At 33.6% G+C, this 576,716-nt stretch overlaps 1 protein-coding gene and 1 pseudogene across 1 annotated transcript; one reads left to right on the plus strand and one right to left on the minus strand.

Moving 5' to 3' along the window:
• The first annotated feature begins 56,735 nt into the window (after window positions 1–56,735).
• On the plus strand, window positions 56,736–369,971 carry LOC139864226 (sec14 cytosolic factor-like; annotated as a pseudogene).
• A 493-nt stretch (window positions 369,972–370,464) lies between these two features.
• Window positions 370,465–372,338, minus strand: LOC139864227 (uncharacterized mitochondrial protein AtMg00810-like). The gene is made up of 3 exons (XM_071852808.1): window positions 371,728–372,338; window positions 371,311–371,686; window positions 370,465–370,491 (listed from the first exon to the last, which is right to left on the minus strand). The coding sequence occupies exons 1-3, from the start codon at window positions 372,336–372,338 to the stop codon at window positions 370,465–370,467; spliced, it is 1,014 nt and encodes a 337-aa protein (XP_071708909.1).
• Between the last annotated feature and the right edge of the window lie 204,378 nt (window positions 372,339–576,716).

Below are 576,716 nucleotides of genomic sequence, written 5' to 3' on the forward strand. Positions count from 1 at the left end.
TGATGTTTTAAGTTTATTAAGTCAGCTGTCCTCGTTAGTAACCTACAACTAGTTGTCCACAGTTAAATGTACAGAAATAAATCGATAAATATTATCTTGAATCAATCCACGACCCAGTGTATACGTATCTCAGTATTGATCACAACTCAAACTATATATATTTTGGAATCAACCTCAACCCTGTATAGCTAACTCCAACATTCACATATAGAGTGTCTATGGTTGTTCCGAAATATATATAGATGTGTCGACATGATAGGTCAAAACATTGTATACGTGTCTATGGTATCTCAAGATTACATAATATACAATACAAGTTGATTAAGTTATGGTTGGAATAGATTTGTTACCAATTTTCACGTAGCTAAAATGAGAAAAATTATCCAATCTTGTTTTACCTATAACTTCTTCATTTTAAATCCGTTTTGAGTGAATCAAGTTGCTATGGTTTCATATTGAACTCTATTTTATGAATATAAACAGAAAAAGTATAGGTTTATAGTCGGAAAAATAAGTTACAAGTCATTTTTGTAAAGGTAGTCATTTCAGTCGAAAGAACGACGTCTAGATGACCATTTTAGAAAACATACTTCCACTTTGAGTTTAACCATAATTTTTGGATATAGTTTCATGTTCATAATAAAAATCATTTTCTCAGAATAACAACTTTTAAATCAAAGTTTATCATATTTTTTAATTAACTAACCCAAAACAGCCCGCGGTGTTACTACGACGGCGTAAATCCGGTTTTACGGTGTTTTTCGTGTTTCCAGGTTTTAAATCATTAAGTTAGCATATCATATAGATATAGAACATGTGTTTAGTTGATTTTAAAAGTCAAGTTAGAAGGATTAACTTTTGTTTGCGAACAAGTTTAGAATTAACTAAACTATGTTCTAGTGATTACAAGTTTAAACCTTCGAATAAGATAGCTTTATATGTATGAATTGAATGATGTTATGAACATCATTACTACCTTAAGTTCCTTGGATAAACCTACTGGAAAATAGAAAAAATGGATCTAGCTTCAACGGATCCTTGGATGGCTCGAAGTTCTTGAAGCAGAATCATGACACGAGAACAAGTTCAAGTAAGATCATCACTTGAAATAAGATTGTTATAGTTATAGAAATTGAACCAAAGTTTGAATATGATTATTACCTTGTATTAGAATGATAAACTACTGTAAGAAACAAAGATTTCTTGAGGTTGGATGATCACCTTACAAGATTGGAAGTGAGCTAGTAAACTTGAAAGTATTCTTGATTTTATGTAACTAGAACTTGTAGAATTTATGAAGAACACTTAGAACTTGAAGATAGAACTTGAGAGAGATCAATTAGATGAAGAAAATTGAAGAATTAAAGTGTTTGTAGGTGTTTTTGGTCGTTGGTGTATGGATTAGATATAAAGGATATGTAATTTTGTTTTCATATAAATAAGTCATGAATGATTACTCATATTTTTGTAATTTTATGAGATATTTCATGCTAGTTGCCAAATGATGGTTCCCACATGTGTTAGGTGACTCACATGGGCTTCTAAGAGCTGATCATTGGAGTGTATATACTAATAGTACATACATCTAAAAGCTGTGTATTGTACGAGTATGAATACGGGTGCATACGAGTAGAATTGTTGATGAAACTGAACGAGGATGTAATTGTAAGCATTTTTGTTAAGTAGAAGTATTTTGATAAGTGTATTTAAGTCTTTCAAAAGTGTATAAATACATATTAAAACACTACATGTATATACATTTTAACTGAGTCGTTAAGTCATCGTTAGTCATTACATGTAAGTGTTGTTTTGAAACCTTTAGGTTAACGATCTTGTTAAATGTTGTTAACCCAATGTTTATAATATCAAATGAGATTTTAAATTATTATATTATCATGATATTATCATGTATGAATATCTCTTAATATGATATATATACATTAAATGTCTTTACAACGATAATCGTTACATATATGTCTCGTTTAAAAATCATTAAGTTAGTAGTCTTGTTTTTATATATGTAGTTCATTGTTAATATACTTAATGATATGTTTACTTATCATAGTATCATGTTAACTATATATATCTATATATATGTCATCATATAGTTTTTACAAGTTTTAACGTTCGTGAATCACCGGTCAACTTGGGTGGTCAATTGTCTATATGAAACATATTTCAATTAATCAAGTCTTAACAAGTTTGATTGCTTAACATGTTGGAAACATTTAATCATGTAAATATCAATCTCAATTAATATATATAAACATGGAAAAGTTCGGGTCACTACACCAAGTGGTCAGACTTATCCTAACCATGAGAGGATCTGTCTTGTAAAATGGGGAGGACGCCGTGCAAATTAGCTTGATAAGACTAATGAATCAGATCCCCAGAAAGGATAATCTCCTTAAAGATCAAAAATCAGCTTTTAAGACTTATATTACTAAATCCTTGAGATTGACCTTAAAGATTGAGAATTACAAACTCATGGAATTCAATGATATCTAAACTCGAGCTTGAACGAGAAAATATTTTGATCAAAATTTCAAACCGATTTGTTTTCTGAAAACCCATTTTCAGTGCGTTCATTACCATTGAACGTAAAATCCTAGGAATTCACCTGGAATTCATTAGGTCACCTGAATCAAATCGGGTGTCAACCGTAAGAACGGTGGTTGCATAGCATGGTCAAAAACAGGACCTTTTGCCAGACCGAAAAATTTTAGGGTGATCTTTACTATTGCTCCTACAAAGGATAGTGATTGCATCCAACACGATATAGACTATAATCAAAAGCATGTCACGGGACATTGCCTTAACAGTTGCTTGTTCAACGCTTTCCTTTACAACCGGACGGTAGTTTACCGAAAGGTAATATACGGAGAAAGTTTACTGGACGTGTTGCTTTCCCAATACAAGGTTAGCAAGTGGGTGACACAAAACCATAAGTTTTGCGCTAAAATTTTCAAATCTGAAACCCACCAAACCCACAAAAACAATTTGCAAACACCGGTGAAGGGTTATTCCGGAAAACTTATCTAGGGTAAAAGCTAGATTTAATTTTCAAAAGATCAAATGTTTTCATAAAGATCCAATTTCCCTAATGGATCTAAATTTTATAGTCATGTGGGACTGTAAACCACATCATTACTACCATTGTTTATACCGCCGTATAGAAATCACTGATGTACAAAGTGTGAAAAATAAAGAAGTGATTCTAGTATATTTCAAGACTATATTGCTTGAGGACAAGCAACGCTCAAGTGTGGGAATATTTGATAATGCTAAAAACGAACATATATTTCATAGCATTATCCCTCAAGAAAGACAAGCTTTTAGTTGCAATTGTTCTATTTACAAGTGATATTCGTTTAAATAATAAAGGGTGAAGACAAAAGACAGATTCGATGAATTGAAGACGCAAATGACCAAAAAGCTCAAAAGTAAAAAGTACAATCAAAAAGGTTCCAATTATTGATAAGAAACGTCTCAAAATTACAAGAGTACAAGACACGAAACGCAAAGTACAAGATATTAAATTGTACGCAAGGACGTTCGAAAATCCGGAACCGGGACCAGAGTCAACTCTCAACGCTCGACGCAACGGACTAAAAATTACAAGTCAACTATGCACATGAATATAATATAATATATAATTAATTCTTAAAATTAATATATATATTATATTATATTATAAAACCGTCGGCAGAAGAAAACAACCACATGTGAGCCTCCCCAGCTGGCCATGTGATCACATGGCCTTGAAGGGCAAATCTCATGCGATCGCATGAGCCCCTTTTTCAGCTCACAGGCCTATAAATTCGCATTTTTGGTTCAGTGTAAAATATATACATATTTTTCCTTCTTCATTCATCAACGTATTATATATATATATATATTATAATTTTAATTTTAATTTTAATTTTAATTTTAATTTCCAATAATAAGGGTATGTTAGCGAATATTGTAAGGGTGTAAGTCAAAATTCTGTCCGTGTAACGCTACGCTATTTTTAATCATTGTAAGTTATGTTCAACCTTTTTAATTTAATATCTCGTAGCTAAGTTATTATTATGCTTATTTAAAACGAAGTAATCATGATGTTGGGCTAAAATACTAAAATTGGGTAATTGGGCTTTGTACCATAATTGGGGTTTGGACAAAAGAACGACACTTGTGGAAATTAGACTATGGGCTATTAATGGGCTTTATATTTGTTTAACTAAATGATTGTTTGTTAATTTTAATATAAAGATTTACAATTGGATGTACCTATAAATAACCACATACACTCGATCGGACACGATGGGCGGGATATTTATATGTACGAATAATCGTTCATTTAATCGGACACGGGAATGGATTAATAGTCACTAGAATTATTAAAACAGGGGTGAAATTATGTACAAGGACACTTGGCATAATTGATAACAAAGTATTAAAACCTTGGGTTACACGCAGTCGATATCCTGGTGTAATTATTACACAAAGTATTAAGACCTTGTTACAGTTTAAGTCCCCAATTAGTTGGAATATTTGACTTCGGGTATAAGGATAATTTGACGAGGATACTCACACTTTATATTTATGACTGATGGACTGTTATGGATAAAAACCAGACGGACATATTAAATAATCCAGGACAAAGGACAATTAACCCATGGGCATAAAACTAAAATCAACACGTCAAACATCATGATTATGGAAGTTTAAATAAGCATAATTTCTTTATTTTCATATTTAATTGCACTTCTAATTATTGCACTTTTATTTATTGTTATTGTATTTAATTGCACTTTTATTTATTGTCATTGTATTTAATTGCACTTTTAATTATCGTACTTTTTAATTATCGCAATTTTATTTTATCACACTTTTATTTATCGCAATTTCATTATCGTTATTTACTTTACCCTTTAATTAAGTCTTTTATTTATTTAATATTTTACATTAAGTTTTAAATGCGTCTAAAGTTTTAAAAATCGACAAATCGGTCATTAAATGGTAAAAACCCCCTTTTATAATAATAATATTACTTATATATATTTGTATTTTTATAAATTAAAACTAATATAGCGTTAAGCTTTGTTTAAAAGATTTTCCTGTGGAACGAACCGGACTTACTAAAAACTACACTACTGTACGATTAGGTACACTGCCTATAAGTGTTGTAGCAAGGTTTAGGTATATCTATTCTATAAATAAATAAATATCTTGTGTAAAATTGTATCGTATTTAATAGTATTTCCTAGTAAAAATAAAGCTATTTCATATACACCTCGCATAACATCACCATCCAAGGATCCTTTGAAGCTAGATCTATTTTTCTCATTTCTAGTAGCTTTATCCAGAAAACTTGAGGTAGTAATGATGTTCATAACATCATTCGATTCATACATATAAAGCTATCTTATTCGAAGGTTTAAACTTGTAATCACTAGAACATAGTTTAGTTAATTCTAAACTTGTTCGCAAATAAAAATTAATCCTTCTAACTTGACTTTTAAAATCAACTAAACACATGTTCTATATCAATATGATATGCTAACTTAATGATTTAAAACCTGGAAACACGAAGAACACTGTAAAACCGGACATACACCGTCGTAGTAACACCGCGGGCTGTTTTGGGTTAGTTAATTAAAAACTATGATAAACTTTTATTTAAAAGTTTTTCTTCTCGGAAAATGATTTTTCTTATGAACATGAAACTATATCCAAAAATCATGGTTAAACTCAAAGTGGAAGTATGTTTTCTAAAATGGTCATCTAGACGTCCTTCTTTCGACTGAAATGACTACCTTTACAAAAACGACTTGTAACTTATATTTCCGACTATAAACCTATACTTTTTCTGTTTAGATTCATAAATTAGAGTTCAATATGAAACCATAGCAATTTGATTCACTCAAAACGGATTTAAAATGAAGAAGTTATGGGTAAAACAAGATTGGATAATTTTTCTTGTTGTAGCAACGTGAAAATTGGTAACAAATCTATATTAATCATATCCTAGCTAACTTATATTGTATTATACATGTATTATAATATATTATGTAATCTTGGAACAATCATAGACACTCTATATGCAGTAATGAGTGAGTTAGCTATACAGGGTTGAGGTTGAATCCAAAAATATATATACTTTGAGTTGTGATCTAGCCTGAGACGTGTATACACTGGGTCGTGGATTGATTCAAGATAATATATATCAATTTTTTTCTGTACATCTAACGTTAGACAACTAGTTGTAGGTTACTAATGAGGACAGCTGACTTAATAAACTTAAAACATCAAAATGTATTAAAAGTGTTGTAAATATATTTTCAATATACTTTGATATATATGTACTTATTTGTTATAGGTTCGTGAATCGACCAGTGGCCAAGTCTTACTTCCCGACGAAGTACAAATCTGTGAAAGTGAGTTATAGTCCCACTTTTAAAATCTAATATTTTTGGGATGAGAATATATGCAGGTTTTATAAATGATTTACAAAATAGACACAAGTACGTGAAACTACATTCTATGGTTGAATTATCGAAATCGAATATGCCCCTTTTTATTAAGTCTGGTAATCTAAGAATTAGGTAACAGACACCCTAATTGACGCGAATCCTAAAGATAGATCTATTGTGCCTAACAAACCTCATCTAAAGTACCGGATGCTTTAGTACTTTGAAATTTATATCATATCCGAAGGGCGTCCCGGAATGATGGGGATATTCTTATATATGCATCTTGTTAATGTCGGTTACCAGGTGTTCACCATATGAATGAATTTTATCTCTATGTATGGGATGTATATTGAAATATGAAATCTTGTGGTCTATTATTATGATTTGATAATATATAGGTTAAACCTATAACTCACCAACATTTTTGTTGACATTTTAAGCATGTTTATTCTCAGGTGATTATTAAGAGCTTCCGCTGTCGCATACTTAAATAAGGACGAGATTTTGAGTCCATGCTTGTATGATATTGTGTAAAAACTGCATTCAAGAAACTTATTTCGTTGTAATATATATGTATTGTAAACCATTATGTAATGGTCGTATGTAAACAGGATATTTTAGATTATCATTATTTGATAATCTACGTAAAGCTTTTTAAACCTTTATTGATGAAATAAAAGTTATGGTTTGTTTTAAAATGAATGCAGTCTTTGAAAAACGTCTCATATAGAGGTCAAAACCTCGCAACGAAATCAATTAATATGGAACATTTTTAATCAATAAGAACGGGACATTTCATACACAAATACCTCATACACGCTAGCATTTTAAATTCGCATACCATCTCAAAGTACAATGCTAAATCCACGATATCACGAGCTAGCACAAACAAGAGCATATAACACGAATGATATAATATGCTATACTACAACACATAATCATGGTTAACCAATCGTACAAGGAATGGTACTCGAATTTCTCATCCGTGTTCATAACAACCATTAGAGTACTTAACACGTCGTACACTAACCCCACGGGTGGCATCTTAACACGTCGATGCTTCACCCCGGGTGGCGTCTTAACACGTCGACACTTCACCCGTCTTAGTTCTTGGAGTGGCATCTTAACACATCGATGCTTCACCCCGAGTGGTGTCTTAACACGTCGACACTTCACTCTTCATATTACTTGGGGTGGTATCTTAACACATCGATACTTCACCCTGAGTGGTGTCTTAATACATCGACACTTTACTCACTACGTGAACGTTGTGTCTTAGCACATCGACACTTCACATTTCACGCTACACAAATAAATACATTATATACCTACGCATATAATTATTCCACTCACCTTAATGATTCGGTGATGGTTTTATACTTCCGCAAGCTTCAAATCAAAGTACCTAATACAATAAGTACTCAATCAACACACAAACTAGTTGGACCAACCACCAACAATTCACTCATGCTCATTTAATGGTGTAACATCCCGCCTTTTTCATTTAAATTTATTTTAACACCGTCTTTTTTTTTTTAAATAATATCTTCGTTATCTAAATTCGCACCTTTTTTTAACTAACGTTCTTAGTATTTTCGTTATTTAATTATAACTTTTCCGTTTACTCTAGCGTTTTAAAAATATTCGTTCGGTAAATCCTCGCACCCGCTTTTAAACTCGAGGGACTAAACTTGCCAAGAGATCAAACTAGTTGACTAGGTCAACTAGTCAATCCCACCACCACCACTCATTCAATCACTCTTCTCTTTCTCTCTTTCTTTTCTTCCAATTTTGCTCTCAACTTCCAAATTCATTAAATCATCATCCAAATTCGATCTAGGGAGCTTACAACAAAACAAAATACATATTTGGAATCCTCTCTTCATCCTCTACAATTTGATACCTATTTCATCTCGTTTGGGTAACATTTCTAAAACTTTAGATTTCATGTTCTTAGTGTTTTTGACTTGAAATGGTGTTAATTAGTGTCTATGGCTCAAGTCTAACATGAATATGTGTTTGGTTTGCTCGATTTGTTGTTTTGAGTAACTAGCTTGAATATGAAAAATGGGTGTGTTTAATCTTTGGTTTTGGGTGATTAAATGTTGTTTAAATGTTAAAGTTCATGTATTAAATGTGTTACTAGCATCATTAGCTTCGTTTTGGTATGTTGGATTACATGAAAACCTTACATTAACATGATTAGTGATTTTATGATTTTTGGTTAGGGTTTGGTAGCCTTGAATGTGAATTTTGATTCATTAAATGCTTTGCAATGTTGTTTGTAAGTGTTTAGTAGTATTGTATGCGTAATTACATACGAAACGGTGTATTATATGTATATATTAAGTTCCCGATTCATCTTATGCGTTTTATGAACTTGAAACTTTGATAACAAGCTTTAAATGATCATTCGACGGGAATTCAGTTATTGAAAATGATGTTTTTGTTTGATGAAATGTGTTTAGTTGTATTCCTCATTAAATTACCTTTCCAACGACACTTATAAAATTCAGCATTTTAGCACCTGGAGGACCAAACTTACGGCCGTAACACAGGTCATTGCGGCCGTAACCCATGCCATTGCGGCCGTAACCCAGGACATTACGGGCGTAACTTTATGGGATGTCCAAAATTTTCATTTTTTGTTTAATTCTAACTATGCTACGCAACTCCGATTGACATGAAACTTGTTCTAACATGCTCATATATGATTATGAAACTTAGAAAAATTGTCCGAGACCCGACCCGAACACGTTGACTTTTTCGTTGACTTTGACCAAGTCAAACTTAAGCAAACACTTATGCAATCATTCTAACGTGCTTTTATACTTATATCTTGCATGAAACTTGACAACGTGATTCACATGCTATATATTCGAGTCGTAACGAGCCATAGGACTAATTGAACACATTTCGCCCGACCCTGTGTCGTAACCGGTTAATTGATATAACTTACTTGTTTAGGTCAAAGCTAAACAACTTTCATGCACACGTTTACTTTGTGAAGTACCTTTATACTCGAGCACCCGTGGTGAGATCATAGTCCCACCTTTTCAACAACTTTTATACTTTTAAATTGTGGGTTGAGAAACATATACTTTGTTACATCTTGTACTACTTACTTTTATGCTTTGAACACAAGTACGAAGAAACAAACATTCCACAGCGAGTTTGAACAAAAATCCTCAATTCGATTATCATTAGTTACACTTGCAGGGTGTAAGCGAGAACTTATGTTGTATGGCCATATGGGTTTGACAAACCCTCATTCGGACAGTTCGCTACCGTTGTTAGATGAAATATATTTTTGAGAAATAGTGTATGTTCTAACACTATTGTTAACACTATTGTGATGGGGTTCTATGGAAGGAAAGTTAAGTTTTGATATTTGGGTGCTCGCGAACTTACTTTTTGAAAGGACCCGTTCATATACATTATAAACGATTCACAATAGTTGATTACATCGCGAGGTATTTGACCTATATATGATACATTTTATAAACATTGCATTCGTTTTTAAAAGACAAACTTTCTTTACAATGAAAGTTGACGGCATGCACACCATTTCATAATACATCCAACTATAATTGACATAATAATAATCTTGATGAACTCAATAACTCGAATGCAACGTCTTTCAAAATATGCCATGAATGACTCCAAGTAATATCCTTAAAATGAGCTAATGCACAGCGGAAGATTTCTTTAATACCTGAGAATAAACATGCTTTAAAGTGTCAACTAAAAGGTTGGTGAGTTCATAGGTTTATCATAACAATCATTTCAATATATTAATAGACCACAAGATTTCCGTTTATAAATATATGTACACTCACAAGTGTATAAAAGTATTCTATAAGTTGTAGGCACCCGGTAACAAGCCTTAACGTTCATGTTTTACCCTCTGAAGTACACCAGATCAGGTGTGTTTAAAATAACCTCGAAGTACTAAAGCATCCCATAGTCAGGATGGGGTTTGTCAGGCCCAATAGATCTATCTTTAGGATTCGCGCCTACCGTACATAGACAAGTAGTTTAATGTTACCAAGCTAAGGGTATATTTCTGGTTTAAACCCACGTAGAATTAGTTTTAGTACTTGTGCCTATTTCGTAAAATATTTATAAAAACAGCGCATGTATTCTCAGTCCCAAAAATATATATAAAAGGGAGCAAATGAAACTCACCATACTGTATTTCGTAGTAAAAATACATATAACGTCATTTAACAAGTGCAAGGTTGGCCTCGGATTCACGAACCTATATTAATTATATATATTTATATGTTGGTCAATATTTGTCTAACAATTTTTGATCAAGTCATAGTGTACCACAATCCTAATGCTCGAGACTAATATGCAAAAGTCAACAAAAGTCAACTTGACCCAAAATGACTTCTAAAATTTATACGTGTTTATTATATAACTTAACTATAGTTGTTTTATATATTTAAATATATTTATTAGATTTTATAATAATAAAAGTCATTTATTAATAAAAATTTATATTAACGTTTATATATGATAAAATATACTTTTATATATCTTAAGTAGTAAAATTTATAAAGTTCACTTAATATCTTAAAACTATAGTGGTAAGTATTATTAATGTAATTATATTACGCGTGGTGAAAAATATCTTTGTATCCTCTATTTATTTGATAAAATAATATTGATCATAATAATAATAAGTAAAAGTTGTATTATTTTGTAATAATAATTATTATTATTCTATAAAAAAATAACAATATTTATAATTACTAAAAATGTTATTATGATAAAATGATAATACTAACATAATAGTAATAATGATATTTTATAATAACAATGATATTTCTATTAAAATAATAACGACGATAGTAATAATAATCATTTTAACAATAATACTAAAATTCAGTTGACTATAACTTCAAATCCGTTCATCGAAACCATTCGATATCTAAATGAAAAGTTCTTGATTTTTCGCTAGCTTTCCAATGACATGCATATCATATACCCTATCTCAGTAGCATATGTATCTAATTCAGGATTCAACAAACCTATCTAAGGACAATATCGAATGTACAAGCATGCATAATCCTATATACTCGAGCACTAGTCAGGGATACACTATTGATATATAAAAGTTAAGTTATGAGTGCTCACGTATCAATATTGAGATTCAATATTGCAGGAAAGTACGTAGACGCAACGGAGATGATAAACACTAGATTGACCTCACGAGCATACCCATGAACCATACCCATCACTTCCATAGCTATAACCCATAATTTCCTTAGCTTTGACTCATTCAAAAAACTATTTTGAAATCACTCGGACATCACTCCGTCGTAATATTTTATGTATACTAATAATATCTTGAAATAATACAGAGCAAATATATATATATATATATATATATATATATATATATATATATATATATATATATATATATATATATATATATATATATATATATATATATATATATATATATATGTAAATCGATTGAGAGAGTTTAGAGAAATATATTTTCAAGTTTCTATGAAATAATGAAACCTATTGAATTCTATTTATAATAGATTTTTGAATTATTAAAGTGAATTATTAAAGTATGAATTATTAAAGTGAATTATTAAAGTATGAATTATTAAAGTATGAATTATTAAAGTGAATTATTAAAGTTAAAGTAAAGTAAAAGTAAAGTAAAGGTAAAGTTAAAGTATAGTAAAAGTATAAAAACTATGTATGTATAATACGCGTATAAATATATATAATATTAATTTAAATCGTTATATATATTTAATGAAATAAATTATAAATATCGTTATATTTATTATACTGGTTAAGTAATGAGTTGTCAAAAGTGATTCTAGATATTTATAAAAGTTTAATAATAAAGTTTTTTTTTTAAAACTGAAAACGTTTTTGTACGTTTGAAAATAGATTAATAGAATATTATGGAAACCAATTCTCCACTAGCTTTTGTCTAACTTTCGTAAATGACACTTTTTATTTTTATTTACAAATAGCTTTACAAATTATTCCGAATATCGTTAAGAGGAATAGATTTCTCAAATCATAGTGGACCTCTCAACAGAGACTTGTAATCATAATTCAATGTTTCTGATAATTTAATCATTTAATATATTTTTTTTAATTTCGTCGATAATCATATTGAAACAAATACGTTCATATAAAGCATTATACTTTTAAATACTTTGTTGACATTTTCAATTTATAACATATACACATATACATACATATTCATATATGTTCATTTAATGGTTCGTGAATCATTGGAATTTGGTCGAGGTTTAAATGAATGTATAAACATAATTTAAAATCCTTGAGATTTAACTTAACAAACATTGCTTATCGTGTCAGAATAATATAAAGATAAACTTTAAATTTAGTCGGAAATTTCCGGGTCGTCACAGTACCTACCCGTTAAAGAAATTTCGTCCCCAAAATTTGATAGAGGTCGTTATGGCTAACAATGAAAATGTTATTATGACGATTATGAAGTTTTATCATGTCTAAGAAGTATGGATAAAATAATTCGATTACTCAAAGCGTATGAAGGAAGTTATCGTAAATGAAGGAAATAAGATTATAGTGATTCTTCATATCTTTTGACGTCATCACAATTGATCTCCGAATTTAAAGAAAATCTTTGTAATCTATGTTGGATTTGATGCTTCAGTGATTATGGAGATTATGATTCTCTTCGAATTAATACGATAATCCATCTTGATTTCTCTGTCGGGTATTTCACTATAAATCCACATCCTTCGTTTCCTTACAACTCACACCTTCTATTCTTTCTCCCTCAACTCATATTTTAAAGTATTTGTCAATATGCTTCATCCAGTACTGATTCTCGATATACTCCTCACTTTCATATCTGTCGTTCTTCTTTTTCATCTGCCTCTGGAAGAATCTATTTACTTCTACTATACTCTCGGTTTTATAGTGTTTTTAGTTCTTCCGTGTCTTTATATTGCTATATGCATCGATATATACGGTTTATAATTTTTGGGTGGTTGTTGGGTTTTATATCTTCCCTTATATTTCAAAGCCCCTGCTTTTGTCTTCTATAATCATTGACATCCACAGTTAATGCTCCCTTCTATTTGCTGCGATTTATACTCCAATTTCTATTTTGGAGTTTTGTCCTTTTGTTTCTTCTTCTTGCGATTAAGCAACGTTTGTAATGGTCCAGTATTCGCAGATATGAATTTCAGAATGAACATAGTAAATGTTCTAAGAAGGAAATGGTAATGGCACGATCTTGATTTGTTAATTTACCAGAATACCCTGAAAAGACCGAATCATCAAGAAAATATATTCTTGATATTTTTAGAGATTAAATAGAATACAAGAGTCGTGTAACATGGAACATGATGACGGCATGGTCTGTGAATTGTCATGTCCCATTAGAAACTCAGCATGACTTACTGTAATATAATCACGTTGATCAAGTGTCATTATATTATACTAACTCATGCTTCAGTTCCCAACACTACTTCAAAACATTCATAATTTAAACTCGAAAGTTTATAGAATATAGAAACTAATAGTTTCTTATATGATGTAACACTGATAGCGCAAAGAGATAAATGACTTCAGATAAGATTAGTTGTGAAAATATCTTCAGAAATATCGCGGATATTTATAATGAAAGATATGATAATATCTTAGAATTTCTAATATTGATGGATGATGATGAAGATTTGTCTGTAAAGGTTTAGAATAAAGAGTAAGGTATTCGTTAATGACTTTAGCAGGCACTGAATCATTTGGATTCTTTGAAGGCAGATTTAGTCTTTGTGATTTGTCCACAGCCTCCTTCATAGTCTGTTCAATCCGTTTTCCGGTTCCAAACCTTCTCTTTTTCTCAGCTTTTCCACCTTACCATTCTTTGTCATCAAACTTTTTACTGTTAAGATCGTTTATAGTTTTTGATGCTTCATCAGTATTTCGAGAACTAGTTCGCAGTTTAAGGTGTTTTTCAGAAACTTCACATTCAAAGTATATAAGTCCAGAAGATAGACACATATAATTGTTGGCGTAGACATGCTGCGAGATTTCAAAATACTGATTGCTAATTTCTGATGATTCATATGGAAATTCTCGTTACAAGATGCAGATGAGTAAATGATGGGATTTTGATAAATATAAATATTTTTCGGAAAGTCAAAGATCATTGAAGTTGTTAATAAGTTTACTGCTAATGTGGCGAGATATGAAAGGTTCCCCGGTAATAATGATGAAGGGGTAATCATTATAATAAGGCTTATTCGAATGAACAATTGAAGTTGGTTTGCTGGAGCTGTGACAAAATCGTCTATTTTTAGAAGGGATTGAAAAGTTATTTTAGCTAGTAAATGCCAAAAGGTCTGACATGGATACATGTTAAATTATGACTTTGGTTTCAAGAGTTTTTCAGGTACGTAACTGTGGATAACATGTGGTTGGATCATCATCTCGATTGTTCATTATTTGAAGTGTCTTCAGGTATTTCGAAGGGCTTGAACACAGATTATAATCGTTAATATACATACGATGTTCTAACATAGTTTTGAAGTTAAAGTATAGCTTTGAAAGATGTAAGAATCTAAGAGTGATGATATCGTTTATAACTTGAATTGAATTCGGCGATTTCAAAATCAGAATATGTAATTAGATTTTTGAATGAGTATGGTTGTTTTGATTTCTATAAAAGAATGTATATTGTTGTGAAAGTAGGGAGTATAATGGATGATTTGCTGAATCAGATTCGAAGAATGTAACATATTAATTGTGAATTTATATATCTCTCGGGTATTAACTACCCGTTAAAAAAAATGTCACAATTAATATTTTGTACAAAAGAATTTTATTACAGTCTTTATGGAAATATATGTGTATATTTCTTCAGATGTAATATAGATTTAATGAGTTAATATTAAATTAAACTCACTTGATTTATGGTTAAGGCTAGGATAGATAATTTCTAAACTTTAGAAATTACATAATCGTCGTAGAATGTTTTCCCAATGAAGTTATGAATCAATACTTCATCGTAGTGGTATTCCTTAGTATCTACAGGGCGTATGACGTCGATGCTCATGGGACAGATTGTGAAGTTGAGGTTTGCGATGCGGTTGTTGTTGGTGGTGGTAATGGTACTGTTGGTGTTGCTGATGGTGGTACTGTTTATGCTGCTGGTGCTACTGCTGGTGTTTGTAACCTTTGCACCATATTCTCCAAAGCCACTACCCGAGCGCGAAGCTCGTTGACTTCTTCTATTACACCGGGGTGATTGTCGGTTCGGACGAGCGGATAAATAAAATCTAGAATTTGGTGTAGTATGTAATCGTGACGAGATACTCTAGAAATAAGAGAGAAAATGGTGTTCCGGATAGGTTCGCCGGTAAGTGCTTCAGGTTCTTCGCCAAGAGGGCAATGTGGTGGATGGAAGGGATCACCTTCTTCTTGTCTCCAATGATTAAGGAGGCTACGAACCCATCCCCAATTAATCCAGAATAGATGATGACTAATTGGTTGATCCATTCCGGTCACACTGCTTTCGGAACTTGAGTGGGATTCCATTTCAGAATCTGAGGGACTTGAACTAATGACGAATTCCATTTCGTACGATTGAATAAAGAATTTTTGGATATGAAATGATTTTCCGGCTATCGGGAGGTATTCTAATTATATAGAGCAAAAGGTTTCGTAGATTACGGAGGAATTTACGGAATATGTCAGGCAAAGTTTACAGTAACAGATACGCTAAGATATGAATTAGCAGATACGCTAAGATATGAATTTTGTCTATACACTATTCATGCAATCAATGCAATAAGATGTGTCTAGACTAAGAATGATAAGCAGGTAATTTCCGACAAGAATGATGAGCAAAACTTTTGAAATGCAGACACGGTCGAAGTCCAGACTCACTAATGCATCCTAACGACTATCAGTTAGACACACTAATGCAGAACTGGTTCGCTAAGACCACCGCTCTGATACCAACTGAAAGGACCCGTTCATATACATTATAAACGATTCACAATAGTTGATTACATCGCGAGGTATTTGACCTATATATGATACATTTTATAAACATTGCATTTGTTTTTAAAAGACAAACTTTCTTTACAATGAAAGTTGACGGCATGCACACCATTTCATAATACATCCAACTATAATTGACATAATAATAATCTTGATGAACTCAATGACTCGAATGCAACGTCTTTCAAAATATGCCATGAATGACTCCAAGTAATATCCTTAAAATGAGCTAATGCACAGCGGAAGATTTCTTTAATACCTGAGAATAAACATGCTTTAAAGTGTCAACTAAAAGGTTGGTGAGTTCATAGGTTTATCATAACAATCATTTCAATATATTAATAGACCACAAGATTTCCGTTTATAAATATATGTACACTCGCAAGTGTATAAAAGTATTCTATAAGTTGTAGGCACCCGGTAACAAGCCTTAACGTTCATGTTTTACCCTCTGAAGTACACCAGATCAGGTGTGTTTAAAATAACCTCGAAGTACTAAAGTATCCCATAGTCAGGATGGGGTTTGTCAGGCCCAATAGATCTATCTTTAGGATTCGCGCCTACCGTACATAGACAAGTAGTTTAATGTTACCAAGCTAAGGGTATATTTCTGGTTTAAACCCACGTAGAATTAGTTTTAGTACTTGTGCCTATTTCGTAAAACATTTATAAAAACAGCGCATGTATTCTCAGTCCCAAAAATATATATAAAAGGGAGCAAATGAAACTCACCATACTGTATTTCGTAGTAAAAATACATATAACGTCATTTAACAAGTGCAAGGTTGGCCTCGGATTCACGAACCTATATTAATTATATATATTTATATGTTGGTCAATATTTGTCTAACAATTTTTGGTCAAGTCATAGTGTACCACAATCCTAATGCTCGAGACTAATATGCAAAAGTCAACAAAAGTCAACTTGACCCAAAATGACTTCTAAAATTTATACGTGTTTATTATATAACTTAACTATAGTCGTTTTATATATTTAAATATATTTATTAGATTTTATAATAATAAAAGTTATTTATTAATAAAAATTTATATTAACGTTTATATATGATAAAATATACTTTTATATATCTTAAGTAGTAAAATTTATAAAATTCACTTAATATCTTAAAACTATAGTGGTAAGTATTATTAATATAATTATATTACGCGTGGTGAAAAATATCTTTGTATCCCCTATTTATTTGATAAAATAATATTGATCATAATAATAATAAGTAAAAGTTGTATTATTTTGTAATAATAATTATTATTATTCTATAAAAAAATAACAATATTTATAATTACTAAAAATGTTATTATGATAAAATGATAATACTAACATAATAGTAATAATGATATTTTATAATAACAATGATATTTCTATTAAAATAATAACAACGATAGTAATAATAATCATTTTAACAATAATACTAAAATTCAGTTGACTATAACTTCAAATCCGTTCATCGAAACCATTCGATATCTAAATGAAAAGTTCTTAATTTTTCGCTAGCTTTCCAATGACATGCATATCATATACCCTATCTCAGTAGCATATGTATCTAATTCAGGATTCAACAAACCTATCTAAGGACAATATCGAATGTACAAGCATGCATAATCCTATATACTCGAGCACTAGTCAGGGATACACTATTGATATATAAAAGTTAAGTTATGAGTGCTCACGTATCAATATTGAGATTCAATATTGCAGGAAATTACGTAGACGCAACGGAGATGATAAACACTAGATTGACCTCACGAGCATACCCATGAACCATACCCATCACTTCTATAGTTATAACCCATAATTTCCTTAGGTTCGACTCATTCAAAAAACTATTTTGAAATCACTCGGACATCACTCCGTCGTAATATTTTATGTATACTAATAATATCTTGAAATAATACAGAGCAAATATATATATATATATATATATATATATATATATATATATATATATATATATATATATATATATATATATATATATATATATATATATATATATATATATATATATATATATATGTAAATCGATTGAGATAGTTTAGAGAAATATATTTTCAAGTTTCTATGAAATAATGAAACCTATTGAATTCTATTTATAATAGATTTTTGAATTATTAAAGTGAATTATTAAAGTATGAATTATTAAAGTGAATTATTAAAGTATGAATTATTAAAGTGAATTATTAAAGTATGAATTATTAAAGTGAATTATTAAAGTATGAATTATTAAAGTGAAAGTAAAGTAAAAGTAAAGTAAAGGTAAAGTTAAAGTATAGTAAAAGTATAAAAACTATGTATGTATAATACGCGTATAAATATATATAATATTAATTTAAATCGTTATATATATTTAATGAAATAAATTATAAATATCGTTATATTTATTATACTGGTTAAGTAATGAGTTGTCAAAAGTGATTCTAGATATTTATAAAAGTTTAATAATAAAGTTTTTTTTTTTAAAACTGAAAACGTTTTTGTACGTTTGAAAATAGATTAATAGAATATTATGGAAACCAATTCTCCACTAGCTTTTGTCTAACTTTTGTAAATGACACTTTTTATTTTTATTTATAAATAGCTTTACAAATTATTCCGAATATCGTTAAGAGGAATAGATTTCTCAAATCATAGTGGACCTCTCAACAGAGACTTGTAATCATAATTCAATGTTTCTGATAATTTAATCATTTAATATATTTTTTTTTAATTTCGTTGATAATCATATTGAAACAAATACGTTCATATAAAGCATTATACTTTTAAATACTTTGTTGACATTTTCAATTTATAACATATACACATATACATACATATTCATATATGTTCATTTAATGGTTCGTGAATCATTGGAATTTGGCCGAGGTTTAAATGAATGTATAAACATAATTTAAAATCCTTGAGATTTAACTTAACAAACATTGTTTATCGTGTCAGAATAATATAAAGATAAAGTTTAAATTTAGTCGGAAATTTCCGGGTCGTCACACTTTTGGAATGTAAACAATTTGGATAATCAATGTTATGGAAATACAAAATCTTGTGGTTCAAACACAACGTTTATTACAACACCTATGATTTCACCAATGTTTTTCGTTGACAGTTTTCTATATGTTTCTCAGGTCCATACATGGCTACTAGATACATGCTTCCGCACACTTTGATTACTTTCTTGGAGTCAAGAATACATGCATACGCTAGCGATAACACTTTTGGATTCAAACTTAGAGCATACATACTTACGCTATTTATAGCAACCGTGATTTTCAACTTATATTATGTCGCAAGTTTATTTCATTTATACTTTACATCTTTTGTAAACTAAAACTTTTTGTCGAACCATTTGGTAAACTAAACTTTGTAAATCTTGTACGTTTCAAACGAATGCGACATAATTTTGGTCAAACACTTCTCATATAGGGACTATGACCACGTAACGGGACCTAAGTTAATGACGCCGTCAATGATGATTTTGTCGGGTCGCTACAGATGGTATCAGAGCGTTGGTTGTACGGAACTAGGATATGCATTAGTGTTTCCGACAGAGTCGTTAAGACGCATTAGTAAATCTAGACTACAACCGGATAGTTAACCATTGCATTCTGACTTGCATTTGCTATAGATGGCACTTATTTGACTACTTGTGCATTATACTTGAATCTTTCTTAGGTGAATCCCTTAATGGTACCAAATTTTCATCATATGATCCTGTACTCTACCACTTTCTGGTAACACGCGTAATTTTAAGATTCATACACATATGGATAACGACGACTTCATTAGTCACTCTAGTTCGGGAATTTTGACTCCTTGGTTGTTATTCACCCCGTCTCAGCTTACTATCCACAAGTGTTGTAAAGTTACCACCACTACTTTAGATGAGTATCGTCATCACTATTTATCACTATGGTTACGTACTACTCGTTATCATAATTCGTTACTCTTTTCGTGCCTAAAGACATTATTGTTTGACTTGAACTGCATTGACGTGAACAATCATTTATACACTTCCCTCGGGAAACGCTTCTTCAGAGTTGCACAAATTCTTTCGATTCAATACGAGTCACGTTAGAGATGTCATTACACTTTGTTCATTTTTAATCTTCACGATTACACGAACTTGAATCTATGGAGTGATGTAGGAATGGAGATATGAGTTAGCGTAATATAACGACACTCGATCAATGTGGTTATATTATGGTAAGTCATACCAAAGTTCTAATGACACGTGATGGTGATTGGACTCGATCAACCTAATAACCACCATGTGTCATGTACATGACTTCATTTTTATTGTTGGATATCCGAAAACTCCGAGAGTATTGATAACAAATACCGGGGACACATCTTTGATTATTGCCGAATCATACTTACGCTTCCGAATGAACGAACAATTCTTTCAACTTCAAACATATGTTACACGTGTATACTATCTCGTTTTCTTACAGTTTTATCGACGAGCTACAAATATGCTTGATATTCTCACATCGAGGCGGAAAATTCTCTCGCATTAAACTCGTACTTTCGTATAAAGAAACCTTTTATCTAAATTCTCAATGGATGGATAGACTCTTCACGTTATACTAGTATTCACCACGAGGGTGAGTAGTCCTAACGAACGTTTTCAGAACCCGATAAGAAACTTGCTCTAACAAACATTTTTGAAACCAATAAATCTTTCGCGGCGCGAATTTCTTGAGAAACGAAAACTTGTTCAAATATATCTTGAAGGAATGTACCTTGTTTCGGATCGAGATGCTCGTTTCACTTCTAGACTTACAAAAAGCCTCGGGACCACGTTTAGACATGAGTAGGGCATATCAACCACAAACCAACGGACCAAGTAAATGTACGATTCAAACCTCGGAAACCATAATACGAATTCATGTTATCGACTTCAAATTTACTTGAGAAAAGTATTTGCCTTTAGCCGAATTCTCTTACTACAATAATCTTCGTTCGAGTATTAATGCCACACCTTTCGAAAACTCATATAGCCGCAATTGTCGTTTTCTTAATTGTTGAACTGAAGTAGGTAACAAGCAAACCATCGGACCCGAACTCATTCATGAAACAACCGAAAAATTTCTTTTAACCCGAGAAAGGCTCAAGACGGCCGTAGTCGCCAAAAGAGCTATGCCGATGTTAGACGTAAACCTCTCGAATTCCACCTGGGTGACCGCGAAATGTTAAAAGTCGCACCTTGAAAAGGTGTAATCCGTTTCGGGAAACGTAGAAAGCTAAATCCGCGATATTTTTAACCCTTTTGAAATCATGGGGCGTTTTGTACCCATTGCTTGCCGTTTAGATTTTCTGACTCATTTGAGCTCCGTTCATCCTACTTTCCATGTGTCGAACTTGAAAAAGTGTCTTGCCGAGCAAGAACTTGTTATTCCTTTCGATGAGCTTACTACCGATGACAAACTTCCCTTCCTAGGAGAACCGGTTGAAGTATTGAATCATGAAATCAAACTTTAAAATAACGTGAAATCCTGACTGTCAAAGTTCGTTGAAATGCCCAAGGAAGTACTTCCACTTATTCGTAGAATTGACAACACAAGATCTCGAGGAAGAAACAACGACTACTACTTCCAACTAAATTTCGGGACGAAATTTCTTTTAAGGTGTAGGTAATGTAACATCCCGCCTTTTTCTGTTAAATTTATTTTAACACCGTCTTTTTTTTTTAAATAATATCTTCGTTATCTAAATTCTCACCTTTTGTTAACTAACGTTCTTAGTATTTCTGTTATTTAATTATAACTTTTCCGTTTACTCTAGCATTTTAAAAATATTCGTTCGGTAAATTCCCGCACCCGCTTTTAAACTCGAGGGACTAAACTTGCCAAGAGATCAAACTAGTTGACTATGTCAACTAATCAATCCCACCACCACCACTCATTCAATCACTCTTCTCTTTCTCTCTTTCTTTTCTTCCATTTTTGCTTTCAACTTCCAAATTCATTAAATCATCATCCAAATTTGATCTAGAGAGCTTACAACAAAACAAATTACATATTTGGAATCCTCTCTTCATCCTCTACAATTTGATACCAATTTCATCTCGTTTGGGTAACATTTCTAAAACTCTAGATTTCATGTTCTTAGTGTTTTTGACTTGAAATGGTGTTAATTAATGCCTATGGCTCAAGTCTAATATGAATATGTGGTTGGTTTGCTCGATTTGTTGTTTTGAATAACTAGCTTGAATATGAAAAATGGGTGTGTTTAATCTTTGGTTTTGGGTGATTAAATGTTGTTTAAATGTTAAATTTCATGCATTAAATGTGTTACTAGCATCATTAGCTTCGTTTTGGTATGTTGGATGACATGAAAACCTTACATTAACATGATTAGTGATTTTATGATTTTTGGTTAGGGTTTGGTAGCCTTGAATGTGAATTTTGATGCATTAAATGCTTTGCAATGTTGTTTGTAAGTGTTTAGTAGTATTGTATGCGTAATTACCTACAAAACGGCGTATTATATGTGTGTATTAAGTTCCCGAATCATCTTATACGTTTTATGAACTTGAAACTTTGATAACAAGCTTTAAATGATCATTCGACGGGATTTAAAATGATGTTTTGGTTTGATGAAATGTGTTTAGTTGTATTCCTCATTAAATTACCTTTGCAACGATATAAGATACTTGTTTTGGATGTTTACGGTTTATAAATTATGTTGGTTTGAAGTTTGGCTCGACACTTAGAAAATTCAGCATTTCAGCACCTGGAGGACCAAAGTTACGGCCGTAACCCAGGTCATTGCAGCCGTAACTCATGCCATTACGGCCGTAACCCAGGACATTGCGAGCTTAACATTATGGGCTGTCCAAAATTTTCATTTTTCGTTTAATTCTATCTATGCTACGCAACTCCGATTGACATGAAACTTGTTCTAACATACTCATATATGATTATGAAACTTAGAAAAATTGTCCGAGACCCGACCCGAACACGTTGAATTTTTCATTGACTTTGACCAAAGTTTGACTTTTAGTCAAACTTAACCGAACACTTATGCAATCGTTCTAACCTGCTTTTATACTTATATCTTGCATGAAACTTGACAACGTGATTCACATGCTATATATTCGAGTCGTAACTAGCCATAGGGCTAATTGAACACATTTAGCCCGACCTTGTGTCGTAACTGGTTAATTGATATAACTTACTTGTTTAGGTAAAGGCTAAACAACTTCCATGCACACGTTTACTTGGTGAGTACCTTTATACTCGTGCACCCGATGTGAGATCATAGTCCCACTTTTCAACAACTTTTATACTTTTAAATCGTGGGCTGAGAAACATATACTTTGTTACATCTTGTACTACTTACTTTTATTCTTTGAACATAAGTACGAAGAAACAAACATTCCACAGCGAGTTTGAACAAAAATCCTCAATTCGATTATCATTAGTTACACTTACAGGGTGTAAGTGAGAACTTATGATGTATGGCCATACGGGTTTGACAAACCCTCATTCGGACGGTTCGCTATCGTTGTTGGATGAAATATATTTTCGAGAAACAGTGTATGTTCTAACACTATTGTGATGGGGTTCTATGGAAGGAAAGTTAAGTCTTGATATTTGGGTGCTCGCGAACTTACTTTTGGAATGCAAACGATTTGGATAATCAATGTTATGGAAATACAAAATCTTGTGGTTCAAAAACAACGTTTATTACAACACCTATTATTTCACCAACGTTTTTCGTTGACAGTTTTCTATATGTTTCTCAGGTCCATACTTGGCTACTTGATACATGCTTCCGCACTTTTTGATTACTTGCTTGGAGTCAAGCATACATGCATACGCTAGCGATAGCACTTTTGGATTCAAACTTAGAGCATACATACTTACGCTATTTATAACAACCGTGATTTTCAAATTATATTATGTCGCAAGTTTATTTCATTTATAGTTTACATATTTTGTAAACTTAAACTTGTTATCGAACCATTTGGTAAACTAAACTTTGTAAATCTTGTACGTTTCAAATGAATGCGACATAATTTTGGTCAAATGCGTCTCATATAGGGACTATGACCACGTAACGGAACCTAAGTTAATGACGCCGTCAATGATGATTTTTTCGGGTCGCTACAAATGGCCTACATGCATTAAATAACTCATTTATATCAAAATCGACCATTTAAGGTCAAGACCATCATAAATCACTAAAAGCTAGTGATTAAGGCCCAATAACCCCGACTAATACACAATTAGGGTATTTCATACTCGTCTTTCCCAACTAGGTCAATTATTACCCATTCGACCATTTTAAGGTCAACACACCCATTTCGGGTCATCCACTAACCTAATAAATATCCATTTGTTTAATAACTAGGTGTGCTAGTAATTAACTAACCTTTTAAGACTCGTAACACCAATTTACACTTTAAAACCCTAGGTTAGTTACTATTGAGTCCTCATGACTCAATCTTACCCAAGAACACCCAAAATCACCAAATATGGGTTTTATGTTCATCACTAACCCAAACCCTAACCCTTAAACAAATTAAAATAAGGAAATCAAGATTAGAGCATACCACCACAATCACAACGTACCTAATGATTAGATGAACAACTTTAATACACGCGCTTTGGCCCGAAATCAACTTCTTCCTCCTTGATTTGAGCTTTCTCTCTCTCAAAGTATTTCTCACTCTAGAACTTTAATTTGGGAGAGATGATGTGGTTGGTGATAATGTTGAATGTGTTTCAACCACCAAACAACTGGCCATTACAGCCCCAAACTCGTTCTCATGTGAAAAGACAACAATGCCCTTCATTTAACTTTAATTTAAAAGATGGAATATGTGCACAGGGCTAGTGCGCGGCGCGCACACTTAACCCTACGCGGCGCGCACCAGGTTCTGGGCAGGTTCTGGCTTCTGTTTAACTACACAATGAAACCCACACTCTATGTACCATATTCACACTGTTGTACAATGATAATTTGGGTCTTACCACTCTCCCCCAATTGAATTGGAGCGCGTCCTCGCGATACAAGCCGCATGACAATAAGGAAGATACACCAACATAAACTCTTCGGGATCTCACGTAAACTCGGATCCTTTACTACGACGCCATTGAACTTTATAAGTCCTCACCTCTTTATTCCTCAACCTTTTCACCTTTTCATCGAGTATAGCAATCGGCTCCTCAACATACTCTAACTTGTTGTTTAGCTCAATTTCGTCTAATGGCATCCATGAAGAATCATCCGCAAGACACTTACGAAGATGGGAAATATGAAATGTATTATGGATCCCCACAAGCTCTTTGGGTAATTCCAAATGATACGCAACTTCACCAACTCGAGCTAAAATCATAAATGGCCCAATAAACCGAGGAGCTAACTTTCCCCGTTTTCGAAACCGAATAATACCCTTCCATGGCGAAACCTTAAGCATCACCATGTCACCTTCTTGGAACTCAATCAATCACCTACGTTTGTCGGCATACGACTTTTGTATATCTTGAGCCGCTTTCAAATGAGTCCGAATTATCTCAATCTTGCTATTCGTCTCTAAAACCAAATCGGTACTCCCGATTTCTCATTGACCCATAAAGCATCTCATAAGGTGGCATCCCGATACTAGTATGATAACTATTATTGTACGAGAACTCCACCAATGGTAAGTGCTCATCCCAACTACCCCCGAAATCAATAATACACGCCCGTAACATATCATCCAATGTTTGATTCGTACGTTCGGTTTGACCGTCCGTGTGAGGATGGTACACCGTGCTCATTCTCAATTGTGTACCCATATCTTCATGAAACTTATTCCAAAACCGAGATGTGAAACGAGTATCCCAATCCGAAATAATAGATATAGGAACCCCATGTCTCGATATCACCTCCTTGATAAAAAACTTCGACAAAGCCTCCAACGATATCGTTTCCCGAATGGGAAGAAACAAAGCACTTTTCGTCAACCGATCAACTATCACCCAAATCGTATCAAATTAGGTTCTCGCCGTCTTTGGTAACTTTGTAATGAAATCCATGGTAATGTGCTCCCATTTCCATTTCGGGACTTCCAATGGTTGTAACTTACCATACGGCTTTTGGTGCTCGACCTTAACTTGCAAACACGTGACACATTGTTAAACATACTTTACAACATCACGTTTCATGCCCGGCCACCAATACTCTTTCTTCAAATCGAGATACATCTTCGTTGCGCCCGGATGAATGGAATACTTTGAGTTATGTGCTTCATCAAGTAGCACTCGTCGATAATCTCCCATTCTAGGCACCCACACTCTTCCTTGAAAAGACAACAAACCATGCGAACCTAAAGTAATAGACTCCGTTTGTCCCATGATTCATTCCTCATGCTTATTGTTAACAAAAGCTTCAGTTTGAATCTCACCGAGCTTTACAAGAAAATTGTTAGTAATAATCATGCGTAACGATCCTACTCGTATCGCCGGATGTTGACTCTTCCGAATTAACGCATCCGCGACCAGATTCGCCTTACCCGGATGATAAAGTATTTCACAATCATAATCTTTTACCACATCCATCCACCTACGTTGATGATAATTCAAGTCTCATTGATCAAAAAGATGTTTCAAACTCTTATGATCCTAATAAATCGTACACTTGACACCGTACAAGTAGTGGCGCCAAATTTTCAACGCTTGCACCACCGCCGCCAATTCAAGATCATGAGTCGGATATCTCTTTTCGTGTTCCTTTAATTGTCGAGAGGCATAAGCGATGACCTTACCTCGTTGCATTAGAACACACCCGATCCCATTTAAAGAAGCATCACAATAAACCGTCATGTCTTCTACACCTTCCGGCAACACTAAAATCGGAGCTTGACATAACTTCTCTTTCAACAATTGGAAACCAATTTCTTGCTCGTTTTCCCAATTAAATCTCGCGTTCTTCCTTATCAACTTCGTCAATGGAGAAACGATCTTAGAAAAGTCTTGGATAAATCGACAATAATAACCGGCCAACCCGAGAAAACTTCAGATTTTCGTAGGCGTAGTCGGTCGTCCCCAACTTTCTACCGTCTCAATCTTCCCCGGATCTACTTGAATACCATCTTTGTTCACAATATGGCCAAGGAATTGAATTTCCCTTAGCTACAATTCACATTTAGAGAATTTTGCATACAACTTCTCCTTCCGCAACGTCTTCAACACACCACGCAAATGATGTTCATGTTCCTTCATACTCTTCGAATAGACAAGTATGTCGTCAACGAACACAATTACCGATTTGTCCAACATAGGTTGGCACACTTGGTTCATAAGATCCATGAATTCCGCCGGTGCATTCGTAAGACCAAAAGGCATAACTACAAACTCAAAATGCCCATAGCGCGTTCGAAAGGCCGTTTTGTCAATATCTTCCTCACGAACCCGCATTTGGTGATAGCCGGACCGTAAGTCAATTTTAGAAAAATAAGTCGCGCCTTGGAGTTGATCAAACAAATCGTCAATCCGAGGCAATGGATAACGATTCTTGATCGTCACTTTATTCAACTCTCGATAATCGATGCACATTCGCATACTACCATCTTTCTTCTTCACAAATAAAACCGTAGCGCCCCATGGCGAAGCACTCGGTCGGATGAAACCCTTTTCAAGCAACTCTTGGGTTAGATTTAACAACTCTTGCATCTCCATTGGTGCTAAACGATAAGGAGTTTTAGCAATGGGAGTAGCACCCGGAACCAACTCGATGCCAAATTCAACTTGTCTTTCCACCAGAACACCCGGTAATTCATCCGAAAAAACGTCTTCGAATTCATAACCACCGGAATTTCATGAATGGATGGTGGCTCTTCACAAGTATCAACTACATGAGCAAGAAAAGCCATGCCACCACTAACAAGAAAATGACGTGCCCGTACATATGTGCATAATGGCACAAGTCTTCTCCGTCTCTCGCCATAAATAATTAACTCTCCCCCGCTTGGGGTCTTCACACGAATAGATTTTTCATGGCATGCAATATCGGCCCTATAACGATCGAGCCAATCCATACCAAAGACAATATCGAATTCACCCAAGGTCGTCGGGATAAGATCAATTTTAAACGTTTCGGTACCAAACACAATATCACAATAATTACAAACATCAACCCCTAGCACCGTCTTACCATCCGCTATTTCAACTTCTACCAGATGACTTAACTTAGCTAGCGGTTTATCAAGCTTAGACACAAATTTTGGAGAAACAAACGATAAATTAGCACCGCTATCAAATAGGATCCTTGTCGGATTAGAGTTAACCATGAAAGTACCTGAGACAACTTTGTTGGATTGCTTGGCCTCATCATTAGTCATTAAATAATTTCGCCCCCGAGCCGTACCCGCCGCCTTCTCCAACTTCTTAACATGATCACCCCGCAACTCGGGACATTCCGTCCTTCGGTGCCCTTCTTTGTTACAATTAAAACAAGTGAGTCTGTTTGGAGCGGATTGGTTCGGTCAATCACGAGCCATATGCCCCTTTGTCCACAATTGTAGCACGAATAAGAAAAACCCCCGGAAGCACTCTTCTTCACACTACCAACACTTTCGGAACCCTTCTTGTTCTTCTTGCTTGAAAAGTTCGATTGACTCGAACCCTCAAATTTTCTTTTGCAAAAAGTAAAACCACTCTTTCTCAAGACGAGCGCCTCAAAACCTTTGGCCATATCAAACAACTCATCAAAAGTCTTCACCATGGTTACAATAATCTTTTCTTGATAGTTGTCCTTTAAAGTTCGATAGAAGTCTTTCTTCAACATTTTATCATTCCCGATATACTCCGGGCAAAATTGGGTTTTTGACAAGAAAACGGATTTGAGAGTGTTCAAATCCATCGACCCTTGCCTCAAGGCACGCAACTCGTCCTTAAGTCTAGTAAGATCGGCCGAAGTTCGGTACTCTTAGAAAAATTCCGCCTTGAATTCATCCCAAGTGAATTCCATGCATTGCTCTTCACCATAAAGTTAGATTTTCGCGTCCCACCACAACTTGGCATCGCCCCTTAACATACTACACCCGTTATACAACTGAACACGCGAATTTTTTTTTTTAGTCAGTAGAGTGCGCGGCGCGCAGTCCCTTATGTGCGTGGGGCGCACAAGGCCTAGCATGCCGCTATCCAAAATATCCAATTTTCATTTAAAGATCTCCCACATCCCGACACTTTTAGATGAAACGCTTTTCACAACACAACAATATAATTAAAACTAACAAGTTTCAATAATAAAACTAATTTTACGACACCGGGCCCACATATGGCCGTATTACGAGTTTCGTACAAAACATAAGTTTCAACCAAATTAGTTTAAATTCCAAACGACACTAGAGCATAATGTTTGGGGGTTAAACTACCCAAATCTTGGTCAAACTTCAAAAAGCTATACGTCCAAAAGCTTCTCCAAACATAACGAAGTGGGATCACTAATCCAAACGAACGCCCTTACCCTTGTCCACGCCGGAGCCTATAAAAAGGTAAACAACGAGAGGGTAAGCAAAATTCTTAGTGAATGCAATAATTATACACATACATATATAATACACCTACTTGCAAACACTTACACAAATACCTCATACACGCTAGCATTTTAAATTAGCATACCATCTCAAAGTACAATGCTAAATCCATGATATCATGAGCTAGCACAAACAATAGCATATAACACGAACAATATAATATGCTATACTACAACACATAACCATGGTTAACCAATCGTACAAGGAATGGTACTCGAATTTCCCGTCGGTGTTCATAACAACCATTAGAGTACTTAACAAGTCGTACACTAATCCCACGGGTGGCATCTTAACACGTCGATGCTTCACCCCGGGTGGCGTCTTAACACGTCGACACTTCACCCGTCTTAGTTCTTGGAGTGGCATCTTAACACGTCGATGCTTCACCCCGAGTGGTGTCTTAACACGTCGACACTTCACTCTTCATATTACTTGGGGTGGTATCTTAACACGTCGATACTTCACCCTGAGTGGTGTCATAACACATCGACACTTCACTCACTACGTGAACGTGGTGTCTTAGCACATCGATACTTCACATCTCATGCTACACACATAAATACATTATATACCTAAGCATATAATTATTCCACTCACCTTAATGATTCGGTGACGGTTTTATATTTCCACAAGCTTTAAAGCAAAGTACCTAATACAATAAGTACTCAATCAACACACAAACTAGTTGGACCAACCACCAATAATTCACTCATGCGCATTTAATGGCCTACATGCATTAAATGACTCATTTATATCAAAATCGCCCATTTAAGGTCAAGACCATCATAAATCACTAAAAGCTAGTGATTAAGGCCCAACAACCCTGACTAATGCACAATTAGGGTATTTCATACTCGTCTTTCCCAACTAGGTCAATTATTACCCATTCGACCATTTTAAAGTCAACACACCCATTTCGGGTCATACACTAACCTAATTAACACCCATTTGCTTAATAACTAGGTGTGCTCATAATTAACTAACCTTTTAAGACTCGTAACACCAATTTATACTTTGAAACCCTAGGTTAGTTACTATTGAGTCCTCATGACTCAATCTTACCCAAGAACACCCAAAATCACCAAATATGGGTTTTATGTTCATCACTAACCCAAACCCTAACCCTTAAACAAATCAAAATTAGGAAATCAAGATTAGAGCATACCACCACAATCACAACATAGCTAATGATTATATGAACAACTTTAATACACGCGCTTTGGCCCGAAATCAACTTCTTCCTCCTTGATTTGAGCTTTCTCTCTCTCAAAGTGTTTCTCACTCTAGAACTTTAATTTGGGAGAGATGATGTGGTTGGTGATAATGTTGAATGTGTTTCAACCACCAAACAACTGGCCATTACAGCCCCAAACTCGTTCTCATGTGAAAAGACAACAATGCCCTTCAATTAACTTTAATTGAAAAGCTGGAATATGTGCACAGGGCTAGTGCGCGGCACACACACTTAACCCTGCGCAGCGCGCACAAGGTTCTGGGTATGTTCTGGCTTCTGTTTAACTGCACAATGAAACCCACACTCTATGTACCATATTCACACTGCTGTACAATGATAATTTAGGTCTTACAAATTTAGACTCTAAATCGAGATTCAAGAGATTAGGGTTTCAAGGGTGAAAGTTAGGTACGGAGTATTATTTCTAATTTGCGGAAAAAATGATGGAATAATCAACATTCAAGCTATTTACATTGGGTTATAAACCCATACCCCATAACACACGGGTATTTACTGAAAGGAACCGTTCATATACATTATAAACGATTCTCCATAGTTGATTACATCACAAGGTATTTGACCTCTATATGATACATTTTTCAGACATTCCATTCGTTTTTAAAAGATAAACTCTCTTTACATCAAAAATTAACAGGCATGCATACCATTTCATAATGTCCAATTATAAATGACCTAATCTGTCATTTACTTAATAATAATCTCTACTGAACTCAATGACTTGAATGCAACGTCTTTTGAAATATGCTATGAATGACTCCAAGTAATATCTTTAAAATGAGCAAATGCACAGCGGAAGATTTCTTTAACACCTGAGAATAAACATGCTTTAAAGTGTCAACCAAAAGGTTGGTGAGTTCATTAGTTTATCATAATCATTCATTTTCATCATTTTAATAGACCACAAGATTTTCATTTTCAGTTCTCATAAATATACGTCCCATGCATAGAGACAAAAATATCATTCATATGGATTGAACACCTGGTAACCGACATTAACAAGATGCATATAAGAATATCCCCTATCATTCCGGGAAATCCATCGGACATGATAAAAATGAATTCGAAGTACTAAAGCATCCGGTACTTTGGATGGGGTTTGTTAGGCCCAATAGATCTATCTTTAGGATTCGCGTCAATTAGGCGTGCACTAATTCTCAAAATTAGTGATGTTCCCTAATTCTTAGGCTACCAAACAAAAAGGGGCATATTCGGCTTCGATCATTCAACCATATAATGTAGTTTCGATTACTTGTGTCTATTTCGTAAAACATTTATAAAAATTTTGCATATATTCTCAGCCCAAAAATATAATGGGTAAAAAGGCAAATGAAACTCACCTATTGCATTTCGTAGTAAAAATACATATAACGTCGTTGAACAAGTGCAAGGTTGGCCTCAGATTCACGAACCTAAATTAATTATATATATATATATACATAAATACATATAACGTCATTGAACAAGTGCAAGGTTGGCCTCAGATTCACGAACCTAAATTAATTATATATATATATATATATATATATATATATATATATATATATATATATATATATATATATATATATATATATATATATATATATATATATGTGTGTGTGTGTGTATGTGTGTGTGTGTGTGTGTGTGTGTATGTGTGTGTGTGTGTGTGTGCGTGTGTGTGTGTGTGTGTGTGTGTTGGTCAATATTTGTCTAACAAATTAGGTCAAGTCATAATGTACCACAATCCTAATGCTCGAGACTAATGTGCAAAAGTCAACAAAAATCATTTTGACTCAAAAAGGATTTCCAAAATTTATACATGATTATTATATCGTCGTTTTATATTTTTAAATAGTTTTAAAAGATCTAATAAAGTAAATAATATAATTCATTTATTAATAAATAAAACTTTATATAAAAAATATACTTTTATATATTTTAAGTAATAAAATTTATAAAGTTCATAAAAATATTATGATAAATCTTATTAAGGTAATTATATTATTTGTATTACATATTTATTTGATAAAATAATATCTATAATAATAGTAAGTAAAAGTTTTATTATTTTTTAATAATAATTATTATCATAAAATATCAATATTTATAATTACTAAGATGACATTATGGTAAAACGATAATTCTAATTATGATAACTTTAATATTTACAATACTTTTTAATATTATTTTTAAAATAATAATTCTATTTAAAATGATAATAATAATGATATTTTATAGTAACAATGACATTTCTATTAAAATGATAATTTTTGTTAAAATGATAGTTTTAATACTAACGATACTTTTAATAATAATAGTAATAACAAAAATAATAAAAACGATAATTTTATCTAAATCAATATTTTCTAATATTCTAATTTCATCATGATACTCATACTCATTATTTCCTAATCAATTTGTAAAATATCTTTTAGTTGTCTTTATATCGCATTGATAAAAATGATGATAATATTAGTCATAATAGTTAGATGATACTAATATCAATTTTTAATGATAATCATACTAATAATAAAAATTATTATAATAACATTAATGATAATACTAATAACTATTTTAATGATAATAATAATAAAAATATTAATCATGATGATATTATTAATAATGATAATAATAATAATAATAATAATAATAATAATAATAATAATAATAATAATAATAATAATAATAATAATAATAATAATAATAATAATAATAATAATAATAATAATAACAATAACAATTCTTTTAATAATTATACTTATGTTAAAAATGATAATGTTATAATAATAATAATTAATAGATAAAAAAATGACGACGATAATAACGACGATACTAATAATAATCATTTTAACAATAATAATAAAATTCAATTGACTATAATTTCTAACCGGTTCATCGAAATCATTCGAGTTCTAAAGGAAAAGTTCTTAATTTTTCGCTAGCTTTCCAACGACATGCATATCTTATACCTTATCTCAACCGCATATATAACTAATTCAGGATTCAATATAACCTAACTAAAGGCAATATCAAAGGTACAAAAATGCATAATTCTATATACTCAAGCACTAGTCATGGATACACTATTAATATGTAAAAGTTAAATTATGAGTACTCACGTATCAATATTGAGATTCAACATTGCAGGAAAGGTACGTAGACGCAATGGAGATGATAAACACTAAATTGACCTCACGAGCATACACATGAACCATACCCATCACCTCCATAGCTATAACCTATAATTTCCTTAGCCCTATCCCGCTCATAAAAACTCATTTTTTGGAATCACGCGAGCAGGACCTCGTCATAGTATTTTATGTATATTACTAATAATATCACTCCTAATACTAATACTAATACTAATAATAATACTACTAATACTACTAATATTAATATCATAATAATCTTTACTAATAAAATTAAAAAATAAAATAAATAAATAAATGATACGAAGTAATATAAAAGAAAGAGAGATTTTAGAGAGGTGAACAAAGGAACCAGATCGTGCGAGCTTTATGTACCTCATTTCACCAAACCCCCCATGCGATCGCATGGGGGCTCTTTGATTATGTCATGCGACTGCATGACCAATTATGCAAGCTGGTATCCATTTGTAACACTGCCGACACCTTTTTTCCTTACATTTCAAATGATACGTAAAATTTATATATTATTTAATATTTATTATATTTAATCTTTAGAATTAATTAAATATTATATTATATTTACGCTCATGGTAAAAGTATAATTTTTACTAAAATGACACGGACGTGGTCTCACGACCCATGTACCACTTTCGGTTTTTCGTACGTTTAGAAAACTAGCCTTTTACATTATGCGATGTGTACCTTTAATAATAGTTTGATTTATTCAACAATAAATTACCTTGTAAAAAATGTATCTTATAAAATTTGAGTGTTATAGTCATTTGCTTCTATAAATTAGTGACTCGATGTTTTCCAAGCTATATTATTCTAAATTGGGACGTTTTTATGACTAAGTTATATATATATATATATATATATATATATATATATATATATATATATATATATATATATATATATATATATATATATATATATATATATATATATATATATATGTATATATATATATATATATATATATATATATATATTTAAAATTGTAAATTTATACCTAATAAATATATTTGAAATATTTTAACTAATGATATAATATTTAGCCTTTCAAAACCAAATAGATTTCAAAGTTCGTTTTAACTCATTTTTAAATAATAGTAGTTATTTCACCAAATAATGTTTTTAATGTGAAAACTAAAGGGTTGCTTTATCTGGGACACGAGTTAATCAAGGAAAGTATATTTTTGAAATTTAAACGGAAATGATTACTAACTTTTGACTAACTCACGTTAATGACACTTTTGTAAATCACTTTTATCAAATATTCCGGATATCGTTAAAAAGGAAAGGTTTTCTAAATCAAAGTGGACCTCTTAACAGAGACTCGTAATCCTAATTCAATGTATCTGTTATGTCAATCATTTGATAACATCTTCTAATCCCATCGATAACTATTTGAATATATATATTTCGAAACAAATACGTTTATGTAAAGTATTATACGTCTAATACTTTGTTAATGTTTTCAAGTTATAATATATACATATATACATATATAATCATATACGTTCCTATAATGGTTCGTGAATCTTTGGAATTTGGTCGAGGTTAAATGAATGTATGAACACAGTTTAAAATTCTTGAGATTCAACTTACAAACTTTGCTTATCGTGTCGGGAATATATAAAGATTTAAAGTTTAAATTTGGTTGGAAATTTCCGGGTTATCACAGTACCTACCCGTTAAAGAAATTTCGTCCCGAAATTTGAGTGGAAAGGTTGTGAATGATAATAAGTATGTTTTCATGATGCATACGGGCTGAAAATTAGAGTTTTATCATCAGCAAATAATTTGGATAAACAATCCTTTTATATGAATAGTACGAATGAAGCTAACATATAAGAGTGAAATGAGTAAGTGTAGATTCATCTTATCATTTGACGTAGATATGATTGATTCCTAGATTTCAAGGGATTTGAAGAAAATCTTCGTAATATGATTTGATTCTCCGGTAACCAAGGGAATTAGGATCCGCTTTAAATGCGATCATCCATTTTAATTGTTCTGTCAGAGATTTTCTTATAAATTCACCTCCTTCGTTTCCTTACAACTCACACCTTCTGTTGATGCATTTTATGCAAGTACCTAGACATCTACCCACATCCATTGCAGGTACAACAGTTTACAGGCCACCATGATCGCTCGTTATTATCCTATCCGTGTTTGTATGTGGTTACAGGAACTGCAAGAACGAGATTTGGATGTTTGACTATGTTAGACTAGGCCAGACGTACGAGTGAAGCCTCACTCGTACGGCTGACAGGCTCATACGCACGGTTTATGCTGAGCTAAGTCACAATTACAACCTAAATGAGAAGACACGAGTGAGTGATCACCCGTACGGCTGATGAAGCCAACTCGTACGTGTGATGGATGAATCGTATGGGTGAGTCAACAGCAGAGGTATATAAAGTCTTATCTTCTTCATTTTAGGTTAAGCCTCTCATTTGTTATACACACTCAGATCTGGTGAGCTCCTCCGATTCTTTCTCAACCCAAATCACCCAGGTGGTGAATAATAGCTCTAGGTGTTGATCTAATCATACTTGATTTAGTTGTGGTTTGACTAAATTAATCCCAAAAAGTTTAACCTATTCACTAGAGGGTTTGATTCACTTATTCCGTTATTGTGTGAGTTAAATTTGTTGATTTCTAAGTTCCTAGTCATGTTTCATCACCTTCTATTCTTTCTCCCTCAACTCATATTTTAAAGTATTCATCAATATGCTCCATCCAGTTCTGATTCTCGATATACTTCTAACTTTTATATCGGTCATTCTTCTTTTTCATCTACCGCCGGAAGAATCTATTTACTTCTACTATACTCTTGGGTTTATAGTGTTTCTAGTTCTCCCGTGTCTTTATATTGCTATATGTATCGATATATATGGTTTATAATTTCTGGTTTGTCGTTGGGCTTTATATCTTCCCTTATATTTCAAAGTCTCTGCTTCTGTCTTCTATAATCATTGTTATCCACAGTTAATGCTCTCTTTTATTTGCTGCAATTTATACCCCAATTTCTATTTCAGAGTTTTGTCCTTTCGTTTCTTCTTCTTGCGATAAAGCACCACTTGTAATGGTCCAGAATTCGCATATATGAATTTCGGAATGAACATTGTTAATGTTCTAGGAAGGAAATTGTGATGGCACGATCTTGACTTGTCAAATTACCAGAATACCTTGGAAAAGGCCGAATCATCAAGAAATATTTTCTTGATATTTTAGAGGTTAAATAGAATACAAGAGTCGTATAACATGGCACATGATGATGTTATGATCTGTGAATCATCACGTTTCATTTAGAAACTCAGCATGACTTACTGTAATATAATCACGTTGATCAAGTGTCATTATATTATATTAACTCATGCTTCAGCTCCCAACATTACTTCAAAAATATTCCTATTTTAAAATTGAATGTTTCAGAATTTAGAAACTAAAATAGTTTCTTTTATGATGTGATACAGATAGCGCGAAGAGATAAATGATTTCAGATAAGAATAATTATGAAAATATCTTCAGAAATATGGAAGATATTTATAATGAAAGATACGATGATATTTTAGAATTTCTAATATCAGAGGATGATGAAGAATATTGTCCGCAGGGGTTTAGAGTCAGGAGCAAGGTATTCGTTATTGACTTCAGTAGGTGCTGAATCATTTGGATTCTTTGAAGTCAGGTTCCGTCTTTGTGATTTGTCCACAGTCTCCTTCATACTTTGCTCAATCCGTTTTCCAGTTTCAAAACTTCTCTTTTTCTGAGCTTTGCCAGCACACTTCTTCATTATCATCCAGCTTTTACCGTTTAAAGTCGTTTATAGTTTTTACTGCTTCATCAGCATTTTTCCATTTTCGGAGAACCAATTCGTAGTTTGGAATGTTTTTCAGAAACTTCACATTCAAATTAAGTCCAGAAAATAGATGTTATATATACACATATAACTGTTGGCGTAGACATGCTGCGAGATTTCAAAATACTGATTGCTAATTCCCAATGATTCGTATGGCAATTCTCGTTACAAGATGCGAACGAGCAAATGATGGGGTTTCAATGAATAATTATAATGACTTTTTGGAGAGGCTAAAGTCAAAGGGTAATGAAGTTGTTGGTACATCTGCTAATAATGTGGTGGAATGTAAAAGGTTTTCCGGTAACGATGGTGTATATCTCAAGGTTATAATAAGGTTAGTCTGACTGAAAAGTCGAAGTTGACTTGCTGGAGTTGTGACAAAACTGGCTACTTTGAAAAGGAGTTGCAAAGTTATTTTTTTTTTGCTAATAAATGCCAAAGAATCTAACGCGGATACGTTGTTTAAACTTTTACTTTGGTTTCAAGAGTTTTTCGGGTACATAACTGTGGGTAACATGTGGTTGGATCATCATCTCAATTGCTCATCATTCGAAGTGTCTTCAGAAATTTTCGAAGGGTTTGAACACAGATTGTAATCGTTAACATACATTTGATGTTCTAACACAGTTTTGAAGTCAAAATATAGCATTGAAAGATGTAGGAATCTAAAAGTGATGGTACCAGTTATATCTCGAATTTAATTCTGAGGTTTCAAAATCAGAATATGTAATTGAGTTTGAATGAGTATGGTTGTTTTGATTTATATGAAAGAATGTATATTATTGTGAAAGTAGGAAGTATAGTTGATAATTTGCTTAATCTGATTCGAAGAATGTAACATATTAATTGTGAATATATATATATATATATATATATATATATATATATATATATATATATATATATATATATATATATATATATATATATATATATCGGGTATTACCTACCCGTTAAAAAAAAAATTCACAATTAATATTTTGTACATAAGAATTTTTATTACAGTCTTTATGAAAATATATATGTATATATTCTCCTCAGATGTAACATAGATTTTAATGAGTTAATACTAAATTAAACTCATTCGATTTACGGTTGGAACTAGAATTGAATAATCCCTTGAAGGCTTTAGAGATTACATAAGTATTTCTTCAATAATATTGAAATTATGAATCAATACTTCATTATTTGTTGAGATGTGATGTTGGTTTTCGTAAAATTCTTGTGAACTTCGCAAAGTACGAATGATGCTATTTGAAAAGTCTCGGTTACATCAATGATGGAGTGTAAAATCAAATATATACTTGATTTATTAGGAATTGGAATTTGTTGAATTGAGACGGAGATTGTAGTTAACGCTAGTTAAGTTGCTGCCGAAGGACGTTCATTATTGCATATTTGTAATATGAATTAACCGATTAGTTAAGATTCATACACAATAGCTTAGCACGGAAAGATTTATTTTTATTTAAAATATATATATATATATATATATATATATATATATATATATATATATATATATATATATATATATATATATATATATAATATACATATAATTTCTTCAGAAGGAATGAGTTAATTCTTCATAACTCGTTGATACAATATACGCGTTATTGATTCGTAATGATGTCCACAGTGATTCTTGAACTGACGGAGTTTGTGATGTTATAGGTGTTGTTGATTCTGATGTTGACTGTACTGACGATGCTGGTGACGTTGACGGTACTGTTGATGCTGTTGGCAAAATAAGTTTAACTTGTTAATCACACACCATTTTTATCAGGGTTTCTACTATTCCTTCTATCATTTTGATTCGCTTAACTGATTTATAGTTAGGGCTAGATTAGATAATCTCTAAGACTTTAGAGATTATATAATCGCCGCGGAATGTTTCTCCAATGAAGTTATGAATTAATATTTCGTCAGTTATTGTTGTTGGGACTCCTTGGTATCTATGGTGCGTATGACGTTGATGCTCGTGGGATAGATTGTGAAGTTGAGGTTTACGACGCGGTTGTGATTGGAGGTGGTAATGGTACTGTTGGCGTTGATGATAGTAGTACTGGTTATGCTGCTGGTGCTGCTGCTGGTGTTTGTAATCTCTGCACCACATTCTCCAAAGCTACTTCCCGATGAAGCTCGTTGACTTCTTCTATTACACCGGGGTGATTGTCGGTTCGGACGAGCGGATAAATAAAATCTAAAATTTGATGTAATATATAATCGTGACGAGATACTCTGGAAATGAGAGAGAAAATCGTGTTTCGGACAGGTTCGCCGGTAAGTGCTTCAGGTTCTTCGTCAAGAGGGCAATGTGGTGGATGAAAAGGATCGCCTTCTTCTTGTCTCCAATGATTGAGGAGGCTACGAACCCATCCTCAATTCATCCAGAATAGGTGATGACTGATTAGTTGATCCATTCCAGTCACACTGCTTTCGGAGCTTGAATGGGATTCCATTTCAGAATCCGAGTGACTTGAACTGATGACAAATTCCATTTCGTACGACTGGATAAAGAATTTTTTGATATAAAATGATTTTCTGGCTATCGGGTGGTATTCTACTTACATAGGATATATAGATAGATCAAAAGATTTCGCAGATTACGGAGGAATTTGCGGGATATGTCAGGAAAAGTTTAAAGTAATAGATACGATAAGATATGATTTAGCAGATACGCTAAGATATGAATTTTTGTCTATACACTACTCATGCAATTAATATAGCAAGACGTGTCTAGACTAATAATGATAAGCAGGTAATTTTCTAAGGATGATAAGCAGATGATTTCTGACAAGAAATGATAAGCAAAACTTTTGACATGCAGACACGGTCGAAGTCCAGACTCACTAATGCATCCTAACAACTTATCAGTTAGACACACTAATGCAGACCTGGTTCGCTAAGACCACCGCTCTGATACCAACTGAAAGGACCCGTTCATATACATTATAAACAATTCTCAATAATTGATTACATCGCGAGGTATTTGACCTCTATATGATACATTTTTCAGACATTGCATTCGTTTTTAAAAGATAAACTCTCTTTACATCGAAAATTAACAGGCATGCATACCATTTCATAATGTCCAACTATAAATGACCTAATCTGTCATTTACTTAATAATAATCTCTACTGAACTCAATGACTTGAATGCAACGTCTTTTGAAATATGCCATGAATGACTCCAAGTAATATCTTTAAAATGAGCAAATGCACAGCGGAAGATTTCTTTAACACTTGAGAATAAACATGCTTTAAAGTGTCAACCAAAAGGTTGGTGAGTTCATTAGTTTATCATAATCATTCATTTTCATCATTTTAATAGACCACAAGATTTTCATTTTCAGTTCTCATAAATATACGTCCCATGCATAGAGACAAAAATATCATTCATATGGATTGAACACCTGGTAACCGACATTAACAAGATGCATATAAGAATATCCCCTATCATTCCGGGAAATCCATCGGACATGATAAAAACGAATTCGAAGTATTAAAGCATCCGGTACTTTGGATGGGGTTTGTTAGGCCCAATAGATCTATCTTTAGGATTCGCGTCAATTAGGCGTGCACTAATTCTCAAAATTAGTGATGTTCCCTAATTCTTAGGCTACCAAGCAAAAAGGGGCATATTCGGCTTCGATCATTCAACCATATAATGTAGTTTCGATTACTTGTGTCTATTTCGTAAAACATTTATAAAAATTTCGCATGTATTCTCAGCCCAAAAATATAAAGGGTAAAAAGGCAAATGAAACTCACCTATTGTATTTCGTAGTAAAAATACATATAACGTCATTGAACAAGTACAAGGTTGGCCTCGGATTCACGAAACTAAATTAATTTTATATATATATATATATATATATATATATATATATATATATATATATATATATATATATATATATATATATATATATATATATATATGTGTGTGTGTGTGTGTGTGTGTGTGTGTGTGTGTGTATGTGTGTGTGTGTGTGTTGGTTAATATTTATCTAACAAATTAGGTCAAGTCATAGTGTACCACAATCCTAATGCTCGAGACTAATGTGCGAAAGTCAACAAAAATCAATTTGACTCAAAAATGATTTCCAAAATTTATACATGATTATTATATCGTCGTTTTATATTTTTAAATAGTTTTGAAAGATCTAATAAAGTAAATAATATAATTCATTTATTAATAAATAAAACTTTATATAAAAAAATATACTTTTATATATCTTAAGTAATAAAATTTATAAAGTTCATAAAAATATTATGATAAATCTTATTAAGGTAATTATATTATTTGTATTACATATTTATTTGATAAAATAATATCTATAATAATAGTAAGTAAAAGTTGTATTATTTTGTAATAATAATTATTATCATAAAATATCAATATTTATAATTACTAAGATGACATTATGGTAAAACGATAATTCTAATTATGATAACTTTAATATTTACAATACTTTTTAATATTATTTTTAAAATAATAATTCTATTTAAAATGATAATAATAATGATATTGTATAGTAACAATGACATTTCTATTAAAATAATATTTTTTGTTAAAGTGATAGTTTTAATACTAACGATACTTTTAATAATAATAGTAATAATAAAAATAATAAGAACGATAATTTTATCTAAATAAATATTTTATAATATTTTAATTTCATCATGATACTCATACTCATTATTTCCTAATCAATTTGTAAAATATCTTTTAGTCATCTTTATATCGCATTCATAAAAATGATGATAATATTAGTCATAATAGTTAGATGATACTAATATCAATTTTTAATGATAATCATACTAATAATAATAATTATTATAATAACATTAATGATAATACTAATAACTATTTTAATGATAATAATAATAAAAATATTAATCATGATGATATTATTAATACTGATAATAATAATACTAATAATAATAATAATAATAATAATAATAATAATAATAATAATAATAATAATAATAATAATAATAATAATAATAATAATAATAATAATAATAACAATAACAATTCTTTTAATAATTATGCTTATGTTAAAAATGATAATGTTATAATAATAATAATTAATAGATAAAAAAATGACGACGATAATAACGACGATAGTAATAATAATCATTTTAACAATAATAATAAAATTCAATTGTCTATAATTTCTAATCTGTTCATCGAAATCATTCGAGTTGTAAAGGAAAAGTTCTTAATTTTTCGCTAGCTTTCTAACGACATGCATATCTTATACCTTATCTCAACCGCATATATAACTAATTCAGGATTCAACATAACCTAACTAAAGGCAATATCAAAGGTACAAACATGCATAATTCTATACTCGAGCACTAGTCAGGGATACACTATTAATATGTAAAAGTTAAATTATGAGTACTCACGTATCAATATTGAGATTCAATATTGCAGGAAAGGTACGTAGATGCAACGAAGATGATAAACACTAAATTGACCTCACGAGCATACCCATGAACCATACTCATCACCTCCATAGTTATAATCCATAATTTCCTTAGCCCTATCCTACTCATAAAAACTCATTTTTTGGAATCACGCGAGCAGGACCTCGTCATAGTATTTTATGTATATTACTAATAATATCACTCCTAATACTAATACTAATAATAATACTACTAATATTAATATCATAATAATCTTTACTAATAAAATTAATAAATAAAATAAATAAATAAATGATACGAAGTAATATAAAAGAAAGAGAGATTTGAGAGAGGTGAACAAAGGAACCAGATCGTGCGAGCTTTATGTACCTCATTTCACCAAACCCCCCATGTGATCGTATGGGGGCTCTTTGATTATGTCATGCGACTGCATGACCAATTATGCAAGCTGGTATCCATTTGTAACACTGCCGACACCTTTTTTCCTTACATTTCAAATGATACGTAAAATTTTTATATTATTTAATATATATTATATTTAATCTTTAGAATTAATTAAATATTATATTATATTTACGCTCATGGTAAAAATATAATTTTTACTAAAATGACACGGACGTGGTCTCACGACCCATGTACCACTTTCGATTTTTCGGGCGCACTTTCGTACGTTTAGAAAACTAGCCTTTTACGTTATGCGACGTGTACCTTTAATAATAGTTTGATTTATTCAACAATAAATTACCTTGTAAAAAATGTATCTTATAAAATTTGAGTGTTGTTGTCATTTGCTTCTATAAATTAGTGACTCGTTGTTTTCCAAGCTATATTATTCTAAATTGGGACGTTTTTATGACTAAGTTATATATATATATATATATATATATATATATATATATATATATATATATATATATATATATATATATATATATATATATATATATATATATATATATATATATATATATATATATATATTTAAAATTGTAAATTTGTACCTAATAAATATATTTGAAATATTTTAACTAATGATATAATATTTAGCCTTTCAAAACCAAATAGATTTCAAAGTTCGTTTTAACTCGTTTTTAAATAATAATAGTTATTTCACCAAATAATGTTTTTAATGTGAAAACTAAAGGGTTGCTTTATCTAGGGACATGAGTTAATCAAGTAAAGTATATTTTTGAAATTTAAACGGAAATGATTACTAACTTTTGACTAACTCACGTTAATGACACTTTTGTAAATCACTTTTATCAAATATTCCGGATATCGTTAAAAAGAAAATGTTTTCTAAATCAAAGTGGACCTCTTAACAGAGACTCATAATCCTAATTCAATGTATCTGTTAAGTCAATCATTTGATAACATCTTCTAATCCCATCGATAACTATTTGAATATATATATTTCGAAACAAATACGTTTATGTAAAGTATTATACGTCTAATAGTTTGTTAATGTTTTCAAGTTATAATATATACATATATAATCATATCCGTTCCTATAATGGTTCGTGAATCTTTGAAATTTGGTCGAGGTTAAATGAATGTATGAACACAGTTTAAAATTCTTGAGATTCAACTTACAAACTTTGCTTATCGTGTCGGGAATATATAAAGATTTAAAGTTTAAATTTGGTTGGAAATTTCCGGGTTGTCACATTTACCAGTTATCTGATAACTTTCGTACATACTTTGACAACCATAACGGAGTCCAAATTAAATAAAAGAACCTGTTCTATGACCCTTGTCACAAACTTGTCTCAACTAAACAACCAAATAATTATAGATATATAATTATTATAATAACAGACAAACACACCCAAGGTCAAAAGGGTCTTTTCAGCTAGGCCCGATACATGATGTTACAAATCTACCCCCTTAAAGAGATTTTCTTCCTCGGAATCGGGTCAACTATGGTCACCAAAACCGTAAACTCAACTAAATCTTTCACAATAATCGATCCAAACTAGCAAACCGTCCTTCCAATACCAATCATCTTCCTTCGAACAAGTGCACGTATATGGAATTTCTAACACTTACTCACGTCTGATACAATACAAATTACTACAACGTCCGCTGGTCAACAACTTGAATCTACAAATCTCCACTGTCAATCCAATGATCCAAGTCAAATTTAACGTTTCTAAGTCATTCTGTATCCAAAATTTCACAATCTGTCATCAAATTCAACTCACAACACAGTCAACATTTCACAATTATTCCAAGATCTGGCTATAGAATTAGTCATCATTCTAAGTTATGTGCCTATGTCCAAAAAATTGTCCTTAAGTCAAGCTAATATCCCAGGTTACTCGTCTTATTTCCAATTATATCACAGTCCTAATGTTCAACTCATAGTCCATGTATAGCACATGTCACCTAATTTTTTTCCTTCTGCTTCCCAGAAACTCTGTATGACTCACCATAATACACTTCTGTTGGCCAGACACAAGTATATTATCTTGAATCACACCTTCATTCTGAGTCGCTCGTAACGGAAAAATACTACTTGTCTCATCCACTAATTTAAGTCCATTCAGTCTTCTTAATAAGCATCAATAAGAATGTAACTACTTTACAACTAGTCAAACTGTCTGTTCAATCATTATTACCCAAACACTGTCCATCAATTGTCCAAACATAATCTACCAATAATGTATGTTCATCAATGTCAAGATACGCTCAACTAGCACTATCATACATCTGGTTAAGCAAAGGAATTATCCAATCAGCACAGTTCTCTTTCTATCATATCAGTCACAACAATGTTACTATCAAATAGTCTCATGTCGCCCAAATGTTCACTACACAAGGGTACTCAACATATCACAAATTACGGTTCTAAACCTAAAAGTCAACCTAAAGGCCACCCTTAACCCACAAAGCATACAAAGGTTACAACTAACACATAAGCAACATAATGCAACAAAACACAACTAACACTACAGTCGAAGTCCACTATATATATATATATATATATATATATATATATATATATATATATATATTCAACTAAATAGTATAAGGATTCTCTAACATACCGGTCTTTACGTCGTAAGCAGTATCAGTATCAGCAATCATCTGATAAGCCCTTGCTTCAGCCGTAGGTGGATTCTTTCATTTCTGCCCTATCAGAGAACCAGAAGATCCACCTATCTATCCCGACTGCGCTCCTGGCCCTGCCCTAGAACCTGATCCTCTTACATACGGACACTGAGCTGACCTATGCCCCACTTGATGACATTTTCAACATATATCCTCTTGGAACGAACACATCCGAATCTCGTGCCCCACAATTCCACCGGAGTATAAAGTAACCACACCACCGGAGTGAAGCATTTCACTAGCAGGTATAAGGAGGCACCTGACGCAGTGTTATGCAACTCCCACCACTACCACCTAGTCTCAGCACTCGACCCTTACGGGGTCTACTCTCGGTGTCACACGTCATCTGACTACTCGAAGTCACACAAATACAACGAACCTTACGGCTCAACGCCCACAACTTTCTAGCCACACCCGCTAGTCACAATCCACCTAGGACGCACAGCTAGCCTATTTACTCTTCAACTCACACTATGGAGATGCTTGGGAACGCCAAGACTCACACCCTTCCAACTTCATCATAACAATTAACACGGTTTTTTTCCACCTCCTAATCTTGTCAACAACCATGACCCTACTCGCACACGCACGTGGTTGAAAAAAGCGCCTACAAAACGGCACTACCACGCATACACACGGAAAAAGTAATCGACAAAGAGTGTACAACACTCACCACATAACTTCACACGCAAAAGTGGCCGGCGAAGAGTGAACAACACTCGCCACATAACTCACAACGAGCATCAAAACACAACAATCTAGATAAGACGATCACACTCATGTACCCTCACTTGGTGATATAACATCCGGTATACGCTAACCCAAATAACACGCACACACAAGGGAACAGTACTCGTACAATGACCGCTGGTACTCGCACAATGACTGAAAGTGTACATACACCTTGTAACACTAACCCCTAGGTGGTATCGAACTCGTGAACTTAAACCTACCTAACACGCCCTCGCAAACATGATGTTATGGTATCGAACGCCCGAACTTTAAACCCATATCACATGCCAACACGATGTGGTATCGTCAACATCAAACTTAAAACCCACATTGCATCCACGCTCTTTCGGCCTCGATTACTCAACGAGTAGTGCAACATTGCGCACAACTACACTATAGTGAATCTTGACGGATATCACTAACCTACACACACTCTTTTGGCCTCGGTCACAACGAGTAGTGTAACATCGCGCCCTGCTACACCATAGTGAATCCTAACGGATAACACTAACCATCAACACACGCTCTTTTGGCCTCGATCAATACGAGTAGTGTAACACCGCGCCCTGCTACACTACAGTGAATCCTGACGGATAACACTAACCATCAACACACGCTCTTTTGGCCTTGATCACAACGAATAGTGTAACATCGCGCCCTGCTACACTATAGTGAATCCTGACGGATATCACTAACCATACCACTGCGAACAATTAAATCTTACACATAAAGGCAAAATCGTTCCACTCACTAGGACACTATCGCCTCCAATGTCCTACGGGTCTCACTCAAGCGAGCTCGGGACACTCCACTTTGCGATGTCCTTCTTCCCGGCACAAATTATCTCCAACGGAGAATAAAGTTCAGCGAAGGCTTACACGCGCACCGCATGCTATAACAAACGCATAACATACAAATACCACACTAAAAGTACCTGAACGTCTTCTCGCGACGCCCGCCACCGCTAGCTCGGGACACTCCGCTTTGCGATGTCCTTCTTCCCGTCAGTTGAAACACACAACACCACTGCTCTTCGATATCGGGCACTCCCAAAACTTGTGCCCCCTTTCACCACAATTGAAACACCTAAACGCATTAGCGCCCGACACTCCTTTCCCCACACTACCCGTGCTCACAAAAGAACTTTTGGCTCTCTTGATCGGAGCGCTAAACGAGTTAACCCTTCTCTCACCTGAAGTATCACCAACCTTCATAAGAGCATATGACTCAAAACCTTTAGCCACAGAAAATAGCTTAGCAAAAGAGTCCACCTGCCCAATGCTAATTTTCCCACGCGAATCATCATTCAAAGTATTAAGAAAATCCTCCTTCAACAACCTATCATTGTTATTATCTCGGGGCAAAATCGAGCCTTAGATAAAAAGGTAGCCCTAAGAGTATTTAGGTCCATAGACCCTTCTCGCAAACTTCGCAATTCATCACGCATCTGAGACAAATCGGCTTGTATTCGGAACTCCTCAAAGAATTCCTTCTTAAAATCATCCCACGATAACCTCATGAATGGTTCTTCACCAAGATATCAATCTTACCATCCAACCAATTTTTCGCATTACCCTGCAACAAACTAGTAGCGAGTCTCGTTTTCTTGTCCGGAGGACATTCACTTGTACGAAAACACCCTTCGACATCTGAGAACCAACCGGTACTCACTAACGGATCGGGATATCCGTAGTACATATGAGGTTTAGTCACTCTAAAGTTCTTGTAACTAAACTCATTTTCACCATCACCTCGAGGTTTGAGAAACCCCCTTTCGAACTTTTCTCGGAGCGCACTCATCTGCTCCTTAACCGCGGCTTCAATCCTAGCCGTCATCTCATCATCGTCATTTCGTTCTCCATTCGAAGCCCCGCTTCTCGTCGTTATTCTAAAGAATATAAATCGATCAAATAACGAAACGTAAATAAACCACACGCAACACCGCCCCATCTTGCTTAACATACGTCGTACATCACTTGTTAGACACGGTTTGCACTCGTAACAATGGTAGCTAGTCATTATTACGTGTATACGTCATCTCAACTCATTAGTACAATGACTATCTTGCTCGATGATATACACAACACAAACAAAACTCTACGGTATATAAACACACATAAGAATTATATCACAACACAATCACAATCCTAGTTAGTTTACCTACACACTAAGGCACTAACCAAATTCCCATCCGAACCGTCCTCCTACAAGTCCCGCAACAATTAAGCACACACAAAAGTCTATGTCACGACCCTACTTTTTCTGTTATCTTTTACCGTTAATTATTTAACGACCGTTAACTGTTAATTGTGCTACGTCATTTCTATGACCTATATTATTATATTAATAATAATATATTAATTATTAAATGTTATGTGAATAATTGTATTCATATTTTAATTTATACGTTTCTACGTGGCGCGGATTTCTATCCTGCGAATCTTTGCGATTTTTAAACCAACAGTCGCGTTTTTGGGATATTTAAATCTTAATTATTTTAAATATGATATTTTAAGATCATATAATTATATATAGTATTTATATTTATTTTTCGTCACGCGTTTGTTATCTCTCTTAATTTTTAATCGCGTAAGCGTGTTTTCGCGTTTCGGGTTTCGTTCGGGCTTTCGGGCCACAAGGAAGTTAACATTTGTCAAGATTGGACCCATGTGGCCCACCCCCTTGCCTTGTTCGGCCGACCCATCAAGGGAGGGAGTATACTCCCTTGATTTTTCTTTTTCCATTTTATTTTTACAATTCACAAAATTATCAAAACCTAATTCTCTAATTTTTGCTCTCCTCTCCCTCCTCCCTCTTTTGGCCGTCGCACACCACCTCCCCAACATCATTATCTTCATCAATTTTTGTTACTTGGATCAAGGATTAATTTACACCAACGCGTTCCTCGTTCCGTTCTCTACGTGATTATACTTCTCGTTTCTCGATTAGGGTATAAACCCTAACCCTAGAACTTTTAATTTTTCTTTATTTTTCTGTATTTGATGTCTATTTTAATAGTATGATGATTAATTGTTATTGTAATGGTCTTTGTATGCATAGAATTACTCGTAAACATATGTTTTCGGTTTGATATAATTGGGACAGCAGCTTTTTCGTGTGTTTCTGACTTGGTGACTGTTATAAAAGTTAAAATAAAGTATCTAGATGAGTTCCTATCATCAAGACATTAATTTTAGACTCCAGATTCATGTCGTTTCGATTCCCGGAACCCTAATTATGATCAAAATGGTATTTTGTTAAGATTGAAATGTGATTTTGGTATGAACCAGGTTTGGTCCGACTTTGTGACCATATTTGGTGAATTTAGGGTGTGTTGGTGTGTTAGGACTGATGGTGGGGCGAACTTTCATGTTCGGGTCATCTCAATCCGAGCCACGAATCACCCGTTACGTCTAAAACACATTTTTGATTGAATTGAAGTTCCAAGTAGTGTATTGGCTGTATATCATGACTTTTGGGCTGTTCATGGTGTGTTCTTGAGTGTACCAAAGTGTCGAGTGGTTTGCTTAGGCGGAGATATATGTAAGGCTCGCTGAAAATCGACACCCGGGACTCAGGATACGACCCGATGAACTTTTGATTTAAAACTTGTGAATAATTATTAAACTTATGTTATAAATAATGGATTTCATTATCATTTAATTACTTATGATAAAAAAGTAATTATTATCCTAACTTATAAACTTTCCTAAAATAGAAACTTTCCTAAAATAGAAACTTTCCAAAAATGGAAACCTGCTAAAAATAGAAACTTTCTAAAAATAGAAAGTGTGTGTCCGTAAGCTGTTCCGATCAAACCGATGCATATTGAGTAATGTTCTATGACTACTTGCAACATGTACAATAGCTATCATACTAAGACTTGACCTAAGTTAGTTATTTATATCGACCTGCTTTATTTATAGGTCGGCGTTGTGATCATTCCTGATCACTGTACTCATTTGCTGTTCGCTAAATTGTGTTGGTTACTTCGTTACTATTAAGGTGAGTTATAGTCCCGTTTTTACATACTTTTCAAAGTATATTTTTGGGATGTGATTACATGCATTTTATTTCACGTTTAGACACAAGTGACAATTAAATTTAAATTATTCATTGTGAGTTGGACAAAAATATTCCCTAGTCTGGTAACTGTAATCATTGGTTTCTACCGGTGAACGCGAATCCTACGGATAGATCTATCGGGTTTGACAACCCCATTTCGAGCTAGTCGTGCTAGCAATTTATAATTGGAATGTTTAGTACTTCGTATTTTGTTGTAGATACACTGTCCATGTATATTATTGTTGTGTTTGGCAAGGGTAAATAAAGGGTTAAGTGGTTACCAGGTGGCTCATTGATAATGGAATAATGTTTAATGTTTTCTAACATTTTTAAATCTTGTGGTCTAAAGTTTATTCAATTATTTAAACCTATAATTCACTCAACCTTTGTGTTGACAGTTTACTCGCATGTTTTCACAGGTACTTGAGTTTATGTGATGCTTCCGCTGTGTTTAGAAGAGTCTGCATGCATTTGGGCAGATTTTTATGAAACAATTTACGAAACTTTGGCTTGCATTCGGTTTTTGAATAATTAATACTTGTGGGTTGTTGATAATGTTTTGTGTCAACTTTGGATTATTAATATGTTGGGTTACTTTTAAACTACATATTTTGGTATGCTTTCCTTTTTGGGAAACTTTTGAAATAAAAGAATGCAATGTCGTTTGTTAAATTCATTTAAGTTCGATCAAGCTGTGGGACCAAGTGACGGAGCCGTTAAGTGTTTTGACAGGGCCATCACAGTCTAAGTCTAGGCACCTATCTCAAGTCGCCTAAATCCCTTAGACCATGCTCTGATACCACTTGAAACGACCCAACCCGTCGTATTCCGGCCGACCAAATTTTTCCTTTTTAGTACATTAATATTATTAACATTAAGGTCCCAATTATGTTTCCAAAACACTTCCATTACAATGTTAAGTTTACACAACTTTTAAACGTTTAATACATAAGTTTAAATATCCAAACGGCCATTCACATAACCCGTTTACTTCATCAAAAGATAGTTTCGACCCGACTAGTTTAATCTCAAACAACACCGAGCATGGTGATTGGGAAAACACTACCCAATCCTAAATGGATCCAAAAGCACGTCTTCTAAAGCAACCTACATAAGCCCACTAGATCCCATGTTTACCCGAGCCGCCACCTTACGAACCTATAAAAATAATATCAACTAGAGGGTAAGCTATAAAGCTTAGTGAGGATAAACATACTATATACATACATATGCATAAAATGAATACGTAACACCAAAACAATTAGTAAACACATACCGCAATCCAAGTTTAACTAAGCAAAGCTATACATAACGTACCACCAAACCAAATCCGCAAGATTAGCTACAACATACAAAATGTATATATACGCATATACAATATATATAACCGATACAACAAGGTTAACCCCTTAACCCTAAACACATGAAGGTTGGTCGAACTACACGTGCCTAAGTGAATCCGAAACTACACGCGATTCACTACCTTCACCTCAACGACAATAGGAATGTCCGAACTACACGCGACATTGTGAATCCAAACTACACGAGATTCACTAGTAAAGTCGAACTACACAAGAATCACTACCCTAGGCCGTAACACAACAACAATGGGAACGCCCGAACTACACGCGACATCGTGAATCCAAACTACACGAGATTCACTAGTGAAGCCGAACTACACGCGAATCACTTCCCACATCACCTCAACGACATCACGGGATTGACCTACTTGTCAACGTGAATTCGTATCGCCCGAAATTCACTACCCCAAGGGTGGTAACCCAAAACGTACAAATGTACCTCAAGGACCCAAAACTCATAGAGTCCATCATCTCATACACATGTAAAGTGAACCCGAACGCCCAAGGATCACGCTACCCCACCTGCACCCATCCTATGCATACATACACATATAATATATTTACACTCACCTTAACGCCTTGATGATTGCAACCAAAATAATCCGCCACACATCAATGGAAAGTACCTATTCCATTATCACATAATAAACAACACAATTAGGGTGGATTTACAAACCAACCCAAATTGACACTTAGCGCAATTTCGACCCAAATGCACTTCCAAGCACAAACCGCGCCCAAACTAACCAATAATCACTAACACAAGTGAGAATGGTCCTAATACACCAATTAAACCAAAACATAAGTGTTAAACACTTATCTTACCCAAATGGACACCTAACCCTAATTTTGACCCATTTCAAAATTAGTCAACCAAATATACCCAAAAGGGTTCCAACACTTCCATAATCACTAACACTAGTGGTTATACTCAATTTACAAGCCCTAAACATGGCCAATTCGTTCACCAACCCAAAACCCACCAACAATAATTTTAAACCCGATTACTTGCATCAATAAACTCACTTCATGAGTTTAAATGGGTTTCTCAACAAATCAAGTTCAAACCCTAACTTTGAATATCAAATCAAACAATGAAATTCGGAGTTAGAACTTACCAACACTACCACAACGTAGCCGTGAATGAGGTGAACAACTTTAACTCTTGAGACTTGATTTGATTCACTCTTCTTCTTCCCCAAATCCCCAATTCTCTCTAGAACCTCTCTCTCTCTCTCTCTCTCTCTCTCTCTCTCGGGTTTGATGGAAGTAGATGAGAAGAAAATGGGAGAAAATGAGTTTGGGATAAGGTTGGGATCAGATTTGAGGCCAAAATCCCGTCCATATGCGAAATACCATTTTTGCCCCGCATTTAACCCTTTTAAAATGCTGAAAAACGCACATGTTACAGTTCATGGCCGCGGCACGGCTAGAAAGCCCGCAGCGTGGCTTAAAGCTAAAAAGCAAGGTCGAGCCTTTTAAAAAGATTCAGCTTCAGCTCCTTTATTAGCCCGCGGCGCGGCTCGATGCTGGAACTGAAATTTTGGGATGTTACAGTTGGTTTGCGACTTGCGGGGCATTCTGGAAAATGAATAATTGAGGACGAATCCTTATAGTTCTTTGAGAGAATGAGCATTTTGATCAATTGCCCTTAAAAGTTGTTGATGTAATTTGTTAATATCTTATAGTGTCCTGTAATCTTGAATAATGAAGGTAGTCATATTTATTTCATACTCTTAATACACCCATTCTTCATCTTCAAAATCAAATCAAAATGAAACACGATTAATTGTCGATAGTTGCTTTTTTCTACTACTAGATGATGTTTTGTTAGTTGCTTTTTGCTACTATTAGATGGTGTTTTTATACTTCAATTATGCTATTTTACTGCAATTTAATTATGGCAAGTATGTTTTTCTTTCTCGGGTGATTATATGATATTTAGCTACTGTTTCTAGTTAGTTTTAGTTACTTTCTTTTATCTAAAACGACGATAATATCGAATGTTCTCATTTGTCACTCACACACGCGTTAGGAGGAAACCCAATTCGCGACGATGTTGGCAGTACCATAGGAAGTTGGGAAAACCCCAAGAGACCTTTCCAAATCGCATTGGTGTTGGTAGTACCATCAAAGGTTGGAAACTCCCTGCTTGAAATGAGAATCGAACCTGAGTTGACAGTATCTCAAGTTGAATCTCATCTCATACCAAGTCACGCTTTAGGTTGGTTAGTTTTAGACTACGGTTATTAAAATGAAAGAATTCAGTAGATACAAACGCTAGACGTAATGCAAACCGAACAAAAAATCAAATCTTAAACTAGGAACAGCACAAAACCTCAACCAAATCTAACAAACCAAAAATAAACTTCAAGTGGGTTAAGCTACAAAACATTTATGATGGAGAGATGTCTTAGTTTTACTCATTTGTCTCTTTTGGCATGCTTACATAACATATTACTTCATACTACTTGACATTGTAAGCCAATATATTTAGCCCGAGTCCAATATGTATTATGGGCTTGGAACAATCTAGAATAACCCTTATATAATTGGGCTTTACAAAATATATCGGCTAACAGACCCCCGCAATTGTAGCGGGAGTAGGACGCACGCTCAAACTGGATCTAAATTCATCAAACAATATAGCGGGAAGACCTTTTGTGAAAATGTCTGCATATTGGTAGCGAGAAGGAACATGGAGGACACGTACATGACCCTTCGTCACAAGATCGCGCACAAAATGGATGTCAATCTCGATGTGTTTCGTGCGCTGGTGTTAAACCGGGTTCCCTGACATGTAGACGGCACTGACGTTATCACAATACACTATAGTGGCTGAAAATAATGGGCAATGAAGCTCGCGGAGGAGGTTGCGGAGCCAACATGTCTCTGCGACGGCATTAGCAACTCCGCGATACTCTGCCTCCGCACTGGACCGCGAGGGTGTCAGCTGCCGCTTAGAAGACCATGAGAGAAGATTATTACCCATGAAAACACAATACCCAGACGTGGATCGACGGGTGTTGGGACAGCCAGCCCAATCAGCATCCGAGTAAGCAGTCAGTGCTGTAGTAGAAGAAGCATAAAGCTGAAGACCGTGGTCCAATGTACCCTGTATACAAGGTTGTAAAAGACGCGAGTCGGGGACGCATCGGCCATGCCTAAAAAATGACGCGTCGGACGCAACGGTGACGCAACGGCGACGCAACGGACGTTGACTAACGTTGACTTTTTAAAATAATTTTATTAAATATATATTTATATATAATATTATATGGATCAAATCTTTAAATATAAACTATATTTACAATAAACATGAACAATTAACAATTATTAACAATATATAAAAAAAAGATAAAACATTTGACCGACTCTGACCGACTTTGACCGACTTTTTCCGAATTAAACCGACTTTTTCCGACTTTGACCGACTTTTTAGCAACGACGCGTCGGTCATGCCTAAAAAACGACGCGTCGGCCGTCGCATCGGCCGACTTGGCCGACTTTTACAACACTGCCTGTATATATCGTATAATCCGCTTTAGGGCGGACCAATGCTGCTCACGGGGGTCATGCATAAATAGACATATCTGCTCACGGGGGTCATGCATAAATATATTGGCTAACAGACATATGCCTTGGGATATAGTCTTCTTTCTGCTAATTCATCTCCCAATTATTCATTTGTCCAAAAACCTAATTAAATATGGACCAAAATCAAGAACTCAAACTCACCCGATGAGGAAATTTGTTCAAAAACATGGGTCTTCCACAGAGGTAAGAAACCAATCTTTAAATCTTCAAAATCAGGATCATAATTATCGGTAATTATGCTGAAGTTTTAAACTTAATAGAATATGCTACTCAATATTTGTAAATATAAATGGTTTTTTGTTTTCTACAGAAATTTGGTGACCCAACACTTGAAAGGTTCTTAATTGCAAGATCAATGGATCCAAATAAAGCAGCAAAAATGTTTGTTTCTTGGCAAAAATGGAGGGATTCTTTTGTTCCATTAGGGTTTAATCCTGATTCACAAGTAATTGATCAATTGGAAGCTAAAAAAATATATTTACAAGGTGTATCTAAGAATGGGTACCCTTTTTTAATTGCTAAAGCTAGCAAGCATTATCATACTAAAGATCAGTCACAATTCAAGAGTAAAATCTTAACCTTTTTTTTCTTCTGATTTCACCTAATAAGTTTTCAGCATTTTCTTTGAACTTTATTATTAGATTTGGGGGTGTTTAAATTTAAATAATTAGAACAAGATTCAATTCAATAGTAATTACAATTACAAAATACGATTGAAAATTCGACCTCTTGTGTTCTGGAATTGGAAGTTAATGCCTTATGATTAGTAGGAAATTAAGTGTTTAAGTTAGAAGTCTATATACGGTAAAACCTCTATAATTTAATACTCGATAAATTAATAACCTCGATAAAATTAATAATTTGTCCGGTCCCAACTTGGGACCAGTACAAATTTGGACCTCAATCGATAAAATAATAAGATAATAATTTTTTTGAAATCCCAATGTAAATATATTGGTCCCAGTGAAACTATAAATTAATAATCACTAAATTTTTTTTTGAAATCCCAATATACATTGAACATGACAAGTTCATTAATGTGTAAATGTACATACATGAAAATTTCAAAGGTCATTATTTATGTTTTATTCAAATAGGTAAAGTGAACGGATTTAATAAATTCGAATGCCGATGCATTAATTTGAGACTTGCTCACAAATGTAAGACTATTTTTTAAATTGATAATTTATTAATTTATCGATATAATAATATCTCGCTAAATTAATAAAATATTCTGGTCCCAACATTATTAATTTATAGAGGTTTCACTGTAGTGTGAATTAAGGTAATAAATTATCTTTCCTTTTTAATCGTCTTTTGAGAAGGGGGTTGTGTTATCAAAACTTTGCTTTGTTAATTCAAATTCTTGTCTTCTTCTTTTACTAATGATTTCTTATTAGCCTTTACGGAGGATTTTTATGCCGGAGATAATTTGGTAATCGGGTGTGTTACCTCGAATATAAGAAAAAGCATACGTAGATATATAAGTTTAGAGAACCTCCTTCTATTACCAATTGATTTTAAAGTAATAAAGATTCATGAGCTTATATACATGACATGTTGATGGGTTAAGGCGATCTAACAAGGTATCATAGTTACGGTTGTAGCACAGATGTGTGGAGGGTGGAGGTTCGAACCGAGATGACTGTGAACGTCACCGTGGAAGAGGTCGAGATGATGTGAACGCGTCCACCGATTAAGGGGATGATCGTTGGAGATGATTGGGTAATCGGTGTCCCACATCGGATATGAGAAGAAACATAGGTAACTATATAAGTTTAGGGACCTCCCTTTATCATTAATTAATTTTAGAGTAGTAAGGGACTCATGCATTTATATGTTTATTTTTCTTTATTTACTCTATTAATCGAGTCAACAGCAAGCGCCGATTTATTGGCGACTTCACTGTCGCTTAGAGCCTAAATTGAATTTCAAAGATTTAAAACCCATGAAAAATTGATTCTGCCATTTTTATGACGTCTCATTTTTTATTTTTTTTATTTTATTTTTATTTTTTTAAAATTTTTCCTACTTATAGGTCGAAGATCCTTTTGGAAGCAATTTCTTTATCCATAGAACATTGAGAGAGATGACTTTCTCTACTTTTGGGAGTGTTTCACTTCGGGTGGAGAAATGACTTAACTTTATTCTGAAGCGACCCGTCCTAATCCATCTGGACGAAGTCTTCAACATTTGGTCCCATTGCGAGGTTCTGACCTCTATATGCCATGAACGACTCCATGTAATATCTTTAAAATTAACAAATGCACAGCGAAAGATTTCTTTCAGACCTGAGAATAAACATGTTTTAAAAGTGTCAACCAAAAGGTTGGTGGGTTCATAGGTTTATCATAAACAATAAAATTCATAATTTTGATAGACCACAAGATTTAAATACAGTACACCTATCTCGTGTACGAAACCATTTTTCATAATGCTTGGCAGAGTAGGTTCGTATCCTTTTCTCCCCCGTAGGTTGCCTCACGATTTTTAATAACCGTACACATATCTCGTACACAAAAATAACATACACATAAACTGTGCATAAAATCATTCTCTCGATACATAACATTCATTTTGCTTTTATTGCTTGACTTGCTAACCGACCTTAACATATAATGTGCATCAATAATATCCCCAAAACAGAACATCTCGTCTATATAATATATAAACTTCGAAGTACTAAACACCACGCCCACTAGCTCTTCCGTCTAGTGAACATTCTGGGTTGGGGTGTTAAACCCGGTAGCTACCTTTAGGATTCGCGTGAATTAGGGTCATACCCGTTTTCTAATTCTTAGGTTACCAAGCAATAATAATCAAGGGGAAATATTCACAACAATTAGTGGCAATTATCACGTCCAACTAATTCAATAATAATCCACAGAACTTCTGTCTGCATAATAATTCATTCGAGGAATGTTTTGCTTGTATCTATCTCGTCAAACATTTATAAAAGCATATCATGTATTCCAAAAATATAGATTTTAAAAGCATTGAATAAAATAGTTGTAAATCAGTTATAAAGCAACGCATGTATTATCAGTCCCAAAAATGTAAAGAGTAAAATAGAATCAAATGAACTCACAATACGATATTTTGTAGTAAAAATATGCATACGACGGAACTGAACAATGCAGGGTTGGCCTCGGATTCATGAACCTATATCAATTGTATATCTATTAAAACATATAATGGAAATCACATAATTTCATTTATTAATATATATTATTTATATATTTATATTTATGGTTATATAGAATTTATACTAAATTCTATTTAAAAATGTATACTTATATTACATCTTAAATTACATGTTATATATAGTTATTCGTGAAAATGATAGTTTTAATAATAATAATAATTTACTAATAATAATAATAACTTTATTAATAATGATAATACTAAATATAAAAATGATAATGATAATCTTTAATAATAATAATAATAATAAGTTATTTTATTTTTATAATGAAAACAATAATATTGATAATAATACCTAATACTAATAATGAGTAATAATAATACTAATTATGATAATAATGATAAAAATAATAATTTTACTAATAATGTTAATCTTAATAACATGATAATTTTAGTTAATAATAATGATAATAATAATAATAATAATAATAATAATAATGATAATAATAATAATAATAATAATAATAATAATAATAATAATAATAATAATAATAATAATAATAATAATAATAATAATAATAATAATAATAACAACAACAATAATAATGATAATGATAATAATGATAATAATGATAATAATAATAAAAATAATGATAACAACAAATGATAATAATAATAATAATGACAACAACACCAACAACAACAACAACAATAACAACAACAACAACAACAACAACAACAGCAGCAGCAGCAGCAGCAGCAACAGCAGCAGCAACAGCAACAGCAACTGCAACAGCAACAACTTTCAAATGGTTGAATGAGCTTTCTAAAAAAAATTACCCTAGCCCGAGCTCGAACCCAAGACTTCTCAGTTACACATAAACACCCCTAACCATTCCTCTATTCGTGCATTTCTGATTTATACCCCGGATTAAATTTATTTATCCTATATATATGTTACCTTTTTCATCATCATACTCATTATCGCGATTATCATCTAATCACCACTTAATATCTATCGTAGCAGCAGCCCAGCAGAAACTTGGATCACGGCCCAACAAAAATTCGGCCCAACTGCCTCACAAGCCCAAGTTTTCACAGCATCTTAAAAAAAATAATTGTATCAGCCTAGTTTCGAACCCAAGACCTCCCGGTTAAATCGATACTCGCTTAACCATTTGAGCTAGTTTGCTTTTCTGATTTAATTTAGGAACTAAAAGTATATAACCATCATCATCGAACTATATCATTTACCAAATCATCATCGTGATCCTTTCATGATCATCTTCATCTCATTACCGAAAGGATCATCTAATTATCATCATTTTAACGTTTCTATTATTATTTCATTTATCAACCGTCATCATGTATTCCTAATATCACATATCATCATCATCTTCATTTTATTTTGAGTTTTATTATCACCAACATTTATTAACTTATCATTCTCTGCCCACGACTTATTTTGGCCCAACAGGCCCAATTAGTATAGTCCACTCCTTTAAACAAAACAAGCCCACATATATAAAAAAAAACTCGGTCTAGTAACTATTTTTAAGAAAGGAAATCAACGAGAGGTTAGTAGAGGTGGGGTTCTGTAAACGCATCATCTTTTTTTTTATCGCTATCATACACTTTTATATGAAACATCATTATCATACTTTAATCACAAATATCTCAGAATCATCATTGATTTAATTGCTGTTCATCATCTTTACATAAAGAAGGGTCTCGGTTTATTAGAATAAACGAACGGAGATGCAGGCTTGTAAGTGGGTTTGTGTTTGGCAAAGGAAATTCTTGAACAACAGTAGGAGTAAAACGTCAATGCGTTCATACAGGCTTATCATCATCATAAATCTCGTTGGGTTTGGATTGTAAAGAGGTGATGGCCTATTTTTAGGTCTCGTTCTAAATGTAAACAGGAAACAAATCTTATACCCGGTAGTGGTTAAGGTGGTGATTCAATGATTGAGGGTGGTGGTTAAATCGTGGGTTTCACTTACATGTAGTGTATGTATATGTAAATACCTATATGAAAGGATCCGTTCATATACATTATAAACGATTCACAATAGTTGATTACATCGCGAGGTATTTGACCTCTATATGATACGTTTTACAAATATTGCATTCGTTTTTAAAAGACAAACTTTCTTTACATCAAAAATTGACGGCATGCATACCATTTCATATTACATCCAACTATAATTGACTTAATATTAATCTTGATGAACTCAACGACTCGAATGCAACATCTTTCAAAGTATGTCATGAATGACTCCAAGTAATATCCTTAAAATGAGCTAATGCATACCGGAAGATTTCTTTAATACCTGAGAATAAACATGCTTTAAAGTGTCAACCAAAAGGTTGGTGAGTTCATTAGTTTATCATAATCAATCATTTCCGTAATAATAATAGACCACGAGATTTTAGTTTCTATAAATATCCGTACACTCGCAAGTGTATAAAAGTATTCTATAAGTTATTGAGCGCTTCGGTAACCATACTTAACAATTAATGTGGCATATTCCCTTTATTATGAAATATCCCTACACTGTACCAAGTGTAGTAAAAATGAAGTACTATGCAACCGTTTACGATACTAGAGCGACTATCCCGGTTAGGGTTGTCAAACCCGATAGATCTATCAATAGGATTCGCGCTTGCATGCTCTTACAACATGTAAATATTAATTACCAAGCTATTAGGGAAAAATATGCAAAGTGGTACAACTCAACGTAGAATATGTTTTTAGTACTTGTGTCCATTTCGTAAAACAGTTATAAAACAGTGCATGTATTCTCAGCCCAAAAATATATATAAAAAGGGAGTAATGAAACTCACAATACTGTATTTCGTAGCAATTATGTATATGACGGCACTGAACAAGTGCAGGGTTTGTCTCGGATTCACGAACGTATCAATATTGTGATTCAATATTGCAGGAAAGTACGTAGACGCAACGAAAATGATAAACGTTAGGTTGACCTCACGAGCAATACCCTCAATCAATACCCATAACCTCCATAGCTATAACCCATAATTTCCTTAGCTCTATCCCATTTGAAAACTTATTTTGAAATCGTCTGAATATAACTCCGTCGTAGTATTTTATGTATACTAATAATATCTTGAAATAATACTAAGTATATATATATATATATATATATATATATATATATATATATATATATATATATATATATATATATATATATAATTCAATTGAGAGAGTTTAGAGAAATATATTTTCAAGTTTCTATGAAATAATGTAACCTATTGAATTCTATTTATAATAGATTTTTGAATTATTAAATTATGAATTATTAAAGTAAATTATTAAAGTATGAATTATTAAAGTGAATTATTAAAGTATGAATTATTAAAGTGAATTATTAAAGTATGAATTATTAAAGTTAAAGTAAAGTAAAAGTAAAGTAAAGGTAAAGTTAAAGTATAGTAAAAGTATAAAACTATGTACGTATAATACGCGTATAAATATATATAATATTAATTTAAATCGTTATATATATTTGATAAAATAAAATATAAATATCGTTATTTTTATCATACTGGTTAAGTAATGAGTGGTCAAAAAAAATAGATTTCTTAAATCACAGTGGACCTCATAACATAGGCCCGTAATCATATCATAATGTATCTGATAATTCAATCATTTGATATTATCTCTTAATTCTGTCAATAAATATATCGAAACAAATACGTTCATGTAAAGTATCATATATCTAATACTTTGTTAATGTTTTCAGTTAATATTACATATTATATATACATATCTATATACACATAATTGTTCGTGAATCGTCGAACACGGTCAAAGGGTAATTGATTACATGAATGTAGTTCCAAACTTTTTGAGATTCAATATTACAAATTCTGCTTATCGTGTCAGAAACATATAAATGTTAAGTTTAAATTTGGTCGGAAATTTCCGAGTCGTCACACTATATGTGAGGTGGGAATTGAGAATCATGCTCGATAAGAAAGAAAGGAAATAGAGAGATAATTTCAAGTGGTTTGGGATGGTGATTCTGGTGGAGGTTGATGGTGGTTGTTCAAAGGTTGAGAATAGAGTTTGAAGTTGATTAATCATGATTGAAATAGAAGTATAACAGGGGTATGAAACAAAAGTAAAAAAAATATAGGTTTGAACTGGGTGGAAGGTGGTGGCTCGTTGGTGGGTTGTTTTGATGATTGTTTACACCGGAATAGCAACAGAAATATACACATATAACCGCAACAATATATGATCGTATGTAGTGGTGGTGATGGAAGAATAGTAGTAGTATACCTGCAATAGTGGCGGCTGTAACAGCAGGAGTTGTAGTAATTATGCACGATGTTAATGGTGGTGATTGGTGACGATTCATGGTGGTTGTATGGAGGTGGAATGGGTTTTTTTTGATAAGTAATATTATATCAAAGAGTGATGGTGGTTACCTTGTTCATCGACTAGAAACAGGAAGTAGCAAGATCACGATGGAATTTGGGTATGTGAACAGTGTATAGAAACAAAGTGGGTTTGTAATCAAAGTGGAGTGGAGATGATTAAGGTGGTGGTGAAGTTTGGTTCTTGGGAATGTCGAACAGATAATGAAGAGTAAGAGAGCAGTTATATGATGGTGGTTTGGTTCCAGTGTTCTTGAAGAAGGAGAAGGAAGAAGAAACATAATTAGGTGATGGTTGAGTATATCTATCTATTATGTATATGTATATATAAATATATAAGGATAGATAGATGAGATAGTGGACAGTGAATGAATCCAAAATAATATCAATCAAATTATCAATCATCAAAGGTAATTTGTAGCGCAGTGAATTAATTGAAACTTTAAAAACAGTAAATTTCAATCAATTAGCGAATCCAATGAATTGTGAATGTAAATATATAATATAATAATATTTGAAAATTAAAACGTGCAATTAGTTAGCCGTCGCCTATTACGGACTAAATTTCGTAACCCGTCGTTAATCAGTGATGAATAAGAATACTCCGAAAAATCCCAAATTTTTTTATATTAATTAACTTTATTTATTTTAGTCGTTATAAAACGGTCATTAATTTATTAAATAAAAATTACATCAACTGTCCGCGCTCGATCCTGGATAAAATATAAAAAGTGTTAAAATTTAATAACTAGATCCTAAATACATTTCGGGCAAATGGCCAGAAAAGGTAACCTATTTTGCCAAATTTTCCAATAAAGGTAATATGACTTTTCCAGATGCCCGAAAAGAATGTTTGTTTTAATTTGGAAGTCGAAAAGGATTATAATTTGAAAAAGTGTTAATTTGAGGTAATTTTTGCTGATGTGGCATTTTTTTTTATTTTCCTTTGCAAATCGTTGATACACTTTTTCAGCAAAAATTACCTCAATTTAGCACTTTTTCAAATTATAATCCTTTTCGACTTCCAAATTAAAACAAACATTCTTTTCGGGCATCTGAAAAAGTCATATTACAGCAAAAATTACCTCAATTTAACACTTTTTCAAATTATAATCCTTTTTGACTTCCAAATTAAAACAAACATTCTTTTCGGGCATCTGGAAAAGTCATATTACCTTTATTGGCAAAATTGTCAAAATAGGTTACCTTTTCGGGCCATTTGCCCATACATTTCTAATAAATTTATAATTTATAAGAATCATTTTCGGATCACCGTTTATTTTAAAAGCATATAAGTTCGATTTAAACTTCTCTAAATAATCAAAACGTCCAACGAGTATTTACAATTAATTAATAAATATATTCAATAAACTTTGATATCTATATATAGATTTATTTTAAATAATAAATTTTATTATATCTTATATTATTTTATTTTACAAAATTAATTCTAATAACTAAATAATATGATATTTCAAATTATATTTCGAATTAATATATATATTTATATTTTTAAATATATATGTATCTATTTACAAATAGTTGTTCGTGAATCGTCGGGAATGGTCGAAGGTCAATTGAATATATGAAACAGTTCAAAATTTTTGAGACTCAACATAACAGACTTTTCTTATCGCGTCAAAAATATTACATCGTATCGAGAGTTTGGTTTAAAATAAGTCAAAATTTTCCGGGTCGTGATAGTACCTACCCGTTAAAGAAATTTCGTACAGAAATTTGATCGAGGTCGTCATGGCTAACAATAAGAATGTTTTTCATGACGAATATGAGTTGTGAAATAGAGTTTTATCACTATTGAGTAATTGGGATAAAATAATTCGATTACTCGAATAATATGAATGAAGCTATCGCAAAAGAGTGAAATGAGGTAAAAATATTCGTCTCGACTTTTGACGTAGTCACGGTTGATTTCTGGAATTCAAAGAATTTATGGAAATCTTCTAATCAGAAAGAAAATGTAATAGTACGATTTATTAGCAACTGTTGGAATTGCGGAAGAACAGAAATATCAAGGAAATATTTCTGTGATATATTTAGAGATTAAGTAGAATGAAAGAGTCGTGTAATATGGCACATGATGAGGGTAATGTGTAGTGACCCGAACTTTTCCATGTTTATATATATTAATTGAGATTGATATTTACATGATTAAATGTTTCCAACATGTTAAGCAATCAAACTTGTTAAGACTTGATTAATTGAAATATGTTTCATATAGACAATTGACCACCCAAGTTGACCGGTGATTCACGAAAGTTAAAACTTGTAAAAACTATATGATGACATATATATGGATATATATATAGTTAACATGATACTATGATAAGTAAACATATCATTAAGTATATTAACAATGAACTACATATGTAAAAATAAGACTACTAATTTAATGATTTCGAAACGAGACATATATGTAACGATTATCGTTGTAACGACATTTAACTGTATATACATCATACTGAGATATATTATATATCATAATATCATGATAATATAACAATTTAACATCTCATTTGTTATAATAAACAATGGGTTAACAACATTCAACAAGATCATTAACCTAAAGGTTTCAAAACAACATTTACATGTAACGACTAACGATGACTTAACGACTCAGTTAAAATGTATATACATGTAGTGTTTTAATATGTATTCATACACTTTTGAAAGACTTCAAGACACTTATCAAAATACTTCTACTTAACAAAAATGCTTACAATTACATCCTCGTTCAATTTCATCAACAATTCTACTCGTATGCACCCGTATTCGTACTCGTACAATGCACAGCTTTTAGATGTATGTACTATTGGTATATACACTCCAATGATCAGCTCTTAGCAGCCCATGTGAGTCACCTAACACATGTGGGAACCATCATTTGGCAACTAGCATGAAATATCTCATAAAATTACAAAAATATGAGTAATCATTCATGACTTATTTACATGAAAACAAAATTACATATCCTTTATATCTAATCCATACACCAACGACCAAAAACACCTACAAACACTTTCATTCTTCAATTTTCTTCATCTAATTGATCTCTCTCAAGTTCTATCTTCAAGTTCTAAGTGTTCTTCATATATTTTACAAGTTCTAGTTACATAAAATCAAGAATACTTTCAAGTTTGCTAGCTCACTTCCAATCTTGTAAGGTGATCATCCAACCTCAAGAAATCTTTGTTTCTTACTGTAGGTTATCATTCTAATACAAGGTAATAATCATATTCAAACTTTGGTTCAATTTCTATAACTATAACAATCTTATTTCAAGTGATGATCTTACTTGAACTTGTTTTCGTGTCATGATTCTGCTTCAAGAACTTCGAGCCATCCAAGGATCCGTTGAAGCTAGATCCATTTTTCTCTTTTCCAGTAGGTTTATCCAAGGAACTTAAGGTAGTAATGATGTTCATAACATCATTCGATTCATACATATAAAGCTATCTTATTCGAAGGTTTAAACTCGTAATAACTAGAACATAGTTTAGTTAATTCTAAACTTGTTCGCAAACAAAAGTTAATCCTTCTAACTTGACTTTTAAAATTAACTACACACATGTTCTATATCTATATGATATGCTAACTTAATGATTTAAAACCTGGAAACACGAAAAACACCGTAAAACGGGATTTACGCCGTCGTAGTAACACCGCGGGCTGTTTTGGGTTAGTTAATTAAAAACTATGATAAACTTTGATTTTAAAGTTGTTATTCTGAGAAAATGATTTTTATTATGAACATGAAACTATATCCAAAAATTATGATTAAACTCAAAGTGGAAGTATGTTTTCTAAAATGGTCATCTAGACGTCGTTCTTTCGACTGAAATGACTACCTTTACAAAAATGACTTGTAACTTATTTTTCCGACTATAAACCTATACTTTTCTGTTTAGATTCATAAAATAGAGTTCAATATGAAACCATAGCAATTTGATTCACTCAAAACGGATTTAAAATGAAGAAGTTATGGGTAAAACAAGATTGGATAATTTTTCTCATTTTAGCTACGTGAAAATTGGTAACAAATCTATTCCAACCATAACTTAATCAACTTGTATTGTATATTATGTAATCTTGAGATACCATAGACACGTATACAATGTTTCGACCTATCATGTCGACTCATCTATATATATTTCGGAACAACCATAGACACTCTATATGTGAATGTTGGAGTTAGCTATACAGGGTTGAGGTTGATTCCAAAATATATATAGTTTGAGTTGTGATCAATACTGAGATACGTATACACTGGGTCGTGGATTGATTCAAGATAATATTTATCGATTTATTTCTGTACATCTAACTGTGGACAACTAGTTGTAGGTTACTAACGAGGACAGCTGACTTAATAAACTTAAAACATCAAAATATATTAAAAGTGTTGTAAATATATTTTGAACATACTTTGATATATATGTATATATTGTTATAGGTTCGTGAATCAACCAGTGGCCAAGTCTTACTTCCCGACGAAGTAAAAATCTGTGAAAGTGAGTTATAGTCCCACTTTTAAAATCTAATATTTTTGGGATGAGAATACATGCAGGTTTTATAAATGATTTACAAAATAGACACAAGTACGTGAAACTACATTCTATGGTTGAATTATCGAAATCGAATATGCCCCTTTTTATTAAGTCTGGTAATCTAAGAATTAGGGAACAGACACCCTAATTGACGCGAATCCTAAAGATAGATCTATTGGGCCTAACAAACCCCATCCAAAGTACCGGATGCTTTAGTACTCTCAAAATTTATATCATATCCGAAGGGTGTCCCGGAATGATGGGGATATTCTTATATATGCATCTTGTTAATGTCGGTTACCAGGTGTTCACCATATGAATGATTTTTATCTCTATGTATGGGATGTGTATTGAAATATGAAATCTTGTGGTCTATTATTATGATTTGATATATATAGGTTAAACCTATAACTCACCAACATTTTTGTTGACGTTTTAAGCATGTTTATTCTCAGGTGATTATTAAGAGCTTCCGCTGTCGCATACTTAAATAAGGACGAGATTTGGAGTCCATGCTTGTATGATATTTTGTAAAAACTGCATTCAAGAAACTTAATTTGTTGTAACATATTTGTATTGTAAACCATTATGTAATGGTCGTGTGTAAACGGGATATTTTAGATTATCATTATTTGATAATCTACGTAAAGCTTTTTAAACCTTTATTGATGAAATAAAGGTTCTGGTTTGTTTTAAAATGAATGCAGTCTTTGAAAAACGTCTCATATAGAGGTCAAAACCTCGCAACGAAATCAATTAATATGGAACGTTTTTAATCAATAAGAACGGGACATTTCAGTTGGTATCCGAGCGTTGGTCTTAGAGAACCAGAATTTTGCATTAGTGTGTCTTATCGAGTTTGTTAGGATGCATTAGTGAGTCTGGACTTCGACCGTGTTTACTTGAAAAATGATTGCTTAACAAATTTCGTTGGAAACTATATATTTTTAACATGTGAATATTATGTGATATATTAATCTCTTAACGCGTTTGATATTATGTGATAGATGTCTACCTCTAGAACAAGTCCCATTGACTCACCTATTAATAATGAAGAGTCAAATGTAAATTGGAATGATTCGTGGACTGATTCACAAGTTCCCGAAGAGGAACCGGAAGAAGAGTCGGAACCGGAAGAAGAATCGGAACCGGATGAAGAAATAGAACCGGTGGGGGAAATAATAAAACGGTTAAGTAAAAGAAAATCCTCAACCAACCGACCAAGGTTAATTATGGTCAATGGTGTTTCTGCCAAGGAAGCAAAATATTGGGAGGATTACCAATTCTCCGATGAATCGGATTCCGACGAGAATTCCGATGATGTTATAGAAATTACCCCAACTGAATTTAAAAAGGCAAAAGAAAATAATAAGGGAAAGGGCATAAAAATAGAGAAATCTAATTCCAACCCCGATGAACTTTATATGTATCGTCAACGCCCGAAGTCCTTAAGTTGTAACAATGACCCGGGAACCTCTAAACCACCAGGTTTTTCTAAACCAATGTGGACAACGACGGCTCGTATTAGGGGAACATCATATATCCCTAGAAACTTGGCAAAACGAACCAAAACCGAAGAAGAAGAAACGAGTGAGTCGGAATAAGATAGTTGTATTCGTGTGGTGTAATATATGTAATATAGTGTTCTTATGCTTTATGATATATGTAAAAATTGCTTGTATTAATAAGTATTTTTTTTATGAATCTAACTCTTGTCTATTTTACAGTTTAAAAACACAAAATGGATAGACAACCCAATATTTTAAGAGACCTACCCGGAGACATGATTGATGAAATCTTGTCTAGAGTCGGCCAGAATTCCTCGGCACAACTATTTAAGGCGAGATCAGTTTGTAAGACATTCGAAGAACGTTCCAAGAATGTCTTGGTTTATAAGAGACTTTCGTTTGAAAGATGGGGGATATCACATTGGGAAACCCATAAGTTACGATGTGTTTACTTTGACGCATATATTGCGGGGAACCCAAATGCTATTTTACGCAACGGGTTAAGAAATTATTTTGACTCAATATATCCGAATATTGGACTTCATGATTTAGAAAAAGCGGCTAACATGCAACATAAAGAAGCATGTTATGCTTACGGATTAGTAATGTTCGCTTCTCACCAAAGTGAGAACAAGAACATCGGGCTACAACTATTAAACAAAACGTTTCCACAAGTGACAGAGTCGGTAATTGGGGTAAGAAATGAGGTTTTTAGATTATTACGGGACTGTTGGACATTATGTAACCCTCGTCCCTTTGACGACGTTACAACACGCTGTCTTATCAACGGCCATAACGGTTATGTTGCACAAGGCCAAGGATGGGAAGTAGTCCTAGTAAAACCAGAATGCATGACTTGTTTCTGGACGTATGAATTACGTGTCTTTATTGCCTTTGCTGAACGACTTGTGTACTAGCTAGAATTATCTTCACAACTATCTTGTATCAAAGTTATTGCGTGCTATATTTCATGCTTTATGTAAAATAAGCGGTATTGTAAGTTTGTAAAATATTGTATAAAAGTTTGAACGCGAAATATTATTATAATCAGTTTTTCATATAGAATTGTAGTAGTTGAATTGTATATTAGCTACTAAGTATGAACTTAACGGGTAGGTACTACCCGAATTTAAACTTATAAAACGCTAATATGAAGAAAAAGCTTTTATAAATGAGTTCATATTATGCTACGAAATACTATTAACTACTCTTAATATTCTGTATGATTAACTTGTTCCATTTGACTATTTTGAAGGAAATGGCACCGACTACTCGACACACAGTGAATATGAATGAAGAGGAATTCCGTACTTTTCTAGCTTCAAACATAGCCGCAGTACAGGCTGCGCTACATACCAACAATAACCTTGGATCTAGCAGTACAGGAAATCGTGTAGGATGCACCTACAAAGAATTCACTGCCTGCAAACCTTTGGAATTTGATGGAACCGAAGGACCGATCGGATTGAAACGGTGGACCGAGAAGGTCGAATCGGTGTTTGCCATAAGTAAGTGTACTGAAGAGGACAAAGTGAAGTACGCTACGCATACCTTCACAGGTTCTGCGTTAACATGGTGGAATACCTATCTAGAGCAAGTGGGACAAGACGATGCGTACGCACTACCGTGGTCAGCATTCAAGCACTTGATGAACGAGAAGTACCGTCCCAGAACCGAGGTCAATAAGCTCAAGACATAACTTAGAGGGTTACGAACCCAAGGATTTGATATTACCACGTATGAAAGACGATTCACAGAATTGTGCCTATTGTGTCCGGGAGCATTCGAAGATGAGGAAGAGAAGATAGACGCGTTTGTGAAAGGATTACCGGAAAGAATCCAAGAAGATATAAGTTCACACGAGCCCGCCTCCATACAACAGGCATGTAGAATGGCTCACAAACTCGTGAACCAAATTGAAGAAAGAATTAAAGAACAGACTGCTGAAGAGGCCAATGTGAAGCAAGTCAAAAGAAAGTGGGAGGAAAACGGTGATAAGAATCACCAATACAACAACAACAGCAATTACAACAATAATCGCAACAATTATCCTAACAATCGCAACATCAATTGCAACTACAACAAACGGCCCAACAACAACAACAACAGCAACTACAACAATCATCCCAACAACAATAATAACTGCAACAACAACAACAATCAGAAGCAGCTATGCCAAAGGTGTGAAAAGAATCACTCGGGGTTCTGCACTAAATTTTGCAACAAGTGTAAAAGAAATGGTCATAGCGCGGTGAAGTGTGAGGTCTACGGACCAGGGGTTAATAGAACGAAAGGAACAAATGGTGTCGGAACGAGTAATGGCGGAGCAAGTAGTGTCGGAGCAAGTTATGCCAATGTAGTTTGTTATAAATGTGGAAAACCGGGCCACATTATTAGAAATTGCCCGAACCAGGAGAACACGAATGGACAAGGCCGTGGAAGAGTTTTCAATATTAATGCGGCAGAGGCACAGGAAGACCCGGAGCTTGTTACGGGTACGTTTCTTATTGACAATAAATCTGCTTACGTTTTATTTGATTCGGGTGCGGATAGAAGCTATATGAGTAGAGATTTTTGTGCTAAATTAAGTTGTCCATTGACGCCTTTGGATAGTAAATTTTTACTCGAATTAGCAAATGGTAAATTAATTTCAGCAGATAATATATGTCGGAATCGAGAAATTAAACTGGTTAGCGAAACATTTAAGATTGATTTAATACCAGTAGAGTTAGGGAGTTTTGATGTGATAATCGGTATGGACTGGTTGAAAGAAGTGAAGGCAGAGATCGTTTGTTACAAAAATGCAATTCGCATTATACGAGAAAAAGGAAAACCCTTAATGGTGTACAGAGAAAAGGGCAACACGAAGCTACATCTTATTAGTAATTTGAAGGCACAAAAACTAATAAGAAAAGGTTGCTATGCTGTTCTAGCACACGTCGAGAAAGTACAAACTGAAGAAAAGAGCATCAATGATGTTCCCATCGTAAAAGAATTTCCTGATGTATTTCCGAAAGAATTACCGGGATTACCCCCACATCGATCCGTTGAATTTCAAAAAGATCTTGTACCAGGAGCTGCACCAATAGCTCGTGCTCCTTACAGACTCGCACCCAGCGAGATGAAAGAACTACAAAGCCAATTACAAGAACTTTTAGAGCGTGGTTTCATTCGACCAAGCACATCACCGTGGGGAGCTCCTGTTTTGTTTGTCAAGAAGAAAGATGGTACATTCAGGTTGTGTATCGACTACCGAGAGTTGAACAAACTTACCATCAAGAACCGCTACCCACTACCGAGAATCGATGACTTATTTGATCAACTACAAGGCTCGTCTGTTTATTCAAAGATTGACTTACGTTCCGGGTATCATCAAATGCGGGTGAAAGAAGATGATATTCCAAAGACTGCTTTCAGAACACGTTACGGTCATTACGAGTTTATGGTCATGCCGTTTGGTTTAACTAATGCACCAGCTGTGTTCATGGACCTTATGAACCGAGTGTGTGGACCATACCTTGACAAGTTTGTCATTGTTTTCATTGATGACATACTTATTTACTCAAAGAATGACCAAGAACACGGTGAACATTTGAGAAAGGTGTTAGAAGTATTGAGGAAGGAAGAATTGTACGCTAAGTTTTCAAAGTGTGCATTTTGGTTGGAAGAAGTTCAATTCCTCGGTCACATAGTGAACAAAGAAGGTATTAAGGTGGATCCGGCAAAGATAGAAACTGTTGAAAAGTGGGAAACCCCGAAAACTCCGAAACACATACGCCAGTTTTTAGGACTAGCTGGTTACTACAGAAGGTTCATCCAAGACTTTTCCAGAATAGCAAAACCCTTGACTGCATTAACGCATAAAGGGAAGAAATTTGAATGGAATGATGAACAAGAGAAAGCGTTTCAGTTATTGAAGAAAAAGCTAACTACGGCACCTATATTGTCATTGCCTGAAGGGAATGATGATTTTGTGATTTATTGTGATGCATCAAAGCAAGGTCTCGGTTGTGTATTAATACAACGAACGAAGGTGATTGCTTATGCGTCTAGACAATTGAAGATTCACGAACAAAATTATACGACGCATGATTTGGAATTAGGCGCGGTTGTTTTTGCATTAAAGACTTGGAGGCACTACTTATATGGGGTCAAAAGTATTATATATACCGACCACAAAAGTCTTCAACACATATTTAATCAGAAACAACTGAATATGAGGCAGCGTAGGTGGATTGAATTATTGAATGATTACGACTTTGAGATTCGTTACCACCCGGGGAAGGCAAATGTGGTAGCCGATGCCTTGAGCAGGAAGGACAGAGAACCCATTCGAGTAAAATCTATGAATATAATGATTCATAATAACATTACTACTAAAATAAAGGAGGCGCAACAAGGAGTTTTAAAAGAGGGAAATTTAAAGGATGAAATACCCAAAGGATCGGAGAAGCATCTTAATATTCGGGAAGACGGAACCCGGTATAGGGCTGAAAGGATTTGGGTACCAAAATTTGGAGATATGAGAGAAATGGTACTTAGAGAAGCTCATAAAACCAGATACTCAATACATCCTGGAACGGGGAAGATGTACAAGGATCTCAAGAAACATTTTTGGTGGCCGGGTATGAAAGCCGATGTTGCTAAATACGTAGGAGAATGTTTGACGTGTTCTAAGGTCAAAGCTGAGCATCAGAAACCATCAGGTCTACTTCAACAACCCGAAATCCCGGAATGGAAATGGGAAAACATTACCATGGATTTCATCACTAAATTGCCAAGGACTGCAAGTGGTTTTGATACTATTTGGGTAATAGTTGACCGTCTCACCAAATCAGCACACTTCTTGCCAATAAGAGAAGATGACAAGATGGAGAAGTTAGCACGAATGTATTTGAAGGAAGTCATCTCCAGACATGGAATACCAATCTCTATTATCTCTGATAGGGATGGCAGATTTATTTCAAGATTCTGGCAGACATTACAGCAAGCATTAGGAACTCGTCTAGACATGAGTACTGCCTATCATCCACAAACTGATGGGCAGAGCGAAAGGACGATACAAACGCTTGAAGACATGCTACGAGCATGTGTTATTGATTTCGGAAACAGTTGGGATCGACATCTACCGTTAGCAGAATTTTCCTACAACAACAGCTACCATTCAAGCATTGAGATGGCGCCGTTTGAAGCACTTTATGGTAGAAAGTGCAGGTCTCCAATTTGTTGGAGTGAAGTGGGGGATAGACAGATTACGGGTCCGGAGATTATACAAGAAACTACCGAGAAGATCATCCAAATTCAACAACGGTTGAAAACCGCCCAAAGTCGACAAAAGAGCTACGCTGACATTAAAAGAAAAGATATAGAATTTGAAATTGGAGAGATGGTCATGCTTAAAGTTGCACCTTGGAAAGGCGTTGTTCGATTTGGTAAACGAGGGAAATTAAATCCAAGGTATATTGGACCATTCAAGATTATTGATCGTATCGGACCAGTAGCTTACCGACTAGAGTTACCTCAACAACTCGCGGCTGTACATAACACTTTCCACGTCTCGAATTTAAAGAAATGTTTTGCTAAAGAAGATCTCACTATTCCGTTAGATGAAATCCAAATCAACGAAAAACTTCAATTCATCGAAGAACCCGTCGAAATAATGGATCGTGAGGTTAAAAGACTTAAGCAAAACAAGATACCAATTGTTAAGGTTCGATGGAATGCTCGTAGAGGACCCGAGTTCACCTGGGAGCGTAAAGATCAGATGAAGAAGAAATACCCGCATCTATTTCCAGAAGATTCGTCAACACCTTCAACAGCTTAAAATTTCGGGACGAAATTTATTTAACGGGTAGGTACTGTAGTGACCCGAACTTTTCCATGTTTATATATATTAATTGAGATTGATATTTACATGATTAAATGTTTCCAACATGTTAAGCAATCAAACTTGTTAAGACTTGATTAATTGAAATATGTTTCATATAGACAATTGACCACCCAAGTTGACCGGTGATTCACGAACGTTAAAACTTGTAAAAACTATATGATGACATATATATGGATATATATATAGTTAACATGATACTATGATAAGTAAACATATCATTAAGTATATTAACAATGAACTACATATGTAAAAATAAGACTACTAATTTAATGATTTCGAAACGAGACATATATGTAACGATTATCGTTGTAACGACATTTAACTGTATATACATCATACTGAGATATATTATATATCATAATATCATGATAATATAACAATTTAACATCTCATTTGTTATAATAAACAATGGGTTAACAACATTCAACAAGATCATTAACCTAAAGGTTTCAAAACAACATTTACATGTAACGACTAACGATGACTTAACGACTCAGTTAAAATGTATATACATGTAGTGTTTTAATATGTATTCATACACTTTTGAAAGACTTCAAGACACTTATCAAAATACTTCTACTTAACAAAAATGCTTACAATTACATCCTCGTTCAGTTTCATCAACAATTCTACTCGTATGCACCCGTATTCGTACTCGTACAATACACAGCTTTTAGATGTATGTACTATTGGTATATACACTACAATGATCAGCTCTTAGCAGCCCATGTGAGTCACCTAACACATGTGGGAACCATCATTTGGCAACTAGCATGAAATATCTCATAAAATTACAAAAATATGAGTAATCATTCATGACTTATTTACATGAAAACAAAATTACATATCCTTTATATCTAATCCATACACCAACGACCAAAAACACCTACAAACACTTTCATTCTTCAATTTTCTTCATCTAATTGATCTCTCTCAAATTCTATCTTCAAGTTCTAAGTGTTCTTCATATATTTTACAAGTTCTAGTTACATAAAATCAAGAATACTTTCAAGTTTGCTAGCTCACTTCCAATCTTGTAAGGTGATCATCCAACCTCAAGAAATCTTTGTTTCTTACTGTAGGTTATCATTCTAATACAAGGTAATAATCATATTCAAACTTTGGTTCAATTTCTATAACTATAACAATCTTATTTCAAGTGATGATCTTACTTGAACTTGTTTTCGTGTCATGATTCTGCTTCAAGAACTTCGAGCCATCCAAGGATCCGTTGAAGCTAGATCCATTTTTCTCTTTTCCAGTAGGTTTATCCAAGGAACTTAAGGTAGTAATGATGTTCATAACATCATTCGATTCATACATATAAAGCTATCTTATTCGAAGGTTTAAACTCGTAATCACTAGAACATAGTTTAGTTAATTCTAAACTTGTTCGCAAACAAAAGTTAATCCTTCTAACTTGACTTTTAAAATTAACTACACACATGTTCTATATCTATATGATATGCTAACTTAATGATTTAAAACCTGGAAACACGAAAAACACCGTAAAACCGGATTTACGCCGTCGTAGTAACACCGCGGGCTGTTTTGGGTTAGTTAATTAAAAACTATGATAAACTTTGATTTTAAAGTTGTTATTCTGAGAAAATGATTTTTATTATGAACATGAAACTATATCCAAAAATTATGATTAAACTCAAAGTGGAAGTATGTTTTCTAAAATGGTCATCTAGACGTCGTTCTTTCGACTGAAATGACTACCTTTACAAAAACGACTTGTAACTTATTTTTCCGACTAAAAACCTATACTTTTCTGTTTAGATTCATAAAATATAGTTCAATATGAAACCATAGCAATTTGATTCACTCAAAACGGATTTAAAATGAAGAAGTTATGGGTAAAACAAGATTGGATAATTTTTCTCATTTTAGCTACGTGAAAATTGGTAACAAATCTATTCCAACCATAACTTAATCAACTTGTATTGTATATTATGTAATCTTGAGATACCATAGACACGTATACAATGTTTCGACCTATCATGTCAACACATCTATATATATTTCGGAACAACCATAGACACTCTATATGTGAATGTTGGAGTTTGCTATACAGGGTTGAGGTTGATTCCAAAATATATATAGTTTGAGTTGTGATCAATATTGAGATACGTATACACTGGGTCGTGGATTGATTCAAGATAATATTTATCGATTTATTTCTGTACATCTAACTGTGGACAACTAGTTGTAGGTTACTAACGAGGACAGCTGACTTAATAAACTTAAAACATCAAAATATATTAAAAGTGTTGTAAATATATTTTGAACATACTTTGATATATATGTATATATTGTTATAGGTTCGTGAATCAACCAGTGGCCAAGTCTTACTTCCCGACGAAGTAAAAATCTGTGAAAGTGAGTTATAGTCCCACTTTTAAAATCTAATATTTTTGGGATGAGAATACATGCAGGTTTTATAAATGATTTACAAAATAGACACAAGTACGTGAAACTACATTCTATGGTTGAATTATCGAAATCGAATATGCCCCTTTTTATTAAGTCTGGTAATCTAAGAATTAGGGAACAGACACCCTAATTGACGCGAATCCTAAAGATAGATCTATTGGGCCTAATAAACCCCATCCAAAGTACCGGATGCTTTAGTACTTCGAAATTTATATCATATCCGAAGGGTGTCCCGGAATGATGGGGATATTCTTATATATGCATCTTGTTAATGTCGGTTACCAGGTGTTCACCATATGAATGATTTTTATCTCTATGTATGGGATGTGTATTGAAATATGAAATCTTGTGGTCTATTATTATGATTTGATATATATAGGTTAAACCTATAACTCACCAACATTTTTGTTGACGTTTTAAGCATGTTTATTCTCAGGTGATTATTAAGAGCTTCCGCTGTCGCATACTTAAATAAGGACGAGATTTGGAGTCCATGCTTGTATGATATTTTGTAAAAACTGCATTCAAGAAACTTAATTTGTTGTAACATATTTGTATTGTAAACCATTATGTAATGGTCGTGTGTAAACAGGATATTTTAGATTATCATTATTTGATAATCTACGTAAAGCTTTTTAAACCTTTATTGATGAAATAAAGGTTCTGGTTTGTTTTAAAATGAATGCAGTCTTTGAAAAACGTCTCATATAGAGGTCAAAACCTCGCAACGAAATCAATTAATATGGAACGTTTTTAATCAATAAGAACGGGACATTTCATAATGTCTGTGAACCATCTTCACGTTGTAACGACCCGACTTTTTCGACTTGCTTTTGTGCTTTGTGCTTTTCACGAAACTGCGTATTTGTGCGTACTGAACTATATTATGCTCTGGGAACTTTCTACATGTGGATTACTTTTGTTTATATATTAAAATATTCCTTTAAGTACGTAGGTTACTTAACTTGAACCCCGGAAGCCTTTATGACCGTTAGTGTCACTTGACGTTTAGAACGAACTGTGTACTGTGTACACGTTTAACTTTTGTCGTAACCGGAATATTACGACCACGAAATACTAATTGTTATTTTATAATAACAATTACTTGATTTTTGGATGCTTAATTACGCTTAGTAATTTACTAGAGCACACTAGTTAGTCTTGTTGGACTTTCTACCTTGTTGGACTTTAGCCCACCCTACACTAGCTAGTGGACTATTTAATTAGCCCAATTTAAAAATTTAGTGACCCATATTAATGAAAGATAAATGCTCATTTATTAGAGGGAACATACTAGCATTTTTGTTAAGCATTATCCTTAATGTTGTATGGGATCCTAACATAAGCACATACTTTAGACAACCATTAACCAAAAAACAAAAAGGTGTCCCCCTTGTCCCCCCACTAACCCACGGCCTAAACCGTCCCACCCTCACCTCACCACCTATAAATACAAGCCTTATTTCACTCATTTCACACTTGATCACATTTGCAATTTACACACACTTACTCTCTAATTCTCTCTCTAGTCTTTCTCACTCTAAAAGTGTAATTTTTTGATTTATTTCTTCTTCTTCTCCCTTCATCACCCATGACATCATCATCATCAAAGGGATCAAAATTTTTATCTTTTGATCTTGATTACATCTTGTAGATTCAAACTTGGGTTTGAATCCTTCAAGAACATGGAAGATTCAAGCTTTCTAGCTTTAAATCTTCACTTATTTTGTAGATCTAAATCTTTTTAGCTTTAATCTTGTTATTTTGTTATAAAGATTCAAACTTGTGTTTGTAATCTTCATGTATCTTAAAGATCCAAGCTTTATGCTTCAAGATCTTCAAGAACACTAAAGATCCAAGCTTTTTAGCTTAGGGTTTCATTACTATGTTAAAGGTCTTAGCTTTTTAGCTTATGGTTTCATTACTTTCATTATTTTGTTAAAGATCTTAGCTTTCTAGCTTATGGTCTCATTAATCTTGTAAAGATCCAAGCTTTCTAGCTTAGGGTTTTCTTAATACTTGAGATCTAAGTTATTATTGTAGATCTCACTTACTTGGAACCTTTATATATATTAATTGAGATTGATATTTACATGACTAAATGTTTCCAACGTGTTAAGCAATCAAACTTGTTAAGACTTGATTAAATGAAATAAGTTTCATATAGATAATTGATCACCCAAGTTGACCGGCGATTCATGAACGTTACAAAATTGTGAAAACTAAATGTTGTGGTATACATAGACATATATATATATGGTTGACATGAGATTATGATGAGTAGGTATCTCACTAAGTATATTAACAATGTGTGATATACATAAGAAATGAGATTACTAAGTTAAGAAACTCGAAATGATATATATAACGATTATCGTTATGATAACGTCTACTAAATACATATGTATCCTATTAAGATATTGATACACTATATTTAACATGATAAAATGATATTTAAATATATCATTAAGTGTGTTAACAATGAACTACATATGTAAAAACAAGACTACTAACTCAAGAATTACGAAACGAGACTTATATGTAACGATTATCGTTGTAACGATATTTTAATGTATATATCATATTAAGAGATTCATACATCATAATATCATGATAACATAATAATTTAACATCTCATTTGATATAATAAACATTGGGTTAACAACATTAATTGAGATCGTTAACTTAAAGGTTTCAAAACAACACTTACATGTAACGACTAACGAAGACTTAACGACTCCATTAGAATGTATATACATGTTGTGTTTTGATATGTATTCTTACACTTTTGAAAGACTTCAAGACACATATCAAAGTACTTCTACTTAACAAAAATGCTTACAATTACATCCTCGTTCAGTTTCATCAACAATTCTACTCGTATGCACCCGTATTCGTACTCGTACAATACACAGCTTTTAGATGTATGTACTATTGGTATATACACTCCAATGATCAGCTCTTAGCAGCCCATGTGAGTCATCTAACACATGTGGGAACCATCATTTGGCAACTAGCATGAAATATCTCATAAAATTACAAAAATATTAGTAATCATTCATGACTTATTTACATGAAAACAAAATTACATATCCTTTATATCTAATCCATATACCAACGACCAAAAACACCTATAAACACTTTCATTCTTCAATTTTCTTCATCTAATTGATCTCTCTCAAGTTCCATCTTCAAGTTCTAAGTGTTCTTCATAAATTCCATAAGTATAGTTTCATAAAAATCAAGAATACTTCAAAGTTTGCAAGTCTACTTCCAAGCTTTCTAATCCATTCCAAGTAATCATATAAGATCAAGGAACCTTTGTTATTTACAGTAGGTTATCTTTCTAATTCAAGGTAATATTCATATTCAAACTTTGATTCAATTTCTACAACTATGACAATCTTATTTCGAGTGAAAATCTTACTTGAACTGTTTTCGTGTCATGATTCTGCTTCAAGAACTTTCAAGCCATCCAAGGATCCTTTGAAGCTAGATCCATTTTTCTCATTTCCAGTAGTTTTATCCAGAAAACTTGAGGTAGTAATGATGTGTAACGACCCGCATTTTTTCGATCATACTATACTTATAAGATTAATATTTACATAAATTAAACCTTGCCAACATGATAAGCAATCCAAATTGTCGAGATTTATATTTCCGAAAAGAGTTTTACGCAACGTTTGACCGTCTAGTTTGACCAATGATATCACGAACTATACAATATATAATAATTATACGTTTGTGTATATATATGTATATATACATATTTAACATGATTAATAAATGTTTTAATATCTCATTTTGTATTAATAACAACAAGTTATAAGTATATTTTGAAACTACTAACTTAAGTTTTCAAAATGATAACAATACGTAACGTTAATTGACATAAATACTTAAGACTTATAATGTTTATACATATATTGTATAAGTAATGTATTTAATCACTTTTAAAGACTTAAATACATAAAATCATATAAGTGTATTCACAAAAGATAGCTATATTTGAATCCTCATTCCATTTTTCACAAAATTTCTATACGTATACCTAGAGTATTTGTACTCGTATCATACCAAGCTTCTATACGTATTTACTAATAGTAAATACACATCAAATCACCACCTAACCCACCCTTGTTACTGCCCTTAGAGCAAGGTAATTGGATTTTGGATGCATGCATGAATTATTACACAAAAATACAACATGTGAACTTGTCCATCATCATCATCATTCACGTTTTTATGGTGTATATATACATGATCATTTTGCTTCATTTACTACTTCAATTTCCTAGCTAAAACACACACTCTTTCTTACTCTCTAAACTCCATAACAACCCAGCAAAATTCCATAAAGATCTAGCTTCAAAAACCATACTAAAACACCATAAGAAAACCATACAAAAACACTTCAAGAAAACCCTCCAAGAACACCAACTTACTTCCAATCTTTCATCCACTTCTATCACCCTTTTGATTCTAGCTTCTTACTTCTCTTTTACAGCAACTTCATCCAAGGAACTTGAGGTAGAATATATGTTCATAACCTTATTCGATTCATATATATATAGCTATCATATTTTGTGGTATACAAGTTTAACAACAAGAACATAGTTTGAATGTTTTCAAACTTGTTTGCAAACTAAATAGATCCTTCTAACTTAACTTTTAAAATACTTCAAGACCTGTAATATAACTTATGTATATGCTAATTTAACAAGGTAAAACTTGGTTTTTCAAAGTATAAGTATTTTTAGAAAAATGGTCATTAAATGATTTTGTTGTAACGAAAATGATTAACTTCATAAGTTTCACTAAAGTTTGACCTTTGCCGTGTGATTTTGAATACAAACTAAGGTATTTACAGTTCATAGTCTTAAAGAGGGACTCGATCCAAGGAGATGGCAAGTTGAATCAACGAAAACGGACTTGTAACGAAGAAACTATGACCGAAACAAAATTGGTTATCCAAGGCTTAAATGACTTCGGGATTCATTGGAAAAATTTACATAAAATCACATACTTCTAAGATAACATGATATTTTATATATATGTACTTATAATTCAATTTTATATGGTTCAGGATCACCCGTAAACAACACGAGAAGATTAATCATAAGATCCCATGATTGTACGCAACACGTCATTTGACAACACCGGTACCATGGGTCAAGATTAATCTCGACCAATACATATATGTTGGGGTTTTATTTATTTCGTTGGGGGTTTTATTTATTGCGGGTATATTAAACATCTAAAAATGAACCATTAAAAATTGAATTACTAACATCGGAATGCTAACTTCGGACTAAGGAAATATTCAAAGTATTAAAAGTATAACAAGTATATATATATATGTAACGTTTGTTTAAAATGAAAACATATTGATATATTATATATGGATAGGTCCGTGATATCAACCGGAAGACCGAGTCAAATTATATATATCATCAAGACAAGTGTGAGTATATAGTCCCACTTTTAAACTCTAAATATTTCGGGATGAGAATACATGTATTTTATGTTTTACGATATGGACACAAGTAACTGAAAAATATATTCTACGTTGAGTTGTACCACTGGCATACTTCCCTGTAGCTTGGTAACTAATATTTACAGCGGTATTGTAAACGCGAATCCTGTTGATAGATCTATCGGGCCTGACAACCCCAACCGGACTGGACGACCAGTATTCAACGGTTGCACAGTACTTCGTTTTTGTGACTACACTTGGTACGGTGTAGTAAGATTTCATATTAAAGGGAATATGCGACGTGAAAATGTTAAGTATGGTTACCGAGTGCTCAACCACTTAGAATACTTTTATTAAACTGATTATATACGAAATCTTGTGGTCTATATATATATTGCAGCCGGCATTAAACCTATATCTCACCAACTTTATGTTGACTTTTTTTAAACATGTCTATTCTCAGGTGATTTCTAAAGCTTCCGCTGCATCATGTTGGATCTAACCAGGATCTTGCGTACGCATGTTTGTGTCAAAAATAAAACTGCATATCCAAGATGTTGTACTGTAAAATATGCTAGAAACCGTGTTGTTGTCATCATTTGTAAAGTTTGTAAGTCGAAGATTATCGCTAAACGTTAATCTTCTTTTTATTGTCTTAAGTTTGTAACAAAAATAATGGTTATGGTTTGTAATGTATAATATATGCAGTTTTCTTTCAAAAATGTCTCATATAGAGGTCAATACCTCGCAATGAAATCATACGTTATCTAACGCGTTCTTATGGTTAAGGACGGGTTATGACATGTGGTATCAGAGCGGTGGTCTTAGCGAACCAGGTTTGCATTAGTGTGTCTAAACCGATAAGTCGTTAGGATACATTAGTAAGTCTGGACTTTGACCGGGTTTGATTTTAAAAAAAAAAAAAAAACCATTGCTTATCACTGTTGGTTAAAAATTCATATGTAAATATTATGTAAGTACTAATGGGTTAGTTGTTGTGTGATAGATGTCGGGCTCGAAACTTATTATCACATTCAGCGACTCCGAATCAGAATCTTCAGATTGTGTTTCAGTCATTAACATATCCGATGACGAAAATGGTATTTTTGGGGAAGACTCACAATTTCCAGATGAACCAACTATAGAAATATCGGAAAGTGAACCCGAGGAGGAAAGTGAACCCGAAGAGGAAAGTGAACCCGAAGAAGAAAGTGAACCCGAGGAAGAAATACTAGAAATTACGAAAGAAAAATTCGATCAAGGAAAGAAACGAAAAGCGAATGAATTAGAAAATTCAAATCCCGAACTTAGTGAGAATGACGTAGCACCAATTCCACTCAACACTACCACCCCTATTCCCGCTATTCCTATTAGTGCTATCCCCGCATCTAGTTCTTCGGCTCCTCAGCCAAAACGTAGGCAGACAGCTAGGATAAGCGTTAGGCCATTCATTGGAACTAAACGCCCTAGAAAATAGACCGAACGATGCACTGCCGTATTAAGCCATGGAATCATATAATGTTTTGTATAATATTATTAGTGTGGTTTGCTTAAAGTTTGATGTAAGATAAGCATATGTAAAATAGCGAAGTATGAAATGCAATAATTTTCCATGGTTAAGTATTATTTAGATTGTAGTAATTGATTCTGTACTAAGCTATTAAGTATGAACATTAACGGGTAGGTACTACCCAAGATATAATTATAAAACGCTAATAAGAAGAAAAGGCTTTTATAATAATACCTGGTTCATATTATTAACAAGCTATAAATGTACTATAAATACATACTACATCTATAATAATCCATGTGAATAATTATTTTCTTTCATTAGGAAATGGCGCGATTGAACCGAATGACGGAACAAGAAGTCGAGAACTTCATCAACCAGCGAGTCAACGATAGAATGCTATGGGTCGAAGCTGCAAGAGCTACTGCAGTTAATCCAAATCCTCGTGTAGGATGCTCCTACAAGACGTTTCAAGCTTGCAAACCTTCATCATTCAGTGGAACGGAAGGACCTATCGGTTTAACCCGATGGATAGAAAAGATGGAGACGGTGTTCAAAATCAGCGGTTGTGATGAAAAAGACATGACCAAGTATGCATCGTGCACTTTACAAGATAGTGCACTCACATGGTGGAAGAATTATGTGAAGGCGGTAGGAGGAGATGTAGCTTATGATACTCCATGGGAAGAATTCAAAGCAATGATAATCACCGAGTATTGTCCAAGGAATGAGGTTATTAAGTTAGAAGATGAGTTACGAAGTTTGAAGGTGGTTGGTACTGAAATCACCAACTACAACCAGCGATTCATGGAATTAGTTTTACTATGTCCTGAATTGGTCCCAACCGAAGCACGGAAGATTGAAATGTACAAAGGTGGTTTGCCCAAAAAGGTCAAGGCAAACGTTACGGCGTCGAAACCTAAGACAATTCATGAAGCTATAACCATGGCGAACGAGCTAATGGATCAGGTCATTTTGGACAAGAAAGCATTCAATACTGAGGTGAAGGTATTGGGGAACAAGAAAAAGTGGAATGGAGGTTATGATCGAGGTAACCAACAACAACCTTATAAGAAACAAGAAACCACGAAAGGTGCGGGTAGCGGTTCAGGCTTTGGTTACAAAGGACAAAGTCCTTTATGCAACCGTTGTCACAAACATCATTTTGGTTACTGCAGTGTGTTGTGCACCAAATGCAATAGACAGGGACATCTTGCTGAAGATTGTAAGGCTCTCGTTACAAATGCAAATGGTAACAAGACTCCTGCCACCAACGCAAATAGAACTGCTTTGGCTAACATTACTTGTTTTGGGTGTGGAAAACAAGGTCACTATAAGAGTCAGTGCCCGAATCCAGAAAAGAATGGCGGACCTGCACGTGGAAGAGCGTTTGTTATTAATGCTAGAGAGGCACGAGAAGACCCGGAACTTGTTACGGGTACGTTTACCATTAATAACTTATCAGCATCTATTTTATTTGATACTGGCGCCGATAGAAGTTACGTGTGTATAAATTTTTACACTAAATTGAATTGTTCATCATTACCTCTAGATGCTAAGTACTTGATTGAGTTAGCTAATGGTAAGCTAATTAAAGCCGATAAAATTTGTCGTGATTGTGAAATAAATCTAGCCGGAGAAACGTTTAAAATCGACTTAATACCCGTAGAATTAGGAGGTTTTGATGTAATAGTCGGCATGGACTGGATGTCCAAAATAGGAGCGGAAGTTGTTTGTGCCAAGAAGGCAATTCGTATTCCTGGTAAGGATAAAATACCGGTGATGATTTATGGAGAGAAGGGTAATTCAAAGCTAAAACTCATTAGCTGTTTGAAAGCCAAGAAGTGTTTAGAAAAGGGATGTTACGCTATTTTAGCACATGTTAATAAAGTCGAAAAGAAAGAAAAGTGCATCAACGACGTGCCTGTGGCAAGAGATTTTCCTGAAGTTTTTCCGGAAGAATTGCCGGGATTACCTCCATTTAGATCGGTAGAATTTCAAATAGATTTAGTACCAGGAGCTGCACCAGTGGCTCGTGCGCCATATAGACTTGCACCGTCCGAATTAAAAGAACTTCAAAGTCAGTTAAAAGAATTATTGGACCGTGGATTCATACGACCAAGTACATCACCGTGGGGAGCTCCAATTTTGTTTGTTAAGAAGAAAGATGGATCTTTTAGGATGTGCATAGATTATCGTGAATTAAATAAGTTAACTATCAAAAATCGGTATCCACTACCGAGAATTGACGACTTATTTGATCAACTCCAGGGATCATGTGTTTATTCGAAAATCGATCTAAGATCGGGCTATCATCAACTACGTGTCAAAGAAGAGGACATTCCGAAAACTGCTTTTCGAACACGTTATGGTCATTACGAATTTTTGGTCATGCCGTTTGGGTTGACAAATGCGCCAGCTGTATTCATGGACCTCATGAATCGAGTTTGTAGTCCGTATTTAGATAAGTTTGTTATCGTTTTCATTGATGATATTCTTATCTATTCCAAGAGTGAGCAAGAGCATGAGCAGCATTTAAGGTTGATATTAGAGTTGTTGAGAAAAGAACAGCTATACGCTAAATTTTCTAAGTGTGCTTTCTGGTTGAAAGAAGTGCAATTTCTTGGTCACGTTGTTAATAGCAAAGGAATTCAGGTCGATCCAGCAAAAACTGAAGCTATTGAAAAATGGGAGACTCCTAAGACACCAACACAGATACGCCAATTTTTGGGCTTAGCCGGTTATTATAGAAGGTTTATTCAAGATTTTTCCCGAATAGCTAAGCCGTTGACCGCATTAACACAAAAAGGGAAGAAATACGAATGGACCTCGGAGCAGGAGAACGCATTTCAATTACTGAAGAAGAAGTTAACTACGGCGCCTATTTTATCGTTACCAGAAGGGAACAATGATTTTGAAATATATTGTGACGCTTCGCGACAAGGTTTTGGTTGTGTTCTTATGCAACGGAAGAAAGTTATTGCATTTGCATCCCGACAATTGAAGATTCACGAGCGAAATTATACGACGCATGATCTAGAATTGGGAGCAGTCGTGTTTGCATTGAAGATGTGGAGACACTACTTGTATGGGGTTAAATTCACTGTGTTTACTGATCATAAAAGCCTTCAACATATTTTTGATCAGAAACAATTGAACATGAGGCAACGTAGGTGGGTCGAGTTAATAAACGACTATGATTGTGAAATTCGTTATCATCCCGGGAAGGCAAACGTGGTGGCTGATGCTTTAAGCAGAAAAGAACGAGAACCAATTCGAGTTCGAGCAATGAACATAAAAATTCGTATGAATCTCAACTCACAAATCAAAGAAGTTCAACGAGAAGCACTTACTAAAGAAAATGTAGGAAATGAAATAATGAAGAAGTATGAGAAGCAACTCATTATGCGGGAAGATGGAATTCGATATTTTGCAAATCGTATTTGGGTACCGAAGTTGGGTGGATTAAGGAAGTTGATATTGAACGAGGCACATAAGACAAGATACTCGATACATCCTGGAGTTGGAAAAATGTATCAAGATCTTAAGACACGTTATTGGTGGCCTAATTTAAAAACAGACGTTGCAACATATGTTGGGGAGTGTTTAACTTGTTCCAAGGTTAAAGCAGAACACCAAAAGCCATCAGGGTTACTTCAACAACCAGAAATCCCAGAATGGAAATGGGATGGTATTACCATGGATTTCATCACGAAGTTACCAAAGACTGCCTGGGGATACGACACCATTTGGGTGATTGTTGATCGTCTCACCAAGTCTGCACATTTCTTGCCTATAAAGGAAACGGATAGAATGGAGAAACTATTACGATTGTATATAAAGGAAGTTGTTTCAAGGCATGGAATACCTATTTCCATTATATCCGATCGTGATAGTAGATTTACCTCAAAGTTTTGGCAATCACTACAGGAGGCACTAGGAACTCGTTTGGATATGAGTACCGCATATCATCCGCAGACCGACGGGCAGAGTGAAAGAACAATTCAGACTCTTGAAGATATGCTCAGGGCATGTGTGATCGATTTTGGAAACGGATGGGATAAGTATCTACCGTTAGCAGAATTCTCGTATAATAATAGTTATCATGCGAGCATTGGAGCTGCACCATTCGAAGCATTGTATGGAAGGAAGTGTAGATCTCCTATCTGTTGGACTGAAGTAGGAGATCGGCATTTAACTGGTCCCGAGATCATACACGAAACGACCGAGAAGATAGTACAAATCAAGGAGAGATTGAAAACAGCCCGTAGTCGCCAAAAGAGCTACGCCGATGTCCGAAGGAAACCATTAGAGTTTCAGGTCGGGGACATGGTTATGCTAAAGGTGTCACCTTGGAAAGGTGTAATACGTTTCGGCAAAAGGGGTAAACTGAACCCAAGGTACGTAGGCCCGTTTAAGATCATCGAACGCATTGGACCGGTAGCTTATCGACTCGAGTTACCGCAACAACTCGCTGGAGTACATAATACCTTTCACGTCTCAAACCTTAAGAAGTGTCTTGCAAAGGAAGACCTTACCATTCCTCTCGAAGAAATCCATGTCGACGAGAAACTACAATTCGTCGAAGAACCAATCGAAATCATGGACCGTGAAGTTAAACAGCTCAAACAGAGCAATATACCGATTGTTAAGGTTCGTTGGAATGCTAGAAGAGGTCCCGAGTTTACTTGGGAACGAGAGGATCAGATGAAGCAAAAGTATCCACACTTGTTTCTTGATGACGCAAAATAGGTACAATTTTAAAATTTCGGGACGAAATTTATTTAACGGGGAGGTAATGTAACGACCCGCATTTTTTCGATCATACTATACTTATAAGATTAATATTTACATAAATTAAACCTTGCCAACATGATAAGCAATCCAAATTGTCGAGATTTATATTTCCGAAAAGAGTTTTACGCAACGTTTGACCGTCTAGTTTGACCAATGATATCACGAACTATACAATATATAATAATTATACGTTTGTGTATATATATGTATATATACATATTTAACATGATTAATAAATGTTTTAATATCTCATTTTGTATTAATAACAACAAGTTATAAGTATATTTTGAAACTACTAACTTAAGTTTTCAAAATGATAACAATACGTAACGTTAATTGACATAAATACTTAAGACTTATAATGTTTATACATATATTGTATAAGTAATGTATTTAATCACTTTTAAAGACTTAAATACATAAAATCATATAAGTGTATTCACAAAAGATAGCTATATTTGAATCCTCATTCCATTTTTCACAAAATTTCTATACGTATACCTAGAGTATTTGTACTCGTATCATACCAAGCTTCTATACGTATTTACTAATAGTAAATACACATCAAATCACCACCTAACCCACCCTTGTTACTGCCCTTAGAGCAAGGTAATTGGATTTTGGATGCATGCATGAATTATTACACAAAAATACAACATGTGAACTTGTCCATCATCATCATCATTCACGTTTTTATGGTGTATATATACATGATCATTTTGCTTCATTTACTACTTCAATTTCCTAGCTAAAACACACACTCTTTCTTACTCTCTAAACTCCATAACAACCCAGCAAAATTCCATAAAGATCTAGCTTCAAAAACCATACTAAAACACCATAAGAAAACCATACAAAAACACTTCAAGAAAACCCTCCAAGAACACCAACTTACTTCCAATCTTTCATCCACTTCTATCACCCTTTTGATTCTAGCTTCTTACTTCTCTTTTACAGCAACTTCATCCAAGGAACTTGAGGTAGAATATATGTTCATAACCTTATTCGATTCATATATATATAGCTATCATATTTTGTGGTATACAAGTTTAACAACAAGAACATAGTTTGAATGTTTTCAAACTTGTTTGCAAACTAAATAGATCCTTCTAACTTAACTTTTAAAATACTTCAAGACCTGTAATATAACTTATGTATATGCTAATTTAACAAGGTAAAACTTGGTTTTTCAAAGTATAAGTATTTTTAGAAAAATGGTCATTAAATGATTTTGTTGTAACGAAAATGATTAACTTCATAAGTTTCACTAAAGTTTGACCTTTGCCGTGTGATTTTGAATACAAACTAAGGTATTTACAGTTCATAGTCTTAAAGAGGGACTCGATCCAAGGAGATGGCAAGTTGAATCAACGAAAACGGACTTGTAACGAAGAAACTATGACCGAAACAAAATTGGTTATCCAAGGCTTAAATGACTTCGGGATTCATTGGAAAAATTTACATAAAATCACATACTTCTAAGATAACATGATATTTTATATATATGTACTTATAATTCAATTTTATATGGTTCAGGATCACCCGTAAACAACACGAGAAGATTAATCATAAGATCCCATGATTGTACGCAACACGTCATTTGACAACACCGGTACCATGGGTCAAGATTAATCTCGACCAATACATATACGTTGGGGTTTTATTTATTTCGTTGGGGGTTTTATTTATTGCGGGTATATTAAACATCTAAAAATGAACCATTAAAAATTGAATTACTAACATCGGAATGCTAACTTCGGACTAAGGAAATATTCAAAGTATTAAAAGTATAACAAGTATATATATATATGTAACGTTTGTTTAAAATGAAAACATATTGATATATTATATATGGATAGGTCCGTGATATCAACCGGAAGACCGAGTCAAATTATATATATCATCAAGACAAGTGTGAGTATATAGTCCCACTTTTAAACTCTAAATATTTCGGGATGAGAATACATGTATTTTATGTTTTACGATATGGACACAAGTAACTGAAAAATATATTCTACGTTGAGTTGTACCACTGGCATACTTCCCTGTAGCTTGGTAACTAATATTTACAGCGGTATTGTAAACGCGAATCCTGTTGATAGATCTATCGGGCCTGACAACCCCAACCGGACTGGACGACCAGTATTCAACGGTTGCACAGTACTTCGTTTTTGTGACTACACTTGGTACGGTGTAGTAAGATTTCATATTAAAGGGAATATGCGACGTGAAAATGTTAAGTATGGTTACCGAGTGCTCAACCACTTAGAATACTTTTATTAAACTGATTATATACGAAATCTTGTGGTCTATATATATATTGCAGCCGGCATTAAACCTATATCTCACCAACTTTATGTTGACTTTTTTTAAACATGTCTATTCTCAGGTGATTTCTAAAGCTTCCGCTGCATCATGTTGGATCTAACCAGGATCTTGCGTACGCATGTTTGTGTCAAAAATAAAACTGCATATCCAAGATGTTGTACTGTAAAATATGCTAGAAACCGTGTTGTTGTCATCATTTGTAAAGTTTGTAAGTCGAAGATTATCGCTAAACGTTAATCTTCTTTTTATTGTCTTAAGTTTGTAACAAAAATAATGGTTATGGTTTGTAATGTATAATATATGCAGTTTTCTTTCAAAAATGTCTCATATAGAGGTCAATACCTCGCAATGAAATCATACGTTATCTAACGCGTTCTTATGGTTAAGGACGGGTTATGACATGATGTTCATAACATCATTCGATTCATACATATAAAGCTATCTTATTCGAAGGTTTAAACTTGTAATCACTAGAACATAGTTTAGTTAATTCTAAACTTGTTCGCAAATAAAAGTTAATCCTTCTAACTTGACTTTTAAAATCAACTAAACACATGTTCTATATATATATATATATTATATGCTAACTTAATGATTTAAAACCTGGAAACACGATGAACACCATAAAATCGGATATACGCCGTCGTAGTGAAACCGGGGGCTGTTTTGGTTTGGATAATTAAAAACTATGATAAACTTTGATTTAAAAGTTGTTCTTCTGGAAAAATGATTTTTCATATGAACATGAAACTATATCCAAAAATCTTGGTTAAACTCAAAGTGAAAGTATGTTTTTCAAAATGGTCATCAAGATGTCGTTCTTTCGACGGAAATGACTACCTCTTTAGTAATTGACATGTAACTTAAATTTCCAACTATAAACCTATACTTTTTCTGTTTGCATTCTTAAATTAGAGTTCAATATGAAACCATATCAATTTGATTCACTCAAAACGGATTTAAAATGAAGAAGTTATGGGTAAAACAAGATTGAATATTTTTGATCTTTTTAGCTACGGGAAATGTTTAACAAATCTATACAAATCATATCCTAGCTAACTTATATTGTATTATACATGTATTCTAATATATTATGTAATCTTGGGATACCATAGACACGTTTGCAAATGTTTTGACATATCATATCGACCCATGTATATATATTATTTGGAACAACCATAGACACTCTATATGCAGTAATGTTGGAGTTAGCTATACAGGGTTGAGGTTGATTCCAAAAATATATATACTTTGAGTTGTGATCTAGCCTGAGATGTGTATACACTGGGTCGTTGATTGATTCAAGATAATATATATATCAATTTATTTCTGTACATCTAACTGTGGACAACTAGTTGTAGGTTACTAACGAGGACAGCTGACTTAATACACTCAAATCTTTAAAACATAATAAAAATGGTTGTAATTATATTTTGATCATACTTTGATATATATGTACATATTTGTATAGGTTCATGAATCGATCCTTGGCCAAGTCTTACTTCCGAGGAAGAAATATCTGTGAAAGTGAGTTATAGTCCCACTTTTAAAATCTAATATTTTTGGGATGAGAATACATGCAGGTTTTATAAATTATTTACAAAATAGATACAAGTACGTGAAACTACATTCTATGGTTGAATTATCGAAATCGAATATGCCCCTTTTTATTAAGTCTGGTAATCTAAGAATTAGGGAACAGACACCCTAATTGACGCGAATCCTAAAGATAGATCTATTGGGCCTAACAAACCCCATCCAAAGTACCGGATGCTTTAGCACTTCGAAATTTATAACATATCCGAAGGGTGTCCCGGAATGATGGGGATATTCTTATATATGCATCTTGTTAATGTCGGTTACCAGGTGTTCACCATATGAATGATTTTTATCTCTATGTATGGGATGTGTATTGAAATATGAAATCTTGTGGTCTATTGTTACGATTTGATATATATAGGTTAAACTTATAACTCACCAACATTTTTGTTGACGTTTAAAGCATGTTTATTCTCAGGTGAATACTAAGAGCTTCCGTTGTTGCATACTAAAATAAGGACAAGATTTGGAGTCCATGTTTGTATGATATTGTGTAAAAACTGCATTCAAGAAACATATGTCGATGTAATATATTTCTATTGTAAACCATTATGTAATGGTCATGTATAAACAATATATTTTAGATTATCATTATTTGATAATCTACGTAATGCTTTTAAAACCTTTATTGATAAAATAAAGGTTATGGTTGTTTTAAAAATGAATGCAGTCTTTGAAAAACGTCTCATATAGAGGTCAAAACCTCGCAACGAAATCAATTAATATGGAACATTTATAATCAATATGAACGGGACATTTCATTTGTGTTTGTTGTGATGATAAAGATCAAGTCTTCATCATCACATATGATATAGATGCATGAACTTGTGCAAAATGGACAAAGGTTGAAGCTTTATTGGATTCATGCAATAAAGAGGCAATCTTGATGTTCAAAACTTGTAGAATGATAGATTTTACTCTTAGTTGTGTGTTTATGGTTGAACCTTGGTCAAAGTGATGCTAAAACATCAAAGAGTTGTACACTTGAAGCTTACAAGCATCAAGGATGAGAACCGTGATGAGCATCAAGCACCAAGAACTTCACCGGAGCACTTGTTTGCTGTTTTTCGGGGTCTGATCAAACTCCTGGGCTTCTGGAAAATGAATTTTCAGAAAGTTGTTTTGAGTAGATGACTTTTCGTTTAAGCCTCGACTTAATTCGATATACGGTTTAGGATTTATAGCCTTCCGAAAGTCACTACGCCCTTGTAACGTTGTGCTGAAATTTCTGACCTACTCGCACTTAAACCGTCACCACGGTCAAACAAAGACGAGTTAGGTTCTGAAAATTGGTCATCTGTTAGAGGACTCACATACGGAGCCATAGCCACTGACTACGCGTCTTTTCGATTTGTAGAGAGGTCGAACATCTGTCCAAAATCAGCCTTTTGTTTCGATCTCTATTCTTGTTAAACTTAGGCCATCACCTGTATGAATCGGAATGGATCAACCAATTAGGCCATCGCCTGTATGAACGCATTGATGTTTTACTCCTACTGTTATTCAAGAATTTCCTTTGCCAAACACAAACCCACTTACAAGCCTGCATCTCCGTTCGTTTATTCTAATAAACCGAGACCCTTCTTTATGTAAAGATGATGAACAACAATTAAATCAATGATGATTCTGAGATATTGGTGATTAAAGTATGATAATGATGTTTCATATAAAAGTGATATGATAGCGACAAAAAAAAAAGATGTTGCGTTTACAAAACCCCACCTTCACTAACCTCTCGTCGATTTCCTTTCTTAAAAACAGTTACTAGACCGAGTTTTTTTTATATATATATTTGGGCTTGTTTTGTTTAAAGGAATGGACTATACTAATTGGGCCTGTTGGGCCAAAATAAGTCGTGGGCTGAGAATGATAAGTTAATAAACATTGGTGATAATAAAATGCAAAATAAAATGAAGATGATGATATGTGATATTAGGAATACATGATGACGGTTGATAAATGAAATAATAATACAAACGTTAAAATGATGATAATTAGATGATCCTTTCGGTAATGAGATGAAGATGATCATGAAAGGATCACGGTGATGATTTGGTAAATGATATAGTTCAATGATGATGGTTATATACTTTTAGTTCCTAAATTAAATCAGAAAAGGAAACTAGCTCAGATGGTTAAGTGAGTATCGATTAACCAGGAGGTCTTGGGTTCGAAACTAGGCTGATACAATTATTTTTTTAAGATGCTGTGAAAACTTGGGCTTGTGAGGCAGTTGGGCCGAATATTTGTTGAACCGTGATCCAAGTTTCCGCTGGGCTGCTGCTACGATAGATATTAAGTGGTGATTAGATGATAATCGCGATAATGAGTATGATGATGAAAAAGGTAACAGATATATAGGATAAATAAATTTAATCCGGGGTATAAATCGGAAATGCACGAATAGAGGAATGGTTAGGGGTGTTTATGTGTAACTGAGAAGTCTTGGGTTCGAGCTCGGGCTAGGGTAATTTTTTTTAAAAAGCTCATTCAACCAATTGAAAGGTAGTCTTATTTATTATTATTATTATTATTATTATTATTATTATTATTATTATTATTATTATTATTATTATTATTATTATTATTATTATTATTATTATTATTATTATTATTATTATTATTATTAGGAATATAAGTATTATTATTATCATTATTATTAACTAAAATTATCATGTTATTAAGATTAACATTATTAGTAAAATTATTATTTTATTCATTATTATCATAATTAGTATTATTATTACTCATTATTAGTATTAGGTATTATTATCAATATTATTGTTTTCATTATAAAAATGAAATAACTTATTATTATTATTATTATTATTATTATTCATTCGAGGAATATTTTGCTTGTGTCTATCTCGTCAAACATTTATAAAAGCAACCCATGTATTCCAAAAATATAGATTGCAAAAGCATTGAATAAAATAGTTGTAAATCAGTTATAAAGCAGTGCATGTATTCTCAGTCCCAAAAATATAAAGAGTAAAAGGGAATTAAATGAACTCACAATACGATATTTTGTAGTAAAAATATGCATACGACGGAACTGAACAATGCAGGTTTGGCCTCGGATTCACGAACCTATATCAATTGTATATCTATTAAAACATATAATGGAAATCACATAATTTCATTTATTAATATATATTATTTATATATTTGTAGTTATATAGAATTTATACTAAATTCCATTTAAAAATGTATACTTATATTATATCTTAAATTACATGTTATATATAGTTATTCGTTAAAATGATAGTTTTGATAATAATGATTTACTAATAATAATATTAACTTTATTAATAATGATAATACTAAATATAAAAATGATAATGATAATCTTTAATAATAATAATAATAATAATAATAATAATAATAATAATAATAATAATAATAATAATAATAATAATAAGTTATTTCATTTTTATAATGAAAACAATAATATTGATAATAATACCTAATACTAATAATGAGTAATAATAATACTAATTATGATAATAATGAATAAAATAATAATTTTACTAATAATGTTAATTTTAATAACATGATAATTTTAGTTAATAATAATGATAATAATAATACTTATATTCCTAATAATAATAATAATAATAATAATAATAATAATAATAATAATAATAATAATAATAATAATAATAATAATAATAATAATAATAATAATAATAATAATAATAATAAATAAGACTACCTTTCAATTGGTTGAATGAGCTTTCTAAAAAAAATTACCCTAGCCCGAGCTCGAACCCAAGACTTCTCAGTTACACATAAACACCCCTAACCATTCCTCTATTCGTGCATTTCCGATTTATACCCCGGATTAAATTTATTTATCCTATATATCTGTTACCTTTTTCATCATCATACTCATTATCGCGATTATCATCTAATCACCACTTAATATCTATCGTAGCAGCAGCCCAGCGGAAACTTGGATCACGGTTCAACAAATATTCGGCTCAACTGCCTCACAAGCCCAAGTTTTCACAGCATCTTAAAAAAAAATTGTATCAGCCTAGTTTCGAACCCAAGACCTCCCAGTTAATCGATACTCGCTTAACCATCTGAGCTAGTTTGCTTTTCTGATTTAATTTAGGAACTAAAAGTATATAACCATCATCATTGAACTATATCATTTACCAAATCATCACCGTGATCCTTTCATGATCATCTTCATCTCATTACCGAAAGGATCATTTAATTATCATCATTTTAACATTTCTATTATTATTTCATTTATCAACCGTCATCATGTATTCCTAATATCACATATCATCATCTTCATTTTATTTTGCATTTTATTATCACCAACGTTTATTAACTTATCATTCTCAGCCCACGACTTATTTTGGCCCAACAGGCCCAATTAGTATAGTCCATTCCTTTAAACAAAACAAGCCCAAATATATATATAAAAAAAACTCGGTCTAGTAACTGTTTTTAAGAAAGGAAATCGACGAGAGGTTAGTGGAGGTGGGGTTTTGTAAACGCAACATCTTTTTTTTGTCGCTATCATATCACTTTTATATGAAACATCATTATCATACTTTAATCACCAATATCTCAGAATCATCATTGATTTAATTATTGTTCATCATCTTTACATAAAGAAGGGTCTCGGTTTATTAGAATAAACGAACGGAGATGCAGGCTTGTAAGTGGGTTTGTGTTTGGCAAAGGAAATTCTTGAATAACAGTAGGAGTAAAACATCAATGCGTTCATACAGGTGATGGCCTAATTGGTTGATCCATTCCGGAATGGATCAACCAATTAGCCATCATTTAGATCTCACTTACTTGGAACCTTTTTTTGTTTGTTGTGATGATAAAGATAAAGACTTCATCATCACATATGATATAGATGCATGAACTTGTGCAAAATGGACAAAGGTTGAAGCTTTATTGGATTCATGCAACAAAGAGGCAATCTTGATGTTCAAAACTTGTAGAATGATAGATTTTAATCTTAGTTGTGTGTTGATGGTTGAACCTTGGTCAAAGTGATGCTAAAACATCAAAGAGTTGTACACTTGAAGCTTACAAGCATCAAGGATGAGAACCGTGATGAGCATCAAGCACCAAGAACTTCACCGGAGCACTTGTTTGCTATTTTTCGGGGTCTGATCAGACTCCTAGGCTTCTGGAAAATGAATTTTCAGATATTTTGTTTTGAGTATATGACTTTTCATTTAGGCCTCGACTTAATCCGATATACGGTTTAGGATTTATAGCCTTCCGAAAGTCACTACGCCCTTGTAACGTTGTGCTGAAATTTCTGACCTACTCGCACTTAAACCGTCGCCACAATCAAACAAAGACGAGTTAGGTTCTGAAAATTGGTCATCTGTTAGAGGACTCACATACGGAGCCATAGCCACTGACTACGCATCTTTTTGATTTGTAGAGAGGTCGTAACAGCTGTCCAAAGTCAGCCTTTTGTTTCGATCTCTATTCTTGTTAAACTTACCTTAGTGTTGATGAACGATGATGATAATGATGATGTCGATAATGAAACTTAAACTTAATTTATTCACTTTTAACCTTTTGGGACAACATACTGACCTAATGACCTTTGACTTAGGTTTACGACCTTTCGGACCGACTTACTACCGGCATACGTTTCGTATCGACTTTTACTGCTTATTCACTGTGAGTTATAGCTTCCCTTTTTACTTATACTATTTTTGGGACTGAGAATATATGCGATTTTTATGTTTTACCTACTTGACACGAGTACTTAAAATTTACATATGTGTAGGTTATATAACGGCATAAAGATTTCCCTTAGTACGGTAACGTTTAATCATTGGTTTTGAACTGGTGAACGAGAATATTAGATATGGATCCATAGGGTTTGACATCCCCACTCGGGCTAGTCGCGCTAGCATTTAACGGGTGTTTGATACTTCGAGGACACACGCACTCGCCAAGTGTACTTTTAGGGGGTATTACTATTACGTTAAGTTAGTTAGCGGGTGGCCACAGATAAGCATATTCTTTTCATACTATTATGAATACGATAACTCGTGGTCTACATTACTTTACTGATTACAAACTATAGCTCACCAACATTCGTGTTGACTTTTAAGCGTGTATTTCTCAGGTGCTTAGACGATGTTGCTTCCGCTGTTAGACTTGCTGTCTTGGTGTTATAGACTTGCTATTATGGACCTGCTGTGTTAGATATCCGCTGCATTACTTAGAGATGTCTCAATCATGAAACTTTTATCTTGCATTCGTAACTTATGTTATTTTCAAATAATGACTTTGTAACGACCTTTGTGTCACGTTATCTTTTGTAAACGCTATCTTTTTATGAATGCAAAACTGGTTTTCAAACAGCATGTACTATTTGACCGTGTAAAGATCCTGTTGTTGACGAATCGTACACGATGGTTTTGTACGGGGCATCACACACGTTCCATTAGAAATTCAGCATGACTTACTGTAATATAACGACGTTGGCCTGGCGTCATTATATTATACTAACTCATGCTTCGACTCCCAACACTTCTCCAGAAATCATTCATAATTTAAACTCGAATTTTAGAGAAAGATAGAAACTAAAACAGTTTCTTTTATGATGTAACATAGATAGCACGAGGAGATAGATAATTTCGAACAAAGATATTTATGAAGGTATTTTGAGAAATATTAAGGATATTTATAACGAAAGATACGATGATATCTTAGAATTTAAAATATCTACAATCAAAGGATGTTGCGGAACTTTTCCGCAAGGACTTAGAATAAGTAAGGAGCAAAGTATTCAGTAAAGATTTCAGTAGATACTGAATCATAGGGATTCTGTAAGTACATGTTTTGTGATTTATCCACAGCCTCCTTCATAGTCTGCTCAATCCGTTTTTCAGTTCCAAAACTGAGCCTTTTCAACACACCATTCTTTATTTTTAAACTTCGGGTCATTAAGACCATCTATAGCTTTTGCTGCTTCATCAGCACTCTCATATCTGAATCATTGGTTATCAATCCGAGGTGTTTCCAAGAATTTCGAAGAGTTTGATCACAGGTTGTAATCGTCAAGATATATATGAGGTTTAGGATGAAATCAAGTGGCAAACTTGAATAAATGTTTAGTTTCATATGTTATAATCAATATTTTAATTCATTTTAATTGTCCAATGTTAGTAGTCCAGAGTTAATAGTCCACAGTTAGTAGTTCAATAATTGATATATAGTTTAATATACAATATTCGAATTAATTAATACGTATCGTGACCCATTGTATACATGTCTCAGACTCGATCACAACTCAAAGTATATATATTATTATAGAATCAACCTTGACCCTTTATATGCTAACTCGAACATTACCACGATATAGAGTGACTTACGGTTATTCAAAATAATATATATATATATATATATATATGACGTCAATATGATATGTCAAAACATTGTATACTTGTCCCGATATTTAAAGTGTGTAAAATAAATAACAGAAATGAAATGACGATAAATAAAATTGCGAAAATTAAAATTGCGATAAATAAATGTAATAAGGAATTAACAGTTAGCTAGGAACAGTTAGCTAGAATTCTGTTAGCGTGGATTCTTAACAACATTTCTCATAGTTAATTTGTTTGTTTCTAACAAATTTTATTTTGTCAAATGTTTTCTTCATTATGCCACTTGTTGGATTCTGATAGATCAAAATCCAAATATGAAATTGAATGAAAATGGTTATTCTGTGGTGAACGGATACGTATATATGTGGATGTAAGTAGGATAGTAAATGACTATTGAATCAGATTCGAAGAATGTACAGTGTATCTTATTAATGTAAAATCTAAATATTCCTCGGGTATTACCTACCCGTTAAAATATTTTCACCATTAACAGATTGTACAAAAGAATTTTTAATTACAATCTTTATGAAAACATATATACATATATATTTTCTTCAGATGTAACACAGATTAAATGAGTTAGTATTAAATTAAACTCATTTGATTTACTGTTAGAACAAGAGTATATAATCTCTAAAACATTAGAGATTACATAATCGCCATGTCGTACGAAGATAAATTATGTAGAACGTCATGTAGAACGATGATTATGCTTGAGGTACAGATTGTGAGGTTGAGGCGTGTGTAGTTGTGGTTTGTGTTGTTGATTGTGGTACTGTTGTGCATCGTACTCTCCAAAGCTACGTCTCGAGCACGAATTTCGTTAACTTCTTCTATTACTCCGGGATGATTGGCAGTTGGAACAAGCGGAAGAATAAGGTTTAGAATTATGGATAGAATATAATCGTGACGAGCTACCCTGAAAATGAGGCTGAAAATGGTGTTTCGGAAAGGTTCGCCGGTAAGTGCTTCAGGTTCATCGCCAAGAGGGCAATATGGTGGATGGAAGGGATCACCTTCTTCTTGTCTCTAATAATTAAGTAGGCTACGAACCCATCCCCAATTCATCCAGAATAAATGATGGCTAATTGGTTGATCCATTCCGATCACACTGCCTTCGGAGCTCAAGTGGAAATCCATATCGGAATAGCTGTCGGAATCTGAGGAATTTGAACTACTTGTGAGTTCCATCTTGTACTATCGAGGAAATGAATTTCGATATGAAATAGATTATAGGACCTAGATTGGTATCCTTCAATACATAATTTACATATGTATATAATACCAAAATTCCATAGATTACGGAGAAATCTTCGGAAGCTGTCAAGCAAGGTTTGCAGTAACAGATACGCTAAGATATAAATTTATCTATATGCTATCTATGCAATAAGTGCAGGAAGATGTGTCTAGACTTAGGAATGATAAGAAGGTAATTTTTCACTAGGAATGATAAACAAAACTTATAATATGCAACTAAGGTCGAAGTCCAGACTTTTTAATGCATTCTAACGACTATCAATCAGACTCACTAATGCAAGACCAGGTTCGCTAAGACCACCGCTCAGATACCACATGAAGCGACCCGTCCTAATCCATCTGGACGAAGTCTTCAACATTTGGTCCCATTGCGACTCCATGTAATATCTTTAAAATGAGCAAATGCACAACGGAAGATTACTTTCAGACATGAGAATAAACATGTTTTAAAAGTGTCAACCAAAAGGTTGGTGAGTTCATAGGTTTATCATAAACAATAAAATTCATAATTTTGATAGACCACAAGATTTAAATACAGTACACCTATCTCGTGTACGAAACCATTTTTCATAATGCTTGGCAAAGTAGGTTCATATCCTTTTCTCCCCTGTAGGTTGCCTCGCGATTTTTAATAACCGTACACATATCTCGTGCAGAAAAATAACATACACATAACATGTGTATAAAATCATTCTCTCGATATATAACATTCACTTTGCTTTCATTGCTTGGCTTGGTAACCGACCTTAACATATAATGCGCATCAATAATATCCCCAAAACAGAACATCTCCGTCTAGTGAACATTCTGGATAGGGGTGTTAAACCCGGTAGCTACCTTTAGGATTCGCATGAATTAGGGTCATACCCGTTTTCTAATTCTTAGGTTACCAAGTAATAATAATCAAGGAAAAATATTTACAACAATTACTGGTAATTATCACGTCCAACTAATTCAATAATAATCCACAGAACTTCTGTCTGCATAATAATTCATTCGAGGAATGTTTTGCTTGTGTCTATCTTGTCAAACATTTATAAAAGCATCCCATGTATTCCAAAAATATAGATTGTAAAAGCTTTGAATAAAATAGTTGTAAATCAGTTATAAAGCAGCGCATGTATTCTCAGTCCCAAAAATGTAAAGAGTAAAAGAGAATCAAATGAACTCACAATACGATATTTTGTAGTAAAAATATGCATACGACGGAACTGAACAATGCAGGTTTGGCCTCGGATTCACGAACCTATATCAATTGTATATCTATTAAAACATATAATGGAAATCACATAATTTCATTTATTAATATATATTATTTATATATTTGTAGTTATATAGAATTTATACTAAATTCCATTTAAAAATGTATACTTATATTATATCTTAAATTACATGTTATATATAGTTATTCGTTAAAATGATAGTTTTGATAATAATGATTTACTAATAATAATAATAACTTTATTAATAATGATAATACTAAATATAAAAATGATAATGATAATCTTTAATAATAATAATAATAATAATAATAATAATAATAATAATAATAATAATAATAATAATAATAAGTTATTTCATTTTTATAATGAAAACAATAATATTGATAATAATACCTAATACTAATAATGAGTAATAATAATACTAATTATGATAATAATGATAAAAATAATAATTTTACTAATAATGTTAATCTTAATAACATGATAATTTTATTTAATAATAATGATAATAATAATACTTATATTCCTAATAATAATAATAATAATAATAATAATAATAATAATAATAATAATAATAATAATAATAATAATAATAATAATAATAATAATAATAATAATAATAAATAAGACTACATTTCAAATGGTTGAATGAGCTTTCTAAAAAAAATTACCCTAGCCCGAGCTCGAACCCAAGACTTCTCAGTTACACATAAACACCCCTAACCATTCCTCTATTCATGCATTTCTGATTTATACCCCGGATTAAATTTATTTATCCTATATATAGGTTACCTTTTTCATCATCATACACAATATCGCTATTATCATCTAATAACCACTTAATATCTATCGTAACAGCAGCCCAGCAGAAACTTGGATCACGGTTCAACAAATATTCGGCCCAACTGCCTCACAAGCCCAAGTTTTCACATCATCTTAAAAAATAATTGTATCAGCCTAGTTTCGAACCCAAGACCTCCCGGTTAATCGATACTCGCTTAACCATCTGAGCTAGTTTGCTTTTCTGATTAAATTTAGGAACTAAAAGTATATAACCATCATCATTGAACTATATCATTTACCAAATCATCATCGTGATCCTTTCATGATCATCTTCATCTCATTACCGAAAGGATCATCTAATTATCATCATTTTAGCGTTTCTATTATTATTTCATTTATCAACCGTCATCATGTATTCCTAATATCACATATCATCATCTTCATTTTACTTTGCGTTTTATTATCACCAACGTTTATTAACTTATCATTCTCAGCCCATGACTTATTTTGGCCCAACAGGCCCAATTAGTATAGTCCATTTATTTAAACAAAACAAGCCCAAATATATATATAAAAAAAACTCGGTCTAGTAACTGTTTTTAAGAAAGGAAATCGACGAGAGGTTAGTGGAGGTGGGGTTCTGTCAACGCAACGTCTTTTTTTTTTTTGTCGCTATCATATCACTTTTATATGAAACATCATTATCATACTTTAATCACCAATATCTCAGAATCATCATTGATTTAATTGTTGTTCATCATCTTTACATAAAGAAGGGTTTCGGTTTATTAGAATAAATTAACGGAGATGTAGGCTTGTAAGTGGGTTTGTGTTTGGCAAAGGAAATTCTTGAAAAACATTAGGAGTAAAATGCCAATGCGTTCATACAGGTTTATCATCTTCATAAATCTCGTTGGGTTTGGATTGTAAAGAGGTGATGGCCTATTTTTAGGTCTCGTTCTAAATGTAAACAGGAAACAAATCTTATACCCGGTAGTGGTTAAGGTGGTGATTCAATGATTGAGGGTGGTGGTTAAATCGTAGGTTTCACTTACATGTAGTGTATGTATATGTAAATACCTATATGTAAGGTGGGAATGGAGAATCATGCTCAATAAGAAAGAAAGGAAATAGAGAGATAATTTCAAGTGGTTTGGGATGGTGATTCTGGTGGAGGTTGATGGTGGTTGTTCAAAGGTTGAGAATAGAGTTTGAAGTTGATTAATCATGATCGAAACAGAAGTATAACAGGGGTATGAAACAACAGTAAAAAAAATATATAGGGTTGAACTGGGTGGAAGGTGGTGGCTCGTTGGTGGGTTGTTTTGATGATTGTTTACACCAGAATAGTAACAGAAATATACACATATAACCGCAGCAATTTATGATCGTATGTGGTGGTGGTGTGTAGTGACCCGAACTTTTCCATGTTAATATATATTAAATAAAATTGTTATTTACATGATTAAGTGTTTCCAACATGTTAAGCAATCAAACTTGTTAAGACTTGATTAATTGAAATAGGTTTCATATGTCAAATGACCACCCAAGTTGACCGGTGATTCACGAACGTTAAAACTTGTAAAAACTATATAATGACATATATATGATTATATATATACTTAACATGATATTATGATAATTAAGTATCTCATTAGGTATTTTAACAATGAGTTATATACATAAAATTGAGTTTATTGAATTAAGAAACTCGAAACGATATATATAACGATTATCGTTATAACAATGTCTTACTAAATACATATGAATCATATTAAGATATTGATACACTATGTTTAATCATGATAAATGATAAGTAAACATGTCATTAAGTGTATTAACAATGAACTACATATGTAAAAACAAGACTACTAACTTAATGATTTCGAAACGAGACATATATGTAACGATGATCGTTGTAACAACATTTAACTGTATATATATCATACTAAGATTTATTAATATATCATAATATCATGATAATGTAATAATTTAACATCTCTTTAGATATAATAAACAATGGGTTAACAACATTTAACAAGATCGTTAACCTAAAGGTTTCAAAACAACATTTACATGTAACGACTAACGATGACTTAACGACTCAGTTAAAATGTATATACATGTAGTGTTTTAATATGTATTCATACACTTTTGAAAGACTTCAATACACTTATCAAAATACTTCTACTTAACAAAAATTCTTACAATTACATCCTCGTTCAGTTTCATCAACAATTCTACTCGTATGCACCCGTATTCGTACTCGTACAATACACAGCTTTTAGATGTATGTACTATTGGTATATACACTCCAATGATCAGCTCTTAGCAGCCCATGTGAGTCACCTAACACATGTGGGAACCATCATTTGGCAACTAGCAGGAAATATCTCATAAAATTACAAAAATATTAGTAATCATTCATGACTTATTTACATGTAAACAAAATTACACATCCTTTATATCTAATCCATATACCAACGACCAAAAACACCTACAAACACTTTCATTATTCATCTTTCTTCATCTAATTGATCTCTCTCAAGTTCTATCTTCAAGTTCTAAGTGTTCTTCATAAATTCTATAAGTTCTAGTTTCATAAAATCAAGAATACTTCCAAGTTTGCTAGCTTACTTCCAATCTTGTAAAGTGATCATCCAACCTCAAGAAATCTTTCTTATTTATAGTAAGATATCTTTCTAATACAAGGTAATACTCATATTTAAATTTTGATTCAATTTCTATAACTATAACAATCTTATTTCGAGTGGAAATCTTACTTGAACTTGTTTTCGTGTCATGATTCTGCTTCAAGAACTTTCAAGCCATCCAAGGATCCTTTGAAGCTAGATCTATTTTTCTCATTTCCAGTAGGTTTACCTACTGATAGTGCTCCAAATGAACATATATTTAGTAGCAATATCCTCCCAATATGTAAATTATTTAGTTGTAATTTTCCTATTGTAAGTTGTAATCGTTTATATTAAATAAGTGCGAAGACAAAAGGCGAAAACGAAGATTTGAAGACACAAACGTCCAAAAAGCTCAAATGTACAAGATACAATTCAAAAGGTTCAATTTAAATGTCTAAAAATGACAAGAGTACAAGTTACAAAGTACGCAAGGACGTTCGAAAATCCGGAATCGGGACATGAGTCAACTATCAACGCCCGACGCAACGGACTAAAAATTACAAGTCTACTATGCACAAGAATATAATATAATATATAAATAATTATATTAATTATTTATATTTTATATTTATATATAAATTATGTCGACAAGCAAGGTTCCAAAATTATGTGAGCTGGATTTTCAAACTCCATGACTCGCGGAGTTTGCAGGCTTAAAACTCCACGACTCGCGGAGCTGTCAGAAATAAAAACGCCTATAAAAGGCCATGCATTCTGCCGAGTAAAAATATAAAAAAATAATAATAATAATACTCTGTAATAGATAATAAATAAATATATAATATATATATATATATATATATATATATATATATATATATATATATATATATATATATATATATATATAGGGTAGTTTTATATTAGGTTAGTTCGGGTTATGTAAAGGTTATTTTACGGGTTTTTGAAGTCGAAATTCTGTCCGTGTAACACTACGCGATAAATACTCAATGTAAGTTATGTTCTCCTTTTTAAATTAATGTCTTGTACTTAAGTTATTATTATGCTTATTTAATACCGAAGTAATCATGATGTTGGGCTAAAAATATTAAAATTGGGTAATTGGGCTTTGTACCATAATTGGGGTTTGGATAAAAGAACGACACTTGTGAAAATTAGACTATGGGCTATTAATGGGTTTTATATTAACTAAACAATACCTTGTTAATTTAATATACAAACTTATAATTTGACGTATTTATATATAACCACATACGCTTGACGGGGTACGGTGGGCGGGATATCTATAAATACCAATAATTATTCATTTTACCGGACACGGAACTGGATTAATAGTTAATAGACTTGTTGAAACAAGGGTGAATTACATTCAAGGGTAATTGGTGTAATTGTTAACAAAGTAGTAAAACCTTGGTTTACACGCAGTCGATAACCTGGTGTATTCATTAAACAAAGTATTAAAACCTTGTTACAATTCGAATCCCCAATTAGTTGGAATATTTGACTTCGGGAATAAGAATAATTTGACGAAGGCTTTCGCTCTTTATATTTAGGACTGATGGACTATTATGGACAAATCCGTATGGACATATTAAATAATCCAGGACAAAGAACAATTAACCCATGGGAATAAACTAAAATCAACACGTCAAACATCATGATTACGGAAGTTTAAATAAGCATAATTCCTTTATTTTCATATTTAATTGCACTTCTAATTATTGCACTTTTATTTATTGTTATTGTATTTAATTGCACTTTTAATTATCGTACTTTTTAATTATCTCACTTTTATTTATCGAAATTTCATTATCGTTATTTATTTTACGTTTTAAATTAAGTTATATTTATTTTACATTCGATTTTAACTGCGACTAAAGTTTTAAAATCGACAAACCGGTCATTAAACGGTAAAAACCCCCTTTTATATATTATTAATATAATATATTTTGTACAAATATAATTGTTTAAAAATATAGTGTGCAATAAGCCCGCTCCCTGTGGAACGAACCGGACTTACTAAAAACTACACTACTGTACGATTAGGTACACTGCCTATAGTGTTGTAGCAAGGTTTAGGTATATCCCATTTGTAAATAAATAATTAAAACTTGTGTAATTTGTAACGTATTTCGTAGTAAAATATAGTACTATCACGTACCCCCACCCTACCACATCAAGTTTTTGGCGCCGCTGTCGGGGACTCGGCGAAACGCTATATTTTTAATTTATTTTTGTATAAATATATTTATATATATTTTTTGAAAAACAATATAAAATTAAAAAAAAACACGTTTTTCAAACTCCACGACTCGCGGAGTTTGCAGGCTTAAAACTCCACGACTCGCGGAGCCACCCTGACGCGCCTGTAGAAACCCTAAAATTGCATTTATTACGGAGTTTTAATTATTATTATTAATTATTTAGTATTTAGGGTTAATTAATTTATTATTTAGTTTAAGTTTTAATTAAATTTGTAATAATTACTTTTAATTAGTTTTATTATATATAAAAATTAATACTTTTATAAAATAAAAATATAAAAATAATATTTTTATAAAAATTGTACTTTTTACAACTTTAAGTTTATTTTTATATTTTGTATTTTTTTAGTGTAATATTTGTATTTTTATTTGTTCGTAGCTAGTTGAAAGTTCTAGTATTTTGCCGTAGCTTATTTTTATTTCTAGATTTTTAGGCTTTGTCGTAAAATCCCTTAAGTGTTTTTTCTTTAGATTAAGATTTAGGCGCTTTAGAATTTTAAGACGCCGTTTTTCGCTTTAGATTTTAAATAGATTTTAGTGCCTTTTAAGTAATTGCCGTTTTTCGAATAAAATTGCATTTACCTTTAGACCTTTAGGCTTAACTTTTTAGATTTAATTTTTAGACTTTTAAGTTTCGACGTTTTTCTTTCTTATTTTTATGTTTTTTTGACGCGCACTCTTTTTCTTTCTTATTTCTCGACACGCTAGTTTTTAGGACTTAGAAATTTTCTCTACTTCTTCTCTAATAATTCCAAACGAAAAATTATTTTAAGCGGTTAAATTGATAGACATCCAAATTTTCTGCTTCGTAGTAATAGTTGGACTTGTTAGTGGCTGAGTTGTGAGCTTCCGATTTAAAGGGTTCTGGCTCCCTGCTGCATCTATTGGCTATTCGAAACGTGGGCAAAAGCAGAAAAGTCTATTAATTTGATAACTTATATAATTTTTATATTTATAACTAATAGGATAATTAAAATTTGGTAATAAGTGCATTATGAAAAGTCTCGAAGATATTTTGGAAACTCTTTACGACATACGAAATCAATACTCTCAACCGAGTGTTGATGACAATTCGTTCGGTCAATCTTGGATCACGAATGACGAAACAATAACTGGTTGTGAAATCTGTGGAGATTATCACTCAACATGGGAATGTTATTATTACGTTCCTATGGAAAATTACGCACCCACGGAACCTGAATGGAATGATTATGAAGAATACAATTCAAATTGGGATTATTCCCAAGAATATTTCCAAACTCAACAACCAGTAGACGAGGAAAATTATGTGTCTGAAAATTTATTAGACAATATGAAAATCAAACTCGAAGAACTCAATGCTCAAAATGAACAAATGAGAGAGTTTGTAAACCGGCAAGCTGAAACTCTATCAGACTACACACCTGTTGATCTGAGGAGTATTGTACAAGAAAATCTCATATCATCGAATTTTGATGAATTCGAGAGCTCCGAAATCACCAACTATCCCGATGATACTTTTTATTTAGTCTTACCAATTTCACAACATAATGACACATTAGCCTCTACTGACGAAATCATCAATCCATCAATGGATGATGAAGAAGAAGTAAGGATGACAAATTGGTACTCTTGGGAAAACGATAACGTTGAAAATTTTACCCCCGAGGCCAAACCGAACTTCACCATTACACAACCTTCCAACCCAATATTCTCAATAGACGAGTCATCTACCGAAAATGAACTACGAGCTGTAATAGATAATGACACCTTGGATTTCACCCAATTGGGTAATAGAGGTGAAAACTTTGATCCCGAGAATAAACGGAAGGAAATGTTAGGAATTGTCCACCCTATAGAAATATGTATGTCGGTGTATATCGATCCATTTGACCAAGAACCAGAAAAGAGACATATCCATTTACTAAAAGCTACACTTAAAAAAGAATTAAGTAGTGACGATCGGGTGGGTCTAAACTTTAAACCCATTGATATAATATATACCACCCGATATGTAAATAACTGGCTCACTATTTTAATTCTTGGAACTTATTCTACCGACTTCACATGTCGTCAGCTATGTGTGGGGAAGTTTAACCCCACTTAACGTTAAATTAGGGGTTCGGGTTAGTGCATAACTCGTTAAATAAACATGCATAATAAGTAAGGGTAAAAGACGCATTTTCAAATATTAGCAAACAGTTCAGAAAAGCAACCGTTTTTGAAGAAAAACATGTGTGATAAAACAAGAAGGAATGAACGATGAGGCGCCCCATCTATCATTCGACGAGCTTTGTAATTACAAACTGGGTATTTTCAATCACTTTTCTACACTAATCACCCTCATGAATTTATAATTAGAGTCTGATTTCATGCAAATGAGGGCATTGCATGATCTCAAGTGTGGGGAAGGGTTATAAATTCTCTCGGGTTTATACTTGGTTTATTTGCCAAATTTTAGGAAAATTTAAAAAATTTTCAACTAAATGAATTTAAAATCATGTTTATATATATTTATGAACGGTGAAAACTAGGTGTTAATACCGAAATTATCGTTACCTCAGAAAGGACATAAATTGAGAAACACCCTAAAACGCTTGAATTCATTTAAAATGGAATCAAGGAGAATAAAAAGGCAAAGAAAGAAACTAAGTGTGGGGAGAATGTACCTAGTTATTCAATTAAAAACTATCTAGCACATGTTTCTGTAAAGTTATTGAAGGTACTTTTTGTTTTGGACAATTTTAATCAGTTTTACCCGATTTACTGTAATATATTTGAAAGAAAAGATGGATCTACACGATGAATCAATTCCATCATTAAAAGGAAGTAAAGTCTTCCGAAAAAGACACGCGCTTCTTGATTTAGGTCAGGAAGTTGTCGTCCAGACCAGCTGTAGGTTGACGAAAAATATAGAAAAGTCATCACTAAAATCAGCAGGAAATCCACGGACCTCAGCATCAAACAGGGTCGCCAAGTGGTCAGACTTATCCTAACCATGAGAGGATCTGTCTCGTAAAATGGGGAGGGCGCCGTGCAAATTAGCTTGATAAGACTAATGAATCAGACCCCCAGAAAGGATAATCTCCTTAAAGATTAAAAATTAGCTTTTAAGCCTGATATTACTCAATCCTTGAGATTGACCTTAAAGATTGAGAATTACAAACTCATGGAATTCAATGATATCTAAACTCGAGCTTGAACGAGAAAATATTTTGATCAAAATTACAAACCGATTTGTTTTCTGAAAACCTATTTTCAATGCGTTCATTACCATTGAACGTAAAATCCTAGGAATTCACCTGGAATTCATTAGGTCACCTGAATCAAATCGGGTGTCAACCGTAAGAACGGTGGTTGCATAGCATGGTCGAAGACAGGACCTTGTGCCAGACCGAAAAATTATAAGGGTGAGCTTTACTATTGCTCCTACAAAGGATAGTAATTGCGTCCGACACGTTATAGACCATAATCAAAAGCAAGTCACGGGACATTGCCTTAACAGTTGCTTGTTCATCGCTTTCCTTTACAACCGGACGGTAGTTTACCGAAAGGTAATATACGGGACAAGTAAACTGGAAGTGTTGCTTTCCTAATACAAGGTTAGCAAGTGGGTGACACAAAACCATAAGTTTTGAGCTAAAATTTTCAAATCTGAAACCCACAAAACTCACAAAAATATTTTGCAACACCGGTGAAGGGTTATTCTGGAAAACTTATCTAGGGTAAAAGCTAGATTAAATTTTCAAAAAGATCAAATGTTTCCTTAAGGATCTACATTTTCATAGTCATGTGGGACTGTAAACCACATCGTTATTATCATTGTTTATACCGCCGTATCAAAATCACTGATGTATAAAGTGTGAAGAATAAAGAAGTGATTCGTGTGATTTAATTTCAAGTTCTATATTGCTTGAGGACAAGCAACATTCAAGTGTGGGGATATTTGATAGTGCTCCAAATGAACATATATTTAGTAGCAATATCCTCCCAATATGTAAATTATTTAGTTGTAATTTTCCTATTGTAAGTTGTAATCGTTTATATTAAATAAGTGCGAAGACAAAAGGCGAAAACGAAGATTTGAAGACACAAACGTCCAAAAAGCTCAAATGTACAAGATACAATTCAAAAGGTTCAATTTATTGATGAGAAACGTCTAAAAATGACAAGAGTACAAGTTACAAAATGCAAAGTACACGATATAAAATAGTACGCAAGGACGTTCGAAAATTCGGAATCGGGACATGAGTCAACTATCAACGCCCGACGCAACGGACTAAAAATTACAAGTCTACTATGCACAAGAATATAATATAATATATAAATAATTATATTAATTATTTATATTTTATATTTATATAAAAATTATGTCGACAAGCAAGGTTCCAAAATTATGTGAGCTGGATTTTCAAACTCCACGACTCGCGGAGTTTGCAGGCTTAAAACTCCACGACTCGCGGAGCTATCAGAAATAAAAACGCCTATAAAAGGCCATGCATTCTGCCGAGTAAAAATATAAAAAAATAATAATAATAATACTCTGTAATAAATAATAAATAAATATATATATATATATATATATATATATATATATATATATATATATATATATATATATATATATATAGTATAGGGTAGTTTTATATTAGATTAGTTCGGGTTATGTAAAGGTTATTTTACGGGGTTTTGAAGTCGAAATTTTGTCCGTGTAACACTACGCGATAAATACTCAATGTAAGTTATGTTCTCCTTTTTAAATTAATGTCTCGTACTTAAGTTATTATTATGCTTATTTAATACCGAAGTAATCATGATGTTGGACTAAAAATATTAAAATTGGGTAATTGGGCTTTGTACCATAATTGGGGTTTGGATAAAAGAACGACACTTGTGGAAATTAGACTATGGGCTATTAATGGGTTTTATATTAACTAAACAATACCTTGTTAATTTAATATACAAACTTATAATTTGACGTATTTATATATAACCACATACGCTTGACTGGGTACGGTGGGCGGGATATCTATAAATACCAATAATTATTCATTTTACCAGACACGGAACTGGATTAATAGTTAATAGACTTGTTGAAACAAGAGTGAATTACATTCAAGGGTAATTGGTGTAATTGTTAACAAAGTAGTAAAACCTTGGTTTACACGCAGTCGATAACCTGGTGTATTCATTAAACAAAGTATTAAAACCTTGTTACAATTCGAATCCCCAATTAGTTGGAATATTTGACTTCGGGAATAAGAATAATTTGACGAAGGCTTTCGCTCTTTATATTTATGACTGATGATTATGGACAAATCTGTATGGACATATTAAATAATTCAGGACAAAGAACAATTAACCCATGGGAATAAACTAAAATCAACACGTTAAACATCATGATTACGGAAGTTTAAATAAGCATAATTCCTTTATTTTCATATTTAATTGCACTTCTAATTATTGCACTTTTATTTATTGTTATTGTATTTAATTGCACTTTTAATTATCGTACTTTTTAATTATCGCACTTTTATTTATCGAAATTTCATTATCGTTATTTATTTTACGTTTTAAATTAAGTTATATTTATTTTACATTCGGTTTTAACTGCGACTAAAGTTTTAAAATCGACAAACCGGTCATTAAACGGTAAAAACCCCCTTTTATATATTATTAATATAATATATTTTGTACAAATATAATTGTTTAAAAATATAGTGTGCAATAAGCCCGCTCCCTGTGGAACGAACCAGACTTACTAAAAACTACACTACTGTACGATTAGGTACACTGCCTATAGTGTTGTAGCAAGGTTTAGGTATATCCCATTTGTAAATAAATAATTAAAACTTGTGTAATTTGTAACGTATTTCGTAGTAAAATATAGTACTATAAACCTATACTTTTTCTATTTAGATTCATAAAATAGAGTTCAATAAGAAACCATAGCAATTTGATTCACTCAAAACGGATTTAAAACGAAGAAGTTATGGGTAAAACAAGATTGGATATTTTTTGATTGTTGTAGCTACGGGAAATATTGCTACAATTCTATACAAACCATATCCTAGCTAACTTATATTGTATTATACATGTATTCTAATATATTATGTAATCTTAGGATACCATAGACATGAATACAATGTTTTAACATATCATATCGACCCATCTATATATATATTTCGGAACAACCATAGACACTCTATATGCAGTAATGTTGGAGTTAGCTATACAGGGTTGAGCTTGATTCCAAAATATTATATACTTTGAATTGTGATCTAGCCTGAGGCTTGTATACACGAGGTCGTGGATTGATTCGAGATATTATACATTGCTTTATTTCTGTACATCTAACTGTGGACAACTAGTTGTAGGTTACTAACGAGGACAGCTGACTTAATAAGCTTAAAACAATAAAACATATTAAAAATGTTGTAAATATATTTTGAACATACTTTGATATATATGTACATATTTGTTATAGGTTCGTGAATTGACCAGTAGCCAAGTCTTACTTCCCGACGAAGTAAATTTGTGAAAGTGAGTTATAGTCCCACTTTTAAAATCTAATATTTTTGGGATGAGAATACATGCAGCTTTTTAAATGTTTTACAAAATAGACACAAGTACATGAAACTACTTTCTATGGTTGAACGATCGAAGCCGAATATGCCCCTTTTTACTTGGTAACCTAAGAATTAGTAAACCAGTCTACTAATTGATGCGAATCCTAAAGATAGATCTATTGGGCTCAACAAACCCCATCTGTTGTAGCGGATGCTTTAGTACTTCGAGTTTTTATATCATGTCCGATGGATGTCCCGGAATGATGGGGATATTCTTATATGCATCTTGTTAATGTCTGTTACCAGGTGTTCACCATATGAATGATTTTTATCTCTATGTATGGGATGTATATTAAAATATGAAATCTTGTGGTCTATTATTATGATTTGATAATATATAGATTAAACCTATAACTCACCAACATTTTTGTTGACGTTTTAAGCATGTTTATTCTCAGGTGATTATTAAGAGCTTCCGCTGTTGCATACTAAAATAAGGACAAGATTTAGAGTCCATGCTTGTATGATATTATGTAAAAACTGCATTCAAGAAACTTATTTTTGATGTAATATATTCTTATTATAAACCATTATATAATGGTCGTGTGTAAACAGTATATTTTAAATTATCATTATTTGATAATCTACGTAATGCTTTTTAAACCTTTATCGATAAAATAAAGGTTATGGTTGTTTTAAAAACGAATGTAGTCTTTGAAAAACGTCTCATATAGAGGTCAAAACCTCGCGACGAAATCAATTAATATGGAACGTTTATAATCAATATGAACGGGACATTTCAGTTAGTATCCGAGCGTTGGTCTTAGAGAACCAAAAATTTGCATTAGTGTGTCTTATCGAGTTTGTTAGGATACATTAGTGAGTCTGGACTACGACCGTGTTTTCTTTAAAAACGATTGCTTAACACTTTTGTTGGAAACTATATATTATTAACATGTAAATATTATGTGATATATTAACCTCTTAATGTGTTTGATATTGTGTGATAGATGTCTACCACTAGTACAAATCTCATCGACTCACCTAATAATAATGAAGAGTCGAATATATTTTGGGAAGATTCACAAATTCCCGAAGAGGAACCGGAAGAAGAGGAACCGGAAGAGGAGGAACCGGAAGAAGAGGAACCGGAAGAGGAGGAACCGAAAGAGGAGGAACCGGAAGAAGAGGAGGAACCGGAGGAAGAAATATTGATACCTATAGTAAATCGATTAAATAAAAGAAAATCCTCAACCAACGGACCAAAGTTAATAATGGTCAATGGTGTTTCCGCCGAGGAAGCAAAATATTGGGAAGATTATCAATTTTTTGATGAATCGGATCCCGATGAGGATTCTGATGATGTTATAGAAATTACCTCGACCCAATTTAATAAAGCGAAAGAAAATAATAAGGGAAAAGGTATAAAAATAGAGAAACCCGATTCCAACCCCGATGAACTTAATATGTATCGGCAACATCCGTATTTCCTAAAATGTAACAATAACCCGGGAACCTCTAAAGAACCAGGTTTTTCTAAACCATTGTGGAAAACAACGGCTCGTATTAGAGGAACACCATATATCCCTAGAAAATTAGGAAAACGAACCAAGTCCGAAGAAGAAGAAACCAGTGATTCAGATTAGAGGGTTGTAATCATGTTGTGTATTATATGTATTGTAGTGTGCTTGTACTTTTATGTTCTATGTAAAAATTGCTTGTATTGTTTGTTAATTATCTTTTACGAATCTAATCCTTGTCTATTTTACAGTATAAAAACAAAATGGACGTTAAGGGTAGACAACCGAATATTTTAGAAGACTTACCAGAGGATATGATTGAGGAAATCTTGTCTAGAGTCGGTCAGAATTCATCAGCACATTTAGTTATGACGAAATTAACTTGTCAAATATTTGAAAGACTTTCCAGAAATGCCTTAGTTTATAAAAGGCTTTCCTTTGATAGGTGGGGTATATCACATTGGGGAGACCGTAAGTTACGCCGTGTTTTCTTTGAAGCGTTAAATGCGGGGAACCCAAATACAATTTTACGCTACGAGTTAAGAACCTATTTTGACTCAACATATCCCAACATAGGATTTCGTGAGTTAGAAAGAGCTTCTAACATGCAACATAAAGAAGCATGTTATACTTACGGGTTAGTGATGTTCGCTTCTTACCAAAGTGAGAAAAGAAACATCGGATTACAACTTTTAAATAAAACCTTCCCACAAGTGACGGGTTCAGTAATTGGGGTGAGAAACAAGGTTTTTAGATTATTACAGGGCTGTTGGACATTACGAAACCCTCATCCATTTGACGACATTACAACATGCTGCCTAGCCAATGGTCATAATGGTTACTTTCTACAAGATCAAGGATGGGAAGTCGTCTTAATAAAACCTGAATGCATGACTTGTTTCTGGACTTTTGAATTACGTGTTTTTATTTCTTTTGCTGAACAACTTGTGTATTAACTAGAATTGCCTTCATAGTTGCCGAGTAGCAAAGTTATTATGTGCTATATTTCATCCTATATGTATTATAGCAGTATTGTAAGTTTGTAAAATATTGTATAAAGTTTGAACGCGAAATATTATTGTAATAAGTTTTTCATATAGAATCGTAGTAGTTGAATTATATAATAGCTGCTAAGTATGAACTTAACGGGTAGGTACTACCCGAATTAAAACTATAAAATGCTAATATGAAGAAAAAGCTTTTATAAATAAGTTCATATTATGCTATGAAATACTATTGACTACTCTAAAATTCTATATGATTAACTCAATTCTTTTGGCTATTTTGAAGGAAATGGCACCGGCGACTCGTCATAACTTGAACATGAGTAAGGAAGACTTCCGTATTTTTCTTGCAGCAAATATAGCCGCAGTACAGGCTGCAATGCAAAATAACAATAACTCTGGATCTAGCAGTGGAACTAATTTCACAAGAAATCGTGTAGGATGCTCCTACAAAGAATTCACTGCCTTCAAACCTTCGGAATTTGATGGAACCAAAGGACCAATTGGATTGAAACGGTGGACCGAGAAGGTCGAATTGGTGTTTTCCATAAGTAAGTGTACTGAAGAGGACAAAGTTAAGTACGCTACGCATACCTTCACAGGTACGGCGTTAACGTGGTGGAATACATATCTCGAGCAGGTAGGACAAGATGCTGCTTACGCACTACCATGGTCAGCATTCAAGCAATTAATGAACGAGCAGTATCGTCCCAGGAACAAGGTCAATAAGCTCAAGGTAGAGCTTAGAGGATTACGAACGCAAGGTTTCGATATCACCACGTACGAACGACGATTCACTGAATTGTGTCTATTGTGTCCCAGAACGTTTGAAGACGAAGAAGAGAATATTGAAGCATTTGTAAAAGGGTTACCGGAAAGAATTCAAGAAGATGTGAGTTCACACGAGCCCGCCTCCATACAAAAGGCAAGTCAAATGGCTCACAAATTAGTGAACCAGATCGAAGGAAGGATTAAAGAGCAGGCGACTGAAGAGGCTAACATGAAACAAGTCAAGAGAAAGTGGGAAGAAACCGATGACAAGAGTCACCAATACAACAACAACAACAATCACAACCATAATCGCAATAACTATCCCAATAACCGCAACATCAATCGCAACAACAATTTCAATAAACGTCCCAACAATAACTACAATAACCGTCCCAACAACAATAACAACAGCAACAACAACAACAGCAACAATAACAATCCCAACAACAATCTCAATAACAACAATGGCAATAAAAATCAAAAACAGCCATGCCAAAGATGTGAAGAGCATCACCTGGGGTTTTGCACAACATTTTACAACAGGTGTAAAAGAAATGGTCATAGCACGAAGAAGTTCGAAATCTACGGACCAATGCATAACAGAACTAAAGGAACAAATAATGTCGGAACCAATAATACCGCCATAGTTTGTTTTGGATGTGGAAAACCGGGCCACTTTAGTAGAAATTGCCCAAATTAGGGAAATACTAATGGGCAGGGTCGCGGAAGAGTTTTCAATATTATTACGGCAGAAGCACAGGAAGACCCGGAGCTTGTTACGGGTACGTTTCTCATTGACAATAAATCTGCTTATGTTTTATTTGATTCGGGTGCGGATAGAAGCTATATGAGTAGAGATTTTTGTGCTAAACTAAGTTGTTCACCGACGCCCTTGGATAATAATTTTTTACTCGAATTAGCAAACGGTAAATTAATTACAGCAGATAATATATGTCGGAATTGAGAAATTAAACTGGTTAGCGAAACATTTAAGATTGACTTGATACCAGTAGAGTTAGGGAGTTTTGATGTGATAATCGGTATGGACTGGTTGAAAGAAGTGAAAGCAGAGATCGTTTGTTACAAAAATGCAATTCGCATTATACGAGAAAAAGGAAAACCCTTAATGGTGTACGGAGAAAAGAGCAACACGAAGTTAAATCTTATTAGTAACCTGAAGGCACAAAAACTAATAAGAAAAGGTTGCTATGCTGTGCTAGCACACGTCGAGTAAGTCAATTCCGAAGAAAAGAACATCAATGATGTTCCCGTCGCAAAAGAATTTTCCAATGTATTTCCGAAAAAATTACCGGGACTACCTCCACACCGATCCGTTGAATTTCAAATAGACCTTGTACCGGGAGCTGCACCAATAACTCGTGCTTCATACAGACTCGCACCCAACGAAATGAAGGAACTTCAGAGCCAATTACAAGAACTTTTAGAGCGTGGTTTCATTTGACCAAGCACATCACCATGGGGAGCTCCTATTTTATTTGTCAAGAAGAAGGATGGTACATTTAGGATATGTAACGACTACCGAGAGATGAACAAACTTACCATCAAGAACCGCTACCCACTACTGAGAATCGACGACTTATTTGATCAACTACAAGGCTCATCAGTTTATTCTAAGATTGATTTACGTTCTGGGTATCATCAAATGCGGGTGAAGGAGGATGATATTCCAAAGACTGTTTTAGAACGCGTTACGGTCATTACGAGTTTATGGTTATGCCTTTTGGGTTGACTAACACACTAGCTGTGTTCATGGACCTCATGAACCGAGTGTGTGGACCATACCTTAACAAGTTTGTCATTGTTTTCATCGATGACATACTTATTTACTCAAAGAATGACCAAGAGCACGAAGAACATTTGAGAAAAGTGCTAGAGTTGTTAAGAAAAGAAAAACTGTACGCTAAGTTTTCAAAGTGTGCATTTTGGTTGGAAGAAGTTCAATTCCTCGGTCACATAGTGAACAAAGAAGGTATTCCGGTGGATCACGCAAAGATTGAAACCGTTGAAAAATGGGAAACCCCGAAAACTCCGAAGCATATATGCCAATTTTTAGGACTAGCTGGGTACTACAGAAGATTCATCCAAGATTTTTCCAGAATAGCAAAACCCTTGACTGCATTAACGCGTAAAGGGAGGAAATTTGAATGGAAGGATGAACAACAGAAAGTGTTTCAATTGTTAAAGAAGAAGTTAACTACGACACCCCTATATTATCATTACCTGAAGGGAATGATAATTTTGTGATATATTGTGACGCTTCAAAGCAAGGTCTCGGTTGTGTATTAATTCAACGAACGAAGGTAATTACTTATGCGTCTAGACAATTGAAGATTCACGAGCAGAATTATACGACGCATGATTTGAAATTAGGCGCGGTTGTTTTTGCATTAAAGACTTGGAGGCACTACTTATATGGGGTCAAAATTATTATATATACCGACCACAAAAGTCTTCAACACATATTTAATCAGAAACAACTGAACATGAGGCAGCACAGGTGGATTAAATTGTTGAATAATTACGACTTTGAGATTCGTTACCACCCGGGAAAGGCGAATGTGGTAGCCGATGCTTTGATCAGAAAGGACAGAGAACCCATTCGAGTAAAAGCTACGAATATAATGATTCACAATAACCTTACTACTCAAATAAAGGAGGCGCAACAAGGAGTTTTAAAAGAGATAAATTTGAAGGATGAAATACCCAAAGGATCGGAGAAGCATCTTAATATTTGGGAAGACGGAACCCGGTATAGGGCTGAAAGAATTTGGGTACCAAAATTTGGAGATATGAGAGAAATGGTACATAGAGAAGCTCATAAAACCAGATACTCAATACACCCTGGAACGGGGAAGATGTACAAGGATCTCAAGAAATATTTTTAGTGGCCGGGTATGAAAGCCGATGTTACTAAATACGCAGGAGAATGTTTTACGTGTTATAAGGTCAAAGCTGAGCATCAGAAACCATCAGGTCTACTTCAACAACCCGAAATCCCGGAATGGAAATGGAAAAATATTACCATGGATTTCTTCACTAAATTGCCAAGGACTACAAGTGGTTTTGATACTATTTAGGTAATAGTTGATCGTCTCACCAAATCAGCACATTTCCTGCCAATAAGAGAAGATGACAAGATGGAGAAGTTAGCACGACTGTACTTGAAGGAAGTCGTCTCCAGACATGGAATACCAATCTCTATTATCTCTGATAGGGATGGCAGATTTATTTTAAGATTCTGGCAGACATTACAGCAAGCATTATGAACTCGTCTAGTGTATTGACCCGGAAATTTTCGACCAAATTTAAACCTTAATCTTTATATGTTTCCGACACGATAAGCAAAATCTGTAATATTGAGTCTAGAAAGTTTGAAATCTCTATTTGGATAACTATTTACCCTTTGACCAAGCCTGACGATGCACGAACATTTATGTGCATATACGATATATATTTGTTAATTGATAACATTAACAGGGTATTAGATATGTAATAATAGGATTTGATATAAGATTACTATATTTATCAGCTAGAGTAAAAGATAATATAATTTTATGAATATCTGAACTGTCTTTGTCAAATTATTAACAAGTCATTTTGATAAGAACAAAGGTTTTAACGTTATCTTAAAAGTTGGAGTCTTTCTAGAAACCTTTTGACAAATCGTAAACGTTAACGGTCCGTGATTTTAATAAAAATCAATATTTAAATAAAACGTGTTCATTAAATATATATTTTACGAAATGACTAAATATATATTTATGTATTTTACAAAAATGATTAAATATAATATTTAACTAAATATAAAACGTTTTGAATTTAAATTTATTTAGTTAACAATGAGACTTTGATTTATAAAAGTAAATGATCACAACGCTCAAAAGATTAAGTTACATTTTGAGTGGGTTAGTTTTCCATAAATTTAAATCTAATTTTTGATAAAGGTACGAGTCACAAAACGTAAAGTGTTAGTTTTCTTAGCGTACGAAACTTCGTTTGAAAAACCGGGACCGGGACATTAGTCGAGTGACAACGTAAAAGTAATTTTTGTAAAAATTATATTTTTACCATTAACGTAAATATAATATAATATTAAATTAATTATAAAAATTAAATATATTAAAATATAAATATATATAAACATCGGATTCTTTGGAAGTGTGGGACAGCTGGACAGCATGCTCCACGAGTCGCGGAGACTCAAGGGCAATCTGGACCGCAAGTCACGGAGGCAACCTTTTCAAAAACGGGTCTTTATAAACTCGAGTTCTTCTGCGAATTTTTGCAACAAAAACAATATTACTCCTTAAACATTATTACTCCGCAGGAACTAATACTTCGTATTTATTTATATTATTATTAAAAATTAATATTATTATTATTATTATTATTATTATTATTATTATTATTATTATTATTATAAAGATTAAGATTAATATTATTATTAATCTTAGGATTAGAAGTGTTATTAGTATTAAAAATATACAAAATACTATGACGGGGTTCTGCCCAAGTGTTCCAAAACTGGTTTCATGAGTGGGATAGAGTTAAGAAGATTATGGTTATAGCTATGGAGGTTATGGGTAACGTTTGGGGGTTTTGCTCGTGAGTCAAACTAGTGTTTATCATCTTCGTGGCGTGTATATACCTTTCCTACAATATTGAATCTCAATATTGATATGTGAGCACTCAAAACTTGACTTTTATTTATTATTAGTGTGTCCCTGACTAGTGCTCGAGAAATTAGGATCATGCATGCTTTTATACTTATTTTGTCAAGATATATTTTAGGATAGAATCTGAAATAGTTACTTTTGCGGTTAAGATAAGGTATATGATATATATGTTTTTGGAAAGGTGGCGAAAAACTGTAAACTTTTCATTTAGAAGTCAAATGGATTTGATGAACGGGTTAGAAATTATAGTCACTTGAATTTTTGTATCAATTAGTAAAAATGATTATTTTTAATATTACGTCGTCGTTAAAATTATCATTGTGATTACTATTATTATTATTATTATTATTATTATTATTATTATTATTATTATTATTATTATTATTATTATTATTATGATTTCTATTATTAAAGATAATTAATATTTTTATCAAAAATTACCAAATTATTATTTTGATCGTTATTGTTATTAAAATTATTAATTTATTATCATTAACACTAAAATTATTATTTTTATTAAAAGTATTATTTTTAATGAAATTATTATTATTATTATTATGATTATTATGATTATTATTATTGTAATTAATAATTAAAACAAATAATATTTTATCAAAAATTATCAAATTATTATTTTGATAATAAAACTATTAATTTATTATCATTATTAATATTAAAATTAATATATTTATTAAAAGTGTTATTTTAAATAAAAATTTACTGTTATTATAAAGAAATATCATTTTTATTATCATTTAGTATATTTATATATATAAAGTTTTATTTGTTAATAAATGAATTATAATATCATTTACTATACTTAAATTTTGTAAAAATATTTAAAATATAAAATTTGATATATTTAAATATATATAAACGACTATAATTATGTAAAGATCTTTGGAAAGTTATTTTGGTCAAATTAATTTTCGTTAAGGTATGTATGATTATCTCGAGAAATAAGATTGTGGTACACTATAAATTAACTTTAATTGTTAGACAGATATTAATCAATATATAAATATATATAATTAATTAGGTTCGTGAATCCGAGGCCAACCTTATACGTGTTCAATGGTGTTATATGTATTTTTACTACAAAATACAGTATGGTGAGTATATAGTCCCTTTTAAACTCTAAATATTTTGGGCTGAGAATACATGCGCTGTTTTTATAAATGATTTACGTTATGGACACAAGTGATCAAAAATAAATTCTACGTTGAGTTGTACCATGGCATATTTCTTTATACTTGGTAGCTAATATTTACGTGAGGAGCGTAAACGCGAATCCTGTTGATAGATCTATCGGGCCTGACAACCCCAACCGGGCTGGACGACCAGTTTTAAACGGTTGTATAGTACTTCGTTTCTGTATGCTACACTTGGTACGGTGTAGTGGTTATTTAAGAATATGCTGCTGTGATTTAAATGTTAAGTATGGTTACCAAGTGCTCAACGACTTTTCCATACACTTGCGAGTGTATTATGTATGTATATGAAATCTTGTGGTCCATAGTTATAACGCTGCTAGCATCAAACCTATATATCTCACCAACTTTATGTTGACGTTTTAAAACATGTTATTCTCAGGTACGAATTAAGTCTTCCGCTGTGCATTAGCTCATATTAAGGATACTACTTGGGACCCTTTAAGCTATGATTCAAAGACGTTGCATTCGAGTCATTGAAGATCATTAGAGATTATTATTAAGTAAATGGCAGATTAGGTCATTTGGATATTATGAAATGATAGACGTATATGTCAACTCTTGATGTAAAGAAAGATTGTCTTTAGAGAATAAATGCAACGTTTGTAAAACGCATCATATAGAGGTCAAGTACCTCGTGATGTTATCAACTATTGTAATTCGTTGGTAATCGATATGGACTTCATCCGGATGGATTAGTTCGGGTTATTAGATCTAGACAAGAGTACTGCTTATCATCCATAAACTGATGGGTAGAGCGAAAGGACATTATAAACGCCTGAAGACATGCTACAAGCATGTGTTATTGATTTCGAAAACAGTTGGGATCGACACCTTCCGTTAGCAGAATTTTCCTACAACAATAGCTACTATTCAAGCATTGAGATGGCGCCGTTTGAAGCACTCTATGGTAGAAAGTGCAGGTCTCCGATATGTTAGAGTGAAGTGGGGGATAGAAATATTACGGGTCCGGAGATAATACAAGAAACTACCGAGAAGATCATCCAAATTCAACAACGGTTGAAAACCGCCCAAAGTCGACAAAAGAGCTACGCTGACATTAAAAGAAAAGATATAGAATTCGAAATTGGAGAGATGGTCATGCTTAAAGTTGCACCTTGGAAAGGTGTTGTTCGATTTGGTAAACGAGGGAAATTAAATCCAAGGTATATTGGACCATTCAAGATTATTGATCGTGTCGGACCAGTAGCTTACCGACTTGAGTTACCTCAACAACTCGTGGCTGTACATAACACTTTCCACATCTCGAATTTGAAGAAATGTTTTGCTAAAGAAGAACTCACTATTCCATTAGACGAAATCCAAATCAACGAAAAACTTCAATTCATCGAAGAACCCGTCGAAATAATGGATCGTGAGGTTAAAAGACTTAAGAAAAACAAGATACCAATTGTTAAGGTTCGATGGAATGCTCGTAGAGGACCTGAGTTCACTTGGAAACAAGAAGATCAGATGAAAAAGAAATACCCGCACCTATTTCCAGAAGATACATCAACACCTCCAACTGCTTAACATTTCGGGACGAAATTTATTTAACGGGTAGGTACTGTAGTGACCAGAACTTTTTCATGTTAATATATATTAAATGAAATTGTTATTTACATGATTAAGTATTTCCAACATGTTAAGCAATCAAACTTGTTAAGACTTGATTAATTAAAATAGATTTCATATAGTCAATTGACCACCCAAGTTGACGGTGATTCACGAACGTTAAAACTTGTAAAAACTATATGATGACATATATATGATTATATATATACTTAACATGATATTATGATAATTAAGTATCTCATTAGGTATTTTAACAATGAGTTATATACATAAAATTGAGTTTAGTGAATTAAGAAACTCGAAACGATATATATAACGATTATCGTTATAACAACGTCTTACTAAATACATATGAATCATATTAAGATATTGATACACTATGTTTAATCATGATAAATGATAAGTAAACATGTCATTAATTGTATTAACAATGAACTACATATGTAAAAACAAGACTACTAACTTAATGATTTCGAAACGAGACATATATGTAACGATTATCGTTGTAACAACATTTAACTGTATATATATCATACTAAGATTTATTAATATAACATAATATCATGATAATGTAATAATTTAACATCTCTTTAGATATAATAAACAATGGGTTAACAATATTTAATAAGATCGTTAACCTAAAGGTTTCAAAACAACATTTACATGTAACGACTAACGATGACTTAACGACTCAGTTAAAATGTATATACATGTAGTGTTTTAATATGTATTCATACACTTTTGAAAGACTTCAATAAACTTATCAAAATACTTCTACTTAACAAAAATGCTTACAATTACATCCTCGTTCAGTTTCATCAACAATTCTACTCGTATGCACACGTATTCGTACTCGTACAATACACAGCTTTTAGATGTATGTACTATTGGTATATACATTTCAATGATCAGCTCTTAGCAGCCCATGTGAGTCACCTAACACATGTGGGAACCATCATTTGGCAACTAGTATGAAATATCTCATAAAATTACAAAAATATTAGTAATCATTCATGACTTATTTACATGTAAACAAAATTACACATCCTTTATATCTAATCCATATACCAACGACCAAAAACACCTACAAACACTTTCATTCTTCAATTTTATTCATCTAATTGATCTCTCTCAAGTTCTATCTTCAAGTTCTAAGTGTTCTTCATAAATTCTATAAGTTCTAGTTTCATAAAATCAAGAATACTTCCAAGTTTGCTAGCTTACTTCCAATCTTGTAAAGTGATCATCCAACCTCAAGAAATCTTTCTTATTTACAGTAAGATATCTTTCTAATACAATTTAATACTCATATTCAAACTTTGATTCAATTTCTATAACTATAACAATCTTATTTCGAGTGGAAATCTTACTTGAACTTGTTTTCGTGTCATGATTCTGCTTCAAGAACTTTCAAGCCATCCAAGGATCCTTTGAAGCTAGATCTATTTTTTTAATTTCCAGTAGGTTTACCTACTAAAATTAAGGTAGTAATGATGTTCATAACATCATTCGATTCATACATATAAAACTATCTTATTCGAAGATTTAAACTTGTAATCACTAGAACATAGTTTAGTTAATTCTAAACTTGTTCGCAAATAAAGTTAATCCTTCTAACTTGACTTTTAAAATCAACTAAACACATGTTATATATCTATATGATATGCTAACTTAATGATTTAAAACCTGGAAACACGAAAAACACCGTAAAATCGGACATACGCCGTCGTAGTAACACCGCGGGCTGTTTTGGGTTTGATAATTTAAAACTATGATAAACTTTGATTTAAAAGTTGTTCTTCTGGGAAAATTATTTTTCTTATGAACATGAAACTATATCCAAAAATCATGGTTAAACTCAAAGTGGAAGTATGTTTTTCAAAATGGTCATCAAGACGTCGTTCTTTCGACTGAAATGACTACCTCTTACAAAAATGACTTGTAACTTATATTTCTAACTATAAACCTATACTTTTTCTATTTAGATTCATAAAATATAGATCAATAGGAAACCATATCAATCTGATTCACCCAAAACGGATTTAAAACGAAGAAGTTATGGGTAAAACAAGATTGGATATTTTTTTATTGTTGTAGCTACGGGAAATATTGTAACAATTCTATAGAAATCATATCCTAGCTAACTTATATTGTATTATACATGTATTCTAATATATTATGTAATCTTGGGATACCATAGACACGAATACAATGTTTTGACATATCATATCGACCCATCTATATATATATTTCAGAACAACCATAGACACTCTATATGCAGTAATGTTGGAGTTAGCTATACAGGGTTGATGTTGATTCCAAAATATTATATACTTTGAGTTGTGATCTAGCCTGAGGCTTGTATACACGAGGTCGTGGATTGATTCGAGATATTATATATTGCTTTATTTCTGTACATCTAACTGTGGACAACTAGTTGTAGGTTATTAACGAGGACAGCTGACTTAATAAACTTAAAACAGTAAAACGTATTAAAAATGTTGTGAATATATTTTGAACATACTTTGATATATATGTACATATTTGTTATAGGTTCGTGAATCGACCAGTGGCCAAGTCTTACTTCCCGACGAAGTAAATCTGTGAAAGTGAGTTATAGTCCCACTTTTAAAATCTAATATTTTTGGGATGAGAATACATGCAGCTTTTTAAATGTTTTACAAAATAGACACAAGTACATGAAACTACTTTCTATGGTTGAACGATTGAAGATGAATATGCCCCTTTTTACTTGGTAACCTAAGAATTAGTAAACCAGTCTACTAATTGACACGAATCCTAAAGATAGATCTATTGGGCTCAACAAACCCCATCCGTTGTAGCGAATGATTTAGTACTTCGAGTTTTTATATCATGTCCGATGGATGTCCCGGAATGATGGGGATATTCTTATATGCATCTTGTTAATGTCGGTTACCAGGTGTTCACCATATGAATGATTTTTATCTCTATGTATGGGATGTATATTGAAATATGAAATCTTGTGGTCTATTATTATGATTTGATAATATATAGGTTAAACCTATAACTCACCAACATTTTTGTTGACGTTTTAAGCATGTTTATTCTCAGGTGATTATTAAGAGCTTCCGCTATTGCATACTAAAATAAGGACAAGATTTGGAGTCCATGCTTGTATGATATTATGTAAAAACTGCATTCAAGAAACTTATTTTTGATGTAATATATTCTTATTGTAAACCATTATATAATGGTCGTGTGTAAACGGTATATTTTAGATTATCATTATTTGATAATCTACGTAATGCTTTTTAAACCTTTATCGATAAAATAAAGGTTATGGTTGTTTTAAAAATGAATGCAGTCTTTGAAAAACGTCTCATATAGAGGTCAAAACCTCGCGACGAAATTAATTAATATGGAATGTTTATAATCAATATGAACGGGACATTTCATGGTGATGGAAGAATAGTAGTAGTATACCTGCAATAGTGGCGGCTGTAACAGCAGGAGTTGTAGTAATTATGCACGATGTTAATGGTGGTGATTGGTGATGATTCATGGTGGTTGTATGGAGGTGGAATGGGTTTTGTTTGATAAGTAATATTATATCAAAGAGTGATGGTGGTTACCTTGTTCATCGACTAGAAACAGGAAGTAGCAAGATCACGATGGAATTTGGGTATGTGAACAGTGTATAGAAACAAAGTGGGTTTGTAATCAAAGTGGAGTGGAGATGATTAAGGTGGTGGTGAAGTTTGGTTCTTGGGAATGTCGAACAGATAATGAAGAGTAAGAGAGCAGTTATATGATGGTGGTTTGGTTCCGGTGTTCTTGAAGAAGGAGAAGGAAGAAGAAACATAATTAGGTGATGGTTGAGTATATCTATCTGTTATGTATATGTATATATAAATATATAAGGATAGATAGATGAGATAGTGGACAGTGAATGAATCCAAAATAATATCAATCAAATTATCAATCATCAAAAGTAATTTGTAGCGTAGTGAATGAATTGAAACTTTAAAAACAGTAAATTTCAATCAATTAGCGAATCCAATGAATTGTGAATGTAAATATATAATATAGTAATATTTGAAAATTAAAACGTGCAATTAGTTAGCCGTCGCCTATTACAGACTAAATTTCGTACCCCGTCGTTAACCAGTGATGAATAAGAATACTTCGAAAAATCCCAAATTTTTTATATTAATTAACTTTATTTATTTTAGTCGTTATAAAACGGTCATTAATTTATTAAATAAAAATTACATCAACTGTCCGCGCTTGATCCTGGGTAAAATATAAAAATTGTTAAAATTTAATAACTAGATCTTAAATACATTTCTAATAAATTTATAATTTATAACAATCATTTTCGGATCACCATTTATTTTAAAATCATATAATTTCGATTTAAACTTCTCTAAATAATCAAAACGTCCAACGAGTATTTACAATTAATTAATAAATATATTCAATAAACTTTTATATCTACATATAGATTTATTTTAAATAATAAATTTTATTATATCTTATATTATTTTATCTTACAAAATTAATTCTAATAACTAAATAATATGATATTTCAAATTATATTTCGAATTAATATATATATTTATATTTTTAAATATATATGTATCTATTTACAAATAGTTGTTCATGAATCGTCGGGAATGGTCGAAGGTCAATTGAATGTATGAAACAGTTCAAAATTTTTGAGACTCAACCTAACAGACTTTTCTTATCGCGTCAAAAATATTACATCGTATCGAGAGTTTGGTTTAAAATTAGTCGAAATTTTCCGGGTCGTGGCATATTCTAGGATATGGGATGGATTTATCTACATCTCACCTCCTCATACCTCGCATATGCGAGATTAAATTTTGTTGTTTTTTCTTTCTTTCTCTAGTTGGCTTTAATTAGTTCATATGTTGCAATTAGGTTGGTCTTAATGGTGTGTCCCTTCTAACATAATGAATTTAGGCACAAGAACCTCCAAGTTGACTTTCTCTAATTCACTTTTGGAAGTCAAATAAGAAACACTTTTGACTTTGGAGCTTCAAAATCAACATGAAAGTTTGTAGTTTAAGAAGAAACATTAACACGTGGATTGAGCCATATAATGATACTTGTAATCACTGTTGTAAAAAACCTGATTACTCGTCGATTAATTCTCGATTAATCAGTTTTAAGAGCAATCTGTTCCGATTTTCTAAACTCCGTTTAATTAATCGATCAACGTCAATTGACGGGTCAAAATCGAATTTTGTAATCGAGGTCGGTTAAAATTAAATTTGGTCAACATTTTAACATGAATTTAAATTAAAACTTTATAATTTTTAAACAAAATAGACAATTTAAACAATAATATTAAAGTTTATGTTTATATTTATGGTTTTCTTCTATATTTACACATGTAATTTTTAAAATCTAATATTTAAATGTATAAAGTACAATCCGATTAATCCACAATTAATCTCCGAATTGCTGATTACTTTTTCCAAAGTCCTGACCGATTAATCCCCGAATAGTGAATTTTGCAACCTTAATTGTAATGCTACTAGTATGAATCTTTTTTGGTGTAAATTCATAATGTTATCATAACATTTTAATTGGATATATGATATTTTTTCATATATAAACAGCGCATAGAGATGTGGACAGATTCCCAAAATATTTCTTGGTTTAATTGCTTAAGTTTTAGAAAATATCCTATATATACTTATACTTTCAATTTTATTCGAATGTAGTTTAAAACTCAATTAAATATCGGTGTAAGTAACATACTTTCAAGAAGTATTCTAATGTATGATATTTGTGACCAATTACCTATTAAACCAGTAAAATCAATTTTTTTAGCATTTTTTTAAGAGTTAATTGTACTATTGGTTCTTGTGTTTTAACCAAAATCTTACGGGTGGTCCCTATCTTTCAAAAGTTATACGTTGGTCTAATTTCTAACTCTTGTTAACTTAGTTCGTTAAATGATAGCAAGTGCAGGTCACATGATGGGTAAAAATGTAATTTCGTCTATAGTATACATCCACTCATTTATCAACCTACATCACTAACATCATCTGCATATCGATGTTGTTCGTCTCGTGTGTTTTAATTTTGGGGAAGAGATAATAACACACAATACATATATACATATTACATCTCTATATATCTATATCTATTATCTATATATTACAAGGAGAGACGCTTTTTCACTTACATCTCTATATATCTATATCTTATAAAGAATTACATATATCTTTCTTTCTTTCTATCTTATAAAGAAAGAAGCTTTTTACTGTAGCAAGGTGTTTGATCGACACATGTGAATAAATGATTGGTTGAATGATATACTTTGACACCTCCTGATTTGTAAATGCAAGTGCTTTTCCAAAGGGTTAAAGCAAAAAATAGGCTACAAACTTACACAAATGTATCGATGTCACCCACAAACTTATTTCCGTCCTACTGTCGCCTACAAACTTATAAAAAATGTGCTGATGTTAACATTTCATTACCGGTTACCTGCTGAACCGGTAAAGTTAATTATTTAACTTTTTTATTCATTTTATATGTCCCGATGTCGCCCATATACTTTCAGTTGTGTCCCGATATCGCCCATATACTTTCAGTGTCCTGATATCGCCCATATACTTTCAGTTCTATTTCGATGTATCACTGACGTATCATGATTACTTAGAAGCCACGTAATCAACCATTTTGGTTGACGGTTAAAAAAAGTATTTTGTTTATATTAGCACATTTTTTATAAGTTTGTAGGCGACAGTAGGACGGAAATAAATTTGTGGACGACATCGGTACATTTGTGTAAGTTTGTAGCCTATTTTTGGTTTTAACCCTTTTCAAATTGACAGCTCCAGCTCTGTAAATACATTAGCAATTGACACCTCATTGGCCTTTTATTCGATCAAACTAATACATTTTTTTCCCTAATAGTTTTCAGTTTTTGTTGGCTCACACAAATCAAAGTGCTCGTAAATCCACCGGTGGAAAACCTCCCCGTAACCAACTTCCTACTAATGATGCTTGGAAATCTGCATCGATAACCAACGTAATGAAGAAACCCACCGTTACTATGTTGGAACCGTCGCTCTCGTAGATAATTATACTCTATGTTGAATTCATTGATTGCTTCTGCGAAACCCTTCTTTGTTGACTAACGACATCTTTTATTAACCCTAAATTGGGGCTGTAGCGATTAAAAAAAAAAAAAAACAGGAGTCAGGAATATGACTAGTGATGAGCATTTTTAAAACCACGGGAACCACTGGTATAACTTTTAAAAGATGGGGATAACCAGTGAAATTTTTGGTAAACTACAGGGATCAACGGTATAATTAACTCTTTTTTTTAATTTTATATCGCTTTTGTAGTTATATACTTTCATTTGTATTCCGATGCAGATTATATACAATAATGATTTGGTCCAATATATCACTAACTACATTCTCCACAAAGATGTCACGTCAGCTCGTTTTTCTTTTATCCGGTTAATAAGTTCAGTACATTCATATTAGCACACTTTTTTAAGTATATAGCCTACACTTGTATTTTATTGAGTATATAACCTACATTAAAATAAAAGTGAAAGTATATAGTGTATTTATAGCTTTAACCCTAAGTAAATGAAACACTCACAGTCGTTGATTTTGCGTGCTTACTAATGCATCGAATACAATCAAACTTGTGTAAATCTAATGTTCTTTTTTTCTTCCTGAATACACAGAATTTGTGGTTCATGTGCTTGACAAAGTAATTGCAAGGTACATTTTATATTTTCTTGAAATGATTTTTGTATGTGGGATTTTATTGAGTAGTTACTGAAGTAATATCAGCTTTTCGTATACGCTTTTATGTAAACTTCGATTTTTTTTTTTTTTTTTTTTTTTTTTGACAAAAATATATGTATATATATAAATAGATCAAAACGATTTTACAGTTTACATAATATGACCAATAGTCAATTGAGATCTGATGATCTCTACCAAAAACTACAAACATTAATTGTTACATGTGAGCATCAATTGAGATATAATAACACCATTACAAATTGAAAACGAGCGGCTAAAAACAACCAAGCCGCAACCCTGCCACGATCCAGACCTATCGATATATAACCCCCAAGCCCGGCCAAGCTCGGAAAGACCCCCGATCCACCACCACACCAACCCGTCACAAAGAGCAGTGCCTGATCATCCGCGAACCACCAAGCCCCGTTCACCTGAAAACCCAAGAACACCTTCCATGAGACCAGCAAACAGAAGAAATTCCCCAAATAACAGACAAACCCACCAAACGGGCGGTAGAAAAGCCCTCGAGAGACCACAACCGTAAACCTCATTTTTTCGAAAGCAACATATGGATAACGGAGGCAACAACGTCGTTCCTTCCCGAACCAGAGACGACGACACAGAAGATGGAATGAAACAGAACTAAACAGCCGGCAAACAACCAAAACCACCCTAAACAACCGAAAACTGCAGCAATCGAAATTCCAACAAGAAGTCCGGCCACCACAGCCAGGCCGGCGACTGACAGATTAAAGCAGTAACCCAGAGCAATATAATCGCCATTTTCTAATGAAAATCCTACCAGAAAAAAACAAAAGAAAAAAGTCGGTATTAAATCCGGCAAAAACCCGCCGGAGTAAAAAAAAAACCCAACGCTCACACACCTACCAGCCGACAGGGTGCAAGAAGGCCACATCTAACAAAAAAGGCCCCACTCACCTCGACATTCACAGATCTCACAAGGAGATCGCCGCCTGAGAAGCCGGAGATGTGAAAAACCAGGGATGTCGCCGGAAACCATAAGAATACAAACCAACCCTAAGTCAGCACCTCACACCAAAGAGCAACAAGGAAACTAACCCTAGAAGACCCAGCAACACAGAGTGTACGTGGAGAATGACACTCGCCGCCTGCGCTGCCGGAAAAACGAAGGAAAGCGGCCGACACCTCGAAGCACCGGAGAAGGAGTAAAACGGCAGATCTATGAGAAAAAGAGGAAAATAAAGGGAAAAAGAAAGGTCATCGGACCTCCGGCGAGATGTCGGAGGCCGGAATCACAACGGTTGACTAAGGTTAACGATGAAAGTAGGAGATGGAAGAGGAAAATTAAAAGAAAGGCGGAAAGTTAGCCGGAACAGCGCCGTAAAAAAAAGATTCTGGTGGTACTGGTGTGGTTGTAGAAAGAAGGCAGAGAAAAAACTAGTGAGAGAAAAGTGAATGTTTTTTTAATCAACCTTGTCATCATGTGATCATGTCGCCAATGTTGGAAAAATGGCCTCACTAGTCACTACAACACTCAGCCCAATGAAAATATATGAGAAATTATCAACATAAAAAACTAACGTAAAAACTTCAAAACTGGAAGGAAAAAATCATAGACCTCCTAAAATAGAAATTCACCCTATGATATATTGTTATAATCAAATAGACCTAATAGACCACTATCAAATACTAGATAGACCACTATATGTTTTAATCTCTTAAAATGACTACACACTTACAAAGTTTGAAATACCTAAAGTGTATTGTTATTTTAAAGCAAGTTGAAATAAAGGCTTAGCTCTCATTTATATAGCCAACTTCAACTTGGACATCAAGATCAACTTGACTATCAAACTCAACTTGGCTACCAAGCATAACTTGGTCGTCAAGCACAACTTGGTCTCCAAGTTTTCAATTTAGAGAATGTAAACTAATTACTAACAAATCCTCCTTTAATTCAAATTTTCTAAATCTCATAATCACCGACGTAGACGCTTCCTCGACAACTTCAAGATCCTCATCTTCATGCCACCGACATTATATCTAAATCAATACAAGAGATAATAATGCAGCCATATCGAAGATTGTCTAAACTAATAATCGTTGTCAAAACAAACAATCATAATTCTAAACGATACCATTATAATTTTAAATGAATTATCATACTCCATTATAAGAGTATTACCAGTTGGAATAAGTCATTCTAAGAATCTTACATCGGCACATGTTGAACAACCAGCTGAAACTTTATTGTACAACTTCCGTTTGGCTTTTCCAGAAGTTCATCGGCCATCAACATTAGTTTCCACTGCACAACTTGTGTTAAAGCCAAACTAATGTCCTTGTGTAACTTATGGAACCTCTAACCAAGGTTGAAATGGCACGAGAACGGGTCTAGACAGTCAGGATCTTAGAGCGTCGCAACGGTCAAGACAGGGTCGAGAAGGATGTTGAACAACATTGACATATATATTTCAAACATAAACATTTCAAACTAAAGGCAAACATTGCACATAATATGTCAAACATAAAAGTTTATAACAACAATATTTCAAATATGTTCTATACGTTAAACATAGTTATTGCCTTTAATTTGAAATATGTTAGAAATGTTCTTGTTTGAAATATATATAAAAAGTCAACATTGGTCAACATCCGTCTCGACCCCTTCTCGACCGTTTTTTAGTTTTTTAAATGTTTTATACCATTGTTGAGAATTTTTTACTGTTGTTGACCGTTGGTTTATCGTTGTCCATTTTTACACGTTTTAGATCTGGTGCAACGGTACACTAGTAAATCTGTAATGACATTTGTTGCGACGTCCGCGGTAACAGACATGTAACGACCCTAGAATTTCTAACATTTATTTATTAATAATTACTATTATTAATACGTATGATTAAACGAATGTATGTTATTACATTTACATGTTGCCTTGATTGCCCGTACTTGACTTTTAAGAGCCCGAAACGTCTTTGTGACACCCGGAACTTTCACGAATAATATTTTTAGATATTATTTACATTCATGATTAAATTTATTAATCATTTTAATTAACTAAGGCTATTAGTTAGTTACTTGGGCTTTAATTGGTTTAACTTGTGATTTATTTGAACTTGGGCTTTGTTAGTGTAATGGACTCATGTTAGTGGACTACCAAGCCCACCCTACATTTATTAATGAACCTTTAGCCCACTCTTGCAACTTGTAAATACCATTTAACATGCAACTAGTTAGTTTAGGAAGACTTGGAATCTAGTTGACACATAATCCCCATGAAATCAACTCTTATATCCACCTTTATGAACTTTACATGCTAATAACCATTAAACTTAACCTCTCCCCCTCCCTTTTCTGCTGAATGCCGAATCCATGAAGACCATTTAGTGGTGTTTTGATTTCATTTTTCGTTCATTACTCTCACTTGTATGCTCTCTCAAAACACACACTTTACTTGCAAATTCCCTCAAACTTTCTTCTCTTTTTCTCTCATACTTGTAAGTGTTTGAAACAACTTCTTTTCTTCTTTTCTTTGTTGGTAAAAACTGATTTCTACATGAACATAATCATCATCATCATTTGTTGTTCTTTGTTATTAATGTTACTTGTCTTGTTAATTGTTGTTATTTACTTACATGTTTCAAGAATCTAACTTTCTAGTTTGATTCATCTTTTATCTTGTTTTAACAAGAACAATCAAGAACTAAACTCTCTAGTTTAAGTTCTACATATAATGTTTCAAAGATTATAAAGTTCTTGTTGTTGAAATCATGCTTGTAAGTCATGGAAGTAAACTTTAAGTTTACTTTACTTAAAGATCAACTTTGGTTGAATCTTTAAAGTATGAGCAACCCTTGAACTAATTACTTGTTTAGTTAACTTGTTTCTTTATTTTATACACTTTAATTTCATGTAGTTAGTTTATATGGTCAAGTACTACAAGTTAGTCTTGATCTCATATCTCTTGAACAAATTAAGTTAACTTTGAAAGTTCAAGAACACACAAACTAGTTTTCTTTAAATATAACTTTGGATCTAGACTTTTGAGTCTTGGATCTTCAAGATCAAACTAAGAACTATGTTCTACTACTTATGATCTTGATTAGTTAGTTTACTTTCAAGTTTGTAACTTGTTATTAGCTTTAAAGTCCATGTATGTGTTAGATCTAAGACTTTGATGCAACTTTGGTTCATCAAACTTCATACAACTCTTAAGTGAGTTGTGCTTCATGTCTTAGACTTGCACATGGGTTATGATGGTCAAGACTTGGTTAAGATGATGTAGATACATCAATGAGTTGTACACTTGAAGCTATATGCATCAAGGATGAGAGCCATGATGAACATCAAGCACCAAGACCACCGGAACCCTTAAAAACTCACTGTTCTGTCCAAAACCTACTGACCTGATGCTTCTGGAACAGACCAGTAGACCTGGGCTGTTCTAACCTTTATTTTTAGATAGAACTTTTCGAGTAGATAACTTTTCATATAAGACTCGTCTTAATCCGAGTTACGGTTTAGAGTCTACGGCCCTCCGAGCGTCACTATGTCCATTTACTTTTCTGTTTTCTGTGTACAGTTTCTGTTTTTCTGGTTTCTGTAACAGACCAGTACACCTGGGCTACTGTAACCTTGATTTTCAGATATCTCAGTTCGTGTAGATAACTTTTCATATAGGACTCGTCTTAATCCGAGTTACGGTTTAGGATTTATGGCCCTCCGATCGTCACTATGTCCTTTAACGTTGTGCAGAAATTTCTGACCTACTCGCACTTAGACCGTCGCCACGGTCAAACCAAGACGAGTTTGCTTCTGTAAATTTTACTACACTTAAGGGACTCATAGACGGAGCCATGGCCACTGGTCTCACCTTAATTCAGTAAGGGTAGAGGCCGTGGTGACTGACTGAATTCAGACTTTGTTTTACATTACTTTCATATACGAAACCTACCTTACGCCTTTTGTTTGATGATGAATGATGATGACCCTTAAGACCTTAATTACATACTTTTAAACCTATTAAGACGATTTACTGACTTAGTACTATTTGACTTAGGTTGAGGACTTCGGACCATTTACTTGCACACCTTTCCCAACTACTACTTTACCGCTACATATCATTGTGAGTTATAGCATTCCCTTTTTACTTTAAACTTATTTTGGGAACTGAGAATACATGCGGATTTTATGTTTTACATACTAGGCACGAGTACTTAAACTTTATATATGTGTGGGTTATATAACGGCAGAAACATTCCCTTTAGCTCGGTAACGTTTAATCATTGGTTTATGAACCGGTGAACGCGAATCTTAGATATGGATCCATAGGGTTTGACATCCCCACTCGGGCTAGTCGCGCTAGCAGTCAACGAGTGTTTAATACTTCGTAAACATACGCACTCGCCAAGTGTACTTTCAGGGGGTATTTTAAACGTTAAGTTAGTTACCAAGTGCCCACGGTTAACATATACTTTATCATACTGTTTTGAAACGCTCTTTGTAGCACTGAAATCTCGTGGCCTACCTTACATACTATTATACTTAAACTATAGCTCACCAACCGTTGTGTTGACGTTTTTAAGCATGTGTTTCTCAGGTGCTTGAGGTTGCTTCCGCTGTGTACTAGTCGTGCTGTAGAACCCGCTGCTTAGAGTTGTCCACGCATGAACTACTTTACTTTGCATTCAAACATTCGTACTTTTGAACTATGATTTGTAACGACCATTGTGATCACATACACTTATTATTTGCTTCTACTTAGTGAAGCATGCTTTTGAAATGTAAAACATTTGATGTCGGTTATAACATCACCTTTTTATCATGAATGCAACTTCTTTAATTACAGCATATAGTACTTAACCTTGTAATGATCCTGTTGTTGATGATTCGTACACGATGGTTTTGTACGGGACATCACAAGACATCTCGATCGTTTTTTCAAACATTGCCGCTAACAAACATCTCTTTCCATTGTGGTGCAAATACATCGTGAGGATTACATGACTATAGATGAATTCGCCATTCCTCGTAACAAAGGAGACATCGTTAACGCCTTTGGAGCAATTTTCCGAATTAGCTCTACCTAGACAAATAACCCTTACATGCCCAGATTTCTCGCACCTCCAATGTACCTGATTCTTCCTATAGTATTTCTTCCTTCTATCAGTACACACTAGTATCGTACCTTCTGATGAAGAGATGTCGTTACCTTCTAGCCCTTTTCTCCTCAGATCTGGAGCTTGCTAGTAACAAGTTCAAACTTCAAAGTTTCCTTCTCATACATCATAACAGGTTTCATGTCTTCATAGGACAATGAAAAAGATAATATCATCCTCAAAACATTATCTTCATCATCCACTTCAACTCCAATAACCTCCAATTTCGAACAGATACCATTTAGAATACACATATGAACTAAAATTTTTGTACCTCTGCGCAAAGTATGAAATTGTTCCTTGAGATATAACCGGTTTGAGATGCTTTTGCCCTAGTACAACTGCTTCAGCTTATCTCAAAGCTTCTTAGCCGTTGATAACTCATGCACATTTACAAACACGTTCTTTGCAAGATGTAAACGAATAACACTTGCCGCCCTCTAGTTCTTAAATAATACCATTTAGAATCTCATTCTTCATCATCGAACTTACTAGTTTCGCTAGAATCACTTTCAGAATTAAGGGTGAGTTTACACTTCAAAGCCCCGTGTAACCCGGACTTAATCAACGCATTCTTGACTTTTACTTTGCACAAATTAAAATTAATCCTTCTATCAAATTTCTCTTCATCAAACCTCATTGGACTGAATATTTACATCGTATTAAAATAATATTGTATACTAGAAATCATGTTACCCTATACGATCAATAGAATTCGTTTCTAGTGTGGAAGCTTAGACAAACCTTCAATCATAGAGCATGTTCCAAACTTCTTTAATCAGGACCTCCGTCAAACCTGACGCTCTGATATTATTTGTTGGGAAACAACCTCTTTATTTCCTAACACTCGGCCAAATGAAAACATAAGATAAATTAGCAATACAAGAATTAACGTGAAAAATCCAGAAATGGCAGGGTCTCTAAAGAGAGAAATTCACTATATGACATATTATTACAATCACATAGACCCGAAGGTAAACACTATCTATTTTTCTCTCTTAAAATTAGTACACTCTTACAAAGTTTGAAATACTTAAAGTGAATTGTTTTTTTTTGTTGCAAGTTGGAGTAATGGTTTAGCTCTCATTTATATAGCCAACTTAAACTTGAAGTTTAATTTGGCCACCAAGCAGAACTTGATTCCCAAGTTTTCAGTTTAGAGAATAAGAAAAATCAACACTACTTAATAATAGTGTCAACAAGTGCGGGAGATAGCCTGTACATTGCCGCGGAAAATGGTTTCACTTTATAAATTTATAATTACAATTCGCACATCGATGATTGATATCAATATTTTATTAAGTAAAATGTAAAAAAAAAAAAAAAAGACTCCACTAAAGTTTAACAAAAAGGTTAAACAAATTGTATATAAAAAAATGAAAACATTTTTAAAGAGGCTACCGTAATGATTCTGCTCTATATTAGCCCGACGATTGGTATAAATAATAATAATAATAATAATAATGATAATAATAATAATGATAATAATAATAATAATAATAATAATAATAATAATAATAATAATAATATAGTTACTAATAAATAATAATAATAATAAAATTAAGTGGTTGATAGCGGCTTACATAGCAATGTGGTTTGTTTAACTCAAAAGATCAAATTACGAGCGAGTAATAGTATATACATATAATCTTTGTTTGCTTATGTTAGTGGCTTCAAGGGAAAAGAAATAGGAAATGAGAAGCTGATTGCTGCTATTGATTTAGATCAAGTTGGTTACAAAAACGTTGATGCACGTGCATTAATCACCGCATTTCAGTTTTCACAGGTACATTTATGTCGTCATTTTCCTATGTTGTCATATATTAAGGATTTCCTTCATTCCTTGCATTTGTCATAAATAAGAAATCATGTGTACATGTGACACTCGTCCCACACATAACGTTCTATGTAAATAACCTTTTTATAGCAAGTAAAATAATGACATGGCCAACGTCATGTCATCAAAAACTGGTGCAACGAGATCATTTTTGTTGAAATAAAAAAAGGTGACACATAAAGTTCTGATGGAGTAGATGAATTGTGGAGTTGATAAACTAAATCAACACAATTGATGCCAAAATATTGTGAAGACTTATGGTTCACTAACTACACATAATCTCATTCTCTTCTAGTATAAATAGAGAGCAATGGAAGCACATTCAAATCATCTCAACACATTTTTCCTTCTTGCGTTCTAGTAGTCTAATAGAGAATTAGTAAGTGATAAACCTCCTAATTACAAGAGATATATAACTTGGTACTTATCCTTGTAATTAGAGAGAAGTGTAATTCTTATCACTACTACAAAAAATAAGCAAAGAAACCTCTTTTTTAGGCTTTTGGAACCGGTTTTACAAGAGGTTCCTTTAGGTGGGGGTTCCAAAAGTATGAAACCGGTTTAAAAAGAGGTTCCTTTGATATAGTAAAGAAACCGATTTTTATTAAAAAAGAGGTTTCTATTCCCTTCTAAAGAAACCTCTTTTCAGTGGTAACCGGTTTCTTTTTTTAACAATGAAACCTCTTTTTTGACTAAAACAGGTTTCAAAACCTACTAAATGGAATCTTTTTTAAATAAAAAACCGGTTTCTAAAGCAGTTTTTTTTATTTATATGCAATTGCAATATTCTGCATTTCATATTTTTGACAACCTGCTATTCTACTGTATATTTTAAAAAGATGCTTTAGCAAAGCAGTATTCCGGCTTTTACTTCATAAACATACAAAATTCTCCAAACATAGTACCTATTTCTATATTCATCATCAAAATCACAATAACTTGCACGCAATATTACCAAAGCAAAACGTACACAATCCTATAGCATCAAAATGTATAAAGTCGCACAATTTCTTAACATCAAGCATACAAAATCCTATAACATCAAAATGTAGTATAACATGCATTTTGTCTAGCTATTTCGAGCAAAATCAACCCATATATTTTCTTTTGTACTTTATAACCGGCACCTATCTTTTTGCCATGTAATTTTTGTGATCCTTTAAATATCTTCCAAAATGTATTGCATATCTTGTTGACTTCTTTTTTATTGGTTCCACTTTAAGCCTCCCAAACAACTGTTGTTTTTAAATGAATGATATTGAATGTTAGTAAATACAAAGACTAAAGTAAACAATATATGTAACAATTTAAAATAATATACGTAACAGTTTAATACACCATTATACCTTGATCAAAATCCAAAGTTGATCTTTGTCTCCTTCATTTAGTCCAAGATCCACATCATCAAATTCATTGTAATCTTCATATTCAGAGTAGAGTCAATATTGTTGTTTAAATCATGAAACATATATACAGACAGATTATATCATCAAAAAAGATTGATCAAAATGTTACAAAAAGTATGAATGCTTGTTTTGGTGGCCTAATGGTACAAGGTTGACTGATTTGGAAGATGTTAAGGGTCTGATCTATCAGATTTTCACAAGAATACTTTGCAACACACTTGGCAATTTCCCATTTTTCACATCCATTCCTTGCAACCCACTTGATGATTATAATGTTGACTATTACAACACATATGGAAATTCCAACTGTAAAACAAACCTTCTGTGATTATATATAAAACAAGTTATGACCAAGTTCCCATGGTTTCTGTTGTAGCAAACGAGCAACTAGTTGGCAGCTAAGTTTAAATCCACAAAATATGTACCAGACACATATTTTTGTTGTTAAGATTTAAAATTTGCTATTAAATAATGAATGTGATAGTTATAATTACATTAACAACACTGTCACTGACTCACTGATTTAATTATAAATCTTTACCTAAATGATGCTGATAAAGTATTGAACTCTATAGGCTTCATGTAACTAACCCATTCGATCCAATAAGCCACACATATATGACCTGAAAAACATCTGTGGAAGATAATATAGTTACACAAATGCTTTCAATAAAAAAAAAGAACAAGGAGATGATAATAGCAGTAACATATCTCAATTACCTGAACTCATTACTCAGATGCTTTTGAATTTCGTTAATCTTCGGAAGGTACATCATCTATACATATACTTCATACGTATACATATGGAGATTGATATGTATATCTATTAGCCCTAATTTTAACAAAATAAGCTACTGGTCCTAAACCCTAGCATTAATTTTAACAGAAAAAAAAGAAATTACCATAATATTAGGAGAGCTTTTGGCCGGATTATGAAATAACCAGAAGTTTACCAGATCTACACATGCAGCTACGAATTTTTGCGTTTGCAATTGTAGCTACTACAAAAAGTGCGGCTTTAATTAAAATACGGATGTGTATATAGAGTTTTAGGCTTTCTAGAGGATGAAGTGATGAAAGTAGGTGAAGTATGGTTCAACGGTGATAGCCCTGGTGAACGATTGTGAGTTCGAAGGTGGAGAGGTAGAGAGGATGGAGATGGAGAGGAAAGAGTTTTGGCGTCTATTGTAGAGGGATACAGAATTTTTCTTTTGGTTCCGCTAAAAAACTGAATTTTCGTTTTCAGTAGAACCGGTTTCTAAATAAAAAAAGGTTCTAATAGTTTGAAACCGGTTCTTTAAATAAAAGAGGTTTCTAAAGTAAAAGTAAAGGAACCGGTTTTTTTAAAAAAGAGGTTTCAAAGTATGAGAGCGGTTTTTTGGGAAAAAGAGGTTTCTAAAGTGAACCAAAGGAACCTCTTTTTAAGTAATATCAAAAAACCGGTTTCTTATGGTTTTTGAAACCTGTTTTTTTACACTTTTCTAAAAAGAGGTTCCTATTGGGGGTTTCTTTGCTCAATTTTGTAGTAGTGTATTATTCATATTAGTGAAACGTTTCTTTCCTTGCCCGTAGTTTTTACCCTATTGAGGTTTTTCACGTTAAATCTTGGTGTTCCTTTATTGTCATTATTTCAAGTATTACTAGCGGTTTGCTATAATTCGTTGTCACTTTTCTCTACAAGGGGTATCAGAGCTAAGGTCTAATATCTAGTGTGTATTAATCTACTTATCGTATGCTCTGTGGTTGCCACGGGAGTGGATCGTCCACATCAGAAAATAAGTAAGATTATTTTCACTCGGTAAAATTCCTTGGGTGTTATTTCAAGAAAAATAGTATTGTCGAAAAGAAGATTATAATTATAGCAATGTCTACGAAATTTGAAATTGAAAAGTTCAACGGGAGTAACTTCTCGTTATGAAAACTAAAGATGAAAGCTATCCTAAGAAAGTATAAGTGTTTGGCGGCCATCAGTGGACGTTCCGCCGAAGTCACTGATAAAAAATGGGAAGAGATGGATGGCCAGGCTATTGTAAATCTTCATCTGGCACTAGCAGATGGCGTTTTGTCTAGCATTGAAGAAAAGAAGACAGCGAAAGAGATTTGGGATCACCTCGTAAAATTGTACGAGACCAAATCACTCCACAACAAGATATTCCTTAAAAGGAAACTTTATGCGCTACGCATGAATGAATCTACTTCAGTTAATGAGCACATTAATTCTTTGAATACTCTATTTTCTCAACTCGCTTCATTATGTTGCAATATAGAGCCAAAATAACGTGATGAACTTTTACTTCAGAGTCTACCTGACTCGTATGATCAACTCATTATTAACGTAACCAATAATGTTCTCTCGGAGTATCTAGTCTATGATGAAGTTGCGGCTGCTATTCTAGAAGAAGAAAATCGGCGCAATAACAAGGAGGACAAACAGGCCGGTTCACGACAAATGGAGGCCTTGGTGGTGTCAGGAGGGAGATCAACGGAACGTGGCCCAAGTGGGAGTCACAATCATGGTAAACCGAAGTCTAAAAAGAAGAAGACCTATACATGCTACAACTGTGGCAAGAAAGGTCACCTGAAGAAGGATTGTTGGAGTTTAAATAACTCAAATCCTCAAGGAAATATTGCAAGCACTTCAGATGATGGGACTGCTTTGGTTAGTGAGGCAGTGGTAGCAAATGAAGGCAGAAAGACATTTGCTGATGTCGGGTTATTTGACTCGGGAGCTACTTTTCACATGACCCCTAGGAGAGAATAGTTCAAACAATATGAACGTATCTCAGGAGGATCTGTATACAGTTGCAATGATCATGAACTAAAGATCATTGGTGTAGTGACCCGAACTTTTCCATGTTTATATATATATTAAATGAAATTGTTATTTACATGATTAAGTGTTTCCAACATGTTAAGCAATCAAACTTGTTAAGTCTTGATTAATTGAAATAGGTTTCATATAGACAATTGATCACCCAAGTTGACCGGTGATTCACGAACGTTAAAACTTGTAAAAACTATACGATGACATATATATGGTTATATATATAGTTAACATGATTTTATTATAAGTATGTATCTCATTAGGTATTTTAACAATGAGTTATATACATAAAAATGAGACTATTAATTTAAGAAACTCGAAAACGATATATATAACGATTATCGTTATAACAACGTCTTACTAGGTACATATTGTAATGACCCGCACTTTTTCGATCATTCTATACTTATAAGATTAATATTTACCTAAATTAAACCTTACCAACATGATAAGCAATCCAAATTGTTGAGATTTATGTTTTTGAAATGAGTTTTACACAACGTTTGACCGTCTAGTTTGACCGATGATATCACGAACTATATAATATATGATAATTATACGTTTGTGTATATATATGTATATATACATATTTAACATGATCTAAGGATGTTTTAATATCTTATTTTGTATTAATAACAATAAGTTATAAGTATATTTTGAAACTACTAACTTAAGTTTTCAAAACGATAACCATACGTAACGTTATTTGACATAAATACTTATAACCTATAATGTTTATACATATATCGTATATGTAATGTATTTAATCACTTTTTAAGGACTTAAATACATAAAACAATATAAGTATATTCACAAAAGATAGCTATATTTGAATTCTCATTCCATTTTGCACAAAATTTCTATACGTATATCTAGAGTACATGTACTCGTATCATACCTAGCTTCTATACGTATTTACTATTGGTATATACACATCAAATCACCACCAACCAGCCCTTGTTCAATGCCTTATGTATAAGGTAACTACTTTTGTTATCTAGTATGACAATTTCACATGATTAAAAGATTTTTTTCACAAAATTACAAACTTATACACCTTTTACACCACCATTTATACTCCATTCCATTTTCATTTTACTACACATTTCCTTTAACAAAAACACACTCTTAAGAAACTCCATAACCATTCAGCTAGTATCCATGAAGATCTAGCCATAAAAACATCACTTAAACACCATAAGAAAAACCTTACAAAAACACTTCAAGAATCCTTTCAAGAACACAAGTTTACTTCCAATCTTTCATCCAATTCCATCACTCTTTTGGTTCTAGGTCTTTACTCCTCTTTTACAGCAATCTTGTCCAAGTAACTTGAGGTAGTAACTTTGTTCATAACCTTATTCGATTCATATATATATATAGCTATCTTATTTTATGGTATAAAATTTTAACAACAAGAACATAGTTTGAATGTTTTCAAACTTGTTTGCAAACTAAATAGATCCTTCTAACTTAACTGTTAAAATACTTCAAGACCTGTAATATATCATAAATATATTCTAATTTAACAAGGTATAACTTGATTTTTCAAAGAACACCTTAAAAACTGTTTTTACGACGTCGGAGTGCAACCGGGGGCTGTTTTGGGTTGGATAATTAAAAACTATCTTGAATCTTGAATTGGAGGTTTATTTTCTGGAAAAATGATATTTGCTATGAATATGATAACACATAAAAATTTCATGATTTAACTCAAAGTATAAGTATTTTTAGAAAAATAATCATTTAAGGTTGTTTACATGATGGAAAATGATTAACTTCATAAGTTTCACCAAAGTTTGACCTATGACCTGTGATTTCGAATACAAACTAAGGTATTTACAGTTCATAGTCTTAAAGAGGGACTCGATCCAAGGAAGTGGCAAGTTGAACCAACGAAAACGGAGTTGTAACGAAGAAACTATGATCAAAACGAGATCGGATATCTAAGACTAGTTTAGCCACGAAAATAATTGGAGAAAATTAAAAAAATCACATCTTTCTAAAATAACATGATATTTTATATATATGTACTCATAATTTAATTTTATATGGTTCAGGATCACCCGTAAACAATACGAGAAGAGTAATCATAAGATCCCATGATTGTACGCAACACGTCATTTGACAACACCGGTACTTTATGTACGCAACACGTCATTTGACAACACCGGTACCATGGGTCAAGATTAATCTCGACCAATACATATACGATGGGGGTTTTTATTTATTTCATTGGGGGTTTATTAAACACCTAAATATGAACCATTAAAATTGAATTACTAACATCGGACTGCTAACTACGGACTAAGAAATTATTAAAACTATTAAAAGTATAATAAGTATATATATGTGACGATTGTTTAAAATGGAAATATATTAAAAAACTATATATGGATAGGTTCGTGATATCAATCGGAGACCAAGTCGAAATTACATATCTTCAAGACAAAAGTGAGTATATAGTCCCACTTTTAAACTCTAAGTATTTCGGGATGAGAATACATGTATTTTATGTTTTACGTTATGGACACAAGTAACCGAAAAATATATTCTACGTTGAGTTGTACCACTGGCATACTTCCCTGTAGCTTGGTAACTATTATTTACAGCGGTATTGTAAACGCGAATCCTGTTGATAGATCTATCGGGCCTGACAACCCCAACCGGACTGGACGACCAGTATTCAACGGTTGCACAGTACTTCGTTTCGTGACTACACTTGGTACGGTGTAGTAAGATTTCATAATAAAGAGAATATGCGACGTGATTAAATGTTAAGTATGGTTATCAAGTGCTCAACCACTTAGAATATTTTTATTAAAATGTTTATATGTGAAATCTTGTGGTCTATATATATATATTGCTGCCGGCATTAAACCTATATCTCACCAACTTTATGTTGACGTTTTAAACATGTCTATTCTCAGGTGATAATTAGAAGCTTCCGCTGCAACATGTTGAATTTAAGCAAGATCTTGAGTATGCATATTTGTGTCAAAAATAAAACTGCATATCCGAGGAATTGTAATGTAAAATATGCTAGAAATCGTATTGTTATCATCACATGTAAAGTTTGTAAGTCTAAGATTATCACTAAACGATAATCATCTTTTTATTGTCTAAAGCTTGTATCAAAAATAAGAATTATGGTTTGTAATGTAAAATATATGCAGTTGTTCTTTTAAAAATGTCGCATATAGAGGTCAATACCTCGCTATGAAATCATACGTTATCTAACACGTTCTTATGGTTAAGGACGGGTTATGACATGTGGTATCAGAGCGGTGGTCTTAGCGAACCAGGTTTGCATTAGTGTGTCTAACCGAGAAGTCGTTAGGATATATTAGTAAGTCTGGACTTTGACCGGGTCTGATTTTTAAAAACCATTGCTTATCATTGTTGGTTAAAATTTATATGTAAATATTATGTAGTACTAATGGGTTAGTTGTTGTGTGATAGATGTCGGGCTCAAAACTTGTTATCACATTTAGCGACTCCGAATCAGAATCTTCAGATGGTGTTTCAGTCATTAACCTATCCGATGACGAAAATAATATCTTTGGGGAAGACTCACAAATTCTGGATGAACCGACTATAGAGAACCCGGAAAGTGAACCCGAGGAGGAAAGTGAACCCGAGGAGGAAAGTGAACCCGAGGAAGAAATACAGGAAATTACAAAAGACAAGTTCGAACTAGGAAAGAAACGAAAGGCTAATGAATTAGAAAATTCAAATCCCGAGTTTAGTAAGGATGATGTGGCACCAACTCCACTTGACACTACCACCCCTATTCCCGCTATTCCTATTCGTTCTATCCCGGCATCCAGTTCTTCAGCCCCACCGCCAAAATATAGGCAGATAGCTAGGATAAGCGTTAGGCCATTCCTTGAACCTAAACGTCCTAGAAAATAGACCAAACGATGCGCTGCCGTATTAAACCATGGGATCATATAATGTTTTATATAATATTATTAGTGTGGTTTGCTTAATGTTCGATGTAAGATAAGCATATGTAAAATAGCGAAGTGTGAAATGCAATAATTTTCCATGGTTAAGTATTATTTAGATTGTAGTAATTGGTTCTGTACTAAGCTATTAAGTATGAACATTAACGGGTAGGTACTACCCTAGATATAATTATAAAATGCTAATAAGAAGAAAAGGCTTTTATAATAATACCTGGTTCATATTATTAATAAGCTATAATGTACTGTAAATATACACTACATCTATAATATTCCATGTGAATAATTATTTTCTTTTCATTCTTATAGAAGAATATGGCGCGATTGAACCGAATGACGGAACAAGAAATCCAGGAACTCATCAATCAGCGAGTGAATGACAGAATGTTATGGGTCGAGGCTGCAAGAGGTGCTGCAGTTAACCCAAATCCTCGTGTAGGATGCACCTACAAAATTTTTCAAGCTTGCAAGCCTTCATCATTCAGTGGAACAGAAGGACCGATCGATTTAACCCGGTGGATAGAAAAGATGGAGACTGTGTTTAAAATCAGTGGTTGTGTTGAAAAGGACATGACCAAGTATGCATCGTGCACTTTACAAGATAGTGCACTCACGTGGTGGAAAAATTATGTGAAGGCTGTAGGAGGAGATGTAGCTTATGATACTCCGTGGGAAGAATTCAAAACAATGTTAATCAACGAGTATTGTCCAAGGAACGAGGTTAGGAAATTGGAAGATGAATTACGAAGTCTGAAGGTTGTTGGTACTGAAATCACCAACTACAATCAGCGATTCATGGAATTAGTTTTGCTATAATTGGTTCCAACCGAAGAACGGAAGATTGAAATGTACAAAGATGGTTTGCCCAAAAAGGTCAAGGCAAACGTTACAGCATCGAGACCTAAGACAATTCATGAAGCTATAACCATGACAAACGAGCTAATGGATTAGGTCATCTTGGATAAGAAATCATCCAATACTGATGTGAAGGTATTGGGTAACAAAAGAAAGTGGAATGGAAATTATGATCGAGGTAACCAACAACAATCTTTTAAGAAACAAGAAATCACGCAAGGTGCGGGTAGTGGTTTAAGCTTTGGTTACAAAGGACAAAATCCTTTATGCAACCGATGCCACAAACATCATTTTGGTTACTGTAGTGTGGTATGCAACAAGTGTAATCGACAGGGTCATCTTGCTGAAGATTGTAGGGCTCTCGTTACAAATACAAATGGTACCAAGACTCCTGCCACCAATGCAAATAGAACTGCTTTGGCTACCGTTACTTGTTTTGGGTGTGGAAAATAAGGTCACTATAAGAGCCAGTGCCCGAATCCAGAGAAGAATGTCGCACCTGCACGTGGGAGAGCATTTGTTATTAATGCTAGAGAGGCACGTGAAGACCCGGAGCTTGTTACGGGTACGTTTACCATTAATAACTTATCAGCGTCTATTATATTTGATACTGGTGCCGATAGAAGTTACGTGTGTAGAAATTTTTACACTAAATTGAATTGTTCATCATTACCTCTAGATGCTAAGTACATGATTGAGTTAGCTAATGGTAAACTAATTAAAGCCGATAAAATTTGTCGTGATTGTGAAATAAATTTAGCCGGAGAAACGTTTAAAATTGACTTGATACCCGTAGAATTAGGAAGTTTTGATGTAATAGTCGGCATGAACTGGATGTCCAAAGTTGGAGCTGAAGTTGTGTGTGCCAAGAAGGCAATTCGCATTCCTTGTAAGGATAAAATGCCGGTGATGATTTATGGAGAGAAGGGTAACTCAAAGTTAAAACTCATTAGCTGTTTGAAAGCCAAGAATTGTTTAGAAAAGGGATGTTATGCTATTCTAGCACATGTTAATAAAGTCGAAAAGAAAGAAAAAGAGAAGTGCATCAACGACGTGCCTGTGGCAAGAGATTATCCTGAAGTTTTTCCGGAAGAGTTGCCAGGATTACCTCCATTTAGATCTGTAGAATTTCAAATAGATTTAGTACCAGGAGCTGCACCAGTGGCTCGTGCGCCATATAGACTTGCACCGTCCGAATTAAAAGAACTTCAAAGTCAGTTAAAAGAATTACTAGACCGTGGATTCATACGACCAAGCACTTCACCGTGGGGAGCTCCAATTTTATTTGTTAAGAAGAAAGATGGATCTTTTAGGATGTGTATAGATTATCGTGAATTAAATAAGTTAACTATCAAGAATCGGTATCCACTACCGAGAATTGACGACTTATTTGATCAACTGCAAGGATCATGTGTGTACTCAAAAATTGACCTAAGGTCGGGCTATCATCAATTACGTGTCAAAGAAGAGGACATTCCGAAAACTGCTTTTCGGACACGTTATGGTCATTACGAATTTTTGGTCATGCCGTTTGGATTGACGAATGCGCCAGCTGTATTCATGGACCTCATGAATCGAGTTTGTAGTCCATATTTAGATAAGTTTGTTATCGTTTTCATTGATGATATTCTTATCTATTCCAAGAGTGAGCAAGAGCATGAGCAGCATTTAAGGTTGATATTAGAGTTGTTGAGAAAAGAACAGCTATACGCTAAATTTTCTAAGTGTGCTTTCTGGTTGGAAGAAGTGCAATTTCTTGGCCACGTTGTTAGTAGCAAAGGAATTCAGGTTGATCCAGCAAAAATTGAAGCCATTGAAAAATGGGAGATTCCTAAGACACCAACGCAGATACTGAAAGGACCCGTTCATATACATTATAAACGATTCACAATAGTTGATTACATTGCGAGGTATTTGACCTCTATATGATACATTTTACAAACATTGCATTCGTTTTTAAAAGACAATCTTTCTTTACATCGAAAATTGACAGGCATGCATACCATTTCATAATATCCACTATCCAACTATAAATTGATTTAATAATAATCTTTGATGAACTCAATGACTCGAATGCAACGTTCTTCGAAATATGCTATGAAAGACTCCAAGTAATATCTTTAAAATGAGCAAATGCACAGCGGAAGATTTCTTTAACACCTGAGAATAAACATGCTTTAAAGTGTCAACCAAAAGGTTGGTGAGTTCATTAGTTTATCATAATCATTTATTTCCATCATTTTAATAGACCACAAGAATTTCATTTCCAGTTCTCATAAATATACGTCCCATGCATAGAGACAAAAATAATCATTCATATGGTGAACACCTGATAACCGACATTAACAATATGCATATAAGAATATCCCCTATCATTCCGGGATCCTCCTTCGGACATGATATAAATTTCGAAGTACTAAAGCATCCGGTACTTTGGATGGGGTTTGTTAGGCCCAATAGATCTATCTTTAGGATTCGCGTCAATTAGGGTGTCTGTTCCCTAATTCTTAGATTACCAGACTTAATAAAAAGGGGCATATTCGATTTCGATAATTCAACCATATAATGTAGTTTCAATTACTTGTGTCTATTTCGTAAAACATTTATAAAAATTGCGCATGTATTCTCAGTCCCAAAAATATATATTGCAAAAGCATTTAAAAAGGGAATAATGAAACTCACGCATGTAAATATGGTAAAACAGTTAATAAAGCATTTGCATGTATTCTCAGCCCAAAAATGTAAAGAGAGAAAAAGGGCAAATGAAACTCACCATACTGTATTTTGTAGTAAAAATACATATAACATCATTGAACAAGTGTAGGGTTGGCCTCGGATTCACGAACCTATATTAATTATATATATTTATATGTCGGTCAAAATTTGTCTAACAATTTTGGCCAAGTCATAGTGTACCACAATCCTAATGCTCGAGTCTGACTCAACAGTATAGTAACATGTTATATTACCCATGCTCAGTTAAAATTCTAGTAAAAGGTGACGTGTGAAACAACGTAACACAAATGGTTTCATAATCATAAAATAGTATTTTAGTATTTAGAGAAAGTCAACACGAAAAAATTAACTGAGAAGTTAACGGGAAAAGTCAAAGTTCAAGGTCAAAAGTCAAAGGTTAAAGTAAAAAGTCAAAGGTTAAAGTAAAAAGTCAAAGGTTAAAGTAAAAACGAGGTCGCATGCAAAAATACAACAAAAATGATTTTTCGGTCAAACATGACTAAACGACCACTTCATCGATTTTTAGAAAAATTATCGGAACTCCGATTGATAAACGGCCAAAGATAAAAGTTACACATTACCAAAAAGATTAAACATAAATTTTACAGAAGTAAACTAAACCTAGGCAACTCGTAGTTGCCAACACGGTTTCGGCGTTTCAAAGTTAATTTTTCAGCTTTAATAAATTTACAAAAATGACCGAGTAGCCTACTTTGGAGATTTTTAGAAAATTCCTCGAAACTCGGATTGACAAACGGCCAGAGTCGTTTGTTAGACCTTACAGCAAAGAATTTAGTGGTATTTTTGTTTTAATCTGAAACAATGCAGATCAGCGAGAATTTCAGTTTCCGTGTCGACGTTTTATCAAAATTTACAAAACTTCTTTTATCCATAACTTGACAACCGTTCAACGAAACGAGACGTGCTTTATATGAAAATTCATCTACTCGACGAGTAGAATCCAAATAACCACTTTTTATTACCCAGAAAATTAGTTCACTAATTATCATTAGCAATCTTAATTACGAAATTAATTGTTTAATTCATAACTTTCTAACCGTTCATCGAATCCATTCGATATCTAAATGAAAAGTTCTTAATTTTTCGCTAGCTTTCCAATGACATGCATATCTTATACCTTATTTCATACCTAGTATAACAACCTTTAAGATTTAACATAACCTATCTAAGGGCAATATCAAATGTACAAGCATGCATAATCCTATTTTCTCGAGCACTAGTCAGGGATACACTATTAGTATGTAAAAATTAAATTATGAGTACTCACGTATCAATATTGAGATTCAATATTGCAGGAAAGGTACGTAGACGCAACGAAGATGACAAACACTAAATTGACCTCACGGGCATACCCATGAACCATACCCATCACCTCCATAGCCATAACTCATAATTTCCTTAGCCCTTTCCTACTCATAAAACTTGTCTTGAAATGACCCGCTCATGACCTCGTCGTAATATTTTATGTATAATACTAATAATAATTACTTCTGATATTATTAATAATAATATTAAGATTAATATTAATAATAATAATAATAATAATAATAATAATAATAATAATAATAATATAATATATTTGTGTGTAGGTAACGAGAGATAGATAGATATATATGAAATGAATCTGGAAGCATTTTGCATCGAATTTAAAGAAGTTTGATGACCCCATGTTCCATGCGTTCACATGGAGTGAATGCATAAGGATGATTTGTATCATGTTGCCTAATTTTCTTTTATATATATAATATCCTTATACTAGTAATATAAATAGATAGTTGGACATGTGATAGTTGAATAATATCAACTTGTTGATTGGATTAAAATTTGACAGCAACCAACCTTGAATATGGCAGACAAGGAAAAGAATTATGATAATGAAGTTGATTAAAAAAAATATCTTCATTCACATACATCTAAAAAAAAACGTGATAATTAGAATAAGTTAGCAGCCATTGGTTTGCTTCTTTATACCAACAGTTTGTATCGGATATTATTTCGTGGTTCGTTGCTAATCAGTGGCGGATAAAAGTTCTTCGAAAAATTCCCAAATTTTTAAATTAACATCCTTCATTTTATTTTTATTTTTTTCAGTCATTATGGTATAAAATTCAGTCATTAACTATTAGATAAAAATTACATTAATTATTCACTCCCAACCCCAAGTAAAATATGAAAAATTTAAATTTCAACAAATAGTTTCTAAATATATTTTAAAGCCTATCTCATTTTCGGATCACCGTTTATTTTCGTTTGACTATTAATTTATCAAGAGATACGAGACAATCATTGTAAATCATGCATTGAAAGTCAAGCAGGAAACTCCACTAACATTTGTCTGGTTCTCGTTAATTGGCACTTTCGTTCTTTCATGTAAATCACTTTACCATTTTCCGAATATTGTTAAAAAGAACAGATTTCTTAAATCATAGTGGACCTCATAACAGAGACTCGAAATCATAATTCAATGTATCTGATAATTCAATCATTTGATATTATCTTTTAATCTTCGTCGATAAACTTACATCGGACAATTACGTTCATGTAAAGTATTATTCATTCAACACCTTGATAGTAGTTCCAAGTTCATAAAATAGATCTCATAGCTTATATTCATATCAACTAATCCGTTCAATGTCTTATTAATATATCTCAATTTAAAAATCACACATATGTATATGTATATATATTTATTTACACATAATAGTTCGTGAATCGTTAGGCATGGTCTCAAAAGGTATTTGATTACATGAATATAGTTTTAAAGCTTTCAAGACTCAACATTACAGATTTTTGCTTATCGTGTCGGATACATATAAAGATTAAAGTTTAAATTTGATCGGAAATTTCCGGGTCATCACAGTACCTACCCGTTAAAAGAAATTTCGTCCCGAAATTTGATAGAGGTCGTCATAGCTAACAGTAAGAATGTTATTATGACGAATGTAAACTGATACATAGAGTTTTATCATCATCGAGTAATATAAATAACCCAATTTGATTATGCGAAGAGTATAAGTGAAGCTATCGCAAAGGAGTGAAAATGAATAAATGCAGATTTGACTTAACCCGGTGGCGTAGTCAAGATTGATTTTCGAAATTTAAGGAATTTAGAAGAAAATTTCCATAACAAGATTTGATTCATCGGTAATTAAGGAGATTAGGATCCTCTTTGGTTATACACGATAATCTGCTTCGATTGCTCTGTCTATAAATCCACCCCCTTCATTTCCTTACAACTCACACCTTCCATTCTTTCTTCCTCAATTCATACTTTAAAGTATTCATCAATATGCTCCATCCCATTCTGATCCTTTATATACTCTTAACTTTCATATCTGTCATTCTTCTTTTTAATCTGCCACCGGAAGAATCTATTTACTTTTACTATACACTTGGGTTTATAGTGTTTCTAGTTCTTCCGTGTCTTTATATTGCTATTTGCATTGACATCTATGGTTTATGATTTACGGGTGGTTGTTGGGTTTTGTACCTTCCCTTGTAACTCGATGTTCCTGCTTCTGTCTTCTATAATCATTGTCATCCACAGTTAACGTTCTCTCCTGTTTGCTGTGGTTTATACCCCAATTTCTGATTCGGAGCTTTGTCCCTTCGTTTCTTCTTCTTGCGATTAAATAGCTCTTGTAATGGTCCAGAATTCGTATCCATGGATTTCGGAATGAATATAGCAATTGTTCTAAGAAGGAAAGGGTAATGGTAAATCCTGATTTGTTAAATTACCAGAATACCCTGGAAAAGATCGAATCATCAAGAAACATTTTCTTGATATATATAGAGATTAGGTAGAATGTAAGAGTCGTGTAAATGGCACATGATGACGGTATGTTCTGTGAATCATCACATCCCATTAGAAACTCAGCATGAATTACTGTAATATAATGACATTGATCAAGTGTCATTATATTATACTAACCCATGCATCAGTTCCCAACACTACTTCAAAACATTCATATTTGAATTTTTCAGAATTTAGAAACTAACACAGTTTCTTTTATGTTGCAGATGTTACGGAGAGATAAATGATCTCAGATAAGAATAGTTGTGATAATATCTCCAGAAATATGAAGAATATGTATAATGGGAGATACGAAGATACCTTATAACATTTAAGGTAAGATGTTGATGAAGAATGTCTGCCTGTGAAGGTTTGGAATAAGAAGTAAGGTGTTTGCTAACGAGTTCAGCAGGCACTGAATCATTTGGATTCTTTGAAGGCAGATTCAGTCTCTGTGATTTGTCCACGGCTTCCTTCATACTTTGCTCAATCCATTTTTCAGTACCAAATCCTTTTTTTCTTTTTTTCTTTTTTTCTTTTTTTTTTTTTTTTTTGAGCTTTTCCAACTCACTATCTTTTATCATCAAACTCTTGGCCATTTAGACCATCTACCATTTTTATGTTTCCTCTGCATTTGATGCTATAATATCTGAATCACTGGTTATCAATCCAAGGTTGGTTCAGAAGAATCGTATTTTTAGATGATTAAACGCTGGTGGTAATATGGTGGGATATGAAAAGTTTCCTAATAATAATGGCGAACGGGCAACTTATCTATCGATGTTATAATAAAACTAGTCTGGCTGTACAGTCGAAGCTGTCCTGCTGAAGCTGTGACAAAACTGGCTACTTGAAATGGAATTGTAAGGTTGTTTTTGCTAATAAATGATAAAGAATTGGATGCGGGTACGTGTCAAACTACGACCTTGGTTTCGAGAGCTTTTCAGGTAATGTGTGGTTGGATCATCATCTCGATTGTTCAATGTTTGAAGTGTCTTTCGGAATTTCGAAGGGTTTTAAATGCAGATTGTCATAGTCAATATCCAAATGATGGAATTTTCCTGACTCCCAAATGATTTTCATATTCATCTGAGTGTTACGATTAAAAGTGATGTTCTATCACAGTTTTGAATTCAAAGTATAGCTTTGAAAAATGTAAGGATCTAAGAATAATGATTTCGGTTGCATCTCGAGTTAAATTCTGAAATTCCCAAAATCAGAGCATGTAATTAGATTCGAATGAGTATGGTTGTTTTGATTTCTATAGAAGAATGCATATTGGTATAGTTGATGATTGCTGGATCCGAATTGAAGAACGTAACATATTAATTGTAATTTAATATATTTCTCGGGTATTACCTACCCGTTAAAAAATTTCACAATTAATATTTTGAACAAGAATTTTCATTTCAGCCTTTATGAAAATATATGTGAGTATATTTTCTTCAGATGTAATACAGATTTAATGAGTTTAAAATCATATTAAATTCATTTGATTTTCGGCTTGAATTAGAAATGAGTAATCTCTAAAACATTAGAAATTACACAATTTTGCGGAGTATCTCACTAATGTAATCAATACTTCAATATTTATTCTTATTGATATTTCCTTAGTGAAGAATGTTGATGCTTGTGGAATTCTTGCGAACTTCGCAAGGTACGATTGATGTGATATAGAAAGTTTTCAGCGCATCAAAGATTAAAGTGTAAAATCAAACATGTTATTGAATAATACACTTGATTTATTATGAAATAAAATTCATTGAGTTGAAACACAGATTGTGGTTAACAATGATTAAATTGTTAACGAAGAATGTACATCATAGCATATTAGTAATATGAATTAACCGGATAGTTAAGTTCCATACATAATAGCTTAGTACGAAAAGATTTCTTATGGTTAAAATTTTTTTATAAATGTATATATAGGATATACATATAAATTCTTCGGAGGAACTGAGGTAATACTTCATGACTCGTTGATACAATATCCTCGTTATTAATTCGTAATGGTTTCCACAGTGATTCTTGAACTGACGGAATATGTGATGTCATAAGTGTTGTTGATTCTGACGATGCTGACGTTACTGACTATACTGGTGATGCTAACGGTGCTGTTGCTGCTGATGATACTTCCGGTAACTGCTAGCGATGCTTGTATAACAAGTCTAATCGCGCACCATTCTTGTTAGGGTTTTGATTCTTCCTTGAATCATTTTGGTTCACTCATCTGATTTAGGGTTAGGGTGGAAATAGATAATCTCTAAGACTTTAGAGATTACATAATCGCCGTAGAATGTTCTTCCGATGAAGTTATGAATCAATACTTCATCGTTTGTTGTTGTTAGTACTCCTTGGTATCTATGGTGCGTGTGATGTTGATATCCGAGATACAGATTATGATGTTGAGGCGTGTGATGCTGCTGATGTTTAGGGTATCGAGGTTTGCTATGTTGATGCTACTGGTGGTACTGATTATGCTGCTGGTGCTGCTGATGGTGTTTGTAATCCTTGCACCATAAGCTCTAAAGCTGTCACGCGAGCACGAAGTTCGTTAACTTCGGCTAGTATACCGGGATGATTGTCGGTTGGGACAAGCGGGTAAATAAAATTTAGAATTTGATATAATATATAATCGTGACGAGATACTCTGGAAATGAGAGAGAAAATAGTTTCTCGAACAGGTTCGCCGGTAAGTGCTTCAGGTTCATCGCCAATAGGGCAATTTGGTGGATGGAAAGGATCACCTTCTTCTTGTCTCCAATAATTGAGGAGGCTACGAACCCATCCCCATTTCATCCAGAATAGATGATGACTGATTGGTTGATCCATTCCGGTCACACTATTTTCGGAGCTCGAATGGAAATCCATATTGACATAGCTGTCGAAATCTGAGGAGTTCGAACTAGATGCGGAATCCATCTCGTATGATCAGAGAAAGAATTTTGGTATAAAATAGATTGTAGAATTTAGATTTGGTATTCTTCAATACATAATTTACATATGTATATATAATACCAAAATCCCATAGATTTCGGAGAATCTTTGAAAGATGTTAGTCGAAGTTCACAGTAATAAATACGCTAAGATATTAATTAGCAGATATGCTAAGATGTGAATTTCGTCTATACGCTGTTATGCAATAAATGCAGGAAAACGCGTCTAGACTTAAGATGATAAGCAGATAATTTCCTAAGGATGATAAGTAGATGATTTCCGACACAAAATGATAAGCAAAACTTTTGACATGCAGACACGGTCGAAGTCCAGACTCACTAATGTATCTTAACAACTAACAGTAAGACACACTAATGCAAGACCTGGTTCGCTAAGACCACCGCTCTGATACCAACTGAAAGGACCCGTTCATATACATTATAAACGATTCACAATAGTTGATTACATTGCGAGGTATTTGACCTCTATATGATACATTTTACAAACATTGCATTCGTTTTTAAAAGACAATCTTTCTTTACATCGAAAATTGACAGGCATGCATACCATTTCATAATATCCACTATCCAACTATAAATTGATTTAATAATAATCTTTGATGAACTCAATGACTCGAATGCAACGTTCTTCGAAATATGCTATGAAAGACTCCAAGTAATATCTTTAAAATGAGCAAATGCACAGCGGAAGATTTCTTTAACACCTGAGAATAAACATGCTTTAAAGTGTCAACCAAAAGGTTGGTGAGTTCATTAGTTTATCATAATCATTTATTTCCATCATTTTAATAGACCACAAGAATTTCATTTCCAGTTCTCATAAATATACGTCCCATGCATAGAGACAAAAATAATCATTCATATGGTGAACACCTGATAACCGACATTAACAATATGCATATAAGAATATCCCCTATCATTCCGGGATCCTCCTTCGGACATGATATAAATTTCGAAGTACTAAAGCATCCGGTACTTTGGATGGGGTTTGTTAGGCCCAATAGATCTATCTTTAGGATTCGCGTCAATTAGGGTGTCTGTTCCCTAATTCTTAGATTACCAGACTTAATAAAAAGGGGCATATTCGATTTCGATAATTCAACCATATAATGTAGTTTCAATTACTTGTGTCTATTTCGTAAAACATTTATAAAAATTGCGCATGTATTCTCAGTCCCAAAAATATATATTGCAAAAGCATTTAAAAAGGGAATAATGAAACTCACGCATGTAAATATGGTAAAACAGTTAATAAAGCATTTGCATGTATTCTCAGCCCAAAAATGTAAAGAGAGAAAAAGGGCAAATGAAACTCACCATACTGTATTTTGTAGTAAAAATACATATAACATCATTGAACAAGTGTAGGGTTGGCCTCGGATTCACGAACCTATATTAATTATATATATTTATATGTCGGTCAAAATTTGTCTAACAATTTTGGCCAAGTCATAGTGTACCACAATCCTAATGCTCGAGTCTGACTCAACAGTATAGTAACATGTTATATTACCCATGCTCAGTTAAAATTCTAGTAAAAGGTGACGTGTGAAACAACGTAACACAAATGGTTTCATAATCATAAAATAGTATTTTAGTATTTAGAGAAAGTCAACACGAAAAAATTAACTGAGAAGTTAACGGGAAAAGTCAAAGTTCAAGGTCAAAAGTCAAAGGTTAAAGTAAAAAGTCAAAGGTTAAAGTAAAAAGTCAAAGGTTAAAGTAAAAACGAGGTCGCATGCAAAAATACAACAAAAATGATTTTTCGGTCAAACATGACTAAACGACCACTTCATCGATTTTTAGAAAAATTATCGGAACTCCGATTGATAAACGGCCAAAGATAAAAGTTACACATTACCAAAAAGATTAAACATAAATTTTACAGAAGTAAACTAAACCTAGGCAACTCGTAGTTGCCAACACGGTTTCGGCGTTTCAAAGTTAATTTTTCAGCTTTAATAAATTTACAAAAATGACCGAGTAGCCTACTTTGGAGATTTTTAGAAAATTCCTCGAAACTCGGATTGACAAACGGCCAGAGTCGTTTGTTAGACCTTACAGCAAAGAATTTAGTGGTATTTTTGTTTTAATCTGAAACAATGCAGATCAGCGAGAATTTCAGTTTCCGTGTCGACGTTTTATCAAAATTTACAAAACTTCTTTTATCCATAACTTGACAACCGTTCAACGAAACGAGACGTGCTTTATATGAAAATTCATCTACTCGACGAGTAGAATCCAAATAACCACTTTTTATTACCCAGAAAATTAGTTCACTAATTATCATTAGCAATCTTAATTACGAAATTAATTGTTTAATTCATAACTTTCTAACCGTTCATCGAATCCATTCGATATCTAAATGAAAAGTTCTTAATTTTTCGCTAGCTTTCCAATGACATGCATATCTTATACCTTATTTCATACCTAGTATAACAACCTTTAAGATTTAACATAACCTATCTAAGGGCAATATCAAATGTACAAGCATGCATAATCCTATTTTCTCGAGCACTAGTCAGGGATACACTATTAGTATGTAAAAATTAAATTATGAGTACTCACGTATCAATATTGAGATTCAATATTGCAGGAAAGGTACGTAGACGCAACGAAGATGACAAACACTAAATTGACCTCACGGGCATACCCATGAACCATACCCATCACCTCCATAGCCATAACTCATAATTTCCTTAGCCCTTTCCTACTCATAAAACTTGTCTTGAAATGACCCGCTCATGACCTCGTCGTAATATTTTATGTATAATACTAATAATAATTACTTCTGATATTATTAATAATAATATTAAGATTAATATTAATAATAATAATAATAATAATAATAATAATAATAATAATAATAATATAATATATTTGTGTGTAGGTAACGAGAGATAGATAGATATATATGAAATGAATCTGGAAGCATTTTGCATCGAATTTAAAGAAGTTTGATGACCCCATGTTCCATGCGTTCACATGGAGTGAATGCATAAGGATGATTTGTATCATGTTGCCTAATTTTCTTTTATATATATAATATCCTTATACTAGTAATATAAATAGATAGTTGGACATGTGATAGTTGAATAATATCAACTTGTTGATTGGATTAAAATTTGACAGCAACCAACCTTGAATATGGCAGACAAGGAAAAGAATTATGATAATGAAGTTGATTAAAAAAAATATCTTCATTCACATACATCTAAAAAAAAACGTGATAATTAGAATAAGTTAGCAGCCATTGGTTTGCTTCTTTATACCAACAGTTTGTATCGGATATTATTTCGTGGTTCGTTGCTAATCAGTGGCGGATAAAAGTTCTTCGAAAAATTCCCAAATTTTTAAATTAACATCCTTCATTTTATTTTTATTTTTTTCAGTCATTATGGTATAAAATTCAGTCATTAACTATTAGATAAAAATTACATTAATTATTCACTCCCAACCCCAAGTAAAATATGAAAAATTTAAATTTCAACAAATAGTTTCTAAATATATTTTAAAGCCTATCTCATTTTCGGATCACCGTTTATTTTCGTTTGACTATTAATTTATCAAGAGATACGAGACAATCATTGTAAATCATGCATTGAAAGTCAAGCAGGAAACTCCACTAACATTTGTCTGGTTCTCGTTAATTGGCACTTTCGTTCTTTCATGTAAATCACTTTACCATTTTCCGAATATTGTTAAAAAGAACAGATTTCTTAAATCATAGTGGACCTCATAACAGAGACTCGAAATCATAATTCAATGTATCTGATAATTCAATCATTTGATATTATCTTTTAATCTTCGTCGATAAACTTACATCGGACAATTACGTTCATGTAAAGTATTATTCATTCAACACCTTGATAGTAGTTCCAAGTTCATAAAATAGATCTCATAGCTTATATTCATATCAACTAATCCGTTCAATGTCTTATTAATATATCTCAATTTAAAAATCACACATATGTATATGTATATATATTTATTTACACATAATAGTTCGTGAATCGTTAGGCATGGTCTCAAAAGGTATTTGATTACATGAATATAGTTTTAAAGCTTTCAAGACTCAACATTACAGATTTTTGCTTATCGTGTCGGATACATATAAAGATTAAAGTTTAAATTTGATCGGAAATTTCCGGGTCATCACAGATACGCCAATTTTTGGGTTTAGCCGGTTATTATAGAAGGTTTATTCAAGATTTTTCCCGAATAGCTAAGCCGTTGACAGCGTTAACGCAAAAAGGGAAGAAATATGAATGGACCTCTGAGCAGGAGAGTGCATTTCAATTACTGAAAAAGAAGTTGACTACGGCGCCTATTTTATCATTACCAGAAGGGAACGATGATTTTGAAATATATTGTGACGCTTCGCGACAAGGTTTTGGTTGCGTTCTTATGCAACGGAAGAAAGTTATTGCATACGCATCCCGACAATTGAAGATTCACGAGCGGAATTATACGACGCATGATTTAGAACTGGGAGCAGTCGTGTTTGCATTGAAGATATGGAGACACTACTTGTATGGGGTTAAATGCACTGTGTTCACTAATCATAAAAGTCTTCAACATATTTTTGATCAGAAACAGCTGAACATGAGGCAACGTAGGTGGGTCGAGTTAATAAATGACTATGATTGTGAAATTTGTTATCATCCCGGAAAAGCGAATGTGGTGGCTGACGCACTAAGCAGAAAGGAACGAGAACCAATTCGAGTACGAGCGATGAACATAAAAATTCGCATGAATCTCAACTCACAAATCAAAGAAGTTCAACGAGAAGCACTTACTAAAGAAAATATAGGAAATGAAATAATGAAGAAGTATGAGAAGCAACTCGTTATACGGGAAGATGGAATTCGATATTTTGCAAACCGTATTTGGGTACCGAAGTTGGGTGGATTAAGGAAGTTGATATTGAATGAGGCACATAAGACAAGATACTCGATACATCCTGGAGTTGGAAAGATGTACCAAGATCTTAAGACACATTATTAGTGGCCTAATTTAAAGACAGACGTTGCAACATATGTTGGGGAGTGTTTAACTTGTTCCAAGGTCAAAGCAGAACACCAAAAGCCGTCAGGGTTACTTCAACAACCAGAAATCCCAGAATGGAAATGGGATGGTATTACCATGGATTTCATCACGAAGTTACCAAAGACTGCCTGGGGATACGACACCATTTGGGTGATTGTTGATCGTCTCACAAAGTCTGCACATTTCTTGCCTATAAAGGAAACGGATAGAATGGAGAAACTATTACGATTGTATATAAAGGAAATTGTTTCAAGGCATGGAATACCTATTTCCATTATATCTGATCGTGATAGTAGATTTACCTCAAAGTTTTGGCAATCACTACAGGAGGCACTAGGAACTCGTCTGGATATGAGCACCGCATATCATCCGCAAACCGACGGGCAGAGTGAAAGAACAATTCAGACTCTTGAAGACATGCTCAGGGCATGTGTGATCGATTTTGGAAACGGATGGGATAAGTATTTACCGTTAGCAGAATTCTCGTATAATAATAGTTATCATGCGAGCATTAAAGCTGCGCCATTTGAAGCACTGTATGGGAGGAAGTGTAGATCTCCTATCTGTTGGAATGAAGTAGGAGATCGACAATTAACTGGTCCCGAGATCATACACGAAACGACTGAGAAGATAGTACAAATCAAGGAGAGATTGAAAACAGCCCGTAGTCGCCAAAAGAGCTACGCCGATGTCCGAAGGAAACCATTAGAGTTTCAGATCGGTGACATGGTTATGTTAAAGGTGTCACCTTGGAAAGGTGTAATACGTTTTGGAAAAAGGGGTAAACTAAACCCAAGGTATGTAGGCCCGTTCAAGATCATCGAACGCATTGGACCGGTAGCTTATCGACTCGAGTTACCGCAACAACTCGCCGGAGTACATAATACATTTCACGTCTCGAACCTTAAGAAGTGTCTTGCAAAGGAAGATCTCACCATTCCTCTTGAAGAAATCCATGTCGATGAGAAACTACAATTCATCGAAGAACCAATCGAAATCATGGACCGTGAAGTTAAACAGCTCAAGCAGAGCAACATACCGATCGTTAAGGTTCGTTGGAATGCTCGAAGAGGTCCTGAGTTTACTTGGGAACGAGAGGATCAGATGAAACAAAAGTATCCACACTTGTTTCTCGATGACGCAAAATAGGTACAATTTTAAAATTTCGGGACGAAATTTATTTAACGGGTAGGTACTGTAATGACCCGCACTTTTTCGATCATTCTATACTTATAAGATTAATATTTACCTAAATTAAACCTTACCAACATGATAAGCAATCCAAATTGTTGAGATTTATGTTTTTGAAATGAGTTTTACACAACGTTTGACCGTCTAGTTTGACCGATGATATCACGAACTATATAATATATGATAATTATACGTTTGTGTATATATATGTATATATACATATTTAACATGATCTAAGGATGTTTTAATATCTTATTTTGTATTAATAACAATAAGTTATAAGTATATTTTGAAACTACTAACTTAAGTTTTCAAAACGATAACCATACGTAACGTTATTTGACATAAATACTTATAACCTATAATGTTTATACATATATCGTATATGTAATGTATTTAATCACTTTTTAAGGACTTAAATACATAAAACAATATAAGTATATTCACAAAAGATAGCTATATTTGAATTCTCATTCCATTTTTCACAAAATTTCTATACGTATATCTAGAGTACATGTACTCGTATCATACCTAGCTTCTATACGTATTTACTATTGGTATATACACATCAAATCACCACCAACCAGCCCTTGTTCAATGCCTTATGTATAAGGTAACTACTTTTGTTATCTAGTATGACAATTTCACATGATTAAAAGATTTTTTTCACAAAATTACAAACTTATACACCTTTTACACCACCATTTATACTCCATTCCATTTTCATTTTACTACACATTTCCTTTAACAAAAACACACTCTTAAGAAACTCCATAACCATTCAGCTAGTATCCATGAAGATCTAGCCATAAAAACATCACTTAAACACCATAAGAAAAACCTTACAAAAACACTTCAAGAATCCTTTCAAGAACACAAGTTTACTTCCAATCTTTCATCCAATTCCATCACTCTTTTGGTTCTAGGTCTTTACTCCTCTTTTACAGCAATCTTGTCCAAGTAACTTGAGGTAGTAACTTTGTTCATAACCTTATTCGATTCATATATATATAGCTATCTTATTTTATGGTATAAAATTTTAACAACAAGAACATAGTTTGAATGTTTTCAAACTTGTTTGCAAACTAAATAGATCCTTCTAACTTAACTGTTAAAATACTTCAAGACCTGTAATATATCATAAATATATTCTAATTTAACAAGGTATAACTTGATTTTTCAAAGAACACCTTAAAAACTGTTTTTACGACGTCGGAGTGCAACCGGGGGCTGTTTTGGGTTGGATAATTAAAAACTATCTTGAATCTTGAATTGGAGGTTTATTTTCTGGAAAAATGATATTTGCTATGAATATGATAACACATAAAAATTTCATGATTTAACTCAAAGTATAAGTATTTTTAGAAAAATAATCATTTAAGGTTGTTTACATGATGGAAAATGATTAACTTCATAAGTTTCAACAAAGTTTGACCTATGACCTGTGATTTCGAATACAAACTAAGGTATTTACAGTTCATAGTCTTAAAGAGGGACTCGATCCAAGGAAGTGGCAAGTTGAACCAACGAAAACGGAGTTGTAACGAAGAAACTATGATCAAAACGAGATCGGATATCTAAGACTAGTTTAGCCACGAAAATAATTGGAGAAAATTAAAAAAATCACATCTTTCTAAAATAACATGATATTTTATATATATGTACTCATAATTTAATTTTATATGGTTCAGGATCACCCGTAAACAATACGAGAAGAGTAATCATAAGATCCCATGATTGTACGCAACACGTCATTTGACAACACCGGTACTTTATGTACGCAACACGTCATTTGACAACACCGGTACCATGGGTCAAGATTAATCTCGACCAATACATATACGATGGGGGTTTTTATTTATTTCATTGGGGGTTTATTAAACACCTAAATATGAACCATTAAAATTGAATTACTAACATCGGACTGCTAACTACGGACTAAGAAATTATTAAAACTATTAAAAGTATAATAAGTATATATATGTGACGATTGTTTAAAATGGAAATATATTAAAAAACTATATATGGATAGGTTCGTGATATCAATCGGAGACCAAGTCGAAATTACATATCTTCAAGACAAAAGTGAGTATATAGTCCCACTTTTAAACTCTAAGTATTTCGGGATGAGAATACATGTATTTTATGTTTTACGTTATGGACACAAGTAACTGAAAAATATATTCTACGTTGAGTTGTACCACTGGCATACTTCCCTGTAGCTTGGTAACTATTATTTACAGCGGTATTGTAAACGCGAATCCTGTTGATAGATCTATCGGGCCTGACAACCCCAACCGGACTGGACGACCAGTATTCAACGGTTGCACAGTACTTCGTTTCGTGACTACACTTGGTACAGTGTAGTAAGATTTCATAATAAAGAGAATATGCGACGTGATTAAATGTTAAGTATGGTTATCAAGTGCTCAACCACTTAGAATATTTTTATTAAAATGTTTATATGTGAAATCTTGTGGTCTATATATATATTGCTGCCGGCATTAAACCTATATCTCACCAACTTTATGTTGACGTTTTAAACATGTCTATTCTCAGGTGATAATTAGAAGCTTCCGCTGCAACATGTTGAATTTAAGCAAGATCTTGAGTATGCATATTTGTGTCAAAAATAAAACTGCATATCCGAGGAATTGTAATGTAAAATATGCTAGAAATCGTATTGTTATCATCACATGTAAAGTTTGTAAGTCTAAGATTATCACTAAACGATAATCATCTTTTTATTGTCTAAAGCTTGTATCAAAAATAAGAATTATGGTTTGTAATGTAAAATATATGCAGTTGTTCTTTTAAAAATGTCGCATATAGAGGTCAATACCTCGCTATGAAATCATACGTTATCTAACACGTTCTTATGGTTAAGGACGGGTTATGACATGTGGTATCAGAGCGGTGGTCTTAGCGAACCAGGTTTGCATTAGTGTGTCTAACCGAGAAGTCGTTAGGATACATTAGTAAGTCTGGACTTTGACCGGGTCTGATTTTTAAAAACCATTGCTTATCATTGTTGGTTAAAATTTATATGTAAATATTATGTAGTACTAATGGGTTAGTTGTTGTGTGATAGATGTCGGGCTCAAAACTTGTTATCACATTTAGCGACTCCGAATCAGAATCTTCAGATGGTGTTTCAGTCATTAACCTATCCGATGACGAAAATAATATCTTTGGGGAAGACTCACAAATTCTGGATGAACCGACTATAGAGAACCCGGAAAGTGAACCCGAGGAGGAAAGTGAACCCGAGGAGGAAAGTGAACCCGAGGAAGAAATACAGGAAATTACAAAAGACAAGTTCGAACTAGGAAAGAAACGAAAGGCTAATGAATTAGAAAATTCAAATCCCGAGTTTAGTAAGGATGATGTGGCACCAACTCCACTTGACACTACCACCCCTATTCCCGCTATTCCTATTCGTTCTATCCCGGCATCCAGTTCTTCAGCCCCACCGCCAAAATATAGGCAGATAGCTAGGATAAGCGTTAGGCCATTCCTTGAACCTAAACGTCCTAGAAAATAGACCAAACGATGCGCTGCCGTATTAAACCATGGGATCATATAATGTTTTGTATAATATTATTAGTGTGGTTTGCTTAATGTTCGATGTAAGATAAGCATATGTAAAATAGCGAAGTGTGAAATGCAATAATTTTCCATGGTTAAGTATTATTTAGATTGTAGTAATTGGTTCTGTACTAAGCTATTAAGTATGAACATTAACGGGTAGGTACTACCCTAGATATAATTATAAAATGCTAATAAGAAGAAAAGGCTTTTATAATAATACCTGGTTCATATTATTAATAAGCTATAATGTACTGTAAATATACACTACATCTATAATATTCCATGTGAATAATTATTTTCTTTTCATTCTTATAGAAGAATATGGCGCGATTGAACCGAATGACGGAACAAGAAATCCAGGAACTCATCAATCAGCGAGTGAATGACAGAATGTTATGGGTCGAGGCTGCAAGAGGTGCTGCAGTTAACCCAAATCCTCGTGTAGGATGCACCTACAAAATTTTTCAAGCTTGCAAGCCTTCATCATTCAGTGGAACAGAAGGACCGATCGGTTTAACCCGGTGGATAGAAAAGATGGAGACTGTGTTTAAAATCAGTGGTTGTGTTGAAAAGGACATGACCAAGTATGCATCGTGCACTTTACAAGATAGTGCACTCACGTGGTGGAAAAATTATGTGAAGGCTGTAGGAGGAGATGTAGCTTATGATACTCCGTGGGAAGAATTCAAAACAATGTTAATCAACGAGTATTGTCCAAGGAACGAGGTTAGGAAATTGGAAGATGAATTACGAAGTCTGAAGGTTGTTGGTACTGAAATCACCAACTACAATCAGCGATTCATGGAATTAGTTTTGCTATAATTGGTTCCAACCGAAGAACGGAAGATTGAAATGTACAAAGATGGTTTGCCCAAAAAGGTCAAGGCAAACGTTACAGCATCGAGACCTAAGACAATTCATGAAGCTATAACCATGACAAACGAGCTAATGGATTAGGTCATCTTGGATAAGAAATCATCCAATACTGATGTGAAGGTATTGGGTAATAAAAGAAAGTGGAATGGAAATTATGATCGAGGTAACCAACAACAATCTTTTAAGAAACAAGAAATCACGCAAGGTGCGGGTAGTGGTTTAAGCTTTGGTTACAAAGGACAAAATCCTTTATGCAACCGATGCCACAAACATCATTTTGGTTACTGTAGTGTGGTATGCAACAAGTGTAATCGACAGGGTCATCTTGCTGAAGATTGTAGGGCTCTCGTTACAAATACAAATGGTACCAAGACTCCTGCCACCAATGCAAATAGAACTGCTTTGGCTACCGTTACTTGTTTTGGGTGTGGAAAACAAGGTCACTATAAGAGCCAGTGCCCGAATCCAGAGAAGAATGTCGCACCTGCACGTGGGAGAGCATTTGTTATTAATGCTAGAGAGGCACGTGAAGACCCGGAGCTTGTTACGGGTACGTTTACCATTAATAACTTATCAGCGTCTATTATATTTGATACTGGTGCCGATAGAAGTTACGTGTGTAGAAATTTTTACACTAAATTGAATTGTTCATCATTACCTCTAGATGCTAAGTACATGATTGAGTTAGCTAATGGTAAACTAATTAAAGCCGATAAAATTTGTCGTGATTGTGAAATAAATTTAGCCGGAGAAACGTTTAAAATTGACTTGATACCCGTAGAATTAGGAAGTTTTGATGTAATAGTCGGCATGAACTGGATGTCCAAAGTTGGAGCTGAAGTTGTGTGTGCCAAGAAGGCAATTCGCATTCCTTGTAAGGATAAAATGCCGGTGATGATTTATGGAGAGAAGGGTAACTCAAAGTTAAAACTCATTAGCTGTTTGAAAGCCAAGAATTGTTTAGAAAAGGGATGTTATGCTATTCTAGCACATGTTAATAAAGTCGAAAAGAAAGAAAAAGAGAAGTGCATCAACGACGTGCCTGTGGCAAGAGATTATCCTGAAGTTTTTCCGGAAGAGTTGCCAGGATTACCTCCATTTAGATCTGTAGAATTTCAAATAGATTTAGTACCAGGAGCTGCACCAGTGGCTCGTGCGCCATATAGACTTGCACCGTCCGAATTAAAAGAACTTCAAAGTCAGTTAAAAGAATTACTAGACCGTGGATTCATACGACCAAGCACTTCACCGTGGGGAGCTCCAATTTTATTTGTTAAGAAGAAAGATGGATCTTTTAGGATGTGTATAGATTATCGTGAATTAAATAAGTTAACTATCAAGAATCGGTATCCACTACCGAGAATTGACGACTTATTTGATCAACTGCAAGGATCATGTGTGTACTCAAAAATTGACCTAAGGTCGGGCTATCATCAATTACGTGTCAAAGAAGAGGACATTCCGAAAACTGCTTTTCGGACACGTTATGGTCATTACGAATTTTTGGTCATGCCGTTTGGATTGACGAATGCGCCAGCTGTATTCATGGACCTCATGAATCGAGTTTGTAGTCCATATTTAGATAAGTTTGTTATCGTTTTCATTGATGATATTCTTATCTATTCCAAGAGTGAGCAAGAGCATGAGCAGCATTTAAGGTTGATATTAGAGTTGTTGAGAAAAGAACAGCTATACGCTAAATTTTCTAAGTGTGCTTTCTGGTTGGAAGAAGTGCAATTTCTTGGCCACGTTGTTAGTAGCAAAGGAATTCAGGTTGATCCAGCAAAAATTGAAGCCATTGAAAAATGGGAGATTCCTAAGACACCAACGCAGATACGCCAATTTTTGGGTTTAGCCGGTTATTATAGAAGGTTTATTCAAGATTTTTCCCGAATAGCTAAGCCGTTGACAGCGTTAACGCAAAAAGGGAAGAAATATGAATGGACCTCTGAGCAGGAGAGTGCATTTCAATTACTGAAAAAGAAGTTGACTACGGCGCCTATTTTATCATTACCAGAAGGGAACGATGATTTTGAAATATATTGTGACGCTTCGCGACAAGGTTTTGGTTGCGTTCTTATGCAACGGAAGAAAGTTATTGCATACGCATCCCGACAATTGAAGATTCACGAGCGGAATTATACGACGCATGATTTAGAACTGGGAGCAGTCGTGTTTGCATTGAAGATATGGAGACACTACTTGTATGGGGTTAAATGCACTGTGTTCACTAATCATAAAAGTCTTCAACATATTTTTGATCAGAAACAGCTGAACATGAGGCAACGTAGGTGGGTCGAGTTAATAAATGACTATGATTGTGAAATTTGTTATCATCCCGGAAAAGCGAATGTGGTGGCTGACGCACTAAGCAGAAAGGAACGAGAACCAATTCGAGTACGAGCGATGAACATAAAAATTCGCATGAATCTCAACTCACAAATCAAAGAAGTTCAACGAGAAGCACTTACTAAAGAAAATATAGGAAATGAAATAATGAAGAAGTATGAGAAGCAACTCGTTATACGGGAAGATGGAATTCGATATTTTGCAAACCGTATTTGGGTACCGAAGTTGGGTGGATTAAGGAAGTTGATATTGAATGAGGCACATAAGACAAGATACTCGATACATCCTGGAGTTGGAAAGATGTACCAAGATCTTAAGACACATTATTAGTGGCCTAATTTAAAGACAGACGTTGCAACATATGTTGGGGAGTGTTTAACTTGTTCCAAGGTCAAAGCAGAACACCAAAAGCCGTCAGGGTTACTTCAACAACCAGAAATCCCAGAATGGAAATGGGATGGTATTACCATGGATTTCATCACGAAGTTACCAAAGACTGCCTGGGGATACGACACCATTTGGGTGATTGTTGATCGTCTCACAAAGTCTGCACATTTCTTGCCTATAAAGGAAACGGATAGAATGGAGAAACTATTACGATTGTATATAAAGGAAATTGTTTCAAGGCATGGAATACCTATTTCCATTATATCTGATCGTGATAGTAGATTTACCTCAAAGTTTTGGCAATCACTACAGGAGGCACTAGGAACTCGTCTGGATATGAGCACCGCATATCATCCGCAAACCGACAGGCAGAGTGAAAGAACAATTCAGACTCTTGAAGACATGCTCAGGGCATGTGTGATCGATTTTGGAAACGGATGGGATAAGTATTTACCGTTAGCAGAATTCTCGTATAATAATAGTTATCATGCGAGCATTAAAGCTGCGCCATTTGAAGCACTGTATGGGAGGAAGTGTAGATCTCCTATCTGTTGGAATGAAGTAGGAGATCGACAATTAACTGGTCCCGAGATCATACACGAAACGACTGAGAAGATAGTACAAATCAAGGAGAGATTGAAAACAGCCCGTAGTCGCCAAAAGAGCTACGCCGATGTCCGAAGGAAACCATTAGAGTTTCAGATCGGTGACATGGTTATGTTAAAGGTGTCACCTTGGAAAGGTGTAATACGTTTTGGAAAAAGGGGTAAACTAAACCCAAGGTATGTAGGCCCGTTCAAGATCATCGAACGCATTGGACCGGTAGCTTATCGACTCGAGTTACCGCAACAACTCGCCGGAGTACATAATACATTTCACGTCTCGAACCTTAAGAAGTGTCTTGCAAAGGAAGATCTCACCATTCCTCTTGAAGAAATCCATGTCGATGAGAAACTACAATTCATCGAAGAACCAATCGAAATCATGGACCGTGAAGTTAAACAGCTCAAGCAGAGCAACATACCGATCGTTAAGGTTCGTTGGAATGCTCGAAGAGGTCCTGAGTTTACTTGGGAACGAGAGGATCAGATGAAACAAAAGTATCCACACTTGTTTCTCGATGACGCAAAATAGGTACAATTTTAAAATTTCGGGACGAAATTTATTTAACGGGTAGGTACTGTAATGACCCGCACTTTTTCGATCATTCTATACTTATAAGATTAATATTTACCTAAATTAAACCTTACCAACATGATAAGCAATCCAAATTGTTGAGATTTATGTTTTTGAAATGAGTTTTACACAACGTTTGACCGTCTAGTTTGACCGATGATATCACGAACTATATAATATATGATAATTATACGTTTGTGTATATATATGTATATATACATATTTAACATGATCTAAGGATGTTTTAATATCTTATTTTGTATTAATAACAATAAGTTATAAGTATATTTTGAAACTACTAACTTAAGTTTTCAAAACGATAACCATACGTAACGTTATTTGACATAAATACTTATAACCTATAATGTTTATACATATATCGTATATGTAATGTATTTAATCACTTTTTAAGGACTTAAATACATAAAACAATATAAGTATATTCACAAAAGATAGCTATATTTGAATTCTCATTCCATTTTTCACAAAATTTCTATACGTATATCTAGAGTACATGTACTCGTATCATACCTAGCTTCTATACGTATTTACTATTGGTATATACACATCAAATCACCACCAACCAGCCCTTGTTCAATGCCTTATGTATAAGGTAACTACTTTTGTTATCTAGTATGACAATTTCACATGATTAAAAGATTTTTTTCACAAAATTACAAACTTATACACCTTTTACACCACCATTTATACTCCATTCCATTTTCATTTTACTACACGTTTCCTTTAACAAAAACACACTCTTAAGAAACTCCATAACCATTCAGCTAGTATCCATGAAGATCTAGCCATAAAAACATCACTTAAACACCATAAGAAAAACCTTACAAAAACACTTCAAGAATCCTTTCAAGAACACAAGTTTACTTCCAATCTTTCATCCAATTCCATCACTCTTTTGGTTCTAGGTCTTTACTCCTCTTTTACAGCAATCTTGTCCAAGTAACTTGAGGTAGTAACTTTGTTCATAACCTTATTCGATTCATATATATATAGCTATCTTATTTTATGGTATAAAATTTTAACAACAAGAACATAGTTTGAATGTTTTCAAACTTGTTTGCAAACTAAATAGATCCTTCTAACTTAACTGTTAAAATACTTCAAGACCTGTAATATATCATAAATATATTCTAATTTAACAAGGTATAACTTGATTTTTCAAAGAACACCTTAAAAACTGTTTTTACGACGTCGGAGTGCAACCGGGGGCTGTTTTGGGTTGGATAATTAAAAACTATCTTGAATCTTGAATTGGAGGTTTATTTTCTGGAAAAATGATATTTGCTATGAATATGATAACACATAAAAATTTCATGATTTAACTCAAAGTATAAGTATTTTTAGAAAAATAATCATTTAAGGTTGTTTACATGATGGAAAATGATTAACTTCATAAGTTTCACCAAAGTTTGACCTATGACCTGTGATTTCGAATACAAACTAAGGTATTTACAGTTCATAGTCTTAAAGAGGGACTCGATCCAAGGAAGTGGCAAGTTGAACCAACGAAAACGGAGTTGTAACGAAGAAATTATGACCAAAACGAGATCGGATATCTAAGACTAGTTTAGCCACGAAAATAATTGGAGAAAATTAAAAAAATCACATCTTTCTAAAATAACATGATATTTTATATATATGTACTCATAATTTAATTTTATATGGTTCAGGATCACCCGTAAACAATACGAGAAGAGTAATCATAAGATCCCATGATTGTACGCAACACGTCATTTGACAACACCGGTACTTTATGTACGCAACACGTCATTTGACAACACCGGTACCATGGGTCAAGATTAATCTCGACCAATACATATACGATGGGGGTTTTTATTTATTTCATTGGGGGTTTATTAAACACCTAAATATGAACCATTAAAATTGAATTACTAACATCGGACTGCTAACTACGGACTAAGAAATTATTAAAACTATTAAAAGTATAATAAGTATATATATGTGACGATTGTTTAAAATGGAAATATATTAAAAAACTATATATGGATAGGTTCGTGATATCAATCGGAGACCAAGTCGAAATTACATATCTTCAAGACAAAAGTGAGTATATAGTCCCACTTTTAAACTCTAAGTATTTCGGGATGAGAATACATGTATTTTATGTTTTACGTTATGGACACAAGTAACTGAAAAATATATTCTACGTTGAGTTGTACCACTGGCATACTTCCCTGTAGCTTGGTAACTATTATTTACAGCGGTATTGTAAACGCGAATCCTGTTGATAGATCTATCGGGCCTGACAACCCCAACCGGACTGGACGACCAGTATTCAATGGTTGCACAGTACTTCGTTTCGTGACTACACTTGGTACGGTGTAGTAAGATTTCATAATAAAGAGAATATGCGACATGATTAAATGTTAAGTATGGTTATCAAGTGCTCAACCACTTAGAATATTTTTATTAAAATGTTTATATGTGAAATCTTGTGGTCTATATATATATATTGCTGCCGGCATTAAACCTATATCTCACCAACTTTATGTTGACGTTTTAAACATGTCTATTCTCAGGTGATAATTAGAAGCTTCCGCTGCAACATGTTGAATTTAAGCAAGATCTTGAGTATGCATATTTGTGTCAAAAATAAAACTGCATATCCGAGGAATTGTAATGTAAAATATGCTAGAAATCGTATTGTTATCATCACATGTAAAGTTTGTAAGTCTAAGATTATCGCTAAACGATAATCATCTTTTTATTGTCTAAAGCTTGTATCAAAAATAAGAATTATGGTTTGTAATGTAAAATATATGCAGTTGTTCTTTTAAAAATGTCGCATATAGAGGTCAATACCTCGCTATGAAATCATACGTTATCTAACACGTTCTTATGGTTAAGGACGGGTTATGACACATATGAATCATATTAAGATATTGATACACTTGGTTAATTATATTAAATGATAAGTAAATATATTATTAAGTGTATTAACAATGAAATACATATGTAAAAATAAGACTACTAACTTAATGATTTCGAAACGAGACATATATGTAACGATTATCGTTGTAACGACATTTAACTGTATATATATCATACTAAGATATATTATATATCATAATATCATGATAATATAACAATTTAACATCTCATTTGTTATAATAAAAAATGGGTTAACAACATTCAACAAGATCGTTAACCTAAAGGTTTCAAAACAACATTTACATGTAACGACTAACGATGACTTAACGACTCAGTTAAAATGTATATACATGTAGTGTTTTAATATGTATTCATACACTTTTGAAAGACTTCAAGACACTTATCAAAATACTTCTACTTAACAAAAATGCTTACAATTACATCCTCGTTCAGTTTCATCAACAATTCTACTCGTATGCACCCGTATTCGAACTCGTACAATACACAGCTTTTAGATGTATGTACTATTGGTATATACACTCCAATGATCAGCTCTTAGCAGCCCATGTGAGTCACCTAACACATGTGGGAACCATCATTTGGCAACTAGCATGAAATATCTCATAAAATTACAAAAATATGAGTAATCATTCATGACTTATTTACATGAAAACAAAATTACATATCCTTTATATCTAATCCATACACCAACGACCAAAAACACCTACAAACACTTTCATTCTTCAATTTTCTTCATCTAATTGATCTCTCTCAAGTTCTATCTTCAAGTTCTAAGTGTTCTTCATAAATTCCAAAAGTTCTAGTTTCATAAAATCAAGAATACTTCCAAGATTGCAAGTTTACTTCCAAGTTTTCTAAATCCATTCCAAGTAATCATCCAAGATCAAAAAACCTTTGTTAATTACAGTAGGTTATCTTTCTAATACAAGGTAATAATCATATTCAAACTTTAATTCAATTTCTATAACTATAACAATCTTATTTCGAGTGGAAATCTTACTTGAAATTGTTTTCGTGTCATGATTCTGCTTCAAGAACTTTCAAGCCATCCAAGGATCCTTTGAAGCTAGATCTATTTTTCTCATTTCCAGTAGGTTTATCTAAGGAACTTGAGGTAGTAATAATGTTCATAACATCATTCGATTCATACATATAAAGCTATCTTATTCGAAGGTTTAAACTTGTAATCACTAGAACATAGTTTAGTTAATTCTAAACTTGTTCGCAAATAAAAGTTAATCCTTCTAATTTGACTTTTAAAATCAACTAAACACATGTTCTATATCTATATGATATGCTAACTTAATGATTTAAAACCTGGAAACACGAAAAACACGGTAAAACCGGATTTACGCCGTCGTAGTAACACCGCGGGCTGTTTTGGGTTAGTTAATTAAAAACTATGATAAACTTTGATTCAAAAGTTATTATTCTAGGAAAATGATTTTTATTATGAACATGAAACTATATCCAAAAGTTATGGTTAAACTCAAAGTGGAAGTATGTTTTCTAAAATGGTCATCTAGACGTCGTTCTTTCGACTGAAATGACTACCTTTAAAAAAATGACTTGTAACTTATTTTTTTGACTATAAACCTATACTTTTTCTGTTTGATTCATAAAATAGAGTTCAATATGAAACCATAGCAATTTGGTTCACTCAAAACGGATTTAAAATGAAGAAGTTATGGGTAAAACAAGATTGGATAATTTTTCTCATTTTAGCTACGTGAAAATTGGTAACAAATCTATTCCAACCATAACTTAATCAACTTGTATTGTATATTATGTAATCTTGAGATACCATAGACACGTATACAATGTTTCGACCTATCATGTCGACACATCTATATATATTTCGGAACAACCATAGACACTCTATATGTGAATGTTGGAGTTAGCTATACAGGGTTGAGGTTGATTCCAAAATATATATAGTTTGAGTTGTGATCAATACTGAGATATGTATACACTGGGTCGTGGATTGATTCAAGATAATATTTATCGATTTATTTCTGTACATCTAACTGTGGACAACTAGTTGTTGGTTACTAACGAGGACAGCTGACTTAATAAACTTAAAACATCAAAATATATTAAAAGTGTTGTAAATATATTTTGAACATACTTTGATATATATATGTATATATTGTTATAGGTTCGTGAATCAACCAGTGGCCAAGTCTTACTTTCCGACGAAGTAAAAATCTGTGAAAGTGAGTTATAGTCCCACTTTTAAAATCTAATATTTTTGGAATGAGAATACATGCAGGTTTTATAAATGATTTACAAAATAGACACAAGTACGTGAAACTACATTCTATGGTTGAATTATCGAAATCGAATATGCCCCTTTTTATTATGTCTGGTAATCTAAGAATTAGGGAACAGACACCCTAATTGACGCGAATCCTAAAGATAGATCTATTGGGCCTAACAAACCCCATCCAAAGTACCAGATGCTTTAGTACTTCGAAATTTATATCATATCCGAAGGGTGTCCCGGAATGATGGGGATATTCTTATATATACATCTTGTTAATGTCGGTTACCAGGTGTTCACCATATGAATGATTTTTATCTCTATGTATGGGATGTGTATTGAAGTATGAAATCTTGTGGTCTATTGTTACGATTTGATATATATAGGTTAAACCTAAAACTCGCCAACATTTTTGTTGACGTTTAAAGCATGTTTATTCTCAGGTGAATACTAAGAGCTTCCGCTGTTGCATAATAAAATAAGGACAAGATTTGGTGTGATGCCCCGTACAAAACCATCGTGTACGAATCATCAACAACAGGATCATTACAAGGTTAAGTACTATATGCTGTAATTAAAGAAGTTGCATTCATGATAAAAAGGTGATGTCATAACCGACATCAAATGGTTTACATCTCAAAAGCATGCTTCACTAAGTAGAAGCAAATAAATAAGTGTACGTGACCCCAAAGGTCGTTACATAACATAGTTTCAAAAGTAAATAAGTTTGAATGCAAAGCAAAGTAGTTCATGCGTGGACAACTCTAAGCAGCGGGTTCTACAGCACGACTAGTACACAGCGAAAGCAACCTCAAGCACCTGAGAAATACATGCTTAAAAACGTCAACACAAAGGTTGGTGAGCTATAGTTTAAGTATAACAGTATGTAAGGTAGGCCACGAGATTTCAGTGCTACAAAGAGCGTTTCAAAACAGTATGATAAAGTATATGTTAACCGTGGGCACTTGGTAACTAACTTAACATTTATACCCCCTGAAAGTACACTTGGCAAGTGCGTATGTCTACGAAGTATTAAACACTCGTTAAATGCTAGCGCTACTAGCCCGAGTGGGGATGTCAAACCCTATGGATCCATATCTAAGATTCGCGTTCATGGTTCAAAAACCAATGATTAAACGTTACCGAGCTAAAGGGAATGTTTATGCCGTTGTATAACCCACACATATATAAGTTTAAGTACTCGTGCCTAGTATGTAAAACATAAAATCCGCATGTATTCTCAGTTCCCAAAATAAGTTAAAGTAAAAAGGGAATGCTATAACTCACAATGATAATGTAGTCGTAAAGTCAGTCCGGTAAAGGTGTGCAAGTAAACGGTCCGAAAGTCCTCAACCTAAGTCAAATAGTACTAAGTCAGTAAATTGTCTTAATAGGTTTAAAAGTATGTAATTAAGGTCTTAAGGGTCATCATCATTCATCATTAAACAAAAGGCGTAAGGTAGGTTTCGTTTACGAAAGTAGTTTAAAACAAAGTCTGACTTCAGTCAGTCACCACGGCCTATACCCTTACTGAATTAAGGTGAGACCAGTGGCCATGGCTCTGTCTATGAGTCCCTTAAGTGTGATAAAATTTACAGAAGCAAACTCGTCTTGGTTTGACCGTGGCGATGGTCTAAGTGCGAGTAGGTCAGAAATTTCTGCACAACGTTAAAGGACATAGTAACGATCGGAGGGCCATAAATCCTAAACCGTAACTCGGATTAAGACGAGTCCTATATGAAAAGTTATCTACTCAAAAATATATATCTAAAAATCAAGGTTAGAATAGCCCAGGTCTACTGGTCTGTTCCAGAAGCATCAGGTCAGAAAGTTTTGGACAGAAACAGTAAGTTTAAAAGGGTTCCGGTGGTCTTGGTGTTTGATGTTCATCATGGTTCTCATCCTTGATGCATATTGAAATGTCCCGTTCTTATTAATTAAAAACGTTCCATATTAATTGATTTCGTTGCGAGGTTTTGACCTCTATATGAGACGTTTTTCAAAGACTGCATTCATTTTTAAAACAAACCATAACCTTTATTTCATAAATAAAGGTTTAAAAAACTTTACGTAGATTATCAAATAATGATAATCTAAAATATCCTGTTTACACACGACCATTACATAATGGTTTACAATACAAATATGTTACATCGAAATCAGTTTCTTGAATGCAGTTTTTACACAGTATCATACAAACATGGACTCCAAATCTTGTCCTTATTTTAGTATGCAACAGCGGAAGCTCTTAGTATTCACCTGAGAATAAACATGCTTTAAACGTCAACAAAAATGTTGGTGAGTTATAGGTTTAACCTATATATATCAAATTGTAACAATAGACCACAAGATTTCATATTTCAATATACATCCCATACATAGAGATAAAAATCATTCATATGGTGAACACCTGGTAACCGACATTAACAAGATGCATATATAAGAATATCCCCATCATTCCGGGACACCCTTCGGATATGATATAAATTTCGAAGTACTAAAGCATCCGGTACTTTGGATGGGGTTTGTTAGGCCCAATAGATCTATCTTTAGGATTCGCGTCAATTAGGGTGTCTGTTCCCTAATTCTTAGATTACCAGACTTAATAAAAAGGGGCATATTCGATTTCGATAATTCAACCATAGAATGTAGTTTCACGTACTTGTGTCTATTTTGTAAATCATTTATAAAACCTGCATGTATTCTCATCCCAAAAATATTAGATTTTAAAAGTGGGACTATAACTCACTTTCACAGATTTTTACTTCGTCGAGAAGTAAGACTTGGGCACTGTTGATTCACGAACCTATAACAATATATACATGTATATTAAAGTATGTTCAAAATATATTTACAACACTTTTAATATATTTTGATGTTTTAAGTTTATTAAGTCAGCTGTCCTCGTTAGTAACCTACAACTAGTTGTCCACAGTTAGATGTACAGAAATAAATCGATAAATATTATCTTGAATCAATCCACGACCCAGTGTATACGTATCTCAGTATTGATCACAACTCAAACTATATATATTTTGGAATCAAGCTTAACCCTGTATAGCTAACTCCAACATTCACATATAGAGTGTCTATGGTTGTTTCGAAATATATATAGATGTGTCGACATGATAGTTCGAAATATTGTATACGTGTCTATGGTATCTCAAGATTACATAATATACAATACAAGTTGATTAAGTTATGGTTGGAATAGATTTGTTACCAATTTTCACGTAGCTAAAATGAGAAAAATTATCCAATCTTGTTTTACCCATAACTTCTTCATTTTAAATCCGTTTTGAGTGAATCAAATTGCTATGGTTTCATATTGAACTCTATTTTATGAATCTAAACAGAAAAAGTATAGGTTTATAGTCGGAAAAATAAGTTACAAGTCATTTTTGTAAAGGTAGTCATTTCAGTCGAAAGAACGACGTCTAGATGACCATTTTAGAAAACATACTTCCACTTTGAGTTTAACCTTAATTTTTGGATATAGTTTCATGTTCATAATAAAAATCATTTTCTCAGAATAACAACTTTTAAATCAAAGTTTATCATAGTTTTTAATTAACTAACCCAAAACAGCCCGCGGTGTTACTACGACGGCGTAAATCCGGTTTTACGGTGTTTTTCGTGTTTCCAGGTTTTAAATCATTAAGTTAGCATATCATATAGATATAGAACATGTGTGTAGTTAATTTTAAAAGTCCAGTTAGAAGGATTAACTTTTGTTTGCGAACAAGTTTAGAATTAACTAAACTATGTTCTAGTGATTACGAGTTTAAACCTTCGAATAAGATAGTTTTATATATATGAATCGAATAATGTTATGAACATCATTACTACCTCAAGTTTAGTAGGTAAACCTAATGGAAGTGACAAGAAATGATCTAGCTTCAAAGGATCTTGGATGGCTTGAAAGTTCTTGAAGTAGGATCATGACACAAAAACAAGTTCAAGTAAGATTTTTACTCGAATTAAGATAGTTTATAGTTATAGAAATTGAATCAAAGTTTGAATATGAATATTTCCTTGAATAAGAAAGATAACCTACTATATATAACAAAGGTTTCTTGATCTTAGATGATTACTTGGAATGGATTAGAAAGCTTGGAAGTAAATTAGTAAACTTGAAGGGGTTTTTGAAGTGTTCTTGAAGTGTTCTTCCTATGATGATTATAGCTTGATTCTTGAAGTGATTTTTGATGAAGATGATGATTAACTACTGGAAAAATACGTTCATAATAGTGTGTGTGTGTGTTGAGAGAGAATTAGAAAGAGAATTGGAAGTGAAATGGAGTGAATGATGAGTGGTAATTGGTGAGTGGTGAGTGGGGTTAAAAGGAGTTCTAGTTAGTTGACTAGCTCATGGTAGAAGTTAAAATTGATTAGTCATACATGACATAATCAAGAGTGGAATCCCATGCTAGTTCCTATTGGTATATACCCATAGTAAGTACGTTTTGAAGCTGTGTATAATACGGGTAAGAATACGACTAGAATTCTTGATGAAAGAAAAGAATGGGAAAGTAACTGTAACCATTTTAATTAAGTATGAGTGTTTTGATATATGTCTTGAAGTCTTCCAAAAGTATTTTAATACATCTAAATACACTACATGTATATACATTTTAACTGAGTCGTTAAGTCATCGTTAGTCGTTACATGTAAGTGTTGTTTTGAAACATTTAAGTTAACGATCTCAATTAATGTTGTTAACCCATTATTTATTATATCTAATGAGATGTTAAATTATTATATTATCATGATATTATGATATATTAATATATCTTAATATGATATATATACATTTAAATGTCGTTACAACGATAATCGTTACATATATGTCTCGTTTCGAAATCCTTAAGTTAGTAGTCTTGTTTATATGTATATAAATCATTGTTAATATACTTATGGAGATACTTACTTATCATAATCTCATGTTAACCATATGTATATCCATATATATATCGTCATGTCGTTTTTACAAGTTTTAACGTTCGTGAATCGCCGGTCAACTTGGGTGGTCAATTGTCTATATGAAACATATTTCAATTAATCAAGTCTTAACAAGTTTGATTGCTTAACATGTTGGAAACATTTAATCATGTAAATATCAATCTCAATTAATATATATAAACATGGAAAAGTTCGGGTCACTACAGTACCTACCCGTTAAATAAATTTCGTCCCGAAATTTTAAGATGTTGAAGGTGTTGACGAATCTTCTGGAAATAGATGCGGGTATTTGTTCTTCATCTGATCTTCACGCTCCCAGGTGAACTCGGGTCCTCTACGAGCATTCCATCGAACCTTAACAATTGGTATCTTGTTTTGCTTAAGTCTTTTAACCTCACGATCCATTATTTCGACGGGTTCTTCGATGAATTGGAGTTTTTCGTTGATTTGGATTTCATCTAACGGAATAGTGAGATCTTCTTTAGCAAAACATTTCTTCAAATTCGAGACGTGGAAAGTGTTATGTACAGCCGCGAGTTGTTGAGGTAACTCAAGTCGGTAAGCTACTGGTCCGACACGATCAATAATCTTGAATGGTCCAATATACCTTGGATTTAATTTCCCTCGTTTACCAAATCGAACAACGCCTTTCCAAGGTGCAACTTTAAGCATGACCATCTCTCCAATTTCAAATTCTATATCTTTTCTTTTAATGTCAGCGTAGCTCTTTTGTCGACTTTGGGCGGTTTTCAACCGTTGTTGAATTTGGATGATCTTCTCGGTAGTTTCTTGTATAATCTTCGGACCCGTAATCTGTCTATCCCCCACTTCACTCAACAAATCGGAGACCTGCACTTTCTACCATAAAGTGCTTCAAACGGCGCCATCTCAATGCTTGAATGGTAGCTGTTGTTCTAGGAAAATTCTGCTAACGGTAGATGTCGATCCCAACTGTTTCCGAAATCAATAAAACATGCTCGTATCATGTCTTCAAGCGTTTGTATCGTCCTTTCGCTCTGCCCATCAGTTTGTGGATGATAGGCAGTACTCATGTCTAGACGAGTTCCTAATGCTTGCTGTAATGTCTGCCAGAATCTTGAAATAAATCTGCCATCCCTATCAGAGATAATAGAGATTGGTATTCCATGTCTGGAGACGACTTCCTTCAAATACAGTCGTGCTAACTTCTCCATCTTGTCATCTTCTCTTATTGGCAGGAAGTGTGCTGATTTGGTGAGACGATCAACTATTACCCAAATAGTATCAAAACCACTTGCAGTCCTTGGTAATTTAGTGATGAAATCCATGGTAATGTTTTCCCATTTCCATTCTGGGATTTCAGGTTGTTGAAGTAGACCTGAAGGTTTCTGATGCTCAGCTTTGACCTTAGAACACGTCAAACATTCTCCTACGTATTTAGCAACATCAGCTTTCATACCCGGCCACCAAAAATATTTCTTGAGATCCTTGTACATCTTCCCCGTTCCAGGATGTATTGAGTATCTGGTTTTATGAGCTTCTCTAAGTACCATTTCTCTCATATCTCCAAATTTTGGTACCCAAATCCTTTCAGCCCTATACTGGGTTCCGTCTTCCCGAATATTAAGATGCTTCTCCGATCCCTTGGGTATTTCATCCTTCAAATTTCCCTCTTTTAAAACTCCTTGTTGCGCCTCCTTTATTTGAGTAGTAAGGTTATTATGTATCATTATATTCATAGATTTTACTCGAATGGGTTCTCCGTCCTTCCTGCTCAAGGCATCGGCTACCACATTTGCCTTTCCCGGGTGATAACGAATCTCAAAGTCGTAATCATTCAACAATTCAATCCACCTACGCTGCCTCATATTCAGTTGTTTCTGATTAAATATGTGTTGAAGACTTTTGTGGTCGGTATATATAATACTTTTGACCCCATATAAGTAGTGCCTCCAAGTCTTTAATGCAAAAACAACCGCGCCTAATTCCAAATCATGCGTCGTATAATTTTGTTCGTGAATCTTCAATTGTCTAGATGCATAAGCAATCACCTTCGTTCGTTGCATTAATACACAACCGAGACCTTGCTTTGATGCGTCACAATAAATCACAAAATCATCATTCCCTTCAGGCAATGACAATATAGGTGTCGTAGTTAGCTTTTTCTTCAATAACTAAAACGCTTTCTCTTGTTCATCATTCCATTCAAATTTCTTCCCTTTATGCGTTAATGCAGTCAAGGGTTTTGCTATTCTGGAAAAGTCTTGGATGAACCTTCTGTAGTAACCAGCTAGTCCTAAAAACTGGCGTATGTGTTTCGGAGTTTTCGGGGTTTCCCACTTTTCAACAGTTTCTATCTTTACCGGATCCACCTTAATACCTTCTTTGTTCACTATGTGACCGAGGAATTGAACTTCTTCCAACCAAAATGCACACTTTGAAAACTTAGCGTACAATTCTTCCTTCCTCAATACTTCTAACACCTTTCTCAAATGTTTACCGTGTTCTTTGTCATTCTTTGAGTAAATAAGTATGTCATCAATGAAAATAATGACAAACTTGTCAAGGTATGGTCCACACACTCGGTTCATAAGGTCCATGAACACAGCTGGTGCATTAGTTAAACCAAATGGCATGACCATAAACTCGTAATGACCGTAACGTGTTCTGAAAGCAGTCTTTGGAATAACATCTTCTTTCACCCGCATTTGATGATACCCGGAACGTAAGTCAATCTTTGAATAAACAGACGAGCCTTCTAGTTGATCAAATAAGTCATCGATTCTCGGTAGTGGGTAGCGGTTCTTGATGGTAAGTTTGTTCAACTCTCGGTAGTCGATACACAACCTGAATGTACCATCTTTCTTCTTGACAAACAAAACAGGAGCTCCCCACGGTGATGTGCTTGGTCGAATGAAACCACGCTCTAAAAGTTCTTGTAATTGGCTTTGCAGTTCTTTCATCTCGCTGGGTGCGAGTCTGTAAGGAGCACGAGCTATTGGTGCAGCTCCTGGTACAAGATCTATTTGAAATTCAACGGATCGATGTGGGGGTAATCCCGGTAATTCTTTCGGAAATACATCGGGAAATTCTTTTGCAATGGGAACATCATTGATGCTCTTTTCTTCAGTTTGTACTTTCTCAACGTGTGCTAGAACAGCATAGCAACCTTTTCTTATTAGTTTTTGTGCCTTCAAATTACTAACAAGATGTAGCTTCGTGTTGCCCTTTTCTCCGTACACCATTAAGGGTTTTCCTTTTTCTCGTATAATGTGAATTGCATTTTTGTAACAAACGATCTCTGCTTTCACTTCTTTCAACCAGTCCATACCGATTATCACATCAAAACTCCCTAACTCTACTGGTATCAAGTCAATCTTAAATGTTTCGCTAACCAGTTTAATTTCTCGATTCCGACATATATTATCTGCTGAAATTAATTTACCATTTGCTAATTCGAGTAAAAATTTACTATCCAAAGGCGTCAATGGACAACTTAATTTAGCACAAAAATCTCTACTCATATAGCTTCTATCCGCACCCGAATCAAATAAAACGTAAGTAGATTTATTGTCAATAAGAAACGTACCCGTAACAAGCTCCGGGTCTTCTTGTGCCTCTGCCGCATTAATATTGAAAACTCTTCCGCGGCCTTGTCCATTCGTGTTCTCCTGGTTCGGGCAATTTCTAATAATGTGGTCCGGTTTTCCACATTTATAACAAACTACATTGGCATAACTTGCTCCGACACTACTTGCTCTGCCATTACTCGTTCCGACACCATTTGTTCCTTTCGTTCTATTAACCCCTGGTCCGTAGACCTCACACTTCGCCGCGCTATGACCATTTCTTTTACACTTGTTGCAAAATTTGGTGCAGAACCCCGAGTGATACTTTTCACACCTTTGGCATAGCTGCTTCTGATTATTGTTGTTGTTGCGGTTATTATTGTTGTTGGGATGATTGTTGTAGTTGTTGTTGTTGTTGTTGTTGTTGTTGTTGTTGTTGTTGTTGGGCCGTTTGTTGTAGTTGCGATTGATGTTGCGATTGTTGGGATAATTGTTGCGATTATTGTTGTAATTGCTGTTGTTGTTGTATTGGTGATTCTTATCACCGTTTTCCTCCCACTTTCTTTTGACTTGCTTCACATTGGCCTCTTCAGCAGTCTGTTCTTTCATTCTTTCTTCAATTTGGTTCACTAGTTTGTGAGCCATTCTACAAGCCTGTTGTATGGAGGCGGGCTCGTGTGAACTTATATCTTCTTGGATTCTTTCCGGTAATCCTTTCACAAACGCGTCGATCTTCTCTTCCTCATCTTCGAATGCTCCCGGACACAATAGGCACAATTCTGTGAATCGTCTTTTGTACGTGGTAATATCAAATCCTTGGGTTCGTAACCCTCTAAGTTCTGTCTTGAGCTTATTGACCTCGGTTCTGGGACGGTACTTCTCGTTCATCAAGTGCTTGAATGCTGACCACGGTAGTGCGTACGCATCGTCTTATCCCACTTGCTCTAGATAGGTATTCCACCATGTTAACGCAGAACCTGTGAAGGTATGCGTAGCGTACTTTACTTTGTCCTCTTCAGTACACTTACTTATGGCAAACACCGATTCGACCTTCTCGGTCCACCGTTTCAATCCGATCGGTCCTTCGGTTCCATCAAATTCCAAAGGTTTGCAGGTAGTGAATTCTTTGTAGGTGCATCCTACACGATTTCTTGTACTGCTAGATCCAAGGTTATTGTTGGTATGTAGCGCAGCCTGTACTGCGGCTATGTTTGAAGCTAGAAAAGTACGGAATTCCTCTTCATTCATATTCACGGTGTGTCGAGTAGTCGGTGCCATTTCCTTCAAAATAGTCAAATGGAACAAGTTAATCATACAGAATATTAAGAGTAGTTAATAGTATTTCGTAGCATAATATGAACTCATTTATAAAAGGTTTTTCTTCATATTAGCGTTTTATAAGTTTAAATTCGGGTAGTACCTAACCGTTAAGTTCATACTTAGTAGCTAATATACAATTCAACTACTACAATTCTATATGAAAAACTGATTATAATAATATTTCGCGTTCAAACTTTTATACAATATTTTACAAACTTACAATACCGCTTATTTTACATAAAGCATGAAATATAGCACACAATAACTTTGATACAAGATAGTTGTGAAGATAATTCTAGCTAGTACACAAGTCGTTCAGCAAAGTCAATAAAGACACGTAATTCATACGTCCAGAAACAAGTCATGCATTCTGGTTTTACTAGGACTACTTCCCATCCTTGGTCTTGTGGAACATAACCGTTATGGCCGTTGATAAGAAAGCATGTTGTAACGTCGTCAAAGGGACGAGGGTTACGTAATGTCCAATAGTCCCGTAACAATCTAAAAACCTCATTTCTTACCCCAATTACCGACTCCGTCACTTGTGGGAACGTTTTGTTTAATAGTTGTAGCCCGATGTTCTTGTTCTCACTTTGGTGAGAAGCGAACATTACTAATCCGTAAGCATAACATGCTTCTTTATGTTGCATGTTAGCCGCTTTTTCTAAATCACGAAGTCCAATATTCGGATATATTGAGTCAAAATAATTTCTTAACCCATTGCGTAAAATAGCATTTGGGTTCCCCGCAATATATGCGTCAAAGTAAACACATCGTAACTTATGGATTTCCCAATGTGATATCCCCCATCTTTCGAACGAAAGCCTTTTATAAACCAAGGCATTCTTGGAACGTTCTTCGAATGTCTTACAAACTGATCTCGCCTTAAATAGTTGTGCCGAAGAATTCTGACCGACTCTAGACAAGATTTCCTCAATCATGTCTCCGGGTAGGTCTCTTAAAATATTGGGTTGTCTATCCATTTTGTGTTTTTATACTCTAAAATAGACAAGAGTTAGATTCATAAAAAAAATACTTATTAATACAAGCAATTTTTACATATATCATAAAGCATAAGCACACTATATTACATATATTACACCACACGAATACAACTATCTTATTCCGACTCGCTTGTTTCTTCTTCTTCGGTTTTGGTTCGTTTTGCCAAGTTTCTAGGGATATATGATGTTCCCCTAATACGAGCCGTAATTTTCCACATTGATTTAGAAAAACCTGGTGGTTTAGAGGTTCCCGGGTCATTGTTACAACTTAAGGACTTCGGGGGTTGACGATACATATAAAGTTCATCGGGGTTGGAATTAGATTTCTCTATTTTTATCCCCTTTCCCTTATTATTTTCTTTTGCCTTTTTAAATTCAGTTGGGGTAATTTCTATAACATCATCGGAATTCTCGTCAGAATCCGATTCATCGGAGAATTGGTAATCCTCCCAATATTTTGCTTCCTTAGCGGAAACGCCATTGACCATAATTAACCTTGGTCGGTTGGTTGAGGATTTTCTTTTACTTAACCGTTTTATTATTTCCCCCACCGGTTCTATTTCTTCATCCGGTTCCGATTCTTCTTCCAGTTCCGATTCTTCTTCTGGTTCCGACTCTTCTTCCGGTTCCTCTTCGGGAACTTGTGAATCAGTCCACGAATCATTCCAATTTACATTTGACTCTTCATTATTATTAGGTAAGTCAATGGGACTTGTTCTTGAGGTAGACATCTATCACATAATATCAAACGCGTTAAGAGATTAATATATCACATAATATTCACATGTTAAAAATATATAGTTTCCAACAAAATTTATTAAGCAATCATTTTTCAAGTAAACACGGTCGAAGTCCAGACTCACTAATGCATCCTAACAAACTCGATAAGACACACTAATGCAAAATTCTGGTTCTCTAAGACCAACGCTCTGATACCAACTGAAATGTCCCGTTCTTATTGATTAAAAACGTTCCATATTAATTAATTTCGTTGCGAGGTTTTGACCTCTATATGAGACGTTTTTCAAAGACTGCATTCATTTTTAAAACAAACCATAACCTTTATTTCATAAATAAAGGTTTAAAAAACTTTACGTAGATTATCAAATAATGATAATCTAAAATATCCTGTTTACACACGACCATTACATAATGGTTTACAATACAAATATGTTACATCGAAATCAGTTTCTTGAATGCAGTTTTTACACAGTATCATACAAACATGGACTCCAAATCTTGTCCTAATTTTAGTATGCAACAGCGGAAGCTCTTAGTATTCACCTGAGAATAAACATGCTTTAAACGTCAACAAAAATGTTGGTGAGTTATAGGTTTAACCTATATATATCAAATTGTAACAATAGACCACAAGATTTCATATTTCAATATACATCCCATACATAGAGATAAAAATCATTCATATGGTGAACACCTGGTAACCGACATTAACAAGATGCATTGATGTTGTAGCGTGAGGGTACGAAATAGTATTATTTTTAATACAAAATACTACAAAATATGACACAAGTTTTATTAATTTACGGATGGGATATACCTAAACCTTGCTACAACACTATAGGCAGTGTACCTAATCGTAGAGTAGTGTAGTTTTTAGTAAGTCCGGTTCGTTCCACAGGGAGCTGGTGATACTTACTATATTTTTAACAACTATATTTATACAAAATATATATAATTATATAAGTAGTAATATATTATAAAAGGGGAGTTTTACCGTTTAATGACCGGTTTGTCGATTCTATATTTTAAGTGCAAAGATAAATGACGATAATTAAAGTGCGTAAAATAATGACAATAAATAAAATGACAGTAAATAAAATTGCGAGTAATAAAATGACAGTAAATAAAGATACGATGAGAAATACAATAAAAGAATTATGCTTATTTACACTTCCGTAATCATGATGTTTAACGTTTTGATTTTAATTAATTGTTACTCGGGTTAATTGTCCTTTGTCATGGTTTATTTGATACCTATCTGGTTTTTGTCCATAATAGTCCATCGGTCATAAATATAAAGTGCGAGTGTCCTCGTCAAATTACCCTTATACCCGAAGTCAAATATTCCAACTAATTAAGGATTTAAACTGTGACGCAGTTATCACTTCTGTCAACAATTACACCAGTTATCACTGTATGTAATCCACCCATGTTTTAATTAGTTTATGAATATTAATTCATCCACTTGATCAGAATGAATAATCAATTACCCAACCCAATTGATTAATTAAATGATTATAACAGATTCCATATGAACATCACTAAATAGGACAACCATAATCATTATTAATTATTAGGTTAATTAATTTGAAGATAGGTTCGACAGACTCCAATGAGTTGTCACTCAATTAGATAATACCCCCCATCTATTAATAGTCAATAGTTCAATTTCCACAAGTGTCGGTCTTTTGCCCAAACCTTAATTATGGTCCAAAGTTCAATAACCCCTTCTTAATATTTTAGCCCAACATTACGATTACTTCGGCTCAAATAAGCATAATAATAACTTAGTTACGATACATTAATTTAAAAAGGAAGAACATAGCTTACAGTGGTGATTAATCGCGTAGCGTTACACGGGCAGAGTTTCGACTTTAAAACCCGTAAAATATTTCTTACAATAACCCAATTATTATTAAACTTAAATTAAACTTAATATTATAAATATAAATATATATATTCTTAGAGAGGGAAAGAAAGAAAAATGAAGTGAAGGTGTCCTTTTTCATTACTACGTGAATTCCATTTTATAGGCAAATGTTGATTTGAAATTTTCACTTATGACCCCTTAACTATGCTCAATTAACAACTTTTTATTATTTATTATTATTCTTATTATGAATTATTTAAATATTATATTATATTCTTGTGCATAGTTGACTTGTACTTTCAGCTCCGTTGCGTCGAGCGTTGATAGTTGGCTCAGGTACCGGTTTCGGATTTTCGAACGTCCTTTCGTATAATTTAATATCTTGTACTTTGCGTTTTGTAACTTGTACTCTTGTCATTTTTAGACGTTTCTCATCAATAAATTGAACCTTTTGAATTGTATCTTGTACATTTAAGCTTTTTGGACGTTTTGGTCTTTCAAATCTTCGTTTTTGTCTTTAAATCTTCATTTTCGAGCGATTTGCGTCTTTCGTCTTCGCACTTATTTATTTAACTATTACAACTAAAAATAAGGAAATTACATTTAAAAATTTTACATATTGGAACGATATTGCTACTAAATATATGTTCATTTGGAGCACTATCAAATATCCCCACACTTGAGCGTTGCTTGTCCTCAAGCAATACAGAACTTGAAATAAAAACATACATGAATCACTTTTTTATTCATCACATTTTGTACATCAGTGATTTTGATATAGCGGTATAAACAATGACAGTAATGATGGTTAAAGGTGGGTGTGTCATCCACAGTTGCCTCGGGTTTAGGTCAACGACACTTGCAATCAAATAGCCGATTTACTTTCGGTTTCCAAAGCAAAGTGCACATTTGAAAGGTGGTTTACAGTCCCACATGACTATGAAAATGTAGATCCTTAAGGAAATTGGATCTTTATGAAAACATTTGATCTTTTTGAAAATTTAATCTAGCTTTTACCCTAGATAAGTTTTCCGGAATAACCCTTCACCGGTGTTTGCAAAATATTTTTGTGGGTTGTGTGGGTTTCAGATTTGAAAATTTTAGCTCAATACTTGTGGTTTTGTGTTACCCACTTGCTAACCTTGTATTAGGAAAGAAACACGTCCAGTTTACTTGTCCCGTATATTACCTTTCGGCAAACTACCGTCCGGTTGTAAAGGAAAGCGATGAACAAGAAACTGTTAAGGCAATGTCCCGTGACATGCTTTTAATTGTGGTCCAAAAACATGTCGGATGCTTTTACTATCCTTTGTAGGAGCAATAGTAAAGCTCACCCTTATAATTTGTCGGTTTGACACAAGGTCCTGTCTCCGACCATGCTATGCAACCACCGTTCTTACGGTTGACACCCGATTTGGTTCAGGTGACCTAATGAATTCCAATGAATTCTCAGGATTTTACGTTCAATGGTAATGAACGCATTGAAAATAGGTTTTCAGAAAACAAATCGGTTTTATTTTTGATCAAAATATTTTCTCGTTCAAGCTCGAGTTTAGATATCATTGAATTCCATGAGTTTGTAATTCTCAATCTTTAAGGTCAATCTCTAGGATTGAGTAATATCAGTCTTAAAAGCTGATTTTTGATCTTTAAGGAGATTATCCTTTCTGGGGATTTGATTCATTAGTCTTATCAAGCTAATTTGCACGGTGCCCCCCCATTATGCGAGATAAATCCTTCTCATGGTTAGGATAAATCTGACCACATAGCGACCCTATTTGATGCTGAGGTCCGTGGATTTCCTGCTGATTTTAGAGATGACTTTTCTAGATTTTTCGTCAACCTACAGCTGGTCTGGACGACAACTTCATGACCTAAATCAAGAAGCGCGTGTCTTTTTCGGAAGACTTTACTTCCTTTTAATGATGGAATTGATTCATCATGTAGATCCATCTTTCTTTAAAATATATTACAGTAAACCGGGTAAAACTGATTAGTATCGTCCAAAGCAAAAGTACCTGCAATAATTCTTATACAAAAATGTGATAGATAGTTTTTAATTGAATAACTTGGTACATTCTCCCCACACTTAGCTTTTATTTATTCTTTTCTTTGCCTTTTTATTCTCTTCTATCCCATTTTAAATGAATTCAAGCGTTTTGGGTTGTTTCTCAATTTATGTCCTCGAGGTAACAATAATTTCGGCATTAACACCTAGTTTTATCGTTCATAAATATGTATAAACATGATTTTGAATTCATTTAGTTGAAATTTTTTTCAAATTTTCACAAAATTTGGCAATTAAAACAAGTGTAAACCCGAAAGAATTTATAACCCTTCCCCACACTTGAGATCTTGCAATGCCCTCATTTGCAAGAAATCAGTAAAAATTTAAATTCATGAGGGTGATTAGTGTAGAAAAATGATTAAAAATACCGAGTTTGCAAACATATTGTTGTTATTTCACATTTGATATTTTGTTTCTTGTCGTCAAAATTAGTACCTTTTTCTGAACTTAATGACAGTCTTTGAAAGTGCGTTATTTTACCCTGTTTTGTATATAACATAAAATACAAACATACATAATTTTTAAAGTTGGGTATATTACCCCACGTTCAAAAATTTATAAAATCTAATATTTTTTTTCCGGCATACTTTAAATCAATTAAATTAAAAATAATGATAACAAAATTTCTCGTCCCGCCCTCGGTTAAAGTAATTTCGGTTCAACTACGTAATCTTCAACTCACGACGAATTTTAGAAATCATTTTTTTTACTTAATGAAATAAAGTAAATTTTGTTTTTAAATTCACATAAAACTTAAATTTAAAAAGCATATTAATTTCATATAAAATCTACAAAATAAAAAAAAATCAGAATGGGGGGAGAAAACTAGTTCTTTAGTGTCTGCTAGCGGAAAAGACCAATCGAATTCCATTCTCGGAACTACACGAGAACAGAACAACTAACTCCAAACAGCATTTTCTTTTTAGAATATTTGAATCTCCTCACACTTAGGTAGATGTGGTGTCGAAATTGTGATTAACTTCATCGTCAATTTCTCTTGGACCATAATCAACTTGCATATCTGTGACTTTTGCTTTAAGCCAGTGACCAGCTTTTTCCGTAATATCCACAAATTCAACTAGCTTCGCCTTTTCTTTAGGCGACAGATTGGATACTAACCGGTTATATAACTTAAAGTTTCCCTTACTTTTAGCATCAATAACCCGTTTAAAAAGTTTCTTCATTGAACTGTTAATAACGGGGTTATTTAATTTCGTATCAACTATGGGGTTCTTTATTATCAAGTCATCATTAGGTGTTACTTCATTTTCCCCACACTTAGGCGTTCTATTATTGTTAAGCATTACCGTTGGAGTTGGTAAAACAACATGGTTCTTACCAATCGTTTTTGTCGTTTCAACGGTTTTGGTTTGTGGATATTTAGACTGTCGAATCATAAAGGTGATCGATTTCTCATCATTACTAAGTGTCATTCTACCCTTTCTTACATCAAATAACGCCCCGGTGGACGCTAAGAATGGTCGACCTAAAATTAGAGGAACGTTTGAGTCCTCTTCTATGTCAATGACAATGAATTCGACTAGAAAGGTTAAATTACCTACTTGAACGGGTAGGTTGTCAGCAATTCCAACTGGGTGCTTAATGGTTTGATCAAGGAGTCGAACACTCATATCCGTTGGAGTTAACTCACCTACACCTAATCTCTTATATAATGAAAGAGGCATAACACTCACACTTGAACCTAAATCTGCTAGTGCATCATACATGACACAGTCACTAAGTAGACAAGGAACAATAAATTCACCCGGATCACCTACCCTAGGTGGAGGATTTGGTGGAACTGTCTTCACCGGGTTTACTTCTACTGTTTTTGTTTCTTGCACTTTTTTATTCTTCTTTTTCTTCTTTCCAGAGGTATCACAAACTTTATTACCTATTACTTGCTCATACTCAACTCCTTTTCTTGGAAACGGGATGGGTGGTCTGTATGGTGCCACCACTGGCTTTACATACTCGGGTGGTGGTGGTGGTGTAACTTCTTCATTGTTACTTACATCTAAAACTTTCCCATCTTCTGGTATTGGTTTTTCAGAATTTGTTGATATCATGTTAACATTTTCATTCCGAGGATTTACTTCATTATTACTCTGTAGCTTTCCTTGTTCCCTTTCACTCATCAATCTAACAAGAGTACCTACTTGTTTTTCTAGGTTCAAAATGGAAGCTTGTTGAGTTCTAAATGACTGATCAAACCTCTCATTCGTTTGGGTTTGAGTTTCAATAAATTGTGTTTGAGATTCAACTAGCTTAAATACCACTTCTTCCAGATTTGACTTCTTCTCGTCGGTTTGTTGTGGTGGTTTATACAAGCCAGGTCTTTGTTGATTGAAAGTGTTGTTTTGAGTTGGTTGGTTATTCGGACCTTGTTGGTTATACGAGTTATTGTCGGGTCCTTTTGGATTGTAAAGAATGTTTTGATTTCGATTGAAGTTTGGCCTTGGTGGTTGATAATTATTCTGATAACTATTTTCCAGCCTTTGGTTCATGTAGACAACATTCTCACGTTGTTCCATCGTTTGTTCAATGTGACAGTCTTTCATTAAGTGTGGTCCACCGCATTGCTCACAACTAATTCGTATTGCGTGAATATCTTTATTCATCTTTTCCATTCGTCTCTCGAAAGCATCTATTTTTGCGGAAACGGAATCAAAGTTATGGCTAGAATCGGCTCTAGCCGCTTTAGATGAACGATATATATCTTTCTCTTGGTGCCACTCATGAGAGTGGGAGGCTGTGTTATCAATAATTTTGTAAGCTTCAGTTGCGGTTTTCTTCATAATGGAACCACCAGCTGTTATGTCGATGTCTTTTCGTGTAGCAACGTTGACACCTTGGTAGAATATTTGTACTATTTGATAAGTGTCTAAACCGTGTTGAGGACATCCTCTCAACAACTTTCCAAATCTTGTCCACGCCTCATATAGAGTTTCATTTGACTTTTGTGTGAACGTAACAATTTCTCCTTGAAGTCTCACGGCTTTAGATGCCGGAAAGAATCTTTTAAGAAATTTCTCAACTAAAACATCCCATGTGTCAATCGCCCCTTCAGGTAACGATTCTAACCAATCTTTGGCTTCTCCCTTTAAAGTCCAGGGAAACAACATGAGATAGATCTGTTCATCCTCAACTTCTCGGATTTTGAATAGTGTACAGATCCTATTAAACGTACGAAGATGTTCGTTTGGATCTTCCTTCGGCGCACCACTATATTGGCACTGATTAGTTACCATGTGTAGGATTTGTCCTTTGATTTCATAATCTGGCGCATTAATGTCTGGCTTAATAATGGCGTGACCTTGGCCCGTGCGTGTGGCTCTCATTCGGTCTTCCATACTTAGAGGTTCCAGATTTTCCATAATTGAATTTGTTGAATACGAATCACTAGAAGATTCTGATTTAATGGTTTGTGGTTCAGGAGGAATGATTAGTGGTTCTGGATCTTGGAATTGTCCCTGAATATTATCCGGATTCTCAATTGTGAGGTCGGGTTCAAAAGATGGATTATCGGAAATTTGAGTTGGAGTTCTTGGTCGACTAGATGATGATTCTATAGAAAAATCAACGGCGACAATATTGGCTAGATGTCTTGATCGAGTTATAGGTGGTGAACGTATGAAAGGTGGTGAACGTTTTACTCGGTGCATTCACTGAATATCCTATTAGTTTTTAAAAGGAAAGAAAAATTATATAAGTTATCCAATTAATAGACTTTTCTGATTTTGCCCACGTTTTGAATAGCCAAAAGATGCAGCAGAGGGGCAGGATTCGTTTGGTCTCAATATAATTGAGTACTGTTTGGCTCCAATAACCCGGTCCACGTACAAATCCAACTATTACTACGAACCAGAAAATTTTGATGTATATCAATTTAACCACTTAAAATAAATTTTCGTAATTTTAAGAAATTTAGATAAGAAGTAGAATAAAAATCTTATCCTAAAACTAGAATAGCGAGAAATAAGAAAGAAAAAGATTGCGCGTCGAAAAAGGTCGAAAAATAGGCGTCGAAAAATAAAAATAAGAAAGTAGCGCGAAAAACGGCGTCGCAAAATTCTAAAGCACATAAATCTTAGTCTAAGGAATAAGCACTTAAGGGATTTTACGGCAAACCTAAAAATTCTAGAAATAAAAATAACTATGGCAAAACTAAACTTAATACTAAAAATTGTAACTAGAGTCTAAAAATCTAAAGGTAATAAAAAAAAAAAAATTTTTTTTTTAATTTTTTTTGATTTCGTTTTTTAAGGATTTTAAATTTTTTTTTTTTAATTTTTTTTTATATAATTTTTTTTTTAAAACTTCTTTTTTTTAAATTTTTTTTTTTAAAAAAAACGATTTTTTTTACAATTTTTTTTTAAAACGAATTTTTTTTCATAAAAAAAACGATTTTTTTTACACAAATTTTTTTTTTTTTAAAAAACGAAATTTTTTTTTCTTAAAAAAAACGATTTTTTTTACCCAATTTTTTTTTAAAGGAATTAATAATTTTTTTATTATTATTATTATTTTTTCAAAACTTTTTTTTAACTCATTTACTATTCATGAATAGTAAATGAAAAGAAATTAATTAATTTACTATTCACATGAAAGCGACATGTTAGAAATTATTAATTGCAAGTTACATAATATACCCCTGAAATATTTAATAAATACGACTTTTTAAAACTTTTACGATTTAAAATAGTAAAGGAAAGAAATTAATTAATTTACTATTCACATGAAAGCGACATTTTAGAAATTATTAATTATAAGTTACATAATATACCCCTGTAATATTTAATAAATACGACTTTTTAAAACTTTTAAAACTTTTACGTATCAAATTTGATTCTAAAATATTATTATATTATTATATTTTATTTCAATATTATTATATTATTATATTTATTAAATTATTATATTTAAATTAATATATCTTTAATCAATCAAAAACTAAAAAAAAACTTTAATACCCCGTGAAAACACAAAAAGTGTCCCCGAAATTACTTTTTTATAACTATATTTTTACAGATATAAATTAAAAATATAGCGTTTTAGCGCTCCCCGGCAGCGGCGCCAAAAACTTGATGATGTAGCGTGAGGGTACGAAATAGTATTATTTTTAATACAAAATACTACAAAATATGACACAAGTTTTATTAATTTACGGATGGGATATACCTAAACTGTAACGACCCGCACTTTTTCGATCATACTATACTTATAAGATTAATATTTACATAAATTAAACCTTACCAACATGATAAGCAATCCAAATTGTCGAGACTTATATTTCCGAAAAGAGTTTTACACAACGTTTGACCGTCTAGTTTGACCGATGATATCACGAACTATACAATATATGATAATTATACGTTTGTGTATATATATGTATATATACATATTTAACATGATTAAAGAATGTTTTAATACCTCATTTTATATTAATAACAACAAGTTATATGTGTATTTTGAAACTACTAACTTAAGTTTTCAAAACGATAACTATACGTAACGTTATTTGACATAAATACTTAAGACATATAATGTTATACATGTATCGTATAAGTAATGTATTTAATCACTTTTAAAGACTTAAATACATAAAACCATATAAGTGTATTCACAAAAGATAGCTATATTTGAATCCTCAATCCATTTTTCACAAAATTTCTATACGTATAACTAGAGTATTTGTACTCGTATCATACCTAGCTTCTAGATGTATTTACTATTGGTATATACCAATAGGAAATACCAATGATCAGCCATGAATGATTAAGGGACATGATAACAACTTGTGGGAACCATCTTTAGTCATTTATCAAGACTTATTTGTAACAAAACAAAGTTATACATATCATATATCTATATATCACGTTTTTGATATGTGTATATATATACATGCTCATTTCCATTTTCTTACTAGATCACTAACTCTAAAACACACACACTTATGAGCCTTAAACCCCTTAATCATCTCAGCTCACATCTACAAAAATCTAGCTTCAAAAACCATACTAAAACACCATAAGAAAACCATACAAAAACACTTCAAGAAAACCCTCCAAGAACACCAACTTACTTCCAATCTTTCATCCACCTCTAGTACCCTTTTGATTCTAGCTTCTTACTTCTCTTTTACAGCAACTTCATCCAAGGAACTTGAGGTAGAATCTATGTTCATAACCTTATTCGATTCATATATATATAGCTATCATATTTTGTGGTATACAAGTTTAACAACAAGAACATAGTTTGAATGTTTTCAAACTTGTTTGCAAACTAAATAGATCCTTCTAACTTAACTTTTAAAATACTTCAAGACATGTAACATAACTTATTTATATGTTAATTTAACAAGGTAAAACTTGGTTTTTCAAAGTATAAGTATTTTTGGAAAAATGGTCATTAAATGATTTTGTTGTAACAAAAATGTTTAACTTCATATGTTTCACTAATGTTTCACTTATGCCGTATGATTTTGAATACAAACCAAGGTATTTACAGTTCATAGTCTTAAAGAAGAACTCGATCCAAGAAGATGGCAATTTGAATCAACGAAAACGGATTTGTAACGAAGAAACTATGACCGAAACAAAATTGGTTATCCTAGATCATTTCAACTACGGGATCAATTGGAAAAAAATGATATAAATCACATATTTCTAAGATAACATGATATTTTATATATATGTACTTATAATTCAATTTTATATGGTTCAGGATCACCCGTAAACAACACGAGAAGATTAATCATAAGATCCCATGATTGTACGCAACACGTCATTTGACAACACCGGTACTTTATGTACGCAACACGTCATTTGACAACACCGGTACCATGGGTCAAGATTAATCTCGACCAACACATATACGATGGGGTTTTATTGATTTCGTTGGGGGTTTTATTTATTTCATTGCGGGTATATTAAACATCTAAAAATGAACCATTAAAATTGAATTACTAACATCGGACTGCTAACTACGGACTAAGGAATTATTCAAAGTATTAAAAGTATAACAAGTATATATTTATAACGTTTGTTTAAAAATGAAAACATATTGATATATTATATATGGATAGGTTCGTGATATCAACCGGAAGACCGAGTCAAATTATTTATATCATCAAGACAAGAGTGAGTATATAGTCCCACTTTTAAACTCTAAATATTTCGGGATGAGAATACATGTATTTTATGTTTTACGATATGGACACAAGTAACTGAAAAATATGTTCTACGTTGAGTTGTACCACTGGCATACTTCCCTGTAGCTTGGTAACTAATATTTACAGCGGTATTGTAAACGCGAATCCTGTTGATAGATCTATCGGGCCTGACAACCCCAACCGGACTGGACGACCAGTATTCAACGGTTGCACAGTACTTCGTTTTGTAACTACACTTGGTACGGTGTAGTAAGATTTCATATTAAAGGGAATATGCGACGTGAAAATGTTAAGTATGGTTATCAAGTGCTCAACCACTTAGAATACTTTTATTAAACTGTTTATATACGAAATCTTGTGGTCTATATATATATTGCTGCCGGCACTAAACCTATATCTCACCAACTTTATGTTGACCTTTTTAAAACATGTCTATTCTCAGGTGATTTCTAAAGCTTCCGCTGTATCATGTTGGATCTAACCAGGATCTTGCGTACGCATGTTTGTGTCAAAAATAAAACTGCATATCCGAGATGTTGTATTGTGAAATATGCTAGAAACCGTGTTGTTGTCATCATTTGTAAAGTTTGTAAGTCGAAGATTATCGCTAAACGTTAATCTTCTTTTTATTGTCTTAAGCTTGTAACAAAAATAATGGTTATGGTTTGTAATGTATAATATATGCAGTTTTCTTTCAAAAATGTCTCATATAGAGGTCAATACCTCGCAATGAAATCATACGTTATCTAACGCGTTCTTATGGTTAAGGACGGGTTATGACATGTGGTATCAGAGCGTTGGTCTTAGCGAACCAGGTTTGCATTAGTGTGTCTAACCAAGAAGTCGTTAGGATACATTAGTAAAGTCTGGACTTTGACCGGGTCTGATTTTAAAAACCATTGCTTATCACTGTTGGTTAAAAATTTATATGTAAATATTATGTAAGTACTAATGGGTTAGTTGTTATGTGATAGATGTCGGGCTCGAAACTTATTATCACATTCAGCGACTCCGAATCAGAACCTTCAGATTGTGTTTCAGTCATTAACATATCCGATGACGAAAGTGGTATTTTTGGGGAAGACTCACAATTTCCGGATGAACCAACTATTGAAATATCGGAAAGTGAACCCGAGGAAGAAATACTAGAAATTACGAAAGAAAAATTCGATCAAGGAAAGAAACGAAAAGCGAATGAATTAGAAAATTCAAATCCCGAACTTAGTGAGAATGACGTGGCACCAATTCCACTCAACACTACCACCCCTATTCCCGCTATTCCTATTAGTGCTATCCCGGCGTCTAGTTCTTCGGCTCCTCAGCCAAAACGTAGGCAGACAGCTAGGATAAGCGTTAGGCCATTCATTGGAACTAAACGCCCTAGAAAATAGACCGAACGATGCACTGCCGTATTAAACCATGGAATCAAATAATGTTTTGTATAATATTATTAGTGTGGTTTGCTTAAAGTTTGATGTAAGATAAGCATATGTAAAATAGCGAAGTATGAAATGCAATAATTTTCCATGGTTAAGTATTATTTAGATTGTAGTAATTGGTTCTGTACTAAGCTATTAAGTATGAACATTAACGGGTAGGTACTACCCAAGATATAATTATAAAACGCTAATAAGAAGAAAAGGCTTTTATAATAATACCTGGTTCATATTATTAACAAGCTATAATGTACTATAAATACACACTACATCTATAATAATCCATGTGAATAATTATTTTTTTTCATTAGGAAATGGCGCGATTGAATCGAATGACGGAACAAGAACTCGAGGAACTCATCAATCAACGAGTGAACGATAGAATGTTATGGGTCGAAGCTGCAAGAGCTGCTGCAGTTAATCCAAATCCTCGTGTAGGATGCTCCTACAAGACGTTTCAAGCTTGCAAGCCATCATCATTCAGTGGAACGGAAGGACCGATCGGTTTAACCCGATGGATAGAAAAGATGGAGACGGTGTTTAAAATCAGTGGTTGTGATGAAAAAGACATGACCAAGTTTGCATCGTGCACTTTACAAGATAGTGCACTCACATGGTGGAAGAATTATGTGAAGGCGGTAGGAGGAGATGTAGCTTATGATACTCCATGGGAAGAATTCAAAACAATGATAATCACCGAGTATTGTCCAAGGAATGAGGTTATTAAGTTAGAAGATGAGTTACGAAGTTTGAAGGTGGTTGGTACTGAAATCACCAACTACAATCAGCGATTCATGGAATTGGTTTTACTATGTCCTGAATTGGTTCCAACCGAAGCACGGAAGATTGAAATGTACAAAGGTGGTTTGCCCAAAAAGGTCAAGGCAAACGTTACAGCATCGAAACCTAAGACAATTCATGAAGCTATAACCATGGCAAACGAGCTAATGGATCAGGTCATTTTGGACAAGAAAGCATTCAATACTGAGGTGAAGGTATTGGGGAACAAGAAAAAGTGGAATGGAGGTTATGATCGAGGTAACCAACAACAACCTTATAAGAAACAAGAAACCACGAAAGGTGCGGGTAGCGGTTCAGGCTTTGGTTACAAAGGACAAAGTCCTTTATGCAACCGTTGTCACAAACATCATTTTGGTTACTGTAGTGTGTTGTGCACTAAATGCAATAGACAGGGACATCTTGCTGAAGATTGTAAGGCTCTCGTTACAAATGCAAATGGTAACAAGACTCCTGCCACCAACGCAAATAGAACTGCTTTGGCTAACATTACTTGTTTTGGGTGTGGAAAACAAGGTCATTATAAGAGCCAGTGCCCGAATCAGAATGGCGGACCTGCACGTGGAAGAGCGTTTGTTATTAATGCTAGAGAGGCACGAGAAGACCCGGAACTTGTTACGGGTACGTTTACCATTAATAACTTATCAGCATCTATTTTATTTGATACTGGCGCCGATAGAAGTTACGTGTGTATAAATTTTTACACTAAATTGAATTGTTCATCATTACCTCTAGATGCTAAGTACTTGATTGAGTTAGCTAATGGTAAGCTAATTAAAGCCGATAAAATTTGTCGTGATTGTGAAATAAATCTAGCCGGAGAAACGTTTAAAATTGACTTGATACCCGTAGAATTAGGAGGTTTTGATGTAATAGTCGGCATGGACTGGATGTCCAAAATAGGAGCGGAAGTTGTTTGTGCTAAGAAGGCAATTCGTATTCCTGGTAAGGATAAAATACCGGTGATGATTTATGGAGAGAAGGGTAATTCAAAGCTAAAACTCATTAGCTGTTTGAAAGCCAAGAAGTGTTTAGAAAAGGGATGTTACGCTATTTTAGCACATGTTAATAAAGTCGAAAAGAAAGAAAAGTGCATCAACGACGTGCCTGTGGCAAGAGATTTTTCTGAAGTTTTTCCGGAAGAATTGCCGGGATTACCTCCATTTAGATCGGTAGAATTTCAAATAGATTTAGTACCAGGAGCTGCACCAGTGGCTCGTGCTCCATATAGACTTGCACCGTCCGAGTTAAAAGAACTTCAAAGTCAGTTAAAAGAATTACTGGACCGTGGATTCATACGACCGAGTACTTCACCGTGGGGAGCTCCAATTTTGTTTGTTAAGAAGAAAGATGGATCTTTTAGGATGTGTATAGATTATCGTGAATTAAATAAGTTAACTATCAAGAATCGGTATCCACTACCGAGAATTGATGACTTATTTGATCAATTGCAAGGATCATGTGTGTATTCAAAAATCGACCTAAGATCAGGTTATCATCAACTACGCGTCAAAGAAGAAGATATTCCGAAAACTGCTTTTCGGACACGTTATGATCATTACGAATTTTTGGTTATGCCGTTTGGATTGACGAATGCGCCAGCTGTATTCATGGACCTCATGAATCGAGTTTGTAGTCCGTATTTAGATAAGTTTGTTATCGTTTTCATTGATGATATTCTTATCTATTCCAAGAGTGAGCAAGAGCATGAAGAGCATTTAAGGTTGATACTGGAGTTGTTGAGAAAAGAACAACTTTATGCTAAATTTTCTAAGTGTGCTTTCTGGTTGAAAGAAGTGCAATTTCTTGGTCACGTTGTTAATAGCGAAGGAATTCAGGTTGATCCAGCAAAAACTGAAGCTATTGAAAAATGGGAGACTCCTAAGACACCAACGCAGATACGCCAATTTTTGGGTTTAGCCGGTTATTATAGAAGGTTTATTCAAGATTTTTCCCGAATAGCTAAGCCGTTGACAGCGTTAACACAAAAAGGGAAGAAATATGAATGGACCTCGGAGCAGGAGAACGCATTTCAATTACTGAAGAAGAAGTTAACTACGGCGCCTATATTATCGTTACCAGAAGGGAACGATGATTTTGAAATATATTGTGACGCTTCGCGACAAGGTTTTGGTTGTGTTCTTATGCAACGGAAGAAAGTTATTGCATTTGCATCCCGACAATTGAAGATTCACGAGCGGAATTATACGACGCATGATCTAGAACTGGGAGCAGTCGTGTTTGCATTGAAGATGTGGAGACATTACTTGTATGGGGTTAAATTCACTGTATTTACTGATCATAAAAGCCTTCAACATATTTTTGATCAGAAACAATTGAACATGAGGCAACGTAGGTGGGTCGAGTTAATAAACGACTATGATTGTGAAATTCGTTATCATCCCGGGAAGGCGAACGTGGTGGCCGATGCTTTAAGTAGAAAGGAACGAGAACCAATTCGAGTACGAGCGATGAACATAAAAATTCGCATGAATCTCAACTCACAAATCAAAGAAGTTCAACGAGAAGCACTTACTAAAGAAAATATAGGAAATGAAATAATGAAGAAGTATGAGAAGCAACTCGTTATGCGGGAAGATGGAATTCGATATTTTGCAAATCGTATTTGGGTACCGAAGTTGGGTGGATTAAGGAAGTTGATATTGAACGAGGCACATAAGACAAGATACTCGATACATCCTGGAGTTGGAAAGATGTATCAAGATCTTAAGACACGTTATTGGTGGCCTAATTTAAAGACCGACGTTGCAACATATGTTGGGGAGTGTTTAACTTGTTCTAAGGTCAAAGCAGAACACCAGAAGCCGTCAGGGTTACTTCAACAACCAGAAATCCCAGAATGGAAATGGGATGGTATTACCATGGATTTCATCACAAAGTTACCAAAGACTGCCTGGGGATACGACACCATTTGGGTGATTGTTGATCGTCTCACCAAGTCTGCACATTTCTTACCTATAAAGGAAACGGATAGAATGGAGAAACTATTACGATTGTATATAAAGGAAGTTGTTTCAAGGCATGGGATACCTATTTCCATTATATCCGATCGTGATAGTAGATTTACCTCAAAGTTTTGGCAATCACTACAGGAGGCACTAGGAACTCGTTTGGATATGAGTACCGCATATCATCCGCAAACCGACGGGCAGAGTGAAAGAACAATTCAGACTCTCGAAGACATGCTCAGGGCATGTGTGATCGATTTTGGAAACGGATGGGATAAATATCTACCGTTAGCAGAATTCTCGTATAATAATAGTTATCATGCGAGCATTGGAGCTGCGCCATTCGAAGCATTGTACGGAAGGAAGTGTAGATCTCCTATCTGTTGGAATGAAGTAGGAGATCGACAATTAACTGGTCCCGAGATCATACACGAAACGACTGAGAAGATAGTACAAATCAAGGAGAGATTGAAAACAGCCCGTAGTCGCCAAAAGAGCTACGCCGATGTCCGAAGGAAACCATTAGAGTTTCAGGTCGGGGACATGGTTATGCTAAAGGTGTCACCTTGGAAAGGTGTGATACGTTTTGGAAAAAGGGGTAAACTGAACCCAAGATATGTAGGCCCGTTCAAGATCATCGAACGCATTGGACCGGTAGCTTATCGACTCGAGTTACCGCAACAACTCGCCGGAGTACATAATACCTTTCACATCTCGAACCTTAAGAAGTGTCTTGCAAAGGAAGACCTCACCATTCCTCTTGAAGAAATCCATGTCGACGAGAAACTACAATTCGTCGAAGAACCAATCGAAATCATGGACCGTGAAGTTAAACAGCTCAAACAGAGTAATATACCGATTGTTAAGGTTCGTTGGAATGCTAGAAGAGGTCCCGAGTTTACTTGGGAACGCGAGGATCAGATGAAAAGAAAGTATCCGCACTTGTTTCTCGATGACGCAAAATAGGTACAATTTTAAAATTTCGGGACGAAATTTATTTAACGGGGAGGTAATGTAACGACCCGCACTTTTTCGATCATACTATACTTATAAGATTAATATTTACATAAATTAAACCTTACCAACATGATAAGCAATCCAAATTGTCGAGACTTATATTTCCGAAAAGAGTTTTACACAACGTTTGACCGTCTAGTTTGACCGATGATATCACGAACTATACAATATATGATAATTATACGTTTGTGTATATATATGTATATATACATATTTAACATGATTAAAGAATGTTTTAATACCTCATTTTATATTAATAACAACAAGTTATATGTGTATTTTGAAACTACTAACTTAAGTTTTCAAAACGATAACTATACGTAACGTTATTTGACATAAATACTTAAGACATATAATGTTATACATGTATCGTATAAGTAATGTATTTAATCACTTTTAAAGACTTAAATACATAAAACCATATAAGTGTATTCACAAAAGATAGCTATATTTGAATCCTCAATCCATTTTTCACAAAATTTCTATACGTATAACTAGAGTATTTGTACTCGTATCATACCTAGCTTCTAGATGTATTTACTATTGGTATATACCAATAGGAAATACCAATGATCAGCCATGAATGATTAAGGGACATGATAACAACTTGTGGGAACCAACTTTAGTCATTTATCAAGACTTATTTGTAACAAAACAAAGTTATACATATCATATATCTATATATCACGTTTTTGATATGTGTATATATATACATGCTCATTTCCATTTTCTTACTAGATCACTAACTCTAAAACACACACACTTATGAGCCTTAAACCCCTTAATCATCTCAGCTCACATCTACAAAAATCTAGCTTCAAAAACCATACTAAAACACCATAAGAAAACCATACAAAAACACTTCAAGAAAACCCTCCAAGAACACCAACTTACTTCCAATCTTTCATCCACCTCTAGTACCCTTTTGATTCTAGCTTCTTACTTCTCTTTTACAGCAACTTCATCCAAGGAACTTGAGGTAGAATCTATGTTCATAACCTTATTCGATTCATATATATATAGCTATCATATTTTGTGGTATACAAGTTTAACAACAAGAACATAGTTTGAATGTTTTCAAACTTGTTTGCAAACTAAATAGATCCTTCTAACTTAACTTTTAAAATACTTCAAGACATGTAACATAACTTATTTATATGTTAATTTAACAAGGTAAAACTTGGTTTTTCAAAGTATAAGTATTTTTGGAAAAATGGTCATTAAATGATTTTGTTGTAACAAAAATGTTTAACTTCATATGTTTCACTAATGTTTCACTTATGCCGTATGATTTTGAATACAAACCAAGGTATTTACAGTTCATAGTCTTAAAGAAGAACTCGATCCAAGAAGATGGCAATTTGAATCAACGAAAACGGATTTGTAACGAAGAAACTATGACCGAAACAAAATTGGTTATCCTAGATCATTTCAACTACGGGATCAATTGGAAAAAAATGATATAAATCACATATTTCTAAGATAACATGATATTTTATATATATGTACTTATAATTCAATTTTATATGGTTCAGGATCACCCGTAAACAACACGAGAAGATTAATCATAAGATCCCATGATTGTACGCAACACGTCATTTGACAACACCGGTACTTTATGTACGCAACACGTCATTTGACAACACCGGTACCATGGGTCAAGATTAATCTCGACCAACACATATACGATGGGGTTTTATTGATTTCGTTGGGGGTTTTATTTATTTCATTGCGGGTATATTAAACATCTAAAAATGAACCATTAAAATTGAATTACTAACATCGGACTGCTAACTACGGACTAAGGAATTATTCAAAGTATTAAAAGTATAACAAGTATATATTTATAACGTTTGTTTAAAAATGAAAACATATTGATATATTATATATGGATAGGTTCGTGATATCAACCGGAAGACCGAGTCAAATTATTTATATCATCAAGACAAGAGTGAGTATATAGTCCCACTTTTAAACTCTAAATATTTCGGGATGAGAATACATGTATTTTATGTTTTACGATATGGACACAAGTAACTGAAAAATATGTTCTACGTTGAGTTGTACCACTGGCATACTTCCCTGTAGCTTGGTAACTAATATTTACAGCGGTATTGTAAACGCGAATCCTGTTGATAGATCTATCGGGCCTGACAACCCCAACCGGACTGGACGACCAGTATTCAACGGTTGCACAGTACTTCGTTTTGTAACTACACTTGGTACGGTGTAGTAAGATTTCATATTAAAGGGAATATGCGACGTGAAAATGTTAAGTATGGTTATCAAGTGCTCAACCACTTAGAATACTTTTATTAAACTGTTTATATACGAAATCTTGTGGTCTATATATATATTGCTGCCGGCACTAAACCTATATCTCACCAACTTTATGTTGACCTTTTTAAAACATGTCTATTCTCAGGTGATTTCTAAAGCTTCCGCTGTATCATGTTGGATCTAACCAGGATCTTGCGTACGCATGTTTGTGTCAAAAATAAAACTGCATATCCGAGATGTTGTATTGTGAAATATGCTAGAAACCGTGTTGTTGTCATCATTTGTAAAGTTTGTAAGTCGAAGATTATCGCTAAACGTTAATCTTCTTTTTATTGTCTTAAGCTTGTAACAAAAATAATGGTTATGGTTTGTAATGTATAATATATGCAGTTTTCTTTCAAAAATGTCTCATATAGAGGTCAATACCTCGCAATGAAATCATACGTTATCTAACGCGTTCTTATGGTTAAGGACGGGTTATGACATAAACCTTGCTACAACACTATAGGCAGTGTACCTAATTGTAGAGTAGTGTAGTTTTTAGTAAGTCCGGTTCGTTCCACAGGGAGCTGGTGATACTTACTATATTTTTAACAACTTTATTTATACAAAATATATATAATTATATAAGTAGTAATATATTATAAAAGGGGAGTTTTACCGTTTAATGACCGGTTTGTCGATTCTATATTTTAAGCGCAAAGATAAATGACGATAATTAAAGTGCGTAAAATAATGACAATAAATAAAATGACAGTAAATAAAGATACGATGAGAAATACAATAAAAGAATTATGCTTATTTAAACTTCCGTAATTATGATGTTTAACGTTTTGATTTTAATTAATTGTTACTCGGGTTAATTGTCCTTTGTCATGGTTTATTTGATACCTATCTGGTTTTTGTCCATAATAGTCCATCGGTCATAAATATAAAGTGCGAGTGTCCTCGTCAAATTACCCTTATACCCGAAGTCAAATATTCCAACTAATTAAGGATTTAAACTGTGACACAGTTATCACTTCTGTCAACAATTACACCAGTTATCACTGTATGTAATCCACCCCTGTTTTAATTAGTTTATGAATATTAATTCATCCACTTGATCAGAATGAATAATCAATTACCCAACCCAATTGATTAATTAAATGATTATAACAGATTCCATATGAACATCACTAAATAGGACAACCATAATCATTATTAATTATTAGGTTAATTAATTTGAAGATAGGTTCGACAGACTCCAATGAGTTGTCACTCAATTAGACAATACCCCCCATCTATTAATAGTCAATAGTTCAATTTCCACAAGTGTCGGTCTTTTGCCCAAACCTTAATTATGGTCCAAAGTTCAATAACCCCTTCTTAATATTTTAGCCCAACATCACGATTACTTCGGCTCAAATAAGCATAATAATAACTTAGTTACGATACATTAATTTAAAAAGGAAGAACATAGCTTACAGTGGTGATTAATCGCGTAGCGTTACACGGGCAGAGTTTCGACTTTAAAACCCGTAAAATATTTCTTACAATAACCCAATTATTATTAAACTTAAATTAAACTTAATATTATAAGTATAAATATATATATTCTTACAGAGGGAAAGAAAGAAAAATGAAGTGAAGGTGTCCTTTTTCATTACTACGTGAATTCCATTTTATAGGCAAATGATGATTTAAAATTTTCACTTATGACCCCTTAACTATGCTCAATTAACAACTTTTTATTATTTATTATTATTCTTATTATGAATTATTTAAATATTATATTATATTCTTGTGCATAGTTGACTTGTACTTTCAGCTCCGTTGCGTCGAGCGTTGATAGTTGGCTCGGGTACCGGTTTCGGATTTTTGAACGTCCTTTCGTATAATTTAATATCTTGTACTTTGCGTTTTGTAACTTGTACTCTTGTCATTTTTAGACGTTTCTCATCAATAAATTGAACCTTTTGAATTGTATCTTGTACATTTGAGCTTTTTGGACGTTTTGGTCTTTCAAATCTTCGTTTTTGTCTTTAAATCTTCATTTTCGAGCGATTTGCGTCTTTCGTCTTCGCACTTATTTATTTAACTATTACAACTAAAAATAAGGAAATTACATTTAAAAACTTTACATATTGGAACGATATTGCTACTAAATATATGTTCATTTGGAGCACTATCATGCATATATAAGAATATCCCCATCATTCCGGGACACCCTTCGGATATGATATAAATTTCAAAGTACTAAAGCATCCGGTACTTTGGATGGGGTTTGTTAGGCCCAATAGATCTATCTTTAGGATTCGCGTCAATTAGGGTGTCTGTTCCCTAATTCTTAGATTACCAGACTTAATAAAAAGGGGCATATTCGATTTCGATAATTCAACCATAGAATGTAGTTTCACGTACTTGTGTCTATTTTGTAAATCATTTATAAAACCTGCATGTATTCTCATCCCAAAAATATTAGATTTTAAAAGTGGGACTATAACTCACTTTTACAGATTTTTACTTCGTCGAGAAGTAAGACTTGGCCACTGTTGATTCACGAACCTATAACAATATATACATGTATATTAAAGTATGTTCAAAATATATTTACAACACTTTTAATATATTTTGATGTTTTAAGTTTATTAAGTCAGCTGTCCTCGTTAGTAACCTACAACTAGTTGTCCACAGTTAGATGTACAAAAATAAATCGATAAATATTATCTTGAATCAATCCACGACCCAGTGTATACGTATCTCAGTATTGATCACAACTCAAACTATATATATTTTGGAATCAAGCTCAACCCTGTATAGCTAACTCCAACATTCACATATAGAGTGTCTATGGTTGTTTCGAAATATATATAGATGTGTCGACATGATAGGTCGAAACATTGTATACGTGTCTATGGTATCTCAAGATTACATAATATACAATACAAGTTGATTAAGTTATGGTTGGAATAGATTTGTTACCAATTTTCACGTAGCTAAAATGAGAAAAATTATCTAATCTTGTTTTACCCATAACTTCTTCATTTTAAATCCGTTTTGAGTGAATCAAATTGCTATGGTTTCATATTGAACTCTATTTTATGAATCTAAACAGAAAAAGTATAGGTTTATAGTCAGAAAAATAAGTTACAAGTCATTTTTGTAAAGGTAGTCATTTCAGTCGAAAGAACGACCTCTAGATGACCATTTTAGAAAACATACTTCCACTTTGAGATTAACCATAATTTTTGGATATAGTTTCATGTTCATAATAAAAATCATTTTCTCAGAATAACAACTTTTAAATCAAAGTTTATCATAGTTTTTAATTAACTAACCCAAAACAGCCCGCGGTGTTACTACGACGGCGTAAATCCGGTTTTACGGTGTTTTTCGTGTTTCCGGGTTTTAAATCATTAAGTTAGCATATCATATAGATATAGAACATGTGTTTAGTTAACTTTAAAAGTCAAGTTAGAAGGATTAACTTTTGTTTGCGAACAAGTTTAGAATTAACTAAACTATGTTCTAGTGATTACGAGTTTAAACCTTCGAATAAGATAGTTTTATATATATGAATCAAATGATGTTATGAACATCATTACTACCTCAAGTTTAGTAGGTAAACCTACTGGAAGTGACAAGAAATGATCTAGCTTCAAAGGATCCTGGATGGCTTGAAAGTTCTTGAAGTAGGATCATGACACAAAAACAAGTTCAAGTAAGATTTTTACTCGAATTAAGATAGTTTATAGTTATAGAAATTGAATCAAAGTTTGAATATGAATATTACCTTGAATAAGAAAGATAACCTACTGTATATAACAAAGGTTTCTTGATCTTAGATGATTACTTGGAATGGATTAGAAAGCTTGGAAGTAAATTAGTAAACTTGAAGGGGTTTTTGAAGTGTTCTTGAAGTGTTCTTCCTATGATGATTATAGCTTGATTCTTGAAGTGATTTTTGATGAAGATGATGATTAACTACTGGAAATATACGTTCATAATAGTGTGTGTGTGTTGAGAGAGAATTAGAAAGAGAATTGGAAGTGAAATGGAGTGAATGATGAGTGGTAATTGGTGAGTGGTGGGTGGGGTTAAAAGGAGTTCTAGTTAGTTGACTAGCTCATGGTAGAAGTTAAAATTGATTAGTCATACATGACATAATCAAGAGTGGAATCCCATGCTAGTTCCTATTGGTATATACCCATAGTAAGTACGTTTTGAAGATGTGTATAATACGGGTAAGAATACGACTAGAATTCTTGATGAAAGAAAAGAATGGGAAAGTAACTGTAACCATTTTCGTTAAGTATGAGTGTTTTGATATATGTCTTGAAGTCTTCCAAAAGTATTTTAATACATCTAAATACACTACATGTATATACATTTTAACTGAGTCATTAAGTCATCGTTAGTCGTTACATGTAAGTGTTGTTTTGAAACCTTTAAGTTAACGATCTCAATTAATGTTGTTAACCCATTGTTTATTATATCTAATGAGATGTTAAATTATTATATTATCATGATATTATGATATATTAATATATCTTAATATGATATATATACATTTAAATGTCATTACAACGATAATCGTTACATATATGTCTCGTTTCGAAATCCTTAAGGTAGTAGTCTTGTTTATATGTATATAACTCATTGTTAATATACTTATGGAGATACTTACTTATCATAATCTCATGTTAACCATATGTATATCCATATATATATCGTCATGTCGTTTTTACAAGTTTTAACGTTCGTGAATCGCCGGTCAACTTGGGTGGTCAATTGTCTATATGAAACATATTTCAATTAATCAAGTCTTAACAAGTTTGATTGCTTAACATGTTGGAAACATTTAATCATGTAAATATCAATCTCAATTAATATATATAAACATGGAAAAGTTCGGGTCACTACACATATAGCTTCAAGTGTACAACTCATGGGTGTGTTTACGTCATCTTAACCAAGTCTTAACCATCATAAGACTAGTGCAAGTCTAAGACATGAAGCACAACTCACTTAAGAGTTGCATGTAGTTTGATGAACCAAAGTTACATCAAAGTCTTAGGTTTGACACTTACATGAACTTTAAAGCTAATAACAAGTTACAAACTTGAAAGTAAACTAACTAATCAAGATCATAAGTAGTTGAACATAGTTCTTAGTTTGATCTTGAAGATCCAAGACTCAAAAGTCTAGATCCAAAGTTATATTTAAAGAAAACTTATTTGTGTGTTCTTGAACTTTCAAGGTTAACTTAATTTGTTCAAGAGATATGAGATCAAGACTAACTTGTAGTACTTGACCATATAAACTAACTACATGAAATTAAAGTGCATAAAATGAAGAAGTAACTAAGTAAACATGTAATTTGTTCATGGTTGTTCATACTTTAAAGATTCAAACCAAAGTTTGATCTTTAGAAAGTAAACTTTAAAGTTTACTTCATGAACTTCAAGTATGAGTTTAATCAACACATGAACTTGCAATCTTTTAAGAAAGTATATGTAGAACCATAACTAGTAAGTTATGTTCTTGAGTGTTCTTGATAAATACAAGATAAATGAAGAAGGAAACTAGGTAGTTTGATTCTTGTAACTTGTAAGTAATAATCTATAACAACATGTAAGTAAACAACCAAACAATTAATGATGATATAAAGGGTGTTTGGTCACGGTTTTGAAGGAAAGAAAGGAAGAGAAAAAGCTTCAAGTTACTTACAATATAGAGAGTAAAATGAGAGAAAAATTGAGAGAATTTGGAAGAAAGTAGTGTGTGTTTGAAATGTGAAGTGAGCTAGTGAAAGAAATAACAAGTAAAAATGAAAATAACCCTCCCATATACCACACCAAGTTGACGGTTTGCAAGGAGGAAAGGGGAAGGCAAATATCCACTACTTCAATTCATGTAAAGTCTTACAAAGTTGGATACTAGGGGTGCTTACATGGGGAAGGTGTGCAAGTAATATGTAACAAGATTCCAATTACCTTAAACTAACTAGTTACACTCTAAAGTAATACTTACATGTAGTGTTGGGCTAATAAGTCCACAAAAGAAGTAGGGTGGGCTTCTTAAGTCCACTAATACTAATAAAGGCCCAAGTTTAAGTAATTAACAAGTTAAGTCCAACAAAAGCCCAAGTAATTAACCAATAAACTTAGTTAATTAAAATGATTAATAAACTTAATCATGGATGTAAATAATATTCTAAAAATATTATTCGTGAAAGTTTCGGGTGTCACAAAGACGTTTCGGGCCATTAAAGTCAAGTTCGGGCAATCATGGCAACATGTAAATGTAATAACGTACATTCGTTTAATCACACGTATTAATAATAATAATTATTAATAAATAAATGTTGTAAATTCCAGGGTCGTTACTTTACCCACCTGTTAAAGAAAATTTCCTCCCGAAATTTAAGCTGAGGTAGATGGAGGAGTCGGGAAAAGGTGAGGATACTTTCACATCATTTGATCCTCTCGTTCCCAAGTAAACTCAGGTCCTCGTTTGGCATTCCATCATACCCGTACAATCGGAATCTTGTTGCGTTTCAAAGTTTTGATCTCACGATCCATAATTTCAACAGGTTCCTCCACAAAGTGGAGTTTGTCGTCAATAGTAAGTTCTTCCAATGGTATGATAAGTTCGGGTGCAGCAAGACACTTCTTCAAGTTCGATACATGGAAGGTAGGATGAACTGAGCTCAATTGTGCTGGTAGATCCAAACGGTATGCAACTGGTCCAACACGTTCCAAGATCTCGAAAGGACCAATGTATCGTGGGTTCAACTTTCCACGTTTTCCAAAACGGATCACACCTTTCCAAGGTGCAACCTTCAACATTACACCATCACCAACATTAAATTCAAAGTCCTTACGTTTAAGATCGGCATAACTCTTTTGGCGGTCACGGGCAGTCTTAAGTCTAGCTTGAATCTGAGCAATCTTCTCCGTTGTTTCGTGGACTACCTCGGGTCCGGTGATTTGCTTTTCGCCTACTTCAGCCCAACAAATAGGAGATCGGCACTTACGGCCATACAATGCTTCAAAAGGTGCAGCATTAATGCTAGAGTGATAACTGTTGTTGTACGAGAATTCGGCGAGTGGCAAATGTCTTTCCCAGGCCTTTCCAAAATCAATGACACATGCACGCAACATGTCCTCCAATGTCTGGATTGTTCGTTCACTTTGCCCGTCAGTCTGGGGATGATAAGCAGTGCTCATTTCGAGACGAGTTCCCATGGCTTCTTGCAAAGAACGCCAAAATATAGAAGCAAAACGGGGATTGCGATCTGAGATGATCGATAAAGGTAGACCATGATGAGATACAACCTCTTTGATGTATAACTGAGCAAGTCTCTCCATTGTATCAGTTTTCTTCATCGCTAGAAAGTGTGCAGATTTGGTAAGGCGGTCAACAATAACCCAAATAGTATCGTATCCGCCCACCGTCTTTGGTAGCTTGGTGATGAAATCCATTGTGATCCTTTCCCACTTCCATTGTGGGATCTCCGGTTGCTGAAGTAATCCAGAAGGTCTCTGATGTTCGGCCTTAACTTTCGAACAAGTCAAACACTTCCCAACATAAGTTGCAACGTCCTTCTTGAGATTCGGCCACCAATACTGTTCTTTAAGGTCGTGGTACATCTTGCCCGCACCGGGGTGAATCGAATATCTCGATTTGTGTGCTTCATCAAGTATCAGGTTTCGTAGATCTCCATAATAAGGTACCCAAATTCTTCCGGCATAACATCGGAGTCCAGACTCCCTAACCTCGAATCGAGAGACAAGTATGTTCAAATGTTCATGAGATATATTCTCCTCCTTGAGAGCCTCAACTTGGGCTACTCTGATCTGGTTGTTGAGGTTCGAATGAATGGTGATGTTCAGAGCCCTAACACGAAGAGGTGCCGTCCTCTCCTTTCGGCTTAAAGCGTCAGATACAACATTGGCCTTGCCAGGGTGATAACGGGGTTCACAATCGTAGTCATTGAGCGTCTCGATCCATCGACGTTGTCTCATATTTAGTTGCTTCTGATCAAAGATGTGCTGGAGACTCTTGTGATCGGTGAAGATAGTGCTCTTAGTTCCATACAAATAGTGTCTCCACAATTTGAGCGCAAAGACAACGGCTCCAAGTTCAAGATCGTGTGTAGTGTAGTTCCGCTCGTGAATCTTCAATTGGCGGGAGGCATAGGCAATAACTTTTAATCATTGCATCATTACACAGCCAAAACCACTCTTCGATGCATCACAATAAACAACAAAGTCGTTACTGCCCTCAGGAAGTGATAGGATAGGTGCGGTGGTCAACTTCTTCTTCAAGGTTTGGAATGCTGATTCGTGTACGGGTTCCCAAGTGAACTTCTTGCCCTTGTGAGTCAGCGCGGTCAAAGGACGCGCAATCAGAGAAAATCCTTCGATGAATCTTCGGTAATAACCGGCGAGACCTAGGAATTGGCGAATATGCGTCGGAGTAGTGGGGGTCTCCCACTTGCTGATGGCTTCAATCTTGGCGGGATCAACTTTGATACCCTGGTCGCTTACAACATGACCCAAAAATTGTACTTCCTTCAACCAAAATTCACACTTGGAGAATTTGGCGTAAAGTTGCTCTTGTCTTAAGAGTTCAAGCACTAATCGGAGGTGTTGCTCATGTTCTTCTTCGCTCTTAGAGTAGATGAGGATATCATCTATGAAGACGATAACAAACTTGTCCAAGTAAGGCTTGCAGACACGATTCATGAGGTCCATGAACACGGCAGGTGCATTTGTCAAACTGAATGGCATCACGAGAAACTCATAATGACCATAACGGGTCCTGAATGCAGTTTTCATCACGTCACTTTCCTTCACCCTCAACTGGTGATAGCCGGATCGCAAATCGATCTTTGAGTAGACACTCGATCCTTGTAGTTGATCAAAAAGATCGTCAATTATGGGAAGAGGATACCAATTCTTGATAGTCAATTTGCTGAGTTCACGGTAGTCGATACACATACGAAAGGATCCATCCTTCTTCTTCACAAACAGAACAGGTGCGCCCCAAGGCGAGAAGCTTGGTTGAATAAATCCTCGGTCTAACAGCTCTTGTAGTTGACTCTGTAATTCTTGCATCTCGGAAGGTGCGAGTCTATAAGGTGCGCGAGCTACAGGTGCAGCTCCTGGCACTAAATCAATCTGAAACTCTACGACTCTCTGCGGCAGCAATCCAGGCAATTCCTCTGGGAAGACATCGGAAAATTCGTTCACAATTCGAACGTCGTTCACGCTCTTCACCTCAGTTTCTACCGCTTTCACATCTGCTAGGACAGCAAAGCGTCCCTTCTTCATAATCTTTTGCGCTTTCACGTAACTAATGAGGTTCAACTTCGAGGTACATCTCTCTCCATAGATAACCAGTGGTTCACCATCTCCTTGTGGTATGTGAAGTGCTTTATCTCCACAGATAATATTGGCCTTTATCTTGCTCAACCAATCCATACCGACGATCACGTCAAAACTTCCCAGTTTGATAGGTATCAAATCAATTTCGAAATCTGCACCAGCTATGTTGATAATAGCTCCACGACTAATATGGTCAACCTTTTCAAGTTTTCCATTTGCGACCTCGACAAGCATACTTTCTTTTAACGGGACTAATGATCAATTAATCTTATCGCAAAAATGTCTACATACATAACTTCTATCCGCACCAGTATCAAACAAGACAGAAGCTAAAAGATTGTTGATTGTGAATATACCTGTCACCAAGTCGGGGTTATCGTGTGCATCCCTTGCATTAACATTAAAAGCTCTACCACGGGGTGGTCCGCCATCTTTTTGCTTGTTGGGGCATGCGTTTCTGAAATGGCCCGTCTGCCCGCATTCATAACACTTCTTCGGCCCTGTGGGGTTCGGCTTCCCATTCAAAGTGGTGACCTTGCAGTCTTTTCCGATATGCCCAGCCCGTTGGCATTTCTCACAAACAACATTGCAATACCCAGTGTGATGTTTGTAACACCTCTTGCATTGTGGTAAGGTTCCTTTGTAGTTCGGGTTGGTGTTGGTGTTGTTGTTGGGATTAGGGTTTCCACCGTTGTTGTGCCTCTTGGCGGGGGTCTGATCGTAGTTTCTCCCCCTGTTATTGTTGTTGTTGTGGTTGTTGTGGTTGTTATGGTTGTTGTCCCATTTCCTCTTTTCACTACTACCGGCTTCAAACTTAGCCTTCTCCGGCTCGTCAAGGATGATTTGATTCAGGAGAGTATGCGCCATGCGCATTGCTTCGGGGACATTCGGTGGCTTGGATGAGGTGATATTACCCTTGATGGACTTAGGAAGTCCCGAGAAGTATTTCTCCATGCGCTTGAATTCGGGGGTGACCATGGTCGGACACATTAATGCTAACTCCAAAAACCTACGATTGTAACTGTTAAGATCGTTTCCCACGGCTTTCAACTGCATAAATTTGATCTCCATCTTTTGTATTTCGGTCCTTGGACAGTATTCCTCAATCATAGCACACTTAAACTCTTCCCAAGGCGTAGCATACACCTCATCAATCCCTTTTGCTTGAGCTAACGTGTTCCACCACGTTAGCGCGCCGTCAGATAGCGTGCAAGATGCAAACTTGGTTTTATTGTCCTCCGAATAGTTGCTAACTCAGAATACTGATTCAAGTTTCTCGAACCATCTGGTGAGACCAACTGGTCCCTTGGTGCCGCTGAAGTTATGCGGTTTGCAGCTCTGGAATTCCTTGTATGTACACCCATTTCGAACGGGTGGAATAACCGGTGGTGGTGGCGGTGGAGCTTTGAGATTTCTTTCTGCTAGGGCTGCAGCGACCCGTTCGTTGATCATGTCCTCAATCTGGGCGGCGGTAGGTGTGGATCTTCCGTTAGCCATGGTATTCTAAACAAAAATTTTGACTCAAGTCAAAATCCAGTATGAAAGTAGTAATAATACAGTATATAGTGACCAACATGGAATCAAAACATCACATGTTATTAAATAATGCATCTAGGTACAAATACCACAGAATCATCATACAGCAATGTAAATAGAACATCGTGCAAGAATTAAATAATGCAAAGTTCCATTCATTAATAATAATAAGTTTCATACATCTGAATAAGTTCGTACAATACATATGAAATACATGAAACTATATCTAGATTACATCATGAAATCTAAATACAAGGTCCTACGGTGAAGGCGGGTGAACTGCGCCTCGAGCCAACTGCTCCTCGAGCTCAGTGACTCGAGCTCGGAGAGTCTTAATCTCCCTCATCAGTTCCTCGTTAGAGGGAGCTGGTGGGGCAGGCGGTGCAGGTGGGGTGGGTGGTGCGGGTGGTGCCGGTGGTGCTGATGTAGATGGTCCGGCTCCGGATGTAGACGGTACGTCCCTAGATGTAAGTGATCCCTATCTAAATCTAGGTGGTACGGTTCCAGGAATAGTCAATACGTAACGGGGAACCTTACGTATCTGTGGGTCGGCAGGGTATGGCACAACTCGTTTACGAGTAGTAATCCTACGACGATGGCCAAAAGCATCAGTAAAAGCACGACCTCCATTCACCCCTGGAATGACGGTGCCGTCGAAATGGTACCGCTTCTTCGGCGGGGTGGAGGGTGCCTGAATAGGTCTATCAGCAGGATCCTCATCATCGCTGGAGTCGTCTGATGATGAAGAATCGGCGGATGATGAGTCATCCGAATCGTGTGGTGGTGACACTGATGGCTGAGCTGGTAATCCGAAGCGTCCGAAGGCGGCCAACATCTGTCTATGTCTGCCTGGTGGAATCACGACTAAACGTCCGTCGGGAGTGCGTCCGCAAGGTGTGCGCATGTGGTTACGAAACGGCCCTTCCCCGAACTCCGCGGGGATCTCAATACCACCAATGCGGGGCTGTGACCTCGAGGGTCCGGGAGCAGACACTGAGGCAGGTGCACTAGTACCAGCTCCAAAAGTAGAAGCGCCGGGATCACTAGTGGGTGTCGGGGCCGGTGTATCAGCAGTAGCAGCAGCAGGTGTAGCAGTAGGTAGGGCGACGGGGTCTGAGTCTGTACTGCCCGAAATGCCAGTAGGTGGAACATCCGACATCTGAACAAGGAAAAATAAATTTTCCATGTCAGTATGTCATAAAGCAAGCAAATAATAGGCCAACAGTTTAAATCATGTATAACGGTAACTAGCATGACAATAACAGTAATTCGTATGAAAGTAGCATGCAATCAAAAGCAAGTAGCATCATGCAGTAGTGATATCATGTAGTAGCATACGGAATATTGCAGAAAAAGTAAGCAGTAGCATGCAGTAAATTCAGCGGAAACAAGTAAACTAGCAAGTTGTAGATTAGTCCTATTAGTGAATCCTACTCGGGTCGGTCTTAGACTCACTAATGCAACCTAATTCCCTACAACCTGGCTCTGATACCAAATGTGATGCCCCGTACAAAACCATCGTGTACGAATCATCAACAACAGGATCATTACAAGGTTAAGTACTATATGCTGTAATTAAAGAAGTTGCATTCATGATAAAAAGGTGATGTCATAACCGACATCAAATGTTTTACATCTCAAAAGCATGCTTCACTAAGTAGAAGCAAATAAATAAGTGTACATGACCCCAAAGGTCGTTACATAACATAGTTTCAAAAGTAAATAAGTTTGAATGCAAAGCAAAGTAGTTCATGCGTGGACAACTCTAAGCAGCGGGTTCTACAGCACGACTAGTACACAGCGGAAGCAACCTCAAGCACCTGAGAAATACATGCTTAAAAACGTCAACACAAAGGTTGGTGAGCTATAGTTTAAGTATAACAGTATGCAAGGTATGCCACGAGATTTCAGTGCTACAAAGAGCGTTTCAAAACAGTATGATAAAGTATATGTTAACCGTGGGCACTTGGTAACTAACTTAACGTTTATACCCCCTGAAAGTACACTTGGCAAGTGCGTATGTCTACGAAGTATTAAACACTCGTTAAATGCTAGCGCTACTAGCCCGAGTGGGGATGTCAAACCCTATGGATCCATATCTAAGATTCGCGTTCATGGTTCAAAAACCAATGATTAAACGTTACCGAGCTAAAGGGAATGTTTATGCCGTTGTATAACCCACACATATATAAGTTTAAGTACTCGTGCCTAGTATGTAAAACATAAAATCTGCATGTATTCTCAGTTCCCAATATAAGTTAAAGTAAAAAGGGAATGCTATAACTCACAATGATAATGTAGTCGTAAAGTCGGTCCGGTAAAGGTGTGCAAGTAAACGGTCCGAAAGTCCTCAACCTAAGTCAAATAGTACTAAGTCAGTAAATCGTCTTAATAGGTTTAAAAGTACGTAATTAAGATCTTAAGGGTCATCATCATTCATCATTAAACAAAAGGCGTAAGGTAGGTTTCGTTTATGAAAGTAGTTTAAAACAAAGTCTGACTTCAGTCAGTCACCATGGCCTTTACCCTTACTGAATTAAGGTGAGACCAGTGGCCATGGCTCTGTATATGAGTCCCTTAAGTGTGGTAAAATTTACAGAAGCAAACTCGTCTTGGTTTGACCGTGGCGACGGTCTAAGTGCGAGTAGGTCAGAAATTTCTGCACAACGTTAAAGGACATAGTAACGATCGGAGGGCCATAAATCCTAAACCGTAACTCGGATTAAGACGAGTCCTATATGAAAAGTTATCTAATCGAAAAGATATATCTAAAAATGAAGGTTAGAACAGCCCAGGTCTACTGGTATATTCCAGAAGCATCAGGTCAGAAAGTTTTGGACAGAAACAGTAAGTTTAAAAGGGTTCCGGTGGTCTTGGTGTTTGATGTTCATCATGGTTCTCATCCTTGATGCATATAGCTTCAAGTGTACAACTCATGGGTGTGTTTACGTCATCTTAACCAAGTCTTGACCATCATAACACTAGTGCAAGTCTAAGACATGAAGCACAACTCACTTAAGAGTTGCATGTAGTTTGATGAACCAAAGTTACATCAAAGTCTTAGGTTTGACACTTACATGAACTTTAAAGCTAATAACAAGTTACAAACTTAAAAGTAAACTAACTAATCAAGATCATAAGTAGTAGAACATAGTTCTTAGTTTGATCTTGAAGATCCAAGACTCAAAAGTCTAGATCCAAAGTTATATTTAAAGAAACTTATTTGTGTGTTCTTGAACTTTCAAGGTTAACTTAATTTGTTCAAGAGATATGAGATCAAGACTAACTTGTAGTACTTGACCATATAAACTAACTACATGAAATTAAAGTGCATAAAATGAAGAAGTAACTAAGTAAACATGTAATTTGTTCATGGTTGTTCATACTTTAAAGATTCAAACCAAAGTTTGATCTTTAGAAAGTAAACTTTAAAGTTTACTTCATGAACTTCAAGTATGAGTTTAATCAACACATGAACTTGCAATCTTTTAAGAAAGTATATGTAGAACCATAACTAGTAAGTTATGTTCTTGAGTGTTCTTGATAAATACAAGATAAATGAAGAAGGAAACTAGGTAGTTTGATTCTTGTAACTTGTAAGTAATAATCTACAACAACATGTAAGTAAACAACCAAACAATTAATGATGATATAAAGGGTGTTTGGTCACGGTTTTGAAGGAAAGAAAGGAAGAGAAAAAGCTTCAAGTTACTTACAATATAGAGAGTAAAATGAGAGAAAAGTTGAGAGAATTTGGAAGAAAGTAGTGTGTGTTTGAAATGTGAAGTGAGCTAGTGAAAGAAATAACGAGTAAAAATGAAAAGAACCCTCCCATATACCACACCAAGTTGACGGTTTGCAAGGAGGAAAGGGGAAGGCAAATATCCACTAGTTCAATTCATTTAAAGTCTTACAAAGTTGGATACTAGGGGTGCTTACATGGGGAAGGTGTGCAAGTAATATGTAACAAGATTCCAATTACCTTAAACTAACTAGTTACACTCTAAAGTAATACTTACATGTAGTGTTGGGCTAATAAGTCCACAAAAGAAGTAGGGTGGGCTTCTTAAGTCCACTAATACTAATAAAGGCCCAAGTTTAAGTAATTAACAAGTTAAGTCCAACAAAAGCCCAAGTAATTAACCAATAACCTTAGTTAATTAAAATGATTAATAAACTTAATCATGGATGTAAATAATATTCTAAAAATATTATTCGTGAAAGTTTCGGGTGTCACAAAGACGTTTCGGGCCATTAAAGTCAAGTTCGGGCAATCATAGCAACATGTAAATGTAATAACGTATATTCGTTTAATCACACGTATTAATAATAATAATAATTATTAATAAATAAATGTTGGAAATTCCAGGGTCGTTACATTTGAAGTCCATGTTTGTATGATATTGTGTAAAAACTGCATTCAAGAAACTGATTTCGATGTAACATATTTGTATTGTAAACCATTATGTAATGGTCGTGTGTAAACAGGATATTTTAGATTATCATTATTTGATAATCTACGTAAAGCTTTTTAAACCTTTATTTATGAAATAATGGTTATGGTTTGTTTTAAAAATGAATGCAGTCTTTGAAAAACGTCTCATATAGAGGTCAAAACCTCGCAACGAAATCAATTAATATGGAACATTTTTAATCAATAAGAACGGGACATTTCAGTTGGTATCCGAGCGTTGGTCTTAGAGAACCAGAAAATTTGCATTAGTGTGTCTTATCGAGTTTGTTAGGATGCATTAGTGAGTCTGGACTTCGACCGTGTTTTCTTTAAAAATGATTGCTTAACATTTTTGTTGGAAACTATATATTATTAACATGTATATATTATGTGATATATTAATCTCTTAACATGTTTGATATTGTGTGATAGATGTCTACCTCTAGCACAAATCCCATTGACTCACCTAATAATAACGAAGAGTCGAATATATATTGGACTGATTCACAAGTTCCCGAAGAGGAACCGGAAGAAGAATCAGAACCGGAAGAAGAATCAGAACCGGAAGAGGAGGAACCGGAGGAGGAAATAGAATCGGTGGGGGAAATAATAAAACGGTTAAGTAAAAGAAAATCCTCAACCAACCGACCAAGGTTAATTATGGTCAATGGTGTTTTCGCCAAGGAAGCAAAATATTGGGAGGATTACCAATTCTCCGATGAATCGGATTCCGACGAGAATTCCGATGATGTTATAGAAATTACCCCAACTGAATTTAAGAAGGCAAAAGAAAATAATAAGGGAAAGGGCATAAAAATAGAGAAATCTAATTCCAACCCCGATGAACTTTATATGTATCGTCAACCCCCGAAGTCCTTAAGTTGTAACAATGACCCGGGAACCTCTAAACCACCAGGTTTTTCTAAACCGTGGTGGAAAACGACAGCTAGTATTAGGGGAACATCATATATCCCTAGAAACTTGGCAAAACGAACCAAAACCGAAGAAGAAGAAACGAGAGAGTCGGAATAAGATAGTTGTATTCGTGTGGTGTAATATATGTAATATAGTGTGCTTATGCTTTATGATATATGTAAAAATTGCTTGTATTAATAAGTATTTTTTTATGAATCTAACTCTTGTCTATTTTACAGTTTAAAAACACAAAATGGATAGACAACCCAATATTTTAAGAGACCTACCCGGAGACATGATTGATGAAATCTTGTCTAGAGTCGGTCAGAATTCCTCGGCACAACTATTTAAGGCGAGATCAGTTTGTAAGACATTCAAAGAACGTTCCAAGAATGTCTTGGTTTATAAGAGACTTTTGTTTGAAAGATGGGGGATATCACATTGGGAAACCCATAAGTTACGATGTGTTTACTTTGACGCATATATTGCGGGGAACCCAAATGCTATTTTATGCAACGGGTTAAGAAATTATTTTGACTCAATATATCCGAATATAGGACTTCATGATTTAGAAAAAGCGGCTAACATGCAACATAAAGAAGCATGCTATGCTTACGGGTTAGTAATGTTCGCTTCTCACTAAAGTGAGAAAAAGAACATCGGGCTACAGCTATTAAACAAAATGTTCCCACAAGTGACGGAGTCGGTAATTGGGGTAAGAAATGAGGTTTTTAGGTTATTACGAGACTGTTGGTCATTACGTAACCCTCGTCCCTTTGACGACGTTACAACACGATGTCTTATCAATGGCCATAACGGTTATGTTCCACAAGACCAAGGATGGGAAGTAGTCCTAGTAAAACCAGAATGCATGACTTGTTTCTGGACGTATGAATTACGTGTCTTTATTGCCTTTGCTGAACGACTTTTGTACTAGCTAGAATTATCTTCACAACTATCTTGTATCAAAGTTATTATGTGCTATATTTCATGCTTTATGTAAAATAAGCGGTGTTGTAAGTTTGTAACATATTGTATAAAAATTTGAACGCGAAATATTATTATAATCAGTTTTTCATATAGAATTGTAGTAGTTGAATTGTATATTAGCTACTAAGTATGAACTCAACGGGTAGGTACTACCCGAATTTAAACTTATAAAACGCTAATATGAAGAAAAAGCTTTTATAAATGAGTTCATATTATGCTACGAAATACTATTAACTACTCTTAATATTCTGTATGATTAACTTGTTCCATTTGACTATTTTGAAGGAAATGGCACCGACTACTCGACACACCGTGAATATGAATAAAGAGGAATTCCGTACTTTTCTAGCTTCAAACATAGCCGCAGTACAGGATGCGCTACATGCCAACAATAACCTTGGATCTAGCAGTACAGGAAATCATGTAGGATGCACCTACAAAGAATTCACTGCCTGCAAACCTTTGGAATTTGATGGAACCGAAGGACCGATCGGATTGAAACGGTGGACCGAGAAGGTCGAATCGGTGTTTGCCATAAGTAAGTGTACTGAAGAGGACAAAGTGAAGTACGCTACGCATACCTTCACAGGTTCTGCGTTAACATGGTGGAATACCTATCTAGAGCAAGTGGGACAAGACGATGCGTACGCACTACCGTGGTCAGCATTCAAGCACTTGATGAACGAGAAGTACCGTCCCAGAACCGAGGTCAATAAGCTCAAGACAGAACTTAGAGGGTTACGAACCCAAGGATTTGATATTACCACGTACGAAAGATGATTCACATAATTGTGCCTATTGTGTCCGGGAGCGTTCGAAGATGAGGAAGAGAAGATCGACGCGTTTGTGAAAGGATTACCGGAAAGAATCCAAGAAGATATAAGTTCACACGAGCCCGCCTCCATACAACAGGCATGTAGAATGGCTCACAAACTAGTGAACTAGATTGAGGAAAGAATTAAAGAACAGACGGCTGAAGAGGTCAATGTGAAGCAAGTCAAAAGAAAGTGGGAGGAAAACGGTGATAAGAATCACCAATACAACAACAACAGCAATTACAATAATAATCGCAACAATTATCCCAACAATCGCAACATCAATCGCAACTACAACAAACGGCCCAACACAACAACAACAACAACAACAACAACAACAACAGCAACTACAACAATCATCCCAACAACAATAACAACTGCAACAACAATAACAATCAGAAGCAGCTATGCCAAAGGTGTGAAAAGTATCACTCGGGGTTCTGCACCAAATTTTGCAACAAGTGTAAAAGAAATGGTCATAGCGCAGTGAAGTGTGAGGTCTACGGACCAGGGGTTAACAGAACGAAAGGAACAAATGGTGTCAAAACGAGTAATGGCGGAGCAAGTAGTGTCGGAGCAAGTTATGCCAATGTAGTTTGTTATAAATGTGGAAAACTGGGCCACATTATTAGAAATTGCCCGAACCAGGAGAACACGAATGGACAAGGCCGCGGAAGAGTTTTCAATATTAATGCGGCAGAGGCACAGGAAAACCCGGAGCTTGTTACGGGTACGTTTCTTATTGACAATAAATCTGCTTACGTTTTATTTGATTCGGGTGCGGATAGAAGCTATATGAGTAGAGATTTTTGTGCTAAATTAAGTTGCCCATTGATGCCTTTGGATAGTAAATTTTTACTCGAATTAGCAAATGGTAAATTAATTTTAGCAGATAATATATGTCAGAATCGAGAAATTAAACTGGTTAGCGAAACATTTAAGATTGACTTGATACCAGTAGAGTTAGGGAGTTTTGATGTGATAATTGGTATGGACTGGTTGAGAGAAGTGAAAGCAGAGATCGTTTGTTACAAAAATGCAATTCGCATTATACGAGAAAAAAGAAAACCCTTAATGGTGTACGGAGAAAAGAGCAACGCAAAGTTAAATCTTATTAGTAACCTGAAGGCACAAAAACTAATAAGAAAAGGTTACTATGCTGTTCTAGCACACGTCGAGAAAGTACAAACTGAAGAAAAGAGCATCAATGATGTTCCCGTCGCAAAAGAATTTCCCGATGTATTTCCGAAAGAATTACCGGGATTACCCCCACATCGATCCGTTGAATTTCAAATAGATCTTGTACCAGGAGCTGCATCAATAGCTCGTGCACCTTACAGACTCGCACCCAGCGAGATGAAAGAACTGTAAAGCCAATTACAAGAACTTTTAGAGCGTGGTTTCATTCGACCAAGCACATCACCTTGGGGAGCTCCTGTTTTGTTTGTCAAGAAGAAAGATGGTACATTCAGGTTGTGTATCGACTACCGAGAGTTGAACAAACTTACCATTAAGAACCGCTACCCACTACCGAGAATCGATGACTTATTTGATCAACTACAAGGCTCGTCTGTTTATTCAAAGATTGACTTACATTCCGGGTATCATCAAATGCGGGTGAAAGAAGATGATATTCCAAAGACTGCTTTCAGAACACGTTACGGTCATTACGAGTTTATGGTCATGCCGTTTGGTTTAACTAATGCACCAGCTATGTTCATGGACCTTATGAACCGAGTGTGTGGACCATAACTTGACAAGTTTTTCATTGTTTTCATTGATGACATACTTATTTACTCAAAGAATGACCAAGAACACGGTGAACATTTGAGAAAGGTGTTAGAAGTATTGAGGAAGAAATAATTGTACGCTAAGTTTTCAAAGTGTGCATTTTAGTTGGAAGAAGTTCAATTCCTCGGTCACATAGTGAACAAAGAAGGTATTAAGGTGGATCCGGCAAAGATAGAAACTGTTGAAAAGTGGGAAATCCCGAAAACTCCGAAACACATACGCCAGTTTTTAGGACTAGCTGGTTACTACAGAAGGTTCATCCAAGACTTTTCCAGAATAGCAAAACCCTTGACTGCATTAACGCATAAAGGGAAGAAATTTGAATGGAAGGATGAACAAGAGAAAGCGTTCCAGTTATTGAAGAAAAAGCTAACTACGGCACCTATATTGTCATTGCCTGAAGGGAATGATGATTTTGTGATTTATTGTGATGCATCAAAGCAAGGTCTCGGTTGTGTATTAATGCAACGAACGAAGGTGATTGCTTATGCGTCTAGACAATTGAAGATTCATGAACAAAATTATACGACGCATGATTTGGAATTAGGCGCGGTTGTTTTTGCATTAAAGACTTGGAGGCCCTACTTATATGGGGTCAAAAGTATTATATATACCGACCACAAAAGTCTTCAACACATATTTAATCAGAAACACCTGAATATGAGGCAGCGTAGGTGGATTGAATTGTTAAATGATTACGAATTTGAGATTCGTTACCACCCGGGGAAGGCGAATGTGGTAGCCGACGCCTTGAGCAGAAAGGACAGAGAACCCATTCGAGTAAAAGCTATGAATATAATGATTCACAATAACCTTACTACTCAAATAAAGGAGGCGCAACAAGGAGTTTTAAAAGAGGGAAATTGAAAGGATGAAATACCCAAAGGATCGGAGAAACATCTTAATATTAGGGAAGACGGAACCCGGTATAGGGCTGAAAGAATTTGGGTACCAAAATTTAGAGATATGAGAGAAATGGTACTTAGAGAAGCTCATAAAACCAGATACTCAATACACCCTGGAACAGGGAAGATGTACAAGGATCTCAAGAAACATTTTTGGTGGCCGGGTATGAAAGCCGATGTTGCTAAATACGTAGGAGAATGTTTGATGTGTTCTAAGGTCAAAGCGGAGCATCAGAAACCATCAGGTCTACTTCATCAACCCGAAATTCCAGAATGGAAATGGGAAAAATATTACCATGGATTTCATCACTAAATTGCTAAGGACTTCAAGTGATTTTGATACTATTTGGGTAATAGTTGATCGTCTCACCAAATCAGCACACTTCCTGCCAATAAGAGAAGATGACAAGATGGAGAAGTTAGCACGACTGTATTTGAAGAAAGTCGTTTCCAGACATGGAATACCAATCTCTATTATCTCTGATAGGGATGGCAGATTTATTTCAAGATTCTGGCAGACATTACAGCAAGCATTAGGAACTCATCTAGACATGAGTACTGCCTATCATCTACAAACTGATGGGTAGAGCGAAAGGACAATACAAATGCTTAAAGACATGCTACGAGCATGTGTTATTGATTTCGGAAATAGTTGGGATCGACATCTACCGTTAGCAGAATTTTCCTACAACAACAGCTACCATTCAAGCATTGAGATGGCGCCGTTTGAAGCACTTTATGGTAGAAAGTGCAGATCTCCAATTTGTTGGAGTGAAGTGGGGGATAGACAGATTACGGGTCCGGAGATAATACAAGAAACTACCGAGAAAATCATCCAAATTCAACAAAGATTGAAAACCGCCCAGAGTCGACAAAAGAACTACGCGGATAGTAAAAGAAAAGATATAGAGTTTGAAATTGGAGAAATGGTCATGCTTAAGGTTTCACCTTGGAAAGGCGTTGTTCGATTTGGTAAACGGAGGAAACTAAATCCAAGGTACATTGGACCATTCAAGATTATAGATGGTGTCGGACCAGTAGCTTACCAACTGGAGCTACCTCAACAACTCGCAGCTGTACATAACACTTTCCACGTCTCAAATTTGAAGAAATGTTTTGATAAAGAAGATCTCACTATTCCGTTGGATGAAATCCAAATCAATGAAAAACTTCAATTCATTGAAGAACCCGTCGAAATAATGGATCGTGAGGTTAAGAGACTTAAACAAAACAAGATACCGATTGTTAAGGTTCGATGGAATGCTCGTAGAGGACCCGAGTTCACCTGGGAGCGTGAAGATAAGATGAAGAAGAAATACCCGCATTTATTTCCAGAAGATACGTCAACACCTCCAACTGCTTAAAATTTCGGGACGAAATTTATTTAACGGGTAGGTACTGTAGTGACCCGAACTTTTCCATGTTTATATATATATTAAATGAAATTGTTATTTACATGATTAAGTGTTTCCAACATGTTAAGTAATCAAACTTGTTAAGACTTGATTAATTGAAATAGGTTTCATATAGGCAATTGACCACCCAAGTTGACCGGTGATTCACGAACGTTAAAACTTGTAAAAACTATATGATGACATATATGGTTATATATATAGTTAACATGATTTTATTATAAGTATGTATCTCATTAGGTATTTTAACAATGAGTTATATACATAAAAATGAGACTATTAATTTAAGAAACTCGAAAACGATATATATAATGATTATCGTTATAACAACGTCTTACTAGGTACATATGAATCATATTAAGATATTGATACACTTTGTTAATTATATTAAATGATAAGTAAATATATTATTAAGTGTATTAACAATGAAATACATATGTGAAAATAAGACTACTAACTTAATGATTTCGAAACGAGACATATATGTAACGATTATTGTTGTAACGACATTTAACAAGATCGTTAACCTAAAGGTTTCAAAACAACATTTACATGTAACGACTAACGATGACTTAACGACTCAGTTAAAATGTATATACATGTAGTGTTTTAATATGTATTCATACATTTTTGAAAGACTTCAAGACACTTATCAAAATACTTCTACTTAACAAAAATGCTTACAATTACATCCTCGTTCAGTTTCATCAACAATTCTACTCGTATGCACCCGTATTCGTACTCGTACAATACACAGCTTTTAGATGTATGTACTATTGGTATATACACTCCAATGATTAGCTCTTAGCAGCCCATGTGAGTCACCTAACACATGTGGGAACCATCATTTGGCAACTAGCATGAAATATCTCATAAAATTACAAAAATATGAGTAATCATTCATGACTTATTTACATGAAAACAAAATTACATATCCTTTATATCTAATCCATACACCAACGACCAAAAACACCTACAAACCCTTTCATTCTTCAATTTTCTTCATCTAATTGATCTCTCTCAAGTTCTATCTTCAAGTTCTAAGTGTTCTTCATAAATTCCAAAAGTTCTAGTTTCATAAAATCAAGAATACTTCCAAGATTGCAAGTATACTTCCAAGTTTTCTAAATCCATTCCAAGTAATCATCCAAGATCAAGAAACCTTTGTTAATTACAGTAGGTTATATTTCTAATACAAGGTAATAATCATATTCAAACTTTAATTCAATTTCTATAACTATAACAATCTTATTTCGAGTGGAAATCTTACTTGAAATTGTTTTCGTGTCATGATTCTGCTTCAAGAACTTTCAAGCCATCCAAGGATCCTTTGAAGCTAGATCTATTTTTCTCATTTCCAGTAGGTTTATCTAAGGAACTTGAGGTAGTAATGATGTTCATAACATCATTCGATTCATACATATAAAGCTATCTTATTCGAAGGTTTAAACTTGTAATCACTAGAACATAGTTTAGTTAATTCTAAACTTGTTCGCAAATAAAAGTTAATCCTTCTAACTTGACTTTTAAAATCAACTAAACACATGTTCTATATCTATATGATATGCTAACTTAATGATTTAAAACCTGGAAACACGAAAAACACCGTAAAACCGGATTTACGCCGTCGTAGTAACACCGCGGGCTGTTTTGGGTTAGTTAATTAAAAACTATGATAAACTTGGATTCAAAAGTTGTTATTCTGGGAAAATGATTTTTATTATGAACATGAAACTATATCCAAAAGTTATGGTTAAACTCAAAGTGGAAGTATGTTTTCTAAAATGGTCATCTAGACGTCGTTCTTTCGACTGAAATGACTACCTTTACAAAAATGACTTGTAACTTATTTTTCTGACTATAAACCTATACTTTTTCTGTTTAGATTCATAAAATAGAGTTCAATATGAAACCATAGCAATTTGGTTCACTCAAAACGGATTTAAAATGAAGAAGTTATGGGTAAAACAAGATTGGATAATTTTTCTCATTTTAGCTACGTGAAAATTGGTAACAAATCTATTCCAACCATAACTTAATCAACTTGTATTGTATATTATGTAATCTTGAGATACCATAGACACGTATACAATGTTTCGACCTATCATGTCGACACATCTATATATATTTCGGAACAACTATAGACACTCTATATGTGAATGTTGGAGTTAGCTATACAGGGTTGAGGTGGATTCCAAAATATATATAGTTTGAGTTGTGATCAATACTGAGATACGTATACACTGGGTTGTGGATTGATTCAAGATAATATTTATCGATTTATTTCTGTACATCTAACTGTGGACAACTAGTTGTAGGTTACTAACGAGGACAGCTGACTTAATAAACTTAAAACATCAAAATATATTAAAAGTGTTGTAAATATATTTTGAACATACTTTGATATATATATGTATATATTGTTATAGGTTCGTGAATCAACCAGTGGCCAAGTCTTACTTTCCGACGAAGTAAAAATCTGTGAAAGTGAGTTATAGTCCCACTTTTAAAATCTAATATTTTTGGGATGAGAATACATGCAGGTTTTATAAATGATTTACAAAATAGACACAAGTACGTGAAACTACATTCTATGGTTGAATTATCGAAATCGAATATGCCCCTTTTTATTAAGTCTGGTAATCTAAGAATTAGGGAACAGACACCCTAATTGACGCGAATCCTAAAGATAGATCTATTGGGCCTAACAAACCCCATCCAAAGTACCGGATGCTTTAGTACTTCGAAATTTATATCATATCCGAAGGGTGTCCCGGAATGATGGGGATATTCTTATATATGCATCTTGTTAATGTCGGTTACCAGGTGTTCACCATATGAATGATTTTTATCTCTATGTATGGGATGTGTATTGAAATATAAAATCTTGTGGTCTATTATTATGATTTGATATCTATAGGTTAAACCTATAACTCACCAACATTTTGTTGACGTTTTAAGCATGTTTATTCTCAGGTGATTATTAAGAGCTTCCGCTGTCGCATACTTAAATAAGGACGAGATTTGGAGTCCATGCTTGTATGATATTGTATAAAAACTCCATTCAAGAAACTTATTTTGTTGTAACATATTTGTATTGTAAACCATTATGTAATGGTCGTGGGTAAACAGAATATTTTAGATTATCATTATTTGATAATCTACGTAAAGCTTTTTAAACCTTTATTTATGAAATAAAGGTTATGGTTTGTTTTAAAAATGAATGCAGTCTTTGAAAAACGTCTCATATAGAGGTCAAAACCTCGCAACAAAATCAATTAATATGGAACGTTTTTAATCAATAAGAACGGGACATTTCAATTGGAATCGGAGATATCATTCTGAAGATGCACGATGGTACAGTTCATACTATTTAAGGTGTACGACACGTGGAGGGTTTGAAGAAGAACTTATTGTCTTTAGGACAATTGGATGATCTTGGTTGTAAGATGGAGATACAAGATAAGATCATGAAAATCATGAAAGGCGCAGTTGTACTTATGAAAGGAGAAAAGGTGGGTGCTAATCTATACATTCTGAAAGGCAAGACGGTACGGGAAGTGGAAGCATCTGTTGCTTCGAATAGTTCAAGTGATAAAACTGCTATAACATGGCATCAAAAGCTTGGACACATGTCTGAACAAGGTATGAAGATTCTTGTTGAAATAAATCTTATTCCTGGTCTTGCAAAGGTATCGCTACCTTTCTGTGAGCATTGTGTAATCAGCAAGCAGCATCGCCTGAAGTTTAACACATCAAATTTTAGAAGTAAATTGGTTCTAGAATTGGTTCACTCTGATGTGTGGCAAGCACCAGTTCAATCCCTAGGAGAAGCAAAGTATTTTGTATCATTTATTGATGATTACACTAGGAGATGTTAGGTGTACCCAATCAAGAGGAAGGCGGATGTGTTTGAAGTTTTCAAAGTTTACAAAGCGCGGGTTGAACTTGATTCTGGTAAAAAGATCAAGTGTTTAAGGACGGATAATGGAGGAGAATACATTGGTGATGAATTTGATAAGTTCTGCAAACAAGAAGGTATCAAAAGACAGTTCACGACGGCATAATGATGTTATGCGAGGTGTATACGAAATAATTATATTTTTATTGTGAAATACTATTAAATACGATACAATTTTACACAAGTTATTTATTTATTTATAGAATGGATATACCTAAACCTTGCTACAACACTATAGGCAGTGTACCTAATCGTAAAGTAGTGTAGTTTTTAGTAAGTCTGGTTCGTTCCACAGGGATACAACTAAATTTAACGCTATATTATATTTTAAACTATATTTGTAAATATATATATATATATATATATATATATAAGTAGTATTATTATTATAAAAAGGGGGTTTTACCGTATAATGACCGGTTTGTCGATTTTATGTCTTAAGTCGCAATTAAAACCTAATGTAAAATATTAAATATACAAATGACTTAATTTAAAGCGTAAAGTAAATGACGATAATAAAATTGCGATAATTAAAAGTGCGATAAATAAAATGACGATAAATAAAATTGCGATAATTAAAAATACGATGAGATATAAAATAAAGGAATTATGCTTATTTAAACTTCCGTAATCATGATATTTGACGTGTTGATTTTAATTTATTACCATGGGTTAATTATCCTTTGTCCTGGATTATTCGATATCCATCTGGTTTTTGTCCATAACAGTCCATCAGTCATAAATATAAAGTGCGAGTGTCCTCGTCAAATTATCCTTATACCCGAAGTCAAATATTCCAACTAATTGGGGACTTAAACTATAATAAGGTTTTAATACATTGTTAATGATTACACCAGGTGTCCTTGTATGTAATCCACCCCTGTTTTAATGAGTCCATTGACTATTAATCCATCCCCGTGTCCGGTTAAATGAACGATTATTAGTATTTATAAATATCCCGCCCATCGTATCCGATCGAGTGTATGTGGTTATTTATAATTACGTCAAATTGTAAATCTCTATATTGAATTAACGAACTATCATTCAGTTATACAAATATAAAGCCCATTAATAGCCCATAGTCCAATTTCCACAAGTGTCGGTCTTTTGTCCAAACCCCAATTATGGTACAAAGCCCAATTACCCCGTCTTAATATTTAATCCAACATCACGATTACTTCGGCTTAAATAAGCATAATAATAATTTAGCTACGAGACATTAATTTAAAAAGGTTGAACATAACTTACAATGAGTATTAATAGCGTAGCGTTACACGGACAGAATTTCGACTTACAAACTTAAAACATTCGCCAACATAACCTTATTATTATTAAACTTAAATTAAAATTAAAATATAATTATATATATATTTTTTACGTATATCGGCCTTTTATAGGCCCACTTTGAACTGTTGTGCTCCGCGAGTGCGGAGTTTTTGTGCTTCACAGCTCCGCGAGTGCGGAGCTTTGGGAATCCAGCTCACCATAGTGAATTAAACGTGGGCTGCTTATAATTATAATATATAATAATATATATAATTAATTATATATTATATTATATTCTTGTGCTGAAAGTTGGTTCATGTCTCGGTTCCGGATTTTCGAACGCCTTTTCGTATAATTTAATATCTTGTACTTTTCTTTTTGCGGCTTGTACTCTTGTAAGTTTTAGGCGTTTCTCATCAATAATTTGAACCACTTGGATTGTACTTTGTACTTTTTAGATTTTTGGTCATTTGCGTCTTCAATTCGTTGCATCTGTCTTTTGTCTTCACCTTTTATTATTTAAACGAATATCACTTGTAAATTGAACAATTGCAACTAAACGCTTGTCTTTCTTGAGGGATAATGCTATGAAATATATGTTCGTTTTTAGCATTATAAAATATTCACACACTTAGCATTTCTTGTCCTCAAGCAATATAGAACTTGAATAAAAACATACTTGAATCACTTCTTTATTCTTCACACTTTGTACATCAGTGATTTCTATACGACGGTATGAACAATGATAGTAACGTTGTGGTTTACAGTCCCACATGACTATGAAAATTTAGATCCTTTAAGAAATTGGATCTTTATGAAAACATTTGATCTTTTGAAAATTCAATCTAGCTTTTACCCTAGATAAGTTTTCCGGAATAACCCTTCACCGGTGTTTGCAAAATGTTTTTGTGAGTTTTGTGGGTTTCAGATTTGAAAATTTTAGCTTAAAACTTGCGGTTTTGTGTCACCCACTTGCTAACCTTGTATTAGGAAAGCAACACGTCCAGTATACTTGCTCCGTATATTATCTTTCGGTAAACTAACGTCCAGTTGTAAAGGAAAGCGTTGAACAAGCAACTGTTAAGGCAATGTCCCATGACATGCTTTTGATTATGGTCTATATCGTGTCGGATGCAATTACTATCCTTTGTAGGAGCAATAGTAAAGATCACCCTATAGTTTTTCGGTCTGGCACAAGGTCCTGTCTTCGACCATGCTATGCAACCACCGTTCTTACGGTTGACACCAGATTTGGTTCAGGTGACCTAATAAATTCCGGTGAATTCTTAGGATTTTACGTTCAATGGTAATGAACGCATTAAAAATAGGTTTTCAGAAAACAAATCGGTTTGTAATTTTGATCAAAATATTTTCTCTTTCAAGCTCGAGTTTAGATATCATCGAATTCCATGAGTTTGAATTCTCAATCTTTAAGGTCAATCTTAAGGATTGAGTAATATCAGGCTTAAATGCTGATTTTTTGATCTTTAAGGAGATTATCCTTTCAGGGGATCTGATTCATTAGTCTTATAAGCTAATTTTCACGGTGCCCCCATTGTACGAGACAGATCCTCTCATGGTTACGATAAGTCTGACCACTTGGCGACCCTGTTTGATGCTGAGGTCCGTGGATTTCCAGCTGATTTTCGAGAAAACTTTTCAAGGTTTTTCGTAAACTCTACAACTGGTCTGGACGACAACTTCCTGACCTAAATCAAGAAGCGCGTGTCTTTTTCTCAGAAGACTTTATGAAATATCCCGTTCATATTGATTATAAACGTTCCATATTAATTGATTTCGTTGCGAGGTTTTGACCTCTATATGAGACGTTTTTCAAAGACTGCATTCGTTTTTAAAACAAACCATAACCTTTATTTTATCAACAAGGTTAAAAGGACACCACCTAGATTATCAGAAATGATAATCTAAAAATATCACACTACCAATACATATTGGTTTACAATATTAATATGTTACAACAAAGTAAATTTCGAATGCAGTTTTTAACAATATTATACAAGCATGCTGACTCCAAATCTTGTCCATATATTAGCATGCAACAGCGGAAGCTCTTAATAATCACCTGAGAATAAACATGCTTTAAACGTCAACAAAAATATTGGTGAGTTATAGGTTTAACCTATATATTTATCAAATCGTAATAATAGACCACAAGATTTCATATTTCAATATACATCCCATACATAGAGATAAAAATCATTCATATGGTGAACACCTGGTAACCGACATTAACAAGATGTATATAAGAATATCTCCATCATTTCGGGACATCCATTGGACATGATATAACAGCTCGAAGTACTAAAGCATCCGCTACAACGGATGGGGTTTGTTGGGCCCAATAGATCTATCTTTAGGATTCGCGTCAATTAGTAGACTGGTTTACTAATTCTTAGGTTACCAAGTAAAAGGGGCATATTCGGCTTCGATCGTTCAACCATAGAAAGTAGTTTCATGTACTTGTGTCTATTTTGTAAAACATTTATAAAGCTGCATGTATTCTCATCCCAAAAATATTAGATTTTAAAAGTGGGACTATAACTCACTTTCACGTATTTTTACTTCGCCGGGAAGTAAGACTTGGCCACTGGTCGATTCACGAACTTATAACAAATATGTACATATATATCAAAGTATGTTCAAAATATATTTACAACATTTTTAATACATTTTAATGTTTTAAGTTTATTAAGTCAGCTGTCCTCGTTAGTAACCTACAACTAGTTGTCCATAGTTAGATGTACAGAAATAAAGCAATATATATTATCTCGAATTAATCCACGACCTCGTGTATACAAGCCTCAGGCTAGATCACAACTCAAAGTTACTGCATATAGAGTGTCTATGGTTGTTCCGAAATATATATATAGATGGGTCAATATGATATGTCAAAACATTGTATTCGTGTCTATGGTATCCCAAGATTACATAATATATTAGAATACATGTATAATACAATATGAGTTAGCTAGGATATGATTAATATAGATTTGTTACCAATTTTCACGTAGCTACAACAAGAAAAATTATCCAATCTTGTTTTACCCATAACTTCTTCGTTTTAAATACGTTTTGAGTGATTCAAGTTGCTATGGTTTCATATTGAACTTAAGTTTATGAATCTAAACAGAAAAAGTATAATTTTATAGTCGGAAATACAAGTTACAAGTCATTTTTGTAAAGGTAGTCATTTCAGTCGAAAGAACGACGTCTAGATGACCATTTTGGAAAACATACTTCCACTTTGAGTTTAACCATGATTTTTGGATATAGCTTCATGTTCATAATAAATATCATTTTCTCAGAAGAACAACTTTTAAATCAAAGTTTATCATAGTTTTTAATTAACTAACCCAAAACAGCCCGCGGTGTTACTACGACGGCGTATATCCGGTTTTACGGTGTTTTTCGTGTTTTCAGGTTTTAAATCATTAAGTTAGCATATAATATAGATATAGAACATGTGTTTAGTTGATTTTAAAAGTCAAGTTAGAAGGATTAACTTTTGTTTGCGAACAAGTTTAGAATTAACTAAACTATGTTCTAGTGATTACAAGTTTAAACCTTCGAATAAGGTAGTTTTATATATATGAATCGAATGATGTTATGAACATCATTACTACCTCAGGTTTTGTGGATAAACCTACTGGAAATGAGAAAAATAGATCTAGTTTCAAAGGATCCTTGGATGGCTTGAAAGTTCTTGAAGCAAAATCATGGCATGAAAACAAGTTCAAGTAAGATTTCCACTCGAAATAAGATTGTTAAAGTTATAGAAATTGAATCAAAGTTTGAATATGAGTATTACCTTATATTAGAAAGATATCTTATTATAAATAAGAAAGATTTCTTGAGGTTGGATGATCACTCAAAGTGGATTTGCAAGATTGAAAGTAAGCTAGCAAACTTGGAAGTGTTGTTGGTGCGTTCTTGAGTAGTTGTTTTATAACTTGGTTGATGTATGGATTTATGAACTAGATTGAGCTAGATTTTGATAAAGATGATGAAGAACACTTAGAACAATGGAATAACACTTGAGAGAGAGTAGTTTGATGCATGTTAGTTGAAAAATGAAAGTGGTTGTGGACTTCCTCATTCACGTGAATATGGATGTATCATATAGGCTCCATTAGTTTGTTATTTTGTGAGATATTTCATACTAGATGTTAAATGATGGTTCCCACATGGTTAGGTGACTCACATGGGCTGCTAAGAGCTGATCATTGGATTGTATATACCAATAGTAAATACATATAGAAGCTGTGTATTGTACTAGTACAAATACGAGTGCATACGAGTAGAATTGTTGATGAAAATGGATGAGGATGTAATTGTAAGCATTTTTGTTACGTAGAAGTACTTTGATAAGTGTCTTGAAGTCTTTCAAAAGTGTATGAATACATATTAAAACACTACATGTATATACATTTTAACTGAGTCGTTAAGTCATCGTTAGTCGTTACATGTAAGTGTTGTTTTGAAACCTTTAGGTTAACGATCTTGTTAAATGTTGTTAACCCATTGTTTATTATATAAAATGTGATGTTAAGTTATTATATTATCATGATAATATGATGTATTAATATATCTTAATATGATATATATATACAGTTAAATATTGTTACAACGATAATCGTTACATATATGTCTCGTTTCGAAATCATTAAGTTAGTAGTCTTGTTTTTACATATGTAGTTCATTGTTAATACACTTAATTACATGTTTACTTATCATTTATCATGATTAAACATAGTGTATCAATATCTTATTATGATTCATATGTATTTAGTAAGACGTTGTTATAACTATAATCGTTATATATATCGTTTTCGAGTTTCTTAATTCAATAGTCTCATTTTTATGTATATAACTCATTGTTAAAATACCTAATGAGATACTTACTTATAATAATATCATGTTAACTATATATAACCATATATATGTCATCATATAGTTTTTACAAGTTTTAACGTTCGTGAATCACCGGTCAACTTGGGTGGTCAATTGTCTATATGAAACCTATTTCAATTAATCACGTCTTAACAAGTTTGATTGCTTAACATGTTGGAAACAATTAATCATGTAATTATCAAATTCAATTAATATATATAAACATTGAAAAGTTCGGGTCACTACAGTACCTACCAGTTAAATAAATTTCGTCCCGAAATTTTAAGCAGTTAGAGGTGTTGACGTATCTTCTAAAAATAAGTGCGGGTATTTCTTCTTCATCTGATCTTCTCATTCCCAAGTGAACTCAGGTCCTCTACGAGCATTCCATCGAACCTTAACAATTGGTATCTTATTTTGCTTAAGTCTTTTAACCTCACGATCCATTATTTCGACGGGTTCTTCGATGAATTGAAGTTTTTCGTTGATTTGGATTTCGTCTAATGGAATAGTGAGATCTTCTTTAGCAAAATATTTCTTCAAAGTTGAGACGTGGAAAGTGTTGTGTACAGCTGCGAGTTGTTGAGGTAACTCAAGTCGGTAAGCTACTGGTCCGACGCGATCAATAACCTTGAATGGTCCAATATACCTTGGGTTTAATTTCCCTCGTTTACCAAATTGAACAACGCCTTTTCAAGGTGCAACTTTAAGCATGACCATCTCTCCAATTTCAAATTCTATATCTTTTCTTTTAATGTCAGCGTAGCTCTTTTGTCTACTTTGGGCGATTTTCAACCGTTGTTGAATTTGGATGATCTTCTCGGTAGTTTCGTGTATTATCTCTGGACCCGTAATCTGTCTATCCCCCACTTCACTTCAAAAAATCGGAGACCTGCACTTTCTACCATAGAGTGCTTCAAACGGTGCATCTCAATGCTTGAATGGTAGCTATTGTTGTAGGAAAATTCCGATAACGGAAGGTGTCGATCCCAACTATTTCCGAAATCAATAACACATCCTCGTAGCATGTCTTCAAGCGTTTGTATCGTCCTTTCGCTCTGCCCATCAGTTTGTAGATGATAAGCAGTACTCATGTCTAGACGAGTTCCTAATGCTTGCTGTAATGTCTGCCAGAATCTTGAAATAAATCTGCCATCCCTATCAGAGATAATAGAGATTGGTATTCCATGTCTGGAGATGACTTCCTTCAAATACAATCGTGTTAACTTCTCCATCTTGTCATCTTCTCTTATTGGCAGGAAGTGTGCTGATTTAGTGAGACGATAAACTATTACCCAAATAGTATCAAAACCACTTGCAGTCCTTAGCAATTTAGTGATGAAATCCATGGTAATATTTTTCCCATTTCCATTCTGGAATTTCGGGTTGATGAAGTAGACCTGATGGTTTCTGATGCTCCGCTTTGACCTTAGAACACGTCAAACATTCTCCTACGTATTTAGCAACATCGGCTTTCATACCCGGCCACCAAAAAAGTTTCTTGAGATCCTTGTACATCTTCCCCGTTCCAGGGTGTATTGAGTATCTAGTTTTATGAGCTTCTCTAAGTACCATTTCTCTCATATCTCTAAATTTTGGTACCCAAATTCTTTCAGCCCTATACCGGGTTCCGTCTTCCCTAATATTAAGATGTTTCTCCGATCCTTTGGGTATTTCATCCTTTCAATTTCCCTCTTTTAAAACTCCTTGTTGCGCCTCCTTTATTTGAGTAGTAAGGTTATTGTGAATCATTATATTCATAGCTTTTACTCGAATGGGTTCTCTGTCCTTTCTGCTCAAAGCGTCAGCTACCACATTCGCCTTCCCCGGGTGGTAACGAATCTCAAATTCGTAATCATTTAACAATTCAATCCCCCTGCACTGCCTCATGTTTAGTTGTTTCTGATTAAATATGTGTTGAAGACTTTTGTGGTCGGTATATATAATATTTTTGAGACCATATAAGTAGTGCCTCCAAGTATTTAATGCAAAAACAACCGTGCCTAATTCCAAATCATGCGTCGTATAATTCTGCTCGTGAATCTTCAATTGTCTAGATGAATAAGCAATTACCTTCGTTCGTTGCATTAATACGCAACCGAGACCTTGCTTTGAAGCGTCACAATATATCACAAAATCATCATTCCCTTCAGGTAATGACAATATAGGTGTCGTAGTTAACTTTTTCTTTAACAATTGAAACGCTTTCTCTTGTTCATCCTTCCATTCAAATTTCCTTCCTTTATACGTTAATGCAGTCAAGGGTTTTGCTATTCTGGAAAAATCTTGGATGAACCTTCTATAGTAACCAGCTAGTCCTAAAAATTGGCGTATATGCTTCGGAGTTTTCGGGGTTTCCCATTTTTCAACGGTTTTAATCTTTACTGGATCCACCTGAATACCTTCTTTGTTCAATATGTGACCGAGGAATTGAACTTCTTCCAACCAAAATGCACACTTTGAAAACTTAGCGTACAGTTTTTCTTTCCTTAACAACTCTAGCACTTTTCTCAAATGTTCTTCGTGCTCTTGGTCATTCTTTGAGTAAAAAATATGTCATCGATGAAAACAATGACAAACTTGTCAAGGTATGGTCCACACACTCGGTTCATGAGGTCCATGAACACAGCTAGTGCATTAGTTAACCCAAACGGCATAACCATAAACTCGTAATGACCGTAACGCGTCCTAAAAGCAGTCTTTGGAATATCATCCTCCTTCACCTGCATTTGATGATACCCAGAATGTAAATCAATCTTTGAATAAACCGACGAGCCTTGTAGTTGATCAAATAAGTCGTCGATTCTCTGTAGTGGGTAGAGGTTCTTGATGGTAAGTTTGTTCAACTCTCGGTAGTCGATGCACAACCTAAATGTACCATCCTTCTTCTTGACAAACAAAATAGGAGCTCCCCACGGTGATGTGCTTGGTCGAATGAAACCACGCTCTAAAAGTTCTTGTAATTGGTTCTGAAGTTCCTTCATTTTGCTGGGTGCGAGTCTGTATGGAGCACGAGCTATTGGTGTAGCTCCCGGTACAAGGTCTATTTGAAATTCAATGGATCGGTGTGGAGGTAGTCCCGGTAATTCTTTCGGAAATACATCGGGAAATTCTTTTACGACGGGAACATCATTGATGTTCTTTTCTTCGGAATTGACTTTCTCGACGTGTGCTAGCACAGCATAGCAACCTTTTCTTATTAGTTTTTGTGACTTCAGGTTACTAATAAGATTTAACTTCGCGTTGCTCTTTTCTCCGTACACCATTAAGGGTTTTCCTTTTTCTCGTATAATGCGAATTGCATTTTTGTAACAAACGATCTCTGCTTTCACTTCTTTCAACCACTCCATACCGATTATCACATCAAAACTCCCTAACTCTACTGGTATCAAGTCAATCTTAAATGTTTCACAAACCAGTTTAATTTCTCGATTCCGACATATATTATCTACTGTAATTAATTTACCGTTTGCTAATTCAAGTAAAAATTTATTATCCAAGGGCGTCGGTGAGCAACTTAGTTTAGCACAAAAATTTCTACTCATATAGCTTCTATCCGCACCCGAATCAAATAAAACATAAGAAGATTTATTGTCAATGAGAAACGTACCCGTAACAAGCTCCGGGTCTTCCTGTGCTTCTGCCGTATTAATATTGAAAACTCTTCTGCGGCCCTGCCCATTAGTATTCAGCTGATTCGGGCAATTTCTACTAAAGTGGCCCGGTTTTCCACATCCAAAACAAACTATGGCGGTGTTATTTGTTCCGACATTGTTTGTTCTTTTAGTTCTATTATGCATTGGTCCGTCGATTTCACACTTCTTCGCGCTATGACCATTTCTCTTACACTTGTTGCAAAATGTCGTGCAGAACCCCAGGTGATGCTCTTCACATCTTTGGCATGGCTGTTTTTGATTTTTGTTGCCATTGTTGTTATTGAGATTGTTGTTGGGATTGTTATTGTTGTTGTTGTTGTTGTTGTTGTTGTTATTGTTGTTGTTGTTGGAACGGTTATTGTAGTTGTTGTTGGGACGTTTGTTGAAGTTGTTGTTGCGATTGATGTTGCGGTTATTGGGATAGTTATTGCGATTGTGGTTGTGATTGTTGTTGTTGTATTGGTGACTCTTGTCATTGATTTCTTCCCACTTTCTCTTGACTTGTTTCATGTTAGCCTCCTCGGTCTCCTGCTCTTTAATCCTTCCTTCGATCTGGTTCACTAATTTGTGAGCCATTCGACTTGCCTTTTGTATGGAGGCGGGCTCGTGTGAACTCACATCTTCTTGAATTCTTTCCGGTAACCCTTTTACAAATGCATCGATCTTCTCTTCTTCGTCTTCGAACGTTCTGGGACACAATAGGCACAATTCTGTGAATCATCGTTCGTACGTGGTGATATCAAAACCTTGCGTTCGTAATCCTCTAAGCTCTACCTTGAGCTTATTGACCTCGTTTCTGGGACGATACTGCTCGTTCATCAATTGCTTGAATGCTGACAATGGTATTGCGTAAGCATCATCTTGTCCTACCTGCTCGAGATAGGTATTCCACCATGTTAACGTCGTACCTGTGAAGGTATGCGTAGCGTGCTTAACTTTGTCCTCTTCAATACACTTACTTATGGCAAACACCGATTCAACCTTCTTGGTCCACCGTTTCAATCCAATTGGTCCTTCAGTTCCATCAAATTCCAAAGGTTTGCAGGCAGTGAATTCTTTGTAGGAGCATCCTACACGATTTCTTGCGGAATTAGTTCCACTGCTAGATCCAGAGTTATTGTTATTTTGCATCGCAGCCTGCACTGCGGCTATGTTCGCAGTAAGGAAAACACGGAAGTCTTCCTCATTCATGTTCAAGTTCTGATGAGTCGCCGGTGCCATTTCCTTCAAAAATAGCCAAAAGAATTGAGTTAATCATATAGAATTTAAGAGTAGTCAATAGTATTTCGTAGCATTATATGAACTTATTTATAAAAGCTTTTTCTTCATATTAGCATTTTATAGTTTTAATTCAGGTAGTACCTACCCGTTAAGTTCATACTTACTAGCTACTATACAACTCAACTACTACGCTTCTATATGAAAAACTTATTACAATAATATTTCGCGTTCAAACTTTATACAAAATATTACAAACTTACAATACCGCTATTATACATATAGGATGAAATATAGCACATAATAACATTGCTACTCGGCAGCTATAAATGCATTTCTAGTTAATACGCAAGTTGTTCAGCAAAAGAAATAAAGACACGTAATTCATAAGTCCAGAAACAAGTCATGCATTCAAGTTTTACTAAGACGACTTCCCATCCTTGATCTGGTGGAAAGTAACCGTTATAACCATTGGCTAGGCAGCATGTTGTAATGTCGTCAAAAGGACGAGGGTTTCGTAATGTCCAACAGCCTCGTAATAATCTAAAAACCTTGTTTCTCACCCCAACTACTGAATCCGTCACTTGTGGGAAGGTTTTATTTAAAAGTTGTAATCCAATGTTCTTTTTCTCACTTTGGTAAGAAGCGAACATCACTAACCCGTAAGTATAACATGCTTCTTTATGTTGCATGTTAGAAGCTCTTTCTAACTCACGAAATCCTATTTTGGGATATGTTGAGTCAAAATAGGTTCTTAACCCGTAGCATAAAATTGCATTTGGGTTCCCCGCATTTAATGCTTTAAAGAAAACACGGCGTAACTTACGGTCTCCCCAATGTGATATACCCCACCTATCAAAGGAAAGCCTTTTATAAACTAAGGCATTTCTGGAAAGTCTTTCAAATGTTTGACAAGTTAATTTTGCCATAACTAAATGTGCTGATGAATTCTGACCGACTCTAGACAAGATTTCCTCAATCATATCCTCTTGCAGGATTTCTAAAATATTCGGTTGTCTACCCTTAACGTCCATTTTGTTTTTATACTGTAAAAATGATAAGGGTTAGATTCGTAAAAGATAATTAACAAACAATACAAGCAATTTTTACATAGAACATAAAAGGACAAGCACACTATAATACATATAATACACAACATGATTACAACCCTCTAATCTGAATCACTGGTTTCTTCTTCTTCGGACTTGGTTCGTTTTCCTAATTTTCTAGGGATATATGGTGTTCCTCTAATACGAGCCGTCGTTTTCCACAATGGTTTAGAAAAACCTGGTGGTTTAGAGGTTCCCGGGTTATTGTTACAATTTCGGAAATACGGACGTTGCCGATACATATAAAGTTCATCGGGGTTGGAATCAGGTTTCTCTATTTTTATACCTTTTCCCTTATTATTTTCTTTTGCTTTATTAAATTGGGTCGAGGTAATTTCTATAACATCATCGGAATCCTCATCGGGATCCGATTCATCGAAAAATTGGTAATCTTCCCAATATTTTGCTTCCTCGGCGGAAACACCATTGACCATTATTAACTTTGGTCCGTTGGTTGAGGATTTTCTTTTATTTAACCGATTTACTGTAGGTATCACTATTTCTTCCTCCGAAACCTCTTCTTCTTCAGGTTCTTCCTCTTCCGGTTCCTCCTCTTCCGGTTCCTCTTCTTCCGGTTCCTCCTCTTCCGGTTCCTCCTCTTCCGGAATTTGTGAATCTTCCCAAAGTATATTCGACTCTTCATTATTATTAGGTGAGTCGATGAAATTTGTACTAGTGGTAGACATCTATCATGAAATGTCCCGTTCTTATTGATTAAAAACGTTCCATATTAATTGATTTCGTTGCGAGGTTTTGACCTCTATATGAGACGTTTTTCAAAGACTGCATTCATTTTAAAACAAACCATAACCTTTATTTCATCAATAAAGGTTTAAAAAGCTTTACGTAGGTTATCAAATAATGATAATCTAAAATATCATGTTTACACACGACCATTACATAATGGTTTACAATACAAATATGTTACAACAAAATAAGTTTCTTGAATGCAGTTTTTATACAATATCATACAAGCATGGACTCCAAATCTCGTCCTTATTTAAGTATGCGACAGCGGAAGCTCTTAATAATCACCTGAGAATAAACATGCTTAAAACGTCAACAAAATGTTGGTGAGTTATAGGTTTAACCTATAGATATCAAATCATAATAATAGACCACAAGATTTTATATTTCAATACACATCCCATACATAGAGATAAAAATCATTCATATGGTGAACACCTGGTAACCGACATTAACAAGATGCATATATAAGAATATCCCCATCATTCCGGGACACCCTTCGGATATGATATAAATTTCGAAGTACTAAAGCATCCGGTACTTTGGATGGGGTTTGTTAGGCCCAATAGATCTATCTTTAGGATTCGCGTCAATTAGGGTGTCTGTTCCCTAATTCTTAGATTACCAGACTTAATAAAAAGGGGCATATTCGATTTCGATAATTCAACCATAGAATGTAGTTTCACGTACTTGTGTCTATTTTGTAAATCATTTATAAAACCTGCATGTATTCTCATCCCAAAAATATTAGATTTTAAAAGTGGGACTATAACTCACTTTCACAGATTTTTACTTCGTCGGGAAGTAAGACTTGGCCGCTGGTTGCTGGTTGATTCACGAACCTATAACAATATATACATATATATCAAAGTATGTTCAAAATATATTTACAACACTTTTAATATATTTTGATGTTTTAAGTTTATTAAGTCAGCTGTCCTCGTTAGTAACCTACAACTAGTTGTCCACAGTTAGATGTACAGAAATAAATCGATAAATATTATCTTGAATCAATCCACGACCCAGTGTATACGTATCTCATTATTGATCACAACTCAAACTATATATATTTTGGAATCAACCTCAACCCTGTATAGCTAACTCCAACATTCACATATAGAGTGTCTATGGTTGTTCCGAAATATATATAGATGTGTCGACATGATAGGTCGAAACATTGTATACGTGTCTATGGTATCTCAAGATTACATAATATACAATACAAGTTGATTAAGTTATGGTTGGAATAGATTTGTTACCAATTTTCACGTAGCTAAAATGAGAAAAATTATCCAATCTTGTTTTACCCATAACTTCTTCATTTTAAATCCGTTTTGAGTGAATCAAATTGCAATGGTTTCATATTGAACTCTATTTTATGAATCTAAACAGAAAAAGTATAGGTTTATAGTCAGAAAAATAAGTTACAAGTCGTTTTTGTAAAGGTAGTCATTTCAGTCGAAAGAACGACGTCTAGATGACCATTTTAGAAAACATACTTCCACTTTGAGTTTAACCATAATTTTTGGATATAGTTTCATGTTCATAATAAAAATCATTTTCTCAGAATAACAACTTTTAAATCAAAGTTTATCATAGTTTTTAATTAACTAACCCAAAACAGCCCGCGGTGTTACTACGACGGCGTAAATCCGGTTTTACGGTGTTTTTCGTGTTTCCAGGTTTTAAATCATTAAGTTAGCATATCATATAGGTATAGAACATGTGTTTAGTTGATTTTAAAAGTCAAGTTAGAAGGATTAACTTTTGTTTGCGAACAAGTTTAGAATTAACTAAACTATGTTCTAGTGATTACAAGTTTAAACCTTCGAATAAGATAGCTTTATATGTATGAATCGAACGATGTTATGAACATCATTACTACCTTAAGTTCCTTGGATAAACCTACTGGAAAAGAGAAAAGTGGATCTAGCTTCAATGGATCCTTGGATGGCTCGAAGTTCTTGAAGCAGAATCATGACACGAAAACAAGTTCAAGTAAGATCATCACTTGAAATAAGATTGTTATAGTTATAGAAATTGAACCAAAGTTTGAATATGATTATTACCTTGTATTAGAATGATAACCTACTGTAAGAAACAAAGATTTCTTGAGGTTGGATGATCACCTTACAAGATTGGAAGTGAGCTAGCAAACTTGAAAGTATTCTTGATTTTATGAAACTAGAACTTTTGGAATTTATGAAGAACACTTAGAACTTGAAGATAGAACTTGAGAGAGATCAATTAGATGAAGAAAATTGAAGAATGAAAGTGTTTGTAGGTGTTTTTGGTCGTTGGTGTATGGATTAGATATAAAGGATATGTTATTTTGTTTTCATGTAAATAAGTCATGAATGATTACTCATATTTTTGTAATTTTATGAGATATTTCATGCTAGTTGCCAAATGATGGTTCCCACATGTGTTAGGTGACTCACATGGGCTGCTAAGAGCTGATCATTGGAGTGTATATACCAATAGTACATACATCTAAAAGCTGTGTATTGTACGAGTACGAATACGGGTGCATACGAGTAGAATTGTTGATGAAACTGAACGAGGATGTAATTGTAAGCATTTTTGTTAAGTAGAAGTATTTTGATAAGTGTCTTGAAGTCTTTCAAAAGTGTATGAATACATATTAAAACACTACATGTATATACATTTTAACTGAGTCGTTAAGTCATCGTTAGTCGTTACATGTAAATGTTGTTTTGAAACCTTTAGGTTAACGAACTTGTTAAATGTTGTTAACCCAATGTTTATAATATCAAAAGAGATTTTAAATTATTATATTATCATGATATTATGATGTACGAATATCTCTTAATATGATATATATACATTAAATGTCGTTACAACGATAATCGTTACATATATGTCTCGTTTCAAAATCATTAAGTTAGTAGTCTTGTTTTTACATATGTAGTTCATTGTTAATATAATTAATGATATGTTTAATTATCATAATATCATGTTAACTATATATATAACCATATATATGTCATCATATAGTTTTTACAAGTTTTAACGTTCGTGAATCACCGGTCAACTTGGGTGGTCAATTGTCTATATGAAACCTATTTCAATTAATCAAGTCTTAACAAGTTTGATTGCTTAACATGTTGGAAACATTTAATCATGTAAATATCAATCTCAATTAATATATATAAACATGGAAAAGTTCGGATCACTACAGTACCTACCCGTTAAATAAATTTCGTCCCGAAATTTTAAGCTGTTGAAGCTGTTGACGAATCTTCTGGAAATAGATGCGGGTATTTCTTCTTCATCTGATCTTCACACTCCCAGGTGAACTCGGGTCCTCTACGAGCATTCCATCGAACCTTAACAATTGGTATCTTGTTTTGCTTAAGTCTTTTAACCTCACGATCCATTATTTCGACGGGTTCTTCGATGAATTGAAGTTTTTCGTTGATTTGGATTTCATCTAACGGAATAGTGAGATCTTCTTTAGCAAAACATTTCTTCAAATTCGAGACGTGGAAAGTGTTATGTACAGCCGCGAGTTGTTGAGGTAATTCAAGTTGGTAAGCTACTGGTCCGACACGATCAATAATCTTGAATGGTCCAATATACCTTGGATTTAATTTCCCTCGTTTACCAAATCGAACAACGCCTTTCCAAGGTGCAACTTTAAGCATGACCATCTCTCCAATTTCAAATTCTATATCTTTTCTTTTAATGTCAGCGTAGCTCTTTTGTCTACTTTGGGCGGTTTTCAACCGTTGTTGAATTTGGATGATCTTCTCGGTAGTTTCTTGTATAATCTCCGGACCCGTAATCTGTCTATCCCCCACTTCACTCCAATAAATCGGAGACCTGCACTTTCTACCATAAAGTGCTTCAAACGGCGCCATCTCAATGCTTGAATGGTAGCTGTTGTTGTAGGAAAATTCTTCTAACGGTAGATGTCGATCCCAACTGTTTCCGAAATCAATAACACATGCTCGTAGCATGTCTTCAAGCGTTTGTATCGTCCTTTCACTCTGCCCATCAGTTTGTGGATGATAGGCAGTACTCATGTCTAGACGAGTTCCTAATGCTTGCTGTAATGTCTGCCAGAATCTTGAAATAAATCTGCCATCCCTATCAGAGATAATAGAGATTGGTATTCCATGTCTGGAGACGACTTCCTTCAAATACAGTCGTGCTAACTTCTCCATCTTGTCATCTTCTCTTATTGGCAGGAAGTGTGCTGATTTGGTGAGACGATCAACTATTACCCAAATAGTATCAAAACCACTTGCAGTCCTTGGCAATTTAGTGATGAAATCCATGGTAATGTTTTCCCATTTCCATTCCGGGATTTCGGGTTGTTGAAGTAGACCTGATGGTTTCTGATGCTCAGCTTTGACCTTAGAACACGTCAAACATTCTCCTACGTATTTAGCAACATCGGCTTTCATACCCGGCCACCAAAAATGTTTCTTGAGATCCTTGTACATCTTCCCCGTTCCAGGATGTATTGAGTATCTGGTTTTATGAGCTTCTCTAAGTACCATTTCTCTCATATCTCCAAATTTTGGTACCCAAATCCTTTCAGCCCTATACCGGGTTCCATCTTCCCGAATGTTAAGATGCTTCTCCGATCCTTTGGGTATTTCATCCTTTAAATTTCCCTCTTTTAAAACTCCTTGTTGCGCCTCCTTTATTTGAGTAGTAATGTTATTATGAATCATTATATTCATAGATTTTACTCGAATGGGTTCTCTGTCCTTCCTGCTCAAGGCATCGGCTACCACATTTGCCTTCCCCGGGTGGTAACGAATCTCAAAGTCGTAATCATTCAATAATTCAATCCACCTACGCTGCCTCATATTCAGTTGTTTCTGATTAAATATGTGTTGAAGACTTTTGTGGTCGGTATATATAATACTTTTGACCCCATATAAGTAGTGCCTCCAAGTCTTTAATGCAAAAACAACCGCGCCTAATTCCAAATCATGCGTCGTATAATTTTGTTCGTGAATCTTCAATTGTCTAGACGCATAAGCAATCACCTTCGTTCGTTGCATTAATACACAACCGAGACCTTGCTTTGATGCATCACAATAAATCACAAAATCATCATTCCCTTCAGGCAATGACAATATAGGTGCCGTAGTTAGCTTTTTCTTCAATAACTGAAACGCTTTCTCTTGTTCATCATTCCATTCAAATTTCTTCCCTTTATGCGTTAATGAAGCCAAGGGTTTTGCTATTCTGGAAAAGTCTTGGATGAACCTTCTGTAGTAACCAGCTAGTCCTAAAAACTGGCGTATGTGTTTCGGAGTTTTCGGGGTTTCCCACTTTTCAACAGTTTCTATCTTTGCCGGATCCACCTTAATACCTTCTTTGTTCACTATGTGACCGAGGAATTGAACTTCTTCCAACCAAAATGCACACTTTGAAAACTTAGCGTACAATTCTTCCTTCCTCAATACTTCTAACACCTTTCTCAAATGTTCACCGTGTTCTTGGTCATTCTTTGAGTAAATAAGTATGTCATCAATGAAAACAATGACAAACTTGTCAAGGTATGTTCCACACACTCGGTTCATAAGGTCCATGAACACAGCTGGTGCATTAGTTAAACCAAACGGCATGACCATAAACTCGTAATGACCGTAACATGTTCTGAAAGCAGTCTTTGGAATATCATCTTCTTTCACCCGCATTTGATGATACCCAGAACGTAAGTCAATCTTTGAATAAACAGACGAGCCTTGTAGTTGATCAAATAAGTCATCGATTCTCGGTAGTGGGTAGCGGTTCTTGATGGTAAGTTTGTTCAACTCTCTGTAGTCAATACACAACCTGAATGTACCATCTTTCTTCTTGACAAACAAAACAGGAGCTCCCCACGGTGATGTGCTTGGTCGAATGAAACCACGCTCTAAAAGTTCTTGTAATTGGTTTTGTAGTTCTTTCATCTCGCTGGGTACGAGTCTGTAAGGAGCACGAGCTATTGGTGCAGCTCCTGGTACAAGATCTATTTGAAATTCAACGGATCGATGTGGGGGTAATCCCGTAATTCTTTCGGAAATACATCAGGAAATTCTTTTGCGACGGGAACATCATTGATGCTCTTTTCTTCATTTTGTACTTTCTCGACGTGTGCTAGAACAGCATAGCAACCTTTTCTTATTAGTTTTTGTGCCTTCAAATTACTAATAAGATGTAGCTTCGTGTTGCCCTTTTCTCCGTACACCATTAAGGGTTTTCCTTTTTCTCGTATAATACGAATTGCATTTTTGTAACAAACGATCTCCGCTTTCACTTCTTTCAACCAGTCCATACCGATTATCACATCAAAACTCCCTAACTCTACTGGTATCAAATCAATCTTAAATGTTTCGCTAACCAGTTTAATTTCTCGATTCCGACATATATTATCTGCTGAAATTAATTTACCATTTGCTAATTCGAGTAAAAATTTACTATCCAAAGGCATCAATGGACAACTTAATTTAGCACAAAAATCTCTACTCATATAGCTTCTATCCGCACCCGAATCAAATAAAACTTAAGCAGATTTATTGTCAATAAGAAACGTACCCGTAACAAGCTCCGGGTCTTCCTGTGCCTCTGCCGCATTAATATTGAAAACTCTTCCACGGCCTTGTCCATTCGTGTTCTCCTGGTTCGGGAAATTTCTAATAATGTGGCCCGGTTTTCCACATTTATAACAAACTACATTGGCATAACTTGCTCCGACACTACTTGCTCCGCCATTACTCGTTCCGACACCATTTGTTCCTTTCGTTCTATTAACCCCTGGTCCGTAGACCTCACACTTCACCGCGCTATGACCATTTCTTTTACACTTGTTGCAAAATTTGGTGCAGAACCCCGAGTGATACTTTTCACACCTTTGGCATAGATGCTTCTGATTGTTGTTGTTGTTGCAGTTATTATTGTTGTTGGGATGATTGTTGTAGTTGCTGTTGTTGTTGTTGTTGTTGTTGTTGTTGTTGTTGTTGTTGTTGTTGTTGTTGTTGTTGGGCCGTTTGTTGTAGTTGCGATTGATGTTGCGATTTTTGGGATAATTGTTGCGATTATTGTTGTAATTGCTGTTGTTGTTGTATTGGTGATTCTTATCACCGTTTTCCTCCCACTTTCTTTTGACTTGCTTCACATTGGCCTCTTCAGCAGTCTGTTCTTTAATTCTTTCTTCAATCTGGTTCACTAGTTTGTGAGCCATTCTACATGCCTGTTGTATGGAGGCGGGCTCGTGTGAACTTATATCTTCTTGGATTCTTTCCGGTAATCCTTTCACAAACGCGTCGATCTTCTCTTCCTCATCTTCGAATGCTCCCGGACACAATAGGCACAATTCTGTGAATCGTCTTTCGTACGTGGTAATATCAAATCCTTGGGTTCGTAACCCTCTAAGTTCTGTCTTGAGCTTATTGACCTCAGTTCTGGGATGGTACTTCTCGTTCATCAAGTGCTTGAATGCTGACCACGGTAGTGCGTACGCATCGTCTTGTCCCACTTGCTCTAGATAGGTATTCCACCATGTTAACGCAGAACCTGTGAAGGTATGCGTAGTGTACTTTACTTTGTCCTCTTCAGTACACTTACTTATGGCAAACACCGATTCAACCTTCTCGGTCCACCGTTTTAATCCGATCGGTCCTTCGGTTCCATCAAATTCCAAAGGTTTGCAGGCAGTGAATTCTTTGTAGGTGCATCCTACACGATTTCCTGTACTGCTAGATCCAAGTTTATTGTTGGTATGTAGCGCAGCCTGTACTGCGGCTATGTTTGAAGCTAGAAAAGTACGGAATTCCTCTTCATTCATATTCACGGTGTGTCGAGTAGTCGGAGCCATTTCCTTCAAAATAGTTAAATGGAACAAGTTAATCATACAGAATATTAAGAGTAGTTAATAGTATTTCGTAGCATAATATGAACTCATTTATAAAAGCTTTTTCTTCATATTAGCGTTTTATAAGTTTAAATTCAGGTAGTACCTACCCGTTAAGTTCATACTTAGTAGCTAATATACAATTCAACTACTACAATTCTATATGAAAAACTGATTATAATAATATTTCGCGTTCAAACTTTTATACAATATTTTACAAACTTACAATACCGCTTATTTTACATAAAGCATGAAATATAGCACACAATAACTTTGATACAAGATAGTTGTGAAGATAATTCTAGCTAGTACACAAGTCGTTCAGCAAAGGCAATAAAGACACGTAATTCATACGTCCAGAAACAAGTCATGCATTCTGGTTTTACTAGGACTACTTCCCATCCTTGGTCTTGTGGAACATAACCGTTATGGCCGTTGATAAGACAGCGTGTTGTAACGTCGTCAAAGGGACGAGGGTTACGTAATGTCCAACAGTCCCGTAACAATCTAAAAACCTCATTTCTTACCCCAATTACCGACTCCGTCACTTGTGGGAACGTTTTGTTTAATAGTTGTAGCCCGATGTTCTTGTTCTCACTTTGGTGAGAAGCGAACATTACTAATCCGTAAGCATAACATGCTTCTTTATGTTGCATGTTAGCCGCTTTTTCTAAATCACGAAGTCCAATATTCGGATATATTGAGTCAAAATAATTTCTTAACCCATTGCGTAAAATAGCATTTGGGTTCCCCGCAATATATGCGTCAAAGTAAACACATCGTAACTTATGGATTTCCCAATGTGATATCCCCCATCTTTCGAACGAAAGCCTTTTATAAACCAAGGCATTCTTGGAACGTTCTTCGAATGTCTTACAAGCTGATCTCGCCTTAAATAGTTGTGCCGAAGAATTCTGACCGACTCTAGACAAGATTTCATCAATCATGTCTCCGGGTAGGTCTCTTAAAATATTGGGTTGTCTATCCATTTTGTGTTTTTATACTGTAAAATAGACAAGAGTTAGATTCATAAAAAAAATACTTATTAATACAAGCAATTTTTACATATATCATAAAGCATAAGCACACTATATTACATATATTACACCACACGAATACAACTATCTTATTCCGACTCGCTTGTTTCTTCTTCTTCGGTTTTGGTTCGTTTTGCCAAGTTTCTAGGGATATATGATGTTCCCCTAATACGAGCCGTCGTAATCCACATTGGTTTAGAAAAACCTGGTGGTTTAGAGGTTCCCGGGTCATTGTTACAACTTAAGGACTTCGGGGGTTGACGATACATATAAGTTCATCGGGGTTGGAATTAGATTTCTCTATTTTTATGCCATTTCCCTTATTATTTTCTTTTGCCTTTTTAAATTCAGTTGGGGTAATTTCTATAACATCATCGGAATTCTCGTCGGAATCCGATTCATCGGAGAATTGGTAATCCTCCCAATATTTTGCTTCCTTGGCGGAAACACCATTGACCATAATTAACCTTGGTCGGTTGGTTGAGGATTTTCTTTTACTTAACCGTTTTATTATTTCTCCCACCGGTTCTATTTCTTCATCCGGTTCCGATTCTTCTTCCGGTTCCGATTCTTCTTCCAGTTCCGACTCTTCTTCCGGTTCCTCTTCGGGAACTTGTGAATCAGTCCACGAATCATTCCAATTTACATTTGACTCTTCATTATTATTAGGTGAGTCAATGGGACTTGTTCTAGAGGTAGACATCTATCACATAATATCAAACGCGTTAAGAGATTAATATATCACATAATATTCACATGTTAAAAATATATAGTTTCCAACAAAATTTGTTAAGCAATCATTTTTCAAGTAAACACGGTCGAAGTCCAGACTCACTAATGCATCCTAACAAACTCGATAAGACACACTAATGCAAAATTCTGGTTCTCTAAGACCAACGCTCTGATACCAACTGAAATGTCCCGGTCTTATTGATTAAAAACGTTCCATATTAATTGATTTCGTTGCGAGGTTTTGACCTCTATATGAGACGTTTTTCAAAGACTGCATTCATTTTAAAACAAACCATAACCTTTATTTCATCAATAAAGGTTTAAAAAGCTTTACGTAGGTTATCAAATAATGATAATCTAAAATATCATGTTTACACACGACCATTACATAATGGTTTACAATACAAATATGTTACAACAAAATAAGTTTCTTGAATGCAGTTTTTATACAATATCATACAAGCATGGACTCCAAATCTCGTCCTTATTTAAGTATGCGACAGCGGAAGCTCTTAATAATCACCTGAGAATAAACATGCTTAAAACGTCAACAAAAATGTTGGTGAGTTATAGGTTTAACCTATAGATATCAAATCATAATAATAGACCACAAGATTTTATATTTCAATATACATCCCATACATAGAGATAAAAATCATTCATATGGTGAACACCTGGTAACCGACATTAACAAGATGCATATATAAGAATATCCCCATCATTCCGGGACACCCTTCGGATATGATATAAATTTCGAAGTACTAAAGCATCCGGTACTTTGGATGGGGTTTGTTAGGCCCAATAGATCTATCTTTAGGATTCGCGTCAATTAGGGTGTCTGTTCCCTAATTCTTAGATTACCAGACTTAATAAAAAGGGGCATATTCGATTTCGATAATTCAACCATAGAATGTAGTTTCACGTACTTGTGTCTATTTTGTAAATCATTTATAAAACCTGCATGTATTCTCATCCCAAAAATATTAGATTTTAAAAGTGGGACTATAACTCACTTTCACAGATTTTTACTTCGTCGGGAAGTAAGACTTGGCCACTAGTTGATTCACGAACCTATAACAATATATACATATATATCAAAGTATGTTCAAAATATATTTACAACACTTTTAATATATTTTGATGTTTTAAGTTTATTAAGTCAGCTGTCCTCGTTAGTAACCTACAACTAGTTGTCCACAGTTAGATGTACAGAAATAAATCGATAAATATTATCTTGAATCAATCCACGACCCAGTGTATACGTATCTCAGTATTGATCACAACTCAAACTATATATATTTTGGAATCAACCTCAACCCTGTATAGCTAACTCCAACATTCACATATAGAGTGTCTATGGTTGTTCCGAAATATATATAGATGTGTCGACATGATAGGTCGAAACATTGTATACGTGTCTATGGTATCTCAAGATTACATAATATACAATACAAGTTGATTAAGTTATGGTTGGAATAGATTTGTTACCAATTTTCACGTAGCTAAAATGAGAAAAATTATCCAATCTTGTTTTACCCATAACTTCTTCATTTTAAATCCGTTTTGAGTGAATAAAATTGCTATGGTTTCATATTGAACTCTATTTTATGAATCTAAACAGAAAAAGTATAGGTTTATAGTCAGAAAAATAAGTTACAAGTCGTTTTTGTAAAGGTAGTCATTTCAGTCGAAAGAACGACGTCTAGATGACCATTTTAGAAAACATACTTCCACTTTGAGTTTAACCATAATTTTTGGATATAGTTTCATGTTCATAATAAAAATCATTTTCTCAGAATAACAACTTTTAAATCAAAGTTTATCATAGTTTTTAATTAACTAACCCAAAACAGCCCGCGGTGTTACTACGACGGCGTAAATCCGGTTTTACGGTGTTTTTCGTGTTTCCAGGTTTTAAATCATTAAGTTAGCATATCATATAGGTATAGAACATGTGTTTAGTTGATTTTAAAAGTCAAGTTTGAAGGATTAACTTTTGTTTGCGAACAAGTTTAGAATTAACTAAACTATGTTCTAGTGATTACAAGTTTAAACCTTCGAATAAGATAGCTTTATATGTATGAATCGAACGATGTTATGAACATCATTACTACCTTAAGTTCCTTGGATAAACCTACTGGAAAAGAGAAAAGTGGATCTAGCTTCAATGGATCCTTGGATGGCTCGAAGTTCTTGAAGCAGAATCATGACACGAAAACAAGTTCAAGTAAGATCATCACTTGAAATAAGATTGTTATAGTTATAGAAATTGAACCAAAGTTTGAATATGATTATTACCTTGTATTAGAATGATAACCTACTGTAAGAAACAAAGATTTCTTGAGGTTGGATGATCACCTTACAAGATTGGAAGTGAGCTAGCAAACTTGAAAGTATTCTTGATTTTATGAAACTAGAACTTTTGGAATTTATGAAGAACACTTAGAACTTGAAGATAGAACTTGAGAGAGATCAATTAGATGAAGAAAATTTAAGAATGAAAGTGTTTGTAGGTGTTTTTGGTCGTTGGTGTATGGATTAGATATAAAGGATATGTTATTTTGTTTTCATGTAAATAAGTCATGAATGATTACCCATATTTTTGTAATTTTATGAGATATTTCATGCTAGTTGCCAAATGATGGTTCCCACATGTGTTAGGTGACTCACATGGGCTGCTAAGAGCTGATCATTGGAGTGTATATACCAATATTACATACATCTAAAAGCTGTGTATTGTACGAGTACGAATACGGGTGCATACGAGTAGAATTGTTGATGAAACTGAACGAGGATGTAATTGTAAGCATTTTTGTTAAGTAGAAGTATTTTGATAAGTGTCTTGAAGTCTTTCAAAAGTGTATGAATACATATTAAAACACTACATGTATATACATTTTAACTGAGTCGTTAAGTCATCGTTAGTCGTTACATGTAAATGTTGTTTTGAAACCTTTAGGTTAACGATCTTTTTAAATGTTGTTAACCCAATGTTTATAATATCAAAAGAGATTTTAAATTATTATATTATCATGATATTATGATGTACGAATATCTCTTAATATGATATATATACATTAAATGTCGTTACAACGATAATCGTTACATATATGTCTCGTTTCAAAATCATTAAGTTAGTAGTCTTGTTTTTACATATGTAGTTCATTGTTAATATAATTAATGATATGTTTACTTATCATAATATCATGTTAACTATATATATAACCATATATATGTCATCATATAGTTTTTACAAGTTTTAACGTTCGTGAATCACCGGTCAACTTGGGTGGTCAATTGTCTATATGAAACCTATTTCAATTAATCAAGTCTTAACAAGTTTGATTGCTTAACATGTTGGAAACATTTAATCATGTAAATATCAATCTCAATTAATATATATAAACATGGAAAAGTTCGGGTCACTACATATCACACAGTATCAAACACATTAAGAGGTTAATATATCACATAATATTTACATGTTAATAATATATAGTTTCCAACAAAAGTGTTAAGCAATTGTTTTTAAAGAAAACACGGTCGAAGTCTAGACTCACTAATGTATCCTAAAAAACTCGATAAGACACACTAATGCAAATTTCTGGTTCTCTAAGACCAACGCTCAGATACCAACTGAAATGTCCCGTTCATATTGATTATAAACGTTCCATATTAATTGATTTCGTTGCGAGGTTTTGACCTCTATATGAGACGTTTTTCAAAGACTGCATTCGTTTTTAAAACAAACCATAACATTTATTTTATCAACAAGGTTAAAAGGACACCACCTAGATTATCAGAAATGATAATCCAAAAATATCACACTTACACACTACCAATACATATTGGTTTACAATATTAATATGTTACAACAAAGTAAATTTCGAATGCAGTTTTAAACAATATTATACAAGCATGCTGACTCCAAATCTTGTCCATATATTAGCATGCAATAGCGGAAGCTCTTAATAATCACCTGAGAATAAACATGCTTTAAACGTCAACAAAAATGTTGGTGAATTATAGGTTTAACCTATATATTTATCAAATCGTAATAATAGACCACAAGATTTCATATTTCAATATACATCCCATACATAGAGATAAAAATCATTCATATGGCGAACACCTGGTAACCGACATTAACAAGATTTTAAAAGTAGTTTCATGTACTTGTGTCTATTTTGTAAAACATTTATAAAGCTACATGTATTCTCATCCCAAAAATATTAGATTTTAAAAGTGGGACTATAACTCACTTTCACAGATTTTTACTTCATCGAGAAGTAAGACTTGGCCACTGGTCGATTCACGAACCTATAACAAATACGTACATATATATCAAAGTATGTTCAAAATATATTTACAATATTTTTAATACATTTTAATGTTTTAAGTTTATTAAGTCAGCTGTCCTCGTTAGTAACCTACAACTAGTTGTCCACAGTTAGATGTACAGAAATAAAGCAATATATATTATCTCGAATCAATCCACAACCTCGTGTATACAAGCCTCAGGCTAGATAACAACTCAAAGTATATATAATATTTTTAGAATCAACCTCAACCCTGTATAGCTAACTCCAACATTACTGCATATAGAGTGTCTATGGTTGTTCTGAAATATATATATAGATGGGTCGATATGATATGTCAAAACATTGTTTTCGTGTCTATGGTATCCCAAGATTACATAATATATTAGAATACATGTATAATACTGTAACGACCCGGATTTTTCCGATCGTTTTACACTTATAAGATTAATATTTACATAAATTAAACCTTACCAACATGATAAGCAATCTAAATTGTTGAGACTTATGTTTTTGAAAAGAGTTTTACACAACGTTTGACCGTCCAATTTGACCGATGATATCACGAACTATATAACATACGATAATTATACGTTTGTGTATATATGTGTATTTTTATATATTTAACATGATCTAAGAATGTTTTAACATCTCATTGTGTACTAATAACAATGAGTTATAAGTATATTTTGAGACTACTAACTTAAGTTTTCAAAACGATAACTATATGTGACGTTCTTCGACTTAAATACTTAAAACTTATAATGCTTATACATGTATCGTATAGATATGTATTTTATCACTTTTAAAGGATTTATATACATAAAATAATATAAGTATATTTACAAAAGATAGCTATATTTGAATCCTTGTTCCGTTTTCTCAAGATTTTTATACGTATATCTAGGGTATATGTACCCGTATCATACCCAGCTTCTATACGTATTTACGATTGGTATATACACATCACAATCACTTTATTAGCAGCCATGAGTCAGCCAATTTTGGATCTTAGCATGCATGATTAATCAATTTGGCATATTACAAGACTTTTGCACAATATTACAAATTTATACATCTTTTCACCACCATTTATACTCCATTCCATTTTCATTTTTACTACACATTTTCTCTAACCAAAAACACACTCTTAGGAACCTTAAGTGTTCTTCACAATCTCAGAAAATAACCATGAAGATCTAGCTTCAAAAACAACCCTTAATCATCATAAGAAAATCCATTCAAGAACACTTCAAAAATCCTTCCAAGTAAACAAGTTTACTTCCAACCTTTCAATCCAACTCCACCACTCTTTTGATTCTACGATTTTTCTCATCTCTTACAGTAACTTTGTCCAAGTAACTTGAGGTAGTAACCTTATTCATAATCTTATTAAATTCATATTCATATAGCTATCTTATTTTGTGGTATAAAATTTTAACAACAAGAACATAGTTTGAATGATTTCAAACTTGTTCGCAAACTAAATAGATCCTTCTAACTTGACTTTTAAAACACTTCAAGACCTGTAATATATCATAATGATATGCTAACTTAACAAGATATAACTTGGTTTTACAAAGAACACCTTAAAAACTGAATCTACGTCGTCGGAGTGCAACCGGGGACTGTTTTGGGTTGGATAATTAAAAACCATCTTAAGCTTTGAATTGGAAGTTCATATTCTGGAAAAATGATATTCCTTATGAATATGTTAACACATAAAAATTTCATGATTTAACTCAAAGTGTAAGTATTTTTAGAAAAATGATCATTAAATGTTGTTTTTATGATGGAAAATGATCACTTTCATAAGTTTCACCAAAGTTTGACCTATAACCTGTGATTTCGAATACAACCTAAGGTATTTTCAGTTCATATTCTTAAAATTTGACTCGATCCAAGGAAGTGGCAAGTTGAACCAACAAAAACGGAGTTGTAATGAAGAAACTACGACTAAAACAAGATCGGGTATGCGAAGCTAGTTTAGCTACGAAAATATTTGGAGAAAAATTAAATTAATCATATATTTCTAATTAATATGGTATTTCATATATATTTACTTATGATTTGATTTTATATATTTCAGGACCACCCGTAAACAACACGAGAAGATTAATCATAAGACCTCATGATTGTACGCAACAGGTCATTTGACAACACGGTACTTTATGTACGCAACACGTCATTTGACAACATGGTACCATGGGTCAAGATTAATTCTGATCAATACGAATACTATGGGGTCTTTATTTATTTTATTGAGCAACTAATTGTGGACCACTAACATCGGACTGCTAACTACGGACTAAGAAAATATTAAAAGTATTAAAAGTATATATATATAACGATTACTTAAAAAGAAAATATGTTGATATATTATATATATGGTTAGGTTCGTGATATCTATCGGAGATCAAGTCGTGATAAATACCTTCAAGGCAAAAGTTAGTATATAGTCCCACTTTTAAACTCTAAATATTTCGGGATGAGAATACATGCATTTTATGATTTACGTTATGGACACAAGTGATTAAAAATATATATTCTACGTTGAGTTGTACCACTGGCATACTTCCCTGTAACTTGGTAACTACTATTTACATGAGGTATTGTAAACGCGAATCCTGTTGATAGATCTATCGGGCCTGACAACCCCAACCGGACTGGACGACCAGTATTCAACGGTTGCACAGTACTTCGTTTTGGTGACTACACTTGGTACGGTGTAGTAAGATTTCATAATAAAGGGAATATGCGACGTTGATTAAATGTTAAGTATGGTTATCAAGTGCTCAACAACTTAGAATATTTTTATTAGAACGTTTATATATGAAATCTTGTGGTCTATATTTATAACGCTGCCGGCATTAAACCTATATCTCACCAACTTTATGTTGACGTTTTAAGCATGTTTATTCTCAGGTGATAACTAAAAGCTTCCGCTGCAACATGTTGAATTTAAACAAGATCTTGAGTATGCATATTTGTGTCAAAAATAAAACTGCATATCGGAGGATTTGTAATGTAAAATATGTTGGAAGTCGTATTGTTATTATCACATGTAAAGTTTGTAAGTCTAAGATTATCGCTAAATGATAATCATTATTAAGTTATTTAAACCTTGTATTTGTAATAAAAGCTATGGTTTGTATTGTAAAAACGAATGCAGTTTTTGAAAAATGTCGCATATAGAGGTCAATACCTCGCGATGAAATCATATGTTATTGTATTCGTCCTTATGGTTAAGGTCGGGTTATGACATGTGGTATCAGAGCGTTGGTCTTAAAGAACCAGAAAATTTGCATTAGTGTGTCTTATCGAGTTTGTTAGGATGCATTAGTGAGTCTGGACTTTGACCGTGTTTGATTTCGAAAACTATTGCTTATCCTTGTTGGTTAAAAATTAATATGTAAATATTATGTGGTATTAACGTGCTAGTTGTTATGTGATAGATGTCTGGCTTAGAACTTATTATCACATTCAGTGACTCCGAACCAGAATCTTCAGATGGTGTTCCAGTCATTAACCTATCCGATGATGTAAACGACACCTTTGTGGAAGACTCACAAGTTCCGGATGATTCAATTGAAGAGGAACCAGAAAGTGATCCTGAGGAGGAAGAGATACAGGAAATTACGAAAGACAAGTTCGAACGAGGAAAGAAACGAAAGGCTACTGAAATGGAAAATCCAAATCCCGAGTCTAGAGAGGATGTTGTGGCACCAACTCCACCAGATACTTCCACACCTATTCCCACTATTCCTATTAGTCCTACCCCGACATCCAGTTCTTCGGTTCCTCAGCCAAAACGCAGGGAGACAACCAAGATAACCTTTAAGCGATTTCTTTGAACACAAATGCTTTGGGTTAAATGATGCGCTGTTGTTTTAAACCATGGGATCATATAATGTTTTGTATAATATTACTAGTGTGGTTTGCTTAATGTTTGATGTAAGATAAGCATATGTAAAATGGTGAAGTGTGAAATGCAATAATTTTCCATGGTTAAGTATTATTTGGGTGGTAGTAATTGATTTTTGTACTAAGCTATTAAGTATGAACTTTAACGGGTAGGTACTACCCTAGATATAATTATAAAACGCTAATAAGAAGAAAAGGCTTTTATAATAATAACTGGTTCATATTATTAATAAGCTATGATGTACTGTAAATACATACTACATCTATAATATTCCATGTGAATAATTATTTTTTTTCATTCTTGTTGAAGATTATGGCGCGATTGAACCGAATGACGGAACAAGAAATCCAGGAACTCATCAATCAGCGAGTGAACGACAGAATGTTATGGGTCGAGGCTGCAAGAGGTGCTGCAGTTAACCCAAATCCTCGTGTGGGGTGCACTTACAAAACTTTTCAAGGTTGCAAGCCCTCATCATTCAGTGGAACAGAAGGACCGGTTGGTTTAACCCGGTGGATCGAAAAGATTGAGTCTGTGTTTAAAATCAGTGGTTGTATTGAGAAGGACATTGAAAGGACCCGTCCTAATCCATCCGGACAAAGTCCATATCGATTATAAACGATTCACAACAGTTGATTACATCGCGAGGTACTTGACCTCTATATGGTACATTTTACAAACATTGCATTCGTTTTTGAAAAGACAATCTTTCATTACATCGAAAGTTGACGGCATGCATACCATTTCATAGTATATCTAAACTATAAATGACTTGATGATAATCTTGATGAACTCGACGACTCGAATGCAACGTCTTTTGAAATATGTCATGAATGACTCCAAGTAATGTCTCTAAAATGAGCAAATGCACAGCGGAAGATTTCTTTCATACCTGAGAATAAACATGCTTTCAAGTGTCAACCAAAAGGTTGGTGAGTTCATTAGTTTATCATAAATAATCATTTCATCATTTTAATAGACCACAAGATTTCATATTTCCATTTCTCATAAACATACGTCCCATGCATAGAGACAAAAATATCATTCATATGGATTGAACACCTGGTAACCGACATTCACAATATACATATAAGAATATCCCCATCATTCCGGGATCCTCCTTCGGACATGATATAAATTTCGAAGTACTAAAGCATCCGGTACTTTGGATGGGGCTTGTTGGGCCCGATAGATCTATCTTTAGAGTTCGCGTCAATTAGGGTGTCTGTTCCCTAATTCTTAGATTACCAGACTTAATAAAAAGGGGCATATTCTATTTCGATCATTCAACCATATAATGTAGTTTTGATTACTTGTGTCTATTTCGTAAAAACATTTATAAAAATTGCGCATGTATTCTCAGCCCAAAAATATAAAGGGTAAAAAGGTAAATGAAACTCACGCATATAAATATTGTAAAATAGTTAATAAAGCATTTGCATGTATTCTCAGGCCAAAAATGTAAAGAGTAAAAGGGATTAAATGAAACTCACCTAATGTATTTTGTAGTAAAAATACATATGACTATATTGAACAATGCAGGGTTGGCCTCGGATTTCACGAACCTATATCATTTGTATATTTATTACTATTCATGGTTGTAATTGAACACACATATATATAAATGTATTAGTTATATCATTTTTATGTTAATAATATATATATGTTTTATATGTTCATTTTGTATATAAAAATATTAAATTTTGTTATGTTATATGTGAAAAATATATATATATATATATATATATATATATATATATATATATATATATATATATATATATATATATATATATATATATATATATATATATGTTTAGGTATGTATTTCATTTGTGTATCAAAATAGTAATTCTGTTATATTAAGTTAATACTAGTAAAAATAATGATAATAACATTAATAATATACTTATGTTAATAATAACTTTATTTGTGATAGTAACAATGATTACTAATAATAATACTTGTAAAAAATATTAATTTTAGTATTAACGATAGTTATAATACTGACGTTAGTAATTTACATAATAATAATAATACTCGTGATAATACAAATAATAATACTTATGTTAATATTTACAGTTCTATTATTTATAAAACGATGCTAATAATAATATTTACGAAAATGATAATAATTTGTATTATAAACCTATCCATGATAATAATATTATAGTTTTGAATTTAATAATAATATCATAATTAATTTTTATATAATAATAATAAGAATAGCTATAATACTTATAATTATAATGTTAACAACAATTATGATACATATAATAATAATTATAATACTAGTTATAATACTAATTCTAACGATAATAATAATAATAGTAATGATAACAATAATGATTATATTTATAATAATAATAACTTTAATAATAATCATAATAATTACTAATAATAATAATAATAGTAACAATAATAATTATAATAACAATAATCCTATAATAACAATTAACATAATGATAGTAAATAATAATAATAATAATAATAATAAGGTGTGACTACCTCATGAAAATCGGCCTAAAAAGAATACAGCCCCTCTAGAGACTCGAACCCCCGACCTCTCGAAACCCGCTAAGATACACAACCATTACGCTATCCATGCCTTTCTGATTTATATCCAAAGCCATTTATATTTAACCCATGATACAACTATTTCTATTTTCTTCCTCATCAATTCAAACGAACAGGAAATCATTTGATAACCATAACAGAAAATCAAAGAGTTGTTTTAGGAGGTGATAATGAAACGGAATTTATCAAAGGTGGTTGATGGGGTTATTCAAATCAGAAAAGAAAAAAAAAATTAAAAATAAAAGAAGCTGTTGCACACGAACCCGGTTATGAACTCCAAATCGTGATATTGAAATTGGAAACGTTTTAGATGAAACTTTCAACACGAAAAAGGTTCCTAATCATTTCTATAAACTTTCTGTAACTCTAATTTATTCTAAAACATCAAAACCAGGTGGAATTTTAATCAAGAACAAGGTTTGACTTTTTGAATACGAAAGTTTGACTCAAAAATTCGGTTTCAATTCTAAGAATTGAAATCTATAACTTTCCAGATAGTTTGAGTTGAAGATTTTAAACAACATTGCATTTATAGATTTTGAAAAATAAAACAAATTCGAACTGTTTGAAAATTAAACCAAAAACAGAGAAGAAGAGCTGCGTTTTTTAAATAAAACATTGATTTTTCTGTTTTTAATCTCTAATTGTATATGAAGAGTTTTACATAAAGGTTGAGTGATAATATTATCACTGAATTCGCTCAACTGTGATTTATGTTGTAGCCTATATGACTCGACAGGAATCTCAATCAGAAACAGAATACAAATAAAAAAAATAATTAACACAGATATAGATGGATAACTGAATTAGGCTGTATCTGTGTTGGATTTTGATTCCTATAATAAAGTTATAGACTAGAAACAAATTTGTATACATTTGATAGTTACTTCTATAAGATAGTACAATTATTTTATATTTTATAGCTTATTTAATACATAAATAATTAATAAATAATAAATGTATTATTAATAATAATTATATTATTATTAATAATAAATTATAATGATTCTAATAAAATGATGATAATTGAATTATTAATATTAATAATAATAACATGTATTATTTTCTAAAATAATATTGATAATAATAACACTGATTAATCATAATACTAATAGATAACAATTATAATAATAATAGCTATAATAATGGTAATAGTAATAATATTCATAATACTAATAATAATACTAATTATAATAGTATTAATATGATAATAATATTTATAATAATACTATACTAGTTTGCACATATCAACTTTCATATTAGTATCATAATATTATTAATATTGATATTTATTTTAATAATAATGAAATTATGGATATTTAATAATCATAATAATAACTTTTTATTAAATTCTTTATTATTTATACATTATATATATCTATTACAAAAATTAGGAATCATATATAGTCATCATAATATTATACATATATTTATTTTAATAGTAACTTAGTTATTTTAATTATTATTTTACATTTTAATTCAAATTGGTTAAATGTACTTTATTAATTCAATATTTTATATATATACTTATATTTATATTTATATTTATATTTATTAACAAATGGTTGGTCGTGAATCGTCGGGAATAGTCAAAGGTAATTGCATATATGAAAACAGTTCAACCTTTTTGAGGCTCAACTTTACAGACTTTGCTTATCGTGTCAGAATCATATAAAGATTAAGGTTTAAATTTGGTCGGAAATTCCCGGGTCATCACAGTACCTACCCGTTAAAGAAATTTCGTCCCGAAATTTGAGTGAGGTCGTCATGGCTAACAATAAATATGTTTTCTTGACGAATATGAGCTGATAAATAGAGTTTTATCTTTATTGAATAATTTGGATAAAACGATTCAATTACTCGAAGCGTACGAGTGAAGCTATCACAAAAGATTGAAATAGGAAAAATAAGGATTCTTTTTAACTTTTGTTAAAGTCAGGGTTGAATTCCGGAATTCAAGGGATTTAAAGAAAATCTTTGAAATCTAAAAGATTTGATTCTTCGACGAATAAGGAAATTAAGATCTCCCTATTAAATACGGTGATCTGTTTCGATCACACTGTCTGATATTTCCATTATAAATTAAGCTCTTCCGTTCCATTAGTTTTCACCACTTCTATACTCAATTCTCAAATTCAAAAGGTTTATGAAAATGCTTAACCCTGTTCTGATCCTTGTTCTTATTCTAACTATCGTGATGATCGTTCTTCTTTTTCAACTCCCACCTGAAGAATCTGTTTATTTCTATTATGCTCTAGGAATTATTGTATTTATAATCCTCCCGTGTCTTTATATTGCTATACGTACTGATATCCACGGTTTGTAATTTATGTGTTATTATCGGGCTTTATATTCTTCCTTAGATTTCAAAGCTCTATGCTTTTGTTTTCTCTTCCCGACTTCCAGTCAAGCGAATAGTGGTCCAGAATTTGCAGATATAGAGTTTCGAATGATTATAATGTTCTAAACCGGAAGGAACGTGATAGCACGATTTGATTTTTAATTTTTATTAACATCACGGAAGATAGACTATCAAGAATACATTTTCTTGATTTATTCAGGAGTTAAATAGAATGAAAGAGTTATGTAACATGGCACATGATGACGTTATGATCTGTGAATCCTCACGTTCCATTTAGAAACTCAGCATGACTTACTGTAATATAATCACGTTGATCAAGTGTCATTATATTATACTAACTCATGCATCAGTTCCCAACATTACTTCACTAACATTCATATTTTAAGCTCGATAGTTTACAGAATATAGAAACTAACAGTTTCTATATGATGTAACACTGATAGCATGAAGAGATTAATGATTTCAGATAAGAATAGTTATGAAAATATCTTCAGAAATATGAAGGATATTTATAATGAAAAATACGATGATATCTTGAAATTTCTAATATCGATGGGTGATGAAGAAGATTTATCCGTAAAGATTTAGATTCGGAAGCAAGGTATTCGCTAAAGATTTCATCAGAAACAGAATCATTTGGATTCTTTGAAGTCAAACTTATTCTTTGCGATTTATCCACGGCGTTCTTCATAGTTTCGCATAATCTTCTTTTCGGTACTAAATTTTCTATTGAATGTTTCCAATATAATGATACACAGGAAACACGAAGAGGTATATAATTTCGGAAGAGAATATTTATGAAAATATCCTCAGAAATATCGAAGATATTGATGATGATATTTTGAAATTCCTAAGTTCGATGGTTGATGGAGAAAGATTTTCCGCAAGATTTTAACATGATTTCGGAGCAAGATATTCTCTAAAGATTTCAACGGATCTAGATTTATCTGGGTTCTATGAATTTAGGGTATGTTACTTGTATTTCTCCTTGGTTTCCTTTATGTTTAGTTCAATCCGCTTTCCAGTTCCAACTTTTCTGAGCTTTTCCAACATACTAATCTTTATCATCAAACTTTCGATGATTATGGTCGTTTACGGTTATCTACAGTTTCTGCTGCTTCATTTAGCTTTTTTTTTTCAACATTCAGAGTATTGATTTATGACTGAGTGCTTTTCAGAATTTCAGAATGAGAGATCATAATTCTAAGAGATAAATGTCATATATATAACTGTTGATGTAGATATGCTGTGAATTTTCAAAGTACTGATTGCTGATTCCCGGTAATTGTTATGGCAGTTCTCGTTATAAGATGTGGATGAGTATATGATAGGGTTTCAATGAATAAATATAATGACTTAACAGAGAGCTTTAACCAAGAAGCAACGAGATTGCTGGTACGTCTGCTGGTAATATGGTAAAATATGAAAGGTTCCCCGGTAACAATAAAAGAGCACGTATATATATATCAAGGTTATAATAAGGTTGTTTCGAATGAAAAGTCGAAGTTGACTTGTTGGAGCTGTGAGAAAATTTGCTAATTTGGAAAGAGATTGCAAAGTTATTTTTGCTAATAAATGTCAAATGATCTGACACGGCTACATGTTAAACTTTTACTCGGTTGCCGAGAGTTTCTCAGGTGCATAACTATATGCATAAATCTTTCCTTCCGTTAATGAAGTGCGGTTGGTTCATCCTTTCGATTGAGGTGTTTTCAAGAATCATGAAAGGTTTGAACGCAGATTGTAATCGTCAAGATACAAATGAGGTTTAGGATGAAATCAAGTGGCAAACTTGAAGAATTTTTTTAGTTTCATATGTTATAATCAATATTTTAATTCATTTTAATTGTCCAATATTATTAGTCCACAATCGATAGCTCACAGTTGACAGTCCAATAATTCACATATAGTTTAATATAATATATTCGAATTAATTAATACGTGTCATGACCCGTATACGTCTCAGACTCGATCACAACTCAAAGTATATATATTATTATAGAATCAACCTCAACCCTGTATAGAGAACTCAATCATTACTGCATATAGAGTGTCTATGGTGATTCCAAATAATATATATAGATGTGTCGATATGATATGTCAAGACTTGTATACGTGTCCCGATATTTAAAATGCGTAGAATAAATAACAAAAATTAAATGACAATAAATAAAGTGCGTAAAGTAAATAACAGAAATTAAATGACAATAAATAAAATTGCGAGAATATAAATTGCGATAAAATAAATTGCGATAAAATAAATTGCGATAAATAAAATGTAATACGGAATTAACAGTTAGCTAGGAACAGTTAGCTAGGATTTTGTTAGCGTGATTTCTTAATAAAATTTAATATTGTTAATTAGTCTGTTTCTAATCAATTTTTATTGTGTCCATTATTTCTTCATTATGCCACTTGTTGGATTCTGATAGGTCAAATCCAAATATGAAATTGAATTTGGATGAAAATAGTTATTCTTTGGTGGACGAATACGTATCTCGGTGGTTGTAAATAGGATAGTGAATAACTGTTGAATCAGATTCGAAGAATATACAGTGTAACTTATTAATGTGAAATTTAAATATTCCTCGGGTATTACCTACCCGTTAAAATATTTTCACCATTAACAGTTTGTACAAAAGAATTTTTAATTACAATCTTTATGAAAATATACTTTAATATATATTTTCTTCAGATGTAATTATAGATTTAGTGAGTTAATATAGTATTAATCTCATTTGATTTACCGTTAAAACAAGAATATATAATCTCTAAAACATTAGAGATTACATAATCGTCATGTCGAACGAAAATAACATAGATAGAACGATACGTAGAACGATAATTATACTCGAGGTACAGAATGAGATGTCGAAGCTGGTGATGCGGATGTTGTTGTTAGTGGTACTAATGCTATTGGTGCTACGGTTGGTGATATTACTGGTGTTGGTGATACGGCTGGTGCTTGCAAATTGTGTACCATGCTCTCTAAAGTTAACACTCGAGCTCGGAGTTCTTTAACTTCTTCTACTAACCCTGGTTGGTTATCAGTGTGAGGTAGAGATTGGATATCTTCTCTAGTTCCGTTAATGGTAGTCTCAAGACGAACAATTCTGGCAAAAAGGGTATAAACGGTGTTGCGAATAGGTTCGCCGGTGAGCGGGTCGAGTACTCCAAGATTAGGTGGTAGATTCAGTTCATGATATGGAGTACCTTCTTCTCTTCTCCATAGGGTGAGTATGTCGCGAACCCACCCTCATTTTCTCCAGTAATCACGGTAGTTGATTGGTTGGTGTGCTCCTGTCACGCTGTCTTCGGAGTCAGAGGAACTTGGTCGATTCGTAGAGGCCATCTTACGCGATCTCAGGAAAGATTTTTTTTTTATATGAAGAGTTTAGTGACAACAATAGATAGTTGGATGGTATTCTCAATGCATAATTTGCATAGATATATATAGTACTAGGATCCCTTAAATTAAGGAGAAATTTATGAGAGATATCAGGCAAGGTCTACAGTAACAGATACGCTAAGATATGAATTGTCAGATACGCTAAGATATGAATTTTTATCTATACACTATTCATGCAGTCAATGCAGTAAAACGTGTCTAGACTAAGAATAATGAGTAGGTAATTTTCTAAGGATGATAAGCAGATGTTTTTCGATAAAAATGATAAGCAAAACTTTTGACATACAGACACGGTCGAAGTCCAGACTCACTAATGCATCCTAACAATTATCAGTTAGACGTACTAATGCAAGACCTGGTTCGCTAAGACCACCGCTCTGATACCAACTGAAAGGACCCGTCCTAATCCATCCGGACAAAGTCCATATCGATTATAAACGATTCACAACAGTTGATTACATCGCGAGGTACTTGACCTCTATATGGTACATTTTACAAACATTGCATTCGTTTTTGAAAAGACAATCTTTCATTACATCGAAAGTTGACGGCATGCATACCATTTCATAGTATATCTAAACTATAAATGACTTGATGATAATCTTGATGAACTCGACGACTCGAATGCAACGTCTTTTGAAATATGTCATGAATGACTCCAAGTAATGTCTCTAAAATGAGCAAATGCACAGCGGAAGATTTCTTTCATACCTGAGAATAAACATGCTTTCAAGTGTCAACCAAAAGGTTGGTGAGTTCATTAGTTTATCATAAATAATCATTTCATCATTTTAATAGACCACAAGATTTCATATTTCCATTTCTCATAAACATACGTCCCATGCATAGAGACAAAAATATCATTCATATGGATTGAACACCTGGTAACCGACATTCACAATATACATATAAGAATATCCCCATCATTCCGGGATCCTCCTTCGGACATGATATAAATTTCGAAGTACTAAAGCATCCGGTACTTTGGATGGGGCTTGTTGGGCCCGATAGATCTATCTTTAGAGTTCGCGTCAATTAGGGTGTCTGTTCCCTAATTCTTAGATTACCAGACTTAATAAAAAGGGGCATATTCTATTTCGATCATTCAACCATATAATGTAGTTTTGATTACTTGTGTCTATTTCGTAAAAACATTTATAAAAATTGCGCATGTATTCTCAGCCCAAAAATATAAAGGGTAAAAAGGTAAATGAAACTCACGCATATAAATATTGTAAAACAGTTAATAAAGCATTTGCATGTATTCTCAGCCCAAAAATGTAAAGAGTAAAAGGGATTAAATGAAACTCACCTAATGTATTTTGTAGTAAAAATACATATGACTATATTGAACAATGCAGGGTTGGCCTCGGATTTCACGAACCTATATCATTTGTATATTTATTACTATTCATGGTTGTAATTGAACACACATATATATAAATGTATTAGTTATATCATTTTTATGTTAATAATATATATATGTTTTATATGTTCATTTTGTATATAAAAATATTAAATTTTGTTATGTTATATGTGAAAAATATATATATATATGTTTAGGTATGTATTTCATTTGTGTATCAAAATAGTAATTCTGTTATATTAAGTTAATACTAGTAAAAATAATGATAATAACATTAATAATATACTTATGTTAATAATAACTTTATTTGTGATAGTAACAATGATTACTAATAATAATACTTGTAAAAAATATTAATTTTAGTATTAACGATAGTTATAATACTGACGTTAGTAATTTACATAATAATAATAATACTCGTGATAATACAAATAATAATACTTATGTTAATATTTACAGTTCTATTATTTATAAAACGATGCTAATAATAATATTTACGAAAATGATAATAATTTGTATTATAAACCTATCCATGATAATAATATTATAGTTTTGAATTTAATAATAATATCATAATTAATTTTTATATAATAATAATAAGAATAGCTATAATACTTATAATTATAATGTTAACAACAATTATGATACATATAATAATAACTATAATACTAGTTATAATACTAATTCTAACGATAATAATAATAATAGTAATGATAACAATAATGATTATATTTATAATAATAATAACTTTAATAATAATCATAATAATTACTAATAATAATAATAATAGTAACAATAATAATTATAATAACAATAATCCTATAATAACAATTAACATAATGATAGTAAATAATAATAATAATAATAATAATAATAATAATAATAATAATAATAAGGTGTGACTACCTCATGAAAATCGGCCTAAAAAGAATACAGCCCCTCTAGAGACTCGAACCCCCGACCTCTCGAAACCCGCTAAGATACACAACCATTACGCTATCCATGCCTTTCTGATTTATATCCAAAGCCATTTATATTTAACCCATGATACAACTATTTCTATTTTCTTCCTCATCAATTCAAACGAACAGGAAATCATTTTATAACCATAACAGAAAATCAAAGAGTTGTTTTAGGAGGTGATAATGAAACGGAATTTATCAAAGGTGGTTGATGGGGTTATTCAAATCAGAAAAGAAAAAAAAAATAAAAATAAAAGAAGCTGTTGCACACGAACCCGGTTATGAACTCCAAATCGTGATATTGAAATTGGAAACGTTTTAGATGAAACTTTCAACACGAAAAAGGTTCCTAATCATTTCTATAAACTTTCTGTAACTCTAATTTATTCTAAAACATCAAAACCAGGTGGAATTTTAATCAAGAACAAGGTTTGACTTTTTGAATACGAAAGTTTGACTCAAAAATTCGGTTTCAATTCTAAGAATTGAAATCTATAACTTTCCAGATAGTTTGAGTTGAAGATTTTAAACAACATTGCATTTATAGATTTTGAAAAATAAAACGAATTCGAACTGTTTGAAAATTAAACCAAAAACAGAGAAGAAGAGCTGCGTTTTTTAAATAAAACATTGATTTTTCTGTTTTTAATCTCTAATTGTATATGAAGAGTTTTACATAAAGGTTGAGTGATAATATTATCACTGAATTCGATCAACTGTGATTTATGTTGTAGCCTATATGACTCGACAGGAATCTCAATCAGAAACAGAATACAAATAAAAAAAATAATTAACACAGATATAGATGGATAACTGAATTAGGCTGTATCTGTGTTGGATTTTGATTCCTATAATAAAGTTATAGACTAGAAACAAATTTGTATACAGTTGATAGTTACTTCTATAAGATAGTACAATTATTTTATATTTTATAGCTTATTTAATACATAAATAATTAATAAATAATAAATGTATTATTAATAATAATTATATTATTATTAATAATAAATTATAATGATTCTAATAAAATGATGATAATTGAATTATTAATATTAATAATAATAACATGTATTATTTTCTAAAATAATATTGATAATAATAACACTGATTAATCATAATACTAATAGATAACAATTATAATAATAATAGCTATAATAATGGTAATAGTAATAATATTCATAATACTAATAATAATACTAATTATAATAGTATTAATATGATAATAATATTTATAATAATACTATACTAGTTTGCACATATCAACTTTCATATTAGTATCATAATATTATTAATATTGATATTTATTTTAATAATAATGAAATTATGGATATTTAATAATCATAATAATAACTTTTTATTAAATTCTTTATTATTTATACATTATATATATCTATTACAAAAATTAGGAATCATATATAGTCATCATAATATTATACATATATTTATTTTAATAGTAACTTAGTTATTTTAATTATTATTTTACATTTTAATTCAAATTGGTTAAATGTACTTTATTAATTCAATATTTTATATATATACTTATATTTATATTTATATTTATATTTATTAACAAATGGTTGTTCGTGAATCGTCGGGAATAGTCAAAGGTAATTGCATATATGAAAACAGTTCAAACTTTTTGAGGCTCAACTTTACAGACTTTGCTTATCGTGTCAGAATCATATAAAGATTAAGGTTTAAATTTGGTCGGAAATTCCCGGGTCATCACAGACATGACCAAGTATGCATCGTGCACCCTACAAGATAGTGCACTCACGTGGTGGAAAAACTATGTGAAGGCCGTAGGAGGAGATGTAGCTTATGATACTCCTTGGGAAGAATTCAAAACAATGCTAATCAACGAATATTGTCCAAGGAACGAGGTTAGGAAGTTGGAAGCTGAATTACGAAGCCTGAAAGTTGTTGGTACTGAACTCACCAACTATAATCAGCGATTCATGGAATTAGCTTTGCTATGTCCCGAATTGGTACCAACCGAAGAACGGAAGATTGAACTGTACAAAGACGGTTTGCCTAAAAAGGTCAAGGCAAATGTTACAGCATCCAAACCCAAGACTATTCATGAAGCTATCACCATGGCGAACGTGTTGATGGACCAAATTATTCTGGATAAGAACACCGATGTCAAGACATCAGGAAATAAAAGAAAGTGGGAAGGTAATCATCAACAATCCAACAAGAAACAAGAAACCACGCAAGGTGCGGGTAGCGGTTCAAACTCAGGTTACAAAGGACGAAATCCTTTATGTAACAGATGCCACAAACATCACTCTGGTTATTGTAATGTGGTGTGCAACAAATGTAATCGAAAAGGTCATCTTGCTGAAGATTGTAGGGTTCCCGCTACAAATACAAACGGTACCAAGACTCCTGCCACCAATGAAAATAGAACTGCCTTGGCCACTGTTACTTGTTATGGGTGTGGGAAACAGGGTCATTATAAGAGCCAGTGCCCGAATCCAGAGAAGAATAACGGATCTGCACGTGGAAGAGCATTTGTTATTAATGCTAGAGAGGCGTATCAAGACCCAGAGCTTGTTACGGGTACGTTTACCATTAATAACTTATCCGCATCTATTATATTTGATACTGGTGCCGATAGAAGTTACGTGTGTAGATACTTTCACGCTAAATTGAATTGTTCATCATTACCTCTAGATGCTAAGTACATGATTGAGTTAGCTAATGGTAAACTAATTAAAGCCGATAAAATTTGCCGTGATTGTAAAATAAATTTAGCCGGAGAAACATTTAAGATTGATTTGATACCCGTAGAATTAGGAAGTTTTGATGTAATAGTCGGCATGGACTGGATGTCCAAAATAGGAGCTGAAGTTGTGTGCGCCAAGAAGGCAATTCGCATTCCTCGTAAGGATAGAACGCCATTAATGATTTATGGAGAGAAGGGTAACTCAAAGCTAAAACTCATTAGTTGTTTGAAAGCTCAAAAGTGTTTGAAGAAAGGGTGCTATGCTATCCTAGCACATGTTAATAAAGTCGAAATGAAGGAAAAAGTGAAGAGCATCAACGATGTGCCTGTGGCAAGAGATTTTCCTGAAATATTTCCGGAAGAGTTGCCGGGATTACCTCCATTTAGATCTGTAGAATTTCAAATAGATCTAGTACCAGGAGCTGCACCAGTGGCTCGTGCTCCATATAGACTTGCACCATCTGAGATGAAAGAGTTACAAAGCCAGTTACAAGAATTACTGGACCGTGGTTTCATTCGACCGAGCACTTCACCGTGGGGAGCTCCGATTTTATTCGTCAAGAAGAAAGATGGATCTTTCCGAATGTGTATAGATTATCGTGAATTAAATAAGTTAACTATCAAGAATCGGTATCCACTACCGAGAATTGATGACTTATTTGATCAATTGCAAGGATCATGTGTTTACTCAAAAATCGACCTAAGGTCGGGCTATCATCAACTACGCGTCAAAGAAGAAGATATTCCTAAAACTGCTTTTCGGACACGCTACGGTCATTATGAATTTTTGGTCATGCCGTTTGGATTAACGAATGCGCCAGCTGTATTCATGGACCTCATGAATCGAGTTTGTAGTCCGTATTTAGATAAGTTTGTTATCGTTTTCATTGACGATATTCTTATCTATTCCAAGAGTGAGCAAGAGCATGAGCAGCATTTAAGATTGGTATTAGAATTGTTAAGAAAAGAACAATTATACGCCAAATTTTCTAAGTGTGCGTTTTGGTTAAAAGAAGTGCAATTTCTTGGTCATGTTGTTAGTAGAAAAGGAATTCAGGTTGACCCAGCTAAAATTGAGGCCATTGAAAAATGGGAGACTCCTAAGACACCAACGCAGATACGCCAATTTTTGGGTTTAGCCGGTTATTATAGAAGGTTTATTCAAGATTTTTCCCGAATAGCTAAACCATTGACAGCGTTAACACAAAAAGGGAAGAAGTACGAATGGACCTCTGAGCAGGAGAGTGCATTTCAATTACTCAAGAAGAAGTTGACCACGGAACCTATTTTATCGTTACCTGAAGGGAACGATGATTTTGAGATATATTGTGACGCTTCGCGACAAGGTTTTGGTTGCGTTCTTATGCAACGAAAGAAAGTTATTGCATACGCATCCCGACAATTGAAGATTCACGAGCGGAATTATACGACGCATGATCTAGAATTGGGGGCAGTAGTGTTTGCATTGAAGATATGGAGACACTATTTATATGGAGTTAAATGCACTGTGTTTACTGATCATAAAAGCCTTCAACATATTTTCGACCAGAAACAGCTGAACATGAGGCAACGTAGGTGGGTCGAGCTGATAAACGACTACGATTGTGAGATTCGCTATCATCCCGGGAAAGCGAATGTAGTGGCCGACGCTTTAAGCAGAAAGGAACGGGAACCAATTCGAGTACGAGCGATGAACATAAAAATTCGCATGAATCTCAAATCACAAATCAAAGAGGCTCAACGAGAAGCTCTTACTAAAGAAAACATAGGAAATGAAATAATGAAGAAGTATGAGAAGCAACTCGTTATACGAGAAGACGGAATTCGATATTTTGCAAACCGTATTTGGGTACCGAAGTTGGGTGGATTAAGGAAGTTGATATTGAATGAGGCGCACAAGACAAGATACTCGATACATCCTGGACTTGGAAAGATGTATCAGGATCTTAAGACGCATTATTGGTGGCCTAATTTGAAGACAGACGTTGCAACATATGTTGGGGAATGTTTAACTTGTTCCAAAGTCAAAGCAGAACACCAGAAGCCGTCAGGATTACTTCAACAACCAGAAATCCCAGAATGGAAATGGGACGGTATTACCATGGATTTCATCACAAAGTTACCTAAGACTGCCTGGGGTTATGACACCATTTGGGTAATAGTTGATCGTCTCACCAAATCTGCACATTTCTTGCCTATAAAGGAAACGGATAGAATGGAGAAACTATTACGATTATACATAAAGGAAATTGTTTCAAGGCATGGAATACCTATTTCCATTATATCCGATCGTGATAGTAGATTTACATCAAAGTTTTGGCAATCACTACAGGAGGCCCTGGGAACTCGTTTGGATATGAGCACCGCATATCATCCACAAACTGACGGGCAGAGTGAAAGAACAATTCAGACTCTTGAAGACATGCTCAGGGCATGTGTGATCGATTTTGGAAACGGATGGGATAAATATCTACCATTAGCAGAATTCTCGTATAATAACAGTTATCATGCGAGCATTAAAGCTGCACCATTCGAAGCACTGTATGGAAGGAAGTGTAGATCCCCTATCTGTTGGAATGAAGTAGGAGATCGACAATTAACTGATCCCGAGATCATACACGAAAAGACTGAGAAGATAGTACAAATCAAGGAGAGATTGAAAACAGCCCGTAGTCGCCAAAAGAGCTACGCCGATGTTCGAAGGAAACCATTAGAGTTTCAGATCGGTGACATGGTTATGTTAAAGGTGTCACCTTGGAAAGGTGTAATACGTTTTGGAAAAAGAGGTAAATTGAACCCAAGGTATGTAGGCCCGTTCAAGATCATCGAACGCATTGGACCGGTAGCTTATCGACTCGAATTACCACAACAACTCGCCGGAGTACATAATACATTTCACGTTTCAAACCTTAAGAAGTGTCTTGCAAAGGAAGACCTCACCATTCCTCTTGAAGAAATCCAAGTCGACGAGAAACTACAATTCATAGAAGAACCAGTCGAAATCATGGACCGTGAGGTTAAATAACTCAAGCAGAGCAACATACCAATCGTTAAGGTTCGTTGGAATGCTCGAAGGGGTCCCGAGTTTACTTGGGAATGAGAGGATCAGATGAAACAAAAGTACCCACATTTGTTTCCCGAGAACGCAAAATAGGTACAATTTTAAAATTTCGGGACGAAATTTATTTAACGGGTAGGTACTGTAACGACCCGGATTTTTCCGATCGTTTTACACTTATAAGATTAATATTTACATAAATTAAACCTTACCAACATGATAAGCAATCTAAATTGTTGAGACTTATGTTTTTGAAAAGAGTTTTACACAACGTTTGACCGTCCAATTTGACCGATGATATCACGAACTATATAACATACGATAATTATACGTTTGTGTATATATATGTATTTTTATATATTTAACATGATCTAAGAATGTTTTAACATCTCATTGTGTACTAATAACAATGAGTTATAAGTATATTTTGAGACTACTAACTTAAGTTTTCAAAACGATAACTATATGTGACGTTCTTCGACTTAAATACTTAAAACTTATAATGCTTATACATGTATCGTATAGATATGTATTTTATCACTTTTAAAGGATTTATATACATAAAATAATATAAGTATATTTACAAAAGATAGCTATATTTGAATCCTTGTTCCGTTTTCTCAAGATTTTTATACGTATATCTAGGGTATATGTACCCGTATCATACCCAGCTTCTATACGTATTTACTATTGGTATATACATATCACAATCACTTTATTAGCAGCCATGAGTCAGCCAATTTTGGATCTTAGCATGCATGATTAATCAATTTGGCATATTACAAGACTTTTGCACAATATTACAAATTTATACATCTTTTCACCACCATTTATACTCCATTCCATTTTCATTTTTACTACATATTTTCTCTAACCAAAAACACACTCTTAGGAACCTTAAGTGTTCTTCACAATCTCAGAAAATAACCATGAAGATCTAGCTTCAAAAACAACCCTTAATCGTCATAAGAAAATCCATTCAAGAACACTTCAAAAATCCTTCCAAGTAAACAAGTTTACTTCCAACCTTTCAATCCAACTCCACCACTCTTTTGATTCTAGGATTTTTCTCATCTTTTACAGTAACTTTGTCCAAGTAACTTGAGGTAGTAACCATATTCATAATCTTATTAAATTCATATTCATATAGCTATCTTATTTTGTGGTATAAAATTTTAACAACAAGAACATAGTTTGAATGATTTCAAACTTGTTCGCAAACTAAATAGATCCTTCTAACTTGACTTTTAAAACACTTCAAGACCTGTAATATATCATAATGATATGCTAACTTAACAAGATATAACTTGGTTTTACAAAGAACACCTTAAAAACTGAATCTACGTCGTCGGAGTGCAACCGGGGGCTGTTTTGGGTTGGATAATTAAAAACCATCTTAAGCTTTGAATTGGAAGTTCATATTCTGGAAAAATGATATTCCTTATGAATATGTTAACACATAAAAATTTCATGGTTTAACTCAAAGTGTAAGTATTTTTAGAAAAATGATCATTAAATGTTGTTTTTATGATGGAAAATGATCACTTTCATAAGTTTCACCAAAGTTTGACCTATAACCTGTGATTTCGAATACAACCTAAGGTATTTTCAGTTCATATTCTTAAAATTTGACTCGATCCAAGGAAGTGGCAAGTTGAACCAACAAAAACGGAGTTGTAATGAAGAAACTACGACTAAAACAAGATCGGGTATGCGAAACTAGTTTAGCTACGAAAATATTTGGAGAAAAATTAAATTAATCATATATTTCTAATTAATATGGTATTTCATATATATTTACTTATGATATGATTTTATATATTTCAGGACCACCCGTAAACAACACGAGAAGATTAATCATAAGACCTCATGATTGTACGCAACACGTCATTTGACAACACGGTACTTTATGTACGCAACACGTCATTTGACAACATGGTACCATGGGTTAAGATTAATTCTGATCAATACGAATACTATGGGGTCTTTATTTATTTTATTGAGCAACTAATTGTGGACCACTAACATCGGACTGCTAACTACGGACTAAAAAAATATTAAAAGTATTAAAAGTATATATATATATATATATAACGATTACTTAAAAAGAAAATATGTTGATATATTATATATATGGTTAGGTTCGTGATATCTATCGGAGATCAAGTCGTGATAAATACCTTCAAGGCAAAAGTGAGTATATAGTCCCACTTTTAAACTCTAAATATTTCGGGATGAGAATACATGCATTTTATGATTTACGTTATGGACACAAGTGATTAAAAATATAAATTCTACGTTGAGTTGTACCACTGGCATACTTCCCTGTAACTTGGTAACTACTATTTACATGAGGTATTGTAAACGCGAATCCTGTTGATAGATCTATCGGGCCTGACAACCCCAACCGGACTGGATGACCAGTATTCAACGGTTGCACAGTACTTCGTTTTGGTGACTACACTTGGTACGGTGTAGTAAGATTTCATAATAAAGGGAATATGCGACGTTGATTAAATGTTAAGTATGGTTATCAAGTGCTCAACAACTTAGAATATTTTTATTAGAACGTTTATATATGAAATCTTGTGGTCTATATTTATAACGCTGCCGGCATTAAACCTATATCTCACCAACTTTATGTTGACGTTTTAAGCATGTTTATTCTCAGGTGATAACTAAAAGCTTCCGCTGCAACATGTTGAATTTAAGCAAGATCTTGAGTATGCATATTTGTGTCAAAAATAAAACTGCATATCGGAGGATTTGTAATGTAAAATATGTTGGAAGTCGTATTGTTATTATCACATGTAAAGTTTGTAAGTCTAAGATTATCGCTAAACGATAATCACTATTAAGTTGTTTAAACCTTGTATTTGTAATAAAAGCTATGGTTTGTATTGTAAAAACGAATGCAGTTTTTGAAAAATATCGCATATAGAGGTCAATACCTCGCGATGAAATCATATGTTATTGTATTCGTCCTTATGGTTAAGGTCGGGTTATGACAAATACAATATGAGTTAGCTAGGATATGATTAATATCGATTTGTTTCCAATTTTCACGTAGCTACAACAAGAAAAATTATCCAATCTTGTTTTACCCATAACTTCTTCGTTTTAAATTCGTTTTGAGTGATTCAAGTTGCTATGGTTTCATATTGAACTTAAGTTTATGAATCTAAACAGAAAAAGTATAAGTTTATAGTCAGAAATACAGGTTACAAGTTGTTTTTGTAAAGGTAGTCATTTCAATCGAAAGAACGACGTCTAGATGACCATTTTGGAAAACATACTTCCACTTTGAGTTTAACCATGATTTTTGGTTATAGCTTCATGTTCATAAGAAAAATCATTTTTTCATAAGAACAAATTTTAAATCAAAGTTTATCATAGTTTTTAATTAACTAACCCAAAACAACCCGTGGTGTTACTACGACGGCGTATATCCGGTTTTACGGTGTTTTTCGTGTTTTCAGGTTTTAAATCATTAAGTTTGCATATCATATAGATATAGAACATGTGTTTAGTTGATTTTAAAAGTCAAGTAAGAAGGATTAACTTTTGTTTGCGAACAAGTTTAGAATTAACTAAACTATGTTCTAGTGATTACAAGTTTAAAACTTCGAATAAGGTAGTTTTATATATATGAATCGAATGATGTTATGAACATCATTACTACCTCAGGTTTTGTAGATAAACCTACTGGAAATGAGAAAAATAGATTTAGCTTCAAATGATCCTTGGATGGCTTGAAAGTTCTTGAAGCAAAATCATGACACGAAAACAAGTTCAAGTAAGATTTCTACTCGAAATAAGATTGTTAAAGTTATAGAAGTTGAATCAAAGTTTGAATATGAGTATTACCTTATATTAGAAAGATATCTTACTGTAAATAAGAAAGATTTCTTGAGGTTGGATGATCACTCAAAGTGGATTTGCAAGATTGAAAGTAAGCTAGCAAACTTGGAAGTGTTGTTGGTGTGTTCTTGAGTAGTTGTTTTATAACTTGGTTTATGTATGGATTTATGAACTAGATTGAGCTAGATTTTGATGAAGATGATGAAGAACACTAAGAACAATGGAAGAACACTTGAGAGAGAGCAGTTTGATACATGTTAGTTGAAAAATGAAAGTGGTTGTGGACTTCCTCATTCATGTGAATATGGATGTATCATATAGGCTCCATTAGTTTGTTATTTTGTGAGATATTTCATACTAGATGTTAAATGATGGTTCCCACATGGTTAGGTGACTCACATGGGCTGCTAAGAGCTGATCATTGGAGTGTATATACCAATAGTAAATACATTTAGAAGCTGTGTATTGTACGAGTACAAATACGAGTGCATACGAGTAGAATTGTTGATGAAAATGGATGAGGATGTAATTGTAAGCATTTTTGTTAAGTAGAAGTACTTTGATAAGTGTCTTGATGAAAGGACCCGTTCATATACATTATAAGCGATTCTCAATAGTTGAATATATCGCGAGGTATTTGACCTCTATATGATACATTTTTCAAACATTGCATTCGTTTTTAAAAGATAAACGCTCTTTACATCAAAAATTGACAGGCATGCATACCATTTCATAAGATTCAACTATAAATGACCTAATCTATCATTTACTTAATAATAATCTCTATTGAACTCAACGACTTGAATGCAACGTCTTTTAAAATATGCCATGAATGACTCCAAGTAATATCTTTAAAATGAGCAAATGCACAGCGGAAGATTTCTTTAACACCTGAGAATAAACATGCTTTAAAGTGTCAACCAAAAGGTTGGTGAGTTCATAGTTTTATCATAAATAATGATTTTCAATAGTTGTAATAGACCACAAGATTTCAGTTTCATAAATAACCATACACTCGCAAGTGTATAAAAAGCATTCTATAAGTTGTAGGCACCTGGTAACAAGCCTTAACGTTCATGTTTTACCCTCTGAAAGTACACCGAATCAGGTGTGTTATATAAACCTCGAAGTACTAAAGCATCCCATAGTCAGGATGGGGTTTGTTAGGCCCAATAGATCTATCTTTAGGATTCGCGCCTACCAGTCATACACCAGTAGTTATAGTTACCAAGCTAAGGGGATATTTTTGGTTTAAACCCACGTAGAATTAGTTTTAGTACTTGTGCCTATTTCGTAAAACATTTATAAAATATGCATATATTCTCAGCCCAAAAATATATAATGCAAAAGCATTTAAAAATGGAGCTATGAAAACTCACAATACTGTATTTTGTAGTAAAAATACATATGACGTCATTGAACAAGTGCAATGTTGGCCTTGGATTCACGAACGTATCAATATTGAGATTCAATATTGCAGGAAAAGTACGTAGACGCAACGGAGATGATAAACACTAGTTTGACTCACGAGCAATACTCTCGATCAATACCCATAACCTCCATAGCTATAACCCATAATTTCTTTAGCTTTATCCTGTTTGAAAACTTATTTTGAAATCGTCTGAGTATAACTCCGTCGTAGTATTTTATGTATACTAATAATATCATGAAATAATACAAAGAAAATATATATATGTAATTCGATTGAGAGAGTTTAGAGAAATATATTTTCAAGTTTCAATGAAATAATGAAACATATTCAATTCTATTTATAATAGATTTTTGAATTATTAAAGTATGAATTATTAAAGTGAATTATTAAAGTGAATTATTAAAGTATGAATTATTAAAGTGAATTATTAAAGTATGAATTATTAAAGTGAATTATTAAAGTGAATTATTAAAGTATGAATTATTAAAGTGAATTATTAAAGTAAATTATTAAAGTATGAATTATTAAAGTGAATTATTAAAGTATGAATTATTAAAGTCAATTATTAAAGTATGAATTATTAAAGTTAAAGTAAAGTAAAAGTAAAGTAAAGGTAAAATTAAAGTTTAGTAAAAGTATAAAACTATATACATATAATACGCGTATAAATATATATAATATTAATTTAAATCGTTATATATATTTAATAAAATAAAATATAAATATCGTTATCTTTATCATACTGGTTAAGTAAAGAGTTGTCAAAAGTGGTTCTAGATATTTATAAAAGATATATACATTTTAATAATAAAGTTCTTTTTAAACTGAAAACGTTTTTTGTACTTTTGAAACTAAATCAAATAAATATGATAATTTTGTTTTCCAAAACTAAATATAGTTAAGAATCATTTTGTTAAAAGGTTAAAATAATGGAAATCGTTATATCATAAAACATTTTAGAAAAGTAGAATTATATATATTCACAATAGGTTTCAAGTTTTTAAATTACAGTCTGTTGGTGAAGCATGGGATAAAGTCCAAAGGTTTAATAAACGTATGAAATTATCTTAATGAAAATTGTCGAGTTACTTAACTTGTCGATATCCAACATCTAAGTTATTTACACTCCACGTTCTTACTTATAGATCACTTTACCATTTTCCAAATATTGTCAAAAAGAATAGATTTCTTAAATCACAATGGACCTCATAACATTGGCCCGTAATCATATCATAATGTATCTGATAATTCAATCATTTGATATTATCTCTTAATTCTGTCGATAAATATATCGAAACAAATACGTTCATGTAAAGTATCATATATCTAATACTTTGTTAATGTTTTCAGTTAATATTATATATTATATATACATATCTATATACACATAATTGTTCGTGAATCGTTGAACACGGTCAAAGGGTAATTGATTACATGAATGTAGTTCCAAACTTTTTGAGATTCAACATTACAAATTCTGCTTATCGTGTCGGAAACATATAAAGGTTAAGTTTAAATTTGGTCAGAAATTTCCGGGTCGTCACAGTACCTACCCATTAGAGAAATTTCATCCCGAAATTTGATCGAGGTCATCATGGCTAACCATAAAAATGTTTTCATGACGGATATGTGTTGATAGATAGGATTTTATTACCATAGAGTAATATGGATGAAATGATCCAATTACTCGAAGCGTGTGAGTGAAGCTATCACAAAATAGTGGAATGAGGAAAATAAGTTTCGTCATAATTTTTTTTTTTGACGTAGTCATGGTTGAATTCCGGAATTCAAGGGATTAAAAAAAAAAAATCTTAGAAATCTATAAGATCTGTTTCTTCGAGATTTAAGGAAATTAGGATCTCTTTAATTAAATGCGATGATCTGTCCCGATTACTACGTCTGATATTTCCCTTATATATTTACCTTTTCCATTCCATTAGTTTTTAGCACCTCTATTCTCAATTCCAATTTCAAAAGATTGCGAAAATGCTTAATCCATTTCTAATCCTTGTCCTTATCCTTACTATAGCAACAATCATTCTCCTTTTCCAACTTCCACCGGAGGAATCTGTTTTCTTCTACTTCGCCCTTGGGGTTATAGTGTTTTTAATTCTCCCGTGTCTTTATGTTGCGATAAACATTGATATACACGGTTTGTAATTTATGTGTTGTTATTGGACTATATATTCTCCCTTACATTTCGGAGTTTCATACTTTTGTTGTCTCTTCTCGGCTTTAAGTCAAGCGAATAATGGTCCAGAATTAGTAGGTATGAAGTTTTGGATGAACATAGTTAATGTTCTAAGAAGAAAATCGTAATGGTACGATCTTGATTTGGAAAATTACCAGAATATCCGAAAAGATAGAACTATCAAGAAGATATGTTCTTAATATGTTTGGAGATTTGGTAGAATGTAAGAGTCGTGTAAATGACACATGATGACGGTATGTTATGTGAATCATCACGTTCCATTAGAAACTCAGCATGACTTACTGTAATATAATCACGGTGATCAAGTGTCATTATATTATACTAGTTCATGCTTCAGTTCCCAACACTACTTCAAAAATATTCCTATTTTAAATTCGAAAGTTTCAGAATTTAGAAACTAAAATAGTTTCTTTTATGATGTAATACAGACATCACGAAGAGGTAAATGATTTCAGATAAGATTAGTTGTGAAAATATCTTCAGAAATATCGCGGATATTTATAATGAAAGATATGATAATATCTTAGAATTTCTAATATTGATGGATGATGATGAAGATTTGTCTGTAAAGGTTTAGAATAAAGAGTAAGGTATTCGTTAATGACTTTAGCAGGCACTGAATCATTTGGTTTCTTTGAAGGCAGATTTAGTCATTGTGATTTGTCCACAGCCTCCTTCATAGTCTGTTCAATCCGTTTTCCAGTTCCAAACCTTCTCTTTTTCTCAGCTTTACCACCTTACTATTCTTTGTCATCAAACTTTTTACTGTTAAGATCGTTTATAGTTTTTGATGCTTCGTCAGCATTTCAAGAACTAGTTTACAGTTCAAAATATTTTTCAGAACTTCACATTCAAAGTATGTAAGTCCAGGAGATAGACGTTTTACGTACACATATAACTGTTGGCGTAGACATGCTGTGAGATTTCAAAATACTGGTTACTGTTTTCCGATGATTCGTATGACAATTCTCGTTACAAGATGCGAATGAGTAAATGATGTGATTTCAATAAATATAATGATTTTTCGAAAAGTCAAAGATAATTGAAGTTGTTGGTAAGTTTATTGCTAAGGTGGCGAGATATGAAAGGTCCCCAGTAATGATGATGAAAGGGCAACGTATCTATCGAGGTTATAATAAGACTAGTCCGACTGAAAAGTCGAAGTTGACTTGCTGGAGCTGTGACAAAACTGTCTACTTTGAAAAGGAATTGAAAAGTCATTTTAGCTAATAAATGCCAAAGGGTCTGACATGGATACGCGTTGAACTATGACTTTGGCTTCGAGAGCTTTTTAGGTACCTAAATGTGGGTAATATGTGGTTGGATCATCATCTCGATTGTTCATTGTTTGAAGTGTCTTCGAAAACTTCGGAGAGTTTGAACACAGTTTGTAATCGTTAATATACATATGATGTTCTAACACAGTTTTGAAGTCAAAGTATAGCTTTGAAAGATGTAGGAATCTAAGAGTGATGTCTTCTGTTAAATCATGACTTGGATTTTGATTTGTCAAAATCAGAATGCGTAATCAAATTTGGGTTAGAATGGTTGTTTTGATTACTATACAAGAATGTATATTGTTGTGAGATTTTGGGAGTATAGTTGATGATTTGCTTAATCAGATTCGAAAAATGTAACATATTAATTGTGAATTTATATATCTCTTGGGTATTACCTACCCGTTAAAAAAAATTTCACAATTAATATTTTGTACAACAGAATTTTATTACAGTCTTTATGAAAATATATATGTGCATATTTTCTTCAGATGTAACATAGATTTAATGAGTTAATATTAAATTAAACTCATTTGATTTACGGTTGAAACTAGAACTGAATAATCCCTAAAGACTTTAGAAATTACATAACTTTTACGGAGTATTTATTCAATAAAATTGAAATTATGAATTAATACTTCGTTATTTGTTGGTGTTTGTAACCCGTGCACCATATTCTCTAAAGCCACTACTCGAGCGCGAAGCGCGTTGACTTCTTCTATTACACCGGGGTGATTGTCGGTTCGGACGAGCGGATAAATAAAATCTAGAATTTGATGTAGTATATAATCCTGATGAGATACTCTGGAAATAAGAGAGAAAATGGTGTTTCGGACCGGTTCGCCGGTAAGTGCTTCAGGTTCATCGCCAAGAGGGCAATGTGGTGGATGGAAGGGATCACCTTGTTCTTGTCTTCAATTATTGAGGAGGCTACGAACCTATCCCCAATTTATCCAGAATAGATGATGGCTAATTGGTTGATCCATTCCGATCACACTGCTTTCAGAGCTTGAGTGGGATTCCATATCGGAATTCGAGGAACTTGAACTGATGACGAATTCCATTTCGTACGATTTGATAAAGGATTTTTCGATACGAAATGATTTTCCGGCTATCGGGTGGTATTCTAACTACATAGAATATCTATATATATAGATCAAAAGATTTCATAGATTACGGAGGATTTTACGGAATATGTCAGGCAAAGTTTACGGTAATAGATACGATAAGATATGATTTAGCAGATACGTAAGATATGAATTTTGTCTATACACTATTCATGCAATCAATGCAGCAAGACGTGTCTAGACTAAGAATGATAAGCAGGTAATTTCCTAAGGATGGTAAGTAGATGATTTCCGACTAAAAATGATAAACAAAACTTTTGACATGCAGACACGGTCGAAGTCCAGACTCACTAATGCATCTTAACAACTATCAGTTAGACACACTAATGCAAGACCTGGTTCGCTAAGACCACCGCTCTGATACCAACTGAAAGTTGGGGATGCATCCCACTCAGTGCCTTCCCAGCTAACCGCCTGGTGACCACTGAGCGTACCTCAGACACTGATTTTACAGCCCGCCTCTCGGCAATGTACAGCCAACCCTAACAGGGACCGCGAGGAGTAAGAGGCAATGCTTCATCACAGGTAACACTGTGAGAACCCCCTCTACGATTAACCCGCTAATAAACGGCATTAAACCAACTCTGATACCAACTGAAAGGACCCGTTCATATACATTATAAACGATTCTCAATAGTTGATTACATCGCGAGGTATTTGACCTCTATATGATACATTTTTCAAACATTGCATTCGTTTTTAAAAGATAAACGCTCTTTACATCAAAAATTGACAGGCATGCATACCATTTCATAAGATTCAACTATAAATGACCTAATCTGTCATTTACTTAATAATAATCTCTATTGAACTCAACGACTTGAATGCAACGTCTTTTGAAATATGCCATGAATGACTCCAAGTAATATCTTTAAAATGAGCAAATGCACAGCGGAAGATTTCTTTAACACCTGAGAATAAACATGCTTTAAAGTGTCAACCAAAAGGTTGGTGAGTTCATAGTTTTATCATAAATAATGATTTTCAATAGTTGTAATAGACCACAAGATTTCAGTTTCATAAATAACCATACACTCGCAAGTGTATAAAAAGCATTCTATAAGTTGTAGGCACCTGGTAACAAGCCTTAAATGATGGTTCCCAGATGGTTAGGTGACTCACGTGGGCTGCTAAGAGCTGATCATTGGAGTGTATATACCAATAGTAAATACATTTAGAAGCTGTGTATTGTACGAGTACAAATACGAGTGCATACGAGTAGAATTGTTGATGAAAATGGATGAGGATGTAATTGTAAGCATTTTTGTTAAGTAGAAGTACTTTGATAAGTGTCTTGATGAAAGGACCCGTTCATATACATTATAAACGATTCTCAATAGTTAATTACATCGCGAGGTATTTGACCTCTATATGATACATTTTTCAAACATTGCATTCGTTTTTAAAAGATAAACGCTCTTTACATCAAAAATTGACAGGCATGCATACCATTTCATAAGATTCAACTATAAATGACCTAATCTGTCATTTACTTAATAATAATCTCTATTGAACTCAACGACTTGAATGCAACGTCTTTTGAAATATGCCATGAATGACTCCAAGTAATATCTTTAAAATGAGCAAATGCACAGCGGAATATTTCTTTAACACCTGAGAATAAACATGCTTTAAAGTGTCAACCAAAAGGTTGGTGAGTTCATAGTTTTATCATAAATAATGATTTTCAATAGTTGTAATAGACCACAAGATTTCAGTTTCATAAATAACCATACACTCGCAAGTGTATAAAAAGCATTCTATAAGTTGTAGGCACCTGGTAACAAGCCTTAACGTTCATGTTTTACCCTCTGAAAGTACACCGAATCAGGTGTGTTATATAAACCTCGAAGTACTAAAGCATCCCATAGTCAGGATGGGGTTTGTTAGGCCCAATAGATCTATCTTTAGGATTCGCGCCTACCAGTCATACACCAGTAGTTATAGTTACCAAGCTAAGGGGATATTTTTGGTTTAAACCCACGTAGAATTAGTTTTAGTACTTGTGCCTATTTCGTAAAACATTTATAAAATATGCATATATTCTCAGCCCAAAAATATATAATGCAAAAGCATTTAAAAAGGGAGCTATGAAAACTCACAATACTGTATTTTGTAGTAAAAATACATATGACGTCATTGAACAAGTGCAATGTTGGCCTTGGATTCACGAACGTATCAATATTGAGATTCAATATTGCAGGAAAAGTACGTAGATGCAACGGAGATGATAAACACTAGTTTGACTCACGAGCAATACTCTCGATCAATACCCATAACCTCCATAGCTATAACCCATAATTTCTTTAGCTTTATCCCGTTTGAAAACTTATTTTGAAATCGTCTGAGTATAACTCCGTCGTAGTATTTTATGTATACTAATAATATCATGAAATAATACAAAGAAAATATATATATGTAATTCGATTGAGAGAGTTTAGAGAAATATATTTTCAAGTTTCAATGAAATAATGAAACCTATTCAATTCTATTTATAATAGATTTTTGAATTATTAAAGTATGAATTATTAAAGTGAATTATTAAAGTGAATTATTAAAGTGAATTATTAAATTATGAATTATTAAAGTGAATTATTAAAGTATGAATTATTAAAGTGAATTATTAAAGTGAATTATTAAAGTATGAATTATTAAAGTGAATTATTAAAGTGAATTATTAAAGTATGAATTATTAAAGTGAATTATTAAAGTATGAATTATTAAAGTCAATTATTAAAGTATGAATTATTAAAGTTAAAGTAAAGTAAAAGTAAAGTAAAGGTAAAGTTAAAGTTTAGTAAAAGTATAAAACTATATACGTATAATACGCGTATAAATATATATAATATTAATTTAAATCGTTATATATATTTAATAAAATAAAATATAAATATCGTTATCTTTATCATACTGGTTAAGTAATGAGTTGTCAAAAGTAGTTGTAGATATTTATAAAAGATATATACATTTTAATAATAAAGTTCTTTTTAAACTGAAAACGTTTTTTGTACTTTTGAAACTAAATCAAATAAATATGATAATTTTGTTTTCCAAAACTAAATATAGTTAAGAATCATTTTGTTAAAAGGTTAAAATAATGGAAATCGTTATATCATAAAACATTTTAGAAAAGTAGAATTATATATATTCACAATAGGTTTCAAGTTTTTAAATTACAGTCTGTTGGTGAAGCATGGGATAAAGTCCAAAGGTTTAATAAACGTATGAAATTATCTTAATGAAAATTGTCGAGTTACTTAACTTGTCGATATCCAACATCTAAGTTATTTACACTCCACGTTCTTACTTATAGATCACTTTACCATTTTCCGAATATGGTCAAAAAGAATAGATTTCTTAAATCACAATGGACCTCATAACATTGGCCCGTAATCATATCATAATGTATATGATAATTCAATCATTTGATATTATCTCTTAATTCTGTCGATAAATATATCGAAACAAATACGTTCATGTCAAGTATCATATATCTAATACTTTGTTAATGTTTTCAGTTAATATTATATATTATATATACATATCTATATACATGATGTTTTAGCAGAGTAGTATATAAAATAGCTTATTTTTACAGAAAATACTATTAAATACGATACAATTTTACACAAGATATTTATTTATTTATAGAATGGATATACTTAAACCTTGCTACAACACTTATAGGCAGTGTACCTAATCGTACAGTAGTGTAGTTTTTAGTAAGTCCGGTTCGTTCCACGGGGAATCTTTTTAAACAAAGCTTAACGCTATATTAGTTTACTTTTATAAAAATACAAATATATATATATATATATATATATATATATATATATATATATATATATATAAGTAATATTATTATTATAAAGGGGGGTTTTTACAGTTTAATGACCGGTTTTTCGATTTTAAAACTTTAGTCGCAGTTAAAACTAAATAAATACAAGACTTTAAATTAAAGCATAAAGTAAATAACGATAATGAAATTGCGAATAATAAAAGTGCGATAAAATAAACTTGCGATAATTAAAAAGTACGATAATTAAAAGTGCAATTAAATACAATAACAATAAAAATGCGATAATTAGAAGTGCAATTAAATATAAAATAAAGGAAATTAAATATGAAATAAAAGAATTATGCTTATTTAAACTTCCGTAATCAGGATATTTGACGTGTTGATTTTAGTTTTATGCCCATGGGTTAATTGTCCTTTGTCCTGGATTATTTAATATGTCCGTCTGGTTTTTTGTCCATAACAGTCCATCAGTCATAAATATAAAGTGCGAGTGTCCTCGTCAAATTATTCTTATACCCGAAGTTAAATATTCCAACTAATTGGGGACTTAAACTGTAACAAGATTTTAATACTTTGTTTAATAATTACACCAGGATGTCGACTGAGTGTAACCCAAGGTTTTAATATTTTGTTATCAATTATACCAAGTGTCCTTGTACATAATTTCACCCCTGTTTTAATTATTCTAGTGGCTATTAATCCATTCCCGTGTCCGGTTAAATGAACGATTATTCGTACATATAAATACCCCGCCCATCGTGTCCGATTGAGTGTATATGGTAATTTATAGGGACGCCCAATTGTAAATCTTTATATTAACATTAACAAACTATCATTTAGTTAAACAAATATAAAGCCCATTAATAGCTCATAGTCTAATTTCCACAAGTGTCGTTCTTTTGTCCAAACCCCAATTATGGTACAAAGCCCAATTACCCAATTTTAATAATTAGCCCAACATCATGATTACTTCGTTTTAAATAAGCATAATAATAACTTAGCTACGAGACATTAATGTAAAAAGGTTGAACATAACTTACAATGATTAAAAATAGCGTATCGTTACACGGACAGAATTTCGACTTACACCCTTACAACATTCGCTAGCATACCCTTATTATTAGAATTATAATTAAAATTAAAATATAAATAAATATATATATATATATATATTTTACGTATGAATGAGGAGAAGAAAAAGATGATTTTTTACGATCAGAATGCGCGAGCTTTATAGGGAGTTTCTGAAATTGGGGTTCCGCGACTCGCGGCCTTTTTGGCCTTCAAACTCCGCGAGTCGCGGAGTTTGCTTTTACAGCTCAGAGGAGTTTGGCTCTTTGTTTACCGACGGTTTAAAATAAATATAATATATTAAATAATTATAAGAATTATTTAAATATTATATTATATTTATGTGCATAGTTGACTTGTAATTTTTAGTCCGTTGCGTCGAGCGTTGAGAGTTGACTCTGGTCCCGGTTTCGGATTTTCGAACGTCCTTGCGTACAATTTAATATCTTGTACTTTGCGTTTTGAATCTTGTACTCTTGTAATTTCGAGATGTTTCTTATCAATAATTGGAACCTCTTTAATTGTCTTTTGTACTTTTTAGCTTTTTGGTCGTTTGCGTCTTCAATTCGTCGAATCTGTCTTTTGTCTTCACCTTTTATTATTTAAACGAATATCACTTGTAAATAGAACAATTGCAACTAAAAGCTTGTCTTCCTTGAGGAATAATGCTATGAAATATATGTTCGTTTTTAGCATTATCAAATATTCCCACACTTGAGCGTTGCTTGTCCTCAAGCAATATCGTCTTGAAATACTAGAATCACTTCTTTATTCTTCACACTTTGTACATCAGTGATTTTCTATACGGCGGTATAAACAATGGTAGTAACGATATGGTTTACAGTCCCACATGACTATAAAAATTTAGATCCATTAAGGAAATTGGATCTTTATGAAAACATTTGATCTTTTGAAAATTAAATCTAGTTTTTACCCTAGATAAGTTTTCCGGAATAACCCTTTACCGGTGTTTGCAAAATATTTTTGTGGGTTTGGTGGGTTTCAGATTTGAATATTTTAGCTCAAACTTATGGTTTTGTGTCACCCACTTGCTAACCTTGTATTTGGAAACCAACACGTCCAGTTTACTTGTCCCGTATATTACCTTTTGGTAAACTACCGTCCGGTTGTAAAGGAAAGCGTTAAACAAGCAACTGTTAAGGCAATGTCCCCTGACATGCTTTTAATTATGGTCTATAACGTGTCGGACGCAATTACTATCCTTGGTAGGAGCAATAGTAAAGCTCACCCTTATAATTTTTCGGTATGGCACAAGGTCCTGTCTTTGACCACTATGCAACCACCGTTCTTACGGTTGACACCCGATTTGGTTCAGGTGACCTAATGAATTCCAGGTGAATTCCTAGGATTTTACGTTCAATGGTAATGAACGCATTGAAAATAGGGTTTTCAGAAAACAAATTGGTTTGTAATTTTTGATCAAAATATTTTCTCGTTCAAGCTTGAGTTTAGATATCATTGAATTCCATGAGTTTGTAATTCTCAATCTTTAAGGTCAATCTCAAGGATTGAATAATATCAGTCTTAAAAGCTGATTTTTAATCTTTAAGGAGATTATCCTTTCTGGGGATCTGATTCATTAGTCTTATCCAGCTAATTTGCATGGTGCCCCCCCATTGTACAAGATAAATCCTTCTCATGGTTAGGATAAATCTGACCACTTGGCGACCCTGTTTAATGCTGAGGTCCGTGGATTTCCTGCTGATTTTAGTGATGACTTTTCTGGATTTTTCGTCAACCTACAGCTGGTCTGGACGACAACTTCATGACCTAAATCAAGAAGCGCGTGTCTTTTTCGGAAGACTTTACTTCCTTTTAATGATGGAATTGATTCATCGTGTAGATCCATCTTTCTTTTCTTTCATCGGGTAAAACAGTTTAGTTTAGTCCAAAGCAAAAGTATTTTCAGTTATTTATTACAGATATATGTGACATATGTTTAAGATAACTTGGTAAATTTTTCCACACTTGGCTTTTATTTTCCTTTTTATCGTCCTTTCCGAGGTAACAATAATTTCGGTGTTAAAACCTAGTTTTATCGTTCATAAATATGTATAAACATGATTTTGAGTTCATTTAATTGAAAATTTTGAAAAATTTTACTAGAATTGGGTAGTCAGTATATAAGACTAGGGCTGTTCTTTTTTATCAGAGAGCACTAGATTCTAATACAACTACTGCTTTACTAGTATTTTTAATGGTAACCAAGTGTATAAAGTAAAAATTTTTAAAATTCGAAAGAATTTAACCCCTTCCCACACTTAAGATATTGCAATGCCCTCATTTGCAAGAAATCAGTAATAATTTAAATTATTGAGGGTGATTTGTGTGAAAATGATTAAATTTTTACCAAAGTTTCCAAATATATTGGCGTTTGTTTGCTGAATGATAAATGGTGCACATCATTTGTTCATTCCGTCTTGTTGTTATTTCACATATATTTTGCATCTTGTCGTCAAAATTAGTTGTTTTTGCTGAACTTAATGCCAGTCTTTGAAAATGCGTTGTTTTACCCTGTTGTGTACATAAGATAAACTGCAAACATATATACATATTTTTGAAGTTTGGTATATTACCCCACATTCAAAAATTATTAAAATCTAAGAATAAAAGTTAGACAATTATAAAAACTATTACAATATTAACAAAAGTATTAAACGTATCAATCATTACAAATTACAAAATAAATAAAACTAAGTATACTAGGGATGATACTGGTACCAATAGGGGTTCCAAGCATAACCATAGGTGCTATAGAATGCTTCGGCAGGGTTATACGTAGGATACGGTGGTTGCATCTCTATAGACCAGGGAGGGAAGATGGGTTTTGGTGTAGGAATATAGTTTCGACTTATATGTTGGCAATGAGCTATGATTTGGTTCTGATGAACTTGCCAATCTTCAAATGATCTCTGTCTAGCATTTTCGTACTCCTGTGAAGCTATAAACCTTTGCATTTCTTACATCTCATTTCCCCCTCCTACATTACCTTGCTGTTGGTTTCTCTCAACCTGTGGATGTCTACCATGGTATGGTACTGCGGCGTTATTTCGCCTCTTCAAAACTTTCGCACCATGGTATACATTTAAACCTATAGTATCGCGGGGTTCTGGTTCTTCTACTAATAATCCCCCCGACTTATATCCACACCGAGATATTCAGCAATCAAAGTAATAAAAATACCACCTCCTATTATGCTATGCGGTCTCATCCCCCGAACCATAGCTGATAAATAATAACCCACACAATATGGTATACTTACAGCGCTTTGTGGGTCTCGAATACACATATGGTAAAACAAATCCTGTTCATTTACCTTTTCCTTGTTCTTACCTCTTTGTGTAATCGAATTAGCTAAAAACCTATGAATCACTCTTAATTCGGCTCTATCTATATCCAAATAAGAGTAATTTCCCCCTTTGAAACGGTGATGGCTTGTCATTTGACTCCACACACCGTGTGTATCAAAATTTTCATCTATCTTTCTACCGTTTAGTATCAACCCTCTACAATCGGCAGATGCTAACTCCTCAGGAGTATATATACGTAAAGCCTGAGACATGTCCAGTAAATACATGTGGCGCATCGAACCGCCTAACAAAAATCTAATAAAAGATCGATCGGTTAAACTAGTTACCCGATCATTCAACTCTATACTACACAATAATTCTTCACACCATACTTTATATACAGGTCTACGCATGGTGAATAAACGTACCCAGTCATTAAAAGTAGAATTACCATACCTCTGTACAAGTAATTCCCTAATTGGCCCGGCCAATTCTACAGCTTCTAAGGGTCCCCATTCTATGACCCTCGGTACCTCTACAACCTTAGAATGAAGAGTATGCAAACCCCTTTGATATTTTGGATAATCTATCCAAAGTCTGTCAAATCTCAGGTTCGAGTGCAACTCTTCCAAGTGCATATCAGAAAATGTCATGACTGGATGCGGTATATCCTGCTTGTAGTAGTTATCCACCTCCTGTTGTTCCGCATTCTCAGCAGGAGCATTGCGAGCTTGGGATGAAGATTCACCCTTTCAGTCTGCAAAACACATCAAACACAATTTTTGTGCATCCAAATATGCATTAGTGTCAGCAAAATCATCAATCAAAATAATTACAATGACATGATCAATTTATATCAAACTTAAGCTCATTTTCATATTTTCATCAAATCTACACTTTTTCAAATAAGCATATACGAAAATGTTCGTCAAGTTCATAAGCATTCAACTCAAATAACATGTCAAAATAATCATTACTAGCAATTAAATAAGTTTCAAATGGCATTATCTTTCAAAAATCAAGTTCATGAATTTTAGACTTGAAAAAGTCCACTTTAATTCTCAAAATCATGTTTAGGCTCAAATTTTGGATCATTTAACTACCTAGACATGTTACACTACTTAATTTAGCAACAATTCATGACAAAAATCGGCCATAACCTGTTTATATCAAAAAGCCCCAAATTTGCTCAAGAACACAAACCCTAGATTACTCTAAATTTGAAGTTTAAGGCTTCTAATCATGTTAAACAGCATCAATCTAGGTTATACAAGCATAATACATAAACAATTTAAGCTTAATTACACTAAAAAACATCAAAATCAAATTGGGGAAAAAATTGCTCAAGAACACCAAATTTCGGATTAAATGGTGTTTAGGTGTAGAAATTTACCGTTTTTCTTGAGTAATTCCTAGATAGCATCCTTCTCAACATGATTTTAGTAAAAGATTTGATGATTAACGGTTAAAAATTGTGATTTTGGGGTGTATTTTTCGGGTTTTTGTGCAGTTTTTTCGGCTGTTCTTTGCTGTGTTTTACTTGTGGTGTGTGGACTGAGCTGTGTAGCTCGATTTTATTTTTTCTGTATTTCGATCCCTCCGCGAGTCGCGGCATTTAAGCCTTCAAACTCCGCGACTCGCGGAGTTTGCTTTTTTTTTTTTTTATAATCTTTAACTTATAAAACAATTAAGTAATTAATTTTAAAATTTTGTTTCCCTTGTTATTTAGGACGAGGTCGTTTCGGATCGATGTCCTAGTCCGTCCTTCGACAAAATTTTAAAATTTGTCTTTTTGTAGCGATTGTTTTAAAAGCTAAGATTTTTGGGTTTTTTTAATGTTTTTGGCATACTTTAATTCAATAAGATTAAAAATAATGATAATAAAAGTTCTCGTCCCTCCCTCGGGTAAAGCAATTTCGGTTCAAAGACCTAGTCTTCAACTTACGACGAATTTTAAAAATCATATTTTTAACTTAATGAGATAAAGTAAATTTTTGTTTTTAAATTCACACAATTTAAATATGAAATTCAAAATTAATATTAAAAATTCACACCAAACTTAAAATTTAAAATGCATAAAATTAAAAATTCATATTTTAAAAATAAAAAAAAATTCACACCAATCTTAATTTAAAAATTCATATTATAAATTCACATCAAACTTATATTAATTTTTCAAATATTTACAATTTTAAATATATTGTTTTTACAAAGTTTAGAATATTAATTTAAGATTTAAATATTAATTTTAAAAAAAACATGGTAAAAATAAAATTAAAAATCTTTTTGGCTTTTTATCCCACTTTAATCAATCAAATATTATCAAAAATATGCGCCCCTCTTTTCGGTAAAGTAATTTCGGTTCCAAAACCTAATTTAACTCATGACGAATTTTTGAAATATTTTGGGTTGATTGATTAAAGATATTTATACCTTAAGAATAAACGTTAAATTTTGCAGTGATGTAATAAATTTTTGTATGATATCAATAATTTCGGTCGCCAAATCTAATTTTATTCAATACCAATTTAATACTTTTTAGCGAACAAATTAGCGTTTATTATCAAAAGGTTAAAAAAAATAAAAAAAAATTAAAATAAAAACTGTACAGACTTACCTGTGAAATAGATTTCTTAGTTATATGATCTATCCCATTCATAAGATAGTCGGTTTAATTGGTTTTCCATGGCTACATAGGCGTAACCTCGAGCATTCAGTGTCTTTTCTTCTAAACATATGAACGGTCCGTCTCTACATAAAGTAACAAATTCGGTATTTGAATAGGTTTGATTATTTGAACATTTACCTCCATGTGGCCATTTTCCGCATTTGTGACATCTTTCTAGGTGTCGTGCTCTTCTTTTTGCTGCGGATTTTGATTTTCCTTTACCAAATTGTAACTTATTATCTTCGCATCTGGATTCTTTTCTAACTCCGTCCATTCTTTCTCTGATTACTGATACTATTTCACTTGGTAGTGTGTCATTATTACGTTTAGTGATCAAAGCGTGTAGCATTAGACCATGGTTTAGTTCACAGGCAGTCTTCATTTCCTAAAAAAAATAAAAATTCAGAATGGGGGGAGAAGACTAGTTCTTTAGGGTCTGCTAGGGAAAGACCATTCGGGTTCCATTTTCGAGAACTACACGAAAACAGACAATCTAACTCTAACAGAAATACATATTATCCTTTAAAGACTTGATTCTCCCCACACTTAGTTAGCTGTGGTGTCGAAATTGTGATTAACTTCGTTGTCGACTTCCATCGGACCATGTATGTAATGTTTAACTCTGTGACCATTAACTTTAAATTCAATCCCATTTGAATTTATTAATTCTATCGTTCCGTATGGAAAAACTCTTTTGACTATGAATGGTCCAGACCATCTTGATTTCAATTTTCCAGGAAATAGCTTGAATCGTGAATTGAAAAGAAGAACTCTGTCTCCTTCTTTAAATTCTTATGAACTTCTGATTCTTTTATCATGCCATTTCTTCATTCTTTCTTTATAGATTAACGAATTTTCGTATGCTTCATGTCTTAATTCTTCTAATTCGTTTAGTTGACTTAATCGTAGACGTCCGGCTTCATGTAAATCAAGATTACATGTCTTCAAAGCCCAAAATGCTTTGTGTTCAATTTCTACTGGAAGATGACATGCTTTTCCATAAACAAGTCTAAAAGGTGTGGTTCCAATTGGAGTTTTGTAGGCTGTTCTAAAAGCCCAGAGTGCATCCTCCAATTTAATGGACCATTCCTTCGGATTTGATCCTACGGTTTTCTCTAGAATACGTTTTAAAGCTCGGTTGGTATTTTCAACTTGTCCACTTGTTTGTGGATGATATGCGGTGGAGATTTTATGCGTTACTCCATATCTTTTAAGAATTTCTCAAGTTGATTATTACAGAAATGAGTACCCCGATCACTTATTAAAGCTTTCGGTGTTCCAAACCTTGCAAAAAGACGTTTTAAAAAGTTGACTACAACTCGTGCATCGTTAGTTGGGAGAGCTTGTGCTTCCGCCCATTTAGATACATAATCAATGGCTACGAGTATATATAGATTATTATGAGATTTTGGAAATGGACCCATAAAGTCAATACCCCAAATGTCAAATACTTCACATACTTGGATGACATTTTGTGGCATTTCATCACGTTGACTTATTTTTCCGGCCCTTTGACAAGCATCACAGGATTTGCAAAGAAGGTGTGCGTCTTTGTAAATTGTAGGCCAATAGAATCCAGCATCATAAACTTTTCTTGCTGTTAGTTGAGGCCCATAATGCCCTCCTGTTGGTCCTGTGTGACAATGGTTTAATATTTTACTAGCTTCATCTCCAAATACACATCGGCGTATTATTCCATCGGGACAACTTTTAAACAGATGTGGATCTTCCCAGAAATAGTGTTTTATATCACTGAAGAATTTCTTTCGTCTTTGGTACGATAATCCTTTTTCAAGGAATCCACATACTAAATAGTTTGCATAGTCTGCAAACCATGGAATTTCTTTATAATCTATCTTCAATAGATATTCATCAGGAAAGTTGTCTTGTATGGCCGATTCGTCTAGAACTTCTAATTCGGGATTTTCAAGACGAGAAAGATGATCAGCGGCGAGATTTTCTGCTCCTCTTTTATCTCGGATTTCAATATCAAACTCTTGTAAGAGTAAGATCCAACGGATTAATCTTGGTTTAGCATCTTGTTTTGAAAATAGGTATCTAAGAGCAGAATGGTCGGTATAGACCACCGTTTTTGCTAGAACGAGATATGATCGAAATTTATCAAAAGCAAAGACAATAGCAAGGAGTTCTTTTTCAGTAGTTGTATAGTTTGTTTGTGCTCCTTGTAACGTCTTACTAGCATAATATATAGGTTGAAATCGTTTTTCAATCCTTAGTCCTAAAACGGCTCCCATTGCAAAATCACTTGCATTGCACATTAGTTCAAATGGTAGATTCCAATTTGGTGTGATCATGATCGGCGCATTAGTGAGTTTTTCTTTAAGAATATTAAAAGATTTGATACACTCATCTAAAAAGATGAATGGAGCATCCTTTTCTAGGAGTTTATTCATAGGAGTAGCAATTTTAGAAAAATCTTTTATGAAACGTCGGTAAAAACCGGCATGCCCTAGAAAACTCCTAACTCCTCTAACATTGGTGGGATGTGGAAGTTTAGCAATTACATCTACTTTAGCTCTATCCACTTCAATTCCTTCTTTTGAAATTTTATGACCAAGAACGATGCCTTCTTTAACCATGAAATGGCATTTCTCCCAATTAAGAACTAGATTTGATTGTTCGCATCTAATAAGCATTCGTTCCAGATTAACTAGACATGATTCAAATGTGTCACCGAAGACTGAAAGTCATCCATGAATACTTCCATGCATTCTTCTATCATGTCATGAAAAATCGCCATCATACACCTTTGAAAGGTTGCAGGGGCGTTACAAAGTCCAAATGGCATGCGTTTGTAAGCAAAAGTACCATAAGGGCACGTGAATGTGGTTTTCTCTTGGTCCTCGGGTGCTATTGGAATTTGAAAATATCCGGAAAATCCATCTAGAAAACAATAGTAACTATTTCCGGCTAATCTTTCCAACATTTGATCTATGAAAGGTAAGGGAAAGTGATCTTTTCTGGTGGCGTCATTTAATTTTCTATAATCAATACACACACGCCATCCTGTTACAGTCCTAGTAGGAATAAGCTCATTTTTCTCATTTGTAATGACAGTCATGCCACCCTTCTTAGGTACGCATTGAACTGGGCTTACCCATGGACTATCAGAGATTGGATAAATTAAACCTGCATCTAGCAGTTTAATAATCTCTTTCTTAACTACATCTTGCATATTAGGATTTAGTCTTCATTGGCGTTGCACATACGTTTTATGACCTTCTTCCATAAGGATTTTATGTGTGCAATACGAAGGACTTATTCCTTTAATATCATGAATCTTCCATGCAATGGCTGGTTTATGAGCTTTCAACACAGAAATGAGTTGTGATTTCTCATTTTCAGTAAGAGAAGACGATATTATTACAGGTAATTCAGATTCACCATGTAAATAAGCGTATTCCAAATGGTTTGGAAGTGGCTTTAACTCTAATTTCAGAGGTTCTTCTATCGATGATTTGTATCGATATCTGTCTTCTTCTTTTAGCATTTGAATTTCTTCTGTTGTTGGTTCATATCCATTAGCTATAAGTGTAGCTAACATTTCAGCTTCATCAATTGGTTCATTACCTTCTCCTAAAGAACATTCTCCTGTTCCTTGTAATTCTGGAAATTCTTCTAATAATTTTGCATGTGCATCTATAGTTTGAATATAATAACATGTATCATCTGCAGATTGCGGTTGTTGCATTGCTCTATCAACTGAAAAGGTAACACTCTCATCCTCTATACTTAGGGTCAATTTCTTACCGAACACGTCTATCATTGCTTTAGCCGTGTTTAAGAATGGTCTTCCTAATATGAGAGGAACTTGAGAATCTTCTTCCATGTCCAAAACAACAAAATCTACTGGAAATACTAAAGTACCAACTTTAACTAGCATGTTCTCCATTATCCCTCTAGGATATTTTATTGATCTATCGGCTAGTTGTATGCTTATTCTTGTTGGTTTCAATTCTCCAAGGTCTAGTTTAGTGTATAGTGAATACGGCATTAGATTTATACTAGCACCTAAGTCTGCCAATGCTTCTATTGAACTAAGACTACCCAGAAAACATGGAATTGTGAAACTTCCTGGATCAGATAGTTTTTCTGGTATCTTATTCAACAGCACTGCTGAACAATTAGCATTCATAGTAACAGCCGAGAGTTCTTCCATTTTCTTTCTATTTGAGATTAGATCTTTCAAGAATTTAGCATATCTAGGCATTCCTGAAATCACATCAATGAAAGGAAGATTTACATTTATCTGTTTAAACATATCCAAAAATTTGGTTTGCTCGGCTTCAAGTTTCTCTTTCTTCATTTTACTCGGGTAAGGAAGTGGTGGTTGGTATGGTTTAACATAAGGTTTATCCTTAACTGTGTTATCTTCATTAACCTTTTCAACTACCGGTTCTTTTTCCTTATCTTGATCAGGTTGTGGTTCTTGTGGAGTAGGAATAGTTTCATCAGAAGTTACAGGTATTTCAGGTGGTTTAAGTGTTGTACCACTTCTTGTGATAATGGCTTTAGCTGTTTCATTCCGGGGGTTAGCATTTGTATCACTAGGTAGACTTCTTGGTTTTCTTTCACCTATTAACCTTGCTAGGTTACTCACTTCTTGTTCCAGATTTTGAATAGAAGCTTGTTGATTTCTAAATGCTTGAGTATTTTGTTCATTGGTTTGTTTTTGAGATGTGAAAAACTGCGTTTGAGTTTCAACTAGCTTTGTCATCATATCTTCTAAATTCGGCTTTTTATCATCGGTTTGTTGTGGTGGTTTGTTTTGAAAATTAGGTCTTTGCTGATTGTAAGTATTATTGGATACTTGTTGATTGCTAGGACCTTGTTGGTTGTTGTAAGGAATATTTCGGTTATAATTCTGGTTTTAATTATAAATCGGTCTTGGCGGTTGATAATTATTCTGATAATTATTTCCAGGCCTTTGGTTTATGTATGAAATATTCTCTCTTTGTTCCATTGTTAATTCAATACTGAGACAATCTTTTGTCAAATGTGGTCCTCCACACTGCTCACAACTAATTCGTATTGAGTGAATATCTTTAGTCATCTTTTCCATTCGTCTCTCGACAACATCTATCTTTGCGGAAATGGAATCTAAGTCATGGCTAGAATCGGCTCTAGCTGCTTTAGATGATCTAACGATGTCTTTTTCTTTGTGCCACTCATGTGAGTGGGAAGCAGTGTTATCAATAATTTTGTAAGCATCAGTTTCGGTTTTCTTCATAATAGAACCACCAACTGCTATATCTATGTCTTTCCTTGTAGTGATGTCGCATCCTTGGTAGAATATTTGTACTATTTGACAGGTGTCTAAACCATGTTGCGGACATCCTCTTAACAACTTTCCATATCTAGTCCATGCCTCATATAGAGTTTCATTCGGTTTCTGTGTAAACGTAACAATTTCTGCTTGAAGTCTTACGGCTTTAGATGCAGGAAAGAATTGTTTAAGAAATTTGTCAACTAAAACATCCCATGTATCGATCGCCCCTTCAGGTAACGATTCCAACCAATCTTTGGCTTCTCCCTTTAAAGTCCAGGGAAATAACATGAGATATATATGTTCATCCTCCACTTCTCGGATTTTAAATAGTGTGCAGATCCTATTAAAGGTACGTAGATGTTCATTTGGATCTTCCTTCGGTGCACCGCTAAATTGGCATTGATTAGTCACCATGTGTAGAATTTGTCCTTTGATTTCATAATCTGGCGCATTAATGTCTGGATGAGTTATTGCGTGACCTTGGCCAGTGCGTTTAGCTCTCATTCGGTCTTCCATACTTAAAAGTTCCAGATTCTCCATAATTGAATTTGTTGAATCGGAATCACTAGAGGATTCTGATTTAATGGTTCGTTCCTCAACAATCTCTGTTTGAATGATTGGTGGTTCCGAAGGAAAGTTTAGTGGTTCAGGATCTACGAACCGTTCCTGAATATTCTCCGGATTCTCAATTGTGGTCGGGTTCAAAAAATGGATTATCGGAAATTTGAACTGAAGTACTTGGTCGACTGGATGATGATTCTAAAGAAAAATCAACGGCGGTAATATTTGCTAAATGTCTTGATCTAGTTACAGGTGGTGAACGTACAAAAGGTGGTGAACGTCTTGCTCAGTGCATTCACTGAATATCCTATTAGTTTTTAAAAGGAAAGAAAAATTATAATAAGTTATCCAATTAATAGACTTTTCTGATTTTGCCCACGTTTTGAATAGCCAAAAGATGCAGCAGAGGGGCAGGATTCGTTTGGTCTCAATATAATTGAGGACTGTTTGGCTCCAATAACCCGGTCCACGTACAAATCCAACTATTACTACGAACCAGAAAATTTTGATGTCTATCAATTTAACCACTTAAAATAAATTTTCGTAATTTTAAGAAAATTAGATAAGAAGTAGAATAAAAATCTATGTCCTAAAAACTAGAATAGCGAGAAATAAGAAAGAAAAAGAGTTCGTCGGAAAAGGAAAAATGGTTGAAAAATAAAAGGTGACGGAAAAATTAAAGAAACTTATAAAACTTAAAAGTACTTGACTAACCTAACCTTATTACTACAACTAACTTAAAATTATAATCGCAAATTGAGATTACTAATTGGAATGATAATTGATACATAGGTAAAAGGTGTCTAAAAATATTAAAGCTTACAAGTAAAACTATATCCCAAATGGAAATAACTTAAAAAGAAACTAAAACTTAAAAAGGCGTCGCAAAATTCTAAAGCACCTAAATCTTAGTCTAAAGAAAAAGCACTTAAGGAATTCTACGGCAAAGCCTAAAAATCTAGAAGTAAAAAATAACTATGGCAAAAACTGAGTTCAAAACTAAAAACTAGCTAAAAATACAAATATTACGCTACAACGATTAAAAAGGGACAAAATATAAAAATATACAAAAAGTTGTAAAAAGTACAATTTTTATAAAAATATTATTATTTTTATATTATTTATTTAATAAAACTACTAATTTTACAATTTAATTAAACTAATTTAACTAAATAAAACAAATTAAATAAAAAGTAAAACTAATTATAATAAAACTAATTATAACAATACTAATTAATTAGGGTTTAAAATAATAATTATTAATAATTACTCGTAATTAATACTGAATTAGGGTTTCTGTCAGCGTGTCAGGTTTACTCCGCGAGTTGCGGTATTCAAAGCATCAAACCCCGCGAGTCGCGGGGTTCAGAAATTCAAACCTGGAACAGTTTAAAACTGACGCGCTTTTTTTTTTATTTTCTGTTTTTAATTTTTTCTGTTTATATAAAAAAAATATGTGTATAATAAAAACTTATATTTAAAACTTAAATAAAAATAGAATCACTTTATAATTTTATAAATAAAAATCTTAAAACTAGATTTATATATATTTTTTTTATATGTTTTTAAATAAAAACAAAATACTTAAATAAAACTTATATAAAAATAAAGAAACTTTATAAAACTTAAATATTTAACAAAATCTTAAAAATACATAAATTTTTTTTTGTTTTTTTTGTTTTTCTTTTTATATTTTCGAATATTTAAAACGTACTTTTATAAAAATGAATTTTAATAAAAGTAAAATAAAATTTTTTTTTTTTATGTAGCGTTGCGCTTCCGGCTTTTAAGAGACTCCCCGGCAGCGGCGCCAAAAATAACTTGATGTTTTAGCAGAGTAGTATATAAAATAGCTTATTTTTACAGAAAATACTATTAAATACGATACAATTTTACACAAGATATTTATTTATTTATAGAATGGATATACTTAAACCTTGCTACAACACTTATAGGCAGTGTACCTAATCGTACAGTAGTGTAGTTTTTAGTAAGTCCGGTTCGTTCCACGGGGAATCTTTTTAAACAAAGCTTAACGCTATATTAGTTTACTTTTATAAAAATACAAATATATATATATAAGTAATATTATTATTATAAAGGGGGGGGTTTTACCGTTTAATGACCGGTTTGTCGATTTTAAAACTTTAGTCGCAGTTAAAACCAAATAAATACAAGACTTTAAATTAAAGCATAAAGTAAATAACGATAATGAAATTGCGAATAATAAAAGTGCGATAAAATAAACTTGCGATAATTAAAAAGTACGATAATTAAAAGTGCAATTAAATACAATAACAATAAAAATGCGATAATTAGAAGTACAATTAAATATAAAATAAAAGAAATTAAATATGAAATAAAAGAATTATGCTTATTTAAACTTCCGTAATCATGATGTTTGACGTGTTGATTTTAGTTTTATGCCCATGGGTTAATTGTCCTTTGTCCTGGATTATATAATATGTCCATCTGGTTTTTTGTCCATAACAGTCCATCAGTCATAAATATAAAGTGCGAGTGTCCTGGTCAAATTATTCTTATACCCGAAGTTAAATATTCCAACTAATTTGGGACTTAAACTGTAACAAGATTTTAATAATTTGTTTAATAATTACACCAGGATGCGACTGAGTGTAACCCAAGGTTTTAATATTTTGTTATCAATTATACCAAGTGTCCTTGTACATAATTTCACCCCTGTTTTAATTATTCTAGTGGCTATTAATCCATTCCCGTGTCCGGTTAAATGAACGATTATTCGTACATATAAATACCCCGCCCATCATGTCCGATTGAGTGTATATGGTAATTTATAGGGACGCCCAATTGTAAATCTTTATATTAACATTAACAAACTATCATTTAGTTAAAAAAATATAAAGCCCATTAATAGCTCATAGTCTAATTTCCACAAGTGTCGTTCTTTTGTCCAAACTCCAATTATGGTACAAAGCCCAATTACCCAATTTTAATAATTAGCCCAACATCATGATTACTTCGTTTTAAATAAGCATAATAATAACTTAGCTACGAGACATTAATGTAAAAAGGTTGAACATAACTTACAATGATTAAAAATAGCGTAGCGTTACACGGACAGAATTTCGACTTACACCCTTACAACATTCGCTAACATACCCTTATTATTAGAATTATAATTAAAATTAAAATATAAATAAATATATATATATTTTTTACGTATGAATGAGGAGAAGAAAAAGATGATTTTTTACGATCAGAATGCGCGAGCTTTATAGGGAGTTTCTGAAATTGGGGTTCCGCGACTCGCGGCCTTTTTGGCCTTCAAACTCCGCGAGTCGCGGAGTTTGCTTTTACAGCTCAGAGGAGTTTGGCTCTTTGTTTACCGACGGTTTAAAATAAATATAATATATTAAATAATTATAAGAATTATTTAAATATTATATTATATTTATGTGCATAGGTGACTTGTAATTTTTAGTCCGTTGCGTCGAGCGTTGAGAGTTGACTCTGGTCCCGGTTCCGGATTTTCGAACGTCCTTGCGTAAAATTTAATATCTTGTACTTTGCGTTTTGAATCTTGTACTCTTGTAATTTCGAGATGTTTCTTATCAATAATTGGAACCTCTTTGATTGTCTTTTGTACTTTTTAGCTTTTTGGTCGTTTGCGTCTTCAATTCGTCGAATCTGTCTTTTGTCTTCACCTTTTATTATTTAAACGAATATCACTTGTAAATAGAACAATTGCAACTAAAAGCTTGTCTTCCTTGAGGAATAATGCTATGAAATATATGTTCATTTTTAGCATTATCAATACACATAATTGTTCATGAATCGTCGAACACGGTCAAAGGGTAATTGATTACATGAATGTAGTTCCAAACTTTTTGAGATTCAACATTACAAATTCTGCTTATCGTGTCGGAAACATATAAAGGTTAAGTTTAAATTTGGTCAGAAATTTCCGGGTCGTCACACTTGAAGTCTTTCAAAAGTTTATGAATACATATTAAAACACTACATGTATATACATTTTAACTGAGTCGTTAAGTCATCGTTAGTCGTTACATGTAAGTGTTGTTTTGAAACCTTTAGGTTAACGATCTTGTTAAATGTTATTAACCCATTGTTTATTATATCAAATGAGATGTTAAGTTATTATATTATCATGATAATATTATGTATTAATATATCTTAATATGATATATATACAGTTAAATATTGTTACAACGATAATCGTTACATATATGTCTCGTTTCGAAATCATTAAGTTAGTAGTCTTGTTTTTACATATGTAGTTAATTGTTAATACACTTAATGATATGTTTACTTATCATTTATCATGATTAAACATAGTGTATCAATATATTATTATGATTCATATGTATTTAGTAAGACGTTGTTATAACGATAATCGTTATATATATCGTTTTCGAGTTTCTTAATTCAATAGTCTCATTTTTATGTATATAACTCATTGTGAAAATACCTAATGAGATACTTAATTATCATAATATCATGTTAACTATATATATAACCATATATATGTCATCATATAGTTTTTACAAGTTTTAACGTCCGTGAATTACCGGTCAACTTGGGTGGTCAATTGTCTATATGAAACCTATTTCAATTAATCACGTCTTAACAAGTTTGATTGCTTAACATCTTAGAAACACTTAATCATGTAATTATCAAATTTAATTAATATATATAAACATGGAAAAGTTCGGGTCACTACACTTTACTTCCTTTTAAATCAAGTGGCACATTTCTTTCAAATATATTATAAGAAATCGGGTAAAACTGATAAAATCGTTCAAAACAAAAGTATCTTTAATTATTTGTACAAAGATATGTGATATGTGATTTAAATAACTTGGTAAAAAAATTCTCACACTTGGCTTTTATTTTCCTTTCTTTGCCTTCTTTGCCTTTTTATTCTCCTCTATTCCATTTTAAATGAATTCTAACATTTTGGGTTGTTTCTCAATTTATGTCATTTACGAGGTAACAATACTTTTTTGTGTTAACACCTAGTTTTATCGTTCATAAATATGCATAAACATGATTTTGAATTCATTTATTTGAAAATTTTTAAAATTTTTACTAGAAGTGGGTAGTCAGTATATAAGACTAGGGCTGTTCTTTATTATCAGAGAGCACTAGATTCTAATACAACTACTGCTTTACTAGTAAAATTTAATGGCGTCTATTAAGCCAAGTGTATAAGTCAAAAAAATTTAAAAACTGAAAGAATTTAATCCCTTCCCACACTTAAGATCTTGCAATGCCCTCATTTGCAAGAAAAATCAGTAGCAATTTAAATTATTGAGGGTGATTAGCGTAGAAAATGATTAAATTTTACCAAAGTTTCCAAACATATTGTTGTTTGTGTTGAATGATAAATGGTGCACATCATTTGTTCATTCCATCTGTTGTTACATCACATTTGTTTTTCGTTGTGTCGTCAAAATTAATAGCTTTTGCTGAACTTAATGTCAGTCTTTGAAAGTGCGCTATTTTACCCTGTTTTGTACATGAGATAAACTACAAACATATATATATACATATTTTTGAAATTGGGTATATCACCCCACATTCAAAAATTATTAAAATCTAATAACAAAAGTTAGAAAATTATAAAAAACTATTATAGTATCAAAAGAAGTATTAAAAGTATAAAATTACAAGTTATAAAATAAATAAAAATATGCATAAAAGAAAATTAGGGTTGATGAGGATGGTTCCAGTAGGGATTCCATTCATAGCCGTAAGTGATGTAGAATGCTTGAGCTGGGTCATATGTAGGGTACGGTGGTCGGGTCTGTATAGTCCAGGGAGGAAATACGGGCATTGGAGTAGGAATATAGTATGTATTTATGTATGCACAATGACTTATGATTTGGCTTTGATGATACTGCCAATCTTGAAATGCTCGTTGTCTAGCCATTTCATACTCATGTTGAGCCATAAAAATTTGCATTTCTGTCATCTGATTCCCCCCTCCCATATTACCTTGCTGCTGATCTCTTTCGACCTGTGGTTGATTGCCATCATATGGTGCTGCAGCGTTATGTCGTTTCTTTAAAACCTTAGCACCATGATATACTTTTAAACCAATTGTATCACGGGGTTCTGGTGCTGCAATTATTAATCCCCCTGACTTCTATCGACACCGAGATACTCAACAATTAATGTAACAAAGATACAACCTCCTATTATACTATTAGGCCGTATACCCCTAACCATAGCCAATAAATAATAACCCACATAATAAGGTATACTCACAGCGCTCTGTGGGTCTCGAATACACATGAGATAAATCATTTTCATTTACCTTCTCTTTGTTCCTACCTCGTTGTGTAATCGAGTTTGCTAAGAACCTATGGATTACTCTTAGCTCAGCTCTATCAATATCACTATAAGAGTAATGCCCCCTACGAAATCGGTTATGGCTAGTCATTCTACTCCATATTCGATTCATATCAAAATTTTCATCAACCCTCCTACCATTACCTATCAACCTTTGACAATCAGTAGATGCTAGTTCCTTAGGCGTATATATACATAAAGCCTGAGCCATGTCTAGTAGAGACATATGACGCATCAAACCTCCTAATAAAAATCTAATAAAACTCCGATTGGTTAAGGTAGCTACCCGATCATTTATTTCAACACTACATAATAATTCCACACACCATTCTCTATATACACGCCTACGTATATTGAACAAACGTTCCCAATCATTAAAAGTAGAATTACCATACCTTTGTGTAAGTAATTCTCTGATTGGATCGGCCAATCCCACTATTTCTAACGGTTCCCAATCTATTACTCTGGGTACTTCAACATCATTAGACTGAAGGGTGTGTAAGTTCCTTTGATATTTTGGATATTCTATCCAAAATCTGTCAAACCTCAAGTTTGGGTGTAAATCTGCGTCATGGATATTTGAAAATGAAATGACTTGATGAGGTATATTTTGTTTGTATTGATCGTTAATATCCTGTTCGTCTGCATTCTCAGGAGGAGCATTGCGAGCCTGAGATGCGGATGAAGATTCACCCCTTTCAGTCTGCAAAACACATTAAACACAATTTTTGTGCATCCAAATATGCATTAGTGTTAGCATAATCATAAATCAAAACAATCATAATGACATGTTTAATCCATATTAAACTTTATACGCATTTTCACAATATTAACAATTCTACACTTTTATAAATAAACATATATGAAAATGTATACAATGTTCCTTAGCATTCATCTTCTAAATCATGTCAAAAATAATCATTATAGCAATTAAACTAGTTCCAAATGGCATTCATATCAATTAAATCTAGTTCATGAATTTTTTTACTCAAAAAGTCCACTTTAATACTCAAAAATCATGTTTAGGATCAAAGTTTTGATCATTTAGCAACCTAAACATGTTACACTACTTAATTAAGCATGAACCATCAACAAAATTCGGCCATAACCCGTTTATATCAAAAAGCCCCAATTTTGCTCAAGAACACAAACCCTAGATTACTCAAATTTGAAGTTTAAGGCTTCTAATCATGTTAAATAGCATCAATCTAGGTTATACAAGCATAATATTTAAACAATTTAAGCACAATTAAGCTAGAAATCATCAAAATCAAATTAGGTATAATTTTGCTCAAGAACACTAAAAATCCGAATTAAAGAGTGTTTGTATGCGGAAATTACCGATTTTCTTGAAAAACTTCTTGGCAAGTATCTCCTCATCGTGATTTTAGTGAAAAATTTGATGATTATCGGTGAAAAATTGCGTTTTTAGCAGGTTTTTGTAGGTTTTTTCGCAGAAAATATGTGGGTGTGTGTATGTAGACTGGTCTGTTCGACCAGTTAACCTGGTCTGGGATTTCATTTCTCCGCGAGTGCAGATGTGGGACCACACAAAACTCCGCGAGTGCGGATTTCTTTTTTTTTTTTATAAAACCTTTAACTTATAAAACAAATAATTAATTAGTTTTAAAATTTTGTTTCTTACTAGAATGAGGGTGTTTCGGTACGTTGACCTAGTTCGTCCCTCGACAAAATTTTAAAATTTGTCATTTTAAAGCGATTGTTTTAAAAGCAAAGATTTTTGGGTTTTTAAATATTTTTGGCATACTTTAAATCAATAAGATTAAAAATAATGATAACAAAATTTCTCGCCCCGCCCTTGGGTAAAGCAATTGCGGTTCCATGACCTAGTTTTCAACTTACGACGAATTTTAGAAATCATATTTTTAACTTAATGAAATAAAGTAAATTTTTATTTTTAAATTCACACCAAACTTAAATTTTAAAATGCATAAGATTTCATATAAATATTATTAATATTTATATATTTTAGTTTTACAAACTCATATTAAAAATATTAGTTTTTTTTTTAATATTTACAAACTTAATTATATTGGTTTTAAAAATTTACAATAATTATTTAATATTAATTTAAAAACAAGGTAAAAATTAAAATTAAAAATCTTTTTGGTCTTTTATCCCACTTTAATCAATCAAATATTATCAAAAATATACGCCCCTCTTTTGAGTAAAGTAATTTTGGCTATTTTACCTAGTTTTACTCCTGAAGAATTTTTGAAATATTTTGGATTGATTGATTAAAGATATTTATACCTTATGAATAAACGGTAAATTTCGCAGTGATGAATTAAATTTTTGTATGATATCAATAATTTCGGTTTCGCATACCTAATTTTATTGAATATCAATTTAATACTTTATAGTGAACCATTCAGCGTTTATTATCAAAAGGTTAAAAGCAATAAAATAAAATAAATAAAAACTGTACATACTTACCTGTGAGATAGAATTCTCAGAAACCTGCCTTAGCCGACTCATAGGAGAGTCGTGTGATTTGGTTTTCCATAACTACATAGGCGTAGCCTCGATTCTTCAATAACTTTTCTTCTAAACATATGAACGGTCCTTCTCTGCATAAAGTAACGAACTCGGTATTGGAATGTGTTTGATTGTTCGAACATTTACCTTCGTGTGACCATTTTCTGCATTTATGACATCTTTCAAGGTGTCGTGCTCTTCTTTTCGTTGCGGATTTTGATTTTCCTTTACCAAAATGTATCTTATTATGATTGTTCCTGAGTTCTTTTCTCACTTCATCCATTTTGCCTCTTATGAATGATACCACTTCACTCGGGAGTGTGTCATTATTACGTTTAGTAATCATAACGTGTAGTAGTAGACCATGGTTCAAATTAAAGGAATTCTTCATCTCGTAAAACCTAAAAGAAATAAAAATTCAGAATGGAGGGAGAAGACTAGTTCTTTAGGGTCTGCTAGGGAAAGACCATGCGGATTCCATTTTCGAGAACTACACGAAAACAGAAAATCTAACTCTAACAGAAATACATATTACCCTTAAAAGATTCGAATCTTCCCACACTTAGTTAGCTGTGGTGTCGAAATTGTAATTAACTTCATCTTCAACTTTCATTGGATTATCTATGTAATGTTTAACTCTGTGACCATTAACCTTAAATTCAATCCCATTTGAATTTATCAACTCTATTGTTCCATATGGGAAAACTCTTTTGACTATAAATGGTCCAGACCATCTTGATTTCAATTTTCCAGGAAATAGCTTGAATCGTGAATTGAAAAGAAGAACTCTGTCTCATTCCTTAAATTCTTTTGAACTTCTGATTCTTTTATCATGCCATTTCTTTGTTCTTTCCTTATAGATTAACGAATTTTCATATGCTTCATGTCTTAACTCTTCTAATTCGTTTAATTGACTTGATCGTAGACTTCCGGCTTCATGTAAATCAAGATTACATGTTTTTAAAGCCCAAAATGCTTTGTGCTCAATTTCTACTGGAAGATGACATGCTTTTCCGTAAACAAGTCTAAAAGGTGTGGTTCCAATTGGAGTTTTGTAGGCTGTTCTAAAAGCCCAGAGTGCATCTGAAATGTCCCGTTCTTATTGATTAAAAACGTTCCATATTAATTGATTTCGTTGCGAGGTTTTGACCTCTATATGAGACGTTTTTCAAAGACTGCATTCATTTTAAAACAAACCATAACCTTTATTTCATCAATAAAGGTTTAAAAAGCTTTACGTAGATTATCAAATAATGATAATCTAAAATATCCTGTTTACACACGACCATTACATAATGGTTTACAATACAAATATGTTACAACAAAATAAGTTTCTTGAATGCAGTTTTTACACAATATCATACAAGCATGGACTCCAAATCTCGTCCTTATTTAAGTATGTGACAGCGGAAGCTCTTAATAATCACCTGAGAATAAACATGCTTAAAACGTCAACAAAAATGTTGGTGAGTTATAGGTTTAACCTATATATATCAAATCATAATAATAGACCACAAGATTTCATATTTCAATACACATCCCATACATAGAGATAAAAATCATTCATATGGTGAACACCTGGTAACCGACATTAACAAGATGCATATATAAGAATATCCCCATCATTCCGGGACACCCTTCGGATATGATATAAATTTCGAAGTACTAAAGCATCCGGTACTTTGGATGGGGTTTGTTAGGCCCAATAGATCTATCTTTAGGATTCGCGTCAATTAGGGTGTCTGTTCCCTAATTCTTAGATTACCAGACTTAATAAAAAGGGGCATATTCGATTTCGATAATTCAACCATAGAATGTAGTTTCACGTACTTGTGTCTATTTTGTAAATCATTTATAAAACCTGCATGTATTCTCATCCCAAAAATATTAGATTTTAAAAGTGGGACTATAACTCACTTTCACAGATTTTTACTTCGTCGGGAAGTAAGACTTGGCCACTGGTTGATTCACGAACCTATAACAATATATACATATATATCAAAGTATGTTCAAAATATATTTACAACACTTTTACTATATTTTGATGTTTTAAGTTTATTAAGTCAGCTGTCCTCGTTAGTAACCTACAACTAGTTGTCCACAGTTAGATGTACAGAAATAAATCGATAAATATTATCTTGAATCAATCCACGACCCAGTGTATACGTATCTCAGTATTGATCACAACTCAAACTATATATATTTTGGAATCAACCTCAACCCTGTATAGCTAACTCCAACATTCACATATAGAGTGTCTATGGTTGTTCCGAAATATATATAGATGTGTCGACATGATAGGTCGAAACATTGTATACGTGTCTATGGTATCTCAAGATTACATAATATACAATACAAGTTAATTAAGTTATGGTTGGAATAGATTTGTTACCAATTTTCACGTAGCTAAAATGAGAAAAATTATCCAATCTTGTTTTACACATAACTTCTTCATTTTAAATCCGTTTTGAGTGAATCAAATTGCTATGGTTTCATATTGAACTCTATTTTATGAATCTAAACAGAAAAAATATAGGTTTATAGTCGGAAAAATAAGTTACAAGTCATTTTTGTAAAGGTAGTCATTTCAGTCGAAAGAACGACGTCTAGATGACCATTTTAGAAAACATACTTCCACTTTGAGTTTAACCATAATTTTTGGATATAGTTTCATGTTCATAATAAAAATCATTTTCTCAGAATAACAACTTTTAAATCAAAGTTTATCATAGTTTTTAATTAACTAACCCAAAACAGCCCGCGGTGTTACTACGACGGCGTAAATCCGGTTTTACGGTGTTTTTCGTGTTTTCAGGTTTTAAATCATTAAGTTAGCATATCATATAGATATAGAACATGTTTTTAGTTGATTTTAAAAGTCAAGTTAGAAGGATTAACTTTTGTTTGCGAACAAGTTTAGAATTAACTAAACTATGTTCTAGTGATTACAAGTTTAAACCTTCGAATAAGATAGCTTTATACGTATGAATCGAATGATGTTATGAACATCATTACTACCTTAATTTCCTTGGATAAACCTACTGGAAAATAGAAAAATGGATCTAGCTTCAACGGATCCTTGGATGGCTCGAAGTTCTTGAAGCAGAATCATGACACGAAAACAAGTTCAAGTAAGATCATCACTTGAAATAAGATTGTTATAGTTATAGAAATTGAACCAAAGTTTGAATATGATTATTACCTTGTATTAGAATGATAACCTACTGTAAGAAACAAAGATTTCTTGAGGTTGCATGATCACCTTACAAGATTGGAAGTGAGCTAGCAAACTTGAAAGTATTCTTGATTTTATGTAACTAGAACTTGTAGAATATATGAAGAACACTTAGAACTTGAAGATAGAACTTGAGAGAGATCAATTAGATGAAGAAAATTGAAGAATGAAAGTGTTTGTAGGTGTTTTTGGTCGTTGGTGTATGGATTAGATATAAAGGATATGTAATTTTGTTTTCATGTAAATAAGTCATGAATGATTACTCATATTTTTGTAATTTTATGAGATATTTCATGCTAGTTGCCAAATGATGGTTCCCACATGTGTTAGGTGACTCACATGGGCTGCTAAGAGCTGATCATTGGAGTGTATATACCAATAGTACATACATCTAAAAGCTGTGTATTGTACGAGTATGAATACGGGTGCATACGAGTAGAATTGTTGATGAAACTGAACGAGGATGTAATTGTAAGCATTTTTGTTAAGTAGAAGTATTTTGATAAGTGTATTGAAGTCTTTCAAAAGTGTATAAATACATATTAAAACACAACATGTATATACATTTTAACTGAGTCGTTAAGTCATCGTTAGTCGTTACATGTAAGTGTTGTTTTTAAACCTTTAGGTTAACGGTCTTGTTAAATGTTGTTAACCCAATGTTTATAATATCAAATGAGATTTTAAATTATTATATTATCATGATATTATCATGTATGAATATCTCTTAATATGATATATATACATTAAATGTCTTTACAACGATAATCGTTACATATATGTCTCGTTTAAAAATCATTAAGTTAGTAGTCTTGTTTTTACATATGTAGTTCATTGTTAATATACTTAATGATATGTTTACTTATCATAGTATCATGTTAACTATATATATATATCCATATATATGTCATCATATAGTTTTTACAAGTTTTAACGTTCGTGAATCACCGGTCAACTTGGGTGGTCAATTGTCTATATGAAACATATTTCAATTAATCAAGTCTTAACAAGTTTGATTGCTTAACATATTGGAAACATTTAATCATGTAAATATCAATCTCAATTAATATATATATAAACATGGAAAAGTTCGGGTCACTACAGTACCTACCCGTTAAATAAATTTCGTCCCGAAATTTTAAGCTGTTGAAGGTGTTGACGAATCTTCTGGAAATAGATGTGGGTATTTCTTCTTCATCTGATCTTCACGCTCCCAGGTGAACTCGGATCCTCTACGAGCATTCCATCGAACCTTAACAATTGGTATCTTGTTTTGCTTAAGTCTTTTAACCTCACGATCCATTATTTCGACGGGTTCTTCGATGAATTGAAGTTTTTCGTTGATTTGGATTTCATCTAACGGAATAGTGAGATCTTCTTTAGCAAAACATTTCTTCAAATTCGAGACGTGGAAAGTGTTATGTACAGCCGCGAGTTGTTGAGGTAACTCTAGTCGGTAAGCTACTGGTCCGACACGATCAATAATCTTGAATGGTCCAATATACCTTGGATTTAATTTCCCTCGTTTACCAAATCGAACAACGCCTTTCCAAGGTGCAACTTTAAGCATGACCATCTCTCCAATTTCAAATTCTATATCTTTTCTTTTAATGTCCGCGTAGCTCTTTTGTCGACTTTGGGCGGTTTTCAACCGTTGTTGAATTTGGATGATCTTCTCGGTAGTTTCTTGTATAATCTCCGAACCCGTAATCTGTCTATCCCCCACTTCACTCCAACAAATCGGAGACCTGCACTTTCTACCATAAAGTGCTTCAAACGGCGCCATCTCAATGCTTGAATGGTAGCTGTTGTTGTAGGAAAATTCTGCTAACGGTAGATGTCGATCCCAACTGTTTCCGAAATCAATAACACATGCTCGTAGCATGTCTTCAAGCGTTTGTATCGTCCTTTCGCTCTGCCCATCAGTTTGTGGATGATAGGCAGTACTCATGTCTAGACGAGTTCCTAATGCTTGCTGTAATGTCTGCCAGAATCTTGAAATAAATCTGCCATCCCTATCAGAGATAATAGAGATTGGTATTCCATGTCTGGAGACGAATTCCTTCAAATACAGTCGTGCTAACTTCTCCATCTTGTCATCTTCTCTTATTGGTAGGAAATGTGCTGATTTGGTGAGACGATCAACTATTACCCAAATAGTATCAAAACCACTTGCAGTCCTTGGCAATTTAGTGATGAAATCCATGGTAATGTTTTCCCATTTCCATTTCGGGATTTCGGGTTGTTGAAGTAGACCTGATGGTTTTTGATACCCGGCCACCAAAAATGTTTCTTGAGATCCTTGTACATCTTCTCCGTTCCAGGATGTATTGAGTATATGGTTTTATGAGCTTATCTAAGTACCATTTCTCTCATATCTCCAAATTTTGGTACCCAAATCCTTTCAGCCCTATACCGGGTTCCGTCTTCCCGAATATTAAGATACTGCTCCGATCCTTTGGGTATTTCATCCTTTAAATTTCCTTCTTTTAAAACTCCATGTTGCGCCTCCTTTATTTGAGTAGTAAGGTTATTATGAATCATTATATTCATAGATTTTACTCGAATGGGTTCTCTGTCCTTCCTGCTCAAGGCATCGGCTACCACATTTGCCTTCCCCAGGTGGTAACGAATCTCAAAGTCGTAATCATTCAACAATTCAATCCACCTACGCTGCCTCATATTCAGTTGTTTCTGATTAAATATGTGTTGAAGACTTTTGTGGTCGGTATATATAATACTTTTGACCCCATATAAGTAGTGCCTCCAAGTCTTTAATGCAAAAATAACCGCGCCTAATTCCAAATCATGCGTCGTATAATTTTGCTCGTGAATCTTCAATTGTCTAGACGCATAAGCAATCACCTTCGTTCGTTGCATTAATACACAACCGAGTCCTTGCTTTGATGCGTCACAATAAATCACAAAATCATCATTCCCTTCAGGCAATGACAATATAGGTGCCGTAGTTAGCTTTTTCTTCAATAACTGAAACGCTTTCTCTTGTTCATTCTTCCATTCAAATTTCTTCCCTTTATGCGTTAATGCAGTCAAGGGTTTTGCTATTCTGGAAAAGTCTTGGATGAACCTTCTGTAGTAACCAGCTAGTCCTAAAAACTGGCGTATGTGTTTCGGAGTTTTAGGGGTTTCCCACTTTTCAACAGTTTCTATCTTTGCCGGATCCACCTTAATACCTTTTTTGTTCACTATGTGACCGAGGAATTGAACTTCTTCCAACCAAAATGCACACTTTGAAAATTTAGCGTACAATTCTTCCTTCCTCAATACTTCTAACACCTTTCTCAAATGTTCACCGTGTTCTTGGTCATTCTTTGAGTAAATAAGTATGTCATCAATGAAAACAATGACAAACTTGTCAAGGTATGGTCCACACACTCGGTTCATAAGGTACATGAACACAGCTGGTGCATTAGTTAAACCAAATGGCATGACCATAAATTCGTAATGACCGTAACGTGTTCTGAAAGCAGTCTTTGGAATATCATCTTCTTTCACCCGCATTTGATGATACCCGGAACGTAAGTCAATCTTTGAATAAACAGACGAGCCTTGTAGTTGATCAAATAAGTCGTCGATTCTCTGTAGTGGGTAGCGGTTCTTGATGGTAAGTTTGTTCAACTCTTGGTAGTCGATACACAACCTGAATGTACCATCTTTCTTCTTGACAAACAAAATAGGAGCTCCCCACGGTGATGTGCTTGGTCGAATGAAACCACGCTCTAAAAGTTCTTGTAATTGGCTTTGCAGTTCTTTCATCTCGCTGGGTGCTAGTCTGTAAGGAGCACGAGCTATTGGTGCAGCTCCTGGTACAAGATCTATTTGAAATTCAACGGATCGATGTGGGGGTAATCCCGGTAATTCTTTCGGAAATACATTGGGAAATTCTTTTGTGATGGGAACATCATTGATGCTCTTTTCTTCAGTTTGTACTTTCTCGACGTGTGCTAGAACAGCATAGCAACCTTTTCTTATTAGTTTTTGTGCCTTCAAATTACTAATAAGATGTAGCTTCGTGTTGCCCTTTTCTCCGTACACCATTAAGGGTTTTCCTTTTTCTCGTATAATGTGAATTGCATTTTTGTAACAAACGATCTCTGCTTTCACTTCTTTCAACCAGTCCATACCGATTATCACATCAAAACTCCCTAACTCTACTGGTATCAAATCAATCTTAAATGTTTCGCTAACCAGTTTAATTTCTCGATTCCGACATATATTATCTGCTGAAATTAATTTACCATTTGCTAATTCGAGTAAAAATTTACTATCCAAAGTCGTCAATGGACAACTTAATTTAGCACAAAAATCTCTACTCATATAGCTTCTATCCGCACCCGAATCAAATAAAACGTAAGCAGATTTATTGTCAATAAGAAACGTACCCGTAACAAGCTCCGGGTCTTCCTGTGTCTCTGCCGCATTAATATTGAAAACTCTTCCGCGGCCTTGTCCATTCGTGTTCTCCTGGTTCGGGCAATTTCTAATAATGTGGCCCGGTTTTCCACATTTATAACAAACTACATTGGCATAACTTGCTCCGACACTACTTGCTCCGCCATTACTCGTTCTGACACCATTTGTTCCTTTCGATCTATTAACCCCTGGTCCGTAGACCTCACACTTCACCGCGCTATGACCATTTCTTTTACACTTGTTGCAAAATTTGGTGCAGAACCCCGAATGATACTTTTCACACCTTTGGCATAGCTGCTTCTGATTGTTGTTGTTGTTGCGGTTATTATTGTTGTTGGGATGATTGTTGTAGTTGCTGTTGTTATTGTTGTTGTTGTTGGGCCGTTTGTTGTAGTTGCGATTGATGTTGTGATTGTTAGGATAATTGTTGCGATTATTGTTGTAATTGCTGTTGTTGTTGTATTGGTGATTCTTATCACCGTTTTCCTCCCACTTTCTTTTGACTTGCTTCACATTGGCCTCTTCAGTAGTCTGTTCTTTAATTCTTTCTTCAATCTGGTTCACTAGTTTGTGAGCCATTCTACATGCTTGTTGTATGGAGTCGGGCTCGTGTGAACTTATATCTTCTTGGATTCTTTCCGGTAATCCTTTCACAAACGCGTCGATCTTCTCTTCCTCATCTTCGAATGCTCCCGGACACAATAGGCATAATTCTGTGAATCGTCTTTCGTACGTGGTAATATCAAATCCTTGGGTTCGTAACCCTCTAAGTTCTGTCTTGAGCTTATTGACCTCGGTTCTGGGACGGTACTTCTCATTCATCAAGTGCTTGAATGCTGACCACGGTAGTGCGTACGCATCGTCTTGTCCCACTTGCTCTAGATAGGTATTCCACCATGTTAACGCAGAACCTGTGAAGGTATGCGTAGCGTACTTCACTTTGTCCTCTTCAGTACACTTACTTATGGCAAACACCGATTCCACCTTCTCGGTCCACCGTTTCAATCCGATCGGTCCTTCGGTTCCATCAAATTCCAAAGGTTTGCAGGCAGTGAATTCTTTGTAGGTGCATCCTACACGATTTCCTGTACTGCTAGATCCAAGGTTATTGTTGGTATGTAGCGCAGCCTGTACTGCGGCTATGTTTGAAGCTAGAAAAGTACGGAATTCCTCTTCATTCATATTCACGGTGTGTCGAGTAGTCGGTGCCATTTCCTTCAAAATAGTCAAATGGAACAAGTTAATCATACAGAATATTAAGAGTAGTTAATAGTATTTCGTAGCATAATATGAACTCATTTATAAAAGCTTTTTCTTCATATTAGCGTTTTATAAGTTTAAATTCGGGTAGTACCTACCCGTTAAGTTCATACTTAGTAGCTAATATACAATTCAACTACTACAATTCTATATGAAAAATTGATTATAATAATATTTCGCGTTCAAACTTTTATACAATATTTTACAAACTTACAATACCGCTTATTTTACATAAAGCATGAAATATAGCACACAATAACTTTGATACAAGACAGTTGTGAAGATAATTCTAGCTAGTACACAAGTCGTTCAGCAAAGGCAATAAAGACACGTAATTCATACGTCCAGAAACAAGTCATGCATTCTGGTTTTACTAGGACTACTTCCCATCCTTGGTCTTGTGGAACATAACCGTTATGGCCGTTGATAAGACAGCGTGTTGTAACGTCATCAAAGGGATGAGGGTTACGTAATGTCCAACAGTCCCGTAACAATCTAAAAACCTTGTTTCTCACCCCAACTACTGACTCCGTTACTTGTGGAAATGTTTTGTTTAATAGTTGTAGCCCGATGTTCTTGTTCTCACTTTGGTGAGAAGCGAACATTACTAATCCGTAAGCATAACATGCTTCTTTATGTTGCATGTTAGTCGCTTTTTCTAAATCACGAAGTCCAATATTCAGATATATTGAGTCAAAATAATTTCTTAACCCATTGCGTAAAATAGAATTTGGGTTCCCCGCAATATATGCGTCAAAGTAAACACATCGTAACTTATGGATTTCCCAATGTGATATCCCCCATCTTTCGAACGAAAGCCTTTTATAAACCAAGGCATTCTTGGAACGTTCTTCGAATGTCTTACAAACTGATCTCGCCTTAAATAGTTGTGCCGAAGAATTCTGACCGACTCTAGACAAGATTTCATCAATCATGTCTCCGGGTAGGTCTCTTAAAATATTGGGTTGTCTATCCATTTTGTGTTTTTATACTGTAAAATAGACAAGAGTTAGATTCATAAAAAAAATACTTATTAATACAAGCAATTTTTATATATATCATAAAGCATAAGCACACTATATTACATATATTACACCACACGAATACAACTATCTTATTCCGACTCGCTTGTTTCTTCTTCTTCGGTTTTGGTTCGTTTTGCCAAGTTTCTAGGGATATATGATGTTCCCCTAATACGAGCCGTCGTTTTCCACATTGGTTTAGAAAAACCTGGTGGTTTAGAGGTTCCCGGATCATTGTTACAACTTAAGGACTTCGGGGGTTGACGATACATATAAAGTTCATCGGGGTTGGAATTAGATTTCTCTATTTTTATGCCCTTTCCCTTATTATTATTTTTTTGCCTTTTTAAATTCAGTTGGGGTAATTTCTATAACATCATCGAAATTCTCGTCGGAATCCGATTCATCGGAGAATTGGTAATCCTCCCAATATTTTGCTTCCTTGACGGAAACACCATTGACCATAATTAACCTTGGTGGTTGGCTTAGGATTTTCTTTTACTTAACCATTTTATTATTTCCCCCACCGGTTCTATTTCTTCATCCGGTTCCGATTCTTCTTCCGGTTCCGATTCTTCTTCCGGTTCCGACTCTTCTTCCGGTTCCTCTTCGGGAACTTGTGAATCAGTCCACGAATCATTCCAATTTACATTTGACTCTTCATTATTATTAGGTGAGTCAATGGGACTTGTTCTAGAGGTAGACATCTATCACATAATATCAAACGCGTTAAGAGATTAATATATCACATAATATTCACATGTTAAAAATATATAGTTTCCAACAAAATTTGTTAAGCAATCATTTTTCAAGTAAACACGGTCGAAGTCCAGACTCACTAATGCATCCTAACAAACTCGATAAGACACACTAATGCAAAATTCTGGTTCTCTAAGACCAACGCTCGGATACCAACTGAAATGTCCCGTTCTTATTGATTAAAAACGTTCCATATTAATTGATTTCGTTGCGAGGTTTTGACCTCTATATGAGACGTTTTTCAAAGACTGCATTCATTTTAAAACAAACCATAACCTTTATTTCATCAATAAAGGTTTAAAAAGCTTTACGTAGATTATCAAATAATGATAATCTAAAATATCCTGTTTACACACGACCATTACATAATGGTTTACAATACAAATATGTTACAACAAAATAAGTTTCTTGAATGCAGTTTTTACACAATATCATACAAGCATGGACTCCAAATCTCGTCCTTATTTAAGTATGTGACAGCGAAAGCTCTTAATAATCACCTGAGAATAAACATGCTTAAAACGTCAACAAAAATGTTGGTGAGTTATAGGTTTAACCTATATATATCAAATCATAATAATAGACCACAAGATTTCATATTTCAATACACATCCCATACATAGAGATAAAAATCATTCATATGGTGAACACCTGGTAACTGACATTAACAAGATGCATATATAAGAATATCCCCATCATTCCGGGACACCCTTCGGATATGATATAAATTTCGAAGTACTAAAGCATCCGGTACTTTGGAAGGGGTTTGTTAGGCCCAATAGATCTATCTTTAGGATTCGCGTCAATTAGGGTGTCTGTTCCCTAATTCTTAGATTACCAGACTTAATAAAAAGGGGCATATTCGATTTCGATAATTCAACCATAGAATGTAGTTTCACGTACTTGTGTCTATTTTTTAAATCATTTATAAAACCTGCATGTATTCTCATCCCAAAAATATTAGATTTTAAAAGTGGGACTATAACTCACTTTCACAGATTTTTACTTCGTCGGGAAGTAAGACTTGGCCACTGGTTGATTCACGAACCTATAACAATATATACATATATATCAAAGTATGTTCAAAATATATTTACAACACTTTTACTATATTTTGATGTTTTAAGTTTATTAAGTCAGCTGTCCTCGTTAGTAACCTACAACTAGTTGTCCACAGTTAGATGTACAGAAATAAATCGATAAATATTATCTTGAATCAATCCACGACCCAGTGTATACGTATCTCAGTATTGATCACAACTCAAACTATATATATTTTGGAATCAACCTCAACCCTGTATAGCTAACTCCAACATTCACATATAGAGTGTCTATGGTTGTTCCGAAATATATATAGATGTGTCGACATGATAGGTCGAAACATTGTATACGTGTCTATGGTATCTCAAGATTACATAATATACAATACAAGTTGATTAAGTTATGGTTGGAATAGATTTGTTACCAATTTTCACGTAGCTAAAATGAGAAAAATTATCCAATCTTGTTTTACACATAACTTCTTCATTTTAAATCCGTTTTGAGTGAATCAAATTGCTATGGTTTCATATTGAACTCTATTTTATCAATCTAAACAGAAAAAGTATAGGTTTATAGTCGGAAAAATAAGTTACAAGTCATTTTTGTAAAGGTAGTCATTTCAGTCGAAAGAACGACGTCTAGATGACCATTTTAGAAAACATACTTCCACTTTGAGTTTAACCATAATTTTTGGATATAGTTTCAAGTTCATAATAAAAATAATTTTCTCAGAATAACAACTTTTAAATCAAAGTTTATCATAGTTTTTAATTAACTAACCCAAAACAGCCCGCGGTGTTACTACGACGGCGTAAATCCGGTTTTACGGTGTTTTTCGTGTTTTCAGGTTTTAAATCATTAAGTTAGCATATCATATAGATATAGAACATGTGTTTAGTTGATTTTAAAAGTCAAGTTAGAAGGATTAACTTTTGTTTGCGAACAAGTTTAGAATTAACTAAACTATGTTCTAGTGATTACAAGTTTAAACCTTCGAATAAGATAGCTTTATACGTATGAATCGAATGATGTTATGAACATCATTACTACCTTAATTTCCTTGGATAAACCTACTGGAAAATAGAAAAATGGATCTAGCTTCAACGGATCCTTGGATGGCTCGAAGTTCTTGAAGCAGAATCATGACACGAAAACAAGTTCAAGTAAGATCATCACTTGAAATAAGATTGTTATAGTTATAGAAATTGAACCAAAGTTTGAATATGATTATTACCTTGTATTAGAATGATAACCTACTGTAAGAAACAAAGATTTCTTGAGGTTGCATGATCACCTTACAAGATTGGAAGTGAGCTAGCAAACTTGAAAGTATTCTTGATTTTATGTAACTAGAACTTGTAGAATATATGAAGAACACTTAGAACTTGAAGATAGAACTTGAGAGAGATCAATTAGATGAAGAAAATTGAAGAATGAAAGTGTTTGTAGGTGTTTTTGGTCGTTGGTGTATGGATTAGATATAAAGTATATGTAATTTTGTTTTCATGTAAATAAGTCATGAATGATTACTCATATTTTTGTAATTTTATGAGATATTTCATGCTAGTTGCCAAATGATGGTTCCCACATGTGTTAGGTGACTCACATGGGCTGCTAAGAGCTGATCATTGGAGTGTATATACCAATAGTACATACATCTAAAAGCTGTGTATTGTACGAGTACGAATACGGGTGCATACGAGTAGAATTGTTGATGAAACTGAACGAGGATGTAATTGTAAGCATTTTTGTTAAGTAGAAGTATTTAGATAAGTGTATTGAAGTCTTTCAAAAGTGTATAAATACATATTAAAACACTACATGTATATACATTTTAACTGAGTCGTTAAGTCATCGTTAGTCGTTACATGTAAGTGTTGTTTTTAAACCTTTAGGTTAACGGTCTTGTTAAATGTTGTTAACCCAATGTTTATAATATCAAATGAGATTTTAAATTATTATATTATCATGATATTATCATGTATGAATATCTCTTAATATGATATATATACATTAAATGTCTTTACAACGATAATCGTTACATATATGTCTCGTTAAAAAATCATTAAGTTAGTAGTCTTGTTTTTACATATGTAGTTCATTGTTAATATACTTAATGATATGTTTACTTATCATAGTATCATGTTAACTATATATATCCATATATATGTCATCATATAGTTTTTACAAGTTTTAACGTTCGTGAATCACCGGTCAACTTGGGTGGTCAATTGTCTATATGAAACATATTTCAATTAATCAAGTCTTAACAAGTTTGATTGCTTAACATGTTGGAAACATTTAATCATGTAAATATCAATCTCAATTAATATATATAAACATGGAAAAGTTCGTGTCACTACAGCATCCTCTAATTTCATGGACCATTCCTTCGAATTTGATCCTACGGTTTTCTCTAGAATACTTTTTAAAGCTCGGTTGGTATTTTCAACTTGTCCACTTGTTTGTGGATGATAAGCGGTTGAGATTTTATGAGTTACTCCATACCTTTTGAGAACTTTCTCAAGTTGATTATTACAAAAATGAGTACCCCGATCACTTATTAAAGCTTTCGGTGTTCCGAACCTTGCAAAAAGATGTTTTAAGAAGTTGACTACAACTCGTGCATCGTTAGTTGGGAGAGCTTGTGCTTCCGCCCATTTAGATACATAATCAATGGCAACGAGAATATAGAGATTATTATTAGATTTTGGAAATGTACCCATAAAGTCAATACCCCTAATGTCAAATACTTCACATACTTGAATGACATTTTGTGGCATTTCATCATGTTGACTTATTTTTCCGGCCCTTTGACAAGCATCACAGAATTTACAAAGAAGGTGTGCGTCTTTGAAAATTGTAGGCCAATAAAATCCAGCATCGTAGACTTTCCTTGCTGTTAGTTGAGGCACATAATGCCCTCCTGTTGGTCCTGTGTGACAATGGTTTAAGATTTGACTAGCTTCATCTCCGAATACGCATCGACGTATTATTCCATCGGGACAACTTTTAAACAAATATGGATCTTCCCAGAAATAGTGTTTTATATCTCAAAGAATTTTTTTCGTTTTTGGTACGACAACCCTTTTTCAAGGAATCCACATACTAAATAGTTTGCATAGTCTGCAAACCATGGAATTTCACTATAATCAATTTTCAAGAGATATTCATCAGGAAAGTTATCTTGTATGGCCGATTCATTTAGAACTTCTAATTCAGGATTTTCAAGACGAGAAAGATGATCAGCGGCGAGATTTTCTGCTCCCTTTTTATCTCGGATTTCAATATCGAACTCTTGTAAGAGTACGATCTAACGGATTAATCGTGGTTTAGCATCTTGTTTTGAAAATAGGTATCTAAGAGCAGAATGGTCGGTATAGACCACCATTTTAGCTAGAACGAGATATGAACGAAATTTGTCAAAAGCAAAGACAATAGCAAGGAGTTCTTTTTCAGTAGTTGTGTAATTCGTTTGTGCTCCTTGTAACGTCTTACTAGCTTAATAAATAGGTTGAAATCGTTTTTCAATCCTTTGTCCTAAAACGGCTCCCATTGCAAAATCACTTGCATTGCACATGAGTTCAAATGGTAGATTCCAATTTGGAGTTATCATGATCGGAGCATTAGTGAGTTTTTCTTTAAGAATATTAAAAGATTTGATGCATTCATCTGAAAAGATGAATGGAGCATCCTTTTCAAGGAGTTTATTCATTGTAGTGGCAATTTTAGAAAAATCTTTTATGAAACATCGGTAAAAACCGGCATGCCCTAGAAAACTCTTAACTCCTCTAACATTGGTGGGGTGTGGAAGTTTAGCAATTACATCTACTTTAGCTCTATCCACTTCAATTCCTTCCTTTGAAATTTTATGACCAAGAACGATGCCTTCTTTAACCATGAAATGGCATTTCTCCCAATTAAGAACTAGATTTGATTGCTCGCATCTAATAAGCATTCGTTCAAGATTAACTAGACATGTTTCAAAAGTATCACCGAAGACTGAAAAGTCATCCATGAAAACTTTCATGCATTCTTCTATCATGTCATGAAAAATCGCCATCATGCACCTTTGAAAGGTTGCAGAGGCGTTGCAAAGTCCAAATGGCATGCGTTTGTAAGCAAAAGTACCATAAGGGCACGTGAACGTGGTTTCTCTTGGTCCTCGGGTGCGATTGAAATTTGAAAATATCCGAAAAAATGGTCAAGAAAACAATAGTAACTGTTCCCAGCTAACTTTTCCAACATTTAATCAATGAAAGGTAAGGGAAAGTGATCTTTTCTGGTGGCGTCATTTAATTTTCTATAATCAATACAGACACGCCATCCTGTTACAGTCCTAGTAGGAATAAGCTCATTTTTTTCATTTGTGATGACAGTCATGCCACCCTTCTTAGGTACGCATTGAACTGGGTTTACCCATGGACTATCAGAGATTGGATAAATTAAACCTGCATCTAGCAGTTTAATAATTTCTTTCTTAACAACATCTTGCATATTAGGATTTAGTCTTCGTTGGCGTTGCACATAGGTTTTATGGCCTTCTTCCATAACGATTTTATGTGTACAATATGAAGGACTTATTCCTTTAATATCATGAATCTTCCATGCAATAGCTGGTTTATGAGCTTTTAGCACAGAAATGAGTTGAGATTTTTCATTTTCTGTAAGAGAAGACGATATTATTACAGGTAATTCAGATTCACCATGTAAATAAGCGTATTCCAAATGGGTTGGAAGTGGCTTTAACTCTAATGTCGGTAGTTCATCTATCGATGATTTATATCGATATCTGTCATCCTCTTTTAACATTTGAATTTCTTCTATTGTTGGTTCGTATTCATTAGCCATGAGTGTAGCTAACATTTCAGCTTCATCAATTGGTTCAGTTCCTTCTCCTAAAGAACATTCTCATGTTCCTTGTAATTCTGGAAATTCTTCTAACAATTCTGCATATGAATCTATAGTTTGAACATAATAACATGTATCATCTGTAGATTGCGATTATTGCATGGCTCTATAAACAGAAAAGGTAACACTCTCGTCCTCTATACTTAGGGTCAGTTTCTTACCAAACACGTCTATTATTACTTTGGCCGTGTTTAAGAATGGTCTTCCTAATATAAGAGGAACTCGAGAATCTTCTTCCATGTCCAGAATAACAAAATCTACTGGAAATACTAAAGTTGGAACTTTAACTAGCATGTTCTCCATTATCCCTCTAGGATATTTTACTGATCAATCGGCTAGTTGTATGCTTATTCGTGTTGGTTTCAATTCCCCAAGGTCTAGTTTAGCGTATAATGAATATGACATTAAATTTATACTAGCACTTAAGTCTGCCAATGCTTCTATTGAACTAAGACTACCTAGAAAACATGGAATTGTGAAACTTCCTGGATCTGAGAGTTTTTCTGGTAGCTTATTCAACAACAATGCAGAACAATTAGCATTCATTGTGACAGCTGAAAGTTCTTCCATTTTCTTTCTATTTGTGATTAGATCTTTCAGGAATTTGGCATACCTTGGCATTCCTGAAATCACATCAATGAAAGGAAGATTGACATTTATTTGTTTAAACATATCCAAGAATTTAGATTGCTCGGCTTCAAGTCTTTCTTTTCTCATTTTACTGGGGTAAGGAAGCGGTGGTTGGTATGGTTTAACATAAAGTTTAGCCTTAACTGTGTTATCTTCATTAACCTTTTCAACTACCGGTTCTGTTTCCTTAACTGTGGTGCCTGTGGTGCCTGTGTAGTAGGAATAGAGTCATCAGAAATTACAGGTATTTTAGGTGGTTTGAGTATAATACCACTTCTTATGGTAATGGCTTTAGCTGTTTCATTCCGGAGGTTAGCATTTGTATCGCTAGGTAGACTTCCCGATTTTCTTTCACCTATCAACCTTGCTAGGTTACTTACTTCTTGTTTAGATTTTGGATAGAAGCTTGTTGATTTCTAAATGCTTGAGCATTTTGTTCATTCGTTTGTTTCTAAGATGTGAAAAATTGAGTTTGAGATTCAACTAGCTTTGACATCATATATTCTAAATTTGGCTTTTTATCATCGGTTTGTGGTGATTTATTTTGAAAAATAGATCTTTGCTGATTGTAAGTATTATTAGATACTTGTTGATTGCTAGGACCTTGTTGGTTGTTGTATGGAACATTTCGGTTATAATTCTGATTTTGATTGTAGTTTGGTCTTGGCGGTTGATAATTACTTTGATAATTATTTCCAGGCCTTTGGTTCATGTATGAAACATTCTCTCTTTGTTCCATTGTTTGTTCAATACTGAGACAATCTTTTGTCAAATGTGGTCCTCCACACTGCTCACAACTAATTTGTATTGCGTGAATATCTTTAGTCATCTTTTCTATTCATCTCTCGAAAGCATCTAACTTTGCGGAAATGGAATCAAAGTCATGGCTAGAATCGGATCTAGCTAAAATGTCTCGTTCATATTGAGTATAAACGTTCCATATTAATTGATTTCGTTGCGAGGTTTTGACCTCTATATAAGACGTTTTTCAAAGAATGCATTCATTTTTAAAACAACCATAACCTTTATTTTATCAATAAAGGTTTTAAAAACATTACGTAGATTATCAAATAATGATAATCTAAAATATACTGTTTACACACGACCATTACATAATGGTTTACAATAGAAATATATTACATCGACATATGTTTCTTGAATGCAGTTTTTACACAATATCATACAAACATGGACTCCAAATCTTGTCCTTATTTTAGTATGCAACAGCGGAAGCTCTTAGTATTCACCTGAGAATAAACATGCTTTAAACGTCAACAAAAATGTTGGGGAGTTATAGGTTTAACCTATATATATCAAATCGTAACAATAGACCACAAGATTTCATATTTCAATACACATCCCATACTTAGGGATAAAAATCATTCATATGGTGAACACCTGGTAACCGACATTAACAAGATGCATATATAAGAATATCCCCATCATTCCGGGACACCCTTCGGATATGATATAAATTTCGAAGTACTAAAGCATCTGGTACTTTGGATGGGGCTTGTTAGGCCCAATAGATCTATCTTTAGAATTCGCGTCAATTAGGGTGTCTGTTCCCTAATTCTTAGATTACCAGACTTAATAAAAAGGGGCATATTTAATTTCGATAATTCAACCATAGAATGTAGTTTCACGTACTTGTGTCTATTTTGTAAATCATTTATAAAACCTGCATGTATTCTCATCCCAAAAATATTGATTTTAAAAGTGGGACTATAACTCACTTTCACAGATATTTCCTTCCTCGAAAATAAGACTTGGCCACGGATCGATTCACGAACCTATACAAATATGTACATATATATCAAAGTATGATCAAAATATAATTACACCCATTTTTATTATGTTTTAAAGATTTGAGTGTATTAAGTCACCTGTCCTCGTTAGTAACCTACAACTAGTTGTCCACAGTTAGATGTACAGAAATAAATAGATATATATTAACTTGAATCAATCCACGACCCAGTGTATACACGTCTCAGGCTAGATCACAACTCAAAGTATATATATTTTTAGAATCAACCTCAACCCTGTATAGCTAACTCCAACATTACTGCATATAGAGTGTCTATGGTTGTTCCAAATAATATATATACATGGGTCGATATGATATGTCAAAACATTTGCATACGTGTCTATGGTATCCCCAGATTACATAATATATTAGAATACATGTATAATACAATATAAGTTAGCTAGGATATGATTTGTATAGAATTGTTAATATTTCCCGTAGCTACAAAAATCAAAAAATATTCAATCTTGTTTTACCCATAACTTCTTCATTTTAAATCCGTTTTGAGTGAATCAAATTGCTATGGTTTCATATTGAACTCAATTTTATGAATCTAAATAGAAAATGAATAGGTTTATAGTCAGAAATATAAGTTACAAGTCATTTTTGTAAGAGGTAGTCATTTCAGTCGAAAGAACGAAGTCTTGATGACCATTTTGAAAAACATACTTCCACTTTGAGTTTAACCATGATTTTTGGATATAGTTTCATGTTCATAAGAAAAATCATTTTCCCAGAAGAACAACTTTTAAATCAAAGTTTATCATAGTTTTTAATTATCAAACTCAAAACAGCCCGCGGTGTTACTACGACGGCGTATGTCCAGTTTTACGGTGTTTTTTGTGCTTCCAGGTTTTAAATCATTATGTTAGCATATCATATAGATATAGAACATGTGTTTAGTTGATTTTAAAAGTCAAGTTAGAAGGATTAACTTTTGTTTGCGAACAAGTTTAGAATTAACTAAACTATGTTCTAGTGATTTCAAGTTTAAACCTTCGAATAAGATAGCTTTTATGTATGAATCGAATGATGTTATGAACATCATTACTACCTCAGGTTTTGTGGATAAACCTACTAGAAAAGAGACAAATGGATCTAGCTTCAAAGGATCTTGGATGGCTTGAAAGTTCTTGAAGTAGAATCATGACACGAAAACAAGTTCAAGTAAGATTTCCACTCGAAATAAGATTGTTATAGTTATAGAAATTGAATCAAAGTTTGAATATGAGTCTTACCTTGTATTAGAAAGATATCTTACTGTAAATAATAAAGATTTCTGGAGGTTGGATGATCACTCTACAAGATTGGAAGTAAGCTAGCAAACTTGGAAGTATTCTTGATTTTATGAAACTAGAACTTGTAGAATTTATGAAGAACACTTAGAACTTGAAGATAGAACTTGAGAGAGATCAATTAGATGAAGAAAATTGAAGAATGAAATTGTTTGTAGGTGTTTTTGGTCGTTGGTGTATGGATTAGATATAAAGGATATGTAATTTTGTTTTCATGTAAATAAGTCATGAATGATTACTCATATTTTTGTAATTTTATGAGATATTTCATGCTAGTTGCCAAATGATGGTTCCCACATGTGTTAGGTGACTCACATTGGCTACTAAGAGCTGATCATTGGAGTGTATATACCAATAGTACATACATCTAAAAGCTGTGTATTGTACGAGTACGAATACGGGTGCATACGAGTAGAATTGTTGATGAAACTGAACGAGGATGTAATTGTAAGCATTTTTGTTAAGTAGAAGTATTTTAATAAGTGTCTTGAATTCTTTCAAAAGTGTATGAATACATATTAAAACACTACATGTATATACATTTTAACTGAGTCGTTAAGTCATCGTTAGTCGTTACATGTAAGTGTTGTTTTGAAACCTTTAGGTTAACGATCTTGTTAAATGTTGTTAACCCAATATTTATAATATCAAATGAGATTTTAAATTATTATATTATCATGATATTATGATGTATGAATATCTCTTAATATGATATATATACATTAAATGTCGTTACAACGATAATCATTACATATATGTCTCGTTTCAAAATCATTAAGTTAGTAGTCTTGCTTTTACATATGTAGTTCATTGTTAATATACTTAATGATACGTTTACTTATCATAATATCATGTTAACTATATATATATATCCATATATATGTCATCATATAGTTTTTACAAGTTTTAACGTTCGTGAATCACCGGTCAACTTGGGTGGTCAATTGTCTATATGAAACCTATTTCAATTAATCAAGTCTTAACAAGTTTGATTGCTTAACATGTTGGAAACACTTAATCATGTAAATAACAATTTTATTTAATATATATATAAACATGGAAAAGTTCAAGTCACTATAGTACCTACCCGTTAAATAAATTTCGTCCCAAAATTTTTAGCAGTTGGAGGTGTTGACGTATCTTTTGGAAATAAATGCGGGTATTTCTTCTTCATCTGATCTTCTCGTTCCCAGGTGAACTCGGGTCCTCTACGAGCATTCCATCAAACCTTAACAATTGGTATCTTGTTTTGCTTAAGTCTTTTAACCTCACGATCCATTATTTCGACGGGTTCTTCGATGAATTGAAGTTTTTCGTTGATTTGGATTTCATCTAACGGAATAGTGAGATCTTCTTTAGCAAAACATTTCTTCAAATTCGAGACGTGGAAAGTGTTATGTACAGCCGCGAGTTGTTGAGGTAACTCGAGTCGGTAAGCTACTGGTCCGACATGATCAATAATCTTGAATGGTCCAATATACCTTGGATTTAATTTCCCTCGTTTACCAAATCGAACAACGCCTTTCCAAGGTGCAACTTTAAGTATGACCATCTCTCCAATTTCAAATTCTATATCTTTTCTTTTAATGTCAGCGTAGCTCTTTTGTCGACTTTGGGCGGTTTTCAACCGTTGTTGAATTTGGATGATCTTCTCGGTAGTTTCTTGTATTATCTCCGGAATAGTAATCTGTCTATCCCCCACTTCACTCCAACAAATCGGAGACCTACACTTTCTACCATAAAGTGCTTCAAATGGCGCCATCTCAATGCTTGAATGGTAGCTGTTGTTGTAGGAAAATTCTGTTAACGGTAGATGTCGATCCCAACTGTTTTCGAAATCAATAACACATGCTCGTAGCATGTCTTCAAGCGTTTGTATCATCCTTTCGCTCTGCCCATCAGTTTGTGGATGACAGATAGTACTCATGTCTAGACGAGTCCCCAATGCTTGTTGCAACGTCTGCCAGAACCCTGAAACAAATCTACCATCCCTATCAAAGATAATAGGGACGGGTATTCCATGTTTGGAGACAACCTCCTTCAAATACAATTGCGCCAACTTCTCCATTTTGTCATCTTCTCTCATTGGCAGGAAGTGTGCTGACTTGGTGAGACGATCAACTATTACCCAAATAGTATTATAACCAGTTGCACTCCTTGGCAATTTAGTAATGAAATCCATGGTAATGTTTTCCCATTTCCATTCCAAGATTTCAGGTTGTTGTAGTAGACCTGATGGTTTCTGATGTTCAGCTTTGACCTTAGAACACGTCAAACATTCTCCTACATATTTAGCAATATCGGCTTTCATACCCGGCCACCAAAAGTGTTTCTTGTGATCTTTATACATCTTCCCTGCTCCGGGATGTATTGAATATCTGGTTTTATGTGCTTATTTAAGTACCATTTCTCTCACATCTCCAAACCTTGGTACCCAAATTCTATCAGCCCTATATCGGGTTCCGTCTTCCCGAATATTAATATGTTTCTCTGATCCTTTGGGTATCTCATTCTTCAACTTTCCTTCTTTTACAACCCCCTATTGCGCCTCCTTTATTTGAGTAGTAAGGTTAGTACGAATAATTATATTCATAGCTTTTACCCGTATAGGTTCTCTGTCCTTTCTACTCAAAGCGTCGGCTACCACATTCGCCTTCCCCGGGTGGTATCGAATCTCAAAATCATAATCATTCAACAGTTCAATTCACATGCGTTGTCTCATATTCAGTTGCTTCTGATTAAATATATGTTGGAGACTTTTGTGGTCGGTATATATAATACTTTTGACCCCATATAAATAATGCCTCCAAGTCTTTAATGCAAAAACAACAGCACCCAATTCCAAATCGTGAGTTGTATAATTTTGCTCGTGAATCTTCAATTGTCTAGACGCATAAGCAATTACCTTCGATCGTTGCATTAATACACAACCGAGACCTTGCTTTGAAGCATCACAATATATCACAAAATCATCATTCCCTTCAGGTAATGATAATATAGGGGTGCCGTAGTTAACTTCTTCTTTAACAATTGAAACACTTTCTCTTGTTCATCCTTCCATTCAAATTTCCTCCCTTTACGCGTTAATGCAGTCAAGGGTTTTGCTATTCTGGAAAAATCTTGGATGAATCTTCTGTAGTACCCAGCTAGTCCTAAAAATTGGCGTATATGCTTCGGAGTTTTCGGGGTTTTCCATTTTTCAACGGTTTCAATCTTTGCTGGATCCACCTGAATACCTTCTTTGTTCACTATGTGACCGAGGAATTGAACTTCTTCCAACCAAAATGCACACTTTGAAAACTTAGCGTACAGTTTTTCTTTCCTTAACAACTCTAGCACTTTTCTCAAATGTTCTTCATGCTCTTGGTCATTCTTTGAGTAAATAAGTATGTCATCGATGAAAACAATGACAAACTTGTCAAGGTATGGTCCACACACTCGGTTTATGAGGTCCATGAACACAGCTGGTGCGTTAGTCAACCCAAACGGCATAACCATAAACTCGTAATGACCGTAACACGTCCTAAAAGCAGTCTTTGGAATATCATCCTCCTTCACCCGCATTTGATGATACCCGGAACGTAAATCAATCTTAGAATAAACCGATGAGCCTTGTAGTTGATCAAATAAGTCGTCGATTCTCGGTAGTGGGTAGCGGTTCTTGATGGTAAGTTTGTTCAACTCTCGGTAGTCGTTACATATCCTAAATGTACCATCCTTCTTCTTGACAAATAAAGTAGGAGCTCCCCATGGTGATGTGCTTGGTTGAATGAAACCACGTTTTAATAGTTCTTGCAGTTGGCTTTGCAGTTCTTTCATCTCGCTGGGTGCGAGTCTGTAAGGAGCACGAGCTATTGGTGCTGCTCCTGGTACAAGATCTATTTGAAATTCAACGGATCGATGTGAGGGTAATCCCGGTAATTCTTTCAAAAATACATCGGAAAATACATCGGAACATCATTGATGCTCTTTTCTTCAGTTTGTACTTTCTCGACGTGTGCTAGAACAGCATAGCAACCTTTCCTTATTAGTTTTTGTGCCTTTAAATTACTAATAAGATGTAGCTTCGTGTTGCCCTTTTCTCCGTACACCATTAAGGGTTCTCTTTCTTCTCGTACAATGTGAGTTGCATTTTTGTAACATACGATCTCTGCTTTCATCTCCTTCAGCCAGTCCATGCCAACTATTACATCAAAACTCCCTAACTCTACTAGTATCAAATCAATCTTAAATATTTCGCTACCCAGTTTAATTTCTCGATTCCGACATATATAATCTGCTGAAATTAATTTACCGTTTGCTAATTCGAGTAAAAATTTACTATCCAACGGCGTCAATGGACAACTTAATTTAGCACAAAAATCTCTACTCATATAGCTTCTATCCGTACTCGAATCAAATAAAACGTAAGCAGATTTATTGTCAATAAGAAACGTACCCGTAACAAGCTCCGGGTCTTCCTGTGCCTCTGCCGCATTAATATTGAAAACTCTTCCGCGGCCTTGTCCATTCGTGTTCTCCTGGTTCGGGCAATTTCTAATAATGTGGCCCAGTTTTCCACATTTATAACAAACTACATCGGCATAACTTGCTCCGACACTAATTGCTCCGCCATTACTCGTTCCGACACCATTTTTTCCTTTCGTTCTGTTAACCCATGGTCCATAGACCTCACACTTCGCCGCGCTATGATCATTTCTTTTACACTTGTTGCAAAATTTGGTGCAAAACCTCGAGTGATACTTTTCACACCTTTGGCATAGCTGCTTCTGATTGTTGTTGTTGTTGCGGTTGTTATTGTTGTTGGGATGATTGTTGTAGTTGTTATTGTTGTTGTTGTGCCATTTGTTGTAGTTGCGATTGATGTTGCGATTGTTGGGATAGTTGTTGTTGTTTTGGTGACTCTTATCACCGTTTTCCTCCCACTTTCTTTTGACTAACTTCACGTTGGCCTCTTCAGCTGCCTGTTCTTTAATTCTTCCCTCAATCTGGTTCACTAGTTTGTGAGCCATTCTACATGCCTTTTGTATGGAGGCAGTCTCGTGTGAGCTTATATCTTCTTGGATTCTCTCCGGTAACCCTTTCACAAATGCGTCGATCTTTTCTTCCTCATCTTCGAATGCTCTCGGACACAATAGGCACAATTCTGTGAATCGTCTTTCATACGAAGTAATATCGAATACCTGTGTTCGTAACCCTCTAAGTTCTGACTTGAGCTTATTGACCTCGGTTCTTGGACGGTACTTCTCGTTCATCAAGTGCTTGAATGCTGACCACGCTAGCGCGTAAGCAACATCTTGTCCCACTTGCTCTAGATAGGTATTCCACCATGTTAACGCAATACCTGTGAAGGTATGCGTAGCGTACTTCACTTTGTCTCCTTCAGCACACTTACTTATGGCAAACACCGATTCAACTTTCTCGGTCCATCGTTTCAATCCGATTGGTCCTTCGGTCCCATCAAATTCTGAAGGTTTGCAGGCAGTGAATTCCTTGTAGGAGCATCCTACACGATTTCTTGTGCTGTTAGCTGTATTGCTAGATTCAGAGTTATTGTTGGTATGTAGCGTGGCCTGTACTGCGGCTATGTTTGAAGCAAGAAAGGCATGAAATTCCTCTTCGCTCATATTCAAGGTGTGTCGAGTAGTCGGTGCCATTTCCTTCAAAATAGTCAAATGAAACAATTTAATCATACAGAATATTAAGAGTAGTCAATAGTATCTCGTAGCATAATATGAACTCATTTATAAAAGCTTTTTCTTCATATTAGCGTTTTATAAGTTTAAATTCGGGTACTACCTACCCGTTAAGTTCATACTTAGTAGCTAATATACAATTCAACTACTACAATTCCATATGAAAAACTGATTATAATAATATATCACATACAAATATTCTTCAAACTTACAACTTCGCTATATTACATATAACATGAAATATAGTACACTATGATACAGGACAGTTTTGAAGATAAATCTAGTTAATACGCAAGTTGTTCAGCAAAGGAAATAAAGACACGTAATTCATAAGTCCAGAAACAAGTCATGCATTCTGGTTTAACTAAGATGACTTCCCATCCTTGGTCTTGTGGAAAATAACCGTTATGACCATTAGCTAGGCAGCATGTTGTAATGTCGTCAAAAGGATGAGGGTTTCGTAATGTCCAACAGCCCCGTAATAATCTAAAAACCTTGTTTCTCACCCCAACTACTGAATCCGTCACTTGTGAGAAGGTTTTATTTAAAAGCTGCAATCCGATGTTCTTTTTCTCACTTTGGTAAGAAGCGAACATCACTAATCCGTAAGCATAACATGCTTCTTTATGTTGCATGTTAGAAGCTCTTTCTAATTCACGAAATCCTATGTTGGGATATGTTGAGTCAAAATAGGTTCTTAACCCGTAGCGTAAAATTGCATTTGGGTTCCCCGCATTTAACGCTTTAAAGAAAATACGGCGTAACTTAAAGTCTCCCCAATATGATATACCCCACCTATCAAAGGAAAGCCTTTTATAAACTAAGGCATTTCTGGAAAGTCTTTCAAATGTTTGACAAGTTAATTTCGCCATAACTAAATGTGGTGATGAATTCTGACCGACTCTAGACAAGATTTCCTCAAACATATCCTCTAGTAGGTCTTCTAAAATATTCGGTTGTCTACCCTTAACGTCCATTTTGTTTTTATACTGTAAAATAGACAAGGATTAGATTCGTAAAAACAAATAATACAAGCAATTTTTACATAGAACATAAAAGTACAAGCACACTATAATACATTTATTACACAACATGCTCACACCCCTCTAATCTGAATCACTGGTTTCTTCTTCTTCGGACTTGGTTCTTTTTCCTAATCTTCTATGGATATATGATGTTCCTCTAATACGATTCGTCGTTTTTCACATTGGTTTAGAAAAACCTGGTGGTTTAGAGGTTCCCGGGTTATTGTCACGATATTGAAAATACGGGTGTTGACGGTACATATAAAGTTCATCGGGGTCGGAATCAGATTTCTCTATTTTGATGCCTTTTCCCTTATTATTTTCTTTTGCCTCATTAAATTGGGTCGGGGTAATTTCTATAACATCATCGGAATCCTCATCAGGATCCGATTCATCGGAAAATTGGTAATTTTCCCAATATTTTGCTTCCTTAGCGGAAACACCATTGACCATTATTAATTTTGGTCCATTGGTTGAGGATTTTCTTTTATTTGACCGATTTTCTGTGGTTCCTACTATTCCCCCTCCGGAACCTCTTCTTCTTCCGGTTCCTCTTCTTCTGGTTCCTCTTCTTCCGGTTCCGTTTCCTCTTCTTCCGATTCTTCGGGAACTTGTGAATCTTGCCAATATATATTCGACTCTTCATTATTATTAGGTGAGTCAATGGGATTTGTGCTAGAGGTAGACATCTATCACACAATATCAAACATGTTAAGAGATTAATATATCACATAATATTTACATGTTAATAATATATAGTTTCCAACAAAAATGTTAAGCAATCATTTTTAAAGAAAATACGGTCGAAGTCCAGACTCACTAATGCATCCTAACAAACTCGATAAGACACACTAATGCAAATTTTCTAGTTCTCTAAGACCAACGCTCTGATACCAACTAAAATGTCCCGTTCATATTGATTATAAACGTTCCATATTAATTGATTTCCTTGCGAGGTTTTGACCTCTATATGAGACGTTTTTCAAAGACTGCATTCATTTTTAAAACAACCATAACCTTTATTTTATCAATAGAGGTTTTAAAAACATTACATAGATTATCAAATAATGATAATCTAAAATATACTGTTTACACACGACCATTACATAATGGTTTACAATAGAAATATATTACATCGACATATGTTTCTTGAATGCAGTTTTTACAAAATATCATACAAACATGGACTCCAAATCTTGTCCTTATTTTAGTATGCAACAGCGGAAGCTCTTAGTATTCACCTGAGAATAAACATGCTTTAAACGTCAACAAAAATGTTGGTGAGTTATAGGTTTTACCTATATATATCAAATCGTAACAATAGACCACAAGATTTCATATTTCAATACACATCCCATACATAGAGATAAAAATCATTCATATGGTGAACACCTGGTAACCGACATTTACAAGATGCATATATAAGAATATCCCCATCATTCCGGGACACCCTTCGGATATGATATAAATTTCGAAGTACTAAAGCATCCGGTACTTTGGATGGGGCTTGTTAGGCCCAATAGATCTATCTTTAGGATTCGCGTCAATTAGGGTGTCTGTTCCCTAATTCTTAGATTACCAGACTTAATAAAAAGGGACATATTTGATTTTGATAATTCAACCATAGAATGTAGTTTCACGTACTTGTGTCTATTTTGTAAATCATTTATAAAACCTGCATGTATTCTCATCCCAAAAATATTAGCTTTTAAAAGTGGGACTATAACTCACTTTCACAGATATTTCCTTCCCCTAAAATAAGACTTGGCCACGGATCGATTCACGAACCTATACAAATATGTACATATATATCAAAGTATGATCAAAATATAATTACAACCATTTTTATTATGTTTTAAAGATTTGAGTGTATTAAGTCAGCTGTCCTCGTTAGTAACCTACAACTAGTTGTCCACAGTTAGATGTACAGAAATAAATAGATATATATTATCTTGAATCAATCCACGACCCAGTGTATACACGTCTCAGGCTAGATCACAACTCAAAGTATATATATTTGTGGAATCAACCTCAACCCTGTATAGCTAACTCCAACATTACTGCATATAGAGTGTCTATGGTTGTTACAAATAATATATACATGGGTCGATATGATATGTCAAAACATTTACATACGTGTCTATGGTATCCCAAGATTACATAATATATTAGAATATATGTATAATATAATATAAGTTAGCTAGGATATGATTTGTATAGAATTGTTAATATTTCCCGTACCTACAAAAATAAAAAAATATCCAATCCTGTTTTACCCTTAACTTCTTAATTTTAAATCCGTTTTGAGTGAATTAAATTGCTATGGTTTCATATTGAACTCTATTTTATGAATCTAAACAGAAAAAGTATAGGTTTATAGTCAGAAATATAAGTTACAAGTCATTTTTGTAAGAGGTAGTCATTTCAGTCGAAAGAACGACGTCTTGATGACCATTTTAAAAAACATAATTCCACTTTGAGTTTAACCATGATTTTTGGATATAGTTTCATGTTCATAATAAAAATCATTTTCCCAGAAGAACAACTTTTAAATCAAAGTTTATCATAGTTTTTAATTATCAAACCCAAAACAGCCCGCGGTGTTACTACGACGGCGTATGTCCAGTTTTACGGTGTTTTTCGTGTTTCCAGGTTTTAAATCATTAAGTTAGCATATCATATAGATATAGAACATGTGTTTAGTTGATTTTAAAAGTCAAGTTAGAAGGATTAACTTTTGTTTGCGAACAAGTTTAGAATTAACTAAACTATGTTCTAGTGATTTCAAGTTTAAACCTTCGAATAAGATAGCTTTATATGTATGAATCGAATGATGTTATGAACATCATTACTACCTCATGTTTTGTGTATAAACCTACTGGAAAAGAGACAAATGGATCTAGCTTCAAAGGATCTTGGATGGCTTGAAAGTTCTTGAAGTAGAGTCATGACACGAAAACAAGTTCAAGTAAGATTTCCACTCGAAATAAGATTGTTATAGTTATAGAAATTGAATCAAAGTTTGAATATGAGTCTTACCTTATATTAGAAAGATATCTTACTGTAAATAAGAAAGATTTCTTGAGGTTGGATGATCACTCTACAAGATTGGAAGTAAGCTAGCAAACTTGGAAGTATTCTTGATTTTATGAAACTAGAACTTGTAGAATTTATGAAAAACACTTAGAACTTGAGAGAGATCAATTAAATGAAGAAAATTGAAGAATGAAAGTGTTTGTAGGTGTTTTTGGTCGTTGGTGTATGGATTAGATATAAAGGATATGTAATTTTGTTTTCATGTAAATAAGTCATGAATGATTACTCATATTTTTGTAATTTTATGAGATATTTCATGCTAGTTTCAAAATGATGGTTTCCACATGTGTTAGGTGACTCACATGGGCTGCTAAGAGCTGATCATTGGAGTATATATACCAATATTACATACATCTAAAAGCTGTGTATTGTACGAGTACGAATACGGGTGCATACGAGTAGAATTGTTGATGAATCTGAACGAGGATGTAATTGTAAGCATTTTTTATAAGTAGAAGTATTTTGATAAGTGTCTTGAAGTCTTTCAAAAGTGTATGAATACATATTAAAACACTACATATATATACATTTTAACTGAGTCGTTAAGTCATCGTTAGTCGTTACATGTAAGTGTTGTTTTGAAACCTTTAGGTTAACGATCTTGTTAAATGTTGTTAACCCAATGTTTATAATATCAAATGAGATTTTAAATTATTATATTATCATGATATTATGATGTATGAATATCTCTTAATATGATATATATACATTAAATGTCGTTACAACGATAATCGTTACATATATGTCTCGTTTCAAAATCATTAAGTTAGTAGTCTTGCTTTTACATATGTAGTTCATTGTTAATATACTTAATGATATGTTTACTTATTATAATATCATGTTAACTATATATATATCCATATATATGTCATCATATAGTTTTTACAAGTTTTAACGTTCGTGAATCACCTGTCAACTTGGGTGGTCAATTGTCTATATGAAACCTATTTCAATTAATCAAGTCTTAACAAGTTTGATTGCTTAACATGTTGGAAACACTTAATCATGTAAATAACAATTTCATTTAATATATATATAAACATGGAAAAGTTCGGGTCACTACACTAGCCGCTTTAGATGATCTAACGATGTCTTTTTCTTGGTGCCACTCATGTGAGTGGGAAGCAGTGTTATCAATAATTTTGTAAGCTTCAGTTGCGGTTTTCTTCATAATGGAACCACCAGCTGCTATATCGATGTCTTTTCGTGTAGTAATGTCGCATCATTGGTAGAATATTTGTACTATTTGATAAGTGTCTAAACCATGTTGCGGACATCCTCTTAACAACTTTCCAAATCTTGTCCATGCCTCATATAAAGTTTCATTTGGCTTCTGCGTGAACGTAACTATTTCTCCTTGAAGTCTCACGGCTTTAGATGCCGGAAAGAATTGTTTAAGAAAATTTTCAACTAACACATCCCATGTATCAATCGCCTCTTCAGGTAACAATTCTAACCAATCTTTGGCTTCTCCCTTTAAAGTCCAGGGAAATAACATGAGATAGATCTGTTCATCCTCAACTTCTTTGATCTTGAATAGAGTACAAATCCTATTAAAGGTACGAAGATGTTCGTTTGGATCTTCCTTCGGCGCACCACTAAATTGGCATTGATTAGTTACCATGTGTAGTATTTGTCCTTTGATTTCATAATCTGGTGCATTAATGTCTGGTTGAGTAATGGCATGACTTTGGCCAGTGCGTTTAGCCCTCATTCGGTCTTCCATACTTAGAGGTTCCAGATTTTCCATGATTGAATTTGTTGAATCTGAATCACTAGAGGATTCTGATTTAATGGTTTCTTCCTCGATAATCTCTGGATGAGTGATTTGTGGTTCAGGAGGAATGATTAGTGGTTCAGGATCTCTGAATTGTCCCTGAATATCCTCCGGGTTCTCAATTGTGAGGCCGGGTTCAAAAAATAGATTATCGGAAATTTGAATTGGAGTACTTGGTCGACTAGATGACGATTCTAAAGAAAAATCAACGGCGACAATGTTGGCTAGATGTCTTGATCGAGTTACAGGTGGTGAACGTATGAAAGGTGGTGAACGTTTTGCTCGGTGCATTCACTGAATATCCTATTAGTTATAAAGATAAAAATTATATAAGTTATCAAATTAATAGACTTTTCTGATTTTGCCCACGTTTCGAATAGCCAATAGATGTAGCAGGTAGCCAGGACCCTTTAAATCGGAAGCGCACAACTCGCCACTAACAAATCCAACTATTACTACGAACCAGAAAATTTTGGATGTCTATCAATTTAACCGCTTAAAATAATTTTTCGTCGAAATTTTTAGAAGATAAAATCTATGTCCTAAAAACTAGAGCGTCGAAATGAAAAAGAAAAAGAAGCGCGTCGAAAAACGTCGAAAAATAAAAATAAGATTGAAAAACGTCGATACTTAAAAGTCTAAAAATTAAATCTAAAAAGTTGCGCCTAAAGGTATTAAAGCTTAAAATGAATTCTATATCCAAAACGTCAATAACTTAAAAGGCACTAAAATTTATAAACTGCGTTCTAAAGCATCTAAATTCTAAATCTAAAGGAAAAAGTACTTAAGTGATTTTACGGCAAAGTCTTAAAAATCTAGAAGTATAAAATACTACGGCAAAAACTAAGTTTAAAACTAAATACGAACTAAAAATGTACGAATATTTAAAAATATACAATTTATAAAAAGAGACAAAAAATGATAAAATTGTTATTTTTATAAAAATATGATTTTTATATTATTATATTATAAAATTATTAATTTATAAAACTAATTAAAACTAATAATACAAAATTAATTAAAATTAAAACTAAATAATATTTAATTAAAACCTAATCTTAATTAATTAATAATAATAATAAAACTAAAGCCCTAACTGCGTAATTAATGATGTACTAAGTTTCAGTCTAGCAAGCTCCGCGTGTGCGGATATTTTATGCCCAACAGCTCCACGAGTGCGGAGTATGCAGATTCAAACAAGCTGCAGGTTCAAATTCATGTAGGTTCAACGTTTTTTTTTTCTGTTTTTATTTTATATAAAATGTAATTTAAATAAAACTTATATTAAAAATTACTTATTAGGTTTTTTATAACTTTTCACAATAAATATAAACTTTTTAATAAACTTAAAAATATAGATATAGATTATTTTTTTATGTTTTTATATTTTTGTTTTTAATATTTAAAACTTATATTTTTACAAAAATCGATTAAAACTTTAATAAAAATCTCTTTTTTTTCAAGATATAGCGTTTCGCTTTCGGCGTTAAGTGTTCCCCGGCAGCGGCGCCAAAAATACTTGATGTTATGCGAGGTGTATACGAAATAGTTATATTTTTATTGCGAAATACTATTAAATACGATACAATATTAGACAAGTTATTTATTTATTTATAGAATGGATATACCTAAACCTTGCTACAACACTATAGGCAGTGTACCTAATCGTAAAGTAGTGTAGTTTTTAGTAAGTCCGATTCGTTCCACAAGGATACAACTAAATTTAACGCTATATTATATTTTAAACTATATTTGTATATAAATATATATATATATAAGTAGTATTATTATTATAAAAAGGAGGTTTTACCGTTTAATGACCGGTTTGTCGATTTTATGTCTTAAGTCGCAATTAAAACCTAATGTAAAATATTAAATATACAAATGACTTAATTTAAAGCGTAAAGTAAATGACGATAATAAAATTGCGATAATTAAAAGTGCGATAAATAAAATGACGATAAATAAAATTGCGATAATTAAAAATACGATGAGATATAAAATAAAGGAATTATGCTTATTTAAACTTCCGTAATCATGATGTTTGGCGTGTTGATTCGATATGTCCATCTGGTTTTTGTCCATAACAGTCCATCAGTCATAAATATAAAGTGCGAGTGTCCTCGTCAAATTATCCTTATACCCGAAGTCAAATATTCCAACTAATTGGGGACTTAAACTGTAATAAGGTTTTAATACATTGTTAATGATTACACCAGGTGTCCTTGTATGTAATCCACCCCTATTTTAATGAGTCCATTGACTATTAATCCATCCCCGTGTCCGGTTAAATGAACGATTATTAGTATTTATAAATATCCCGCCCATCGTATCCGATCGAGTGTATGTGGTTATTTATAATTACGTCAAATTGTAAATATCTATATTAAATTAAAGAACTATCATTCATTTAAACAAATATAAAGCCCATTAATAGCACATAGTCCAATTTCCACAAGTGTCGGTCTTTTGTCCAAACCCCAATTATGGTACAAAGCTCAATTACCCCGTCTTAATATATAATCCAACATCACGATTACTTCGGCTTAAATAAGCATAATAATAATTTAGCTACGAGACATTAATAATAGCCCATAGTCCAATTTCCACAAGTGTCGGTCTTTTGTCCAAACCCCAATTATGGTACAAAGCTCAATTACCCCGTCTTAATATATAATCCAACATCACGATTACTTCGGCTTAAATAAGCATAATAATAATTTAGCTACGAGACATTAATTTAAAAAGGTTGAACATAACTTACAATGAGTATTAATATCGTAGCGTTACACGGACAGAATTTCAACTTACAAACTTAAAACATTCGCCAACATAACCTTATTATTATTAAACTTAAATTTAAATTAAAATTAAAATTATATATATATATATATATTTTTACGTATATAGAAAAGAAAGAAAAGGGGTGAATGAAATCGGTCAGAATGCGCGGCCTTTTATAGGCCCACTTTGAACTGTTGTGCTCCGCGAGTGCGGAGTTTTTGTGCTTCACAGCTCCGCGAGTGCGGAGCTTTGGAATCCAGCTCACCATAGTGAATTAAACGTGGGCTGCTTATAATTATAATATATAATAATATATATAATTAATTATATATTATATTATATTATTGTGCATAGTTGACTTGTAATTTTTGGTCCATTGCGTCGCGTGCTGAAAGTTGGTTCATGTCTCGGTTCTGAATTTTCGAATGCCTTTTCGTATAATTTAATATCTTGTACTTTGCTTTTTGCGGCTTGTACTCTTGTAATTTTTAGACGTTTCTCATCAATAATTTGAACCACTTGGATTGTACATTGTACTTTTTAGCTTTTTGGTCATTTGCGTCTTCAATTCGTTGAATCTGTCTTTTATCTTCACCTTTTATTATTTAAACTAATATCACTTGTAAATTGAACAATTGCAACAAAAAACTTGTCTTTCTTGAGGGATAATGCTATGAAATATATGTTCGTTTTTAGCATTATCACATACACTCCTCAACAAAATGGAGTGGCAGAGCGGATGAACAGAACCTTGTTAGATAGAACAAGGGCGATGTTGGCAACTACAAGCTTGGGGAAATCATTCTGGGCAGAAGCAGTAAGTACTGCCTGTTACGTGATAAATTAGTCACCATTAACTGCAATTGAGTTGAAATCGCCGATGGAGATGTGGACTGGAAAACTAGTTGATTATTCTGACCTTCATGTATTTGGAAGTCCTGTGTATGCAATGTACAATTCTCAAGAAACGACAAAGTTGGATCCGAAGTCCAGAAAGTGTTTGTTCTTGGGGTATGCTGATGGAGTTAAGGGTTATCGCTTGTGAGACCCCACTGCCCAAAAAGTAGTCATCAGCAGAGATGTTGTCTATACAGAAGACAAAGATCTTGAAGATGTTAGCACTTCAAAAGAAACTATACCGATACAGGTGGGTAATGAATTTCATAAAGATTCTTCTGAAGCAGTACCAGAGCACGATGAAATCAAGTAGTCGTTGATGAAGCTCCATCGACTTGTATTTCTAATCGGGAAAGGAAACGCCCAGGGTGGCACTCGGATTATATTATGGAAAGTAATGTTGCATATTGTCTTCTAACAGAGGAAAGAGAGCCAACTCGTGAGGCACTGAATCATTCAGATGCATCTCAGTGGAAGACGGCTATGCAGGAAGAAATTGAAGCTCTTCATAAAAATAAAACATGGGAACTTGTGCCATTGCCGAAAGGTAGAAAACCTATTGGAAATAAATGGGTGTATAAGATCAAGCGAAATGGCGATGATCAAGTGGAGAGGTATCGTGCAAGACTGGTGGTTAAAGGATATACTCAGAAAGAAGGTACAGACTTTAATGAAATATTTTCTCCTGTGGTTCGACTTACAACAATTCGAGTAGTTCTAGTGACGTGTGCTACATTTGATTTGCATCTAGAGCAGCTAGATGTGAAAACTACATTTCTTCATGGAAATCTTGAAGAAGAAATTTATATGCTTCAACCAGAAGGTTTTGAACTACAAGGAAAAAAGAACTTGGTTTGCAGGTTAAAGAAATCTCTGTATGGTCTCAAACAGGCACCGAGATGCTGGTACAAGAGATTTGATTCTTTCATAATGAGCCTTGAATATAACAGACTTTATGCAGACCCTTGTGCATATTTCAAGAGGTTTGGAGACAATGATTTTGTCATTTTGCTGTTATATGTAGACGACATGTTGGTTGCAGGTCCCAACAAAGACCGTATTAATAAGCTGAAGGATCAATTGGCTAGGGAGTTTGAAATGAAAGACTTGGGTGCCGCAAACAAGATTCTAGGGATGCAAATTCACTGAGACAGAGATAATAGAAAGATTTGGCTTTCTCAAAAGAATTATTTGAGGAAAATCTTGGAGCGTTTCAATATGCAAGATAGTAAGCCAATCTCAACCCCACTTCCTACTAATCTCAAGTTATCCTCCGTTATGTGTCCTAGCAGCGAATACGAGAGAAATGAGATGTCTCGCGTACCGTATGCATCAGCAGTGGGAAGTTTAATGTTAGCAATGATATGTACAAGACCAGACATTGCACATGCAGTGGGAGTCGTTAGTCAGTACATGGCGAATCCTGGTAAAGAGCATTGGAATGCGGTAAAGAGGATTCTTAGATACATTAAGGGAACCTTAGATGTTGCATTATGTTATGGGAAACCGGAATTTATTGTCAAAGGGTATGTTGATTCAGATTATGCAGGTGATATGGATAAAAGTAAATCCACCTCCGCATATGTTTTTACACTTTGTGGTGGAACAGTAAGATGGGTTTCAAAACTGCAGTCAGTTGTAGCCACGTCAACAACAGAGGCAGAATATGTACCAGCTATCCAAGCTACTAAAGAGGCAGTATGGTTGAAGATGTTGTTGGAGGAACTCGGACACAAACAAAAGAATATCACTCTATTTTGTGATAATCAGATTGCCTTACATCTTGCAAGGAATCCAACATTCCATTCAAAGACAAAGCATATACGAGTTTAGTATCACTTCGTTCGTGAGAAAGTGGAAGAATTAACCGTTGATGTGCAGAAAATTCATACCGACAACAATGTGGTTGATTTTCTTACAAAGTCAATCAACAGTGACAAGTTTATTTGGTGCCGTTCCTCATGCGGCCTAGCAAAAACGTAAGCAACATCATTGGAAAGAAAGGATTATCGTGTGAAGATTGATTGAGCTTCAATCAAATCTTCAAGTGGGAGATTGTTGAAATAAAAAAAGGTGACACATAAAGTTGTGATGGAGTAGATGAATTGTGGAGTTGATAAACTAAATCAACACAATTGATGCCAAAATATTGTGAAGACTTATGGTTCACTACCTACACATAATCTCATTCTCTTCTAGTATAAATATAGAGCAATGGAAGCACATTCAAATCATCCCAACACATTCTTCCTTCTTGTGTTCTAGTAGTCTAATAGAGAATTAGTAAGTGATAAATCTCCTAATTACAAGGGATATATAACTTGGTACTTATCCTTGTAATTAGAGAGAAGTGTAATTCCTATTATTCATATTAGTGAAATGTTTCTTTCCTTGCCCGTGGTTTTTACCCTATTGGGGTTTTCCACGTTAAATTTTGGTGTTCCTTTATTGTTATTATTTCAAGTATTACTAGCGGTTTGCTATAATTCGGTGTCACTTTTCTCTACAATTTTTACATGCTTAAATACGTTATTCCATGATAAAAAAAAACATATATATTTACGTATGTCATATAACAAAAAAAAAATCTGACATGTGTTAACAAAAATGTAAACGTAAGTTACATTGGTCTATTTAATCCCACATTAGGATATAAAATTAAGTTTTTATTTATTACTGTAATTAATAAAGAAAGCGCTGAACAGAAGATCTCTTTTTTCTATTATATTGGTTTCATTTGCAGTCGTACTACCCTGAGAGGTTAGCGAAATGTTACATCCTAAATATGCCAAGGTTTTTAGTGAGCGTTTGGAAGATGATTTCTCGATTCCTAGATAAAGCAACTTCAGATAAGGTACATTCTACTACGCTATCCATGTATTCGTATAATATTTGTAGCACTTTTTGATGTGCATAATACCCTTTGGACCAACACTAATATCTATTTGGGCGGTGATATTTGCACCATAAAAAATTTTTACGCATACACCAAAAACTGAGCATTAAACAGCTGTACTATATGCATTATATGCATTGACACTCTTAATATTGGTGTTATCTATCTATCAATTTTGCGGTGTAGGAGTATATATCAACACCAAATGATAGCAACGATTACATGGTTATAACAACCCTCATATTTCCATACCTGAATTGACTAATTTGACTATAGGGTTGTTATCCATACGTAATATATAATTAAATTCGACGTTGATCAAATATTTATTTTTAGTCGACACTTTTTGTTAACTAAAGTTTACACTAATTATATAAAATAACTTTAGTTAATATTAATGCGTATTATATTTAAAACTATATGTAACATAATTATTAATTAAATGATAAGTTATTTTAATCATTATATATATTTTTAGCTTATAAAAAAATAAAAATAAAAAGAAATAAGATTTTTTTTTATAAATTAAATAATGAGCCCATGAATTTTGACTAAATATTTTCAAAAATAAAAACTTATTAAAAACATTTTTAACATGTTTTTATTATTTTGTCAAAATTGGCACCTTTATTTTATTATTTTTTTTTCTTTTCACCAACAATTTTTTACCTATAAATACATGGCTCCTCATTCATTTTTTCTTGCCAAACACAAAAACTTAAGTTATTCTCTCAAAACCTTGAAGAAAATTTGAGGTACTTTCTATTTTTATTAAAAAAATTTCAATATTGTCATTTATATTTATATTTATTGTATATTATTTGTAAAATTCGAAATTAATTATGTTTATATGTTATAATTAGTATTATAAGTGTTATGATGCATAAAAATAATTTTGATAATTTATGGAATATTATTTATAATTAAATACGAATTATGTAGTGTTTAAATGTAAAAACAATGTAAAATTCGTAATAAATACTTTTAACCAAAAATAAAATATATATTTTTTTTCTGAGTTTTTAAAACTTATATAGATCTGAAAAAATTATAAAAATAATTACTTGGGTCGAATTGGTATTTATTATATAATTAAACTCTATTATTATGTAATTCGAAGGTAAATTAAGAATAAATATAAAATAATAAAAAATATATTTTTAAATATTTTTCTACATGTTATTAGACTGATAGAAACTTATAAAAATTATAAAAATAATTATTTGGGTTTATTTGGTAATTATGTAGAATTAAAATTGTTTTGTGAATACATTAAGGGTAAAAACAAAAATAAATACAAAAATATAATAAAAACGTTTTCTTAAATTTTTCTACTAATCTATTTGATTAACTAAGACTATAAAAATTATGTATGTAATTTTTAGATATTTAATTTATTATTTAGACATTTTTGAATAATGTTCGATTAATAAAACACTATTATTTTTGAAGTAATTTAGGTATTTATTTAAAGGTAATTATATTTAATATATATAAGACATACTAAGGTATAATAACTAAATATTAAATAAAACTTAGGTTATATTATCACATATATAATTATTAAGTACATTAATAATTCGTTGTGTGTATACACCTAAAGTGAAGATTAATCAAAGATAATGTATAATTCATGTGAACTTCATCGCTACTCACGGTCGTAAGTGAATGATGTCTAGGTTGCCATTTATGGGTAAGCTTGTGGATCTCGAATGCCATGACTTAGATTCTGGTCAAGAATCCTGGGCCCCCGGTTACATCTGGTCATTCTTGACTTATTTGATAGCAACGAAGTTTGAGTAGAGTTGTACAACATCTTGCTAAAGATTAACCCAAACTTTCTAAAATTGGAAAATTACTATAAGTGGAAACTTTCCATAAATAGTAACCTTCCGAAAATGGAAATTCTTTAGTGAACCATTACTATCAATATAGTACTATATACTATTGTCTGTTAGGCAATGTCTGATCATACGTTCTATCTCTAGGTTGAGATCTCGGTCACGTCCTTCTGTTCAATTCTTTCGTGGAATACTCTTTTGTACTACTAAGGTGATTTTCATAGCCCCACTTTTACTGTTTACTTAACTATTTATAACTTTTGGGGTGAGACACATGCTTGCTTTATAACTGTTTTATGCTTAGACACAAGTACTAAATTGTTAACTATGCTGTCATGCTTTGATTCATGCTAAATTCCTACCGTAATATCGTTAATTGCTACATTTAAATGCAAACTTAATTATTGTGAGTAGGCCTATTGAGAGTAACGTCTCTAACCATTTGACCGTTGGTCTTTGGTTACATAATAATGATTCCACGACATTGACAGTACAAGGTGTCATAGGGTAAACTTGTTTAGTAGCGATATTACAAAATGCAGCAACACTTTTAGATTGATATTTCTATATCAATCAACTTTAAACTAAATCTTGTGGTCTAAAACTTTGAATATTATTTATAAACCTGTGAATTTCACTCAACCTTTTTGGTTGACACTTTAAGCATGTTTTGTCTCAGGTGATGATTGAGCTAGCTGTTTGCAACTTTGTGATGATAGATTTGATGCTTGCATGGATTCCACATCGCATATTATATTTTAGTTCATAAACATTTATTTTATGTTTTAATAATAATGTAAACATGTATTACTGCTTCCGCTGTTTTATTTACAAAGGTTTTATTTAAAAAGTCTCATATAGAGTCGTTCTCGTTTATACAACTGTATTATGATATGATTGGTCACAATTACCCCTGGTCCATTTTGGGGGGTGTGACAGATTGGTATCAGAGAAGGCTGATGTAGAGAACTAGGATTGCATTTTATGTTTGCCTTATACAATTAGGTACCTTAGCAATGTAGGACTACAACTTTCCTTGACTATAGTGCCTTTAATTGTTGCCTTAAACTGTTAAATGCTACACTATACTTTAGAAACTTTACTTATCTTAGAATGCCGAGCCAACCTAAGAACTCTGCTCACTTTCCTAAGTACTATTCAATTCCGCCACCACATTTAAATGCGACATCGTTCTCGACATTCCTATGTCATTTATCATGGTTTTGTGTATTACATATGTATTACATGAAATATTATCCATAAATTTTTGAAACTCCTATATTTGTTACTATTCATACTCAAACGTATATAACTCCCTGTTATATCACGTACCTATATGCTTTATGCCTTTATGCATCAGTTTGCGAACTGAAAAATGTCATTGAGTTATCGAGAATCTCAAAGACATTATAATGTCATCACTACTCATATTCATTACTTTTATACCTTTTATTTCTCGTTATTGAATTTTCTTGACGGATGGCGTCTACGAAACTCTAGAATGGAAGGGTTTGGATTACCGATTTAAAGGATCCTATAGCTCAAGCCCCTAGACCTGAATAGGCCATTACGAATTGAAAGTCTTTAATCGAAAGATTATCAGATTACATACTTATCATTTTATGATCTCGACACGTCATACTGCTATTATTTGATTATAGACACATCATATCTTATTATATCTTATCATATCTATCTTAATAAACTTTGTCTAACACTTTTCCTAAATTTCCTCCGTAAATTACGAAAATCTTTTTGCTATATATACGTATATCAAGAAGACAAATATATCATTCAATATTCAACACTCATCTCATAACAAAAACCCTTATTCCGATCAGATAATATGGATTTCTCACTTGATTCCTCGAACTCCTCGAGCTCCAATGGCAGCGTAACCGGAATGAACCAACCAATTAATCATCATCTATTTTGGATGAATTGGGGACGGGTTCGTAGTAAACTTAATCAATGGAGACAAGAAGAAGGTGATCCCTTCCACCAACCGAATTCACCTCTTGGTGAAGAACCTGAAGCACTTACCGGCGAACCCGTTCGGAACACTATTTTCACCCTCATTTCCAGGGTATCCAGTCACGAATATATAATATCTAAAATTCTAGATCTTATTCATCCACTTGTCCGAACCGCCAATCACCCCGGAATAATAGAAGAAGTCAATGAGCTTCGCGCTCGAGTGGTGGCTCTGGAGAATATGGTGCGAAACCAACGAGCACCAGCAACAGCACCAGCAGCATAACCAGCATCACCACCAGTACCAATAGCATCACCACCAACAACATCAGCTTCACCAACAACAAACACCATAATCTGTACCTCGGATATCAACATCATACGCCCCATAGATACCAAGAAATATTAGTAATAATGAGTTAAGATGCATTGACTCATTCTTCCTGAAAATTATATATGTATACTTTATATATATATATATATATATATATATATATATATATATATATATATATATATATATATATATATATATATATATATATATATATATATATATATATATATATATATATGGTTTGGAACAATAATAAATCTTTTCGTATTAAGCTATTACGTGTGAATCTTAAATAGTATGTACTACTTGGTTAATTCATATCACTAATATGCTATGATATACATTCCTCGTTAATCACTGCTTCATCACAATAAACTCCATTTCATAATAAACTAAGTGTATTATTCAAATACATGTTTGGTTTTACACTTTCATTTTCGATGTACTCAAAACTCTTTAGAAAACATCATTCGTGCCTTGTGAATTTCACAAGAATTCCACGAGCATCAACATCATATACCGAGGTATATCAATAACAATGAACGATGGAGTATTGATTCATAACTTCATTAAAGAAAGATTCTGCGATGATTATGTAATCTCTCAAGTTTTGAAGATTATTTATTCTCGCTTCAACCGCAAATCAAATGATTTTAATAGTATATTAACTCATTAAATCTATATTATACGTGAAGAATACATATATGAACGTATATCTTCATAAAGATTGTAATTAAAAATCCTTTTGTACAAACTGTTAATTGTGAAAATATTTTAACGGGTAGGTAAAACCCGAGAAATATTTATATCTCACATTAATATCTTACATTGTACATTCTTCAAATTCTGATTCAATAATTAGTAACTATACTACTTACATCCACATATGTATCCGTTCACTAAAGAACAACCATTTTCATACAAATTTAATTACCTATTCTGATTTGGACATATCGGGATCCAAGTAAAGCTTTAGCAAGTGTAATATTCCTAAAGATCACTACATTCATGAATTATATTCATTCGTATTCTATGATGAATTATCACATCAAACCACCGAAATTATTGTTCATTACTTTTGAAATCAACAACGCCTATTCATCAACCATTAGATCCGTTGACGATTATAATCAGCGTTTAATCATCTAAAAACGAAATTTCTTGAAACCATCTCGGATTGATAACTGATGAATCAAATATGGCTGCATTAAATGCAGAGGAAACAACAAAATTGTAGATGGCCTAAATGGCCAGGAGTTTGATGATAAAGAATGGGGTATTGGGAACGCTCGATAGAAAATTTGGTGCTGAAAAACGGATTGAACAAACCATGAAGGAGACCGTGGACAAATCACAAGGATTAAACCTCTAATCAAAGAATCTAGATGATTCGATTTCTGATGAAAATCACAAAAGATCTCCTTACGCATTCTAAATCCTTACAGAAGAATTTTTCTCGTTATCATTTGATCTTAGAAAATTCTAAGATATCATCGTATCTTTCGTTATAAATATCCTCCATATTTCTGAAGATACATTCATAACTACTCTTATCCGAAATTATTTATCACTTCGCACTTTCTGTGTTACATAATAAAGGAAACTGTTTTAGTTTCTATATTTCTATAACATACAAGTTTAAATTTTGAATGATTTGAGGTAGTGTTGGGAATTGAAGCATGAGTTAGTATAATATAATGATGTCAGGCCAACGTGATTATATTACAGTAAGTCATGCTAAATTTTTAATGGAAGATGATGATTCATAGACTTTATAATCATCATTTGCCATGTTACATGACTTTTACATTCTACTTAATCTCTGAACATATCAAGAACATATATTCTTGATAATTCTATCCTCAGTAATTCTGGTAATTTACCAAATCAAATCGTGATATTACGCTTAGAACATTAGGATCATTCGAAACTTCATACCTACAAATTCTGGACCATTACTCGCTTAACTTAGAGTCGAGAGCAGAATAAAAAGGTAAAGAGCTCCGACATATAAGGGAAAATACAAAGCCCGATAACAACACGGAAATTACAAATCGTGTATATCAATGCGTATAGCAACATAAAGACACGGGAGAATTAAAAACACTATAACCCCAAGAGCATAGTAGAAGTAAACAGATTCCTCCGGTGGTAAAAGAAAAAGAAGCATGACTGCATATATGGTCAATATAATAACAAGTATCAATACGGGATTGAGCATATTAACAAATCTTTTGGATGTATGAATCTAGGAAGAAAGTATAGAAGTGGTGAAGATAATGAAAGGGAAGAAGCTAATTTATAGCAAAATTTCCAAACACAGCAATTGAGGCAATTCACCGCATTTAATCAAAGAAATCCCAAAATTCCATAAATACCGGAGAATCAAATCTTATAGATTACGAAGATTTCCTTTAATCCCTTGAATTCCGGAAATCAATCGTTACTACGTCAAAAGTTAAGGCGAACATTTAATTTACTCATTCACTCTTTTACGATAGCTTCGTTTATACTCTTCCTATAATCGAATCGTTTTATCCATATTATTCAATAGTGATAAAACTTTATTCTTCAACTTATATTCATCATTACAATATTCTTGTTGTAAACAATGATGATCTCTATCAAACTTCATTACTATAATTTTCATGAACTACTCTCTGTTTTGTCTACCCTAATATTGTGGCATAACCACTCAAGGTTTTAAATGAGCTCGATATTATTCATAACACATTTTATATATCCAATTTACTGAAATGACTTGTATAACATCATCATTTTGAATGATCTCCGCATTAATAATAAAATGCACTTCGTAGAAGAACTTGTAGAAATTATGGTTTGTATGAATTTAATTCTTGAAACAGAACAATATTCTATCCGTTGGAATTCACGCAAGGCCCCGAGCATACCTGGGAACGTGAAAACCAAATAAAACGTAAATATCCTCGTCTATGTACGAACAACACCGATTAATGGCAACAACTAAATTTCGGGACGAAATTTCTTTTAACGGGTAGGTACTATAACAACCCTCATATTTCCATACCTGAATTGACTAATTTGACTATAGGGTTGTTATCCATACGTAATATATAATTAAATTCGACGTTGATCAAATATTTATTTTTAGTCGACACTTTTTGTTAACTAAAGTTTACACTAATTATATAAAATAACTTTAGTTAATATTAATGCGTATTATATTTAAAACTATATGTAACATAATTATTAATTAAATGATAAGTTATTTTAATCATTATATATATTTTTAGCTTATAAAAAAATAAAAATAAAAAGAAATAAGATTTTTTTTTATAAATTAAATAATGAGCCCATGAATTTTGACTAAATATTTTCAAAAATAAAAACTTATTAAAAACATTTTTAACATGTTTTTATTATTTTGTCAAAATTGGCACCTTTATTTTATTATTTTTTTTTCTTTTCACCAACCATTTTTTACCTATAAATACATAGCTCCTCATTCATTTTTTCTTGCCAAACACAAAAACTTAAGTTATTCTCTCAAAACCTTGAAGAAAATTTGAGGTACTTTCTATTTTTATTAAAAAAATTTCAATATTGTCATTTATATTTATATTTATTGTATATTATTTGTAAAATTCGAAATTAATTATGTTTATATGTTATAATTAGTATTATAAGTGTTATGATGCATAAAAATAATTTTGATAATTTATGGAATATTATTTATAATTAAATACGAATTATGTAGTGTTTAAATGTAAAAACAATGTAAAATTCGTAATAAATACTTTTAACCAAAAATAAAATATATATTTTTTTTCTTAGTTTTTAAAACTTATATAGATCTGAAAAAATTATAAAAATAATTACTTGGGTCGAATTGGTATTTATTATATAATTAAACTCTATTATTATGTAATTCGAAGGTAAATTAAGAATAAATTTAAAATAATAAAAAATATTTTTTTAAATATTTTTCTACAGGTTATTAGACTGATAGAAACTTATAAAAATTATAAAAATAATTATTTGGGTTTATTTGGTAATTATGTAGAATTAAAATTGTTTTGTGAATACATTAAGGGTAAAAACAAAAATAAATACAAAAATATAATAAAAACGTTTTCTTAAATTTTTCTACTAATCTATTTGATTAACTAAGACTATAAAAATTATGTATGTAATTTTTAGATATTTAATTTATTATTTAGACATTTTTGAATAATGTTCGATTAATAAAACACTATTATTTTTGAAGTAATTTAGGTATTTATTTAAAGGTAATTATATTTAATATATATAAGACATACTAAGGTATAATAACTAAATATTAAATAAAACTTAGGTTATATTATCACATATATAATTATTAAGTACATTAATAATTCGTTGTGTGTATACACCTAAAGTGAAGATTAATCAAAGATAATGTATAATTCATGTGAACTTCATCGCTACTCACGGTCGTAAGTGAATGATGTCTAGGTTGCCATTTATGGGTAAGCTTGTGGATCTCGAATGCCATGACTTAGATTCTGGTCAAGAATCCTGGGCCCCCGGTTACATCTGGTCATTCCTGACTTATTTGATAGCAACGAAGTTTGAGTAGAGTTGTACAACATCTTGCTAAAGATTAACCCGAACTTTCTAAAATTGGAAAATTACTATAAGTGGAAACTTTCCATAAATAGTAACCTTCCGAAAATGGAAATTCTTTAGTGAACCATTACTATCAATATAGTACTATATACTATTGTCTGTTAGGCAATGTCTGATCATACGTTCTATCTCTAGGTTGAGATCTCGGTCACGTCCTTCCGTTCAATTCTTTCGTGGAATACTCTTTTGTACTACTAAGGTGATTTTCATAGCCCCACTTTTACTGTTTACTTAACTATTTATAACTTTTGGGGTGAGACACATGCTTGCTTTATAACTGTTTTATGCTTAGACACAAGTACTAAATTGTTAACTATGCTGTCATGCTTTGATTCATGCTAAATTCCTACCGTAATATCGTTAATTGCTACGTTTAAATACAAACTTAATTATTGTGAGTAGGCCTATTGAGAGTAACGTCTCTAACCATTTGACCGTTGGTCTTTGGTTACATAATAATGATTCCACGACATTGACAGTAGAAGGTGTCATAGGGTAAACTTGTTTAGTAGCGATATTACAAAATGCAGCAACACTTTTAGATTGATATTTCTATATCAATCAACTTTAAACTAAATCTTGTGGTCTAAAACTTTGGATATTATTTATAAACCTGTGAATTTTACTCAACCTTTTTGGTTGACACTTTAAGCATGTTTTGTCTCAGGTGATGATTGAGCTAGCTGTTTGCAACTTTGTGATGATAGATTTGATGCTTGCATGGATTCCACATCGCATATTATATTTTAGTTCATAAACATTTATTTTACGTTTTAATAATAATGTAAACATGTATTACTGCTTTCGCTGTTTTATTTACAAAGGTTTTATTTAAAAAGTCTCATATAGAGTCGTTCTCGTTTATACAACTGTATTATGATATGATTGGTCACAATTACCCCTGGTCCATTTTGGGGGGTGTGACAATGGTCTTTTCGAATTTGATAAAATGTTGATTCACTTTTTTATTTTATTCAGATGTTATGCTTTTATGTTTTAAAATTTCAGTTAACTTTTGAAAAATAAAAAAGAGGATTTCTGTGAATGCAGATAGTAATTGTAAGCAAAGACGAAGATAAAAACCAATTTGTTAGAGAAGTCGGCGAAGATGTTTTGCCTCAAGAAATGGGTGGGAAGGCAAAGCTTGTTGCACTACAAGACTTGGTAGTTACCTCACTGCAATATGATTAACTGTAACTTAGCTATAACAATAACAAAACTATTGCTTACCCTCACTATCTTGACAATAATCTTGTGGTGGCCATGGATGGGTTGAAAACGGCCACATAATACTTTGGTTGCATTGAGTATACTAAAGTATGGGGCCGGAATACTCGACCTCCCGAATAACTCGAAAAAAAAAAAACCTTATAACTTTTTATATAATGTTATCACTTCTTATAATTTCATAAGATTGATAATCATAGCTCATGTGGTAATGGCTGCCTCTCTTAGCGAGAGGTCAGGAGTTCCACTACCGTGGGATGCAGCATTGCACACAAGGTTGCCCCTTCACCCTTGATTTCCACCAAGGGTTACTTCCGCACATCGCATTGCGGGGGTAGTGGGGGTGGGGGAGGGAGGGGGTGGTGTTTACCGCCCATGCTCTCGAATTCGGTCGGGTTTCCTTCTGGGCAGCAGTTGGGAGCGGGTTACGCAACTGCGGGAGATGAACGTGTGGTGGTTAATTCCCCTGGGTGATCCCGTACTGCTGTTAAAAAAAAAAAAAAAATAGTATCTAAACTCATTATCGAGTTATAGTTAAGGATCTTTGTTGTCATGATTTACTTGTTTGCTAGTTGCGAAAATGGTCAAGAAGCATAAACAAAGAGTGCAAGAAATATGATTTTTGAGCGTATATTTGAAATTTTAAAATCAACTATTAATTTTTAACTTCAATAAAATGAATTGTGATTTTTGAAGTTTGCAATTATCAGAACTCATAGTATAAGGAAAAGCAAAGACGCATTCACATGATATTCCTGGGCTAATGGTGGTTTACCACACAGAATAATCTGAAGGACTATAACTAATAAAACTTGCATGATGGGCCGAAGACTTGCATATGTACGCGAGTGTGGAATACCAAGTAATTGTGGATTAAAAAAGGCCTGCATCTAAAATCAAGCCTTAGCTCATTCCTTTTTGTCTTAATCATGGAAGAATTGTCGCATAAGATACATAAGTAGTTGAAAGAGCAAACAATTTTGATAAATCGGTTCTGTGTTTCTCATTGAATCGATGGGTATATATGCCCATAAAGATTACATCAAATCTCCTATAATATGGTAATAAGAATCCTTTATTTTAGGATTGGATACATACAAAATATTGACCCATTCATATTGACAACTAGATAATTACACAATATATTTTCATATAATATAAACCGCTATTACTCCCCCGCAGTCGAAGCGTTCGGTAACGAGACTCGGAGACTGGAACGAAACTCATCAAATAATAATCTGGGAAGTCCTTTGGTGAAAATATCAGCAATTTGGAAACGCGTGGGAACGTGCAATATACGAACCTGTCCTTTGGCAACTTTCTCGCGAACAAAATGAATATCCATTTCAATATGTTTAGTGCGTTGATGATGAACGGGATTACCAGAAAGATAGATAGCACTCATATTGTCACAAAACACTAGTGTGGCCTTGCAAATGGAACTATGTAGCTCGAGAAGCAAGTTGCGAAGCCAACACGACTCAGCAACCACATTTGCAACGCCACGATATTCGGCTTCAGCACTGGAGCGGGACATGGTTGTCTGTCGCTTAGAAGACCAGGAGATCAAATTATCACCATAATAAACACAATAACCGGAGGTGGAGCGTCTAGTATCGGGACATCCACCCCAATCCGCATCAGTGTAAGCTATAAGATCCGTAGAACAGGAAGAAGTACTATTAAGACCAAGAGAAAGGGTGCCGTGAACATAGCGTACAATGCGTTCATATGAACCTCTTTAGGATCATGCATATGCAAGCAAACCTGTTGCACCGCATAAGAAATGTCAGGACGAGTGAAAGTAAGGTACTGTAAAGCACCTGCCAAGCTTCGATACTTAGTAGAATCAGCATAAGGACGCCCTTGTTTGGAACCAAGCTTACGATCAGCGTCAACGGGAGTCGAAACGGGATTACAACCTTCTAAACCAGCGCGCTCAATGATAGTTTTAGCATAAGCAGCTTGACTAAGAAACAAGCCATTCGAAGAGCGAGTAACATTGATGCCCAAAAACGAATGCAACGGGCCCAAGTTTTTCATAGCAAACTCACGGGATAAGGAAGACATAAGTCGTAACCGCAGTTGTTCACTCGAAGTAGTGAGTACAATATCGTCGACATACAAGAGAAGGTATGCCACATCTTGACCGTGATGATAAATAAAGAGAGAGTGATCACACTTGCTATTAACGAAACCAATAGATTTGGCATAATCGCCAAACCGTTGATACCAAGCCCGAGGAGCTTGCTTCAAGCCATATAGCGATCGATGAAGTAGAAAAACATGATTCGGATGAGTTTTATCACGAAAACCAAACGGTTGATACATTTACACGGTTTCTTTAAGATGACCGTGCAAAAAAGCATTTTTGACGTCGAGTTGATTGATTTGCCAATTTTTATAGACCGCAATACTTAAAACCAACCGAATGGTAGCCGGCTTGACTACCGGACTGAATGTTTCGTGACAATCCACACCAAGTAATTGCGAACGTCCATCGCCTACCAACCGAGCTTTGTAACGCTCAAAAGAACCATCCGACTTCACTTTGTGCCTGAAAATCCACATAGACCTAATAACCTGCATGTTAGAATCTCTTGGAACAAGTGTCCAAGTCTTATTAGCAATCAAAGCATTAAACTCATCATTCATATCCTTTTTCCAATTAGGGTCATTAAGTGCCAAATAGGGATTAGATGGCAACGGAGAAATAGAGGATGAGGCCGAGAGATTAAAGGGTGCTTTAGGCTTAAAAATACCATTCATTGCTCGAGTAGTCATAGAACGAACAGGAGGGTTAGGAGCGATGGAGGGAGAGTTGGTTGAAGTTGAGGAGTGTGTGGAAGATGAAGTGGTAGTGGGTGACGTATTTGTAGTAGTTGTAGTAGGAGGCACATGCAAAGGTGACGTATTTGTAGGAGTGGGTGGTGAAGCTGGATTAGTTGGAATATTTGTAGTAGCATGCGAAGGAGGAATGGCAGAAGGTGGCGAGCCTGGATCAGGGATATCATGATGGGCTGTAGATGGGCTGGATGGGGGAGTTGGGCCCAATTGAGTAGACGAAGTTAAGTAGAATATAGGATTAAGCGAGGAGGTAAGAAATTCGTAGGTGGAAGGGGTTGGTGTGTGAACAATAGAAAACGGAAACTGGTGTTCATCAAAAACCACATGACGAGAGATGATGATTTTATGAGTAGAGAGATCGAGACATTTATAACCCCGATGATTAGACGGATACCCAAGAAAGACACAAGGAAGGGAGCGAGGTTGGAGTTTATTACGTTGTGTAGAAGGGATAAGGGGATAGCATAAACAACCAAACACACGAAGGTGATGATAAGTTGGAGTGCGGTTATAAAGAAGTTGAGTAGGAGAAAGAAAATTGAAGTTCTTATTTGGGAGAATGTTAAAAATATAGGTACCCATGGCAAGAGCATGATGCCAATATTTAGGTGGAACATGAGAATGAGCTAAGAGAGTGCGTATAATGTTATTGATTGCCCGAATTTTTCTTTCTGCTTTTCCATTTTGAGACGAAGTATAGGGACAAGAAAATCGAAAAACCATACCACTTTATTTACAAAAATTATGGAACACGTTGTTATTATATTCAGTCCCATTATCACATTGAAAAGTCTTAATAGATTTATTAAATTGCGTGGAGATGTGGTTACTAAAAGTGGTGAAGATGGAGTAAACTTCTGATTTATGACCAAGTGGGTATGTCCACAAGTAATTGGTATGGTCATCAAGAAAAAGAATGTAATATTTATGTCCGGTTGAACTAGGGATAGGGGACGTCCATAAGTCACTATGTATTATATCAAACGGAGAATAAGTAATAGTAGAAGAAGGATAGAAAGGCAATTTAACTTGTTTGCCAAAAATGCAAGCTTGACAAATTTTATTATTCAACTTCGAATTACAAGCAATGTAATTTTTATTACTAAGTGCTTTAAGAATAAAATTGCCTGGATGACCTAGACGATGATGCCATAAAGTAGATGAAATAGCATAAAAAGCAGAATGAGTCTTGAGATGTTGGTGAAGAAATGGTCCGTTGAAAGGATAAAGGTCACTTGAGCTATTACGCTGTAAAATTGGGGTCCCCTTCGGATATTCCTTCACAGTAAAACCAAAAGGGTCAAATTCAAGAGAAACACAAGTATCAATAGAAAGACGTCTAACTGATACAAGATTTTTTATTAAGTTTGGTGAGTAGAGAATATTAGATAGGTAAAGGGAGCGAGTAGTGGAAGGTAAAGAAGAGTGTCCCAAACCGTGAATTGGAATGTGATTCCCATTGCCGATTATGATATGACGAGGATACTTTGATTGATAATAAGATAGGAGCTTACCTTGAGATCCGGTCATATGAGATGTCGCGCCCGTATCCATGTACCAATTGTTATCTGGAGGATTCATAGTCATTGTATACATCGCAGACTCAATATCAGTAGGAGTAGAAGCCACTGAGTTAGTGTAAGAGGGCTGGGGCATGTGTGGACGTGGGCCTAATACACCGTGATAGTTTGAGTTGTTGTTGGGCCGCATAGCAGTTGTAGGATAAGGGCTTGGTGCTGGGCTCCAAGTCGTGGGCTGTCCAGTCCAAGGGTTGAACAACCATTACTGTTGTTGATTACCAGTAAAACCAGCGGTATATGGCCGAGAGTTTCCACGACCACGAAAGGACTGACCATGACCCCGATAACCACCATGGGAATTACCACGACCACGACCACGATAAGTAGACGAGGGAGTCCGAACCTGAGTCGCTTGTGGTGGCGGGTTAGAAGGGGTGGCAGCCACCAAAGCCGTGTCACTAGTAGAAGAAGAATGAGATGCTTGTTGTTGTTTACGAGCCTCCTCCATAATGAGAGTAGACCGTGCAACAGAAAACGATGGCAGGGGCTTCGTGTATGCGAGTTGTGACCCGACATGATCATAGTTACCATTCAAACCGGTGATCAATTGCAAAACGAGATGATCTTCTTCAATGGCAGGACCAACGTTGGCAAGTTGGTCAGATAAAATTTTGAGATCCTGACAATAAGCAGTTACATTCGGATAATTGTCTAGGAGAATATTAGTGAACTTATAACAAAGGTGGACAGCCCGTGAGTTACGATTGTCTTCAAAAATAGCTTTGATGCGATCCCAGGCATCTTGTGCAGTCTGTTCAGGTTTCAAAATAATATCAAGCATGTCGGTGGAAATTGTACCATAGATCCAGTTCAAAACAACTGCATCTAAACGATCCCAAAGTTCTTGTTTGGCTACAGCAGTAGCAAGTGCAGTGGGATCAGAATCGGGATCAGCAGAAGTAGTAACAAAGGAAGAAGCATCGGATTCTTTAGGAATGATGTGATCCAACACCTGATATGCGCGACAATGGGTTTTGAAGAGAGAAACCCAAGATAAATACTTGCTCGTGTCTGTATCTAGGATGATAGGGATGCAGTTTTTGATATTAGTGATGGTGATAGCAGGGTGAAATTTGTTTGAGTCAGACATGATGTTTGAGAAAGAAGAGAAGAAGGTAGCGTATAAGGTGATAGGGTAGAAAAGTGGATCGACTTTTAGTCTGATACCATGAAAGAGCAAAAAATTTTGATAAATCGGTTCTGTGTTTCTCATTGAACCGATGGGTATATATGCCAATAAAGATTACATCAAATCTCCTATAATATGGTAATAAGAATCCTTTATTTTAGGATTGGATACATACAAAATATTGACCCATTCATATTGACAACTAGATAATTACACAATATATTTTCATATAATATAAACCACTATTAGTAGTGCATCTTGTGGTGTTGATATTCGCCGACATTATTTTGGTATCGGACCCAAAAATGGGCTAAAAATAATGGTGGAGCAGTGGAGTGAGGCCTTAGAAGACCAAGGTCTACGTATCAATCGATAACAACAAAATAACGACAGTGTAACTTCTGTTAGTCATTTAAGTTTAGCCCATGTATTTAGCAGTTGAGCCTAGCCCATTTTCATTATTAGGGTTTTGCCTCTTATATATTCATGTATTATGTAATGTTTAAGGATATACAAAAGAATACTACGCATCTTTAATTTAACATGGTATCAAGAGCTTTGGGTTTGATCTAGAGACATCCCCGTCAAATCACCCAAAAATCCTAAATTCACTACGGCCGTCGTACACTTAAAAGAAATCACCTACCGATCAATACTCTTCCAAAATTTTGTTTTGCTTAATTAATCCTTGCTTAAGTTTGTCTACTTCGGGAAACAAAAGAAGTAATCAAAATAGTTTAATTTTGCTTTAGTGGTTTGAAGAAATCCAAAAGAAAAGAATCAGCCGTCGCTAATCAAACATGGCAACCCCTTTGATGCTCGTTTCACAAACATGTTTCTTGCTCTCTTTTAAATTTATAATTAAATTAAACTTTGACTCGACTATGAAACAAATTCACAAGAAACAATGACTCGGTATTTGTAATTAGCAAGTTTTCCGTTTAAAGTTCGTCCCAAGAGAGCGGTGATTGTTAGTTGAATCGATGAAAACTCATAATCATCCTAAGGGTTTTGGTTTGAGGGTTTTGAATTTTGAGATATTAAAGAAAACATTTGTAATTTAAACTAAGAACTAAGAGTGATTAAATAAATATCAATATTAAAGCATGTACACTTGCTTAATCCACTTGAAGCATTCGGATTGTTCTATTGTTCACTTAAGAGCTAATTGTGTTCTAACTTAAACTAGTATCCCTACTAGATGTTATTATGATCAATCAACACTTACAAATTCCCATAAATTTGCATTAATTGAAGCTAGTTGAATCATGCAATTACCATTAGCACTTAGCCTAGGTTAAGTCCCCTAAAGCCCTTTTGTAATCAAAACCTCTTAAGAAAACCAACTTCACTATGTTGACTAAGGACCAATTGAAAACCAATTCAAACTAAGACCCCAATCCCTTGAAAGCCCCAATTTGATTGTCAAGATCACCTAAGTGTTGAAGTACAAGTTGCTTCGCTAATCAAATTCCTTTAAAGGTTACACAACTCATATAATCAAAGTCAAGTCCAAAACAAGCATAACAAAGGATCTTGTGACTAATTCTAATGACAAACCACAATAATCAACTCATAGATTCATCCAAACACAATCAATAACATAGATATGAACAATCCTTAGCTATCAAGCTTCATAAACAAGTGTACATAATAAAATCTAGCCAATCATGGCTAGAATAAGATCAATACAAGCAATAATAGTAAATATAAACATCATTAAGCAATAAACAACAGTAGATTGTACCAAACTTAAGAAGATTACAAAGTAGCTAGATGAAGAAGATGAAGATGATGAAGAATAAGCCCTAGATCTTGATTCAATCTTCAAATCCTTGATGTAGAGTGGAGTAGATGATGAAAACTTGATGAAAAACTCAATAATCTAACTTTCAAACCCTAATTTCCTTAGCCACCACGAATTTACTGCTCTATTGATTATCTATTCAAAAGTTCTCTTTTGAAAAACCCTCATCTCATTCTATTTATACTTCCCTAAAACTGGCCAGAAAATGCAGAGGAACGTCCTTCCTCTTTTAGGAACGTCGTTCCTTGGCTCTAAGTGTGGAACACCGTTCTTAATGCTACAACGTCGTTCTTGAATCGTGCTTCAAATGCCATCTTTTTCTGTTTCCATCTCCTTTGTGAATTCCCCGGGTAGAACATCGTTCTTAGCTTTGGAACGCCGTTCTTAATGTTGGAACAATGTTTGGAGATACAGGAACGTCGTTCTTGTTGCCAGTTCCAGCACTTTGCAGTTTTCTTGATACATTTTGCACACTTTGGTAAATTTTACACCAAATTTACACTTAGAACTGCAATAGTACTCAGAACGCGATTAAACCCAAGATCATGACTTTTTGAGCACTTTGTGATCATATATATAGGCATATATATGTATATTTCGAGTGCAAAAGGCAACTTAAATGCAAGTGCAAACAGAACCGTGGATATAAGTTAACAGTTGTGCGCTGCGCCTAAAACATTGAGGAAGTTCGCATAAAGAAAGTGTGCGAAGATGTCCTGCACAAACATTGCGGATATATCGGTGCTGCGCGAACATTAGTTTCGCGGATATCCAAACTATAAATAGGGAGCTTGGCCTCTCATTTTAGGTTGCTGATTTTGTGAAATTGCTAAGGTTTTTATGGTTCGCTTGTGAATACGCTCAAGCCTCAATCATAATCAAGCCAAGGTAATGCAATCAAGACCGTGACATGGTGATTGATCACTGGAACCTAAGTGAAAGACGATCATAAGGTCTCAAAAACATTATCAATACCATCATCCACCCCTCATTGCACTCAATTTCAAAATTAGATCTTAGCATCTAATTTAGGATTGATCAATTGGCGCCATCCGTGGGACATGAATTAAAAATTGAATATGATAAATCTATTCTGTGTAATTGAATGATTTAATTGCGAATTCAATTGTAGTCATGTTCTTGTTCATTGATTTGCAATTTTCTACATTTAATTGAAGGCGTTAAGCTAAAATGACAACGCATAGCAAAAAGAAGAATATTAACACAGCTCATATCTGTGATTTTAGAAGTTCAACGTTGTTTGATTTTCAAACAAGTCCTGAGATCAGTAAGCAAACAAAATATTTGCTTGCTAAATCATCAGGAAACGCTATCGCTAACGAAGGAACGTAACAAAATGTTGTAATTGAAAGGCAACTGCAGCCAAACGCAATACTCAGCAAACTGTAATCAATCGTGAAGAGAATACTGCAAAGACTAATTCTATCAATTCCTAAGGGAATGCAGACAAAAGTTCAGCAGTTGAAAATACTGCGAATGTTGAAAACAATAACGCAGAAAAAGGTGTAGCAGTTAAAACTGCAAAGCGTGTTATAATGCCTTTAGATGCACGGCAATTGCTTCAATAGAAGGGCCTTGACCTTCATATTCCTTTAAACTACGAGTAGCCGCTTATTGACACCTTGTCGCGAAAGTAACAATTGCTCATAAATAGTGATGATTGATTGAAGACGCACATGACCGCAGTGTGTTTGGATCACCTGTGATGCTTTTAAAGAAAACAAAACATTCAAAGGTTCAGCACTTTCTGATAATTCAGAGAGTGATCCTGAAATTATGGAAGTTACACGAGTAAAACGCAAATAGCCTGGAACGCCTATTCCACGCTATTTTGAAGAAGGCGAAACTTCGCAAGCTATGGAAAAGGAGAATGCACAGTTATTTTTAACTGACATGTTCAGAAAGATTGCGCCGAAAGACATGCAATAAAAATTTGATCAGCCTGATGTTATTCAGAAAATGATTGAAAGATACTGTGCAGAAGCAAAAGAAATGTGAACGAAAACAGCGACAGAAATAACTTCGGTGACTGACAAGTTCGTCCCGCATATTTCTGTTTATCCAATAATGACACCGCCAATTGTGCCTTCAACTTTAGGTGTGTATTCAGGATTAACCGATCCGCTGGACTTTTTGCAGCGGTTCGAGGGAGTTGTGAGTACATACAGTTGGGACGAGCCTATCGTATATAGAGTATTCCCTATGGTTTTGTAAGGCTTTGTGCGGGAGTGGCTCCACAATTTAAGCGCACGTAGCATTGCGTGCTTTATTGAGCTGTGCGAAATTTTTTTGCTGCAGTTTCAGAATTTATTGCCACAAAAGAAGACGCACATTGAGTGCCATGACATCAAATAAGGCTTCAAAGAAACGCTAGGTGGCTTGCTAACGCACTATGTTTATGAATGTCAGAAAATACCAAACCTGCATGAAGATCAAAAGATCTCTGGTTTTGTTCACGCAATTAATCCTCAGAAGCATCCTACTTTAGTGTGAAGATTGCGTAGAGACGTGCCGCAAACCTTTGCTAAGGTTATGCAAGACACTTATGATTACATTCGTTGTGGTGAAGACAGCAATGTTACTCAAAACTGCAATTGGGGTAAAGAAAGGAGTTAGCGTGATGATCATGACTCTTACAGCGATGGAAATCAAGATAACTATCGTGATAATAACTGCGGATCAGGATATCACCGAAGGAATAATAATGGAGGGTATCAGCGCAATGACAGACAGCGCAACAATGGTGATAATGGCAATAATGGATATCATAACCGCGATTGTAACTCAACACGAAAGTTGAGTAACGGTTCATTTAGCATAATTCAAGCATTATCTAAGACGCCAAAATAAATTTTGATGCAGGAAAAAATTGTAAAAACATTTCCAGATCCACCGCCACTTTCAGAAAACAATAGGCGTGATAAGTCTAAATTTTGTGTTTTTCATGACGATTACGGTCACGACACAAATAGATGTCGTGACCTAGTTGAGCTAATTCCGGATGCTACAACACACAGAAAATTGGATCATTTATTGAATGATAAAGCGTCAAATACTGCAGACATAATGATTGTGCCAAGTTTGACCAACATACCAAAAACGCCAAATGTTAGTGCAAACGTTCAACAAGAGCGAAAAGCTCTCGTTGTAAAAAACTTGGGCGCAAAGGTGGTTGGGAAGAAGGAAAATCTGCAGGAGATCAAAGTGATCAATATGGTTCCAATAAGCAATGTTGCGCAAAAACGCAAAGCTGAAGAAACTCTAGACAAATGGCAATTTGCACCAATAACATTTCCACCGGTGCAAGAGTGCGGATTTTCTGATGATCCAATAATTATTTCATGTAAGATTGCGGACTCAGCGGTTATCATAAGAAAGGTGCACATTGATACCGGGAGCAGTGTTGATGTTATGTATGAACAATTTTTCAATAAGTTGCCAGAAAACATCAAGGCAAAATTGCTACCAACCGCAGTGTCACTTTCTGGATTTTCTGACGATGCAACATGGCCCTTGGGGCAATTAGAGTTATTCATTGAGTTAACTAATGAGGTGGACGTGAAACGTACAAGGAAGGAAAATTTAAACTTATATGTTATGTGTTCTACTTCACGCTTCAACATCTTACTAGGGCGCACTGCGCTATGTAAGCTTGGTGTGATCTGATCAACAATTCATGGAATGATTAAATTTGCAACATGCAAGGGAATTGCAACTTTTACATTCGCAGAGTCTGAGCCAATTTGTGCGCTAATCACTGTGCAGGAAAACGTAGGAACTGAAGGTCATCAAGTTGTGACTAACCGCATTATTCCAGGACAAGGTGATGGCGGTTTAAGCAAGAATGTTAACTAATTGGCAATAGAAATACATCGCACAACACGAAAACCAATTCGCCCTATAACATGCAACAAAAGTATGTTTGCAGCAACTTTTGTGCGCAATATGCGTTTGTTTATAGCGGGGTTGCACAAACTAATTCAAAAGGATCACACAGATGATCCATTTTGTGCGGAAAACTCGATTGAGACTGAAAAATCAGTTAATATGGTCATGCTTCGCATGGAAAATTGCTAAGCAATGATAGCATATTTCAGCATTTTATTACAGCTTCTGCGTGATTTGTCGTGTTACCAGAAATATTGAAATGTCCCGTTCTTATTGATTAAAAACGTTCCATATTAATTGATTTCGTTGCGAGGTTTTGACCTCTATATGAGACGTTTTTCAAAGACTGCATTCATTTTTAAAACAAACCATAACCTTTATTTCATAAATAAAGGTTTAAAAAGCTTTACGTAGATTATCAAATAATGATAATCTAAAATATCCTGTTTACACACGACCATTACATAATGGTTTACAATACAAATATGTTACATCGAAATCAGTTTCTTGAATGCAGTTTTTACACAATATCATACAAACATGGACTCCAAATCTTGTCCTTATTTTAGTATGCAATAGCGGTAGCTCTTAGTATTCACCTGAGAATAAACATGCTTTAAACGTCAACAAAAAATGTTGGTAAGTTATAGGTTTAACCTATATATATCAAATCGTAACAATAGACCACAAGATTTCATATTTCAATACACATCCCATACATAGAGATAAAAATCATTCATATGGTGAACACCTGGTAACCGACATTAACAAGATGCATATATAAGAATATCCCCATCATTTCGGGACACCCTTCGGATATGATATAAATTTCGAAGTACTAAAGCATTCGGTACTTTGGATGGGGTTTATTAGGCCCAATAGATCTATCTTTAGGATTCGCGTCAATTAGGGTGTATGTTCCCTAATTCTTAGATTACCAGACTTAATAAAAAGGGGCATATTCGATTTCGATAATTCAACCATAGAATGTAGTTTCACGTACTTGTGTCTATTTTGTAAATCATTTATAAAACCTGCATGTATTCTCATTCCAAAAATATTAGATTTTAAAAGTGGGACTATAACTCACTTTCACAGATTTTTACTTCGTCGGGAAGTAAGACTTGGCCACTGGTTGATTCACGAACCTATAACAATATATACATATATATCAAAGTATGTTCAAAATATATTTACAACACTTTTAATATATTTTGATGTTTTAAGTTTATTAAGTCAGCTGTCCTCGTTAGTAACCTACAACTAGTTGTCCACAGTTAGATGTACAGAAATAAATCGATAAATATTATCTTGAATCAATCCACGACCCAGTGTATACGTATCTCAGTATTGATCACAACTCAAACTATATATATTTTGGAATCAACCTCAACCCTGTATAGCTAACTCCAACATTCACATATAGAGTGTCTATGGTTGTTCCGAAATATATATAGATGTGTCGACATGATAGGTCAAAACATTGTATACGTGTCTATGGTATCTCAAGATTACATAATATACAATACAAGTTGATTAAGTTATGGTTGGAATAGATTTGTTACCAATTTTCACGTAGCTAAAATGAGAAAAATTATCCAATCTTGTTTTACCCATAACTTCTTCATTTTAAATCCGTTTTGAGTGAATCAAATTGCTATGGTTTCATATTGAACTCTATTTTATGAATCTAAACAGAAAAAGTATAGATTTATAGTCGGAAAAATAAGTTACAAGTCGTTTTTGTAAAGGTAGTCATTTCAGTCGAAAGAACGACGTCTAGATGACCAATTTAGAAAACATACTTCCACTTTGAGTTTAACCATAATTTTTGGATATAGTTTCATGTTCATAATAAAAATCATTTTCCCAGAATAACAACTTTTAAATCAAAGTTTATCATAGTTTTCAATTAACTAACCCAAAACAGCCCGCGGTGTTACTACGACGGCGTAAATCCAGTTTTACGGTGTTTTTCGTGTTTCCGGGTTTTAAATCATTAAGTTAGCATATCATATAGATATAGAACATGTGTTTAGTTGATTTTAAAAATCAAGTTAGAAGGATTAACTTTTATTTGCGAACAAGTTTAGAATTAACTAAACTATGTTCTAGTGATTACAAGTTTAATCCTTCGAATAAGATAGCTTTATATGTATGAATCGAATGATGTTATGAACATCATTACTACCTCAAGTTCCTTGGATAAACCTACTGGAAATGAGAAAAATAGATCTAGCTTCAAAGGATCCTTGGATGTCTTTAAAGTTCTTGAAGCAGAATCATGACACGAAAACAATTTCAAGTAAGATTTCCACTCGAAATAAGATTGTTATAGTTATAGAAATTGAATTAAAGTTTGAATATGATTATTACCTTGTATTAGAAAGATAACCTACTGTAAGTAACAAAGGTTTCTTGATCTTGGATGATTACTTGGAATGGATTTAGAAAACTTGGAAGTAAACTTGCAATCTTGGAAGTATTCTTGATTTTATGAAACTAGAACTTTTGGAATTTATGAAGAACACTTAGAACTTGAAGATAGAACTTGAGAGAGATCAATTAGATAAAGAAAATTGAAGAATTAAAGTGTTTGTAGGTGTTTTTGGTCGTTGGTGTATGGGTTAGATATAAAGGATATGTAATTTTGTTTTCATGTAAATAAGTCATGAATGATTACTCATATTTTTGTAATTTTATGAGATATTTCATGCTAGTTGCCAAATGATGGTTCCCACATGTGTTAGGTGACTCACATGGGCTGCTAAGAGTTGATCATTGGAGTGTATATGCTAATATTACATACATCTAAAAGCTGTGTATTGTACGAGTACGAATACGGGTGCATACGAGTAGAATTGTTGATGAAACTGAACCAGGATGTAATTGTAAGTATTTTTGTTAAGTAGAAGTATTTTGATAAGTGTCTTGAAGTCTTTCAAAAGTGTATGAATACATATTAAAACACTATATGTATATACATTTTAACTGAGTCGTTAAGTCATCGTTAGTCGTTACATGTAAATGTTGTTTTGAAACCTTTAGGTTAACGATCTTGTTGAATGTTGTTAACCCATTATTTATTATAACAAATGAGATGTTAAATTGTTATATTATCATGATATTATGATATATAATATATCTTAGTATGATATATATACAGTTAAATGTCGTTACAACGATAATCGTTACATATATGTCTCGTTTCGAAATCATTAAGTTAGTAGTCTTATTTTTACATATGTATTTCATTGTTAATACACTTAATAATATATTTACTTATCATTTAACATAATTAACCAAGTGTATCAATATGTTAATATGATTCATATGTACCTAGTAAGACGTTGTTATAACGATAATCGTTATATATATCATTTTAGAGTTTCTTAAATTAATAGTCTCATTTTTATGTATATAACTCATTGTTAAAATACCTAATGAGATACATACTTATAATAAAATAATGGTAACTATATATATAACCATATATATGTCATCGTATAGTTTTTACAAGTTTTAACGTTCGTGAATCACCGGTCAACTTGGGTGGTCAATTGACTATATGAAACCTATTTCAATTAATCAAGTCTTAACAAGTTTGATTTCTTAACATGTTGGAAACACTTAATCATGTAAATAACAATTTCATTTAATATATATATATAAACATGGAAAAGTCCGGGTCACTACAGTACCTACCCGTTAAATAAATTTCGTCCCGAAATTTTAAGCAGTTGGAGGTGTTGACGTATCTTCTGGAAATAAATGCGGGTATTTCTTCTTCATCTGATCTTCACACTCCCTGGTGAACTTGGGTCCTCTACGAGCATTCCATATAACCATAACAATCACTATCTTATTTTGTTTAAGTCTCTTAACCTCACGATCCATTATTTCGACGGGTTCTTCAAAGAATTGAAGTTTTTCATTTATTTGGATTTCGTCCAACGGAATAGTGAGATCTTCTTTAGCAAAACATTTCTTCAAATTTGAGACGTGGAAAGTGTTATGTACAGCTGCGAGTTGTTGAGGTAGCTCCAGTTGTTAAGCTACTGGTCCGACACGATCTATAATCTTGAATGGTCCAATGTACCTTGGATTTAGTTTCCCCCGTTTACCAAATTGAACAACGCCTTTCCAAGGTGAAACCTTAAGCATGACCATTTCTCCAATTTCAAACTCTATATCTTTTCTTTTACTATCCGCGTAGCTCTTTTGTCGACTCTGGGCGGTTTTCAATCTTTGTTGAATTTGGATGATTTTCTCGGTAGTTTCTTGTATTATCTATGGACCCGTAATCTGTCTATCCCCCACTTCATTCCAACAAATCAGATACCTGCACTTTCTACCATAAAGTGCCTCAAACGGCGCCATCTCAATACTAGAATGATAACTGTTGTTGTAGGAAAATTCTGCTAACGGTAGGTGTCGATCCCAACTGTTTCCGAAATCAATAACACATGCTCGTAGCAGTTCTTCAAACGTTTGTATCGTTCTTTTGCTCTACCCATCAGTTTGTGGATGATAGGCAGTACTCATGTCTAGACGAGTTCCTAATGCTTGCTGTAATGTCTGCCAGAATCTTGAAATAAATCTGCCATCCCTATCAGAGATAATAGAGATTGGTATTCCATGTCTGGAGACGACTTCCTTCAAATACAGTCATGCTAACTTCTCCATCTTGTCATCTTCTCTTATTGGCAGGAAGTGTGCTGAGTTGGTGAGACGATCAACTATTACCCCCAAATAGTATCATAACCACTTGCAGTCCTTGGCAATTTAGTAATGAAATCCATGGTAATGTTTTCCCATTTCCATTCCGGGATTTCAGGTTGTTGTAGTAGACCTGATGGTTTCTGATGTTCATCTTTGACCTTAGAACACGTCAAACATTCTCCTACATATTTAGCAATATCGGCTTTCATACCTGCCCACCAAAAATGTTTCTTAAGATCCTTGTACATCTTCCCCGTTCCAGGATGTATTGAGTATCTGGTTTTATGAGCTTCTCTAAGTACCATTTCTCTCATATCTCCAAATTTTGGTGCCCAAATTCTTTCAGCCCTATACCGGGTTCCGTCTTCCCGAATATTAAGATGCTTCTCCGATCCTTTGGGTATTTCATCCTTTAAATTTCCCTCTTTTAAAACTCCTTGTTGCGCCTCCTTTATTTGAGTAGTAAGGTTAGTGTGAATCATTATATTCATAGATTTTACTCGAATGGGTTCTCTGTCCTTCCTGCTCAAGGCGTCGGCTACCACATTTGCCTTCCCAGGTGGTAACGAATCTCAAAGTCGTAATCATTCAACAATTCAATCCACCTATGCTGCCTCATATTCAGTTGTTTCTGATTAAATATGTGTTGAAGACTTTTGGGGTATATATAATACTTTTGACCCCATATAAGTAGTGCCTCCAAGTCTTTAATGCAAAAATAACCGCGCCTAATTCCAAATCATGCGTCGTATAATTTTGTTCGTGAATCTTCAATTGTCTAGACGCATAAGCAATCACCTTCGTCCGTTGCATTAATACACAACCGAGACCTTGCTTTGATGCGTCACAATAAATCACAAAATCATCATTCCCTTCAGGCAATGACAATATAGGTGCCGTAGTTAGCTTTTTCTTCAATAATTGAAACGCCTTCTCTTGTTCATCCTTCCATTCAAATTTTTTCCCTTTATGCGTTAATGCAGTCAAGGATTTTGCTATTTTGGAGAAATCTTGGATGAATCTTCTGTAGTAACCAGCCAATCCTAAAAATTGACGTATATGCTTCGAAGTTTTTGGGGTTTCCCACTTTTCAACGGTTTCGATCTTTGCCGGGTCCACCTGGATACCTTCTTTGTTCACTATGTGACCGAGGAATTGAACTTCTTCCAACCAAAATGCACACTTTGAAAACTTAGCGTACAGTTTTTCTTTCCTCAATACTTCTAGCACTTTTCTCAAATGTTCTTCGTGCTCTTGATCATTCTTTGAGTAAATAAGTATGTCATCGATGAAAACAATGACAAACTTGTCAAGATATGGCCTACACACTCGGTTCATAAGGTCCATGAACACAGCTGGTGCGTTAGTCAATCCAAACGGCATAACCATAAACTCGTAATGACCATAACGCGTCCTAAAAGCAGTTTTTGGAATATCATCCTCCTTTACTCGCATTTGATGATATCCAGAATGTAAATCGATCTTCGAATAAATCGACGAGCCTTGTAGTTGATCAAATAAGTCGTCAATTCTCGGCAGTGGATAATGGTTTTTGATGGTAAGTTTGTTCAACTCTCTGTAGTCAATACATAACCTAAATGTACCATCCTTCTTCTTGACAAACAAAACAGGAGCTCCCCATGGTGATGTGCTTGGTCGAATGAAACCATGTTCTAATAGTTCTTGCAGTTGGCTTTGCAGTTCTTTCATCTCGCTGGGTGCGAGTCTATAAGGAGCACGAGCTATTGGTGCAGCTCCTGGTACAAGATCTATTTGAAATTCAACAGATCGATGTGGAGGTAGTCCTGGTAATTCTTTCGGAAATACATCGGGAAATTCTTTTGCGACGGGAACATCATTGATGCTCTTTTCTTCAGTTTGTACTTTCTCGACGTGTGCTAGAACAGCATAGCAACCTTTTCTTATTAGTTTTTGTGCCTTCAAATTACTAATAAGATGTAGCTTCATGTTGCCCTTTTCTCCGTACACCATTAAGGGTTCTCCTTCTTCTCGTACAATGCGAATTGCATTTTTATAACATACGATCTCTGCTTTCACCTTCTTCAGCCAGTCCATGCCAACTATTACATCAAAACTCCCTAACTCTACTGGTATCAAATCAATCTTAAATATTTCGCTACCCAGTTTAATTTCTCGATTCCGGCATATATTATCTGCTGAAATTAATTTACCGTTTGCTAATTCGAGTAAAAATTTACTATCCAACGGCGTCAATGGACAACTTAATTTAGCACAAAAATCTCTACTCATATAGCTTCTATCCGCATCCAAATCAAATAAAACGTAAGCAGATTTATTGTCAATAAGAAACGTACGCGTAACAAGCTCCGGGACGTCCTGTGCCTCTGCCGCATTAATGTTGAAAACTATTCCACGGCCTTGTCCATTCGTGTTCTCCTGGTTCGGGCAATTTCTAATAATGTGGACCGGTTTTCCACATTTATAACAAACTACATTGGCATAACTTGATCCGACACTACTTGCTCCACCATTACTCGTTCCGACACCATTTGTTCCTTTCATTCTGTTAACCCCTGGTCCGTAGACCTCACACTTCGCCGCGCTATGACCATTTCTTTTACACTTGTTGCAAAATTTGGTGCAGAACCCCGAGTGATACTTTTCACACCTTTGGCATAGCTGCTTCTGATTGTTGTTGTTGTTGTTACGGTTGTTATTGTTGTTGGGATGATTGTTGTAGTTGCTGTTGTTGTTGTTGTTGTTGTTGTTATTGTTTTTGTTGTTGTTGTTGTTGTTGTTGTTGTTGTTGTTGTTGTTGTTGTTGTTGTTGTTGTTGTTGTTGTTGTTGTTGTTGGGCCGTTTATTGTATTTGTGATTGATGTTGCGATTGTTGGGATAATTGTTGCGATTATTATTGTAATTGCTGTTGTTGTTGTATTGGTGATTCTTATCACCGTTTTCCTCCCACTTTCTTTTGACTTGCTTCACATTGGCCTCTTCAGCCGTCTGTTCTTTAATTCTTTCCTCAATCTGGTTCACTAGTTTGTGAGCCATTCTACATGCCTGTTGTATGGAGGCGGGCTCGTGTGAACTTATATCTTCTTGGATTCTTTCCGGTAATCCTTTCACAAACGCGTCTATCTTCTCTTCCTCATCTTTGAACGCTCCCGGACACAATAGGCACAATTCTGTGAATCGTCTTTCGTACGTGGTAATATCAAATCCTTGGGTTCGTAACCCTCTAAGTTCTGTCTTGAGCTTATTGACCTCGGTTCTGGGACGGTACTTCTCATTCATCAAGTGCTTGAATGCTGACCACGGTAGTGCGTACGCATCATCTTGTCCCACTTACTCTAGATAGGTATTCCACCATGTTAACGCAGAACCTGTGAAGGTATGCGTATCGTACTTCACTTTGTCCTCTTCGGTACACTTACTTATGGCAAACACCGATTCGACCTTCTCGGTCCACCGTTTCAATCCGATCGGTCCTTCGGTTCCATCAAATTTCAAAGGTTTGCAGGCAGTGAATTCTTTGTAGGTGCATCCTACACGATTTCCTGTACTGCTAGATCCAAGGTTATTGTTGGTATGTAGCGCAGCCTGTACTGCGGCTATGTTTGAAGCTAGAAAAGTACGGAATTCCTCTTCATTCATATTCACGGTGTGTCGAGTAGTCGATGCCATTTCCTTCAAAATAGTCAAATGGAACAAGTTAATCATACAGAATATTAAGAGTAGTTAATAGTATTTCGTAGCATAATATGAACTCATTTATAAAAGCTTTTTCTTCATATTAGCGTTTTATAAGTTTAAATTCGGGTAGTACCTACCCGTTAAGTTCATATTTAGTAGCTAATATACAATTCAACTACTACAATTCTATATGAAAAACTGATTATAATAATATTTCGTGTTCAAACTTTTATACAATATTTTACAAACTTACAACACCGCTTATTTTACATAAAGCATGAAATATAGCACACAATAACTTTGATACAAGACAGTTGTGAAGATAATTCTAGCTAGTACACAAGTCGTTCAGCAAAGGCAATAAAGACACGTAATTCATACGTCCAGAAACAAGTCATGCATTCTGGTTTTACTAGGACTATTTCCCATCCTTGGTCTTGTGGAACATAACCGTTATGGCCGTTGATAAGACAGCGTGTTGTAACGTCATCAAAGGGATGAGGGTTACGTAATGTCCAACAGTCCCGTAACAATCTAAAAACCTTGTTTCTCACCCCAACTACTGACTCCGTTACTTGTGGAAATGTTTTGTTTAATAGTTGTAGCCCGATGTCCTTTTCTCCTGAGAACAGCAAAAACCAAGTTAGAATAGTGTTCCCATCAAGATTAGACACACTGACAGCGAATTATAGCAAATTTGTAAAAAAATGCGTCCGCTAAAATTTTCATGCTTAACACTAAAATTTACATCCTGAAAATCTTAAAAATACACGGACAGCATAACGGCTATAAATCAACACTTAGTAAAATTTTCACTGTCTAAAACCATCGGTCGATGGTCTCCCCCAATCGGTCGATCGTCAAAATTACATCCGCTGGTCAGAAATCATACACCATCGGTCGATGGTCTCGTCCATCGGCCGATCGTCCTCACCATCGGTCGATGGTCAACGACCATCGGCCGAAGGTAGTTCATCAGCTGCAACAGCAGCAAAGTGACGGGTTTCAACCCAAAATCACCAAATCTCAACTTTGGACACATTTTTGACCTCAAAACTGGTTACATCTTTTACACTAAACATTTAGAAACATAAACCCACAACTTTTATGAACAAACAACAACAAATTGAACCAATTTGGACATCAAAACCCACTTTCATAAAACTTGACTAAAACACCCATTTTGACACTGATTTGATCACGAAATCAGATAAACTTTACCTTGTTAGAATCACAACAACATAAGGAACGATTTGACACCAAAATTAAGCTTTAATTCGAGATCAAATGATTTAGGGTTGTTTGAAGGAGGTGAAGTTAGGTGAGAGTGAGTGAGAGGAAGGTTCAGGAGCAATTGAGAGGAAATTAGCTGGTCTCACACTTAATTTGGGGTTAAAACCTCATACCCCACAACACACGGGTATTTACCAGTTATCTGATATCTTTCGCACAAGATTAGGTAACCCAAACGAGGTCCAAATAAAATAAACAAACCTGTTCTGGGACCCTTGTCACAAACTGATCACAACACAATTATATTAAAATACTAATAAAATAAGTAAAATAAAAAGCACTTAAGACTAAGCAACCCTAAAGGCAAAAATAGACAACTTACAACTAGCCCGGGTTTCAGTCTGTTACAAATCCACCCCCCTTAAGGAGATTCCGTCCTCGAAATCTGGTCTTGGTCAAACAAATAAGGATAGCGGTTTCTCATCAACTCTTTCGTTTCCCACGTAAGATTAGAACCCAAACTGTGTTTCCACTCGATCAATACCATCGGTATCTCTTTATTTCTCAACTTAGTCACCTTTCGGTCAACTACACGGACCGGCTCTTCCACCAATTTCTTATTCAAATCGACCCTTAAATCTTCTAAAGGAAGAAGTTGTGTTTCATCATCGACTTTACACTTTCGAAGATAACACACGTTAAATGTATTATGAATACCGGCTAACTCTGGCGGAAGATCTAGCACCACAGTCTGATCATTCAACACTTCACTGATCAGAAATGGACCAATAAATCTCGGTGCTAACTTACCACGTTTACCGAATCTGATAACCCCTTTCCACGGCGAAATTTTCAGATACACTCGTTCACCCACACTAAAAGTTACCGGACGTCTACGCGGATCAGCATACATTTTTTGCCTATCTCTAGCGGCTTTCAACTTTTCTCTCGCAATTGCAACTTTTTCAGCTGTCATTTGAACAATTTCGGGACCTGCAAACTGCTTCTCCCCGGCTTTTAACCAACAAGTCGGAGTTCTGCAACGACGACCGTACAACATTTCATAGGGCGGCATTCCTATACTCGAATGATATGAATTATTATACGCGAATTCGACCAACGGTAAATGTGTATCCCACGAACCACCGTATTCTAACACACAAGCCCTTAACATATCCTCCAAAGTCTGTATCGTTCTTTCACTCTGAGGATGATAAGCTGTACTTAAATTCACACGTGTACCCAAATTTTGTTGAAGACTGTTCCAAAAATTCGACACAAATCTGGAATCTCTGTCTGAAACGATCGATAACGGCACACCATGTCGACTAACTATTTCTTTCACATACAAATCGGCTAACTCACTTAACGAAGCTGTCTCACGAGTAGCAAGAAAATGAGCACTTTTAGTTAGACGATCCACTATTACCCAAATCATATCATGTCGTTTCTGAGTTCGAGGTAATTTGGTCACAAAATCCATCGTTATATGTTCCCATTTCCACTCTGGAATCTGTAACTGACGTAGCGAACCATAAGGTTTCTGATGTTCTGCCTTCACTTGAGCACAAATATGACACTTTTCGACATATCGAGCGATATCTGTTTTCATTGTCGGCCACCAATACACTGTTTTCAAATCATGATACATCTTATTACTACCCGGATGTACTGTCAGTCTGGATTTGTGAGCTTCCGTCATGATTAAATCCCTCAAATCTCCAAGCTTAGGCACCCAAACACGATTGTTTAAGGTCTTTAGTCCACGTGAGTCATCAATTAAGTCCACTTTTCGTTTGGTCATTTGTTCAGATTTAATATGTTCGTCCTCTAAAGCACAGGCCTGAATGGTTTTTAAGCTGTTAATCAAATCTGAAGTTATATTCAAACGAAGAAATTTCACATTTTCACTTGACTTTTTACGACTTAGCGCATCTGCAACCACATTTGCCTTACCCGGATGGTATTTAATTTCACAATCGTAATCTTTGATCAACTCTTGCCATCGTCTCTGACGCATATTCAATTCTTTCTGTGAGAAGATATACTGCAAACTCTTGTGATCTGTACATATAACACAATGAGTTCCATACAAATAATGTCTCCACAGTTTCAAAGCAAACACTACTGCAGCCATTTCAAGATCATGCACTGGATAATTCTTCTCATGAACTTTCAACTGTCGCGAGGCGTAGGCGATTACTTTATCTCTCTGCATTAAGACACAACCCAACCCAGCATAGGATGCATCACAGTATACCATGAAGTCGTCTGAACCTTCTGGTAAAGCTAACACTGGTGCCTGACACAGTAGCTGTTTCAATATCTGAAAAGCCTTTTCCTGTTCATCAGTCCATCGAAAGGCTACATCTTTACGAGTCAACTTAGTCAATGGACCCTCTATTTTAGAGAAATCTTTGATAAACCTGCGATAATAACCAGCCAATCCCAGAAAACTCTTAATCTCAGTCGGAGTCCTCGGAGAATTCCAATTCATTACCGCTTCTATCTTTGTCGGATCAACTTTTATACCCTCGGTACAAATCACATGACCCAAAAACTGCACTTCACGTAACCAAAATTCACACTTTGAAAATTTTGCAAATAGTTGCTCACGTTTTAACAAGTTCAAAACCAACCTCAGATGTTCAGCATGTTCACTCTCTGTTTTCGAATACACCAATATGTCATCAATAAACACAATCACAAACTTATCTAAGAATGGACGACACACTCTATTCATTAGATCCATGAAGACTGCTGGCGCATTCGTCAACCCAAAAGGCATGACAAGAAATTCATAATGACCATACCTTGTTCTGAACGCTGTTTTCGGTATATCTGATTCAGCAACACGAACCTGATGATATCCGGATCGTAAGTCTATCTTAGAAAAAAATGAAGCACCCTGTAACTGATCGAACAAATCATCTATTCGAGGTAACGGATATTTATTCTTCACAGTTCTTTTGTTCAATTCACGATAATCAATACACATACGCATTGACCCATCTTTCTTTTTAACAAACAATACCGGAGCACCCCACGGTGAAGAACTCGGTCGGATAAACCCACGATCTAATAGTTCTTGAATCTGTGACATCATTTCACGGATTTCAGACGGCGCTAATCGGTATGGAGCTTTTGCAACTGGAGTTGTTCCAGGAACCAATTCAATCTTATATTCAACTTCCCTTACCGGCGGCAGACCTGGTAACTCATCTGGGAACACATCGGGAAATTCTGATACTATCGGAATATCGGCCACTGTTTTCTTTTCTTTCTTCGCATCAATCACATATGCAAGAAATGATTCACAACCCTTTGCCATCAACTTTTTCGCTTTCATCATGGTTATCAACAGAAAATTATACCCTCCCCGCTCCCCTCGGGCCACAACACGGGTTCCATCGGTCGAACGAAAGGTAATCATTTTCCTATCACACTTAATATTAGCCCTAAGCGAGCTTAACCAATCCATTCCTAATACTACATCAAAGCTAGGAATAGGTAACACTAAACAAGTCACCGGGAAAGACTTCCCTTCAATCTCTATACAAACCCCAGACACATATGTTGTGACTGGTGTGATCTTACCATCGGCTACTTCTACACTAACCGGCTTGGGTAACACATTAGCTGGTAAATTCAACTTAGCATAGAAATCTAGGGACATAAAACACCTATTGGCACCACAATCAAACAATACACGAGCAGGTATTGAGTTGATTAGAAACATACCGGTGATCACTTCATCGGTTGCCACAGCATTCTCAACTGACATCTGAAATGCTCTAGCCTCTGCTGTTGGAGGGTTCTTCCTCTTCTGCCCACTCGAGGCAGTTGACCCTACGGCTGATGCTGAACGCGCCCCTGACCCTGCCCCGGAACTACCACTCTTCGATGGACAACTAACTGCACGATGCCCTGGTTTATGACAACTCCAACACACACTATTCAGATACGGACATGCTGAAGACTCATGCCCAACAACACCACACTTTAAGCATCTTCTTGTAGCCTCAGAACACTGACCACTGTGAGAAGATCGACACGTGTGACACCAATTCCCTTTACCTGATCCAGACCCAGAACTACTCTGACCACTTTTACCCTTCGATTTAAACCCACTAGACTTCTTGAATTTAGATCCTGATTGACCAGATACTTGCCCACCTTGTTGTAGCACATTACCAAACATTCTGTTTCTGACAGCCTGAACATCACTTTCTACCATCTTAGCCATCACAACTGCTTGAGACAACGACGTAGCCGTTCTAACAAAAGTTCGGTACTCTGGCAAAATGATATTAACAAAATGTTGTATACGAGACGCTTCGTCTGGCACCCACTGTTGTACAAACCTTAGTTTATCCATATACTTCTCTACTACCTCATCGATCGTCATTTGAGGTGTCATCTTCATTTCAAGAAACTCAGTCTTGATTCGGTTCATATCAAATGGATTACAATATTGTTCACACACCTTCCCATGAAACTGCTCCCATGTGATCATACTCACTTGCTCTTTTGGTATACTAGAAATCAAAGAATCCCACCAAATCATAGCCCTACCTTTCAACAGTCTACTAGCATATGTTACCTTCAGCTCGGGTTCACACTGACACGCTTCAAATACCCTTTCAACTTCTCGCAACAAATTGAGAGTTACAGTCGAATCAGTACTTCCAGAGAACTCAGAGGGTTTGCAATCACGGAAGTTCTTATAAGTACACTTTTTGGGTGGTTGCATGTAAGGTTGTTGGAACATTTGCATTTGGTATGGATTCATCATCATGGGATTTTGGTAAGTAAAAGTGTTTTGCGGTGGCATATAATATTGGTTAGGTATTTGATTCTGAAACTGGTTCTGGTGCACATTAGGTATCGTTTGGGATTGCGCGGTTGGGAATCCAGGTGGTGTATCATCATTTCCAGAATGCCTTACCAATTCAAGCTCATTAATTTTGTCCTCAGCCTCTTTTAGCTTACTTTCTAATTGAAGGATGTAACTACTCTGATCATCATCAGACTCAACACCCTCTTCTGGTGCTCTGAATGTTTCGGGGTTAGATGGGCCAGTTGCGTTTCTATCAGCCATACCTGTGCTACAAAACAGCTTACACAAAAGCTCAGTGGATAACAGTTAGTTCAATCACAACTAACACACGTATATCCTATTTTCACTTAGCCCCCACTCCCACAGACATGTTTGACTTGCCTCAGGGTTTGGGAACAAAGTACGCTCACGTATTTGCTGCCAAACCATGCTCTGATACCAACTTGTAACACCGGCCAATTTTTTTTTTTTTTTTTTTACACACAGCGGAAGACTTTATTAACAAACACACTATAAGTCGCGTCATTACATTAATCTGAATAATTAAGTTTAAGTTTACACAACGGTGTTACGTTATTACAAAACATTATTTATACAAAAGTTCACATCAGAGTTGGGTTGTCAAACATGTCTTCTGCATCCATACCCATCCCGACTAGCAGTACCTAAACCTGCAAAGGGGAAAACATGTGGGGGATTAGCGCACCGCTAAGTGAGTGGAATCTATCTAACAGATATAATTTAAGCCACACACAAGCTATATACATCAACAATACCTGCTAATTACCAACTAGCATACAATAAGACAATACGAGGATCGGCGGCTTGTACGAGCACACGACTCCCAGCTGATCGGTCCTGAGTCTACCGATAGTCCCTGCTACTCAATTAACAGTATAGTTATCCAGATGCAGGGGATGCATCATTCACACTATACTCCACAATTAGTAGCCTATGGACCCAACCTCCCCTAGGCACGGTTGACCTCATACGGACTCTAACCTCTCCCAGGCACGGTCTCGAGTCCCCAGTCTCCCTAGGCCCGACTGGTGCCATTCACACAGTGTACACATAATTCACATACAACATCAGGCAAACGGTATTATTCTATCATGGCGATTCCTACACTATGCATGGTAAAAGAGTCAACCACAGTAGCATGATATGCTACTTAAACTCTATCCGTAGATAGACCCACTCACCAATTACCAGCAACTGCTCAGTTATTATTTCTGAGCTTCCTCCTTGTCCTTTTCTCCTGAGAACAGCAAAAACCAAGTTAGAATAGTGTTCCCATCAAGATTAGACACACTGACAGCGAATTATAGCAAATTTGTAAAAAAATGCGTCCGCTAAAATTTTCATGCTTAACACTAAAATTTACATCCTGAAAATCTTAAAAATACACGGACAGCATAACGGCTATAAATCAACACTTAGTAAAATTTTCACTGTCTAAAACCATCGGTCGATGGTCTCCCCCAATCGGTCGATCGTCAAAATTACATCCGCTGGTCAGAAATCATACACCATCGGTCGATGGTCTCGTCCATCGGCCGATCGTCCTCACCATCGGTCGATGGTCAACGACCATCGGCCGAAGGTAGTTCATCAGCTGCAACAGCAGCAAAGTGACGGGTTTCAACCCAAAATCACCAAATCTCAACTTTGGACACGTTTTTGACCTCAAAACTGGTTACATCTTTTACACTAAACATTTAGAAACATAAACCCACAACTTTTATGAACAAACAACAACAAATTGAACCAATTTGGACATCAAAACCCACTTTCATAAAACTTGACTAAAACACCCATTTTGACACTGATTTGATCACGAAATCAGATAAACTTTACCTTGTTAGAATCACAACAACATAAGGAACGATTTGACACCAAAATCAAGCTTTAATTCGAGATCAAATGATTTAGGGTTGTTTGAAGGAGGTGAAGTTAGGTGAGAGTGAGTGAGAGGAAGGTTCAGGAGCAATTGAGAGGAAATTAGCTGGTCTCACACTTAATTTGGGGTTAAAACCTCATACCCCACAACACACGGGTATTTACCAGTTATCTGATATCTTTCGCACAAGATTAGGTAACCCAAACGAGGTCCAAATAAAATAAACAAACCTGTTCTGGGACCCTTGTCACAAACTGGTCACAACACAATTATATTAAAATACTAATAAAATAATTAAAATAAAAAGCACTTAAGACTAAGCACAAACCCTAAAGGCAAAAATAGACAACTTACAACTAGCCCGGGTTTCAGTCTGTTACAGTGCTAGAGGTATACATCTATCACACAATATCAAACATGTAAAGAGATTAATATATCACATAATATATACATGTTAATAATATATAGTTTCTAACAAAAATGTTAAGCAATCATTTTTAAAGAAAACACGGTCGAAGTCCAGACTCACTAATGCATCCTAACAAACTCGATAAGACACACTAATGCAAATTTTCTGGTTCTCTAAGACCAACGCTCGGATACCAACTGAAATGTCCCGTTCTTATTGATTAAAAACGTTCCATATTAATTGATTTCGTTGCGAGGTTTTGACCTCTATATGAGACGTTTTTCAAAGACTGCATTCATTTTTAAAACAAACCATAACCTTTATTTCATAAATAATGGTTTAAAAAGCTTTACGTAGATTATCAAATAATGATAATCTAAAATATCCTGTTTACACACGACCATTACATAATGGTTTACAATACAAATATGTTACATCGAAATCAGTTTCTTGAATGCAGTTTTTACACAATATCATACAAACATGGACTCCAAATCTTGTCCTTATTTTAGTATGCAACAGCGGAAGCTCTTAGTATTCACCTGAGAATAAACATGCTTTAAACATCAACAAAAAATGTTGGTGAGTTATAGGTTTAACCTATATATATCAAATCGTAACAATAGACCACAAGATTTCATATTTCAATACACATCCCATACATAGAGATAAAAATCATTCATATGGTGAACACCTGGTAACCGACATTAACAAGATGCATATATAAGAATATCCCCATCATTCCGGGACACCCTTCGGATATGATATAAATTTCGAATTACTAAAGCATCCGGTACTTTGGATGGGGTTTGTTAGGCCCAATAGATCTATCTTTAGGATTCGCGTCAATTAGGGTGTCTGTTCCCTAATTCTTAGATTACCAGACTTAATAAAAAGGGGCATATTCGATTTCGATAATTCAACCATAGAATGTAGTTTCACGTACTTGTGTCTATTTTGTAAATCATTTATAAAACCTGCATGTATTCTCATCCCAAAAATATTAGATTTTAAAAGTGGGACTATAACTCACTTTCACAGATTTTTACTTCGTCAGGAAGTAAGACTTGGCCACTGGTTGATTCACGAACCTATAACAATATATACATATATATCAAAGTATGTTCAAAATATATTTACAACACTTTTAATATATTTTGATGTTTTAAGTTTATTAAGTCAGCTGTCCTCGTTAGTAACCTACAACTAGTTGTCCACAGTTAGATGTACAGAAATAAATCGATAAATATTATCTTGAATCAATCCACGACCCAGTGTATACGTATCTCAGTATTGATCACAACTCAAACTATATATATTTTGGAATCAACCTCAACCCTGTATAGCTAACTCCAACATTCACATATAGAGTGTCTATGGTTGTTCCGAAATATATATAGATGTGTCGACATGATAGGTCGAAACATTGTATACGTGTCTATGGTATCTCAAGATTACATAATATACAATACAAGTTGATTAAGTTATGGTTGGAATAGATTTGTTACCAATTTTCACGTAGCTAAAATGAGAAAAATTATCCAATCTTGTTTTACCCATAACTTCTTCATTTTAAATCCGTTTTGAGTGAATCAAATTGCTATGGTTTCATATTGAACTCTATTTTATGAATCTATACAGAAAAAGTATAGGTTTATAGTCGGAAAAATAAGTTACAAGTCGTTTTTGTAAAGGTAGTCATTTCAGTCGAAAGAACGACGTCTAGATGACCATTTTAGAAAACATACTTCCACTTTGAGTTTAACCATAATTTTTGGATATAGTTTCATGTTCATAATAAAAATTATTTTCCCATAATAACAAATTTTAAATCAAAGTTTATCATAGTTTTTAATTAACTAACCCAAAACAGCCCGCGGTGTTACTACGACGGCGTAAATCCGGTTTTACGGTGTTTTTCGTGTTTCCAGATTTTAAATCATTAAGTTAGCATATCATATAGATATAGAAGATGTGTTTAGTTGATTTTAAAAGTCAAGTTAGAAGGATTAACTTTTATTTGCGAACAAGTTTAGAATTAACTAAACTATGTTCTAGTGATTACAAGTTTAAACCTTCGAATAAGATAGCTTTATATGTATGAATCGAATGATGTTATGAACATCATTACTACCTCAAGTTCCTTGGATAAACCTACTGGAAATGAGAAAAATAGATCTAGCTTCAAAGGATCCTTGGATGGCTTGAAAGTTCTTGAAGCAGAATCATGACACGAAAACAATTTCAAGTAAGATTTCCACTCGAAATAAGATTGTTATAGTTATAGAAATTGAATTAAAGTTTGAATATGATTATTACCTTGTATTAGAAAGATAACCTACTGTAAGTAACAAAGGTTTCTTGATCTTGGATGATTACTTGGAATGGATTTAGAAAACTTGGAAGTAAACTTGCAATCTTGGAAGTATTCTTGATTTTATGAAACTAGAACTTTTGGAATTTATGAAGAACACTTAGAACTTGAAGATAGAACTTGAGAGAGATCAATTAGATGAAGAAAATTGAAGAATGAAAGTGTTTGTAGATGTTTTTGGTCGTTGGTGCATGGGTTAGATATAAAGGATATGTAATTTTGTTTTCATGTAAATAAGTCATGAATGATTACTCATATTTTTGTAATTTTATAAGATATTTTATGCTAGTTTCCAAATGATGGTTTCCACATGTGTTAGATGACTCGCATGGGCTGCTAAGAGCTGATCATTGTAGTGTATATACCAATAGTACATACATCTAAAAGCTGTGTATTGTACGAGTACGAATACAGGTGCATACGAGTAGAATTGTTGATGAAACTGAACGAGGATGTAATTGTAAGCATTTTTGTTAAGTAGAAGTATTTTGATAAGTGTCTTGAAGTCTTTCAAAAGTGTATGAATACATATTAAAACACTATATGTATATACATTTTAACTGAGTCGTTAAGTCATCGTTAGTCGTTACATGTAAATGTTGTTTTGAAACCTTTAGGTTAACGATCTTGTTGAATGTTGTTAACCCATTGTTTATTATAACAAATGAGATGTTAAATTGTTATATTATCATGATATTATGATATATAATATATCTTAGTATGATATATATACAGTTAAATGTCGTTACAACGATAATCGTTACATATATGTCTCGTTTCGAAATCATTAAGTTAGTAGTCTTATTTTTACATATGTATTTCATTGTTAATACACTTAATAATATATTTACTTATCATTTAACATAATTAACCAAGTGTATCAATATCTTAATATGATTCATATGTACCTAGTAAGACGTTGTTATAACGATAATCGTTATATATATCGTTTTCGAGTTTCTTAAATTAATAGTCTCATTTTTATGTATATAACTCGTTGTTAAAATACCTAATGAGATACATACTTATAATAAAATCATGTTAACTATATATATAACCATATATATGTCATCGTATAGTTTTTACAAGTTTTAACGTTCGTGAATCACCGGTCAACTTGGGTGGTCAATTGACTATATGAAACCTATTTCAATTAATCAATTCTTAACAAGTTTGATTGCTTAACATGTTGGAAACACTTAATCATGTAAATAACAATTTCATTTAATATATATATAAACATGGAAAAGTTCGGGTCACTACAAATATCAACGCAGTATTAGAAGTACTTGTAAGAACGTTGTGTTAAGAGATGTTTATTGTATAAAATTTCCTTTCATATTGATATAAAGATGTTGTGCTAAGAGCACGTTTATGGTGTAACTTTTTAAATAATAAAGGCAATCTTTAGCATAACACTATTGCGTGATTCTTTTATGATAACTTTGCGTATAAAGGCATAGTAATAATTAATAGCGATGGAAAAGCCCGCTATGTTGGAATGAATAAATATAAATAAGTGTTTGTGAAATGATGGGAACTTATATATATATATATATATATATATATATATATATATATATATATATATATATATATATATATATATATATATATATATATATATATGTGTGTATATATATATATATGTATATATATATGTATATATGTATATATGTATATATGTATATATATATATATATATATGTATATATATATATATATATATATATATATATACATACATATATTAAATTCATAAGTTGTGAATTTGTCCAACTTAGATGCTCCGCAGTAACACATTTGGCGTATTATAAACGCAGTAATTTACCCAAGGATCATTTCGGCGGACTTGGAAGATTCGTAAGGTATATTGATTATACAATTAAAATATTGTTTCACGAAAGTAAATATTTATTATGTGCACAATAATAAATGATTAAAATTGCAAAGTACAAGTCTAGCGATTACGAATATAAATTGAAACAAAGCGCTATATAAATAAAACAGTTGCAACTGAGATATACAAAAGAGAATATTTATTGAATAATTCGCAAAAGAATTGCGTCAAAATGTTCGCACAAAGTTACAAGAATAGATGCGTATATACGCGCAGTTAATAATAAAAGAACTGCAAAAAATTTACAACTTCAATTTTATGAAGTCTTCTACGGTTATGTCTTCTCTGCGGCTAATTTCCAATAGCGTGGGGATATCAATCTTTTCAATTTCTGTTGCGCATTGATTATATGCTTCACGAGCATCTTCAAGTGGGCATACTTCTTTTTGCACCGCTTCAGGCAATGGCGTAGTAAGATTGGTAATCTTCAGCAGAAGTTCTAAGAACTCACATCGCGTAACAATATTTGAGGCCTATAAATAATTGCAAAATTTTTCGGTAACAGGCGCCGAATCCATAATTTTTTGGCTTAATTCAGGTAAATGCTTGACTAGCTTGCTGAATTGTTCTTCTGCGCGCTCAGTCTCTTCAGTTAGCTGAGGAATTGCGGCAGAAAGTTGAGCATTGGCTTCTTGCGTTTCTTTTAAAGTAGTTTGCGTCTTTTCAAGGTCCCAAGTTAGCTGCAGCTTATCTTGCTCAAGTTGGTGAATTTTTGACCGCAATATATCATTAGACGCTTTTTCAGCGCCAAGTGCTGCTATAGTAGCTTCGCGGCATCTAACGCCATCAACCAAAGAACAGACGGAATTAAAGTAGTTTTGTATGCTTGCGTTTTCCGCAGCAAGATTGCTGAGTTTTCTATACTCGTTGTGCACATCCTGTGGTATAGCATCTTGCAAGTGTTTAAGTTGATCTACAGCCGCATCATCACTAACATTCAGACTTGCCATAAAATTATCAATATGAATTGATTTGACAGGATTATATTGTGATGAGAAGATGTTTTGAAATTGAGGATCACTAAACTCCTCAAAAGGAAGTTCATGACTAATGAATGGTTCCTCCTCCGTTTCTTCTGTATCCGCTGTTAGATCAACAGGATCTGCTACAATATAAAAGATATAAAATTTAATTGGTGCAAAACTAAATGGTAAGTATAATAGCGTGTAATTAGGGCAAAAAATATTACATACTTTTGTCTTCGCCCTTCCCAGACACTTCCTCTGCAATAGGAGTAATGCGTGGAAGTTTACGCCTACTTTCTTGCACAGAAAGAGCACTTGTGCTGCTACTTTTCCGTTTACCTTCTGGAATGGTTAGCAAATTCAGAATTGGCTCCTCAATAGCTGCGGTAGAGCTACTACCTTCTTTAGAATGAAAAACCGCTTTGCAACGCGACGCATCTTCTAGTACCATTAAATCAGAGAGATAGATCTCTGAAAGAAATAGAAAGTGTTAATATGTAATATGCAAAAATGCATAAGTTTTGTGCGAAAAATAACGCTGCAATAAATACCTCTATTCGTTGAATCATGAAGAGAGACATTGTAATTATTCCACGACCAATACACTGAAACTCACCCCAAATATAGTGGAATATGGCTATATTGGCGAACTACCAATTGTACATTCTTGACTTTGGCCAATAGTGTTTCACCGAGCTCATCAAGGTCATTGCGTTCAAGTGCGCTTTAATTAAGATCCAGCATCCAGCAACGAAGGTTTTGATAATTGTGCAGCGCTTCAGCCTTGATAAAAAAGAATGATTTGCGCCAATTTCCAATAGACGCCTTTGGGTTGTAATTACACCACTGCGTGACTTAAAAGTAAACCATCCGTGGTCAGTTGGTGTGATGGTATTGAAGTTGCGAAACACATTAAGTAAGGGTTGCTCATTGATTGCCCTACAATACATTTCAAATAAAACAATTTTAGCAACTGCATAGGGGTGAAATTGGGCGATGGCGTTGTTGTAAGAATCGCAGATGCCCAAAAAGAAGTCGGTTGGCGGAAATCTCAGATTTCCCTGAAACATTGATGTTTCATAGACTACAATCATCCCTTCATGAGGATTGTTAGCTCTTTCATTCTCAGCAGGAGCAATTGGTATGAACTGATCCAATAGCGGATAGTTGATTTTTAATTGCTCGATCTTCTCATCGTCATGTACGATGAGAATTTATCGGCAGTAATGGCATAAGAAGACTGAGGAGTAGAAGGAGAAGCCATTTTTAATATATACAAAGATTGAAATTAAAAATGAGTAAGAATATAATGAAGAAAGAATGTGAATGATAAGCGTCGCGAAGATAAGAGTGTTAATTTGCGTGGATAATGCTTTAATGGAAAGACAGATGAATGCGAATGAGTAAAGTAAAATTGAATTAAAACCGATCCTATTTATAGTGGTAATTGAAGGGATCAAGGTTATTCGCAATGATTATAATCAACGGCTATAATTCTGCTGCAATTTATCAACGACTACAAAAGAGCCATTGAGAAACGCTGATGGGACACGCATTATATGTCAGACGCAATATTTACATGCGTAACGGATAAAATTTTGAGGAACGTTTGAGAAACACATTTTAAACTACATTTTTAGAGTTTATTATGTTATATTTTCTGCGTAAATATAACACAATAAACTGGGGGACTTGATCATATATATTGGCATATATATGTATATTTCAAGTGCAAAAGGCAACTTAAATGCAAGTGCAAACAGAACCACGGATATAAGTTAACAGTTGTGCACTGCGCCTAAAACATTGTGGAAGTCTGCATAAAGAAAGTGTGCGAAGATGTCCCGCACAAACATTGCGGATATGTTGGTGCTGCCCGAACATTAGTTCCGCGGATATCTAAAATCTATAAATAGGGAGCTTGGCCTCTCATTTTAGGTTGTTGATTATGTACAATTGTGAAACGATTCAGACCCGTTTAATTTAAAACCAATTTTTTTCGGAGACAGAAGCGGCGCTCCTATACCTGGGTGATGTAGTTTTGGAATTTTGACTAAGTGTCACTCCAACTCAAACACCGAAACAAAATTTCACATTCAAAGAACCTAAGTACAAGTTCAAGGGACCCAAAATACACTCATTCCGTGTTCAAGTTTTACAAACCACAACATAACGTTATTTGCAATAACATGACCCATAAGTTTAACTAAATTGTTTAAACCAAAATGACCCCTTGTTGAGCATGGGGACCTTTACCAAAAGTGTCTTCCAAGAATCCACCACATGCAAGATAAGCCAAACTCTTACTCTTGTCCTTCGGTGCCCCACAATCTAAAAAAATTAAACAACGAAGGAGTAAGCTACAATGCTTAGTGAGTGCAATACTTATATGCATACATATATAGCTTACTTACTTGCACCACCTACACATAATCGCATACAAGATAGAATCACTTAAGCAAGCATACACAACGAGCATAAACTAGCATGTTAATTTCATAAACAATAATATAACACGCTATACTACCGAATACATCATACAAATACACAAACAGTTAACCATTCCCAAACGTACCGATCATCAAATGAATAGCACCAACAACCCGTGTACATGGCCAACAAAGGTGAAAGGACCCGTTCATACCGATTATAAACTATTCACAATAGTTGATTTCATTGCAAGGTATTTGACCTCTATATGATACATTTTACAAACATTGCATTCGTTTTTAAAAGACAATCTTTCTTTACATCAAAAGTTGGCGGCATGCATACCATTTCATAATATATCCAACTATAATTGACTTAAAAATAATCTTGATGAACTCAACCACTCGAATGCAACGTCTTTTGAAATATGTCATGAATGACTCCAAGTAATATCTCTAAAATGAGCAAATGCACAGCGAAAGATTTCTTTCATACATGAGAATAAACATGCTTTAAAGTGTCAACCAAAAGGTTGGTGAGTTCATAGGTTTATCATAAATAATAAAATTCATCATTTTGATAGACCACAAGATTTAAATGTGCATGGTACAAATGAGCCCGAATCTTATACCCACCTATAATGTACATACGATATCCTTTAAATACAGGACACATATCTCGTATACGAAATCATTTTTTCAAAATGCTTAATAACCGTTGAAATGTCCCGTTCTTATTGATTAAAAACGTTCCATATTAATTGATTTCGTTGCGAGGTTTTGACCTCTATATGAGACGTTTTTCAAAGACTACATTCATTTTAAAACAAACCATAACCTTTATTTCATCAATAAAGGTTTAAAAAACTTTACGTAGATTATCAAATAATGATAATCTAAAATATCCTGTTTACACACGACCATTACATAATGGTTTATAATACAAATATGTTACAACAAAATAAGTTTCTTGAATGCAGTTTTTACACAATATCATACAAGCATGGACTCCAAATCTCGTCCTTATTTAAGTATGCGACAGCGGAAGCTCTTAATAATCACCTGAGAATAAACATGCTTAAAACGTCAACAAAAATGTTGGTGAGTTATAGGTTTAACCTATATATATCAAATCATAATAATAGACCACAAGATTTCATATTTCAATACACATCCCATACATAGAGATAAAAATCATTCATATAGTGAACACCTGGTAATCGACATTAACAAGATGCATATATAAGAATATCCCCATCATTCCGGGACACCCTTCGGATATGATTTAAATTTCGAAGTACTAAAGCATCCGGTACTTTGGATGGGGTTTGTTAGGCCCAATAGATCTATCTTTAGGATTCGCGTCAATTAGAGTGTCTGTTCCCTAATTCTTAGATTACCAGACTTAATAAAAAGGGGCATATTCGATTTAGATAATTCAACCATAGAATGTAGTTTCACGTACTTGTGTCTATTTTGTAAATCATTTATAAAACCTGCATGTATTCTCATCCCAAAAATATTAGATTTTAAAAGTGGGACTATAACTCACTTTCACAGATTTTTACTTCGTCGAGAAGTAAGACTTGGCCACTGTTGATTCACGAACCTATAACAATATATACATATATATTAAAGTATGTTCAAAATATATTTACAACTCTTTTAATATATTTTGATGTTTTAAGTTTATTAAGTCAGCTGTCCTCGTTAGTAACCTACAACTAGTTGTCCACAGTTAGATGTACAGAAATAAATCGATAAATATTATCTTGAATCAATCCACGACCCAGTGTATACGTATCTCAGTATTGATCACAACTCAAACTATATATATTTTGGAATCAACCTCAACCCTGTATAGCTAACTCCAACATTCACATATAGAGTGTCTATAGTTGTTCCGAAATATATATAGATGTGTCGACATGATAGGTCAAAACATTGTATACGTGTCTATGGTATCTCAAGATTACATAATATACAATACAAGTTGATTAAGTTATGGTTGGAATAGATTTGTTACCAATTTTCACGTAGCTAAAATGAGAAAAATTATCCAATCTTGTTTTACCCATAACTTCTTCATTTTAAATCCGTTTTGAGTGAATCAAATTGCTATGGTTTCATATTGAACTCTATTTTATGAATATAAACAGAAAAAGTATAGGTTTATAGTCAGAAAAATAAGTTACAAGTCGTTTTTGTAAAGAAAGTCATTTCAGTCGAAAGAACGACGTCTAGATGACCATTTTAGAAAACATACTTCCACTTTGAGTTTAACCATAATTTTTGGATATAGTTTCATGTTCATAATAAAAATAATTTTCTCAGAATAACAACTTTTAAATCAAAGTTTATCATAGTTTTTAATTAACTAACCCAAAACAGCCCGCGGTGTTACTACGACGGCGTAAATCCGGTTTTACGGTGTTTTTCGTGTTTCCAGGTTTTAAATCATTAAGTTAGCATATCATATAGATATAGAACATGTGTGTAGTTAATTTTAAAAGTCAAGTTAGAAGGATTAACTTTTGTTTGCGAACAAGTTTAGAATTAACTAAACTATGTTCTAGTGATTACGAGTTTAAACCTTCGAATAAGAGAGTTTTATATATATGAATCGAATGATGTTATGAACATCATTACTACCTCAAGTTTAGTAGGTAAACCTACTCGAAGTGACAAGAAATGATCTAGCTTCAAAGGATCTTGGATGGCTTGAAAGTTCTTGAAGTAGGATCATGACACAAAAACAAGTTCAAGTAAGATTTTTACTCGAATTAAGATAGTTTATAGTTATAGAAATTGAATCAAAGTTTGAATATGAATATTACCTTGAATAAGAAAGATAACCTACTGTATATAACAAAGGTTTCTTGATCTTAGATGATTACTTGGAATGGATTAGAAAGCTTGGAAGTAAATTAGTAAACTTGAAGGGATTTTTGAAGTGTTCTTGAAGTGTTCTTCCTATGATGATTATAGCTTGATTCTTGAAGTGATTTTTTATGAAGATGATGATTAACTACTGGAAAAATACATTCATAATAGTGTGTGTGTGTTGAGAGAGAATTAGAAAGAGAATTGGAAGTGAAATGGAGTGAATGATGAGTGGTAATTGGTGAGTGGTGAGTGGGGTTAAAAGGAGTTCTAGTTAGTTGACTAGCTCATGGTAGAAGTTAAAATTGATTAGTCATACATGACATAATCAAGAGTGGAATCCCATGCTAGTTCCTATTGGTATATACCCATAGTAAGTACGTTTTGAAGCTGTGTATAATACGGGTAAGAATACGACTAGAATTCTTGATGAAAGAAAAGAATGGGAAAGTAACTGTAACCATTTTCGTTAAGTATGAGTGTTTTGATATATGTCTTGAAGTCTTCCAAAAGTATTTTAATACATCTAAATACACTACATGTATATACATTTTAACTGAGTCGTTAAGTCATCGTTAGTCGTTACATGTAAGTGTTGTTTTGAAACCTTTAAGTTAACGATCTCAATTAATGTTGTTAACCCATTGTTTATTATATCTAATGAGATGTTAAATTATTATATTATCATGATATTATGATATATTAATATATCTTAATATGATATATATACATTTAAATGTCGTTACAACGATAATCGTTACATATATGTCTCGTTTCGAAATCCTTAAGTTAGTAGTCTTGTTTATATGTATATAACTCATTGTTAATATACTTATGGAGATACTTACTTATCATAATCTCATGTTAACCATATGTATATCCATATATATATCGTCATGTCATTTTTACAAGTTTTAACGTTCGTGAATCGCCGGTCAACTTGGGTGGTCAATTGTCTATATGAAACATATTTCAATTAATCAAGTCTTAACAAGTTTGATTGCTTAACATGTTGGAAACATTTAATCATGTAAATATCAATCTCAATTAATATATATAAACATGGAAAATTTCGGGTCACTACAGTACCTACCCGTTAAATAAATTTCGTCCCGAAATTTTAAGCTGTTGAAGGTGTTGACGAATCTTCTGGAAATAGATGCGGGTATTTCTTCTTCATCTGATCTTCATGCTCTCAGGTGAACTCGGGTCCTCTACGAGCATTCCATCGAACCTTAACAATTGGTATCTTGTTTTGCTTAAGTCTTTTAACCTCACGATCCATTATTTCGACAGGTTCTTCGATTAATTGGAGTTTTTCGTTGATTTGGATTTCATCTAACGGAATATTGAGATCTTCTTTAGCAAAACATTTCTTCAAATTCGAGACGTGGAAAGTGTTATGTACAGCCGCGAGTTGTTGAGATAACTCAAGTCGGTAAGCTACTGGTCTGACACGATCAATAATCTTGAATGGTCCAATATACCTTGGATTTAATTTCCCTCGTTTACCAAATCGAACAACGCCTTTCCAAGGTGCAACTTTAAGCATGGCCATCTCTCCAATTTCAAATTCTATATCTTTTCTTTTAATGTCAGCGTAGCTCTTTTGTCGACTTTGGGCGGTTTTCAACCGTTGTTGAATTTGGATGATCTTCTCAGTAGTTTCTTGTATAATCTCCGGATCCGTAATCTGTCTATCCCCCACTTCACTCCAACAAATCGGAGACCTGCACTTTCTACCATAAAGTGCTTCAAACGGCGCCATCTCAATGCTTGAATGGTAGCTGTTGTTGTAGGAAAATTCTGCTAACGGTAGATGTCGATCCCAACTGTTTCCGAAATCAATAACACATGCTCGTAACATGTCTTCAAGCGTTTGTATCGTCCTTTAGCTCTGCCCATCAGTTTGTGGATGATAGGCAGTACTCATGTCTAGACGAGTTCCTAATGCTTGCTGTAATGTCTGCCAGAATCTTGAAATAAATCTTCCATCCCTATCAGAGATAATAGAGATTGGTATTCCATGTCTGGAGACGACTTCCTTCAAATACAGTCGTGCTAACTTCTCCATCTTGTCATCTTCTCTTATTGGCAGGAAGTGTGCTGATTTGGTGAGACGATCAACTATTACCCAAATAGTATCAAAACCACTTGCAGTCCTTGGCAATTTAGTGATGAAATCCATGGTAATATTTTCCCATTTCCATTCCGGGATTTCGGGTTGTTGAAGTAGACCTGATGGTTTCTGATGCTCAGCTTTGACCTTAGAACACGTCAAACATTCTCCTACGTATTTAGTAACATCGACTTTCATACCCGGCCACCAAAAATATTTCTTGAGATCCTTGTACATCTTCCCCGTTCCAGGATCTATTGAGTATCTGGTTTTATGAGCTTCTCTAAGTACCATGTCTCTCATATCTCCAAATTTTGGTACCCAAATCTTTTCAGCCCTATACCGGGTTCTGTCTTCCCGAATATTAATATGCTTCTCCGATCCTTTGGGTATTTCATCCTTTAAATTTCCCTCTTTTAAAACTCCTTGTTGCGCCTCCTTTATTTGAGTAGTAAGGTTATTATGAATCATTATATTCATAGATTTTACTCGAATGGGTTCTCTGTCCTTCCTGCTCAAGGCATCGGCTACCACATTTGCCTTCCCCGGGTGGTAACGAATCTCAAAGTCGTAATCATTCAATAATTCAATCCACCTACGCTGCCTCATATTCAGTTGTTTCTGATTAAATATGTGTTGAAGACTTTTGTGGTCGGTATATATAATACTTTTGACCCCATATAAGTAGTGCCTCCAAGTCTTTAATGCAAAAACAACCGCGCCTAATTCCAAATCATGCGTCGTATAATTTTGTTCGTGAATCTTCAATTGTCTAGACGCATAAGCAATCACCTTCGTTCGTTGCATTAATACACAACCGAGACCTTGCTTTGATGCGTCACAATAAATCACAAAATCATCATTCCCTTCAGGCAATGACAATATAGGTGCCGTAGTTAGCTTTTTCTTCAATAACTGAAACGCTTTCTCTTGTTCATCATTCCATTCAAATTTCTTCCCTTTATGCGTTAATGCAGTCAAGGGTTTTGCTATTCTGGAAAAGTCTTGGATGAACCTTCTGTAGTAACTAGCTAGTCCTAAAAACTGGCGTATGTGTTTTGGAGTTTTCGGGGTTTCCCACTTTTCAACAGTATCTATCTTTGCCGGATCCACCTTAATACCTTCTTTGTTCACTATGTGACCGAGGAATTGAACTTCTTCCAACCAAAATGCACACTTTGAAAACATAGCGTACAATTCTTCCTTCCTCAATACTTCTAACACCTTTCTCAAATGTTCACCGTGTTCTTGGTCATTCTTTGAGTAAATAAGTATGTCATCAATGAAAACAATGACAAACTTGTCAAGGTATGTGTAACGACCCGGAAATTTCTGACCAAATTTAAACCTTAAACTCTATATGTTTCCGACACGATAAGTAAAAACCTTAATGTTGAGTCTAGAAAGTTTGAAATCTATATTCGGATAACTAGATACCCTTTGACCATGCCTGACGATTCACGAACAATTACGTGTATTAGATATATAATATTTTACATAAATGTATTTGTTTTAATTAACATGATTAAATGAATCTATATAAATATATATGATACAAATATGAAATTGTTATGTACAAACTATTATAGTATTACTAGTAATAATACTAATTTAAAATATGTATATATAATTTATAGATATGAACTTTATTGTTATAGTATTGTTATTATGAATATGATTAATATCAATAGTATTATTATTATCATACCGGTATAATTAAAATTATTAATGGTATTTTTATTTGAAATATATAATCTATTATATTTATTAATAATATTATTATTATTTTATTTATATCATCTATTAATAATAATAATAATAGTGTTTTTATTTATATAAAGGTTAATTATATTATTGTCATTTATGTTATTATTATTACTAGGTATTGTTATATATATTATTACTTGTATTCTCATTAGACATTATTATCATTAAGAATCATTGCTATTACCAAAAAAATAAGATTACCAATACCATTTTAGGATTATTATTATAATTATTATTAATTATTATTACTATTAGTATTTGTATTACTAATAAAATTATTAGCATTATTAGTATTATTGAATGTATTATTAATATCATCAAATTATTATTATTATTATTATTTGTATTTAGATTATTATTATTATTAATTATAATTATTAATTATTAATAATAATTAATATAAATCGTTGGAAGACATTTTTTTTGATCCAAATCAGATTCCCATAACTTTCAATACTGTATTAAATTTTGTATATATCTGTTAATTTCCCTTTCTGATCTATTTCTGATTTGTACCTCCTGTCGAGCAAATGGGATATAAAAACGATGGGTACCAGTCGGGAATTATACCAAATGACTCTATCCTACCAATTAATCGATCACAAATACTCTTAACAAATTCAGATTTCTTGAATTGGAAACGGAAAAGATAGAACACCCACAACACCCTGTTCGCTACCACTTTTCACCATAATTCGATTTTGAATGAGATTTTAAAAACTAAGAATGCAGTAGTGTTAGGATTTCAATGTGTAAACTTTCTGAGTAGTCTGAACTTCCAATTCTTCTTGTGGAATTCGAATTTTGAAGTTAAAGATAATTTTTCAAAAGTCAAAACTATTGTGCATCACAAAAATTTGTAGTTCTTTTGATGTTTCAGATCAAATTGAGGATTCCTAGAGTTTATTAACAGGATTTAAAAACTTTTTCATGTTATAATTGAATTCTAAAACCTTCTAAAACTAACAAATCGATTTCCACATGGTGAAGAACACAACCGATGCTGTTACAGTTTTTTTTAATTTGTTTGCTGTTTCAAATCAACCTTTAAATTGTTCCTGTGTCGTTTATTAACCCTAAAATTTGTTAAAAACCTGTTAATAAGTGGGATTGACCCCTGGTTCAATTTCTGGGTTGTGAGGAAGAAAGGAAGTACGTGAAACAGGAAACAGATAATTATAATCATATGGGACTTATGACAGAAAGACGGTCATAGAGCATTGGTATAGGGTGTTAACGGTTTCGAGAGGTCGGGGGTTCGAATCCCGGCCTGGGCGGTTTTATATCTTTTTGGAACATTTTAAGGTAGCTTCTAATAAAACTATTATTATCATTAATATTATTATTATTATTATTATTATAATGATTATTATTAAACTTTTAATATTATTAATAGGTTTTTGATTAACATTAGTATTAGTATTATTATTATAAATAAGATTATATTTTTCATTATTATTTTAAATAAACATTAGTAAGTAATATCATTATCTATAATATCATGATTATAAAGTATTAACAATGTGTTTGTTATCAATAGTAATATCATTTAAGTATTGTTATCATTATTATTATTTTGATTATGATTAAAGAATATTGTTATTATAACTAATAAAACCTTAGTAAATAAACTTATTACTAATTATGTTAGTATTAAGTATTATTATCAAAATTATTATTTTTATTATCTTTATTATTATACTTATCTTTTATTAAAAATTAATAACAGTATCATTACTTTTAATCTATTATTTTGTTAAAACTATTAATACTATCATTATTTTTATTAGTATTATTAAAATTATTTTTATTAGACTTATTTTAGTATTATTATAACTGGTACTTTGCAAATAAAAGATTAAGATATAATATGAGTATATGCTAAATGGAATTTAGTATAAATTCTATATAACTACAAAAATATTAATAATATAACATCATGTGATGATTTTATTATATGTTTTAATATATATATGGGTTCGTGAATCCAAGGCCAACCCTATACTTGTTCAATGATGTTATGTATTTTTACTACAAAATACATTAGGTGAGTATATAGTCCCTTTTAAACTCTAAATATTTTTGGGCTGAGAATACATGCGCTGTTTTTATAAATGATTTACGTTATGGACACAAGTGATCAAAAATATAAATTCTACGTTGAGTTGTACCATGGCATATCTCTTTATACTTGGTAGCTAATATTTACGTGAGGAGCGTAAACGCGAATCCTGTTGATAGATCTATCGGGCCTGACAACCCCAACCGGGCTGGACGACCAGTTTTTAACGGTTGCACAGTACTTCGTTTCGTTACTACACTTGGTACGGTGCAGGGTTTATTTAAGAATATGCTGCTGTGATTTAAATGTTAAGTATGGTTACCAAGTGCTCAACGTCTTTTCCATACACTTGCGAGTGTATTATGTATGTATATGAAAATCTTGTGGTCCATAGTTATAACGCTGCTAGCATCAAACCTATATATCTCACCAACTTTATGTTGACGTTTTAAAGCATGTTATTCTCGGGTACGAATTAAGTCTTCCGCTGTGCATTTACTCATGATAAGGACATTACTTGGAGTCGATCATCGCAATGGGACCAACTGTTGATGACTTTGTTCAGGAGGATTAGGACAGGGTCGTCACAGGTGGTATCAGAGCGTTGGTCTTAGCGAACCAGGTCTGCATTAGTGTGTCTAACTGGTAAGTTGTTAGGATACATTAGTGAGTCTGGACTTCGACCGTGTCTGCAAGTCAAAAATTTTTGCTTATCATTCTAGTCGGAAATCGTCTGCTTATCATCTTTAGGAGATTTCCTGCTTATCATTCTTAAGTCTAGACACGTCTTACTGCATTTAGTGCATCGATAGTGTATAGACAAAATTCATATCCTAGCGCATCTGTAGACTTGCCTGACATATGCCGTAAATTCCTCTGTAGTTTACGAAATCTTTGGTATTATATATAGATATTCTATATAACTAGAATATCATCCGACATTCGAAAAATCATTTCACATCGAAGATCTCTTCCATCCACCAAATTTCCCTTTTCAACCTGAATCGCTTACTGGTGAATCTGTTCGAGAAACCATTTTCTCTCCCCTTTGTCCGAATATCTCATCACGATTACATACTATCCCATATTTCGAATCCTATTCATTCGCTCGCTTCAACCGTCAATCATCCCGTAGTACTAGAAGAAGTTAACGAACTACGCGCTCGTGTGACGATTTTGGAGAACCTGGTGCGAAGGTTACTAACACCAGCAGCAGCACCAGTAGCATAATCAGTACCACCATCATCGACGTCGACAGTACCCTTAACATCCCTAAACCATAACCGCGCCGTAACTCTCAACATCACAACCTGTACCTCGAATATCAACATTACACGTCTCAATATCACCATCTGTACTTCGAGTATGAACTTCGTTCTACACATCGATCTACATCGATTATCTTCGCTTTACGTATCATTCTACCTCATTTTTCCTCGTTCGACATGGTGATTATGTAATTTCTAAAGTTTTAGAGATTATGTAATCTAGTATTAACGGTAAATCAAATGAGTTTTTGACTCATTAAATCCATAATTACATCCGATGAAAATATATATGCAAGTATATTTTCATAAAGATTGTAATTAAAAATTCTTTTGTACAAACTGTTAATGATGAAAATATTTTAACGGGTGGGTAGTACCCGAGGAATATTTAGAATTCACATTAATAAGTTACACTGTACATTCTTCGAATCTGATTCAACGATCATTTACTATCCTACTTACAACTACCGATATACGTATCCGTTCACCACAGAATAACCATTTCTATTCAAATTTCATATTTGGATTTTGGCCTATCAGAATCCAACAAGTGGCATAACGAAGAAAACATTGGACAAAAATAAAAAGTGTTAGAAACAAACGAATTAATTAATTGAAATTGTGATAGGATTTCACGCTAACTGTTCCGGCTAACTGTTCCCAGCTAACTGATTAACATTTAATTTATCGCAATTTACCTTCTCGCAATTTTAATTTCTGCACTGTACATACTGTCGGGACACATGTACAACAATACGTCGGATTAATTCTGAGACAACACGTTGTATAATGGGTCATGATATATATTTATTTATTTTACGCATTTTAAATAACGGGACACGTATGCAAGGTTTCGACTTATCATATTGACCCATCTATATATATTTTTTGGAACAACCATAGACACTCTATATGTGAAGGTGGGAGTTGGCTATACAGGGTCGGAGTTGATTCCAAAATATATATATACTTTGAGTTGTGATCGACACTGAGACCGGTACACGGGTCACGATACGTATTAATTATGTATATTAAATTATATATGAATATATTGAATTGTTGAACTATTGGACCATTGGACAATCGGACTAATAGACTGCTAACTATGGACAAGTAAAATGAATTAAAATATTGATTATAACATATGAAACTAAACAATTCTTCAAGTTTGCCACTTGATTTCATCCTAAACCTCATTTGTATCTCAACAGTTACAATCCGCGTTCAAATCTTTTCATAATTCTTGAAAACACCTCAATCGAGAAGTTGAACCAACCGCACCTCAACTACGGAAGAAAAGATTTATGCAACCAAAAAACTCTCGAACCTAAATTCATAGTTTAACTCGTAACCGTGTTGAATTCTTCATCATTTATTAGCAAAAACAACCTTACAAATCCTTTTCAATGTAGCCAATTTTGTCACAGCTCCAGCAAGTTAACTTCGACTTCTCGATGTACCAGCAACTCGTCATCCCTTTGGCAGACTTCGCAATCGGTATTTTGAAAATCTCGCAAAACTTCTCCAGTTATACCTATAACGTCTATCCCTAAGAATTTCATACTCCGAATGTGAAGTTTCTGAAAAACACCCTGAACTGTGAAGTAGTTCTTGAAATGCTGATGAAGCAGCAAAAACTGTAAACGACTTTAACAAGTCAAAGGTTGACGATAAAGTACAGTGTGTTGGTAGAGCTCAGAAAAAGAGATGGGTTGGAAAGGGAAAATGGATTGAGCAAAGTATGAAGGAGGCCGTGAACAAATCATAAAAACTAAACCTGACTTCAAAGAATCCAAACGATTTAGTGCCTGCTGAGACCGTTAGTAAGAACTTTACTCCTTATTCTAAACCTTTCGAGATGATATTCTTCATCATCATCTTATCTTAGATATTATAAGATATTTTCATATCTTCCGTTATGCATATTCTCCAAATTTCTGGAGATATTATCCCTATCTGAAATCATTTATCACTCCATAATATCTGCGTTATAACATGAAAGAAACTGTGTTAGTTTCTAAAATTCTGAAACCTTCGAGATTAAAATATGAATGATTTGAAGTAGTGTTGGGAACTGATGCATGAATTAGTATAATATAATGAAACTTGATCAACTTCATTATATTACAGTAAGTCATGATAAGTTTCTAATGGAATGTGATGATTTACAGTACCATCATCATGTGCCATATTACACGGCTCTTACATTCTATCTAATTTCGAAACGTATTAGGAACATATCATCCTGATAGTTCTATCTTTTTCAGGGTATTCTAGTAATTTAACAAATCAAAATCGTGCCATTACCATTTCTTTTTATGAACAATAGCTATGTTCATTCCAAATCTTATACCTACGAATTCCGGACCATTACTCGCTTGACTCGAAGTCGGGAAGAGAAAACGAAAGCATGAAGCCCTGAAAAATAATGAAGAATATACAGCCCGATAATAACCTCGGAATTACAAACCGTGTATATCGATGCAAATAGCAATATAGAGACACGGAAGGACTAGAAACACTATAAACACAAGAGTATAGTAGAAGTAAATAGATTCTTCTAGGGGAAAATGAAAAAGAAGAATGATAGATGTGAAAATTAAGAGTATATCAATAATCAGAATGGGATGGAGCATTTTAAAGAGTACTTTAGGGTATGAATTGGGGATAGAAGATGTGGGAAGTAAGGAAGGGAAGGAGGTGAATTTATAGTGAAATATCCGACAAAGAAACCGAAACAGATTACCGCATTAAATCAAAGGAGATCATGTTTTTCTAAATCGCTGAAGAACCAAATCTTATTACGTAAGATTTTCTTTAATTCCATGAATTTCGGAAATCAATTCTAAACACGTCATCGGTTAAAGCAATTTCATATTTACTCATTTCACTCATTGTGATAGCTTCACTCGTGTGCTTCACATGATTGAATCGTTTTATTTAATATCTCTCGATAATGATAAAACTCTATTATTACCTCATATTCGTCATGAAAACATTCCTATTGTTATTTATGACAACCTCTACCAAATTTCGGGGACGAAATTTATTTAACGGGTGGGTACTGTAACGACCCGGAAATTTCCGACCAAATTTAAACCTTAAACTCTATATGTTTCCGACACGATAAGTAAAAACCTTAATGTTGAGTCTAGAAAGTTTGAAATCTATATTCGGATAACTAGATACCCTTTGACCATGCCTGACGATTCACGAACAATTACGTGTATTAGATATATAATATTTTACATAAATGTATTTGTTTTAATTAACATGATTAAATGAATCTATATAAATATATATGATACAAATATGGAATTGTTATGTACAAACTATTATAGTATTACTAGTAATAATACTAATTTAAAATATTTATATATAATTTATAGATATGAACTTTATTGTTATAGTATTGTTATTATGAATATGATTAATATCAATAGTATTATTATTATCATACCGGTATAATTAAAATTATTAATGGTATTTTTATTTGAAATATATAATCTATTATATTTATTAATGATATTATTATTATTTTATTTATATCATCTATTAATAATAATAATAATAATAGTGTTTTTATTTATATAAAGGTTAATTATATTATTGTCATTTATGTTATTATTATTACTAGGTATTGTTATATATATTATTACTTGTATTCTCATTAGACATTATTATCATTAAGAATCATTGCTATTACCAAAAAAATAAGATTACCAATACCATTTTAGGATTATTATTATAATTATTATTAATTATTATTACTATTAGTATTTGTATTACTAATAAAATTATTAGCATTATTAGTATTATTGAATGTATTATTAATATCATCAAATTATTATTATTATTATTATTATTATTATTATTTGTATTTAGATTATTATTATTAATTATAATTATTAATTATTAATAATAATTAATATAAATCGTTGGAAGACATTTTTTTGTGATCCAAATCAGATTCCCATAACTTTCAATACTGTATTAAATTTTGTATATATCTGTTAATTTCCCTTTCTGTTCTATTTCTGATTTGTACCTCCTGTCGAGCAAATGGGATATAAAAACGATGGGTACCAGTCGGGAATTATACCAAATGACTCTATCCTACCAATTAATCGATCACAAATACTCTTAACAAATTCAGATTTCTTGAATTGGAAACGGAAAAGATAGAACACCCACAGCACCCTGTTCGCTACCACTTTTCACCATAATTCGATTTTGAATGAGATTTTAAAAACTAAGAATGCAGTAGTGTTAGGATTTCAATGTGTAAACTTTCTGAGTAGTCTGAACTTCCAATTCTTCTTGTGGAATTCGAATTTTGAAGTTAAAGATAATTTTTCAAAAGTCAAAACTATTGTGCATCACAAAAATTTGTAGTTCTTTTGATGTTTCAGATCAAATTGAGGATTCCTAGAGTTTATTAACAGGATTTAAAAACTTTTTCATGTTATAATTGAATTCTAAAACCTTCTAAAACTAACAAATCGATTTCCACATGGTGAAGAACACAACCGATGCTGTTACAGTTTTTTTTAATTTGTTTGCTGTTTTAAATCAACCTTTAAATTGTTCCTGTGTCGTTTATTAACCCTAAAATTTGTTAAAAACCTGTTAATAAGTGGGATTGACCCCTGGTTCGATTTCTGGGTTGTGAGGAAGAAAGGAAGTACGTGAAACAGGAAACAGATAATTATAATCATATGGGACTTATGACAGAAAGACGGTCATAGAGCATTGGTATAGGGTGTTAGCGGTTTCGAGAGGTCGGGGGTTCGAATCCCGGCCTGGGCGGTTTTATATCTTTTTGGAACATTTTAAGGTAGCTTCTAATAAAACTATTATTATCATTAATATTATTATTATTATTATAATGATTATTATTAAACTTTTAATATTATTAATAGGTTTTTGATTAACATTAGTATTAGTATTATTATTATAAATAAGATTATATTTTTCATTATTATTTTAAATAAACATTAGTAAGTAATATCATTATCTATAATATCAAGATTATAAAGTATTAACAATGTGTTTGTTATTAATAGTAATATCATTTAAGTATTGTTATCATTATTATTATTTTGATTATGATTAAAGAATATTGTTATTATAACTAATAAAACCTTAGTAAATAAACTTATTACTAATTATGTTAGTATTAAGTATTATTATCAAAATTATTATTTTTATTATCTTTATTATTATACTTATCTTTTATTAAAAATTAATAACAGTATCATTACTTTTAATCTATTATTTTGTTAAAACTATTAATAATATCATTATTTTTATTAGTATTATTAAAATTATTTTTATTAGACTTATTTTAGTATTATTATAACTGGTACTTTGCAAATAAAAGATTAAGATATAATATGAGTATATGCTAAATGGAATTTAGTATAAATTCTATATAACTACAAAAATATTAATAATATAACATCATGTGATGATTTTATTATATGTTTTAATATATATATAGGTTCGTGAATCCAAGGCCAACCCTATACTTGTTCAATGATGTTATGTATTTTTACTACAAAATACATTAGGTGAGTATATAGTCCCTTTTAAACTCTAAATATTTTTGGGCTGAGAATACATGCGCCGTTTTTATAAATGATTTACGTTCTGGACACAAGTGATCAAAAATATAAATTCTACGTTGAGTTGTACCATGGCATATCTCTTTATACTTGGTAGCTAATATTTACGTGAGGAGCGTAAACGCGAATCCTGTTGATAGATCTATCAGGCCTGACAACCCCAACCGGGCTGGACGACCAGTTTTTAACGGTTGCACAGTACTTCGTTTCGTTACTACACTTGGTACGGTGTAGGGTTTATTTAAGAATATGCTGCTGTGATTTAAATGTTAAGTATGGTTACCAAGTGCTCAACGCCTTTTCCATACACTTGCGAGTGTATTATGTATGTATATGAAAATCTTGTGGTCCATAGTTATAACGCTGCTAGCATCAAACCTATATATCTCACCAACTTTATGTTGACGTTTTAAAGCATGTTATTCTCAGGTACGAATTAAGTCTTCCGCTGTGCATTTACTCATGATAAGGACATTACTTGGAGTCGATCATCGCAATGGGACCAACTGTTGATGACTTTGTTCAGGAGGATTAGGACAGGGTCGTCACAGTATGGTCCACACACTCGGTTCATAAGGTCCATGAACAAAGCTGGTGCATTAGTTAAACCAAACGGCATGACCATAAACTCGTAATGACCGTAACGTGTTCTGAAAGCAGTCTTTGGAATATCATCTTCTTTCACCCGCATTTGATGATACCCGAAACGTAAGTCAATCTTTGAATAAACAGACGAGCCTTGTAGTTGATCAAATAAGTCGTCGATTCTCGGTAGTGGGTAGCGGTTCTTGATGGTAAGTTTGTTCAACTCTCGGTAGTCGATACACAACCTGAATGTACCATCTTTCTTCTTGACAAACAAAACAGGAGCTCTCCACGGTGATGTGCTTGGTCGAATGAAACCATGCTCTAAAAGTTCTTGTAACTGGCTTTGCAGTTCTTTCATCTCGCTGGGTGCGAGTCTGTAAGGAGCACGAGCTATTGGTGCAGCTCCTGGTACAAGATCTATTTGAAATTCAACGGATCGATGTGGGGGTAATCCCGGTAATTCTTTCAGAAATACATCGAGAAATTCTTTTGCGACGGGAACATCATTGCTGCTCTTTTCTTCGGTTTGTACTTTCTCGACGTGTGCTAGAACAGCATAGCAACCTTTTCTTATTAGTTTTTGTGCCTTCAAATTACTAATAAGATGTAGCTTCGTGTTGCCCTTTTCTCCGTACACCATTAAGGGTTTTCCTTTTTCTCGTATAATGCGAATTGCATTTTTGTAACAAACGATCTCTGCTTTCACTTCTTTCAACCAGTCCATACCGATTATCACATCAAAACTCCCTAACTCTACTGGTATTAAGTCAATCTTAAATGTTTCGCTAACCAGTTTAATTTCTCGATTCCGACATATATTATCTGCTGAAATTAATTTACCATTTGCTAATTCGAGTAAAAATTTACTATCCAAAGGCGTCAATGGACAACTTAATTTAGCACAAAAATCTCTACTCATATAGCTTCTATCCGCACCCGAATCAAATAAAACGTAAGCAGATTTATTGTCAATAAGAAACGTACCCGTAACAAGCCCCGGGTCTTCCTGTGCCTCTGCCGCATTAATATTGAAAACTCTTCCGCGGCCTTGTCCATTCGTGTTCTCCTGGTTCGGGCAATTTCTAATAATGTGGCCCGGTTTTTCACATTTATAACAAACTACATTGGCATAACTTGCTCCGACACTACTTGCTCCGCCATTACTCGTTCCGACACCATTTATTCCTTTCGTTCTATTAACCCCTGGTCCGTTGACCTCACACTTCGCCGCGCTATGACCATTTCTTTTACACTTATTGCAAAATTTGGTGCAGAATCCCGAGTGATACTTTTCACACCTTTGGCATAGCTGCTTCTGATTGTTGTTGTTGTTGCGGTTATTATTGTTGTTGGGATGATTGTTGTAGTTGCTGTTGTTGTTGTTGTTGTTGTTGGGCCGTTTGTTGTAGTTGCGATTGATGTTGCGATTGTTGGGATAATTGTTGCGATTATTGTTGTAATTGCTGTTGTTGTTGTATTGGTGATTCTTATCACCGTTTTCCTCCCACTTTCTTTTGACTTGCTTCACATTGGCCTCTTCAGCAGTCTGTTCTTTAATTCTTTCTTCAATCTGGTTCACTAGTTTGTGAGCCATTCTACATGCCTGTTGTATGTAGGCGTGCTCGTGTGAACTTATATCTTCTTGGATTCTTTCCGGTAATCCTTTCACAAACGCGTCGATCTTCTCTTCCTCATCTTCGAATGCTCCCGGACACAATAGGCACAATTCTGTGAATCGTCTTTCGTACGTGGTAATATCAAATCCTTGGGTCCGCAACCCTGTAAGTTCTGTCTTGAGCTTATTGACCTCGGTTCTGGGACGGTACTTCTCGTTCATCAAGTGCTTGAATGCTGACCACGGTAGTGCGTACGCATCATCTTGTCCCACTTGCTCTAGATAGGTATTCCACCATGTTAACGCAGAACCTATGAAGGTATGCATAGCCTACTTCACTTTGTCCTCTTCAGTACACTTACTTATGGCAAACACCGATTCGACCTTCTCGGTCCACCGTTTCAATCCGATCGGTCCTTCGGTTCCATCAAATTCCAAAGGTTTGCAGGCAGTGAATTCTTTGTAGGTGCATCCTACACGATTTCCTGTACTGCTAGATCCAAGGTTATTGTTGGTATGTAGCGCAGCCTGTACTGCTGCTATGTTTGAAGCTAGAAAAGTACGGAATTCCTCTTCTTTCATATTCACGGTGTGTCGAGTAGTCGGTGCCATTTCCTTCAAAATAGTCAAATGGAACAAGTTAATCATACAGAATATTAAGAGTAGTTAATAGTATTTCGTAGCATAATATGAACTCATTTATAAAAGCTTTTTCTTCATATTAGCGTTTTATAAGTTTAAATTCGGGTAGTACCTACCCGTTAAGTTCATACTTAGTAGCTAATATACAATTCAACTACTACAATTCTATATGAAAAACTGATTATAATAATATTTTGCGTTCAAACTTCTACACAATATTTTACAAACTTACAATACCGCTTATTTTACATATAGCATGAAATATAGCACACAATAAATTTGATACAAGATGGTTGTGAAGATAATTCTAGCTAGTACACAAGTCGTTCAGCAAAGGCAATAAAGACACGTAATTCATACGTCCAGAAACAAGTCATGCATTCTGGTTTTACTAGGATTACTTTCCATCCTTGGTCTTGTGGAACATAACCGTTATGGCCGTTGATAAGACAGCGTGTTGTAACGTCGTCAAAGGGACAAGGGTTACGTAATGTCCAACAGTCCCGTAACAATCTAAAAACCTCATTTCTTACCCCAATTACCGACTCCGTCACTTGTGGGAATGTTTTGTTTAATAGTTGTAGCCCGATGTTCTTGTTCTCCACTTTGGTGAGAAGCGAACATTACTAATCCGTAAGTATAACATGCTTCTTTATGTTGCATGTTAGCCGCTTTTTCTAAATCATGAAGTCCAATATTCAGATATATTGAGTCAAAATAATTTCTTAACCCATTGCGTAAAATAGCATTTGGGTTCCCCGCAATATATGCGTCAAAGTAAACACATCGTAACTGATCTCGAATGTCTTACAAACTGATCTCGCCTTAAATAGTTGTGCCGAAGAATTCTGACCGACTCTAGACAAGATTTCATCAATCATGTCTCCGGGTAGGTCTCTTAAAATATTGGGTTGTCTATCCATTTTGTGTTTTTATACTGTAAAATAGACAAGAGTTAGATTCATAAAAAAAATACTTATTAATACAAGCAATTTTTACATATATTATAAAGCATAAGCACACTATATTACATATATTATACCACACGAATACAACTATCTTATTCTGACTCGCTTGTTTCTTCTTCTTCGATTTTGGTTCGTTTTGCCAAGTTTCTAGGGATATATCATGTCTCCGGGTAGGTCTCTTAAAATATTGGGTTGTCTATCCATTTTGTGTTTTTATACTGTAAAATAGACAAGAGTTAGATTCATAAAAAAAATACTTATTAATACAAGCAATTTTTACATATATTATAAAGCATAAGCACACTATATTACATATATTATACCACACGAATACAACTATCTTATTCTGACTCGCTTGTTTCTTCTTCTTCGATTTTGGTTCGTTTTGCCAAGTTTCTAGGGATATATGATGTTCTCCTAATACGAGCCGTCGTTTTCCACATTGGTTTAGAAAAACCTGGTGGTTTAGAGGTTCCCGGGTCATTGTTACAACTTAAGGACTTCGGGGGTTGACGATACATATAAAGTTCATCGGGGTTGGAATTAGATTTCTCTATTTTTATGCCCTTTCCCTTATTATTTTCTTTTGCCTTTTTAAATTCAGTTGGGGTAATTTCTATAACATCATCGGAATTCTCGTCGGAATCCGATTCATCGGAAAATTGGTAATCCTCCCAATATTTTGCTTCCTTGGCGGAAACACCATTGACCATAATTAACCTTGGTCGGTTGGTTGAGGATTTTCTTTTACTTAACCGTTTTATTATTTCCCCCACCGGTTCTATTTCTTCATCCGGTTCCGATTCTTCTTCCGGTTCCGATTCTTCTTCTGGTTCCGACTCTTCTTCTGGTTCCGACTCTTCTTCCGGTTCCTCTTCTGGAACTTGTGAATCAGTCCATGAATCATTCCAATTTACATTTGACTCTTCATTATTATTAGGTGAGTCAATGGGACTTGTTCTAGAGGTAGACATCTATCACATAATATCAAACGCGTTAAGAGATTAATATATCACATAATATTCACATGTTAAAAATATATAGTTTCCAACAAAATTTGTTAAGCAATCATTTTTCAAGTAAACACGGTCGAAGTCCAGACTCACTAATGCATCCTAACAAACTCGATAAGACACACTAATGCAAAATTCTGGTTCTCTAAGACCAACGCTCGGATACCAACTGAAATGTCCCGTTCTTATTGATTAAAAACGTTCCATATTAATTGATTTCGTTGCGAGGTTTTGACCTCTATATGAGACGTTTTTCAAAGACTGCATTTATTTTAAAACAAACCATAACCTTTATTTCATTAATAAAGGTTTAAAAAACTTTACGTAGATTATCAAATAATGATAATCTAAAATATCCTGTTTACACACGACCATTACATAATGGTTTATAATACAAATATGTTACAACAAAATAAGTTTCTTGAATGCAGTTTTTACACAATATCATACAAGCATGGACTCCAAATCTCGTCCTTATTTAAGTATGCGACAGCGGAAGCTCTTAATAATCACCTGAGAATAAACATGCTTAAAACGTCAACAAAAATGTTGGTGAGTTATAGGTTTAACCTATATATATCAAATCATAATAATAGACCACAAGATTTCATATTTCAATACACATCCCATACATAGAGATAAAAATCATTCATATAGTGAACACCTGGTAATCGACATTAACAAGATGCATATATAAGAATATCCCCATCATTCCTGGACACCCTTCAGATATGATATAAATTTCAAAGTACTAAAGCATCTGGTACTTTGGATGGGGTTTGTTAGGCCCAATAGATCAATCTTTAGGATTCGCGTCAATTAGGGTGTCTGTTCCCTAATTCTTAGATTACCAGACTTAATAAAAAGGGGCATATTCGATTTCGATAATTCAACCATAGAATGTAGTTTCACGTACTTGTGTCTATTTTGTAAATCATTTATAAAACCTGCATGTATTCTCATCCCAAAAATATTAGATTTTAAAAGTGGGACTATAACTCACTTTCACAGATTTTTACTTCGTCGAGAAGTAAGACTTGGCCACTGTTGATTCACGAACCTATAACAATATATACATATATATTAAAGTATGTTCAAAATATATTTACAACACTTTTAATATATTTTGATGTTTTAAGTTTATTAAGTCAGCTGTCCTCGTTAGTAACCTACAACTAGTTGTCCACAGTTAGATGTACAGAAATAAATCGATAAATATTATCTTGAATCAATCCACGACCTATTGTATACGTATCTCAGTATTGATCACAACTCAAACTATATATATTTTGGAATCAACCTCAACCCTGTATAGCTAACTCCAACATTCACATATAGAGTGTCTATAGTTGTTCCGAAATATATATAGATGTGTCGACATGATAGGTCGAAACATTGTATACGTGTCTATGGTATCTCAAGATTACATAATATACAATACAAGTTGATTAAGTTATGGTTGGAATAGATTTGTTACCAATTTTCACGTAGCTAAAATGAGAAAAATTATCCAATCTTGTTTTACCCATAACTTCTTCATTTTAAATCCGTTTTGAGTGAATCAAATTGCTATGGTTTCATATTGAACTCTATTTTATGAATCTAAACAGAAAAAGTATAGGTTTATAGTCGGAAAAATAAGTTACAAGTCGTTTTTGTAAAGAAAGTCATTTCAGTCGAAAGAACGACGTCTAGATGACCATTTTAGAAAACATACTTCCACTTTGAGTTTAACCATAATTTTTGGATATAGTTTCATGTTCATAATAAAAATCATTTTCTCAGAATAACAACTTTTAAATCAAAGTTTATCATAGTTTTTAATTAACTAACCCAAAACAGCCCGCGGTGTTACTACGACGGCGTAAATCCGGTTTTACGGTGTTTTTCGTGTTTCCAGGTTTTAAATCATTAAGTTAGCATATCATATAGATATAGAACATGTGTGTAGTTAATTTTAAAAGTCAAGTTAGAAGGATTAACTTTTGTTTGCGAACAAGTTTAGAATTAACTAAACTATGTTCTAGTGATTACGAGTTTAAACCTTCGAATAAGAGAGTTTTATATATATGAATCGAATGATGTTATGAACATCATTACTACCTCAATTTTAGTAGGTAAACCTACTGGAAGTGACAAAAAATGATCTAGCTTCAAAGGATCTTGGATGGCTAGAAAGTTCTTGAAGTAGGATCATGACACAAAAACAAGTTCAAGTAAGATTTTTACTCGAATTAAGATAGTTTATAGTTATAGAAATTGAATCAAAGTTTGAATATGAATATTACCTTGAATAAGAAAGATAACCTACTGTATATAACAAAGGTTTCTTGATCTTAGATGATTATTTGGAATGGATTAGAAAGCTTGGAAGTAAATTAGTAAACTTGAAGGGATTTTTGAAGTGTTCTTGAAGTGTTCTTCCTATGATGATTATAGCTTGATTCTTGAAGTGATTTTTGATGAAGATGATGATTAACTACTAGAAAAATACGTTCATAATAGTGTGTGTGTGTTGAGAGAGAATTAGAAAGAGAATTGGAAGTGAAATGGAGTGAATGATGAGTGGTAATTGATGAGTGGTGAGTGGGGTTAAAAGGAGTTCTAGTTAGTTGACTAGCTCATGGTAGAAGTTAAAATTGATTAGTCATACATGACATAATCAAGAGTGGAATCCCATGCTAGTTCCTATTGGTATATACCCATAGTAAGTACGTTTTGAAGCTGTGTATAATAAGGGTAAGAATACGACTAGAATTCTTGATGAAAGAAAAGAATGGGAAAGTAACTGTAACCATTTTCGTTAAGTATGAGTGTTTTGATATATGTCTTGAAGTCTTCCAAAAGTATTTTAATACATCTAAATACACTACATGTATATACATTTTAACTGAGTCGTTAAGTCATCGTTAGTCGTTACATGTAAGTGTTGTTTTGAAACCTTTAAGTTAACGATCTCAATTAATGTTGTTAACCCATTGTTTATTATATCTAATGAGATGTTAAATTATTATATTATCATGATATTATGATATATTAATATATCTTAATATGATATATATACATTTAAATGTCGTTACAATGATAATCGTTACATATATGTCTCGTTTCGAAATCCTTAAGTTAGTAGTCTTGTTTATATGTATATAACTCATTGTTAATATACTTATGGAGATACTTACTTATCATAATCTCATGTTAACCATATGTATATCCACATATATATCATCATGTCGTTTTTACAAGTTTTAACGTTCGTGAATCGCCGGTCAACTTGGGTGGTCAATTGTCTATATGAAACATATTTCAATTAATCAAGTCTTAACAAGTTTGATTGCTTAACATGTTGGAAACATTTAATCATGTAAATATCAATCTCAATTAATATATATAAACATGGAAAAGTTCGGGTCACTACAACCGTACACATATCTCGTGTACAAAATATCATACACATAACCTGTGTATAAAAATTATTCTCTAGATATATAACATTCACTTTGCTTTCTTTGCTTGGCTTGGTAACCGACCTTAACATATAATGCGCATCAATAATATCCCCAAAATAAACAGAACTTTCAGTCTGTAATAAATATATAAACTTCGAAGTACTAAACACCACGCCCACTAGCTCTTTCGTCTAGTGAACATTCTGGGTGGGGGTGTTAAACCCGGTAGCTACCTTTAGGATTCGCGTGAATTAGGGCCATACCCGTTTTCTAATTCTTAGGTTACCAAACAATAATAATCAGGGGAAATATTCACAATAATTAGTGGCAATTATAACGTCCAACTAATTCAATAATAATCCACAGAACTTCTGTCTGCATAATAATTCATTCGAGGAATGTTTTGCTTGTGTCATATCGCGTCAAACATTTATAAAAGAATTTCATGTATTCTCAGTTAAAAATATATTTCAAAAGCATTTAATAAAGCAGTTGTAAAAACAGCGCATGTATTCTCAGTCCTAAAAATATAAAGAGTAAAAAGGAGCAAATGAACTCATGATACTGTATTTTGTAGTAAAAATACATATGACGATATTGAACAATGCAGGGTTGGCCTCGGATTCACGAACTTATATCATTTGTATATTTATTAATACACATAATTGTAGTTGAACATATATATATATATATATATATATATATATATATATATATATATATATATATATATATATATATATATATATATATATATTAAAATTTTTGTATTAATAACTTATATATATTTAATTATTTAATTAAATGTATTCATTTTAAATGAAAATATTAATATAGTTAAGTTAAATATGCTTTTATATGATTATCATTTGTTTGTTGGAATTAGTAATTATAATTATACTAAGATAATATTTGTAATGGTAAAAATGATAATGTTGATAATACTTAATATTACTGATAAAATATTAATATTAATAATTCTAATAGTGATAATAATAATGATAGAATTACTAATTATGGTATTACTAATAATTATGACATTACTAATATTAGAAATGTTTATGATACTATATAATACTGATAAAAGTTATAATAAGGTTAATAAAAATAATAATGATTTTGATAATGATTTTAATATTATGTTGTATTATAATAACGATGATATCAATAATTATGAAAATTCTATTAATTTCTTTAAATCATAATCTAATTAAAATTTTAACTTAATCAGTTCCATAATAATATTTATATTCAAGATTTCTATAATTATAATCTTAGCAATATCATTAAAACTTTTATATTCATAATAATAATCATAATCTTCGCGTTTAATTTCTAAACTAGTGACTAAGGTTTCTATTACATCAATTTGTAATCCTAATCATAATAATAATAGTAATACTTATATTAATAGTAATCTTAATAAATTAATAATAACAATAATAATAATATTAATAATAATAATAATAATAATAATAATAATAATAATATTTAGTGATAATACTAATAATGATAATGATTGTAATATTATTAATAATAACAATAATTAATAATAATAATGTTGATCATGATAATAATATTATCTATAATATTTAATGATAATACTAATAATAATAATAATAATAATAATAATAATAATAATACTAAAAATAATAACAATAACAATAATAATAATAATAATAATAATAATTAGTAATATTAATAACATAATAATAATAACAATAATAATAATGATTTTAAAAAGAATATGAAACTACCTCAAAGCTTTTCTAAAAATAAAATGCCTCAGCCGGGACTCGAACCCGTAACCACCCGCTCACCCCTTAAATCATTCTTACAAGTTCATTTTTCTGATATGCTACTAACCTAATTAAATATATACTGTTTCTTTTATTTATCATCTTCTTCATCATAATCAATCCAAACTACCAAGGATCAACACCATATACTAACAAGATATAAACTAATTTTTGGATTTAATAACAGACAGCCATCACTAACTTTTGATCAGAAATAATTAAAACAGAAGAGAATTTAAAAAAATACGCTGAAGAACACTTTTTGACTCAAAATCAACTTCGAATTTAGAGGCCGTTATAGACCACGATCACAACGCGAAATATGTTTCAAATACCTCTTAGAAACTTTCTGTAATCTTAATTTAATCTAAAACATCGAATTAAACTCGAATTTTATGATGAACAAGAAGTTTGATTTTTGAATCGTAATCTTTGACTCCAAAATTCTTACTTGATACCAAAAATTGGGATTTGAATCTTTCCAGAAAGTTTAAATGGAAGATTTAGAGCAGAACTGCATTAACACATTTTGAAATTTATTTTGAAATCTTTCAAATTGGAAAATGGAAGCAAAACAGAGATATCGTGCAGTTTCTTCATAATTAAATTTGATTTTTGTTGTTTTCATTCGAATTGCATTAGTGGTGTATTATATAGAGGTTAACAGATATTATTACTACATAATTGACTCATTTACCTTTGTTTTGTAGCTTGAATTGCCCGACAACAAATATTCTATCAGTACGAAATAAAAAAATAAATAAATAAAAGATGAATTCGACCTCTAACGGATTTTGTTTGTTTTCAAGATAATTGGATCGAGTTGATAACATTAGAAGACAAATTACACAGCTTTAGACAACGATTGAAAACTGAATTACGTATTTATCTTATATTTAATTGTGTATATACCGTATTTATATATGTATATATGTATTTATCTATATAACAGTATTTGCATTTAATTATATATCTAATCTGATATATATATATATATATATATATATATATATATATATATATATATATATATATATATATATATATATATATATATATATATATATATATATATATATATATATATCATATTAACTTTTGTAATATTACTTAACAACATAAATCCATTATTAATTTCAAGAATCTCATTTATTAAGAATAAGAATACAAATATTAATAATAATAATATTGTTAATGATACTAATAAAATTAGTTATAATAATATTAATATTATTATTGATAATAATATTAATAGTAATAATATAACAACTTATACATATCAAATTTTATATATATATATATATATATATATATTTATATCTCATATTAAAATAAATAATATTAATAATACAAATATTAATATCAACATTACCATTAGTAATTAGTAATATTAATGAAAGTAATAATAATAATATTGATATATCATTTATATTCTATCTTGCAATTTTAAATAATATATTAACTTTACATTTCATTACTTATGTAATACTTATATATGTATATATATATAGATTCATTTTAATAACAGCATAATTGTTTTTGTATCATAGTTTACATATTTGATTCTAATGTTTCAATTATATTTTATTATTTCAAATTATTATTATATATATATATATATATATATATATATATATATATATATATATATATATATACATATATATTTATTTACACACCATTGTTCGTGAATCATCGGGAATAGTCAAAGGTCAAATGCTTTCATGAAATAGTTCAAAAATTCTGAAATTCAATTTAATAGACTTTGCTTATCATGTTGAAACCATATAAAGATTAAGTTTAAATTTGGTCGGAAATTTCCGGGTCGTCACAAAAGGTGCCTCTCGGATGGCACCACCATGTACACCCGAATGTGATCAACGAAAAGTGTGGTCTCAATTGGTAACACTTCCCGCATCCTCACATATGGCCAACAAAGAGTGGGCTTCAAGCAATCACACTCACCACTTTCCCCAAACGTAAGGTGGACAACAAAGAGCGAGTCATTATTAGGGACATCACTCACCACAATGCATCAAGTGGCCAACAAAGAGTAAAATCCTTCATAATCGGATAGTACTCGCCACTAACCCGCTAGCAAACAACTTATATACATGCACATATAAATACTTCACTCACCTTGAACAATTAGATGAGTCAAAACCCAAGCTAGGACTTCAAGATTGCTCCAAAAGTAAGTTACCTAGCATAAATCACACAACATCAAGCTATGAACACTAGTAGCTTGACCCGAAACCCACAAGTGCAACTTTGACCCAAATTGCACTCAAAACACCAATTAGGTCAAACATGACCCAATACCCCCAAATCACTATAAACTAGTGTTTTGGTCCCAAACTCAACCCAATACATCTTATGATCAAGGGTTATAAGCACTTCATGACCCAATTTGACCAATTGACCCATGTTGACTCAATTAGGGTTTACACCCAAAATCAACTACCAAAAACACCCATTTGTGTTCCATTCATTAACAAAATCACTAATACTTGTGATTATGCCCAAATTGCAAGTCTACATATGTTTAACTCATGTTCCAACCCAAAACCCACCAACAAGGGTCAATCAACACCCATACTAGCTCCAAACACCCATTTGTGAGCTAGATGAGTTAAATCAATTACATGCAATCCCAAACACCAATTCCAAATTGAAAGAAATCGGAGTTAGGGCTCACCACTAGTATCACCTCATAGCTAAAATCAAGATGAAAAAGATTAATACTTGCACCTTGGTAAGATTCCACCTTCTTCCCTTCCAATTCAAGCTCTCTCTTACTAGAACCTTCTCACTCTAGTTTGTGTGTGTTTTTAGAAAGATAGAGAATGAGTGGTTGGGGTAACATCTGCTTATTTAGTCTCAAAAACTGCCATCACAAATTACCAAAATGCCCCTCTCCATTTAATTTTACAATTTAAATAAAGATCGAATTTTCCCCGTACAGGAGCGGCGCTCATGTACCTAGGAGCAGCGCTCCTAGCCCCGTTCCTTGAAGATTTGGGTCGTTACAAATTGCTAAGGTTTTTATGGTTCGCTTGTAAATACGCCCAAGCCTCAATCATAATCAAGCCAAGGTAATGCAATCAAGACCGGAACATGGTGATTGATCACTTGAACCTAAGTGAAAGACGATCATAAGGTCCAAAAAACATTATCAACACCATCATCCACCCCTCATTGCACTCAATTCCTAAATTAGATCTTAGCATCTACTTTAGGATTGATCACTTTGGAAACGAAAACCGAGTAAAACGAGGTAGATATTGCATGAGAAACATAGCGTGGATGAGCAATGATATGGCTGAAATGGACGATTTATTCGTGCGGTGTCATTAGGCTGTAGGATGTCAGATTCAGTTGATCAAGGTAGCACACGGTAGTTTTGTTTATTTATATTATGTGCGGCCTAAATTTACTTTTACTTTCAAAGATGTAGAAGGTGTAAATTAACCTAGTGTCGCATTTTTGAATAGATTAACGAATTGAAAATCAAGTGGATAATTGTCTTTTATTTAAATTACCTAGATAAAGGATAGTAGTTGGTTTAAGCTAAAAGTCCTAAGCGCGGAAAAGTAAATAAGTGGAAGGATATCCAGAGTATGCAGATCAGGGAAATGTTGACCAAGATATTAGTGTTGGGTTAGGGAAAGGTAATTATGCTTATGTTAAAGCTATGCTTGGAATGATGTAGATCTGGTTGGATGAGCCAATTACACATACCTACTTGTCTCTGAACTCTCGGAGTTCTCTTTGAGCAGTGAGAAGTATGTCACTTGGTTGTATAATTGAAAGGTAGCTATACCTTGGAGGTTATCCTCAGTAAATTACTAGGTTTATTAGTGAGTTGAGCTCTAATCCTAACCCTCGTTATCAGTTTGGTTAACTGAATAACAACGTGCCGTGTTGATTGAACACTGATCACAAACGGAAGGAGTCTGTCGGTTTAAGTTGGCAAAACCTTAAATGAAAACTAACAACCATTTCATCATATTAATGAGATCATAACAGTTCAAGCATTATACAGCATTACAGTTGATATACTGAAAGTGAAGCAAATAGAAACCTAATAAATACCTAAACAGTTGATATGACTTAATCCTAAGGCAACAATCAAACAAGAACGTGCAATAGGCTTGGGTTATACAGTGAAGGCACTAACTAGATCTTAACAGATCCTAAGAAGTCTCTTCGAAATAGTGAATAGGTATACTAGGTCATTCATGTCTCAATTCCTAAGTTCCTTGTCCGAAAAGCGCATTAAATGCCTCTCGGGAACTCCGGCCATATCGAGTTCATAGAATCTTCAGATACAGTATAACCAGGGGTCTTAATCTTATGAAGTAGCTAAGTTCATATAGGTGGAAAAGTCCTAATCACAACCTAGGTTGGTCAATCCTTAAGATGCTAGCATACAAATCTATCAGACTTACTAGTTCAGCATTACGACAGTAATCGTACTAAATTAACATAATTACGCTAACCCAAACTTCTATCATGGCAACATACAGATTAATTAAGCTATCATGGTAATATCAGAACGCATTATTAAACATAAAAAGTAAGAGCACATGTTTAATACAAAAGACAAGCGTTTCGAATAAAAACCTGAAAAGGCTGAAGAAATCTGCCCGAGATCGCAGGGACTCACCGGGATATCCTCCGGAAAATAAAAGAAGCTAACTACTACTAAAAACTAACTAAAACCTTGAAAATATAAAGTGAATTACAAATTGAGTGTGTGTTGAAATGGATGGAGAGAGCCCTTTAAATAGACTTGAAATTTGCCTGTAAACGGCTGGCAGGCCGTTTGGCAGGCCATTTGCAGGGGCCGTTTATCAGGCCAGCCCGTTTGCAGGGGCCGTTTAACTTGGGCATGTGGCAGGTCATTTTCAAGCTAGGCAAGCCATTTGGCAGGCCGTTTAGTTTGCCTGGTCAGCTGAAATTCACTGGATCGTAACTTAATTTCTTGTCTTTCACCGTTTTCGCTCTACAATCTTTGTTTTAGCTCCGTTTTACTTGATTCTTTTTGCATCACCTTCGTAATTACTTAATCTACAAAATCAAGTGAAAAAGCAATAATTTTGCCGACAAAGTTTGAATCTTTATTGGTTTAGGGCTTAATATTGGGGGTAAAAATGTGACTTTTTGGCCGATATCAAATATCCCTGATATGACCGAAATGGACGGTTTTATTTCGCGCGATGTCGTTAGGTCGCGGCACTTCAGGACCGGCCACCAAGAGGGGGTGATAGGTCAGATCATGTTGAGATTGAGAGAAATGATAAGATAAAGAGAGATTCGGTATGTAAGAATGAGACTCGGTATTAGAGAGAATCGGTAAAATTACATTCCACAGCTTCTAGAACATGGTTACAATGCAATGGCTATCTAATTAGGACTACTTAAGTTCCTTATATAGCCCTCTTCTAAGGAACCTTCATTTAAGCTTATTTCACATTAACACTATACAACTTCGGGGTCCTAACAATCTCCCCCTTAGTGTTAAATGTGAACTTTACAACATAATCCTATTTTGTAATCTTGAGAGGTCCAAACGTTAGCTTCCATCGTGTGCCATCTGGTTTTGAAACTTCTACTTGATTTTCTGAAATTTGCTTAGAAGGTTTCCAGACACCCCACGCTTTTCTTGGATCTCCCTCATGTAATGGATATTCATCCATTTCCTTGAAATATCTTCTCTTTCTCTGTCCACGAAGTATCTCAAATTGTCTTGTACGAACCCGGAGTTTCAGAAGATCTCTTATATGCTTTATGAATTCTCCAAGACCCATTATCATATCAATGTCATGGAACTTGCTTTGATGAATCTTAAGATACTTCAGTGCAGCCTTAAGTGTTCCATCTGAATATTTGTTAAACTCTTCAGTACGAATGAACACCTTTTCTTTTTAAGAATTTACAAAAACAAACCCTTCGGGTTCGAATTGCATTTGAAACATCCTCATATCCTTCAGTCCCACTGTAAATTGATTCGGACACGTAATTTGAATCTTTTTCCTTTTTGCTTCGAGACCTATTTGAAAATCTTCACGTCTCATCAGTTCAATTGTCTCCATCATGTATCTTTTCACAGCTTCCAAAGCTTGAGCCTTAGCAAAAGGTCGTATGGTGATGATACTGAGGTAGTTGTAGATGTGAATGATGTCAAGCATATCTAGATTATGAAAATCTGTTTCAGTGAACTTGTACTCTTTCTCATCTTCTCTGATAACGTGGAACTGACTGATGACGTCTTTCTTTTCGCTTATCTCTACTCCGACTCGAGTAATATTCAACACTTCTGAAATACGATATTTTCTTTGAAGCCACAGATCATCTTCATCTTTGTTGATATGTTTCCTCCACATAAACTCATACCAATTCCTTTCACTTGCTGGAAGCAATCGTGAACCTATATAAGTAAACCTTTTACTCCTTGGTAATTCATTAATGCGGAAGATCTTGTAAGCATTTTCCTCGATGAATGTGTTTCGTAATGTTATAAAATCATGTTCTACTCCCAACAATAATCTTTGCTCCTGATTCTTAAAGAATATTCCATGGTTGTATTTGAATCTGGAATCCACTGTTTCACTTGATGTAGATGTACCAGAAGTTGAACTTTCATTAGCATTTGTTGGATTTGAACTCGATGAGGGTGTAGAATTTGATGAATGACCAGTAGGATTTGTTGCATCATCATTAGGAACATCATCATCTTCAATATGATCAAAGATCTCATCTTCTTTTGGATTAACATAAAGATTGTCTTCATCGTCATCAGAAGAATCCATTTCATCATCACTTTCTATTACTGGTTCAATATTCTCTTCATCTACAATCTCTACATCTTCCGGAATTGTAGATACTGATGATAACTTGCTTAGAATGACAAATCCATCGTCATCCATCTTTTCAAGATAGAAATCACTTAAGTTCAAATCCTCATCTACCAGTCCACTATCAGCCTCATTATGAACAATTGGAATTATAACTTGCTCAGGCTCCTTATCATCAATTTCATCATGTGTAGTAACCATTTCTGATTCCATCTGAACTTGTTGAGCTTGTGAAGCTGATGAAGACCTTACAACACCACCCTTAGTTGAAATGTTTACCGTTAGATATTCTCCATCTACTCCTATCTCCCCCTCATGGCTATTCTGAGGATCAGAATCGTCATGTTCATCATCACGGTGAGGACTCAACGGAGAAGAGCAGGAATTAAGTGGATATCGAACACGAGCACAAAACAATGCTTGAAGCGAAGTGCGTCGAAGAACATCTATATTGACTCTAGAAAACATACAACTGAAATATTCTTGCTCCAAAGCATCATAGAAATGTGGTAAACGAGAGGGTGAAGGTGGAAAAGTAACAATAGGAACACCAGCAGCAGCAACTGTTGAAGGCGATGTCGGTGGAAGTGTTTGAGTTGCCGTGAGGGCAGGTAAGGATGATTGTGCGGTATTATTCTTATATGTAGGGCTATACATACTAATAGTCATATTCGTGATATCCCCTTCTGATGGAGGTTGGGTAACAACCGGAGTTGTCACCGGCGAAGTTTCTTTCGAAGCATCCGTCTCCATGACTTTGGTCTCATGGGACTCTGACAGAGTAGTAGAACTACCCATCTGTTTAGTTCTCGCAGAGATATTGCTATACCCGACTCCTAAAATCATTGATATACCATGAGGTGACACATCTCTTTCAGTTAAAGACTCTTCCTCCAGACCCTGAGATTCAGAATTCGGAAGAGAAGTGGTTTGAACCAATGGATCACTTTCATGAACCAAGGGAACAATCTGCTGGAAGTCTGATAAATATCCCGAAGGATTGTCATGTTGACTCATTTCCATGGGACGCGGCAGATCTTCCTCATCAAGATAAGCCAGACCTCTAGACCCTATTGTACGTTGAGGCACAGGAGGATTTCCAGCCGATACGCAGGGTGCCTTTTCAAGATTTTTCGGCTCCCCTTCGGCCGTTCTGGACTTCAATGATTAAGTGTCCTCAATCGATTGAGACAACGCAGACTTTACTACAGAGGAAGACTTTACTTCCTTAGATGCTGAAGCATCTTGCTTTATGGGATTTATTCTTAAGTCCTGTTTAGATTGGATGGGCTTAGTGGTCTTTTTACCATCCGTGCGTTTAGATCTCTTGCCTACCGAAGCTTGCGCTTCATTTAGTGTAGGGATTACTGTTATTCTTGGATGTGATACGCAGATGGGTGAAGGTGACCTAATTGGCTCTAGGTCTTGGTCCGTATCACCAATGGTTGGAGTAACTGTTTGGCGGACGATGGGTGTCGAAGTCCTAGATCTAGTTACTCGTTGGGTTGGCGGAGTCTGAATCATCTCATCAGGCATGTATCGAGTTCTCTTAGGAGAATGTTCAGGAGATGATTCAGATGCTGTTGCTGAAGTGTCACTGCTTACTTCGGGTGTTGTGGAAAGGGTTGGTTCAATCCTAGTTGAACTAGGTTCTCTGATCCTCATGGGTTGAGCTTGGTGTGCTACCCTAGATCGTTTGAGGTTCACCCTAAGTGGAGGATTAGCTGGCCCGGGTGGTTGAACTACAGGTTCCTCTACAACCTCTGTTGCTGGAACCACGGCAGGTTCAACTTGTTCTTGTTGTACCGGGTTCGGAAGAGGTATTCCTACAACCTGAAAATAAGAACGCATACGAGCGTCTTGGGGTTCAGCTAGCCTCACTAGCCAATTTGGAATTGGCGTAGTGAATTGATTATCAGACACCATAGGGGTGTTCATCTTCAGCTCTCCAAACCTTTTCATCTGTAATCCATGTGTACCTGGTACAAATATATTTGCATTTCTGCAAGCATTTATAGCATCATGGATAAAGATACAGAAAAACCTTTCGCAAGGGATGTATGAACCCCTTGGCTTTTCAACCTGTGCCTGAACCAAATCCCATATAAGTTCTGCATAATCAGGATTCTCTACTCTTGTGAATGAGTAGAAAAGTTTGAGCATCGGCACAGTTAAGCTATTAGATCTACTTCTTGTCATCAACAAGCATCTGTTGATGATTGAGAATATCACATACCACCTGGATTGCAGATACTTCTTTTGAAACTTAGCAGGTGGAACATTAGTTGCTCCAACATATCCAAGAGAAAAGATTGAAGACATCATCTGCTGTGTGGCAGGAAAAGCAGGAGCATTCTGTACAAGAGGAAGTCTGAATATCCTCCTGAAGTCTTCTTTTGTGATACTCCTGAATCCTTGTACTCCCCTCAGCCTAAATTCAAATCTGGCTGGTTCACCCTGTGGATTAGTAGCATTTCGTTGTGTGGCCTTCACAAATCTGATTGATCTGTTAAGAATATCCAAGTCTGTTTCTGGCACACTAACTGTGGAGCTCAAAGCAGGCCATAAAGTATGCCTCTCTAGAATTGCAGTCCAATAATTGCAGGGAATATTGGTTTCAGAATTGATAAAGTGATTATTCGCCATTTAGCTGTATACATAAGAAATAGAAGACCACAAAATGTTATCATAAAGCACATTTCTCTATTCTTATTTCCTTTGAAATCCTTTTTATATTTTTCAAATTTTATAATTTTTATGACTTTTCTAAGATATAAAAATCATTTATTCCAAATATGAACAAATAATTGACAACCATGACATTCATATGATATTCATCTTAGTACAAAATCATCATGCAAAGTCAATTATATAACACAAGGAATCAGAACAACACTTAGTCAATTTTCAGCACAATTCAAGCAGATTCGGTATTTATGAAAACTTTAGATTCTGTAACCAAATAAGCTTGAGTTTTCATATCAAAAAGATATAGAATAAACATGTTAAGTGTTTGAAGATAAAAATCAGAAAATTTCAAGGTACCAAATTTCAGACTCGGTATCAAGAAAGAAAACCAGATTCGATATCTTCAACAATTAACAGAAAGTCACTCAAACATGCATATTCTATCACATATCATGTAATTTCACAACCATGATCAATTAACCATTCAATTACAAGCATATTAACATGTTAATTGTATGAACAAACTCGGTATCAGGATAAGAACACATTCGGTAGATACAGAATTCATCAAATAAGCAATTAAACATGTAATCAGGCTCGGTCAAATGATAGATCAGTCAATTTAACTCAGATTAGACAAGATTTCATGTTGATTTTCCAAATCAATTGAGTTTAATCAAAGATTAATTGAAATCGACTCAGACTCGGTATAATCAACAAGATTTCAAAAATTAAAGGTCATAATCTAGTTATTTTTGATCTTTTCTGGTTGATAAAAACTTAATTATCTCAGATCTACAATTATATATCTTAAACATTGATTAAAATGAACAATTACCAAGAATTTGAAGAAACAGAATGACGGACTCGGTAGAATTAGGCAGATTCGGTATAATCAACAGACTCGGTAGGTAATTAATAACAGTAAGAGAGTAATGTTTGACTTTGACTCTCCTTTTATAGATACCGAAGGTAAAATACCGAATGGGCTTTACAGAATGGGCCTAATATACCGAATACAGTCCAATTTTTTAAAACTTTAACAATTTAACTCCAAATCTTGACAAATTGATTTTTCCTCTTGAAATCCATTTCAATCTTTTCATGAAAAACAATTCTGAGACAATTTTTGAAAACTTTGAACTTACCGAATCTGTACTGTTGGTTGTCAGACTCGGTAAAATGCTAAAAATAGCATTTATTCAGTAAAATTTAAATATTTTTTTTATCTTTTCTAATTTTTATGAATTTTTCAAAATAAGATTTGTACTTAAAAAAACTTTGAATTTTATACAAAGTACAAATCTTCAGTGATACCAATTGTTGACACGGGTTGCATACTGAGATGTATACAAGCCATAGTGAATTATTTCAGATAAAAACAAAGAAATTTTGAGTTCACTTTTGAAAAACAATATTTTTGAATAATTTTCTCATTTTCTCCCTTTTTCTCCCCCTCAAAATGTGATATACAAGAAAGTAAATCAGCATTTTAATTATGTTCCCAAGAAAATGAATTAACTCCCCCTTGAAATTGGATATCAATGAGTTACCTCCCTCTTGCGTAACCATTGAACAAATATATCTAGGAAGTTATCATTAATCTAAAGGCAGTCCCTTAAAGAAAAATTATCTAAAGCACTGAAACTTAGTTGCTCCCCCTAGAAAGTATCTACTCCCCCTAAACACAAGATCCCAAAAATAAGTCCCAACAGAGCTAAGGAATATCAAGCACTATACTCTACCATGCCAATCTCTTTGATCAAGAATTTTAGCCTAAGTTCATCTAAAGGTTTAGTGAACATGTCAGCTAATTGCACTTTAGTAGACACAAAGTATAACTCTACATCCCCTTTCTCTACATGGTCCTTAATGAAATGATAACGAATATCTATGTGTTTAGTTTTAGAATGTTGAACCGGATTGCTTGTTATTGCAATAGCACTTTGTGAATCACAATAGATCGGGGTCTTAGAAATCTTAAAGCCATAATCCAAGAGTTGAGTTTGCATCCACAAAACTTGTGAACAATAGTGAGCTGCAGCAATGTACTCAGACTCAGCTGTTGATAAAGACACACAGTTCTGCTTTTTGGATGACCAACCAACTAGCCTATTCCCCAACATCTGAATTGATCCAGATGTGCTCTTTCTATCAACATGGCAACCACCATGATCTGCATCAGTATAAGCAGTGAGATTGAAATCGGATCCATGAGGATACCAGATCCCAAGGTTAGGTGTACCTTTAAGGTATTGAAAAATCCTAACAACCGCTTTGGAGTGAGATTTCTTAGGGTTAGACTGAAAGCGGGCACAGACAGTTACAGCAAGTGTAATGTCTGGTCGACTTGCAGTCATATACATTAAAGAACCAACCATGCTTCGATAAAGCATAATATCAAAGGGTTCCCCATTAGTATCAGCATCCAGTAAAAGTCCTCATTGGGGTTGTCATTGGTTTTAAAGAAGTCATTTTAAAACGTTTTATCATATCATTGATATACTTTGTTTGACAGATAAAAATCCCATTTGGTAATTGTTTTACTTGTAACCCTAAGAAGAAAGTTAACTGGTCAAGCATGCTCATTTTGAATTTGCTAGCCATAAGGTCACCAAATTCTTTGCATAAGGCCGGGGACGTGGAACCAAAAATAATATCATCAATGTAAATTTGAACCAAGAGAATGTGACCGTGGTTTTTACGGATGAATAGCGTTGTATCAATCGTTCCACGAGAGAAGTCATTGTCCAGCAAATACTTTGTTAAGGTCTCGTACCATGCACGCGGTGCTTGCTTCAGACCGTATAAAGCTTTCTCCAAGTAGTAAACGTGGTTTGGATGAATGGGATCGACAAAGCCTTCTGGTTTATCAACATAGACTTCCTCTTGAAGATAACCATTCAGAAAAGCAGTTTTAACATCCATTTGAAACACCGTGAACTTCATATGAGAAGCAAATGTAAGGAAAAGACGAATAGCCTCAATCCTCGCAACCGGAGCAAACGTTTCGTCATAATCAATGCCCTCTTGTTGTCGATATCCTTTAGCCACAAGACGTGCCTTATTTCGAACCACAATTCCATCAGAATCCTTCTTGTTCTTGAAAATCCACTTAACCCCTATTGGTCGTTGACCGGTTGGTCTTGGAACTAATCGCCATACTTTCAATTGTTCAAATTGATTGATCTTGTCTTGCATTGCAACTACCCAGTATGGATCTAGTAAAGCTTGAGCAACCGTTGTTGGTTTAATCTTACTAAGAAAGGCTGTGAATAGACACATATTTTGAGTAGCCCTTCGAGTTGAAACTGGAGCAGATGCGTCACCAATAATAAGATCTATTGGATGACTTTTAGTCCATCGGGTGTGGGGAAGAGGTTGAACATCAATTGTATCCATCGGAACATCAACCGTTGTTGACGTTGAGCCTTGATCTGCTTGATCTGATGTAACATTATCTAATGGATTCAATAGAGTATCTGGAGAAACAGCTGGAGTTGTATCAAATGATGAATCTTGATCTTGTTTAAGATTATCAGTAACAGGAGGTTGGAGGGAGGATGAAGAAGCAACAGGTGAATCAGTTGGTATTGAATCTTCATCAAAAAGACTTTGAAGAGTCTCCACAGTAGTTGACTGTGATGGTGTAACCGGTATGGCTTGAACATTTGAATCCCGTTGAGGAGTATAAAGACTATCAAACAATATATCCAGTTCCTCTGATGTAACCGTAGGAACACCCTTCTTCGAGAAAATTGAGTTTTGCACGGAAGAAGGAGTAGCCAGGTTAGGATCGGGTTTTGAACTGAGTTGTTCAAAAGCCATTCCCGAAAATTCATCGAACTTGACGTTAATGCTCTCTTTAATCATCTTTGTCCGCTTATGATAAACACGATAAGCAACTTTGTTAGAGGAATAACCAAGAAATATGGCCTGATCGCCATGAGGATCAAACTTTCCAAGGCAACAAGAAGATCATTCCCTTCGGTGGATTGCACTGAGCATTGTCGACGTTCAAACAAAACTTTGAGATCTCCATCGCATAATTGGCTCACACTAAATAAACTGCACCCCAAACCCTCAACATATGAAACCCGTTTGATTGTTATGCCATTTTGTACAAAATCTCCGTAACCCGTTATTGCTGCAATCTCATCGTTTCCGAATGTAACCGTTCCTAGGAATTTGTCAATGAAGTTGACAAGCAAGGATTTATCGCCCGTCATGTGTCGAGAACAACCAGAATTGATATACCAAACACAGACGTCGAAACCCTGTAAATGTGAATTTCCTAGAGTTTAGGTACCCAAAGTTTCTTGGGTCCTTTTCGGTTAGTACCAGCAATAAACTTTGGATTAACAACAAACTTTGGATCAATGATGAAATAATCACGTAAAGCATCATGCAGTTTAGACAATAAAGCATCATTTAAAACCATATTACATGAAGCATCATACGCAATATCAATCTTTACATCATTATCAGAAGTCTTAACACACAATTTATTCCAAGTAGATGTTTTGTTCACAGACGAAAATTGAAAAACATGAGATGATTTCCTAGGCCGACTAGCAGATTGCTTTGGTTTGGTTGCTACTTTCTTAGTCGTGGACTTAGGGACCCATACAGATTTGTAATTCAAGTTTGGATTATGACCTGTGACACGAAAAACACCTTTGTTAGTTAGACGTCCAAACTTTTCAGTTGACACATGAGATGACTGATTTTGCAGAATTTCCAATTTGATTGTACGTTCTTTTGCATCATACTCACTTAAATCAGGTTTAGAACTTGTGGGTGTTGTGGACTTAACTGATTTCTTCAAAAGACTCGCTTTTGAAGTTTTTGTCATAGGAATCATAGGAATCTTTTCAGTTAACACAGAACCATTTGGAGAATGAACCTTTTTAACAATATACTGAGTTGTAGAAACAACTTTTGAACCATGATTGCCAAATTGAGAACGTAGAGGATTTTTAAGAATAGTAATGGGTTTTACATCCTTAGATGTTGTTGTTCCCTTCTCCTTCTTAGTAATCCCACCAGTACATTCAAGCACATTAGTTGCAACATTAGACGTTTGCTTAAGTGTGTTAGCCTGTTTCAGTTGAATTATCTTTTGTTTTAAGCTTTTAATCTCAAGACATAATTCTTCAGCAGAAACTATCACTTCACCCTCCTTAAAAGCATAAGTACATTCTTTCTTAGGCAGTGAAGGCAATTTATCATACAAAGCAAGCATTTGTTCTAATGATTGGCACTTAAGTTGCAAGTTAATATTCTCCTGTTCAAGTTGAGCTACTATACGATTCAAATCATGTACCGCAGGCAAATGCAAGTAATAATCATGCAAAGGATCAAGTTGACTTTCAAAATCTATCAAAGGTTCAATGTTTGGTTCATTCTGAGGTTCTACTTTTTCATCTAAAGAATTTTGACCTAGAGAATCTGTCTCAAAGAAGACAGTTAGTTCATGTGCTAGGTCTTCACGGAAAACATCATCTGGACATGCAGGTAAAGTTGGTAGAATTGGTTTCACATCAAAAATTGGTTCATCAAACACCTCATCTATTGCAATAATGCTAGAACTAGGTTTGTTAAACACTTCATTCTCAAGCATTAAAATGTATTTCTCTAGCATGAGTGTTGGGATATAAACCAGTCTACGCTTAGGCACATAATCTTCACGTTGCATGTTCTTTTCAGTTTCAACAAGATTTTTCAAGAAATCAGGATTCGATTTACCTATCTTAGCATTGATTTTTTCATACATTAAGCTAATTTGATGGTATTTCCTAGATTTACGATTCACAATAATATCATCAAAATCAGCATCAGAAGCATGTACAAAATGCGATGGTAAACCGGCTTGAAAATAATCAGAATGATATAATCCTGGAATCTTTTTGGAAGCATCTTCCAAAATTTTCGGATCTTCATAACCCAACCCCCACTTTTCACCATGAATCGTTTTTGGTCTATTCATGAAAATCATTTGTTTTGAAAGTTCCATATCCATGATAGCTTTGGATTTGTGACGACCCGGAAATTTCCGACCAAATTTAAACTTAACCTTTATATGTTTCCGACACGATAAGCAGAATTTGTAATGTTGAATCTTAAAAAGTTTGGAACTACATTCATGTAATCAATTACCCTTTGACCGTGTTCGACGATTCACGAACAATTATGTGTATATAGATATGTATATATAATATATAATATTAACTGAAAACATTAACAAAGTATTAGATATATGATACTTTACATGAACATATTTGTTTCGATATATTTATCGACAGAATTAAGAGATAATATCAAATGATTGAATTATCAGATACATTATGATATGATTACGGGTCTATGTTATGAGGTCCACTGTGATTTAAGAAATCTATTCTTTTTGACAACTCATTACTTAACCAGTATGATAAAGATAACGATATTTATATTTTATTTTATTAAATATATATAACAATTTAAATTAATATTATATATTTTTATACGCGTATTATACGTACATAGTTTTATACTTTTACTATACTTTAACTTTACCTTTACTTTACTTTTACTTTACTTTAACTTTAATAATTCATACTTTAATAATTCACTTTAATAATTCATACTTTACTAATTCACTTTAATAATTCATACTTTAATAATTCACTTTAATAATTTATACTTTAATAATTCACTTTAATAATTCATACTTTAATAATTCACTTTAATAATTCATACTTTAATAATTCACTTTAATAATTCAAAAATCTATTATAAATAGAATTCAATAGGTTTCATTATTTCATAGAAACTTGAAAATATATTTCTCTAAACTCTCTCAATCGAATTACATATATATATATTTACTTAGTACTATTTCAAGATATTATTAGTATACATAAGATACTACGACGGAGTTATATTCAGACGATTTCAAAATAAGTTTTCAAATGGGATATAGCTAAGGAAATTATGGGTTATAGCTATGAAGGTTATGGGTATTGATCGAGGGTATTGCTCGTGAGGTCAACCTAACGTTTATCATTTTCGTTGCGTCTACGTACTTTCCTGCAATATTGAATCACAATATGGATACGTGAGCATTCATATCTTATCTTTTATATATTAATAGTGTATCCCTGACTAGTGATCGAGTATATATGATTATGCATGTTTGTATGCTTAGTTTCGTCGTTAAATAGTTTATGATAAATCACGAATTTGATACATATGCTACTGAGATAAGTTATATGATATGCATGTCGTTGAAAAGCTGAAGAAAAAAATTAATAACTTTTCATTTAGAAATCGTGTGGTTTCGATGAACGGATTAAAAGATATGGTCAACTGAATTATCATTAATTTTAATATTATTATTAAGCGATTATTATAACTGTTATCAGTTGATGTTATTACTAAAATTATCTTTATTACTAAAAATTAATATTTTTATTGAAACTATCATTTTATTATTTTTATCATTATTATTATTATCAATATTATTTTATCAAATAAATATGCGTACAAAGATATTTTTACCACACGTAATGTAATTACATTAATAATACATACCACTATATTTTTATGATATTAAGTGAATTTTATAAATTTTATTACTTGAGATATATAAAAGTATATTTTTATCATATATGAATTTTAATATAAATTTTTATTTATTAATAAATGACTTGTATTATTTAGTATAATAAGATCTGATAAATATATTTAAATATATAAAACTACTGTATATAAGTTATATAATAAAGATGTATAGATTTTGAAAGTCATTTTGGGTCAAGTTGACTTTTGTTGACTTTTGCATGTCGGTCTCGAGCATTAGGATTGTGATACACTACGACTTGACCTAAATTGTTAGACAGATATTGACCAACATATAAATATATATACTTAATATAGGTTCGTGAATCCGAGACAAACCCTGCACTTGTTCAGTGCCGTCATATACATAATTGCTACAAAATACAGTATTGTGAGTTTCATTTGCTCCCTTTTTATATATATTTTTGGGCTGAGAATACATACGCTGATTTATAAATGTTTTACGAAATAGGCACAAGTACTAAAACTAATTCTATGTGGGTTTAAACCAGAAATATACCCTTAGCTTGGTAACATTAAACTACTTGTCTATGTACGGTAGGCGCGAATCCTAAAGATAGATCTATTGGGTCTGACAAACCCCATCCTGACTATGGGATGCTTTAGTACTTCGAGGTTATTTTAAACACACCTGATCTGGTGTACTTTAGAGGGTAAAACATGAACGTTAAGGCTTGTTACCGGGTGCCTACAACTTATAGAATACTTTTATACACTTGCGAGTGTACGGATATTTATAGAAACTGAAATCTTGTGGTCTATTACTATTACGGAAATGATGGATTATGATAAACTAATGAACTCACCAACCTTTTGGTTGACACTTTAAAGCATGTTTATTCTCAGGTATTAAAGAAATCTTTCGCTGTGCATTAGCTCATTTTAAGGATATTACTTGGAGTCATTCAAGACATACTTTGAAAGACATTGCATTCGAGTCGTTGAGTTCATCAAGATTAATATTAAGTCAATTATAGTTGGATGTAATATGAAATGGTATGCATGCCGTCAATTTTTGATGTAAAGAAAGTTTGTCTTTTAAAAACGAATGCAATGTTTGTAAAACGTATCATATAGAGGTCAAATACCTCGCGATGTAATCAACTATTGTGAATCGTTTATAATGTATATGAACGGGTCCTTTTAGGATTGCTCTGTTCGATAGAGTTTTTCCTCATATCGAGCAAGTTGTGCTTTCATTTGAAAAGATTCTTTTGACAATAAAGAAATTTCAGTATTCTTTTCAATTATGGTGTTTTCCAATTGAACGATTTTCTTGTTTAGTTTTGAAAGTGTGGGTTCATGTTGGTTTTTCAAATCAGAAAGATCTTTTTCTAAAAATTGAACTTTTTCTGCAAGTTGTTCCGATTTTAAACGATAATCAGTTCTTTCAACTTTAATCAGATGAATTGTCTTTTTCGGATCTTCCAACTCAGTTTCCGTAGAGTTGAGTTGGAGAGTCAATCGTTGCACATCCGTTTGCAATTTGGATGAGGAAGGTCTGGTCTCATTCATTTTGATTTTATCTTTTAAAACCTTGTTTTCAGATTTTAAGCCTTTGACTTCTTTTGACATTGAGACCAGATTCTTCATCAAGTCATTTTGCATTTTTATAAAATCAGGTGAGAATTCAGTTGATTGTACCTCATCATCATCGGATGTTGAGTCAGAATTCTCCATTGCTTCCTTAGCTTTGATGAGCTTTGTCACCTTGCAAACATTTGCATGTTCCACCTCTGAATTTGAATCGTCAGTCCAGTTAAACCAAGTATCATCAACCGGTTTTAGCTCTCCCCCAGTTTCCACAATCTTAGCCATCAACATTTTCTTCTTGTAGTAAGCTGCGTCCTTCTTCTTAGGCATCTTGCACTCACGAGAGTAATGACCAGCTTTGCCATAATTGAAACAAATTGAATCTTCCTTCTTGGAATCATCAGCACGTTGTTGTTTAGATTGATCAGCTTTCTTGTAGTACGAGGAAGATGACGAGTTTTTGCATTGATTGCTTGATTTGCCTTTAAACTTGTGTTTGTTCAAGGCTTTTGTGAACATGGCTGCCATCTTGACTAATTCAAGGTGAGAATCATCAACATCAGAAAGATTCAAATCTTCTGAATCAGTTGATTCTTCTACAAGCACTTTCTTGGACAAGCTTTTGGAAGACGTCAACGATTTGCTCTTCTTTTTGGCAATTAGGGCAAGTGGATCGCCCGGAGAAGACTCTTTCCTTCCTTCTTGAAGTTTAGACACTTCAGGTTGGTAATGCATAAGAACTCCAACAAGCTCATGAATAGTCAACTTGTCAATCTCTTTAGTAGATCGAACAATGGTTCCATAAGGAAGCCAATCAGCATTGAGCTTTTTGAGAAACTTCATGTTGACTTCAGCATTTACTTTTATGATCTTGCACCTTTTCAACTCATTGAGAACACCATTGAAATGACGATAGGTATCCTTGAGTGGTTCATCAGTTTCCTGCTTGAAATCTTCATAGAATCCCAGAGCCTTATTCAATTTAGTAACGTCTGACATGTCATAACCTTCTTGCTGTCGTTTGATCTCATCCCATATATCTTTTGCTGTTGTGTTGCTATCAACATTTTCAAACAATTCATACGGGATAGCTTGCATAACAATATTCTTTGCCTCTATGTCACCCTGAGCTCTCTCACGCTTATCACCAGAAAGTTCATAGACTGGAATTGACATACAAGTATCCGGATGATAATCAACAACTGGACCATCTCTCAGAGAAGCCCAAATGTACTTTGCTTTCTTACCCTTATAGTCTATGTACTGAGTGATATGGTGAAGCCACTGAGTGTACTTGCCATCAAACAACACTGGAGGACAGGAATCTGATCCAATGATCAAAGTATCTTGAGTAGACATCTTGAAAATGAGGTAGATTCGGTAAAGATTCTGTATTACACAAATCTAAGATGAAAAATCACAACAATCTGATCAGAATGTCAGATTCTGTATCAGATTCGGTACTGTAGCAGATTAAGTAAAGATTCTGTATATCAGATTCTGTATAAGAAACTGATCAGAAATACAAGTGACACACCCAGATTCAGTATAGATTCGGTAATCACAAGAATTGTAGCCTGTAACCACTTAAAACAATGGATTAAGTGATACAGAAACTGAGATTCTGTATCTGACTCGGTAGTCAGATTCTGTATGAATTTGAAGTTCAAACTCAATTCAATCCTTTTGAATTAGATTCTGTAACCTTGCAACACAAGGAAACAAATTAGTATCACACAAAATATCAAAGATATCGAAAGTATAGGATACCGAATGTCAACTGTAGCAGTTGACAATACCGAGTCTAAGTTTAAAACTTAGAAATATGACAGAATCCTTTCTCAAACCACACCAATTAGCTGCGTATAATTAAACTGAATGTGATAGAATCACGATCACACCACAATCTGCAACACTTAAGATGAATTTAAGTAATGAAGCAGACTCGGTATGACAGTTACGATACCGAGTGTTGATCAAATCTTCAAAACTTGATGAATTGAAGAAATTGAACCGTCAGAAATATGATTTAACACCTCACGAACACAACTGAATCCTTAAATCTTCACAAAAATCCAGAATCAAGCTTGAATTAAGCAATACCGAGAGTTTTAGCCACAAACTCTAAAAATCAACTTGATTCTCCATAATTGAAGTTAAAAAGCTGTAATGATGATCGAAACTCTTTCTAAAAGACCTAATGCACCTTCGCTGAACTTATCACAAGAATCTGAACGTCAGATTATCAAATTTGATAATACCGAATGTGATTCAAAATACCGAGAGTATTCAGATTCTGTAATCTACAATCTCTGGATCGATATAGTGATGTAGAATCACTTCCTGGAAGCTCTGATACCAAATGATAGGTCAGATCATGTTGAGATTGAGAGAAATGATAAGATAAAGAGAGATTCGGTATGTAAGAATGAGACTCGATATTAGAGAGAATCGGTAAAATTACATTCCACAGCTTCTAGAACTCAGTTACAATGCAATGGCTATATAATTAGGACTACTTAGGTTCCTTATATAGCCCTCTTCTAAGGAACCTTCATTTAAGCTTATTTCACATTAACACTATACAACTTCGGGGTCCTAACAGGGGGGGACACTTGTTTTAAATTTATATTTAGCGGGGCCTAAATCGTATGGTTCCAGATTGGTAGATTGAACACAAAAAAATTAATAGGCCCGTATCTCCTAGCTTCGGTGGTAGAGAGTTCCTGAGTAATGCAGAGCATTCTTCACTCGGTGGAATTTTTTTAGAGTCTGGTATCCTCTCCTTTGTAGAGAGAAGCCTTCGGATGTATCTCTTCTAGTTGGGGACTTTAGACATAGTGTCCAGGAATCTTCCATCAAGTTTGAAGGAATCAAGCTTGGATGGTTCTTCTTGTAGCCTTCCAGGATAGGGTACACGAACTGGAGTTTCCGGTGTCAGCTTCTGAGTATATGTTGATTTGTTCATAAGCCTGGCTGACCTTCTCAGTGGTTCTTCCTCTGGGATTACGGAATCCATTTTTTTGCTTCTTCTATGTGGGGATTTTGGATAGTATTACTTGGCAATCTTCCATGCGGTCGGGTTTCAAGGCATTATGATAACTGTCCGAGCTGCATTTCCAGGCTTTTGAGCAGAGCCAATTGGTTTCTCATTAGTATCTCCATCTGATCTTGCCTGGCTGCAGTTCTCTGATTTAGCTATTGTTGTCTTTGAATGAACTGAGTCAACTGATCATCGGCTCCGAGAGTGGGGTTAGTTGCTTTCGTAATCTGGGTGGTAGGGGAATTTTCCTCAACTGGGGTACCAGTGAGTGGAAGTGGTTGATCGTAGGTCAATTGAGATTGTTGGGCTGGGAAAGGTGGATAACGATAGCGAAAAGGTTGATTGCTTCGCTGAAATTGATTTAAGCCAAGGTTGTTGATTGAATCAGGGATTTGGTGGACGAGCTGGGTATTGAACGTAACAGACTGAACCGTCGGGGTTTTCGTACTCAACTTGATATTCTTAAGTGGGTTGCGGGTTGGTACAATTTACACAAGCCTGAGCTTGGTTGACCTGCTGCAGCTGTGTCTTCAATTCTCCGAGTTGTTTATCAAGAGATTCCATCTTATCTGTAAGGGATTTGATGGCCTCCGTTTGATTGTTGAGTGCAGAGAGTGGGGCAGATGATGAAGTTGTTTCACCACTGTTCTAGTCATGATGATGCATTGTCATGTTCTTGAGCAACTCCCATGCTTCATCTGCGGTTTGGTTCATCAGATCCCCTTGAGCTGCTGCATCGATCGTTGTCCTATGATTTACCGTAAGACCATTGTAGAAGGTACATATTTGGGCTGACCGTTCTAGCTGGTGATTAGGGCATTTCTTCAGCAGGATTTTAAATCACTCCCATGCAGTGTAAAGAGATTCATCATAACTTTGTTTGAAGTTAATGATGTCATTCTTTAGCTTCATTTGTTTAGAAGGAGGGAAATATTTGGTTAGGAATTTAGTAGCCATCTCCGTCCATGACGTGATGGAATCTTTTTCCAGTCCTTCGGACCAGGTTTGAGCATGATGAGTGAGAGAATAGGGGAACAAGTATATCTGGACTATATCTTGTCCTATCCCTAGCTGCTTGTAGGAGTTCGAAAGAGATATAAATTTATCAAGGTGAGAATTAGGATCGTCATTCGGTAATCCATGAAACTGACAGATGTTCTAAATGAGCTAGATGATGTGATGTTTTAACTCGAACGAGTGTCCTTGAATCTCTGGAAATCTGATCGGTCCTCCTCGATCTTCAATCGAGGGTTTAGTGTTTTCTGCTAAAGTAACGCGTAATGCCATTCGATTTCTGATTCGTGCTTCCTTGCGTGCTTTAGAGATTATGACGTCTAGATCAGGTACGAATAACAACAGCCCTAGTCTAGATCGGGTTTGGGTCATACATTGGTTATGCCTCTTTTTGTTGTTTTAATTTTTATACAGATAAACTAAGTTCCTAATTTAATCTAAGGTAAGCTAATCTAAAGCAATCGAAGGTATTGTAATTATAGTATAAGGTAGTCTTATTCTAGGCTAAGGTATTCTAATTATCCTAATTATAGATATGTTTTTGGTTCTTGCTACTGATTCCCTGGTATTTTGATAACAGAGCTTCGCACGAACTATTCAACAAACCAAGTGACCAGGCCGACTACGGAGAGGCAGGATCCTTTTGGTTCCAATATAATTGGAGAATTTTCAGAAAATCCAACAACCAAGTCCGTGTATAATTGTATTTCTTAGACACCACTTAAATGTTTGTGAATGAGTTTAATAGAGAGCAGTATTTCTGATACCAGTTCCCCGGCAGCGGCGCCAAAAACTTGTCTCCCTCTTGATATGACCGAAACGGACGGTTTTATTTCACGCGATGACTTTAGGTCGCGGCGCGTCAGGGCCGGCCACCAAGAGGGGGGGCACTTGTTTTAAATTTATATTTAGCGGGGCCTAAATCGTACTACTCTTTATTACGAGTAAGGGGAGTATGACCTAGAGTCGTATTTTTAAGATATCAGTAGAATCGAACCTATATCTAAATCTTAAGATAATTATAAAGTGCAGGAGTAGATGGTGATTACCTAATTTTGGGTTTTCTAGATTAAAGTAAAGTAAATACGATAAAATTTGTAATTCAAATAAGGCTAAAACAAGTGCATGATATGATTTCATCAGTTACTTTGTCTGGTATTATGGAATGCTGGCTCATGGATAGGTAGTGACCTTGTATTTACTACACTAGTCCTAAACGCCCCTGTCAGACATGTCACTGGGTAATGCGCTAGGCTTGAAGATTCTGAATAGACATCAACGTCCCTTACCCCTGACGCCGTGCAGTCTAACTACAGGCATACACGTTCAGACGGCTCATCCAATTGAGCGACTCGGTTGGGTGACGTATTAACATTCCGAAATGGTCTAAACTTTCTTAAGCATAATAGAATACATGGTTTTCCATATCCGAGAGACATGATGGGTCGCAATGCTTTCGTTAATGATTGGTTTAGAAGATAGTTAGGCCCTTAAAAGAGTTTAACCATAAAGAACACCATGGCCAAGTCAAGCTGACTTCCAGGAAATGTTCGGTTATCCTAACGGTCCAATCCTTTATGTGTTCGAACAAACAGTTCCTTAATTAACTAAGAATCCCTCAAGCGGGGTGCAATGCTTGAGACCGCGTTATGGTGAAGTGTACTAGTCAACACTAACCGTGTTCCATGGCCTTACTTAGCAGAGGTACAGCTTACAACAACCGTTGTGCATCAGTGTGCATGTACGAAGTTTTGTATGCTTGGTGACTACACTAGCATGGTCTAGGACCGACAATGTACTAGGGGTCTAGTCAGATATTTCACTATGAAAGAGTCCTCAGTCGGAATCCAAGGCTCGGTGGACTTACTACAACCGGTGTGCCTCAGTCAAACTCACATTGTATCCAATAGACTTCTCTTACCAAGGGGTGACACAGATAGTGTACTCTGAATCGGGGTTCGTGACTTCCCAATAACAGAGCCAATAACTACATTCTATTAGTTGGAAAAGCGATTGAGTTCAAAGAATAATCGGAAAGCATTTTAACAACATGCACAAGCCATAATATAATTTCATCATTATAACAGATTACGTCATAACATACACTAAAGATAACTACTCTCTAATCATGGTAACAATATCGCAAAGCATAATAATGGAAGACATTATAAATAGACAAGGGATAGAATTACCAGTAGATTAAATGAGTTCGGAATACAAAAGTGACAAATTCAAGACTCCAGACCGCTCCTAATACAATCTTCGGCATTCTTCTCCGGGTACTAGGTTTCCCGTACGGAGTCGAAGACCTTGAAAGTATGACTAATATTGTACAAGAGAGAGAAAGAAGTGAATTGAAGTGTGTGTTGAAAATGAATGACAAGTGCCCTTTAAATAAGCTTGATTTTTGCCTGCAAATGGCTGGCAGGCCGTTTGGCCAGCCCGTTTGCTGAGGCAGCCCGTTTGCTGAGGCCGTTTAATCTGGTCATTTGGCAGGCCATTTTTCACATTGGCAGGCCGTTTAGCAAGCCGTTTGGCAAGCCGTTTGGCCTACTGATTCCCTGGATCGTAACTTGATTTCTTGTATTTCACTGTTTTTGCTCTAGAATCTTCGTTTTAGCTCTGATTCTCTTGATTCTTTTTGCATCGTCTTCGTAATTACTTGTTCTTCAATTCTAACCGACGAAGTGGGTATTTTGCCGATATATTTTGAATCTTTCTTGTTTTTAGGCGTTAATACAGGGGTGAAAACGTGACTTTTTAGCCGATATCAACCCCACACTTAGCTTTGCTTGTCCTCAAGCAAAAAGCGGGAATATAAGGTTCTTTCTAATAGATTCCCCCTTGGCCACCCGTGGATCTTTTTATTATGCCTTCATTAGAAGTTGTCACATCTTTCGAAAGTATTAGAAAAAGTTCCGAGCTTCGATAATTTGGTCGCTAGATTTCAATTGCGTCCATAGTGAAAAAGGCGTACTTTCCAACTCTTAGATGTAGAGTATACATGACCAGGCTCCTCACTAGCGGATCACTCATATCACTCAAGTGTTTAGGGTGCAATAATCTAATTGTGTTGTCGCTCAGAAGCCAGTCGTGTAACAGTTCTCATCATACGCTTGGTAAAGCATCGATATCTCCACCGGTTAAGTAAGGACGACACTGATATTCTTCCTAGGCATTCTTTCAAGAGAAAGACGGGCTGTAGGGTTTGTTGGAAATTTACAAATAGTGAAAGGTATCCAGATCTTTTGATTTTAAGAGAATTGATGGATTTCGATTCTTCAGAGTATCCACTTTTGGATAGAGAGTGGCTTGGACTTCGTAAAAAGTTTCTTCGGAAGAGGCGGATTTTGCTAAGACTTTGTCTAGAATTTTCTTTGGCTCCTCCAGTATTCTTCTTTGGGGCAACTTCTAGGGTTTTTCTTTGCCTTTATTTCTAGAGACCTTGCTCTTTCATCAAATATATATATATATATATATATATATATATATATATATATATATATATATATATATATATATATATATATATATATATATATATATATATATATATATATATATATATATATATATATATATATATATATATTGGCATACCCTTTCTTCATAACTTTTGTCTTTCGTTTCTGGTGCCCAGAGAGGAAGTGATAATCCACTGAAAATAGGTCTTTGACCTATCAAAAACAATCAGGGGTTCGAAATCTTTTTACAAGTGCTTTTGAAGCGAATTTGATCGATCTATCTCTTCATTAATCTCTGGATCTTTTGATAAGTGGAAAGGGGAATAAAGGTGAATGGGTAGTGAATTTTTGGGAGTGAATTTGGGGTGAATATTTCTGAATCATCAACTCTTTATGTGAGTTGGTCGGTTTAAATTGCATAGAGTGGAAACGGAAACGGATGGCTTCTTGTCTTCTCTATTCAGAATGATTTCGGAAGGAGTATCACACATGCACCATGTATGGCGCTTACTAACCATTGGCCTTGAAATGTATGTCAAAACCAAGTTCTAACTTGAATCGTACACCGGCACGCTCATCAATTGAAATGATAAAGTACCGTAGATTTGATGGGTCGTACAGATACTTTGGGTCCAAGAGTCCTCACTTTTTGGGAGTAGGTGAAATGTCCCGTTCATATAGATTGTAAACGTTCCATATTAATTTATTTCGTTGTGAGGTTTTGACCTCTATATGAGACGTTTTTCAAAGACTGCATTCGATTTTAAAACAAACCATAACCTTTAAAATATCACGACGATTATCAAATAATGATAATCTAAAATATAGCATTTTCATACGACCATTACATAATGGTTTACAATAATATTACTCAACAATATATGTCTTCGAATGCAGTTTTTAAACAATATTATACAAGCATGCTGACTCCAACTCTTGTCCATAAATTAGCATGCAACAGTGGAAGCTCTTAATAATCACCTGAGAATAAACATGTTTTAAACGTCAAAAAAGATGTTGGTGAGTTATAGGTTTAACCTATTTATTTATCAATTCGTAATAATAGACCACAAGATTTCATATTTCCATTTCTCATAAACAACATGCAATCTGCATAAAAATTATTCATATGATGAACACCTGGTAACTGACATTAACAAATGCATCTAGAATATCCCCAATATACAAGTACACTCATCTGTATATAAAATCGAAGTACTAAAGCATCCATAACATGGATGGTGTTCGTTAGGCCCATAGATCTATTTTCAGGATTCGCGTCAATTTGGGGTTATGTTCCCAAATTCTTAGGCTACCAAGCTGAAAGGGTGATATCCGGTATAATGATTCAATCATAGAATATAGTTTCAAGTACTTGTGTCTATTTTGTAAAACATTTATAAAACTGCATGTATTCTCATCCCAAAAATATTAGATTTTAAAAGTGGGACTATATCTCACATTCACAGATTTTTCCTTTGTCGGAAATAAGACTTGGCCACGAGTCGATTCATGAACCTATAACAAATATATACATATATATATTAAAATATGATCGAAATATATTTACAATATGTTTTATTATATTTTAACGATTTAAGTTTGTTAAGTTAGCAGTCCAACGTTAGTAATCTACAACTAGTTGTCCACATTTAGATGTACAGAAATAAATCAATATATTATCTCGAATCAATCCACGACCCAGTGTATACAAGTCTCAGGCTAGATCACAACTCAAAGTATATATATTATTTTGGAATCAACCTCAACCCTGTATAGCTAACTCAAGCATTACTGCATATAGAGTGTCTATGGTTGTTCCCAAATAATATATATAGATGGGTCGATATGATATGTCAAAACATTGTATACGTGTCTATGGTATCTCAAGATTACATAATATATGTTAGAATACATGTATAATACAATATAATTTAGTTAAGTTATGATTTGTATAGATTTGTTACAAATTTCACGTAGCTACAACAAGCAAAATTATCCAAACTTGTTTTACCCATAACTTCTTCGTTTTAAATCCGTTTTGAGTGATTCAAGTTGCTATGGTTTCATAATGAACTGAAATTTATGAAACTAAACATAAAAAGTATAAGTTTATAGTTGGAAACACAGGTTACAAGTCAATATTGTAAGAGGTGGTCATTTCAGTCGAAAGAACGATGTCTTGATGACTATTTTGGAAAACATACTTTCACTTTGAGTTTAACCATGATTTTTGGATATAGTTTCATGTTCATAATAAAAATCATTTTCCCAGAAGAACAATTTTTAAATCAAAGTTTATCATAGTTTTTAATTATCTAACCCAAAACAGCCCCCGGTTTTACTATGACGGCGTATGTCCGGTTTTACGGTGTTCTTCGTGTTTCCAGGTTCTAAATTATTAAGTAAGTATATCATATAGATATAGAACATGTGTTTAGTTTATTTTAAAAGTAAATTTAGAGGGATTAACTTTGTTTGCGAACAAGTTTAGAATTAACTAAACTATGTTCTAGTGATTACAAGTTATAATCTTCGAATAAGATAGTTTTATATATATGAATCGAATGATGTTATGAACATCATTACTACCTCAAGTTTAGTAGGTAAACCTACTAGAAGTGATAAGAAATGATCTAGCTTCAAAGGATCTTGGATGGCTTGAAAGTTCTTGAAGTAGAATCATGACACGAAAACAAGTTCAAGTAAGATTATCACTCAAATTAAGATAGTTTATAGTTATAGAAATCGAAGCAAAGTTTGGATATGAATATTACCTTGAAAAAGAAAGATAACCTACCATAAATAACAAAGGTTTCTTGATCTTAGATGATTACTTGGAATGGATTTGCAAGATTGAAAGTAAACTCGCAAATTTGAAAGGATTTTTGAAGTGTTCTTGAAGTGTTCTTCCTATGATGATTATAGCTTGATACTTGAAGTAATTTTTGATGAAGATGATGATTAGTTTACTGGAAATTTCATTCCTAAGAGTGTGTGTGTGTTTAGAGAGAATTAGAAAGAGAATTGGAAGTGAAATGGATTAAGTGGTGAGTGGTGAGTGGTGAATGGTGAGTGGTGAGTGGGGTTAAAAGGAGTTTTAGTTAGTTGACTAGTTCATGGTAGAAGTTAAATTTGATTAGTCATGCATGACATAATCAAGAGTGGAATCCCATGCTAGTTCCTATTGGTATATACCCATAGTAAGTACATCTAGAAGCTGTGTATAATACGGGTATGAATACTGAATGACTACGAGTAGAATTGTTGATGAAAATGAATGAGAACGTAATTGTAAGCATTTTTGTTAAGTAGAAGTACTTTGATATGTGTCTTGAAGTCTTTCAAAAGTGTACTAATACATCTTAATACACTACATGTATATTCATTTTAACTGAGTCGTTAAGTCATCGTTAGACGTTACATGTAAGTGTTGTTTTTGAAAGCTTTAAGTTAACGATCTCATTTAATATTGTTGAAAGCTTTAAATCAAATTTTAACACATTTTTAATAAAGTTAGGGGCTCTGCCCCTTGGACCCCGCCAGGGGTTGCCACCCCTTGGACCCCGCTATTGGGGGCGCTGCCCCCGAACCCCCGTCATAATCAAGATAAGTTCAAACAAGTGTGCACTCCACACTTTCTCAAAGTTGTTCGATATTTATCAAGGTTATTTTGGTTAACAAATTAATCCCATTACACTTAAATCATATTGGTGACACAAATCACCAATAATGAATATATCTTAATATGATATATATATATATATATATATATATATATATATATATATATATATATATATATATATATATACATACATTAAAATGTCATTACAATGATAATCGTTACATATATCATTTTGAGTTTCATAATTTTACTAGTCTCATTTTATGTATATAACCCATTGTTAATATACCTAGTGAGATACATATTTTTCATAATATCATGTTAGCTATATACATATCCATATATATATCATCATATAGTTTTTTCAAGTTTTAACGTTCGTGAATCGCCGGTCAACTTGGGTGGTCAATTGTCTATATAAAGCTCATTTCAAATAATCAAGTCTTAACAAGTTTGATTGCTTAACATATTGGAAACATTTAATCATGAAAATATCAATTTCATTTAATATAATCATGGGATAATCATGGAAAAGTTCGGGTCACTACATTAGGGGTCGTGCTTGGTCATGCGTAGCCTTTTACATATTTTCTTAAAAAAAATCTTTTGACACAAAACATAAGTTTCAGCTTAATCGTTTCGTTCTAATGAATGTTCCAAAAACCGATTTCTAGCACTTTTATTGGATCTTTTGGGCAAAACAAGGTAAGAATTTTTGAAATCACCCAATATCCATTGCTTAATTACTTTTTAGACAAAAGAGGTTTTCAAAACTTGGCGCTTTACGGTTACTTGTCCTTTAAACCTTTACCCAATACCCCACACTTATAAGAACATTGTCCCTAATGTTCTCTGAAAAAGAATATTTTATATATATAAATTAAGGACAGTGTCTTCTAAAATTTCTAAGTTGGTTGGGGTAACCCCACACTTAGAGATTTTAGTGCGTAATAATTGAAATAGGTTTGAGGAAGGATTACTTCCCTATGGTCAGGTTACTTTCCTAGTGATGGGCCTTCCTACGGTCGATCTCCTAATTGCTGGAAAGGACCAGTCTCTTTTGATAAAATTTCTGCATGAAGAACAAAAAGAGAATGGAAGCATTTCCACTATATATAACTTTTTAGTACAATGCTTCAAAATGATAAAACTAAAAGTAAATAAAGTAAAGTAGTATATGGAATACTATCCTGGACTATGTGCTGAGTCATGTCTGCGAAGTATTCATGAAGTCTAAAGATCATCATCATCCTCTAGCCTCGGCAAATACTCAAGTGGTTGCCCTATATCTAACTCAGGGCCTAGTAGCGAATCTATACAAATGTCTGATGGCAACTCCAGGTATGATAGGCTCGGGAAAGGCTCCTCATCAGGGATGTTCCCGGTAATCTCAACGGCCTGGGCTGTGGGTGGCTCAACTAATATGGGAATCGTGACTAGGTGACAACCTTCAGGTAGCTCAGTGACTGGGACTGCCTCGGTGACTGGAGCAGGTGAAACGGCTAAGAAAGGCAGCGTGATGGGAGTGGGAGTAGCAGGTGCTTGGATGGCAGCTGAAGTGACTTGAGTGAACTGAGACCGGTGTGGAACGCCTGGGGGCAGCTTGTCGTATCGGCTGAACATGGCGCGCTAGCCTGAATGACGACGGTCCCAGAGTACTATGTGGCATCCCATCGCGCTGAAGGTATACTCAAAGAGCTCGATAAAGTCTCTGCTGGTCTCTGAGTAATGCCCATGCAACATCTGGTTCATTCAAGATGGCTCCATAGTGTATCACCGTCTGTGGCTCATGTGTCTCTAGTGGCTGTGTATGCTCAGCAAGTCTCTTAGCTAAACATCTAGAGCGTCGAACAGGAGGAGCTGGCGGTGCTGTACTAATATCCTCCTCAACATTCTCCAATATCAATCGTCTTGGGCCTAATTGCCCTGTTGATGGCCTGTTCTGATCAGCGCTGCTTTCCGATAAGTAAACTCTAGGAGTCCTCCTCCTACGAACTGGGATGTAAACTGAAGCTCCTGAACTTGGCATTTTGCCTGAACACATTCAACAAACTCGTAAGTACTAAGCGCAAGTATGGCGCTTAGTTATTAGTACACAGAGATAATATTTTTGTAGACTGTAAATAATTAAAAATAAAAATAAAGAAAATAAAATAGATAAGCAAGGGGTGCCTCCAAAGAGCGCTTTTTTTATCAAGTCGTTACAGCTCGACTTTTCTTTGTCAGATCTTCAGAATGGATCAAAGGAGAAGAGGTACTCCTCTTTATCGTGGTCTTCTAAATAAGCTTTTAGCCGGTGGCCGTTGACTTTGAAGTTGCCAGTAGGTGTAGTGACCCGAACTTTTCCATGTTTATATATATTAATTGAGATTGATATTTACATGATTAAATGTTTCCAACATGTTAAGCAATCAAACTTGTTAAGACTTGATTAATTGAAATATGTTTCATATAGACAATTGACCACCCAAGTTGACCGGCGATTCACGAACGTTAAAACTTGTAAAAACGACATGACGATATATATATGGATATACATATGGTTAACATGAGATTATGATAAGTAAGTATCTCCATAATTATATTAACAATGAGTTATATACATATAAACAAGACTACTAACTTAAGGATTTCGAAACGAGACATATATGTAACGATTATAGTTGTAACGACATTTAAATGTATATATATCATATTAAGATATATTAATATATCATAATATCATGATAATATAATAATTTAACATCTCATTAGATATAATAAACAATGGGTTAACAACATTAATTGAGATCGTTAACTTAAAGGTTTCAAAACAACACTTACATGTAACGACTAACGATGACTTAACGACTCAGTTAAAATGTATATACATGTAGTGTATTTAGATGTATTAAAATACTTTTGGAAGACATTAAGACATATATCAAAACACTCATACTTAACGAAAATGGTTACAGTTACTTTCCCATTCTTTTCTTTCATCAAGAATTCTAGTCGTATTCTTACCCGTATTATACACAGCTTCAAAACGTACTTACTATAGGTATATACCAATAGGAACTAGCATGGGATTCCACTCTTGATTATGTCATGTATGAATAATCAATTTTAACTTCTACCATGAGCTAGTCAACTAACTAGAACTCCTTTTAACCCCACTCACCACTCACCAATTACCACCCATCATTCACTCCATTTCACTTCCAATTCTCTTTCTAATTCTCTCTCAACACACACACACACACTATTATGAACGTATTTTTCCAGTAGTTAATCATCATCTTCATCAAAAATCACTTCAAGAATCAAGCTATAATCATCATAGGAAGAACACTTCAAGAACACTTCAAAAATCCCTTCAAGTTTACTAATTTACTTCCAAGCTTTCTAATCCATTCCAAGTAATCATCTAAGATCAAGAAACCTTTGTTATATACAGTAGGTTATCTTTTTTATTCAAGGTAATATTCATATTCAAACTTTGATTCAATTTCTATAACTATAAACTATCTTAATTCGAGTAAAAATCTTACTTGAACTTGTTTTTGTGTCATGATCCTACTTCAAGAACTTTCAAGCCATCCAAGATCCTTTGAAGCTAGATCATTTCTTGTCACTTCCAGTAGGTTTACCTACTAAACTTGAGGTAGTAATGATGTTCATAACATCATTCGATTCATATATATAAAACTATCTTATTCGAAGGTTTAAACTCGTAATCACTAGAACATAGTTTAGTTAATTCTTAACTTGTTCGCAAACAAAAGTTAATCCTTCTAACTTGACTTTTAAAATTAACTAAACACATGTTCTATATCTATATGATATACTAACTTAATGATTTAAAACCTGGAAACACGAAAAACATCGTAAAACCGGATTTACGCCGTCGTAGTAACACCGCGGGCTGTTTTGGGTTAGTTAATTAAAAACTATGATAAACTTTGATTTAAAAGTTGTTATTCTGAGAAAATGATTTTTATTATGAACATGAAACTATATCCAAAAATTATGGTTAAACTCAAAGTGGAAGTACGTGAAAATTGGTAACAAATCTATTCCAACCATAACTTAATCAACTTGTATTGTATATTATGTAATCTTGAGATACCATAGACACGTATACAATGTTTCGACCTATCATGTCGACACATCTATATATATTTCGGAACAACCATAGACACTCTATATGTGAATGTTAGAGTTAGCTATACAGGGTTGAGGTTGATTCCAAAATATATATAGTTTGAGTTGTGATCAATACTGAGATACGTATACACTGGGTCGTGGATTGATTCAAGATAATATTTATCGATTTATTTCTGTACATCTAACTGTGGACAACTAGTTGTAGGTTACTAACGAGGACAGCTGACTTAATAAACTTAAAACATCAAAATATATTAAAAGTGTTGTAAATATATTTTGAACATACTTTAATATATATGTATATATTGTTATAGGTTCGTGAATCAGCAGTGGCCAAGTCTTACTTCTCAACGAAGTAAAAATCTGTGAAAGTGAGTTATAGTCCCACTTTTAAAATCTAATATTTTGGGATGAGAATACATGCAGGTTTTATAAATGATTTACAAAATAGACACAAGTACGTGAAACTACATTCTATGGTTGAATTATCGAAATCGAATATGCCCCTTTTTATTAAGTCTGGTAATCTAAGAATTAGGGAACATACACCCTAATTGACGCGAATCCTAAAGATAGATCTATTGGGCCTAACAAACCCCATCCAAAGTACCGGATGCTTTAGTACTTCGAAATTTATATCATATCCGAAGGGTGTCCCGGAATGATGGGGATATTCTTATATATGCATCTTGTTAATGTCGGTTACCAGGTGTTCACCATATGAATGATTTTTATCTCCATGTATGGGATGTGTATTGAAATATGAAATCTTGTGGTCTATTGTTACGATTTGATATATATAGGTTAAACCTATAACTCACCAACATTTTTGTTGACGTTTAAAGCATGTTTATTCTCAGGTGAATATTAAGAGCTTCCGCTGTTGCATACTAAAATAAGGACAAGATTTGGAGTCCATGTTTGTATGATATTGTGTAAAAACTGCATTCAAGAAACTGATTTCGATGTAACATATTTGTATTGTAAACCATTATGTAATGGTCGTGTGTAAACAGGATATTTTAGATTATCATTATTTGATAATCAACGTAAAGCTTTTTAAACCTTTATTTATGAAATAAAGGTTATGGTTTGTTTTAAAAATGAATGCAGTCTTTGAAAAACGTCTCATATAGAGGTCAAAACCTCGCAACGAAATCAATTAATATGGAACGTTTTTAATCAATAAGAACGGGACATTTCAGTTGGTATCCGAGTGTTGGTCTTAGAGAACCAGAATTTTGCATTAGTGTGTCTTATCGAGTTTGTTAGGATGCATTAGTGAGTCTGGACTTCGACCGTGTTTACTTGAAAAATGATTGCTTAACAAATTTTGTTGGAAACTATATATTTTTAACATGTGAATATTATGTGATATATTAATCTCTTAACGCGTTTGATATTATGTGATAGATGTCTACCTCTAGAACAAGTCCCATTGACTCACCTAATAATAATGAAGAGTCAAATGTAAATTGGAATGATTCGTGGACTGATTCACAAGTTCCCGAAGAGGAACCGGAAGAAGAGTCGGAACCAGAAGAAGAATCTGAACCGGAAGAAGAATCGGAACCGGATGAAGAAATAGAACCGGTGGGGGAAATAATAAAACGGTTAAGTAAAAGAAAATCCTCAACCAACCGACCAAGGTTAATTATGGTCAATGGTGTTTCCGCTAAGGAAGCAAAATATTGGGAGGATTACCAATTCTCCGATGAATCGGATTCTGACGAGAATTCCGATGATGTTATAGAAATTACCCCAACTGAATTTAAAAAGGCAAAAGAAAATAATAAGGGAAAGGGTATAAAAATAGAGAAATCTAATTCCAACCCCGATGAACTTTATATGTATCGTCAACCCCCGAAGTCCTTAAGTTGTAACAATGACCCGGGAACCTCTAAACCACCAGGTTTTTCTAAACCAATGTGGAAAACGACGGCTCGTATTAGGGGAACATCATATATCCCTAGAAACTTGGCAAAACGAACTAAAACCGAAGAAGAAGAAACAAGCGAGTCGGAATAAGATAGTTGTATTCGTGTGGTGTAATATATGTAATATAGTGTGCTTATGCTTTATGTTATATGTAAAAATTGCTTGTATTAATAAGTATTTTTTTTATGAATCTAACTCTTGTCTATTTTACAGTATAAAAACACAAAATAGATAGACAACCCAATATTTTAAGAGACCTACCCGGAGACATGATTGATGAAATCTTGTCTAGAGTCGGTCAGAATTCTTCGGCACAACTATTTACGGCGAAATCAGTTTGTAAGACATTCGAAGAACGTTCAAAGAATGTCTTAGTTTATAAGAGACTTTCGTTTGAAAGATGAGGGATATCACATTGGGAAACCCATAAGTTAAGATGTGTTTACTTTGACGCATATATTGCGGGGAACCCAAATGCTATTTTACGCAACGGGTTAAGAAATTATTTTGACTCAATGTATCCGAATATAGGACTTCATGATTTAGAAAAAGCGGCTAACATGCAACATAAAGAAGCATGCTATGCTTACGGGTTAGTAATGTTCGCTTCTCACCAAAGTGAGAAAAAGAACATCGGGCTACAACTATTAAACAAAACGTTCCCACAAGTGACGGAGTCGGTAATTGGGGTAAGAAATGAGGTTTTTAGGTTATTACGAGACTGTTGGTCATTACGTAACCCTCGTCCCTTTGACGACGTTACAACACGCTGTCTTATCAACGGCCATAATGGTTATGTTCCACAAGACCAAGGATGGGAAGTAGTCCTAGTAAAACCAGAATGCATGACTTGTTTATGGACGTATGAATTACGTGTCTTAATTGCCTTTGCTGAACGACTTGTGTACTAGCTAGAATTATCTTCACAACTATCTTGTATCAAAGTTATTGTGTGCTATATTTCATGCTTTATGTAAAATAAGCGGTATTGTAAGTTTGTAAAATATTTTATAAAAGTTTGAACGCGAAATATTATTATAATCAGTTTTTCATATAGAATTGTAGTAGTTGAATTGTATATTAGCTACTAAGTATGAACTTAACGGGTAGGTACTACCCGAATTTAAACTTATAAAACGCTAATATGAAGAAAAAGCTTTTATAAATGAGTTCATATTATGCTTCGAAATACTATTAACTACTCTTAATATTATGTATGATTAACTTGTTCCATTTGACTATTTTGAAGGAAATGGCACCGACTACTCGACACACCGTGAATATGAATGAAGAGGAATTCCGTACTTTTCTAGCTTCAAACATAGCCGCAGTACAAGCTGCGCTACATACCAACAATAACCTTGGATCTAGCAGTACAGGAAATCGTGTAGGATGCACCTACAAAGAATTCACTGCCTGCAAACCTTTGGAATTTGATGGAACCGAAGGACCGATCGGATTGAAACGGTGGACCGAGAAGGTCGAATCGGTGTTTGCCATAAGTAAGTGTACTGAAGAGGACAAAGTAAAGTACGCTACGCATACCTTCACAGGTTCTGCGTTAACATGGTGGAATACCTATCTAGAGCAAGTGGGACAAGACGATGCGTACGCACTACCGTGGTCAGCATTCAAGCACTTGATGAACAAGAAGTACCGTCCCAGAACCGAGGTCAATAAGCTCAAGACAGAACTTAGAGGGTTACGAACCCAAGGATTTGATATTACCACGTACGAAAGACGATTCACAGAATTGTGCCTATTGTGTCCGGGAGCGTTCGAAGATGAGGAAGAGAAGATCGACGCGTTTGTGAAAGGATTACCGGAAAGAATCCAAGAAGATATAAGTTCACACGAGCCCGCCTCCATACAACAGGCATGTAGAATGGCTCACAAACTAGTGAACCAGATTGAGGAAAGAATTAAAGAACAGACGGCTGAAGAGGCCAATGTGAAGCAAGTTAAAAGAAAGTGGGAGGAAAATGGTGATAAGAATCACCAATACAACAACAACAGCAATTACAATAATAATTGCAACAATTATCCCAACAATCGCAACATCAATCGCAACTACAACAAACGGCCCAACAACAACAACAACAACAACAGCAACTACAACAATCATCCCAACAAAAATAACAACCGCAACAACAATAACAATCAGAAGCAGCTATGCCAAAGGTGTGAAAAGTATCACTCGGGGTTCTGCACCAAATTTTGCAACAATTGTAAAAGAAATGGTCATAGCGCGGCGAAGTGTGAGGTCTACGGACTAGGGGTTAACAAAACGAAAGGAACAAATGGTGTCGGAACGAGTAATGGCGGAGCAAGTAGTGTCGGAGCAAGTTATGCCAATGTAGTTTGTTATAAATGTGGAAAACCGGGCCACATTATTAGAAATTGCCCGAACCAGGAGAACACGAATGGACAAGGCCGCGAAAGAGTTTTCAATATTAATGCGGCAGAGGCACAAGAAGACCCGGAGCTTGTTATGGGTACATTTCTTATTGACAATAAATCTGCTTACGTTTTATTTGATTCGGGTGCGGATAGAAGCTATATGAGTAGAGATTTTTGTGCTAAATTAAGTTGTCCATTGACGCCATTGGATAGTAAATTTTTACTCCAATTAGCAAACGATAAATTAATTTCAGCAGATAATATATGTCGGAATCGAGAAATTAAACTGGGTAGCGAAATATTTAAGATTGATTTGATACCAGTAGAGTTAGGGAGTTTTGATGTAATAGTTGGCATGGACTGGCTGAAGAAGGTGAAAGCAGAGATCGTATGTTATAAAAATGCAATTCGCATTGTACGAGAAGAAGGAGAACCCTTAATGGTATACGGAGAAAAGGGCAACATGAAGCTACATCTTATTAGTAATTTGAAGGCACAAAAACTAATAAGAAAAGGTTGCTATGCTGTTCTAGCACACGTCGAGAAAGTACAAACTGAAGAAAAGAGCATCAATGATGTCCCCTCGCAAAAGAATTTCCCGATGTATTTCTGAAAGAATTACCGGGACTACCTCCACATCGATCTATTGAATATCAAATAGATCTTGTACCAGGAGCTGCACCAATAGCTCGTGCTCCTTATAGACTCGCACCCAGCGAGATGAAAGAACTGCAAAGCCAACTGCAAGAACTATTAGAACGTGGTTTCATTCGACCAAGCACATTACCATGGGGAGCTCCTGTTTTGTTTGTCAAGAAGAAGGATGGTACATTTAGGTTGTGTATTGACTACAGAGAGTTGAACAAACTTAACATCAAAAACCGTTATCCACTGCCGAGAATTGACGACTTATTTGATCAACTACAAGGCTCGTCGGTTTATTCGAAGATCGATTTACGTTCTGGATATCATCAAATGCGAGTAAAGGAAGATGATATTCCAAAGACTGCTTTTAGGACGCGTTATGGTCATTACGAGTTTATGGTTATGCCGTTTGGATTGACTAACACACCAGCTGTGTTCATGGACCTTATGAACCGAGTGTGTGGACCATACCTTGACAAGTTTGTCATTTTTTTCATTGATGACATACTTATTTACTCAAAGAATGATCAAGAACACGGTGAACATTTGAGAAAGGTGTTAGAAGTATTGAGGAAGGAAGAATTGTACGCTAAGTTTTCAAAGTGTGCATTTTAGTTGGAAGAAGTTCAATTCCTCAGTCACATAGTGAACAAAGAAGGTATCCAGGTGGACCCGGCAAAGATCGAAACCGTTGAAAAGTGGGAAACCCCAAAAACTCCGAAGCATATACGTCAATTTTTAGGATTGGCTGGTTACTACAGAAGATTCATCCAAGATTTCTCCAAAATAGCAAAACCCTTGACTGCATTAACGCATAAAGGGAAGAAATTTGAATGGAAGGATGAACAAGAGAAGGCGTTTCAATTATTGAAGAAAAAGCTAACTACGGCACCTATATTGTCATTGCCTGAAGGGAATGATGATTTTGTGATTTATTGTGACGCATCAAAGCAAGGTCTCGGTTGTGTATTAATGCAACGGACGAAGGTGATTGCTTATGCGTCTAGACAATTGAAGATTCACGAGCAAAATTATACGACGCATGATTTGGAATTAGGCGCGGTTGTTTTTGCATTAAAGACTTGGAGGCACTACTTATATGGGGTCAAACGTATTATATATACCGACCACAAAAGTCTTCAACACATATTTAATCAGAAACAACTGAATATGAGGCAGCGTAGGTGGATTGAATTGTTGAATGATTACGACTTTGAGATTCGTTACCACCCGGGGAAGGCAAATGTGGTAGCCGACGCCTTGAGCAGAAAGGATAGAGAACCCATTCGAGTAAAATCTATGAATATAATGATTCACGCTAACCTTACTACTCAAATAAAGGAGGCGCAACAAGGAGTTTTAAAAGAGGGAAATTTAAAGGATGAAATACCCAAAGGATCGGAGAAGCATCTTAATATTCGGGAAGACGGAACCCGGTATAGGGCTGAAAGGATTTGGGTACCAAAATTTGGAGATATGAGAGAAATGGTACTTAGAGAATCTCATAAAACCAGATACTCAATACATCCTGGAACGGGGAAGATGTACAAGGATCTCAAGAAACATTTTTGGTGGCCGGGTATGAAAGCCGATGTTGCTAAGGTCAAAGCTGAGCATCAGAAACCATCAGGTCTACTTCAACAACCCGAAATCCCAGAATGGAAATGGGAAAACATTACCATGGATTTCATCACTAAATTGCCAAGGACTGCAAGTGGTTTTGATACTATTTGGGTAATAGTTGATCGTCTCACCAAATCAGCACACTTCCTGCCAATAAGAGAAGATGACAAGATGGAGAAGTTAGCACGACTGTATTTGAAGGAAGTCGTCTCCAGACATGGAATACCAATCTCTATTATCTCTGATAGGGATGGCAGATTTATTTCAAGATTCTGGCAGACATTACAGCAAGCATTAGGAACTCGTCTAGACATGAGTACTGCCTATCATCCACAAACTGATGGGCAGAGCGAAAGGACGATACAAACGCTTGAAGACATGTTACGAGCATGTGTTATTGATTTCGGAAACAGTTGGGATCGACATCTACCGTTAGCAGAATTTTCCTACAACAACAGCTACCATTCAAGCATTGAGATGGCGCCGTTTGAAGCACTTTATGGTAGAAAGTGCAGGTCTCCGATTTGTTGGAGTGAAGTGGGGGATAGACAGATTACGGGTCCGGAGATTATACAAGAAACTACCGAGAAGATCATCCAAATTCAACAACGGTTGAAAACCGCCCAAAGTCGACAAAAGAGCTACGCTGACATTAAAAGAAAAGATATAGAATTTGAAATTGGAGAGATGGTCATGCTTAAATTTGCACCTTGGAAAGGCGTTGTTCGATTTGGTAAACGAGGGAAATTAAATCCAAGGTATATTGGACCATTCAAGATTATTGATCGTGTCGGACCAGTAGCTTACCGACTTGAGTTACCTCAACAACTCGCGGCTGTACATAACACTTTCCACATCTCGAATTTGAAGAAATGTTTTGCTAAAGAAGATCTCACTATTCCGTTAGATGAAATCCAAATCAACGAAAAACTCCAATTCATCGAAGAACCCGTCGAAATAATGGATCATGAGGTTAAAAGACTTAAGCAAAACAAGATACCAATTGTTAAGGTTCGATGGAATGCTCGTAGAGGACCCGAGTTCACCTGGGAGCATGAAGATCAGATGAAGAAGAAATACCCGCATCTATTTCCAGAAGATTCGTCAACACCTTCAACAGCTTAAAATTTCGGGACGAAATTTATTTAACGGGTAGGTACTGTAGTGACCCGAACTTTTCCATGTTTATACATATTAATTGAGATTGATATTTACATGATTAAATGTTTCCAACATGTTAAGCAATCAAACTTGTTAAGACTTGATTAATTGAAATATGTTTCATATAGACAATTGACCACTCAAGTTGACCGGCGATTCACGAACGTTAAAACTTGTAAAAACGACATGACGATATATATATGGATATACATATGGTTAAAATGAGATTATGATAAGTAAGTATCTCCATAAGTATATTAACAATGAGTTATATACATATAAACAAGACTACTAACTTAAGGATTTCGAAACGAGACATATATGTAACGATTATAGTTGTAACGACATTTAAATGTATATATATCATATTAAGATATATTAATATATCATAATATCATGATAATATAATAATTTAACATCTCATTAGATATAATAAATAATGGGTTAACAACATTAATTGAGATCGTTAACTTAAAGGTTTCAAAACAACACTTACATGTAACAACTAACGATGACTTAACGACTCAGTTAAAATGTATATACATGTAGTGTATTTAGATGTATTAAAATACTTTTGGAAGACTTCAAGACATATATCAAAACACTCATACTTAACGAAAATGGTTACAGTTACTTTCCCATTCTTTTCTTTCATCAAGAATTCTAGTCGTATTCTTACCCGTATTATACACAACTTCAAAACGTACTTACTATGGGTATATACCAATAGGAACTAGCATGGGATTCCACTCTTGATTATGTCATGTATGACTAATCAATTTTAACTTCTACCATGAGCTAGTCAACTAACTAGAACTCCTTTTAACCCCACTCACCACTCACCAATTACCACTCATCATTCACTCCATTTCACTTCCAATTCTCTTTCTAATTCTCTCTCAACACACACACACACTATTATGAACGTATTTTTCCAGTAGTTAATCATCATCTTCATCAAAAATCACTTCAAGAATCAAGCTATAATCATCATAGGAAGAACACTTCAAGAACACTTCAAAAATCCCTTCAAGTTTACTAATTTACTTCCAAGCTTTCTAATCCATTCCAAGTAATCATCTAAGATCAAGAAACCTTTGTTATATACAGTAGGTTATCTTTCTTATTTTAGGTAATATTCATATTCAAACTTTGATTCAATTTCAATAACTATAAACTATCTTAATTCGAGTAAAAATCTTACTTGAACTTGTTTTTGTGTCATGATCCTACTTCAAGAACTTTCAAGCCATCCAAGATCCTTTGAAGTTAGATCATTTCTTGTCACTTCCAGTAGGTTTACCTACTAAACTTGGGGTAGTAATGATGTTCATAACATCATTCGATTCATATATATAAAACTATCTTATTCGAAGGTTTAAACTCGTAATCACTAGAACATAGTTTAGTTAATTCTAAACTTGTTCGCAAACAAAAATTAATCCTTCTAACTTGACTTTTAAAATTAACTAAACACATGTTCTATATCTATATGATATACTAACTTAATGATTTAAAACCTGGAAACACGAAAAACACCGTAAAACCGGATTTACGCCGTCGTAGTAACACTGCGGGCTGTTTTGGGTTAGTTAATTAAAAACTATGATAAACTTTGATTTAAAAGTTGTTATTCTGAGAAAATGATTTTTATTATGAACATGAAACTATATCCAAAAATTATGGTTAAACTCAAAGTGGAAGTATGTTTTCTAAAATGGTCATCTAGACGTCGTTCTTTCGACTGAAATGACTACCTTTAAAAAAACGACTTGTAACTTATTTTTCCGACTATAAACCTATACTTTTTCTATTTAGATTCATAAAATAGAGTTCAATATGAAACCATAGCAATTTGATTCACCCAAAACGGATTTAAAATGAAGAAGTTATGGGTAAAACAAGATTGGATAATTTTTCTCATTTTAGCTACGTGAAAATTGGTAACAAATCTATTCCAACCATAACTTAATCAACTTGTATTGTATATTATGTAATCTTGAGATACCATAGACACGTATACAATGTTTCGACCTATCATGTCGACACATCTATATATATTTCGGAACAACCATAGACACTCTATATGTGAATGTTGGAGTTAGCTATATAGGGTTGAGGTTGATTCCAAAATATATATAGTTTGAGTTGTGATCAATACTGAGATATGTATACACTGGGTCGTGGATTGATTCAAGATAATATTTATCGATTTATTTCTGTACATCTAACTGTGGACAACTAGTTGTAGGTTACTAACGAGGACAGCTGACTTAATAAACTTAAAACATCAAAATATATTAAAAGTGTTGTAAATATATTTTGAACATACTTTAATATATATGTATATATTGTTATAGGTTCGTGAATCAGCAGTGGCCAAGTCTTACTTCTCGACGAAGTAAAAATCTGTGAAAGTGAGTTATAGTCCCACTTTTAAAATCTAATATTTTGGGATGAGAATACATGCAGGTTTTATAAATGATTTACAAAATAGACACAAGTACGTGAAACTACATTCTATGGTTGAATTATCGAAATCGAATATGCCCCTTTTTATTAAGTTTGGTAATCTAAGAATTAGGGAACAGACACCCTAATTGACGCGAATCCTAAAGATAGATCTATTGGGCCTAACAAACCCCATCCAAAGTACTGGATGCTTTAGTACTTCAAAATTTATATCATATCCGAAGGGTGTCCCGGAATGATGGGGATATTCTTATATATGCATCTTGTTAATGTCGGTTACCAGGTGTTCACCATATGAATGATTTTTATCTCTATGTATGGGATGTGTATTGAAATATGAAATCTTGTGGTCTATTGTTACGATTTGATATATATAGGTTAAACCTATAACTCACCAACATTTTTGTTGACGTTTAAAGCATGTTTATTCTCAGGTGAATATTAAGAGCTTCCGCTGTTGCATACTAAAATAAGGACAAGATTTGGAGTCCATGTTTGTATGATATTGTGTAAAAACTGCATTCAAGAAACTGATTTCGATGTAACATATTTGTATTGTAAACCATTATGTAATGGTCGTGTGTAAACAGGATATTTTAGATTATCATTATTTGATAATCAACGTAAAGCTTTTTAAACCTTTATTTATGAAATAAAGGTTATGGTTTGTTTTAAAAATGAATGCAGTCTTTGAAAAACGTCTCATATAGAGGTCAAAACCTCGCAACGAAATCAATTAATATGGAACGTTTTTAATCAATAAGAACGGGACATTTCAGTAGGTCCTTCTAGTTCCATGGCTCCGTGTGGAAAAGCATGTATAACTTTGTATGGCCCACTCTGAAACGACCCGAAAATTTTTGACCAAATTTAAACTTGATCTTTATATGATTTTGACACGATAAGCAAAGTCTGTTAAACTGAGTCTTAAAAAAAAAATTGAACTGTTTCATATATGCAATTGAACTGTATATATATTATGTAAATGTATGTATATATAATAATCTGAAATTATAAAATATAAAAATTAAACATTAGATTAAAATATGTAAAATAGGATACAAAACAATTAAGTGAAATTTAAAATGAATCTAGATATATGATTTTTATAGTTACTATGATATGTATATTATAATAAATTTTATAAATATTCAATAAAAGTATTATATATTATATAACTATTAAACATTACATAATTAATAAATTATAATATTAAAATATTAAATGTAATTACAAGTTGAAAATATAGTTGTTATAGTAATATTATTATTACTTTCACTATTATTATTATTATTATTATTATTATTATTATTATTATTATTATTATTATTATTATTATTATTATTATTATTATTATTATTATTATTATTATTGTTATATTTATAAGTAAAAGTTTATGATTATCAAAATGAAGATGTTAAAAATAAATATTATTATAAGAATGATTAAAACTATAATTTTAATTGTTATTATGATTATTTATTATTATTACTACAAATTATCATTTTCATTAAAAAATATATATATTATTATCATAGTTTTTATTACTTTTATCATTATCTTTATTGTTATTATCATATTATTATTATTATTATTTATTACTAGTATCTTTACCATTAATATTATTATTAATATTATTATTATTATTAATTATTATTATTACCATTGTTATTAATATTATTAATATTTATTTTTATTATTAATACTAATAATAGTATACTAAATATATTTATAATTATTAATCAGTAAAATTTATAAATGTTTTTTTTAACTTCATATGTAAAACGAATTCTTTCCTGTCACTATCCCCTTTTCAATTTCTTGATTCTTTTTCTGCTCTGATTGTGATTATGTCGAACTCAAATCCAATACAAACAAAAATCATTTGACAATCTATATCAATTATCATTCTTTTCTATTATTCTTTCTTGTCTGACTTAAAAATACTGTCGACACATGTTTTCTACATATATCAATCAATGGCCTTAAATTATGGAAAATATTATTCGATTATCCATTATAATTATCAATTACAACTACTGATATCTGAATGTTAAATTGGGAAATTTTTCAGAAAATAATGAAGAACAGGCCGTTACCCTGTTCTTGATATCTTTTTATCAAAAATTTGAATACGAATCAAATTTCAAAATGTAAAAACACTGTTTTGTTAGGAATCTCTTACTCAAGCTCCCTGTAAATTTTCAAGCTTCAATTCGTCATATTGATTATTAATTTCGGAGTCAAAGTTTATTTTTGAAAAAGTCAAACTGTCTGTTCTTCATGAAATTCGACTTTTTGTTGTTAATTCAAGTTCAATTGATGATTTAGATAGTTTCTAGGAACGATTTAAAATCTACTTCATGTAGAAGTTTGGGTCTGAAACTATCCAGATTTTAAAAACGTAGTTTGAGTTCATAAGATTCAAAACGGGCTGCTACTGCTTAGTTTCCTTTTTTTTTTTTTCTATTTTAGATAATTCAATCAACCATTAAATCGTTTATGTTTTAGTTATTAAATCCTAAAACCCAATTCATTTACTCAATAATTTAAAAGGGTGTTTGATTCTGGTTAATTGACGAGGCCGAAGAAGGGGATAAAGATAACAGAAATAATATGATTTAATATAAATGGGTTATGAAATAAAATAGATAAGCAGCAGATAGCGTAATGGTAAAGGGGTGTTCGGGTATTGGAGAGGTCTCGGGTTCGATCCTTGCTTGGTACAATTCTTTTTAAAATGGGCTTTAAAGGGGTATACACTCTTAAATTCATTTCTATTATTATTATTATAATTATATTTAGTTATTGTTATTATTATGGTTATTATGTTAGTTATTAGTATTAATTATATGATTAGTATCATTATCATCATTAATATAACTTATGATATTATTATTATTATTATTATTATTATTATTATTATTATTATTATTATTATTATTATTATTATTATTATTATTATTATTATTATTATTAGTATTATCATTTAAAAATTAGTAATATTATCATTACAAATATTATTATTATTAGTATTGTTATTGTATTACTATTATTACTAGTATTATTAGTAAGTAGGATAATTAGTGGTATTATCTTTAATAATAAAATAAAATTGTCATTGTTATTATTATAATTTTGAATATGTTAATAACATTGATATTATAAAATTTATAATAAAAGCTAGTATGGTAAAATTATGGAAAATAATTATGAATTATATGAATATATGTAAAATTATGAATTTGACTAAGAAATTAAGTTATAGGAACTATAATTATAAGTTGAGAAATTAAAATCTGTGTTATGATAAATCTGATTATTATTATTACCATTGGTATTATTATCATTATAATATTAAAGCAAAGTATCATTTTGTTATTATTATTAGAATTAGTAATATTATTATTATTATTATTATTATTTTCACCATTATAATTAAAATTAACAAAATTGTCATTTTTTTCTTCTTAAGATTTAACATTATTAGTAAAGTTGTTATTTTCATTAAAGTTATCATTATCAAAATTAACATTATTATTATTATTATTATTACTATCATTATTATTATTATTATTATTTTTAATATAGTATATTTACAACTATTAATAAATGATCTTTACATAAAAAAATATATTTAATACACATAACTTAACTATATTAACATTTATATATATAAAATGAAAATATATAAATAAATAATGAAATTTATAAATTATTAAATATATAAATTACATCACTAATAATATATATATATATATATATATATATATATATATATATATATATATATATATATATATATATATATATATATATATATATATATATATATTGTTTGATTACAAGTATACGTATTAATATATATATACAAATGATATAGGTTCGTGAATCCGAGGCCAACCCTGCATTGTTCAGTTGTTCAATGTCATCATATGTATTTTTACTGCAAAATACAGTATTGTGAGTTTCATTTGCTCCCTTTTTAAATGCTTTTGCAATATATATTTTTGGGACTGAGAATACATGCGCTGCTTTTATAAATGTTTTATGAAATAGACACAAGTAATCGAAACTACATTCTATGGTTGGATTATCGAATCGAATATCACCCCTTTTAGCTTGGTAGCCTAAGAATTAGGGAACAGACACCCTAATTGACGCGAATCCTAAAGGTAGATCTATGGGCACTAACTCCCCCCATACTAGAAAATGGTATGCTTTAGTACTTCGAGTTTATATTATACAGATGGATTTCTGTTTTGGGGATATTCTCTATGCATGATGTTAATGTCGGTTACCAGGTGTTCAATCCATATGAATGATTTTTTTTAAACACTTGCGAGTGTATGATTATTGAATAAAGGAAATCTTGTGGTCTATTAAAATTATGGAAATAATTGCATACGATAAACTAATGAACTCACCAACCTTTTGGTTGACACTTTAAAGCATGTTTATTCTCAGATATTAAGGAAATCTTCCGCTGTGCATTTGCTCATTTTAAAGATATTACTTGGAATCATTCATGGCATATTTCAAAAGACGTTGCATTCAAGTCATTGAGTTTAATAAAGATTATTATTAAGTAAATGACAGATTAGGTCATTTATAAGTTGGATATTATGAAATGGTATACATGTATGTCAACTTTCGATGTAATGAAAGTTTGTCTTTTAAAAATGAATGCAATGTTTGTAAAATGTATCATATAGAGGTCAAGTACCTCGCGATGTAACCAAATGTAATGTATTCGTCCAGATGGATTAGGACGGGTCACGACATGTGGTATCAGAGCGGTGGTCTTAGCTAACCAGGACTTGCATTAGTGTGTCTAACTGATAGTTGTTTAGATGCATTAGTGGGTCTGGACTTCGACCATGTCTGCATGTCAAAAGTTTTGCTTATCATTTCGTGTCGAAAATTACTTGCTTATCATTCTTAGTCTAGACACATCTTACTGCATTTAGTGCATCGATAGTGTGTAGACAAAATTCATATGTTAGTGTATCTGTTACTATAGACCTTTCTTAACAGCTTCCGTAGATTCCTCCGTAACTTATGGGATTTTAGTATTATATATGCATATGTAAATTGTGTATTGCAGGGTACTAATCTGCATCGTATAATCTATTTCATATATAAAATCTTTCATCTGATCGTAAGAGTTGAATCCCTCAACCAGTTCGAGTCCCTCAGATTCCGATAGCTATTCCGACAGCTATTCCGACATGGAATTCCACTCGAGCTCTGAAAGCAGTGTGACCGGAATGGATCAATCAATAAGCCATCATCTATTCTGGATGAATTGGGGATGGGTTCGTAGCTTACTTAATCACTGGAGACAAAAAGGAGGTGATCCCTTCCATCCACCACATTGCCCTCTTGGCGATGAACCTGAAGCACTTACCGGCGAACCTATTCAAGATACCATTTTCTCTCTCATTTCCAGAGTATCTCGTCATGATTATATACTATATCACATTCTAGATCTTATTCACCCACTCGTCCGAACCGACAATCACCTTGGTGTAATAAAAGAAGTCAACGAGCTTTGCGCTAGAGTGGTGGCATTAGAGAATATGGTGCAAAGGTTACAAGCATCAGCAACAGCACCAGCAACAACAGTATCACCATCATCAACGTTAACAGTACCACTACCACCACCAACAACAACATCCGCATCCCACACCTCAACCTCACAATCTGTACCTCGAACATATCATATGCACCGTAGATGTACCAACAACAATGACCGATGAAGTATTGATTAATAACTTCATTATAGAAACATTCAGCGGCAATTACGTAATCTCCAAAGTCTTAGAGATTATTTATTCTAGACCTAACCATAAATCAGATGAGTGGACCGAAATGTTAAAGAAACCCTGACCGGAATGGTGCACAATTTACAAGCTAAAGTTGTTTTACCAACAGCATCAACAGTACTGTTAGCATTACCAGCATAGTCTGTGATGTCAGCATCGTCATCATCAGCAGCACCTACAACATCACAAGCTCCACTAGATCCATAATCACCGCAACATCATCACTAATCCACAACGCGTATATTGTATCAATGAGTTAAGAAGTATTAACTCATTCTCCTTGAAGAAATTATATGTATATTATATATATATATATATATGAATTTTGAGATAAAAATAAATCTTTTTGTACTAAGCTATTACGTGTGAATCTTAACCAGTAGGTACTACTCGGTTAGTTCATGTTACTGAAATGCTATGATGTACATCTTTCATTAAAGACTTAACCATCGTCAACTACAATATCTGTTTCAACTCAATGAATTCCATTTCATAATAAATCAAGTGTATTATTCAATTACATGTTTGATTTTACACATTCATTTTCGATGTACTCAAAAATTCCTAGAAATCATCATTCGTGGCTTGCGTTTCACAAGAAGTTCTACAAACACCCAACATCATTCATCAAAGAAATATCAATAGATGAATAATGAAGTGGTAATTCATAATTTCATTCAAATAGAAGAAATACTCAGTGAAGATTACGTAACTTTTGAATTTTTAGGGATTACTCAATTCTAGTTTCAACCGTAAATCAAATGAGTTTAATTTAATATTAACTCATTAAATCTATGTTACATCTAAAGAAAATATACACATATATATTTTCATAAAGACTGTAATAAAAATTCTTTTGTACAAAATATTAATTGTGAAAATTTTTTAACGGGTAGGTAATACCCAAGAGAGATATATATATATATAAATTCACAATTAATATGTTACATTCTTCGAATCTGATTAAGCAAATCATCAACTATACTCCCTACTTTCACAATAATACACATTCTTGTATAGAAATCAAGACAACCATACTCATTCAAATCTAATTACATATTCTGATTTTTGAAATCTCAGAATTCAATTCGAGATATAATCGAAATCATCACTCTTAGATTCCTACAAAGCTATACTTTGACTTCAAAACTGTGCTAGAACATCATATGTATATTAACAATTACAAATGGTGTTCAAACCACTGAAATTCCTGAAGACACTTCAAACAATGAACAATCGAGACGATGATCCAACCACATGTTACCCATAGTTATACACCTGGAAAACCCTTGGAACCTAAGTAAAGGTTAACACGTAATCGCGCCAGGTCCTTTGGCATTTATTAGCAAAAATAACTTTGCGATCTTTTTTTCAAAGTAGCCAATTTTGTCACAGCTCCAGCAAGTCAACTTTGACTTTTCATTCGAAGTAGCCTTACTATAACCCTGATATATACGATTACCCTTTTGTTACTTGGGAACCTTTTACATTCCACCACATTATCAGCAGATGTACCAGCAACTTCATTACCCTTTAACTGTAGTGAAATGTCCCGTTCATATTGATTATAAACGTTCCATATTAATTGATTTCGTTGCGAGGTTTTAACCTCTATATGAGTCGTTTTTCAAAGACTGCATTCGTTTATAAAAACAAACCATAACCTTTATTTTATCGACAAGGTTAAAAGGACACCACCTAGATTATCAGAAATGATAATCTAAAAAATATCACACTTACACACTACCAATACATATTGGTTTACAATATTAATATGTTACAACAAAGTAAATTTTGAATGCAGTTTTAAACAATATTATACAAGCATGCTGATGTAGTGACCTGAACTTTTCCATGTTTATATATATATTAAATGAAATTGTTATTTACATGATTAAGTGTTTCCAACATGTTAAGCAATCAAACTTGTTAGGACTTGATTAATTGAAATAGGTTTCATATAGTTAACACTTGTAAAACTTGTAAAAACTATACGATGACATATATATGGTTATATATATAGTTAACATGATTTTATTATAAGTATGTATCTCATTAGGTATTTTAACAATGAGTTATATACAAAAAAAATGAGACGATTAATTTAAGAAACTCGAAAACGATATATATAACGATTATCATTATAACAACGTCTTACTAGATACATATGAATCATATTAAGATATTGATACACTTGGTTAATTATGTTAAATGATAAGTAAATATATTATTAAGTGTATTAACAATGAAATACATATGTAAAAATAAGACTACTAACTTAATGATTTCGAAATGAGACATATATGTAACAATTATCGTTGTAACGACATTTAACTTTATATATATCATACTAAGATATATTATATATCATAATATCATGATAATATAACAATTTAACATCTCATTTGTTATAATAAATAATGGGTTAACAACATTCAACAAGATCGTTAACCTAAAGGTTTCAAAACAACATTTACATGTAACGACTAACGATGACTTAACGACTCAGTTAAAATGTATATACATGTAGTGTTTTAATATGTATTCATACACTTTTGAAAGACTTCAAGACACTTATCAAAATAGTTCTACTTAACAAAAATGCTTACAATTACATCCTCGTTCAGTTTCATCAACAATTCTACTCGTATGCACCCGTATTCGTACTCGTACAATACACAGCTTTTAGATGTATGTACTATTGGTATATACACTCCAATGATCAGCTCTTAGCAGCCCATGTTAGTCACCTAACACATGTGGGAACCATCATTTGGCAACTAGCATGAAATATCTCATAAAATTACAAAAATATGAGTAATCATTCATGACTTATTTACATGAAAACAAAATTACATATCCTTTATATCTAATCCATACACCAACGACTAAAAACACCTACAAACACTTTCATTCTTAAATTTTCTTCATCTAATTGATCTCTCTCAAGTTCTATCTTCAAGTTCTAAGTGTTCTTCATAAATTCCAAAAGTTCTAGTTTCATAAAATCAAGAATACTTCCAAGATTGCAAGTTTACTTCCAAGTTTTTTAAATCCATTCCAAGTAATCATCCAAGATCAAGAAACCTTTGTTACTTACAGTAGGTTATCTTTCTAATACAAGGTAATAATCATATTCAAACTTTAATTCAATTTCTATAACTATAACAATCTTATTTCGAGTGGAAATCTTACTTGAAATTGTTTTCGTGTCATGATTCTGCTTCAAGAACTTTCAAGCCATCCAAGGATCCTTTGAAGCTAGATCTATTTTTCTCATTTCTAGTAGGTTTATCCAAGGAACTTGAGGTAGTAATGATGTTCATAACATCATTCGATTCATACATATAAAGCTATCTTATTCGAAGGTTTAAACTTGTAATCACTAGAACATAGTTTAGTTAATTCTAAACTTGTTCGCAAATAAAAGTTAATCCTTCTAACTTGACTTTTAAAATCAACTAAACACATGTTCTATATCTATATGATATGCTAACTTAATGATTTAAAACCTGGAAACAATAAAAAACACTGTAAAACCGGATTTACGCCGTCGTAGTAACACCGCGGGCTGTTTTGGGTTAGTTAATTAAAAACTATGATAAACTTTGATTTAAAAGTTGTTATTCTGGAAAAACGATTTTTATTATGAACATGAAACTATATCCAAAAATTATGGTTAAACTCAAAGTGGAAGTATGTTTTCTAAAATGGTCATCTAGACGTCGTTCTTTAGACTGAAATGACTACCTTTACAAAAATGACTTGTAACTTATTTTTCTGACTATAAACCTATAATTTTTCTATTTAGATTCATAAAATAGAGTTCAATATGAAACCATAGCAAATTGATTCACTCAAAACGGATTTAAAATGAAGAATTTATGGGTAAAACAAGATTGGATAATTTTTCTCATTTTAGCTACGTGAAAATTGGTAACAAATCTATTCCAACCATAACTTAATCAACTTGTATTGTATATTATTTAATCTTGAGATACCATAGACACGTATACAATGTTTTGACCTATCATGTCGACACATCTATATATATTTCGGAACAACCATAGACACTCTATATGTGAATGTTGGAGTTAGCTATACAGGGTTGAGGTTGATTCCAAAATATATATAGTTTGAGTTGTGATCAATACTGAGATACGCATACACTGGGTCGTGGATTGATTCAAGATAATATTTATCGATTTATTTCTGTACATCTAACTGTGGACAACTAGTTGTAGGTTACTAACGAGGACAGCTGACTTAATAAACTTAAAACATCAAAATATATTAAAAGTGTTGTAAATATATTTTGAACATACTTTGATATATATGTATATATTGTTATAGGTTCGTGAATCAACCAGTGGCTAAGTCTTACTTCCCGACGAAGTAAAAATCTGTGAAAGTGAGTTATAGTCCCACTTTTAAAATCTAATATTTTTGGGATGAGAATACATGCAGGTTTTATAAATGATTTACAAAATAGACACAAGTACGTGAAACTACATTCTATGGTTGAATTATCGAAATCGAATATGCCCCTTTTTATTAAGTCTGGTAATCTAAGAATTAGGGAACAGACACCCTAATTGACGCGAATCCTAAAGATAGATCTATTGGGCCTAACAAACCCCATCCAAAGTACCGGATGCTTTAGTACTTCGAAATTTATATCATATCCGAAGGGTGTCCCGGAATGATGGGGATATTCTTATATATGCATCTTGTTAATGTCGGTTACCAGATGTTCACCATATGAATGATTTTTATCTCTATGTATGGGATGTGTATTGAAATATGAAATCTTGTAGTCTATTGTTACGATTTGATATATATAGGTTAAACCTATAACTCACCAACATTTTTGTTGACATTTAAAGCATGTTTATTCTCAGGTGAATACTAAGAGCTTTCGCTGTTGCATACTAAAATAAGGACAAGATTTGGAGTCCATGTTTGTATGATATTGTGTAAAAACTGCATTCAAGAAACTGATTTCGATGTAACATATTTGTATTGTAAACCATTATGTAATGGTCGTGTGTAAACAGGATATTTTAGATTATCATTATTTGATAATCTACGTAAAGCTTTTTAAACCTTTATTTATGAAATAAAGGTTATGGTTTGTTTTAAAAATGAATGCAGTCTTTGAAAAACATCTCATATAGAGGTCAAAACCTCGCAACGAAATCAATTAATATGGAACGTTTTTAATCAATAAGAACGGGACATTTCAGTTGGTATCCGAGCGTTGGTCTTAGAGAACCAGAATTTTGCATTAGTGTGTCTTATCGAGTTTGTTAGGATGCATTAGTGAGTCTGGACTTCGACCGTGTTTTCTTTAAAAATGATTGCTTAACATTTTTGTTGGAAACTATATATTATTAACATGTAAATATTATGTGATATATTAATCTCTTAACGTGTTTGATATTATGTGATAGATGTCTACCTCTAGAACAAGTCCCATTGACTCACCTAATAATAATGAAGAGTCGAATGTAAATTGGAATGATTCGTGGACTGATTCACAAGTTCCCGAAGAGGAACCGGAAGAAGAGTCGGAACCGGAAGAAGAATTGGAACGTGAAGAAGAACCAGTGGGGGAAATAATAAAACGGTTAAGTAGAAGAAAATCCTCAACCAACCGACCAAAGTTAATTATGGTCAACGGTGTTTCCGCCAAGGAAGCAAAATATTAGGAGGATTACCAATTCTCCGATGAATCGGATCCCGACGAGGATTCCGATGATGTTATAGAAATTACCCCAACTGAATTTAAAAAGGCAAAAGAGAACAATAAGGGAAAGGGCATAAAAATAGAGAAATCTGATTCCAACCCCGATGAACTTTATATGTATCGTCAACACCCGTATTTCTTAAGTTGTGACAATAACCCGGGAACCTCTAAACCACCAGGTTTTTCTAAACCAATGTGGAAAACGACGGCTCGTATCAGGGGAACATCATATATCCCTAGAAACTTGTCAAAACGAACCAAAACCGAAGAAGAAGAAACGAGCGAGTCAGAATAAGATAGTTGTATTCGTGTGGTGTAATATATGTAATATAGTGTGCTTATGCTTTATGATATATGTAAAAATTGCTTGTATTAATAAGTGTTTTTTTTTATGAATCTAACTCTTGTCTATTTTACAGTATAAAAACACAAAATGGATAGACAACCCAATATTTTAAGAGACCTACCAGGAGACATGATTGATGAAATCTTGTCTAGAGTCGGTCAGAATTCCTCGGCACAACTATTTAAGGCGAGATCAGTTTGTAAGACATTCGAAGACCGTTCCAAGAATTCCTTGGTTTATAAAAGGCTTTCGTTCGAAAGATGGGGAATATCACATTGGGAAATCCATAAGTTACGATGTGTTTACTTTGATGCATATATTGCGGGGAACCCAAATGCTATTTTACGCAACGGGTTAAGAAATTATTTTGACTCAATATATCCGAATATAGGACTTCGTGATTTAGAAAAAGCGGCTAACATGCAACATAAAGAAGCATGTTATGCTTACGGCTTAGTAATGTTCGCTTCTCACCAAAGTGAGAACAAGAACATCGGGCTACAACTATTAAACAAAACGTTCCCACAAGTGACGGAGTCGGTAATTGGGGTAAGAAATGAGGTTTTTAGATTGTTAAGGGACTGTTGGATATTACGTAACCCTCGTCCCTTTGACGACGTTACAACACGTTGTCTTATCAACGGCCATAACAGTTATGTTCCACAAGACCAAGGATGGGAAGTTGTCCTAGTAAAACCAGAATGCATGACTTGTTTCTGGACGTATGAATTACGTGTCTTTATTGCCTTTGCTGAACGACTTGTGTACTAGCTAGAATTATCTTCACAACTATCTTGTATCAAAGTTATTGTGTGCTATATTTCATGCTTTATGTAAAATAAGCGGTATTGTAAGTTTGTAAAATATTGTATAAAAGTTTGAACGCGAAATATTATTATAATCAGTTTTTCATATAGAATTGTAGTAGTTGAATTATATATTAGTTACTAAGTATGAACTTAACGGGTAGGTACTACCCGAATTTAAACTTATAAAATGCTAATATGAAGAAAAAGCTTTTATAAATGAGTTCATATTATGCTACGAAATACTATTAACTACTCTTAATATTCTGTATGATTAACTTGTTCCATTTGACTATTTTGAAGGAAATGGCACCGACTACTCGACACACCGTGAATATGAATGAATAGGAATTCCGTACTTTTCTAGCTTCAAACATAGCAGCAGTACAGGATGCGCTACATACCAACAATAACCTTGGATCTAGCAGTACAGGAAATCGTGTAGGATGCACCTACAAAGAATTTACTGCCTGCAAACTTTGGAATTTGATGGAACCGAAGGACCGATCGGATTGAAACGGTGGACCGAGAAGGTCGAATCGGTGTTTGCCATAAGTAAGTGTACTGAAGAGGACAAAGTGAAGTACGCTACGCATACCTTCACAGGTTCTGCGTTAACATGGTGGAATACCTATCTAGAGCAAGTGGGACAAGATGATGCGTACGCACTACCGTGGTCAGCATTCAAGCACTTGATGAACGAGAAGTACCGTCCCAGAACCGAGGTCAATAAGCTCAAGACAGAACTTAGAGGGTTACGAACCCAAGGATTTGATATTACCACGTACGAAAGATGATTCACAGAATTGTGCCTATTGTGTCCGGGAGCGTTCGAAGATGAGGAAGAGAAGATCGACGCGTTTGTGAAAGGATTACCGGAAAGAATCCAAGAAGATATAAGTTCACACGAGCCCGACTCCATACAACAGGCATGTAGAATGGCTCACAAACTAGTGAACCAGATTGAGGAAAGAATTAAAGAACAGACGGCTGAAGAGGCCAATGTGAAGCAAGTCAAAAGAAAGTGGGAGGAAAACGGTGATAAGAATCACCAATACAACAACAACAGCAATTACAATAATAATCGCAACAATTATCCCAACAATCGCAACATCAATCGCAACTACAACAAACGGCCCAACAACAACAACAACAACAACAACTACAACAATCATCCCAACAACAATAACAACCGCAACAACAACAACAATCAGAAGCAGCTATGCCAAAGGTGTGAAAAGTATCACTCGGGGTTCTGCACTAAATTTTGCAACAAGTGTAAAAGAAATGGTCATAGCGTGGAGAAGTGTGAGGTCTACGGACCAGGGGTTAACAGAACGAAAGGAACAAATGGTGTCGGAATGAGTAATGGCGGAGCAAGTAGTGTCGGAGCAAGTTATGCCAATGTAGTTTGTTATAAATGTGGAAAATCAGGCCACATTATTAGAAATTGCCCGAACCAGGAGAACACGAATGGAAAAGGCCGCGGAAGAGTTTTCAATATTAATGCGGCAGAGGCACAGGAAGACCCAGAGCTTGTTCCGGGTACGTTTCTTATTGACAATAAATCTGCTTACGTTTTATTTGATTCGGGTGCGGATAGAAGCTATATGAGTAGAGATTTTTGTGCTAAATTAAGTTGTCCATTGACGCCATTGGATAGTAAATTTTTACTCGAATTAGCAAACGGTAAATTAATTTCAGCAGATAATATATGCCGGAATCGAGAAATTAAACTGGGTAACGAAATATTTAAGATTGATTTGATACCAGTAGAGTTAGGGAGTTTTGATGTAATAGTTGGCATGGACTGGCTGAAGAAGGTGAAAGCAGAGATCGTATGTTATAAAAATGCAATTCGCATTGTACGAGAAGAAGGAGAACCCTTAATGGTGTACGGAGAAAAGGGCAACATGAAGCTACATCTTATTAGTAATTTGAAGGCACAAAAACTAATAAGAAAAGGTTGCTATGCTGTTCTAGCACACGTCGAGAAAGTATAAACTGAAGAAAAGAGCATCAATGATGTTCCCGTCGCAAAAGAATTTCCCGATGTATTTCCGAAAGAATTAACGGGATTACCCCCACATCGATCTGTTGAATTTCAAATGGATCTTATACCAGGAGCTGCAACCAATAGCTCGTGCTCCTTATAGACTCGCACCCAGCGAGATGAAAGAACTGCAAAGCCAACTGCAAGAACTATTAGAACGTGGTTTCATTCGACCAAGCACATCACCATGGGGAGCTCCTGTTTTGTTTGTCAAGAAGAAGGATGGTACATTTAGGTTGTGTATTGACTACAGAGAGTTGAACAAACTTACCATCAAAAACCGTTATCCACTGCCGAGAATTGACGACTTATTTGATCAACTACAAGGCTCGTCGGTTTATTCGAAGATCGATTTACGTTCTGGATATCATCAAATGCGAGTAAAGGAAGATGATATTCCAAAGACTGCTTTTAGGACGCGTTATGGTCATTACGAGTTTATGGTTATGCCGTTTGGATTGACTAACACACCAGCTGTGTTCATGGACCTTATGAACCGAGTGTGTGGACCATACCTTGACAAGTTTGTCATTGTTTTCATTGATGACATACTTATTTACTCAAAGAATGATCAAGAACACGGTGAACATTTGAGAAAGGTGTTAGAAGTATTGAGGAAGGAAGAATTGTACGCTAAGTTTTCAAAGTGTGCATTTTAGTTGGAAGAAGTTCAATTCCTCAGTCACATAGTGAACAAAGAAGGTATTAAGGTGGATCCGGCAAAGATAGAAACTGTTGAAAAGTGGGAAACCCCGAAAACTCCGAAACACATACGCCAGTTTTTAGGACTAGCTGGTTACTACAGAAGGTTCATCCAAGACTTTTCCAGAATAGCAAAACCCTTGATTGCATTAATGCATAAAGGGAAGAAATTTGAATGGAAGGATGAACAAGAGAAAGCGTTCCAGTTATTGAAGAAAAAGCTAACTACGGCACCTATATTGTCATTGCCTGAAGGGAATGATGATTTTGTGATTTATTGTAACGCATCAAAGCAAGGTCTCGGTTGTGTATTAATGCAACGAACGAAGGTGATTGCTTATGCGTCTAGACAATTGAAGATTCACGAACAAAATTATACGACGCATGATTTGGAATTAGGCGCGGTTGTTTTTGCATTAAAGACTTGGAGGCACTACTTATATGGGGTCAAAAGTATTATATATACCGACCACAAAAGTCTTCAACACATATTTAATCAGAAACAACTGAATATGAGGCAGCGTAGGTAGATTGAATTGTTGAATGATTATGACTTTGAGATTCGTTACCACCCGAGGAAGGAAAATGTGGTAGCCGACGCCTTGAGTAGGAAGGACAGAGAACCCATTCGAGTAAAATCTATGAATATAATGATTCACAATAACCTTACTACTCAAATAAAGGAGGCGCAACAAGGAGTTTTAAAAGAGGGAAATTTAAAGGATGAAATACCCAAAGGATCGGAGAATCATCTTAATATTCGGGAAGACGGAACCCGGTATAGGGCTGAAAGGATTTGGGTACAAAAATTTGGAGATATGAGAGAAATGGTACTTAGAGAAGCTCATAAAACCAGATACTCAATACATCCTGGAACGGGGAAGATGTACAAGGATCTCAAGAAACATTTTTGGTGGCCGGGTATGAAAGCCGATGTTGCTAAATACGTAGGAGAATGTTTGACGTGTTCTAAGGTCAAAGCTGAGTATCAGAAACCATCCGGTCTACTTCAACAACCCTAAATCCCGGAATGGAAATGGGAAAACATTACCATGGATTTCATCACTAAATTGCCAAGGACTGCAAGTGGTTTTAATACAATTTGGGTAATAGTTGATCGACTCACCAAATCAGCACACTTCCTGCCAATAAGAGAAGATGACAAGATGGAGAAGTTAGCACGAATGTATTTGAAGAAAGTCGTCTCCAGACATGGAATACCAATCTCTATTATCTCTGATAGGGATGGCAGATTTATTTCAAGATTCTGGCAGACATTACAGCAAGCATTGGGAACTCGTCTAGACATGAGTACTGCCTATCATCCACAAACTAATGAGCAGAGCGAAAGGACGATACAAACGCTTGAAGACATGCTACGAGCTTGTGTTATTGATTTCGGAAACAGTTGGGATCGACATCTACCGTTAGCAGAATTTTCCTACAACAACAGCTACCATTCAAGCATTGAGATGGTGCCGTTTGAAGCACTTTATGGTAGAAAGTGCAGGTCTCCGATTTGTTGGAGTGAATTGGGGGATAGACAGATTACGGGTCCGGAGATAATACAAGAAACTACCAAGAAAATCATCCAAATTCAACAAAGATTGAAAACCGCCCAGAGTCGACAAAAGAGCTACGCAGACAGTAAAAGAAAAGATATAGAGTTTGAAATTAGAGAAATGGTCATGCTTAAGGTTTCACCTTGGAAAGGCGTTGTTCGATTTGGTAAACGGGGGAAACTAAATCCAAGGTACATTGGACCATTCAAGATTATAGATCGTGTTGGACCAGTAGCTTACCAACTGGAGCTACCTCTACAACTCGCGGCTGTACATAACACTTTTCACGTCTCAAATTTGAAGAAATGTTTTGCTAAAGAAGATCTCACTATTCCGTTGGACGAAATCCAAATCAATGAAAAACTTCAATTCATTGAAGAACCCGTCGAAATAATGGATCGTGAGATTAAGAGACTTAAACAAAAAAAGATACCGATTGTTAAGGTTCGATGGAATGCTCGTAGAGGACCCGAGTTCACCTGGGAGTGTGAAGATCAGATGAAGAAGAAATACCCGCATTTATTTCCAGAAGATACGTCAACACCTCCAACTGCTTAAAATTTCGGGACGAAATTTATTTAACGGGTAGGTACTGTAGTGACCTGAACTTTTCCATGTTTATATATATATATTAAATGAAATTGTTATTTACATGATTAAGTGTTTCCAACATGTTAAGCAATCAAACTTGTTAAGACTTGATTAATTGAAATAGGTTTCATATAGACAATTGACCACCCAAGTTGACTGGTGATTCACGAACGTTAAAAATTGTAAAAACTATACGATGACATATATATGGTTATATATATAGTTAACATGATTTTATTATAAGTATGTATCTCATTAGGTATTTTAACAATGAGTTATATACATAAAAAATGAGACGATTAATTTAAGAAACTCGAAAACGATATATATAACGATTATCGTTATAACAACGTCTTACTAGGTACATATGAATCATATTAAGATATTGATACACTTGGTTAATTATGTTAAATGATAAGTAAATATATTATTAAGTGTATTAACAATGAAATACATATGTAAAAATAAGACTACTAACTTAATGATTTTGAAACGAGACATATATGTAACGATTATCGTTGTAACGACATTTAACTGTATATATATCATACTAAGATATATTATATATCATAATATCATGATAATATAACAATTTAACATCTCATTTGTTATAATAAACAATGGGTTAACAACATTCAACAAGATCGTTAACCTAAAGGTTTCAAAACAACATTTACATGTAACGACTAACGATGACTTAACGACTCAGTTAAAATGTATATACATGTAGTGTTTTAATATGTATTCATACACTTTTGAAAGACTTCAAGACATTTATCAAAATACTTCTACTTAACAAAAATGCTTACAATTACATCCTCGTTCAGTTTCATTAACAATTCTACTCGTATGCACCCGTATTCGCACTCGTACAATACACAGCTTTTAGATGTATGTACTATTAGTATATACACTATAATGATCAGCTCTTAGTAGCCCATGTGAGTCACCTAACACATGTGGGAACCATCATTTGGCAACTAGCATGAAATATCTCATAAAATTACAAAAATATGAGTAATCATTCATGACTTATTTACATGAAAACAAAATTACATATCCTTTATATCTAATCCATACACCAACGACTAAAAACACCTACAAACACTTTCATTCTTCAATTTTATTCATCTAATTGATCTCTCTCAAGTTCTATCTTCAAGTTCTAAGTGTTCTTCATAAATTCCAAAAGTTCTAGTTTCATAAAATCAAGAATACTTCCAAGATTGCAAGTTTACTTCCAAGTTTTTTAAATCCATTCAAGTAATCATCCAAGATCAAGAAACCTTTGTTACTTACAGTAAGTTATCTTTCTAATACAAGGTAATAATCATATTCAAACTTTAATTCAATTTCTATAACTATAACAATCTTATTTCGAGTGGAAATCTTACTTGAAATTGTTTTCGTGTCATGATTCTGCTTCAAGAACTTTCAAGCCATCCAAGGATCCTTTGAAGCTAGATCTATTTTTCTCATTTCCAGTAGGTTTATCCAAGGAACTTGAGGTAGTAATGATGTTCATAACATCATTCAATTCATACATATAAAGCTATCTTATTCGAAGGTTTAAACTTGTAATCAATAGAACATAGTTTAGTTAATTCTAAACTTGTTCGCAAATAAAAGTTAATCCTTCTAACTTGACTTTTAAAATCAACTAAACACATGTTCTATATCTATATGATATGCTAACTTAATGATTTAAAACCTGGAAACACGAAAAACACCGTAAAACCGGATTTACGCCGTCGTAGTAACACCGCGGGCTGTTTTAGGTTAGTTAATTAAAAACTATGATAAACTTTGATTTAAAAGTTGTTATTCTGGAAAAATGATTTTTATTATGAACATGAAACTATATCCAAAAATTATGGTTAAACTCAAAGTGGAAGTATGTTTTCTAAAATGGTCATCTAGACGTCGTTCTTTCGACTGAAATGACTACCTTTACAAAAACGACTTGTAACTTATTTTTCCGACAATAAACCTCTACTTTTTCTGTTTAGATTCATAAAATAGAGTTCAATATGAAACCATAGCAATTTGATTCACTCAAAACGGATTTAAAATGAAGAAGTTATGGGTAAAACAAGATTGGATAATTTTTTTCATTTTAGCTACGTGAAAATTGGTAACAAATCTATTCCAACCATAACTTAATCAACTTGTATTGTATATTATTTAATCTTGAGATACCATAGACACGTATACAATGTTTCGACCTATCATGTTGACACATCTATATATATTTCGGAACAACCATAGACACTCTATATGTGAATGTTGGAGTTAGCTATACAGGGTTGAGGTTGATTCCAAAATATATATAGTTTGATTTGTGATCAATACTGAGATACGTATACACTGGGTCGTAGATTGATTCAAGATAATATTTATCGATTTATTTCTGTACATCTAACTGTGGACAACTAGTTGTAGGTTACTAACGATGACAGCTGACTTAATAAACTTAAAACATCAAAATATATTAAAAGTGTTGTAAATATATTTTGAACATACTTTGATATATATGTATATATTGTTATAGGTTCGTGAATCAACCAGTGGCCAAGTCTTACTTCCCGATGAAGTAAAAATCTGTGAAAGTGAGTTATAGTCCCACTTTTAAAATCTAATATTTTTGGGATGAGAATACATGCAGGTTTTATAAATGATTTACAAAATAGACACAAGTACGTGAAACTACATTCTATGGTTGAATTATCGAAATCGAATATGCCCCTTTTTATTAAGTCTGGTAATCTAAGAATTAGGGAACAAACACCCTAATTGACGCGAATCCTAAAGATAGATCTATTGGGCCTAACAAACCCCATTCAAAGTACTGGATGCTTTAGTACTTCGAAATTTATATCATATCCAAAGGGTGTCCCGGAATGATGGGGATATTCTTATATATGAATCTTGTTAATGTCGGTTACCAGGTGTTCACCATATGAATGATTTTTATCTCTATGTATGGGATGTGTATTGAAATATGAAATCTTGTGGTCTGTTGTTACGATTTGATATATATAGGTTAAACCTATAACTCACCAATATTTTTGTTGACGTTTAAAGCATGTTTATTCTCAGGTGAATACTAAGAGCTTCCGCTGTTGCATACGAAAATAAGGACAAGATTTGGAGTCCATGTTTGTATGATATTGTGTAAAAACTGCATTCAAGAAACTGATTTCGATGTAACATATTTGTATTGTAAACCATTATGTAATGGTCTTGTGTAAACAGGATATTTTAGATTATCATTATTTGATAATCTACGTAAAGCTTTTTAAACCTTTATTTTTGAAATAAAGGTTATGGTTTGTTTTAAAAATGAATGCAGTCTTTGAAAAACATCTCATATAGAGGTCAAAACCTCGCAACGAAATCAATTAATATGGAACATTTTTAATCAATAAGAACGGGACATTTCAGCTGACTCCAAATCTTGTCCATATATTAGCATGCAACAGCGGAAGCTCTTAATAATCACCTGAGAATAAACATGCTTTAAACGTCAATAAAAATGTTGGTGAGTTATAGGTTTAACCTATATATTTATCAAATTGTAATAATGGACCATAAGATTTCATATTTCAATATACATCCCATACATAGAGATAAAAATCATTCATATGGTGAACACCTGGTAACCGACATTAACAAGATGCATATAAGAATATCCCCATCATTCCAGGACATCCATCGGACATGATATAAAACTAGAAGTACTAAAGCGTCCAGTACTTTGGATGGGGTTCGTTAGGCCCAATAGATCTATCTTTAGGATTCGCGTCAATTAGGCGTGCACTAATTCTCAAAATTAGTGATGTTCCCTAATTCTTAGGCTACCAAACAAAAGGGGCATATTCGGCTTCGATCATTCAACCATAGAAAGTAGTTTCATGTACTTGTGTCTATTTTGTAAAACATTTATAAAGCTGCATGTATTCTCATCCCAAAAATATTAGATTTTAAAAGTGGGACTATAACTCACTTTCATAGATTTTTACTTCGTTGGGAAGTAAGACTTGGCCTCTGGTCGATTCACGAACCTATAACAAATATGTACATATATATCAAAGTATGTTCAAAATATATTTACAACATTTTTAATACGTTTTAATGTTTTAAATATTTTCCGTCAGCTGTCCTCGTTACTAACCTACAACTAGTTGTCCATAGTTAGATGTACAGAAATAAATTGATATATATTATCTTGACCCAATCCATGACCCAGTGCATACACGTCTCAGGCTAGATCACAACTCAAAGTATATATATTTTTGGAATCAACCTCAACCATGTATAGCTAACTCCAACATTACTGCATATAGAGTGTCTATGGTTGTTCCAAATAATATATATAGATGGGTCGATATGATATGTCAAAACATTTGCATACGTGTCTATGGTATCCCAAGATTACATAATATATTAGAATACATATATAATACAATATAAGTTAGCTAGGATATGATTTGTATAGAATTGTTACAATATTTCCCGTAGCTACAACAATCAAAAAAATATCCAATCTTGTTTTACCCATAACTTCTTCGTCTTAAATCTGTTTTGAGTGAATCAAATTGCTATGGTTTCATATTGAACTCTATTTTATGAATCTAAATAGAAAAAGTATAGGTTTATAGTCAGAAATATAAGTTACAAGTCATTTTTGTAAGAGGTAGTCATTTCAGTCGAAAGAACGACGTATTGATGACCATTTTGAAAAACATACTTCCACTTTGAGTTTAACCATGATTTTTGGATATAGTTTCATGTTCATAAGAAAAATCATTTTCCCAGAAGAACAACTTTTAAATCAAAGTTTATCATAGTTTTTAATTATCAAACCTAAAACAGCCCGGGTTGTTACTACGATGGCGTATGTCCGGTTTTACGATGTTTTTCGTGTTTCCAGGTTTTAAATCATTAAGTTAGCATATCATATAGATATAAAACATGTGTTTAGTTGTTTTTAAAAGTCAAGTTAGAAGGATTAACTTTTGTTTGCGAACAAGTTTAGAATTAACTAAACTATGTTCTAGTGATTTCAAGTTTAAACCTTCGAATAAGGTTGTTTTATATATATGAATCGAATGATGTTATGAACATCATTACTACCTCAAGTTTTGTGGATAAACCTACTGGAAATGATAAAAATAGATCTAGCTTCAAAGAATCCTTGGATGGCTTGAAAGTTCTTGAAGCAGAATCATGACGAAAACAAGGTCAAGTAAGATTTCCACTCGAAATAAGATTGTTATAATTATAGAAATTGAATCAAAGTTTGAATATGAGTATTACCTTGTATTATAAAGATATCTTACTGTAAATAAGAAAGATTTCTTGAGGTTGGATGATCACTTTACAAGATTGGAAGTAAGCTAGCAAACTTAGAAGTATTCTTGATTTTATGAAACTAGAACTTATAGAATTTATGAAGAACACTTAGAACTTGAAGATAGAACTTAAGAGAGATCAATTAGATGAAGAAAATTGAAGAATGAAAGTGTTTGTAGGTGTTTTTGGTCATTGGTATATGGATTAGATATAATGGATGTGTAATTTTGTTTACATGTAAATAAGTCATGAATGATTACTAATATTTTTGTAATTTTATGAGATATTTCATGCTAGTTGCCAAATGATGGTTCTCACATGTGTTAGGTGACTCACATGGGCTGCTAAGAGCTGATCATTGGAGTGTATATACCAATATTACATACATCTAAAAGCTGTGTATTGTACGAGTACGAATACGGGTGCATACGAGTAGAATTGTTGATGAAACTGAACGAGGATGTAATTGTAAGCATTTTTGTTAAGAGAAGTATTTTGATAAGTGTCTTGAAGTCTTTAAAAAGTGTATGAATTCATATTAAAACACTACATGTATATACATTTTAACTGAGTCGTTAAGTCATCGTTAGTCGTTACATGTAAATGTTATTTTGAAACCTTTAGGTTAACGATCTTGTTAAATGTTGTTAACCCATTGTTTATTATATCTAAAGAGATGTTAAATTATTACATTATCATGATATTATGATATATTAATATATCTTAGTATGATATATATACAGTTAAATGTTGTTACAACGATAATCGTTACATATATGTCTCGTTTCGAAATCATTAAGCTAGTAGTCTTGTTTTTACATATGTAGTTCATTGTTAATACACTTAATGAAATGTTTACTTATCATTTATCATGATTAAACATAGTGTATCAATATCTTAATATGATTCATATGTATTTAGTAAGACGTTGTTATAACGATAATCGTTATATATATCGTTTCGAGTTTCTTAATTCAATAAACTCAATTTTATGTATATAACTCATTGTTAAAATACCTAATGAGATACTTACTTATCATAATATCATGTTAAATATATATGTAATCATATATATGTCATCATATAGTTTTTACAAGTTTTAACGTTCGTGAATCACCGGTCAACTTGGGTGGTCAATTGTCTATATGAAACCTATTTCAATTAATCAAGTCTTAACAAGTTTGATTGTTTAACATGTTGGAAACACTTAATCATGTAAATAACAATTTCATTTAATATATATAAACATGGAAAAGTTCGGGTCACTACATGTAGCCTCTTCGAAAATTCATTATAGTTATTCATTATAACCCCATCATTTACTCATCTGCATCTTGTAACAAGAATTGTCATGTCAATTACTAGGATTCAGCAATCAGTATTTTGAAATCTCGGAGCTTGTCTACGCCAACAGTTATATGAGTACATATAACATCTATCTCCTGAACTCACATACTTCGAATGTGAAGTTTCTGAAAAACATCCTGAACTGCGAACTACTTCTCGAAATGCTGATGAAGCAGCAAAAACTATAAACGACCTTAATAGTAAAAAGTTGATGATAAAGAGTAGTGTATTGGCAAAGCTCGGAAAAAGAGAAGTTTGAAACTGGAAAACGGATTGAGCAAAGTATGAAGTAGGCTGTGGACAATTCACAAAGACTGAACCTGCCTTCAAAGAATCCAAATGATTCAGTATCTGCTGAAGTCGTTAACGAATACCTTGTTCCTAACTCTAAACCCTTGCGAACAATATTCTAAGATATTCTAAGATATCACCATACCTTTCATTATAAATATCTTCCATATTTCTGAAGATATTTCATAAATATTCTTATCCGAAATTAGCTATCTCTTCGCGCTATCTGTGTTACATCATAAAAGAAACTATTTTAGTTTCTAAATTCCGAAACCTTCGAGTTTAAAAATATGAATGTTTTTGAAGTGGTGTTGGGAACTGAAGCATGAGTTAGTATAATATAATGACACTTGATCAACGTGATTATATTACAGTAAGTCATGCTGAGTTTCTAATGGAACGTGATGATTCACAGATCATAACGTCATCATGTGCCATGTTACACGACTCTTGTATTCTATTTAACCTCTAAAATATCAAGAAAATAATTCTTGATGATTCGGTCTTTTCCAGGATATTCTGGTAATTTGACAAATCAAGGTCGTGCTATTACAATTTCCTTCTTAGAACATTAACTATGTTCGTTCCAAAATTCATATCTACGAATTTTGGACCATTACATACGATGCTTAATCGTAAGAAGAGGAAACGAAAGAATGAAGCTCTGAAATAGGAATGGGAGTGTAAATCGCAGCAAATATGAGAGAGCATTAACTGTGGATGACAATGATTATAGAAGACAGAAGCAGGGACTTCGAAATATGAAGGAGGATATAAAGCCCAACGATAACCCAGAAAATTATAAACCATATAAACCGAGGCATATAACAATATAAAGACACGGGAGAACTAAAAATACTATAAAACCAAGAGTATAGTATAAGTAAATAGATTCTTCCGGTGGTAGATGAAAGAGAAGAATGACAGATATGAAGGTTAGGAGTATATCAAGAATTAGTACTGGATGGAGCATATTAATAAATGAATTGAGGGAGAAAGAATAGAGGGTGTGAGTTGTAAGGAAACGAAGGGGGTAGATTTATAGTGACATATCCGACAGAGCAATCGAGACAGATCATCGCATTTAACCAAAGAAGATCATAATTTCCTTAATTATAGAAGAATCAAATCTTATATAGATTACAAAGATTTTCTTTAATCCAGAGATCAACCGTGATGACGTCAAAAGATAAGGCGAATCACTATTTTCTCATTTCACTCTTTTACGATAGCTTCACAAATACGCTTCGAGAAATCGAATTATTTTATCCATATTTCTTAATCATGATGAAACCCTATGTATCAGCTTATATTCATCATAATAACATTTTTACTGTTAGTCATGACGACCTCGATCAAATTTCAGGGACGAAATTTCTTTAACGGGTAGGTACTGTGACGATCCGGAAATTTCCGACCAAATTTAAACTTGATCTTTATATGATTTTGACACGATAATCAAAGTCAGTTAAACTGAGTCTTAAAAAAAAATTGAACTGTTTCATATATGCATTTGATCTTGACTATTCTCGACGATTCACGAACAATTATTTGTAAATAAATATGTATATATATTATGTAAATGTATGTATATATAATAATCTGAAATTATAAAATATAAAAATTAAACATTAGATTCAAATATGTAAAATAGGATACAAAACAATTAAGTGAAATTTAAAATGAATCTATATATATGATTTTTATAATTACTATGATATGTATATTATAATAAAATTTATAAATATTTAATAAAAGTATTATATATTATATAACTATTAAATATTACATAATTAATAAATTATAATATTAAAATATTAAATGTAATTACAAGTTGAAAATATAGTTGTTATAGCAATATTATTATTACTTTCACTATTACTATTAATATTAATATCAATACTAGTATTATTATTATTATTATTATTATTATTATTATTATTATTATTATTATTATTATTATTATTATTATTATTATTATTATTATATTTATAAGTAAAAGTTTATAATTATCAAAATGAAGATGTTAAAAATAAATATTATTATAAGAATGATTAAAACTATAATTTTAATTATTATTATGATTATTTATTATTATTACTACAAATTATCATTTTCATTAAAAAATATATATTATTATCATAGTTTTTATTACTTTTATCATTATCTTTATTGTTATTATCATATTATTATTATTATTTATTACTAGTATCTTTACCATTAATATTATTATTAATATTATTATTATTATAATTAATTATTATTACCATTGTTATTAATATTATTAATATTTATTTTTATTATTAATACTAATAATAGTATACTAAATATATTTATAATTATTAATCTGTAAAATTTATAAATTTTTTTTTAACTTCATATGTAAAACGAATTCTTTCCTGTCACTATCCCTTTTTCAATTTCTTGATTCTTTTTCTGCTCTGATTGTGATTATGTCGAACTCAAATCCAATACAAACAAAAACATTTGACAATCTATATCAATTATCACTCTTTTTTATTATTCTTTCTTGTCTGACTTAAAAATACTGTCGACACACGTTTTCTACATATATCAATCAATGGCCTTAAATTATGGAAAAGATTATTAGATTATCCATTATAATTATCAATTACAACTACTGATATCTGAATGTTAAATTGGGAAATTTTTCAGAAAATAATGAAGAACAGGCCATTACCCTGTTCGTGATATCTTTTTATCAAAAATTTGAATACGAATCAAATTTCAAAATGTAAAAACGCTGTTTTGTTAGGAATCTCTTACTCAAGCTCTCTGTAATTTTTCAAGCTTCAATTCGTCATATTGATTATTAATTTCGGAGTCAAAGTTTATTTTTGAAAAAGTAAAACCGTCTGTTCTTCATGAAATTCAACTTTCTGTTGTTAATTCAATTTCAATTGATGATTTAGATAGTTTCTATAAATGATTTAAAATCTACTTCATGTAGAAGTTTGGGTCTGAAACTATCCAGATTTTAAAAATGTAGTTTGAGTTCATAAGAGTCAAAACGGGCTGCTACTGCTTAGTTTCTTTTTTTTTCTATTTTAGATAATTCAATCAACCATTAAATCGTTTCTGTTTTAGTTATTAAATCCTAAAATCCAATTCATTTACTCAATAATTTTAAAGGGTGTCTGATTCTGGTTAATTGACGAGGCAGAAGAAGGGGATAAAGATAACAGAAATAATATGATTAAATATAAATGGGTTATGAAATAAAATAGATAAGCAGCAGACAACGTAATGGTAAAGGGGTGTTCGGGTATTGGAGAGGTCTCGGGTTCGATCCTTGCTTGGTACAATTCTTTTTAAAATGGGCTTTAAAGGGGTATACACTCTTAAATTCATTTCTATTATTATTATTATATTTAGTTATTGTTATTATTATGGTTATTATGTTAGTTATTAGTATTAATTATATGATTAGTATCATTATCATCATTAATATAACTTATGATATTATTATTATTATTATTACTATTAGTATTATCATTTAAAAATTAGTAATATTATCATTACAAATATTATTATTATTAGTATTGTTATTGTATTACTATTATTACTAGTATTATTAGTAAGTAGGATAATTAGTGATATTATCTTTAATAATAAAATAAAATTGTCGTTGTTATTATTATAATTTTGAATATGTTAATAACATTGATATTATAAAATTTATAATAAAAGCTAATATGGTAAAATTATGGAAAATAATTATGAATTATATGAATATATGTAAAATTATGAATTTGAATAAGAAATTAAGTTATAGGAACTATAATTATAAGTTGAGAAATTAAAATCTGTGTTATGATAAATCTGATTATTATTATTATCACCGGTATTATTATCATTATAATATTAAAGCAAAGTATCATTTTGTTATTATTATTAGAATTAGTAATATTATTATTATTATTATTATTATTATTATTATTATTATTATTATTATTATTATTATTATGATTATTATTATTATTATTATTATTATTATTTTCACCATTATAATTAAAATTAACAAAATTGTCATTTTTTTCTTAAGATTTAACATTATTAGTAAAGTTGTTATTTTCATTAAAGTTATCATTATCAAAATTAACATTATTATTATTATTACTATCATTATTATTATTATTTTTAATCTAGTATATTTACAACTATTAATAAATGATCTTTACATAAAAAAAATATATTTAATACACATAACTTAACTATATTAACATTTATATATATAAAATGAAAATACATAAATAAATAATGAAATTTATAAATTATTAAATATATAAATTACATCACTAATAATATATATATATATATATATATATATATATATATATATATATATATATATATATATATATATATATATATATATATATATATATATATATATATATATATATATATTTGTTTGATTACAAGCATACGTATTAATATATATACAAATGATATAGGTTCGTGAATCCGAGGCCAACCCTGCATTGTTCAGTTGTTCAATGTCGTCATATATATTTTTACTGCAAAATACAGTATTGTGAATTTCATTTGCTCCCTTTTTAAATTCTTTTGCAATATATATTTTTGGGACTGAGAATACATGCGCTGCTTTTATAAATGTTTTACAAAATAGACACAAGTAATTGAAACTACATTCTATGGTTAGATTATCGAATCGAATATCACCCATTTTAGCTTGGTAGCCTAAGAATTAGGGAACAGACACCCTAATTGACGCGAATCCTAAGGGTAGATCTACGGGCACTAACTCCCCCCAAACAGGAAAATGGTATGCTTTAGTACTTCGAGTTTATATTATACAGATGGATTTCTATTTTGGGGATATTCTATATGCATGATGTTAATATCGGTTACCAGGTGTTCAATCCATATGAATGATTTTTTTAAACACTTGCAAGTGTATGATTATTGAATAAAGGAAATCTTGTGGTCTATTAAAATTATGGAAATGATTGATTACGATAAACTAATGAACTCACCAACCTTTTGGTTGACACTTTAAAGCATGTTTATTCTCAGGTATTAAGAAAATCTTTCGCTGTGCATTTGCTCATTTTAAAGATATTACTTGGAATCATTCATGGCATATTTCAAAAGACGTTGCATTCAAGTCATTGAGTTTAATAAAGATTATTATTAAGTAAATAACAGATTAGGTCATTTATAAGTTGGATATTATGAAATGGTATACATGCATGTCAACTTTCGATGTAATGAAAGTTTGTCTTTTAAAAACGAATGCAATGTTTGTAAAATGTATCATATAGAGGTCAAGTACCTCGCGATGTAACCAAATGTAATGTATTCGTCCAGAAGGATTAGGACGGGTCACGACACACTCCATCTTGATCTAAATTTTCTAGCGAACTTCTTGAATCGAGAATTAAAGAATGAAACTTTATCTCCAAGAGCGAACTTTGTAGGTATCAGTTTTGCACCGTGTGTCAGCTTCATCCGTTCCTTGTAGATATATGACATTTCGTACGCTTGGTCCCTTAATTCAGCGAGTTCATTCATCTGCATCTTCTGATGCTTAGCGGTTACTGAGGGGTTGAGGTTGCAGGTCTTCAGTGCCCAGAGAGCTTTATATTTTAGTTCTAGCGGAAGGTGACAGGCTTTTCCATAGATCAGGCGGTAGGGTGTAGTCCCTAGAGGATTCTTGTAAGCAGTCCGGAATGCCCACAGAGCATCTTCTAGTGTAGTGACCCGAACTTTTTCATGTTTATATATATATATTAAATGAAATTTTTATTTACATGATTAAGTGTTTCCAACATGTTAAGCAATCAAACTTATTAAGACTTGATTAATTGGAATAGGTTTCATATAGACAAATGACCACCCAAGTTGACCGGTGATTCACAAACGTTAAAACTTGTAAAAACTATACGATGACATATATATGGTTATATATATAGTTAACATGATATTATGATAAGTAAACATATCATTAAGTATATTAACAATGAACTACATATGTAAAAACAAGACTACTAACTTAATGATTTTGAAACGAGACATATATGTAACGATTATCGTTGTAATGACATTTAATGTATATATATCATATTAAGAGATATTCGTACATCATAATATCATGATAATATAATAATTTAAAATCTCTTTTGATATTATAAACATTAGGTTAACAACATTTAACAAGATCGTTAACCTAAAGGTTTCAAAACAACACTTACATGTAATGACTAACGATGACTTAACGACTCAGTTAAAATGTATATACATGTAGTGTTTTAATATGTATTCATACACTTTTGAAAGACTTCAAGACACTTATCAAAATACTTCTACTTAACAAAAATGCTTACAATTACATCCTCGTTCGGTTTCATCAACAATTCTACTCGTATGCACCCGTATTCGTACTCGTACAATACACAGCTTTTAGATGTATGTACTATTGGTATATACACTCCAATGATCAGCTCTTAGCAGCCCATGTGAATCACCTAACACATGTGGGAACCATCATTTGGCAACTAGCATGAAATATCTCATAAAATTACAAAAATATGAGTAATCATTCATGACTTATTTACATGAAAACAAAATTACATATCCTTTATATCTAATCCATACACCAATGACCAAAAACACCTACAAACACTTTAATTCTTCAATTTTCTTCATCTAATTGATCTCTCTCAAGTTCTATCTTCAAGTTCTAAGTGTTCTTCATAAATTCCAAAAGTTCTAGTTTCATAAAATTAAGAATACTTCCAAGATTGCAAGTTTACTTCCAAGTTTTCTAAATCCATTCCAAGTAATCATCCAAGATCAAGAAATGTAACGACACGGATTTTTCCGCTCGTTTTACACTTATAAGATTAATATTTACATAATTTAAACCTTACCAACATGATAAGCAATCCAAATTGTTGAAACTTATGTTTTGAAAAGAGTTTTACATAACGTTTGACTGTCTAGTTTGACCGATGATATCACGAACTATATAACATATGATAATTATACGTTTGTGTATATATATGTATATATACATATTTAACATGATCTAAGGATGTTTTAATATCTCATTTTGTATTAATAACAATAAGTTATAAGTATATTTTGAAACTACTAACTTAAGTTTTCAAAACGATAACCATACGTAACGTTATTTGACATAAATACTTATGACCTATAATGTTTATACATATATCGTATAAGTAATGTATTTAATCACTTTTTAAGGACTTAAATACATAAAACAATATAAGTGTATTCACAAAAGATAGCTATATTTGAATTCTCATTCCATTTTTCACAAGATTTCTATACGTATATCTAGAGTATATGTACTCGTATCATACCTAGCTTCTATACGTATTTACTATTGGTATATACACATCAAATCACCACCAACCAGCCCTTGTTCATGCCCTATGTATAAGGTAACTACTTTTGTTATCTAGTATGACAATTTCACATGATTAAAAGATCTTTTCACAAAATTACAAACTTATACACCTTTTACACCACCATTTATACTCCATCCATTTTCAATTTTTGATTCATTTTTACCTCAAACCTCTAGCTAAAAACACACACTTTTAAGAGCCTTAAACTCCATAACCATTCAGCTAATATCCATGAAGATCTAGCCATAAAAACATCACTTAAACACCATAAGAAAAACCTTACAAAAACACTTCAAGAATCCTTCCCAAGAACACAAGTTTACTTCCAATCTTTCATCCAATTCCATCACCCTTTTGGTTCTAGGTTTTTACTCCTCTTTTACAGCAACCTTGTCCAAGTAACTTGAGGTAGTAACCTTGTTCATAATTCTATTTGATTCATATATATATAGCTATCTTATTTTGTGGTATAAAATTTTAACAACAAGAACATAGTTTGAATGTTTTCAAACTTGTTTGCAAACTAAATAGATCCTTCTAACTTAACTTTTAAAATACTTCAAGACCTGTAATATAACTTAAATATATGCTAATTTAACAAGGTATAACTTGGTTTTTCAAAGAACACCTTAAAAACTGTTTTTACGACGTCGGAGTGCAACCGGGGGCTGTTTTGGGTTGGATAATTAAAAACCATCTTAAACTTTGAATTGGAGGTTTATATTCTGGAAAAATGATATTTCTTATGAATATGTTAACACATAAAAATTTCATGATTTAATTCAAAGTATAAGTATTTTTAGAAAAATGGTCATTAAATGATATTTTTGTAACAAAAATGATTAACTTCATAAGTTTCACTAAAATTTGACCTATGACCTGTGATTTCGAATACAAACTAAGGTATTTACAGTTCATAGTCTTATAGAGGAACTCGATCCAAGGAGATGGCAAGTTGAATCAACGTAAACGGAGTTGTAACGAAGAAACTATGACCAAAACGAGATCGGATATCTAAGACTAGTTTAGCTACGAAAATAATTGGAGAAAATTAAATAAATCACATCTTTCTAAAATAACATGATATTTTATATATATGTACTCATAATTTAATTTTATATGGTTCAGGATCACCCGTAAACAATACGAGAAGATTAATCATAAGATCCCATGATTGTACGCAACACGTCATTTGACAACACCGGTACTTTATGTACGCAACACGTCATTTGACAACACCGGTACCGTGGGTCAAGATTAATCTCGACCAATACATATACGATAGGGGTTTTATTTATTTCATTGGGGGTTTATTAAACACCTAAAAATGAACCATTAAAATTGAATTACTAACATCGGACTGCTAACTACGGACTAAAGAATTATTAAAAGTATTAAAAGTATTATAAGTATATATATGTGACGATTGTTTAAAAAGAAAAGGTATTGATATATTATATATGGATAGGTTCGTGATATCAATCGGAGACCAAGTCGAAATTATATATCTTCAAGGCAAAAGTGAGTATATAGTCCCACTTTTAAACTCTAAATATTTTGGGATGAGAATACATGTATTTTATGTTTTACGATATGGACACAAGTAACTGAAAAATATATTCTACGTTGAGTTGTACCACTGGCATACTTCCCTGTAGCTTGGTAACTACTATTTACAGCGGTATTGTAAACGCGAATCCTGTTGATAGATCTATCGGGCCTGACAACCCCAACCGGACTGGACGACCAGTATTCAACGGTTGCACAGTACTTCATTTCGTGACTACACTTGGTACGGTGTAGTAAGATTTCATAATAAAGGGAATATGCGACGTGATTAAATGTTAAGTATGGTTACCAAGTGCTCAACCACTTAGAATATTTTTATTGAAATGTTTACATATGAAATCTTGTGGTCTATATTTATATCGCTGCCGGTATTAAACCTATATCTCACCAACTTTATGTTGACATTTTAAAGCATGTTATTCTCAGGTATGAATTAAGTCTTCCGCTGTGCATTAGCTCATACTAAGGATACTACTCGGGACCATTTAAGCCATGATTCAAAAACGTTGCATTCGAGTCATTGAAGTTCACTAGAGACTATTAATAAGTAAATGGTGGTTTAGGACATTTGGATATTATGAAATATTAGGCGATCATGTCAACAATCGATGTAATATTAGATTGTTTTTTTTTAGAATAAATGCAACGTTTGTAAAATGTTTCATATAGAGGTCAAGTACCTCGCGATGTAATCATATGTTATTGTATTCGTCCCTATGGATTGGGTCGGGTCGTCTCATGTGGTATCAGAGCGTTGGTCTTAGCGAACCAGGCCTTGCATTAGTGTGTCTAACTGGTAGTTGTTAGGATGCATTAGTGAGTCTGGACTTTGACCGTATCTACATGTCAAAAGTTTTGCTTATCATTTCTAGTCGGAAATCATCTGTTTATCATCCTTAGGAAACTGCCTGCTTATCATTCTTAAGTCTAGACACGTCTTACTGCATTTAAGTGCATCGATAGTGTATAGACAAAATTCATATCTTAGCGTATCTGTTACTATAGACATTGCTTGACGTATTTCAAAAATTCTCCGTAATTCACGGGATTTTGGTATTATATATACATATGTAAATTATGTATTGAGGAGTACCAAACCCAATTTCTATAATCTATTCCATACCAAAAATTCATTTCTCCGACTATACAAGATGGATTCTTCATCCAGTTCGAATTCCTCCGACTTCGATAGCTACGCCGATATGGATTTCCATTCGAGCCCCGAGAACAGCGTCACCGGAATGGATCAACCAATTTCCCATCATCTATTCTGGATGAATTGGGGATGGGTTCGTAATATACTAAATCTCTGGAGGCAAGAAGAAGGTGATCCATTCCATCCACCAAATTGTCCTCTTAACGATGAACCTGAAGCACTTACCGGCGAAACTATTCGAAACACCATTTTCTCGCTCATTTCTAGAGTATCTCGTCATGACTACATACTATCCCATATTTCGAATCTTGTTCATTCGCTCGTTCCAACCGTCAATCATCCCGGTATAATAGAAGAAGTCAACGAGCTTCGCGCTCGGGTAGTGGCTTTAGAAAATACGGTGCGAAGGTTACAAACACCAGTAGCAGCACCAGCAGCATAATCTGTACCACCATCATCAACGCCGACAGTACTCTTGTCACTCCCAAAATCTCAACCTCACAAACTGTATCTCGGATATCAACATCACATACCTCAAAAACCTCATCGGAACTTCGAGTATGATCTTTGTTCTATATATTGTTCCACATTGATTATCATCGTTCTATGTATTGTTCTACATCATTTGTTTTCGTTCTACATAGCGATTATGTAATCTTTAATGTTTTAAAGATTATGTACTCCAATTCTAACCGAAAAATCAAATGAGTTTAATATCTTATTGACTCATTAAATTCATAATTACATCCGAAGAAAATATATATGCAAGTATATTTTCATAAAGATTGTAATTAAAAATTCTTTCGTACAAACTGTTAATGATGAAAAATATTTTAACGGGTAGGTAGTACCCGTGGAATATTTGGATTTCATATTAATAAGTTACACTGTACATTTTTCGAATCTGATTCAACGGTCATTTGTTATTCTACTTACAACCATGGATATACGTATCCGTTCACCCCAGAATAATCATTTCCATTTAAATTTCATATTTGGATTTTTACCTATCCGAATCCAACAAGTGGCATAAAGAAGAAACATTGGACAAATTAAAAATTGGTTAGAAACACACGAATTAACTATGATGAACATTGTTAAGATTCCACGCTAACTGTTTCGGCTAACTGTTCCCAGCTAACTGATTAACATTTAATTTATCGCAATTTACATTCTCGCAATTTTATTTATTGTTATTTAATTTCCGCACTTTATGCATTTTAAATAACGGGACGCGTATGCAAGGTTTCGACTTATCATATCGACCCATCTATATATATATTTCGGAACAACTGTAGACACTCTATATGTGAAGATGGGAGTTGGCTATACAGGGTTGGAGTTGATTCCAAAATATATATATGGTTTGAGTTGTGATCGACACTGAGACCGGTACACGGGTCACGATACGTATAAATTAACTCGGATATTATATATTTAATTTATATACGAATTTATTGAACCATTGGACAATCGGACTTTTGGACTGCTAACTTTGGACAATTAAAATGAAATAAAATGTTGATTATAACATATGAAACTAAAAAAATTCTTCAAGTTTGCCACTTGATTTCATCCTAAACCTCATTTGTACTTCGACAATTATAATCCTCATTCAAATCTTTTCATGATTCTTGAAAACACCTCGATCGAGAAGTTGAACCAGCCGCACCTCGTCTACGGAAGAAAGATTTATGCATATAGTTATACACCTGAAACTTTTGAAACCGAAGTTATCGTTAAAACTTATCCGCATCAAATTCCTTATCATTCATTAGCAAAAACAACCTTACATTTCTCTTTTCAATATAAGTCGATTTTGTCAAAGCTCCACTTTGATTTCTCAGTAGGACTACTCTTATTATAACCTCGATATATATACCTTGTCCTTTCACCGTTGTTACCGGAGAACCTTTCATATTCCACGACATCATGTACCAGCAGCTTGTCATCTTTTTGGCGGAATCCGCAATTAGTATTTTAAAAATCTCGCAAAACTTCACAGTCATACCTATAACGTCTATTCCTAAGGATTTCATACTCCGAAGGTGAAGTTTCTGAAAAACACCCTGAATTATGAAGTAGTTCTTTAAATGCTGATGAAGCAGCGAAAATTGTAAACGATTTTAAACAGTCAAAAGTTTGATGATGAAGCACAGTGGTTGATAAAACTCAGAAAAAGAGAAGAGTTGAAACCGGAAAACGGTTTGAGCAAAGTATGAAAGAGGTTGTGGATAAATCACAAGAACTGAATCTGCTTTCAAAGGATTCAAACGATTCAGTGCCTGCTGAAACCATTAGTAAAAACCCCACCCCTTATTCTAAACCTTTCCCGATGATATTCTTCATCATCATCTTATCTAAGATATTATAAGATATCTTCATATCTTCCGTTATTATATTCTCCATATTTCTGGAGATATTTTCACAACTATTCTTATCTGAGAATATTTATTTCTCCGTAATATCTGCGTTACAACATAAAAGAAACTGTGTTAGTTTCTAAGTTCTAAAACCTTCAAGTTTAAAATAGGAATGTTCTGAAGCAGTGTTGGGAACTGATGCATGAATTAGTATAATATAATGAAACTTGATCAACTTCATTATATTACAGTAAGTCATGTTAAGTTTCTAATGAAATGTGATGATTCACAGTACCATCATCATGTGCCATGTTACACGGCTCTTACATTCTATCCAATTCTCAAACATAATAGGAACATGTCATCCTGACAGTTCTATCTTTTTCGGGGTATTCTGGTAATTTGACAAATCAAAATTGTTCTATTACCATTTCTTTCTTAGAGCATTAGCTATACTCATTTCGAATCTCATATCTACAAATTCCGGACCATTACTCGCTTGACTCGAAGTCGGGAAGAGAAAATGAAAGTATGAAGCTTTGAAAAATAATGAAGAATACAAAGGCCGAAAATCACCCAGGATTTACAAACCGTGTATATCAATACGTATTGCAACGTAAAGACACGGGAGAATAAAAAACATTATAATTCCGAGGAAAGGATAGAAGTAAATAGATTCTTCTGGCGATAAATGAAAGAGAAGAATGAAAGATATGAAAGTTAGAAGTATAACAAGAATTAGAACGGGATGGAGCATTTAAAAGAATACTTTAAGGTATGAGTTGAAGGAGAAAGGATAGAAGATGTGAGTTGTGGAAATAAGGAAGAGAAGGAAGTGGATTTATAGCAAAATATTCGACAAAGAAATCGAAACAGATTGCCGCACTAAATCAAAGAAGATCTTGATCGCCAAAGAACCAAATCTTATTACGTAAGATATTCCATAAATTCCGGAAATCAATTCTAATCACGTTATCGGTTAAAACAATTCCATATTCACCCATTTCATTCTTTTGTGATAGCTTCACTCGTGCGCTTCACATGATCGAACCGTTTTATCCGTATCTTCCAATAATGATAAAACTCTATTATTACCTCATATTCGTCATGAAAACATTCCTATTGTTAATTATGACAACCTCTACCAAATTTCAGGACGAAATTTATTTAACGGGTAGGTAATGTAACGACACGGATTTTTCCGCTCGTTTTACACTTATAAGATTAATATTTACATAATTTAAACCTTACCAACATGATAAGCAATCCAAATTGTTGAAACTTATGTTTTGAAAAGAGTTTTACACAACGTTTGACTGTCTAGTTTGACCGATGATATCACGAACTATATAACATATGATAATTATACGTTTGTGTATATATATGTATATATACATATTTAACATGATCTAAGGATGTTTTAATATCTCATTTTGTATTAATAACAATAAGTTATAAGTATATTTTGAAACTACTAACTTAAGTTTTCAAAACGATAACCATACGTAACGTTATTTGACATAAATACTTATGACCTATAATGTTTATACATATATCGTATAAGTAATGTATTTAATCACTTTTTAAGGACTTAAATACATAAAACAATATAAGTGTATTCACAAAAGATAGCTATATTTGAATTCTCATTCCATTTTTCACAAGATTTCTATACGTATATCTAGAGTATATGTACTCGTATCATACCTAGCTTCTATACGTATTTACTATTGGTATATACACATCAAATCACCACCAACCAGCCCTTGTTCATGCCCTATGTATAAGGTAACTACTTTTGTTATCTAGTATGACAATTTCACATGATTAAAAGATCTTTTCACAAAATTACAAACTTATACACCTTTTACACCACCATTTATACTCCATCCATTTTCAATTTTTGATTCATTTTTACCTCAAACCTCTAGCTAAAAACACACACACTTTTAAGAGCCTTAAACTCCATAACCATTCAGCTAATATCCATGAAGATCTAGCCATAAAAACATCACTTAAACACCATAAGAAAAACCTTACAAAAACACTTCAAGAATCCTTCCCAAGAACACAAGTTTACTTCCAATCTTTCATCCAATTCCATCACCCTTTTGGTTCTAGGTTTTTACTCCTCTTTTACAGCAACCTTGTCCAAGTAACTTGAGGTAGTAACCTTGTTCATAATTCTATTTGATTCATATATATATAGCTATCTTATTTTGTGGTATAAAATTTTAACAACAAGAACATAGTTTGAATGTTTTCAAACTTGTTTGCAAACTAAATAGATCCTTCTAACTTAACTTTTAAAATACTTCAAGACCTGTAATATAACTTAAATATATGCTAATTTAACAAGGTATAACTTGGTTTTTCAAAGAACACCTTAAAAACTGTTTTTACGACGTCGGAGTGCAACCGGGGGCTGTTTTGGGTTGGATAATTAAAAACCATCTTAAACTTTGAATTGGAGGTTTATATTCTGGAAAAATGATATTTCTTATGAATATGTTAACACATAAAAATTTCATGATTTAATTCAAAGTATAAGTATTTTTAGAAAAATGGTCATTAAATGATATTTTTGTAACAAAAATGATTAACTTCATAAGTTTCACTAAAATTTGACCTATGACCTGTGATTTCGAATACAAACTAAGGTATTTATAGTTCATAGTCTTATAGAGGAACTCGATCCAAGGAGATGGCAAGTTGAATCAACGTAAACGGAGTTGTAACGAAGAAACTATGACCAAAACGAGATCGGATATCTAAGACTAGTTTAGCTACGAAAATAATTGGAGAAAATTAAATAAATCACATCTTTCTAAAATAACATGATATTTTATATATATGTACTCATAATTTAATTTTATATGGTTCAGGATCACCCGTAAACAATACGAGAAGATTAATCATAAGATCCCATGATTGTACGCAACACGTCATTTGACAACACCGGTACTTTATGTACGTAACACGTCATTTGACAACACCGGTACCGTGGGTCAAGATTAATCTCGACCAATACATATACGATAGGGGTTTTATTTATTTCGTTGGGGGTTTATTAAACACCTAAAAATGAACCATTAAAATTGAATTACTAACATCGGACTGCTAACTACGGACTAAGGAATTATTAAAAGTATTAAAAGTATTATAAGTATATATATGTGACGATTGTTTAAAAAGAAAAGGTATTGATATATTATATATGGATAGGTTCGTGATATCAATCGGAGACCAAGTCGAAATTATATATCTTCAAGGCAAAAGTGAGTATATAGTCCCACTTTTAAACTCTAAATATTTTGGGATGAGAATACATGTATTTTATGTTTTACGATATGGACACAAGTAACTGAAAAATATATTCTACGTTGAGTTGTACCACTGGCATACTTCCCTGTAGCTTGGTAACTACTATTTACAGCGGTATTGTAAACGCGAATCCTGTTGATAGATCTATCGGGCCTGACAACCCCAACCGGACTGGACGACCAGTATTCAACGGTTGCACAGTACTTCGTTTCGTGACTACACTTGGTACGGTGTAGTAAGATTTCATAATAAAGGGAATATGCGACGTGATTAAATGTTAAGTATGGTTACCAAGTGCTCAACCACTTAGAATATTTTTATTAAAATGTTTACATATGAAATCTTGTGGTCTATATTTATATCGCTGCCGGTATTAAACCTATATCTCACCAACTTTATGTTGACATTTTAAAGCATGTTATTCTCAGGTATGAATTAAGTCTTCCGCTGTGCATTAGCTCATACTAAGGATACTACTCGGGACCATTTAAGCCATGATTCAAAAACGTTGCATTCGAGTCATTGAAGTTCACTAGAGACTATTAATAAGTAAATGGTGGTTTAGGACATTTGGATATTATGAAATATTAGGCGATCATGTCAACAATCGATGTAATATTAGATTGTTTTTTTTTAGAATAAATGCAACGTTTGTAAAATGTTTCATATAGAGGTCAAGTACCTCGCGATGTAATCATATGTTATTGTATTCGTCCCTATGGATTGGGTCGGGTCGTCTCAAGAAACCTTTGTTACTTACAGTAGGTTATATTTCTAATACAAGGTAATAATCATATTCAAACTTTAATTCAATTTCTATAACTATAACAATCTTATTTCGAGTGGAAATCTTACTTGAAATTGTTTTCGTGTCATGATTCTGCTTCAAGAACTTTCAAGCCATCCAAGGATCCTTTGAAGCTAGATCCATTTTTCTCATTTCCAGTAGGTTTATCCAAGGAACTTGAGGTGGTAATGATGTTCATAACATCATTCGATTCATACATAAGAAGCTGTCTTATTCAACGTTATAAACTTGTAATCACTAGAACATAGTTTAGTTAATTCTAAACTTGTTCGCAAATAAAGTTAATCCTTCTAACTAGACTTTTAAAATCAACTAAACACATGTTATATATCTATATGATATGCTAACTTAATGATTTAAAACCCGAAAACACGATAAACACCATAAAACTGGATATACGCCGTCGTAGTAAAACCGAGGGCTGTTTTGGTTGGGATAATTAAAAGCTAAGAAGAACTTTGATTTAAAAGCTATACTTCTGGAAAAATGATTTCTCTTATGAACATGAAACTATATCCAAAAATCATGGTTAAACTCAAAGTGAAAGTATGTTTTTCAAAATGGTCATCAAGATGTCGTTCTTTCGACGGAAATGACTACCTCTTTCAAAAACGACTTGTAACTTGTATTTCCGACTATAAACTTATACGTTTTCTGTTTAGATTCATAAATTTAAGTTCAATACGAAACCGTGGCCACTGGAATCACTCAAAACGGATTAGAAACGAAAAAATGGCGAGTAAAACAAGATTGATAAAAACTACTCATTTTACCTACGTGAAAGTTAGTAATAAATCTATTCCAATCATAACCTAATCAACTTATATTGTATATTATGTAATCTTGAGATACCATAGACACGTATACAATGTTTCGACCTATCATGTCGACCCATCTATATATATATTTCGGAACAACCATAGACACTCTATATGTGAATGTTGGAGTTAGCTATATAGGGTTGAGGTTGATTCCAAAATATATATATAGTTTGAGTTGTGATTAATACTGAGATACGTATACACTGGGTCATGGATTGATTCAAGATAATATTTATTGATTTATTTATGTACATCTAACTGTGGACAACTAGTTGTAGGTTACTAACGAGGACAGCTTACTTAATAAACTTAAAACATCAAAATGTATTAAAAGTATTGTTAATATATTTTGAACATACTTTTATATATATGTATATATTGTTATAGGTTCGTGAATCAACCAGGGGCCAAGTCCTACTTCCCGACGAAGTAAAAATCTGTGAAAGTGAGTTATAGTCCCACTTTTAAAATCTAATATTTTTGGGATGAGAATACATGCAGGTTTTATAAATGATTTACAAAATAGACACAAGTACGTGAAACTACATTCTATGGTTGAATTATCGAAATCGAATATGCCCCTTTTTATTAAGTCTGGTAATCTAAGAATTAGGGAACAGACACCCTAATTGACGCGAATCCTAAAGATAGATCTATTGGGCCTAACAAACTCCATTCAAAGTACCGGATGCTTTAGTACTTCAAAATTTATATCATATCCGAAGGGTGTCCCGAAATGATGGGGATATTCTTATATATGCATATTGTTAATGTCGGTTACCAGGTGTTCACCATATGAATGATTTTTATCTCTATGTATGGGATGTGTATTGAAATATGAAATTTGTGGTCTATTGTTACGATTTGATATATATAGGTTAAACCTATAACTCACCAACATTTTTTGTTGACGTTTAAAGTATGTTTATTCTCAGGTGAATACTAAGAGCTTCCGCTGTTGCATACTAAAATAAGGACAAGATTTGGAGTCCATGTTTGTATGATATTGTGTAAAAACTGCATTCAAGAAACTGATTTCGATGTAACATATTTGTATTGTAAACCATTATGTAATGGTCGTGTGTAAACAGGATATTTTAGATTATCATTATTAGATAATCTACGTAAAGCTTTTTAAACCTTTATTTATGAAATAAAGGTTATGGTTTGTTTTAAAAATGAATGCAGTCTTTGAAAAAACGTCTCATATAGAGGTCAAAACCTCACAACGAAATCAATTAATATGGAATGTTTTTAATCAATAAGAACGGGACATTTCAGTTGGTATCCGAGTGTTGGTTTTAGGGAACCAGAAAATTTGCATTAGTGTGTCTTATTGAGTTTGTTAGGATGCATTAGTGAGTCTGGACTTCGACCGTGTTTTCTTTAAAAATGATTGCTTAACATTTTTGTTGGAAACTATATATTATTAACATGTATATATTATGTGATATATTAATCTCTTAACATGTTTGATATTGTGTGATAGATGTCTACCTCTAGCACAAATCCCATTGACTCACCTAATAATAACGAAGAGTCGAATATATATTGGACTGATTCACAAGTTCCCGAAGAGGAACCGGAAGAAGAATCAGAACCGGAAGAAGAATCAGAACTGGAAGAGGAGGAACCGGAGGAGGAAATAGAACCGGTGGGGGAAATAATAAAATGGTTAAGTAAAAGAAAATCCTCAACCAACCGACCAAGGTTAATTATGGTCAATGGTGTTTCCGCCAAGGAAGCAAAATATTGGGAGGATTACCAATTCTCTAATGAATCGGATTCCGACGAGAATTCCGATGATGTTATAGAAATTACCCCAACTGAATTTAAAAAGGCAAAAGAAAATAATAAGGGAAAGGGCATAAAAATAGAGAAATCTAATTCCAACCCCGATGAACTTTATATGTATCGTCAACCCCCGAAGTCCTTAAGTTGTAACAATGACCCGGGAACCTCTAAACCACCAGGTTTTTCTAAACCGTTGTGGAAAACGACAGCTAGTATTAGGGGAACATCATATATCCCTAGAAACTTGGAAAAACGAACCAAAATCGAAGAAGAAGAAACGAGCGAGTTGGAATAAGATAGTTGTATTAGTGTGGTGTAATATATGTAATATAGTGTGCTTATGCTTTATGATATATGTAAAAATTGCTTGTATTAATAAGTATCTTTTATGAATCTAACTCTTGTCTATTTTACAGTATAAAAACACAAAATGGATAGACAACCTAATATTTTAGAAGACTTACCCGGAGACATGATTGATGAAATCTTGTCTAGAGTCGGTCAGAATTCCTCGGCACAACTATTTATGGCAAAATCAGTTTGTAAGACATTCGAAGAACGTTCCAAGAATGCCTTGGTTTATAAGAGACTTTCGTTTGAAAGATGGGGGATATCACATTGGGAAACCCATAAGTTATGATGTGTTTACTTTGACGCATATATTGCGGGGAACCCAAGTGCTATTTTACGCAACGGGTTAAGAAATTATTTTGACTCAATGTATCTGAACATAGGACTTCATGATTTAGAAAAAGCGGCTAACATGCAACATAAAGAAGCATGTTATGCTTACGGGTTAGTAATGTTCGCTTCTCACCAAAGTGAGAACAAGAACGTCGGCCTACAACTATTAAACAAAACATTTCCACAAGTAACGGACTCAGTAGTTGGGGTGAGAAACAAGGTTTTTAGATTGTTACGGGACTGTTGGACATTACGTAACCCTCGTCCCTTTGACGACGTTACAACACGCTGTCTTATCAACGGCCATAACGGTTATGTTCCACAAGACCAAGGATGGGAAATAGTCCTAGTAAAACCAGAATGCATGACTTGTTTCTGGACGTATGAATTACATGTCTTTATTGCCTTTACTGAACGACTTGTATACTAGCTAGAATTATCTTCACAACTATCGTGTATCAAAGTTATTGTGTGCTATATTTCATGCTATATGTAAAATAAGCGGTATTGTAAGTTTGTAAAATATTGTGTAAAAGTTTGAACGCGAAATATTATTATAATCAATTTTTCATATAGAATTGTAGTAGTTGAATTGTATATTAGCTACTAAGTATGAACTTAACGGGTAGGTACTACCCGAATTTAAACTTATAAAATGCTAATATGAATAAAAAGCTTTTATAAATGAGTTCATATTATGCTACGAGATACTATTGACTACTCTTAATATTCTGTATGATTAACTTGTTTCATTTGACTATTTGAAGGAAATGGCACCGACTACTCGACACTCCTTGAATATGAGTGAAGAGGAATTTCATGCCTTTCTTGCTTCAAACATAGCCGCAGTACAGGCTGCGCTACATACCAACAATAACCTTGGATCTAGCAGTACAGGAAATCGTGTAGGATGCACCTACAAAGAATTCACTGCGTGCAAACCTTTGGAATTTGATGGAACCGAAGGACTCGGATTGAAACGGTGGACCGAGAAGGTCGAATCGGTGTTTGCCATAAGTAAGTGTACTGAAGAGGACAAAGTGAAGTACGCTACGCATACCTTCACAGGTTCTGCGTTAACATGGTGGAATACCTATCTAGAGCAAGTGGGTCAAGATGATGCGTACGCACTACCGTGGTCAGCATTCAAGCACTTGAGATACCATAGACACGTATACAATGTTTCGACCTATCATGTCGACCCATCTATATATATATTTCGGAACAACCATAGACACTCTATATGTGAATGTTGGAGTTAGCTATATAGGGTTGAGGTTGATTCCAAAATATATATATAGTTTGAGTTATGATCAATACTGAGATACGTATACACTGGGTCATGGATTGATTCAAGATAATATTTATCGATTTATTTCTGTACATCTAACTGTGGACAACTAGTTGTAGGTTACTAACGAGGACAGCTGACTTAATAAACTTAAAACATCAAAATGTATTAAAAGTATTGTAAATATATTTTGAACATACTTTGATATATATGTATATATTGTTATAGGTTCGTGAATCAACCAGTGGCCAAGTCCTACTTCCCAACGAAGTAAAAATCTGTGAAAGTGAGTTATAGTCCCACTTTTAAAATCTAATATTTTTGGGATGAGAATACATGCAGGTTTTATAAATGATTTACAAAATAGACACAAGTACGTGAAACTACATTCTATGGTTGAATTATCGAAATCGAATATGCCCCTTTTTATTAAGTCTAGTAATCTAAGAATTAGGGAACAGACACCCTAATTGACGCGAATCCTAAAGATAGATCTATTGGGCCTAACAAACCCCATCCAAAGTACCGGATGCTTTAGTACTTCGAAATTTATATCATATCCGAAGGGTTTCCCGGAATGATGGGGATATTCTTATATATGCATCTTGTTAATGTCGGTTACCAGGTGTTCACCATATGAATTATTTTTATCTCTATGTATGGGATGTGTATTGAAATATGAAATCTTGTGGTCTATTGTTACGATTTGATATATATAGGTTAAACCTATAACTCACCAACATTTTTTGTTGACGTTTAAAGCATGTTTATTCTCAGGTGAATACTAAGAGCTTCCGCTGTTGCATACTAAAATAAGGACAAGATTTGGAGTCCATGTTTGTATGATATTGTGTAAAAACTGCATTCAAGAAACTGATTTCGATGTAACATATTTATATTGTAAACCATTATGTAATGGTCGTGTGTAAACAGGATATTTTAGATTATCATTATTTGATAATCTACGTAAAGCTTTTTAAACCTTTATTTATGAAATAAAGGTTATGGTTTGTTTTAAAAATGAATGCAGTCTTTGAAAAAATGTCTCATATAGAGGTCAAAACCTCGCAACGAAATCAATTAATATGGAACGTTTTTAATCAATAAGAACGGGACATTTCATCTAGTTTCTCGACCCATTTATTTCCATGATGGCCAACGGTGCGTTCTAAAATTCTCATGAGTACTCTGTTGGTGACCTTTGCTTGTCCGCTAGTATGCGGATGATACGCAGTGGACATTTTTGGGTAACTCCGTCTTGTTGCATCACCTTCATAAATTGGGTATTGTAGAAGTGTGTGCCTCTAACACTTATTATAGCACGGGGAGCTCTAAATCGGCAGAAGAGTCTCTTCAGGAAGTTAGTGACGACCTTGGCATCATTTGTTGGAAATGTTTGGCCTTCGACCCATCTGGAGACGTAATCTACTGCTACGAGGACATATTCTTTCCCATTAGACTTTGGATTGGTCCCATGAAGTCTAATCCCCATATATCAAAGATCTCGCAAGCTTGGATATTAGTCCGAGGCATCTCATTCTTCATAGAGATAATACCTTGTCTTTGGCATGCATCACAACGCTTTACAAGCTCTTGCGCATCTCGGAATATAGACGTCCAATAAAATCTTGATTCGTAGACTTTTCTTGCAGTTAAGTTTGCTCCATGATGACTGTCACGACCATACTTTTTTCGTTATCTTTTACCGTTTATTGTTTTATGTTCGTTAATTGTTATTCGTGCCACATCATTTCTATGATCTATATTATTATTTTAGTAATAATATATTAATTATTATGTGTTATATGAAAATTTGTATCCGGCGAATCTTTTCGGTTTTCAAACCAACGGTCAGACTTTTGAGAATTTCGAATCCCTATTATTTTAAATATGATATATTTATATCATATGTATATATATAGTGTTTATCTATATTCGTTTGCGTTATCTCTCCGAAGAATTAATCGCGTAGCGGTGTTTTCGCATTTCGGGTTTCGTTCGAGCGTTCGGGCCAAAAGTAAATTACCATTTAACAAAATTGGGCTAATGGGGCCCACCCCCATGCAATTCTCAGCCGAACACTCCAAGGGAGGGAGTGTTTAGCCCTTGTTTTTCCATTTTTGATTTTTACATTTCATTTTAACACATTTCCAAAAAACCTAATTTTTCTCTCTAACTTTTCTCCTCCATTTTCCTCCTTTTTGAGCCGTCACCCACCACAATCATCATAATCATCATCATATTCATCAATCAAGAACTCATTTCAAGGAGCTTTCATCATTTCCGGATTCACCGCATCATCCTCTATGCGTCTATACTAATCAATTCTTGATTAGGGTATAAACTCTAACCCTAACTTTTTCACTTTTATTCATTTTTTTACTGTTTTTGATGTTATTATGATTGTATAGTACTTGTGTATTGTTGTATTGATGATTGTATGGGTAGAAATGCTCGCTTATGTATGTTTTCGGTTTGATTAAATTGGGGCAGCGGATTTTTTGATGAAATCAGTAAAATTTACTTGTGTTTTGATAAAATAAAGTGTATAGATGAGTTCCTCTCATCAAGACAATAATTTTAGGCTTTGGATTCATGTTATTTCGAGTCTCGGATCAAAAGTTATGCTTGATTTAGTGTTTTAATGAGATTAAAATGTAAAAACGAATGTAATCAGTTGAGGTCCTACTTTGTGACCATTTTTTGAGGCTCTAAGGTGTACTTGTGGGTTAGGATTGATGATTGGATGAACATTCATGTTCGGGTCATCGAAATCCGAGCCACGGATCATCCGGAATGGCTAAAACAAGATTTTAAGCGGATTAATGTTCTTAGTTGGTTCATGGCTGTAGGTCACGACTTGGGAATTGACTTTAGGGTGTTCTTGAGTACACTAAGGTGTCGGGTGGTTTGGTTAGGCGAGGATATATATAAAATTCATCGAAAATCGACACCCGGGGCTAATGTTATGACCCGGCGAACGTTTAATTAAACTTATGGTTCTAAAATTTGAACTTATGATATAAATAATGATTTTTATTATTATTAAATTACTTATGATATAAAATTAATTATTTTTAATCAAGACTTATGATATATTTATTATATCATTTATTAATTACATTATGATTTAATTATACTTTTAATTAAACTTATGATTAATAATACTTTTATTACTAATGAAAAATACTTATGATAAGTATTAAACTTATGTTATGAGATTATTACATTAAGACTTATAATAAAGATTAATTAATTATTTAATTATTATAAGGCTTAATTATTATTTAATTATAATTTAATTATTAAATACTTATGGTTTAATAATTATAATTAAATACTTTGTATATGATTAATAATGCATTATTAATTAATAATACTTATGATATGATTAAAAATTTATTATTAATTAATAATACTTATGTTATGATTAATATTTAATTAATTAATAAAATATTTATGTTATATTAATTATATCATTTAAACTTATGTTAACTTTATAATTCAATTTAATGTAATTAAACTTATGATATGACATGATTATACATATATGACTTTAAATAATATTATAACTTATATTATTAATATATAATATACACTTTAAAATTCAAGGTTGACTAAGTTTGACCAAGGTTGACTTTTGAGTTGACTTTTGGTTGACTTTGACTTTCAGTTGACTTTTGTTGACTTTCTAATTAAGGAAACTTTCCTAAGTTAAAAACTTTTCAAAAAAAGTAACTTTCTAAATATGGAAACTTTCTAAATATAGAAACTTTCAAAAATAGAAACTTTCCTAAAATAGAAACTTTCCAAAAATGGAAACTTTCCAAAAATGGAAACTTTCCAAAAATGAAAACCTGCTAAAACTAGAAACTTTCTAAAAATAGAAAGTAGTGTTTAACGTTGTCCTGATCATACCGAAACATACCGAGTGTTGTTCTATGTTTACTTGCAACAAGTACTATAGCGATCATACTAAGACTTGACCTAGGTTAGTTATTTATATCGACTTGCTTTGTTTATAGGTCGGCGTTGTGATCATTCTTGATCACCTTATCTTTTGCTGCTCATGTTTCTGTGTTATCACTTCATTTACATTAAGGTGAGTTATAGTCCCGTTTTTCATATTGTTTAAAGTATTTTTGGGATGTGATTACATGCATTTTCTTTTACGTTTAGACACAAATGGAAATTAAATTTAAATTATTCATTATGAGTTGAACGAAAATATTCCCTAGTCTGGTAACTGTAATCACTGGTTTCTACTGGTGAACGCGAATCCTATGGATAGATCTATCGGGCTTGACAGCCCCATTTCGAGCTAGTCGCGCTAGTAATTTATAATCAGAATGTATTAGTACTTTGTTATATTTGAAGATACACCTGTTCAGTGTATATTGTGTTTGGTAAGGGTATGGAAATGGTTAAGTGGTTACCAGGTGACTCATGGATTAATGAAATAATGATTTATGTTTTCTAATATTTGAAATCTTGTGGTCTAAAGTTTATACGTTGTTTTAAAACCTATAATTCACTCAACATTTTTGTTGATAGTTTACTCGCATTTTTTAACAGGTACATTAATTATATGGCTTCCGTTGTGGTAGAGAGTCTGCATGCATTTTGGCAGATTTTTGTTAAACATTAAAACTTTGCATTCTCTTTTGGTTTGTTAAACTGTGGGTGTTTGGTTGACAATGTTTTGGTCAACTTTGGATATTTTAATGAGTTGGGTTTGTTTAAACTACTTATTTTGGTAAACTTCCTTTATAGGAAATTATTTTGAATAAAGAATGCAATGTTGTTTAATAAATTCATTTAGAGTTTCGATCAAGCTGTTGGACCAAGTGACGGAGCAGTTAAGGGTACTTGACGGGTCATCACAGTTGGTATCAGAGCTGGGGCCCGCATCGATGTGCACTGCGGGGACGCAGTGTCCTGAGTGGGGGAGAGTGTGAGAACTCATCCCACATCGGTGGGGGAGGAGAACGAAACACCCCTTATAAGGGTGTGGATACCTCCTCTAGTGGACGCGTTTTGAGGTTGAGTCCCGAGAAGCAAAACCGTGAGTCACCGTGCGTCGGGGCAAAGCGGACAATATCCACTACGGGTTGTACTCGGGCTGTTACAAGATGGTATCAGAGCCAGGTTGTAGGGAACTAGGAAGTCATAATGTGGTCAACCCTTGGTCTTTAGGGTGCATTAGAGTCTAGTCTACAACCTGACCTTCCTTGATATAGCATTATTATGCACTTTTGTTCAGATGAGGAATATTCATAAGTTATTGCTTATGTTATTTCTCTATTGTATGTGGTATGTGGTATGTGGTTTCTCTGTTTGCAGATGTCTGCTTCAAGCAATAATTCTGTTCCTGCTCCTATTTCCCCGTCTACCGCTCATCGACGTAGTCGGCAGCCTCGCACGAACGATCCAGTTAACTACTACATGGACACCATTACTCATATGACTAGGCCATCCACGCCAGAGACATGCATTGATGCTCTAAGCGACTGCCTGCGTGTCTTATCGCATGTAGATACGATGGATGAGATTAGAGCTGCTATGGATGGGTTTATTAGTTTCAAGAATGAGATCGAATTCAGGATCCGAAAGCGTAACCGAGAGGTGGATGCTAAGTTCGAGGCTCTTGAGAGCGAGATGCGCGGTCTCAAGGTGGAGTTGGAGACGGTTAAGGGTAAGTTGAGGAAGTATGAGACTCCTGAGGAGCCTCATACCGGCCCAGCTTATCGTACCCGCTCCAAGCAGATGTGATATGATGTTATCATGAGTGATTTCTTTATTTCATAGACTTGTTGTCCTTTTATACATTCATTTATGGGTGATGTACGACGTTTTGCCGAGGATTTTGTTATGGGATATTTTCATTTATGTATGAATGGTTATTTCTTTTATAACATTTGTTTATCATTATCATGTTTTATTCTGATGTTGTGACTCTTGGCATGTTATATTCTATGCGTAATATAGTTCATGTATGTTAGCTGCTATGTATGATGTATGATTTTATCATAAATATGTATGCATGTGGTGGCTATTTCTATAACTACCATAACTATCATGGTATTACTCATAGTGTTCCTTGACTATTATCTTAATGGTTAATCTTTTCATGTTCAATCTATTCCTTTATAACACTAGTATTATTCTTAGTACTAACGATTGTGTTATTCTGTTTTGAAGATCATACCGCCCTGTGAGTCCAACGAAGCTCGCATGCAACGTTTAATTTCTGAAAGGATAGCAGCTGCTATGGCTGCTAACGTTAATGCTAATGCCAACAATCAGGTGGGATGCTCCCACAAGACTTCCATGGCTAGTCGTCCACAGCAGTTCAGTGGCACCGAAGGACCTATCGGACTTACCCGCTGGTTTGTGAAAGTAGAGTCTATTTTTCGAGTTAATAGAGTTCGTGATGAGGACAAGGTCAGTTTTGCCAGCTGCACTCTCAAGGATAGTGCACTAACTTGGTGGAATAATCTGGTGAACAGTTTGGGTAATGGTGCTACTTATGGTTTGACATGGAATGCATTTAAAGAGAGGATGATCACCAGTTATCGTCCACGGGGTGAACTCAAAAAGTTAGAGACTGAACTTAAGAACTTAAAGATGAAGGGCACCGATATCGATGCCTATGATCAAAGGTTCTTTGAATTAACGCTGCTGTGTCCAAATACCTATCCTGAAGAAGATCGTAAGATTGAAGCTTATATTGATGGGTTATCTGAGCAGATTGAGACTGGGGTTGAGTCTAGCGAGCCCCAGACTATTAAAGTTGCCATCTCTATGGCGCATAAGCTAAATGATAAGATCTTGAGGAGGGGAAAGAAAGCTGCGTCTGATGCGGGTGATGAAGTTGTTAAAAAGGCTGATGATGGAAAAAGGAAGTGGGATAACTCCCGCAACCAGATCAAAGTCAGCAGAAGAAACAAAATACTTCTGGTTCGAGTAATCGTAGTCAGCGCGTGTGTCCGAGATGTTATAAGGCACATGATGGGTATTGTTCAGTTACTTATAATAGGTGTTCGAAACAGGGTCACATTACGAAGGATTGCAAAGTGGTTATGCTGAATGCTGCTCCTCCTGCTAATAGTTGTGGTAATGGTAATGGGAAGTCAAAAAATGGTGGTACCCAGAAGGTTTGTTATGAGTGTGGCAAGCCTGGGAATTTCCATGATACGTGCCCTAATAAGAAGACTGTTGAGAACGCGTGTGGAAGGGCGTTCAATATTAATGTTAGGGATGCCGAGGAAGATCCAAAACTCATTACTGGTACGTTCTTGGTCAATGATTTATCGGTTTATGTACTATTTGATTCAGGGGCTGATGTAAGTTTTGTGTCAAGTAAATTTAGTCCAAAAATCAAAACTCCGTTAACTCCGCTAGACAGAACTTATGTTGTAGAGATAGCTAATGGTAAAGTGCTTACTTCTAATACTGTGTATCGTAAGTGTAACATTAAACTGGATGGTAGAGACTTTTAGGTAGACTTAATACCGATTGAACTAGGAAGTTTTGACGTTGTCATTGGTATGGATTGGTTGTCTGAGAATCGTGCTGAAATTGTGTGTTATGAGAAGGCTGTTCGTATTACTAAAGTGGTGGGTGAGCCGCTGATGGTTTTTGGGGATAAGAAATGCTGACAGTTAAACCTTGTTAACTGTTTGAAAGTTCAAAAATATCTTCGCAAGGGCTGTCATGCTATTCTAGCCCATGTTGTTGATTTTGGTAAAGAAGAGAAGAGCGTTGGTGATGTTCATATTGTTAGAGATTTTCCTGAGGTGTTTCCCGAGGAATTACCCGGCCTTCCGCCGCAACGTGTGGTAGAATTTCAAATCGATCTTGTTCCCGGTGCTGCCCCTATAGCACGTGCTCCTTATCGACTCGCTCCTTCCGAACTTCAAGAACTTTCGAGTCAACTTCGTGAGTTGTTAGACAAAGGCTTCATTCATCCCAGTTAGTCCCCTTGGGGAGCTCCTGTTCTGTTTGTTAAAAAGAAAGATGGTTCCTTCCATTTGTGTATTGATTATCGCGAATTGAACAAACTTACTATTAAAAATCGTTACCCTCTCCCGAGAATCGATGATCTGTTCGATCAGCTTCAAGGTTCATCCGTTTATTCTAGGATCGATCTTCGTTCCGGTTATCATCAACTGCGGGTTAAAGAAACAGATGTTCCGAAAACCGCATTCCGTACCCGTTATGGTCACTACGAATTTCTTGTTATGCCGTTCAGATTGACTAACGCACCTGCTGTGTTCATGGACCTCATGAACCGTGTGTGTAGACCATATCTGGACAAGTTCGTTATCGTTTTCATCGACGACATCCTTATCTATTCCAAGAGTGATCAAGAGCACGAAGAGCATTTGAAGTTAGTGCTCGATTTGTTAAGAAATGAGGAACTATATGCTAAGTTTTCAAAGTGTGCATTCTGGCTGAAAGAAGTTCAATTCCTTGGACACGTTGTTAGTAAGAAGGGAATTCAAGTAGATCCTGCTAAGATAGAGGCGATTGAGAAGTGGGAAATTCTAAAGACTCCTACTCAGATTCGTCAGTTTCTAGGTTTGGCAGGCTATTATAGAAGGTTCATCCAAGATTTCTCTCGAATAGCGAAACCTCTGACTGCTTTAGCACACAAGGGGAAGAAGTATGAGTGGAAGGATGAACAAGATGCTGTTTTTCAAACTCTGAAGAAGAAGTTAACCTCTGCTCCGATATTATCACTACCTGAGGGTAATGACGATTTTGTTGTCTATTGTGATGCACCGCGTCAAGGCTTTGGTTGAATTTTGATGCAACGAAAGAAAGTCATTGCCTACGCGTCACGTCAGCTGAAGATCCATGAACATAATTATACAACCCATGATCTAGAATTGGGAGCTGTTGTGTTTACGCTTAAGATTTGGAGACATTATCTATATGGGGTCAAAAGTACAGTGTACACTGATCACAAAAGTCTTCAACATATTCTTGATTAGAAACAGTTGAATATGAGACAGCGAAGATGGGTTGAGACGTTGAACGATTATGATTGTGAGCTCCTATATCATCCGGAAAGGCCAATGTGGTGGCCGATGCGTTAAGTCAAAAAGAGAGAATTGAACCTCGCAGGTTTAGAGCCTTGAATATGACCATTCGAACAAACCTCGCAAGACAGATTCTTGCTGCTCAACAAGAAACCTTGAAGGAGGAAAATTTTGCGAACGAGAAGGTCAGAGGCATGGGTAAGAAATTTGAGGTACGAGCGAATGGAACTTGGTATTTTGCGGGACGTCTTTGGGTTACGAAATATGGTGATTTGCGACAACTTGTGTTAGATGAGGCTCATAAGTCTAGATACTCTATTCATCCTGGTTCAGGAAATATGTATCATGATCTTAAAGCTATACTGGTGGCCTAACTTGAAAACTGATGTGGCTACTTATGTGGCTAAGTGTTTGACCTGTGCTAAGGTTAAAGTTGAACATCAGAAACCGTCCGGACTTCTGGTGCAACCTGAGATTCCCGAGTGGAAGTGGAAAGGTATTACGATGGATTTTATCACGAAGTTACCGAGAGTTGTGGGTGGTTACGATACCATTTGGGTGATTGTTAATCGACTCACAAAGTCAGCTCACTTTTTGCCGATTAAGGAAACCGATTCGATGGAAAAACTTACTCGTGTGTATTTGAAGGAGATTATTTTGAGGCATGGTGTTCCTGTGTCTATTATTTCAGACCGAGACAGTCGATTCACATCGAGGTTTTGGGAATCCTTACAGGAAGCCTTGGGAACTAAGTTGGATATGAGCACCGCTTATCACCCACAGTCGGATGGTCAGAGTGAAAGGACCATTCAAACGTTGGAAGACATGTTGAGAGCGTGCGTGATTGATTTTGGTAATGGTTGGGATAGGTACTTGTCACTGGCTGAATTTTCATATAACAAAAGTTACCACGCAAGTATTACAGCCGCACCGTTCGAGGCTCTATATGGTAGAAAGTGTAGGTCTCCTATCTGTTGGAATGAGGTTGGGGATGCTCAACTCATAGGCCCAGAGATTATTCATGAGACTACCGAGAATATTGTACATATTAAAGAAAGATTGATAACCGCCAGAAGTCGAGAAAAGAGTTATGCCGACGTTAGAAGAAAGGATTTAGAATTTCAGGTCGGTGACCGTGTTATGTTGAAGGTATCACCTTGGAAGTGTGTGGTACAATTTGGTAAAAGAGAAAAGTTGAATCCTCGATTTGTTGGACCGTTTAAGGTTACAGAGAGGGTTGGACCCGTGGCTTATCGTTTGAAATTGCCATAAGTACTTAGCGTCGTTCATGACTTTTTCCATGTATCAAATTTGAAGAAGTGTTTGGTCGAGGCCGATGAAACCATTCCTCTTGATGAACTTCATGTTGATAAACAACCCCATTTTATTGAGGAACCTGTCAAGATTACGGATCGAGAGGTTAAGACCCTCAAGCAAAGTAAAATTCCTATCGCCCGAGTTAGATGGAATGCTAGACGCGGACCCGAGTTCACTTGAGAATGTGAAGATCAGATGAGGCAAAAGTACCCGCATTTGTTCCCAAATGACGAGTCAACCCCTGCACTTGCTTAAATTTCGGGACAAAATTTCCGTAACGGGAAGGTACTGTCACGACCCTACTTTTTTCGTTATCTTTTAACGTTTATTATTTAACGTTCGTTAATTGTTATTCGTGCCACGTCATTTCTATGATCTATATTATTATTTTAGTAATAATATATTAATTATTATGTGTTATATGAATATTTGTATTCGTATTAAAATTTATACGTTTCTACGTGTCGTGGATTTGTATCCGGCGAATCTTTTCGGTTTTCAAACCAACGGTCAGACTTTTGAGATTTTCGAATCCTATTATTTTAAATATGATATTTTTATATCATATGTATATATATATATATATATATATATATATATATATATATATATATATATATATATATATATATATATATATATATATATATATATATATATATATATATATAGTGTTTATATATATTATTTGTCGCGTGTGCGTTATCTCTCCGAAGATTTAATCGCGTAGCGGTGTTTTCGCTTTTCGGGTTTTGTTCGGGCGTTCGGGCCAAAAGTAAATTACCATTTAACAAAATTGGGCCAATGGGGTCCACCCCCATGCAATTCTCGTCCGAACACTCCAAGGGAGGGAGTGTTTAGCCCTTGTTTTTCCATTTTTGATTTTTACATTTCATTTTAACACATTTCCTTAAAACCTAATTTTTCTCTAGTTTTTCTCCTCCCTTTTCCTCCTCTTTGAGCCATCACCCACCATCTTCATAATCATCATCATCTTCATCAATCAAGAACTCATTTCAAGGAGCTTTCATCATTTCCGGATTCACCGCATCATTCTCTACGCGTCTATACTAATCAATTCTTGATTAGGGTATAAACCCTAACCCTAAATTTTTCATTTTTATTCATTTTTTTTTACTATTTTTGATGTTATTATGATTGTATAGTACTTGTGTATTGTTGTATTGACGATTGTATGCGTAGAAATGCTCGTTTATGTATGTGTTCGGTTTGATTAAATTGGGACAGCGGACTTTTTGATGAAATCTGTAAACTTTACATGTTTTTTGATAAAATAAAGTGTATACATGAGTTCCTCTCATCAAGACAATAATTTTAGGCTTTGGATTCATGTTATTTCGAGTCTCGGATCAAAAGTTATGCTTGATTTAGTGTTTTAATGAGATTAAAATGTAAAAACGAATGTAATTAGTTGGGGTCCAACTTTGTGACCATTTTTGGAGGCTCTAGGTATACTTGTGGGTTACGATTCATGATTGGATGAACATTCATGTTCGGGTCATCGAAATCCGAGCCATGGATCACCCGGAAAGGCTAAAACAAGATTTTAAGCGGATTAATGTTCTAAGTTGGTTCATGGCTGTAGGTCACGACTTGGAAACTGACTTTAGGGTGTTCTTGAGTACACTAAGGTGTCGGGTGATTTGGTTAGGCGAGGATATATATAATATTCGTCGAAAACCGACACTCGCGGCTCAAGTTATGACCCGACGAACGTTTAATTAAACTTATGGTTATAAAATTTGAACTTGTGATATAAATAATGATTTTTATTATTATTAAATTACTTATGATATAAAAGTAATTATTTTTAATCGAGACTTATGATATATTTATTATATCATTAATTAATTACATTATGATTTAATTATACTTTTAATTAAACTTATGATTAATAATACTTTTATTACTAATGAAAAATACTTATGATAAGTAACTTTTGACTTTGACGTTCAGTTGAATTTTGTTGACTTTCTAATTAAGGAAACTTTCCTAAGTTAAAAACTTTCCAAAAATAGCAACTTTCTAAATATGGAAACTTTCTAAATATAGAAACTTTCCAAAAATAGAAACTTTCCTAAAATAGAAACTTTCCAAAAATGGAAACCTGCTAAAAATAGAAACTTTCTAAAAATAGAAAGTACGTGCTTAACGTTGTCCTGATCATACCAAAACATACCGAGTGTTGTTCTATGTTTACTTGCAACAAGTACTATAGCTATCATACTAAGACTTGACCTAAGTTAGTTATTTATATCGACCTGCTTTGTTTATAGGTCGGCGTTGTGAACATTCTTGATCACTTTATCTTTTGCTGCTCACGTTTCTGTGTTATCACTTCGTTTACGTTAAGTTGAGTTATAGTCCCGTTTTTCATACTGTTTAAAGTATTTTTGGAATGTGATTACATGCATTTTCTTTTACGTTTAGACACAAGTGGCAATTAAATTTAAATTATTCATTATGAGTTGAACGAAAATATTCCCTAGTCTGGTAACTGTAATCACTGGTTTCTACTGGTGAACGCGAATTCTATGGATAGATCTATCGGGCTTGACAGCCCCATTTCGAGCTAGTCGCGCTAGCAATTTATAATCGGAATGTATTAGTACTTTGTTATTTTTGAAGATACACCTGTTCAGTGTATATTGTGTTTGGTAAGGGTATGGAAATGGTTAAGTAGTTACCAGGTGACTCATGGATTAATGGAATAATGATTTATGTTTTCTAACATTTGAAATCTTGTGGTCTAAAGTTTATATTTTATTTTAAAACCTATAATTCACTCAACATTTTTTATGACAGTTTACTCGCATTTTTTCACAGGTACATGATTATATGGCTTCCGCTGTGGTAGAGAGTCTGCATGCATTTTGGCAGATTTTTGTTAAACATTAAAACTTTGCATTCTCTTTTGGTTTGTTAAACTGTGGGTGTTTGGGTGTTTGGTTGACAATGTTTTGGTCAACTTTGGATATTTTAATGAGTTGGGTTTGTTTAAACTACTTATTTTGGTAAACTTCCTTTATAAGAAATTATTTTGAATAAAGAATGCAATGTTGTTTAATAAATTCATTTAGAGTTTCGATCAAGCTGTGGGACCAAGTGACAGAGCCATTAAGGGTACTTGACGGGTCATCACAATGACCTCCAGTTGGTCCGTGGTGACATTGGTGAAGAATCCCTGCTGCTTGTTTTTCATCTACGCACCTCTTGATTATCTGATCAGTGCAAATTCTAAACAGGTAAGGGTCTTCCCAGTAGTAGTTCTTAGCATCCCTAAAGAACTTCCTTCTTCGGGATGTGCTCATTCCTTTTTGCACTACTCCAGCAACTAGATAGTTGGCTATGTCGGCATACCAAGGAGTATCAGTGAATTATGATCCTATGTGAGCTTGTCCTAAACTCATAAGCTGTTCTTCTGGAAATTTATCTCTGATATCTTGTTCAGCAAGTTGTTCAATCGTTGGGTTCTCCAAATGATTAAGATGGTCTGCTGTGACGTTCTCTGCTCCTTTCTTATCTTTAATTTCAAAATCAAATTCCTGAAGGAGTAAGATCCATCATAGGAGTCTTGGTTTAGCGTCTTGCTTAGTGAATAGATATTTAAGGGCTGAATGATCCGTATAAACCGTAGTTTTAGATAGGATGAGATAGGAACGGAATTTGTCGAAAGCGAATACTACAGCTAGCAGCTCTTTTTCCGTGGCAGTATTTCTCTTGAGCTCCAGTTAAGGTTTTGCTGGCGTAATAGATTGAATGAAAGTGCTTATCTGTCCGTTGTCCGAGTACAGCTCCAACTGCGAAGTCACTCGCATCACACATGATTTCGAATGGTAAACTCCAATCAGGAGCTATCATGATGGGTGCATGTGTTAGCTGTTCCTTCAGATAGTTGAATGCTTCAATACATTCTTCATCAAATACAAACGGACTTTCCGAGGAGATGAGTGATAGGTCATGTGGCCTTTGAGAAATCTTTGATGAAACGTTGGTAAAAATCAGCGTGTCCAAGGAAACTCCTTACAGCTTTTACTGTGGTAGGTTCTGGAAGTTTAGTTATGGTCTCAATCTTAGTCTTATCAACTTCTATTCCTGCTTTTGAAATCTTTTGTCCTAAAACTATCCCTTCTTTAACCATGAAGTGACATTTTTCCCAATTTAGAAATAAATTTAAATCTTCACACCGGGTGAGCATCTTGTCAAGGTTAGAATGGCACGAATCAAAGGTACTACCAAAGACAGAGAAGTCATCCATGAAGACTTCCATACAACGTTCAATAATGTCGTGGAATATTGCTACCATGCAACGCTAGAATGTAGCTGGTGCATTGCATAACCCAAAGGGCATGCGTCGATAGGCAAATGTTCCATAAGGACAAGTCAAGGTTATCTTCTCTTGGTCCTTGGGATCGAGGGGAATTTGAAAGTAGCCAGAAAAACCGTCAAGGAAACAATTGTACTCATTTCCTGATAGACGTAACATTTGATCGATGAAAAGTAATGGAAAATGATCTTTTCGGGTTGCATCATTTAGTTTACGATAATCTATGCAGACCCTCCAACCGGTGACCTACCGTGTTGGAATAAGCTCATTATTCTCATTTTGAATTACGGTTGTCCCTCCCTTCTTGGGTACTACTTGAATAGGACTGACCCATGGTGAATCAGAAATGGGATAGATCAGACCGGTGTCTAGAAGTTTGATTACTTATTTTTGACGACTTCTTGAATCATAGGGTTGACCCTTCTTTGCCTCTGAACTGATGGTTTGAAATCATCTTCCATGAAGATCTTGTGGGTGCAATAGTTGGGGATGATTCCTTTTATGGCGGATATCTTCTAAGCAATTGCCTTCTTATGTGATTTCAAAACTTGAATCAGTTTTGCCTTATCTTGTGGCGTGAGGTCTTTTGAGATGATTACGGGGAGTTGTGATTCTCCTTCTAAGAATGCATACTCTCTAGATTGTCGGGTAACTTCTTTAATTCCAATTCCGGAGGTTCCTCGATAGATGATTCATCCTAGCTACCTCCTTTTGGTCTAATGAGTCATATCTCTCCTGGAATTCTGATTCTTCGGTAGCGGTCACTGATGCTATCTGTTCTTCGTTTTTGGAAATTGTCCTTCTTAATGATTCCTCTTCATAAACGTCTTCCTTAGTTTCGAAGGTTAGTTCATGAATTTTAACACAGTCCTCTTTTGACTTGAGTTTCTGAAATACCGGAATGAAATATGTCTCTTCATTCGGTCTTCTCCTTAATAGAGGTAGGGGAATGCCTTATCCTAGTGGTGCTATTCGGATAGTCTTGCCAAGGATATTACTTTCAGAGATGGGAGATTTGTGTTGATTAAGGTTTATGGCTGAATGGATGTCGAGATTTTCTTTAGGAGGTGTAAAGAACAGATCCTTCGAAATTTGGTCCTGACTACATATAGCCATGGCTTCTTCCAGATTTCGTTGACGAGTTCTTGAAAAATATCAGAGAGATTCACATCTTCTTCGCGAGGATGGTTCATGAGACGGTCAACATTGAATGTGATTTCTTCTCCTCCAACTCTTGATTTCAATGATTTCTCATGCACATCAATTACGGCCTTGGCAGTATTCCAGAATGGTCTACCAAGAATGAGTGGGACCTTCGTGTCTTCCTCAATATCCATAATGAAGAAATCAATGGGAAATGCGAACTTATCCACTCTGACTAGGACATCTTCAGCTATTCCTCGAGGAATCTTAACTGATCTTTCGGGTAGGCCTTAAGTCATTTAATCCTAGCTTTTGAATAATGAATAGGGCATTAGGTTTAGAGTGGCTCCTAAGTCTGCTAACGCATTGCTAATTTGGACATATTGCTGGTAGCAAGGTACCGTAAATCTTCCTGTATCTCCTAACTTAGGGGGAATACCATGTTGTAACACTAATGAGCATTCTTCACTTAAGGGCAAGCTAACTATCTCTCTTAATCTCTCTTTGTTTGAAAGTAGTTCTTTGAAAAATTTAGCGTAATTTGGCATTTCTACTAAAGCATCTACTAGTCGTACATTCAAATGCAGATTCTTGATAATATCCCAATACTTAGCGAATTGCGCTTCTTGTTTTTCCTTCCTAAGCCTACCTAAGAAAGGTATGCGGGCACGCAGAATAATTTCCGGGTCCTTAGGAGAGATAGGTTCCGGTGGATTCACAACTGGGTCAATTGACACAGGTTCCTTATCGGAAAAATCTTGTATGGGTATATTAACAGTTGTTTTCTTCCCACCTCTAGTGATTACTAGGGCATCCAACTTACTACACTATGTATCAATTTTAGTGGTTAAACGTTTGAGCGTAAGCTGAAAGTTGGTTATTAATTCTTCAAAAGTCTTTATCAAAGTGTCGAACTTATTTTGACATTCTATGACTTGAAGGTTTATCATGTATTGCTTTTACATAAATTCAACTAAAATTTCCTTAGAGTGGAGAGTAGGTTTGTGTACTGGGAAGATTATATTATGATCCGAGCTATTTTGCTGTTTATGTGCCCATCTAGGGTAAGGATACCTCTAATTGGTTCTAGTAGCATTGGAGTTTTTAGGAGTTGGCAAACTTTGAAGAGTGAGGGTGAGATCTTGTAACTTGGTTTCCAGCATTTTTACCATATGAGCTAAGACGTCATCCTTCTCAGCAGCTTCATTACTCCAATCTTCATGTTGTGCAGCTATTGTGTCCAAGAGATTCCATGCTTCGTCTGCTGTTCAGGACATGAAATTGCCTTGCGAGGCCATGTCTAGGAGAGACTTATCATCCTTGGTCAAACCATTATAAAGTATACAGATTATGTCTGCCTGACTTAACGAATGATTTGGACATCTTTTAAGCATCATCTTTATTCTATTCCATGCTAGACACAATGACTCGTTTTCTTTTTGAGAAAAGTTTGTGATGTCATTGCTTAAACAGGTTTGTAGGGAGGGTGGATAAAATTTGTTTAGAAATTTGGTGACTAGTTTCTCCCATGAATGTATTGAATTCGGGTTAAGTTCGTCAAACCATGCCAAAGCGTGTGCAGAAAGCGAATATTGAAAAAGATGAAGTTTCAAAATGTTTTTCTCGTTTTCTTCCTTCTTAAAAGAGTCAACCAGACTGATAAATTTGTTTAAGTGAAAGTTTGGATCGTTAGTCGGTAATCCTTGAAATTTACAGATCATACTGACTAGTTTAATCATGTGTGAACTGATTTCAGGAATTCTTTCGGTTCCTAAGGTAATTGGTCCTCCTCTTCCCTCTAAGCATGACTTATGCATAGAAGCAAGGGCATTTTGTTGTTCCATTTTTTTAGATTTTCTGTTTAAAAATACTTAAAAAGGTAACTTTTAGAAAATATTAATTGACTAAAAGGATCGATAATTTAATAAAAACAATTATTCTTGAAATTCGGTCGCTAACCTTATCGGATATCTTAACTGATAGGACTTCTTACAGATTACTTGTATCTAGGTGGCCAGGCCGACTACGGAGAGGCAGGATCCTTTTAGTTCCAATATAATTGGAGACTGTTCAAAAAATCCAACAACCAAGTCCGTGTATAATTGTCTTTCTTAGACACCACCAAACAATACTTTTGTCTGTTCAGAATCTTTCTCAATCAAATATTCGATCCCTGGAAGCGGCGCCAGAAAACTCGTTACTATTATGATATGGCCGAAATGAACGGTTTTATTCGTGCGGTGTCGTTAGGTCGCAGGAAGTCAGATTCAGTTGATCAAGGTAGCACATTAGTAGTTTTGTTTATTTATATTATGCGGGGCCTAAATTTACTTTTACTTTCTAAGATGTAGAAGGTGTAAGTTAACCTAGTGTCGTATTTTTGAATAGATTAACGATTTGAAAATCAAGTGCATAATTGTCTTTTATTTAAATTACCTAGATAAAGGATATAGTTGGTTTAAACCAAAAGTCCTAAGTGCAAAAAAGTAAATAAGTGGAAGGATATCCGGAGTATGCAGATCAGGGAAATGTTGACCAAGATATTAGTGTTGGGTTGGGGAAAGGTAATTATGCTTATGTTAAAGCTATGCTTGGAATGATGTAGATCTGGTTGGATGAGCCAATTACACAGACCTACTTATCTCTGAACTCTCGGAGTTCTCTTTGAGCAATGAGAAGTATGTCACTTGGTTGTATAATTGAAAGGTAGCTATACCTAGGAAGTTATCCTTAGTAAAGTACTAGGTTTATTAGCGAGTTGAGCTCTAATCCTAACCCTCGTTATCAGTTTAGTTAACTGAATAAAAATGTGCCGTGTTGATTGAACACTGATCACAAACGGAAGAAGTCCGTCGGTTTATGTTGGCAAAACCTTAAATGAAAACTAACAACCATTCCATCATACTAATGAGATCATATCAGTTCAAGCATTATACAGCATTACAGTTGATATACTGAAAGTAAAGCAGATAGAAACCTAATAAATACCTAAACAGTTGATATGACGTAATCCTAAGGCAACAATCAAACAAGAACATGCAATAGGTTTGGGTCATAAAATGAAGGCACTAACTAGATCTTAACAGCTCCTAAGAAGTCTCTTCGGAACAGTTAATAGGTATACTAGGTCATTCATGTCTCAATTCCTAAGTTCCGTGTCCTAAAAGCGCATTAAATGCCTCTCAGGAACTCCGGCCATACCGAGTTCATAGAATCTTTAGATACAGTATAACCAGGTGTCTTAATCCTATGAAGTAGCTAAGTTCATATAGGTGGACAAATCTTGATCACAACCTAGGTTAGTCAATCCTTAAGATGCTAGCATACAAATCTATCAGACTTACTAGTTCAGCATTACGACAGTAATCGTACTAAATTAACATAATTACACTAACCCAAACTTCTATCATGGCAACATACAGATTAATTAAGCTATCATGGTAATATCGGAACGCATTATTAAACATAAAAATTAAGAACACATGTTTAATACAAAAGACAAGCGTTTCGAATAAAAACCTGAAAAGGCTGAAAAAATCTGCCCGAGATCGCAGGGACTCGCCGGGATATCCTCCGGAAAATAAAAGAAGCTAACTACTACTAAAAACTAACTAAAAGCTTGAAAATATAAAGTGAATTACAAATTGAGTGTGTGTTGAAATGGATGGAGAGAGCCCTTTAAATAGACTTGAAATTTGCCTGTAAACGGCTAGCAGGCCGTTTGGCAGGCCGTTTGCAGGGGCCGTTTGCCAGGCCAGCCCGTTTGCAGGGGCCGTTTAACTTGGGTGTGTGGCAGGCCATTTGCAAGCCAGGCAAGCTGTTTGGCAGGCCGTTTGGTTTGCCTGGTTGGCTGAAATTCACTGGACCGTAACTTGATTTCTTGTCTTTCACCATTTTCACTCTAGAATCTTCGTTTTAGCTCCGTTTTACTTGATTCTTTTTGTATCGCCTTCATAATTACTTAATCTACAAAATCAACCGAAAAAAAGATAATTTTGCCGACAAAGTTTGAATCTTTATTGTTTTAGGGCTTAATATTGTTGGTAAAAATGTGACTTTTTGGTCGATATCAAGCGATATCAACCTTCTATTCTTTTTTATCCGTTACCATCGTCTTTATATTTGTAAGGTGGCACCTTCACTTTTAACTTCGATATTCCTTCAGCATATGGATGTTTCTTTTTGTTAATTTTATTTATTATTTATCCTTACCATAAAATCACCCTTATCATAGTCTTATGTTCCTTTTGGTGTTTTAATATCTCAATTAATCAAAGATGCAGAATATGCTAGATTATTCTCAAGCGGCTCATTGAATGAAAATCATACGGGCTCAAAATAATTTTTCAGCAGGCTTAAATAATAGAACTAATGGGCTCAATCTTCCAACCCAAATAATTCTGGGACACATTCAAATGCTCATCAACTTGGTTAGGAGAATTTCATGCCACGTACCTTTAATACTATGAGATTACAAGACTTTGGCTATCCAAGTTAGCACATGGATACTGGTACGTCCACTCATCATACATCTTGCTTTAATAATCTTAGTACTATTTTTAATAATTGCAACAAATATCCGTCAGTCACCATAGGCAACGGGAACACTATTTTCGTTATCAACACTGGCCATGGCTTGTTATCTAATATTCACCGACGCTTACACTTACATAATGTTCTCGTTAGCCCAAATATTTTAAAAAAAACTCACTTCTCTTTGTCAATTTACTCGTGATAATCTCGTCTCTGTTGAATTTTATATTTTTGGTTTTTCGGTGAAAGATTATCTGATGTGTCGTCTTCTTCTCTGATGTGACATCACCGGAGATCTCTACCCTGTCACTTCGCCATCTCCTCTGCATGCTCTCACTATTAGTCCGGTTACCTGGCATCAGCGTCTTGGTCATCCAGGGCAAGATGTTTTTTGCAAACTTCTTTCCAATAAAGATATTATTTGTAATAAAACTATGCCCTCTGTTTTGTGTCATGCGTGTCAACTTGGAAAAAATGTTCGTTTTCCTTTTTCTGTGTCAAGCACTAATGTTACTGAGCCTTTGGATATTATTCATTCTGCTATATGGACTTCTCATGTTTCTAGCATTAGTGGTTTAAAATATTACATTATTTTTCTTGATCATTATACCCATTACGTATGGGTTTATCCATAATGAAATAAATTTGAAGCACTAACTAAATTTATCCAATTCCTCACCTTTGTATAAACTCAGTTTAAACAGGAGATAAAAGCATTCCAATGTGACAACAGTGGTGAGTTCGATAACATTGCCTTCAATCAACTCCTACAAACCCACGACATTCAATTCCGATTCTCTTGCCCTCATACATCTCAACAAAACGAAAAGTCTGAACGCATGCTCTGCACCATTAATAACCTCATCCACACTCTTCTCTTTCAAGCTCACCTTCCGCCAATCTATTGGGTAGAAGCTCTCCACATCCGCCCATCTTCTTAATATTATCCCCTCTTCTACCATTAATCATGAATACCATACACCCGTTCTTTACCAACAAAAACTTACCTACACCAATCTTCACGTCTTCGGATGCCTTTGTTATCCCACCTCAAAACCACAAATAATCTCGCGCCTCGATCCACTACCAGCATCTTTCTCGGCTATCCATCAAAAAATCATGGCTAACGCTACCTTGACTTAACTACAAATAAAATCACTATGTCTCGTCATGTCACCTTCGACGAGACTTCTTTCCCTTTCAGCTCTATGACACCGACTCAGCCTCCCTCTTACTACTTTCTTGATCCTCCTCCTAATCACTTCTTCCACTCCTTCCATCTATCTGACTCCCCTTCTACTCCGGAGACACAACCTCCTCTAAATGAGGCTACTGATAATACGCATCCCACTACTACCTCTCTTCAGGGACACAACCGCTTCCAAATGACGCTACTGATAATACGCAGCCCACCACCACCTCTCTTTCGGAGACACAACCTCCTCCCACTGAGGCTACCACCTCTACTACCTCTTAGTCTACTCACCCTATGATTACCCGTACTAACCTCCACACCTCTGTTATATCTCTTGTTCCCCATTCTTACCTTGACGCACTCCATGACCCCAACTGGAAACAATCTATGACTAAAGAATACAATGCTTTAATTAACAATAGTACTTGGAAACTTGTGCCTCGCCCATCGGACACGAACATTGTTCACTTCATGTGGTTATTTAAGCATAACTTAAGCAGGTATAAGGCGCGAGTTGTTGAAAATGGTCGCAACCAGCAGATTGGTGTTGATTGTGATAAGACATTCGGTCTGGTTGTCTAACTGGCAACTATACGCACTATTCTCAGCTTAGCAATATCTCGACATTGGCATGTTCATCAGCTAGATGTCAAAAATGCATTTCTTCATGGTCAGCTGTCTGAGACGGTTTACATGCATCAGCCTTCGTGTTTTCGAGATCCCGATATCCCGACCATGTCTGCTTACTGCAGGAATTTTTTATATGGCCTCAAACATGCCCCACGCGCATGGTTTCAGCGCTTTGCAGGATATGCTCAACGCCTTGGATTTCACGACAACCGATGTGACACTTTTTTTTATTTATTTATCAATAGGGATCCGATATTGCTTACCTCCTCCTGTATGTAGATGACTTTGTGTTGACAACATCCTCCACTGGCTTGCTTCAGCAGATTATTCAGTCTTTACATATGGAATTTTGCATGACTGACTTAGGATCATTGAATTATTTTCTTGGCTACTAAGCATCGCGTACTGCCACTGGTACGTTCTTTTCTCAGAAGCAGTATGCCATAGAAATTCTTGAGCGAGCTGGTATGACTTCTTGTCAACTGTGCAGGACCCATGTTGAGCCAAGCGCTAAGCTTACTACCCATGGTCCCTCTGTGCAGGACCCAACTTCATATCGTAAGCTTGTAGGTGCATTACAATATCTCACCTTCACTCGTCCAGACATCTCTTATACAGTTCACCAGAGTTGTCTTTTCATGCGCCACCCACGGAAGCAAAACTTACATGCTTCTCAAGCGGATTGTGCGTTATGTTTTGGGGACTTTTGACATGGGATTACAGTTATATGCATCGTCCCCTACCACTTTGGTTGCTTACTCTGACACTGACTGGGCCGATTGCCCTACCACAAGACGCTCTACTTCTGGGTATTGTGTCTTCCTTGGAAACAATCTTCTTTTTTGGTCTTCAAAGTGGCAACTTACTCCTTCCCGCTCTAGTGCCGAGGCAAAATATAAAGGACTTGTCAATGATGTTGCTGAGACATGGTGGATACATAATCTTCTTCGAGAGCTTCACTGCCTCTCACATGTGCTACACTAGTTTACTGTGATAATGTTAGCTTCGTCTCCCTTGCATTTAATCCGATCCAACATCAGTGGACCAAACATATTGAGATAGACATTCATTTTATCAGATATTTAGTTGCTCAAGGACGGGTCCAGGTTCTACATGTTCCATCCAGATATCAGTTTGCATACATCTTCACCAAAGGCCTTCCATTTGCTTTATTTGATGAGTTCAGATCTAATTTGAGCGTTCACCGTACTCCCGCTCCAACTGCGGGATAATGTTAGCCATTATAGTTTATCCCATGTATTTAGCAGTTGGGCCTAGCCCATTTTCCTCATTAGGGTTTTGCCCTTTATATATTCATGTATTATGTACTGTTTAAGGATTAACAAAAGATAACTATGCATCTTTAATTTAACAACTTCGAGTAGAGAGAGTATGGGTAAAATGAAAGATTAGAAATTCACATTAGATACATTCGCATGAGTTAATTCAATACCTATGCTTGATATCACATAATTCAAGGAAGAGCTACGATAACTTCACCGTATAAAGCTAGGTTGGTTGAAGTATAAAGCATCGACAATCGTCATATGTGATGTGTAAAATCTAGTATATAATTTATCTTGGAAAATGCCGGTTTAAAGATTACTACACACTAACGGGCAGTGTACCCGGTCGTGCAATAGTATAAAGTTGGTAATTCTGAAATCGTTCCAAGGACAGTTTTAAACGTGAAAATTAAGATTGCAACTAATAAAATACTAAGTTAATCTATGAAAATCGAAAGTACGAGATAATTTGTTTTGTGGCTATTTAACGATTAGCCAAATCAAAGATTGTTTAAAAGTAAAAGACAATATTTTTGTGTTTTTAAGTTTATAAGAAATAAATGCAGACTCAACGAAAAGTAAAGATATTTGAATTCAATAGATAAAAGAATGTTCTCCTAGATCTCCTATTCGCAGTGTTGGATGATTTGTTATTAAGTTCTAGTTTAATTTATCAATACATGCAACAACAGAGTCGGTTTACCCAGAGTTCTCTTTTAGCAAACACGTCAAACTTGGATTTATTGGCTTAGGGTTCCCTTTCACCAAAGACCTCTTTTGTTTGTGACTTAGTAATTAACTAACTATAAGATTAAGATTCAATTGGTTACGCGTTCGCTCCACACAATTCACCCCTATTTTGTTTAATCTTTGTTACCCGGTTTACCCCCTTGGTCCAGTAAGCACCCCAATTGGTTAAGAAAAATCAATTGAAAACTAGTGTACTAAATTGAAACAGGGTTCTCTTTGTTCAAACAAGATCACTAATCAACCTAGTAACAATAATCAACACCCAAAAGAATGGTTCTTAATCAAAACTCATAATTATCATGCATTAATCAAATCAAACATTAAAGTATCATCCAAACACATACGAATATTCAATCTAGACAGATATTTAAATGCTTAGCCAACCATGGCTAAAACCAAAATCACAAATAGATAATTAAGAGTATTCATAATGATGATAAGAATTAAACCTAATGAAAATTGTGTTCTTGAATGATGAACGGATCGAGACGCGTTTCCAGAATGATTGATGTGTTAGAATGATCTTGGGGTTCCCCAAAAATCACCCTTTTTCGTCAAAAAGCTGCTGGAATTCGTCTGGATGCAATAATGAATCAATAGGGTATTTTTAGGGCCTTAAATACCTGTCAAAAATACCTGGACCGACCTACCGCCGCGCCGCGGCCCATATCATCGTGCCGCGACAAATAACTTGAACTGGGACATTCTTAAATCCTCTCCTGAGATTGAAACTAGGAAAACACCGTGCCGCGACCCAATTTGTTGCGCCGCGACATATAGCTTGTTCTGAACCCTTCTTTAAACCCCTTCCTGATAACGAAACCTTAAGATTATCGCGCCGCGACATATAACTTTTTCCGATTCTAACCTTCCTTTGCACTTTTTTCAACACTAATAATAACTTAGAACCAAAATACCTGATATGTACTTAACGTTTCCAACCCCGGAGCACCAGTAGTAATAATCGATTAACAACATGCCTCAAAAACTCCATAAAATGCCACTCTTCAACAATAAACTCTTCAAACTCGGAAGTTCTCAATATCATCATTATAACCGCCAAATCGTATCCGAATGGACTAAAATGTGATCGATATCGTTAAGGAAAACGTGTATAAAATATGCGATATCAAACCACCCCACACTAGAGTTTTGCTTGTCCTCAAGCAATAGAACTCGAAAATAATCTTCTACCATATAATAACTTCATCAACATACATGTAGAACCAAACGAATAACCAACAAACCAAAAACTAGCATGGGCACGATTTGGAGTAAATATCAACCATACCTCCCACTTGCATTCCCCCGAAATTAACTTCTCAAACCTCAAGCAAATAATATGAACAAAGTAGCTAAATATAATCTCGAATAGCGTACCAAATAAAATGAAGCAGAGAGTCTCGAACCATAATGTAAGTCTTCAAAGTAACCAGGAATCAAGTGGGAACCGAGCACCAAAAATATAGCTATCGAACAAGTGTGCCAAAAAGAACACACAGGCTACCCCACAATTGGTCAAGCCAATGCCTCCCACAGTACCTAAGATTGTAAGATGTCGGTAAGAAAATAATGTGCTTAGGAGGATACACATTACGTCCAGATATCATCGATAATCATGAGGTAATCATCTAATCCGTTAAGTCAACCATAAAGATTGAGGTTCATCAGGCTTAAAAGCTGATATCTTACCCTTTCGGAGGTTATCCACTGGGAATCTGATCAATCACTGACATTTTGTGTATCATGGTGCGCTTCCCATTTGGCTAGCAAATCTCCCTCATTGAGATAAGCTTTGACTACCAGTTTTCCTGTTTGACATTGAGGCCTGGTAGATTTCCAGTCGATTTTAGCAATGACTTTTCAAGATTTTTCGTCACCCTACAACTGGTCTGGACTACAACTTCTGATACAAATCAGCAAGTGTGTCATTCGAGAGACTTGACTCCCTTTAGGATGGAATGGATACATCCTATGTGGTTAAATAAAGTGGTCGGGTGCAACATTGTCCTTGTTAAGAGAAACAATGAGGATTGCCCTGTTAAATTTTTCGATCTAGCGCATGGTCCGGTTTCGACCACATGCTACTATCACCGTTCATACGGTTGACACTCGCCTTGGTGCAAGTGACCTATGTATGAATTTTTATGTTCATGTAGGATTTCACATTCAAAATAATGAACATGTTTTGAAAGTTCAAGACTTTCACCACTTACAGTACCTCATCGTGATATGATGGGTAATGAAATGATACAGCTTAAGAGGTATACGTACCAAGTGAAATGGTTGAAAGACTTTACTTCCTTAATGAGTGGATCTGACTCACTCGGGAATGCCAATCTATTTCAATTGACACTCGGTTTAAATCCCAAAAACCTTTGGGTGCCATAGCTTTTGCCTATGGTTTGTGTTGTCTAAGCAAACACAAGCACGTAGCTATTGTCCCTAAAAAGGACAACATTGGTGAAGCTCTAAGCTCCTCTTCTCACAGTATCACACCATTAAATGATGTAATAATAAAATGATATAGTTTCAGAAGTCTGCTATACCAAGTAACCAAAAGTTTTTGATCTGGCACGTGATTCGGTCACAATCACGCTATGCAATCACCGCTCTCTCACGGTTTACACCCGTTTGGGTACAAGTGACCTACTATTGAGTTCCCCGAACTCGTAGGATTTCATGTCCTAGATAATGAACATGTGGGACAATTTTGGCTTCTTTGAAATCACGAAATACGCCATAAAATACCAAGCCAATTTTCATAATAAAGGTTTTGGCCGAATTTTCAATTGGTTTTCTATTTTTTTTCTTTTTCTCTAACTTTATTCATTTTTTTATTTTCCCCTAAATTTTTCAATTTTTTTTTACGACCAAAACCTGTGAAATGTCAAGTCTTTTAATATCAAAACTAATATGATGATGATTTCATTAACAACCAACCCGAGAGATTTTACATCCCCACCCCACACTTGAGATCGAGTAATGTCCCCATTACTTGAGATCAAAAACAGATTAAAATCGAAAGGGTAAGAAAAATAAAAAACTTATCGAGTTAACCACTGATCGTGGAATGACAGTGACAGATGGCGCTGAACTGACTGCCAGCATAAGAACTGTAGTGACCCGAACTTTTCCATGTATATATATATTAAATGAAATTGATTTTTACATGATTAAGTGTTTCCAACATGTTAAGCAATCAAACTTGTTAAGACTTGATTATTTGAAATGAGTTTCATGTAGACAATTGACCACCCAAGTTGACCGGCGATTCACGAACGTTAAAACTTGTAAAAATGACATGACAATATATATATGGATATACATATAGTTAACATGAGATTATGATAAGTAAGTATCTCCATAAGTATATTAACAATGAGTTACATACATAAAAACAAGACTACTAACTTTAGGATTTCGAAACGAGACATATATGTAACGATTATCGTTGTAACGACATTTAAATGTATATAAACAATGGGTTAACAACATTAAATGAGATCGTTAACTTAAAGGTTTCAAAACAACACTTACATGTTACGACTAACGATGACTTAACGACTCAGTTAAAATGTATATGCATGTAGTGTATTTAGATGTATTAATATACTTTTGGAAGACTTCAAGACATATATCAAAACACTCATACTTAACAAAAATGGTTACAGTTACATTCTCATTCTTTTTTTCATCAAGAATTCTAGTCGTATTCATACCCGTATTATACACAGCTTCTAGACGTACTTACTATGGGTATATACCAATAGGAACTAGCATGGGATTCCACTCTTGATTATGTCATGTATGATTAATCAATTTTAATTCTACCATGAACTAGTCAACTAACTAGAACTCCTTTTAACCCCACTCACCACTCACCACTCATCATTCACTCTATTTCACTTCCAATTCTCTTTCTAATTCTCTCTCAACACACACACACACACACACACACTTATGAACGAATTTTTCCAGTAGCTAATCATCATCTTCATCAAAAATTACTTCAAGAATCAAGCTATAATCATCTTAGGAAGAACACTTCAAGAACACTTCGAAAATCCTTTCACGTTTACTAGTTTACTTCCAAGCTTTCTAATCCATTCCAAGTAATCATCTAAGATCAAGAAACCTTTGTTATTTACAGTAGGTCATCTTTCTTATTCAAGGTAATATTCATATTCAAACTTTAATTCAATTTCTATAACTATAAACTATCTTAATTCGAGTAAAAATCTTACTTGAACTTGTTTTTGTGTCATGATCCTACTTCAAGAACTTTCAAGCTATCCAAGATCCTTTGAAGCTAGATCATTTCTTGTCACTTCCAGTAGGTTTACCTACTAAACTTGAGGTAGTAATGATGTTCATAACATCATTCGATTCATATATATAAAACTATCTTATTCGAAGGTTTAAACTCGTAATCACTAGAACATAATTGAGTTAATTCTAAACTTGTTCGCCAACAAAAGTTAATCCTTCTAACTTGACTTTTAAAATCAACTAAACACATGTTCTATATCTATATGATATGCTAACTTAATGATTTAAAACCGAAAAATACTAAAAACACCGTAAAACCGGATATACGCCGTCGTAGTAACACCGCGGGCTGTTTTGGGTTAGTTAATTAAAAACTACGATAAACTTTTATTTAAAAGTTGTTCTTCTGGGAAAATTATTTTTCTTATGAACATGAAACTATATCCAAAAATCATGGTTAAACTCAAAGTGGAAGTATGTTTTTCAAAATGGTCATCTAGACGTCGTTCTTTCGACTGAAATATTTACCTTTACAAAAACAACTTGTAACCTATATTTCTGACTATAAACTTATACTTTTTCTATTTAGATTCATAAACTTAAGTTCAATATGAAACCATAGCAACTTGAAACACTAAAAACAGATTTAAAACGAAGAAGTTATGGGTAAAACAAGAATGGATAATTTTTCTTGTTGTAGCTACGTGAAAATTGGTAACAAATCTATATTAATCATTTCCTAGCTAACTTATATTGTATTATACATGTATTCTAATATATTATGTAATCTTGGGATACCATAGACACGTATGCAAATGTTTTTACATATCATATCGACCCATCTATATATATTATTTGGAACAACCATAGACACTCTATATGCAGTAATGTTGGAGTTAGCTATACAGGGTTGAGGTTGATTCCAAAAATATATATACTTTGAGTTATGATCTAGCCTGAGATGTGTATATGGATTGATTCAAGATATTATATATCGATTTATTTCTGTACATCTAACTATGGACAACTAGTTGTAGGTTACTAACGAGGACAGCTAACTTAATAAACTTAAAACATTAAAACGTATTAAAAATGTTGTAAATATATTTTGAACATACTTTGATATATATGTACATATTTGTTTTAGGTTCGTGAATTGACCAGTGGCCAAGTCTTACTTCCCGACGAAGTAAAAATCTGTGAAAGTGAGTTATAGTCCCACTTTTTAAATCTAACATTTTTGGGATGAGAATACATGCAGTTTTATAAATGTTTTACAAAATAGACACAAGTATGTGAAACTACATTCTATGGTTGAATTATTAAACCGAATATGCCCTTTTTTAGTCTGGTAATCTAAGAATTAGGGAACAGACACCCTAATTGACACGAATCCTAAAGATAGATCTATTGGGTTCAACAAACCCCATCCAAAGTACCGGATGCTTTAGTACTTCGAATTCATCATGTCCGAAGGGAGTCCCGGAATGATAGGGGATATTCTATATGCATCTTGTTAAGGTTGGTTACCAGGTGTTCACCATATGAATGATTTTTATCTCTATGTATGGAATGTATATTGAAATATGAAATCTTGTGGTCTATTATTACGATTTGATAAATATATAGGTTAAACCTATAACTCACCAACATTTTTGTTGACGTTTAAAGCATATTTATTCTCAGGTGATTATTAAGAGCTTCCGCTATTGCATGCTAAAATATGGACAAGATATGGTGTCAGCATGTTTGTATAATATTGTTTAAAACTGCATTCGAGATTTATTTTGTTGTAACATATTAATATTGTAAACCAATATGTATTGGTAGTGTGTAAGTGTGATATTTTTAGATTATCATTTCTGGATAATCTAGGTGGTGTCTTTTTAACCTTTTCGATAAAATAAAGGTTATGGTTTATTTTAAAAACGAATGCAGTCTTTGAAAAATGTCTCATATAGAGGTCAAAACCTCGCAACGAAATCAATTAATATGGAACGTTTATAATCGATATGAACGGGACATTTCAGTTGGTATCCGAGCATTGGTCTTAGAGAACCAGAAATTTGCATTCGTGTGTCTTATCGAGGTTGTTAGAATACATTAGTGAGTATGGACTTCAACCGTGTTTTCTTTAAAAACGATTGCTTAACACTTTTGTTGGAAACTATATATTATTAACATGTAATTATTATGTGATATATTAACCTCGTAATGTGTTTGATATTGTGTGATAGATGTCTACCACTAGTACAAATCCCATCGACTCACCTAATAATAATGAAGAGTCGAATATACTTTGGGAAGATTCACAAATTCCCGAAGAAGAACCGGAAGAGGAGGAACCAGAAGAAGAGGAATCGGAAGAAGAGGAACCAGAAGAGGAGGAATCGGAAGAGGAGGAACCGGAAGAAGAAGAGGTTCCGGAGGAAGAAATATTGATACCTACAGTAAATCATTTAAATAAAAGAAAATCCTCAACCAACGGACCAAAGTTAAAAATGGTCAATGGTGTTTCCGCCGAGGAAGCAAAATATTGGGAAGATTACCAATTTTCCGATGAATCGGATCCTGATGAGGATTCCGATGATGTTATAGAAATTACCTCGACCTAATTTAATATAGCAAAAGAAAATAATAAGGGAAAAGGTATAAAAATAGAGAAACCTGATTCCAACCCCGATGAGCTTTATATGTATCGGCAACATCCGTATTTCCTAAAGTGTAATAATAACCCGGGAACCTCTAAACCACCAGGTTTTTCTAAACCATTGTGGAAAACGATGGCTCGTATTAGAGGAACACCATATATCCCTAGAAAATTAGGAAAGCGAACCAAGTCCGAAGAAGAAGAAACCAGTGATTCAGATTAGGGAGTTGTAATCATGTTGTGTATTATATGTATTGTAGTGTGCTTGTACTTTTATGTTCTATGTAAAAATTGCTTGTATTGTTTGTTAATTATCTTTTATGAATCTAATCCTTGTCTATTTTACAGTATAAAACCAAAATGGACGTTAAGGGTAGACAACTAAATATTTTAGAAGACCTACCAGAGGATATGATTGAGGAAATCCTGTCTAGAGTCGGTCAGAATTCATCAGCACATTTAGTTATGGCGAAATTAACTTGTCAAACATTTGAAAGACTTTCCAGAAATGCCTTAGTTTATAAAAGGCTTTCATTTGATAGGTGGAGTATATCACATTGGGGAGACCGTAAGTTATGCCGTGTTTTCTTTAAAGCGTTAAATGCGGGGAACCGAAATGCAATTTTACGCTACGGGTTAAGAACCTATTTTGACTCAACATATCCCAACATAGGATTTCGAGAGTTAGAAAGAGCTTCTAACATGCAACATAAAGAAGCATGTTATGCTTACGAGTTAGTGATGTTCGCTTCTTACCAAATAGAGAAAAAGAACATCGGATTACAACTTTGAAATAAAACCATTCCACAAGTGACGGATTCAGTAGTTGAGGTGAGAAACAAGGTTTTTAGATTATTACGGGGCTGTTGGACATTACGAAACCCTCGTCCTTTTGACGACATTACAACATGCTGCCTAGCCAATGGTCATAACGGTTACTTTCCACAAGACCAAGGATGGGAAGTTGTCTTATTAAAACCAGAATGCATGACTTGTTTCTGGACTTATGAATTACGTGTCTTTATTTCTTTTGCTGAACGACTTGCGTATTAACTAGAATTGCCTTTATAGCTGCCGAGTAGCAAAGTTATTATGTGCTATATTTTTATCCTATATGTATCATAGCGGTATTGTAAATTTGTAAAAAATTGTATAAATTTGAACGCGAAATATTATTATAATCAGTTTTTTCATATAGAATTATAGTAGTTGAATTGTATATTAGCTACTAAGTATGAACTTAACGGGTAGGTACTACCCGAATTAAAACTATAAAATGCTAATATGAAGAAAAAGCTTTTATAAATGAGTTCATACTACGCTACGAAATACTATTGACTACTCTTAAAATTCTATATGATTAACTTAATTCTTTTGGGCTATTTTTGAAGGAAATGGCACCGGCAACTCGTCAGAATTTGAACATGAGTGAGGAAGACTTCCGTGTTTTCCTTGCAGCAAACATAGCCGCAGTACAGGCTGCGATGCAAAATAACAATAACTCTGGATCTAGCAGTGGAACTAATTCCATAAGAAATCGTGTAGGATGCTCCTACAAAGAATTCACTGCCTGCAAACCTTTGGAATTTGATGGAACCGAAGGACCAATTGGATTGAAACGGTGGACCGAGAAGGTCGAATCGGTGTTTGCCATAAGTAAGTGTACTGAAGAGGACAAAGTTAAGTACGCTACGCATACCTTCACAGGTACTGCGTTAACGTGGTGGAACACCTATCTTGAACATGTAGGACAAAATGCTGCTTACGCACTACCATGGTCGGCATTCAAGCAATTGATGAACGAGCAGTACCGTCCTAGAAACGAAGTCAATAAGCTCAAGGTAGAACTTAGAGAGTTACGAACACAAGGGTTCGACATTTCCACATATGAACGACGATTCACAGAGTTGTGCCTATTGTGTCCGGGAGCGTTTGAAGATGAAGAAGAGAAGATCGACGCATTTGTAAAAGGGTTACCAGTAAGGATTCAAGAAGATGTGAGTTCACATGAGCCCGCTTCCATACAGAAGGCAAGTCGAATGGCTCATAAACTCATAAATCAGATTGAGGGGAGAATTAAAGAGCAGGCGGCCGAAGAAGCCAACACAAAACAACTCAAGAGAAAGTGGGAAGAAACCAGTGACAAGGGTCACCATTACAACAACAACAACAATCACAACCATAATCACAATAACAATCATAACAACCGCAACAACAATCGCAACAATAATCGTAATCCAAACAATAACTACAACAAACGTCCCAACAACAGCAACAACTACAGCAACCGTTTCAACAACAATAACAATCCCAACAACAACCTCAATAACAACAAACAACAGAAACAACCATGCATCAGGTGTACAGAGTACCATCCGAATGCGTTTTGCACAACACTTTGCACCAAGTGTAAGAGAGGTGGTCATGGCGCGGCAAAATGTGAGATTTACGGACCAAAGAACAACAAAAATAAAGAAACAAATAATGTCGGAACAAATAATGCTGACGTAGTTTGTTATAAATGTGGAAAACCGGGTCACATTATTAGAAATTTCCCAAACCAAGGGAATACTAATGGGCAAGGCCGCGGAAGAGTTTTCAATATTAATGCGACAGAAGCGCAGGAAGACCCGGAGCTTGTTACGGGTACGTTTCTTATTGACAATAAATTTGCTTATGTTTTATTTGATTCGGGTGCGGATAGAAGCTATATGAGTAGAGATTTTTGTGCTAAATTAAGTTGCCCATTGACGCCTTTGGATAGTAAATTTTTACTCGAATTAGCAAACGGTAAATTAATTTCAGCAGATAATATATGTCGGGAGAGAGAAATTAAACTGGGGGATGAAACGTTTAAAATTGATTTAATACCAGTCGAGTTAGGGAGTTTTGATGTAATAATTGGCATGGACTGGTTGAAAAGGGTGAGAGCAGAGTTCATTTGTTACAAAAATGCGATTCGCATTATGCGTGAAAAAGGAAAACCTTTAATGGTGTACGGGGAAAAGAACAACGCGAAATTAAATCTAATTAGTAGTTTGAAGGCGCAAAAACTAATAAGAAAAGGTTGTTACGTCATTCTAGCACACATCGAGGAAGTTAAACCTGAAGAAAAGACATCAGTGATGTTCCCGTCGCAAAAGAATTTCCCGATGTATTTTCGAAAGAATTACCGGGATTACCCCCACATCGATCCGTTGAATTTCAAATAGACTTTGTACCAGGAGCTGCACCAATAGCTTGTGCTCCATACAGACTCGCACCCAACGAAATGAAAGAATTACAAAGTCAGTTACAGGAACTTTTAGAGCGTGGTTTCATTCGACCAAGCACATCACCGTGGGAAGTTCCTGTTTTGTTTGTCAAGAAGAAGGATGGTACATTTAGGTTGTGTATCGACTACTGAGAGTTGAACAAACTTACCATCAAGAACCGCTACCCACTACCGAGAATCGACGACTTATTTAATCAACTACAAGGCTCGTCGGTTTATTCGAAGATTGATTTACGTTCTGGATATCATCAAATGTGGGTGAAGGAGGATGATATTCCAAAGACTGCTTTTAGGACGCGTTACGGTCATTACGAGTTTATGGTTATGCCGTTTGAATTGACTAACGCACCAGCTGTGTTCATGGACCTCATGAACCGAGTGTGTGGACCACACCTTGACAAGTTTGTCATTGTTTTCATCGATGACATACTTATTTACTCAAAGAATGACCAAGAGCACGAATAACATTTGAGAAAAGTCCTAGAGTTGTTGAGGAAAGAAAAACTGTACGCTAAGTTTTCAAAGTGTGCATTTTGGTTGGAAGAAGTTCAATTCCTCGGTCACATAGTGAACAAAGAAGGTATTCAAGTGGATCCGGCAAAGATTGAAACCGTTGAAAAGTGGAAAACCCCAAAAACTCCGAAGCATATACGCCAATTTTTAGGACTGGCTGGTTACTACAGAAGGTTCATCTAAGATTTTTCCAAAATAGCAAAACCCTTGACTGCATTAACGCATAAAGGGAAGAAATTTGAACGGAAGGATGAGCAGGAGAAAGCGTTTCAATTGTTGAAGAAAAAGTTAACTACCGCACCTATATTGTCATTACTTGAAGGGAACGATGATTTTGTGATATAAATGCAACGAACGAAAGTAATTGCTTATGCATCTTGACAATTGAAGATTCACGAGCAGAATTATACGACGCATGATTTGGAATTAGGCGCGGTTGTTTTTGCATTAAAGACTTGGAGGCACTACTTATATGGGGTCAAAAGTATTATATATACCGATCACAAAAGTCTTCAACACATATTTAATCAGAAACAACTAAACATGAGACAGCGCAGATGGATTGAATTGTTGAATGATTACGACTTTGAGATTCGCTACCACCCGGGGAAGGAAAATGTGGTAGCCGACGCCTTGAACAGAAAGGACAGAGAACCCATTCGAGTAAAAGCTATGAATATAATGATTCACACTAACCTTACTACTCAAATAAAGGAGGCGCAACAAGGAGTTTTAAAAGAGGGAAATTTAAAGGATGAAATACCCAAAGGATCGGAGAAGCATCTTAATATTCGGGAAGACGGAACCCGGTATAGGGCTGAAAGAATTTGGGTACCAAAATTTGGAGATATGCGAGAAATGGTACTTAGAGAAGCTCATAAAACCATATACTTAATACATCCTGGAACGGGGAAGATGTACAAGGATCTCAAGAAACATTTTGGTGGCCGGATATGAAAGCTGATGTTGCTAAATATGTAGGAGAATGTTTGACGTGTTCTAAGGTCTAAGCGGAGCATCAGAAACCATCAAGTCTACTTCAACAACCCGAAATCCCGAAATGGAAATGGGAAAACATTACCATGGATTTCATCACTAAATTGCCAAGGACTGCAAGTGGTTTTGATACTATTTGGGTAATAGTTGATCGTCTTACAAAATTAGCACACTTCTTGCCAATAAAATAATATGACAAGATGGAGAAGTTAGCACGATTGTATTTGAAGGAAGTCGTCTCCAGAGATGGAATACCAATCTCTATTATTTCTTATAGGGATGGAAGATTTATTTCAAGATTCTGGCAGACATTACAGCAAGCATTAGGAACTCGTCTAGACATGAGTACTGCCTATCATCCACAAACTGATGGGCAGAGCGAAAGGATGATACAAACGCTTGAAGACATGCTACGAGCATGTGTTATTGATTTCGGAAACAGTTGGGATCGACACCTTCCGTTAGCAGAATTTTCCAACAACAACAGTTACCATTCAAGCATTGAGATGGCACCGTTTGAAGCACTTTATGGTAGAAAGTGCAGGTCTCCGATTTATTAGAGTGAAGTGCGGGATAGACAGATTACGGGTCCGGAGATAATACAAGAAACTACCGAGAAGATCATCCAAATTCAACAACGGTTGAAAACCGCCCAAAGTCGACAAAAGAGCTACGCTGACATTAAAAGAAAAAATATAGAATTTGAAATTGGAGAGATGTTCATGCTTAAAGTTGCACCTTGGAAAGGTGTTGTTCGATTTGGTAAACGAGGGAAATTAAATCCAAGGTATATTGGACCATTCAAGATTATTGATCGTGTCGGACCAGTAGCTTACCGACTTGAGTTACCTCAACAACTCGCGGCTGTACATAACACTTTCCACGTCTCGAATTTGAAGAAATGTTTTGCTAAAGAAGATCTCACTATTCCATTATACGAAATCCAAATCAACGAAAAACTTCAATTCATCGAAGAACCCGTCGAAATAATGGATCTTGAGGTTAAAAGACTTAAGCAAAACAAAATACCAATTGTTAAGGTTCGATGGAATGCTCATAGAGGACCTGAGTACACCTGGGAACGAGAAGATCAGATGAAGAAGAAATACCCGCACTTATTTCCAGAAGATACGACAACACCTCCAACTGCTTAAAATTTCGGGACGAAATTTATTTAACGGGTAGGTACTGTAGTGACCCGAACTTTTCCATTTTTATATATATTAAATGAAATTGATTTTTACATGATTAAGTGTTTCCAACATGTTAACCAATCAAACTTTTTAAGACTTGATTAATTGAAATGAGTTTCATGTACACAATTGACCACCCAAGTTGACCAGCGATTCACAAACGTTAAAACTTGTAAAAACGACATGACGATATATATATGGATATACATATAGTTAACATGAGATTATGATAAGTAATTATCTCCATAAGTATATTAACAATGAGTTACATACATAAAAACAAGACTATTAACTTAAGGATTTCGAAACGAGACATATATGTAACGATTATCGTTGTAACGACATTTAAATGTATATATATCATATTAATATATATTAATATATCATAATATCATTATAATACAATAATTTAACATCTCATTAGATATAATAAACAATGGGTTAACAACATTAAATGAGATCGTTAACTTAAAGGTTTCAAAACAACACTTACATGTAACGACTAACGATGACTTAACGACTCAGTTAAAATGTATATACATGTAGTGTATTTAGATGTATTAATATACTTTTGGAAGATTTCAAGACATATATCAAAACACTCATACTTAACGAAAATGGTTACAGTTACATACTCATTCTTTTTTTTCATCAAGAATTCTAGTCGTATTCATACCCGTATTATACACAGCTTCTAGACGTACTTACTATGGGTATATACTAATAGAAACTAGCATGGGATTCCACTCTTGATTATTTCATGCATGACTAATCAATTTTAACTTCTACCATGAACTAGTCAACTAACTAAAACTCCTTTTAACCCCACTCACCACTCACCACTTACCACTCATCATTCACTCTATTTCACTTCCAATTCTATTTCTAATTCTCTCTCAACACACACACACACACACACACACTTATGAACGAATTTTTACAGTAGCTAATCATCATCTTCATCAAAAATTACTTCAAGAATCAAGCTATAATCATCTTAGGAAGAACACTTCAAGAACACTTCGAAAGTCCTTTCAAGTTTACTAGTTTACTTCCAAGCTTTCTAATCCATTCCAAGTAATCATCTAAGATCGAGAAACCTTTTTTATTTACAGTAGGTCATATTTCTTATTCAAGGTAATATTTATATTCAAACTTTGATTCAATTTCTATAACTATAAACTATCTTAATTCGAGTAAAAATCTTACTTGAACTTGTTTTTGTGTCATGATCCTACTTCAAGAACTTTCAAGCCATCCAAGATCCTTTGAAGCTAGATCATTTCTTGTCACTTCCAGTAGGTTTACCTACTAAACTTGAGGTAGTAATGATGTTCATAACATCATTCGATTCATATATATAAAACTATCTTATTCGAAGGTTTAAACTCGTAATCACTAGAACATAGTTTAGTTAATTCAAGTTAATTCTTCTAACTTGACTTTTAAAATCAACTAAACACATGTTCTATATCTATATGATATGCTAACTTAATGATTTAAACCGAAAAACACGAAAAACATCGTAAAATCGGATATACGTCGTCGTAGTAACACCTCGGGCTGTTTTGGGTTAGTTAATTAAAAACTATTATAAACTTTGATTTAAAAGTTGTTCTTCTGGGAAAATGATTTTTCTTATGAACATGAAACTATATCCAAAAATCATGGTTAAACTCAAAGTGGAAGTATGTTTTCCAAAATGGTCATCTAGACGTCGTTCTTTCGACTGAAATGACTACCTTTACAAAAATGAATTGTAACCTGTATTTCCGACTATAAACTTATACTTTTTCTGTTTAGACTCATAAACTTAAGTTCAATATGAAATCATAGCAACTTGAAACACTCAAAACGGATTTAAAACGAAGAAGTTATGGGTAAAACAAGATTGGATAATTTTTCTTGTTGTAGCTACGTGAAAATGGTAACAAATCTATATTAATCATATCCTAGCTAACTTATATTGTATTATACATGTATTCTAATATATTATATAATCTTAGGATACCATAGACACCTATGCAAATGTTTTGACATATCATATCGACCCATCTATATATATTATTTGGAACAACCATAGACACTCTATATGTAGTAATGTTGGAGTTAGCTATACAGGATTGAGGTTGATTCCAAAAATATATATACTTTGAGTTGTGATCTAGCCTGAGACGTGTATACACTGGGTCGTGGATTGATTCAATATATTATATATCGATTTATTTCTATACATCTAACTATGGACAACTAGTTGTAGGTTACTAACGAAGACAGCTGACTTAATAAACTTAAAACATTAAAACGTATTAAAAATATTGTAAATATATTTTGAACATACTTTAATATATATGTACATATTTGTTATAGGTTCGTGAATCGACCAGTGGCCAAGTCTTACTTCCCGACGAAGTAAAAATCTGTGAAAGTGAGTTATAGTCCCACTTTTTAAATCTAACATTTTTGGGATGAGAATACATGCAGTTTTATAAATGTTTTACAAAATAGATACAAGTACGTGAAACTACATTCTATGGTTGAATTATTAAACTGAATATGCCCTTTTTTAGTCTGGTAATCTAAGAATTAGGGAACAGACACTGAAAGGACCCGTTCATATACATTATAAATGATTCACAATAGTTGATTACATCGCGAGGTATTTGACCTCTATATGATACGTTTTACAAACATTGCATTTGTTTTTAAAAGACAAACTTTCTTTACATCAAAAATTGACGACATGCATACCATTTCATATTACATCCAACTATAATTGACTTAATATTAATCTTGATGAACTCAATGACTCGAATGCAACGTCTTTCAAAGTATGTCATGAATGACTCCAAGTAATATCCTTAAAATGAGCTAATGCACAGCGGAAGATTTCTTTAATACCTGAGAATAAACATGCTTTAAAGTGTCAACCAAAAGGTTGGTGAGTTCATTAGTTTATCATAATCAATCATTTTCGTAATAGTAATAGACCACAAGATTTCAGTTTCTATAAATATCCGTACACTCGCAAGTGTATAAAAGTATTCTATAAGTTGTTGAGCGCTTCGGTAACCATACTTAACAATTAATGTGGCATATTCCCTTTATTATGAAATCTCCCTACACTGTACCAAGTGTAGTAAAAACGAAGTACTATGCAACCGTTTACGATACTAGAGCGACTAGCCCGGTTGGGGTTGTCAAACCCGATAGATCTATCAATAGAATTCGCGCTTACATGCTCTTACAACATGTAAATATTAGTTACCAAGCTATTAGGGAAAAAAAATGAAAAGTGGTACAACTCAACGTAGAATATGTTTTTAGTACTTGTGTCCATTTCGTAAAACAGTTATAAAACAGTGTATGTATTCTCAGCCCAAAAATATATATAAAAAGGGAGTAATGAAACTCACAATACTGTATTTCGTATCAATTATGTATATGACGGCACTGAACAAGTGCAGGGTTTGTCTCGAATTCACGAACGTATCAATATTGTGATTCAATATTGCAGGAAAGTACGTAGACGCAATGAAAATGATAAACGTTAGGTTGACCTCACGAGCAATACCCTCGATCAATACCCATAACGTCCATAGCTATAACCCATAATTTCCTTAGCTCTATCCCGTTTGAAAACTTATTTTGAAATCGTCTGAATATAACTCCGTCGTAGTATTTTATGTATACTAATAATATCTTGAAATAATACTAAGTAAATATATATATGTAATTCGATTGAGAGAGTTTAGAGAAATATATTTTTAAGTTTCTATGAAATAATGAAACCTATTGAATTCTATTTATAATAGATTTTTGAATTATTAAAGTGAATTATTAAATTATGAATTATTAAAGTGAATTATTAAAGTATGAATTATTAAAGTGAATTATTAAAGTATGAATTATTAAAGTGAATTATTAAAGTATGAATTATTAAAGTGAATTATTAAAGTGAAAGTAAAGTAAAAATAAAGTAAAGGTAAAGTTAAAATATAGTAATAGTATAAAACTATGTACGTATAATACGCATATAAATATATATAATATTAATTTAAATCATTATATATATTTAAAAAAATAAAATATAAATATCGTTATCTTTATCATACTGGTTAAGTAATGAGTTGTCAAAAGTGGTTCTAGATATTTATAAAAGATATATACGTTTTAATAATAAAGTTCTTTTTAAACTGAAAACGTTTTTTTTTTGTACTTTTGAAACTAAATCAAATAAATATGATAATTTTGTTTTCCAAAACTAAATATATTTAAGAATCATTTTGTTAAAAGGTTAAAATAATGGAAATCGTTATATCATAAAACATTTTAGAAAAGTAAAATTATATATATTCATAATAGATTTCAAGTTTTTAAATTACAGTCTATTGGTGAAGCATGGGATAAAGTCCAAAGGTTAAATAAACGTATGAAATCATCTTAATGAAAAATATCGAGTTACTTAACTTGTTGATATCCAACATCTAAGTTATTTACACTCCACGTTCTTATTTTCATATTAAATAAAATGAAAGTTAACATAATTATCTTATCAAGGTCACGAGGAAAATATTATAAAACATGCCTTGGAAATTAAACAGGAATTTCCACTAACCCTTGTCTAGTTCCCGTTAATTGACACATTTGTTCTTACTTATAAATCACTTTACCATTTTCCGAATGTTGTCAAAAAGAATAGATTTCTTAAATCACAGTGGACCTCATAACATAGGCCCGTAATCATATCATAATGTATCTGATAATTCAATCATTTGATATTATCTCTTAATTCTGTCTATAAATATATCGAAACAAATACGTTCATGTAAAGTATCATATATCTAATACTTTGTAAATGTTTTCAGTTAATATTATATATTATATATACATATCTATATACACATAATTGTTCGTGAATCGTCGAACACGGTCAAAGGGTAATTGATTACATGAATGTAGTTCCAAACTTTTTGAGATTCAACATTACAAATTCTGCTTATCGTGTCAGAAACATATAAAGGTTAAGTTTAAATTTGGTCGGAAATTTCCGGGTCGTCACAGTACCTACCAGTTAAAGAAATTTCATTCCGAAATTTGATCGAGGTCGTCATGGCTAACTATAAAAATGTTTTCATGACGAATATGAGTTGATAAATAGAGTTTTATCATCATTGAGTAATATAGATAAAACAATTTGATTACGCGAAGAGTATAAGTGAAGCTATCGCAAGAGATTGAAATGAGTAAACGTATATTCGTTTTAACTGATGATGTAGTTATGATTGATTTTCGGAATTCATGGGATTTAAAGAAAATCTTTGCAATAAGATTTGGTTCTTCGGCGATTAAGGAAATCAGGATCTTCTTTGATTAAATTCGATAATCAGTCTCGATTTCTCTGTCTGATATTTTACTATAAATCCACCCCCTTCGTTTCTTTATTTCCACATCTCACACCTTCTAGTCTTCCTCCCCAATTAATACTTTAAAGCATTCATTAATATGCTTCATCCAGTATTGATTCTTGATATACTCTTAACTTTCATATCTGTCATTCTTCTTTTTCATCTACCACCGGAGGAAGTTATTTTCTTCTACCATTACCTTGGGGTTATTGTGTTTTTCATTCTCCAGTGTCTTTATATTACTATACGCATTGATATACACGGTTTGTAATTTCGGGGTTGTTATTGGGCTTTATATTCTCCATTATATTTCGGAGCTTCATGCTTTCGTTTTCTCTTCCCGACCTTAATTCAAGCGGATAATGGTCCAGAATTCGTAGATATGAATTTTTGGATGAACATAGTTAATGTTCCAAGAAGAAAATCGTAATGGCACGATCTTGATTTGGTAAATTACCAGAATATCTAAAAATATAGAGCTATCATGATGATATGTTCTTAATATGTTTAGAAATTGGGTAGAATGTAAGAGTCGTGTAAATAGTACATGATGACGGTATGTTCTGTGAATCATCACATTCCATTAGAAACTCAGCATGACTTACTGTAATATAATCACGTTGATCAAGTGTCACTATATTATACTAACTCATGCTTCAGTTCCCAACACTACTTCAAAAACATTCCTATTTTAAATTCGATTTTTTTTTCTTCAGAATTTAGAAACTAACACAGTTTCTTTTTATGTTGTAACGCAGATATTGCGAAGAGATAAAAGATTTCGGATAAGAATAGTTGTGAAAATATCTTCAGGAATATCGAAGATATTTATAATAAAAGATACGATAATATCTTAGAATTCTTAACATAGATGGATGATGAAGAAGATTTGTCTGTGAAAGTTTAGAATAAGAAGTAAGGTGTTTGCTAACGATTGTCTGTGAAGGTTTAGAATAAGAAGTAAGGTGTTTGCTAACGATTTCAGAAGATACTGAATCATTTGGATCCTTTGAATGCAGGTTTATCTTTGTGATTTGTCCATAGCCTCCTTCATGGTCTGCTCAATCCGTTTTCCAGTTTCAAACCTTCTCTTTTCCTCAGCTTTACCACCATACTATTCTTTATCATCAAACTTTTGACTGTTAAAGTCGTTTACAGTTTTTGCTGCTTCATCAGCATTTTTCCAATTTCGGAGAACTAGTTCATAGTTTGGGATGTTTTTCAGAAAATTCACATTCAAAGTATGTAAGTCTAGGAGATAGACGTTATATGTGTATATATAACTTTTGACGTAAAATTGTCGCGAAATTCAAAATACTGATTGCTAATTCCCAGTAGTTGGTGTGACAATTATTGTTATAGGATGTAGGTGAGTACATGATGGGGTTTTAATGAATAAGTATAGTGGCTTTTCGAAGAGGCTTAAGTCGAAGGTTAATGAAGTTGTTGATAAGTTTACTGCTAATGTGGCGAGATATGAAAGGTTCCCCGGTAACAATGATGAAGGGGTAATTGTTATAATAAGGTTTATTCGTATAAACAAATGAAGGTGATTTGCTGGAGCTGTGACAAAACTGTCTATTTTGGAAAGAGATTGAAAAATTATATTTGGTAATAAATATCAAAGTATCTGACACGGATACATGTTAAACTATAACTTTGGTTTCGAGAGCTTTTCAGGTGCATGACAGTGGGTAATATGTGGTTGGATCATCATCTGGCATGTCTTTAGTAATTTCGAAGTGTTTGAACACATATTGTAATTGTTAATATACATATGATGTTCTAAGATTTTGAATGATACACATATTTTTGTAAGTTCCATGAATAGAAATGAGGTTCTACGACAGTTTTGAAGTCAAAATATAGTTTTGAAAGATGTAGGAATCTAAGAGTGACGATTTCGATTATATCTTGAATCGAATTCTGAGATTTCAAAATCAGAATATGTAATTAGATTTTGAATGAGTATGGTTGTTTTGATTTATATAAAAGAATGTATATTGTTGTGAAAGTAGGGAGTATAATGGATGATTTGTTGAATCAAATTCGAAGAATGTAACATATTAATTGTGAATTTATATATCTCTCGGGTATTACCTACCCGTTAAAAAAATTTCACAATTAATATTTTGAACAAAAGAATTTTATGACAATCTTTATGGAAATATATATGTGTATATTTCTTCAGATGTAATATAGATTTAATGAGATAATATTAAATTAAATTCATTTGATTTATGGTTAAGGCTAGGATAGATAATTTCTAAACTTTAGAAATTACATAATCGCCGTAGAATATTTCCCCAATGAAGTTATGAATCAATACTTCATCGTTGTGGTATTCCTTGGTATCTACATGGCGTATGACGTCGATGCTCATAGGACAGATTGTGAAGTTGAGGTTTTCGATGCGGTTGTTGTTGGTGGTGGTAATGGTACTGTTGATGTTATTGATGGTGGTACTGGTTATGCTGCTGGTGCTGCTGCTGGTGTTTGTAACCTTTGCACCATATTCTCCAAAGCCACTACCCGAGCACGAAGCTCGTTGACTTCTTCTATTACACCGGGGTGATAGTCGGTTCGGACGAGCGGATAAATAAGATCTAGAATTTGGTGTAGTATATAATCATGACGAGATACTCTGGAAATGAGAGAGAAAATGTTGTTTCAGACAGGTTCGTCGGTAAGTGCTTCAGGTTCATTGCCAAGAGGGCAATGTGGTGAATGAAAGGGATCGTCTTCTTCTTGTCTCCAATGGTTAAGTAGATTACGAACCCATCCCCAATTCATCCAGAATAGATGATGGCTAATTGGTTGATCCATTTCGGTCACGCTGCTTTCGGAGCTCATGTGGAAATCCATATCGGCATAGCTGTCGGAATCCGAGGAACTCGAACTGGTTGAGGGATCCATCTTGTATGATCAGGGAAAGAATTTTTAGTATGAAATAGATTGTAGAATTTAGATTTGGTATTCTTCAATACATAATTTACATATGTATATATAATACCAAAATCCCATAAATTACGGAGGAATCTTTGAAAGATGTCAGTCAAAGTTCACAGTAACAGATATGCTAAGATAAGAATTCGTCTATACACTATTAAGCAATAAATGTAGGAAAACGCGTCTAGACTTAAGAATGATAAGCAGGTAATTTCCTAAGGATGGTAAGAAGATGATTTCTGACTAAAAATGATAAGCAAAACTTTTGACATGCAGACACGGTCGAAGTCCAGACTCACTAATGCATCTTAACAACTATCAGTTAGACACACTAATGCAAGACCTGGTTCGCTAAGACCACCGCTCTGATACCAACTAAAAGGACCCATTCATATTGTGACGACCCGGAAATTTCTGACCAAATTTAAACTTTAATCTTTATATTATTCTGACATGATAAGCAAAGTTTGTTAAGTTAAATCTCAAGGATTTTAAACTATGTTTATACATTCATTTAAACCTCGACCAAATTCCAATGATTCACGAACCATTAAATGAACATATATGAATATGTATGTATATGTGTATATGTTATAAATTGAAAATGTCAACAAAGTATTTAAATGTATAATGCTTTATATGAACGTATTTGTTTCAATATGATTATCGACGAAATAAAAAAAAATATATATATATTAAATGATTGAATTATCAGAAACATTGAATTATGATTACAAGTCTCTGTTGAGAGGTCCACTATGATTTGAGAAAATCTATTCCTCTTAACGATATTCGAAATAATTTGTAAAGCTATTTATAAATAAAAATAAAAAGTGTCATTTACGAAAGTTAGACAAAAGCTAGTGGAAAATTGGTTTCCATAATATTCTATTAATCTATTTTCAAACGTACAAAAACATTTTCAGTTTAAAAAGAACTTTATTATTAAAACGTATATAACTTTTATAAATATCTAGAATCACTTTTGACAACTCATTACTTAACCAGTATAATAAATATAACGATATTTATGTTTTATTTCATTAAATATATATAACGATTTAAATTAATATTATATATATTTATACGCGTATTATACATACATAGTTTTTATACTATTACTATACTTTAACTTTACCTTTACTTTACTTTTACTTTACTTTAACTTTAATAATTCACTTTAATAATTCATACTTTAATAATTGATACTTTAATAATTCACTGTAATAATTCATACTTTAATAATTCACTTTAATAATTCATACTTTAATAATTCACTTTAATAATTCAAAAATCTATTATAAATAGAATTCAATAGGTTTTATTATTTCATAGAAACTTGAAAATATATTTCTCTAAACTCTCTCAATCGATTTACATATATATATATATATATATATATATATTTGCTCTGTATTATTTCAAGATATTATTAGTATACATAAAATATTACGACGGAGTGATGTCCGAGTGATTTCAAAATAGTTTTTTGAATGAGTCGAAGCTAAGGAAATTATGGGTTATAGCTATGGAGGTGATGGGTATGGTTCATGGGTATGCTCGTGAGGTCAATCTAGTGTTTATCATCTCCGTTGCGTCTACGTACTGTTCTGCAATATTGAATCTCAATATTGATACGTGAGCACTCATAACTTAACTTTTATATATCAATAGTGTATCCCTGACTAGTGCTCGAGTATATAGGATTATGCATGCTTGTACATTCGATATTGTCCTTAGATAGGTTTGTTGAATCCTGAATTAAATACATATGCTACTGAGATAGGGTATATGATATGCATGTCATTGGAAAGCTAGTGAAAAATTAAGAACTTTTCATTTAGATATCGAATGGTTTCGATGAACGGATTAGAAGTTATAGTCAACTGAATTTTAGTATTATTGTTAAAATGATTATTATTACTATCGTCGTTATTATTTTAATAAAAATATCATTGTTATTATAAAATATCATTATTACTATTATGTTAGTATTATCATTTTATCATAATACCATTTTTAGTAAATATAAATATTGTTATAGAATAATAATAATTATTATTACAAAATAATACAACTTTTACTTATTATTATTATGATCAATATTATTTTATCAAATAAATAGGGGATACAAAGATATTTTTCACCACGCGTAATATAATTACATTAATAATACTTACCACTATAGTTTTACGATATTAAGTGAACTTTATAAATTTTACTACTTAAGATATATAAAAGTATATTTTATTATATATAAACGTTAATATAAATTTTTATTAATAAATGACTTTTATTATTATAAAATCTAATAAATATATTTAAATATATAAAACGACTATAGTTAAGTTATATAATAAACACGTATAAATTTTAGAAGTCATTTTGAGTCAAGTTGACTTTTGTTGACTTTTGCATATTAGTCTCGAGCATTAGGATTGTGGTACACTATGACTTGACCAAAAATTGTTAGACAAATATTGACCAACATATAAATATATATAATTAATATAGGTTCGTGAATCCGAGGCCAACCTTGCACTTGTTAAATGACGTTATATGTATTTTTACTACGAAATACAGTATGGTGAGTTTCATTTGCTCCCTTTTATATATATTTTTGGGACTGAGAATACATGCGCTGTTTTTATAAATGTTTTACGAAATAGGCACAAGTACTAAAACTCATTCTACGTGGGTTTAAACCAGAAATATACCCTTAGCTTGGTAACATTAAACTACTTGTCTATGTACGGTAGGCGTGAATCCTAAAGATAGATCTATTGGGCCTGACAAACCCCATCCTGACTATGGGATGCTTTAGTACTTCGAGGTTATTTTAAACACACCTGATCTGGTGTACTTCAGAGGGTAAAACATGAACGTTAAGGCTTGTTACCGAGTGCCTACAACTTATAGAATACTTTTATACACTTGCGAGTGTACATATATTTATAAACGAAAATCTTGTGGTCTATTAATATGTTGAAATGATTGTTATGATAAACCTATGAACTCACCAACCTTTTGGTTGACACTTTAAAGCATGTTTATTCTCAGGTATTAAAGAAATCTTCCGCTGTGCATTAGCTCATTTTAAGGATATTACTTGGAGTCATTCATGGCATATTTTGAAAGATGTTGCATTCGAGGCATTGAGTTCATCAAGATTATTATTATGTCAATTATAGTTGGATGTATTATCAAATGGTGTGCATGCCGTCAACTTTTGTTGTAAAGAAAGTTTGTCTTTTAAAAACGAATGCAATGTTTGTAAAATGTACCATATAGAGGTCAAATACCTCGCGATGTAATCAACTATTGTGAATCGTTTATAATATATATGAACGGGTCCTTTCAGTTGGTATCAGAGCGGTGGTCTTAGCGAACCAGGTCTGCATTAGTGTGTCTAACTGATAGTCATTAGGATGCATTAGTGAGCCTGGACTTCGACCGTGTCTGCATGTCAAAATTTTTGCTTATCATTTTTGTCGGAATTGCCTGCTTATCATTCTTAGTCTAGACACGTCTTACTGCATTGATTACATAAATAGTGTATAGACAAAATTCATATCTTAGCGTATCTGCTAATCCATATCTTAGCGTATCTGTTACTGTAAACTTTGCCTGACATATCACGTAAATTCCTCCGTAATTTATGGGATTTTGGTATTATATATACATATGTAAATTATGTATTGAAGAATACCAAATCTAAATTCTACAATCTATTTCATACCAAAAATTCTTTCCCTGATCATACAAGATGGATCTCTCAACCAGTTCGAGTTCCTCGGATTCCGACAGCTATGCCGATATGGATTTCCACATGAGCTCCGAAAGCAGCGTGACCGGAATGGATCAACCAATTAGCCATCATCTATTCTGGATGAATTGGGGATGAGTTCGTAATCTACTTAACCATTGGAGACAAGAAGAAGGTGATCCCTTTCATCCACCACATTTCCCTCTTGGCAATGAACCTGAAGCACTTACCGACGAACCTGTCCGAAACACCATTTTCTCTCTCATTTCCAGAGTATCTCGTCATGATTATATACTACACCAAATTCTAGATCTTATTTATCCGCTCATCCGAACCGACAATCACCCCGGTGTAATAGAAGAAGTCAACGAGCTTCGCGCTCGGGTAGTGGCTTTGGAGAATATGGTGCAAAGGTTACAAACACCAGCAGCAGCACCAGCAGTATAACTAGTACCACCATCAACAACATCAACAGTACCATTACCACCACCAACAACAACCGCATCGCAAACCTCAACTACACAATCTGTCCCACGAGCATCGACGTCATACGCCATGTAGATACCAAGGAATACCACAACGATGAAGTATTGATTCATAACTTCATTGGAGAAACATTCTACGACAATTATGTAATTTCTAAAGTTTAGAAATTATCTATCCTAGCCTTAACCATAAATCAAATGAGTTTAATTTAATATTAACTCATTAAATCAATATTACATCTGAAGAAATATACACATATATATTTCCATAAAGACTGTAATAAAATTCTTTTGTACAAAATATTAATTGTGAAATTTTTTTAACGGGTAGGTAATACCCGAGAGATATATAAATTCACAATTAATATGTTACATTCTTCGAATCTGATTCAGCAAATCATCCATTATACTCCCTATTTTCACAACAATATACATTCTTTTATAGAAATCAAAACAACCATACTCATTCAAAATCTAATTACATATTCTAATTTTGAAATCTCATAATTCGATTCAAGATATAATCGAAATCATCACTCTTAGATTCCTACATCTTTCAAAACTATACTTTGACTTCAAAACTGTCCTAGAACCTCATTTCTATTCATGGAACTCACAAAAATATTTGTATCATTCAAAATCTTAGAACATCATATGTATATTAACAATTACAATATGTGTTCAAACACTTCAAAATTCCTAAAGACATGCGAGATGATGATCCAACCACATATTACCCACTGTCATGCATCTGAAAAGCTCTTGAAACCAAGTTATAGTTTAACACGTATCCGTGTCAGATCCTTTGATATTTATTACCAAATATAATTTTTCATTCTCTTTCCAAAATAGACAGTTTTGTCACAGCTCCAGCAAATCACCTTCATTTATTTATACGAATAAACCTTATTATAACAATTACCCCTTCATCATTGTTACTGGGGAACCTTTCATATCTCGCCACATTAGCAGTAAACTTATCAACAACTTCATTAACCTTCGACTTAAGCCTCTCCGAAAAGCCACTATACTTATTCATTAAAACCCCATCATGTACTCACCTACATCCTGTAACAATAATTGTCACACCAACTACTGGGAATTAGCAATCAGTATTTTGAATTTCGCGACAATTTTACGTCAAAAGTTATACATATAACGTCTATCTCCTAGACTTACATACTTCGATGTGAATTTTCTGAAAAACATCCCAAAATATGAACTAGTTCTCCGAAATTGGAAAAATGCTGATGAAGCAGCAAAAACTGTAAACGACTTTAACAGTCAAAAGTTTGATGATAAAGAATAGTATGGTGGTAAAGCTGAGAAAAAGAGAAGGTTTGAAACTGGAAAATGGATTGAGCAGACCATGAAGGAGGCTGTGGATAAATCTCAAAGACTAAACCTGCCTTCAAAGGATCCAAATGATTCAGTGTCTACTGAAATCGTTAGCAAACACCTTACTTCTTATTCTAAACCTTCACAGACAAATCTTCTTCATCATCCATATTATCGTATCTTTTATTATAATATCTTCGATATTTCTGAAGATATTTTCACAACTATTCTTATCTGAAATCTTTTATCTCTTCGCAATATCTGCGTTACAACATAAAAAGAAACTGTGTTAGTTTCTAAATTCTAAAAAAAAAATTGAATTTAAAATAGGAATATTCTTGAAGAAGTGTTGGGAGCTGAAGCATGAGTTAGTATAATATAATGACACTTGATCAACGTGATTATATTACAGTAATTCATGCTGAGTTTCTAAATGGAACATGATGATTCACAGATCATAACGTCATCATGTGCTATGTTACACGACTCTTGTATTCTCTTTGATCTCTAAATATCAAGAAAATATTTCTTGATGATTCGGCCTTTTCCGAAGTATTCTGGTAATTTGACAAGTCAAGATCGTGCCATTACAATTTTCTTCCTAGAACAATAACAATGTTCATTCCGAAATTTATATCTGCGAATTCTGGACTATTACAAGCAGTGCTTAATCGCAAGAAGAAGAAACGAAAGGACAAAGCTCCGAACTAGAAATGAGAGTATAAATCATAGCAAATAGAAGAGAGCATTAACTGTGGATGACAATGATTATAGAAGAAGCAAGGACTTTGAAATATAAGGGAAGATATAAAACCCAACAACAACCCAGAAATCACAAACCGTATATATCAATGCATATAGCAATATAAAGACACGGGAGAACTAAAAACACTATAAAACCAAGAGTATAGTAGAAGTAAATAGATTCTTCCGGAGGCAGATGAAAAAGAAGAGCGACAGATATGAAAGTGAGGAGTATATCGAGAATCAGCACTGGATGAAGCATATTGACAAATACTTTAAAATATGAGTTGAGAAGGTGTGAGTTGTAAGAAAACAAATGAGGTGGATTTATAGTGAAATATCCGACAGAGAAATCAAAATGGATTATCGCATTAATTCGAAGAGGATCATAATTTCCTTAATCGCCGAATAATCAAATCCAATATAGATTACAAAGATTTTCATTTCGGAGATCAATCGTGATGACGTCAAAAGATACGACGAATCACTATTATCTTATTTCATTCATTTATGATAACTTCACTCACACGCTTCGAGTAATCGAATTATTTTATCCATTCTTCTTGAACATGATAAAACTCTATAATCGTTATAATAACATTCTCATTGCTAGTCATGACGACCTCTATCAAATTTCGGGGACGAAATTTCTTTAACGGGTAGGTACTGTGACGACCCGGAAATTTCTGACCAAATTTAAACTTTAATCTTTATATTATTCTGACATGATAAGCAAAGTTTGTTAAGTTAAATCTCAAGGATTTTAAACTATGTTTATACATTCATTTAAACCTCGACCAAATTCCAATGATTCACGAACCATTAAATGAACATATATGAATATGTATGTATATGTGTATATGTTATAAATTGAAAATGTCAACAAAGTATTTAAATGTATAATGCTTTATATGAACGTATTTGTTTCAATATGATTATCAACGAAATAAAAAAATATATATATATTAAATGATTGAATTATCAGAAACATTGAATTATGATTACAAGTCTCTGTTGAGAGGTCCACTATGATTTGAGAAAATCTATTCCTCTTAACGATATTCGGAATAATTTGTAAAGCTATTTATAATTAAAAATAAAAAGTGTCATTTACGAAAGTTAGACAAAAGCTAGTGGAAAATTGGTTTCCATAATATTCTATTAATCTATTTTCAAACGTACAAAAATATTTTCAGTTTAAAAAGAACTTTATTATTAAAACGTATATAACTTTTATAAATATCTAGAATCACTTTTGACAACTCATTACTTAACCAGTATAATAAATATAACGATATTTATATTTTATTTCATTAAATATATATAACGATTTAAATTAATATTATATATATTTATACGCGTATTATACATACATAGTTTTTATACTTTTACTATACTTTAACTTTACCTTTACTTTACTTTTACTTTACTTTAACTTTAATAATTCACTTTAATAATTCATACTTTAATAATTCATACTTTAATAATTCACTGTAATAATTCATACTTTAATAATTCACTTTAATAATTCATACTTTAATAATTCACTTTAATAATTCAAAAATCTATTATAAATAGAATTCAATAGGTTTCATTATTTCATAGAAACTTGAAAATATATTTCTCTAAACTCTCTCAATCGATTTACATATATATATATATATATATATATATTTGCTCTGTATTATTTCAAGATATTATTAGTATACATAAAATATTACGACGGAGTGATGTCCGAGTGATTTCAAAATAGTTTTTTGAATGAGTCGAAGCTAAGGAAATTATGGGTTATAGCTATGGAGGTGATGGGTATGGTTCATGGGTATGCTCGTGAGGTCAATCTAGTGTTTATCATCTCCGTTGCGTCTACGTACTGTTCTGCAATATTGAATCTCAATATTGATACGTGAGCACTCATAACTTAACTTTTATATATCAATAGTGTATCCCTGACTAGTGCTCGAGTATATAGGATTATGCATGCTTGTACATTCGATATTGTCCTTAGATAGGTTTGTTGAATCCTGAATTAAATACATATGCTACTGAGATAGGGTATATGATATGCATGTCATTGGAAAGCTAGTGAAAAATTAAGAACTTTTCATTTAGATATCGAATGGTTTCGATGAACGGATTAGAAGTTATAGTCAACTGAATTTTAGTATTATTGTTAAAATGATTATTATTACTATCGTCGTTATTATTTTAATAAAAATATCATTGTTATTATAAAATATCATTATTACTATTATGTTAGTATTATCATTTTATCATAATACCATTTTTAGTAAATATAAATATTGTTATAGAATAATAATAATTATTATTACAAAATAATACAACTTTTACTTATTATTATTATGATCAATATTATTTTATCAAATAAATAGGGGATACAAAGATATTTTTCACCACGCGTAATATAATTACATTAATAATACTTACCACTATAGTTTTACGATATTAAGTGAACTTTATAAATTTTACTACTTAAGATATATAAAAGTATATTTTATTATATATAAACGTTAATATAAATTTTTATTAATAAATGACTTTTATTATTATAAAATCTAATAAATATATTTAAATATATAAAATGACTATAGTTAAGTTATATAATAAACACGTATAAATTTTAGAAGTCATTTTGAGTCAAGTTGACTTTTGTTGACTTTTGTTGACTTTTGCATATTAGTCTCGAGCATTAGGATTGTGGTACACTATGACTTGACCAAAAATTGTTAGACAAATATTGACCAACATATAAATATATATAATTAATATAGGTTCGTGAATCCGAGGCCAACCTTGCACTTGTTAAATGACGTTATATGTATTTTTACTACGAAATACAGTATGGTGAGTTTCATTTGCTCCCTTTTATATATATTTTTGGGACTGAGAATACATGCGCTGTTTTTATAAATGTTTTACGAAATAGGCACAAGTACTAAAACTAATTCTACGTGGGTTTAAACCAGAAATATACCCTTAGCTTGGTAACATTAAACTACTTGTCTATGTACGGTAGGCGCGAATCCTAAAGATAGATCTATTGGGCCTGACAAACCCCATCCTGACTATGGGATGCTTTAGTACTTCGAGGTTATTTTAAACACACCTGATCTGGTGTACTTCAGAGGGTAAAACATGAACGTTAAGGCTTGTTACCGAGTGCCTACAACTTATAGAATACTTTTATACACTTGCGAGTGTACATATATTTATAAACGAAAATCTTG

This window comes from Rutidosis leptorrhynchoides, chromosome 8 (genome assembly GCF_046630445.1).
Source record: "Rutidosis leptorrhynchoides isolate AG116_Rl617_1_P2 chromosome 8, CSIRO_AGI_Rlap_v1, whole genome shotgun sequence".
Classification (NCBI taxonomy): Eukaryota; Viridiplantae; Streptophyta; class Magnoliopsida; order Asterales; family Asteraceae; genus Rutidosis; species Rutidosis leptorrhynchoides.

Bases quoted from the DNA above. Each gene is read 5' to 3' on its own strand.
- LOC139864227 (XM_071852808.1), bottom strand. From the start codon at position 372,338: ATGTATCAACCGTTTGGTTTTCGTGATAAAACTCATCCGAATCATGTT. The intron at 371,687-371,727 runs GTACGCTATGTT...TGGTCTTAATAG, and splicing joins GAGGTTCATATGAACGCATT to TACTTCTTCCTGTTCTACGG. The intron at 370,492-371,310 runs GTTCGTATATTG...TTTTTTTAACAG, and splicing joins AGAAAGTTGCCAAAGGACAG to CAGTACGGGATCACCCAGGG.